At 54.5% G+C, this 558,672-nt stretch overlaps 13 protein-coding genes, 4 long non-coding RNA genes and 3 pseudogenes across 48 annotated transcripts; 8 read left to right on the forward strand and 12 right to left on the reverse strand.

The window, feature by feature from the left end:
* Positions 1 to 1,579: 1,579 nt before the first annotated feature.
* Positions 1,580 to 21,111, reverse strand: Tff2 (trefoil factor 2). Its single transcript, XM_087181773.1, has 7 exons — positions 20,990 to 21,111; positions 19,024 to 19,274; positions 17,350 to 17,496; positions 4,015 to 4,152; positions 3,389 to 3,538; positions 2,183 to 2,356; positions 1,580 to 1,722 (listed from the first exon to the last, which is right to left on the reverse strand). The coding sequence occupies exons 1-7, from the start codon at positions 21,109 to 21,111 to the stop codon at positions 1,709 to 1,711; spliced, it is 996 nt and encodes a 331-aa protein (XP_087037899.1). The 3' UTR covers positions 1,580 to 1,708.
* A 2,060-nt stretch (positions 21,112 to 23,171) lies between these two features.
* Positions 23,172 to 23,730, forward strand: LOC110348624 (signal recognition particle 19 kDa protein pseudogene; annotated as a pseudogene).
* Positions 23,731 to 29,021: 5,291 nt separating this feature from the next.
* Positions 29,022 to 52,442, reverse strand: Tmprss3 (transmembrane serine protease 3). The gene is made up of 13 exons (XM_004842441.4): positions 51,968 to 52,442; positions 50,595 to 50,739; positions 46,814 to 46,924; positions 46,033 to 46,149; positions 45,671 to 45,794; positions 42,352 to 42,477; positions 41,012 to 41,055; positions 40,188 to 40,353; positions 39,438 to 39,607; positions 37,910 to 38,005; positions 35,650 to 35,792; positions 35,270 to 35,422; positions 29,022 to 32,793 (listed from the first exon to the last, which is right to left on the reverse strand). Exons 1-13 carry the CDS (start codon positions 51,983 to 51,985, stop codon positions 32,776 to 32,778), a joined length of 1,431 nt encoding a protein of 476 aa, XP_004842498.3. The 5' UTR covers positions 51,986 to 52,442; the 3' UTR covers positions 29,022 to 32,775.
* LOC147830315 (uncharacterized) lies at positions 42,358 to 45,423 on the reverse strand. Its single transcript, XM_087211433.1, is given in 2 exon segments — positions 42,358 to 44,663; positions 44,666 to 45,423. Coding segments are annotated over 2 exon segments (1,536 nt in total). The 5' UTR covers positions 44,948 to 45,423; the 3' UTR covers positions 42,358 to 43,409.
* Positions 52,443 to 58,589: 6,147 nt separating the features above from the next.
* Positions 58,590 to 90,308, forward strand: Ubash3a (ubiquitin associated and SH3 domain containing A). Its single transcript, XM_004842439.4, has 14 exons — positions 58,590 to 58,732; positions 60,098 to 60,151; positions 62,576 to 62,762; positions 64,466 to 64,664; positions 66,067 to 66,236; positions 67,173 to 67,381; positions 76,342 to 76,465; positions 81,830 to 81,935; positions 82,305 to 82,427; positions 84,283 to 84,375; positions 87,267 to 87,411; positions 87,812 to 87,918; positions 88,520 to 88,629; positions 89,370 to 90,308. The coding sequence occupies exons 1-14, from the start codon at positions 58,620 to 58,622 to the stop codon at positions 89,505 to 89,507; spliced, it is 1,878 nt and encodes a 625-aa protein (XP_004842496.2). The 5' UTR covers positions 58,590 to 58,619; the 3' UTR covers positions 89,508 to 90,308.
* Positions 90,309 to 96,511: 6,203 nt separating this feature from the next.
* Rsph1 (radial spoke head component 1) lies at positions 96,512 to 107,410 on the reverse strand. The gene is made up of 9 exons (XM_004842437.4): positions 107,237 to 107,410; positions 104,840 to 104,953; positions 104,632 to 104,737; positions 102,555 to 102,645; positions 101,994 to 102,129; positions 98,436 to 98,507; positions 97,526 to 97,685; positions 96,802 to 96,921; positions 96,512 to 96,688 (listed from the first exon to the last, which is right to left on the reverse strand). Exons 1-9 carry the CDS (start codon positions 107,288 to 107,290, stop codon positions 96,636 to 96,638), a joined length of 906 nt encoding a protein of 301 aa, XP_004842494.1. The 5' UTR covers positions 107,291 to 107,410; the 3' UTR covers positions 96,512 to 96,635.
* Positions 107,161 to 161,915, forward strand: Slc37a1 (solute carrier family 37 member 1). Of its 4 annotated transcripts, none has more exons than XM_087211454.1 (20): positions 107,161 to 107,333; positions 126,159 to 126,362; positions 131,801 to 131,882; positions 135,054 to 135,186; positions 135,600 to 135,678; positions 138,695 to 138,830; positions 139,957 to 140,033; positions 140,679 to 140,845; positions 142,372 to 142,409; positions 147,774 to 147,854; positions 150,235 to 150,366; positions 151,771 to 151,861; positions 152,603 to 152,665; positions 153,014 to 153,099; positions 153,620 to 153,668; positions 154,591 to 154,664; positions 154,844 to 154,922; positions 158,555 to 158,652; positions 160,581 to 160,645; positions 161,053 to 161,915. In XM_087211454.1, exons 2-20 carry the CDS (start codon positions 126,307 to 126,309, stop codon positions 161,066 to 161,068), a joined length of 1,602 nt encoding a protein of 533 aa, XP_087067580.1. In that variant the 5' UTR covers positions 107,161 to 107,333; positions 126,159 to 126,306; the 3' UTR covers positions 161,069 to 161,915. The 4 variants fall into 4 exon arrangements, with proteins under 4 accessions (XP_087067580.1, XP_087067595.1, XP_021111992.2 ...); XM_087211469.1 differs by lacking the exon at positions 107,161 to 107,333 and adding an exon at positions 122,967 to 123,064; XM_021256333.2 differs by lacking the exon at positions 107,161 to 107,333 and adding an exon at positions 123,370 to 123,565.
* Positions 161,916 to 197,207: 35,292 nt separating this feature from the next.
* On the forward strand, positions 197,208 to 290,574 carry Pde9a (phosphodiesterase 9A). 14 transcript variants are annotated; one of them, XR_015451392.1, is made up of 21 exons: positions 197,208 to 197,368; positions 218,978 to 219,048; positions 220,433 to 220,510; positions 223,460 to 223,503; positions 248,607 to 248,661; positions 249,582 to 249,652; positions 252,509 to 252,596; positions 255,499 to 255,580; positions 257,134 to 257,208; positions 259,691 to 259,777; positions 260,314 to 260,418; positions 260,932 to 261,014; positions 261,775 to 261,931; positions 265,141 to 265,254; positions 268,245 to 268,349; positions 268,799 to 268,927; positions 269,492 to 269,593; positions 270,544 to 270,669; positions 280,289 to 280,526; positions 281,023 to 288,992; positions 289,103 to 290,574. XR_015451392.1 is itself a non-coding variant. In XM_087211496.1 (19 exons), the coding sequence occupies exons 1-18, from the start codon at positions 197,300 to 197,302 to the stop codon at positions 270,643 to 270,645; spliced, it is 1,617 nt and encodes a 538-aa protein (XP_087067622.1). In that variant the 5' UTR covers positions 197,208 to 197,299; the 3' UTR covers positions 270,646 to 270,669; positions 289,103 to 290,574. The 14 variants fall into 14 exon arrangements, 10 of the variants coding, with proteins under 10 accessions (XP_087067622.1, XP_012926805.1, XP_012926804.1 ...); XR_015451393.1 differs by having other exon boundaries at positions 281,023 to 286,951; XR_015451395.1 differs by lacking the exon at positions 289,103 to 290,574 and having other exon boundaries at positions 281,023 to 281,587; positions 286,276 to 287,029.
* Positions 290,575 to 294,050: 3,476 nt separating this feature from the next.
* Positions 294,051 to 320,758, reverse strand: Wdr4 (WDR4 tRNA N7-guanosine methyltransferase non-catalytic subunit). The gene is made up of 11 exons (XM_004842431.3): positions 320,594 to 320,758; positions 315,994 to 316,059; positions 314,445 to 314,588; positions 304,422 to 304,578; positions 303,672 to 303,784; positions 301,833 to 301,893; positions 299,466 to 299,564; positions 298,685 to 298,749; positions 298,340 to 298,523; positions 297,747 to 297,816; positions 294,051 to 296,549 (listed from the first exon to the last, which is right to left on the reverse strand). The coding sequence occupies exons 1-11, from the start codon at positions 320,680 to 320,682 to the stop codon at positions 296,359 to 296,361; spliced, it is 1,239 nt and encodes a 412-aa protein (XP_004842488.2). The 5' UTR covers positions 320,683 to 320,758; the 3' UTR covers positions 294,051 to 296,358.
* Positions 311,186 to 314,450, reverse strand: LOC106009222 (SOSS complex subunit B2-like; annotated as a pseudogene).
* Positions 320,759 to 328,106: 7,348 nt separating the features above from the next.
* LOC110348674 (uncharacterized) lies at positions 328,107 to 329,496 on the reverse strand. The gene is made up of 2 exons (XR_002394123.2): positions 329,336 to 329,496; positions 328,107 to 329,223 (listed from the first exon to the last, which is right to left on the reverse strand). It is a non-coding gene; the product is annotated as an uncharacterized LOC110348674 (long non-coding RNA).
* Positions 329,497 to 329,572: 76 nt separating this feature from the next.
* Ndufv3 (NADH:ubiquinone oxidoreductase subunit V3) lies at positions 329,573 to 339,004 on the forward strand. 2 transcript variants are annotated; one of them, XM_004842429.4, is made up of 4 exons: positions 329,573 to 329,712; positions 330,625 to 330,745; positions 335,181 to 336,215; positions 338,773 to 339,004. In XM_004842429.4, exons 1-4 carry the CDS (start codon positions 329,665 to 329,667, stop codon positions 338,934 to 338,936), a joined length of 1,368 nt encoding a protein of 455 aa, XP_004842486.1. In that variant the 5' UTR covers positions 329,573 to 329,664; the 3' UTR covers positions 338,937 to 339,004. The 2 variants fall into 2 exon arrangements, with proteins under 2 accessions (XP_004842486.1, XP_004842487.1); XM_004842430.4 differs by lacking the exon at positions 335,181 to 336,215.
* Positions 339,005 to 348,644: 9,640 nt separating this feature from the next.
* Positions 348,645 to 350,952, reverse strand: LOC110348623 (uncharacterized). Its single transcript, XR_002393982.2, has 3 exons — positions 349,890 to 350,952; positions 349,551 to 349,696; positions 348,645 to 349,462 (listed from the first exon to the last, which is right to left on the reverse strand). It is a non-coding gene; the product is annotated as an uncharacterized LOC110348623 (long non-coding RNA).
* Positions 350,953 to 352,973: 2,021 nt separating this feature from the next.
* LOC110348673 (uncharacterized) lies at positions 352,974 to 362,103 on the reverse strand. The gene is made up of 3 exons (XR_002394122.2): positions 358,703 to 362,103; positions 356,403 to 356,825; positions 352,974 to 355,610 (listed from the first exon to the last, which is right to left on the reverse strand). It is a non-coding gene; the product is annotated as an uncharacterized LOC110348673 (long non-coding RNA).
* Positions 362,104 to 362,289: 186 nt separating this feature from the next.
* Pknox1 (PBX/knotted 1 homeobox 1) lies at positions 362,290 to 420,196 on the forward strand. Of its 4 annotated transcripts, XM_021256322.2 has the most exons (13): positions 362,346 to 362,426; positions 383,385 to 383,484; positions 383,905 to 383,973; positions 385,006 to 385,109; positions 387,430 to 387,557; positions 398,024 to 398,195; positions 400,393 to 400,563; positions 404,643 to 404,742; positions 406,250 to 406,347; positions 409,129 to 409,257; positions 412,261 to 412,337; positions 415,027 to 415,199; positions 417,306 to 420,196. In XM_021256322.2, the coding sequence occupies exons 4-13, from the start codon at positions 385,059 to 385,061 to the stop codon at positions 417,515 to 417,517; spliced, it is 1,311 nt and encodes a 436-aa protein (XP_021111981.1). In that variant the 5' UTR covers positions 362,346 to 362,426; positions 383,385 to 383,484; positions 383,905 to 383,973; positions 385,006 to 385,058; the 3' UTR covers positions 417,518 to 420,196. The 4 variants fall into 4 exon arrangements, with proteins under 4 accessions (XP_004842483.1, XP_004842485.1, XP_021111981.1 ...); XM_004842426.4 differs by lacking the exon at positions 383,385 to 383,484 and having other exon boundaries at positions 362,290 to 362,426; XM_004842428.4 differs by lacking the exon at positions 383,385 to 383,484 and having other exon boundaries at positions 362,290 to 362,426; positions 404,646 to 404,742.
* On the reverse strand, positions 388,211 to 396,607 carry LOC106009221 (oxysterol-binding protein-related protein 9 pseudogene; annotated as a pseudogene).
* An 8,715-nt stretch (positions 420,197 to 428,911) lies between the features above and the next one.
* On the reverse strand, positions 428,912 to 443,146 carry Cbs (cystathionine beta-synthase). 9 transcript variants are annotated; one of them, XM_087211581.1, is made up of 17 exons: positions 443,045 to 443,146; positions 439,868 to 440,026; positions 438,781 to 438,887; positions 437,570 to 437,704; positions 437,397 to 437,476; positions 437,095 to 437,229; positions 436,710 to 436,779; positions 435,872 to 435,963; positions 435,151 to 435,276; positions 434,985 to 435,069; positions 434,090 to 434,195; positions 433,147 to 433,224; positions 432,935 to 433,069; positions 432,449 to 432,557; positions 431,063 to 431,147; positions 430,488 to 430,529; positions 429,556 to 429,774 (listed from the first exon to the last, which is right to left on the reverse strand). In XM_087211581.1, the coding sequence occupies exons 2-17, from the start codon at positions 440,017 to 440,019 to the stop codon at positions 429,671 to 429,673; spliced, it is 1,641 nt and encodes a 546-aa protein (XP_087067707.1). In that variant the 5' UTR covers positions 440,020 to 440,026; positions 443,045 to 443,146; the 3' UTR covers positions 429,556 to 429,670. The 9 variants fall into 9 exon arrangements, with proteins under 9 accessions (XP_087067709.1, XP_087067680.1, XP_087067692.1 ...); XM_087211569.1 differs by lacking the exon at positions 443,045 to 443,146 and adding an exon at positions 442,592 to 442,784 and having other exon boundaries at positions 432,958 to 433,069; positions 436,710 to 436,839; XM_087211551.1 differs by lacking the exon at positions 443,045 to 443,146 and adding an exon at positions 442,592 to 442,780 and having other exon boundaries at positions 436,710 to 436,839.
* A 12,836-nt stretch (positions 443,147 to 455,982) lies between these two features.
* On the reverse strand, positions 455,983 to 468,743 carry U2af1 (U2 small nuclear RNA auxiliary factor 1). Of its 3 annotated transcripts, XM_087211606.1 has the most exons (9): positions 468,606 to 468,722; positions 465,076 to 465,163; positions 462,498 to 462,564; positions 461,630 to 461,696; positions 457,902 to 457,951; positions 457,662 to 457,760; positions 457,234 to 457,367; positions 457,057 to 457,149; positions 455,983 to 456,293 (listed from the first exon to the last, which is right to left on the reverse strand). In XM_087211606.1, exons 5-9 carry the CDS (start codon positions 457,929 to 457,931, stop codon positions 456,128 to 456,130), a joined length of 522 nt encoding a protein of 173 aa, XP_087067732.1. In that variant the 5' UTR covers positions 457,932 to 457,951; positions 461,630 to 461,696; positions 462,498 to 462,564; positions 465,076 to 465,163; positions 468,606 to 468,722; the 3' UTR covers positions 455,983 to 456,127. The 3 variants fall into 3 exon arrangements, with proteins under 3 accessions (XP_087067732.1, XP_004842474.1, XP_004842475.1); XM_004842417.4 differs by lacking the exon at positions 462,498 to 462,564 and having other exon boundaries at positions 468,606 to 468,743; XM_004842418.4 differs by lacking the exon at positions 461,630 to 461,696 and having other exon boundaries at positions 468,606 to 468,731.
* Positions 468,744 to 477,039: 8,296 nt separating this feature from the next.
* On the forward strand, positions 477,040 to 479,481 carry Cryaa (crystallin alpha A). Of its 2 annotated transcripts, XM_087211614.1 has the most exons (4): positions 477,040 to 477,354; positions 477,542 to 477,610; positions 478,522 to 478,644; positions 478,882 to 479,481. In XM_087211614.1, exons 1-4 carry the CDS (start codon positions 477,166 to 477,168, stop codon positions 479,089 to 479,091), a joined length of 591 nt encoding a protein of 196 aa, XP_087067740.1. In that variant the 5' UTR covers positions 477,040 to 477,165; the 3' UTR covers positions 479,092 to 479,481. The 2 variants fall into 2 exon arrangements, with proteins under 2 accessions (XP_087067740.1, XP_087067743.1); XM_087211617.1 differs by lacking the exon at positions 477,542 to 477,610.
* A 65,071-nt stretch (positions 479,482 to 544,552) lies between these two features.
* LOC110348670 (uncharacterized) lies at positions 544,553 to 546,913 on the forward strand. The gene is made up of 3 exons (XR_002394119.2): positions 544,553 to 545,210; positions 546,314 to 546,425; positions 546,529 to 546,913. It is a non-coding gene; the product is annotated as an uncharacterized LOC110348670 (long non-coding RNA).
* Positions 546,914 to 558,672: the final 11,759 nt, after the last annotated feature.

Below are 558,672 nucleotides of genomic sequence, written 5' to 3' on the forward strand. Positions count from 1 at the left end.
CAGCCCTTTCTCGGCAGGAAAGAAGAATTTATTCTGAGCCGAAGAAGTGTAGCCGGAGACCCTGGAAAGCATCCAGAAACTTTCACAGGCACAGAGCAGAGGAAGTCAGGGCCCTGGGACCCCGGGTAGCCAGGCAGCAGGGAGAGAGAGAGAGAGAGAGAGAGAGAGAGAGAGAGAGAGAGAGAGAGAGGGTTTGAACCCAGGGCCTTGAACTGAGCTACGTCTCCAGCCTTTTCATATATTTTTTAAAAATTTTGAGACAGGATCTCCCTAAGTTATGAAGTTGCCCCCAGGCTGGGCTCGAACTTAGGACCCCTCTGCCTCAGCCTCTCAGAGTGCCGGGATGACAGGCGTGCACTGCCTCGCCAGGCTTGATGTCAGGAAGAGGCTCCTGAGAGCCGGACGTGCTTCCTGGGACGCAACTTCTCAAAGGAGGAACATGCGGTGGCACAGGGACAGGTGTGTGTCTTCAGGCCTCGCCCCACACCTGCCTGTCCACAGTGCCCCAGGCCAGCCTGTGTCTCTGTCCTGCTCTGCGGCCGGAAGCTTCTAACTGTACCTCTAATCCCCATGCCGCCTGTGAGGTTCGCCACTCTTCCCCATAACCGCAAATAGGAAACCTGAGACTCGGGGACACAGGCCCTCCCCGGTGACGACCCAGGACATCGGCCATGGGCACAGAGGCTCCGCTCCTGCAGTCCCCTGTGCCAACGAGGAGCCAGTGTCCTCTCCTGGAATTGCTTCCCAAGGCACCTTTGTCACCCGAGCTGCCAGCCAGCACCTGGGGAGGCCCAGGGTGGCAGGGGGCAGGCGGGCCCTCAGAGATGGACGGCCAAGGGCCTGCACTGACCCGGCCACCTCTGCACCCCAGAGGGAAATGGAGGGGAGGAGGAGTGGCAGGGATAGGCAGCAGGGACAGAAGCACCCTAGAGACCCCAGGAGAGAACGTGGGTCCTGGGGCAGGTGCAGGGCCAGATCCGTCCCTCAAAGAGATACTTTTGAAGGTTGCTGTCCTCCAGGGCAGATGCCTGGGCATCTCTGATGGGCCTTTGGGTGACTCGAGCTAAGTCCGGAGCTACAGAAAGCCCAGTCTGTTTCACCACTCAGCACTTCCGGCCCTAGCTGGACGGAGCAGACATGCAATCCCCCTGCAGGGACGGCCTCGGCGCTGAGGCCAGCTTCCACCTTTCACGCCTCCAGCCGGGTGGGTGGCGCAGAGCGGGAGAGCCCTGTGCACTCCCCTGGTGCTCATGGCCACCCACGAAGGAAGAAGCCGACACGGCCGTGCCACTGGGATGCGCACAGTAGTTTGTCAGTTCACCCTGAGATTGCTGATTAGGGTCAAGGTCATTCGAGTGGGTAAAAACGGATCAGGTGCTAGGAGCCAGAAAGTGACGGACTCTGAAGTTCAATGCATCTGTGACGAAGGGGTGTTAAAACTGCACACACACTCGCTTACACACACACTTACCTGTGAACACACTCATGCATGCGCACGCATGTGCACACACACTGTCAGTGCCACCCCTGCGTCCATGAACACAAAGCGACACGCAGCAGATGCCAAGGGCTTTCTTTATTTGAAGAAGTTGTGCACTGAGCCACACAAAAGGAGCACAGGAGGACGAGGAAACCCAGGGATGCTGGAGCAGGGTTTCACAGCAGGAAGCGAGCTGGGGGTCCTCAGCAGCAGGCGCCTCAGGGCTTCTCAGTAATAACAGTCTGCAGAGGGGGCACGGGCAGTGGTGGGGCCGGGCTTCCTCCCGAGGGAGGGGTCAGGAGGGAGCCTTGCCCTGACTGAGCAGGTCCATCTGTCTCTAAGGGGAGGGGAGCACGCGCCACTGGGGGACCCCAGACTCTCCGGGGAGGGGGTGGGGAAATGGATGAAGAGGTGCAGCAGGGGAGGAGGGCCCAGGCCTGGCTGCTGGCCATCGCTCGTGCTGCATGGCGCAAGGCACATGGCTGTGTCTAAACCTGGGATGAGCGGAGCAGAGGCGGCGCGGTGCCCAGACCGAGGTGGGGCCGTGTGAGCCCGGGGTGCCCGGGAAGCTGCTGTAGGGCCATCTGGAATCCCGGCTCTCAGGAAGGTGGCTTGGACCCCCTGAAGCAGCCCAGCTGAACGGCACCACGGCCCGGACAGGCCCCCACCCGCCCCGATACCCCCAGGGACCCGGCCCCGTACCTTCCACGGGCTTGGGGAAGAAACACCAGGGCACCCGTGGGACCGCATTGTTGAAGCAGCACTGGCGGGAGATGCAGTCCTTGGGGGTGATGCCGGGGAAGCCGCAGTCCTTGCGGTCGGAGACCTCCATGACGCACTGCTCGGACCCTGGCTCGGGAAGGCACTGCTGGGTCACTGGCCGGAGGGACAGTGAGGGGACCCTGTGAGGCTGGAGGCCTAGGAGCCCTGGTCCCGCTGCCCGCGGGCCCTGGGTTGCCCGGCTCAGCGTGTTCAGAGGAGGCGTTGCCAGGCACCGCAGTGCCCAGCGGCTGGCCCGTTTCCCACTGAGAATGAGCCTGCGTGGGTGGTCAGGGCACATCCGGGCCTGGGCAATCGGCAGCCTTCACTGGATTCTGGGTTCTGCTCTGGGGAATGGGGCGGCTCAGCTCACCACACCATGGCCAGAAAAGGTTGGCAGTGAATTTCAAGGTTGGGAAATGTTGGCCAAAGCTGGAACCCACCACCGCTGCCTTCAGGGACGGCCGTGTCTGTGTCACCACCGCTGCCTGGCTCTCCTGCCAAGCCCGGCGAGCGCCGAGCAGCAGTCCCAGGCAGGAAAGCCCTTCCCTGCGTGTGGACCAGCACACCCGGCTGGGACCCTGCTAGCAGGGTTACGGCCGGTGCTCCAGTGAGGACCTCTGTCTCCTCTTGGACTCTTCTTCCAAGTCACGGGTGTGAAGTTGGAAGGAATGTACATAACTTTTTTGGCCCCAATTAAGCAAAACTGTTAGGTTCGTACACAGGCTGCCCAGAGGGCAAATGGGGTGAGTGAAGCATTTTCAGCTCTGAGTTAGCTGCCCAGACTGACCAGCCTGCATTGCTCTAGACTAACTGACCTGCCTAAGCCCTGGACAGTGATGGCGAACCTTCCAGAGCTTTCAGTGATAACAATCAGCCCACTGTGGCACACATGCCATAGGTTTGCCACCACTGCTCTAGACTAACTGGCACGGGCCAGCCTTATATTAACCAGCCTGGGTTAGTGGTCACAGACTTAGCAGTCAGGGTAACCAGAGACTAGCCAGCCTACGCCAGGCCTAGACTGACTGCCCTGGACCATCTGGGCTGGGCCAGCTCCAGGCTAGAGGCCTGCACTGCTCTGGACTCTCCCGGGACCCATGTCCTGTGCTGCCCAGTCTCCCCCGGAGCAGGCCCGGCTCTGGTCACCTTGAATGGGCAGGGGGTAGAAACACCAGGGAACCCCGGCAATGCTGGAGTTGAAGCAGCAGCCTTTCTTGAAGCACTGGTTGCTGGAGATGTGTGGGAAGCCGCAGTTCTTCCTGTTGCTGACTTTCAGCCGGGAACACTGGCAGGGGGCTGTGGAGAGGCCAGAGGTCAGCCCTGCTCCCTGGACCAGGGTTTCAGGGACCCTCTGTTTCCCAGAGAGCCAGGATGCAGGGCCTCATCAGGCCTGTGTTTGAACTGTGAAGGTCCTTCTGGGGAGCTGATGGCCTTGGCTGAAGCTGCCTCATTTGTTAAAAAGAAGAACAGCAGCAGCAAAAGCAACCCTGCGGCAAAGAAGCCACCTCATGGCTGGGCAAGGTCGGGGTGGAAGGTCAGCAAGGAGTGGGCCCTCCTGACTCCCTGGTGGCCCCCATCATGGTCTCTGCCTTTCTTGGAGGTTGGAATGAGGTGTCTTGGGAGCCCCTTGAGCCAGCATCGGATCCCAGCTTCCTTCACAGCCTCAGCCCCCCAGGCTGACTTGGGAGAGGTGAAGGGCTGATCCACCCCCCACCCCTGGAGCTTGCAGGGGTCCCTCGCTCCCTGGCCCAGCACATGAGGCTCGCACTTACAAGGTTTCCCACCCCCGACTGGGGCACACAGCCCCAGCATGAGGACCACGGCCAGGAGCAGGGCATCTTGAGGACGCATGTCCACTCTGCTGCACTGGGGCGGCCAGCAGAATGGACAGTCGCCACCGGCCAGGGAGATTTATCATCTCCTGTCTGTTTGCTCACCAAGCCCTGGAAACCTCCCCAGCCCTTGGGCCTTTGTTAGGAGAAGGAGCTGAGATAACCCGGCCACCCGGGAGGAAGCCATGCCCCTCAAAGGCGAGGCTGCGGGCCCCCGCCTGGCTCCGGGCAGGAAGCTGGACTGTGCCAGGCTGCTGACTTGGAAATGGGCCATGAGCATGGCTGGAGCTGGGCACCCGGGGGTCACACCCAGGAAGGGATTAAATGGGCATTGCTGCTGATAAAGTCCTGGCCACCACAGGAATTTTTGACATATTGGGAGCAGGGCTACGGGGGAAGTGAACATGATGGAGGCACATGGGGTGGAGAAGTCCCCCACCGAGCCATGGGGCAGCCCAACAGTGGCTGTGGGCTGAGAACCCTGCTCAGCCTCCACACCACTCCCACGCCCTGCCCCGAGGCCCCCCACCAAGCTGCCTCCTGGGTTACAGACTTCAGCTCTTCTCTGGGCCCGCACCATGCCACGAGCTAGAACCACAGGCGGCCGCAGCCTTCCTGGTGTCTTCCAAGTTCATACTTGCCTGGATTTTAATCTCCCCTCTCTAGCACCCTTTGTTCCCACTCCACTTCCCCTCCTGCGGCCATGCTCAGAATGTGAGCCCCATAGACAGCATGCAGATGCCCTCTCTGCTCCCTACACTTCTAGCCTTCTCTGTGGCTGCCGCTACACCTGCCCTCTAAACCCTAACCCTCAAACGCTTATGGCTCTGCTTTCCCTCTGTGAATGCTGCCCATCTGTCCCTTCCTTCCCTGTCTGCAGCCTGACTTCCGAAGTCCCAGGTCGCCCACCTCTTCCCCACTGTGACTGCATGGCCAGGGCACGTCACTGCCTCTGCCTCAGAGCTGGTCATCTGCCCGCCCCAGCTGACGCCTGTGCCCACCTGCTGCACTGTCCCTGTGGGACTGCAGACCTACCAGACACCCTGTGGACATGCAGGTCTTCACCTGCTCACACCTTGGGCGCTGCTATCCATGCAGGGGAGGCAGGAGGAGCAGACAGGAGGGCGTTGGCAGCTGGGTTCTGGTTCTGGAAGCCCCACAATCACCCCAACATGTGGGGCTGATGACACAGATTCACAGCAGCAGAAGGCAGACAGGACACGGCCGGGGTGGAGAATGGGCTGGGATCGGCCTCACTTCCCCTGGAGCCTGGGTTTTCAGGGCAGGAGAAGAAAAGCAGCCCCAGGATGTGAGCGGAGATCCCTGGGGCTTCTGTCAAATGCTGAGCTGTCCTTGCCCTAAGGCCAGGGGGAAGGGCTCTTAGGGTTGGGGGAAGGGCTCTTGGGGTTGGGGGAAGGGCTCTTGGGGTTGGAGCCAGGGTTGGGCCCTCTAGGGGGCCAGCACCTAGGGGAGCAGCGGGCTGAACACTCACTGCTTGGCAGAGGTGCAGATGGCACCTCCTGGGGGACCCTGGGGAACAAGGGTGCCTTAGACCAGGCCAGCCCGACTTCACAGCAGGTCTGGGAAGATCCACATCAATCCACCGTGAGGTAAGGTCCCGAATTAACCTGGTAAGGACAAGGGAGAAAAGCCCGTGGTCTGGGGCTTCCACACCGGGCTGTATTTCCTCAGGGTCTGGAGACTGGAAGTCCAAGATGGAGGAGGACAGGGCCGTCCCTCCCGAGGCCACTCCCGGGCCCGCAGGCGGCTTCTGTCCCAGGGTGTCCCGTGATCTTTCCAGGGTTGGCATAAATGTGTCTCCCTCTTTCAGACACTGGTCACCTCGGATATGAACCCACCCCAGCAGCCTCTTTTTGACTCCGTTTCCTCTTTTAAGACCCCATTGGCAAATGCAGTCATGGCCGGAGGTCTTGGTGATCAGGGCTTCAACAGATACATTTAGGGGAGCAGAGTTCAGCCGGTTACACTGATGGATGGACAGATCTGAACTCCGAATTTAGGAAGACAACCAAATCCAGACGTGCAGCCTGGCAGCCATGAGCAACACGGACTGAAGTTGACTGCGCACAAGAAGAAATGAGCGCACAGGCCCACAGCCACGGGAGAGAGACTGGGGGCTGCAGACGGCCCCGAAACGGCTCACAACCAGTCAAATACTTGAAAACAAAAATACAGCGAAAGAACAACATCAACAAAAAAGGAATCTCGGTAGAGAAGTGAGAACTAAAAGTGAACCAAATGGAAGTTTTAGAATTGAAAACTACAGGCCCGGGGATGTAGCCCAGTGGTACCGCGCCTGCCTGTGAGGCTCTGAGTTCGATTTCTGGTCCCACAATAAAAAGGAGAAAGAGTTGAAAATTAGAACATCAGAAATGCAGTAATTACTGTTTGGGCCTTAAATTCGATACTGACTAGAAGCCACTGTGGAAGGGAAGGCCCCTGTGCTCAGAATCAGTGCACACCCATGCCAAAGCTCGTGAAGGGCTGGAAGACATGAACAGAATTTCCGGGACTTCTGAGTCGATACCACCCAGTCTCACCTACCTGGAATTAGTGGGCCAAGGGGAGAGGAAGGAAAAGGTAGATGGAGAAATACGAGGTGGTCAGGAAATGGAAGAAATAATGGTCAGATGCTGTGTGAACCCGATGAGACACAGAAACTTGCAAGCGCCAGAAGCTCAAACAATGATAAGGAAGGGAAATACAAGGTAAAGCACATCGAGAGGTGGTGTGCTCAAGTTGTGGAAGAAGATTGTTACAGCAGGTGGAGAGAAAGGTAAACTGTACGCAGGGGACCTGAGGGGCCCCACGAGCTCGAATATGAAGCAGCACAAACTGGGGGCAACGGACAGGTGAGACATCATTGAAACAAGTAGTGGAAATATGTTTCAATTTTTAAAAATCTCTGCAGTAGAAGACGCATTGCCATGAGTCCCCCTCTCTCTGAACGCGCTCCTCCCACCGCCCTGGCCCCTTCCTGCCGCGGCTCTGGAACCCTCTTTACTGAGTGTCTTTAGCTGCGTTCTCCTGGCTGCCTCCACGTCCTGAATGGATTCAGAACGTTTCCCTGTCCTGGTCATTTGACTCTGGGGAAGAGCCGGAAGTCACACGGTGCCAGATCCGGGACTAGGGTGGCTGAGGACACAGCGTCCTGTCTTTACGAGCTGCCTTTCTGCTGGGTGGCGCTGGGCGGCAGCATTTACCCTATTTTTGTCAGGCCTCGTAAAGACTCTCAGGAAAGAGGACTCCAGAGCTGCTGCAGGAAGCGGCATGGAGGTGGGAGGAGGGTCATGGGAGTGAAGGGAGGGCGTTGAGGGGCATTCGTGGCCTGAGTCTTTTACTGTAAGGATTTTTTACATTTAAACATTCACCATATATTTGGACCACAGCTCATACTCAGGCTGCGGGGGAGAGTCAGAAATCTACACCCAGTGGAAATTCCCCACTCGGTGAGGTACTGCGTTTAGATCAACGGAAGCTCAGAGACACTGCCCCCGGGAAACCTGCCCCTGTCCCGCAGGGCCTTCCAAGCTTCCCTTCAGGGAGGTGAAAGTGAAGTGAACCTCACTTCAGGCTGAAGTGACGGCTGGCCGCCCTCCGCACAGGCGAGGGCTCTGCAGGCTGCTGTGCCCACCTGGCTGGACTTGCTCAGGCCCACACCTGGCTGCCTCCGCCACATTCCCGAGCAGAGCCCAGTCCAGGCCTGCTCACCTCTCAAGCGCAGCGCTGCCCACCAGGTGAGCCGGGCCTTCCCTATCTGTGGAAACAGCGCTAAGTGGCTTCCCTGTCGCTTTCTGCCTGCTCACAACCTGTAGGGGCCAGGCTCCCTGGGGCTTCAGCCCTTCTTTTGAAGGCATTCTCTGCTCCCTCAGGCTCGGGGCCCTTGGCCCCTCTGAGTCCTAGCACCCAGCCACGCCACACTGGGGGCGGATTTGTATTGTCCTGGTCCCTGTACTAATTTCACTGAAGACTCAGCTCTCACTTCCAACTCTGGGAACATCCTAAGGATTTTCCATGCTAGCTCATTCCAGCCAGGCATAGTGGCACACACCTGTAATCCCCAGCACTCAGGAGGCTGAGGCAGGAGGATTTCTGTGAGTTCACCACTGCCAGTTCAAGGCCAGCCTGCACTGCAGAGCGAGACGCTGTCTCAGATAAAATCCCCCAAAAAGAAATAAATGCATCTCTTTTCACCCTGCCGTGACCCAGAGGAGGGTTGTCATTGCTCTTCTCATTTCATAGTCCAGATGAGTGGAGACCTTGCCCGAGTAACACAGCAAGCAAGTGTGAGGTGGGAGCCACGCCAGCCCCGAGCCCCACACACCGTGGATCCCAGCACCCAGCCTGGGGTCTGGCCACAGGGGGCCATGTACTGAGGTTCAGGGTGGAGAAGGGAGCCGGACTTGAGGGGAGTTTGGAGAAAGGGATTCACGCTCTCCTTCCTTGACCTTTGCAACCCTAAAGCATCAGCCAGACGGGGACTGGACCGGAACTAGGGCGGCCCGGCCGCTGTCCTGACTGGGGTGCCCGTCTCTGACAGGAGGGGAGGACTTGCTGGACACTGCCCGGGGTGCCCCTTCCCCTAAGAGCTGAGTCTGATAGCGTCGCACTTCACTGTGTCACCAGGGAGGGGCATTTTCATGACCCATACTGGCACAGGCAGTGTCCCCGGCTGGAGGGCGGGCTGGAGACCGGTACCCCATGCCTTTCCCGGCATCTGGGGTTTGGCTGTGCTGATCAGCACAGAGGGTAGCAATGGGTCCTCACGGGGAAAAATGTGAGTCGAGCCAGGAGAAGCAGCAAATGATGAGCCCGCTGGGGGGATGTGGGGTGCAGAGTTCAGGAGGGGTGAGAGAGGAGCGGTCCCCAGTGGTGCATTCGGGGTGCCTCCAGGTGGATGTGAACAGAAGCCCATCCCAAACATGCTGTGGAGTGTGGTCTCATGCTCCCTCCCTCGAGAGAGGTTTCGGCCCGGAGTTAAATGGCTCTGAGAAGTCTCTCTGGTAGCAGGTGTTCTGTGTTTGTGGTTGCTGTTGGTTTGCACCATGATCTGGCCAATTTTTGAACTCAAAAATACTTAAACCATTTATACTGCATGTCAAGGCAAAAGGATGTATTGCGGTAGGAGTTGGCACATTTTGCTTTCTGCTTGTTTTTGAGAACAGACTTTTGCTATGTAGTCCAGACCGGCCTTGAGCTCACTGTGTAGACCAGGCTGGAGTCGAACTTGTGCTGATCCTCCTGCCTCAGCCTCCTGAGTGCTGGGATCACAGGTGTGTGCCACCAGGCCTGGCTCATTGCCTGTTTTTTAAAGCAAGCTTTATTGAAATGCAGCCATGCTCTCCCTCTTAGCCTATTGCTGCTTCCTGGCCACCGTGGTGAAGACCACATGGCCCATAAAACCTTTAATATCAACTATCTAGCCCTTTTTTAAAAAAAATCTATTTACTCCTGTATTATATATAGTCTTAAAATGATCTAAAACGAATTTTAAAAATCAAGATGGAGGGAAGTATTTATATTTCATTTATAAGTAAAATGTTATAGAAGTAAGTCTTCATTTTTTACTCGCTCTGTAATCTGGCCTTGAAAACTGTGCACTAGGTTTATTGATTGCCGGTTGCTTCTCAGGTGCCCAGATTTCTTCCCTCTTGTGGCTGGAGAACTAACCATCCCATGGTGTGTGAGCTTCCTACTCCATGCTGCTGGGACCCTGGTGGTGCGGAAGGGCCTCCAATGAGTCCCCACCCTGCACCTCCCAGGACTGAGGTCCCTCCCAATGCCCCTGCTTCCCGGGAACCCGGGCACGGTGCCTGTGTATCCCAGAGTAGCGGATCCGCTGCCTGCCAGCTGCAGCCGTGTTGAAACAAGCTGACCCCACCCCTGCAGGAACCTCGGGCCACCACACCCCACTGATACTGGGTAGCCTGGACTCCCCCTCGGCCCGCAGAGCCTCCCTCGAGCCCCTCTGTGAGGCTGTGACTCCCCCACCCATGTTGGGTGCTCACCCATCCCTGAAGCCCAGAGCAGCGGCCGGGCAGGAGGAGGGCAAAGCAGGCTCAAGGGAGTTCGTGGGGCAAAGAATCTCAGAAAATACAGAAGGTATCCCTCTCTGGAGCAAAGGGCGGGTGACCTTGGGTCCTGACGTCCTGGTCCTCAATGCCACCTCAAGTGTCCTGAATCTGACCCAGGAACCTTGGGCCGGGGTGCTGGGGACTGTGGCAGGCCACCAGGTGAACTTGCAGGTGGCACGGAGCTTGACCCCTTCCCCACTGCCACTGCCAAACCAGTTGAGACCGAATGCAGAAATATCCCGCTGCCTCTCCTCGGACTCCGCTGTGCCTCAGGCTCTCTTCCCAGCACCTGCCAGGCAGGTGTGGGTGACCGCCCCTCGTGCCTCTCTGTCCCCCTCCAAAGAGTGCAACTCTGCGCACGTAAAGAACCGAGCACGATGCAGAAACGCCCTCAGTGGTCCTGCGTGGGCCAGGTCACGCTCTGTAATCTCCTTGGACCTCGGCTCCTGTCCTTCCTTCCCAGGGCCTCTCGACACTGCCCAGCGAGCCCCGTGCTCCAGAAACTGCCAGCTGGATGTCTTCCTCCTCGGCTGACATTTCTGGACGGCCTCACAAGCACTAAACATTTTAAGACCTCCTCTTCGCCCCTTCCTCTTCCTCTTCACCCCTCCTCTGCTCACAAAGAAAGATGAGGAAGTTTTCTCAAGTCCATGGTATCGCTCTATGATACTGTTAACCATACAAATATGGTCTCAAGGCAAACTTGGCTTGGGGAATTATTAGTTCCTGGTTTGATCTTTAGTTCAACAGTCTGTGAACAAAACCCCGTTGTCTGAAAAGTTACCTGGGAGCCTCAGAGCCTCCAAGTTCATGCCCAGCTGCGGAGGAGAAAGGTTCAGCGACAGCATCCAGGCATGCAGCCCCACGGTGCACTGACTCGGTCCACAGCCCAGGTGCAGGGAGGGGACAGACAGGGACACCCCAGGCCTGGGTGAAGGGATGGAGTCCCCCATGGCAGCAGGGGCCGGAGTGGAGGTTTCGGCCAAAGCCCTGAGGTGAACAGGGCTTGGGAACAGTGAGTCCTCTCCACGGGCCTGAGCCTCAGGGGCTGGGTACCTGAGCCAGCTGCAGTCCCGCCTGCTCCCTCTGCCTGCACGCTGGGGCTGACGGGTCGCCTGTGCGTGGCTGATGTGGGGTGACAGCTGTGGTCCGAGGAGCATGACTGCTAATCAGGCCCTGGGCTTCCTGTCCTTCCTTTCAGATGAGGCGTCTTCCGGGTCACCAACTCCGCAAGTGACCATCACTGGAGTGGCACCTAGCCCAGCAAAGCTTCCTTGTTGTCCACAGTCTGCTCTCAGCACCTCTCTCGTCTCGGGAGACTCCGATTTTCCTCATCACCTTTTGCAGAATTAGGCACCAGGACCCCAGATGCAGGCAGGCGACCACCGAAAGAGCCAGGAAGTGGGGAGCATTTGTCAGGAGCCTCGGAGCACACCAACAGGGCTGGCACCTGTGTCAACGCTGGGCCCGGTTGTTACCTTATTGTCTAGAGAATAAAGACAAGAAAACATGGCACATATTCCGTACTGAGACAATTTTTCTTCTTATTTTTGATACAAAGTTGGCTGGATTGGGGGCATAGCTCAGGGTCAGAGCATTGGACTGCAAAGTTGGCTGGATCTTGTGGCTACGGGAAACCAGGACCCCCCTCAGGCTCCCTGTTCCTCAGCCTCATGACAAACCTGACTTCCTCGAGGCTCCCTGACCCACGTCCTTACTCGGTGTTGGGGTTGGGGGACACAACTCACACAGCCATTGTCCATCTGCCCCTGAGAGCTCCCCAAAGTGACTCTCTCCCTGAGAGAGGCTCCCTGGACTTTTGTCCGAAGAACTTCAGGCGTCCTAGAAGAAGAGTCCAGAAGGAAGGTTCTCTGAGTCAGTGGGCGGAGTGCAGGTACAGGATGCCACAGCCAGCAGGACAGTACCAGGCGCCGTCTGCTTGGTCAGGGACAGGGTGAGCTGACTGTCTCCTTCTGTGGCTGAAGGAGACATGGACAGACACGTGAGGCTGCCCTGCCACATGGCTCAAGCAGAGGCAAGAGTCCCAGTGTGGCCTCCACCCCCCAGGAGGACCCCACAGCTTGGGGCCACCAGGAGTGCTTGTCCCGCACGCCTGCCCTCATCCCACACTCTGCCTGTGCTCCCCAGGTTCCAGGCGGGGCCCGGCCCCACAAGAGCCTGTGGCTGGGCAGGGATGTGGCCAAACCATTAGTCACCTTCTGGGCAGGGCTGTTCTCGCTCCTGGTGACCTTTGTCCCCACAGTTTGCCTGGTTCCCATACCACCAAGGCCGAGTGTCCCCGAGCCTGTGGGTCCCGCCTTGCTCCCGGCCTCCCTGCCCAGGGATTCATGGCCATGGGCGCAGGGGACATGCTGCCCCATCACGGCTTCCAGGAAGCCCAAATGGCTCAAAAGCACTGTCCCCAGGGACACTGGGATACTGCCAGGGGGCAGCTGGGTGGGCAGACGTGGGGACCGGGTGGAGGTGGCTGGAGACCGGGCCTCAAGTGGTTGCTCTGATGGGGCCCAGCCTTTACAGAAGCAGGCAAGGTCTGGGCTGGCCTCTCACCTTGTCTGTCTTTTCTCTGGGTCCCTAAAGCACCCCCTCACATGCACACGCACGCACATATGCAGATATATGTGCTCACCGTGGTCTAACAATACAGTGAACGTTCAATTTTGGGGAAACATTTATTACAGTAAAAGACATATTTCTATGAATCCCCTCCCTCCACACACACTCCTGTTGTCCTCGCTGCTCTGGAGTCCTCTTTCCTGAGTGACGGTAGAGGCTGCCCTGGCTGCCTCGATGATCTGAATCTGTTCAAAGTAGTTACCTTTCGAGGTCATTTTGACTTTGAGGAAGATCCAGAAGTCGAACGGTGCCAGGTGCGGTGAATCAGGTGGATGAGGACACAGTGTGTTTTTATTTGACAGAATTTGCAGTAAACAGTTGATCAACATGGTGTGATCATAAAATGCAGTGAATATTTAAATTTTTATAAATTTGTTACAGTAAAAGACACATTGCCATGAATTCCCCTCAAAATACTCCCCTGGCTTCAAATATGCTAATCTCATGGTTCTTGGCAATGTGTCCTTTACTGAAATAAGTTTTGTTTTTTTTTTTAACTTAAACATTCACTGTGTCTCTCCACGTGCACCTCTTTCCCAGCAGCTCTTGGGAGCTGATCAGACCCCATCCACCTAACTGAGGGTACAGTGCAGGATAACAAAAGACAAGGCGAGATCTTCACTGTGTCAATGGGCCCAGCATGGTTGAGCGCTTATCAGGCTGAGACGCTGTCTCCTGGAGCTGGCCGCTGTTTATTGAACTCCACTTCTTGGAGGGGTGAGGGGCGGTGCCAGGAACAGCTCAGAGGGCAGCACTGATGCAAGCAGGGTCCTAGCAACAAGGGCACAAGACATTCTAGCAGGAGCAGCTCACTGATTAATGGGAAATCTGTTTCTTCCCGTGGATGAACTTCTGCCTCTGTAGGAGTTTTCTCCATGCTGCCCTTAGCGCACTGCTGTCTTGCCATCCAAGACGTCACAGGGTCACGAACCATGGAGACCTCTGCTGTGACCAGTGGTGTGGGGAGGTGCTCCTGTCCCTCACACCAACTGCTGGCTCTTCAGACAGCCACTGTGGGCTAAGAGGAGATTCAGACTTTTAATATGAAAAGCCAATTTAAGAATTTTCAGCTTGCTCAGGGTGGTCTCCATCAAGAAGCCTCTTCTGCTGCCTCTTTCCCAGCAGCCTCTCCTGCCTCCTCTTTCCCAGCAGCCTCTCCTGCCGCCTCTTTCCCAGCAGCCTCTCCTGCCTCCTCTTTCCCAGCAGCCTCTCCTGCCTCCTCTTTCCCAGAAGCCTCTTCTGCCTCCTCTTTCCCAGCAGCCTCTTCTTGCCATCCACTGTTGGAACTCTCCTGCCTTGTGTTACTTTCCTGGTGCAGCATGGCCCTGTCCGGTGCCCTCGAGTTCCCCTCTATGGCACATGGGGCAGAGGGCTACAGGAGCCCAGGCTGTGGCACCCTGGCTATGGCAGAGGACTCCCCTGGGAGATTGTGACCCTTCCCACCCTGGTGCGCAGGAGCCCTGGGTCCCAATGGTGGAGTCGACATCACACCTGGGAGGGGGTGGCCAGGGGTGCAGGATGGTGGAGCAGCCTCGAGTCTCTGGGGAACCCAGGGAAGAGGCAGCCGTAAGACAGCTCTCTTGGATCCATCCGCTCCGCCACCTGCGGGGCCCCAGGGCAACCAAAGGGTGGCAGTGTTTCCTTGTCACCTGGCCTGGCACCTGCCTGAGGGGTGGCTCTTCCTCTGCCAGCTGCCCCAGAGGGAGGCACCTGGCTCCCTAGAAATTATCATTTAAAACCACACAGCTCCGGGTGACCAAGGGGCTGTGAGTCCCAGTGAACCCATTTCCACTAGGCTCAGGGTTGCCTGAGTGCTTGAGGCTGGTTGCACCCTTCATTTCTGGGAAAGTGTAGCCAAGTGACAGGAAACCCAGCAGGCAGCAAGTTACCCTGGGGACACGTGATTTACTCACATAGTGTCTGGAGACGAGGAGAATCACAGGCCCAGGCTCTGGGCTTGTCCTCAGTGTCACAGAATGGGTGCTGTAGCACCAGACAGCACTTGTGTACCATGACACTCAAAAGGTGGCTACAGGGCCTGGCCAGGCAGCCTTCTTTCACCCAGGAAGGAAAGCCTTTCCCAAAAGTTTGATCCTCCTGTGTCTCACAGCCTCCATGGCCGCCTCTGGCTGGCAGAGGTTGGACAGAGAGTTCTCTCCTCATCCTTCACAGACCAGAAGCTGGGTAGGAAGGAGTGCAGGAGTGGGTGGCCAGTGTCCAGCATACAGGTCAGCTGTGAGGTCATGGGATCCCACCTCCCTGGTTCTGAGAATGGTGGCCGAAGGCACAGGCACCAGCTGGACCCCAGAGGGCACGGGTCACGCCCCAAGCTTGGGCAGCAACACCCTGAGGCCGGCCCTGCACACCTCCTGGGCAGAGCCGGAAGGGCAGGGCACAGAAGGGGTTGCTGTCTCCATGCTGGGGTACACGGCCAGCAAAAGCCACGTCCACGGTCACCACAGGCCAGGCTCCGAGGGCGGCCAAGGTCTGAGGCTATGTTGGGAAGAGCCTGTCAGATGAGCTTTCTCCAAACAGACGGAGGGGGCCGGGCTCTGCACCCAGAGAGGGCCACCCTCCCTGCACGTGGGCACCATACACGCACGTGTGCCGCAGTGCACATGCAGCCGGCTGGCCCTGCTCACACTTGCGATCAACCAGGTTCAAAGACATGTGGAAAACTGTACCTAACTGAAGATGGATGTGTGGTGTGCTTTTCTTTTCTTTTCCTTGCTGGGGATGGAACCCAGGGCCTCCGTACTGAGTTTACCAGCCCATATTATTTATTATTTATTTATTTAGAGACAGGGTCTTGCTAAGTCACTGAGTAGCCTAGGCTGGGCTTAAATTTACCATCCTCCTGCCTCAGCCTCCCAAGTGCTGGATTGCAGGCACGTGCCTGCTCCAGCTTTGTGCGTGTGTGGTGCTGAGGATCGAATCCAGGCTTTCTGCATGGTAGAATTCTTTAGCACTGAGCCTCAGCCCATTTTTCTGGTTTTTCAGACAATGTCATTATGTACTTCAGGCTGGCCTTGATCTCACTATATAGCCCAGGCTGTATTCAAACTGGAGGGATCCTCCTGCCTCAGCCTCCCAAGTGCTGGGATTGGAGGTATGCTCTGCCACACCTGGTCGATGGTGTTTTCTCTTGTCCTTAGTCCCTAAAAGGATACCGGCTGACAACTATTTGCGCTCACCCTGGGTCAGGCACTATAAGCCACCCAGAGCCTGCCATGTTACATGGAGGACTTGCGGGAGTCCTGGACCAGTCCCTGTGGATGCTGAGGGCTGGCCGCATGCTGTCTTGTGAAGGGGACAGATCCCTCCTACTCCTGGTCCCAGTCTCTGTGGAGAGGATCCCCGGGATCTGGGCCTCTTGCTCCGCATCCTGGAGGCTGAGGTTTGGGGAGGGACCCCTAGCTGAGCAGAGCGGTGCCCTGGGCTCAGCTTTCCCCACGCCCTCAGGGCTACAGGGCAGGAGTTTCCAGTGCCCCCAGGGTCCCTGGGCAAGGGGGGTGCAGCTAGCCCCTGACACCTGGGGTTGGGCTGGGACTCCAGGGCCCTCGGCCTGTTTGGCTTTGGCTGAGCTCCCAGGAGTAGGAGCGACTGGGGTGGGGCTCCCCTGCTCCCCCCAGGGTGCTCTGGGCCGCACCCTGGGGGCGCTCATCCCCCAGGGCCGTGCATGGCTGGGGCGTAGCTGGCAGCTGCAAATGGCTCCTTCCCTGCGCATCTGTTCTGTGCCAGCTTAAGGTGACCAGGTGACTTTGGCTCCTGTGTCCCTCCCTTCCTAATCCCACTTGTTCAGATGGGGGGGTGAGGAGGGGTCCCCAAGGGGCCTCTGCGTGTTCACTGTTGGCCCTTTCAGACAGGTGCCCGGGACTCCTGGGCCGGCTCCTGTGTGGGGAAGTAAAGGAGTCGAGGACCAGAGGGGGCTTGGGGCACCCAGTGAGTGTGGTGAGGAGGACCATGGGTTTCGCAGCCCAGAGCCTTGTGATCTGCAGGCAGGCACCAAGGGGGGCCGCAGCTGGCACGCAGCATGGGCAGACCCCACCTCCTTTGGGACACCCCACGGACTTGGGACCCGGACAAGAAACCAGAGGCACAAATGTCACGCATCGCTTTTAACAGGACTGGCACAAGTACAACTCATCTCACTTCATTTTAAGCCAATTCTGATCCCAAAGCTGGAGCAGTTGGTCTACGCCGCGTGACCGACCCGGCTGCAGAAGGGAAGGGGTTCTCCTCCTGGGGAAGTGGCCGAGCTCTGGAGCCGAAGCAGCTGCTAGAAGGCACATTCCTCTGGGGGCGAGAGGAGAGGCACAGTGAGGCCTTTTCGCCAGGAAACAGCCTCAGCTTTCACTCAGCAGGAAGCGGGTGAGCAAAGCCCTCTCCACCCCAGCCCGAGATGAGTCTCCGCGAGGCGAGGCGCAGTCAGGGGCAGCAGAGGGGCCGGGAGACACCAGCGCCCTCCAGGCCACCCCCAGGGACGCTGGAGGCCGCCCAGTCCCTGTGGGCCCTTAGAGCCCCACCCGGGGCCGCGGGGCCTCACCTTCTTCCACGTCTTGGTGCTTGTGGAAGCACCAAGGGACACCATGGACCTTGTCATTGAAGCAGCAGCCTCTGTCTTCACACTGCTCCCGCGTGATGCCGCTGAAGCCACAGTTGTTCCGCTGCTTGGGGGCCACGTTGCAGTTGTCTGTCAGCGTGGGCAGGGACGGGAAGTGTGGGCTGCGAGCCTCAGTGCAAGGAGAGGGCTGCCCACCCGGGGTCTTTCCATGCCTGCACGTGACTGCTGGACTCCATTCCCACTAAGTCAGTATCTACGGAGCGCGGTGATCTGATGCTAGAAAGGGGTTCAGGCAGGTGACGGGACCCAGACACCCAAACAGAGGTGCTGACTCGGAGGCGGAGAGTCCGACGGGCCAAGGTACGAGGCGGCACAGTGCGAGCTCCCAGTGTGCAGGGGAAGTGGGGGGACAGTGGGGCTCCCCGCAGGACCCAGGGCGGGTTGAAGGACGAAGCGGAGAGGGCTTCCTGCAGGAGGAAGGCTTCCTGCCGAGGGGCGTGGGGTCAGGGCACTGTGGGCTGGGAGGGGCCGATGTCAGGCTGGGAGCAAAGGAGCCACTGGACAGCCTGGCACAGGGCCGGGGCCACATGGGTCCAAGGGGGTGTCTGGAGCAGAGGGGGACCCCAGATGTGGGGTGTGCTGGGCACAGCACTGGGGGCTGCGATCTCAGGGGTGCCCCCTAGGATCCGGCTGGGGCACTAAGGGAAGAGGCGGGAGCCTCACCTCCCTGTCCCCCATCTGTCCTGGGCCCTGGAGCTGTGGGAGGACTCTGGGGCTGTGCCCGTGCGCGGGGACATCAGCCGTCCTGCTGGCCCCTGGCTGCACACAGGAACCACACATGATCCCCTGTGCGTGAGTGATCAGGGACGCTAGGCATCTCTTCGACCAGATACCGGACCCCGGGGACCCTAAACAAGCTTCCTGACTGGGCCAGGGGGTGGGGTGGGGCTGCCACACCGAATGAACAGGGCCGCTGGGCTAGGCCAGCCTGGGGACCCTCCTAGGTGTCACCCCTGTCCCTTGGTCTCCCACATGGGAGCTGTCTGCGTTTCCTGCTCCCGCAGCCCTGGGGGGCCCTTGGGAGACCCCAGGTGACAGAGTCCCAGCTCCTCCTGCCCCTTCTGTGGGAATCCTCAACGTGGGGACACTGGCAGCCCTTCCTGCTGTCACTCCCTTGAAGACTGCGATCTCCAGGGACGCTGACCTGGAGCTTCATGGCTTGGGAAGTGCTTTTCACAGACCCTGCCAGACTCCCTTTCCTTCCTCTTCTTTTTTCATTCCAAGAGGTGTAATAATAAAAATGCACAAGAATATCCAAACAGACATGCTTTGCCCTGCGGGCTTGCTAGCACACGCCTGTCATCCCAGCACTCAGGATTAAGGTTCTCCTGTGTAGTTCAGGCTGGCCTTGAACTCACTGTGTTGCCCAGGCTGGCCTCCTACTTACAAGGATCCTCCTGCCTCAGCCTCCCAAGTGCCGGGGTAACAGGCGTGTGCCACCACGCCTGACAGGAAATGCTTTTTCTGTACCCCACGCCAGAAATTCCTGTCACAGCATGACACTAACGGCAGCATGACGTTAAGTGTCAGTCCAGGAAGAGGGTGACGGCCAGGGAAGCCCCTCCCAGTGTGGGTCCCCAAGGGAGGCCGCCTTACCTGCCTGGCCCTCAGCCTGGGTGGTGAGGACCAGCACGAGGACCAGGGCCAGGACGCAGGTCACCTTTCGCTCCATGGTGGCTCGGCCCCCTCTGGACTTCGAGGGAGACGGGAGTCGGCCGTCTTTATACCGCAGCCCTGTTTGCCTGGCGCTGAGGCAGTGTTTGCTGAAGGAGTTGGGGCTGGGCAGGGCAGCTCCTGGGCTGGAGCCTGTGGCGAAGCGGTCCGGTCCACAGCTCCTGTACCGCGCCCTAGGGCCAGATCCGAGGGGGCTGGCCAGGCCCTCTGCCCACTTGCCCTGAGCTCAGAAGGGTGGATCCTGGGGTGAGGTGGCCCAGCTGTGTCCCTCTCAGGGCGACAGGGTGGGGGGGCATGGGGTGAAGGGGCCAGTGGGCCCGGCCACCAGATCGTGTCCTTTCCCAACAGACACCTGCGCCATTAGAGCTATTTCCTTTTTAATGGTACTGGAGATTTGCACTGAGCTACATCCCAATGCCCTTTCTGATTTTTAATTTTGAGACAGGGTCTATGTAAGTCTCTAAATTAAGCAAGCTGGGCTCAAACTTGAGATCCTCCTGACTCAGCCTCCTAGAGTACGGGAATTGCAGCCAGGCACACCCACACCCAGCTTCTCTTTTTTTCTAGTAAGTCTACAGCTCTTGGAAGGGATCCTGGGTTAGACCTGAGGTGGCCAAACTCTTCTTTCCTCCTTGCCAGGGGCTGGGCTCAAACCTGTGGTCTTCCTGCCTCCGCCTCCCGGGTGCTGGTGATGGGTGTGCGGCATCAAGCCCGGCCTTTGTTCCCTTGAAAGCTCAGGTCCTGGCCCTGGAGGAAAAGCTGCAAGAGAACCGCGGAGCACCTGGCTTTGCCCTCACACCTTGGGGAAGCGGGACCGGAGGGCCCTCACCCTGGGGGCAGTGGGTGAGGCCTATGGAGGGGGCGTGGCCCGCAAGGTGAACGGTGTGGCAGGGTGCTGGTAACCCCACTGTGGCCCTCGAGGCTGCCCCGAGCTTCCTGCCCCCAATCCCGAGGCTGGGCTCAGTCCCTCCCCAGTCCCCTGCTCCCCACGGCCCCATGGGCACAGCGGGGAGGAGAGTCGCCCAGCCCCGTACCCTGGTGAAACAGAAGGGCCGGATGGTGATGCAGCTCCCTGCCGGCCCGGTCTATGACCAAGGTGATGAAGTCAGGCCGGGCGTGGTGGAGCACGCCTGTGATCCCAGCACTCAGGAGGCTGAGGCAGGAGGCTCACCATGAATTCAAGGTGACTACATAGTGAGAACCTGTCTCTAAAAAAGGAAAAAATTACAAAAAAAAGTGAATGAAGTCAGCTCGTGGAAGTAACACCAGCACTCCCGAGGCCATTGCAGGAGAAGTCACAGGAGCTGAGACCTGCGTGTAGCCCTCGTGTCCATCCAGTGAGGCATGGGTAAAGTGAAGGTGGCATCTATACATGCACTGTGGAATACTATGCAGCCCTGACAGGGAAGGAAACGGACTTGGCAGCAACTGGGTGACGGCCAAGGAGGTTACATGAGGAGAAATAAGCAAATAGCACACGTGGACACAAACAAGTCGCTCTCACAGAAGCGAGAACGGGGCTTCCAGAGCCAGATGGGTCGGGGTGGGGCCGGAAGGGTGCTTCAAGTCTGGGTGCAGTTGGGACACGGGCCGTCCGGTGCTCTAAGGCTGAGGAGGACTTGGGTATTTCTAAGCTGCCGGTGGTGGGGCTGGGAGAGAGGCAGGGGAGGAAGCGGGCTCAGGGCCGTCTGTCGGCTCCCTCCGCTGTGGGACCTTGGACAGGCCCTGTCTTGTTCCCCGAGGTCCGCGGCCTGGCAGCGGCTCCTCACGCCTCCTGCCTGCTGGACTCGAGCAGTCTCTGGAAGAGCTGCTCTCTTCCCCTCCCGTCCTCTGGTGGCCCGGCCGGAGCTGACTGGGCTCCGTGACCTAACCGCCCTGTGGCGTTCACAGCATGTTGCAGGAGTGGACATCTGAAGGTGCAGACAGCGCCCTCAACGCCAAAGAATGCTGACCACAGCGGCGGCACACAATGCCTGGGTTGATTAGCTGCCCGCCCGGGCGCACAGACATCGCGAGAGATGCTGTCCAGGGGCAGGACAGAGGCGAGCGAAAGGCACAGGGAATGTCCAACGACTAAAATTTTATTTACAGTGAACAACACATGGCCAAGATCGACAGGACAGGTGTGTTTGAGCTCAAGCAGGATTCAGAGGGGGTCCCTGGCAACGGATCCCTTCATCATAACACATTTTTAAATTTAAACATTCACCGTATTTTAGGATCATCCCGTGTTGATCAACCACTCACAGCAACTTCCATCAAATAAAAACACGACCCTGTGTCTTCGACCTTATTCACCAGATCTGGCACCGTGTGACTCCAGCTCTTCCCCAAGGCCAGAGTGACTGAAAGGTCAGAGTTTGGGGTCCATTCACGACATTGAGGCAGCCACCACAGAGCAGCTGAAGACGCTTGGGAAAGAGGGCTCCAGAGCTGCTGCAGGAAGGGGTGAGGAAGAAGAAACGAACTTGTTGGAGTGAGGGGAGTGTGATGGGAGTGGTTCGTGGCAGCATGTCTTTTAGTATAATAAATTTTTGAAATTAAAAAACCCATTGTATTTCTTTGATTGTGCCTTGTCTATATAATTTTTACATAACCTGCTTTTTTTTTGGTACCGGGGATCAAACTCGGGTTCTTCCGCTTTCGAGGCAGGCGGCGGCACCACTGAGCTAAATCCCTGGCTTGTATGTATAATTTTTGCTCACCAAATTCATTAATAAAGATTTGAAAAGAGAGCCACACCTTGGTGAGGAGCCCACAGCATCCTTCTAGAGCCCTGCAGCCCCAGCCTGATGTGGGGAGGAGGGCCAGCTCCCTCAGGGACAAGCTGTGGGCCAAGGCCTCGGGTGCTTACAGTGACCCTTCTCCCAAGCCCTCCCCAGAGTGACCTGGGTCACCTGCCAGGGCCCGGCTTACAGAGTCCCTTCAGAAGACATCAGAGCCCGACCCCAGCACCTTATTTGGAAACAAGGTCAGTTAAGATAGAGTCACTGGGGTGGACACAGATGCCCATGGGGGATAGTGACACAGAGACACAGGGAGACAAGGGGGGCATCCCGAGGCAGAGGCGGAGAACACACTGCTGACATCCCCAGCACCGTGGGACAGTGTATCCTGCTGTGGAAGCCACAAGGTCGCGATTTACGAAAGCAGCCCCAGGAAAGGGAGACAGGCAGCAGGAAAAACATCTCAGCTCTGAGGGGCAGTGAACACCAGCCCTGAACTCACTCTGCTCCTCCAGGACACAAACACCACTGTGGCCCACTGAGAGAGGGGCCACTTCAGGTGACGGGCAGGTGGAGCCCAGGCAGGTGGCTCAGTGCAGCCTATGAGGCCTCATGCACATCTGCTGGGGCATCACTTGGGAACCCCATGGATTTGCAGGAGCCTGGCAAATTGTCACTCTACAGTGTTGAATCAAAAAGAAGCAGACAGTGGGCTTAACAGATTATCTAGTGTATTTCATCCAACAACAGCAGCATACTCATTTTTCTCAACAACAACAGAACTTTTTCCAAAATAGACCATACTTTAGGCCACAAAGCCTGCTGAAATAAATAGAAAAGAACTGACATAAGCCCCTGCATGCTATCTTATCATGGCAGGATGAAGCTAGAAGTCAACAGCAAAAGAAGCCACAGAAACTACGCAAGCACCAGGAGATTAATTAATACATTATTGAATACTCAGTGGGCCACAGAAGGAATCAGGGAAGAAATTAAAAATTTCCTAGAATCAAATGACAATGGAAGCACAACATACCAAAATGCATGGGATACAAATAAAGCAGTTCTAGGAGGAAAGGTTCCAGCTGGGACTGTACTCATAAAAAATAAAACAACAACAAACCCAGCACAATCCCAAATAAATAAATAATCTAATGGTGTATCTCAAAGTTCTAGAAAGACAAGAACAATCCAAACCTGGAACTGATAGAAAGGAAGAAATTATAAAGATTAGAGCAGGGGTGGGCAGGACTTCCGCCCAAGAGCGGACTTCCCCCGGAAGACCCTGGGACTTCCGCCTCATTCTCTCCTTACGGGTTCTGTGAGATCTGGGGCTGTGTGGAAATGGCTTGTACCGCTGCATGGTCCCCGGCAGACCAAGACAGGTTTATTTGTATCTACTCTGCTTATTTAAATAATAAGAAAACCATCGCAGAGAAGAGGCAGATCCCAATAAGGCTGTTGAAAATCCTACAGCTACTGAGATTCAAGACATATGCTCAGCAGTTGGACTCAATGCATTTCTTGAGGTAATCAGTAATGTTGTATGCAGCAGAAATGATACCTAAACTGAAAACAAGGACACAGAAAACGGCATGGTGCCCCAAACCTTCAGCAAGGAGAGGGAAGTAAAAAAGGGAAAGGAAAGAAGAAGTGATCCACTGTGAACATCAAGTATGTGATGCTACTGTGAGGGACATGATGGAGGCTTTTTTTGTAGCTGCGGGAAACAGCTTTTCGTTTGCATCAATCATGTGAACTGTGAACATTTGTGCCTTCCATCTTCATCATTGGAGTTGACAACGAAATGAATACATCAGAAGTACAACACATTGAAAATGTACATCCAGCTGTTATGCAGTATAAAAGAAAAAATTTTCTGTCTTTCAATGGAGAGTTTTTGTGGAAGAATAAATATTTTTAAATGGACAATGGACTATTACAGAAGTTAACAGAAATCTGTATCTGTCCTCTATGCAAGCAGGTATTTCAGATAAATAAGTTTAATAACTTGAAATACACATTTTGTTCACCTTTTAAGTTAATGAAATAAATTTTTAAACTAAAAAAAAAAGATTAGAGCAGAAATTAATGAAATTGGGACAAAAAAAAGCAGAGCATTGAGAAATCAGAGTTGGATCTTTGAAAGGACGGAAGGGGAATGAAGGAGGGGCCGGGAAGTGAAAAGAAGCTTCGTGTAATGTGTACACGGACCAGTTCCCTGCAGGGACTCTCCTGACTCTGTATGATTTAAAAATTGAGGAAAAAATAAATAAAGGAAAAAACCACAAAAGACAGAAGAAGTGGACATGAAAGCTTACAGATGACTCAGTAGGAAAGAGAAAGCAGAATCCAAGCCAGGAGGAATGCGGGACAGCAAAAATGGGGGTGAATGTCTTTTCGCCGGGTTCTGTATTCCTATTTCCTGACCTATTCCTAAAATGCACATAATTAACTTTTATCATTAGAAATATTCTCTTTTTTCTTTGGTACCGGGGATCGAACTCGGAACCTTGTGCTTGCGAGGCAGGCAAAGGAACCACTGAGCTAAATCCCTGGCAAAATACTCTTGTTTTTAAAAACGCAAAGTAATGGGTTTGCTTTTCCCCAAAATAGAAGGAGAGGCGTGGCCTCACTCCTGTGGGAGGTGAGTCAAGTCGGTACAGAGGTCGGTATTTGTCTTTGGGGGACTTCCTGGGCGGGCGGCGCCCTGGTGACGTGCCTGCTACACGGCCTCTCTAGCACACCTTCCCTGAAGTCAAACACCGGCCCAAGGTCAGGCTGAAGCAGCCCCTAATCTCTTAGATTCCAGGCAACCGGTGTGCGGGGCTACCCACCCCTGCCTGGTTTTGTTGGGGTCCTTCTTGCCCCTCCCAACCAGAACCCCAACCGCTGCTCACACACAGGTGTCCGGTGAGGGACAGTGCTCCTCTGAGCCACCCTGGAGGGACAGGGACTGCCCTATCCGCTCCCCCGGGCTCACCCTCCTGCCCTTGCTGCCCGCGGTTCCACGTCCCGGCCACGCCCACGGGGATGTAAAACCGGGGTCCCAGGCCTCAGTGCCAACCCAGGCCAGCCATGAGCTCTGGGGGGCAGACCCCAGAGCCCCCATGTGCCCCTGGCCATCAGCCCACCCACACCAGCTCCAGCCCATGCAGAAAAGCCTCCTCTACCCAAGGTGTCCGTGTGTGGGCGTGGGTTTTATTTCAGAGGTGAGGATTGTGTCCCTGGCGTGGACTGATGGCGAACAGTCCCTGTCCCGACAGAGCAGGGGACAAGTTAAGAGCAAGTTACCTGTTGGCAGAGCTTTCTACATCGGGCACTTACAGGTCCCCATACTGCACCCAGCCCCTCCTGCTGTGACCTTCAGAAGTCCCCGAGGTGAACACATGGCATTGATGGTTTAATGAGGGCCAAGAGGAGACCAGAGAAAGACATCTGTAGCCTGGCTCAGTGGTGCACGGCTGTAACTCCAGCACTCTGACAGGCTGAGGCAGGAGGTTTGCAAGTTCAAGCATGAGCAACCTACTTACTTAGTGAGACCCTGTCTCAAAATAAAAAATAAGGGCCTGGGGACGCAGCTCAGTGAGAAGGCCCTGGGTTCAATGTCTGGCACCCGAAGAAAGGCCAGTTCTACTTTATTTCTACTGCTAGGCATTTTAATCAGGTCTTCTCTTTTTATTTATGTTCCCTAAGGCACAGTGCTCTGGAGTCGGGCAGCTCTGGGTACTTCCTGGCTGGGGTTCTGATCCAGGGTGAATCCCTTGGGTACTTCCTGTCTCCCCGTGTCCCCATCCTGTGGTATCTCGGGGTCAGAGGCTCTGACAGCCCGCGGTCCCAGTCAGGGACTGCTTTATGGCCGCCTGGCTGACCGGCTAACGGTGCTTCAGCCAAGGTGGAGACGGCAGCTGACAAACGGAAGTCATGTTCCCCACTTCTCTCACAGGCTTGCTCCGGGAAGTAAATGCAGAAACTAACAGCAGAACAGTCCCCAAACAAGGATGCTCTTTTCTCATCCTTCACAACCCTAAAAGTTAGCTGAGCCAGGTGGGTTATAGGGAGTGCTCTAGGCCAGGGCATATGGTTAAGAAAAGTGCCTGTAATCCCAGCACTCTGGAAGGCTGAGACAGGAGGATCTCAAGTTCAAGCCCAGCCTGGGCAACCCTTAAGATAAAAAAATTGGGAATGTAGCTCAGTGGTAAAGCACCCGTGGGTCCTAATAACATGCGTGCGCGCGCACACACACACGTAAGGCACCTGAGTGTGTTACTCAGTGGGGCTGAGGCTGGGACTCCAGGCTTCCTAGTCCCACCTGTGCCCAGAAGGGGGCTGCCCCACTGCTCAGACTCCTCACCGCCTGGAAAGCCCTGGGGCATCTCACAAAGCTGCACCCCTCTGTCAAGGGGCTAGTTGCTTGCCTGACACGTGACCACAGTCAGCACCACACACTCACCCTCCTCGGAGAGAATGCATGGCTTCCTTTTAGAATATAAATTAGGAGACATCCCAGGTTCTGCCTGTAACATTGGCTCAATTCAGGCGGAAATCGTGAATCAGCAAAGTGCAGCTCTGCTGGGAGTCCTGATGTCCCAGGTGACACCAGATAGTGCTGGGTGACAGCAGCTGACACAGCTGTGGGTCCCTGCCCCTGCCAGCCATCACTATCTGGCATTGGTTTGGGCTGAAAGCTTGCTGTGCATGCTGGGTATGGAAATGAGGGGCCCGGGTCCTCCCTTCCTCAGCTTGGCCACTCCAGAGAGGGTGGCCCCTTCTTCTAGAGGCAGTGGCAGGGGTGTGAGGGGCCCCATGCTGCCCGGGTGCCCTACTGGAGTGGGGGGTGTCTGATGGCCACGGAGGACACTGAAGCCAACTGTTCCGGTGCACTAGGATGCGGGGGGGGGGGGGGTCAGTGAGGGGGAGGAGCAGACAGCCGCTGGCCAGGCCACGCCCTCTCCTCTTACCTGTTTCACCAGGAGAAGTGGCTGTGGGTTGTCCAGCTCAGAGTCAGCCTAGCCAGAGAAAAGCAGTCACACTGACTGACGTGGAAGAAACGTCTGACACAACCTACAGCAGAGGTGGCGAACCTACGGTAGTGTGCCACGGCCAGCTGTTTGTCTGACCACAAGTTCTCATCTGGAACTCATCTAGAACACTGGTCTAGAACGCCTTTGGTTTGTTCTGTCTTACAGGAAAGTGGGAGTTTGAGTCCAGCCTGGGCCACGTAGCACGAGCTTATTTTTTTAAAAATGAAGAAATGGGGGCTGGGGATTTAGCTCAGTGGTTCCACCACCTGCCTCACAAGCGCAAGGTCCTGAGTTCAATCCCCGGTACCAAAAAAATAAAATCAGGTTTTAATGTATACATTGTGGCAGCAAACCTACATCTGTTTAAAAAAAAAAAAGAAGAAATGTCTCAAATCAAGACCCTAAGTTCCTTCCTCAAAACCTAAGAAAAAAGAGCCAAAGAAACCCAAAGTGAAGAGACAGAAGAAAATAAGAGAATCTGTGAGACTGAAAATCAGAAGACAATAGGAAGAAAATCAATGAGACAAAAAAAACTGTTCCCAGGGAAATCAGGAACAGTGACACAGCTATAGCAGAATGGACAAAAATTAAGAGAGAGAAGATACCAACAGCTAAAATCAGAAATGAAACAGAAGACATCACCACACACCCTGGAGACCTCTAACGGCTCATGGGGAAAATTACCAAGAACTTTATTCCCATGAATTTGACAACTTGGAAGAAACAAAATAATTCCTCAAAAACCACAAACTACCAAAACTCAGCTAAGATGAAAAGACAATCTGAATAACCTTATAACCACCAAAGAAACTGAATTTATAATTTTTAAATCCCTAAACACATTTCTGGGCCCAATTTTTAAAGAATGAAGACTAATTTCCCAAATCTCTTCCAGAACAGTTATGGTTTATATCAAAAACGTTCCTTGAAAATCTACTGTGTTCAAAGGTGGGGCTGGATTGGAAGAGGAGGTCACTAGGGGTGACCTGGAAGGGTGTGTTCTTGTCTGCAGCTCCTCCCTTCTCTCTCTGCTTTCTGGCTGCCATGGGTTGAACAGCTGTCCTCTGCTTCCATGCCCTTTCTGCTTTGGAGTGAGTTTGCTATGGTCTGAACCCCCAGAAGTGTGAGCCAAATTAAGATCCCCTCCTCTAAGTTGTGGATCTCAGGTACTGTGGCCCAAAAGTGAATAATATAAGAACAGAGAAGAGAGGTGACCGTTTACCAGCTTTTTTTTTTTGAGGCCAATATTATACTATTGAAACCAGACAAAACTGACATTCAAAAAAAGAAAACAATAGGCCATTATCTCTCATGATGCAAAGTTCCTCAACAAGATATCAGCAAACATAATCCAACAATGTATAGAAAGAATTATACAGATGGCCAAGTGGGGTTTATTCCAATTATGCTAGTTCAACATCAGAAAATGATCAGTGTAAACCATCATACCAGCAAGCTAAAGAAAAATGGACGTGGAAGAAATAATTGACAAAATCTAGTTCTTATTCATGTTTTAAAAAATATTAGCAGAGAACTAGCGATCGGCCAAGAGTTGTGTGGGGCTGTGGCTCAGCAGGCCGGGCCTGGCCGGAGGCCTCGGGACTCGGCTGTGGAGCTGCCTGAGCATTGGTGTGCTCCATGGGCAGCAGCCAGGGCCACGATGACGGACTACAGCGAGGAGCAGCAAAACGAACTGGAGGCTCTGGAGTCCATCTACCCCGACTCCTTCACAGAAACTCATCAGAAAATCCACTCAGCTTCACCGTCACTGTGACATCTGAGGCTGGAGAAAATGATGAAACCGTCCAGACTGCCCTCAAGTCTACATACAGTGAAAAATACCCAGATGAAGCTCCTCTTTATGAAATATTTTCCAAGGAAAACCTAGAAGATAATGATGTCCTAGACATTTTAAAATTATTAGCATTACAGGCTGAGGAAAATCTTGGTGTGGTCATGATCTTTACTCTAGTGACAGCAGTGCAAGAAAAATTAAATGAAATAGTAGATCAGATAAAAAAGAGAAGAGAGGAAGAAAAGGAACTTAAAGAAAAAGCAGCAGAAGAAGCAGAGAAGCAAGTATTCCATGGCACCCCGGTTACAACTGAGAATTTCTTATGTTGGGAAACCAAGTTTGATGCAGAACTCTTGGAAATTAAACAGGAACGGATCAAAGAAGAACTTTATTTGCAGTTGCCCAAACTACATCAGTCCAGATGTTCCTCATCGGGAGAATGGTTGGCCAAACTCGTACATCTGCACCACGGAGTACAAAATAGTGAAAAGGAACAAACTATGGACACAATTTGAATGAATCTCCAGGGGATTCTGTGGAAACACTGTGAAATCCTAAAAGCAGTTCTGCAACCCCCAGACCTCTTACCTAGCCCTCCGGCAAGAGCTCCTAAGTGAGTCCCCTGATGTGGACGGAACTGTTGTCTCCCTGGTCCTTTTTAAAATTGGAAATTGTGTCAATGGGATAAATGTAGCATCACAGGCCATGATGGGAAATAATACAGAGGGGTCCCTTGTAAACGTTGCTGAATTTCCCCCAGTGATAACATTTTGCAAATCCAGGTTCTGTGCGGTATCACCACCACATTACCGACATCGATACCGTTCAGCTTGGGGCCTGGCTCTGTTCCCCTGCCCCCCAGACTTGGCCCCTGTCCTCTCCCAGAGCTGGAGGCCGGCACCGGGAATGGACACCTGTGGAAAGGTCACATGATTCACAGCCCAGAGCGCCCAGGTGCGGAATACTCACTTCCGTACCCCCATCCACCGGAGCCCCAGACTCTGCACTGTGTCTATGTCCCGTGTCCCCGCACCAGACATGGAGAAAGAGGACACAGCCCGAAGCCGGCATCCTCAGATTCAGGCAGAAGCCCTCCTGACAAGATGACAGAGCCAGGGGTCAGCTTTCACGGCCAACTATAGTATTAAGTTGGGGACTGACGTTGAATACTCTTCTTCTAACTGACCGTAGTGCTGTTAGGCCTTCCATAATTCATTCTTTTAAAACTGTTAAATAAAGCCCTCTCAGATATGAATTACAGTGAGAGAGAGAGAGTGAGAAGTCAGTCTCTGTGGTCTGTCCTGGACGGCTGGGTGCTGGGGACTCTGTCCATCCACCAGCTCAGGAAGCTCCTGGCAGACATTCTTCCAGCTGTCTCCAGAGGCGGCTGCAGGTCAGGAGGTTTCTAGCTGTGGCTTTCTTTCCTGGCTCCCGTCTGCCCTGGCTCTTAAGCATGGGGAAGGTTTGAAGCAGTAGCCATGGAAACAAGGAAGAAGAAAGCCAACCATGGACCTCCATGGAGTCTGCAGATGTCTCCTTGGAAACCAAACATCTCTTAGAGGAGGAAGCTCGTCAGGACTCTGAACCACAGATGGGTCTCAGGTTGCTTCACATAGGTGATGTGAAGCCCCTCGCAGTGCCAATGCTGAGGCACCCAGCTCCCCCATGCAGCCTTCATTCCTGCCAGTACCAGGAGCCTTCCAGTCCCAGATGAAACGCCTCCCTTCTCTGGCCCAGTGTCCTCACCGACAGAAGAGATGAGCCCTTGGTGACCATATCCTGTCCCCAACCCTCCCGCCCCTTTCTCTGTGTGCTCCTGGCCAGCATGAGGTGAGCAGCTTTCCTTGCCACGGGCCCAGCAACAATGGAGCGAGCTAAGCATGGACCGAAGCCTCGGAAGCCGTGAGCCACAATAAACCTTTCCTCTCATTAAGTCACTTATGCCAGGTATTTTGTCATGGTGACAGAAAGTTAGCACACCACCTGTTAAGAAAATACAGGGCTATTATGAAAATAAAACAGGTAAACACAAAAAGATAAAAAACAAGTGAAGGCAACATGAGGCACCTGGTACACACTGATTGATTGCCACCACATAATGCAGGCCATCAAACATTTCCCCAAAAACCCCATGGTAATTAGAGAAGGAAGAAGCCTCAGTGGGCCAGAAACGTGTGTCTGCTGGCCCCAAGGCCCATTTTTCTCCAGTGAGGTGATCGCATGGGAAATCTTTCCTCTTCCCACAGGTTGGATATGTAATCTGCGAGCTTTTGTTCCTTCTAAAGACAGCTGGGCAGAAATACTTGGAATAAAAACGGTCTTGACATTTTTCTATTTGAGTAGTTACCCTTATCTGAGTTTCAGTTACACCAGTCAACAGCGGTCCAAAATTCTCCAGTGGAAAATTCCAGAAATAAACAATTTATAAGCTTTAAGTGACCCGCTGTTCAGACCGGCGGGGTGGAATTTCACCCCATCCCCTGCACCCTGCCCAGGACGTGACTCATTTGAGGACCATTGTGTCCACCCTGGAGACACCACCAGCACATTCGTCACTGGCATTCACCGCGGTCACCAGATGGAATGTCCTGGTATCCGAGAGGCCCGGGCAGGAGAGCTGGGACTTCACTGTCACACTCGCCAGAGGGGCCTTTAGGTGAGGGCAAAAACACAGGGTTTCGGGAGATGCCACAGTCACACCGCTTGTATTACGGTGGATTGCTTTAACTGCTGTACGTATGATTAGTTATTTTGTCCATCTCTTCCGGCGCTTGATTTATAAATTAGACTTCACCATAGGTGATGTCTGAGTGGAGAGAAGTGTCATATCTATGGATGCAGTAATAGCTATGGCTGCGGGCGTTGCTGGGGGTCAGTGTAATGGGGTCTACTCTGTCCAGCGGTCCGTGTCCTGGCGCGGTCGGGGTGGTGCCCTGAACCACAGTGGCCGCGTGGCAGTTTGTCTAACTCCTGCCCTCCATCCTCAACTCCTGCAGCACCCCACTCCCACTCCCACTCCCTGCTGGCCCTCCCTTCCCCGGGCGCCTGGGCCCTCTCTCTTCCCTCAAAGTTCGCTGGTTGTATCAAATTCATTCGTGTCCTGATGATTCGTGCCAAGCATGAAGAGCCGATGGCACCTCTGGGTTACCTTCCTCTGCTACTGTGTGACTTGGGGGCAGCAGGAGTCTGTGGTCAGCGGGGAGGGGTCCCCTGTCCTGCGGGTGCGTGGTAGATTGACAAGCGCGTGCAGAAGTGGGGCAGGCCATGGCCTTGATGGGCTATGACCTGCTCCCCTACTTGCTTTGATGCCCAGCGGGAGGCCTGGGGGGCCTCTTACCCTGGGGGGAGGGTGGTCCTGTTCCACTCACGACCTGGATCTGGGGCTAGAACCTGGGGTCATTCTGCTGGGCCGAGAAACCTGTTCCAGCAGAGCGTGTTAACTCCCCAGTGTTGTCAGCCCCTCACTGAGGCAAAGCCCACTGAGGATGGAGCTGTTTGGAAACGGCCAGTAGTACACCGAGCACCAAATGCTTTGGGGAAACAAACGGCCTTAGCACGCATTCACCACAGACCAAGTCCCCGCAGTGAATAGGGTCTTGGAAATAAGTGTCGGGTGGTTCCCGGGGTCCAGGGGACAGCGCCGTCCACAGCCTCCTGTTCAGGCTGCAGTTCTGGGCCAGTACATCTGGGCCCAGTGGCTGTCCCAGGCTCTGCTTGTCTTGTCAGGAACCTTGCACAACCCCTGCAGAGAAAAGCAAATGGAAGGGAGGCCAGGGGAAGGGCTGGACGGGACTAAACATGTCCAAGGTATGATACACACGTGTACCAAGTTCCCAAACAAATGTCACTGCTCTAGATCCCAAACAGGGACCAGGAAAATTAATTTTAAAAAGCAAATGAACAAGCGAGGAAAGACAGCACATGGGGCTTTCTGCTTTAGGTCTTGGTGAAGGTCAGGAAGGGGCCTGAAGGTGGTCTCGACCCAAAGCCCTGGCTGAAGCCTGAGAAGCAGGTGGTGCTGGGTGGTGGGGTCCGGCGGACAGCTCCCCTTGGCTCTGCCCACGCTCCAATCCAGGGAGGCCTCGGCTGCCTGCTCTCAGGAGCTCAGGTAGCAGCTTGCCTCTCCTCTTCAAGTCCTCAGGTCCCTCTGAAAGCAAACACGGAGACATCACCTGCAGGCCACTCTGAGACATCACGATGAGTGGGCACATGCAGGCCACCACCCCGGGGACAGCAGGCCTTGCCATGTCTGTCACTGCCCCAGGGGGGCTCCAGAGCTGCCCAGGAGGTCCCAAGTCCTAGCAGCACACAGCTGTCACAGCAGGGACCCTCCAGGTCCTCCTGAGGCCTCGGGTGGTAGGCTGGAACCCCTCAGGGTTCAGGGTCAGAGATGACTGAGACAGCCTGGACAGGGTCCTGGGACACAGAGCCTGCGGCAGCCCCGGACCCTCGCCTACAGCTACACCCTGAAAACTCCATGCATCCAAACCAGCAGGGCCTCAACAGAGAAAGGTAAATGGAACCAACACTGAGGATCCATCTTTCCCCGGAAAGGATGGCCATGGTCAAGAAATCAGACAATAACAAGTGTGATGAGGTTGTGGGGAAAGGGAGCCCCTCCACGTGGCAGTAAACCCCCAGCTTACAAGTGAGCTCCATTCGGGGAGACGCTTTGTAAGTCGGATTCGTCCCTGAGTCTAACAAAGTGAGTCCTACGCAGCTTTGCCACATATACGGTGTGTACATTACGATGTGTACATGTAGAGTGTATACTGCTTTACCACTGCTCTGCCTCTCGCTTCCGGACATCCGGGCTCTGAGTGACGCTGTGTGCCGTGCGCCATCGCACTGCAGTGAGCACACAGCGGCACAGGGGGGACAATGTCGGCCAGACACAGGAGCTACTTCCGCGATTTGTTCTCATATACAAATGTTCATAATGCGAGGTCCTTAGTATCTGTGAAAGTTCGCAACTCGAATGTTTGTAATTCAGGAACTTACTGTACAACCATTATAGATATCAGTGTGGAGAGTCCTCAAAAACCTAAAACTAGAAACCATTTGACCCAGCTATCCTGTTCTAGGGATCTTCCTGACAGAGTTAAAGGCATCATATCACAGTGACCCATGCACAGCCATGTTTACAGCAACGCAACTCATAAGAGCTAAATCTCGGAAGCCGCCTCTGTGTCCATCAACAGATGAATGGATAAAGAAAGTGTGTGGTATTTACACACATGGAGCACTACTCTGCCATAAAGAAGGATAGACTGGAGCCATCTGTAGGAAAATGGATGCACCTTGAGACCATAATGCTGAGTGAAGTAAATCAGACGCACAAAGTTAAATATCACATGGTTTCTCTTAGATGAGAAACCCAAAATATAAATAGCAAAATAAAACACAGATAATAGAAACAGGGAGATGGATCTTCTGAAAATGAGAACAGAACCAGGAGACAGAGCGGGGAGAGAGAAGAGGGGAAGGAGCTGAAGAGAATGGAGCCGTGTGAAGCACACCCACCAGCACCCCGCAAAGTATGGTCCTCATGGACTGCAAACATGGACCAACGAACAAAAATAACTTAAAAAGCACCAGTTCCTCCCGACCCTGCACCAGACCAGCTGAGTGGGGGGCTGGGCACCTTCTCAGTGCGGCCAGGGGCCTCTGCCTTCAGGATCACCAGCTCAGTCACATGACCGGCAACCCCAGAGTGGGTGCCCAGCACCCCGTGTGTCTGTGACCGGCTCCTCCACGCCCACGTGGCCTCCTGTGGCCCACTGGGCAGAGCACCCCACACATCAGGCCACACTTCGCCCTGGAAGCTGCCTATGCCCGGCCACTTCCCTTTCACACAAGAAATCAGGAGGGAGAAACAGGGTCAACTGCCCAGAGCACCAGGAGCTTGAGCTCGTGTCTCAGTCTTCGAGCAGTTTCAGAAGGTCTTAAAGCAGCATGGCTGCCAAGAGTGGTGTGCACACCTGTGACCCTAGCACTTGGGAGGCTGAGGCAGGAGGATCGCAGGGAGTTCAAGGCCAGCCTGAACTACTTAGGGAGCCCCTGTCTCAAAAAAATAAAATAAAAACGATAAAGCAGCTTGGTGTTTGGCAGAGGCTGGGAAGGAGGAGAAACTGCTCAAAGGCTCCTAGGGATGGGCTGAGGAGAGTGCAGAACTGGAGAGGCCATGCAACATGAATGTCACAAATGCCACCAAATGGTGCACTTTACAATGGTTCGTTTTTGTCCTCTGAGTTTTAGCTGAATCGAGAAGGGTAAAGGTCTTTGACGCTGGTCCAAGGAGTTGTAGGAGGCTCAGCCTGAGATTAAGTCAGCAAATATTGGCCGAGCGCCCTCTGGGCCACGGCCTTACTCCCTGTGCCTGCTCACCCTGCCCACAGCCGGTGTCCCTTTGTCACCAGGCAGCAGAACCTGGACCCCTTCCAGGGGTCCAGGGAGTCCAGGTGCCCCGGCTCCTCCCGCTCAGAGCCTCTGCCTCCCTCACAGGCTCCCAGCAAGGGGCAATGCCTCGGGGGACATGTGGGGTCCTCTGCCGCCTGCTCAGCTTCGGGAGCTCCTCGAGGGACCGGTCCCTGTGAGTGCAGGATTCAGGTGGCCGCACCCACCTCCATCTGCTCATGGATCCAGTCCAGGAAGGAGGTGATGCGGGTGTAGACCCCAGGCTTGTTCACATCCGCACAGCCCATGCCGAAGCTTGTGGTGCCCACTAGCTTCCACAGCCGGCTCTGCTGGCACACCAGGGGCCCGCCGCTGTCTCCCTGGGAGGAAGGGGAGAGGTCAGGGCAGGGAGCTGTCCCCGCAGACCGGGAGGCTGGGTAAACACAGGTCGGCCCCGGCCCTGGGAGGACAGCGGTATCTTAGGCACATCTCTGCCCTCCACGAGTAAATTTGCTTTGCGTAGTCACAGGGAGCAGAGGCAGTGGGCTGTCCCGGGGGCCAGGGCAGAGTCACCATCCTGCAGCCTCGCCCGAGCGGCTGCACTTACCTGGCAGCTGTCCACGCCGCCCTTCAGGTAGCCCGCACACAGCATGGACGGGGAGATGATGCCCCCGTACACGTCCCTGTGGTTGCAGATCTTGTTGGAGATGAGAGGGACAGCCGCGTGGTTCAGGACCGGGGACGTGTCTCCTGCAGGGGACGCACAGGGCCGCGTGTCAGGGACCGGGTGATGCTGAGGGTGAGGGAGGACCACCGGACACGACTCTGGGCAGAAGGCGGCAGGGCCCTGCGCGGACATCGGACTCGGGAGCAGTGCACCGCGCCTGGAACTCTGCTCCCTCACAGGGGCCCCCAGCCCCCTGGGCCCAAAGTGGGGGAGGAGGTGGATGCACAGCGGCTGGGAAGCGTCCTGCCCAGGGTCTGTCCTGGCCCAGCCCCCGACCCAGGTTCCCGAGGGAGACGGAGGCTCCGAAGGCCACGCACTGCACCCGCAGCGGTCAGCAGAGAAATGTGACTCAAGGACACCTGTGGCCCGGTCCCCACACCTGGGACAGCTGGCCCAGCCAACAGGACCTTGCAGGTGTGACAGAGTGCCCGGGAGAGGGTCGGGAGGGCACCTTGGGCCCAGGAAAGGCTCAGAGGAGGAGATGGGGCCGGAAGCAGAGGTCGCAGTCAGACAAGCTGGAGGGGAGGGGAGGGAGGGGAGGGCGCTGCACCCAGGGAGCAGCCTGCCCACCCAATTCCTCGGGGACGCCTGCCTCCACGGCTATATCGTGTGCCGCTCTAAGCCACTGAGCTGGGGTCTTTCCTTGCAGCAGCCGCCGCCGGAGACTAACGTCCCTGCAGGGGCCACCCTCCCGGCCAGCGCAAAGGGACAAACCCTCCCATCTCAGGTCTCCAGGTGTAAAGGGCCCCAGGCAGGAGACCCCTTCCTCCCCAACTCCAAAGGTGGCGCAGGTGCGTCATGGTCCTTCCGTCCTCAAAACCTGCACCTTAAATGTGCACCTAGTATGTCACCTCGAATTTTCAGGGGAGTTCCTCAAATCCTCCCCTACCTCTGCAGCCTCAGTGAAACTGCCTGGCCAGACATGGGGCTGAGAGATCAGGGACCATGAGCCTGCCCCCAGACACCTTCGGAGCAGCTGTGGCCGGGGGTGGGTCGGGGCAGAACATGGAGCCCACGCCTGACACCAGCTGGTTGGGGGAACCTGGGTCTGGGGCCCACACCCCTCACCATGTGTCCTCTCCATGGGGCAGGGGCTGCTGTGAGGCTGAGGGCTCCACGTGTGGGTGGAGCTTCCTACACAGGAGGAGGAGGAGGGTCAAGCCATGCAGCCAGCCCTGTGCCGGAGCGGGTACCAGGGCCATCTGTGGGACAGAGCACATTGCTAGGGAGGGTCTGAGCTGGTGCCGAGGAGCCAGGACCTCTGGAGAGGAAGGGGCACTTCCCCAGGGACCCCCTCTTCAGAGTTCACAGTCAGCAGAACTGCTCTGGTGGACTGGGTGTCCCCAGTGAGCGCCCCCAGGAGGGAAGAGGAGCACAGATGGGCTTTCCTACTCCTCCACAGGCCAGGGTCACAGTTCGTCTGACGGAGCTGGGAGCCTCTGGCCCTGCCACACTGGCACGGGCTGGGCTTGGCAAGTGCTGCCTTGAAACCACCAAGAGCCACAAGGACCCGAGGCAGGGTGGGCACCGCTGTGGATGCTGGGAGTGGGTAGACAGGAGGGGCCAAGAGCCCTGGAGGAGGATAAGCCCCAGGTCCCATAGGAGGGACTGATGCCATTAACAGGTCTGCAGAGGAAAACACTGAGCTCCCTGGAGCTGTGAGGCGTGCTCTTATTTGGAACAGAGTCTTTACGATGGAACTAAAGTGACAATCACAAGGCCAGCTCACCCTGCTGACCTTTGGGTGGCCCTAAACCCAATGACTTGTTCTACTTGATCTTTGTAGGAGAAAGTAACAACTTCCAAAGTCCCGCAGGTGCACACTGCACTGGATCCCAAGCACAGACTTCTGAGTGAAGGGTGCCTGGCACCATGGCATTTAGAGGAGGAAGGAGGTGGAGGAGACCCCAGTGTGTGGTGGAGGCCCTGCCCAGGAGCTCCCCGTTTCCCCTCGAGTCTCGGCCCCTCCTGAGGTCCTGACACAACGGAGCACACAGGGATGGCTGTGAACAGTTGGCCTGCACCCCTGGCTGGACCTCTAGGCACCCCTTGGGGACAATGTGATGAGACATCAGAAGGGCCCCTCCCCACCCCAAGGTTCTAGGGTCCCAGGCTCAGAATCTGGTCTCAGACCACTGACCTCCGTCCTCCGTGGCCCCCCATCCTGACGTCCAGCACACTTTGCTGTCGTGAAAGCTCTCCTCCGAGTTGGGCAGGCAGACCGGCTGGACCATCTCTGTGGGCAGGCGGACAGTTCCCACTCAGTGGCACAGTCATCCGCTCTGCGTCCCCCTGGAGCGTGGCGATCATGTCCACCCCGCGCACACCAGCCAGGCCTGAGCGAGCCCTCGGACGCTTGAGGGAAACGAAGTCCTTCTCCCAGGGAGAGGCCCCTCCAGTGGCCAAGTCAGGTGGTCCTGTCAGTTGATACGCAGCCCCTCCAGCAGCCATGCAGGTGTTCTGGGAGCACTACCAAGGAAGCCCACCCGCTGCCCCAGAACACGCATTTCCGAGATGCCTGCTGTCCTCTCCCAGTGTCCTCTGATCTGAACAAACCCTGTGCTTATTCTGATCTTGGTGAATTCCTTCATCACCCGTCACCCCTCCATATCCAGTCTCACCAGGCAAGGGGTGTGGACTTCCTCCGGGGACAGCTCGGGCCTTGGTGACAGGAAACAAGCAGCTCAGAGCAAGGAGCCCCCGCCCTCTGCCCAGGGCCCCTAGCCAGTGCAGTGTGGGGGGGGGGGCTGGCATACCTGGCAGCCTGGGGGGCAAAGGCCAAGGGCCACGGGCTTCAGCATCACATGGCCTCCGCCACTGCCCCTGGCAACGGGCCAGCACTTGGTGTGGCTGGGTCCAGGAGAACTTTATTAATCAACCTGGGCCACGGGTCAGGTCTGGCCTGCGGGCCGCTCCTGGTGCACCCTGGGTGGCGTCCTCTGCATCTCGGAACATCCATCCTGGGAGGGCCTGTCACCCCTGACTCCTCTGGGGTCACCTGAGCCTCCAGCAAAGGTAGGGACCTGCGTGTGCCCAGGGCCTCCCACTGCTCTCTCTGGGTAGGATGATCAGAGACCTCAAAGCAGCAGGACTGAATTATTAGCGCCAAATAGCACGGAACTGTCAGCAAAGTCCACCTGCTGGCACCCCACTTTCTGTGAACACAGACTGCGAACACTGCCCCCAGTGGCACCCATAGCAATGTCCAGCTGGAAAAGTGTCCCTCATGAGGAGCATGCTCGTGCCACTCCGTGCCACCAGATTCTGCTCCAAAGGAGGGGCACTACCTTGGTCCTGACCCCCACCCACCTGCCAGGTGCCTGGAGTCCTTGGGAAGGCATCGATTGAGTCACATTAGCACTGGACCAGGCAGCCCCACAGACTGAGTCTGAAGAGGGTGTGCATACCAAACAGAAACCCTCGGTGAGGCTCCGCGTACCCTAGCCAAACTGTCCAGCGTGCACCTGGAAATGCTTCTCATCCTAAGAACCAGGACAATCACAACTTTAATGACCAGCATGGTCAACAGATGCAGGCACCCACGTGAATCAGATGCTGGGCTTTCCGATAAGGTTGAAGCAACGGCCATAAGAATACTTCCACACACAATCACAAACCCTCTTGAAACAAATGAAAAGCCACTGAGCTCCCCGGAGACCCAGACATACCGTCGAAGGTGAGTGGGCCAGCTAGCTTCATGAGGGCGATGTCGTTGCCCAGCCGCTTTGGCTTGTATTTGCTGTGGTAGACTATTTTCTCCACCAAGTGGGAGGGCGCTGGGCTGTCCAGCAGGGAAACCAGGCCCGCTTGGATGTCCCAGGACTTGGGGAGGTACAGGCTGAAATGGACAGGCCAGGAGGTGAAGCCCAGGACAAAGCCAGCCACGGGACCCACTGACCTCAGGTGCCCTACGGTGTCCCCAGGCAGGAAGTGGCCCAGGGCCTGACATCCTGACCACACTCCCAGGCAGGCCCTGTGGAAACACAGCTGATGCCTGTATGTGTCCTAGACAGGCCTTGATCCGCACCCTGCACAGTTCACGTTTGCAAACAGGGCTCGGCTCTCACAGCAGCCACTGGGACCACCCCATCCAACAGCCACCCAACAGAGTAGGTAAAAGTGACAGGGGACATGCACCTTCTTACCCTGACACCCCTGAAAGAGACTGCTTTGGGGGGCTCAGGTGCTTCATGGGCTTTTACCCCACCCCTTGCCGTGAGCCTCGGGTCTGAAGCCCTGGCTCGAGGTCAGGTCCCGGGCACCCCAGTGTGGAGGTGGGGCCGTGGGGCAGAACGAGGCTGCGGGGTGGCTTTGTCTGCCTGGGTTCTGGGCCTGTTCGTGCCCAGCCACATCCTGACCCACACGGTCCAGGCCTGGCCAGAGCCTTGAAACAGGATCCTCCTGGGCAGGACACTCACTCGTAAACGCAGTGCGCGGCGGTGATGATCCACTGGGGCGTGATGACCGAGCCCCCACACAGGTGGTAGCCCTGGAACTGCAGGCTGACCTGCCAGGGCCACTGCGCCGGCGAGGACGCATTCCCGCCCACGATGCGCGGGCTGTAGCCCGTCCTCAGCCCACAGACTGCGGAGGGAGGGCAAGGTGTGCAGGGAGACCCCAGCTTTCCAGACTGCTCCCCTCAACTCTGCTGCCCCACCCAGGACCACGGGAGCCTGAGGACAGGCCCCTGATGGCAACCAGCCAGGTGCTGGAGCCTGAGCTCCTCCTTACTCCTGGGACCCGGGAGAACCAAGACCCCATTGCCCTGGGTCATCAGAGCCCACGTGACAGCCCCTCAGTGTCCAGTAATGACAACACCCAGGACATCAGACTGCTCCCCACTCCTGCTGCAGCCCCCTGCACGACGCTGAGGGTGCTGGAGCCATTGCCCATACCTGCCTTCTCCCTGCCTTCTCCATCTCTGCAAGGGAGCCCTCCCTCTGCTGGGAGCAGGAGGCAGCTTCCCCAGGGACAGGGACCAAGGAGAAAGGGACAGGGAGCCAGCTCCTGGAGGCTGTGCACAGGGGACAGGACATTAGGGCCTTGGTGCTGTCTGCTGCTAAGAAATCGCCTACCTGGGCCAGCTCCCCACCTGACAGGTGAGGCTGGCACTGCCTCCTCCTCCATTCCCATCTGGCACCCAGAAAAAAAGGGCTCAGAGCTGTACTCTGAGGAGGAAGACGGACAGGATGCTGGTGAGCTCCAGCTTCCCCTTGGTTCCCTGTGTGTCGAGAGTGCTCACCTGTGCACTTCACAGTGACCACGTGGCCCGAAGCACATCCCTCCCTGAAGTGGAGAAACCACAGGCATCACAGAAAGTAGAAGGTGTGATAGCAAAATACAGCAAAAGTTCACATTTGGAACTTTTATTACAGCCTGCCTCACAAGCGCAAGGTCCTGAGTTTGATCCGCGGTACCAACAATCAATCAATCAATCAATAAAACATTCATTACAGTAAAAGACACACTGCCACGGGTCCCTGCATCATCCTTCCCTTCCATTCAAACGCACTCATCCCATTGTCCTTGCTACTTCTTGCAGCGGCTCTGGAGCCCTCTCTCCTGAGTGTCTTTAGTTGTGCTGTCCTGGCTCCTCCATGTCCCAAATGGATTCAAAACGTTTCCCTGTCATGGTCATTTTGACTTGAGGGAAGAGCCGGAAGTCACACAGGGCCAGCTCCGGTGACTAAGGTGGATGAGGACCCAGCGTTGTGTTTTTAGGAGCTGCCTTTCCATTGGGTGGTGCTCGGCAGCAGTCACCTTAGTTTTGATCATACCTCATAAAGACGACTCCAGAGCTGCTACGGAAAGTAGCAAGGACAATGGGATGAGGGTGCTCGAAGGGAGGGGGAGGATTCTTAGGGGATTCATGGCAATGTGTCCTTTACTGTAATTAATTTTTAATATTTAAACATTCATCATATATTTTTGGCCTCTGCTTGTATCCAAGGCCTACAGAATGAATGTTTTTCTTTTTTCACTTGGTCTTGGAAATGAAGAGAAATAAGCTTCATTCCCCTTGCTGTTGAGTAGAGATCACAGTCTTAGTTATGGTGAAACAGAAGCAGGCCGTGGCCTGGGGTCCCAGGATGCACTGGAGAACCCCACCCACCCGCAGATGCAGTGTGGAGGCGGCTGCTCTGAACCTCCAGGCTGCACTTGGGCTCGGACTGAGAGCTCGCAGGGCGGGTCTACGCATCCACTGGTGCCACACGTGTGTCACTCCCCGGTGCTCTTTGAACCCTGAGCCCTTCATGGAAGTGCCGGGGGCTGCATGGCTGAGCCTCCAGGGCCCTTGCAGTGGGGCTCACACACTGGGACAGGACTCAGACGCCCCCACTGGTGGGGACAGGGCAGTGGTGAGGGTGTCCTGAGATCAGTGTCCCGCTTCCCCCACACCTGGCGTCCCTGCTAGCGACCGCATGCCCACACTGCTGCCCTCTGGTGCTTGTCCTTCCTTCTCTCTGCTCAGCTGTCTTTGTCCAGATTGGGGTTCAGCTCCTGCCCCCCAGCCAGGTCTACCCCCATCCCCCGAGCAGAGCTCCACTCACCGCGGCGGACGTGGCAGCCTCCCCCACTCACCTCATGTACACGGAGTGGTGTAGCGCGGTCACCCTGTCGTCTGGGAGGAGGTGGTTGATGGACACAAAGTGCCCCTGGAACTGTGGCTCCAGCAGGTCCACTCTGAGGTCACCCGAGCCGACATAGCTACAAGCGCACCAGATACAGACCCCATGGGGGACCCTGAGCCCCTGCACCCTCCCCCGACCGGGGCTCAAGTCACAAGGCTACAGGCACCAAGCTCAGGGACCTCGTCTGCCCACCCCGCTGTCAAAGTCTCCTTTGGCCGACAGGTAAAGGCCGCACGGCTTGGCCAGGCTCCCGGGCCCGGCGTGGTCTGGGGCCATCTATCTGCTTTCTGCCGCAGCTCCTGCCACAGGGGGTGGAGCCTTCCTGAGGCAGTGGGGGTCCCCCTTTCATACCTGGGGCTGAACCGGCCTTTGCTTGGCCTGAAGCAGGAGGGGGGAGCCACATGCAGAAGAAGGGGTGGTCCTGTCAGCTGGCATCCAAGAGGATGCCATGCACCTGGCAAGAGGGGCAGTGGGACTGGGACCCTCCCCGTCTGCCCAGAGAGAGGGAGGTCTGGGAGGCAAGGACCCAGGGCCCCAGGACCAGGCAAGCATGAAAAGCATGGGGAACAAGGCAAAGGAGGCTCAGCTTTGAAAACACCGAGGGCGGGGGGCTGTGTTTGGAGGGAGGGGAGGGTCCTAAGGGGACTCACGGTGCTGTGTCTTTCACCACATAGATGGTTAAGTATGACTTCATCATATTTTTTGACCATCACATGAGTAAAGCAGAAAGCAGGCCGGGCAGAGACAAAGATGGGAGACCTTGTGCCTGGGCAGGTCTGAGAAGTGGGCACCACAGGGTCACCCCTCAATGGGGAGGCCTGTGTCCCCATGGGCTAGGGGGATGCCAGGGGCTGCCGCTTGGCCTGGAGCCCAGCTCAGCTTCTGCCCGGGCTGCTGGGCAGTGAGTTGGGGTCCTGAGGACCCCTGAGGGGTAGGTGGAGCCATCGCCAGGAGGGAGGATGTGGAGGGCTCAGCAGGAAGCGGAAGTCCCTTAGGGGAAGCACCCGCCTAGGCTGTGGGTGTGTACATGGGTGCATGCATGTAGGCACTGTGTGTGTGTAGGCACCTGCGTGTGTGCATGTGTGTGTGCATGCATGTAGGCACTGCATGTGTGTAGGCACCTGCATGTGTGTGTGTGTGCATGCATGTAGGCACTGGGTGTATGTAGGCACCGGTGTGTGTGTGTATGCATGTAGGCACTGCGTGTGTGTAGGCACCTGCATGTGTGTGTGTGCATGCATGTAGGCGCTGTGTGTATAGGCACCTGCGTGTGTGCATGTGTGTGTGCATGCATGTAGGCACTGCATGTGTGTAGGCACCTGCATGTGTGTGTGTGCATGCATGTAGGCACTGCGTGTATGTAGGCACCTGTGTGTGTATGCATGTAGGCACTGCATGTGTGTAGGCACCTGCATGTGTGTGTGCATGTGTGTAGGCACTGCATGTATGTAGACACCTGTGTGTGCATGCATGTAGGCACTGCATGTGTGTAGGCACCTGCATGTGTGTGTGTGTGCATGCATGTAGGCACTGCGTGTATGTAGGCACCAGTGTGTGTGTGTGTGTATGCATGTAGGCACTGCAGGTGTGTAGGCACCTGCATGTGTGTGTGTGCATGTGTGTAGGCACTGTGTGTGTAGGCACCTGCATGTGTGTGTGTGTGCATGTAGGCACTGCATGTGTGTAGGCACCTGCATGTGTGTGTGTACATGTGTGTAGGCACTGCGTGTATGTAGTCACCTGCGTGTGTGTGTGTGCATGTAGGCACTGCATGTGTGTAGGTACCTGCATGTGTGTGTGTGCGCATGTGTGTAGGCACTGCGTGTGTGTAGGCACCTGCATGTGTGTGTGTGCATGCATGTAGGCACTGCATGTGTGTAGGCACCTGCATGTGTGTGTGTGCATGCATGTAGGCACTGCGTGTATGTAGGCACCTGTGTGTGTGTATGCATGTAGGCACTGCATGTGTGTAGGCACCTGCATGTGTGTGTGTGCATGTATATAGGCACCTGCTTGTGTGCATGTGTGTGTGCATGCATGTAGGCACTGCGTGTATGTAGGCACCTGCATGTGTGTGTGTGTGCATGTAGGCACTGCATGTGTGTAGGACCTGTGTGTGTGTGTGTGCATGTGTGTAGGCACTGCATGTGTATAGGCACCTGCTTGTGTGCATGTATGTGTGCATGCATGTAGGCACTGCATGTATGTAGGCACCTGTGTGTGTGTGCATGTGTGTGCGTGCGTGTGGGCACTGCATGTGTGTAGGCCCCTGCATGTGTGTGCATGTGTGTAGGCAGGTGTGCGTGAGAGGAGCAGATGCATGCAATTCCCAAGAGGCCTGTCGGTGTGGCCTTAGGGAGTCGCAGCAGGTGCCTGAACTCGGCCTTCAGAGTGTAAGAGAGGCAGCCTCGGGACACACGCTGGGGGACATTCCAAGTCCCTTGGCTTTGGACAAAGGTGGCCAAGCATGGGGTGCATCGGACTTGCCAGCCAGGACTCTGGGGGACTTTGACAACTTGCTCCTGGGCCACGCCGGGGGCGCACATCTGAGGTCGCCGTGGTCACCTCACTCTGTCCCCTTGGTGGCCTGGGAACTTGGGAGCCGCCTGCAGGAGGTGCCGAGGGCTGAGGGCAAAGAGAGCCAGGCCAAAGGCGTCTGCAGAGGCGCGGGAGCCCCGGGGAGGCCAGCAGGAGGCGGAGCCTGCGTCTGGATGGAAACATCACCCAGGCAAGGCCGACACAGGAGCAGCAAATCCAGGAACGTGGCTCTGCTGCCACGCGTTGCTAAACAGCAGTTTGAATGGCTGTGCTTGCATGGGACGGTCGGCCTTAAGAACCTGGTCCGAGACAGGCGTGGGGGTGCACACCTGTGATCCCAGCACTCTGGGAGGCTGAGGCGGGAGGATGGAAGGGTCGAGCCCAGCCCGGGTGACTCAGAGAGACCCTGTGTCAAAAAATAAAAAGTGGGGCCTAGGGCTGCAACTCCACGTGAAGGCCCTGGGTTGGATCCCCAGGACTACAAAAAAGAAAGGAAGAGAAGAGAGGAGAGGAGAGGACAAAACCTGGCTCTCCGGGACCCTCGGGAAGCCAGACCCCCAGGACGAGAGTGACCGTGTCCAGGCCCCTGCTGCGTGGACCTGCTCGAGTCTCCGTCCTGCCTGGGCCTCAGTTTCCCCTGGCGACTGGGCACCAGGCCAAAGGCAGAGAAGTTGCCCTCCCAGGTGCCCTGCAAGCCCGGCTGCCCGCTGGGGCCTGCACCCCGCACCTACCTGGGGAAGCCCAGCTGGGCGCAGGCCACGCCGGCGTAGGGCCCTTTCCAGTCGTCGGCACACATGGTCCTCCAGGCGCCAGCCACAAACACCTGGAGCACCGCGGCGCGGCCGCTCACCCGCACTGAGCCGGGGCAGCGGGACGTCAGGGCTGCAGAGCCACCCTGGCCTCCCCTTCCCACTGCCACCCTCGGCCCCCAGAGCACGGCAGAGTGCACCTCTGCACCCCGACCCTGCGCACAGGCCTGGTCTCAGCCACGTCCTTTCCCCGGGAGCAGCCTCCCTGGCTCCAAGGCAGGGCCCCAGGGGCGAGCGCGGAAGGCCACCCCTCCTGCCGCTGCGGTGAGCAGGCACGAGCTTACCACACCGGTACTCATCCTCCCCCTCTTTGCAGTTGGACACCCCGTCGCAGCGCGCTGCCAGATCGATACACTTAAAAGACGAACGACACCTGTACTTCCCGGAGCAGTCAAAGTGGACTAAGGAAAGGAGAGACAAGAATGTTGACAAGCAGCTTTTTCAGTGCACAGCACTGGCAACTGTCCACCTGCCCATGAGCTTGCCCATGAATAATGAAACCTGTATTGAAATTGCATCCCTGTCAGCAGCCTGTTTCCTTCAGCTCTGTTTCTATGTTGAATTCTGGGGGGTGGAGCTGCCGCGCCCCACTTTGTTTCAGAGTGAGACCTGGCCTGGGAGCCCCAGCACAAGGTGAATTTAGATTCTGGGGTGACTCAAGGTCAAGAAAGAAGAGACATGGCCTAGAGGAGCCCTGGCTGGGATCTCCTGGGCCAGCTCTGTCCTCTGGACTCTGGGCTGGAGAGGAGCAGACTGTGGGTCACACAGCCACCATGGGCGAATTAAACTCCCCTGGGTCCAGCTCTTCGGAGGAGAAAATGAGAAACGATTCTGATCAGAGTCTCTTCCGTCCAGGGACCCATTTTCCCGAGCCGCCCCAGCACCTGCTCTGGGGGGGCCGGGGCCGGGCCTCGGTGAATGGGAACCTTTGTCTCTGGTCCGCTATGCCCCTGCCCACCGCGGCCCACTGAGGCGTCGTCTCCCGCGTGGGCTCCTGACCAGGGGAGGCTCCGCAGGTGCGAACCCCGCCCGGCTCCCGACTCTGCCCGCGGTCCGAGGACTCACCACCCAGCCCGATGGCCAGTGCCAGGATCAGCGTGATGATCCCCACAACGATGATCGGAAAGAACTTCAAGGGCAGCAACGACAGGATCTGTGCAGCCACCGCATCGGCGTCTGGGCCCGGCAGGAAGCCAGAGAAAACTGGTTTGGAGGGGTTGAACCCCAAACTCAGCTGTTCACCCCTCCTTGCTGGGCCAGGAGGTCCCTACCCAGAGAGGCTAGCTCCTCAGGGAAGGGCGTGTGTGGCTCATCCTGCACTGTCCACTGGGCACGGGCAGTGCCGTGGGCTGACCTGTGCCCCTCAAAAGGACACATCAAGGCCCTAAGCCCCAAGACCTCAGAATGGCACATCATTTGGAGGAGGATCTTCTTTTTTGGGGGTCCTGGAGATTGAGCCCCGGGCCTTTGCACTGAGCTCTATCCCCAACCCTGTTTCATTTTTTATTTTACAACAGGACCTTGCTAATTTGATATATCCCAGATCAGGCTCAATCTTACGATCCTCTTGCCTCAGCCTCCCCAAGTGCTGGGATTACAGATGTGCACCACCACGCCTGGCTTGGAGGATATTTATAGAGCAATCTAGGTAAAATGAGGTCCTTAGGGACAGCCCTACTTCAATGTGGCTGTCATAGTTATTAAAGGAGAAATTGGGACAGAGAGACAGGCACACACAGAGGCAAGATGCCAAGAAGGGACAGGAGGAGCAGACGGCCCTGTGAGGATGAGGGCAGAGGGTCGGTCACGTCTGCAGTCCTGGGATCCCGAAGGCGGTTAGCAGATGGCCAGAAGCAGGAAGAAGCCAGGGGATGCCCCTTCCACCTCCCTGGAACTGAGAGAGAGGAAAGCCCCACTGTTCTTAGTCATCCGCTCGGTGGCACTGGGTTCCAGCCGCCTGTGGACACTGGTCTCTGCCCAGGACGCTCGTGTAGTTGACCTGGACCCAGAGACTGAGGCAGCCAGGCCCCTGCTCATAAGGAGGTGAGATTGCACGCCCTCACTGCACACAACTCAGGTGAGACGTCAGGGAGAGGAGGTAGATACACCCCAACCCACGAGGCCAGGCCACCTCACACTGACTGTCCCATAGGGCTGGGGAGCACAGCCATGCTGAAGCTGTCATTAAATTTAGGAAAGATCTTGAGCATTGTGGCCCCCGCCTGTAATCCTAGCACTTGGGAGGCTGAGGCAAGAGGATCTCCATGAGTTAAAGGCCAACCCGGGCTACACAATGAGTTCAAGACCAGCCTGAATGACATAGTGAGACCCTGTCTCAAAAAACCAACAGAAAAATGTAAGAAGGATGGAATCTGCAAAGGGGACGGAGCCCTGACAGCCCAAGGGGCAGCTCAGATCTCCCTGCCTCTGCCTTCAGAACTCAGAGTTTCAGCCTCTGCCAACACTGAGGGGTCAAAAAACAGCGGGGGCATCTGAGGCTGCCTGAGATGGAGAAGTTGAAGACAAAATGGTAAAAATGGAAAAGGAAGAAAAGGGAGAGTAGGAAGTGAGCCCAGGTACTGGGCGGCAGGAGAGGGCAATGGCGGGTTTGTTTCGGGCCTGGGCGGGCCGAGCAGTGCTTTCAGGGCTGCCTTCCCTGGCCCAGAACAGAAGGGTTCCACAAATATGTGCTGGAGGATGAATGAATGAATGAATGAATGGTGACTGGATGGCTGAGAAAACTTTCTGCCTGTCTGGAAGCGAAGGGGACCCCACTGGACATCTCTCCCCATGGACTGCTGAGGACTCTGCTTGTCGCTTCCACTGCTGTGCAGGGAGGGCAGACCAGCCCCTCCTGCGGCCACTGGGACACAGGTGTTAGTGTCCTCCTGTGTCCAGCTGGAAACGACACCAGCAGGCTGGAGCACAGGAACCCCACTTCTGGGAATCTTCCCTAAAAGGTGTCATGGATACGTATACAAATTTCTCCCTACAGGGACACTGAGAAGAGTGACATTTACAATAGGACCAAGAAATGGGAACTGAAGAAGTAAATAACACATACAAGCAACAGAACACTTAGATACTTAGCGTGGAGGAGAAAAGAGCTGTCAAGCTTTGGTCCTTGGTGAAGACCCAAACAGCAAAGGCCTCAAACTTTAGGGGCCATCTGGCCTGGCCCAAACACTCAGCTTTGCTGTTGTGGCCTGAGCTCAGCCAGATACAGAATGTAAACAAGAGGGAGCATATGTCCCAATAAAACTTTATTTATAAAAGCAGGCAGAGGGCTAGATTTGACTCATGAGCAGTGCTTGAAAAATATTTAATTGATTAATGCCATGGAAAAATGAACTTGACATTGTTAAGTTTTTAAAAAAATGCTTCAGAAGGCAAATACATAGGAAAAAAAACAACCAAGAAATCCACTAATAAGGGTTAGTAGGGTTATTTCTGAGTAATGGTGCAAATGTGAGTGATTTTTTTAAAAAACCTTTTTGGTTATCTATGTATTTTCTAAATTTCTACTATGAACAGTACATTGCTTTATTTAAAGTGAAGTTTGTCCCAGAGAGGAGAGAGAGAAAGGGTACCAATCCCCCACAAGGAAGGTAAACATTACGTACTACAAACACGTGCTGGGAAGAGAGGGCCCTTGATGGGGGAATGGGATAAAATAAAATAAGATTTATTTATTTTTTACTTTTTTGATACCGGGGATCAAACTTGGGACCTTGTGCTTGCAAGGCAGGCGGTGGAACCACTGAGCTAAATCCCCGGCCCTAAATAAGATTTATTTTTAAAAAATAAGTACAAACATGTACTAATAAAAAGTAAACATACAGATACAAAAAAAGTGTGTTCCTTTACATTCCTAGGAATTAATCATAAATAATCAAAAATTAGAAGAAAGAAGTGTATAGCATATTCATACTCATATTTATATTGTAAAGCTTTCTAGGTCCAGTGATCCAATGGGGATACGCATCACACATCTGCATGAGGAGCAGCTCCAAGGACACGAAGGCCCATATAGAAGCCAGCTCGCCGTGGGACATGCCTGTCTCTCCCACACTGTGTCGTGTGAGAATCCCTAGTTAGAGACAAGGACAAAACCAGACAGAGTCAGACTAAGAGCCAGGTAGGACCTGGGGTCGGGGGATTCCAGGGCTCTTTTCTTTCCCTTACTTTATGCTAATTTGAAGGCACATTTTGAAACTGTGTGTCTCTTCCCTTACTGAAACCTCTCCCCCACCCCGTCCTCTGTCTGCCCCTCCTCCGGCTCAGCTGTCCGGGTGGCTTACAGACCCACTGGGGCCATTCTTTCACTTCCACCCAGCAGGTCCTGTCCCTGCTCCCAGCCCTGCTTCCGGCCAGTAGCCCCCAGCTCCCAGGACATGGCCCGATGGGCATTTGCCTGGCTGGGCAGGTACCAGGTGTTCACTCTTTGCCATTTACAAAAGCAACTTCCTTTCTCTGGTTGTGGAAAGCAGCTATCAGGTGCTGTCAGATTTTAACCTAGACACTAATACTACCAGAAGTCCTGCTTCTCAGGACCCCGCAGAGGGCTCAGTGCCCTCCTGGCCAGGATCTGTCCTCCTCCAGGACAAACCAGGGCCACCGTGGAGCCCCAATTTCTGAAAACTCCCAACCAGAGTAAAACACCCTCTGGAGAGTTAGCGAGTAGCTGAACAATCTCCCCTTGTCTGTGGATTCTGCAAACCAGACAGGCAGGTGTCCGGCCCTCGGGGGAGGGTGGACATGGAGGAGCCCTCTGCCCTGTTCCCTCAGCTGCGCCTGTCATCAACATGGGGGGCAGAAGTCACGGGCTCCCACAGGTGCCACCTACCTGGTGTGACAGAACTTATTTTCAAATCATCGAGGCCGAACAGTGACCGGAAAGAGAAGGGCCCCTCGGCTGCCGGCGGGTCATTCTCCCCCATGGTGACGATCTCAGGGCCTCTGACCCCCGGCTCTACCTCTACCTCCACCTCCTGTGCCGGGAAGAACAGAGACGTCTGTCCCCATGGGCAGTGTTGCCGTCGCCCGTGTCTTTGACGCATTTTAAATCTTTGAGTTCCACACAAATGGACTCAGGCCCAGTTAATCAAAAACACTTTCCCCTTCTGAACCAAAAAGCTTCTAGAATTAGCAAAAGAGCATAAACTTAACCCCTCGCCCTCAAAGGAGGACTTTTCCATCATTGATTTAACCAGTCTTTTTTTTTTTTGGTACCAGGGATCGAACTCGGGACCTTGCGCTTGTGAGGCAGGCACCAGAACCCCTGAGTTAAATCCCCAGTCCAATTTAACCAGTCCTAAAATCAGCCAGGGCCTTTAAAGGTAAGTCCTTTCAGCATTCAGCAGTGACTGTGTTGTTATTCTTCAGAAGATAAGAGACTTCCAAAGCCATGGCCCATGTAAGCGTGATTCTTTATGTAGCCGTGAGGTTGCTCTACCGCAAACCCTAAGAAGTGTCGATACTCACATAATGCTGGGGTCCCCAAATGTAGATGGCCCCGGAAAGGGACCCTCAGCCACAGTGCCAGTAGCTGCGCACACGGGCTGACCTAATTAAGCTGAAAGCATCTGGGCCCCCTGGGCCGGGCCTCCCCACATAGTTGAGGGAGGAGTGGCTGGAAACCGAAGCTTGTGCCAAGCCCACAGTCGGACTCGGTTTCCTATGAGAAACTGGGGTCAGTTTCCACCTGGGGAAAGGCCAAGGAGCCCGGGATGGTCATTCCTGGGACTCTGGGAGGGGACAGGGAGGAAGGAGAGCTCAGGGCTCCCCAAACATTCCGGTCACTCTCGGGGTCGAGCCTGGCTTCTTGGGCACCCTTGTCTCCTGGGGCTGAGACCTGCTGAGTCCCTGCAGGCTCGTGAACCCCGCTACTCAGATCTATTGTGATTTCCCTCCCTGCTGCCTGTTGTCATGTTTGAGACTCCTAAGGGAACTAGGAGCCATTGAAAACAAACTTGGCTTTCCAAGGTCTTAGTAAGAGCTAACCAGGAGTTACATGTATTTACAAAACTGTTCCCTGCCCCTCCATCCCAAGCGCTGCTTTGAAGGCTGACAGAAAATCAGCCGCGCACCTCCGTCCAGCCATCTCCGGCCCTGGCCCCAGATACTCCTGCTCACTATGGGCAGAATGCAGGGGAAAACACTTCCTGGATCAGCGAGGTGAGGAGCCTCGGGCGCCTCCCATCCCCACCCGTAGCTCACCGCGTCTGGAGCTGCCATGGTCCAAAGCAGGAGGAATTTCCTTTTTCATGATAAAAACCAGCGTGGTGGGGGAGCAGCTGCCAAGGGAGAGTCGGGCAGCGGGTTCTGGCCGAGTCCCTGGCCCTGTCGGCACGATCATCGCGGCCAATGGCTGTGGCGGGGCCTGTGTAACCCAAGCCCGGGGTGGCTCTCAGGTGGCAGGGACAGGAGGGCACCGTGCGCTGTGTGAGCGAGCTTGAGGGAGCTCTGCGGAGAGAGTGGCACTCAGGTGCCCCATCCCCCAGGTGTCAGCTCAGGTCTCACTGCCTGGGGGCAGAAGACCAGGCTGCCAGGCCGAGGAGGAGGAGCTCTGTGCAGGGTGCGCTCCGCTCTGGTCCCTGCAGCCGTTGCAGGGCAAGGGACAGGAGGGGAGAGGAGTGGGTTGGAAGGCCAGAGAGCACGGCAAGCAGCAGGGCCTGGAGGAAGACTCATGGTGGACAAGGCTAGGGAGGGATGCGGGTGACCGCAGGAGCCAGGGTTGGCCTCTAGGGAGGAGAGACACACGAGGACCGGGGTGCTGAACAACAGAGGGGCTTGTCCTGCGGGGAACCCTCAGCTCCAGGGCCAGGGGAGAGGATGCACCAGAGCGTCTGAGACCCCTCAGGGCCTGGGCGGGACGCAGCAGAGATGCGGACGCCAGGAGGTGAGGCCAGCCAGGCCGATGCCCGATCAGAGGCCGGGGCATCGGGAGAGATTCCAGTTTGCTTTCCATGAGACAGTGCTGCAGACCACCTGAACCGGCGAAGTCGGGCGGGCAGAGTGACGGGGATGTGGGCAGCCTGGCAGGGCTGCTGCGGGTGGCCTCGGTGACCCCGCCTGTGCCAATGGTGAGGACCCGCTGGGCAGGCTGCATCTGGAGGTGGGGCTGGCAGGGCTGTGGCAGCAGGCCAAGGCTGCAAGGGACAGGTTCGGGCTGTCGCAGTGTGACTCCGTCAGTTTTCTTGACCACCCAGGCCCCAGACGTGGCTGCATCCAAGCCCTCTGAGCTCAGACATCCCCAGCCCGGGACGGACCTCTGCCCCCAGAGACAGGGACAGGAGAGAAGCGCTCGGCGCTGCCTCTGCTTTGTGTGCTGGAGAGGCGAGCACCCCAGGGGACAGTGTGGGATGCTCTCTCACTGCTAAGCCCCGGGCCCAGCACCACTGTGACCGTGCCATGGGGACTGTAAGCCCGAGTGGATGAGCAACGTTGGAGAGACACGTGGACACCCATAGCCATCGTGAGGTCACATTAACCGCCGTGTCCGGCATGGGTCAAAGGTCAAACCAGCCTCCCAGGGATAGCCATGCAGGCACCGGGCTCCCTCCCCATGAAGTGCCACTTGGAAAGGCCCCTATGAACCAATTCCATCCGGGTCACAGCAGAACCTTCCGGAACCAGAAACGCGACTCCACCTGGGGCTGGCCCGTGGTCCTCAGAGAGCCGTCTTCCCAGCCTGAGGTCCCCGAGGGGAGCCCTGACACCAGCCACATGTGGCTCAGCAGGAGCTGGGGGCAGGAAACCCCTCCTGCTTCTGCTGGCTTCCGGAGCAAGGATTAAGCAGGCAGGCATTTCCTGGTGGACAGCAGTAGGACAGTTCTTTCTCTAGGAGAAATGAGTGGAGACATGCTATAAGTTAATATGTTGTAGCCTAGACACAAATGCTCTGAAAGATGCTTGTTATTTAGAAGAGAAAGATAGATTAAACAGAGGCTGCAATCAGGCCCTGCATGCATTTCTTTCTCCTCTGGCCAGTGAGCTCTGTCTATTCCTAGACTTTCAAATTCAAGAAGAATTGTTTGACTGTGAAATTATAGCATCTCATGAACCCCTCAAAGAAAACGGGACAGCAGTCTGGAGGACCCAAATGCTGCCGCTCTTGCTGACTGTGGAGTCTAGAAAAGAACACGGAGGGGAAAATCGTTGTTTCTGGGGCAGGGGCGGGTGAGAGGCTTGAGGGTCCAGCTCAAGGCCAGGAGTGTGGATGCGTGCGGTGCAAAGTCCCGCAGCCACACGGGAACCACCGCAGTGAGGCCAGGTCTCGGGTGGAGCTTCCCAAGAGCCGAGAGCCGACTCCCATGCCATAAAACAGGGGCTTACTTGGGGTGTCAATTTGAGCATCAGCATTGGACTATTTTTTACCAAAACAGCAGGCTAGGAAAGCAGCCTCAGGCTCGGCACAGTGTGAGGCCCTGGGGTCAGAGTCCACCCTAAGTGTGTACAATTGAAAAAGGAAAAAGATATCACCAAAAGTGCAATAAGCTCACGCTTAAAGGGGAAATACTGAAATATTTTCCTCTAAGATGGAGAATAATACAAGAAAATGCACTAAAATTACATCTCTTCAGCATCTTTTTTGAGGTCTAAACTAGTTCAATAAAGTTGAAAAGAAAAACAGAGGAAATACATTGAAAAGAAAGGGAAAAGGAAGAGAGGGAGAAAATGAAGGAGGAAAGAAAGAATGGAGGGAAGGAGGAAGCAGACCAGAAAGGAGGATAGGAAAGAGAGATAAGTAAAGAGAAATTTTAAGAACAGGAAAGAAAAAATGAAACCATCATTACAGACTAAATCATTTTAATGTAAAACACCTTTAAAATTCTAAAGGTAAGTTATTTTGTCTACTATATACACACTTAATATGTATATGATGACATTTTATGACCAAGGGGGTCAGTCTCATGGTAACGGCTTGATTTAAACACCACAAAAAATAAATCCATCTTTTCCTTTTTTGGAATTATGTGGCAAGAGTATATAAAGTTCAGGAGGACTTAGAAAGAAGAGGAAAACTGTCACTATTTGGAGAATGTATACATAGGAAATCCGTAAGAATCTCTAAAATTTTAAAATTAATAAGTGAGTTTAGAATTAATAAGTGAGATCATTAAATGTGAGATCAATATAAAATTGTATTTCTATTGCTGGCAACAAACAATTGAAAATGGAAATCGCTTAATGATACCATTTACAGTAGCATCAAAATATAATCAAACATACTGAGGGCCGGGGGTTTAGCTCAGTGGTTCCACCACCTGCCTTGCAAGCGCAAGGTCTCAAGTTGAATCCCCGGTACCAAAAAAACATACTGAAAACTACAAAAAAACTACTAAGAGAAATAGAGATATAGAGAAATAAATAGAAATATTCATGGGATGGAAGACTTAATATTGTTAGCCTGCCTGGCAAGTGCAAGGTCCTGAGTTCGATACCAATACCAAAAAAAATGTTGATTCTCCCCAAATGGATCTACAGATTCAATATAATTCCAAATAAAATCCCAGCAGCCTTTTTAGTTTGGCAGAAATTAATATATACTTTTCGTTGCTGTCCTTAATATTCCTTTCATTTTTTAAAAAAAAAAATTAATTTTAAGGTCTAATTCGCACACTGTCGAATGTGCCCACCCTAAACATTTGGTTCAGGAGTCTTGAAAAACTACATACACCCACTTACCCACCACCGAATCAGGCTAGAGAACCCCTCATACATGTATCGCCCCCACCTCCTGTCCTGGCCTCAGGCACCCACCAATCCAGCTCTGTCGCCACAGATCAGTTTAATCTCTTCTAGAACTTCACAGAAGTGAGTTACACAGGGCAGTACGGTGGATATTTTGGCTGGCTTCTGTCACTCAGCAAAATACTCCTGTCTATCGACACACATTGCTCAGTGAACACTGTGTTGCTTTTCTACCTGTGTGGATGGCTCCACTGGTTAAATACTCCGTAATTTGCGTGTCCATCCACCAAGTGGCTTGTTTAGGATTATGTATGTGGGTTGTTTCCAGTTGAGAAACTGTTAGGAACGAAACTGCAAGTAACATTCAGAGACGGCGCTCTGTGTGTGGATATACATTTTTATTTGTTTCCATTAAAAAGCTAAAAGTAGAATTGATCCTATGGTAAATGTCTGTGGATCTTTAGAGAAAACTATCAAAATGTGTTTCCGACATGAGGTGATGACTTGCATTCTTACCAACAATGTGGGACAGTTTCAGTCATCCTGCCACTTTGTCAGAACGTGGTGATGTGGATTTTGATGGTTAATCTTGGTTGTCATCTTGATAGGCTTGAGAGATGCCCAGGAGATCAGCCAAGCACACCTCTGGGTGTGTCTGGCTGAGTCACAGGGTGTGGCCTGTGGACTGTGTGACCCCATCCTCTTGGGCTCCTTCTCCTTTGCTCTGCTTCCTGTCTGCCAAGAACTGAGCAGCCTGGGCCAGGGATTTAGCTCAGTGGTTCTGTCACTTGCCTCGAAAGCGAAAGGTCCCAAGTTTGATCTCTGGTCCAAAAAAAAAAGAGCATCCTTACTCTTCCACACCCTCCCATCATGAAGTTTCTGCCTTGGAGCCAGCTGACCATGGACTGAACCCAATGAAACCATGGCCCAAAGTAAACCTCTTCTCCCTGAAGTTCTGCAAATTAAATATTTGGTCACAAATAGGAGAAGCTGACCAATGTATCCGTCTTTTCGACTTTAGCTCAGAGTCTACTTGGTGTGCCATGAAGTCATGCGTGTTAGCATTTTCAATCCCCAGTGACTAACGGCATTGAGCGTCTCCTCTCCCATTCAGGTATCTTAGTTTGTCAACTGTCTGTTTAGATATATTGCCCATTTTTAGACTGACTTGTTCTGATTAACTGTAAGAAAATATTTTGAATGTTTGTGTGTGTAATACTTTGGATACAAGTCCCAGGTCAAGTACGTGTGTGGTGATAGCCTCTCCCAGTCTGTGCCTTGCCTTTTGGTTTTCTTTATGGTGTCTTTCAAGGGGTAGAAGTTGGCAATTCTGATGACACCCAGTTTATCAACCTCCACTTTACGACTTCTTATGGATCAGGCGTTGTATGTCCAAGGAAAAGTTTGCAAACTCCAACACACCAGGTATTTTCTCCCAGCTTTTTTTTGCGGTCTTACAGTTTCAGATTTTGCATGTAAGTCCACAATACATTTTGAGTTAGTTTTGTTGGGAAGTGAGCACTGAAGGTCATCCCATGCAGATGTGCCGTTCCCAGCAGCATTTATCGAAGCATGTCCTGTTCCCTCATGAAAGCACACTGGCGTCTTGTTGAAAGTCATCTGGACACACATGTGAGTGTTTCTGCCAGGACACACATGGCAACCTAATTTTTAACTGGATATGAAAAAGCAAAGGGCCTAGAAGAGCCAAGACAATCTTGAAGAAAACAAAAGTCAGAGAGAATAAGCACAAAACTGAAACATGAGCACATAATAGAGCCAGAAGTAGACTCATTCATATATGTACAGTCACGTGATTTACAATAAACATTCTACTGCAGTTTGCTGGCAAATGATGCTCTTGTCGATGGGAAAAACGAACAAAGCTTTATCCCCACCTCACAGCATACACAAAGTTAATTCCAGTGAATCACAGAGCTAAATACGAATGGTGAAAGTAATAAAGCTTCCAGAACAATACACAGGAGACCACGTTTATCAATGTGAATAAACAACAATGTCTGGAACAGGATGCAGAACACACTCTCCAGAGTTCCCACAAACTGATAAGAAAAAGGGAGCAGCCCAATGGGAAAAAAAAGAGCAAATGATATGAACCAGCGCCTCCCCAAAGAGGTACTTGAATGCCCAACAGGCCCATGAAAGGTCTCAGAATCGTTGTCCATCAGGGAAATGGGAGTCACAACCCCAGTGCAAATGGCCACAGTTAATTGGCTTGACCATCCCAAGTGTGGACAAGGACCTAGAGCAGCCAGAATGCTCCATGACTGCTAATGAGCACATACACTGTGACATCTGCCCCAGGGCAAAGCACGCAAGGGACAGACAGAGGCATTGTGCTAGACTGATCTAATTCCTACTCGACAGCAATGACGGTGAGCTCACTGCTGCCACAAGTGATGACGCTAATTTCACATCGAAACCAGACGTGAAGAGCACAGGATCTGCTTACACGACGCTCAAAACTAGGCACAATTAGTGCCGAAGTGTGTGTGGTCACTGGGGCAGGCGGAGATCTCAGGAGGGGGATTGGCGGAGTCCCCGGAAAGTCCCAGAGCAGAGTGTCTCCACCTTGCAGCGGACATCTGGGGCCAGGTTGTCGCGGGTGCTGCCGAAGTCCTGGCCCCTCCCCGCTACCCCTCCCCTCCCACAGTTGTGACAACCACTGTGTCCCCACAGGCCCCCGGGCAGGCTGTGCACATTGGGGCACTGGGGAGGTGTGCGCTCACCTACGGGAATTCCTCAAGTTGCACACGTGATTCTTCAACCTTTGGCTCGGTGAACTTTTAAAAAGTTTTAAAATCCAAAACAAGCCAGTGGATAACTAAATGAAGGGAAAGCCTTCAGAGCAAGCAGGGACAGCAGATGTAGGGTAGTCGGGGACTAGGGTCACTGAGGGCGAGTGGCCGCGGGACCCCTGACAGGGGCCCACCCTGACTTCCGCTCCCTGGTCCTGGGCCCACAGCCCCACAGACCCCCTGCTCAGCAGACCCGGCACCCCGTAGAGGGGACACTGCAGACCAGCACGCCTGCAAACAGGATATCACCATGTCAGAACCATCAAAAAGGGCTTGAGGTTTTGCTTCTCACCCCAGCCTCCTCCCCCAAACTCTGCTTTGTCTGCAGCTGCCTGGCGCACAGCAGGAAGGAAGAGATGGCAGCGGGAGAGACGCAGCTCTACGCCAAGATCAGCAACAAGCTCAAGGGGCGCAGCACCCCCTCGCTGCTGGACCCGCTCCTGGCCCTGGGCTTCCCTGCACACACTGCGTGAGTATGGGCGGCCAGAGCCCTGGCACTGGGCTCCTGGGCTGGGCCAGCACCTTCAGCAGTCAAAGTGGATAGGCTGATGGCACTGACTTCCTGCTGAAGAGGTCGCTTTGCAGGGCAAGGGAGTCCTCAAAGGGAGGCCCTTTCCACTTCCACCCCGAGATGACCTTAGTCTCTAAGGCAGCTCTGCTGGCCGGCTAATGGGGACCCCAAAATGCGTGCACTTGGAAGCCACGTGTTACTCCGGCTGCCCCCATTTCTGGGGTTCAGAGGAAGCTGGGGCCTGTGGTGACCTTTGTGCAGCTAAGTGATGCTGAAGGTGACATTTCAAGGTGTCTCAAAGTCCACCATGTGTTTCTGAAGCTAGGACCATGGAGAGAACCATCAGACAGATGAGAGCCCGCTGTCCCTGGGGAAAATAGCCCTCTCCTGGACACTGTTGGAATGTCCAGTCACGAAACAGGGTGGTCAGGGAATTACAGAAGTGTGCTGGGTGTAGCGGAGTGCGCCGTATTCCCAGCACTCCGAAGGCTGAGGCAAGAGAACCGCTTGAGCCCAGGGATTTGAGGCCAGCCTGGGTAACACAGGGAGACCCCTTCTGAAGGAAGGGAGGAAGAGAGGGAAGGAGGGAGCCAGAGAGGAAGGGAAAGAAGCAGATCAGAAATAAACTCTAGGCAACCCCGGGTTTGGGGAAAGTGCTCTCCATCCCCAGGCCGGAACCCAAGCCCTCCACTGGAGGAAACGGCCTTGAAGCAAGCCCTTGTTTCTCCCCCAAATCAGGGCTTTGTTGTCGCCATGATGTTTGTAACAACTGGGGGTCTGTTGAGCAGGAAGTGGACACAGGCACTGCAAGAGGCCACTGTGAGCCATCGGGCAGTTTGCACACTGCCCCTGCAGCCTGATGCTCTCCGCCTGGCTGTGGACAAGGACACCGAGGCCCAGGGGAAGCAGCTGGTGGCAAGGGCGGGTTCAGCTGGCTCCCTGCACCACAGAGCCCACTTGTGCTCACTGCCCAGGCCGTGTTGTGCCCAACGCTCCCTCTCGCTTCCATGCCACGGCCTCCCTGTCCAAAGTCCTCCAGGGGTTGCATCCCTGTTGGGGTCACCGGACAGCAGCAGGCCTGGCAGTGTCCAGCAGCACCCCGCCCACATGCCTAAACGATCGCCGGGCGCCTCGCCGTTCTGAACCTGGTCTGGTTCAGCTAAACCAGCTCAGGGGATTCCCATCCTCCACAGCAATGCCTGGCAGCCAGGAGTACAGTGGGGCTGGGACGGCCTGCAAGGAGCCCCAAGGAAGCCCGGGAGCCTTGCAGGCCGGGCAGGTGGTGCCCCTGCTGCTCTCTGATGCCCCTCCGCGTCTCCGCAGGCTGAAGGCGCTGGCAGCCACTGGGAGAAGGACTGTGGAAGAGGCATCCACCTGGTGAGTGCGGCTGGCTTTGGGGCTGGGGCTGCAGCCCTGTGCCTGGCACTCTGCTCCAGGGACCCTGGGAGGACCCAGGACGCTGGGCGGGACGGGACCCGGGCAGGAGGGAGATGAGATGATCCGCATGCTCCAGCCTGCACCCAGCACAGGAGATGGAAATGAGGAGCCTTCAGCCAAGATTTCCTCTCTAAAAGTCTGATTGAGGGCTCGGGGGAAAAGCGTGTGTTCGGCATGGGTGAGGCCCTGGCTTTGATGCCCAACACTCCCCCAAAATCTGATTTAATTGAAATTGGACTGTCAAAGCAAATTTAAGGTTGTTTGTTGACTAAAAACAGAGCAGCCATTGTCCCCACAAGAAAAAGAAAGGTCACAGCCAGGCACGGTGGCCCACACCTGGGACCCCAGCACTCCGGGAGGCTGAGACAGGAAGACGGCAAGTTTGAGCCTGGCCAACCTGGGCAACTGAGTGACTCAGCAAGACCCTGTCTCAAAACAAAATATCAAAAAGAGCTGGGGAAGTAGCTCAGTATAAAGGCCCTGGGTTCAGTCCTCAAGAAAGAGGAAGGAGGGAAGGGAAGGAGGAAGGTGGACAGGTGGGATGTGGGGGGCGTCCGCCAAAATCAAACACACACGAGGCCGGCCGCCCTGTTCCGCACAGCCCCATGTATCCGCATTTTCCCGGGAAGTGCAAAGGGACTAAGAAGACTTGCACAGGAATCCTAGCTACAGCATTAGGAATTTTTAAAAAGAAGAAAGGAATTTAAATGGTAATCAACATGGGAAGGACAAGTGCAGCGCTGCATGATGCAGGACGGACCGAGACTTAGCCTCTGACCTCCCCTGGCACACCTCTCTGCAGGTGCCTGTTTCAGCGTGTGTGGCCTGCAGCAGAGAGAGCAGGCTGCAGAATAATTTAAACCACAGCTCGAGATTTGAACAAAACATGCACAGTGCTACCCATAGATGTGTTGCTCAAATTTCCGGGAGAAAACAAAGCAAAATCTTCATTGAGTTTAACTCTAGGAAGGGACAAGAACGAACTCAAGATGTGAAGGGGTGTGGCGGCCTCTATTTATACAAAATGTCATCAAAACACACAGTGAATGTTTAAATTCCAAAAACAGTTATTCCAGTAAAAGACACATTGCCACGAATCTCGCTCACCCCCTCCCTCCCAACACACTTGTCCCATGGTCCCTGCCACTTTCTGAAGCAGCTCTGGAGTCCTCTTTCCTGAGTGTCTTCACAGTGATGCTGCTGCCGAGCACCATCCAACGGAAAGGCAGCTCATGAAAACATGACGCTGGGTCCTCATGCACCTTAGTCACCGGATCTAGCACCATGCAACTTCCGGCTCTTCCTCCGAGTCAAAATGGCCACGAAAAGAAAACGTTTTGAGCAGAGTCAGGACATTGAGGCAGCAGGACAGCACCGCTAAAGACACTCAGGAAAGAGGACTCCAGAGGTGCTGCAGGAAGTGGCCAGGACGGTGGAATGAGTGTGTTTGAGGTGAAGAGGAGGATTTTGAGGGGGACACATGGCCATGTGTCCTTTACTATAATAAATTTTTTAAAGCGTAAGCATTCATGGTAGTTGTGGATTGCACTGCGCTTACCTTAGTAAGTAAGGAGAATGTCCCGAGCGTATCCAACATTTCCCCACGTGACCGTGCGCTTCTCTGCCTCACTGGGAAATCCTCAAAGCCATAATTTCTAATGAAAACATGATAAGTGGATTCCCTGCCACTCATCTATCTTTTTCCACTTTCCATTATAAATAGCCATACAACAAACACCTCGTATGTGAATCCTTCCTGCACTTTTCACTCTTTCCCTGGGACTAGTTCCTGCAAGTAGACTATTAGCTGAAGTTTGGGGTGTTTTAAGGCTCTGGAACAGCAGTAAACTGCTCTCTATCGAGTTCGCCCACAGCTGTCTTGCAGTCTTGCTGTAGCTTTGACACACTGGGCATTTTTATTCCTTGGAAAAAAAACTTTTATCAGTGTAACCAAGGCGAAAAATGATGTCTCCTGGTTGTTTTCATTTCCACATTCATTGTTTATTTATTATTAATGGGAGTGAATTCCATTTTGGGTTATACATCAGTTTCCTTCTCTTTCAAGTAATTTTGAATTGAAAGAAAATATAATAGGCACCTAAATTCACCTACTTTTTCTGGCGCACTGCATGTGCTTTTGATTTTTAACATTCAATCTGAAGTTTGTCATGGGACAAAAATGCAAATTTTGTGCTGAGGTGGGCGGGAGCCAGGATTGGCCTCCTGCCGACTTCCCTTCGTTCTCTGGATTCGGCTCCAGCCCTCGTCACATGCGCACACGTGTCACGCCGGCACCCAGGACGCGGCTGTGTGCTCTCCGGGCCTCTCCACAGGCCGCCAGGTGACCACCCTCCTCTGCTGCAGGCTGCACAGCCACTGCAATGACCCGACCCTGGACGACCCCATCCCCCAGGAGTACGGCCTCTTCCTCTGTCCCACGGGGCCGCTGCTTGAGAGGCTGGAGGAGTTCTGGAGGGAGAGCAAGCGCCAGTGCGCCAGGAACAGAGCCCACGAGGTCTTCCCGCACGTGACGCTCTGTGAGTTCTTCCCGGTGAGTCGGCCGAAGGCAGCCAGGGGTCCCCATTTTAGCAGCCAACAGCCCTTTTCTGGGACAGCTGGGCCATGGCAGGACACGACTGACTTGGTTTAATGGGGGGGTCCAGATCTGTAGTATCAGCTGGTTCTTTTGTGTGGGCTAATCTTTCCTTCATTTGGTCAACTCCTATTCACCCTGGAGGGCCCCATGAGTTTATCCCCTCTCTTTTTAAGTCTTCCAATATCCAGGTAGAAGGCAGTGCTGTGTCTTGCGTCTCCCCTTTTTGTCTGTCTCCGGTGGTGTTTCCTGTGCTGGGAAGGTGCAGCTCTGCGCCCTTCCCCAGCCTGAGGCCCTCCGGGGCAGATGCGTTCCTTGTCCTTATCCAGTGCCTTCACAGGGTAGGAACTCCCTAACCCCGAGCCCAATCAGCTGAAGAACAGGTGGCTGATGTGTGGTCACGATGCGGACTTTCCCTGCCTCGGGGACCAGCACTCGATGTAGAAGATGGTCAGACAAAGGGTCTTGGGGGGCTGGAAAGTGGGGAAACCCTGGGCCTGCCTGACAGAGGAGGAGAGGCACAGAGATGGTGCAGACCACCAGCCCCTCGTACCCCCATCTCCTCTCCCATGTGCCTGGGAACTGGGGGGACAGACGCAGCCCACATACCTACAATCGCAGCAATCGGGAGGCTGAGGCAGGAGGATCTCGGTGAGTTCAAGGCCAGCTTGGACTACATCGTGAGACCCTGCCTCAGAAAACAAGAACAAACAGGGCAGGGGATTTGGCTCAGTGGCACCATGCCTGCTTCCCAAGAGCAAGGTCCTGAGGTCCTGAGTTCCATCCCTGGTACCACAAAAATAGAGAGAGAGAGAGAGAAAAGAAAACAAGAACAAACAAACTAACCCCAGTGCCCCAGGATTCCCCGGAGTCGGCTGGAAATCTGCAGACTCGGAGTCTGAGACCAGAGCAAAGCTGAGGGCCCAGGGGCCGGGGAAAGGGGCAGGCCAGCAGGACCTGGGGAAGGAACAGGAGTGACGAGGGACCCCGAAGGCCGGCACTTGAAGGCAGTTCCATTCCAAAAGAGTTTTACCTGAAAGAGCTGAAAAACCAACCCTAGCTTTGGAGCAGGTTCGCTGCCCCAGACACTGGGCACTGACAGAGCAGGTCACACGCTTCAACCAAATGGTGTAGGGATTGCTTGAATTTTGAAAGTTTAGCACAGGAAAAGACACACTGGCATGAGGGCCCTAAAAACCCTCCCCCTCACTCTGAACACGCTCCTCCCACCGTCCTGACCACTTCCTGCAGCAGCTCTGGAGCCCTCTTTCCCGAGTGTCTTTAGTTGCGCTGCCCTGGCTGCCTCCATGTCCCGAATGGATTCAAAACATTTCCCTGCCGTGGTCATCTTGACTTTGGGGAAGAGCTGGAAGTCACACGGTGCCAGTTTCGGTGACTAAGGTGGATGAGAACACAGCGTCCTGTTTTTACTACCTGGCTTTCCACTGGATGGCGCGCGACAGCAGTAGTCACCGTATTTCTGATCACACCTCATAAAGACACTTGGGAAAGAGGACTCCAGAGCTGCTGCAGGAAGCGGCCGGAATGGTGGGAGGAGGCTGTTGGAAGCGAAGGGAGGACCTGAGGGCCTCACGGCAGTGTGTCCTTACTGCGATAAGCGCTTTCACTCGAACAAACTGCGCTTGCTGTTTCTCCCTCAGTGCGAAGACCAGAAGGTGGAGCGCCTGTACGAGGCTCTGAAGAGGGCAGGGGACAGGGTCCTGGTGTCCTTCCCGGCTGCCATCCCCCTGGTGCTCCACTCCTCTGCCAGCTACCTCGGCTTCTTCATCGGCGACAGCCCCGCAGACGTCCTCCGGGAATTCGCCATGGTGTTCTCCACAGAGGCCGCAGTCTTGGCAGGTGGGCAGCCCCGGATGGCAGCTGTTGGTGACCTTTGGCCAGGGGCCCCGGCCTGCCTAACGCCCAGTGTGGCTCCTGTCCACAGGCCGGGTACCTTGGCTCTCACAACACTTCATGGTCCCCAGGGGGACTCACTCGCCTCACCTTAAAATGGGGAGACTGGGGCACAGGGGCTAAAGTGCCTGCCACTCACGGTGCTGGCTTCAGTGGTGTCCCTTAAAAAGCCGTGTCCACCAGGAACCTTGGAATGGAAGCTTATTTGGAAATAGCCTCCCTGCAGACATAATTAGCCAGGACACAGTCATCAGATGAGAACAGGCCTAACCCAATGACCAGCATCCCTATAAGAGGAGTAGAGGGCTCTGAGATGCAGGCAAGGAAGCCATGGACAGCACAGCCAGACCGCACCTGGTGTCTCATAGCCTGGATTTTGGGGCCACCAGAGCTGGGGTCAAGGAACCCCCTCCCGAGCCGTCAGAGGCGCCTGGCCCTGCCGACACCTTGCTGTTGGACTTCCGGCCTCCAGAGCTGTAAGAGAAGCATTTTTGCCCTTTGAAGCCAGAGGTTTGTGGCATTTTCTTACAACTGGACCGGACTGCCGTCCTGGCACTTCAACTCACCCTGCCACCGGCCCACTTCTCAGGGCAGCAGTTCTGGCCTCAGACCCATCTCCTGGCCCTACAAGGGCTCTGCCTTGCCCTCCCTGGTGACAAGCGGCCAGGGACAGCTCAGCGGTGCCCCCTGACCCTCTCAGGGCCTGTGCACGAGGCCCCCACCATACTGGCATCCCAGTGCAACCTGCCCCGGGGTCTCAGGCTGCTTAGAGAAGAGATGGGGTCCTCTCGGAAGCTGGCGTGACCCACTGCCATGTCCCTCTGAGGACAGCCCACCTGGGTCTTCCTTTCTTTTCCAGGGAGGTATTGAGACAGGGTCTCACTGTGTAGCCCAGCAATTCTCCTGCCTCAGCCTTCCATGTGCTGGGAATACTGGCGTGCACCACCACGCCTGGCTAGACCTGGTGTGTTTTAGTCAGGAGTTTTCTCCAGAGATTCACAGAACAGAAAGCTGCCAAACTAGAATCTGGGTCTCGGGGTACAGGTGCTGAGTCTCAGGCTCACCCCAAGAATGAAGAGGCTGCACACGGTGCATTTCATCAAGTGTTTGGCGACTAGCTTCCTCACAGGCCCCTGAAGACCTGAGCCACAATTCTACACCATCCTCTCTCTTTCCTCTCTCCTCAAAAGCTCCGTGGGCATCCAGCCACAACCCGCAGCCCGGGAACCTGGATGCCAGGGAGAGCCAGGTCCTCGCCCATGGAGGAAGCACCCTGAAGAGGGCACAGGGTGGGTGGAGGTGGGAGCCATGTGCCAAGGCTGTTCTGTGTCCTTTCCTGACTCCCCAGACTGCACTGTGAAGCCGTGCACCAAGCAGCTGCACCTGACCCTGGCCCACAAGTTCTACCCCCACCACCAGAGGACGCTGGAGCAGCTGACCAGAGCCGTCCACCCCAGCCAGCCCTGCCAGTGGATGGCGGCCCTGTTCTCCCGAGACATGCGCTTTGTGCACTACCAGGTGAGGGCCCGGCCTCCCTCCCAGAGCTCTGGGAAGAGAACAGTGGGCCGGCAGGAGAGAGGCCTCCACCCCTTCTCTACACACTTCCCTCTGTTTAGCGCGGAGCCAGCAGGCCTTCATGCATGAGCTTCAGGTGCACTGAAATTTCAAAACAAAACGGAAGTGTTTCTGGTTGTAATAGAAAAGGGCTGTTGTGAAGATGTCTGGATACACGGCTGCTTGCTATTTCCTTTTATGGGGTGATTTGGGTATAGCTCACTCCAGGGCTTCCTCTCCTGTGAAATGATTGGTAGAAAGAAAGCTCAGGGAACTCCTTTCAGACCCAGGGAATAAGTACAGTGGTGCCTTGGTTCACAAACTTAATTCTGGAAAAGACAGCCACGTTCATGTGCATGCGGGAAAGATGGCTGTGGTCATGTTCATCACCGGATGCAGAGCTCTTACACAAAAACAAAACTTTCCCAAGTGCTTCTGCTTGTGGACCAAATTGTTTGCACACAAAAATGTTCATGAACCAAGTGCCACTCTATCTGCTCTGCTCGCTCTGCGAGGAGAAGCTATGTTCACCCCATGCCAAGGAAGGCGGGCATGAATGTGTGGTGGCACCTGAAGGTCTTCTATGTAAGAAAGAAAAGAAGTAAATGGATGGGTGGGTGGGTGGTGAGTGGAAGGATGGACGGATGGATAATGGGTGGATGAGTGCATTGTGGAAGGAAGGAAAGAAGGAAGGATAGAAGACATAGATACAAAATGTATCTCTAAATATACCCAGCGTCCCCTGCTGCAGTAGTTCTGTCCCAGTGTCACTAGACAAAGGCCTGGTGTGGCCTTGGTGAATGCGAATGCAGAGGACTGAGGAAGCGAGTCCCCAGTGTCACACCCTGCTGCTGCGGTTGCATCCTCTAGGAGACACAAAACCACTTGTCTCTTTCCCAGACCCTGCGGGCCCTGTTCCAGTACAAGCCGCAGAACATGGACGAGCTGATGCTCAGCCCCGGAGACTACATCTTCGTGGACCCCACCCAGCAGGAGGAAGCCAGCGAGGGCTGGGTCATCGGGACCTCGCAGCGCACGGGCTGCCGGGGCTTCCTGCCCGAGAACTACACGGAGCGCGCCAGCGAGGCAGACACCTGGACCAAGCACAGGTGAGTGCAGCCCTGGCCTCTGCCCATGGCCCTGGGCACCGCGCACCGGGATGGCGGCCACTTCGAGGTGCATGTCCTGACCCTTCTGTCCCTGAAACAACTATGCCCAGGCTGGCCAAACCACCGAGTGAATATCTCGATCCATGCATGGTTTCCACTGATAACATTCAGGAAATACGGATTGCTTCATATGGCTTTTTTTTGAGGTAGTAAAGCCCAAATTATTACAAAAGACTTCTTCTTTCTCATGAATGCTGGAAATTATCCTCAGAAGTCCTGAGCTTGGGCCCACTGATTCTTTCGCTCAGTGCATAAACTGTCAGGTGTAAGGAGCACTGGTAATTTTCTATTTCACTAGAACAAATTCCCACAAATTCAGCAGCTGAAACAAAATACACTTACCTTCCCAGAATTTTCACAGGCCGGAGGCAGAGCTGGTTAAAGCGGGTCCCCCAGGCAGGCTTCATCCTCAGGCTGTCCTTGAGGTGTGCCAAGGGGCCAAGGCTGAGACCCCTCTGAGAGAGGTTCCTGAGCCCACACGGCCGTGGGAGAGTTTCTCTCCTGGAAACTGGATTCTCCTGCAGCTGTCCTCTTCCTGCTCACTGGAGTCTCTTAATTTTAGCATCTGTCAAGGCGTAGGATATTCAAAACCACCAGGACTATTTGCTCTTCATCTCCCCCCCCCACACACACACACACAGCAAGAAGCCCATGATGGCTTTCAGTGCTTTGCTTAGAAACATCCTCAGCTACTTAGCCAACTCCGTTGCTTACAACTTCCGGTCCATACAGACATCTGCTCTCAACTCTGCAGCCATACATAGCAGGGTCCCCACCTCCCCACTTCCTACAAGGGACTTCTCACTCCACCTGAGCCCTCCCAGCCACACCTTTAACATCCATACTTCTTTTTCAGTGCTTGAGACTGAACCCAGGGCTTTCCCACTGAGCTACATCCCCCCAATCATTTTTATTTTTTACTTTGAGACAGAGTCTCATTGAGTCTCCAAACTGCCCAGACTTGGCTCAAATTTGCAATCCTCCTGCCTCAGCCTCCCAGAGTGCTGGGATTCCAGATGTGAAATACACGCCTAGCCTTCTGCCCACACCTGGCCTTCAGTGAGCTCTCTGCTCACTATGACCTGGGCTTTCTTTATCATCTGTCTAAAAATTCTTCCAGCCCCCGCCCAGCATCCAGTCCCAAAATTGTCTTCACATTTTAAGTATTTGTTAGGGCAGCCCCACGATCCTGACACCAAACTTAATAAAAGTTTAATTGAAGAAGAACCAGTAATTTTTATACTGTACATATACATTAGAAACACATGTAAATATGATACATATATAGCACTGCAGATACACACATATGTGTACCTCATATGAAATACATGTGACATAACACACAGAGGTTCATGTTTATATTCACACATGTACACATGTGGATTTGTTTTGAGGAACTGCTTTATGCAGTTGCTGAGGCCAGCCAGGCATGCGTATCAGCTAGCAGATCTAAGAGGACTCGGGAAAGGGGGGTCCCATAGGTTTTGCCCATGCAGACAGCTGGTGACAGCTCTAGGTGGGAAGGGGCAGAAACTCGCCCTTTTCAGAGCCGGGTGGCGGACAAGGGACACCCCGGTCTCCAGCAGGGACCTCACACCATTGCCCTGATTCGTGCCCTTGTGTAATGACTCTCCTCAGCCTCCCTTAGGGTTTTGACCCCTACAAATGAAGGAATCCTTGTTGAACACAGCTGTATTAGCAATCTCCCCAATCTAGAGACGTGCAGAGCCAGGCGCTGGACCATTTCTGTGGACACACACTTCCTGGCATGCACACATCCGGGGAACTCTTCCCCGTACCCTGTCCTGTGGAGGGTCTCAAGCCAGGCAAAGCTACTTCCGAAAACGATGCCTTTTTACTTGAATAACCATTGAAAGCCACTTAAAAGTTGCCAGGGAATCTATGCTAAGTCATGAGACTCCCATTTTGAGCAAATTATGAAACAACGTATTCTGAAAAGCTGAAGTAAATGATTGTTTTGGGTCATTTTAACCCTCCCTCAAAAGAAGAGGTGTGAACAGTGCCTAATAGAAACTCTCAGGGAAAATGACTAGATTTTGCAAGAAATCATAGTTAAAAAACAAGAAGTTTGACCAGACGGAGATAAATTGTCGCTCTGCTGAACACCGCCTTCCCTAGTAAACGACAGCGTTAGAGAAATGCGAGTCCGCCCAGCGTGCGGGCCAGGTGACGCTGGCATCTTTCCATTCTGCTCCCTCAGTCCTCAACCTCTGTTCCGCTTTTCGGCGAGCGCTCTTTCTACTGCAGAATGGAGGCTTCACATAAAAGCCAATTCGATCCCGAGAAAGAAAAAAGAAGAGCGAGAGAAATGTTTGCGGACAGTGTTTACAAAGGGCAACCGGTGACCATGCCTGCTGCTCTCCCACCAGGCTCCTCCCTGCTGACTCCGCACAGGCTCAGGAGAGCAGTGCAGGTCAGGGCAGCCTTTGTGCGGTGGGCTCCACTCAAGGAAGGGCCCCCACGCACACCGCTGGTCCCAACTCTGCAGGCAGTCGTCACCGAGGCCATTTAACTTCCTGTCAGGGCCACAAACGCAAACACAGGGAGGGTTAGGCAGCGACAGTCCCAGCCTTCCAAAGTGAGGTCCTGACTCAGAATGACTCAGTTCAAACAGCTTTCACCAGTTTCGGAATGTGTACAATCCCTTCACACCCTGAGCCCGGACCTGTGCCAGGTGCTGGGCCCCACCTTTGCCCTGATCAGTTCATTGCCCTTTGCAACAGCCCCAAAGTGGGCACTGTTATTGCTGCCCACAGCTGAAGAAACTGAGGCACAGGAAGACCAAACAACCTGCCCACCCTCCCGCAGGACTCAGGATTCAGCCCCATCCTAATCCCCAACTGACTGCTCAAACTGCCTATAAAAGCAAACATTCAATTAAAAACTAAGTCAGTGAGCCAGGCGTGGTGATGCATAACTGTAATTCGAGGACTCAGGAGGCTGAGGCAGGAGGATTGCCATGAGTTCAAGGAGAGCCTGGACTACAAAATGTGACCCTTTCTCAAAAAAAAAAATTAGTGAAAAAAAGTATTGCCCGTCCATATAATAACATACTTGGAGCTTTAATGTAACCATGAGGAAATACTTTATACCCTGCTATGAAAAAAATATCCAAGAGGGGGAAGTAGCTCAGTGGTTCCATCCCAGCACTAGGGAAGGAAAAGTAAGAGATCCAAGATTTACTGACAAATGACAAAAACAATTTTCAGGACAGTGTGTGCAGCACAATACTATTTGTGAGGATGGCAGAGGTAAGGAAGTTGTTTGCACACACACGTGCATGGTGTGTGTGTGCACACGCGTGTGCCCTGAGGTCCCCAGTGGGTCAGTGTCTACAAAGCTCTGGCCGGGTGACTAGAGGTCACTGGGGGCTGGAGCTGCCAGTGGGACAGGATAGAGAGGAAACTTCTCACTTCCAGACTTGAAAAAAATCTTTTGGAAATGCATCACTTCTTCAAAATATGAATGAATCCATTTTAAATTTAAAGAAAAGAAAAATGAGGAAATTGGGTCAAAGGAAGAATAAAGATGTCAGACCAAACCAGAGACGAAATTTGTCCGCACCTGACTGCTGGGGGGTCCGGGCCAGAGCTCCCAGCCCTAGGATTGAAAGGGACGTACGTGGCTCTGACAAATGTCACAGCTGCAGGGGGACAGATGCCTGCAGACCGAGGTGCGGAGAAGTGTGAGGGGCTGTGTGTCCAGCTGCGGGTCCAGGGCTGCATCTGAGTCTCAGGCTGCCGGTGTCCGGGATCCAGCACTTGCGAGTTAGGGAGAGAAGCGCTTGTCTGCTGTCACCCTGCCGGGAACTGCTAAGGAGCCAGGAGGACCGGATCCTCCACGAAGGGCCCAGGTGGCTTGGGTGCCTGGGGGCCCCTCATTGGTCACTTGCTGCCCAGGATGGAGAGCTGTGGTCACGAGGACCCGAGATCATCAGGAGGCCCTGGAGGATGAGCGTCTGGCTGCCACAGTCCACCCCACAGCCACTGCGGCCAGCTTTGAGCCTGACCTTTCCGGGATGCCTCTCTCTGGAGAGAAGTTTCTCTGAGGAATTAATAAATATTACCAGAACTTGCAGCAAATGGAAAGAGAGTAAACGCTGGCTTGGAAGCACCTCATCCCCACTTTGGAGTCGCGAGGTCCTGTGATGAGTCCGCTACGTCTCTCCAAACTGCTGGATGCCCCCCTTCAAAGGCTTTGTAAATCAGAAGTAGTCCTCAGAGGTCCAGGCACCAGAGAGCAAAGCGGTGGGGATGCGGCCATGAGGCTGGCTCACCTGGCGGACAGGCAGGCGAGCACTCGGGAGTCTGACAAGAGCCCGCTGCGCTGTGGCATTGGCCATGGCGCCCCCGGGTCTGTGCACTGCAAGCTCAGGCAGACGGATGTCCGGCCACAGGGCCCGAGAGAGCACCTGTCCCCAGCCTGACGCCCGAACTGGGCAGCGCCAACCTCAGGACGTGATCCCCAGAGAGGATCTCAGGGACCCATGTGGGATCCAGTGCCCCGTGCAGGAGGCTGGAGGGACAGGGCGGATGCAGAGCCCAGCAGGGGCCGAGGCTGGAGCCCAGGGGCGATCACACCTAGCACTGTCCCCGACACATCCAGCGACCTCCAGATCCACCGAGCGGGGTGGTGGTCGGTAGCTCAGACGTAAGGGGGGCAGTGCCTCTGAGTTGTGTCCCCACAGCCTGAAGTCCTGACCTCAGGGCCTCACAAGAGGACCTTCCTTGGAGTCGGTTTTGTTAATAGGGTAACCTGGGGGCCTGGGCTGGCCCAGATGCAGTCTGTGTCCGCAAAGAGGACATGGAGACAAGGAGAACACGGGGACCCTGGGGGACTGCACAGGAGGGGATGCTGCCCGGGCTGAGGGGGCCCAGCGTGGGCACCACGACCTCGGCCTCAGGCTCCAGGCCGAGGGGCAGCAGTGGCCACTTCCCCCAGGCCGGCGCCGTGACATGGTCCACGGAGTGTACTCGCTGCCTCTAAGGGCCAGGCAGAATGGAGACCCCGCTGTCTCTGTGGGCTGAGTTAAGCCCCAGATGACTCCAGGGGAGGAAAGAGCAGAGATGAGCAGACGTCACCATGCCAGCCCCTCCTCCCTCTGCCACAGCCACAGCCCGGGCTGTACCCCGACCTCGCTGCGCCTCAGAGCCCAGCAAAGCCTTCGGTTTGCTGCTGACTGTGAGCCTCACAGATGTCACTCGCTGATAAGGAGGTTCGCTGTCTGCAGCGGGAGCCATGAGCAGGGCGTGGTGCCTCTCCAGGAGAGGAAACTGGCCGCCGTTTCCTGTGCGAACGTGAGACCTGGCGAAGGGGCCTCCTCCTGCAGTCTGCCATGGGCATCGGGACGTCAGGCCCAGGACGAGCCCCGTGGCCTTGGGCGGCTGCCATGGTCCGCTGGCATCTGAGTGTGAGAATGAAGTCGCCCTTCTCGGCCTGGGCCCCAGCACAATACGTGGGCGAACAAGGAGCCAGCTAAGGCCAGGGTGGTGGGCCTGCCTGTGATCCAGCACTCAGGAGGCTGAGGCAGGGGGAATCCCCAAGTTGAAGTCGGCCCCAGGGCAACTGAGCGAAATCTTGTCTCACAATGTAAAAGGGGTGAAGGGTGTAGCTCAGTGGTAGAGGACTCGCTTGGTGTGCGGGAGGCCCTGAGTTCAAAACACACATGCAAATGAAACAAATAACAACCACAGTGCAGACAATGGATGGCCCAGGCCTGGGCGGACTGAGGGGCGGAAGCCAGTGGAAGGAAGCAGGAGGAGGACTTGGGGACTGGAGACTCTGGGAGATACAGCACGTGGGTAATAAATAAAAGCCCACCTCTGAGGCTGAGGACAGGGAAGCGTGGGAAGGTATCCGTGCCCTTCACGGGCAAAATCCCAGCAGAATCATTCGTTAGAAATCCCCTGGATGAGGCAAAGCTCATCTGGAAGAATAATAGAAGAGATTGGAACATAAAATCACTGAGAGAAGATATTTACCCCGCAGTGAAAGTACATCTTGTGCCCTGCAACCTCCAATCAGGCCAGTTTTAGGTTTCTTTTTATTGATTGATTTTTTTTTTTTTGAGACGCGGTCTCCCTATGTAATTCAGTGTGGCCTTGAACTCACAGTTAGCCCAGACTGGCCCTAAACTCGAAGCAGTCCACCTGCCTCAGCCTCCTGAGTGCTGGGATCACAGTCCTGCACCACCACATCCAGCTTGGTTTTCTGTTTCTTGAATTTACGAACAGTGTTAACGTTGAGCACTGATGGGTTAGGTGTGCTCCCACAAAGCAAGAGGAAGAGATCATTCGTAGAAAGCAGAAGACCGATGTGTTGGGTGCCAGGACCCCAGTGGCTAGGTTCCAGTCCCCTGCCCAGTATGCGAAGCAGGCCTGAGAAAAAAATACATAGGAGACAGAACCGAGAGAGAGAGAAAGCAGGGCGCCAGGACGACCAATGCTGGTGCAACTGACAGAGGCCCTGGCCAGTCCCAGGCACTGACTTTTATTGGCAATCAGTTGGGGTGAAGGTGACGGGCAGTTTCTATGGAAATGAATGTAAACAAGGCTCATAAGGACAAGACAAAGCATTCTCAAATTAGGAACAGAGTAGACAAAATACACGGTTGTAATAGAACATTGTCCTTCTAGTCTGAAGGTTTCAGTTGTGGGAGTGGAATCTGGCTGCGAGCTGCTCTGACCTCGGCCTTAGGCTTCGGCCGGACTCGCTTCTATAAACAAGGCAACTGTGGGGTTAGCTCCGCACAGCCTGCCTCGGGCGTCATGGATACTGCAGTCCTCTGCAGTTGGGAATCTCAGAGAGCTCTCAGCCTCTGGCCCTGCGGCCCCCAGGGGAGGGAGGCTGGTGGTGGACCCGGGGCTCTCTGTCCCCTGGGACGGTGAGGGCGGCCGGCACCGCTGACGCTTAGGGAAATGGTTCCTCAGAGTTCACCCGTGAGCCTGTTGAGTCCCAGCCGCAAACCTGTGCTCACGCGCATTCCGGTCACACGGGTGGACAGAGGCGAGCAGCACATGTGCCCGCTTGGCCACGGGCCTCTGGTTCTGAGTTCCAGTCCTCCCCTGGCTGGCTCTGCTGCCGCCCTGTGCTGTGGGATGTTCACTGCAGGTCCCCCCACTGCTACCACCGATGCCCTGCTGCACCTCAAACCCCCGACCTGGCCTCCCTCGCTCTCGTGACACCCACACTCCACCACCCGCCCACCAGCCCCGGCCACCACTCCTCTTCCCTGCCCTGGGGAGCCTTCCTAATGCCCAGCCAGGGCCACCCCATGTGGCCGTCACCCTGTGCCTCCTGGCCCTCTGCCCACCGTGGTCCTTCCCACTGCTATCACCTTAACAGTGAAAGCAAAGCCTTTTCTCCATTTCTGACCCATTTCTCTGCTCCCAAGGGTAGCAAATCCCTTTCAGAGCACTGCCAGTGTTCCTGTGCTGCTTTCCTCTCTCAGAAGGCCTTCTCCAGGATCCAGCCCCAGGGCCTTGCCCTGGGAGGGAGCCCGGGGAGTGGGGCCCAGCGTGGTGTCTCCCGCACACCACACCCCTCACCCACCCCGTCGCCCCAGCTCCCAAGGACCACCCAGAGGCACAGCCTGCCCCTCCCTCTCAACCATGCTATTTGCTTTTGCTGAAAGTGGCTCTGATTTTTAAATGATCAAAGTGTGAGCTCGTGAGGGAAATAGGGTAAAATTCGGTGGTTGAGCCGGTAAATGATGGATGCTTTTTCTTTTTACAACTTATTGCATTTTCCATGCTATTAATATCAATCAGAAACCAAAATATCTGAGTCCTAATGGATGGGAGCGGCGGTGCTGGGCTTAGCTGGATCCTAGAGTAAAACACGAGTGGAAATTCGAGGTGGCACCAAGCTCTTCCCGTACCTCACACGGCCCAGACAGCACAGTGACCCTGACCTGGAGGAGCAGGGGCGGCCCTGGGCCAGGGGCTTAGATCCTTTAGAGGAGCACGAAGCTCTTCCCCTCTGTTAGATGACTTCCCACCATCCTCTGCTCCCGGGGTCCTGCTCCTCCTGCACTCTCTGCCGCTCTGCCTGTCCCCTCCAGACACGCTCACGCTGGGACCCGCCAGAACCCCTGCCTGCTCCAGATCCTGGAGTCCTCACCCAGGACCCCGCCCCGGGTCTATCCCTGGAGCTCGCAGTCTGCCCTGTGACGCTGCTTGGTCCCTGGACCAGTGGTGGCTGCCTCGTAACCTGACCTCTTGGGAGCTGCCCGAAGATGATCAGGCACAGACATCCCTGCCCTTAGGGACTTCAGTCTGTTTTCCACTGGGACCCCAGACATGGTGAGGCCTCCCGGCATCTGTCACAGAGGGCCCCTGCTTTGCCCAGCCTACTGATTTGCATGCTTGTCGCATCTAACAGCACCTGACTGACACTCATGGTGTGAGGCCGCAGTGCACACTTGTAGTCTCAGCACCTGGAAGGCTGAGGCAGGAGGACTGGAAATGCAAACCCAGCCTGGGTGATTTAGTGACTTAGCAAGACCCTGTCTCGAAATAAAAACTTGAAATGGTGCTGGGGATGTGGCTCATGTGAAGACCCGGGCTCATCCCCAGGACTGAAATACAACAAATGTTTGCCCAGTCAGCAGGGCACTGTGTCCTGGCCAGGGAGACCATGAAGTTCACCAGCACAGGCGGTGCAAGAAGCAATAAAACGCGCCTGTGACTCACAAGTGCAGTCCCGGGCGCTTCACAGGCGCTGCTTCATTGCACCCTGGGGTCACCTTGTGGGCAGGCATCCTGGACATTCTCAAGCACATCCAGCACCGCCCCCCGCCCCCGTGCTGTGTTTCCATGGCAACAGCAGGTGCATCCGACCTTTCTGTCCTCAGCCCCAGCTTCTCTTCTCCCCTGCAGGACATACACCTTCAGCCTGGCCATGGACCTGAACTCCAGGAAGGACGGCGAAGCCAGTGGCCAGCGGAACGGAGAATTTCACGCTCCAACATCGAGGAGTGTTAGCAGCATCCAGACCTCGCAGGTAACAGCGCCCCGCTTCTTAGGTACAGTCGGTGAAGCTGTCTTCTGTGAAGACGGGGTGGATGGGGCCCCCTGGGCTTGGCTTGGTACATAGAGAGCCCTCCCTGCTGTCGGGGCAGGCTCGGACTTGGCCAGCATGGGCTGCTTCCCAGCAGGGCTATGGCCCTGGGGGCTACGCCTGGTCCATCCTCTCCTGCAGAGGGGACTCACCTTGCACACAGTCATGGCGCTAGGACCCCACGCAGGGAGGAGGAGACAACACTGCCCGGACTTCTGCATTAAGGACCAAGCCCAGACAGGCTCCCCCGGCAGGGGAAGGGAGAGAGGGGCCTGTGCCAGCCTCGAGGAGCAGGGTTCCCGGGCACAGCAAGGGCACCTTGAGCCTGGCACCCACATGGACACGTCCCGGAGCACAGGGTGCAGGGGGACAGCTGGCCATACCACGTAGTCCCTGAGGCTGTCTGGCATCTGCCTGACCGGAAGTTTGGGCTTCTTTACAAGTAGCCCCTGGGTCCAGCACCAGCAGCTGGCCCTTGGGTGGCTGGCACGTGTGTGGAGAGGCCTGTCCGACCCTGCTGTTCCCAAGTCAGCCCCTCCACACCCGCTGTGTGGCCAGCATTAGGTTAGGCTCTCTTGTCCCAGCTCTGCCACCCACTCATGTCGCAGTCTGCAAGTGGGGCTTACCAAGGAGAGGACCTTGGTGGGGTGCAGGGAGCAGATGTTGGGAGCTTTGGAGGAGCCATGAGGGTGTCACTGCCAGAGGCCAGGGCCACCGCGGTGTGGCTCGTCCCTGAGTCCCAGAGCCAAGACCAGAACTGGCCCATAAATCTCATTTTTGAACAGCACAGTGACCAGATGAAAGCTCCCCTCTTTGAAGGGCTGCATTGTGTCCCCAAAATCCATATACGGAAGCTCTGGCCCCAACCCGTCCAACTGTGACAGCTTTTGGAGACCTGGCTTTTACTGAAGCGAGTGAGGTGAAGTGAGCCCCTTAGCACGGGCCCTCACCCACCCTGGCTGTGTCCCTGGAGGAAAAGACAGGGACAAGGCACACACTGGAAGGGCCCTGTGAGGACACAGGGAGCAGACACCATCTGCCAGCCAAGGACAAAGGCCTCGGGGGAGCCAGGCCTGCTCACAGCGTGGCTGGACCTGCAGACTCTGCTTGTAAGAAAGCAAATGTCTGCTGTCTCCGCTACTGCCGGCCGTGGGACTCCTACTGGAGCCCTAGCCACTCAGCCAGGGGCCTTCCTTGAGGACTGGTTCACCCACAGGGATCCAGTCAGGAGCTGAGCGGGGGACCCTGGGCCCTGGGAAGGTGGCACGAGTACTCTCCAGCCGGGCCTTCAACCAGGTCTAGGAGAACTGACCAGGGAGCCAGGCACCTGCCGGTCACCAGCAGACTGGAAGGAGCCCCTCTTCCCAGGGTGCCCGGCACCAGTGTTACTGTGTGGGGTCCTGGCAGCCGAGAGCAGCAGCAGGGGCAGTGGTTTCATGGGGGAGGAAAGACAGGACCCTCCCCAGGGAGAAGAGCTCCCAGCTCTGGCAGGGCTTGGCATTGGGGGTCTTAGACTTCAGGGTTTGGGGCGGACTGAGGGGTTGGTCTGAGGTGTGGCTCCCACCCTGGGCAGCGGACTCAGCCCCTCCGTGGGGCGGTGGAGCAGGGCTCTCCTCAGAGTGTGCCCTCCCAGGGCAAAGGCCGGGGAGTCAGGAACAGAGGTCCCTCAGGTTCAGCCCGTGTCTACACCGCTGGGGCTTTAAACGGATGAACACAGCACATACACCTCCCGTTAGCTGGGCCTCTCCCTGGTCTGGTTCACCTCTTATGTGCAGCAGGAAAACTGTGGCTGAAATGATGGCCCCACAGACACGAAGCTGTAAGCCCTGGAGCCCTCGGATATGTCCTGACAAGGACTAGGGTCTTTGCAGAAGCCTTGGAGTTAGGGACCTGGAGAGAGAGGTAGTCCTGGGTGGTCCAGAGGGGCCTTAGAGGTCACAATGACCTTACAAGAGAGACCAGAGAGACACACGGAGGAGGTGGCCACGTGTGGACAGACTGGCATGAGGCAGTCATGGGCTGAGGGACACCTGGAGGACGGAGACTCCACTTCAAGGAGGTTAGGTTTGTATCTTGGCTCACGACTTCAGAGGTTCAGTCCATGGCATGGCCTGGTGATTCCATGGCTCTGGGCCTTTCCTGAGGAAGAACAAGATGGCGGAGGATAAGAGGAGGAAAGCTGCTCACCTCATGGCAGCCAGGAAGTGGAGAGGACGAGAAGGCCAGACAAGAAGGAGCCTGGGACCAGCTATAATCCCCAAGATCACCCTCCCATGACACCCACCCCCTTCAGCTAGTCCTCACCTCTTCTTTCTACCAACTCCCAATAATACCATCAAATTAAGATCCCCCTGCCCACAGTACTGGAGATTGAACCCAGGGCCTTTGCACTGTTTCCAGCCCTTTATTTTTCATTTTGAGTCAGGATCTCCTTTCATCACTAAGTTGCCCACCAAGTTGCTGAGTTCGAATTCACAATCCTCCTGCCTCAGCCTCCCAGAGCACTGGGATCGCAGGCATGCCAGTTATGATCTCACCAGTGGATTAATCCACTGCTCAAGTTACAGCTTTCATGATCCAATCCATTCCCCAGAGCCCATCAGCACCCACGCCGTTAACACAGGAGAGTTTTGGGAGAACGCACTGGACTCCCTCCTTAACGGAGCCTCTGTGGGGACCCCAGCCCTGCTGACCTCGGCTTTGGATATCTGGCCTGCGAACTGTGGGAGGAAATATTCCTATTACTGTGTGTCCCCAGTTTGGGGTGCCTTGGTACAGAGCCCCAGGACATGAACACAGCCCTTTAGCCCCAGAGAGCTGGTTTGGCCCCACCTCGCTCCACAGACTCTAGAGCAGCGATGGGGAAGCATTCAGAGCTTTCAGGGATGCCATCAGCCCACCGTAGCATGGGTGCCAGAGGTTCACCACCACTGCTCTAGACTAACCAGCACTGCCAACACAGCACTGCTGCTAGGCAGGCTGAGTCCTGGGCCCCTGCAGGGCATGGGGCATGCCAGCTCCTTGTAGATCGGATTGCGGGGACAGGAAATGCTAGTGCATCTTCTCAAGGGGCGACGTGTCAGGATGGGTGAGCCCCGCACAACCGCGCCTTGCAATGGGAAGACAGCAAGGCAAGGGTCCCCTCAGAGCTGTGCCCTGGGCACCCACAATATTCACCAGAGACATGGCCGCAATACTCACCAGCCCTGCTCAAAGCTCAAGCCCTCAGAAAGTGCACGCATGCAGACTCAAAGCGTCCTCCGTGCTCACAGACATCAGGACTTCTGCACCTGCTGCAGGTAGTCTGAGTCACCTAGAAGTCTGGTCCCGGAGCAGCTAGAATGGCATTTGTCCAGCTCGGCCTGGAGTCTGGAGGCCTCGAGAGCTGTCCGTGGTGCTGAGCCCAGGAGCGCAGGGAGCCCGTACACCTTCTCTGCTCTGTTCTCTGGGCCTCTCCTTTCCATCAATCCTTTCCAGCTGCTTTCCAACCTGGGGGACACTAGGGAGGGCTCTGCCTGCTGCTCCATTTCTGTCCACAGAACCAAGAGCCAACTGGTGTGATCCGCAGCCTGACTGGGTGGTAAATCGGCTGCTCTTGGGGGAAGGGGCCTGCTGGAGGCTGAAGGCACTGCATTTTCGCTTTGGGACTTAGGATCAGTCAGAAAGCAGTGGGAGGCTGCTGCAGGGGGTTATGCTGAGGAAGAGTACGTCTCCTCAGCTCTGCACCTGCTCGGCAGCAAGATGCCCCAAACCTTAGCCCTCACGTTTGATCCCCGGAGCTGTGTTGCCAAAGCTAGAACAGAGGAGGGGAATGGACACTGGGCTGCTCCCTGTGAGGCCACCCTGCCCTGCTCATCCTGACGACCTCGGCTGGAGCATGGCCAAGTCCTGTCCTCCCCAGGAGCTCCCCGACGCCTCCAGTGGTGGGCACTGTCCATTCTGTCCTGGTCCTCTCCACGAAGCATCTTTCTGTGTTTTTCCCTCACCTCTGAGGAGGTCTTTGGCTCCTGAGGGAGAGCCGTGGCTGCCACGTGGCCCCAATCTGTCATCTCTCTCCTGGAGCTGTCATGGGGACAGCAATGGCCTGAGTCTCCTGGGCAGTATCAGGGGGCCTGTGTTGAGGTGGGGGTCCCCACTTGGCCCCCAGATGTCTGGGCCTGGGGCTGGGAGGTCAGTGTGGGTGACATTGGTGGCCCTGTGGTGCCCTGCAGGGTGACAGTGGGTCCCCGTGCCTCCCCTGAGGGTGCCAGCCTGTACCTAAGGCTTCTGCAGCAAGCAGCTGTCCTGGTGTCCTCTGGCTATCTCAGTCTTCAGTGCCCTCATCTCTGGCAAACCCACCCTCAGGCTGAGGAGAAATAGACCACAGCCAGCCCTCCCATCCACACCTTCTGTACCCATCAAGCCAAACCAGTGTGGATTGAAAAGATGCAAAAAACTCCACCTTGTGGCAGTCACCCTTCCATTGCTGTGACAAAATGCCTGAGATAATCAACTTTAAAAGGAAAAAAGTGTGCACCAGATCATGGTTTTAGAAGTCTGAGGCCAGCAGATTGTTTGGCTGGGTTTCTCTGAGTCTATGGTGGCAGAGGACACCGTGGTGACAGCCAGGAATCCCAGGAAGAGAAAGATGTGGGGGAGGAGAGGAGAGGAAGGGCAGGTCCTCTGGCCCCTTCAAGGCCACGCCCCCAGTGACCTCACTTCCTCCCACAGGCTCCTCCCTCCTAAAGGCTCTGTCCCCTCCCAGGAGCACCCCAGGCTGGGGACCAAGCGTTCAGCACATGACCTTTGGGACATTCAGGATCCAGACCCTGGCACACCTGTACTGGCATGAGGGGCTTTGTTCTTGTCACTGTTCCCTGAACAATGCAGGGCAACAACCATTTATATAGAGTGCACAAAGAGTTAGGTGTAACAAGTCAACTAGAGGGGGTCTGAAGCAGAAGAGGGGGTGTGTGGTGCTGTGCCAAGCTGTTTCATGTCAGGGGCAGTCCTGGAAGAGGAAGACCGTGCATAAAAGAGACAAAAGTTGGTGCATACATGGCTGGGCAGGGAGGCAGGAGCATACACTGAGGACACAAGGGCAGAGGGAGGCCTGCAGTAGGACGTCTCTGTGGAGGTGCGCAGACTGGGAAGCGAGCAGTTGCCGGGTGACGGTGTGAGCCACTTCCCTTTTGTGTTCCGAGTGTCTGGCTCCCGGTCCTGGTCACTGTAGTGGCTGGGTCACGGTGGCCCATCTCCAGGCCAGCTGCCCACGACGCGGAGGCCGGGCGAGCCTGATTCATCCCGAAGTGGCTCCGCTTCCCGCAGGCCAGGGTCGCGATGGCGAGGAGGAGCGTGCTGGTGGTGCGCCACGGGGAGCGAGTGGACCGGGTGTTCGGGAAGAGCTGGCTGCAGCAGTGCTCCACGCTGGACGGTAGGCGGGGCGGGCTGTGGTGAGCCAGAGCCGCAGGTCCCAGAACGAGGGCTCGGCTCCAGGTCTGAGGGGCCCTCGACCCTGCGGGCTCCACCCTCTAGAATGGCCGCGGCCCTGTGGCTGCTGGACCACAGGAGCGTCGGGATCCTGGGGAGGCACTCGGGGACTGCCACGAGGCTGCAGGACAGGGCCTCGTGGTCCCTGGGGCTGTGCATTGGAGGAGGCGCGTCCTGCAAGGCAGAGCAGCCTCAGCTCTCCGGGCCCAGCCCACGCCCCGCAGCACGTCCCAGACACCGCGCTGGGGATCTCGTCTCGGGGAGCGTGGTGGGGCCCACGTGCCGGGGTGTCTGACGCTCACCTCTGCTTTAGGGAAATACTACAGGCCAGATCTGAACTTTCCCCGCTGTCTGCCCAGCCGGAGCGGCGGACTCAAGGATTTTGAGCACGACCCGCCCTTATCGTCCTGTGGAACTTTCCAGGCCAGACTCGCAGGTCTGTGGGGCCATCTAGCGGCAAGGGACAGGGACCGCGGTTTTCTGGGGAGCCACCTGTCCTTTGCCTTCCTGTGAGCGCTCGGGCCACAGAGATGCTCCCGAGGTCAGACCAGCAGGAAACGGAAGTGCAGAGGTTTGCTCCAGGAACTGGTGGTTGAGAAAGTGGAGAGGAGGAGAAAAATCCGCAGCCCCTGTGTGTGCACCCTGGGTGCTGCCGCTGCCTGCACGCGTGCGCCTCCCTGCGGGAGCCTCTGCAGCCCAACTTTGTGCCTCAATGCCACGGAGATGCTCGCACCCCTCCCGCCGGGAGCATCTGGGGCCCCTGGGAAAGGTCGCACGCTTCATCCGTGGCCTGGGGCTTCTGTAACAGAGCAGCACCGAGGACGACAGCCATCATCACTGGCGGCTCTGGAGGCTGGCGGCCCCTGACCAAGCTGGCACGAGGCTGACTCCTCAGGGGCTGGGAGGGAAAATCGGGCCCAGCCCCCTCTCCGTGGCCTGGAGACAGCATCTTCTCCGGGTGTCTTCACACTGTCTTCTGTATCTGTCTCGTATAGAAATTTCCACTTTCTGAAAGGCATCCGTGGCCCTGGTGTGGTGGCCCACGCCTGTAATCCCAGTACTCGGGAGGCTGAGGCAGAAGGATTGCCATGAGTTCGAGGCCAGCCTGGAATACGTAGTGAGTTCAAGACCAGGCTGAACTACATAGCGAGATCTTGTCTCACAAAATCAAAATAAATAGTCACCAGTTATATTAGAGCCCACCCTCATTTTAATTTGATTACAGGCGTCCCTTGGTATCCTTGATGGGCCGGTTTCCCCTGGGACACTCAGTGTTCAGATGCTCAAAAGCCCGTCAGGAAAATGGCAGCGCATTTGCCCCTCTCTATACACCAGCACAGGTTGATGTTACAGACTCGACACACCCAGTCCGCTATGTGAAGGGCTTGTTATACCCTGTGGTTTAGGGAATGACAAGGAAAAAGCCTCTTTGTGTTCAGCACAGAATCCAGTTGTATCAAACACTTTTGATCGAGTATTGAATTCTTGGATGTAGGAGGCCAATTGTACCCTAAAACTCTGTTTCCAAACTAGCATACATCTGCAGGTGCAGGGGTTACGACTCCGGCAGATCTGGTTTTGGGGTGGGGGCAAAATTCAGCCCACAGCAGGCTCCCCTGAACCTCGCCAGCTTCTGCGGGGTGTGGCTCTTGTACTGCAGAAACACCCTCTTCCCCCACAGCAAGGCTTCTGATGCCACAGGAAATGTGCTCGGTTTGCCGCTTGGTGCTCCATGAGCCTCAGCTGGCCTGGAGTTCTCTGTCCCCGCTGCTGACAAAGTCCCACACACAAAGCAGTGCCCAGGAGCTCAGCACATCAGGCTGGGCAGGGCAGGGCGGGTTCCCTGGCCAGGGTGCCAGGCCCCAGATCTGGGGATCAGCTAGTGGAGCCCCGTGAGGAGAGCCCAGGACCCCCAGTGCACCCAGACCCTCCTGGCAGGACCCCGGGCCCCTCCTTACTGGCTCCTGAGGTCACCACGTGGGCCCCTCCATCTTTCAAGACGGCGATGGAGACCTTCTCGCATGCCAAATGCCTCCTACTTCTGATCCCTCCAGATCCTTTCCTGGAGGAAATCTCTGCTCCTCATGTATCCACCTGGCTCAGCCAGGGCCCAGGGTCATCACCCTGTGCCCTGTAGCATCTCTATGCTCACGGCACCTGGCGCTCATGGCACAAGCCCACCTGCCCTCAAGGCAGAAGTCTGGGAACCTCTGGGGCCCCTGCCTGCCACAAGGAGCAAGGACCTGTCTAGGGCTGAATCACCAGGGTGTTTCCCGCTTGCTGTTTTCCAGGGGACTCGCTCCTGGACAGTGGCATCAGGATCATGGCCGTCTTCTCCTCACCGGCCCTCGGCTGTGTGCAGACGGCCAAGCACATCCTGGAAGGTCAGTGGGACTCTCCCGACCCTGGGCCGTGACCTCCGGGCTGTTCTCCGCCGGGGGAGGGGGGACGAGGAGACCCAGACAACGGCCCACACCAGTTAGGACCCAGCCTGCAGGAGCCACTGGCAGGAGCAGTAGGAGCGGGCTGAGGGCAGGGCCTGACACGCTGCTCACCTGTGGCTACTCTGCCTGGTGTCTAAACACCCGGAAAGGGGCCTTCAAAACTCAAGAGAGCTAGGAGCTCAGGTCCTGCCTAGACCCAAATGCAGGACTCTCCCCGAGGGCCCACGACAGGAGCTGTCCAGTGTCCTCCAGGCTGGGGTGTGGTGGAGGCTGGGGGCTTTAGAGGATCCACCTGTGGGAAGGGAGTGTGCCGGCATTGGGAGCCAGGTACAGCAGCTGGGAGCGAGGGGGAGGTTGATGCAGGACTGGAGAGCTCAGAGCGGGTGACTCAGGGGTCAGGGAGAGGGGCCAGGGAATGGATGGGGTGGAGAATGCCCGGAAGGGACCCTGGGAGCCCACCTCTGGGTGCCTGGCAGGAGCTGCAACAGAGCTGGGTGGCTGGACTCTGGGTCTCCTACAGCCAGCAGGACAGGGAGCAGGTGGGGGAGTGGACCTAAAGGAGGCCGAGAGAGGTCTGAGTGCCGGGGAGAGAGAGGGGCCTTTGGGGACTGAGGTGTATGCAGGGGTAACAGTGACTGCAGAGTCTAAGCAGGGATGGGGATTCATTGTGGGAGGCTGAGGCAGGAGAATCACAAGTTCACCCAGCCTGGGCAACTTAGCAAGACTGTCTCAAAATAAAAAACAAAAACACAAAAAGGCCTGGGGAGGGAGCTCGGTTCAAAGGCTCTGGGTTCCAGTACCTCAAATGGAAGAAGAAAAGTAAAAGAACAATGCCAGCTTTTAAATCCACCAGGCGAGGACCAGTGAGCCCCAAATACGTGACATTCAGAGCAGCCCGCTGGGCGGTGTGGCCTGCCATGAAGCAGACTTGCAAACTCCCATCCTTGGCTGGAGGGGACAAGGACAGCAAAGTTAGAAACCTGATCCGACATCTGCACAACCCTGCTGAGGTTTGTCTTGAGGATAACCCTTAACACGGTGATGGATGGAGTAACACACACTACCCAGGAAGTAACTACCCCTGGGATCTTAGGGTCAGTATGTTCACAGTTATCCCAACAACTAGAGTAATAAGGTATGACCAAGGCAAAAAACATACACAAATATATAAGAAAAGGTGACAGACCCATGCCTCAGTTTCCTGTCTTCTATCCCTGGCCCTGCTCTGGCCTCACATACCTTGCAATGTGCCGAGATTTTGTTTTTCTTAGTTACTGGGGATTGAACCCAGGGCCTTCCCAGCAAGTTACACTCTCAGCCCTTTATGTACTTTCTATCTTGAGACAGGGACTCACTGAATCATCCAGGCTGGGTTCAGACTTGTGACCCTCCTGCCTCAGCCTCCCGAAGTGCTAGAATTAAAGGTGCAGACCACCACACCTGACTTATTGAGCATTTTCCCTGGTCCATAAGATGTGGTTTTCCGCCACCCTCCAAAATTAGTTTGATTTCTGTCTCCTCTGGCTCCGCACTGCCGAGCCGGGCGGGGCGGGGAGGGCAGTGCTGTGGCCAGCTGCATGCACACCTGGGACTTCCCTCCCTGGCCTTCGTGTCCTACACTGCCGGCTTCTTTACCCGTGATGACCTTGACCACCACCTTTTCCTGGCAGGACAACGTGCACAGAAAGACAGAGGCTGCTGTTGGGGCCAGCCTGTGTGATAAAAAAGTATGACTGAGAGCTCTGAAAATGTTTTTCATAACGTTACTGTCTTGGTCCCAGTTCCTGGTTCTTAACATCTGTGTGCCAATTTGGGGACTCTTGTTTACCTTGTCTTACTTGGGTCTCCTGCACACAAAACAGAAAGTTCTCAAAAATGCCGTCCACCGTGCTGATGCCAGCGTGTTTAACACGGTCTCACCCCGGACTAGCTTTATATCCAGAGCGCCGTTATTACTATTATGGCCCAGAAGGACATAGGTGTATAAATCTCAGGTTAACTCTGGACAGCAAGGATGGCTGGGCTCCCGCCAAGTCCAGCTGCTTCTCAGACTCGCCGGAGAGGCCATTGCTCCTGGGCCTTCTGTAGGTCAGGGCCAGTGCATGGACCATTCACCAAAGCGCCTCACTGGCCGGTGGCCTTCAAGGTGTCCTACACAGGAGGCCTGAGGCCACACTGCAAGCCCCAGACCCTCCTGGAACATCTGAGCACGGCGGATGTGGCCCTGGGCAGGTTGGAGCAAGGAGCCTTCTCAAGTTGGGATCTCTTGTCCAAGTGTGCTCTGGGCAGGAACCTGTTCTGTGGACTTAGGACACATTTGGGGGACACATTTTATTTCCAACCATTGCATTTAATGACATTTTCTACATTTCAAATAAAAACACGAAGGTCTTTTTTTCAGCTCAAAAAGAGACGCCCTTCCCCATAGGTCCTGCAGTCAGGATAGCAAATGCTTGGGACTGTTGAGGATGACAGCTCCCTTCCTCCTTCAGTGCTTGCAGAGGCCCGGCTTAGGCGACTGGGGAGGCTCCCTGACGCCCGCTGTGATGGTCCTGACCCCCAGAGGGTGGGCCCTCGGGTGACAGTTTAGCTGTCGGGTTGTAATGGGGGTCAGGATGAGCCCCAGCCCCGGAGATGTCCGCTCAGGACAGACAGAATGCCCCGCCTCTCGTGGCCCTGCTGGTCCCAGAAATGGCACGGCTGTGCTTAATGCCCTGCCAGTATTCACGGTGTTTGAAAGATATTATTTAGATCTGTGCATAGGTCAGATCTAGCTGGGAAGAGACATGTTTATATGACCACGATAAACACTTGCGTTCACTCCAATCCAGAACTCAAACTGGAGAAGACAATGAAGATAAGAATAGAACCCGGGACCTTCGAGTGGACCCAATGGGAAGCCAGCGAAGCCAGCCCGAGCTTCATGACCTTGGCAGAGCTGAGAGAGGCCGGATTCAATGTGGACCCGGGCTACAGGTAGCGCCCTCAGGTCTCCACCTTTCTCCTTCTTCTTCAAGAAAATGTGTGCTGCTTTCAGAAGATGGGAGGGAGACGGGACAGAGAGGGAGGGACGTGGGGGGCAGGGGCCGGGAAACCCAGGAGGGTGGGAACTCTGCAGCCGCACGACCTACGAGGACGGTGCAGACCCCAGGCCGGGGCTGGCGGGGGCCAGGCTTGGAGGAGCCTGGGCCAGGTGGCTCAGGAGCACATCTGAGTCCTGGCTCAGTGCTGCTGGGCTCCATCCAGACCCAGGCTGGGGCTGAAGCGGGACGGTCGGTCGGGATGAAGTTTCTCCTTCCCAGCCGCCCCAGCCCCAGCCCCAGCCCCAGTCCCCACTGTCCAGGGAGCCAGGGCACAGCCACCCTCCTCTTTCCAGGCCTGCATTCCCCCTCTGCTCCCTCCTGCCGGCCGAGAGCTACACCCAGTACGCGGACCGCTGTGCGCGGAGCATGGAGCGGGTCCTGGGCGCCTGCCCCCCAGAGTGTAAGTCCCGCGTCCTCCGGTGGAGCGGCCTCCGGCTTGGGGTCACCTCTGGGGTGGGAGTTGGCCCAATGTTCCGGCCCCACTTTCCAGCCAGCTGAGGCTCCTGCCCCTGGGGCCGCAGAGCTGGGAGTGCAATTCTGGGGCCTGGGCGACAGTCCCCTCTGCACCCCATCTCTGCCCACAGCACTCAGACAATGGCAACAGAGAGGGCTCAGATCACCCCTTACTCCATCCCCAGCCTGGTGGCCAGGGGCTGCACCCCACACCCTACGTGGAGAGGGGGTGCCTCTGAAAAAGAACACACAAAAGCCAGGGTGAGGGACACGCTATCTGCCGCCAGCCACACCTGGCTCCTGCCATGGGCCTCTCAAGGCAGCTCCACCCCCATAACTTAGGGGGCTGATGAAAGAGGTGCTCTGCCTTGTAACCCCAGCACTCTGGGAGGCCGAGCCAGGAGGATTGTAAGTTCAAGCCCAGCCTGGGCAATTTGATGACCTTAGCTGGACTCTGTCTCAAGATAAAAGATAAAAAGGGCTGGGATGCAGCTCAAAGGCCCCGGGCTCCAGCTGGTCGAGTTGACCTGGAGGTGTTTTGTCCACAGCGGGCACCATCCTCATCGTGAGCCATGGCTCCGCCCTGGACTCCTGCACCCGGCCACTCCTCGGGCTCCCGCCCCGGGACTGCGGAGCCTTCGCCCAGCTGGTGAGAAAGGTGCGTTGGTCCTCACATCTCTGGGGCCCTCGGTCAACTGCATAGAGGCACAGGGCTGTCAGTCGCTCCTGGAGTGCACGCTGGTGTCCAGCCACCCTGGGCCAGCAACCCCCAGCCTCGGCGGGTGTGGACCCCTGCCACTGTGCAGAGGGCAGCCCTGGCAGGGCTGAGGGACTGGCCTATCACCCTCATCTGCACCACAGCATCGGGCTTGGCTCTTCCTCTGGGGACAGGCAGGGGCCTGGGGGGGGGCCCTGGGGGGACAGAAGGGACCTCCCACCTGCTGTGTTACATCCCAGACTGTTGGTGCCATCCGCCAGCCTGGGTGCTAAGCCCTGTGGGTGTGAACGTCTAATGACAGCAATGAAGATGGCGTAGATTTCGGACCATGCTGGCATGGCTGTGTTGAACAACCCAGCTGACCAGGGAATGGTGGCAGGAAGCTCGGGTCACCCCACCTCGCCTGGAGGGCCTCTCCAGGCTGGGCTTGTCCAGGGATCTTATCGCATCGAGCTGTCTGTGGGCCAGTAGCACCTCACCCTTTGTTCCCCAGGGCCCCATTCCCATGGCTGGCAGCAGGGACAGAGGTCTTGATTGGCCTTGATTACAAGACTAAGGTGGCCTGGGAGGGTCACATGCCTGCGAGGCCCAGGAACGCCTGCCAGCTGGCTTTACAACTGACTAGTCCCAAACCGAGCCACTTTGGAGAAACTGGTAAGGGACTTCCCCCTCTGTTCCAGATCCCCGCCCTGGGCATGTGCTTCTGTGAAGAAAACAGAGAGGAAGGGAAGTGGGAGTTGGCCAGCCCACCCGCGAGGACTCTTACACATGGGGCCAATGCGGCATTCAGCTGGAGGAACTGGATCCCGGAGAGCTGAGCCCGTCCCAGGAGGGGCTGACGTTCCTGCCTCGGCTGTGGACCCAGCTGCGCCGTGGGGACACAGAACAGGCGGCAGGGCAGGCGTCACACGGAGACGGCGACGTGGGTACTGAGACCTGCGACAAGAGGCCCAGCCGCGGCCTGGAGGGAGATGAGGACCCAGGAGCCTGGCTTTCAGGAGCGGACGCCCCGTGGACGCACACGCGAGAAGCGTCTGTCCACCTCCGGGTGCTGACTGTCGAGGCCCCAGTCGTTTGTCCCTCTTCTGTTTCAGTCAACACCGAGTTGGGAGGCACTGTACGCCACTGCTGGTCAGAACCCAGAGCCACGGCATCACTGCTCCTGCAACCCGGTCACCAGCCACAGAGGACTCGCGCACTCTCGGAGGCCAGGAGCCCTAGGGCGGGGGCAGGTGGTGGCCCCACCCAGGATCTGGCCAGAGCCCTTTCCTGGCTGCTCCTAACGTTGCAAGGCGCCTGCAATTGCTGGCTCGCAGCCCCTGCACCATCCAGGCCAGCAGCACAGCGACCTCCGCCCTCTGGATTCCTCTCCCGCTGTCCTCTCACATCGCCTCCAGCCTCCCTCGCCCAAGGACCCTCGTGGTGACAGAAATCCAGGGTCCTCACTCATCTCTAGTTCCTTAATGCCACGTGAAGGTCCCTTTCATGTGGTGGCACATGCACCTGTCATCCCAGCACCCTGGGACGTTGAAGCAGGAGGATCACAAGTTTGAGCATTTCTTGGGCAACTTAGTGACTTCGACCTTGTCTCAGAAAAATAAAACAGCTTTTTAAAAAGGGCTGAGGGTGTAGCTCACTGTGAAAGCCTTGGGTTCGATCCAAAAAAAAGAAAAGGCAAAAAATAAAGAAAGAAAGAAAAATTTAAAAAAAGAAAAGGCAGAAAGATGAAAGAAAGAAAGAAAGAAAGAGAGAGAGAGAGAGAAAGACCCTTTTGCCACGGAGGTCACAGTGCGGTCCTAGGGCTTGGGGCTCCCCTGGGGCCCCTCCACAACTCTCCCTTCTCTGCTCCCCCAGGGCTAAGTGTGAGGATTGCAGACACCCTGGCTTTGTGAAGCTCCTTTCCAGCTGCCCATCTTCTCACTCAGATCCAGGGGGGGTGGGGAGACTGCAGACAGGAGCAGAGGGAATCAAGACAAGGCAAGGGCGTGGAGGTGTGACCCCAGCCATGCCTCTGGCTTGGAAGAAGCTGGTCCAGCAGAGGACGGGGGCTCCCTGTGGTGTCCTCCCATCCCCAGAGGCCACTCCTGTCCCCATGGTCCATGCATGGCCCCGGCACCATCACAGAGCAAGGCAGGCAGAACCTGCTCCCAGCGTGTGCTGTGACAGGGTGGCCCTGGTGGCCAGAGGTGACTCTGCACATGCCCAGCAGGTCCTGACTGCAAAATGTGGGGCCCTCAGAGTCTGGGGGATGCGCAGCCTCCCCTGTGTGAGCATGCCCTGCTGGAGCCCTGACAGCCCTTCTCTGTGCTTTATTCAGCTTGAGGTTCCCAGGCCAGTCCAGTGGGTTCTTCCTGCGGCTCTCCTGTCCCAGAAGCCCTGTGCTCCCCATGTGCAGGTCAGCTGGCTGCAGGCTGGAGACCTGGCCTCAGCCCGCCTGTCACCAGGGGCTGCCACGAGGGCCTGGCCGGACTCTGTCTCTCACGTGGGCACCGGGAACAGTGCAGTCTCGGGGAGGCCTCTCCTGCTCTCCCCTCCTGCCTTCGCAGCAGAGGAGGACACAAAGCCCCTGCCAGATGCTGCTTCCCGCTCAGGCTGCAGCCCCAGACCCAGGAGCCTCACACCTAGGAGGTGGGGACGCCGGGGGAGCCAGTGCACCTGGGGCGTCAGGCGGAGGGGTGCAGCTCTCTGTCCTCTGTCTCCTCATGGGAGGTCCGGGGGCAGCCCTGCTTCTGCGGGCCGTGGGGTCTCAGTCGCTCCAGGCTACTGGGACTGGCTCCGCAGGATGGTGGCACAAATGGCCATCGTTTCTTCTCTCTCTTTTTTTTTTTTTTTTGATACCAGGGATCAAACTCAGGACCTTGTGCCTTCGAGGTGCGGTTGCAGCTGAGCTACATCCTGGCCCTCTCTCTGTTTAACAGCCAGGAGTCTGAGGTCCGGGCCGGCTCGGCTGGACTCTGGGTATGGGCTCCTCATCAGGCACAGAAAGCGATAGGGGTCTCAGGTCCCCTTCCTTAGGGTGCTAATCCTGGGTGCAAGGGCCGGCTTTCCCAAGCCCCCTTCCAGGCCATAGGTCTGTCCGTCAGTCCTCTGACCAACCCCACTTGGCCTTGCTTACTGTAACCCTAAAGCGAACGTGGAAGTTCAGTAATGTGCGTCCTTCAAAATCACTCCCAACGAAAGGCCAGAAGACAGGACAAGGTTCATAGACACCCTGAATATACAGACTCCCCAAGGTTTACCATGCAGTCTGAGGGGCCTCTGGAGGACAGGTCCTCAGCCGGGGACTGGAATCCAACCCTGTCTCCTAGAAGCAGGACCTAGGACCCTTTGTTCAGGCCGCGGTCCCCGTGGGCAGGGACCCGAAGCTGCGTGAGCGTCCTGCAGGCCCCGAGCTGCCATAGCACTGCTGTCCAGAGCCTGAGCTGGTCACAGCCATGTCCCTCACAGGGTCCTTCTGGACCGAGCTGCCCACACCATGGGCAGGCGAGACCTGGAGCAATCCCTGGGTTGTACCTTCAAGCGCTGGTGGGGCACACGCCTCACAAGCCTCCTGCAGGGGAGGACGGGATGTAACAACCCATCAGCATTCTCACAGACACTGCACCAGCAAACGCCGCAGGGACAGAGCAGGAACCAAGCAGGACAGGGCCCCACAGGGCAGGGGAGGCCCCGGGGGACAGGGGTGGAAGCGGGGCTCTGGAGCAGACCTTTAGTAGGGGTTCACCTTTGACCACACAAGCAACTGACCCACTCAGAAAATAAAACTAAGCCAAAAGGATGGACAGCAAGCCTGCCGTGAGGCTGCAGACTGACCAGGCCGACCGACCACCGTGTGACCCCGCTGCACCCTCCCCATGCGGACAAAACCTTCCCAGGCACATGCTTCTCCTGAAGCTCCGGTGCTGACCGCTTGGTAGTGGCTGCTGTTCAGAGTTCAACAATGGAGGATGCGGGATTGATTGGCAATGCCTGCTGTGGGCACAAGGGACCAGGTGAGGGCCTTGGCCCTGCAAGCCTCAGTTTCCCACCTGTCAGCACTGCTCCCGCCTCCCAGGGCTGTGCTGAGATGGTGACCTGGTGACTCTGAGGTGCCCTGCGGGGCAGGTGGAGCACAGGAATTTCCATCTGCCCCAGGCTCTCCCAACAGTCTCTTGCCTTGAAGCTCAGAGGCTTCTGGAAAACCACAGCCCTGGAGTCAGAAAAAAACCATGTATTCCTTCACAGAGTGTACTTATGTATTCATTCAACAAACCCCCAGTGACATTCCTCCCTGTGGGGGCCTCACGTTGAGGGATGAGGTTGGCGGGTGGGGAGGTGAGGCTGGGACCCAGGCCCCAGTGGTGGAGTGACGTCTTTGGAGCCACATTTCTGTCAGTGCCCATGGGAGTCCCTAGCATGTAGGTGTATGGTGATGTAGCACACACGCAGCGGAGGTCACGCCTGCCGCAGCGCCCCCTGGCGGCGGGGTGCGCCGTCTCCCGCCTGCCCGCAGTTCCGGCCTCAGACTGCGGGCTCCCGCAGCGGCTGGCTGCCTCCCCGAGGCCCCTCCGCGTGTCCCCAGCCTCCCGGGGCGGGGCGAGGGAGGTCGCGCGGTGCAAGGGTTGCTCTGCCCCACGCAGTGACCCGGCCTCCCGGGGCGTAAGCGTCGCCCTCCACGCCCTCTCCTTGCCTGAAATCCTGTGTTTATGGGACCACACCTGTGCGGGGCTCGGGTCCACTTCCTGTGCTGCACGTGGGAGGGCAGGGAAGCAACATGGGAACCTTGTCCCCCACCTCGGCCATCGTCACTAAGACACAGTCCCTGCCTCCCCTCACAGGCCCGGCTCGGGCCCCTGCCCCTGAGGGCGGACACCCAGAAGGACGCCTCTGTGGAAGCCACACCGCGAGTGTCGCAGGCCCCCAAGGCTGGGATCTCTTCTGGGGGAGCCCTCCCACCCGGATGCCAGGCAGCTGCGGAAACTGCGCTCCGTCGGGGTCCCAGCAGGGGCACGGCCAGGAGTGTGGGGTCCCGCCCTTTCCATGGCCCCGTTGGAACCGGAGACAGAGGCCAGAAAGTTGACTTTAGGAACGTATTTGTCTTTAACTGGATATATGCAAAACATCACATCAACACGTCGTAACAATATAAAAACTTAGTAATGACACTGTTGGGCTGTGAGCCTTTGCCAGCCAGGGTACTTGTTGGCCAGACTGGCCATGCTCCCGGGCAGCCCGTGGGGTGCAGCCTCGTCCTGCCCAGAACCCACTGTGCCACTGTGCCAAGCGCAACTTTACACTGAAAAACGGATGGGAGTCAGCTCGGCCCTCGGCCTCCTAGTGCTCCCTCCTCTTACCCCGTGGCAAGGCCCATCTAGAGACTGGGGAGAGCCCCAGGGATGCCCCGACATTAGCACCTCGGGTTGGCTCAGGGCCACCCAAAGCCAGTTCTAATGCGGCTCTCCTTCCATACATTCTCGGTGCTTTGTTCTTTCTTCCTGCACTCTGGTAATTTCAAATCTTTTTACAAAGCTATGGGAGCACAAATACTATGACCCTCTGTAGTTCAAACAGCCGAGAGCTTGGTGTGGACGACACCCGAGTGCAACAGCTGATTTTAGACACAATCTGATGGTTTCGAACGTGTTTTTTCTTTTTTTCTTTTTTCTTTTTTGGTACTGAGGATCAAACTCAGGACCTTGAACTTGCCAGGCAGGCACTGTGCTGCTAAGCTACATCCCCGCCCGAACACACTTTTTAAAGACAAGAGTATTTCACTTTTCCAAATCTTAATTTCCTTTGTCCACAGGTGTATGTGCTGTGCCTGTGTCACATGTGAGGAGTGTGTGTGCATATACACTGTCTACACACACGCACACACACGTGTGTCCACACAAACCCCCGAAGATCCGCATGCTCTCTCCAAAGTGCAGGCCATCCCTTCCCTCAAAGTCACATTCCACGCCAGTTTTGCTTCCCTTTTGCTCTCAGTAACTTTGGCTACGAATAGGTTGGATGTTATGAGAAGCATAAATGATACAACACAACATAATCATTCCCATCTCAAAGCCAGTGAAGTAACCCACTGGAACACGTCCCTGAAAATTACAATAGTCCCTGTAGGAAAGAAAAAAGAGCAAATTTGGGGAGATTTGGGGGTTTTTTTCCCCTCATTCCCTACTCAAGATGAAGAATAAAAATTGGACTAGATAAATTATTACATCTATCTGTTCAGTCAACACTAAATTGGGCCATTTGAAATGTCTCAACTTAGCGTCCTTATTTTCATTCTAACAACTAACTGTTGATCAGTGCTGAACAAATTCTGATTTTCAGGGCTGGGGATTTAGCCCAGTGGTTCCGGTGCCCACCGTGCAAGTGCAAGGTCCCGAGTTCAATCCCTGGTACCAAAAAAAAAAAATTCTGATTTTCAAACAAGCTGTATTGTCTCATTCACTCTCTAATTTTCTATAAAATGTCTTTTATTTTTTAAAAACTTCCATCCAGGTGTGATGGTGCACATTTGGAATTCCAGCACTTGGGAGGCTGAAGCAGGAGGATCACTGTGACTTTGAGGCCAGCCCAGGCTACAAAGTGAGGTCAAGGCCAGCCTGATGTGCATAGTGAGACCCTGCCTCAAAAACAAACAAATGAAATGCTGTAATTCAAACAAACGGTGAAATTAATACAGCAAAGAGATGTGAGATACTCATTTACAAGGTGAGAAGAGCAACTCTGAGATATGAAAGGGTGAAAAGGGTGGACAAAGTCGATCCCTTTGCAAATTCGACTTTAAAACAGACTTAAAACGAAGGGATAATTACAGTTTCACGCCACGCGGTCACCGACCACGCCTCATCCGAATGTGCCTGTGTTCCACCCGAGCAAGGGCGGCACGGGTGGAGAAGCGACTTGCCTGGCTGTTGTCCTCCCAGAGAACTGCCACATCCAGGGGAAAAACCAGCCGGAACCCAAGGGCAGTTCCACTGGGATGCAGTTCAGAGCGATCCCGATGCAGAGCTGGGCCTGTGTGGTGACAGGTGACAACTGCCGCCCACCATGAGGCCAAGGGGTCCCTTGGCCCTTCCCCATCCCGCACAAAGCACCAGTGAGACCGTGACTTCCAGCACCAAGCAGGAAGCCAGCCTGGAGACCGCTCCACCACCAGATGTGTGCAGCGCGGGGTCCTCCCTGACGCCCAGTCCAGACCCGTGGGGGGCACAGGAGACGCGATGGGTGACGGGAATGGCATGCAGGGCTACAGCAGGACACCTGTTTGTAGAGCACGGGCTGTAGCAGCTCTGTGGACAGTGGTGTGTCTGCATGTGGAGTTGTACCATGACCCTCAGTTATCAATAACTAATAAAGCCACACTGAAGAAACATGACGATTATCTAATGTCCCTATAGTAAACTTTATAAAATTGTCACCATAAGGAGAATTCACTGGCCATATATATATAGGAAGTACTGAAGGATTTCTATACAATGGAGCACTACTCTGCCATAAAGAAGGATACACTTGAGTCATTTGTAGGAAAACAGAAGCATCTTGAGACCATAATGTTAAGTGAAGTGAATCAGACACAGGAAGTTAAATATCACATGGCTTCTCCTATATGAGAAACTCGAAGTGTAAATAAAGAGCAAAATGAAAGGCAGATAGTAGGAGAGGGCAGCGAGAGCTTTGGCAGATGGGAAGGGACCAAGTGATGAAGGGGTGACGCTGTGTTATGCACACCAACTCCCCGCCATGAATTAATTGTTATGAATCACGACCGTGTACTAATACAAATTTCTAAAAACAGAAAAATTTTAAAATACAAAGAACACGCACCAGCAGTTACTCCGGAAACAAGGGGCTATGGAGGATTTATTTGCAGCCGCAAACCGACCTAACACACTATGCGAAGCATCCGTGACTGGTGGCCCGGCCTGGGGTGCAGCGTGCTCTCCCGAGCTGAGCCGCCCTCAGTCCTGCAGCTCGGCCTGTCTTTCTTCCTCTTCCTCAAAGCTGGCGTTTGCTGAGGAGAACCGGAAGGAGGCCGCTCACATCACCTCGAGGAAGGAGGGGGAGCCCAGTCCTCGGGGCCTGCGGGGCCCACACCCCCCTCTGCCCGGCGGCCACGGCCCTCACCCTGGTCCACGTCATAACTGTTCTCCCAGGTGTCCGCGTCCTCCTCTCCCGGCCGCAGATCCAGCTCACCCTCCAAAGCTTTGGGCAGATCCTGGGTTTCCTCCTCGAGCTCAGTGGCGCCTGGCATCAGAGGGACCGAGGCAGCAGGTAGAGGCGGTGTGGCCCAGGTCCGCTGCCCTTACCTGGCCTTCCCAGCACCCTCGTTCTCCTCCTCCTGAGGGGGGCCCCCAGCCCCAGAGCACCCCTCCTTGGCTGGCTGGTGACCATTAGTGACCACAGGGAAGAGGACACAGAGGGAGGCTGTGCAGGGGACAGCAAGGGTGGCCAGAGCTGCGTGGCAGGTCCTGGGCTTGCCAGGTACAGAAGTACCCAGCTGGCAGGAGAAGGAGGGTCACTAACTCAACCTAGGCCGACTTGCTTGGGCTTTTGACCATTTTCAGTGGAAGGAAGGCGGCCCGGTGCCCCTGCTTCACCCTGGGGCACATTACCAGCCTCTGGGAGGGAGCCTCCGGCAGATGAGAAGGGCCCAGCCCAAGTTGACCGTGCCGGGCGCTGACCAGGGACCTCAGCCCGCCCGGGGCTCCAGGCTGGCTTCCGGCTGGGCTCTCCTTCGCCAGCCACTCTGACATTCCACCCCCAGGAGCGTCCCCGGGAGCGTCCCAGAGTGCGTCCGTCGGCCCTGAGGCCGGGGCACACAGGCTGTGACCCCGAGGATGCCCCGTACCCTCCACCTCGAGCGTCTCCTCCGGGCCAGCTCCATCTGAGGGGGGCTTCTGCTCGGGGAGGGTCGGGGTCCACAGAGCCAGCTCTGTGATCTGGGTCGCTTTCCATTTTGGAACCACATTGACTGAGGTCTCCTCCTCTTCCTCCTCTTCTACTATCTCCTATTTTAAGTGAAAAAAATACAAATTTACCAACATTTGCATAATCTGGGTTGGAATACTGGAAGCAAAGGAAAGAGGCCAGACTTGGTTGTGTGGGAGCCTTTGGTAACACTGCAGGGCTGCTCTTTAAAGTGAGAATGACACCCATCAGTTAACAAGTAAGTCAAAGGTTCAAGACTAGTATAATATCAAGCCATTTGCCTGAGCCACTAGTTATCTGCAGGCAGAGGTCAGACACTAGCAAAGCTGGGAAGCCAGCCACAGACCCATCCCCAGCACCCACCCCATCTTTATGTGGGTGCCCGGTAGCAACGACATTAGTGGGCTAGTTTTTAATAGAATTCAGTATTGATATGAATGCTAAGTATTGGAAAGGAGAAAAAAGAAAATGATGCATCAAGCAGGCTCCCAGAGGGGCGCATCACCCCAACACACAGCCGCTTCCCAAGTCAGAGCATCCCAGATTTCTGCGGCCATTTCTGGACCTAAAGCTGCCCCGAATCCCTAGCTCAGGACAAGCTGGTCTTCTGGACAGAAACGGCCTAGATTTCGGCAATGACTGTCCGTGATGTCGGCTACTTCTGACAGTTCAGTTTCGTGCAGGCACACAAAAATATAAAAGGGCAATGAAATGTGAGAGGAGCCAAGAGTTAGCCTGACTTTCAGGCAAATCTGGAACCCTCCAGAGTCGGAATGGCGACGCCTCTTTTTTGTCTATGAATCTAGAAATCCGTGCCCTCTTCAACTTACCACATCTGTCAGGCGGTACTCGCCATGCTGTTCACATCCAACGTCGAATATGTACTTTCCAGGCCCGACAGGCTAGGAGCAAAGGGGAGACAGATCGAGGCTCCACCCAAGGGAAACATCGAACATCACATCCCTGCCCACCTCCCACCTGAGCCCGGCCACTGGGTGAAGTCTGACGCAGGTTATGCTTTATGACCGAACGACTAATGAAACTGCAAAGCGTATGTCCCATTTCGCGTATTTTTGAAAACTTCCACCACATTTTACTGCTATCTGCAAGTGATGTTAATCATCATAAAAATTTGAGCAAGTCAGCCCCCACTGGCAAACCAGCCAGACCCAACTGCTACCAGCATCTTGAAATGTTCTGCTACTTTGTTTCTAGCAGGTAGGGTTTTGTTTTTCTAACAAACATCTGACCATAATTACACAGTAACTATTTTTAGCCAGTTGTCAGCCTGGTTTTAATTTCATCTGTGGAATATAATCTACTTTAATCATTCACTGTTGTTGACATTTGCTATGCCTTTTTTTTTTCTTTGACAAATGCATTTCTTTTCTTAGCAAATGCATTCTGAATTAAATCTTTGGGGTAGATTTTAGAGAATTCCAGAACAAATCATATGTATTCTGTCCAGAGCGAGGTCTTGATGACCTTTTCCTACACTATTTCAGAGGCTCCAGGCTCTCGATTTTCTGGGCATGACCATCCTGTCCTCTCCTTACAGGATCTTTATATAAAAAACAGGAATCTCAGCATTTTTAGCTGCACCTTTCAAGTTATTGGCAAGGCTAGATTTTTTTTCAAGATTTTAAAATATTTTTAAAATTCGATTTTAATTGTATAAATTTATGGGTTACTGTGTGGTAATTTCATATATATATATATGTACTGTGTAATAATCAAACCAGAGCAATTAACACTTCCTTAAACTTTTTTATAAGTTTTTGATTAACATGTTATCATTGTACATATTTATGGGGATTATTTAAACCACATGGACAGACATAAATCTTCACATATTAAATGTTGCAAATATCCTAGTACATTTGTCACTTGTCTCTTAAGTTTTCTTCAGTGTTTCCTAGTCTAGAAAGGGGTGTGTGTTTGTGTGTGTGTGTGTGTATGTGTGTGTTACCAAGGATTGAACCCAGGGCCTTCACCCTGAGCTCTGTCTTCAGCTTTTTTTCTTTCTGAGACAGGGTCTCAATAAGTCACTAGATTCCCTAGGCTGGGCTCGAACTTCTGATCCTCCTGTTTCAGCCTCCCAGAGTGCTAGGATTACAGGCATGCACCACCAAGCCTGGCTCTAATAAGGGATTATCTTTATGTAACCAAATCTATTGCTTTTTCCTTTATGAGTCTGTGTAAAAAGTCCTCTTTCCTAATTTCAAAGGTAATAAATATTCACTTATTTCTTCTGTATCTGATTATCTTGGTTATATTTAAATTTGACTTTAGAAAATACCTTCATCTATACGCTAAGGGATGAATTCTGACTTAATCTTCTCCCAAATGGTGATCTGGTTGTCCCAGACCAGTTCCTGGCCCTACCCCTCACATGTTCATTCGTTTGAAATGGCACCTTTACCAAGCGCTCAATGGTTTTGTCTGCTTTCTGGTCTGCTTCACTCATCTGTGAATCCTACCTCAAATCACACTGCCTAATAAGCTCACCAAGGACACAAGCAGGAGATTTTCTGAGAAAGTGTGGGAGATGCTTGGCCTCGCTAGTAACCAGGGAAGGACACTTTCAAACAATGGGACAACATTTTTACATTTTTTAAAAAAACAAAAAGCAAAAAAAATAAAATTAAAGACTGATCATACCCAAGGTTGGTGAGAACATGTGATAGACTCATATTCTATTGTTGAGAATATAAGTTGGCAGAGCTGCTTAGAACAACTCCCATGATGAGTCAATTTAAAAGCTCAGTACCTATGGGCCTAAGGGTGTAGCTCAGCGGTGCTGCACTTGCCTGGCAAGTTCAAGGACCTGAGTTCGGTTCCCAACATCGGGAACCAAAAGAATTTCAGTACTTATACATTTGGTAAATCCATTATCTACGTAAATACTACATAAATTATCCTGCACAAACATTACTGTCAAGAGACAAAACTAGAATAAAATTAGTTTTAAAATCTCCTTAGCTTTTATTTGCGATTCTAGGTTTGGGCAACAACTCTCTCGAAATAGAACGTGTGTTCCAATGAGCAAGCACGAGGCTGATTTATAGACAGAAGGGCTAATAAGGAAGCAGAGAATGATAGTCAGACGGGCCATTTCAAAGTCACTGCTTACAAGGCTGCGGTGAGGACACCCTTGCCATTCCCGCCCTGTCTGGGGTGAGGCTGCCTCTCCTGGCTGCCGGGAGGTCAGATCAACAACCTCGCTGTGCCTGGTGACACAGAACTTTGGCATGAGTGGCCCCATTTGGTGTGACCTGCAGGGCCTAGGGCAGGAGCTCAGTCCCAACCAGCAGCCTGCTTACATTCCCTTCAACACCCCACGTGTGCAAGGAAGAGACAGACACCTCCCTGGGTCCCGATACAGCGTGACCCTGTTTGTGTGATTCAAATCTCAGAACTGTGCTTCTGCACCAGCTGTCTGTGAGAGAGAGGCAGGGGCAGAGAGAGAACAGAAACAGTGGGGGCACACACGGAGGGGGAAGTGGGTGGGCCTGGGCGGGAGGGTCAGAGGGGCCCATTCCAGTGCCCCGATGCTTTACAGTTAGAAAACCCTGGTGGATTCTCTGAGTAACCTAAGTTTCTTACTAACTAGAAGAACAAACCCTCTATTTCACTCTTACTCTTTCAGATCAACCTAGCCTAGCTTACTGAGCCTGCCAAATTCATGGGTAAGGCACGAACTATACGCAAATGAAAATTGGAGAGATGTATTAAGAGTTGAGCATTCCCCGTGTCAGCCTCTGACACCACTCATTTGCTCAGCAAAGTCTCCTCGGGGACAGTTTCTGCTTGCACCCCAGTCAGAGCCACCGAGAATGCCCATGTGGTGGGGTATGAATTACCCTGAGTTCCTCTGCATCCTATGAGCCCTTGGTACAAGAAAAGCAAGCGAAACTGGAGTCCTCTGAGTGGTGGGAGCTGGAAGCCAGAGGTACACACAAGCCCGGGCCAGCACTCTGGGCAGGGCTCAGTCCCTCCCTGACCACAAGCAGTGGGCTGGCCAGCAGCAGAGGACGGAGCTTGGGATCTCCCTCCCCGGGCTCCACCACCTCCCCTCACGGGGGAAAGGAAGCTAGAGTAGATATCTGACCTCTGATTCACCAGCCAGCAGGGCACGACCAGCAGAGGCTGAGAGGTGTCCTAACAGGGAGTGGCTGCCGGACCCTGAAGGGCAGCCTGCCGATGCTCAGGGAAAGAGCCCCGCCCCGCCCCGCCTCCCTGGCGCCCAGCTCTGCCCTCTGAGGGCCTCTGAGGGGCACAGCAGCCACTGTTTGTGTGTGGAGCAGATAGCCCCTTGCTCTTCCCAGCAGGGGTGAGGGGAGGGCTTGCTGCACTCTTCCCGCCCAGGCCCCTGGCCCCTGACTTACGTTTTTGTTCAGGAACTTGCCCTGGTATCTGTGGTTCAGGTGGATGAGCTCGGCCGCGCCCACCTGCTGGCCGTGCACCCAGGTGCCCACATACTTGCTGCCCGTCTCCGCGTAGAAGTAGGTCCCCTGCCCGTGCCTGTGAAGATAAGGGGCCGCAGCGCGCTTGTCTCCGCATGCTCAAAGCCCTACGGTTTCTAGCCAGACGGTGGGGTGGAGGCCGGCTGCAGCTAAGTCGGCTGCTGTGTCCCATGAAGGACGCCTCCTGCGCCACTGGCAGGCACACAGAGGCTGGCTGGCTGCCAGGCTCAGGCAGAGTGGGAGCTGGGGCTCTGTCCCCTGCATGGGTCGGTGAGGGATCCGCATGCTCTGTCCCCACTAAGGAGCCACCCCAGCCCCTTGGGCCACACCTGCTTGGCGACACCCCCGCCGGGCACACCCGCCTGGAAGCGCCTGGGGGAGGCCCTGAATGGCATTTGAGGGCTTCGCTCTCTAGCAAGTGGGAGCCAACAGAGGCTGCCACTCTCACTCCATGAACAGCTTTGCTGGGAGAGGAGGCCAGACCTTTGGTGAGCGAGCCACTCCCCGGTGTAGGTGTCATTGTTGACGTAGTAGTACACGCCGTGCCCGTGCCTCTGGTCATCTGCCCACTCCCCTGGAAGGGACGGCACAAAAGCCAGCCTGGTGAGGAGGGAAGGGGCCAGCACCGTGAGCCCCAGCAGCGCGCTCAGGAAATTCAATGGCAGGGGCAGCTCTCACCTGTCTGTCTGTGACCTCCCTCCACCCCTCCGGTGCCCACTGGCACCAAGGCTGAGCCACCCTGCAGGGTGAGAGGCAGGGGGAGCAGGGTCCCCGGGGCATAGGTGGCTGTGCACAGACAGGGGCACCAAAATGTATGGTGTTTAAGTTTAAAATTTTATTACAGTAAAAGATACATCGTGGGCCCCACGCATGGTGCCAGAGGTCCTGTAAGTCAGAAGCAGCCTTCGCTGGTTAACTTTCACATTAGAATCTTCCAAAAATCCATATTCTGGGTATCTTAGAGAAATACTGTATATTTTGTTCAAATTTATCAATATCTACACTAAAATTGGAAGCGACTGCAGTGTGATGAGGCTCACAGAACTGGGACAGGATTTCCTACAGGCCTAAACTAAACTGTTCAAAGCCTGCCGAGACAGGGAAGGACACAGATGCCGTCTCTGCCAGGGGAGCAGGAGCCCTGTCCCCCCCGTCTCGGGATCAGAGTCCCCACCTGCAGGCTTTGCTTGCCATCTGTTGTTCCTGGGTCTCATTCTGACCTGGACGATCAAGGCTCTGCTTGGATAATTGTCCCTGAGGGGTCTCCAGCCCCGACTACCGGATGTGGGAACCTTTAAGAGGTGGGACCTTGTGGGAGGAATGCTGTCACTGGGGGTGGGGACCGGGCCCTCCTCATCCTCGTTGGTTCCCTCTGCCAGGAGGTGAGCAGTTCAGCTGCCAGGAGTTCCTGCACCACGGACAGAAACCTCCGAAGTAAACCTTCCCTCCTTTAAGGTGATCATCGATGATACTTGTCACAGGGATGGAAAGATGACGCCAGAGCATAGCTTGCTGGTAAAGAATGTGTCACCCGCATAAAGAAGTGTGTGGCACACACCTGTATTCTCAGCCACTTAGGAGGCTGAGGCAGGAGGATTGCAAGTTGGAGGCTAGCCTGGGCAACTTAGCAAGACTTTGTCTCAAAGTGACATAAAAAGGGCTGGGGCACAGCTTAGTGGCAGCGGGCTTGCCTGCATGTGCAGGGACCCTGGCCCTGTCCCCAGGGCTGTGGGAAAGAAAAGTGGTGCTGTCACTTGTGGTCCTCCATGATCCCTGTGGACGTTCGCTGCACTCTCCCTGGTAACCAGGCACTGACCCACTCCATCTTCAGAAGCCGAGACATGGGGAGGAAAAGTCACCCACACACGGTCACAAGGTCACAACTTTTGGCACTGCAGTCTGAAGCTGGAGTCACAGATCTTGGATGTAGATGGACAAGGTATCATTTCCCCAAGCGGGGGACAGGAAGCCCGGAACACAGGCTTCTTCAGACGGTGCTGGGGTTCACAGCCGCTGCCCACGGGCTCTCCTGCCAGGGGAAGGGATGGACTGCCGTCATCACAGCAGGGGCAGCGAGGCCCAGAAGGGTGTGGCTCTGGGGAAGAAGGTGAAGGAGCCCTCCTAGGGCCTGCCCTCCATAACAGAAGTGGGACAGAGATGGGAAAGCCAGCTGAGCAAATGAAGGAACCACTAGGTTTGAAGAAACAGTGCATCCACGTGAAGAGCAAGGGCAATCTAAGAGAAACAGAGGCACAGAGCCATGAGTCCAGGCCTCGCCCCAGGTCTGGGTCCAGAACTGGGCTCCCAGGAGAGTAAGCACTGGCCCCAGGGACAGCCACGTTTCCCACTCTAGTTAATTAACCAGTTAGCTAGTTAACTACAAGGCTTTCTGGCTTTCCTGTCAGCCCTGTGAACACAGGCACACAGTTTGCATTTGTTGAATGACGGACTAATCTTGAGAAATTTAAGCTTTCGAATACTTCTACATCCACAGATAAGTTCAGAGATAAAAACCTCTGCCACATTAAAAAAAAAAACATGTTTTGGGATAATATTTTACCTTCATATCTTGATCCATCTGGATATATAAAAATGCCTTGACCATGCTTTTTATTTTTAAGATATTGTCCAGTGTACCGGGCACCATTTTTAAACTTGTAGATCCCCTGAAATACATCGAGGACATCATTGAGTATGTGATTGAATCGCAGATTTGCTAACAGAGAACGAAACACAAAGAAGCCACCCTCCCACATCGCTAGGCTGACCTGGCCACTCCTTTGCCCGAATTCGTAGCTGCCTTCGTACACATCCCCGTTGGGCAGCCGGGCTCTGCCCTGTCCGTGCCGCTCGCCGGCCTCATTTCGCTCCCCTTCGTACTCCTGGGGAGAAGGGTCAAGGTCACCACGGCTCAGGCATCAAGTGCAGACCCAGGTCCGGTGGGAGCCCCAATCCTGGCGCTACACACAGTGGCCCCACGGCACAGGTGAGGCGGGTAACCATGAGCCCACACAGCAGGGGTGTGTGTGTGTGTGTGTGTGTGTGTGTGTGTGTCCTCTTCACGAAGCTCCTCTCAGGCCCTCCAACATCTGAGCCTACAATTTATGATGCACAACCTCAAGGGAAAACCACGATCAGCCACGTGTGAGGAATTCAACTGGCTGTGCTGGGAGGCCCCGCTGACAGTAGCCTGCAGCAGGCAGGACAGGTCAAGCGGGCCTGTCTACTTCCTCCACCAACAGGTCCAGTCAGAAGCAGTTCCTCCTGCGGTGCCCCCTGGGGTGTCTGTTCCTGAGAAGACCTTTGTCCTGCAGGCAAGGAGAGAGTGCTGGGCATACAAGGGCCCCACTGCTCCTAGCTCAGCTTACTTTTTATCTACTGCAGAGGCCCTATCAAGAAACTCGAGGTTCAAACACTCACAGCCCGACCTATCGTGAAGGTCAGTTGGGCCGGAGGTGTAGCTCAGCAGTAGAGTGCTTGTCCAGCAGGCCCCAGTGTTTCAGACCCAGTGTCGGACTGTTATCTCAGCCATGTGGGGAGGGGAGTGTAAGACACAAAGATCACTTGACAGCAGGCGTTTGAGACCAGTCTGGGCCATATAGCAAGACCTCAGCTCAAGTAAACAAAAGTTTTTCAAAGTTCAATGAAAAATATAATGCTAGTTTACTTGCGATTTTCCAATGCTTATCACCATGAGTGTAGAATACGAATAATGAGTAATAAAATGAGCCCGGTGTGGTGGTGTGGGTCTGTAATCCCAGCACTAGAGAGGGTGAGGCAGGACAAACAAAAAGTAATAAAATGGCCAAAGAATACAGTAATGACAACGTGGGTAGTTTAAGGCATCATGTTGGATACCTTAAACATATACAATAACGTGTATTTTATGAGTTAAAACTAAAACCGCCATGGAATTGGATGCGTAGATTTATTACAAGTATGACTGTATTCGTATGCATAGAGGTGAAGGGCTCAGACAGAAACAGCTCTGTTTCACCTGGAAATTCCTGCCTGGGCTACAAGTGGTGAAAACGTGTGGCCTCATGGACTAGATTCGGGGTGAGTCTAAACCAAAATGTTCAGCGGCCCCCTCCCCTCCGGCTCGGAGAGGCTCCAGTGCCCAACCCTGAGCTCCCCCGAGTGGCTGCAGATGAAAGAAACCCTTGGTCTAAGCGGTCCCAAATGTGGCCTGAACTTCAAACTTATGGGCCCCAAAGTTACAATCTAGTTTCGTCCTTTGAGGATACCAAGTAGAAAGCTCACAGGGCAAGGATTGTAGGTTGGATTCAGGAAGCAGACCCTGAATAAAGGACCCGAAAGGCAGTTAAGCAAGGGCGAAGTCTCGATGAAGTACAAGCCTCAGATTAACTGCAGAAGGGGTCTGGGGCGGGTTCCGCTGCAGCTCGCCCTGGTCCTCCCACGGAGCACTGGCTGTCAGGGAGCCAGGAGTGGGCCCCAGGCACTTCCGGCTCCGCAGTGGCCTGTTAGTTCCAGGGTACACAGGGAGAAGCTGGACAGGCACCGGCCACCTCACGGAGGAGCTGCTTGATTCTTCTGTTGAGTCTGAAACTACCCTAACTCCTGGCCTGCCCATCCGCCTGGGATCCCAGCCCTCAGGCTCCCGGAGGAATTGCTCTCAGGGTAAACGAACGCAGGGGAAGCCTCTCTGCCCCGTGCGTCCCCTGCCTCCCCTCTGCTGACTCAGAGGGGTCACTCCTCGGCCCGGGTCAGCTGGCGGGTACAAGCGCGCGGCCGAGCCAGGCCTCCTAGGGACAGACGTCTCCGGGCCCTCACTCTCCAGAGCCGGGCTTGCCTGCCGGGAAGCAGCTTTAGCCTCCACCTCACTCCTGGAGGAGCAGGGCTCAAATTACCGCCTGGGAGGAGCGGCGAAGTCCCCCCAGGGCAGCTCCCAAGGGGAGGAGGGGAAGCCACAGCCCCCGCCTGGAATCTTCGCCTTTAAATGGGAGGAGGGGGGGAGCGAGGGCGCGCAAGGCGGGCGGCTCCGGACGTCACTGCGCCTCACCTTTCGCGGTCCACTGGAGGACGCCGCGCCTCGGGGTGCGGCCGCGCGGTCCTGTCCCGGCTGGGCAGCGGCTCCTTTTCCGTCCCCGCCTCTGCGCCCCCAATCCGACCCCGGAGCCGCGCACCCCAGCAGGAGCGCTCACCCCAAGATTGTCCTCTCCCTCCTCCTCCAGCTCCTCGGAGCCCAGATCCGACATGGTCTCCTCTCAGCCTAGGTCCCAGTCGCCACGTCCCTAGCAGGTAAGTACCCGCCACCTCCTCCGGTGCGTCCACCGTCTCCATGGAGACCGGTCGCCCCCCCATCGCGGCCGGGAAGGGGCGGGGCGAGAGGCGCGGGGAGGAGCCAGTGGTAGAGCTGGCGTGCTGCCCTGGCAAGGGGAAGGGCGCGTGGACCAATCATGGACCGGAAGAGGGCGTGGCCAAAAGCACAGAGGAGGAGCCAGGAGTGGCCCTGGGATACAGGGGTACTGCCTAGCAACGGAAGGGCACGTTGACCAATCACGGCCCAGGAGGAGGAAGGGGCAGGGCCTGGGTCGGCCTAGCTCCGCCTTCGGCCTAACCTGGACACCGCGCGCGCAGACAAATCAACCCAACCCCAAGTGTCCCAAACGTCCCTTTCCCCACTTGTATGCACCGGCCCGTGCCGTACCCTCTCCTTGGAACGCCTGCCTTCCAGGCTCTGCGACCAGAAATCACTGGCTAAGGAAGCTCCTTCACAAAATAGCTTCAGAGTGAGAATCAAGGCGCCCTTGTGGAGGGAGAGAGGAATAGGATTTGGAGAGAGAGGAAGTCTTCGACTGTATCCCATCGTTAATGGTCTGAGTGTGACAAAATGTAAAATTTAAAGTGACAATTTTTTCAAATATTTAACAAGTTAAAATGCTACATAAGCTGGGAGTGGTGGCACATGCTTGTAATCCCAGCACTCAGGAGGCTGAGGCAGGAGGATTGCCATGAGTTCAAGGCCAGCCTGAGCTACATAGCAAGACCTTGTTTCAAAAATCCAAAACAAAACAAAAAAGCTACATATGCAAGGTATACAATGTAGTGATTTGATATAGATATACTTTGTATACTGATTACCACAAATGAGCACATCCGTCACCTCCCACAGTAACTATCTGTGTGTATGAGTGTGTGTTTGTGTGTGGGGGGGTGAGAACACTTAAAATCTCCTCCTCAAATTTCAAGTAAACAAGACACTAACATTCACAGCAGTCACCATGTTACCTATCTGATTCCCAGAGCTTATTCATGTATTGTGTAACCAAAGCTTATACTCTTCCACCAACATCTCTGTTCCTCCATGCCCCAGCCCTGGTGACAACCACTCCACTCTCTGCTTCTGCAAGTGTGACTCTTTTGCATTCCACAGTGCTATGGTTTGAATGTCTTCTTCCAACAGCAGGTGTGACCAGTGTGATAGCATGTTGGCCAGCTTTCTGTCACTGTGACAAAATACCTGAGGTGATCGATACAGGGAGAAAAGGTTTATTTTGGCTCACAGTTTCAGAGCTTTCTGTCTGTGGTTGGTTGGCTTCTTGCTTTTGGGCCTGTGGCAAATGTGCTACATCATCATGAGCTCACACCATGGCAGCTGGAAGTGAAAGACAGAAAGGAGCCAACGTTCCAATGTCCCCTTCAAGGCCACGCCCCCGTAACCTAGCTTCCTCCTGCTAGGCTCCACCTCTTAACAGTTCCACACCCCCCCAAGAGTGTCCCAGGCTAGCAAGCAAGCCTTCAGCACATGGCCTTCAGGGGAAACTCACTCATAACACACGGTGTTGGAAGGAGGCCTTTAAGGGGTGACTGGGCCACCAGGGCCTCTGCCTTGTGAATGGGATTCAGGCTGTGGTAAGGAGGCTGCACACAGCATCCTGCTATCTTGCTTTTCTGCCTTGTAAGGACAGAGCAAGTGTCCTGGTTACCCTTTCGCCTTTCCCCATATGAGGACACCACAAGAAAACCCTCATGACAGGGTCTTGTCTTAATCTCAGGCTTCCTGGCCTCCACAGTGATGAGAGAATAACCTTCTCCTCTTACACATCACCCACTCGTTTGTTACAGCAGCACCCGTGGGCAGGCATGCACACAGAGGTGAGATCGCACGTATTTGACTTCCTGGCCTGGCCTATGTGACTACCATCCTGCCCTCCAGGTCCAGAGAGGGTCGGCAAATGATAGGATTTTCTGTTTTGTTTTGGTTTGGTTTTTCAACCAAGTAGTATTCACATACACACAGTATCATTTTCTTTGCTCGTCAGCTGATGGACACTCATTGTTTCTCCACCTTGGCCGCCATGAACAGTGCTGCTTTGGACACGGGAGAGCAGGCATCTCTTCAGCACAGGGTTCAGTTCCTGTGGATATAAGCCCAGAAGTGGGATTGCTGGGCTGTGTGACCATTCCAGTTTTAAGTTTATTTTGCTGTACTGGGGATTCAGCCCAAGGCTCTGTGCATGCTAGGCACGTACTCTCCCACTGAGCTACATCCCCAACCTTTTATTCCTCTATTTTTAACTTTTTAAGGAACATCTGCATTGCTTTCCATGGCGGGCTTGTTGGATTAGTATATATTGACCAGATTCTGCTGTATTTGAAATTTTTTGTCCTAAGCACTGGGCATCGCCCCCCAGCCACTCCTGTGGCTCCGTCAGAAGGGCTCACTGTCAATGCCCATGGCGCCTTAACCCATCCTTACCACAGGCACCAAGTCCTGTCTCCTGCGGCAGGCGTCCGGGTGCTCATCTGGCTTTCCGACACCCAGGAGCCGCGCCAGATTCGCCTGGCTCCCACACAGCACCTAGAGGAATATTTGCACATAGTAGCTGCTCAAGCAAAAGCCCAAAACCCAGTGCATATGGCCTCAGAGGTCCCTGGTACCATGACAGCAATATTGTAGGCATCTTTCTTCCTGTATCAGTTTTACTTAAAAGCGTCTATTTTTGCCTGTAAAACTATAGACCGTCCAGATGAAAACAAAGGTTGTTTATTCAGAGCTTGCAATTGCAAGGGAGCCAGTGAGCATCATTGTGTGTTGGGAAGGCAGAGGCAGAGGGGTGGGAAAGCTTGAGAGTGGAAGGGGAGGCTTCAGAAGCTGTGCCCTGTGTGGGGGAGCTGCAAGCCCTCCACCTAGAGAAGGGCACCCCATGCCCAAGAGGAGTGCCTGTTTCTCTCTCTGGTTTGTGCTGAGTTGGAAATGGGGATAGAGAGGAGGAAAATTGCCAGTTATTGGTCAAGTCCTGGCCATTTTGGTGGTTACTGGGTTACTGTCCAGCTTCCTAAAAGCCTGACTTAAGGCAGGCCGGTCCCCAGGGCTAGTTCTGTGGACACGGGCAAGTGTCCTGGTCTGTTTCTGTGTCTGAGCTCTGTTCGGATTCATGCTCTGGCTGTTGTATGTCCAGCCAAGCGTGTGTTTTTTCAAATTATACAAATTACTGTGTTTCATCTGAAAATATCGTATGGTTCTTCCTGTTGCTTTTGAAATGTAACACCTTAAATAATGATAACCTGATCATTTTATCCTATGAATTTAAACGTTCCAAAACACTGATCCAAATGGAGAGAAAATAGGTCCTAGAGAACACTGTTTGGTGAAACTGTTACCTAAGGAGAGCCACGAGGCCCATGCTCTAATTCTGGGTTCCCATGGCTTTTGGACTTTGGTGACCTCAAGCAAATCTCCTGCCCTCTGAGCCTCAGTTTTCTATTCTGTAAATGAAGGAGAATAAGCTCTTCAAATCTCCAAAGGGCTGCTGTGGTGATCAAAGATGATATTTTGTCAACCTATTGTTATTTGCTATCCACAAAGAAATCGCCTATCAGCTACATAAAGCTCCCTTCAAACCCCCCTGTTGCATTTGTCATTGTGGTGGTGGCTAAATACACATAGGCCTTTAGTCTCACGAGCAACACCACAGGTGCCAAAATCCACCGCAGACCCTCCACTGCATACCTTCCTTGCGGAGTTTTCTCTCAAAAACAATACCATGTAAAACCTCGCAATCTGACCCAAATCATCAGGCCCAAATGTATCACTTACAGAATAGACATTACAAGCAAATTGACACCCAAGACCCTAAGGTGATATCATTTTTAATTGCAAATATAAAAACATTATAAACACCCAAATTTAATGGCTTCCCATGTGGGAAAAAGTGAGGCATTGGAGCTGACAGATGATCATCATTTTCTTCTTTCTACTTGTTGGCAGTTTCCATACTCACTACAATTGAGCAGTCTTCTTTTTATAATAAAATGTCAAAAGTGTTTTAAATGTTAGAAATCTGGAATGGTAATATAATCAAGTATATGCAAATAAATGTTAGCTTTTGGCATATAAAAATAAATGTCAGAAATTCCACTTTCCAGTTGGCTCTAACATTGACAGGAACTAATGTTTGCCAAGTTCTGACCCTCTGCAGGCACGGTGTTAAGCATTTTCTATGTGTTGTCTTATTAAATCCTTGCCATCTTATAAAATCCCCATTGTACAGCTAAGGAAAGGGAGTGAGAGAGATAAGGTCACTGCCAAGACCCGGCAGTGGGCTCAATTGAAACCGAGCTGCCTAATTCAAGAGTTATTGCTGCAAACTCCAGACCTCTGATTTAAAGCAGTAACTATGGCTTTCTGGGGGTGACCTAAAACCATCTATCAAGCCAAGAACCCCTGGCTCAATCAGTCTTCCACTGAGAACTCCAGAAAATGGCTTAACCAAGCTGTTGTTAGGTAAACGCTGTCTGGGAAATACTGTAAGAGAAGCTAGCACCTAGCCATGGTACCACTGTAAGAGAAGCTAGCACCTAGCCATGGTGCCACTGAATCCTAAGCCTTACTATTTGATTTAGGTCCCATACAAATCAGCCAGGGACCCAGACCCTCAGTCTTTTCACCTACAGCAGTTTCACCACACTGCTGGTTTAGCAATTATCCAAATAAAAAAGGCAAGGTAAAGTAAACCACAGGCCTAGCCTCCGACACCTGCAGCAGCAACTGGACTAGACCCCCAATCCCTTTCAGGCAACCCGTGGCACCTGCAGAGCTGGGGGAAGGTCTGGCAGAGCCTCCCCAGCACCTCTGGCACCACCCCCTAATCTGGAAGTGCTTGGCGATCATAGAAGCTTTACCCTGGGACTCTAATCATGCCCCAGCAAGCCAATCCCATCATCCCATGGGTCCTTCCCATCATTCCATGGGCCCACCCTATCATCCTCCAGCAAGCCAGTCCCACCATCCCATTGGCCCTTCCCATAATCCCCCAGTGGGCCCTTCCCATCATCCCCAGCAGGGAGGAGAATCCACCTGATAGACCTTCCAGAGTAGGGTAGACAGAGAGTGTGCTCATGGTTCTGACCCCTTTCCCAGTAAGAAATCATTTCTTTCTACTTGGCCCCCTCCAAGGGAATGGGTAGCAAGTGAAGGAAGGGAGAGAGGCTCTGTGAGCCTGGTGGTTGCCATGGCACCCGACCAAGTCCTTGCCTGTGTGTCCCCTCCAGGCTCTCCAGGACAACTGGAGAAAAGGCCTGAAGAACTGAGGAGTGTCAGAAAAAAGCCAAAACAGGTTTTCTGTTTGTTCAAGTTTGTTTAAGTTGTGGCAACTCCTCCAATAAAAAGCAATAAAATAAATTCAGATCCCTCTTAACTATGGAAGCGTGAGTTTGTTTAAGATCATTGTGCTCTGGTAAATTTAACAATTTATACAGCTATAAGCATAACATATAGCTAATAAGTAAAATTACATAGACATTTTTCTATCCATGTGTAGAACTGAAAAAAAAAATTTTATAGCGTTTTTGTAGTATCAACATTGTCATTTTGTCATTTTGAGTCAGACCCAGAGTTGGAGTCCTGATGACACTTTCTCTTTCTAAAATCAGTTTATTAATCTGTAAAATATGGATAATGGTATAACTGCCCTTTCAGGGCTGCTATGAGATCTAAATAAGATATGTACTGCCTAGTACACAGTAAAGCGCTTAGTGAATGTCAGCCTATCACCCTTAATTATACTGTTGTTATCTTAGTAGGTTAAGAGTCTTCGGTCCTCTATCCGCAGGTCTCTGGGGGAGTTTTAGCTCCAGTTTCTCTTAATCATATTCAGCTGTCTTTCTTCCATGCAGCATTTCACAAGCCCAAAAGCAATTCAGCCAGGTCATTGTGACAATAGTAAATTAGTCTGTGGTGAACAGATTACACATTATGGCCATATTCATGTATGGACAGGTGGATTCATAAGTGCAAGTCGGTTATGTTAGCAGTTTGGGGATTATACCACCAGTAAAATTGGCAGCCAACAAGGAAGAAATAACCAGGTACACACACCTCCCTAAGGCATGCAGTTTAATGGAAAGATTTTTGATTTTCAGTGAGGGGATTGAGTCCAGGGCCTTTCACATGGTGGCCAAGTGCTGCACCACTGAGCTGGACCCCTGGCCCTAACAGAAGGATATGGAAGCATAGATGTCAAAAGAAAAATATGAATTATTTTCATCCCTGGAAGTGGGATTATTCGGTTAAGCCACAACCACTGAGGCAAGTAGTTTAGTGGAAGTCAGCCAGGGCGAAGACAGGAAATGCCAGAAAGTTGGGCACACTTGAATTTCATGTTGTGCAGCAACACAAGGATGTAGGACCCGGATGTAGTAAATGCTCAACTGTCGGAGATGCTTGTAGTTAGGTTTTAGTATCTTGTCCAGTATATGACACAGGCCTGAGAAATAAATATATTAAAAGACAGAACTAAGAAAGAGAAAGCAGGGCGCCAGGAAGACCAATGCCAGTGCAACCGACAAAGGCCCTGGCCAGTCCCAGGCACTGACTTTTATTGGCAATCAATTGGGGTAAAGGCAAGCCTCGTGCTGTTTCTATGGAAATGAATATAAACAAGGCTCATAAAGGACAAGACAAAGCATTTTTTAGTTAGGAACAGAATACACAAAATATATGGTTGTAATTAGAAAATTGTCCTTCTAGTCAGAAGGTTTGATTGTGGGAACAGAATTTGGGTGCGCGTTACTCTGACCTCGACACGTAAGCTTTGGCCAGAGTCACTCCTATAAACAAGCCCATGGTGGGGTTAGCTCTTCACAGCCTTTGGGCATCATCAACATTGCAGTCCTCTGCATCCAATCAACATGTTTATCAAAGTAAACGTTCGATGTTGCCAGGCATGATCGTGCATGCCTGTGATCCCAGCAGACGGGAGGCTGAGGCAGGAGCCAGCTCGGGCTACATGATCAGTTCAAGGGCAGCAAATACATCAAATGTCTGTCACTCTTCCCTGTTGTGGACATTCAGGATCGGCTCTGCCTTCCATGCTGCATACAGAGGATCCCAACCAGCATGGGAGTGGTGGTGGGAGATCGGGGGGCTCGGGGCCATCCCTCCAGGGCTAGGGGCGACTTGGGCTTTTGGAGAAAGGGCAGGGAAGGAGAAGACCAGCGGAGCAACAGGTGCACTGGTGCCCTGGTGTCCCAGCATGAGGTGCACCCTGCCCAACTTATAGGAAGGTCAGAGGATCCGATGAGATAAGAAGGATAAAAATGCTCTAGAAGTTTCTATGGAAACGTAATGTGTTTCCATGGAAATGGAATGTGTATATTTAGCTCAGGTTTCAAAGGCTGACATGACATTTGATACACATAAATGAACACATATGCCAGTATCATAGCCGAGTAACGTGGTGGACACCCGTGAACTGCACTGCCCGAACTGTATAGAGGAATGACTGAGTGAGCGAGTGAATGAATGAATGAATGAACGCACTGAGAGCATCTGAGTGCACCGACCTGAGTCCACATCTCAGATGCACCTCGGCAGGACTCGGCCTAGAGAACTGAGCGTTCCGAGCCACGAGGAGGAACATTGAGACTCAGGATAGATGGCACTGCCTCGCTTCCTACCTCCAGTGGCTGCCCAGCCACCCACACTGGCACCGAGTGTGCGACCCCTGCTGCCGAGCTGGGGGGGAGGGAGGTTGTTTTTCTCATATGCTCACTGGATCGGCAGAGCAGCCTCTCGCAGGGCCTTTAGTCTGTGTTTCCTGGATTATCTGGGTGCACATGCTTCATCTGCAGTTCACTGTTGTTAATTATCTGTATGGTTTTTCTACAGCTCACCTCATAGAGCTGCATATATTGCTCCCTTTTTCTGAGATGCAACTCCCATGTTTCTCTGCCTGTCGAACACCTTTCACAGCTTATCCAGGCAGAAGCATTCAGGGGATGCTTGTGTGGCTGCCACCAGCTGCTGCTTTCCATCCTCTGCTCGTTCCCATCCCCTCTCTGGAGTCCTGGCGGGGTGCTCGCCGTCAGCCTCCCTCTGGAAGCCACCCAGGGCTACACCCACAGATAGCGCCAAGCCTGGCACAGAGCAGATGCCCACATAACTGAAAACCACCGAATGTCCTTAGAAAAGTGGGACACACAGTAAAGTACACAAGAAAGCAAACACGACCCAGGATCGCCCCCCCCAGAGTGGCCACTGAGCACTGGCGTCCTGGTGTGAATCCTTCCAGGGTTTTTGATGAATGTACATTTTTACGAAATTCAAAAAATAATGTCTACCTTTAATTTAACATTATCATATACTTTATTTGGCACATGTAAACATGTACCCCAAGTGTTTTGTTTTGTTTGTTTGTTTAGCAAAACCTTTATTGGTACATTTTAGATATACATAATGATAACACTCCCTATAGGGAATTTGCACCTGTACAGGAGACATCCCACCTCTTCTTTTTTTCCCATTTCTCGTCATCAAGCCATCTCCTCTCCCTGTGTACAAAAGCTTTGTTTCCATTTTTTCCTTCTATTTTTACATTTTTTCCTATCCCTTCCTTCCTTTCCCCCTTGGCCCTCCCTGTTCCCCTTCCCATTTGAACATTTTCTTCCCATTTCCCAGTGTCTATTATACATTCCAGTCCTTATTTCCACTTTCGGTTTCTCACACCGGGGAAACAATGCTCACCACAAGTGTTTTAAAAACCAAATAATATTTCACTTTTAAGAATATATCCAGCCAGGGATTTAGCTCAGTGGTTCCGCCGCCTGCCTTGCAAGCACAAGGACCTGAGTTCAATCCCCAGTAACAACAACAACAAAAAAGACTATATCCAAATTATTTTGCCTTGCTGTTGAATGAAAGAATGGATGAAAATGTTTGACGCAGGTAGGATGTGTTACTTACGGAAATTGTACTCCACGTCATTTCTTCAAAGGACTCTTTTTTTTCGGGGGGGGGGGGGACCAGGGATTGAACTCGGGACCTTGCGCTTGCAAGGCAGGCCCTGGAACCACTGAGCTAAGTCCCTGGCCCTCCACATCATTTCTAAGACAACGCTTTGAGGGCCTCCTCATGGCAGTCATCCATTCGTGCCTTGCTCTCCTCCCGAGGCTCCGGCTCAGACTGGGCTGAGCCCCTTTCTCTCTCTCCCCAGCCCCGACTCTGATGACACTGAGTGGCCAGGACAAGCCTCTAAACACCATGGGCCAAAGCTGTCAGGAGGGCACATGAGTCATTTCTCTCTCCCTGCACACAGAGCTGAGCCAGGAAGGCTTTAAACTGGGCTGCAGTTTTAGGTTTCCCAGCACAAGCTCTGTGCCATCAGAGGACCGCCGTCCTGTGCCAGGATGAGAAGCCAACGGAAATCTTCTGTGGGCCAGGCTAGGCCTCGGGCACCCACATCCGAGTAATATAGGAGCAGCGGGTGCTGTTTATGACCAGGGCACAGCTTTTGAGTTCAGAGACCCTGAAAGAGCTTTCCCACAGAACAGAAGAAATGTAAAACATATGTACTTATTCAATAAGACAAGATTATTTCATTTAGATTGTGATTCAGCAGTGTATTCCTTTGATGACCTAGTTTCCTTAATATGTGCAAAATGTTGATTCATAAAATTACATATCCAAAAGTGCAAACTTTTTAAATCTAAAAGCTTTAAAATTTGAGTTTTGGGGTTTTTTAAAGTTAAAACTAGAAGTTTTGTAACACTTTAAGGATCTGGGGACTTTCAAGTTATGGGACTTGAAGCTTACCATAGATTTTTTTTTTTTTTTTGTACCGGGGATCGAACTCGAGTCCCTGTGCTTGTGCAGCAGGGGGTGAAACCACTGAGCTAAATCCCCAGCCCAGCTCACTGTAGTTTTGTGTCAACTTGATTGTAAGTCCCTGGGGACGGGGCCCCACCAGCCTCCTCTGCAGACAGGGACTGTGCTGCAGATCAAAGCGCACGGTGACCCTACTTCCGAGGAGAACCGAGCACAAAGCAGTAAGGCATGTCCCCGGCGACACAGGTGGGTGTGCCCATGTTGGCACTGCAGAGGCTCCAAGCTGTGACGATTCTGTCGCCTATCTGGTGGCTGAGCGAAGATGCTGGCGTCAGGCCTGGTTCGGTGTTGACGCGCCTCAGTTTATAGGGTGCTCCAGGGTGTTCTTGGGGTGTCCCTTCCTCTGCCATGGGGAGGGAGCCTACGGAGCAGCCACCGGGCTAGAGAAAGGCAACGGCAGGTACGGCAAAGACTGGCTGCCTGGGGCATCTTCGATCTCCAGTTTTCAAGGCTGATTATTTTCCAGCTAGGTCTTATTTCCAGGGAAACATGGTAGTGAGACCCTGACTCAAAAAACAAAACAAAAAAAGATGATCTTGAGTGATATTAAAGAAAATATATTCAAGTTGTATATATTACTGAGTCGTATAAGTCTTTTTATTTTTATTTATTAATTCTTGTGGTACTGGAGAGTGAACCCAGGACCTTTGCACTGAACTACACTCAGCCCTTTTAATTTTTTTGAGACAGGCTCTCACTGACTTGTGCAGGCTGAGATCGAACTTGTGATCCTTCTGCCTCAGCCTCCCAGAGGGCTGAGGCTGTAGGTGTGTGCCACCACTCCTGGACACCAGCCTGTTTTTGGAAAGGATTTCAGTGACAAGGGTTAAAAACAAATGGTCTCAACCACAGGCATTAAAGCAATAAGTGTGGCAGAGGGGTTGGTGCCCAGACGCGCCAGGCTCAGCCTTCGGTGTGCACAGTGAGTCCTGAGTGTGGGCTGGGGACAGGTGTCACTGGCCACCACCCCCACCCCACCCCCCGGCGAGTAGAGGGCTCAGAGCCTCACCATCCAGGGCCGTCCTTCTCCACACTCAAGACAGCTGGGAAAGGTGGGCAGCCCTGGCCGGACCGGAAGCCCTGGCCAGACCGGAAGTTTGGGGCAGAGGGTCCGGGGCTCTCAGCACTTGTGTGAGATGCAAGCGTCCTCTCCCTAAGCGATCAGATACGGGCCCGGAGGAGCACAGAAGGATTTCAGTGAGTGACCCAGGGCAGGCGAGGGGTCATTTTGTTTCCATGGACTGGGCCCCCAGGACCCGCAGGCCTAGGACACAGAGGAATTTACAGCAGGCAGGTAAAAAGTCAGGCCTGGGCGGAGCTCGCCACTGAGGGGTAGCCACCACTGCCCCCACCGCACTGAAGGGGTGTCCTCCTCGGCTGTGACTGGGGCCGACCCCCACACCCCGCTAAAGTCAGGATCCGGTTACTCCCCAAAGTCACTTGAGAGCTCTTTCGGTGAGCACTTCCCTTACCGGAGAAGCAGAAGAAAAACAAGAAAGACGTTCTGCTAGAAAGCATCGCCAAGGCGCCTTAGAAACAAGGAAATGTGCCCAGCCTATTTTGTACACATAGTTAATAAAATGGGCATTTGCAAAACCCTATCTCTCTCTCTCTCTCTCTCTCTCTCAAGAACATTTTTTTTGTTGTGCCGGTGATTTAGCTCAGTGGTTCTGCCACCTGCCTCAGAAGTGCAAGGTCCTGAGTTCGATTTCCGGTACCAAAAAAAATTTTTTTTGTTTTTAGTTCTTTGACACAGGATCTCAGTGTGTAGTCATCCATGCAGCCCAGGCTGGCCTTCAACTTGCAATTCTCCTGTCTCAGCCTGCAGCGTACTGGGATTACAGGCATGTGCCACCATACCTGGCCCACAGTGTCTAAGAATCCGTCACCAAAAAGCCGTCACCTAGGTTAGGCACAGCCTTCTTTCCTTTTATACGTTAACATTTCTTTTCATTTCAAAATAGTTTTCAGGTCAGATGGTTCTAAAAGGCACATAGAGCCATGAGCATCTGGGGCTGGCTCATCCCTTCAGCTCCCTTCTCACTCTCCAGCCATCTTCTACCCTTTCATTCTCATCTGCTGGACATTCCCTGGATTTTTCTACATAATACGGGTAGACTGCGTTTGTACGTCCAGTTTTAGGCCTCTCTAGTGGACGCCTTGTTTTGATATGAGACCTAGCTCTTTTCTGTCCCCTGCACTATCCCTAACTCAGTGGGGCCAACAGATTCACTGTGCTTAGGGTGAGCCGTGGGCACTGCTCCACCTGGTTAAAGTGGAGGGTGCTGGTGCCGGAGGCTTTCATACTGAATCAGCAAGGGAGGGTCCGGGGTCCTGCGGCTGGGGTGTGGCAGGGGCAGGGACAGTCGCCCCTCTGGGCTACTGAGGGACCAGGCCTGTGCGTGCTAAAGCTGGTGGCCAGAGTTGTCCCCGGGAGGCCGCAGCTCCCTGTCAGCAGGGCCGGCTGTCAGTCAGCTCTACCCGGCCTCTGGGGAGCAGCCTGCTCCCCGCCCCCGCTTACAGGACATCATCTGCCGGCCAAAATGAGCACTGCAGGAGCCCGGGAGAAGCAAAGAAAGACACAGGGGAAGTTTTCATGGCAGGGAACTTCCCAAATCGAGACGTAGAAATGTACATCCAGATGCAAGTCCCACAGAACCCAGAATGGACGAATCTGAAGAAATCTTCCCCAAGACACATTCTAACCAAACTCTCAGAAGTCAAAGACGAAAGAGAAGCTTTTAAAATAGCAAGAGAAGAGCGATTGTGACCTTCAGGGAAGCCACATTGGACTCTCAGCAGAAAGCCTGAGGCCTGGAAGGAGTAGAAGGTTGAGGTGCTGAAGGGAAAGCTTTCAGATCGAGGCTGTTACACTCAGTGAGGATGCCCTACAGAGATGAAGGACAAATAAAGATTTTCTTAGACAAAAACTGGGGCTCCTTCACCCCTAGACTTAGCTTATAAGCAACAATAAGAGGAGCCCTTCAAGTTAAAATAAAAAGATGATAACAACGCGAGAGCATGGAAGGTGTAGGTCTCTGTAAAAGTAAGAATACTATCAAATTCAAAATGCTCTAATACTGTAAAGCTGGTAGGTAAGCAATTTCACCTAGTGCAGAAGCTAAAAGTATTAAAAGATAGTGAGCTGCAACAATCTTTTAATGGATATACAGTGTATAAAAGACGTAATGGGACATTCATTACAAAATGTGGGTGAGGAAATAGTTAAAAGTGTAGAGTTTTTGTATGCTGTAAAAGTTATATTTTTATTAGCTTAAAATACACAGTTATAAGATGTATATCTCTCCTAAAAAGAATTATCACATCAGAACAGTACTAAGTCCTTATATATCAGTAATTACTTTAACTATAAATGAATTAAATTCTCCAGTGGAAAGATGTCAGTGAGCCATAGTGGCACATGCCTGTAATTTCAACATTCTGGGAGGCTGAGACAGGAGGATCTCAAGTTCAAACCCACCCTGGGCAACTCAGTGACTTAGTGAGAATCTGCCTCAAAATAAAAATAAAAATGGGCAGAGGGTATAGATCTGTGAGAAGATCCTCTGTTCAATCATCAGTACCAGAAAAAAACAAAGACATAAGTGGTTGAATAGATTTTTAAAACAGAACAAGACTAAACTATTTGCTGTCTTCAGGAGACTCACAGACTGAAAGTGAAGACACAGAAAAAAAAACACCTCATGCAGTGGCAACCAAAAGAGAACAGGAGTGGCTATACTTATATCAGAAAAAAACATAGTCTTTAAGTCAGAAACTGTCACAAGACTTCACTTGTCTTTTTAAATTCAACTTCCTTATTCATCTTTCTTTGTTCACTGAAACATTTTATGTCAAAAACTCTTATCATGAGAAAATGAAAAGCAGTGAATTCATGAAGAGGCTGTAACAAGTGTAAATATGTATGTGTCCAACATCAATCAGTGCTCCAAAATATGGAAAGCAAATATTAACAGCAGTTTTTAAGGGCGAAGTATACAGCAGCGTATTAATAGCCAGACTTCCTGAGTTCGATCCTCAGTACTGGGAAAAAAAATAATAATAATAGCTGGACTTTCAACAGTGGCTGGGTCACCCAGACTGATAGCACTAGAGTGACCCAAAGGACGTGGACGGGACCTCACGACTCCTGAGGGACACTCCACCTGCAGCAAGGGTATTTATTCTTTTTTCTCCAGACACGATAGACGTCTGTCAGGCCCCAAAGCACGGCCAGACGCATCTGAGAAGACTGGAATCTTATCAGCGTATCTTTTCTGGCCACAGTACATGGAAATAGAAGTCAGTCACAGGCGGAGATGTGGGGCTTAAACACACACTCCTGAACAACCAGTGGGTCGAAGAAGAAATCAGGGGCTGGGGATTTAGTTCAGTGGTTCCACTGCCTGCCTCGAAAACACAAGGTCCCAAGTTCAATCCCCAGTACCAAAAAAAAAAAACAACAAAAAAACACAAAGAAGAAATCAGAAAATACCTGGAGACCCACATACCTGACCGCAGGAAGCAGCCTGGGCGCCACTAGTGTGTAAATGTGCAAGAGCCTCAGGCCGGGAAGGCTGGCACAAGCCTGTCATCCCAGCCCTGGCCCTCCCCAGGGTGCCATGCAAACATAGTCATTTTTATCAGTGGGAAAACGTGAAAAAGCTCGGGAGACTGCCCTGTGTCACAGTGCGTCCTGTCCACCCCTGCCCCTGCCGAGCATGAGAACCTCCTGACCCCAGATGGAGCGAGATCCCTCCCAGCAGCTAAAGGGCCAGGAGATCTCAGAGCAGTGAGGACCCAGTGAGTCGCTGAGTGCAGGAAGGTTACTGAGCCAGCAACGCAGTGTCAGCTGGGTCACCAAAGCCTGGGCTCACCACCGTGGGGGTCAGGAAGGCCAAGGTGGAAACAGCGAAGGACAAAAAGTCCATGGGAACTGGAGAGTGGCCCTGAGACTTTGGGCATGAAGCCTGTCTTTGCCGAAGTGGCTCAGGCCCCCAGTGGCTCCCGAGCTCTTCAGGAGTTGGGTCTCATTGTTTTGTCTGGTTTTGATGGTGCTGGGGATTGAAGCCAGGGCCTTCACACTGAACTAAATCCCCAGTCTTTTAAAAATCTTTTTTTATTTTGAGGTAGGGTCTCCCTAAGTGGGCCTGGCTGGACTTAAACTTGTGCCCCTCCTGCCTCAGCCACCCAGAGTGCTGGGACCGCAGGTGTGTCCTGCCACATCCGCGATGAAGGTTGTTTTCCGGTCGACAAGGTCCTTTCTGCTCTGGAAGGGCCACTTGAAGCAGCTGAAAAGGTGGCTTTCACGAGGGAGCGCTTGCAAGGGAGGGGTCTGTTGCACAATCTTAGGGACAGCGAGCTGAGCAGAGCCCCTGACACTGACAGGGCGGGGAGACGCTGGAGAGGTGCGCCGCCGGAGCCACAGCGGGCTGCTTAGGGCTCGGCCGGATGAATGGGAAGGAGACGGGGAGGCTCAGGGCCGGGGCTTCCGGTGGCTGAGCCGCGCGGCGCTGGGTTCGAGGGCGCTGGGCAAAGCAGGCACCGCCTTCCTTCGGACCGCGCGGGCCCGGGAAGCAGAGGCCTCTCCGGCCCTGCGGAGAGGGAGCCTGGGGCGAGAGCACGCCGCCCGCTGCACCCGCGCCTTTCCAGCCGCCTCGTCCTCTGCCCGGGAAGTTCGTCGCTTCACTCGGCTCCTCCGGGAGTGCCGGGCTGGGCGGGCGCGGGCTCGGTCGAGGAGATAACGGGGCGGGGCGCGGGCGCGTGGCGGGAGAGCGGCGCCCCCGGCCGAGCGCGAAGGGCGGCGGGGCCTGGGCTCCAGGAAGTGGCGAGCAGGAAGCGCCTGCGGCCCGGGCCGGCGCAGGTGAGCCGGGGTCGCGCCCGCCGCACCTGCCGCCTCCCGCCGGGGCAGTGTGGGTGTCGCAGCCCGGGCGTGGAGGGCGGCCCCGGGCGAGGACCTGCACGCCTGGCCCGGGCGCCGCAACCGCGACCCAGGCTTGGGGCGGGTGGGGGGCGGCAGAGGCGCCGCCGGAGGGGCCCTCGCGGGTGTCCGCGCGCCGGGACGGGGGCGGGTCCTCTGACACCGCCAACCGCGCCGGCCGCGGGAGGAGCCGCTCGGAAGCCCTGGGGACCTGGGAGCCCAACACCCGGGCCTTCGGCTCATTCGGCTCATTCGCGAGCAGCTGGTCCCTGGAGCCGGGCCCCTGGCCAACGCGGTGACAGCGACCTCGGGTTATCAGGAAGGGTGGACAGTATCCCTCCTGCCCTCCCTGCCCTCAGCCCAGGCTCTGATTCTGGTGATCTGGCCGTTGGGTCTTTGGATTTGCATTTCGAGCCAAGATCGCTGGAAACTGCCTCCTGCCAGGTTTGAATTTCTAACAGGAATTGCAGAGCCTGCCTCTTCCTGGTGCGGGAGCTCACCGCCTGGAAGGTGCTGTCTGCTTGTCCCCTAATTTACCGAACTTACGAAACTTACGAGTGAGCTTGTGCCTTAGGGTCCCCTCGTTTCTTTATTCCCTGTGAGCCAGATGGAAAACCCAGGGACTGCAGTTCCACCCGCGGACGCGGACTCACACGGTGCTGCTCTGTGCTGACTCCCCGCGTGTGGTTTGTTCGTGTCAGGCAGTGGTGAAATTAGAACTCAGGCCCCTTTTTGTACCCTTCCTCTTTACGGGGGAATAGCACCTTTAAAGGCTTAGAAAGTGCTTACTCTAAAGAGCAAGCTGTATTCTTTCTCTCGATTTAAGAAAAGAAAATGCTTGAAACTTTTTTTCTAACTCATCTCTGTGTCTAAAATGGGGCCCAGTTTTTAAACGTTGCCCTTGAGTGGCTTTTTCAGCGTCTCTGTGGGCCGTTTTGGTCCGAAGAAAGGTGCTCGGCATTGCTCTGCTGTTGCTCTTTTCAGCCAATCCTTGGGGCACAGAGCCCAGCTGGGTGGTCAGAGCGGCCCGGAGTATGGGTTTCCCTCCGATCTTCATCTTACCCAAGCCTCGCCTGGGCTGTCTCGAACACGGGGCTGACCCGACTCTGTCCCCTGTGGAGGTGGCCAGGCCGCAGGAGCTGAAAGAGCAACTGTAAAAAGTCTTCCTGTGCTCGAGCAGCGAGCCTGTGGGCCTTTGCTGGGGACTTCGTGGAGGGGAGAGGTGCGGGGCGCAAACACAACTGGTGTGTGCTGGAGTGCCCGCCCGCGGCATCCGGGCTCCTGGTCTTTCTCCTGGGGGTGAGCACCAGGCTTCTGTCCTTGAGGGTGTCAGTGGGTCGCCCTTCAGGCCTGGGGTGTGGGCAGCCCCTGAGGACTTGGGGTACAGGGGGAGCCGACCAAGCCTGAAAGAAGCCGGGTTGGGGTGAGCTCCCACCCACACGTACTGCCAGGATCTGTGCATCTAACTGTGCCCACAGTTGGTGTGTAGTTTGCAGCGAAAGGAACCGATTGTTTTCATTTAAAATAATCAAAACCTTTTATTCCTGCTGTTTCTGGGCCTTCTGGGTCCATTTTTGAAGGTTTTGTAGCGCTGAAGTGAGGCTTGCGGGTGGTGATTTAGTTGATGGTGGTAGATCAGGTAGTAGACGCTTCCAGAGATTTGAATGTCGAGAGTGTTAGGCAGAGGAGCAACGTGAGGGACCATGCAGGCGTGGTACAAATGAACTTGGTCCTTGGCCCCAGACCTTGTTTCTCCAAGCAAGCCCTGCTAGTCTGCCTCGAGTATGGACTACACCCAGCCCCAGCCTCCGGCTTCCTGGGGATTATCGTTTTGTTTTCATAACAGTGTAGGTGCCACGGGGCCATGTGTCACGTTTTTAGCTGGGGAAGGTGAGGGAACCTGAAGTTGTGAAGCTGGCCTACGTTTCTCCAGCCCTAGGTCAGCCGTGGAATGAATCCCACTTGTTAAGCTCCCCTTTGGACCCTGGGCTGGGAAAGGCTTAGCTCTGGAGCTTCCGGGCCTCCACCTGGGTCTGGGCTGAGGGTGGGGCCTCTGGAGGGAAAAGCCCAACACAGAGCTTGCATTGTCTTGCAAATGTAGTGGGAAGAAGCTGGGTGTGGCGGCACACACCTGTAATCCCAGCACTCTGGGAGGCTGAGCCGGGGGGATTGCAAACTCAAGCCCAGCCCTAGGCAATTTAAGGATTTACAGTGACCTTGACACACACACACACACACACACACACACACACACACACACACACACACACACACACACACACACACACACACACACACACCCTCTCAAAGTAAATTAAAAAGAGGCTGAGGATGTAGCTTAGTGTAGAGACCCTGGGTTGGCCCTGAGGTTGAAGGGAGGACACACAGGTAGGAGTGTGCTTTGTGTCTGTTGCCAGGATCTAACCCCCAGGGCTTCCTGCCTGCTAGGCAAGCTCCCTGCCACTGAGCACCCCTGAGAGCTCTCTGGAGGAGGCCAGAGTGGGTGTGAGTAATGTTCTATTTCAGAAGACACCCTGACTTAGAAATATGAGCCACCAGGGGGGCTTTGGGACTGGACACCCGGGTGGCCCGGCCCTTTTTCAGCTCCTAGGCATCCCTCTGCTCCTTCCTGTACTGCTCAGTCTTCAGCCTAGACTTCACAGCAGGGCCTCCGAGGCCCCCCCCAGGTGTGTCACAGTTGCAAAGCCACTGTTCAGCACAGACTTGAGCTCCCACTTGTCCAGGTCCATGTGCCTCTCTGTCCCTGTGGCTCCAAGTGGCCCAGGCCCAGGGGCCAGGCCTGCTGGGATAGTTGGGCCCTGTGAATGCTGGGTGTCCTGTGGCTGGTTGCTGCTTGTTGGATGAGATGGTGACCCCCATTAGCACATCTTGCAGTACCACGCTCCTTGATCGCTGAGCACAGCAAGGAACAGCGCTTCCCGGGCCCAGCAGCGCCTGTGGCCTGCCCGCTCCCAGTCCTGGCACATCGCAAGGCCAGTGGGACCCGAGCCTCTCACTCCTGCCCTTCTCCCCACAGAGCCAGCACGGCCCTGCTCCGAAGAGGAGGCCGAGCCCCAGCAGGACCCTTCCCTTGGTGTCCCTGGCCTGAGCCAGTGCCGTGCTCTGAAGCCCACCTATGAGGCAGCTCGCTCAGTGACTGCAGGGCCGGGGCAGCAGCAACCTCCATGGCTCCACTCCCTGCCGGCATCCGCTTCATCGTCTCCTTCTCCAGGGATCAGTGGTGAGTCCGGGCACCCGTCCTCTGCGAGGGCTGTGTGGTAAGGGTCACCAGGGTGGCTTTGGTTCTGCAGTTTCACTGTAAAACATAGGTGACCCCCGACCCCCACCGTGACCCAGGCTATGGCCAAGGCGCCCTGGTCGTGGGTGTGGGCATCGGCAGGCAGCATTCAGACTTCTTTGCTGTCCTCGATGGTTTCTGTAATAATCGTGGTCCCTACAGAAAAATGACCACTGACTGCTAGAAGGATTATGAAACAGCTGGGTGGAATCAGCCAGTGACCCTGCGCACACCCTGAGTGGCCTGGCTGAGGCCACACTCTCACGGTTCAGTGCAGACCAGAACACTGCTTTCTGGCCTGAAGTCTGGGCAATCCTCCTCCTGCCTCAGCCTCCTGAGTGCTGGGAGTACAGGCGTGCACCATGACGTTCTCTCCTTGTCTGCTCTGAAACGCCTCACAGGTAGATCCAGCCACTGCACCCCCTCAGAGACAGAGGGCAGGGCAGAGTCTGCCGCTCTCTGTGGGGAAGGAGAAACTTCTACCCTTTTATGTTGAGTGCTGGGGCCTTGTGAATTAAACTGATGAAAGACAGATGCACAGATGACGGGCTCATCACGTGTGGGCATATGTGTATGTGAGGATGTACCAGGGCTGACCAGAAACACAGTAGAGTTTAAAAGTTTGTTACAGCTGGCCATGTGTCCTGCTCACAGTTCTCCTTCTCCCTTCCAAATTCCATCCCATGGTCCTTGCCGCTTTCTGCAGCAGCTCTGGAGTCCTCTTTCCTGAGTGTCTTCATGAGGTGTGATCAAAAATACAGTGACCTGGGCCGGGGATTTAGCTCAGTGGTTCTACCACCTGCCTCGAAAGCCCAAGGTCCTGAGTTCAATTCCCAATACCCGAAAAAAAAATACAGTGACCACTCCTGCTGAGCACCATCCAGCAGAAAGGCAGCTAATAGAAACATGATGCTGTGTCCTCATCTACTTTATTCACAGGATCTGGCACCGTGTGACTTCCGGCTCTTCCCCAAAGTCAAAATGACCATGACAGGGAAATGTTTTGAATCCATTCAGGACATCTAGGCAGCCAGAACAGCGCAGCTAAAGACTCCCAGGAAAGAGGGCTCCAGAGCCGCTGCAGGAAGTGGCCAGGACGGTGGGAGGAGTATGTTCAGAGTGAGGGGGAGGGTTCTGAGGGAGATTGATGGCAGTGTGTCTTTTACTGTAATAATTTTTTAAAAATGTAAACAATCACCAAGTTGTTTGATCACACCTGGTAAGTATGTACACACACATGTTGTTTTCTAAGCCTGTTGGGAGTGAGGAAGACAGACACACCCTTTTGTTTCTGAGTGTTTCTCTGTATTTCCTGTGAATGAGACATTCTCTGCAGCACTTGCCTAGCCTGTGTGAGGCCTTAGCTTCCATCCTCAGCACCAAAAACAAACAAACGAAGAAAGTATAACCATGGCATAAATATCATAATCAGGAAATTGAACAGCTATAATGGGCTGTTATCTAATCCAAAGGCCATATCTGTCAAATATCCAATAACAACTTCGATAGTGACTTTCCCCATGTCGGGATCCCATCCAGGTCTGTCCTGTGGGTTTCATCTTCTTTAACCTGGAACCACTCCTTGGCCTTTTCTGTCTCTTGTTTTGTTGTCTTGAGACAGGGTCTGGCTGTGTAGTTCAGGCTGGCCTTGAACTCACTATGTAGCCCAGGCTGGCTTCGAACTCAAATTTGGGGCATCCTTCCGCTTCAGCCTCTCTCACCTAGCTCTTGTGACCTTGACATTTTTTAACGGTTCTAGCCATTAATTTCATAGGGTGTCCCTCAGTTGGGATATGTCTGGTGTTTCCTTTGGATTGGATTCAGACTGCATTTTTGTCAGGAATCCCAGCAGAGAGGCAGCTTTCTCACTGATGGAGAGTAGCAGCAAATGCGGGAGTTGGGAGGTGCCGGTGTGGGTCTGGTGGTGTGGACCAGCACTGCAGGCCTCAGGGCGAGCCTGTGGAAGTAGGTAGAGAAGCAGATGCATACGGGGTAGGAGTACAGCCTGCTGAGAGGTCCTGGAGCAGCCGCCCCAGCCCGTGGAGCACATCCGGCCTCCCAGGTATGGGCTGGCAAGGGCCTGGGTCCTTGGAGATGCAGCCTTTGGCATCGCTGGCGGGGAAACACAAGTGAACCTGGAACATCTTGTGATGCCAGAACACAAGCAAGTGCTTCAAAACAAAGGGACTCTTGCTGGCCAAGTCTGGAACAGTGTGAGAGTTGATATCAGGCATCGATGCTGGGCCATGAAACAGGAAAAGGATCCAGTTTGTCCTCCCTGATCAGTACCTGTGTGGAAAGGCTTGGGGGGGGGGGTCCCTCCCGAAGGGGCGCTGTGGGGGAATCAGCCAGCCCCGAGGGCGGTGCCAGCCCACATAGCGAACGTAGCAGGTGTGCTCCTCGGAGACAGGGAGGGACAGCATTCCTCGTGACCTCAGACAGGCCCCACGCATCCCCTCCTCGGTTCCTCAGGCAGAAAGCTCAGTCCCACTGGGCAGATGACACCCGGCCGGTGTCTGGCAAGAAGTCTCACTGCATCTCTGTCTGGTTTCACAGATGCTAACTCCAGGCCAGCCCTGGTGTTTCCAGCCAGACCGGGTGCCTGGGATGAGACCACTGGCTCTGCCGAGCAGGCCGCTGCTGCTTGCCTGGGGCCTGAGTGGTCAGGGACACCTTGGCAGGGCGGGGGGGGGGGGTGCCAGGCTGGCTTCTCACTGTTGGGCACAATGCTTTGGGGGAGCTTGGGGTGAAATGCCTCAGCGGGCAACACTGCCAGGTGCGGAGCCCCGCTGGGTCAAAGGTGAGACCACTTGCTCTTCCTTGGACCTGCTTCCTACTCGGGAGTCTGAGTGTAACGTGAAACAAAATGGCAGCCCCCCCCCCCATTTCCTGCAGACCCTGCATCTTAACAACAGACAGTACTCCCTACAAGCTGGAGCCCAGAAGTCCAGGCTCAGTGTCCTCAGGGCCACACCCCTGCGGAGGCTCCTGGAGGGTCCTGCATCCCCCAGCCCCTGTGGCCACCATTCCCGGTGCAGCTGTCCCGCTGGCCCCGCCGCCGTCCCACCCGGCTGCCTCTCCATGGCTGTGCCCTCTCCTGCTCCCCTGAGGACACCATTGTTGGATTCAGGGCCCAGCCGAGTCCAGTGGCCTCACTTTAGCCAGTGACTCTTCACAGACCCGCTTCCCGAGTCAGGTTGAACTCTGGATTGCAGGCACACAGGAAACTCCGGAGGACCCTATTCAGCCCCATGCAGGATCGATAAAAAGAAGCAAGTAGCATCTGAAACTCTTGCTTCAGAAACAATAAAGGCAAGGAAGATAGGATTGCAGAGTGGCAAAGGCCCTCGGGAGGGTGGTTTCACTTGCTTCCCTGGGATAATCCCAGGGGAGGAAATCCGGAAGGAGGAAGCCGCTTGCTCAGGCACCCCCTGGTTGGGATGGCTGGTGGGCAGGGGAGCAGCTGCCAGCTCAGGCAGGGACCACACCTCCGGCCCCTGGCCCCTCCCGCCCCCACAAACCTCGTGAGAAAGAGGAGGTGAACTGGGAGGAAGGACGGATTTGGAAATGGAGAAAGTGGAGCCTAGGGATAGCAGCTAGGTGAAGACAGGTTCCACCCCAGCACCTGGAACGGCAGGGGTCCGGGTGCTCACCCTGCCTCTGGGCAGCTCTAGAGCACCCTGCGGCTGGCTGGCTCCTCCCTTCCCAAGGGCCCCTTCGCCCAGGGCCTGTCTGCATGGAGAGGGAAATGCAGGAGTTTGCAGGCAGTGCCCACCCTGTGTGTGCTCCAGGTGGTGGGCATCCCCTGAGGGGTCTCCCTCTGCCAGAGGACCAGGGCCCAGAGGGATGCCGGGCCCCACGGGAACAGGCCTTCTCCCCAGAACCCTGATGACCCTGGGTGCAGGGGATGTTGCACACTCAGCCCAAGGCCCCTGAGCACAGCCGCCAAGAGTGGGGTCCGATGCCCCCATGGACGGCACCCCCGGGCGGTGGGGCAGGCCCCCTCAGGTCTGCCAGGCGGTCGGTGCACGGCTTGGAGAGGGAGAGCCTGAGAGATGGGGAGCAGGGCCTGCTGCGAGTTTAGCGAGCGCCTGGTGAACTCCGAACACAGGGCCTGGGCCTTTGGTGTTCCCCAGTCCCCGAGCTCCAGTTTTCCCTCCAGGAAGGACGATCTTTATTACTTTAAATCTGGAGATGGGTGTTTGACCGCCAAGTGTGCTGGTGGCCAGGGAGGTGGCGCCCCAGGACTCTCGGACCGTCTGTGTGTTAGTCATAGACAGCGTCCCTCGATCAAGTGCCACAGCTGAAATGGAAGTGACCGGCATCCCTGTGGGCCTGGGAAGTCGCCCCAGCGTGCAGATCTCTGCTCTGACCTGGCTGGAGGCAGGGTGCTTCTCCTCACGGGGTCAGTGGCATGGCCACCTGCCCACCTTCGTCCGTGCTTCCGCCCAGGTATGCAGAGACAGCCAGGTGTAAACAGGGCCCAAAACGCTGGGCTAATGTCCTGTCAACTGGTCATCCTCCCTTGTCTGCCATGTGAACAGCTGTCTGCAGCTTCGGAGTCCCAAACTTCTCTTTGGTTGTAGTTTTTAATAAACAGCTATCGTATCTGGTCTCTGCCCGGTTCCTGGCACACACCTTCCGAAACCCCTGGAGTCCCCCAGCCTTGCATCCTTTGCATGCTCATGAGATGACGGAGCTGGGGCTCCTGGATCCCTTAGGATGGGGTGGGTTCCGGGGAACACCCGCAATTAGAAGGTTGGACCTTCCTGTCCCAGCCCCAAACCCAGCCAAACAGGCTGGGAGGCTTCTGGGGGTGGGGGGCTGGGCAGGCACTTGGAGGCACCTGGGGTGCGGCGGGTGCAGTGGCCAGCGCCTGTTCCATGTGCATTGTAACTAGTGGGTCCACTTCATTAAGTTTCCCTGGGCCCTGTGAGCCGCTCCCGCAGATCAGCTGAGCTCAGGGAAGACTGGGGGAGCCCCAGTTGTAGCCAGTCGATCAGAAGCATAAGTCACAACCACAGCCTGGGTCCTGCTTTTGGGCCCTGAAGTGGGGGCCATCCTGGGGCTGAGCCCTCAGCCTGTGGGATCCGCCGCTGCCTTCAGGGTTGAGCTGAATTATAGGACACCCCACCGCCATCCCTGGAGAATCGCCCAGTGTGGGGGGAGCGCGCGCATCTGCGGTAGAAGGCTTGTGTGCTGAGCGTGGGTATAGGAAAAAGTTGGTTTCTCCTCTTTGAGTTTCAACTTGGAGGCCCGGAAGGGTCGAATTTGTTCCTGTCCTGACATTGCACGATTCCATTAGAAGGAGTTTGTGAGCTGGTGTGAGGCCGTTGAAGCGTGGCCGCCCTGACACCAGCCGGTGCTCGTTTGTGTTTCAGGTACAGAGCCTTCATCTTCGCGCTGACCTATTTGCTGTATGCCAGCTTTCACTTATCTCGGAAGCCCATCAGCATAGTTAAGGTGAGAAATCAAACACACTCACTGTTCATCCTGCCCGTAACCCTGAGGAGAGAGTTTCCCTGAGACGCTGTAGGGAAGGCGGGTGGAAAGGTAAATGCAGAAAAAACGTTGTTAGGAATGAGCTGCTTTGCTGCTTCGGTTTCTCTTCAGACATGAGGAGTGTTAGAATTATAAAAGGTGTTATGATTTCAGAGGTTAACAGTTCCAGAATTCTCAAGCTTGCTAAAGTACTCATGATGTCTGGCGTGAATTTTCCCTCCAAGGATCCCCAGTCTTACGTGGGTCCCCACACCGCTCCGACTCTGACCTGAGCCTGCTGTGGGGGTGGCGCTCTGTGACCTGCAGAGCTTCAAGATGAGGGCCAGGAAGCTGCCGGACAGGTGTTTGGCCAGACGTGGACAGAGGAAGGCTGCCAGGGACAGTCCTCTAGCAGCCCGTCACAGCCAGGAAAGTCCTCTTAGCCTGTGGGCTTGGACAGCCTTTGACTCTACCATAGAAGGAACAAGGAAATCGTCCTGGCCCTGCTCGGCCCATTTACTGCTTGATTGCCCCCGGCTTACTTTCCAGCGGTTGGCGGGGAGCAGTTAGAATGGTGCCCTTGGTGGCGGAGCTTACTCCACACCAGGCTGTGGCTGACCATGGACAGCTGCCCTGCGGGCTCCCGGCCCCTCAGTCTACATCCTGCTCCCAGCAGCTGCAGTGGGTACAGAACCTGCACTGCTCAAAGATTCTGCAGTTCCTCCTTGACTCGCACTGCTGTGGGAATGTCTGCAGGCCTTTAAGAGTGTGGTTTTCAAGAGAGATTGGGTAGGAAAAGAGGTGGCAGCCCGGCCCGGGGACTCTGCCATCGGCACCGTAACCAGCCCTGGAAATGAAAGGCACTGGTTGCTCCCCGGATGACAGAGTATAAAAACAGAAGTGGCCTTCACAGAGGCCATAGTGGGTGCCTTGTGGGCCTGGAAAGGTGGGGTATTGGGTTGCGGGGCAGGGCTTGCCTGGATCCCTGTGAGACCCAGTCATCACTGCACAGCCGCCTGCCTGATGCCTGGGGCCCCCGGGTCAGATGTGGCGTGGAGGACGGGGCTGGCCCTGGAGGTCTCTGGGCCTTGATTCCATCTGATGACTCCCTTCGTAGTGACAGTACTGCTGCCCAGGGTCTGTATCTAATATACTCCCAAGGCAGCCCCAGGAGTGGGCTTGGGACTGGCAGGCTCAAGAGGCACCCTACAGGCCGGGCTCGCCCGGGTGGATTCTCCACGGTTCTTGCCCTTGCCCACTCTGCCCCAGGTCTCCAGGAGGTCCAGTCCCCTGACCGCCAGGTTTTCTCTGACACCCAGAGTTTCTGACCTGGCACTGGGTGTGGATTAGCTGTATGCTGAATCCTGTGGTCTTCCTTGCTTTATAAGACAGCTAAAAATAGCACACTGCATATGATAACTTAGACTTTATAATGCCTTATAATGCTTTCCCAAACTTTTGCTCATGCTACAAATGATAGAAATGGAACTGGAATCTAATGATTCATTTGGTCCAATGAGCAGTTTGGATGTTTATCTACAGGTTAGATTTTCTGGACTACTGTAAAATACAAAATACCTACTTAAAATCAATCACCAGGGGTTGAGAATCCTAAAATGATTCATGTTCTGTAATTCATTTATAGAATAACCCAGCCTATCAGATTTAATCACTGCTGGTTAATTTTATTTTTCTCTTATTTAAAGCAGTGACAACATAAACAGGATCAGCAGGAGGATGGTGTTGGGTGTGTGACCCTTTCCCATCTTCGCTGCCCGTGCAAAACCTCACCAGGGATTCTTTTTTGTTTGTTTGGTTTTGGTTTTGGGGGGTTTTTTGGTACCGGGGATTGAACTCAGTACCTTGCACTTGTGAGGCTGTTGTTTGTTTTTGAGACAGGGTCTTGCTCTGTAGTTTAGGCTGACCTTGAACTCACTATGCAGCCCAGGCTGGCCTTGAACTTGCTGCAACCCTTCTGCCTCAGCCTCCCAAGTGCTGGGATTACAGGCCTGCACCACCATGTCTGCCCGCCACTGATTCTTTTTAATTGAATAAAATATGGAAGTTTATGTGAAAGAGTGTACAGGAATTAATCACCAAGACAAATATGGAAAAGGATATTTTATGAAATGAAAAAGATTAATACATTCTTAAATACCATAATCAAAGTATAATAATCCATGGGAATAGACGAAATGGTCAGTAAAATGGAACAGAAAATACAAAGTGTTTGACAGATCACAGGAAGTATGGTTTATGTATGTATTTATTTTTGGTGCTGGGGATTGAACCCAGAGCCGTGCATATGCTAAGCACATGCTCCACCTCTGAGCTACAGCAAAAATTGGATGTTCATCTATAAGACAGAAAGCTTAATTCCCTATCTTGTAAAAATCAGTGGATGGATTAAGATTTAAATTTTTTTTTTTTTTGGTACTAGGGATTGAACTCGGGTCCTTGCACTTGTGCAGCGGGTGGCGAAACCACTGAGCTAAATCCCCAGCCCTAGATTTAAATGTATTTTGAGACAGGGTCTCACAGAATTGCCCTGGCTGGCCTCAAACTTGCGGTCTTCCTGCCTCAGCCTCCCAGAGTGTTGGGATTAGACTTATTCATAGTAAAAAGCACACAAGTCTTAAGCACCTGGCCTGACAAACCCTGGCCTGGGCATCTGGGCACCCATCACCAAGGCGAAGGTGTGGGTCCCTTCCAGCTCCCAGAAGGGCCCCCCTCCCCAGGAAACCAGGGGTCTCACCCCTGGCACCGTGGATTCGCTCGTCTGCCTCGGAACTGTGTACGGATGGAGCTGTGCCGTTTCTGTCCTTCATGTCCGGCTTCCTTTACTACATGTTAAGTTTCCTGGGCCCTCCTCCCCGCCATGTGCCCTGGGCCTACCACTGCTTTCCACTGTCACACAGCACTCCCTTGACAGAGTGGACCTGGTCCGGCGTAGGCAGGTGACCCAGGGACAGGCTCTCGGCTGGGAGCTGTGACAGCACGCTTGTACCAAGCGTCCTTCGCTGGCCACGGGAGGCTCTTGTCAGCTGTGTGTCCCCAGGACTGGCATGCGGGGCCCGATGTCACCTTCGAGGGGCCGCTGCCTGCCCCAGGCTGGCCTCTGACACTCTTCTGCCCTGTCCCCGTGCGCCCCAGGGTGAGCTCCACAAGCACTGCACCTCAGGGGATGGGGCCGGGCCCAGACCCAGCCACCAGAGTGACAGCGCCGGGCTCGCTGCCCCTCACCAGCTCCGGGACAACGGGAGCGCCTGCGGCTGGGCCCCGTTCGGTGAGTTGGCCATGGCCCCTTGGTCCAGGCGCCCTCGAGGCACAGAAGGCTCTGGGCCTTCTGACTCCGTCCCACACGTGAAGTCAGCTCTGTCCTGCCCCAAGTCTGCAGTGCTGTGCCCGGGGTCCCTGCCTGGCCCTGAGTCGGCTGCTCTGGTACTTGGGGGGCCTGCGGAAGACCGCCTGCATTGCGCATTTCTCAGACTTGGGAGTGAAGTAGGGGCTGCAAGGCAGAGCTCTGGACCAAGCCAGGGAAATGCTCAGACACACCCGCCCACCCGCCCGCCCTGAACACTGGGAATTGCTTGAAATCAACTGTCGACTCTCTTCCCTTTTGCAAAACATGTATTGCGTAGCCCTGCTGCAGAACGAAACAATACTGAGCTTTTCCTGTCCATTTTCAAACCCATGTAGATAAGGACAACTATCAGCAGCTGCTCGGGGCGCTGGACTACGCCTTCCTGTGTGCCTATGCCGTGGGGATGTACCTGAGGTAGGTGGCTGGGCCGGGCGGAAACTGTGTTTCTCTCCTCAGCTGGGCCGAGGTGCAGGGTGGCGAGCTGCACCATGTCCACAGGCAGGGCTCGGAGGGGGTTCAGGGTCCCCAGCGTGCTGATGGGACACAGACCCAAACACCTACCTCCTGCCATCTGACGGCAGGGACAGTGGACCAGTGTGTCGGATTCATCCCCAGCTGCCTGTGTGGCCCCGACAGCTCCAAGTCCAGTGCTGGTGGCCCTGTGCCACTCCAGGCAGACAGCTCGGTTTACACCCCGCTCTGCTGCTTGCCAGGCTTGGCAAGTGACCATGGGCAAGTGACCTCTCTGGGCCCACGTTTCCCTCGTTCCCCTTTGTGAAGTGGGGGCTGTGTGACTGTCATGGCAAGGACGAAGTGAGTTCATCCCCACAGGAGCCTGGCTGGCCCGTTCACAGCGCTGGCTGGCTGCGCTGGCACGTGGGGTCAGAGGACACGTTGGCTGGTGAGGCACTGGGGCTGTCAGTGCAGCGTGGGTGTAAGGAAGCTCCCAGGGGCAGGGGGTTTAGTCCAGAGGCTTCTGTCAGTGACAGAGATCTTCAGAGTGCTGAGGTGCCATGGGACCCTGTAAATGCTCCAGGCCCTCCCGGGATGTAGGACGACAACCTGGCCCTCCCAGCTCAGTGGCTGCTGGAGCTCGTGGCCCCTTTGTTTTTCAGGGTGCCCTGGCATAAGCCCATCTTGCGGCAGCACGTTGTGGCCTTTTCTGGGCCGGGTTTGAGTCGGCCTGCAAGCCCTGCACCCTGAGGTGGCATTTTTCTATGCCAGAGACCTCAGTCTTTCTGCATAGATAATCAGTGTACAAAGGCCCGAAGTGGGAATGTGCTTTTCTCAGTTTAAATCTGAACCTCAGCTGGGGGAGTTTGTCCTCTAGGGGACCTTAGGAATGCAGGGGACAGCTGGGGCAGGGGGTGCCGCTGGCATCTGGTGGGCAGCGACTAGGGTTGCTGCTAACTGTGCTGTGCCACCCAGGGGCGTCTCTCTCCAAAGAAGTGTCCAGGCCAAGATGTCGGTAGCGCATTTAGAAACCCGGGCCAGGGTAAATGCAGTGGCTTCGTTGTTGTCAGTGTGCATTAGCAAAGGCAATTGTGCAGGAGGTCATCGGTGAAGTCCCAGGTGTGAAGCCTGCAGTGCACAGACCACACCTGCCCAGCTGAGGCCTCTGGGTGACCCCTGGTGTGGCGGCTGCAGAGCTCACTTGGGTGGCTGCTGCGGGAGGGGAGGGCTCCACACAGTGCTGATTCCTCGTGTCTCGTGAAGTCCTGGGCCGTGGGCACAGCCTGCGTCATGCTGGCTGGGCCCGGCAGGTGTGGCTCTGATTGGGTCCCTGCATTAGTCTGAGGTAATGTGGCATGGTGTCCATTCCGTTAGACTTGTACTTTGTTTCTTGTGTCTTACTTTTTTTTTTGAGACAGGGTCTCTCTGTGTAGCCCAGGCTGGCCTGCAACCCATGGGAATCCTCGTGCCTCAGCCTACTGAGTGCTGAGGTTACCGCACCCAGCCAGATCTGTGCTTTGAAACCTTCAGGTAGAGGTCAGACAGGGTCCCAGGCCTGGGTGGCAAGATGAGAGCCCCTTCCTAAGCCCGGCCCAGGACACCAGCTCTCAGGCACCCACCTGACCTGCCCTGTGGGCTATGGCTTGGGCAGGTGAGCCAACCCCTCTGAGCCTTGTTCCTAACCTCAGAAGCCAGCAGCTGGAGCAGAGAACTCAGCTCTAGAGGCCCTGGAGTCTGGGTGGCTGGGTTCTGCTCTGCTGAACATTTGGCCTGAATGTGCTTTTTAATTTTCAGTCGCTTCCTTCTGTGCTTGGTCTGTGGTAGACATTCTGACTTGGCAAACTGAGAAGGAAAAGCTGCCCCATGCGTTGGTTCTTGTGATAAAAGATAGCAACATTAGCCAGACGTGGTGGCGCACACCCCTGGCACTCGGGAGGCTGAGGCAGGAAGAACGGCTCAAGTTCAAGGCCAACCTGGGCCACATAGAGAGCTCAAGGCCAGCCTGAACTGCATAGGGAGACCCTGTCTCAAAAAACAAAACAAAACTGACAAAAAAAAAGTCAGCAACACTGGGGCCAACTCAACCCAGCGTGCTGCCAGCAGCAGGGTACAGTGCCTGCCCTGTGCTCCTACCCCAGACTCCGAGAAATGGCACGCATGAGTTCAATGTCATCTGTGTTTTCCTGCCGCGTTTTCTTCACTCACATCACACTGTGGCCGTTGGTGACCTTCCCCACAGGGCAGAACTGAGTGTCTTGTGTGGTCATTCGTGCGGGTGATGGTGGCCATGGCCCCTTCAGAATCTGGCCTGTAATGAAACCGGGTCCTAGTCACAGTGGCTGCCACCATCCTGGCTGCCGGATAGCACCCTCCCCGAGACGGGCTGAAGCCTGTCTGCAGCCCAGCCAGCTCTGGAAGGTGAGAACCAGGCTCTCAGTGTGTAATGGGGCAGCCAAGACTGCACCCCAGGTCTTCTGACCTCACCTGAGGGCACGCGGACCGAAGTGGCCGGGTGAGGTGTAGGCAGAGCAGGGGTCATTTCCCGCTGGCCACCAGCCTGGCACATCCATGCAGGTGCCTTAGGTTCGGCTCAGGGCCCGGTGACCCCTTTTGTGACTTGCGTCTGCAGTGTGTCTGTTGAAATATAAACTATGTACATTGGCTGGGTAGAGTTTAAAATGAACAGGACCAGCTTTGTTTTCTTCAACCGGCAGCAGTCACATTCAGGTCACAGTGCGAGTGTTTTATTACATGGCAGTTAATGACTTTGTCTGGAAACAGGAAGCCTTCGGGTATTGCTGTGCCATTCCGGGTAAGGGCCCCTGCAGGGCACAGCTGTGCCTGGTCCTCCCGGGAACTGGCACCCCGAGTTCTGGGAGCTCAGGGGACAGTGCAGGCATCCGAGGCGCGGCGGCGGCTGGCCTTTTACCTTCAGGGTGTGTTTCTCTCTCATGTTTGTCTTTCCTCCTGTCCCCAGCGGCATATTAGGGGAACGCCTGCCCATCAGGTACTACCTGACTTTCGGGATGCTTGCCAGTGGAGCCTTCACCGCCCTCTTCGGGCTGGGCTATTTCTACGATATCCACAGTTTGGGATTCTACGTGGTCACTCAGGTAGGGGACCCATGGCTGCTCAAGGGTCAGGTCAGGTCCTGGCTCGCCACACGTGGGCTTCTGTCACAGAGCCCCGCTGCTGCCTCAGCAGGTGTGGGAGGCGGGCAGACGAGGGCCGGGCCGGCTGGCACTGACAGTGCCTGCCTTCTGCTGCAAAACGCTACCAGCCAGGAGGGTGTCCGGTTTGAGGACAGCCTCTAAGAAATCCTGTTTGTCATTGGGTGGCAGCAGTCGGGAGGAAGGGAGAGATCCTGGAGGTACAAGAAGAGGAGGCCTGAAGACAGCCGAAAGCCCTGGCCCGGCCCTCCTCTCTTGACCTCTGGCCTCCAGCAGTCTGTGGATGGGATGGATACTGACCAGCATGAAGATAACAGTGCCCAGCTGGCTCTGCGGTCCAGACAGCCCATGACAGTGTCATGAGATCATCAGAGCAGAGTGATTTCATTTTGCTTCTCAGATTTCGCCCTGACCCTTGAGAAAGCTTGGCTGTTTGCAGGGGTGATTCCCACTTGCACACCACTGCTGGGCAGTGTGGGCGGGGACCATCACCGCCTGGTGGCGCTGGTTCCGGGCTCCAGAGGGCCCCCTCTAGGATGTGCCAAGTCCCTTCAGAGAGCTTGGCCCAGTGCTCTTGCAGGGCTCTGTTGGTGTCAGAGGGGTAGTAACAGCGCTCGTGGTGTGGTCAGGGAACGTGAGCCATTTCTAAGCCATGTTTCACAGTGCAATTTATAAACCGTTCTATAAAAAGAACAAAAGTTTGCTCTCCATAAAACTTTTAGAATCAGAAAGGCTGGAAGCTGGGCGTGGTGGTGCCAGTGGGTCTGTCCTGGAAACAGCTGCTGCTGGCAGCCCACCGAGGAGTTGTCCTGGCTCCCCATTCCTGCCCTTTTTTTTGTTTTCCAGTACTGTGGCTTGTACCTCTGCACCAAGCTACATCCCTAGCCCCTTTTTATGTTTTATTTTGAGACAGTGTCTTGCTAAGTTGCTAAGTTGCCCAGGCTGGGCTTGAACTTGCTATCCTCCTGCCTCAGCCTCCCAGAGTGCTGGGATCACAGGCGGGCCACACCACACCCAGGGTGCCTGTTGGGCCCAGGCTGAGCCTCCTCTTTCGTCCACTCGCCCACAGGTCATCAATGGACTGGTGCAGACCACCGGCTGGCCCAGCGTCGTCACCTGCCTCGGCAACTGGTTTGGGAAAGGAAGGTGAGAAGCCACTGCCTGCTTCCCAGTAGCATTTACTGTTTAAAAGATCCCGATGAGAACCAGCCCACTTTATCAGCAGCTTTCCTTCTTTCCTCGCCTCCTCTGTACAGCAAGAGGCTGGAGGCTCCAGGCTGCAAGTCCTAAAGGCCTGTGCCTGTGTGGATAGAGCTCAGCCTCCCCTCGTGGGACCACACCCCTCACCTGGGCTCTGGGCTCTTGGGAAATGCAGAGTCCTGAGCTCCCGGGCCCCCTGAGGCCGAGTCTCCACTTCAGCCTGGGAATCTGCGAGCCAGCCGCAGGGTTGGGATGGGTGAAGTCGCCGAGGAAGATGCCACACAAGGTGGAGAAGCCAAACGGGCAGCAGCCCTGGAGCCCCATTTAGAAACCACTGCAGTCATGGGATGGGCGCACCCACGCAAGCTCCCATTCACACGGTAGTTCGGCAAAAGATGTGTTTAGCTTCTAGAAGCACTCCAAGAACTTCCCTTTGGAATTGTAGAATAGCGAAGCTCCAAGAGAGGGGGGATGTGACTGTGCCCGAGGCCCAGCCAAAGCTGGGCTGCCTGGCGAGTGAGCGTCAAGCGCGCTGCTCCCACAGCTGCGAATGCACCCTCACCATGCATGCCCTGTTTGCTTGTGTCTCAGGCGCGGTCTGATCATGGGGGTCTGGAACTCCCACACCTCCGTGGGCAACATTCTGGGCTCCTTGATTGCCGGCTACTGGGTGTCCTCGTGCTGGGGCCTGTCCTTCGTCGTACCTGGGGCCATTGTGGCCACCATGGGGATTGTGTGCTTCCTCTTCCTCATCGAACGTAAGTACAGTACGCGTGGCCTGGAGGTGACTGAGGAGAGCCTGTGCCTACTCCCCAGGCGGCCGGATTTCCTGCTGTCTCCTGCTCATCCTCCTGCCCCGCCCCATCCTCTGCCCTGGCTCAGGACCTGGTGTGTGCCTCAGGTCTACGCAGTGCCCCAGCCAGCGTGGCTGTCCTACTCCTCGACTTCCTCCACAGCTGAGATGCCCTTGCCTGAGCGCCTGCCCCGGATAAGCTCACCCTGGACAGCGCTGTGAACCATGGCGTGACGGAAGGCCGTAGAGCCTAATTAGCCAGAGTTCTACTGAAAAATTAAATTCCTCGTTCTGTTCTAGCGTCAATACCAAACTTCTGACTGAACAGATTTTGAAAACACTTTTTTTTCTTTTTTGGTACTGGTGATTGAACTCAGGACCTTGAGCTTTCAAGGCAGGCGCTGGAAGCACTGAGCTAAATCCCCGGCCTTGAAAATGCTTTTTAAAGTAGGATCTGGCAGCATAGGATTTGCACAGCCAGGCTGTGAAGGAGAAACCTGCCCGCTCTAACGCTGTGAGCTGTCTGATAACACACGCTTGGCATTTAGTTCCTCATGTGGTGCCCGAGGAGAACCCGGGCAGGTGGAAGGGGTCAGATCTGTTTCCTCTGCCCCTCCTGACACACCCCGTAGCTTCTCCTCATCTGAGAAAGGAATGCATATTTGATTTGGTTTCTCACTTCTTTCTCCCTCTTGCTGAAGCCAGCCTCTGAATTTTAAAAATACCCATCCAGCCGGGCTAGGGCTGTGCAGCTCCTGGGCGGCCTCCAGTGTGGGTGAGACGGAAGCGGAAGCGAAGCGCAGGCTCAGGGGTGGGACTCACAGCACCCCCGAGGGTGTGAACAGGGGCAGACAGCAGACTCTGACTCCACGGGCCGGAGCCCAGCTTCCGACCTGACCTGCACGGGCCCCTCCCCTGCTTTCCTAGCACATTTGGCTCTTGGTCGAGAGAGAGACCTTGTCTGCACCATTTCTGTTTCTAATGAAGTCTGCAGTCTGTTAGGACTGCTGTCCTGATCGCTGCTCCGTACTCCAGCTCTGCATCGATTTACTTGCCACACCGTGGCGTCTGGACTTTGGTGGTGCCCACCGGCCATGGCCTCCTTCCACACCGGGGCTGGCAGTCAGGGGCCGGCTGGGCTGGCTGGGGTGTGGTGCACTGCAGCGCTGTCAGCTCACCTGCAACCTCCAGGTCTTTCTCTTACACCTGTGCTTGTTTAGGGAAAGTAGCAGATGACATCCTGTTCCTTTTCTTGTGTATATTTAAGGTGTAGGGCTCAATGTTTGGGGACATGGAAACAGGAAAAGGTTACTGCAGGGAGGCAAGTTGACGTAGCCACCAGGCCACGTACCTACCGGGTTTTGTTTCTGAGGGAAAAGCAGCGAAAGCCTTAGGGAATCCTGCTGCGGTGGGCAACGGGGTCTCTGGCCCGCCCGTCCGCTGCACAGCGCATGCTCAGCCTGCTCAGCCGGCTCCTGTTTGCTCTTTCAGATCCCAAGGACATCCGGTGCACCTCCACCCTGACCACGGTAAGCCTCATGCCTCCAGGGCAGGCTGCTCCTGCCCAGACTGTGGGGCTGTGTGGTCTAGGAGGGGGCGCTTGTCACCTGGTCCCCAGCGGCTGGGCAAGTGGCCCCCCTAGGAACCAGAGGTGGGGCTAGCCGTGTCTCCCAGGAGAGGGGCTGCCTGGCTACACCCGGGCTGGGTGTGAGGGAGGAAAGTACCAGGTGAGTGGGCTGGTGTCCGTCTGCACTGGTGGCCATGCCTCTTGGGTGGTCCTCGCTGGCCATGGCCCTGCCTCCTGGAGGCTCTGTGCCCCTGGCCAGCCCCCTGGCACCTGCTCCCTCCCCGAATGGTGGGCTCTGGCTCCTGCAGTCCCGTCCCTCCCTGCATCTGCCTCCTGGCGCGCAGGGTCACGGGCGAAGTGCGTGCGTGCTGTGACCGCCATTCAAGAAGAAAGTCCCTCCCCCTACGCCCTGCTCAGCAGCTCCCTCCTGTGGCACCTCCTCTCCTTGATCCTCCCTCACCCTCTGAACTGGGCCAGGAGGCAGCCACAGCATGGTCTCGCCCCCCACACCCACCTGGCCTGCGTTGGATGCCCTTGTCCATTCCCTCCCTCGCCCTGTGAAGCGCTGGCCGCGGGCTTCCGGTCACCACGCCCTCCTGGTTTATGGAGACACGCTGGTCACTTCTGGGTGGACTGCTTCGTGGGCCCCTCCGGAGACCCCCAGCCTCTCTGTCCTCACCTGCCCGCACACAGGAGCACCCACCCAGCCCACGGTTTGCCTGCATGTGGTACAGGGGGAATTGGTGGAACTGCCAAACCTGCTCGATATCCGTAACTTGAGTTCGTGTTCTCTAAAATCGAAGAATGAATTCTAGGAACAACGGAGGTTAAGAGTAGGAAAATCTATTGAGAGAAAGACAGCTTCTGCCTGAGAGAGACAGAAGGGGGACCAGAAAGTGGTTGCCTGGGGACCCTGCTTCTCAGGGGTTCTTTATGGAGCAAAGCCTTGAGATGAGGCGGATAAGGGGGCACAGAACTACACTCAACTAGTAAGATTACAAGTACAGTCGCTTAGGTAATATTGGTCCAACGGGAAATCACAAGGTGGGTGTGAGGTGGGACAAAACTGTGATCAGCCAATAAAATTACATAAGTATAGCCGCTTAGGTAATATTGAACTAAATGGGAAAGCAAATCACATAGCAAGTGTATGAGGAACAAACAAGGATTTCCGGGAAGGGGTGGGTTGAGGTCTTGATCCCCAACCCAGGTGGTTGATGCCTATGTAGAATATCAATCACTGCTGTCCATCCCTAGGGGAAGTGTGCAGGTATAGTTCTCTCTTTATGATGCTGGCCTTCTGTGAAAGTGCCTCAATTGTCCTTCACATTGACTCCTCCAGCAGCCCTGTCGAAATACCTACACGATATCTGATTAACTTTCCTATCTATAATACATTGACATCCGTGTCCCCAGCCCGTCCCCTCCCACGAGCCCACTTGCCCTTCCCACGGTGATGCCCGCTGTCTGCTCACACTGAGCCCAACCAGAGTGGACCTGAATTTCAACCATAAGCTCACCGTCCCCTGGTGTCCCACATCATGGTCAAGGACTGACCACACCCGCCCGGACAGGCAAACCAGGGGTCACTGGCCCCTTCCCTCAGCCCCAGCCCACCCCAGCTGGGTCCCATCCTGCTTAGTTCCGGTGGTGGCATGCGTGGCGTGGATGCCCTTGCATTACCTCACCCTCACCTCTGAGCTCCTGAGACCGTCCTCTCCCTCCTGCCACCCAGATCTGCTCCTCACTCCGCACCTGCGCAATCTTCTGACAGCAGAAGCCAGAGCTGCATGTGCAGGCCCACGCCTGTAATCCCAGCACTTGGGAGGCTGAGGCAGGAGGATCGCCCTGAGTTCAAGGGCTGCCTACACCACATAGACCCTGTCTCAAAAATCAAAAACAAAACAAAATGAAAAAAGAGCTGGCGATGCAGCTTCACGGCAGAGCACCCCTAGGTTCAATCCTCAAAACCACAAAAAAGCACCAGAAGCCAGAGCAAGTCACGGCCTTGACTGGTGTCTCAGCATAAAACCCTCCATACCCTTTAACACCTGTCTCGCAGGCTGATGGCTCGGGAAGGTTCCCCGAGTTGCCACCCCACACGCCTGACTGCAGAGGCTGAAGGGACCAAAGACCTAACCGTGAGCTTTTGGAAGACAGGCGAGGCCCTGCGGGTCGGCAGAGCTTTTGAAGGTGGGGCGCCAGGGCGCGGGGTGCTTCTGGTGTGAGCATCGCATCACCTCGAAGCACCGCAGTGGGGAAGTTTTAAGAAAAGAGGCTTACTTGGCTCCTGGTTCTAGACGTCCCAGGTCAAGGGCTACAGCCAGCCCGGGCCTTCCTGGCCGCAGGGTCTGCGCTTCGTGGGAGGAGCCAGGGTCTGGGAGCCGGAGCGAGCCTGTGCCTGTCTCTTGGGCTCTATCCTAGGGAAGCCACCATGGAGTCTGCGCTGGTGACCTGTCTAAGCCTAATCACCACCCACAGGCTCCACCTCTCAGCATTCCTCGTTATTCCTCGCAGGAAGCCTGGGGGTGTCCCGACCACCCCCAAACAGAGCAGGGCAGGAGAAACAGGGATCAGCTAGACTTCATCAGCATTTAAAACTTTAGTGTTCCAGAGACCACTGAAGAAAATGAAAAGCCCACGGAATGGGGGAAACACTTGTAAATCAAGTCAGACACTCAAATCCGTGAAGTGCTCTTAATGCTCAGTAATAAAAACAGCCAGCTTTGAAGTGGTCAGAGGGTCCCAGGAGACGTCCCTCCCGGGAGATATACAAGTGGTCACTAAGCAGGTGGTCAGCACCACCGGCCACCAGAGAAATGGAACCAGAGCCACAGTGGACCCACTTCATCCCCAGTGGGGCGGCCGGGGTGAGGCAGGGAATTCACGTTGACGAGGAGGCCAGGAGTCAGCACTCAGCCCCTGCTGGCGGTGAAGGGCGGCAGGTGCTTAGCAGACTAGGCACAGAGTCAGCTGCAGTGCAGCGGGTCCCCCCAGAGTCTACGTAGGAGAAAACGTGCCCACACAGGAATTGGTAAAGGAACGTTGCTAGCAGGATTTGTAACAGACCAAAGCTGGAAAGCAGGTCACTTTGAGCTGACATGCAGGCAGATGGAATAGGAATGCCTTTGACATTAAGAGAAAGGGCACTGACAGGCATTGTGTGAGCCTGAAACTGCAGATGGAAGAAACTGGGCACAAAAGATCCCAGGGGGCACAGATCCACTCGTGTAACGGGTCCAGGTGAGGCACGGGTGTGGACCGAAGGCAGACCACAGCGCGGCGGGTGCGGAGGGCAGCTCTGGGGGCGGCGGGTGGACCGTCTCAGCCATGCTCTTTGCAGTGTGTCAGGTCCCTCTGTGGCTGACAGCCAGGCTGCTACCTGCCTTGGGTCAGTCTGTCTGGAAGCCTCTGGATGACGAGGTGCCCGTGTTTATTCTGTCTGTTTGCTGCTCTTCACTTTTGGATTGTCTGTGGAGAAAAGCAGGCATTTGTTCTGCAGTGGTTCCCACAGCAGGGGCTTTGCTGGCCGCATCCTTGGGTGTGTGGGACCTGCACCTCTGCCTGGCTCTGCTGTGGACTGGCAGCCTCCATCCAGAGTTGATTTTCCCAGTTAGTTCTTTTTTCAGGTGAGCCACAATTAAGAAGGAGGAAACAGAGCATCCAGGGGTTTAAAACTTGCCTGGAGCCAGAGAGTGCCCCGGAAACATGGCCCTCTAGCATCTGCCCTGAGCTGTTGGCAGACGGCTTTGGGCGTTTGTGCTTTTGGTTTTATTTGATCTCTTTGTTACTTAGGTTTAGGGTATCTATCTGGACTGGGACCTGTGTTTGGCCCACAATCCCATGTTAGGATTTGGGGAAATTTAATGATTTCGTATGTTTGTTGCAGTACTGGGGATCAAACAGAGGGCTTTGCCCATAATAAGCAAGTGCTTTACCACTGAACTACATCCCTAGCCCTCTATTTTAGCTTATCTTTTTCTTTCTTTCTTTCTCTCTTTCTTTCTTTCTCTCTCTCTCTCTCTCTCCCTCCCTCCCTCCCTCCCTTCCTTCCTTCCTTCCTGAGGATCTTGCTAAGTTGCCCAGGCTACCCACACACTTGGAACCCTACTGCCTCAGCTTCTGGAATAGCAGGAATGACCACCACCACACCAGTTCAGAATGTGATGCTTTTTAGTAAAAGGCGAAAGATTTATACGATCTGAAGAGAAACCAGAGTATAGAATGTGATGCTTTTTATCTCCCTATTAGTTGGAATTAGGCTCAGTGGGAAACAGTATAAAAACCCCACGGCTGTGGCTAAAACAAGGTAGAAAGTATTTCTCTCCTGTCTCCCGGAAGTGCAGAGGCCAGCAGCCAGGGTGGTGCGTGGATCCTGGCCACAGGCTCCTCCTGCCCAAGCAGTGAGACCAGTGCCTGGCACTGTGTGCCCCTGGCTGAAGGCTGGGCCCCACTGACAGGAGAAGACCCAGAAATGCTGGCACCTGGGATCGGGGCACCCCCGCCAGCCCCTTGTCCTCAGCCTGGTGGCTCATTCATAGACACCAGGCTCTTGTAAGCACAAAACACAAAACTTTTTTAAAAGATACAGATTGATATTTTTCAGATAGTGCGATAATAGATTTTCTTTAACCTCCAGACAGCTTCCGAGGGGAGATGCCTCGATGCCAGCGTGTGGGGCCACCCATGAATCTGAACAGAGCCCAGCAAACTTGCTGCCCACTCATCCATGTCTGGCCTTCCAGATGTGACATGTGTGGCATGGCCCAGTGCTGGAAGCCTGAATTGCCATAGAAATTGTTTTAGTAGGATTCACACTAGTGTGAACAAGTAACTTCCTTCTGAGTATAGAGTAATTCCTTATTTTCAAGGAAGTTCATCTGGTGTAGGATGGAGCCCCCCAAGGCTGGTGCTCACCCCACTGAAGCTCTGCACTGAGCCACATGTGCTGAGCCAGCTGTGTGGGTCAGCCTGCTCCTACGTGTGAAGGGAAGGAAGCCACTGCCCTGCACTGTTTCCCAGGCCCTTTCTACTCTAAACCATCAAAAAATCCCAAGCTGTTACAGAAGCCTAGGTCGCCCTCATTGGCATTTCTGTTTCTTTCCCCCCGTCTTGGTCTGAAGGGAGTTATTTTCATATTCTGTTACGGGAGGCTGAAGCCTGGAGATCCATCCAGCTGATCAGCCTGCTGATTTATCTTAATCATTGGGCTGTTTTCTCCCAGTAGCTTTCTTCCAATGATAGCATCTATCCCTGCTAAGGAGAGTGAGGCTGGATTCCTGGCTGTCGATTCAGTAATGACATTAACTAAATTTTCTTCTCCCAGCATCCAAAAGCCTACGAGAACGGTACCAACAGATTTAGACTCCAGAAGCCGACCTCACACAACGAGAAGAGCAGGCCCCTGGTGAGTTCCACAGGACTTCTGCTGAGTCTGTCAGGCCACAGCGGCTGGCCGGTCTTCTGCCCGGAAACTGTCAGCCCTGGGGCCTTTAACACATGAGTTTCCATGTCCTCCTTCAGTGGGATGTGCATTTGCCCCGGCTGGCTTTCTCTGGACACTGAGCTAAGTGAACTTCATGCCTCTGATCCAGCTGAGGGCAGCTCACACCCCCTGTTCAGGTCCCCTGCGTGATGCCATGGATGGGCATGGGCCGCCGTGCAGAGCTAGAGTGAGCAGAGATGCCCCCCACAGGGCCCAGGGAGGCTGCCCTCAGCAGGAGGCATTGAGCGGGCCTGAGAGGGGCAGGCAGGACTCGGGTGCTGGGAAGAGGGCGCCAGCTGGGGGCATCTCGGCGTGCGAGGGGCACAGGGAGGAGCCGCACCACAGGGGCGGGACACGGTGAGAGCAAGAGGCGAGCTAAAGGACCCCGTTCTACAGATGAGGAAACTGAGGCAGCGGTGTGGTGTCTCCTGCCACCCCTGGCTGCCCCCGCATCCCTCTCGATGCTTCTGCAAGCTCCTGGCATTGTCACTGCCTCCCAGCTCACTGCACCAAGCCTCGGGGGAGCTTAGATTTGGGTTATGGTCTGGATTGTGAGCGGCTTTCTCACCCATCCAGTCTCTGAAAGGTTGAATGCACCAAACAAGCGTCTTGCTTTTTTCCCTCTACTGCCTGGACTGAAATAGCAGAGGAGGGCAGGCGATGACTCCGGCCCCTGGGTCTGAGTGAAATTGTAAGCAGTGAATCACTCAGCAAGCGCAGCAGGGTCTCTAACCACTTCCAAGCCAGCCTTACAGAGCGCATCCTGATCAGTGTCCACACGGCCACTCCTCACTGGTGACAATGAGGGCCCGGCTTCCAGTGTGCTACTGACTGAGAAGAGCTCCCCATGTTGCCGCTCCTGCCAAAGCCTGTTTCCCTCCTCGCCACCAGAGAGCCACTTCCATACTTAGCCATGGGGCCGCTCGGCTCAGGGCAGGGCCGGGCAGGTCCTGGGCTGCAGCTTCCTGGAGCAGAGGCTTTGGGCCCAAGAAGCCCCGATCTCTGGAGGGCGCCCGAGTGCGGACCGCCATGTCTTGTCTGCCCTGTTGCTTCTTGTTGGCTCTGGAGGGAGCCGGGGTGCCCTGAATTTGTTTTGGGAACCCACCATGGCTTCCCCCATCTCCTGCAAGCTGCGTACCTGGATTTGGCTCAGGAGGGGCTGTGGGTGGCCCCAAAGCCCCCCGTCACACTGTGCACTTGTCATGTGTTGGTTGGCTACTCCACGGTGTCCTGCAGCTCCAGCTCAGTTTGAGGTCCAGTCTGGGCATTGGGAACGCCCCCACTGCGTGACAGCTACTGATTTAGAAGCCTCTTTCTAGGAAAAGATCCTATAGATGTGTGGTTACATAAATGTAATATAAATACATAAATATTTAAGCATTCTTTGAGGTCAAAATGAAAATCCAGCTTTGACTGATGTGTTATTTAATACTCAAAGCATTTTCCTATGTTACTAAAAACTTGCAAACACTTCTTAACAATTGCCAAATAGGTCATTGTCTTAGTCACTTTTCTCGACGCTCAGATACAATACCTGACACCCAGGGACCAGGGATTTAGCTCAGTGGTTTCGCCACCTCCTGCGCAAGTGCAAGGACCCAAGTTTGATCCCTGGTACCAAAAAAACAAAAACACATCAGTTCTCAATAAATTTTGGGGATTTAGCTCAGTGGTTCTGCAGCCTGACTCGAAAGAGCAAGGTCCTGCGTTCAATTCCCAGTACCAAAAAAATAAAAAAAATCTGCTGAGGCAATCTACAATACCTGACACCCAAAACTTAGAGGAGGAGGGCTTTAACTCACGTTTTCAGTCCACAGTCAGCTGGCTCCAGGGTAAGGTGGCCTGGCAGACCGGAAGCAGAGAGACAAGGCTGGAGCGGGGAGGGAGATGTGCCCTTCCGCTCACCCCCGCAGTGGCTGCCTCTTCACAGACCCCAGCTCCTGACAGCAGTGAGCCCCATAACGCAGTCACCTCCCGAAGTCGATGTGTACATGAGGCTGTGGGGGAGATCTGGATAGAAACATAGCACTCATTTACATGGTGGTACCTTACCTGACCAGTATCTGTCCAGTGTGATGCGACATCGATTTTAGGGCGGAAGTAATTTTTTCACTTTTCGTACTGTTGTTCACAAACGGTTGGCTGGAATTTCTGGATTAGGGTTTTGTGAAAGCGAGTGGATTCTGGGACTGCATGGAAAGCAGAATCACCAGGCGACAGCATTGGGTTCTGGCCGCACTGGCGCCACATCTACTCGCTGGTGACGCCTGCTTTTTCCTCTTTTCAACGGGACTCGTTCCAGGACCCGGAGATGCAGTGCTTGCTGCTCTCCCACGGGAAGACCCCCATCCACCCGAGCCACGTCGTCGTCCTCCCGGGAGACAGTGGCCATGGCACGGCCGCCATCAGCTTCACAGGGGCCCTGAGGATCCCGGTGAGTAGCTAGCCCAGGGAGAAGCGTGGTCTCTGGGCAACCGGGCTGTGCCCCGGTCCTGCGGGCGCAGAGCTCACAGGTCAGACACAGGCCGGAGCCGGGCAATGTGGCTGTGAGCTCCAGAGATGAATGTGGCTGAGAGACACTTCCTCCACTTCATGCACTTCTAGTTTTCTTGAAGTTTTCTCCATTTAGAAATTCAAGAGTTCATAGACAGATAGGGCTGTCCTAGAAAATCTGAAAGTCTGGCTGCTCCCAGGGCCAGCACCCCTCTCCTCTCAGGGTCCCCAGCCCCTCCCAGTCTCGCTCTGCCCCTGAAGTGTGGTCAGTAGCAGGACCAGAGAGGAGCCGCAGGGTCCTGGGCCTCTGGACTTGGCCTTAGAAAATTCTGTCGCCAGCCCTCGGGAGCATCTTGCCATCAGTGCGGAAGGAGGGTCAAGGGCGAGCGGATGCAGGGAGGGGCAGTGTTGAGACCTCTGTGGCCTTCGATTGTCCTCTGTTGGATTCCTGGGCCCACCCAGCACTGTGAGGAGCCGCCTGCAGGATGTGTGCCTAAAAGCCAGGTCCCCTGTAGGTGGAGGGCAGCGAAGAACAGCAGAGAACCGAGAACAGGAGAAGCAGGGGCCGCTGGTGTCCGCTGTGGAGCCTGGTGGTCAGTGCCAGGCTGGGCCTAGGGTGCAGGAGCTGGGCCCCAGAGGGCGAGTACGGCCTCCTGTGTAGCAGTCACCCTCAGAGAGAAAGGGGATGCGGGCACCGAACAGGTGGGGGGATGAGAACAGTGCAGCCCAGGACCTCAGAGTAACTCGTGGAAACAAAGGACAAGAACACTGCTCCAGGGGAGCGTGCGCCAAGGAGCACGGGAAACTGGGTCTACAGCCAGAGCCAGAGCCACGGCCGGAGCCCAGCTGTGCCCTGCAATGAGCATCACGTCCCAGCCTGGCCACCGGGGCCTGCAGAGGCCTCTGCCCCCCCAGCCTGTGAAAGACGCTGGCTGTGATTTATTTTGGGTTCTTGTTTGTTTTGGTTTTTTGAGAGAGGGTCTCACTATGTGGCTCAGGCTGGCCTCCTGCCTCAGCCTCCCAAGTGCTAGGATTAACAGGCATGCATGCATCAAGAAGCTGGTGTGAAATAAGAGTTATTTTAAACCTGTGCTCTTAGTAACAGTTGGCGGCTGTCCTGCCCTGCCTGACCACGTAGTTGCCCCGAATGCTTGGGTCTAAGGAGGGTGTGGACGGGGGCAGCGTGCAGTGTGGGAAGGGAACTCACCTCTCCACTGCTGGGCCGGGACGTCAGGTTCCCATCTGAAGGTGCCTGTGGGCGGAGCCGCTCCAGGACCAGGCTCAGGCTCCAGGCTGCAGCCCCCCACCGAGTCTCCCTGGAGCCACCAGCTCGCTCTCTCTGCAGGGTGTGATCGAGTTCTCTCTGTGCCTGCTCTTCGCCAAGCTTGTCAGCTACACCTTCCTCTTCTGGCTTCCGCTCTACATCACCAGCGTAGGTGAGCGAGTCGCCGGCATGCTGTGTGGTCCCGTGTGACATAGCCCCTCACATCCGCTGGGCCCCAGAGGGTGGGGCATGGGCCATGCCTGGGACGTGAGGACTAAGAGGTGGACAGCAGGGCCAGACATAGACAGGAGAGCAGCTGGGGCCCTAAGGGTAGCCTGCAGGGGTGCAGCGCTGGCGCCTCCTCTAGGCTGTGCTTCCTGCCCCACGGGCGCGGCTACTCCGGCAGCCTGCATTTCAGTGGGGCCACTGCAGCCCCTGGGGATGGAGGCTGTGAACCCCTAAACCCTGACCTGGAAGGCGCCTCTGGGGGACACGTTCCGATCAGAGGGAGGGCTGACCGTGAGTCCAGCAGAGGCTGGAGCCGGATCAGGACAGAACAGACCTGTGGAGTAGACAGCGGTCTCTGCACGGGGACCACGGGACAGTGGGAGGGGCGGCAGCACCCAGGACAGGGGTCATGGCTGGAGCAGTTGGACCCACGGCGGGGGGTGGGGAAGGTTGCTGCAGCTCTCGGCGAAGGAGTCAGGAGAGCAGAGCGAGGGGACACAGGTCTCCAGGAGGCTCGGCTCAGCTCGGGCAGGCGCAGGCACACGGCCAGCCCAGCATCGGAGAGCTGGGGAGGGCTGGAGGGCGGAGAAGGGTGAGCCGCTGCCAGCCCTCGCCTGTCACTTCCCAGGCCTCCTCCTCCGCCCTGCCGGGCGCTCTCACCCCGGCCCACTCTGTCCTTTTACAGATCACCTGGACGCCCAGAGAGCCGGTGAGCTCTCCACGCTGTTCGACGTGGGCGGGCTCTTCGGTGAGCTCCCGCCTCCCGCCCTGCTCTGTCAGACACTGAGGGTGCAGCCCGCGCCTAGGGGCCCAGAGTGGCCTCGGCCATCCCTGGGCATGGGGCCCCTCTTCCAGGCCTGCCTCTGACCTTGAACTAGCAGCCCCCGGGTGGGTGACAGAGTGGTGGCTCTTGGACCCTTGCAGGCCAAGGGCTTCAGGCCTGACCCCGAGACCACCCTGAGGTCCTCCTGGAGATGCCCACATGGGGCCACGGCCAGATGAGCCCGGAGGTGACCACCGCCACGACTTTCCTCATCCCGCCTTCCGCGGCTCGGGTGAGCTGGTGCCCGCCTGACCCCGTCGTCCTGTGTTGCAGGCGGGATCCTGGCAGGCGTCATCTCAGACCGGCTGGAGAAGCGGGCCTCCACCTGCGGCCTGATGCTGCTGCTCGCTGCACCCACGGTCAGCCTCTTTGCGGCCAGCGCTGTCCCTGAGCTGTCTTCCCTCCACCAGGCTCCCCATGAGAGCACCTCCCTCAGCCCTGCTCCTCTGGGGCTCCCATTCCCAGAGCAAGCCCTGCCGGCCTTTGGGACCCCACACATCCCCACTTCCCACCCCTATGAGGCTCACCCTACTTTTAGGCATTTATTAGCTCATGACATTGGGTAGGTGACATCCCCTCTGCGTGCCTCAGTTTCCCCATCTGAGCAGCGGGATTGACAATGGCACCCTGCAGAGTGGCCTTGGGGACTGTCACTGCCCTTCTTACAATACTGGTGGCCTCTTGTTCCCACCCTTCCTCTCCTCCATGGGGCCGTGGCTGTCCCCAGAACAAGGTCCAGTCCTGTGTCCTCTGGGGGCCGGGTGTGGCTCACTGCCAGGGCCGGGGTCAGTCAGCACAGAGACCACAGTCCCTGCACCCCGAAGGCTCCCCAGGCAGCCAATGGCCCAGTCCGCATTTCCCGTCCTTCTCTGTCCACAGCTGTACGTGTTCTCTGCGGTCAGCAGGATGGGCCTGGAAGCCACGGTGGGTGAGTGCCTGAGGCCTTGCTGCCTTCCTTCCGCACACGTGTTTCTCCACACAGCTTCATGACAGATTTGTTGAGTGACAAGTACATGGTGTGGCCGAGCAGCCCGCGTCCCTCTGTGGGAGAGGCCGGGGCCTCACTCCTGGGCCGGGCCCGTCCCTCTGCAGTTGGGAGTGAGCACAGGGCCATGTGGGCCCCGGTCAGGCCGGGAGGGCTCTGGGTGCCCAAGGGCAGGAGCCCCTCGGAAGCTGGGGTGTCCGGAAGGCAGCTCTCTGCGGGGCCTCAGCAGCCAGGGGCCTGCACCTGGCTGTGACCAGACCCTGTGGAGTGAGCGTCAGTGCTCAGCCTGGGGACAAGCAGGAGGCCCGGCCACCTCCTCCCAGCCGGACCCCATGTATGGCCGTGGAGGGCTGTGTCACTTCCTCCCCCAGCACAGAGGGGTATGCTTCGGGCCCTTAGGAGTCCCGTGCTCCCTGTCCTGCAGGTGAGCAGGGTGGAGGCACGTGGGGGTGATGGCCCACTGAAGACCCCGAAAGCAGTGGCCCATGGGAAGGGCATGCAGTCCCTGCCAGCCCAGAGTCCAGTTCTGGGAGAGCCTGCGTGGCTCAGGAACGGGCCGCGTAGGGGGAGTGTGCGGTTCTGCCCAGGGCAGCACACAGCTCTGCGCAGGGGTGGCAGTGGGTGTGCCTCTCTCCCTCCGCCTCCCGGCCGCTGCTGCCCGCTGCGGGCTGAGGAGCCCAGTCCCAGGCCGCCGGGTGGAGCCTGAGCTTGGGGGAAATGAGGCTTAGCTTAGAAAGCATGTCACTCAGGGCAGGGGAATTACCTACGTCTCCCTGGCAGCCACCCCATGCCAGACGGCCTCCCCCGCCCACCTGCATCCCGGGGCCACTGCGGGCTCCCCCGACACTGTGTGCTCTCCCCACAGCCATGCTGCTGCTCAGCGGGGCGCTGGTCAGCGGGCCCTATGCGCTCATCACCACGGCCGTCTCTGCCGACCTGGTGAGTGGCCAGGAGGGAAGCTGGGGTGGAGCAAAGTTTAAGTGTCCTGCTGGAAACCGTTCCCCTGTGGGGTTGTTTTACAGAGTGAGCTGAACATGCAGTGACATGGAGGGCATGGGCTCCTTTCTGGTTTCTAATGCTGCAGAGATCTTCCGCTTCCACTTTCTCCTCCCTTCCAGGGCACGCATAAAAGCCTGAAAGGAAACTCCCACGCCCTCTCCACAGTGACAGCCATCATCGACGGCACCGGGTCTGTGGGTACGTGCAGGCGGTACCCGAGCTCTGTGTGCGAGAGGGGAAGGTGCTTGTGCGCCCTAACAAGGCCGGGTCCCCACTGCCAGCTCGGAAAACGGGTGAGGGGAAGCAGGAGGAGGAAGGGAAGGGGCGGAGGTTGGACCTCACTGCCCACCCAAGGGGGCACCCTCAGTGCCCTCCCACCAGGCCGCCTCAAAGGAGCACCAAGCTGGGCCCACGCTTCAGCCCGTGGGCCTTTAGGGACAGTGCTCCTGCAGACCAGCATCCCAGCATACAAGCAGGGGTCCCGGCCATCCCAGGAGCAATCCCCTTGGACCCCTGCCCACACCAGCCATGTCCTGCCAGGAGTGGCCGAGACGCCAGGATGTCCTGCCAGCTGGAAGTGGGGCTCAGGCTGCTGGGGATGCTCTGGTGCCAACCAGGAGGCTCTGGGCTCGCTCCCACCCAGGAGCCTCCAGGGCAGGGCGGGAGGCCAGGTGGCAGGCTGGGTCGGGGCAGCTCAGGAAGCCCAGTTCAACCAGAGCCTGGCCTGCCAGCGTTCCTGCTGCCTGTGTAGGAGGCTTTGCCCTTGGTCGCCCTGTGGCCTCTCTGCCCACCACCCCTGGGAGACACCCAGCCGTGCCAACTGACACAGATCTCAGCGTCACTCCTCCTCAGAAACACCTAGCAGCCAGGCAAAGTGGCACGCACCTCTATCATAGCTGCTCAGGAGGCTGAGGCAGGAGGATCATGAGTTCAAATCCAACCTGGGCAAATTTAGCAAAACTTGTCTTAAAAACATAAAAAGGGCTGGGGAAGCTAGTGGTAGAATGCTCGCCTAGCATATGCCAAGGTTCCAACCCCAAAAACAAACCAACAAAGAAGCCACCTCCAGCGGGCGCGTCCCTGCACGAGTCTCTTCTTCCTTGTTCCCCGAATCCTCGCCCACGCACTGTCCTCCCGAGCCTCCTCCTCACCACCCATGGGGAGCTGTGGTAGCTTCTGGCAGCTTCCACCCCATCCGCTGCTCTCTCAGTGCCATGGCCTCCAGCACAGAGCAGTCCTCTTCCCCTCTGTGATCACTCACTCGGTGGCCACACTTGGTGGCATTCCTGGGAGTTCAGGAGTCGCCCTCTGGGCCATCAGAGGCAGCTATAGGGTGGCAGGTGGACCTAGCAGGTCCCCAGGGCTCAGAGGCATGGGTGGAGCTGGTCATCATCATGTCCACAGGGCACGGAATCCCCATTCCAGGCTCTCACTGCCATTCCCTTGGCCTCGGGTGACAGAGCCAGCTCATCCTGAGAAGGCTGGGACAAGGTCACCCATGTTCAGAAGGTCGGGCCCTGACCCGGTCCTGGCCAGCGGCAGAGCAGCCCAGCCTCAGTGCGGGTCTTCCGCATGTCGGATCCAGAAGCGACATTGGTGTACTAGACGGTGTGGTGGTCACCTCCGATGTTCTCTCAGGGACCCCTGGGCTCTGGGGACAGGTCCAGGAAGAGGGCAGGGAGGCTGCGTGCTGTGCCTGCTGGCAGGCCTGGAGAGTATGGCGGCCCCTGCAGCCCTCAGAGAGCAGATCGGAAGCCCACCGGTCACTGCGGATCTCCTCCGTCCCGTCCCGGGCTGTGTGATTCAGCCCCACGCCCACGGGGACACCTTTCTTTCTGCTAGTTGGAAGGTCTGCTGGGAGCCCCGAGTGGCACGGTAAAGCAGGGATTTGAGGTTCAAAGGAAAAAAGAGAGGGAAATTGCAAATTAAGTGGAAAACACACTTTTATTTAATAGAGTTTTTTAAATGAGGGGCACAGTGGAGGTGGCACTTGGAGGCCAGGTCTGAGCAGAGGGCCCTGTCCCGGCGCTGCAGGCTTCCTGAGGTGGTCAGTGTGTGCCAGTACTGACCCTCTGTGGCGGCCGGATCAGGTCGGAGCCTGGCCCAGAAGCTCAGGTACTCAGCAAGCAGTCACCATGGAAACAGCAGGAGCTGGGCCTCAGTCATTATTTCTTCCCATGAGAGCTGCTCAGCAAGACAAAAGTAGAGAAGTCTCCAGGGCAGAGGCCCAGCGTTTCTGTACAACTTATACCTCGAGATCTGGCCCACTGGGCCATGGAGTCGTCCATGCCCCGTGACCCATACAGGTTCCAGGTGGCAACACTCGGCTGACTAAGATCAGGACACCCTCTCACGTCGCCAGTGCTGCCCACAGAGGACACGGCCCGTGCATCTGGAGGGTTTGAGCTCCTCAGTGTTGGTGCCCGTGGGACAGGGCAGGCCTGACATCACTATGCTGCGTGTGGAGCAGTGACGCTCTGCCCTGCATTATTCAAACTGGATCTTTGTCTTATCCAAGTCCGACATAATCTCCCCTAGAAGCCAGGCAACCCTACCCGCGTTAGGATGCCCCTGGCCACTCACTCGAGGCTCCCTGTGCTGCACCACGTGTTTGAGTCTTTCCTTTCTCTTTTGTTTCTGGTGCTGGGGATCAAATCCAGGGCAAACGCATCCCCACCCAGCTAGGCCCAGCTGGGCTCCCCCAGATCCTGGCCTCTTGGAAGGAGAGAGGACTTGGCGTCACACATTCCCTGCCTTGGCCTCTGGTGACGCTGGCTGTGGCAGTGTCGCCCACGTTCCAGAGAGGAAAGCAGCTTCAGCTAGACATTTCAGTTCCTTCCTGAGTGAAGGAACCGTGCTGTTCCCTGTCTGCCCAGCCACTCCCTTGCTCTCCCCCGTCGCCATCTTTGCCATTCATTCTGTCCCCCACCACCTCGTGCGGTGCTGCTGGCTCTTCTCCTGTGAGCCCCTCTCCGCAGCCATGCCGCAGCCTGCTTTGGACCCCGGCCTCCCCTCGGTGGTGCAGGAGGTACATGCTCTGCTCAGTTTTCACATCCGCGGGCCTGGGGTCCCTCTCACTCAGATGTGGGGGCCCCTTCTCTCCTGGAATCCCAGTGTTGCCATTGAGGAGTCCCCTGTCATCTTAGCCCAGTCCTTCGAGGTTGTCCTGCTGTTTCTTGGAGGAGTCTCTAGTGACCCCTCTGTTCCAGTGGAATTGTGCTCTGTAAACACACTCCCCCTGGCCTGAACCTCCTTGATGGGAGTCACGCCTGCACCCCAGGTGGTTCAGAGCTGCCCAGCAGCAAGACACACACTACACACACATGTACACACGTGTGTGCATTCTGTGAGCTGCTTACAGTAGGTTGCAAGGCTGGCCTTCTACTCAAGTTGTCCTCCCTAAGGATGGATTCCCTGATGCAGGCACAGTGCTCGATCAGAACTGGAAAGCTGATGAGGATAGAGTGCTAGCACTCAGAGCTGGTTCACATTTACCAAGCAAGAGTTTTACATTGTAAGAATAGCTCCCAAGATCATTCAGTAACAATGATGATAACATGGGGGTGTTGGATCAAAACGAGCATTTCAGAAGTAGCAGCTAGGTTTAGAAGGGGTTCCAGGGGGAGTCTGTGCTGTTACCCCGCCAGCACTGAGGACGGTTAGCCTTTCTTTCAGCCCTGACCGTCTGCAGGGGTGAGAGGCGGTTTGCCCTCACTCTGTCCATGTGAGCAAGGTGTGAGCTTTGTTCTGTTGTTTGTCCACCTTGAGTGTTTGAACACTCTTTGGCGAGTCCTGCTGAAGCAGCCTGCGCCTTCCTTGCCCTCTTTCAGGAGCAGCACTGGGCCCCCTTCTGGCTGGGCTCCTCTCGCCATCAGGATGGAGCAACGTGTTTTACATGTTGATGTTCGCAGATGCCTGTGCCTTACTGGTGAGTCCCCAAGCGGCCCAGGCGGCTCCTTGGAGCATCCCTGGGGGTTTCTGCAGTCGTGGGGGTTTGGCCGCCCCAGCTGCACTACACATGCGTGGTCTCAGGCTCTTTCTCATTCTGGTGAAGAAATACATATGTGTAAGAAAGGAAGCGGCTGTGGCTGCCGCCCTGTAGACTCAGCAGGCTTCGGGAAGGCCGCAGCAGGGAGCTCCGTGGCTTCCACTCCCTCCAAGCGAGCGTGGGACCTGGCAGGTCCCCGAGCCTCACCGGTGCTGCAGCTTCTGCACGTCACAGTGCGCATGGCAAGGATGCTCAGGGAGAGGTCTGTTGGGAGGAGCAGTGTGGGCCCCACACGGTGCTGTGTCTGCTTCCCGTCCCCTTGGCAGATGCCCGGGATCATTCACTTCTAAAGAGGGAGGCTGATTGGGGCACACGGTTTGGGCAGTTTCCGCTGTGATTGACCAGCCCTGTTGCTTTGGGCCTGTGGCAGGGCAGCACAGCCTGGTGGGGGTGTGGTGGAGCAGAACTGCTCGCCTCATGGCTGGGGATCAAGAGAGGGAGGGAGGGGCCGCACCCCAAGCAACCTGAAGAGCTCCTCCTGCCCTGCCCTGCCCTGCCCGCTGCTCCTGAGAGTCCGTGTGTGAACCCGGAAAGGACAGCGTAAGAGCAGGAAGGTCCAGGTGCCCAGAGCGAGTGGAGGCTGTGCAGACGGAGGGGTCTGAGGACTCAGGCACCCCCTGTGGTGGAGGACATACCTGCCACCAGGAGGACGCACATGTTTCCAAGCCTACAAACTGCCGGGCCCTTCCTCTTGGGGACCAGCATTCTTCCTGGTGTCAGTTTTCTCTCCTTCCAGGCCAAGGCAGGGGCCTCAGCCAGCCTCACACTAGGGGCTGGGAGCTCACGGGGACTGAGTCCCTGTTATCGCCGGGGGGAGCAGGCAGCTCTGGGCCTGCAGGACTGGCAGGGCCGGCGGTCGCCAGTCTGCTCCGTGCCACTCCTGTCACCAGGTGCCCAAGGGGTGGTTCCCTCCCTGCACAGTGGTCGCAGGCACAGCACCTTCATGCTGTGGGCGAGTGACCTTGGTCACCCTGTTTGCGGGGCACCCATGCCCACTGTGGCCCTTGTATTCCTCCTCTTCCCTCCTGTCCACCTCAGCTGACTGGGGCTAGAGCTGGAGGTTCGTCCAGCGGAGGTCTGACCGGCCACAGCTCCGGGCTCAGCATCTCCCTGATCGTGCGAGCCTGACTCTGGGCCGAGCCAGAGTGTAACCCACAGAGACGTCCCTGTCCATGGTAGCTTGAGGGCCTGCACCCCAGGCGTGAGGAGCTAACAGTCCTACCCCTGGGCCCCAGCAGAGCGGTGTGTGGCTGAGGGGTAATGGCCTCCAGGACTCCATGGCGGCACCCGCAGCCCTGGGATGCACTGCCCTGCACTGCACAGCCCAGCACAGCCCTCTTGGGGTTGACGTGACACCAACACAGAGGCAGCATGGTTGCTCAGGGGTACCCCGCAGCACCAGCCTCCTGAGACCTCACCGGGCTGCAGAGCCTCCTGCCCAGGCTCCCCCATCACCCTGACTGTGGCTGCCTTGTCTGTATTTTCTTTTTTTCCATCTGGATGTTTGTGATTGGACTGGTTTTGTTTTAAATACCACAGACCCTGAAGTAACCAGGCTGCAGCTTGTCATAAGCACCTTGCTTTCCCTTGTGTGAGGTCCGGGTTATCCCAGGGATCTCGTGAAAGACAGCTGGGCCCAAGCCCGTTTTACCGGGTGAGAGGGCGTGGCCCGGGGCTGCAGGGTACCTCATGGCCTGGCCAGCCTGGCCAGCCCCCTGCAGCTGTAGGCTTCAGGGCGACCCCAGGCGTGCCTGCAGCCTGCTTGGCCCCTGGTGGTCACAGACACCCTGTCTTTGTCCTGCTTGCAGTTCTTGGTCCGCCTCATCCACAAGGAGCTGAGCTGTCCAGGGCCAGTAGCGGGGAACCAGGCTCCGTAAGTGCATGCGCGCCCTTTCTCGGGGCCCAAGGCCACCCCGGGCGCCCTGGCCCATCCACCTCTGGATGTGGCCTCTAACAAGAACACTCACTGCTGTCCCTAGCATGGCTCATGATCCTTTTCTGTGCTTCCTGATAAATGCCTTTGTGTGGGAGATTGTGACAGTGGAGAGATGTCAGGGAAATCACCCCCTCTGTGTGGCTTCTGTGAGCCACGTTCCAGCCAAGACGCCCACTGTGCGGCCCCTCTCGCCCTGGCAGCTCCCTCCCTTCCCTGCCTCCTTCCTCCCTGTCAGGATGGGGCAGGGTGGGGGCACAGGGCTGACCCTGCATGCACGGGTGTGCGTGAGCCTGTGCCTGCAGCTGACACTGCAGGGCCTGCTTCACACTGTTCTTTTCTTTCAGGCTGAAGGAACACTGACCCGATTCCGTTGGAGGAGCTGGGCCTGCCCTTCACAAACTGCTTTGAGCAGCAGCTAAACCAAGGACCCTTCTCAGGAGGGATGACTTTCCTGGAGTGACACAGAACCAGGCTGAGAACTCCAGGTCTGCTCAAGCAGATGGGCACTCGAGACAGCGGTGGGCATCACAGGGCTGCTGCTGGGACTGAGAAACTGAGCCCAGACGGACACGACCCGCCCAGCCCCAGCCTGGCAGCCCTGTGTCCCCAGTCACCCTGATATGGTGTGTGACAGTGTGGAGCTCCCTCAGGTACCCCCAAAGCGAGTGCCGAAGCCACAGCCCAGCCAGCAGGAGCCCCCGCTAGGCTGCTCTCTCCTGAGAGCCCACACATCCGAAGGAGGGCACGAGACGTGGGCACAAGGACACACCAGCTCCACACGGGCACTGGTCAGAAACCAGGGGTTTCTCCAGCTGGTCTGTTCTCGGTGCTGACTTGGAAACTGCAGCCGTCCAGCAGTGACCCGCTGTGAAGCCATGCACTGGCAACAGGACAGAGGCACCAGGTGCAGCCAGAGCTCCTGGGCCCCTGCCATCCAGGGCCCATCAAGCTGCACACTAGGAGTCGGGTCAGGAGGCCGGATGGGGGCCAGAGGCTGCCCCGAGACACGTACCAACCCTGGGCCGTTCCTAGATACATAGCCATGGGGGGTTATTTATTTAAAATGCATTTTCTGTTATATGAAGCTTAAGAAATGTAAGTGGCATTTTGTTATTTATTAAGACAAACTGAAATGGTTCTCTGGTTATTTGTTTTTGGGTGTTGGATCTAGCAAAATACTTATCTGCCCTTTGAAATAAAATGGGTTTTAGAAAAAAAATTCAAGCAAAACACACAGAGTATCGGTCATTTCTGCTCGCATGTCCGTGACTTGTGTGGTATTGGTTTCCCGGGACTGGACACTCAGGTGTCCGGGAAAAACAGAGGGGCTCCCACCCGAGGGGCTCTTCCTCTGCATGCAAGGCCCCAGTACACTAGGCGTCTGGAGATTTTATAAATCTGCTCCTCGAAGGGTGCCCTAACATTTGTCCTTGACTGTGAAAGGACACACACGGGAGGAGGGGCTGCAGGGGAACCGAGGTGGTGCAGACTCAGGGTCCAGGTTTGCACCGTGTTCTTCGGAGCCGGAAGCCGTTCTGGGCCGTGACCCAGTCTCCCGGCTCTGCGGGGCCAGCGGGGGCAGCTGGCCATCCTGACGTTGCTTACACATCCACAGAACTGCCTGCTGAGAGTCCAGTCACGGTGAACTCTAAGCAGATTGTAAGTCTCCTCCACAGTCTCTCCTCTCCCAGGGCCCTTTGTCCTCCTGGCAGCTGCCACTTACAGTGTCCCCGATCCCTCAGGACACGCAGCACCTGTGTCCTCTCGGGTGCAGCTTGGGTGTTGAAATGGATACACAAAGGGAGGGCAGGGCGGGAACCTCAGAGAACTGAGTAACAGAGCCCTGTCACCGCCGCATAGAGGGGTCCCAAGCAGGCCCCGGCCAGCCACCCACTCGGCTGCACGAAGCTTTGGGGTCACAGCTGTGTTTCCCCGACTCCATGAACCAGTGTTAGAGGGAAACCCTGGTGCCAGAGGCGGAGCAGTCCTGAGTCCCTGGGCCTTCCAGGCCGAACCCTGAGCGTGGATATCTTTTGATATGGATGGTTGATCTTTTTTAAAAGATGAGGAAATGTAGCTATATTTAAAATCAGTTTAGCTGAAATAAAATTCATGAATGGAAGATTTTACCATGACTCTTAAGGGGAAAAAAAGTATGATTTTGGTATATACACATACCACCACCACCCCCCCAACAGTGGCTGGGAGGATTCCATCTGCAAACACCCGGCAGGAGGCTCCCCGGAAACGCGCCTGGGCCTGGGTGTGTGTGTCCCTGAGTTGTCCTGTTCGGGGCAGACAGTGCCAGGCCTGCAGCTGGAGGAAGAGACCTCCTGCCTGCGTCTCCCGAGGTGTCTGGTGGACCTTCATCCTGTACTTCTCCCTTATTCTGTCCATGGAGGAAGCAGAGCAGCCCCCAGTCACCAGCTTGGAAAATCCCGTCTAAATAAGTCCTTCCAAAGATTTCTCACTTTCAGTTCACAGGCAGCCGACCTTCTGGGCCACTGTGGACGTGAAGGCCTGTCCCTGTCCCCGCTGACCTCACCCTGCTGCTGCAGGCCACCACTGGTGCCACTGCGGAGACCGCACAGCCCCGGAGCCCTGCAGCCCTGAGCACGGTGGAGGTGAGGAACAGCTCCAGGGTGGGCCCGGGGCAGCTGCGTGGCCCTGTGGCCTGGGGACGCTGGTGGTGGCACGGTGGCTGCTGCCACCCAACAGCTTGGAGGCTGGAAGGTGGGTCAGGGAGGCTGCAAGCTGCTCACATGGTGTCCCCTGGGGGCCCCGGGCTGGGTGCCAGTTGAAAAGGCAGGGCCCCTTGTTCAGAAGGCGAAAAGCAAGTGTGGTTGGCAGCCAGGCGCACAGCTCCCTCCCCTTAGTGCGCTGCTCATTCCCCCCACCCACCCCCCGCCCTGGCTCTTCATCTCTTCTGTCCTCTGGAACAGCTTCCCATGTCAGCATGGCCAGGCAGAGCCCCCGGCGGTTCTGCCCAGCACAGTCAAGGTGTGCTGGGAGTTCTGCAGATGTGGGGAACCTTCCTCGGATGAGCGGGTGGCGAGGGTGTGCCTTGTCCAGGCTGCAGAGGCCTGCAGAGCCACCCTGCAGCCTCCAAGGAAGGGGAACTCAGCCTCGGCGCCTGCGAGAGCTTCTGGCTGCCCTCCTGCCACCTGCCTCCAGGCATGGGACAGGCCGGCCCACCGTCCCTTGAAATGAATCCACAGTGCATGCATGTGTGTGCGTGAATGTGCATATGTGTGCACGTGTGTGCACCTGCATGTAGCCCACCTCTGTTCCGCCTCTTTGGCTGCACCTTGCCTGATCCTTTCTGCGTTTTCTGCATTGGTTTCTTTTGCATGAATGTGTCATACTCATACACGCAGACAGCTGCAGCCTGGAAGGGAAGTTAAGGACACAGTCCATGCCAGTGGGCCGCTCCCAGAGACAGTGGCTCTTGGTACGTTTTCAGGTGGACGTGCAAAGGCACCGCTGTACTGAGCCCAGTGTTCTGCCACACTGTACATCGAGGCTCTCCAACTCAAGACGTTCTCCCTCCAGAGCCTCCTGCCCCACAAAGACACTTCCTGGCTGCCTGATCTCATGAAACTTGCTATGTCTAGAGACAGCGCAGTGATCTCTAACTTGCCTATGGAATTATGTCATCCATCCACCCGTCCATCCATCCTCAACCTGTACAACCTGCCAGAGCAGAACTAGTGCAGGGACAGTGAGAAACAGGGTGAGCCAGGTCTGCCCTCACCGAGGTTCAGTAAACAAATGAGCCAGGACAAGTTCTAAAACAGGATCAAAACAGTATGTAGGAGCGAGTGAGGTGGTGCACATCTATAACCCCGTAATCTGGGAGACCCAGTGGGAGGCTGGGATGCTCAAGTCCAGCATGGGCAACTTAGCAACTGAGACAGACTCTGTCACAAAAATAAAAAACGAAAGAGGACTGAGGATTAGCCCAGTGTGAAGACCTTGGGTTTAATCCCTGGCACCCCCCCAAAAAATGCTGGGGGTCAGGAAGGGAAGCGCATTATGTTTTATGAACAGTGCCATTGAGGAGGGACAGTTGGGCAGAGAATTCAGTGGCTTGATGGGGCGAACAATGCAGCAACCTAGGGAAAGACCCTGGCAAGGCGAGGGGTCTGGAAGGAAGTGCAGTGAACACAGGCTGGGGGTACTGAGAGTCCACCAGGACTGGGGGTTCCAGACAAGTATAGATGGGTCCTGTGTCCCATGGAGGACTGGAGGTGGGGCCAGCAGGGTCCTTGGACAGGAGGCCAGGAGCTGGCTGGCTCCAGGGCATGACAGGGTGGAGGGACTGTTGAGCAAGAGAACATGAAGAGAAATGGAGGGACCCAAGGGGAAGCCATTCCTGGGCCCACGAGGAACTGAGGTCAGATAGCATGATGGAAGAGCTGACCTTGATCTTAGAGGTCACCTGACAGATAAGGAAAATGAGGCCCCACAGGGCACAGTGGGGAGGAGGCCTGGATCTACTACTGCACCTGCTTCTGTAGGCTCTGTCTTCAGGAAGCACCCCCCCCATACCAGGGCAGCTTGAACCTGACCCCACTATCCCCAAGATAGGGTGTGCAGTTGTCCCTCCAGGACCACAGCATCACTGCAGACTTCAGGGTGGACACCGCTGGTGCCACAGCATCTGGCCACGGGCGGAAGTCAGGGCACCTCTGCAGTTGGGGGGGCCGGTGGCTCAGGGGACCCACAAGCTGCTGCCTAGCATCTGAAAGCGGATGCAAGTTTGCTTTGGTGTGTTCGGGCACCGAAGTCCCTGCTGCTAGCAGAGGGCCTCCCAGCCTGGCTCCCGTGCACTGGGGGAGCAGCTCCTGGCCTCCTTGACCAGCAGCCCCCGGGGCCGCCCCAGCAGACCCTCCTGGCACAGCTCACAGGCCTGGCTGCCGGTCTGCTTGGTGTCCTTGTTGCATTTGGAGAGACATCAGCTATATCCAGACAGCCAGCCTGGGGACCTGGAGGAAAGGAAACCAGAGCCGCCCGCACCTCCCAGCCCTTCTGATGCTGCCTGGTGCCCTCCAGTTAATAAACAGAGTCTGCTTTGAGAAGGCTGACGCATCCCAGCTCCCACCGTGGCCAGGACAGGGATGGGACCCAGGTCTGAATCTAACAGTCCAGGCCAGGACCCAGGGCTGTAACAAAAACGAGACAGAATGCCGCAGGCACCGCGCATGTGTGCCGACCTCAGCAGTCACAGCCCTCCTGTGCTCCCCGCTCAACGCCCCACCCCACCAAACACTTGATTTTCCTTTCGTCACACTGAGTTTTTAAGAACGCTTGGATCGTGCATTGCGCCCAAGCAGCTGCAGTCCTGGGACCGGCCGTCCGCTCCACCTCTCGCTCTGTCGGAGCACGGACCAGATTCAACTCCCTCTTCCAGGAGACACCTTGAAGCCGCGGAGATGCAGGTGCTGCCCGGTGACCCTGGGCTGTCCCAGCTGCAGGTGACCACAGGTGACTGCTGGGCTGGACAGGTGGGCGGCAACACCCCTGAGAAGGCAGTGTCCTCCAGTCACCTTGGCAACACGACCTACAAATCCAGTCGCCTGGTGCTGAGGGGAAGCTGAACTCGCCGTGAACTTTATTTTTAGGAGCTGCACAATGACACCGGCAGGGCCCTGGGATCCCGGGCAGAGGAGAGAATTCCCCGCCTGGGCTGTGTGGGGCGGAGAAGGCCGCCTGGCTCGGAGGAGCCCCAGTGACTTGCAGGCCAGTGACACCCTCCGAGGCCCCCAAGTGCTTAGCAAGCGCTGCACAGAGAGCAGAGGAGGTGCCGGGGCTCCTGAATCAAGTGGAAGAAGCCAGCAGGGTCCCCTGCTTCTGAGGGCCGTGTGGGAAGGGGAGCGCTTCTGGGTGCACGACACCAGTCGCTGAGCAGAAGACAGGGTGCCCCCACCTGCCTCATGTGCTCCCCGCACGCTCAGTGCTCCCAGCCTGACACCCCGCTGCTTGTCACCTCCACTTCCCTGCCTCATTCTTCCAGCTCACCTTCCAGCCCCTGGCTCGTTGGCCACTATTTTGTGAGCGGGGACAACATGTGTCCCTCAGGGGCTGGGCAGGGCCCTCTGCCCTGTGTCACCACGACATGTGACGCTGGAGGAGTTAGCTGCTCTGTGACCTGAAGCGGAGCCCCTGACGGCCCAAACGGGTGACCCTGTGGTGGGAAGGCGGCTAGGAAGAGGCAGGAAGAGGCTGGTGGCTGTCCTGGTCTCGCTGTCACCTGGGAGCCCGCGGGAGGTGGGCCTGGCACCTAATGAAGCCAATGGTCCAGTGGACAAGGTTGGAAAGTGTGTTTTCATGGTAGTGTTTGGTTGCTGTCCAGGTCTGCTGGGAAGATGTTGTGAGACAAAGATGTGCTCTCAAGATAATTATCTGGTTTGTAAGCAGGGACAAATGGGAACAGGGAGTTCACAAATTCAGGGACTTCTCAACCACAAACAGTGAAGCGGTACAATGCGTAAGAGCCAGGTGTAATCCCAGCACACAGGAGGCTGAGGCAGGAGGATTGCCTGGCACGAGTTCGAGGCCAGCCTGGGCTACATAGTGAGTTCAAGGCGAGCCTGAACCACACAGCAAGACCCTGTCTCAAAACAGAAACAAAAGAAAAAAAAAAAAGGGCTGGGGATGCAACTCAGAGCAAAACGTGCCCCTGGAAAATGTTGGGAAGTGTGGCTGGCCCTAAGCAACGCAGAAAGGGGCCCCAGTTTATGAGCGAGGGCTGAAAGGGAAGGTGGATCATCACTGAGCTGGACCCCAACTCCGGGGGACCCTCTGTTGTCCTGCCCTCCGGTGGCGGTGAGCTGACTGTGTCCCCCACTCCTGTGTCTGTCTGTGTTCTGGGGTGGGGACAGGTGGCCATCTCTGTACTGCATGGACCCCAGCTCGGAAGAGGCCCCTGCCCAGTCCTCCTCTCTGCTCCTCACCGCCTGGAGTTGCGAGCCGGCCCAGGACTGCGGGACTTGGGCGGGGGGTTGCGTGTGGCCATGCGGATGTGCACGCGCTCACAACCCCTGCCTTTCCCAAGCCAGGGCACGGTGGCTGTGGCAGCCAGATCCCTGGGAAACACTCGGGCTCAGCTGGCAGGACGCTGACTAGGGAGTTCCCTTGGGGTCACAGCCCAGAAAGGAGATGGCAGAGGACCACAGCACTGGTCCCCTGGGGCGACAGGAGCAGACCCGCCCCGGGAGTTCAGCCTGCCTCATCCTCCCCGGGCTGCTCCACATCAGCTCCTCTGTGAGGAGCGCTTTGGGCTGCGCTGCATTGGATCAGGGGTGACCATCCACAGGCTGTCAGGGCTGTAGTGTGAGGGGCAGCAGGCGAACGTCTGGGGTCTGGGGTTAGGTCCCATTCTCTTTGTGAGCCTGCTGACCCTTGGCTGTGACCTTCCGGAGCGCTCTTACCTGGGCCTGCAGTTCAGGAGGGCGCAGCTGGCGTCGTTTTCCTTTCCCCGGTCAGTGGAGGTTCTCGTGAGGGCGTAGGAAACGCCGAGTGCGCTGACAGACTCCGGTGGATGTCACTCCCGGCCACTGTGGGCGCCTGGTGGCCCCAGGCTGGGATTCCCAGAGTGAACTCTTACAGGCATGGGGGTCTCCCCTGCGCCCCGACAGGTCCTAAGGTCAGACTCACCGCCCCCGCCCCGGAGCATCGGCAATGGAAATTGAGGATTGCTGAAGCATTCTGGAGAATCAGAGTCCCTTTGGTCCCTAAATTCTCATCTTGTTCTGCTTCCGGCCAGTCCAGCTTTCTCTCCCTTCAATCTGAGCACTTGTCCCCGTGGCCTCCCATGCCAGAGCTGCACCAGGGACCCCCGGGGCAGAGGAGGGGAGGACTGGGGGCACTGGGGACTCAGCTTCTGGGACACTGTACCCTTCTGAGTGTTTATAAACCCAGCGTCTGTCTGTCACACTGGGATTCCCCGGAGCCATAATTTTAAGCTTTTTGCTCCAAATAAATCCTTTCCTTTCTTTAAAATATCAGTTTAAAAATAAATCTGTCAGGTTTTTGTTCCCGGCAAGTTTCAGTTGCCTGTCTTTTACATTAGCAGAGGATTCCAGTGCCTTCAACTTTCCCTAAAACAAAAGAGCTTTCTGTTACTATAACCAAATACCTGAGGCCAGTCAAGTTATAAAGAGAAAAGGTTTGTTTTGGCTGACACTCGTCTGCCATCTGACCACATGGCCTTTAGGGGGCGTCCCAGGTCCAAACAAATCCTTCACAGCCACAAAGAGGAACACACATAAGAAAGTTTAGCATGACACTTAGAGCTGAACACATCCTTACCATTACCCAGGCTTCATTCTCACAACCACAGGCACAGTCATGGTGCCCCTGCCCACCCTGCAAATGAGGAAACTGACACTCAGGACCACAGCTGGCTGCCCAAAGCTACCGGTCAGTTCAGCATTGACCTCCCAGGCCCAAGCACTGTCTGGATTTCTGCATCAAACTAGTGCTCTTGGTCTCCAGAGTTTGGTAGAGTGTCAGAAAAACCATATCTTAACTGGATTTAAAAAGTTTTTTCAAAAGAAACATCTCTGGGTTTTGCAAGGATAAACAGTAGCTGGCATTTATGATCAATTAGCCAGTTGCCTTTGGCTACTGCTACTGTTAGATCTCAAATGTACCCAGAAGACTCACAGCGGAAGATGGGGCCTAGTGGGGCAGGGCGGGTCACTGAGGGTGGCCTGGAAGAGTGAATTCCTCCACCCTGGCCTTGGACCCAGCCTACTGTGGACTAAACCCACTGACGCCCTGAGCTAAAATAAACCTCTCCTCCTTTAAATTGCAATGTTAGCCTTTGTCCCGGAGACCAGGAAAATGCCTAATGCAGGAAATAAGTGCCTAACACAGCTGCTCACCATTCAAAGGCCCTTGGGGCTAAGGGGTCTCTAAGCTGGGTTGAGGTCCTACCTTCCTCCCCGAAGTGAGAGGGGAAGAGAAACTGCTCCCTCCTTGCCCCCCAGAAGCCTGGATGTGGGTTTGTGGAGCACAGCAAAGACTAGACCATCCAGGACTATCTCCGCACAGGGTGACATTGGGCAGTGGGTGCCCAGCGGGGCCAGGCGGTAATGGTGAGTGCCCGTGGGCATTGGTACTGGGCAGATAGCAGCACAGGCTGCTGGGTGGCAGGCTCTGCTCTCTCCTCCAAGGACCCCAGCTTCTCAACTCAGTGAGCATTTCAGATCTAGACATCACAGTAGCCAAAGGCACCTGGAAGGTGCCTGGTCGGCTGGCTTCTTTGTAAAGATCACAGAGTAATTTGATGCCTGGAGCAGTGTCCAGCCCTAAGTCAGAATTCCTGGGAATTCTATTTTCTTTTTTGGTGCCTGTGATCAAACTCAGGACCTTGTGCTTGTGAGGTAGGTGCCACTGAGTTAAATCCCCAACCCAGTTCCTGGGAATTCTGAGCAGCTCCCTACATTGGCTTCCTCGACAGGGGTCCCCAGCATCCTCTCAGGTTGAGTGTCCAGTTTGGGGACCTCCGGGCATGTGTCCGTGTTGAGACAAGCTTTCTACCCCTGCAGGAGGAGTCTGAAGCTTTGAGACAGCCCCAGGTAGGTCTCCCACCTGTACAGCAGCAGCCCAGCTGCACGTTAGGCAGGTGTCCCAAGGGGCCCCAGACCACATGTGACTGATGTGGGCTCTGAATGACCCACACTCTTCTCAGGTTCGAGCCGCCTGCTGGCAGGCTCAGTGCTGTGCTCTGCTGTTGTCTCCTCTGTTCACACCAACTATAACACTGAGGCCACAGTCAGGACAGGGGTCCAGGAGGGGTTTCTGTATCTGGAAGATGCATCTCCAGGTCTGTCGGGCTGGGGCACAGGCTGCGCCCCGAACTGCAACCCCCGAAGATTCCTCGTCTGTCTCACTGCTGGACTTGGCTCTAATGACTTCCTCACATCGCGTGACTGTCACAGAGAGTCCTGGTACAAAGCTTGCATTTCTCCCACAGAACATTACCACTGGAAAGGCAGGACCTGTGGGGCAATTCGAAGTGGGTTCCACCCTGGAGTCTATTTCAAAGCCCTCCCAGGACCCCAGCCCCCTTGAGGCACAGTTCCCACTCATCACTGCCCACAGGCAGTGACTTCTCTTCCCGGTAATGCTGTCTCCTCACCGTGCACTGAGTTCGTCAGTATAACTCACTGTCTCTAAAGGACAGCGCCTTCTCCCCAGACAGGAGCTCACAGGGAATTTACAAGCACACACAGAAGCAAACATCTCCAGGGGGCTCCTGTTCTCACACAGACCCCCAACATCAGCCACGCATGGAAAGACCCCCCCAAGGTGACCCCAGCTCTCTGCTGTTCTCTTCCGGAGATGCTCAAGGTGACCCACTGGCATGGGAGTCCCTGCAGTGGAAATGCCCAACCCGAACACACGAGTCATTCAAAGCGGGCGCTCCAGACAGCTGCCACCTTTGCCCAGAGCTGCCAGAGGGCAGAGGTGGGTGAGGGTCAGGCTGCTACTCAAATTGACAGATGTGACTCTGCCCGCCCGAGGACGGGCCGCTGCACACAGCTGAGCCATCTGCGTCAGGGAACAGGCTTGTTTCTTTTCAGGAGTATCATGGTCTGCATGGAGTGAACAAAGAACCTCATACTCTGCCCACTTTTGAGGCTGGAAGGCCCCGCAGAAAGTGCCAATTTCAGGAATGAATGTGAACATCTGCTCTGAGCAAGGCGCCGTCTCCATCTGGAAGACTAATGACACGTCCAGCAATGCAAATCATCTCCCTTTGTATTAATATTCTAATGAAATGCAATTAAAAGCTAAAAATAAGAAAACGTCTACCATGAAATCATAAAAGCCATTTCAAAGAGAGCTGCTCCTGCACAGCACAGGGCAGGCCCGTGGCTGGGAATGAAGCTCATCGGTCAGGGTGGGCAGAAGCAAGATGGGGGGCAGCAAAGGTGCTCAGAGTGGGGCACAGTTGGGGCCCCAGGGGCTCCGGCTGGCGTGGATGAAAGGAGTCAGAACAGGCACTCGCTTGGTCCCATGGCCTCTGGAGGCGTGGTCAGTGCCACTCCGGAAGGGGAGCCCAGCAGTCTCATTGCCTATCCTGTGGTGCTGCCCACTTCCGCTCCAGGTGGCTCCCCACTGTCCCTCCAAGGCTGTCACCCTGAGCCTCAGTGTTAAGTGGCCAAATGCCAAAGGGCCAGAGGCTGCTCGAACCCACGCCCCGTTGCCCTGGATTGTGATGCCCACAGCTGACCAGGGTCTGAGAGTCTCTCCCAGCCCCGGCGCTTTTGTGCACCGTTTCAGTCCCTTGTGTAAGCTGGAATTGTGTGTCCCCGAGTGTGTTTCCACACTAGACTGTGACAGACACAAGGCGGGCTGAGGTTACTCCCCCTGGATCCTGGGGTCCCCACTCAGTGCCCAGTGCCTGTCTCGCTCACAAGACCCTGCCCAACAAGCTTGCGAGTAAGCAAGGGTCCACACCTGGGTGGCATCGGGACAGGGGCACTGCTGAGAGCTCTGAGGCCCGAGGCCTCTGTGACACAGCTTCCTGTTGGATGGGACGGCGCCAGTGCCCTCCATACCCTGGCCCCCGCTGGGTGGGACAGGGTGGGTCACTGCCACGTGCAAACTTTCCTGACATCCTCCCCTCTCCCTGATCACACGGGGCAGGAGGATCTTCCCGTGTCTGGTGAGGATTCCACCTTCTGCCTCCCAGAGACTCCTGAAAGAATCATCCCTGGCTCCTCCTCTCTTCTGCACCCCTTGGCGCCAGGGAGATGATGGAGCCGAGCCAGGCAGTCCCACCCCCCAGGAGTTCATGGGGTCCAGAAGCTGCACTCCGGGGGTGATGAACCCCGGGCCTGGGCACATCTCAGCCATGCTGGAGTCAGGGATCCGATCTTCCCTTCCTGCTTGAGCAGGCCTCCGCATGTGGCGTCTAACACGCTGCCTGTTCTGTTTTGATTGCGCTACTGTCATCTGCATTTCCGCTTGGGACGGGCTGGCAGTCAGTGCTTCCCTGTCTATGGGACAGTTGAGTAAGGGGCGTGCAAGGCAGGGGAACGGGGGGGGGGGGTCCAGGCCCCACCAGGACCAAGTCACAGCATTTTCACCTCACGCTCCAGGCTGCAAAGCTGTGAGAAAGAAACACGCACTGCTGAGGCTGCCCCGTGGTGCTGTTACAGCAGCTGAGCTGACCACGGTGCACCCTGACCTCCCGGGAGGGTCCAGGCTCCGGCCCGCAGGCCCCGAGTCCTCGCTGTGTGCGCCCAAGGGGGTCAGCTGTCGCTGTACTCCTGGAGTGCAGCTGTCCGAGCGCTGTCCCTTGCTCCCTGGGGCCCTGACCTCCTCACTGATGCGTTTCTTTGGTTTCATTTGCTCAGCTACATAATTGAGAGAACACTGATCGGGGTGCAGGGGTACAGCAGTGATCATCCCCATCCCCCCGGGACCTGGAGTCTGATGGTTCATGCAGTTACAGTAAAGGCAGGAGAGGAGGACGGTCCAGGGGCAGAGGGACCGAAGCCTCTTCTGTCCTCGTTAAGAGCAGCCCAGAGGATTTCTGTGTGAGCAGTCTGCTGCTCCTCATGGGCTCCTGGGACCTGAAAAGCCGACGTTTTCCTTCTTACCTGACAGTTCCCTGCCAGGAAGCCTGGCCTGCGGGGATGGCAGTGTGGTGGCTGCTGCTACCAAGAATCCACAGGACCCGGAGCAGCTCCAAAGAGGTGGTGCAGGAAGGAGGGTCCCCATCCTACCTCCACCCTGTGGGCTGGCCTGCGGATCCCCGAGGCCTCTGACTCCTGGGCATGGTCACTGTGCGTGAGCCCGAGGCCTCCTAGCTCTTACTCCTCTTTCTGTGACTCCTCTGTACTTCTTTGTGGTTGTTTGTTTTGTTTTTTGAGACACAGTCTCCCTATGTAGTTCGGGCTGGCCTTCAACTCACTGTATTGCTCAGGCTGGGCTTGAACTTGCAATCCTCCTGCCTCAGCCTCCCCAGTGCTGGGATGACAGCACCACCATGCCTGCTTCCTCCTTAGTTCTTGGGCACAGTATTATCTGACAGGCACAGGTGAGAACAGACCTTCAGGGGCCTTTCTGTGAGCGGTGGCTACCTGCCCCCCCCCCCCGCTCCAGTTCAAAGTGTGCCTCGTGCTGTCTTTGCCTGGGGCTGGGCAGTGGGGCAGCTGGGACCCAACCCCAACTCACAGGGCTGAGTCCTTGCTCTGTGCCTCTTCCCAGAGAAGGGACAGGTGCTCAGGAGGAAGACAGCTGGTACTGGGAGGCAGAAGTGGCTGCAAGGTCACCGCTGGCCCACTCCACACACCCACTCCTGCGAAGACTGCAGAGCTCCCACCAGGCGCGAGTTCTTCTCTCATCCCTCGATCTTCCCTTTGTCTTCCATGTTCAGGCTGCTTGCTCTCCTTTCTTGCCTTCCTTTAGGATTCTCTATGGCCAGTTCTCCTCATTTTGCAAGGCTTTTTTAAGCATCAGAAAAAGACACCTAGAATTTTTTTGATGAGAAACTCAGAATTTATTCACCTGTCATTTAAGGGAGGAAGAGGGGAAAAGCTGCAAGATTCATGAACAGCGAGAAGATATTTAACCTTCTTAGGCAGATGGAAGTTGAGCCTGCAGACAGGGCTCATGTTCTCTCTACTTTTGTGCATGTTGGGAAACTTTCATGCTGATAGCATCTTGAACAACCAAGTAAAAGCAAGTTCCACAAAAGCCTCAAAGGACGTTTGCAAAATTCCCAGTTATGGGCACCGAAGACTTCCACAAGGAGGCAGAGAGCCAGGCGCAACAGTATACACCTGCAATCCTCACACTAGGGAAACTGAGGCAGGAGGATCAATGCAAGTTCAAGGACAGCTGTGCTACATAGTGAGCTCAAGGCCAGCCTGAACTGCATAGGGAGACCCTGTCTCAAAAACCAAAGAAAACACCAAGAGGGGATGGAAAAATCAGTCAGACACGGCTTATATGACTGGGGTGTGAAAACAAAATAGAAGTTGAAAATAAGAGATTTCTGTACAAAACCAACCTTTTACAGACCAGGAATGGGCACAGTATTTTCAAATGTGTGTCAAAAGGAATCCACATGGCTCCCTGCCCAGTACAGGCAGTCAGCGTAGCTGAAGCTGTGGTCTAGGGACGCACTATCATCCTCCCTATTCCCTTAGTGTCACTCTGTAGGTCTTCTTAACCCGACAGACACTCAGAATCACATACAGAAATTTCAAGGAAACCAAACCCATAGTCTTAATATTTTGAAGTTAAACAGTTTATAAATATTTGGAGTTTTTAAAATATTCATCATTTGGATCGTCACAACAAAAGGCCTACCTGATTTTATCAGTTATTGAAAATGAGAAATTGATTTAGACTTGGGATGTCACAGAAACATTTTACTAAATTTTTTGCAATATTGGCACACCTAAAAGAACTTGAGAATCTCTGTTTATAAAGTTAATTTCTTAGATAATTGAGTAAGTGGGAAACTTTGGTTTACTAATCAAATCACTGAAGTATTCTTGAAGAAAATCAACCATGCTAAATTCATATAAGCAGCTTAAAATATCCAAAGGTGTTTAACATTTACTTATGCTAATCAAGGGCTTGTTAAAAGGAAGTGCTACAAGGTAGCAATCTTATAAGCTGAACTGAAATATAAAGAATTAGTTACTCAAATTTTCAGCTTTGATAAAACAACAAAGGTGACTTTTAAAAACTTTTTTAAATTAAATTTCTGAATTACGTTTTCTGTCCAAAAGCTAACCTTGAGCATGCCAAGACCCTCACGAAGACACCCTCAACAGGTGTCTTAGTCACTTTCTCGTTGCTGGGACAAAATATCTGACTCCCACAACTGAAAGGTTCACATTTTCAGTTCCTGGTCTGCGGCTCCACAGCAGGACAGAGTGGTGGAAGGGTCTGGGGGAGGAGAGCTCCTCAGGGCATGGGGCACAGGAAGCAGAGGGAGAAGAGAGGGGCCAGGTAGGGAGACAGACCCTTCCAGCCACACCCCAGGGGCTGCCCCTTCTGGCCAGGCCCCACCTCCCAACAGGAAGTCAGCCATTTTGACCCCATGGTCCAATCCTCTTCCAAAAGCCCCACCTCTGGGCCCAGGAGGCCTTTGGGGGCCTTCTCCATCTAAACCACACCCAGGGGAGAAGGCAGAGAGCAGCAGTTGCGATGTGGCCAAGAGCCTTTCTTTAGAAAGTCCTGCACCCAGCTTTGTGTCTCTCCATCCCTCACCCTGGGCTCCCTCACCTCTTCTGGGTGTCAGCTCTGTGCCCCCCACCCCACCCTGCAGCCTCAGATTCCTTGGCTGTGACACCCACCCCTGCCCTCTCCACCCATCCCTGTGCCTCCAGTCTCTGAGTTCTGATGCCCGAGACCCAGTTTAAAGCCAAAGGAGAAGCATCCACACAGCCCTTCCACGCACCACAGAGGTGCAGCTCCAAGCTGAAAGTGTGTCTTCATGTAGAATCACCTGCCTCCCTCTCCCAGACTGGACTGTGCAGTGGGATAGTTTGTCTGAGGCCCTGTCCACTGCTTGGCATTTGGAGGATGAGCAGAACCTCCTGTGCCTGCTTTCAGGTCCCCGTCTGGTCCATCTGGGGGATAGTCAGAGTCTGCCTGAGTGGTTTAGTCCCAGATGCCTCACGAGCGCACCTGCATTTGTTTCCACAGCCCTCCCAAAGCCATGGGCCGGGATGAGACCCCGAGGCCATTTTGAGCTGCCTGCCCCAACACCAGCAGACTCAGCTGTCGAAGCCCCCACTCCAGGCCCCAGCTGCGGAGTCACCAGCTGGATGCTGGGGCGGGGACGTCCTTCCCTTCTTGCCCTTACGTGGTCAGCCTGAGGTCCCCCAGCCCCTGGGCAGTGCTGCATCACCCATATGGGACCTGAGGGACAGGGAAAAGCCACAGCCTCCACACTGGAGCCCAGGACCTTGCACACGCTGGGCAAATGCTCTGTGCTTTATATGCTATTCTTCCACCAGGGTATCAGAAGGATCGAAAGCAATGAAACACTGAAAATAATTGCATCAAAACTCACAGCATTAGAGATCTACTTGATACCGAAACAGAATGAATTATAATTTTACCTAAATGTAAGTGGATTAAAATTCTTTAAGATCATCCATTGATGAATAAAGTGGTAAAACATGGTGATTCTCTCAATGAAAAAAGAGACAGGAAGGGCGGGAGGTGTGGCTCAGGGGTGAGAGTTTTCTAGTATATTCAAGGCCCTGGGCTCCATCACCAGCACCATGAAAAGATGAGCAAACAAGTAGATTTGGAAAATACAAGTGGTCCAGTTGCTCCCATGAAGGGTGGCAGAGCGAGTGCTTTGCCAAGTGGCCCCGGTCAGTCCAAAGCCACCTAGGACCTAATTTAGAGACAGGGTCTCTGCGGATGTCACTGAACTGGGGATCTGGAAATAAGATCACTTGAGATTTGACTCCGAGGGCCCTGAGCCCAGGGTGAGTGTCCCTGTAAGAAAAGAGGGTGAGGGTACGTGAAGGCACAGGCAGAGACTGGGTGATGAGCCAGGAACCCCCAAATCGGCGGCAACCACCAGAGGCTGGGAGGGAAGCTCAGAACTGCTTGTTCTGTGCTTTTGCAGACTTTAGATTTGTAGAACATTGCCACTTTCACATGGATCCCGTGAGCAAACCCTGGGCTGTGAGGGAGTCGGCCAGCCGGCACCCACAGATGGGGACCCCTGAGTACCCCTCCCTGCAGACATCGGGGCCACAGATGCCTCTGCACGCTGTGCAGGCCATGGTGGCTGGGTGAAGGGACCAGGCTGCTGGACAGGCGCCTCTGATGTGTCCACGAGGCACTCCCAGAAGGGATAGGCACAGGAGGTGGTGAGCCACCAGGGTGGCAGAGGAGAGCAGCTCTGTGCTGTCTCCCCAAGCGGGCCCCCTGTCCATGCCTGGAACCCCATCCCAGCCCGTTCCCAGCCCTGTAGCTCCAAACTCTGCCTCACTGCTGAACACAGCCGAACTCCCTGGTTCTGCTGAACACAGGTGAACTCCCTGGTTCTGCTGCCCACAGACAGCCCGCGTGTGGGACTCCGGCCTCCGTGATGGGGTACGCCGACTCCCCCAAAAGGCCCTGTCACACACACCTGGGCATACAAAACCTCAGAGCCCATTGGGCCCCAGGTCCCAACCCTTGTCACCAGTTTTCTGCCTGTGTCCTTCCCAGGCCAGCCCTTTCGCCATTACTCACTACCCTCTACATGCAGCTGACTGATTTGCCAGCTGGGGAAGATCACCCTTCGTCACATCTCGGAGGTCACCGGGAGGTGGTGCCTGGCCAGCAGCCTGCCCCAGCCCCCTGGTCAGCAGCCCCTCCCTGTCCTGCTCCAGGCCGGCCTCAGGGACCGGCTCCACCACGCGGTGGGATTGTGTATGGCCCAGGTCACACGGCCACTGGGTGCCCGTGTCTTCTGGGGGTTGCAGTGCCTTCTTAGCCAGGAACTGTGCCCTATTGGAGGTGACCTGGCACAGCTGGCACTGACGGTAACAAGCTCTGCGGGGCCTGGCATGGTGGTGTCAGCAGCCAAGAGCACATCTCTGCTGTGAGGACTGAGGACTGATGGGCAGCCTCGGTGCCCCTAGGTGGTCAGCTTGAGCCCCCGGCGTGGGAGGGAGTTGCTGATGTGACCTTTGTCCAGGGCCAGGCATTCGGTGGCACAGTGGCCGGTCATCTTTGGGGAGCCCAAGCTTCCCTGATGGCCATCCATAGAAAAGTGACCAGCCACCAAAGTCCTTACTCCGTGACTAGAGAAGAAGGCATTTTTGGCCAGGCATAATGGTACACGCCTATAATCTGAACTAATCTGGAGGCTGAGCCAGGAGGGTTCAAGTTCAAGTCCAGCCTGGACAATTGAGCAAGACTCTGTCTAAAATATAAAGAAAAAAAGAAAAGAAGTCATTTTCCAGGTGAGAGCCACATCAGGCTGAGGCTGACCTGATGCCTTCCAGGGAAGATTTGGACCCACACATCTTTCCAGAACACATCACGCACAAGCAGGTGGAGACCTGCCACCATGTCCTGGGATCCATCCGGCTCTCCAACTACACGGGCCTTGCTGCGAATCCCCACCCCACACCGGCGTCTGCTGTCGGAGCCCCGTGTGGATGTTTTCTTAGGGCCCAGGTGATGGAGACAGGGTCCTCGTCCCTCTGACCCATCTGTCCACCTTTTAGCTGCCAAATGTGCCATTCCCACCCAGTCCTAGCCAAAGGCCCGCTGGACAGGGAGGGAGAGCTGAGCCAAGCCCCATCCACCCTCAGAGGCTGTGTCATCATGAGTGGCATTCAGGGTTGGTGTAAGATCAAGAGTCATGCCCAGGAGTCCCCCACAGGTAAGGCCACGGCTCTGTTCCCTGCACACAGCTCGAGGGGCTCACCGCAGGCCCCCTCCTCTCAGGACCCCACCCCCTTCAGCAGAGGGCCCTAGGGGTCCGGTTTTAGGCCCAGGCCTTGGGGGGTGAACCCGACTATGGCAGCTCAAGTTGTGTTTCCGCCTGCCAAATAGGGGTTTGAATTTTCCATAGACAGATATGTGCGAGTGTGTTTCTCCTTGCACACGTCTCTCTTGGTAGGCTGCCCACTGGTAGTGACCCCGAGATCAATGAGCCATTGTCACGGATCCCTACTGACCCAGACACGAGTGACCAGCCCTTCTCGGTGTGGCGTGGAAGCAGTGCCCGTTCACCTCTGATGACAAAGCTCTTGGCCTCCGCTGCTTGAGATTCGTCTTAGAAACGCAGAGTCACAGAGCCAGGCATGGTGGCACAGGCCTGTAATCCCAGCACTCTGGGAGGCTGAGACTGGAGGGTTACAGGTTTGAGCCCAGTCTGGACAACTCAGTTAAGACCCTGTATCAAAATTTTTAAAAATAGTTAAAGGGCTTGGGAGAATGTAGCTCAGTGCAAAGGCTCTGGGTTCAATCCCCAGTACAGACAGACAGACAGACAGAGTCACAGTCCTGCCCAGGCCCTATATACCTTAGTGTAGGTGTTCAGGTGCCAGCCCAGCTGACCACCAAGACCTCCCCAGTCTAAGGCCAACATGCCCGGAGGTTCCTGGCCCTGGCTGCCCATCAGAGTCACCCCAAGGCCAGAACTGGCCCTCAGTGTCTCGTCAGGGCCTGTGGAGGGGCCTCAGGGGGTTGCAGCAGAGCAACAGGTCCTCAGCTGAGGACCTGGCCGTGATGGAGCCAGATGCCTTCCAGCCCCTCTCCCTCCCGCCCCTCTTCATCCTCCTGCATGCACGAACAAGCTCCTGGCTGCTTTCTTTCAGCGGCTGGGCCAGCTCCAGCTCCTCAGAGCACCAGGAGCTGCTAGGAACAGAGTCCCCTACCCCAGGCCACTGGTGAGAGCCCAAATCTGGGATTGAACCCAGGGCTTTTGCACAAGCTACATCCCCAGCCCTTTTGTATTTTTTATTAGGACAGTCTAGGCTCAAACTTGTGATCCTCCTGCCTCGGCCTCCCTGAGAGTTGGGATTGCAGGCACACGCCATCACAGCCTGCTAAGAGCCCGCATCTTAGTGGGCCAGTGGAGGGATGAGGCAGTGTGGGGCTAGGGAAGGCGTTCAGAGACGCAGCGTCAGCTGGGGAGGCAGGGCCCCGCCATTGCCGGCAGCTCTCGGGTGTCCCGGGCGGGAGGCTCGGGCACTGGCAGCTGGCCACACCCCACTCAGAGGTTTGCAGGTGCTCCAGAGACCCCTCCCAGCCTCAGTGACCTCAGAGGTCCCACACACCCCACACGTCCCCTTCAGGGGCATCGCGTGGCTGAGAAGCCACCTGCACACCGGCCTGGCAGAAGCTGTGCCCTCGGCCTTCTGCCCTCTCATCTGCCCATCCCTGGTCTCAGTGACTCCTTCCGCAGACTGCAGGCCGCGCCAGCCCTCCAGCCCCCCACTCCGCCCTTCTGGCTCCTCCTCACAGTCCAGCGATTTTAATTCTCTTCAAACTCCTCAATCAGCCGTCACCATGGCAACGCTGGCGTCTTCCAGGCCCTCACCCTCCTTCCCTCCTCCTTCTGCACTGACACTGGCGACATCTGAGTCATCGAGGTGCCACTGCTCGCGTAGCGGGGAGGCTCCTCTGAGAGACGACTGACCGGGACCGCAGTCCCTGGGCCCCGCCGGGGGTCCGTTTTCTGCCCACTCCTTGCACCACCTGCCTCTTCCGCCTGGGCCCCAACAGGAAATCCCTCTGCTGCAATACCCCACCCACCCTGTAGGTGGCACCCTCCCCAGGTGCCCATTGGATGCTCTCGCCTCCTGCAGCTGGAAGGGCGCCTGTCCCAGAAAAAGCACCAAGCGTGTGTCCACCTGCAAGACGTCTGTGAGCCACAGCGCTGACATGTACCTGCGCAGAGCCAAACGTGTTTATTTATGCCTGAATCCCTCCACCCACCCGCAGCCCAGCGCCCGCCCATCCCCCCACCTTTGCATCCATCACCCAGCCGGCAGGAGCCATCCCTCCACTCACCCGCCATCCGCGGAGATGCCCTGGCCTCTTCCTTTGCACCAGCGCTGTCCCCCAGGCCTGTGGCTCAACAGCAACCCCATCTCAGCTACCCGGCCCTGCCCCTCCGAGAGGAGACGGCACTGCGGCAGATGCCAGCCACCGCAGTGGCTTTTGTGGGGGTGGGGGGTTGTTTGTTTGTTTTGTTCAGACAGGGTCTCACCACGTAGTTCAGGCTGGCCTCAAACTCAGACTCACCTTGTCCTCCTGCCTCAGCCTCCCGAGTGCTGGGATCACAAGCCTGTGCCACCGGTTTGGGCTTGGCAGCAGTGTTTCTGATTTGCCCCTCAGTTAAAACAAAGAGTAGACTGCACAGAACCTGGGAGTCTACTCCCTGATCTTTGTTTTGTTGATTTCAGAACAGCCTTTTCCTTCCTCCAACAGGCAACTAAGCAGATTTAACCATGATTCAATAAAGCTGTCTGCAAACTGACATCACCCCATGGAGAGGTTTAAACATCCAGTTCCCAGAGGCTGCTCCTGCCTGGCGGGTCCTCAATCCACCAGAGTGAACGCTCTCTCCAGGTTCTGTGACGCTAATGCCATTATCAGGTTCCATGGCGTCATGGATTAATTACACCCACGGCCCCTGTAACTCAGGAATGTTTCCAAAGAAGCCTTGCAGGACTTTCAAAGAAGCTCGCCTTTTCTGCTGTAATGCCATTTCTGGCACTGTGGTCTTCCTTCTCTTTTCTTTTTCTTTTTATGAGTCCACATTTGCAGTACATAGTGATCCTGTTCCCACAGGGAGTCAGAGCATGGACGTAACACAGCTCCATTCTTCTTATCCCCCACCTCGCCCGGGCTGCCCTTTTGGAAGCGGGCTGCAGAGCCAGCAAGCAGGATGGACCCCCGTGTTGGCTGGGAGCGGGGTTGGTGTCACTCTTCAGCACGCAGAATTCCATCAGCCCATGTGGTCAATTGCAGCATGGCTTAAAGGTATCATATCTCATGCTGTAACCAAAGCAGCCACAAGGGAAGACTTCAAATGTTCATACACAAAGAAATAAGAAATGTCTGACATGGTGGTCAAGCCATGTACTCAAGCCAGTCTGTACACCACGCATCTGTGCAATGGATTGGCATGCTGCGCCCCTAAATGCAGTGCAATTATTGTCTGTCAAAAAAATCAATATGAGTTTCAAAATACCACAGAAGGACTATGTGTGCTCTTCAGTCCGCAGGCCGGGTGAGCTCATAGGTGGGGTTACGTGAGTCGCCTGTGCCATTCTTGTGGGTGCGGCATGGGCTCCTGGGTCAGATTCTGTAGCTCAGGTGCTTACGCACACACACCCCCACACACACACAGGTGCACGGAGACACGCAAAGCTGCCTCTGGACCCCCACAAGTCCTTCCCAGCACTGTCCGAGAGCAGACTCTGGTCTGCCTCATTGGCTCTGATAAGCAGCAGCATCTCCTGGATGGGACAGGTGCTGGGCTGGGAGGGTTAACAGATCTCATGTGCCATGAGGTTCCTGAGAGCCAAGGCTGGGTTTCAGGGCCCATCACAAATGGCCAGTGCTGAGAACTGGGCTTCAGCCACCGCTTAGGACAACCAAACCCAGAGGTTGGAGCAGCCAGACCCGAGCTCACAGATGCGCCCCAGTGCCCAGGACAGTGAGCAGATCCTGCCCTTAGTTTTTGACAATGCCATCACTTTCGCCGGAAGTGGCCCCGGGGCCCTGGCCCAGCCACCTCCGTTGGGCTGGGGGACTTATCAGAGAGTCGGGTCACTTTGAAGTGGCACAGTAACCTGGGGTCACTCCTCCAGAGTCACCTCCTCTTCAGCCAGGTAGTCTGTGTCTCTTAAATGCTCTCTGCGTTTCAGATCTTCCCTGGCTGGTTTGAGGGTTGCTTCTGGCTGGGCCTTGCACCCCGAGTGGGAGGAAGAAACAGGAACATCTCCCAGGACACTTACTTACCTTCTGTGGGGAATCAGGAAGTGCAGCCAGCAGCTAACTCCTCCTCCTGCTGGGACTCCACTGGGGACCGGGCCCAGCATGGCCCGATTCGGTGTCCGGCAATATATTTCTCTGTTGATTCTTTGTCTAGTTGATCTGTCTATTTGTGACAGTGGGGAATTATGGTCCTTCATTACAATTGTATTAGTGCTTATTTGATTTTTCATGTCCATTACTATTTGTTTTAAATAATGGGTTCACTGGAATTTGGTGCATATATATTTACGATTTTTATTTCTTCCTCTTGGATTGTTCCCTTTACAAGCTCTCTCTTAAGCAATCTTGGCTTGAAATCCACTTTGTCTGCAAATAGAATAGCTACCCCTGCTTTTCTCCAGGTTCCTGTCGCATGGAGTACTGTTTTCCATCCTTTGATTTTCAGTCTATGGATTTCTTTTTGAATCAAATGTGTTTCTTATATCCAGCATATTGTTGGATCTTTCTTCTTGATCCATTCTGCCAGTCTGTTTCTTTTGATTGGTGAATTGAGACCATTAACATTGATGGTTATAATCGATTTGTATTGATTTATCCTTCTCGTGTTATTTTCCTGCTGTTGGTTCCCCTTTTTTCCCCTCTGTTTAACTGCTTGCCTTGCCCAGTGGATTCATTCTGTTGAGGTTCATAGAGTTGTGACCCTTGTTATTTCTTTCTAGAATGTCCTTCAGAACATTTTGGAGTGCTGGTTTGGTGGTCATGAATTTCCTCGGTTTTCTTTGTTGTGGAATTATCTTATTTCTCCATCAATTTTGAAAGATAGTTTTGTAGGGTACATCAATCTGGCTTGGAGGTTGTTTTCTTTTAGTGCTTGAAATACTTCACAAGCTTTCCTTGTCTTGAGAAGTCTGCTGTGATTGTGACAGGCTTTCCTTTATTTGTGTTTTGTTTCTCTTCTTTAACAACTTTCAGTAGTCAGTTCTTGTGTTGAATTTCTGGAATCTTGACTATTATATGCCTTGGTGCAGATTTTTTTTTTATCATGGAGAATTGGATTTCTAAATGCCTCACTTATCTGTGTGTCAAATTCTTATCCGCTGCTTGGGAGGTTTTCCTCCATTACTTCTGTGAACAGGTTTTATATGTTGTTTGTGCTACCTCTTGCTTTTTCATTGACTCCAATCAATCTTACGTTATTCTTCTTGCATCACCTAGCAGCTATTGGATTGATTTTTCATGATCCTTTGCTATTTTTAAGAAATCTTTCTTTTTCATAATCACGAACCACAATCCTGTCTTCTAGGTCTGATATTCTATCCTCACATTGGCTCATCCTGCTGTGTATACTTTCAATGGAATTTTTAATCTCCTGGATATTTGTCTGAATCTGTTTCATGGATTTGACTTCTTTCCTATTTGTGCATTCATGGTTTCCAGCATTTTCCTAAGCTCCTCTATTTTTTTTAATCTGTATCTGCTCTAAAGTCACTAATCGTGTCTTTTGTTATGGCCCTCATCTCTATAGTTATCTGAGCAACTATTTCTGATTTGATTTTTTCTAAAGCCTCATCCACTTTGTTACTTTCCGTGTTACCATTTCAGAGAGTCTAGGTACCTGGGTTTCGAATTGTTCCACCTCATTGCCCTCTGGGTTTGCCTTTAGTGAGCTGAAGTTTAGGGTTACATCTTGCTTAAGTGTCTTCTCATTTTCTTTTTTTATTGTTGTTGTTTAATTCTTGGGTTGATGCTTATAAATTGTGTATGGCAAGTAGCTTTATTGCTAGTATTTAGAACGCTTAGGGAATGACTACTTCTTGGAGATGTTTTCCAGGTGTGCCTGGCTTTTGGATTTTGAGTCTGTTGCAAGATTCCACCTCTTCAATGTATTGAGGATGAGAAGTTGCTGCCTATTTGGCCCAGCACCTGGTTCTTTGGCACTGGCCTATAGTATTGTTTATGACCCTCAGGAAATCTCAGTCGTGGCATACCAGAACAACTACCTAGCACAATTATGTCACCTTGGCTAAAGTAGTACAATCAGCAATAACAATAGCATCAAACACAGCCTGGAAAATGACAAAATGTGGTAACTATTGATTTGCCATCTTTAACCATATGAACTAGATTTGTGGTTATATAACAAAATCTAAAACAAACCAGAAAATTGAATACAGTAAATATGCCCTTAATCTGGTGATTTTAAAAGAGGTTAGGGAAAAAAATAGAGAAATAGAAGAAGAGAAAGATAGCTCAGTGGTGCCACACCTGTCTTGCAAGTGCAAGGTCCTGAGTTGGATCCGCGGTACCAAAAAAAAAGAGAGAGAGAGAGACAAGGAAAAAATAAAAATAGGAACAAAACACTACTACAACAACAACAAAAATAGAAATACTGTTTACACTTATATACAAACAAAAACAAAAACAAGAAAAGAAAAAAATGTCCACTTCAAGGTGCGTCTCTGCTGTCACTGGTAGACAAATTGGGCACACAGAGCCCAGATTCATGTTGATTAATTCCAACAAGCCAGTCATAGATTTATGGTGGGGTAGTGGATAATCCCAAAAAGCCTTCACCTTTAGTTCAATTTGTTCATACCCTGCAACACTTCGTGTGTCTCCTGCCAGCTTGAACTCAGCTCCTTAACCTCCTGGTGACTTGAACTTGGTTCTGCCTCACCCTGATGGAGCCAGCCTGAAGCTGCTCTAAGTTCTGAGCTCAGTTGGCCCCTATCCAAGATGGCGACTGGCCAAGTGCCCTCTCCTGGGTGAGGTCTGAACCTGAATAACTCACCAGCCACTGTAGTCCGCTGTGTCCTCTGCTCCATTCCACTGGTGCATTTCTCTGTAGAGGCCTCAGGTGTCACCAGTAGTCACCATGTGTCTGCAGGTTCAAGCCACCCCTCCCATGCAGTGAGTCAGAGCTCAGGGAGAAAGTGCCACTTGCCACCTCCTTCTTCATTGAAGTCTTCTCCCTCTCCTTGTGGGAGGATTCTCACTTCAGATCCTGGCTCCTCCTTCTCTTCCTCACATTGCTATATTCCAGCATCTGGACACCACATTCTTGGAGAGGCTGTTTCTCTGTTGTTCACCACTCCACCATCTTTGCAGAAGTTTTGTCCGGCAGTATAGACGAGAACCCAGCCCCATCGAGAAATGGAGGAGGAACCCAGAATGTCTTCTCGTGCCACAAAATAAGTGCAAGAAGAAAAGAAAAAAGGAAAAGAACAGAAAAGAAGCCATATTTCTGGGTCTGCCCAGGAAGCCCCAGAGCTGCTGAAGAGGCCTCATGGTCACCTGCAGAAGATGCTGAGTCATGAAATAAATACAGTAGCATTGGAACATAACCAAGGTATAAAACCAAGCCAGCATGAGTCCATGCTGCTATAAATAAGTAGTTGGACAGACAAATAAATGTGGGACACAAAACAACTTTCTCACAATGCCCCATAGCTTCTTCTGCATGGGAGGTGGAGGGTGGCCGTGCCCTGACCCAGGCCCACTCATTCACTGGCTGGGGGTTCTGCAGAGGAAAATGCTGACAGGAACACTGGCCAGGGGATGGGTCAGTGATGAGCCCTGATGGCAGTGTGCACCTCTGGCACCAGGCGGTAAACACGGCCCCAAATTGCTATGGTCTTCCTTCCTAAAACCCCAACCCCATCTACCCACAAGAAAATCATCAGGCATATCCCAGTCCAGGGACACCCTACAGGATGGCTGTGCAGCACTCTTTAAGCTGTCAAGGTCACTAAAATGAGGAAAGGCTGAGGAAGAGTCACCGCCAGAGCAGCCTGAGGAGAAAGACATAGTCAGGACACTGACACCACAGGGATGGGGACAGGCAAACTCCGGGGCCTTGGTCTGTTACTCATCAAAAGCATGATTTGCATTTTCTTCTGATGCAGTGGGGGGTTTAAAGTGGTTTTTGCTAAAATCCTGAGTCTTCCCTTGGGCCCACAGACAGGTGAGTAACTAAAAGCAGATCAAAGCTGGACCCTTCATTTTGTATCCTTTATTTACTACCTTAATGCTGTAAATATCAGCACATTGGTCACTTAAAAAATTTGTCAAAACAAGTTTTACTAGCCCTAAATTTATCTGTATTATCTCATCCTTCAAGACTGAGGACCCCAAGACAAGAGTGGCTAAAGCAGTTCCTGGGGTTACAGGGACATCCAATTGCCAGGATTTACAAGGTCCAGTTCCAGCCCCACCACCACCCCCAGTCAATACCTAGAAGTCTCTAGCCATTTTCCTAAACCTGTATTCACCAGGGTCCAGGGAAAAGCAGAGCCTTATGGGAGTGAAAAAGTCATCTCATGGGAGTTGGGCATGGTGGCTCAGGCCTGTAATCCCAGTACTCAGGAGGCTGAGGCAGGAGTGTTACCAGGTTCTGAGGTGCTGGGGTCTCCTTCTACAGGTGCTTTCCAGGTTCTTTCTGACCTGAACAAAGAATTGGACACGTGAAATACATAGCAAGGTGTTTACATTTGGGGGGGCGAGGGACCAAATTTCTTTATTTGAAGCAATTAAAGAACTTAAGTAGATGTTCTGGTATGGCTTTTACATTTATTAAAGGTATTAAAGCTAGGAAAGGAAATATGCTCTGCAGAGTGAGGGTGGGCCAATTAATTAAAAGTAGGAAAAGAATCACATCCTGCAAAGCATAGGCTGGGCCTCTGAAAGAGGTAACCACGGCTCCTGGCTTCATGGTCACCATCTTTTGCACCACGCTCTCCTCAGCTGATGTCAGGTCTAGGTTGTCCTATCAAAAACCTGCCGTGCTGTCACCAGGAGAATTGAAGATCGCATTCTAGGATGGGTTCCAGGGGCAGGGCTTGGATGGATGTCTCCTGGACCTCTGTGGTTGACAGGTCGCATCCACTTGCCCAGCCAGTTTGCCTCGCCCTAATCTCCTGCCTCGGGAGGATCACTGTGAGCTCAGGGCCAGCCTGAAATACGGAGCGAGACCCTGTCTCAAAAAACAAAAACAAAATCCAACTCATGGGAACCAAACTTCCCTCAAGCTGTAAGCATTCTGCTGGAGCTAAGAAGCCAACACAGAAACAGTGATCTACTGGCCCCCAGCCCACCACTGCCCCCATAAACTGCTGCGCACTTCTTGACTCAGGGCCAGTCTGATCCCCTCCTCAGACCTGTGCCCGCTTCAGTTCTCAAACGGAAGCCATTTTCTGTTTTCTTTTTCTTTTGTCAGGGAATCAGCTTGATCTTTGTCCAAACTGCACACCTCTTTGTTTTCTCTTAGTTTCCGATTAAAGCTCTTTCCTGTCAAAGTCCACACTGAGGCTTTGTTTCAATTTGCATCATCACTGAAGCAGGGACCAGCACTTGCCAGTGATACTGTGACAACTCACATGTCAAGCAGGATCTTGGGACAGAAACGGGACAAGGAAATCTGAATAAAACTTGGGTTGTAGTTAGTAATGATGTGTCAGTATTGGTCCATTAATTGGGACAAATGTGCTCTACTGTTCTCAGATGTTAATAAACGGGAAATGATGTGGGCTCTATGGAACTGTGTGTTCTCTCTTAGCTATTTTCCTGTAAGTCTAAGACAGTTCTAAAATAAAAATTTTATTTAAAAATATAATTAGCAAAGGACCCAGTGACTCAAGGATGTTATTGGTGAGGATATGGCTCATCCCAGCGGTGCCCATGCTGCCTCCTGCTGAAACCACCAAGGGTCCCCGCAGGTGTCCCTGGACACCTCCTGCCCAGCTCCTCTGTCATCACCAGGGTTACAGGGGCCAGCAGTGAGCGAAGATAGAAGAAATAAAGAGAGGCAGAAAGGAGACAGGGAAAATCAGAATTTCAGAATTGTGTTTTAGGGAAAAACTGCAGCTTCAGGATACAAAAGTTACTGAAGCCTTTTTCCCTTCCAGAAATCTCACTCAAAAAATTTCCTAAGGGGCTTAAGACACCAGGAGCCTGTGACTTGGGCCCTGGGCTGAGCTTTTCACCTGTGAGCAGCACTTCCTCCCACAGACTCCGCCTGGCAGGAAGCAGCAGCAAAAGTGGGCAGCGGATCTCAGCTTCACACAGGGAAACGGTTTGCACTGTGACACAGCCGCCGGGTGGGTGACTGATGGACAGCAGCACACATACCCCAGATTGCCCATCACAAAGACACCCAAGCCCTGTAAATACACCCTGTTTGGGATCATAAGCTCAAAGAGAGAGAGAGAGAGGCCTACACTCTTTCTTTGAGTGCATACTTTACATTTCTGCCTAATAAATCCCTTTATGCATCCTAAATTTTTCTGTCACAGGAAGCAGCAAACCTGCAACTTCATTCTCCAGGTAGGACGGGTTCAGAAACCTCCTAGGACCCTGCCTGGTGACAGCAGCAGGCAGGCCAGGTAGGGAAGGAGGACACAGTCAGGACAGGAGTTGAAACCCTGGGTCCACTGTCGTCTAAAGCCAGATCAACTCCCAGACTTCTTAGCACAGGTGAAACAAGGCCCATGCTGCAGTTCAGGAGAGTTGTGATTTCTTCCCTTGTGGCCAAGTAGCTGCCGAATCGAGGCAACATCTCGCTGGCCCTGTTTTAGGACAGGGAGAAACCTGGGGCCGGGTGTTGCGGTATCACACAACTGGCTGCAGTTTGCCCGGGACCTCTGGGGCGGAGAGCTGAGGCCTGAGAGCTGGGAGTGGAGCTCTGGGTTTAATGAGCTCAACCCCGTTCGCTCCCGGGTCATGAAGGGGCAGTCTGTTGCTGGAGCCGGCCCCAAGAGGCCTGGCCTGCACACTTCGGTGGTGGCCCGGGCAGGGGAGTGAGGGAGACAGGAGGGACGCACCACAAGCTGAGAGTGTCACTGTGATCAACACCCAACACCCCCCCCACACCCCCTGTAACAGGTGGGCAGCACCTGGGACCGTCGCTCCGAGAGGAGGTTGGCGCCCTGACGGAGCAGGGGCAGAGCCTCCTTCAGAGGCCTCCTCTTACTCCAGAACGGCCTCTGCTGCGATCCCAAAACCGCCACTCCCGGAAGCGCTGCGGGCACCATAGCACCCGGAGGGACTCAGGCAAGCTGTAGGGAAAGCGGCCCTGGAGGAGGGAGAGAGGAGGCAGGGAGGAAGGGCCAGTGTCAGGCTGCCGGCCTGTGAGTCCCTGCGCTGTGAACCGTCAGCACTGGCAAAGGCCCTGAGGCCCCCTTTACAGAGAGGGAAACTGAGGCTCGGGAAGGCTAAACAACCCTTCCAGTGTTGCCCAGTAGGTGAACCCCAGGACCCAGCCAGGCACTTCACGTCTCCATGCCTGAGTCAGCTCGGGTCAGCCCTGGCTTTCCATCCTTTTGAGGCTTTCAAAACACCTAGATTCAATGCCCTAACGCTGGAAATTCCAGCCCACTCTGCCCTCACATCTGCTCAGTGCCACCTCCTTCCCAGATGCTGGCCCCACCACCATATCTAAAACAGCAGCTGAGGAACTCTCTGTCCTCCTTCTCTGCTTTATTTTTCCCTTTGTAGCTCTTATCTCTGATCTGGCATTCTGCTAGACATCTATTTTATATTATCTATCTCTCCACCAGAATATAAGTCCCAGGTTTACAAGGTGTCTGCTGTCTTTTTCCTCACCAGAATAGAAGTTCTAGGTTGGTAGCACTCTGCCTGCAGTGTGTAGTGAGGGAGCTCCTTGCCCTCTGCTAGAGATCCACTGGCCTCATTGTGTGCATGTGTGGAGCAGGGTTGATGGAGAGCTGGTCACCCGGGACTATGGGATTTGTGTCGAGACCCACAGTGGTGGCCTGAGGCTGTGGATTGTTGTGAAGCTGCTCATTACTGTTTTACACACACACATGATAAGAGGTGAACATCAACCACAGTAAAACAGAATAATCATAACCATGTATCGTGATAAAAGTTATTTAAAAGTTATGAATTATGTCTGGAAACTTCCATGGAAGATTTCTGGGCTGTGGCTACAGTGGGTAACTGCAACCTCTGATCTTTGCCCAGTTCTGCCCAGGCCCAGGGCCTGCCCTGAGACACAGGTTATTTAAATGAGCAAATGCTATCAGGGCACAACAGCTAACAGAGAAAGAAAAGGATGCTGATTCCTATTGTTACAATTGTGTGTGTGCGCATGTGCATGTGAGTGTGCATGTGGTATTTGGGATTGAACCCAGGGCCTCCGCTAGGAGCTACATCCCCAGACCCTTTTTTATTCTTTTATTTTTGAGACAGGGTTCTGCTTGGTTGCTAAGTCAGGCTGGCCTTGAATCTGCCATCCTCCCGCCTTGGCCTCCCAGAGTGCTGGGGTCACAGGCGTGCACCCCCATGTGCAGCCTAATCCTCCTTTTCTATCATTCTGTAATTCACGAGCTGCAGTCCTGCACATGGGGTGGGAAGGGTGCTTATGCTACTTTGCTTGGTTTTGAGGGAACCAATAGAGGAAATGTGGGGGCCTGCTTCTCCCCGCTGGGTGGGGTCAGAGGTCAACTGCTCAAACCCTGGGGCTTGGGACCCAGGAGGGTCAGGGACGCCATCGGGATGTTCACTGCTCCCAGGAACCAGGGCTACTTCCGACGTTAATTACAAATTCACAAAAGGCTTGGCTAGGGTCTCTCACTAAAATATACAGGAGCCCTGGCCCTCATACTGTACTAGCATCCCATGCGTGTGTGTGTGTGTGTGTGTGTGTGTGTGTGTGTGTGTGAGAGAGAGAGAGAGAGAGAGAGAGAGGGAGAGAGAGAATGTGTCCCTTCCAGTATATTCTTAAAGTATCCCAAGGCACTATAGAAGTCACCCAGAATAAACAGGATGCAGCCCTCCCCTCTAAGAAGCTCGTAATTAAGTTGGAGAGAGAGGATCCTCAGCTTTGAGCAGAGGGTAGGTGGGTGAAGGCCTGTATGAGAACCAGGGCTCCATGCCCCGTTTCTGGGAGTGAGCTCATCAGCCACGCTTGCTCCGCTCAGGTGGCAGACTCCGCACCCAGGCCCAGGGGAGGCTTCTGGATGCTTGGGTCAGCTCAGCCTGACTCAGGATCCTCCAGAAACAGATAAGGACGCCCCACGAGGACACCACTCTGTGGAGGGCGGGGGGGTCCTTTCCCACTAGAGACCTTCCGGCCAGGAGAGGAAATGAGCCCCTTACTGCAAGGACAGTGAGGGCCCAGGTCTCCGCAGGCATCCCGCACATGGGGCAAGCCAGCCCGGGGCAAAGCCATCCCTACACCTGGCCACTGGCCTGCCCAGTGCCACCTGACAGTGTGTGGCCCTGAAGCCCAGCAGCTGGTGCCTCAGGTCCCAGCTGCAGGGGGTAGAGGAAGCCAGTTAACCACAGGATGCTGATGCTGAGGTCCTCCACTATACCCATAACGCGCTGGCTCCTGAGTCCCGAAAAGCCTCCCTGATGGGACACAACGCGACCGTCCCTGTGGTGCAGGATCTCCCAAGACCCCGGTCCTCACTCTGGACCAGGACTTGACCCAGAGGGAGACAGCGGGTTGCTTCTCCCCTGGGGACAGCAACAAGCAGCTGCCCTTCATTGTCCCTGGACCAGCTGCTCTGTCCTGAGTCCCCACCCCTCAGAAAGCTTAGGGCTAGCTGTTACATACCCCAAGGGACAGCAGAGAATCTGATGGGGGTGGTCACAAATGGCCAAGGGCCACAGGGCAAGGATCCAGAGGCGGCCAGGGCCTTGGGGACCGGGGGAGGAGTTCCTTGCTCCACCAGGGATCCAGAGACACCGGGACACTTCAATGTGTCTTAGAGAAGGGGACAGGGGAGGAGAAAGCGGAGGACTTTCTGTTGAATGAAATGATGGGCAAGGTCAGGCTGTGACAGCAGTGTCTGAGGTCCTGGGGGAGGAGGCGATGAGAACCAGACAAGAGGCCAGGTGTGCGGCCCTGGGGGCTGAGAGGTCCTTGAGGTCACTCAGGGCCCGATCACAGCCCACAGTACCTTGGGGGAGTCCAGAGGACAGGTGCTCCGCCACCTCTCTGAGATGCTGCCCCTGCGCTGCGATGCCCAGGCTACTGTGTAGCACAGGGCACAACTCTTTCCTCCGGTTTACGGCAAAAATAACCACACAGCACCAGGCAGTTTTGAAAAACCAAATGCAGAATCTCACCCCAGTAAACACCCCGCTCCCTGCCCCATCTGAGTCACTGCGCCTGTCTGGGGGCCTCACAGCTCTCGACCTTGGTGTGTGGACTCCGGAGCGTGGCCAGCCCTGTCTACAGTGGACCCGTCACCAGCGCCTGGCACGGGGCATGGATCTGACGACCGGGCCAAGCACGAAGGGACAGCCAGCGGGTGAGTGACCACGGCTCTGTCCTCTCCCTCAGCCCCACAAACTCAGCATGACTGGCGTCCTCCGTGTCCCCTTCAGCAAACGTGTCAGGCCCAATCTTTAAACATTTAGGTCATGTCTTTCTTTTTTTTTTCTTTTTTAATTTCCTGTTGCAATTAATACCTCCTTTCTGAGCTGACAAGAAATCCAGAACTCCTATAGGAAAAGTAGAACAGTTTTGGTCACTTAAGCATCGAAAAACCCTCATATAAGGACGTCATAAATAAAGGTAAAGGACAAGCTGCCACCTTGGAGAGAATATCTGTAAAATGGGTAAGAAGCAAAGAGCTACTGTCCTTTCTCTACAAAGAGCTAGCAAAAGTCAGCAATAAAAAGATTTGCTAACGGAATAAAGGGCAAAGTAGACAAACTCACTGCAGAAACCCAAATGGCCAACAAGCTGGAGGTATGTTGCATTCCACTTTTTGATGCAGAAATTAAAATCAAAACAAGGGTTTCTTCCCTCGTGAGGTTGGTGAAATAAGCAGAATGGAGAGTGTCGTCTTTTGTGGCCACTGAATGGAAGGGGCCTGGTGTTTTAGGACCATGGGAGGACACTAAGTTGGGTCACCTGTTTTGGAGGGCAATTCAGCAATTCAAAAGTTTAAGTGTGTTTCCACCCAGCACTGAAAAGTGTAGAAAGTGCACTTTACCCACGAATCTTACTTCCAAGACCAATTCTAAAGAATGACACGGGAAGAGCATGTTCACAGTGTTTACAACAGTGGTGTCTGGGGTACCGGGGGACACACTGTCAGGGACCCAGAGCCACAGGGCTGGGGCCCCTCCGACCTGGATGGGACTTTGCCTTCTCTGCTACACTGTTTAAAATATTTACAACTGGTAATAACTTCCCAGTTATTGACACCATAAAAGGACACAGGCTGAGCTTGTGTAAATCAAACACTATTAAAACAGGCCCAGGAGCAAGATCCTTGTGCACACCTCCCCTCCCTGTGCACACCCAGACTGTGCAAGAGCACACCGTTCTGTGCTCTAATTCTGGGTGCACCTTGCACTCCCATTCAAATTCATTACCTGTGTGCAAAGCCAGCTGAGTCCTCCAAGAGTAAAGTAGGCCCCCGTCCCACCGGGTGTACACATCCCAGGGCTCCCACCCCAGTGTCCCCAGCACCAGGGAACAAGGGCATGCACAGGGACCCATCTGCAGCAAGCAGGTGCACAGTGTGCTTTGCTCATCCGACAGGCTGATGCTGGCCCTGGAGAGGTGGCAGAGGCAGGAGTGGCTCTAATGCCCTAGTTCCTCTTGGTCTAGTTTTCGTGCGGACAGAGTGAGCACTGCCCACAGGAAGCAGTGTGTGTGTGCTGAGGCTGGGGTGTGCGGCTGAGGGCTGTAGAGCTTGCCTAGATGTATGAGGTCCTGGGTTTGATCTCAAGCACCACAAAAAAACAAAACAAAAACCAGCCATATGAGACTGCAGTCTATGTAGCGGTGGGACAGAAGCCCCTGCCCTGGCTTTCCGAACTCCTTCCAGCCACCATCCATGCTGTCAGACCAGGCAGAGTCCAGGCTCAAGGCTTGCACAGCCCAAAGCATCTCTCCTGGGACTTCCCTGTGGCTATGTGAACTCTGTCACCAAGTTCCCACACCAGGGCCTGGCTGAGGAGCCATTGAGGGCCCAGGGTGCCCAGCCCACCTAGTGGGGGCAAGGGGGTCTCTTACCTTGGGCTGCCTTTCCAGGCAGGTGGGGTGAGGACACCAGGAGCTGATGATGATGGCAACCTCATGCACAGGCCACCCAGGGTGCAGGAGGGTGGCTGCAAGCAGAAGGATGTTCTAGCAAAGAGGAGAAAAAGTGGAGTTGTGTCCCCCCGAGAAAGCAGCAGGAACAACCCCCAACAACCTCCAGACTGAATGCAGCTCCAGCCACTTCTCACCACCCAAGGGTGTCAGTGCTATGGGTCACCTGGGCAGCGTCCCAGACACACTGAGAGCTGGCTGCGCACCCCTCTGGGTGTGTCCAGAAGTGGAGCTGGATGGAACGGATTTCAGTGGTGCACCAAGGAAGGCACAGGGCCCTCCCAGGACGAGGTGAGTGGACTTCATTGCATCCCTCAGTCACTTCCCTGTCTCTGGGGCACAATCTCCGACAGCCATGACTTACAAGAAGAGAGGTTTAATGTGGCTTACGGTTTTAGGGGACTCCAGCTCCAAGGCATGAACATGATGGTGAGAGGGCATGGCAAAGGAAAGCTGCTCAGTTCACGGCAGCCAGGAAGGAGGGCAGGGGAAGAATGCCACAGAGGAAGGGGCCACAGCCCCCAACTCCACCCAGACATGTGCTTCACTGATCCCCTGCACAGCTCCCAGGCCCCGGACGTTGACACTGCCATCCTTAACCGTCATACCATCCATCAAGCACCTCCATAGGACACAGGGGCAAAGAAGGGATTTGCTGTTCCAGCTGGGACATCGGTCTTCTGCCCTTGGATCGGGACCCACACCATCAGCGTCCCTGGTTCTCAGGCCACCAGATGTGGATAATAATGTGGCAATGGCTCTCCTGGGCATCCAGCTGGCAGGTGGCATATCAAGGGACTTCTCAGCTCCAAGGCCAAGTGAGCTGAAGCCTCTGAACTTGCACAGGGTGGTCCTGGATTTCAACGGTGTCTCAGTTTAATGATTTCTAACTTTGCTACAGTGCAAAAGCTATGTACATCAATAAAAATGTCTTCCACATTCTGAATGTGGACCTTTCCTCTGCCTGGCGACTGGCAGCATGACCCTCTCTCAGGAGGAGGGTGCATCCCTGGCCAACAGTCCAGACAGCCCTGGAGAGTCTGTAACTCGGTGACTATCCAGTAGGTGGCCAGCGGGACGGCCAGGATGAGGTGGCACTGGCTATCCTGGCTCTGGGGAAGGCCCAGGGCTGGGAGACCCTGTGTGCACCGGGTACTTGAAGTGAGCCAGCTCAGACATCCCACAGATGGCCAGCAGTGCAGGGAGCCACTCAGCACACACATTCTCCAGCTGTCACCCCGGCTAGAAGCAACCAGCTCCGGAGTAGCCTTTCCCAGGCGTCCAGGGTTCCCACCAGAGAGGTCCAGGGTGCCCCAAACCTCTCCTCCTTCCTTGCCGTTTTCCTACACCTCCTGAAGGAAGAGGTGAAGGAAGAGAGGGGACAGCACAGTGCCCACAGCAGACAGCCAGAGGGCAGAAATAAAATTGCTGTTTCAGCTCTGGGTGCGGGAAGAGGCAGGCCCTTCACCCGGAACGCCAGCACCCCGAAAGAGAGGAACGGACCCACTCCCATCCCAGTTAAGTGAGGGTGGCTGCGCTTTTTCCTAGCAGACTGGGCTCAGCAACCCCGCAGGGCCATGCTCAGCTTCGCCCACTGATCGCTGATGACTAACTGACCGCCAGGGGCGGCTAGCACAGGGGGTCTCTACAGAGGATCCCTGGACACGGCTGGCCAGGGACAGGGAAGACAGACGGGGTGTTCCAAAGTGGGGAGGGAGGTGAAGAGGAAGGGGTGAGGGAGGGAGAGAGATGAGGAGGAGGAAGGGGTGGGAGAGAGAGAGAGAGAGAGAGGGAGAGAGGAGGAGAGGAGGAGAGGCGATGGCAGAGCGGGGAGGAAGGCGGGGACAGGGGGGGAGGGGCAGGGGAAAAGGGAGGAGGAGGAAGGGGCGGGGCGGGGCGGAGCCTGCGCGGGAGCCCTAGGCGCGGAGGCGCGCGCTGGTTGGCCGCCGCCCCGCCCCCGCCTTAGCCCCGCCCCGCCCCCGCTCTCTCGGCCGAAAGTACGGCGAAAAGTCCGCGAGCGGCGGCGGCGGCGGCGGCGGCGGCTGCAGGGCAGGATGGGGTCCGGCTCGTCCAGCTACCGGCCCAAGGCCATCTACCTGGACATCGATGGGCGCATCCAGAAGGTACTGCTCTCCTTCCCCCGGCGCGGGCCCGGGGCCTCTTCCCGATCCGCGGGAAGCCTCCTCTCCGGAACCGGGCCGGCCGATCGTGCGCGGCTCCGGGCGCGGGGCGCGGGGCGGGGGGCGGTGCCCACCTGCCGGGGACGGGAGAGCTCCGCGCGCCCACGGTGCCGCCCGGGGGACTCCGCGGACCCCCTTTGTTCCGGGCCGCCCTCGAAGCCCCTTCCCTGTCCGGAGCGTCCCCACCTCTGCTTCTGAGTGGCAGACAGGGACAATGGGCCAGCTGGCTTGGGCCTCTCCTCAGCCCCCCAAGTGCCGGAGCAGAAGCCCTGTGAGGAGAATGCTCCCAGCCTCCGCCGGGCACGCCAGGGAGCCGGGCAGCCTCTCACCTTGCTGCCCGAGGAGGGCCCAGCACAGGGCGCCGAGCGATCCCCAGGCTGAGATGTGCCCCCCACTAGCTTCATTAGACCAGCAGAGCTGGGGGCCACCCCCTGGTCCTGGGGAGTCGGAGATGCAGCTCCCGCTGCATCCCCCGGGAGTCCGAGACTCTTCAAGGACGGGTGTCCAGCTCCCGTCAGTGTGGGCAGTGGGTCAAGGGTCCAGCACCAGGACACCAGAGCTCCTGACTTCCGGGACTGGGCACCCGCCGCTGCTTGGGATGGAGCAGCCTCCTTCTCCCCACAGGAGGGAGGGGCCCTACCCTGTGCGTCCCCTGCCGCAGCACAAGCAAGCACACACACACACTCTGTGTGCACACAAAGGCATGCACAAGCACATGTACAAATGTGCACGATACATGTGCACACACGCATGTGCGTGCATACACGCACACACATGCACAGACATGCATGCATAGCTTCCCTACCCCAAAGCCAGCTGAGGCTTCGTTAAAGATCTGCTCCTTCATCTTTCTAAAGAGATTAGGCGAGCGGGCACTGTCACCAGCCAGCTGCGGCAGGTCCTCCCTGAGAACATGCCCAAGGTCCCCCCGGAAGCTGCTCGGAAGTGGGTGAAAAGTGAAGAGGGGCACAGAAGAGCCCTGGGCCTGCAGACGGGCCCCACGGTGGGCAGGCAGGTTTTCCCAGGTGACACGGGGAGCGAGGTGACCTGTGGGAAGGGCCGGAGGTCGGGCAGGGCACTGGCGGGAAGCTCTCGGAGGGTATTGAGTTGTCTGTGAGGAATATCTGCTACCTGCTCCTTAGACTGTTAGAGGAAGTGAGAGGCTGTCAACAGCGGCTGACAGGGCCTCACAGTGGGCTTCCCCACGCGGCCCTGGCCCAGGGGGAGGGGCAGGAGGCTGGCCATGGTCCTGAACCCCGCCATGATGCCCACTCGGTCACTGTTTGCACTCTGTCATTCGGTGGTTGGGTGCTGGGGATGGACCTTTCATCCTGGTTGAGAGCAGGTCTTCGGGGTTCCTGAGTGCGCTGGCGTGTGCCTCCCACCCCTGCATACCTGCACTGCACCGGGCAGTGTTGTTGGGACGGGTGTGTCAGCTTTCTGTGACGCTCCGCTTCTCTGTCAGCTGCCATTCCTTTGCTGAAAGCCCCAGGCTCTGCACACATCCAAAGTTCCCAGCATGCAACCGTGCCTGTGTCCCTCGATCCATCCCATCTCTCTGACGGAGTCCGGGACAAGCCCATGTTGCTTCCCAGCGGAGGGCTCGGGCCCAGGAGGAGGGGACAAGGGCATACACCACCTTCTGTCACCTTGGCCACCATTCCTGTTGCCGGGCCAGCCCACAACCCTGCATTATCTCTGCTCTCCACCCCTCTGGTTGCCAACTCCTGACCACTTCAGCTCCCCCAGACAGCACAAGATGGGGAGGAAGTGACATCAAAGCCCGGGCTTCAGTGGTGCCCTTGTGCACAGGCTCTGTCTCCTGTGAGCATGACCATGGCGGCCTTCCCGGGACTGCAAGGGAAGCATGGCGATGTGGCAGCCTGCTCCGTGGGTGCAAAATTCCAGACACGTGAAGGTGCCAGCTCACTCAGAGGAGACCTGCAGCGGCTGGGAAGGATGGTGCCTCGTCCTGGGCCACATGGAAGATGTTGCTCCCCAGGGGCTGGAGAAATGGAGGCTGGTTCTGCACGCCTCCATGTTCCCTCTCTGTGCTGGGGAGCAGCTCCGTCACCTCCCTGCCTGTTTCCCCAGCTGTGAAGTGGGCCAGTGGGACCTGCTGTTGCAGGTCAGAGTGGCAGGAAGCAAGCCGCTGTCATGTGCTATGCATGTCTCTGAACTTCTGTGGCTGAGTGCAGTCCTGTGTGACTGGGCCTGGGCCACGCCACCTTGAGACAGGTCTGTCTGAGCTGAGCGGGTGCTGCCTGGGGCCCGGGAGAGCACCCAGAGAAGTACGAAGCAGTGCTTCCGGCTCGCTGGGACATCTCAGGGGCCACAGCAGGGCCCGGGGTGGGCAGTGTGCGTGGGCCACCCTGCGGGGTCTGTGGGGTCAGGAGCTGCCCGGTGGCTGGGGGCAGCCACCTCCACACCCCTGACTTGGGGTACACAGTGGGGACCACGGCAGGGCCCTGGTGGGTTACTGGTGGAGGAGGGGAAGGAGGTGGGAAAGCCGCCCAAAAGAGCTAACACCCTTGGTGTGTGTGCGGAGGGTTGTACTCACCTGCCTGCCTTCTGTCGCTCATGATCCCCGAGCTCCGCCAGGGCCATGCCAGGCATGGCGCTCCCTCCAGTTGCTCTGCACCCAATGTGTCCCCTTCCCCGGCACTCTGAGCTGCCGTGGCTTTGTCCGGGCCTGGCTCTGCAGTTGGAGCCAGGCTTTAATGCATCAACAGCTTCTTGAGTTTTGCTTCACGGGTTTTTTTGTTTTTGTTTTTGTTTTTTGTGTTTTTTTGGTACTGAGGATCGAACTCAGGACCTTGTACTTGCAAGCCAGGCATCAGAACCACTGAGCTAAATCCCCTGCCCTTTAGATAAGGCCAGTTTTCTTTTTTTTTGCTGCGCGGTTTCTGCTGTAAGGCAGGGAGCAAACAAGAAAATGGGGGCAGAGCACTGGACAGCCGCTCAAGTGTCCCCAAGGGCTCTCCTGTGCGTCCTGCCTTGCTTTGTGGCTGCCCTTGACCTGCTGGAGCTTGGTGCTCCCCAGGTTTCCCACCCAGCCTGGCCCTGTTGGCTGGACCCCCGGGTTGGCTTCTGAGTCCCGCCTGCATGTGCCCTCCTGTGGGGCAGGCCCCCTGTGCCAGGTCTCTGGCCTTTGTATGCCCTGCTCCGCTGGTCTCTTCCCGGCTTCGGGGAACCTGGCTGCCGGCTGCCTGTTTCCGTGAGTCCCTGGCGGGCTCAGCCTCGTCACCGTGTGATGAGTGCGCCTGGTCCCACCTCATCCATGCAGCTGCATGGCAAATCGTGGAGTCCCCTGGCTGGTGGTCACAGCTTTCCCTTCTCCTGAGGCTCTCCTGGCGGGATCTCGTTTTGCTTTGGAACCCGTGTACCAGGCTCTACCCATGGCTGCTTGCTGTGGGCCACATGGCTCTCACTCCCCTGTGCCGAACGAAATGCATCCCCAGCTGGGGTGCTGCTGCCCCCACCCTTGCCATGCCCAGGTGGAGGGTGTCTCCCCTTCACTGTCCTCACCAGCCCCCAAATAATCCATCTTCCTGTGATGCATTTATTACCTAGGATCTTTAAACAGGCATGGGCATGGCAGGCTGGGCTCAAGAGACAGGGAACCAGAGAAGGAAGCCGTGTTGGGTGACTTCGCCTTCACCCCTTGATTTCCAGGGTGCCGCAGCATCCTCTCCAGAAAGGACCCGAGGAGATGTGCTGTTTAAATGTCTAAAATGTTTCCCAAAAGGCACCTGTGCCGAGGTAGGGCTTTTGGAAGGTGACTGGATCACAGGGTTAGTCCTCTAATGAGTTCAGGAGCTGAATGAGTTGTCAGGAGGTGGGGCTGCGTGGAGTGGTCACTGGGGCGTGACCTGGAAGGGTGCGTGCTGTCCCCACTCCTCCCGTCCCTCTCTGCTTCCCGGCTCTGGCTGCCATTGAGCAATTTTCCTGGCCACACCCTTCCACCGTGCCATTTCTTCCTTGGAGCAGCCTGCCATGGATGAAACCCACTGAAACCAGGAGCCCAAACCTCTCCTCCTGTAGGTTTCGGGTGTCTGGTATTTTGTGTCACCATGGGACCCTGGCTAAGACACGCTGTCCAAGTTCCAGCCCAGGGACATGGGACATTCAGGGAGCAATGGTGGCCGCTCCTCCTTCCCATGGCTGTGGCCTGAGGACCCCTTCAAACACATGTTCCTCACGTGCGGAGGCTAGTGGGGGGCTGAGGCCTGCAGACCCCGGCGCACTCGGGGGCACTGCAGAGGAGGCCTGGCTCCAGGATGGCCCACCCAGTGGCACCCATCTCCTTCCCTTGCTGGCCAGGAGGCCAGAAGTCACTTTCTCCTCTGGGAAGTGGGTGGGTGGTGACGTCCCCGGAGAGCCACTGTGCAGACGATGCTGAGTCATACGGGTCAAGTGCCGGGTGGCGTGGTGCCGGGAGGCTGAAATGCCCTTCCAGCCTCAGGCCTGGCTACACGGCTCCTGGGCACTGCCCAAAGCCCGGCCCTATAAGCTCTGGCTGTCAGAGGATGCGACGCGGGCAGACGAAGGGCACAGCCCGTGGGGTCGCAGATGAGCGCCATGCAGATGAGAGCTGGAGCAGGGACACATGGCGGGCCTCAGTGCCAGCCCCGGTGTCTTGGGCAGCAGCCAGCAGCGAGGCACCTGGTGTCCCTGTGCTGGTGCTGGGCAGGCAGCTGGGGTGGTGAGCAAGCCACAGCCTCCCGCCAAGGGGCAGCACCTCACCCTCCCCATGCAGCCTGCTCCTGGGTGCTGGTGACCAGGCAGCCACCTCTCAAACCCAGAGGACCTCCGTGTCCACCCGGAAGTCCCGCCTTGGCTGACGCTGCCCGGCTCCCTGCCCCGCCTCCCCTGAGTATTTACTTTTGCCTCTGTGGAGCCCTGTCGCCGGCCCCGTCCCAGGGCCACAGGCTGCGTCTCTTCCCCAGATCCTGAACGGAAGGTGCCATTCCCAGAAATGACTGTCTAGAAGCAGTGACAAAAGGACATGGGGAGTTTACTCTTCTGCCTTAAATTTTCTGCTTAATTTATTTTTGTAATTATAGTAAATGCTTCATAACATAAAATTTACCATTCTAAGTGCCCAGTTCAGAGGCATTAAATACCTCACGTAACCGTGTACCCATCACTGCACTCCGTGTCTAGATCTTTCTCACTTTCCTAGACTGGAGCTCTGCCCCCATGAAGCGCTCTCCTCTTCCCTACCCCAGCCCCTGGCCCCCTATCCTGCTTTCTGTCTTGGGTTCTGCCTACTCTGGGGACCACAGACAGGGGACACCATCCACGTTGTAGTGTGTGTCAGGATTTACTTTCCTTTTCATGGGTTTTCCCTTGCATGGATGGACCTCCTTGAGCTCACTCCTTCCAAACGCATGAGTCCATCCGATATTTCAGACTTCAGCCACTTCCATCCTTGTTTCCTTGGCCTGCTCGAGGCTGGTGTCTTGCCTCTGAGAACCTTCAGGTGTCCCAGAGCACTGCTCTCTGCTGAGTCGTGGTCGAGTTGGCCTGTGCAGACCTCGCTGTGTATGGAGTGCAGCGCAGGGGCAGACTCTTGCCGTTAGCTGGGCTCATACGGGTTAGCTAGTGCTGTGATGTCGCCTGGAGCACCCCGGCTGTGGCAGGCTCCCCCGCCTCTGAGCCCAGGAGCAGCGTGGCTGACCCTCCACAGTGTGCCCTGGCTCTGGGCCCTTATTTTGTGTGCCTCCCACTGATTTATTCAAGCCGAGGCTTCCGGGCCTGGGGCTGCCCCGTCATCTCGCTCCAGGTGGTCCAGTGGCCCCTGGCTTCCGTCCCTCCCGGCCCAGCTGCATTTGCTGGTGCAGAGGAGAGTGGCAGCCACGTTGCACATGGCCCTGAGCAGCGACGGCAGGGGACAGCAGCAATGGGAAGGGGGGTCCCCCGCAGGCCCAGCCCCTGTGTGCAGCCTGAGAGCTGCCTGGGCTTCCGGGAAGCCATCCATGCCTGTGCAGGCGTCAAGGTCCTGCACCTCCAGCTCTCCCAGGTCTAGCGGAGAACGCTGCCATGCCGACGCGCTACAGCTGAAAGTGGCCGGCTTGGGAGTGACAGGGGTGGTGTCCGGTGGGGTCTGGGACCCTGGCCTGTCTGCCATGGGGCGCTGGTTTATTTTCCAAGCAGACCAGTTGACCGGGTCTGACCTGCAGGCAGCCTCTGCAGCACATCCAAAGCTGACTGGCGACCTCCATCCCCTCTCTCCCAGGAGCTCTGGGTCTGCAGCGACAGCTCGCCCAGCGCTCTGCAGCAGTGGCTGATTTCACCCTGCCCCCGCCAAGGCCTGGGAACAGTCCCCTAGTGGCCCCTCCGGTGGGAGACCCAGCAATCACAGGCCACGTGCTGCAGGCTCCCCAGGCAGCTTCCGTGAGCCTCGGACACGTGTTTAAGTCCCTTCCAGGGTCGGATTGTGTGGGGAAGGTCATGCCCACGCTGCAGGTGGGCGTGGGGCCTGCACCCCGAGGCGCAGGTGGCCGGGCGCCCAGGGCCAGGTGGGGCAGCAGAGGGCAGGGTGTGGAGCGGCTCCTCAGAGGGCTGCCAGGCAGGTGCAGCGGGCACAGCAGGCAGGGGCTGGGGCTGTGACAGGACGTGTGGGCTCCCAGGCCTCCCATTCACGCTCCACACACCTCATCATTACACTTCACACCACTGTCATCTCACACCACATGTTAGACACTACACTGCACACACTGGGAGGCGTGCACACTCAGCACACACGCACACGCAGTTAATGTAAGCCAGTGCACCCAGGTAGCTGGGGGCGGCAACGCAGAGGCTGAGGCAGGCCTGCCTCTCCCAGGGCCAAGGCCTGGTGCTGTCACCTGCAACCGTGGGCTCCCGTGGGTGAGCAGGAGGCTGGGCTGTGCTCTGGGGCACCCAGCCCAGTACCAGCTGCAGACACAGCAATGGCCCCACTGCTCCCACTGCTACCCACCTTGGTGAGTTGACCCAGGCACCCTGTTTTCCCCACCACCTGCTCTTCTGCCTGACACCCCCCAGGCCTGTCCCTGAAGGGCTGAGGGGCCCTGGCTGCTGTGCCAGAGCAGCCACCCCCCTCCACCTGCCAGAGACTGGGCTCTGATTCAGCCTCCGGCCTGGGGGCCCCACGTGTCCCCTGCAGGGGCTCAGAGCCCCTGAGGTGTCCCAGGCCCGCTCCCCACCACCGAGTGCCAGGCTCAGCTGCTGGAAGACACTGTGAGCCGGGCATCATCAGCTAAAAATAGCAAGCAGGAGGGTTCTCCTGCTTGGGGTGGCAGGCACGGTGTCCTGCAGTCGCAGCCTGGCACAGGATGTGCTGCCCACGGGCAGGGTGACGTCATCCAGGACCCGCGGCACTGAGTGGGAAGCCACCTGCACAGGGCAGGGTGGCAGGAGGGGGCTGAGCCACTGTGCGGGCCTAGAGCGGGTGGGAGCCAGCGCAAGCACACAGGCGGCCACTGGCCTGTCAGGGCAGTGACCATGTGAGAAGAGGTCCAGGGAAGGGTCTGGCTCCCCATTTCCTTCCAAGGTCCTCTGCCCGCCCTCTGCTGTGGCCTCGGAGAAAGGGCGTCTGCAGACGACGTCACGTCAAGGCTTAACCACCCTGGATTGGGAGCGCTCTGACCCCACATGCCTGCCGTCCCAAGGAGGGGGACATGGGGACAGAGACGGTGGCAGAGACCTGGGGTGTGTCTGTCAGCCGGGAGTGTCGGCCACGGCCAGAACGGGGGAGCAGGGAGGACATCCCCTGGGGCTGGGCCTGGGCCCGTGGCATATGCTCAGTCTGCGGGGACTGGTCACAGCAGCCGCAGGAGACTCAGGCACCCGCTGTGCCCCCCCAGCTCGGTCCAGCGCTTAGGGAACCCTCCGTGCTGCCCTCGGGACCTCCTGCACCCCAGGGTGCCGTCCCCAGCCCACGCACACACCCCGTGGGTCCTGGCACCCGGGAGAGCCCGGCCGGTTTTCACCAGCACTTGGCATCACAGGGCTCGTCCCACGGAGGGAGGTTGCTCTCCTGGGCTCACAGGTGGTATCCTCTCCTCTGCCCCAGGTGCTCAACGAGGAGGCCATTTGGGGTCCCCTAAGTCCCTAGCGGGCCTGAGTCTGTCTGTTAAGACCCTAAATTGGGGGCTGGGGATTTAGCTCAGTGATTCCACCGCCTGCCTCGAAAGCTAAGGACCCAAGTTTGATCCCCGGTACCAAAAAAAAGGACCCTGAATTGGTAGAGGGCGCTGCCTGGGGAGGTGGTGAGAGAGAGGTGACCAGGTCCAAGGACAGCATGAGGGGCCTGGTCCTCAAGCCCAGCTGTGGGGTACAGCACAGCTTCTTAAGCAGGGGTGTGGGGCTGTCACTCAGCCCGAATGAAAGTGCACACACGCGCGCGCGCACACGCACACACCACCGGCTGAGTCTGCCCTGACTACTTGAAATCAGCTTGCAGGGAGTGCTGCGTGACTGGTGACCTTGGCTGCCACCATGGAGGCAGGACCAGGCCAGGGGCGGGGAAAGCTGTCCACCGTGTCTCGACCTCCCCAGGGCTGGCTCTGTCCACGGAAGTCTCAGGTTTAGGCTTCAGTGCAAGTTCAAACCCCAGCGGGTGTCTCGTGGGAGCCACGCCCTGCAGCCGCACAGGGACACACACCTGCTCCTGCCCCAGGGCTCCCCGGCTGAGTTCTGGGGGGCCCCTCCATTGCAGTCCCACCTGGAAACGGCAACAGAATCCATGCAGCCGGCTCACCTGGCAGTCGTCTTTCCGCAGCTGTGACAGATTACCTGAACTAATCCGTGTCTGAGGGGGAAAGGTTTATTTTGGCGCCTGCTTTTCAGAGGCTCCGGTCCATGGCTGCATGGCAAAGCTGCCCACCTCGAGGTAGGCAGGGGGCAGGGAAAGGGGAGAGCCAGGGTGCTGCCCCTCCAGGGACACACCCACAGTGACCCGCTTCTAAGGCTGCTATGGCTCCGTCTGCTGGGGAGGGGACTGAGCATTCACAGGAGCCTCGAGGGGCCGCTCCGGGCCCAGCACTCACCGAGGGGTTGGCAGCTCCAGTCTGGGCCAGGAGAGGGGTGCACGTGGGTCACTCTGTTTCAGTGCTGCCCTGAGGTGCCCGGGAACCCCAGAGGGGTCGGGTTCAGGTGAGCTAAGGTGGGGCAGGGGCCAAGTCGTGCCCGCCGATCACCACCTGGGACCTCAGGAGCAGCCCAGCCAGGCTCTGCACCAGCTGTGTCTCCCTCCGCGTTTCTCATTCCTGTGGTCCCTCGCTCTTCGATTTGAATCCCCTGTGATCCATTCTTCATCCTCTTGGACACACGGGATGCCAGCCCCTCCTGTTTCTCTCTTCCTTCCCTGTCCAGCGGGAGCCAGAGCCCAGCCATGGCCAAAGCCTGCAGAACTCGAGCCAGGGGCCTTCATCTTTGTGAGCAGTCACTGGGCGTGGCTGACAGCGAGGGAGGGTGGCCTGCCGAGGGTTGGGCACTCCCATGCCCCTGCCGATCCTTGTCACCTTGCTGTGCGGCTCAACTCTGACCTTCGCATCTGCCAGCAGGGACGGTCAGGACCCCCTGTCCCCATGCTTCGGGGATCAGAGACAGCACGGGCTTCAGCGAGAAGTTTTCTTCCCACTTCTTATTGAAGAGCACATATTCTCTTCGATCCTTAAAAGCATGCCTTATGTGTTTATGTGATATGTGTACTTGACCATCTCAGAAACAGTTTTCTTTCTTTTATTTTTATTATTTTGGTTTTGGTTTTTTGAGATAGAGTCTTGCTGTGTAGCCCAGCCTGGCCTCAGCCTCACAGGTGTGCACCACCACGCCCGGCTTGGTTTTGTTTCTGTGTACTGCTCACATTGAGGTTATCCTAAATGAGGAGAAAGAGTTCTATTTTAGAGCTAGAACCACGCTGAAATAGAGGTGGGACCCTATGGGGCGGGAGAGCTGCGTCTCTCTGCCGCCCTGCAGATGGCTGAGTGTCTCCTTGAGAGCGCGGGTCTTTTTTTTTTGCTGTTTTTAAGATAATTCCTGTGACGGGCCTCGTAGATAGTAACAGATGGACACTTCTGTTATTATTTCATATTCTTTTGCAAATGCAGTGGCCAGAAAAATCTCTCCTATGTTGGAAAGGGAGATGAAGCTGCGTACAGATTTTATTTTAGCAAACAAAAAGGCCTTATTGCTGGGTGGCTCGAGGTAACCCATTCTGAATGGGGCATCATTGCCGAGTATCCTAAGAGCAGGAGACCAGACCGGAGGAACAACAGGTGCGTGCATCTGTGATTTATAATCAGAGGTGAATGCGACCTGTGGGCGGGCGGGTGCATGGAGCCAGCACCGCTGGCTGGCCGATGGATTGCCACAGCATTTCCTTTAGGTCACGGTCTCTTTGTAGCTTTTTTAAAAAATATAAACACTTGTAATTCTCAGACATTGAAAAGGCAATGGAAAATTCTCCCTTCTTTTTTTTTCTCTCTTTCGGTTTTCTGAGATGGGGTCTTGCTATGTATTCCAAGCTGACCTCGAACTCACTATGGAGTCTGGGCTGGCCTTGAACTCGGGGTGATCTTCCTGTCTCAGCCCCCTGAGTGCTGGGATAACAGGCGTGGCCCCCAAGAGAAGTCTCCCTTAACCTCTCCAAAAATGGAAAACTTGGAGTCCTCACTGGCCGGGCTGTGGCTGCCTCCGAGGGCGGGCAAGGCGGGTTCTGACGCCAGGGCTACAGCAAGCACCTAGGGCCTGGATAGAAGCCTCTGGCTGCTTTGGGGTCAACAGAGCCCTGCAGAAGCCCAGGGAAGTGTGTATAAAATGCCAATAACTCCTAAAAGCTATCAGAGATGATCACAGTCTATGATAGGCAAAAAAAGCATCTGAGTTGGTTTCTTTCCTTGCTGGTGGATGCAGTCAGGAACCTGGGTACCTTGAAAACCAGGCGCCGGAAATGCAACCCACTGGGGCTTGGGACAGGAGGGCGGCGTGGCCCTAAGTCTGCGCACTTGTGTGAGCCCAGCATTCAGGAGGCTGAGGCAGGAGGATCACTGTGAGTTTGAGGCCAGCCTGGAGTACATAGTGAGACCCTGTCTCAAAAAACTGAAAGAAAATATAAAAAATGAAGAAGAGCAGGCAAGGCCTCTTCTGGACAGGGTCCCCGAGCTGCAGGACCCTTGCCTTAGACTTCCACGAACGTCCATGGAAATGCCACGTGTCACAGCCGTAGATCTACAGCCCCTCTTGTCTGTGGAAATGGCCCCTGAAGGGACAGGCGTTCCAGGGACCCTCCTGCCATGTGGATCACAGCTTTCCACTCGGCTGGGCACTTAGGTGTGCCCCATCCCAGCATTCCCACCAGCAAGGTTGGATTATTTTCACAGATGAAAATCGGAGTCTTGGAAAGCTTAAGATCTCCCCTGGGTTGAGCTGGTAAGAGGAGGGGCTGGAACTGGACTCGTGTTCCTGTTTCCTCCTTCAGGATCCTCCGTGCTACCCTTATGTGGAGCAGTGCACAACTCCAATGCCTGACCAGGGCGAATCTGGACATAGGAGACAGCTCTGTGCCCACTCAGTCAGGACAGAGCTGGCTAAGAGCATTCCATCTCAGAGGTCACTCAATTGCTGAGGAATCCGCTGCAAGGCCCCAACCTCCTCTGTCCTATAGCAAAAAAACTTACTGCAGTAGTGTGTGTGATTTTAGCAACTGACTTGTTTTTTCTCACAAGATTGTACCTAAAATCCTAATATATAAAGCATATGTAAACAGTTAAGCAAAACATTTATTAATATCCACTTATTTTATAGATTCATATTTACAGCACCCAGTGGAGAATTAGTGAGTAAAAGGGAGGTCTTGCATTAATTCTGCATTTGGAATTGGGGGTTCGCAGCCACAGCTGCTTCAGTGTGTCGTGGTGACCCCAAGCTGACCTGGGGAGCCGCTGCCTGCTCCGTTCTGCAGACCGGAAGGGCTGGGTGCCCAGGCAGCAAGGGGCTGGGGTCTCAAGACCGCAGGGCAGGGGTGGCCCTGTAGGTCCCCGGGGCCCAGCCTGGGATGTGACGTGTTCCCAGATGGACTACGTCCAGAGGGCTGGAAGAGCCCACCCGCCAGGGGAAACCAAGTCACGTCTAGAAGGGCCGTGCAAGCGCACCAGGATGCCCCACTCTGCAGCCCCTCGGACCGCCCTTTGATTTTTTCTCCTGCATCTCCACCCCAGCCCCACCCCCGCTCTATGCTATTTCAATTCCGATTTCCGTCTTCTGGTAGCTGTCGCTTAATTTTCTTATGTACTTGGCTGTGTGCCAGAGAGCATTCTTTCCGAATAAAAATGGCAAAGACCTCTTCCCTCTCCTGAGGGTTTTATGGAAATGTAGCACCTGACTCCTAAGCAGCTCTGGATCAATCACTAACCTCAGCTCCTGGAGCAGGGGACGTCTTCCCTGCTTATAGAAGGAAAATATTTATTGTGGAAAATTTGAAAAATGCAGAATGATGTCAGGAAGCAAAGCAAATAATCCGCTATCCCCCACTCAGTGGAAAGCTACTGCTGCCTCGTGACGGCCCGGCTGGCCAGTGTTTCTTGTGCAAGGGTTTCACGTGAGTGTGTGCATGCGCGTGTGGCTTTCTCTCATACAGTTTTGTGTCCTGCGCGTTGTCACTCAGTGCCTGCCCCACCAGCAGCATCAGCAGAAGCGTGGCTGTGACACCTGAGTGGGGCTTGCCAGGAGACTTGGCCAGGTCTGGAGCGCGTGGCCTCCTCCCGCTGCCCTCTGGCAAATGACACAAGGCACAGGCCTTGGCCAAGCGTCCTCGCTGTGCAGGGGCAGCGAAAGCCTGAGTCACTGGCGGCGGCAGACAGGCTGCCACCCAACAGACGCCCGGTCCCCCTGTTTACTAGGATGATTCCCAAGAGCAGCACCTGGGACTGGGGTTCAGGGCCAGCGGCGCCCAGATTGCCAAACTGCTCCCCACAGGGGCTGCAGAGACCTGTGTCCCTCCACAGCCTCCCCCGGGGTCCCTGCTGCCCCGCAGTTTCACAGAAGCGTTTGGGGATCACAGCGGATGGGATGGGCATGGTGGCGCACACCTGTAATTCTAGCACCTGAGAGGCTGAAGCAGGAGGATCACTGCAAGTTCAAGGCCAGCCAGGGCTACACGATGAGTTCACGACCACCCTGAACTACATAGCGAGACCCTGTCTCAAAAAAACTAAAAACAAAAGCCATCATGTGTCACCTCTTGGGACTGGCTTCTCCCTAGGCACTATCCCTCGGGTCTGTCCTCTCAGGTGGCTGCATGGGTGATCAGTCACTGCTGTCCCCATGCCACATGGCGCTGCGGGTGGAGGTGGCAGTGTCTGACGATTCCCCGCAGAGGGCTGTTGGCGTCTGCCCCTTCCTCTGTCTGCCCATTTCATTTCCCTGGTATTTCCATTCAGTGTCTCGGAGGCCGAGGTGGCTGTTTCTGAGTTCAGTGTCCCTTAGTTTGATCGGGCAGGCAATTTCTCACGCGTGATTCATCATCAAGCTACAAGAGCCAGTGAGACCGCATCAGGGCTTGTTGCTGACATCTCCGGGGTGATGGATGAAATGTTCCAGTACCCAGGGCTGAGCGCCGGGGTTACCAGGAACGGAGGAGGTCAGGAAGGGACAAGGTGTCCTGCAGCCCACAGGGACAGAGCTCTGCCTTCCTCCGACACCTGTGGGGCTCAGCGTCACGGTCCCCACACACTGGGGCTCCCGTCTTCACTTGCGGGGAGCAATGCAGAACTGTAACAAGCAGAACCATCCCAGCGCTTCATTACTCCAAGTTCAGAGACGCTCCGTGAAAATTGTTGCTAAGGCAATTGAATAAAAAAAATTCATAGCCAGGGTAAGCGGCAACAGCAAGACAGTGAACATAATTGTGTGTTTTACAGCTGTCAGCCCTGAGCATGACTTCCCCAACACAGATACGTTTTTAATGATTTTGAAAGGCAGCACAGATGTTGGCAGTGGTTTCGACAGGAAACTAATGTCACCCTGGTCCTCCCCCTCTGCAGGGCGGTCTCCCTGGGGAAGGGTCACGGCTGGCCCTGAAGAGAGAAGCCCCGGCCTCCGCTGCTCCCAGAGGCTGGCTGGTGCTGGACTGGCTGGGTTTGGTTCCGAGCTCAACCTAAACCATAATTGCCATTTGGCTACAGTATTTGTCCAGGACTTGGTGTGTTTCATCATGTAGAGCCGCAAACGCCTGTGGGGGAACCCCAGGGTTCCTGTGGTCACGGCTGTGTGCCAATCCAAACCAGCACCTGGCAGGCCAGCAGAAATGTTCACGGCAGTGGCGGGGAGGGGCCTCAGAGAGGTGTCAGTCCGCTCAGCTCACCACGGCATGGAGGGTGAGGGGCTGGGCCACGTCTCCGTGCCACCGTGGTCAATGGGCCTTCTCCACACCCTCGATTGTCCGGAAGAGGGAATTGTCTCCACGGTGGCCACTGCCAGCCACACTTGGGCTGAATCCAACCTGAGATGGCAAAGGGAAGTGGGGCGGAGATGATGGGAGGTCATTTTATAGCTGAAGCCCAGATCCAAGGGCAGAACGCTATGCTTCCCGTCGGGATCTGCCCTGCCAGCAGACCTCGACCCCAGGTCAGCACCTCAGAAGAGGAAGACAGATGGCGGAAATGGAGGCCCCCTTGTGAATTCTCATGTGACCATTAAGTAGTGTGTGGAAGGGGCACATATCTTTAAACGGCTGCACCAAATTTCAGAACCAAGCTAAGGCAAAAACCACACAGGACACCCAAAGTGCAGCCAGCCTCCCCCAGCGCCTGCCCCAGAGCAAGACCCGGCTCTGTGTCTGCAAGTGGATGGAAGCTGTAGCCAGACGGACCAGTGTGGGCAGGGCAGGGGCTGGAGGTGCTGGGCCTGCGTGGACGAGGGCTGGGAGGGGGTTCAAGGTGCCAGGGCTGGTGCTAGCGCCCTCCTCAACACCGGGCCTAACCCCATCCAGCCGGCTCCCCACTAGAAGACTTGCAGTGGGACAGGAGGATGTGCAGGAGGAGCCTCACTGGACCGGGCCTCTCGGATTCCAGGACGGAGGCACCTCAGGCCTCAAACCACACGGGTCAGGCCCCTAAGGGCTCAGCTCCAGGTTGGCCAGCGTCACCTGAGACCTAGAGGCCCAGGGCGGGAGGACGTCAGCCTCAAGCCCTTGTCTGGCCAGGCCCCCTTCGTAGGGGAAAGGCCTTCAGGCACAGGTCCCCGCAGGATGGGGCTGCCCGGCCTCTGCAGAGCCCCCAGCCCCGGCCGCGGCTGCCTGGCCTCTGTGTCCCAGTTTTCCATTGGTTAGGGGAAACCGCACCCAATAGACTCTTCCGCTGCAGCGCCCCCCATGCCTGTCACTCCTTGCTCTCCGTTACCGTGTCCTTCCAGACTGGCTGCGGTCGGCACACAGATGATGGAACATTTTCAGGTGGGAGGCTGGCGGGAGGCCTTTCCCGGGGCGTGGAAATCTTTTATTCCTGCTTCAGCTTCACAAGAAGGCCATAAAGCCCCAGCCCCCTCCAGGGAGAGTTCGGCCCGGATCCCGCCTCCCTTCTCCAGGGCAGCCTGGAGCTCCACGGCATGGGCTTTGTGTCCCACTTGTTCACCCTTTGAATGGGGGTGTGCGGGAGGGGACAGGGCCTGGACCACTCAGCACTGGAAGAAGCCCCTGGACCCAGGGTCCAGGGCTGCAGCTTTAGCACCTGCTCTGTCCTGGCCCTGGCCTGGTGCGGTGGTCCCTCTTGCCTCTGCCCTGGCTTCCAGCCCTGTTCCTTCTAAGCCCACGGTCAGGATGCTTGGGAGTCACACACAGGAGCCTCCCAGGGCTGGTTCAGGAGGCTATGGTGCAGGGAGGGGGCTTGTGAGGACACCTAAGGGTGCCACCGGCCGGCAGCCTCCCCTCTGCCTCTGTTCCCTCTCCCTCCAGTCCTGACAGCCAGCCTCTTGACTGGGCTGGGGGACATTTGACCTCTTACCCACCTGACGAGGGTCGCTCAGGCCCGAGAAACCCTGGGCCAGAAGTCGCTTCACACCCGAGGCCCAGCTCAGCAGAGCTTGTCACTGGGGGCTGCTCCGCCCCCTGAAGGTCAGGCTTGCCCCAAGGAGCTGCAGCCACAGCGGAGACGCTCATTCATTGCCCCGGGTCCCAGAAATCCAGCAGTTGTCCACTGGGATACCTACCAAAATAAAGCTGCTGTGGATAGTGCGGCAAAGAGTTCCTTTGGGGGCATCTGGGAATTTGGAGCCCATTGGAGACCTGTGTCAGCGTCACCCTGTTTTAGAGCCTGCAGCATCTGAGACTCATGGGCAACAGCAATGGCATCGGGCTGTGCAGTGAATCTTACTTGTCAGCATGGCTGGATTGGGGGCCCCTGGAGAGGTGACTGGATCAGGGGGTGCAAACTACTCAGCGGATTCATCCAGGGGCATTCACAGCTGAGTGTGCTGCTGAGAGGTGGGGCTGGGGTGGAAGAGGAGGTCACTGGGATCTTGCGGGGGGTGTCCCTGGCTGGCTGCTGCTCTTCCCGGCCACCATGATGTGAGCAGCTTTGCTCTGCAAAGCCCTTCCGCTGTGGTGTTCCTGCCTCAGCGGACTGAGGATTGACCTCTCTGAAATCATGAGCCAGCTCTCCTTTAAGTTGTGTATGGTGAGAGTTGTGTCCCAGCCATGGGAAAGCTGACTGATCCAGCCGCTGGGATGTGTTTTGAGTAATTCTTTCCAGGTGTGTTCCTGCATGTGCTGCTCTCCAGAGGCAGATGGCCACTGATGCTATTGGCCGGTTCACAGAGTGGTAAACTGAGGCTCCCCTGCTTACAGGCTTACCCACAGTGTGCAGAGGAAACCAGGGCACGGGAGTGATGATGAAGGACAGAACTGTGGTCTCAAAGGCACTGCTATGTCCTTAGCACCACCTCTAGGAGGAGGCTGGACATGGGGCCATGGGGCCGAAGATGCACAGCCGATGGCCCAGCTGAGGTGCGATCCTGATCCCTGGGCTGGTAGGCGCTCAGACATCTCTGTGTGCCTCAGTTTCCTTGTGTCACTGCCCTCGGATGGCGCTCAGCATGTGATCCAGCACGGATCAGTGCCTCTCCTCCAGGTGTGCTCACAGACACACACAGTCTCCACCCAGGACGGGCATCGGGCCGTAGGGCAGTGCTCTGTCTCCTCACTTGTTTCTCTTGTCTTGTTTTAATATCATGATGCTTCCAGTCAAGCTGCATGAACGGCTTTGGGCTGATCTTCTAGGCTTGCTGACCAGCCCCTCCTTGCTCTGCTCCAAGCTGGGTGGTAGCATAAAACCTCTCCTTTTCCTCAAATTTGGCTGCATCCACCCCTCAAGATTAAATTTCATTTCATTAATTTGTTTTGCTTTACTTATTTTCTGAGACAGGGTTACTTAACAGTACTTGACAGTTACTTAATAGGCTGGCCTTGAACTCACAGTGATCCTCTCGCCTCAGCCTCCTGAGTGCCGGGATTATAGGTGTGTGCTATCACACCCAGCAAATTGGGGGGGGGGGGGGGTCTCTGTGTTTCTGGATAAAAGAGAAAGAAATTTCAAAGTTATTCCACGTGAAGGCAGGGATTCCTGGATCCTCCATGTCCTCGAGCTGCAGCTGGGCTGGTTGCCCCCACCAGTAATGCGGGTCCCCTGGGGCTCAGGACATTTTCCACTCTGCTCTCCCAGTCTGGTCTTGCCGAGGGCTGATGATAATCGCACAGGTGCAGCTGAGAGGCTCACACAGACATAAAATGGCCACAGCGCAGAGAGCTTTCTCTACCTCCGACCACAGTCGCTTCAAGGAAAATCAGAGAACTGTACATGTACATGGTGTGATCAAAAAATCAGGACATGTTTACATTTTTTAAAAATGTATTACAGTAAAAGACACATTGTCATAACCTATCTCAAAATCCTACCTCTCACATCAAATATGCTCATCCCATAAACTGGCCGCTTCCTGCGGCAGTTCTGGAGCCCTCTTTCCTGAGTGTCTTTAATTGTGCTGTCCTGGCTGCCACAATAGGGGCCTGAGAGGATTCAAAATGTTTCCCTTTCGTGGCCATTTTGCCTTTGGAGAAGAGCCAGAAGTCATATTGTGCCAGATCCGGTGACTAAAGTGGATGAGGACACCGCGCCATGTTTTTACGAGCTGCCTTTCTGCTGGATGGCGCTGGGCAGCAGCAGTTGCTGTGTTTTTATCATACTTCATGGAGACACTCAGGAAAAGACTTCCAGAGCTGCTTCAGAAAGTACAAGAAAGATGGGACGAGTGTGTTCAAAGGGAGGGGAGGATTTTGAGGGGAATTCATGGCGACTCACCTGTTACCATAATCATTTTTTATTTAAACATGCACTGTATGTTTCAGTCACACTGAGCATATGGAGTAGAGGAATGTCATGACCGACTCGCCAATGGAGTCAGGATTATTTTCTGGTGCAGACACTCAATGCAGTCTTCCTTGCTCCCTCCAGATTTCTGTTAGCCTCCCTGCATTTTGTCCACAGTAAGCTTAAAGACAGGTGATTCTTTTCGCAGATGAAGCTGACTCTCCGAGTTTGTCGGGGTTGTTTGTTTTAGGCATCAAGAGTCCAGTACCATGTGACCTTTTTGGGTTTGCTTTGCTGGACGATTTCACAACTGGACTTTAAAAAGCCTCCATTATTCGCCACCCTGAGGCTAGGAAGCCAAAGACAGCCGAAACATCCTTTCTCCTGCATGTCTGCTCACCCTGAGCAGATCAGTTTTGCAAAGTCACCTGGGGATCCGGTCCCCTGGCACAGCGTCCCCTGCAGGAGGCTCCTGGTTTCCCCCTGCACAGTGGAGGTCAGAGCCCTTGCAGTTAACCCCATTGCCAGGGAAAGTGGAAGACCATTTCGCAAGTTCCTGGAGGTGTGGAGGAGGGAGCGCTGACCGTGAAAACCAGGTGTCGTTTCTAAGTGCTTCATTGCAGTTGGCAACAAATTTACCAGGTTGCTAAGGGCTGTGGGTTGCTCAGAAAGAAGGAGCCGGGGATTCCTCACAGCGCCAGGTGAGCCAGGCTGGAGAGAGAGAGGGTCCCGTGTCACCCACCGGGTGCTCTGAGATGGCTTGGGTTGGGGGAGCTGTCTCACCATCTTCTGTTTCTCAGCAACAAAGGGTTGTGGAAATCCAGAGTAGCCCCTCAGGTCTGGGGGCAGGGTGCTTGCTTCTCGGGGTGCTGGTGGTTTGGGGTGCCCAGTGCAGCCCTTTTCTGTAGTACCCTGACCTGCTCCCACTGGGTCACAGAAACCCGGCCCCTGAGCCAGAGCCCTCAGCCAGTGTCAGAGCTGAGCCAGGCCGTCTGGAGATGCCAGCTGCCCTCATTCGGGCCCATTTTACAGAACATAAGAGTCGGGGCACAAAGAGGCCACGGAGCTTGCCCTGAGTTGCAGGGGCTGGTGGCAGAGTCGGGGACCCCCCACCGGGCGGCGCAGCTCCCACGCTCGGCCCCCGGTGCTGCAGCAGGAGAGCCTGGCCATGTGCCTGTGCCGGCCTCCATCACCCCTCCTGGTGAGGACACACAGAGGAGACTGTCCTCGGCCTTCACCTCTCGAGGTGCTGCCGGCCCCTGCTTCCTGCAGGCACCCCAGGAGGTCCATTGTGGGCGCCGGTCTGCTCAGAGGACCTCACGCTCAGCCTGTGTGGCTGGGGGGCTGGGCCAGCCCCTGGCTTCACGGCACCCTCGTGCACATGTAGGGGTCCTTTAAAAAGGAGCCGATGGCTGAGGCCACACAGGGCCCCCTCTTGGAGTGGAGCAACCCTTGGGAACACATGGTTGAGCTGCTGCCCTTAATCCAGGGAGCCTGAAATAATAACATGCAGATGCTTGGGGCCCTGCCCAGGCCCACTGCAGGGGACCCCCAAGCTGGGGTCCAGAATCAGTGCTTTTCCTCCCTTCCCCCAGAAGAGCAGTCTGAAGAGGGGTGCCTTCCTGCCTTCCTCCCTGCAGCTCTCAGCCCAGGAAGCCCGCACCCCAGCAGAGCCGCTCAGAGGTCCAAGTGCAAAGTCAGAGTCCACCCCACCTCAGGGTGCCTGGCCCAGACCCAAGACCCCTCAGCCAGGGGGGCACAAAGGCCATACTGGGGTGGCCATGGGTCAGGATGAGGCGGGGCACCATGGGACAGACCCAAGGACCTCAGGTGCCGGGCAAGGAGGTGGCCGCCTCTGTGGGTGCAGGAAGCCAGCATAGGCTCTACAAAGAGGGACAGGCACAGGGGAGACCGGAATGGACTGGGGAGGAGGCCACTGCAGCAGTCTAGACAAGCCAGGGCCAGGCCAGGACAGTGAGCTTGGACCGAGATGCTGCTGACATTGAGGAGAGGGCAGAGGCACAAGGGACAAGACCCTCAAGGGAGAGCCACACGGCTGCTTTTGTGCCCTCGCTGCTGGTGAAGTGGCGAAGAGGGCGTTCACTGAGGGAGCCGGGCACCGTGTCCTGGGGCAACATCTTTCTTGAGGAACACAGGGCTTTGGTGTGAGCCGCCCATGCCCTGTGCACCTTGCAGACCCCCTTGGCGAACAGGAGCCCCTTAGCCATTGAGGGTTCATTCCAAGACCACCAGAGGGTGGCTGCATGGAGCATGCTCTGTGTGTACTCCCTTCTTCTGGTACATGGCACAGAGCTATGATTAATTTGTGAATTAGTCACGATAAATGCTGAGCAACAGTAACTGGCCATACAACAGAAGAGTCAGGACATTAAGGCAAGGGTCGCCTGAACAGGAGCCCCACGAGGATCTGACCACTGGGGCGGCTGCCAAGTGACTCTTGAGTGGGGTCCCCTGGACGAAGAGTTGACTCAGAGCCAGGGGACTAGAGATTTCACCACCCATGGCTTTGAATTTACAAACTGCTTATTTCTGGGGTTTTCCACCTAATTATTTCGGGCCCCGGGTGACCGAGGGTGAGTGAATTCCAGGGGTGAGACCGTGGATAGGGGTCTGGCGGCACAGGGGGCCCTCCTCCCTCACAGCGGGGGTCCCCTAGGCAGGAGATGCCGATGTGGCCCGGGGTTTCTCTCTTGTCGCAGCCTCACTGGTCAGGAGGTGGTGTGACACTGTGACCCACGTGGTCCCCGCCATTTTGACCCCTTTGATCGAATCATTGAGCTTCAGTCTCCAAATACAAAGCCAGTCTTTTTTTAAGTCATCGAACTTCAATTTCCTTTTTCACATAACGGCTCCGTGATATAACTAGACTGCACCAACGCGTTGCTCAGTCCCGCCCGCTGGCAACTTTATGCCACAGGCTGCCGAGGTAGCCCACGGGTGTGCAGATGTGGGTGACCACTGTGTCTCTCATGACCCTTTCTTTTCACTGGACAAAGAACCAAGCTTTCCACAGCCCGGCTAAATAAGATGTGCCTGTGACATGCCAGGGCCTGTGGTTATGGTTTTCCTTTGTGAAATAAACCTTCGAGTCCAACTCAGAGCGGAAGCACGTGGAATCTGACATCTCCATGGAAACCAGTTGCCCCCTCGTGCCTCACCGCCTGTGACTTCTCTTTTGTAGGTGGTTTTCAGCAAGTACTGCAACTCCAGCGATATCATGGACCTCTTCTGCATCGCCACGGGCCTGCCGAGGTGGGTGCCACATGCTGGGCTCCAAGGAGGACCTGGGGAAGACAGGGTGTGGGTGAGGATGGGGCGTGAGGCCCTGGGCTTTCCAGTCAGGGAACCAAGCCCACGGGAGCTGGTCACTGGGCTGGATTCAGCAGATGCGCCCCCTTCAGAGTCGGGGGTTTCCTTCACTAATGCACTGGCTTTGGAGAAAGGAAGCCGGCTGTGTCTGGGTTTGGTCTCTTTTTCTATCTCATGGCCTTGTTACCACCCCACCCGTGGCCCAAGACTCAGACACAAGTCGTAGCACCAAGCATCTGTCTCACAGAGGAGTTCCTTTGCTCAACCAGGTATGTACAAGCCTGGAAATTTTCCAGTATGGCTTGAGCATCCCTACACCAAAAAGCTGAAATCCAGAAATCTCCCAAACCCCAGCATTTCAAACACTGTTCTGACGCCAGTGGGAAATGCCACACCTGGCCTCATGGCCCGGGGCAGAGTCAAACGAAGGTGCGCTACAAATGCTGTATGAACTCTATGAAAAGACAGGTTTCCTGTTTGGACGAGGTCCTCTCCAGGGTCTCTAATTACGCATATGGAGTATCCCCACCTGCAAGGAAGCACGAACTCTGAGACACCTCGGGCGGGAGCACTTTGGAGAAGGGGTCCCACCCTGTGGTCCTGCTCTGCCTTTGCCACCATAAAGGCTGAGCAGGAGCAGTGTGGGAATTAGCTCCAAGATGAGGGCCAGGGAGGGGCAGTAGAAGTTTCTCCCAGGCAGGTAAGAAAAGGGGGCTCGGATGAAGCCATGCACCTGGAATCATAGTAAAGGGCAGTTTACGGCAGCAAAACTAGCCTGCAGTTTGGGGCATCCTATACAACACATGGTGCCACAAAATACACAAAGATTACTGTTTTTTATAACAACTCCTGGGTTCAGGCTTCACCTCCACTGCACGGATTTTAGAACTTCGCAGTGCAGATGAGAGAGCCTCAGTAACAAGCTCGTAAGAGGCCCCGGGGCATGCGAGGCGGGAGACTCACCTTGCCCATGTAAAACCATTTGGGGAGCTGTCTGCCAGCTTAGAGGGCTCCCCGAGGACCTGGGGTCGAAAGGCGAGCTGCAGATTGCCCTCTGCTGGTCCCAGTGTGGGTTTTCAGCGCACCTCGGTTTTGTTAAATCTTTCCAGCTCCACCCATCAGACTTGCTCTGGCCGCCATGTTAAATTAGTTAAAATCCCACAGGCCCTCAGCAGGGCACTCAGCTAACTGGGGCAGTGAGCTCCATTTGCAATGCAGGACTGGGGCCCCTCCTGCTCGAACCCTGCTTCTTCTAGGGCTCCCGACTCGTGTGAGCCCGTGTGCAAGTGTGCACCTGGGGACTCGCTGATGTGAGCGTGTCTTTCAGGAACACGACCATCTCCCTCCTGACCACAGACGACGCCATGGTCTCCATTGACCCCACCATGCCCGCGAATTCAGAACGGTAAGAGGCCAGGCTTCTTGAGCAGAGTCCGACGCCTCTGGGTCACACAGTGCGTTACTGCACGGAAGTCTGCGTTGGAAGCAGAGATGGTGGCACAAGCCTATCATCCCAGCACTCAAGAGACTGAGGCAGGAGGGTTGCCCCAAGTTCGAATCCACCCTGGGCTACATAGTGAGTTAAGGCTACCCTGAACTGTCTCAAAAATAAATAAAACCAGGGATAACAGGGGAAGGTGGAAGAGGGTAGGAAGGAGGCGGGATTCCCTGATTCCTTTGCATGAATCCACATGCTGTTCTCAACAGAAGCCCTGTGAGGAGGCAGTGTGCAGATGGGGAAACTGAGTCATGTGGGCTGGGGCAGAAGCAGTAGAGCCAGTCCCTGGGACCTTGGCTGCAGGAGATGCCCCAACCGGAGCACTCAGGAGCACCAAGCATCTCTATCCACATGGGGCCCGACGGGGCATCCTGGGCACAGAGTGGGAAAGGAAGGGCACCCAGAGTCGGAACAGGGCAGTGGGGGCAGCAGGGGAGGGCCGCACAGAAGTCTGCAGAGTGGGGGAGGCCACTGGGGCTGCCCAAGGGAGGACATAGAGCTGTGGGCCCACCCGTCACCGCCAGTGGCTTGGAAAGTGCCCATGGAGCTGCAGGCCACACTGCAGTGAGGACGGAGAGACCCTGCTCTCCCCTGCTGCCCCCAAGCGCTCCAGGCAGGCTGTGGGGCCCCCATCGAGCTGCTCCTTAGGGTGACCTGCCCGGGGGACCCACGGCAGCCCTGAGCCCAGGCCGACCCACACATGGCTGCTCGGGGCGGCGCTGGGGAGTTGGGCTCCACTGAAGGGCGGGCCCAGGCCCCAGCTGGGCACCCAGGGCTCCCCCAGCCCAGGCACAGGCGCCTTCTCCCTCCTTCCCTTAGAAGTCTGCCACCCCGGTCAGAAGAGTCCCATGGGCATGGCCAGTGTGGGCCCGGTCAGCGAGGCCCTGGTGGGCGTGGCAACCCTGTCCCTGGCAGGAGGCCTCGGCCCGCCTGCTCCCGGGCAGGCCCCTCCCTCTCGGCCTGATTCCCACTCCTGGACTCCCAAAGCCACACTGCTAACTGGCCCCCAAAGGCTCCAGTGAGAGCCACATGCATCTCGGCCTGGCCTGCCTGACCCAGATCCCCGGCAAGAGGGACCACACTGAGTGACCCCTCCCGACACCCAGGACCCCAAGCCAGGCCTTGTCGCTGTGAGCAGGGCCTCTGGGTGCAGCCGCATCTTCCCAGCTCGGTGGCCTGTGACCTCTCCAGCCTGGTGGCCCCTTAACAACCAGGGAAAGTGTGAGAAGCACCAGACAGAAGCCCTGGAGCCCAGATGTCGGGAACAAATGGTATCCCGGCAGTGGTGGCGTCCCTGGGGACACTAAGAAGTGTCTGGTTGCGTTTCTGGTTGGCACAACGGGGAGCCAGGGTCTCCCGGCCATCACACCTGGTGCCTCTCACACGCAGCACCGCAGGGCCCCAGCGGCCCACCGGGGCACATGGCACCCACCTCCCCCACCTCGGTTTCTGGTGAGAGACTGGTGTGAACAGGTGTGAACTCACTTCTGATGTCCCTGAGGACAGGAACCACAGTGGGAGCCAGAGCTGGGGGTGACAGCCAGGTGTGTGTCTGCCCTCCCAGGCAGCGCGGTCCTGTTTTTATACTTTGTGGGCATTAAAAACGACGCGTTTTCCCTGTCGCCTGTGACCGTGAACCCTGGTGTCACCGCGGTGGTGGCTGCTCAGTGTGCTGTGTGGATCCCTCCATATTTTCTGCAGTTTCCTTTCCAGACACGAGCTCATTCTCTGTGTGAGACAGTAACTCGTTGGTCTACCCAGTAACAGGCAAGGCTCGAACCTGCACTTCTTCTCCCTCTTCTTATTTTTGCAGTACTGGAGACTGAGCGCAGACTCTTCACACTGAGCTACATCCCCAGCCCTTTTTTATTTTTTATTTTGAGATAAGATTTTGAAGAATTCCCCAGGCTGGGCTTGAACTTTCGATCCTCCTACCTCAGCCTCCTGGAGTGCTGGGATTATAGGCGTGAGCCACCATGCCTGGCTTGTCTTTGTTTGCACCCGAAAATCTCTGGTGTAACAGAAAGAGCATACACGGCTTCAGCAGCAAGTGCTGTCTTGCCGCCTCTGGGGCCACGGTCAAGACTAGGGGCCACGTGGTCCGTTCTGAGGCCCCTCCTGGTTACAGAGCCTTCTTCTCTCTGTCCTCCGCGCATGGCAGAGGTAGAGGGTCAGACAGAGACCTGGTTCCTCGTCACCCGTGAGGACATGAACCCCACTGTGGGCCCCCCATGACCTCATTTGAACCCCTTCAGCTCTCTGAGCCCCACCTGCTGGTCCCGCGGTATGGCATGGTGACCAGGTCACCGTCTCAGGGAAGTGTGGGTCATCTCGTGCCGGGCCACCATGGCAGCTGCACCCTGCTGTTCCCGGTGAAGTACGCGGCTCAGTGGAGGTGACTGTCGTGTCAGGGTCCTGAGGGGCAGGACGCTTATGACAAAATCTGTGTCGCTGAGCAAATGTGAACGTTGGAGAGGAAGTTCACATAGTTAGAACATTCGGAACTCATTCCTGGAAGTTTAGAACAGCGGGAGAAAGTAATTTTTTTAAAAAGGAAGAAGAAACCTGGGGATAGTGGTGCACATCTGTAGTCTCAGCACTCAGGAAACTGAGGCAGGAGGATCTCTAGGAGTTCAAGGCTGGCTTGGGTGACATAGCAAGACCCTGTCTCAAAAGAAGAATCAAAAACGCAAGGAGTGGGATGGTAGCTCAGTGGTAGAGCGCATGTGTGGCTCTCGCAGGCCCTGGCTGTCCTGGCTGCAGAAGGCCTGACTCACTGATTCCAGTCCTCCCAGCGCTCCTTCAGCCCTGGCAGCTGGGACGGCTCTCATCTGGGTGCTCTCTTCTCTCTTCCAGCACGCCGTACAAAGTGAGACCTGTGGCCATCAAGCACCTGTCCGGTAAGGCCCTCCCTGTGCTCCTGTCGGTGTGAAAGGCAAAGGAAGCGCACTGGAGCCGCCCTGGGATGGCACTGCTAGCGAAGTGTCCAGACACAGGCTAACGTCCTGCAGCATCTGAGCCTTGACTGCCTGGGTCCCCGCCCGGACCCCAGGACTTAGCCTTGAGGGGTTCTCCGGGCTCAGCCCCAGCTGTGTCGTTCTGTTAGAATCCCATTTCTTTCTGAAGTTTGAAATCGCCTTTGTTTAGGTGTGACATGTGCTGACCTTGAAATGCATGGGCTTGTGAGTTTTGGAAAATGTGTGTACCCGCTCGAACCAAGACACAGCATGGTGACCCCCAGCCACGTCCACCCAAAGGAGTACTCCATAGCGTGAGGCCACTGGCTGTGTGGATGGGCTTTGAGCCATTGCCAGTAGGGCGTTTTATGTAAAGAGTGGCTAGGAGCATGGAGGGTATTGTCATTCACTTAGGTAGATACTTAAGAGTGAACAGCTGGGTCATGTGGTTACCTGTATCCTTGACATTTTTGCTTTGTTTGGTTTGTTTTTTGAGACAGGGTCTCACTACACAGTTCAGGCTGGCCTTGAGCTCACTATGTAGTCTAGGCTGGCCTCGAACCTGCAGTGATCCTCCTGCCTCAGCCTCCTGCGTGCATATATGCTTACCTTTAAACAGCACCAGTGGCTCCAGAGTGGCCCCCACAGTGCATGGGTTGGGTCCTCCACCCTCCCATCCAGGTGGCCTCAGCCCTTCTGTGTTCTCCATCCTGAGGGGTGCGTGGTGTCTCGAGGCGGGTTTTCGTTTGTGTTACCCCAGTGACTCGTGGCCCTGAGTACTTCTGGCCTTTCCGGCTGCGCATCAGCCACCTACCTGTGTGTGGCGTCCGCTCAGATCTCCTGGGATACGTTGCCCGCTTTCTTCCTGAGCTGTGAGTGTGCCCAGGAGCCACACCCTTTGTGGGACCCAGATTGTAAACACTCCCTGCTCCACACATTTCCCTTTCATTTTCTGATTAGCGGCCTGTGATGACCGTAGGTTGCCATTTTGATCTGTCCTGCTTTATCAGTTTCCTTCTTTAATACCATGCTTTTGTGCCTCTATCGAAGAAATCTGAGTTTATCCCCTAGTTGCGAAGCTGTCTGTGTTTCTCTCCAGTTTTGCAGTTTTGCTGGTATGGTTCAGTTATTTATTTATGCACATTTATTTCCTGGTGCTGGGGTTACACCCAGGGCCTCCTGCACTGAGCTACACCCCAGCCTGTGCGATCAATTTCCCATTAATTTTTATATATGACATGAGACAAAACTTTAAGTTTCTATTCTTTGTTAAATTTAATTTAGGGCTGGGGATTTAGCTCAGTGGTGCCGCTGCCTGCCTCGCACATGCAAGGTCCTGAGTTCAATTCCCGGTACCAAAAATAAATAAAAATAAATTTAATTTAAATTGTTGGAGGATTCATGGTTACCAACTAGAATTTTAAAACCCTTAGAGGAGCAGACGGCGTGTGTGGCAACGGACCTCAGCTTCCCATCTGTAAAATGACTGCTCATATGAGAACACTAGATCCCTTAGCTAATTAATTTGTTTATTTATCGTCTTTTTTGCAGTACCGAGGACTGAACCTCAGGCCTTTACACTGAGCTACCTCCCCTGCCCTTTTACTTTTAATATTTGATTTTGAGACAGGCTCTTGCTGAGTCACTGAGCTGCCCAGGCTGGCCTCTGACTTGCTGCCCTCCTGCCTCAGCCTCCCAGAGTGCTGGGATTACAGGCGTGCACCCCCACGCCCCATTACGAGTTGCTTCAACTTGTTTTGTGTTTGAGTCGCTTTTTATGAAAACTCTGCACTCAATTCAGTAGATGGTAGAATAAAATATGAGTTTTAGCTTTTTCTAGTATAGAAACACCTTTCAATATAAAAAGCTTGTCAGGCTCTTGACTTAATAGAAAGTGCAGATATTTTCGCATTGCTAGTATTTTATTTTTTTTTAATCTCACCAGGGTTTCGCCCAGTGCCCTGCCCCTGGCCCTGCCCCAGCTCCGCCCCATGCTGCCCTTCCCTGTCCCCACTCCTCCCGGACCCCTTGCCTGGGGTCACTGTCAGTCTGCAAGCTCGGCCCCATCCCCTGCTGGGCTCGCCCAGGCCCCCTCGCCATCCACCGGGGTGCGGGTGGAGGGAATCCGCGGGAGTGATGTCCAGGGCGCCCCGCTGCACGGCCACAGCCTCCCTGACCTCATGCGCTTCCCTGGGAAGAAGCGGCCACATCCAGCCGGCCAGGTGGAGCAGGAAGGGCAGAGGCTCCATCCCGCCATCCTTCCCCTGAGTCCCAGGCGCCTCTGTCCGCAGCAGCTGACCACGCGTGAGTCTTTCTGGCCTTTACTCACGTGCCTGTCCTGAGACCCAGCTCTGTCTGATGGTCGTAGACGGACAGAAAGTCCTGAGGACAAGTAGTATCCGTCTCTAGTTGCTTTCATGCCCTCAAAGATGTCCCTGCTTTCATTTGCAAATACATTTTGGGCCCGTAGGGCTGGGGACGTAGCTCAGCGGCACTGAGCCTGCCTGGCAAGCACAAGGTCCTGAGTTCGATCCCCAGTACAAAAAAAAAAATTAAATACATCTTTCGTCCAGTCTGTCCATTGCTAGCCCCTCCAAAAAAAAAAAGTCTACTAGAACTTTGGTAAAAATTCCATTGAATACATAGAACAGTTTGGGAGAATTTTTTTTTGGTACTGGGGATCGAAGTCAGGACCTTATGCTTGCCAGGCAGGCATCGGCACCACTGAGCTAAATCCCAGCAGAATTCTCCTCTTAATAATGTTGAGTCTTCTGCATTGTGAATAGGGTGTAACACTGTGTATATCGGGACTTCCTTTAATGTCTCTCAATAATGTGTTTTAGTTGTCAGTGTAAAGTTCTTGAGTATATATTGATAAATTCATCAGTATTTCATTGTTTAATGATATTAATAATGGGTTTTTTAAATCCAAAGGTTGGGAGGATGGCTCAGTGAGAGATCTGAGTTCCTTAGCATGCGTGAGGATCTAGACCCCAGCAACACAGGCATGCACGCACACACACACACACACACACACACACAGACACAGACACACACACACTTCCAGTTTCAGTTTCCAGTGTCTTTTAGCTTATGAAAATATGTCTTTTTAGCTTATGGAAATAGTCAGCTTTCGTACTGATCTTATTAGACTCAGGTCTGCTACCTTTTCACAGATTTCCTGTCACTCTGTTGCCAGTTTTCCCCCTCTGCAAAGGGAGTGCTGTTTCTCCCGCCTCAGTCTGGATGCCTTTTGTACCTTTTAGCCCTGGTTCTTGCCCTGCTATACTAGCGAGGCCTCCAGCCTGAGAGAGCTGGGATCGAAGGTGGGAATCTGAGGGGAGATCTGTGACCGTGGTCACCACCGGGATGGCGTTAGCCGTAGCTCTTTTGTAGTGGCCTTTTGTCAAGTTGAGGGTTTTTTTTTTTCCTTTGGTACCGGTGATTGAACTTGAGTCCTTGCATTTGCAAGGCAGGCGGCGGAACCACTGAGCTAAAGCCCCGGCCCTGGTTGAGGGGTTTTGTTTGTTTGTTCCTACTTCCAGTTTGTTGAGAGCCTTAAATTTAAGTTGCTGCTGAATTCCGTCAAATGCTTTTCTCCCCCAACCCTCCATGACCCTGGCTTTTCTCCTCCCTTCTGTTAGGAGAGAATTACTCCAGCTGATTTTAAAACCCTAACCTTGCATCCCCAGTATAAACTCCATGTGACTCTGGCACATCCTGTTTTTCATTTCAGGTTCAATTTACAAGCATTTTTACATCAGCATTCACGAGAGCTGCTGGTCCTCAGTTTTCCTAAACTGAGTTCATCTGGTTTTGCTGTTAAGGCCTCACAGGGTCAGCGGGGAAGTGGTTCCTCCTCTTCCCTTTCCTAGGAAGCTGGGCCAGGGTTGGCGTCCTTTCTGCTTCACATGTTTGATAGAATTCACCAGGGCACCTGTCTGTGCTGAAAGGTTTTCTCAGGAAAGGTTTTCATTGTGAGATTAGTTTTTTAATAGGAAAGAGCACTCTGGTTTTCTGTCCCTTTGCGGCTCCATCCTGCTGGCCCTTTCTCCGGAACTGACCCTGCGTGAGTTTTCTGGCCGACATCTGGTCCCTACACACGTGCCTGTCCTGAGACCTGACTGATGGCCGTAGTCCTGAGGACTTTCACCAGACAGAATTCAGCATCAACTTATAATTCAGCCTCCCAACAAAGGAGCAATAGAAGGGCCTCGGGCTTGTCCATTTCATCTTGGCTTTCTCCCGGGACTTCGTCAGGTGATGGGGTGGAAATGTGCCCTTGTCCTTCTCGGTCTGTAGGCTTTTAGTGGGAGCCCCCCTTCAGGTTACCAGTCTGGCCTGTGGCTCTCAGCCTGGCAGTCTGTTCCGAGGCATCGTTAGGTGACTTTTAGAACTCATCTGCCTAAGCCTCATACATGATGCTGACTTATTTTTTCAAAGAGTCAGCTGTGAGGTTCATTGGGTTTTTATTCCCTTCCTTTCCTCCTCTCCTTTTTTCTTCCTTCTTTCTTTCTTTGTTTCTTTCCTTCTTCTTTTTCTTTTCTTTTTTTGAGACAGGGCTTCCCTGTGAAGTTCAGGTTGCCTTGAACTCACTGTGTAGCCCAGGTTACCCTCGAACTTGTAGCAATCTTCCTGCCTCAGCCTTCAAAGGCTGGATTGCAGGCGTGCACACCACGCCCACCACCTTTCTCCCCTGCCCCCTCCCACCGTCGGTACTAGAATTAAACACCAGGCCTTCACACTGAACTACATCCCCGGCCTTCTATTTATTTATTTTTTTTATTTTGAGACAAAGTCTCACCAATTCACCAAATTGCCTAGGGGGAGCCTGAATTTGGTATCGTCCTGCCTCAGCCTCCCAGAGTGCTGCGATTATAGGCCTGCTCCCCATGCCTGGCTTCACTGGTTTCTCTATTGTTTGTTTCCTACTTTGTTGATTTCTTCTCTTTTTTATTTATTTCCTTCTACTCTGTCCAGGTTTCTTTTCTCCCTACTTCCTAAAAGTAAAAGCTTAGATCACTGATTTTGAATTTTTCTTAGATAATACAGTAAAGCAATTCAAAGCTAAAGATTTCCCTGTGAACATGATCTTATCAGCATTCTGGTGTTTTCTTTTTATTCAATTCACACTATTTTCTAATTTTTCTTTGGTTGGGTCCTTCACCAACCCATTTGTTAGGTAGAAGTGTGTGATCTGATTTTCAAATATTTAGGTATCCCCTTTCCCTTCTGTTGCTGATTTCTGAGTTAATTCTGCTATGATCAAATAGAACAGACGGTAGAGCTTGGACAGCAGAGATCCTGCGGCAGGAGCCGAGCTGCTCCCCTGGCTGAGGAAGGACTGAGCGCCAGCGGAGGTGGGGCAGGCTGACCTGGGGGCCGAGGGCACAAACCCGGTTCTCCCGCCGGACGCTGGGCGGGGGAGGACAGGTCTGAGGGAGCCCAGTGTCAGCTGGAGAGAGGTGGCCAGGACTGAGACACCAGAGATGGGGTCCAGGGAAGGACTTGGGTCCACTGCGTCCAGAACGGGACAGGACAGGACAGGCAGCCACTTAGGTTTGGGGAAGGATGGCAGCTATGTTCAATATTCTCAAGAAAACGGATTTTGTGTAACTTTGGGGACAACCTAGGGCCAGCAGGACCACTTTGGGCTCATGAAGGGGAAGAACTTGGGCTTAGTGGAGCTCGGCGATACAGTGTGTGCCCAGCATTGCTGAGCTCAAACTTGGCAGTCCACCTGCCTCAGCCTCCCAGAGCACTGAGATTCCAGCTATAAGCTGAATCTGAGGGGCTGAGCGCCTCCCTGGAGGGTTCTGGCAAGGGCCTGGTGGCCACATGTAGGGGGTCACCTGTGGGTACCCAGTCCGATGCCTGCTGCAGCCCCCTCAAACTCGGATCCTGGGGGCCCCAAAGCGTGAGGTGTAAAGGGCTGCCGAGCACCAGGCCCGCGAGAGCAGTCAGCATGGTGGCTCTGTGAGTGGCTGGACAGCCAGGGCATTTCTCCCTGCGTGCCCTGCACAGAGGTGGTCCTGGTCTGGAGAACCCAGCAGGGCCTGCGACCTCACCCTGGCCGCACCCACCAAACAGCGCAAGAAGCGGCTGTGTGGGTCACTCCTGGAGGACAGGACTTTGCTCCTCTCGGAGAAGTCACCAAGGTAAGGCCCTTCCCCCACCCCACTGACCCTGGGCCCTGCCTGGGGCACCGGCCAGCTCCATTCTGCAGGGCTCCAGGTGCTGCGTTTCCCTGACAACACCAGCACCTCCCACCCGGGCCCCTCCCTCCTTTCAATTGCTTGGGTGGTCAGGCTGACGCCAGCCTCCCCAGCCCTGGGTCTGGGACCCCTTTCCTTCCAATGCTCCCTATCCGGGTTTTTCTCTTGGGGACAAAGCTGATGTCCCGTAGACTCCTCCCCATCCACCCTTGCTCCTCAGGGCCCTGTGCCTGGCCCAAAAAGGAGCCCCATGCTTAAGAGCAGCTATTCCCTGTTCCCTTCACCCCCTGGCAACCACAGATCTGCTCTTAGTACGTTTATTGTTTGTTTGTTTTATTTTTGTTTAGGGTGTTTTTTTATGACTCAAGGTCTCACTAAATTGCCCAGTCTGGGTGTGAACTTTTGACCCTCCTGCCTCAGCCTCCGGAGGACAGGGATTACGGGCATGCATGGCTGGCTTGTGTGCAAATTGTGTGCGAATGCTACATGTTGAAATGAAGTGTTGTGAAACCTACTCAGTAAAATCGTAAGCATTTTAAGAGTCTAGCCACCATGAAGGGCAGGGCCTGAGAGTTGTGCTGAGGTTCACAGTGCGTGTACGGGACATGTGGGGACATATGGGACATATGGGTGCCACCCCATAGGCAACCCACCCCAAGGCCCAGCCGGGTGGCAGTCCCACTGCCACTGTGGGCTCCTCCAGCCCTTCGTCCCATGCCGAGGGCTCCCTCTGTCCTGGGCAGCCCAGAAGTGCCCAGAGGTTCAGGGAGATGTCCGGGAGACGGGTGGACAGTGCTCGGCTTGCTTGGCCTTGGGTCGCATCTCTGAGGTCACCTCTGTTGGTCCTGGGAACCCACACAGAGCCTTGGGCTTGGAAAAGGGATGAGAGATAAAGCCTCTTCCCTGTCGGCTGCGTGAAATGGCCTAGCCCGGGACCTAGCCGCTCGGAGTTCAGAGCCATGCTCTCTCTTGCAAAACAGGAGCTCGCATGTACTTTGCATGGTTCTCGGGAGGGCAAATGAAGTAATTTCTGTAAGATGATTAGCAACGGCCCAGCACTTACCAGGAACCCAGTAATTGGTATCTGTCTTTTAAAGTGACCTCGAGGGTATTATTGAATGGCTCAAATTGTCTCCTTGGATTTGCGGAATTTTAATGGAGGGAAAAACACTTCCTAAGCTCCCATCCAGCACAAGGAATTAGGGCCCTGTTTTAGGCAATCATTTTTGTTTTTTGAGTACCAGGGATTAAACTCAGGTCCTTGCACTTGCGCAGCAAAACCACTGAGCTAAATCCCCGGCCCTGGGGCCCTGTTTTAACTTGGAAATCAGGCTAATGGTTGGAACAGGAGCACAGATGTGTTGCTTATGAGAAATCATAATGCTCCCTCATAATATTTTCTATTTTTAGCACAATTTTATTCCAAAGCCTTAAAGAGCTTTTAAGCTTTGAAATCATAGCCTTAGTCATCCCTCTGCATTACTTTTTTAAACAAATAGGCCACCATGCATAAAATGAAAAATAACCGCTTCTGGAATTGTGCGTCCCCATTTGCTTTGAGGCTGGCTCCCCGAAATGACCTTGCTGTCTGTACACAGCTTTTGGAGATGGGGTGGGGGAAGACAGGGCCACCTGGGCCCTTGGAGATTTATGGACCCCGACTGCCGCACACGGTCGAGTCGCCCCAGCTGTGCGCTGTCTGGCTGCGTTGACAGCACAGATGGCGGGGATACGCAGGTGAGGGTCCCCAGAGGGCATGCACTGCTGCTACCCCCAATCGGGATGAGCAGCTCCAGCCCCCCGGGAGGCTTCCCAGGGCCTCCCCCAAGTCGGGCTCTGTTCCCACAGATGGCTCTGTCTGCTCTTGACCGTTGCCAACACAGAACCACAGCGTGGGCCTTTGGGGTTAGATTCTCTGGTGCGCCCTTACAGCCTCAGCAGCCGCCTTTGCAGCAGATCTCCCACCTGTGCGGCCGGCTGGTCCACCTGCAGATAGACACAGGGTCTCCTCCTCCCAGGTGTTACTGGGGACATCTTGATGCCGAGTGCCGGGAGTGCCATTCTGGGTTCCTATGACAAGTGTGTGTCAGCATGGCAACCTTCCATGTGATCGCATCATGTCACATTCCCACTGCCATCCAGCATTCCCCCTGCTGTCACCAGACAGTCTGGGTTTGTTAACTTAGAGCATTCAAGCAGCTGGGAGGTCAGTTGTAGTGCCTTGTAGCTTTTTGGGGGGACCTGGGATCGAACTCGGGTTCTTGCAGTTGCGGGGCAGGCAGCGGAACCACTGAGCTACATCCCCGGCCCTAGTGCCTTGTAGCTTTAATCGGGTTTCCCAGGTGACTGGGTGATGTTGGGCATGTTTTTCTGTGCTTACACATCATTTGAATTCGAATTACTTTGTAGCCCTGGTTTGCAGGAAACTGTGGAGTCTGAGTCTGATTCAGCTCTGCTTTCCATCTCTGCTTGCTCTTCTCTGGTTCTTAGTGTGGCCCCTGGATGAGCGGAGGGCTTTAACGCGATGACACTGATGTCACGCATCTTTCTATGTGGCGCCTCCCGAGTCTCCTCTCAGAGCCCTTCCTCCACCCTAAGCTTCACCCCATGGCTGTCACGTGTGGATCTGTGACTGTTCCTCATCCACTGTGTGGGCCCAAGGATGAAGTCAGATGGTCATTCCTTCTTCTCCCCGAGCACATCGGGTGTGAAGGCGCCACCTGTGAGGGGCCACCCTTGTCCCACCCACCCTTTGGTGCCTGTCTGAAAATCGACTTCCCCTCCTTCTGAGCTCTTGCACCCTGATCTGTCTGCCCTTCCCCTAGTAACGCGTTGCTGGACTGCTGGAGCTTGAAATTAGAGTTCTAACCCTAATACCTTTGTCTTCCTTTCCAGTTGTTTTTGGTTAAATGAATTCTTTATTTTCCCCATAAATTCTAGATTCAACCTGTCAATTTAAACAAAATAATAAGGGGCATTCTTTGGCTTTGATTACTGTTCCCTTCAACACACAGACAGGTTTGGGGACCGCGGCTGTACCGAGATTCCTTTGTTTAATCTCACTGCTCTCCACCAAGCTTTAGTTTTCAGGATAGGGAAGTCCAGTGTATCTTTTGTTAAATTTATCCCTAGGCATTCTCTGCTTTCTGTTTTTATCCTAGATGGGATTTTGTCAGTTTTCTGATTGGTGGCTGCTCGCTTATAAACACAGATTTTTGTATATCAACATGGCCTCTCGTGCGCATTCCTCGGTTCGTTTGTTAGTTTCTAGCCTTTCATTTGAGATTCCTAGGATTTCACTGGAGACTGTCATATCTTCCGAGAGTACAGACAGTTTGAATTCTTGCATGCCCATCTCTTTGACTTCTGTTTCCTTTATCTGTCATGTTGCACTCACCGCATCTGCAGGGATATTAAGTAAAAGTGACAGCGGATACCCTCGCCTTGTTCCCAGTCTTAGGGGCAATGCCCTTGCCTTTCACCTTCGCATGATGCCCGCCGCGTGTTCTGTAGATGCCTCTCCTAAATTGTAGGCCCACATGTGTTCCCAGTTTCCTAAGAGCCTCTCATCAAATTCTCCTTGGGAAAACGTTAATCCTATCTCGCCTTCCTGTACCTCCTCTGAGACAAGTGGAGGAAATTTCCTTTGATTCCCAATTTCCTGGTGCTTGTTATCATAGTAAGTGTGGGGTTTTTGTCTCGTGCCATCTCTGTGTCTCCGGGGGGTGATTTGTGGTTTTTTTCCTCCATGGTTAAACCAACTTCACTTTCCTACAGTAAACCCATTTGTGTTGCCAGGAAAATACTGAGGAATAAACTCGTGAAGGGTTTGCACACACCCTGGTGTGCTGATGAACTTTCTTTTCTACGTTGCTTGGTCTGACACCCTGGTCATGTGTTAAGGATGTCGGTATCTGTGCTAGGATTTGGCTTTGTAAACTTCCATTTTCTGGCAATGTTTTGTCATGTTGTGCTATGCTGCTGGGGTTATGGAGGTCTCATAGAGTGGTCTCCAATTCCTGAAATATTTTATGTCCCTTTGATATAATTTTTTTCCTGTGTCCATTTTCATTTAATGTCTTTAGTGATATGGTGAGGATTAGGTCTGACACATTGTCATTTGCCTTTTATTGATTTCATGTTTTCCTTATTCCTCCTTTTATTCTTTCTCTTGTATTCACTAAAGAAACTTTTGTATTCCATTTTATTCCTTCGCTTGACTCCTCAGTTATACCTTTTAGCACTGTTACTCGTTCTAAGGATTCCGTATATTTAACTTTTTTTAATAGACTTTATTTTTAAGATTACAGCAGAATTGTGGGCCAGACACAGTGACACACACCTATAATCCTAGCACTTGGGAGGCTGAGACAGGAGGATCTCCAAGAGTTCAAGGCCACCCTTGGCTACATAGTGAATTTAAGGCCAGTGTGAGCTCTGCATAGTGAGATCTTGTCTCAAAAAGTAAAAAAAAAAAAAAAGGTCCAGCAAAATGGAGTACAAAATACAGAGTTCCCACGTAGTCCTCGGCCTATGGGCCCAGTCCTGAGTCTCAGCAGCATGCTGACTTGTCCTTGTCAACCAAAGTCCAGAGCTCCCTCTCTCTGGGCCTGACAGATGCATGACGTCGTTTTCCTGCCCCAACCCTTGGCCTTTCATTGTCTCCTGAGTTGCGTCACACAGTTGGAATCAGGCAGAAAGCAGCCTTTTCAGACCTTAACATTGTCCACTTGTGGTTCTTCCCTGCCCTGCAGTACTGGCGATTGAACCCAGGGCCTTTGCACTGCGCTGCATCCCCAGCCCTTTTTTATTTTGCCTTTTGGGACTGGCTCTCACTAAGTCACCCAGGCTGGCCTTGAACTGGCCGCCCTCCTGCCTCAGCCTCCAGAGCACTGGGATTGCAGGCGCCTCTCTCTTTGGGGCTTTTCTGCATCGAATGATCTTCCTGGCCTGGCTGCCTCACAGCTTGTTTTCTCCACAGGCTAGTGGTTGCCGCCCAGTGTGGGCGATCCCAAGCACAGGCAGCCGGGAGCAGCGTGCCGGTGCTGTGTGGATGTGGATCTGCAGCTCTGGGAGATATCACGGGGTCTTTGCTGCACCCCAGGGCCACAGCACGGGGGTGTGGAGCTCTGTAAAGCACTGATTAGCTGTTTTCCAAGTGGCTTCGGGTTTGCGCCTCCCACCAGCGCAGCGCTGGGTGAAAGTTCTGTTCTGCGTCCTCAGGTTTGGGATTTGGATCATTCCAGTAGGTGTGTCGCAGAATCTCATTGACTTCATTTGCCGTTCCTTTGTGTCTTGTGATGAAAAGAATCTTTTCATATGTTTATTGGCCATTGGTATATATATATTTTGAGACTGGGTCTCGCTATGTAGCCCAGGCTGGCCTTGACCCTCCTGCCTCAGCCTCCCGAGTGCTGAGACTGTAGGCAGATTCCCCCATGCCCAGCCAGCTTCTTTCCCTGAGGTGTCTGTTCAGATCATCTGCTCATATTTTAAGTCAGTCTTCACGTTCTGCAGTCTATTTAGGGTTAATGCTGTGGCATCATCCACCAAAGCAGTATAATCCTTCTTAATCCTCTCTCCCACAGCCTTTGAGCTGTTGCTGCCACACACTTTGTGTCTGCACATATTTTAAACCCCATAATAAAATTATATAACTTTTGCTTTAAACAGCCAGTTGTCTCTTGAAGAAATTATGAAAAACATAAAGATAATTGTTTATTTACCTATTTTTTTCATTTCTGGTGTTTTTATTTCTTCCTGCATATCCCAGCTTCCAGCTATTTTATATTTCCTTCAGCCTGAAGAATTTCAGTTTCCTTTTACCATTTCTTGAGGTGCAGATCTGCTAGTGACTGATTCTCTTCAGCTTTTGCTTATCAGAACATGTTTATTTTGCTTCCCTCTCAAAGGTTTATTTTGCAAGGTGTAGAATCCGATATTTGCAGGGTTGTTTTTCTTTCTTTCTTTCTTTCTTTGAGAAGTTTAAAGTTGTCAATTCTATTTTTCCCCCCCTGGATCCCATCTGCTTCTGATGAGAAGTCAGCTTTTATTTTATCATTATTACTCTACAGGTTGTGTCTTTTTTCCTCAGCTACTTTCAAGCATCTTTTTAAACCCCCTGTTTATCTTTGGGTTTCTGCTCTTTGACTGTAACATAGCAAGGCTTGGTTTCCTTTTATTTATCTTTCTTGGTGTTCATTAAGGGTTTGTACTCTTTAAATTTGTTTTTGCCAAATTTGTAAAATTTTCCAACCATTATCTCTCAAAACGTATTTTATACCCTTCCTTTTCAAACTGTAGTTATGTGTGTGTGGCTGAGTTTGCTGTTATCTTTGGTGGCTGTGGCTCTGGTTGTTTTGTTTTGTTTTCTTTTGTTTTGTTTTGGTTTTGTCCGGGCTGTTGGTTTTCATCTCTCCTCTGTCTGCTCATCAGAATGAGTCATTTCTATTGATCTGTGTCCTCAATTTCCTGGAAGTTCTCTGCTTATTCCAAACTGTTGTAAGCACACCCGGGAATTTCTAAAATCCAGATATCACGTTTTTAAATTCTGAGATGTTTCCTTGTTCTTGCTGGGAGAGTTTGCTGTCGAGATTCCCCTCTGTTTACTGTTGCCAGCATCTTTTTGTTTAGTTCCTTGGACAGATTTAGCCTTGATCTGCTGGGCCAGCCTCTGAGTCACCTCGGGTTTCTGCAGGCGGAGTGCCTCTTGCCTGGACATTGTGTCTCCACCTCCTTGCATGTCTGTTTTCATTGTGCACAAGGTGAGAATAAGCCATCGAGGACATTCTGGATTCCGTTATCTTCCTCTGAAGAAAGCCGACTTTGCTCTGGCAGCCAGTTATCTTCCTCTGAAGAAAGCCGACTTTGCTCTGGCAGCCAGTTAAGTCGTTGGCTAGGTTTTTTCCGTAAGTCTGAGGTGTTCATCAGGCCCCTCCAATGGGACTCACAGTGGGCAGCAGCTGAAACCTCCTCTCATTTCTTCGTCCATGCACCACCCGCAGTGTGCGCATTTCACGGATCAACCCAAGAACAGGGAATCTATACACAATTTGCCCTCTGTGGCCACTTCTTTTGGGGATCCACCTTTCATTTTGTCCTCTGACACCTCAACCCAATAAACCTGCACTTTTCTTCTTAGGCGCCAACCGCACTGCCAGAGTGCCCCGTAGCAGACCATAGGATCCCATCCTCTTGTTTTTGTTCTTGGACACAAGGTCTCTGTAGTCCAGGCCAGCCTTGAACTTGCTATGTAGCCCCGTTAGCCTCAGCACTCAGAAGTCCTCCTGCCTCAGCCTTCTGAGTGCTGGAATTACTTGCGTATTCCTCTGAGCCTGGCTTTGAGCATTCATAGTGCTTCATTTTTGTAGCAGCATAGTACTTCGCTTTGTGGATGTACCATTGCTTACCCTATTAAGACAGGCACATGTTGCTTCTGGTCTTGTTATGACAATGATCAGTTGGGCTTTTTTTTTTTTTGGTACTGAGGATTGAACTCGGGACCTTGTTCTTGCAAAGCAGGTGCCAGAACCCCTGAGCTAAATCCCTGGCCCTCGTTGGCTATTTTTGAGAATTTCTCTTGCTATAAACTATTTTTTTTTTTTGGTACCGGGGATTGAACTTGGGACCTTGCGCTTTCAAGGCAGGTGCTGGAACCACTGAGCTAAATCCCCGGCTATAAACTTTTCAACTGCATGCAACCTGCTAAAGTCCACAGATGTAGTAAAACTTCTGCTTGCAAGGGACTCTGCTTTTAGTAGATTTTTAACATCCTGTCGTTTGCACTGCCTCCATTGTTAATTGGGTTGGAGCAGGGCCAAGCAGAATGCCCCCTGGAACTGGTTGTATGGGGTTGTTTGACACCAGGTCAGAGCCCAGTTCACAGAGCTGGTTCCTTTGACCTCTCGGTAAACTTCCCCGAGACTGACACACAGCCCATCCCATAAGGGACAAGTTCCCACCAAGCTGCATGGCCAGCAGCAGGTTCCCCCACTGGGCCTCCGACATCGCTGTGTGGGGGCAGAGGGAAAGGCGTCTCTGGCCCTTTGAGGGGAGGGGCTGCACAGTGTCCTTCCCTGAGGTGACTTGGGAGGTGTGATGGCTTTGCAACCTTGGCCTGCTCTGGATGTCACCACCAGCGCAGGCCATGAGCAAGCACGTGCAAGCCACGCAGTAAGCACCCAGAGTGTGGCAAGAGCCCAGAGCCACACACCACTGTAAGACGCGGACCTCGGTCTCAGGTGCTTCCGGCCGGGCTGCCTGACCCCTTGTCCTCAGGAGGGGACGGTGCAGGGAAGAGTCACACCCACCTTTGCCAAATCAGACTGTAAGCACAGCCAGTGAAATCCCCTCCCTAAGAGCCAAAGGGAGAAAAATCCAGCCCAGGGCCATCCCCGAGGTCCCCCAGTCCTGGGACTGCCAGGGCTCGCTCTGCAGATCTCAGGGGCCATCAGACCCCGGCGAGCCTCTGCTGGTTTGCTGTCTGAGCAGCTGCGACTCAGGTGTGTTCCTCGGCTGCTGGAAGACTTGGAGTAGGCACCGTGGAGACAGGACAGGCCAGAATGAGGGCCTGTGCCTTTAAGAAGCAGAGGGGGTCACTGCTCATCGTATAACTTTATTGTGCTCCTGCTGTAGAGGAAGCAGCCTCCCTGCTGGGAATGTCTGGTTTATGACTCCATAAACACTGAACTGCCCCTGACTCTTCCCTGGTTAACCGTCCTGCCCAGATAGCTCCAGGGCAGCTGCTGCCAGCGGGCGGAGAGAGCCCAGGGCTGGGAGGTGAGTCCACCCCTCTCGGTTCCCAGGAAGATGGTGGGGAGACTCACCACACCCTGGGAGGCCGCCGGCCCTTCCTCCAGGCCCTGGGTTCTTAGTGGTTAGAGACTGCGCAGCACACAAATAGATGCTACCCTCTGCTATCTTGGGGCTTCTCCGGCATTTCTGTCTTTGGGGCCAAGTAATGTGGGTTATGACCCTAATGCAAAAAGAAAAAAACCTAGGTGTGGTGGTGCATGCCTGTAATCCAGCACTGTGGGAGCCTGAGGCAGGAGGATTCCAAGTTTAAACCCAGCCTAGGCAGTTTAGGAACTTAATGAGACTCTGTCTCAAAATGCAAAATAAAAGAGGCCTGGGGGGCTGTAGCTCAATGCAAAGGCCCTGGGTTCGATTCTCACATTGAAAAAGAAAAGTGAAAGACAAAAAGCCCTGTCTCTCTCTGAAGGTGCGGCGGGGTTTCTGTCTCACTCTTGGTCTGGTCTCATGGATGCTCTGGGGAGCTCTGCTCTGCATGCTGTGGGAGGACGCCCGCTTCCTCGCTGTGCTGCTCATGTGGAGACATGCAGGGTGGCTGCTGCAGGCCATGCCTCGCGGTCTCAGAGCCTGTGGAGCTGAGCCTGGGTTATGCAATGGTCACCAGTTGCAAGGAGGCACCGGGTGGGCTTGTGGGCACTGATATGCCCAGGCTGGCCCCGCCAGAGCCCTGTTTGCTCCCCCTTGTCCCGGACAGAAGGGCGCGTGTCCATATCTGCTCAGGTGCATGGGGGACAGAGGTGTGCACGAGGCGTCCTCACTCTGCAGCACAGGCCTCGGGGAGCCACAGGTGGTGGCCGGCTGGCTCAGTGAGTGTGGCCCTGCTTAGCCATCTGCAGAGCTGGCTGAACCTTCGTGTCCTGCGCTGGCAGACTCGGGCTTGTCTGAAACAGGAAACACTTCCTGGAAGAAGTAGGGGCCAGGTTCCCAAGCCACCCTGGCGGCCCTGCCCTGGTGGAGTTGGCCTACAGCCTGCAGCACCGCAAGGGCAGGGCAAGCCCCAAGTGCTGCCCCAGGAGCCCCTCCCCAGGGTGGCCAGAGGCTGGGCTGTCCCACCGAGGCCCCAAGACCTGGCAGGTGCCCACCCCTCCTGCAGGACGGGGGTGGCCCCGTCCTCGAAGCCAGACCCAGACACTGCCCTGTGGTGCCTCCCAGCCTGGCGCTCACCTGGGTCCTGTGACAGGAGGGGGACAGAGGCACAGTGCCCGGTGGACTCCGGTGTGAGTGGGCAACCCGTAGCCCCACACCTCGCCTCGCTCCCATCCTCGGCACCCGGGAGTCCCCAGTGCGCTGAGAGCTTCGTCCTGGACACCCACCAGTGTGCCCAGACTCGGGACTGCCACACCCACTGCCCAGGACAGTTTCCATTGCAGGGCACCAGCCTGCTCCCATCTGATCCCCTGTGCATGGGTCAGCACGTGTGCAGGCTGACGTCCCCCTCTATTCTGTCCCCTTTGGTCAAAACCTCCAGGTCCAGGGGGACCCGAGACATTCCCGGCGGGATTGGGCCTCTGCCCCTGGCCTGTCACCCCCAAAGACCATGTCATGGCTGTGTCTTGATGTCTCCCCAGAGCTTCTTCGGTCATAGTGGGGCTTTGCAGAGGTGGCTGGATCTTGGGAGTGTGACGCTGGGATTAAGTGTGTGCTGCTGGATGGAGGATGTGTGATGACTAAATCGCTGATTGGTTCAGCATAGTTCTGGGCAGGATTACAGTTGCCCCAGTCTGAGTATATGTGCTAGCCGGTAGCCCGGATGTAATATGAGGGACAGAAAGAGGGCTGCTCCTGTCACTTGTGGCTTGTTGCTGCTTGCTGCTTTCTGCCTGCCTGCCCTGCAACAGCTCTCTGCCAAGCCACCCTGCCTTGGAGCAGCCAACTATGGACTAAAACCTCTACACACTGTGAGCCAAACAGACCTTCCCTCCTTTGACTTTGGGTGTCTGGTATTTTGTCTCAGCAATGAGAAAAGTAGCTAAGACGGCCTATGTCACACAGGGCAGGGGTGCGAGCAGGACAGGGGTGAGGGGCAGCAGCTGTGCCTGCACCTTGGTGACTTGGTGACAGGAGGCCGAGGCACTGCCCAGAGTGTCGCACACATCCTATTGAGTGCCGAACTCCCCTGGGAGGAAGTGCCGGCAGCCGCAGGAATTCTAGGGCTGGGCACCTCCTCCCTGCAGGGCTGTTGATGCATGTGTGGGGGCTGCTTATGCTCTGCTCACTCGATGTTCACTCGCTCCTTTCCCTTAGCAAAGCATGCAGGTGTTGCAGTCTAATGAGCCGGTCCAGTGAGCGCTTTGTGTAAATTGCACACTTAGCCTGGGCTAAGGTCCCCGGGGTATTTCCACCGGGTTGGTTTCTGAGTCCTTTGTGAGAACGGCAGATCTGCTGGCACCAGGGGTGTGGATGACATGAGCCAAGGTGCTGCTACAGCACAGACCAGAATACAGACATCTGCTCCGGAGGCACTGGGCTGATGGTCACGCTTCGTGCTGGAAAATAAGCATAGGCACAGAAATGCTATAATCTGGAAGGGTCCTACCTCAGAAGTCGGGAGGCAGCCGCATGTGGTAATGCTGCACGCCTATAATCCCAGCACTGGGGAGGCTGAGGCAGGAGGATTGCCATGAGTCTGAGGCCAGCCTGGGCTCCATAGTGAGTTCAAGGCCAGCCTGGCCTGAATAGAGACACTGTCTCAAAAAACGAAACAAACAAGAAAAGGTCCAAAGGCAAACTCTGTGTAACTGTTTCATTAGCTGTAGGTTCCCATGCACATGTAAGAACAAAGATAGAGCCAGCCCAGCCATCTGTACCCGGTCCCAGCCCAGGGTCACAGGGTCCCTCCTGCCCTCCCATGGCCACCCAGGTCCTTCCATTCCAGGCCCCGCCCTGGCCAGCCACGCTGGGCACTTTGGGGAGGCCACCTTCACCCAGCACAACTTCTGCTGCCACCCTGGCCAGTGGCCCGCAGCCAAAATGGCCTAGAGTGTCCCGTGGGCCAGGTGGACCTGTTTGTGTCTCCATCACCCTGGAGGAGCAACTGTCCTCTTTCCACCTTGGGACAATTGCAAATCCTGTACACATTTTCCTGTGAACGAAAATCCATCTCTCTGCCCAGGAGTGTGATGGCTGAGTCACGTGGCAGTTGCACATTTAGCTTTTTTAAGAAGTTGCTAGACTCCTGCAGCGGGTCTGCACCATCCTGTGTTCCCACAGGCAGCGAGGGAGTGGTCCCGGGTTTCCCACCCTAACCACTGTGTTGGATGTTGTCACCCTTTTTATCTGTTAGGTTTTTGTTTCTTTAGGGGGTTTTTGTTTTTGTTTTTGAGATAGGGTCTTGCTGTGTAGCCTAGGATGGCCTTAAACTCAAAGCGATCCTCCTGTCTCAGCCTCCCCAGTGCTGGGGTTACAGGCATCCACCATCCCCAGCGTGCGGTGATCGCGTGTCCTGAAGGCTGCTGACCTTGCTTCCAACCCACAGACATTCTTGCCTCTCTTCTGCCCCTTTCAGAATTGGGTTGTTTTGTTTCCTGCTGCTGAGTTTTGAACACTTGAACACTCTTGGCATCATCTACCTTTAAGTCTTCGTCAGATGTGTGGTTTGAGACTATTTTCTCCCGGACCATTGATCGTCTTTCCATCCTCTTTACAGGATCTTTCTCAGAACGAAAATGTTTGCTTTGATGAAGTACAGTTTCTCTGCTTTTCCTTTTCTGGCTCTAGTTTTTGGTGTCACGTCTAAGAACGTCCTGCCTCACATGATATTCTGAAGAATTTCTTTTGGGTTTTTTTCCTAAATGTTTTCTGTTTTACAGCCATGGTTCATTTTGCATTATATTATTATTATTTATTATTATTATTATCATGGTTTGTTGAGACAGGCTCTCACTATGTACCCCAGGCTGGCCTCAAACTCTCAGTGATCCTCCTGCCTCCCCACCAGGCCCAGCCAGGATCTTAGAACTACTGGGCGGAGTTTTTTCCTCTCTTCTACTGTGGCATTCCCGCTGTACATTCCTGCTCAGCATGGCTTTAACTGTCCCTCACCTAAATTCTGACATCCTGCAGTGTCACCACTATCCTGGACCCTTGCTTTAATGACAATGGAAATTAAACTACAGCACAGATTTGCGGGACAAAGCTTCACTTAAAAGTAAGAGAGAGTGAGGGGCACAGCTCTGATGAAGATCACACCAATTCCCTGAGAAGGGAAGCTGTCCTGGCTGCCTCGATGTCCTGAATCAATTGAAAGCATTTCCTTCCATGGTCATTTTGACTTTGGGAAGAGCCAGAAGTTACATGTTGCCAGATCTGGTGACTAAGGTGAATGAGGATCCAGCGTCGCGTTTTTAGGAGTGGCCTTTCTCTTGGTGCTCAGCAGCAGCAGTCACTGCATCTTTGGTCACACCTATGAAGACACTCAGGAAAGAGGACTGCAGAGCTGCTGCTGCAGAAAGTGGCCAGGATGATGGGATGAGTGTGTTGAAAGGGAGGGGAGGATTTTGATGGGATTCATGGCAATGAGTCTTTTACTGTAATACATTTTCATTTAAACCTTCACTGTATTTTTGATCCTACCACAGCAGATGCAGGCCAGGGTCTGGCTGCTGACCATTTCCTCAGTCCTGGTTCCTAACTCTGAGAGAGCCTCTCTCTGGTGTTTTGTTTTGTTTTGTTTTCCCCCCATTAAGTTTATTGGCCCATTTTAGGTATAAAATACAGTTACATTCAACATTGGGATCTTGTACCTTTATATGAGTATCTTGGTTCTTATTTTTTTCCCCTTCCCCTGCCCTCCCTTCATCCCCTCCACCCTTCCCTATTTGCAGAGACTTTGTTTCTATTTTTTTCTTTTCTCATATTTTTCCTTTCCCCTTCTTTCCTTTCCCCTACCCCTCCCACTTCCCCTGATCCTTTAGACCTTTTCTTCCTGTTACACAATATCATTATACATTTTAAAAATTACAATATCAAGATCTAGGAGACATTACCACAGATTTTACAGAACTTAAGAGGATATAGAAAGCGTATTTCAAAAATCTGTTTTGAAATAAATTTGACAACTTCTAAGAAGTACCTTGGAAGACAAATTAATGAAACTAACTCTGGAGGAAATATAAAATTTGAATAGCACCTATTAAAGAAAGTATATTCCTAGCTTGAAAACCGACCTATATGACAACAGCAGGCTCATAAACATTTTAAATGATAAATTATATCAAACATTTAAAGCAGAAAAAAGAAGGAACACTTCTCCCCTCATTTTAGGAAATCAACATTGTGCTAATCCTAAAACTGGATAAAGATAATAGAAGAAAAAAGTATGAACATTTATAGAAATTTGTTTAACAAAACAAACAATTAGAAGTCAGATCTGGCAGTATGTAGAAAGTGGCTTTATTATAGGGATGGCAGTGTTGGTTCAGCATTGGAAGATCCATCTGGTGTTTTGTTTCTTTTTTCTTTTTGATTCATTTATTAGTACATTTTAGGCATACAATGCATTTACATTTATCACTGGGTTCTTGTACCTGAGCATGATGTATCTTGGTTCTTATTTTTTCCCCCATTCCCTGTCCACCCTTCACCCCTCCACCCTTCCCTATTTACGTAGACTTTGTTTCCTTTTTTTTCTTTCTCATAATTTTTCCTTTCCCTTCTTTCCTTTCCCCTTCCCCTCCCACCACCCCTACACCTTTGGACCTTTTCCTATTTCAAATTATCAATTATTCATTTTAATCATTTTCATCCTTATCTACACTTTCAGATTCTCACACCAGAGAAACTATTCGGTACTTACAGGTGTGTCCTATTTATTTCACTTAAGAGGATGGCCTCAATGTGCATCCATTTAGCTACAAATGTCTCTAGTTTCTCATTCTTTATGGCTGAGTAGTACTCCATTTTATTTAAAAAACCACATCTTCTTTACCCAGTTTCCAGTTGATGGGCACTTGGGCTGCTTCCAAACTTTAGCTATTACAAACTGTGCCGCTATAAACGTGGGTTCCACATATATCACTGTGGTACGATTCTTTTAATTCTTTTGGAAAGATACCCAGCAGGGGAATAGCTGGGTCAAATGGGACCTCTAGTCCTAGTTCTCTGAGGTATCTCCATACTGATTTCCACAGTGCTTGCACCAGCCTGCACTCCCACCAAGAATAGAGAAGGGTTCCTTTTTCCCCACAGCCCCACCAGCATTTGTTATTGGCTGATTTCTTGATAGCAGCCATTCTTTCTGGGGTGAGGTGGAATCCCAGTGTTGTTTTCATCCGCATCTCTCGAATGGCCAGTGATGTTGAACAGTTTTTCATGTATTTATTTGCTGCTTTTACTTCTTTGTCTGAGAAATGTGTGTTCATTTCAGATGCCCGTTTTTGAATTGGGTCTTTGAATTTGGGGGTATGATTTTTTTTCAGTTCTTTTTATATTCTAGATAGTAGTCCTTTGTCTGAGGTACAGCTGCTAAAAACTTTTTCCCACATTGTTGGTTGCCTCTTAGCTCTGTTGGTGGTTTCTCTTGCAGTGCAGAAGATTTTTAATAAGATGAGATCCCAGTTGTTGATTCTTTGTGCTAGTTCCCATGCTACTGAGGATTTGTTCATAACATCTGTTGGTTTTGTTGTGTAGGGCTCTGCTTTTCTGGATTCCAGGTCGTTACAGGTCTAGGGAATGGCTGGTAATTTCTGTGTTGACCCAGGAGGGGTCGGAACTGGACATTGTAAAGACTGATAATCAGATGTCCCCATCTAGGGGCTGAGACAGGCAGGGAGTTAGGGCTGATGAACCTGGTGTCACTGGTTTTTAGTCCCACACTCCCTAAATGATTACGGCCCCAAGAAGAGTTTGACCTAGGTTTACAAAACAGAAGTCAAACTTTCCTTCATTGTCTGTTACCCGTTGGAACTGTGTCGGCCGACTGAAGAGTCACCAGTCTTAGCAAAAGCTGCTTTGAAGCCCCTGATTGTCGCAGAAGACACCGATCATGGTGCTTTGAGTAACAGGCCGGGAAGTTGGTCGTCCTCCACCCCTGGTGGCCTGGGGCTGTGTCAGGATGGTCCATAGTTTCACTGAGTTCAAAGCCTCTGTTTCCTCCTTGAGGTCCCCTCCATGGCCCACAAATCATTCAGCAGCGTGCTGAGTTTGGAGCCCTCACGGCCACCCCGTGATGGTGACTCCCGCGTGGCTCTCCGTGTGGACACTCTGGATGCCCGGGTTCTGCCCAGTGTGCCGAGGGTTTCTGAGTGTCCCAGGAGACCGTGTGCGTTGGTACCAGCTGTGTAGGCTCCGGGGAAGAACGCCTGCTCTGCTGCTGCCACTTGACCTGGCTCCACGTGACTTCTAAATTAATCTCGGCTATGAGATCATTAACTCTTAGAGTTCATTAACTCTTCAGGCCCACTGCTTTTTCCAACCATTTCATAGTAAGTGATCTAAACCCTGCTGAGCTCATCAGAGCAGCTGGAAACCGCCTGTGATCCTTCCCCACACTGTCCTGGCCCCCTCCTGCCAGAAATTTAGCTCCTCACACCAGGCGGCCACCCAGCTGAAGCCCTGGAAACATTTCCTGGCCAGCACTGTCACCTCGCAGCTTCAAGGGACTCCACAAAATGTCTTTCTCCACTTCTTCTCCTTCTTTCATTTGTTTGGAGGTTTTGTTTTGAGACTTACTATGTACTCTAGGCTGGCTTTGAACTCGCTCTGTAGCCCAGGCCAGCTTTGAACTCTTGGCCATCCTCCTGCCTCAGCTTCCCGAGTGCTGGGACTACAGGTGTGTGCTGCTGTGCCCAGCTCGATCTCTTCTTGCCAAGTCCTAGAAAGCTGCAGTGCCCTGGGTTGTCTAGGGCAACCACTCATCTGGCAGCGTTGGAATTTAGAGGCTAGAGAGGGGCAGCACCAGTGAGGTGATGAGAGACAGCATGGAAAGCTTGTGCATGGGCCCAGGGGTAGACCAGAAGCCCAAGCCGTGCGCAGAGGCCAGGAAATCCATGCAGAGAGAGGAGCTTCCCAGCTCAGGGCGTTGTCCCATGCGGAGCCTTAATTATGGCCTTAGCTTGGGCAGGTGTGAGTTCTGGGATGTGGCTCAGTGACAGGGGCGTGGAACCATGATCCGGTTGCTGTAGCATGGGTCAGGACAGTCTGTACAGGGCGCTCAGGTCATCCCCGTGAGTCAGGCAGGCCATGTCTAGCTGTCCCACGGGGTCGGTGCCAGGAGGAAGTGGCGCGGGGCCAACACATTCAGGAACGGCAGGTGCAGAACCGGAGACCGTGCAGGGGACTGAGCCGCCTCTGCTTCCACGGCGAGGGCGAACAGCCCCTCAGGCCACAGCCCGTGCCAGCCCATCCCACACGACATGAGATGGATTTATGTAGACAGGTGCTGAGGGCCAGAGAGGGGAACTTGGATCGATTCATTTCCATCTTTTTATGAAATTAGTACCTATTCAGCTGGGCATAGGTAGCACACAGCTGTCATCCCAGCACTCTGGGAGTCTGTGGCAGGAGGATCATGAATTCAAGCTCAGCTTGGGCAATGTAGCAAGACCCTGTCTCAAAATGTCACTTATTTTTTTGTATGGAAGCTATTTCTTTTTTAAAATTTTTATTTGTATTAGCGCATGTTTGTAGTACGTAGTGACTACATTCATCACAGGGAATGGTACCTTTATGGAACTAACACGTTTTTACTCTTTTACATCCCCTTCTCCTCCTCTTCCTCTCCCTCCCTCCTGTCTCAATAATTTTTACATGGGATGGGGATGTAGCTCAATGTGAAGGTTCAATCTCCAGCACTGGAAAGAAAGAAAGAGAGAGGGGAAAGGGCAGGAGGGAGGAAAGCAGGAAGGAAAAAGTAATGCATATGCATTACAGAAAATGTAGAAGGCATGAAGAAGCAAAACGAAGAAAACAAAATGTATATACATTCCTGCAGCCGAAAGACAGCTGTCATTATTTTGGAATGTGCTCTCCCAAGATGTTTTCAAAAATGGGATCACTCTGTTACGACTTTAAGAAAATTTTTTTAACTCTAACAATGAAGTGAACGTTCTCCGAGACTGTTGTTTCTAATAGAATATGATTTCACAATGCAAATTTATCATCATTTACTTGACAAATCTCCATGTGATGGACTTACAGGTTGTTAAGGGTTTTGCTAAGTTAATCACATTGTAGCAAACATCTTTTGTCTACACCCAGGACTAGTTCCTAGAAATAACACACTGGGTCAGAGCACACGAGTGTTTTCAGCTTTTGGGAGTTTTTGTTTTGTTGTTGCTTGTTTGTTTTGGTTTGTTAGTTGAGACAGGGTCTCCATATGTAGTTCAGGCTGGTCTCCATATGTAGCCCAGACTGGCCTGGAACGTGCAGCATCCTCCTGCCTCAGCCTCCTGAATGCTGGGATTACAGGCATGCACCACCGCTCCAGGCTATATGACTATAAATGTATCCTTTTTGTGTTGTTTTGCAGCACTGGGGATTGAACCCAGGACCTTGTACATGCTGGGCAAGTGCTCTACTGCTGAGTTATACTCCCAGCCCATTTTTAGCTTTTGACTGAAGTATTTTGTTGACTCCAACAGGTGCAGTCTGGTCCTGAATTTCCTTTGTCATGGACAGTTAGGCTTCAGGTCAGCGTAGAAGGTTGCAGGAATCTGGGTGAAGGCTGCAGAGCTTCTCAGAGCTGAACCAAGAAGTGGCAGAGTCGCTGGGAGGAACTGGCCATGGGAGGCTGCCCTTTCTGGGAGTGTCCGCTCAGGCCTGGCCAGGAAACAGGAAGAGAGCAGGTCCTGGGCAGCCTGGGCCTGAGCCCATTTACGAGCTGGGCGGTGCTTCCTCCCAGGCGCCCTGAGGACACTGTGTTCTGTACTCCTCAGCGGGGAGCTCGCCTGGCCCCAGGATGCCCCGTAAAATGCACCCAGGCCCCATTCAAGGCTTCTTGCCCAGAGCCCTGGGGCCACCCTCAGAGCCCTGGGGCCACCCTCGCCACCCCTGATCAGTCTGTCTGTCTCCTTTGGTTCACAGAGAGAGAAGAGTTAATCCAGAGCGTCCTGGCCCAGGTGGCAGAGCAGTTCTCCAGGTACAGAATCTCCTCTGTCCACACTGGCCTCTCGAGGCACAGGAGGCCCCTGGCTCCAGCTGGCCTGGGCCCACAGGAGCTCCCCCAAGCTGCTGGGCTGAGACCCCTGGGAAACCCCGACCTTACCCGAAGGCAGGTCTGGTGGTCCCTCTCAGACCCTGACCTCTGATTGTGAGCATTTTCTTGCCTGGCTCTTACAGTGCTCCGGACAGTCTGTGGACGTCAGCCCTGCTTTAAAACGCAGCTCAGTCCTGAGCCTGTGCGGATGGTGGGATTCCTCTCCTCTCCGAGTCCCCCACCTGTCAGTCAGTATTCTCAGTTTCTCAGACTGATTTCCCTTTGGCGTTGTGCTGCTCTGGGTGACTAAAAGGAGGAAAAGGGCAGCTGGATGGTATTTGTTAAAGCCCTAGCCAGGCGTAGTGGCCCACACCTGTAATCCCAGAACTCTGAGAGGCTGAGGCAGGAGGATTGAAAGCTCAAGGCCCAGGCTGGGCAACTTAGCAACTTAGCAAGACCCTGTCTCAAAAACAGAAACTGAAAGAGGGCGGGGGGTGGGGATGAGAGCCCAGTACAAAGGCCCAGGGATCGATCCCCAGTACAGGGAAAGAAAGCAAGCCCATGAATTGCTGAGCCTAACGGTTCGAGCTCCTGAGTCTTCTAAGGTGTCCGCACCCCATGGGGCAGGTGCGGGCATTGGGCCGTGCCAGCTTGGGGCACAGAGGACTTCGTGTCACCCAGGACCTGGTGTGCACGGCCCAGGTCAGAGGAGGTCGGGACGCCACCCCGGGGGACATTCTGGGTTCCTAAAAGGGAGCCTGTGGGCCTCACTCGCACCCAGGACCCATACACGTTGGCAGGGCCAAGGTCAGCATTGAGGATTCCATGGGCCGCGCCTCATCTTTTCTTCCTCCTTTTCCCAGAGCGTTTAAAATCAACGAGCTGAAAGCAGACGTCGCCAGCCACCTGGCAGTGCTGGAGAAGCGTGTGGAGTGTGAGTGGCTGTTCCCTTCCCTCGAGGCCCAGGCACCGGGGGGGGGGGGGGGGTCAGTTCCCGGGGCGGGGCGGGCATCCTTTTCATGTGCACTGCTTGCGAAGCAACTTGGCTGTTCGCACAGGCGAGAGCAGCAACACGGCGAAGCCTTGCGCTGTGTTTTAAAGCCACACAAGGCGTGGGACACCGCGTGCGCTGTGTATTGGGGACATGTGTGGGCACAAGCGGGGCACCCACGCTTAGGTCCTGTCCGGGCCCTGTGTACGTGCACCAGGACGTGGCATTCTGACCTCGGCCATGTGGGGAACGTGTGTGCCAGTTGTTCTCTTGGATTCCAATGAAAACCTGCTCGGGAGCACAGTGGAGCCCATTCCCATCTCAGTTCAGTCACCGAAAAGCCCGGATTCTGCAGGAAAACGGCTGCAAGCCACAGCTGCTCGGGCCCTGTCCCTGAGGAAGGGCTGGATCCCTGAGCCCGTGCCTGGCGATTCTGTCTTCCTGTCTCGGCACCTGGAAGTCCCTCAGTGTCCACACGGAGCGTGGCGACTCACAGGCAACTTATTCACATGCTCAGACTGAGCAAACAGCCTCTCCCAAAGCACCTGCCGATCTGTGACCTAAGAGTGACCGGATGTCACTTCCCGTACCTGTACCGAATTGCCTGTGATTTTTCAAGAACAACGACAAAAAAATTCAGGATCATGCAAGAGCTGACCCATGAAAATCAGCTGAAACACGGTTTCCAGGGTCACGTGGACATTTCCAGAGTGTGTCTGCTTTTTAAAACTCGTTCAGCCATTGGATGATGAGGAAGCCACAAAGAGGCTGAGTGAGTTGATCAAGTTCATTGGACAAATCAGACAAATCAGACAAATCAGTAAAAGTGGCATGGCGCCGAGCCCTGGCGGCTGTCCTCATTCCCTGCCACTGCCCTCCCGGGACAGGTCAGCCTCCTGCCCACCCGGCGGAGAGGAGCCCTTGAGTCCACAGCAGGGTTAGAAACCAGACTGACCATGGCTGCGCCGCACAGGGGGCACCTGAGGGCCCTGGGGCGGCTCCCAGGCTGGGGAGCAGGCTCAGCAGTGCTGGGGCACAGGTGCCTCCGAGCTTGTCCATCGCCCCTGCCCGGCCCCTGCGTCCCCCAGTCCTGCAGACATCAGGCTGCTGCTCCGGATTCTGAGTCTGGACAGAGCCAGGCCACCTGGCCAAGACCCCATCACGTGGGGCATGCACAGCAGCAGCACAGTGGTCAGTGCTAGTGGTCACTCTGGCTATCACAGGGCCACTGCTCCTGGGGCTGAGGCAGGGTCTGCCCAGGTCCGAGGTCCCTGGAGCTCCCTGGCTAGGAACCTCAGTCCCTGTCTGCCTGTCTTCTCCAGGCGTCCTGCCTGCGACTCTCTCAAACCCCCACCCTCAGCCGGCCTCAGGGGCCCCAGAGCCGGGAGACCAGGCGAACCTGTGTCTTGGTTTAGGATGCTTACAGCTGAAGCTTGAGGTGCACAAAGGGGTTCACGACGGATGAACCCTGTGTCGGGCCCACCTCAGTGCCCCTGCCACTGTCTTCAAGGGCCTACACTCAGCTGCAACCCCTGGACTGGCTCCTCCTGGCTGGGAGAGGCCTTTGTCCAGCCTCAGGACAGTGGCACTTCGTGGGGTTTTCTTGAGACACGGTCTCTCTATGTCACCCACACTGGCCTTGAACTCACAGCCATCCTGCTGCCTCAGCCTCTCAAGTGCTGGGATAACAAGCGAGTGCCAGCACACCTGGCTAAGACAGTGGCACCTGATACATAGCAAGGGCAGCCACAGACTCGATGCCGGCACGGCTTGTCTGTCTGGGCCCTCTCCCCCAAACCTCTCCCCATTCCCATGTCAGTGAGCTGGGGCTGCACCTGCTGCAGTCCTCGTCTAACCGTGTGCTCTGCTCAGCACCCCTGTGACACGCCTGTTGACCAGGGGACGCTGGACCTGGACCAGTGCTTCCTGGCCCACACGCAGCCCTCAAGGTCCTGGAAGACAGCCAGGTATCGGCAGCTTTCTGGGGGCCCACAAGAAGAAGCCCACTCCAAAGGGGGTCGTGACATGGTGGCTGAAGGACTCACGCCCAGGTCTGGTGATCCCACGGCCACTCACCTGCTGTGGCCCGGGCTGGCCACCACCCCGGCCCCCGACTCGTCCACTTCCGGCCTGAGTTTCCATCCCTCATCCTCCATGCGGGAGAAGAGGAGCAGAGATTTCCCTGGCCCAGAAGTGAGCCACCAGGCCCACAGCTGAGATGGCCCTGTGGGCAGGAGATGCAGTGTCCCTGGGAAGCCACGCCTCCCGGGTGCCCACTTTCTGAGTCAAATTTGAGTGTGATCGCCAAGTAATAAAGCTGCCGCTTTCAACCCCCTCAAGCACAGCCCTCACCTAAAAGCCTTTGCCACCTTCCTGGGCCACAGACCCGCCCCAGTGGGTGACTGTAGCATCCTGCCAGGAGGCGCACTTGTGCAGCGGGACCCCACGAACACGATGGAGTCCAGCTCCCCCTTATTCTCATCTGTCTGACCATTTCTCCTGGTTAACTGCTGGGGACATTAAAAAAGAAGGGCTTTTATCTGAATGAGGTTTTAATCCTTGCAGGGGCCTCCCTGCATTTTCACACCCTGAGATCTCACCCTTCTTTTCTTTTGGGATAAAAATCGTGCTTGGCTCTTACCTCAGCAAGATGCAGTGCCGGCCACAGGACGCATGCAGTGGCTCCAGCTTGCGACGGCTGTGCCTGGAGCAGGGAGCCCTGTTTCTGCCATGAGCCCCGGGGACACCCACCTGAGCTGTGCTCCTCCGTGGTAACTCCCTGCCGTGTCTCTTTGTCAGCAGTGGAAGGACTGAAAGTCGTGGAGATCGAGAAATGCAAGCGTGACATTAAAAAGATGAGGGAGGAGCTGGCGGCCAGAAGTAGCAGGTGAGGACCTGGGCAGGTGGGGACCCAGGGCTGCCGGGCTGGGGTGGGCTCCGAGTGGCTTCGTGTCCCCAGGAGGGGTCGCGGTCCTGGATCTGGGGACACAGGCAGTGGTGCCTGCTCCGTGGGGATCCGCTCCTCCGTCTCCGGGATCTTACCCCGCAGTGCCGGTTATACCAGAGGCGAGGAGGAAGAGGGTGCACGTGAGAGGGAGACCCTCCTGCAGGTCCAGGTGTCCTAGTAGTGTGTCCAGCCTGACAGCCATGGGCATGGATGTCCAAAGAAAGGGACCTAAAGTAAGAGGACAGAGGAACTGGGTGTGGTGACGCCTGCCTGTGATCCCAGCACTTGGGAGGCCGAGGCAGGAGGATCACTAAGAGTTCAGAGAGTAGTCGGGGTGGGGGTCAAGAAGTAAAGAGGGGGCCTGCATTCTCGCCTCTCTTGGGGAGCGGAGAAGCCCCATCCTGCACCCACATGATGGCTACTGAGCCACCAGTCACTCACAGGCCAGCACAGCACAGCAGAGCTTGGAGCCAGGGATCTGCACCTGCCAGGGTGCAGCCCTCGGGGGACAGCAGGGGCTTGTGTAGCCCAGCAGCACCCCTGAGCAGTGGCCCCTTCTGGGAAACACAGCCAGCCAGGTCGTACTGGGCCGTGGGGCTCTGGCCCTCAGCTCTGTTCCAGCAGAGTGGGGCTGAGCACGCACTGGTTCCTAGGGGTCTGTGGGCTGCAGGAGCACAGTGTGGGGACCAAGAGCTCTGGGGCTTGTGACCTCTGGTTTCAACCCAAACAAATGGCCTTGACCATGGACGGAGCCCCAGGGGAGAGGCAGATTGGAAGCCCAGGAAATGAAGGCAAAAACAAGCTCGAAATGGCGTGAAAAGAAAAGGCACCGTGCCAGCTGCTCTGCCAGCTGAAGATGTTGGTTCCCGTTGCAAGGGGGCACAGAGAGAGGGGGCTGTGGGCCGAAGGGGTCAGCAGCACCCAGCAGCTGCCTGCTTCCAGGGCTGCACATGCCAGCACTGGGCTGGATTCTAGCAGTCCAGCGCCTGCCTGGTGAAGGCTTCTTGTGTTTCCAGGAAGAGTTAAAGCGGCAGGGAAGGATAATCATGCTATCCAGTTTCTTCTGCACCTCGAACTGTTGTGGCAGCTCTGACAGCTTGGCAGGTGTGGAATGAAGGGGAGGCTCACAGCATGCCAAGACGGTAATACCAAGGCTGTGTTTTTAAAAGGGAATAGATTCATTATTCTGATCTTGAAAATGGGATGGGCACCGTGGTACACACCTGTAATTCCAGCACTTGAGAGACTGAGGCAGGAGGATCACTGCAAGTTCAAGACCAGCTGGAACTATATAGTAAGACAAACAAACAGGCAAGCGAAAGGAAAATGGAACAGGCTCATGGTAGAACTCCCAGTCTATTCTGATGGGGGTTTCTGGGTGGCCAGTGTAATAACAATAGCCAGCAGTGCCCACAATTTAAATCTGGACAAAAAAACCCCAGATGTTTTGTATGCATAGATATCTAGTATTGAAAATGCAACTAAAATACACTGTCTTGTATACTTTTTTCATGTGCAGCATCATGAACAGTAAATAAATTAACAATTTTTTTGGTTTTTTGAGATGGTTTCACTAAGTAGCCCAGGCTGGCCTCCAACTCACAGTGATTCTCCTGTCTCAGCCTCCCAAGTGCTGGGATTACAGGCATGCACCAGCCCCCAGCTAAATTAACAATAAATTTTAACCAGTATATAGTTCTTAGATTTTTATTTTCCAAAAGACCACAATTTTCAGTATTCTTTTTTTTAACTCACTAGATGTGCTTTTTCTCCCTCATAGCTCAGTAAATGTTTTTTGCACTGCCTCTTAGTACAAAATATGTATAGCCATTTTATTTTCCTTTTTCACCTGAAATTCCTTTGCTTCACATAATATTCATAATGACCTTCATAATGGTGTAATGGTTCATCATTTGGATGCACCAAAGTGGTTTAAATTACTTCCCATTCGAGGACTTTCAGGTGGCACCTGGTTTGGTTTCGTGGTGTCATAACAACAGACAACGCTGTAATGAGTATCTGTGTGCATAGAGCTGTTTACTTGTGTTGAATTCTTTTAAGGTAAGTTCCCCGGAGTAGGCGTGCAGGCATAGAGAATACGAATTCCTCTGTGATTTTACTAGACCATGTTAAATGGCTCTTCCAGAAGATGCAGATTTATGACAAATCCCATGAGCTCACCGATATGCTGGCCCCTGCACCCCGGTCGGGTAAATCCCGGACAACCCACAGGGCTTCCCGGATGTGTGCAGCGCCCAGCCAAGGGCACTGGGCCTCATGGGCGGCTCTTCACACACAGGCCCTGGGGCAGCCCTGCAGCCAGTGCCCCAGACCCCTGGACTCGATTCCTTCTGTTCTTACATGGGCTTTGTGATGTTGAATAGGGAGGAGAATAGTCAGAAGTCTCTCTTTCTGCTTTGTACACTGTGGACAAACTGGACCCGTCCTGAGGTTGCCCGGGGGATGGGGTGAGGCTGTGAGTTGCAGCCACTGTGTGGAGGCCACATGCGCTTTCTGCTCATTACCAGGCGAGGCCAAGCTCGGGAAAGCAGCGAGGGATGAGTTGGTGGTGTTAGGTGGGGAAACAAGCGACTGTTTCTGTGTTTCCCGAAAGCCTGGTAGGATGCCAGGTCCCTGCGGGGTCCGCAGGGGTTTAGCAGTAGCACGCCTCTCACTGCTCTCAAGACTTAGGCCTCCAGGGCACAGCGGGCCAGGTGGGGCCCGTGGGCTCGGGGTGGTTTTGGCTATTTTGTCTGCTTCTGCACTCCTGACGTCCCGGTCCTGCAAGGGCACCACGTGGCTCAGGCCAGTGTGGCAGTTGAGCTCTGCTTCTTGTCCTTAGGACCAACTGTCCCTGTAAGTTTAGCTTTCTGGATAACAACAAGAAGCTGACCCCTCGACGTGATGTCCCCACCTACCCCAAGGTAAGTGGAGTCCCGGCCCCAGGACCCAGGAACCAGCTCCGGAGGCGGGGTGTCCTTAGACGGGAGATTCTTCTGCCTGACATGGAGTTAGCAGAAGTGTTCCCAGACCGTAGTGCACTCGGCGAGAAGACAGCAGCTCTGTGCTGCTATCCACCCGGCCCAGAGCCCTCTCAGTAAGAGCTGTCAGTGCATGACATCGCCTGAAAGACCACTGGGTGCCCTATCCGAACAACGCAGGTCTTTAGGGGAACTTTAGCTGCCATGCGTGAGCAGGAGTCTTCTCGGTTAGAGAATCTGGCCTGAGTCTCATGCCATGCCTGAGGATGGAGTGGTTCCTGGCCACCAGCAGAGAGGATCACCATGACAACAGCAGCCTGCTGGCAAAACCAGGGGGTGAAACCCAGGCTCACTCTTGCACTGAGGTTTGAGAAAAGGGTCCCCAGGACGGAGGTGGTCCGAGCCGGGTACCAGCCAGGTCCTCCCACTGCCATGGTGACGAGGAGCCTTCCGGAGCCTCCTGTGGGTGTCCAGTGCCCATCAGTCAGTGACCTTCTCCACTTGGTCCCAGCAGCAGGCTGAATCTGGTCTGAGGCATTTCCATGGGGACCGTTTCCCTGGGAACGACGCCCATTTCCGGTGATCCTGTGCCAGTGTTCCCGAGCCCCAGCCCAGGCCCGGGACACAGGGCGCCAGCCCTCCATACATTCCCTTTTTAAGACAATGAACACAGAAGTCCAGGAGATGCTGGAATGCCAAAGCACTGGGGCTGTGTAATGTCAAAGTTGCTTCTTAGGACAGCTGCCCCCAAACGCTGGAGGTGCTGTCCGCTGACGCAGCAAGGAGAAGTCCAGGGCTGGTTCCAGAAACTCACAAGAGCTGCTTAGCCAGTATCTGGATTTACGCCAAGCTAACTTTTTCCCTTGGCTTTGCTTTATTGTATTTTTTATTGTCGGACTTATTGAGGTCTGATTCACAGTCACGTGGCCAGGCTTCTCTAGATACACAGTACCATGTGTACACAACACACATACACAGCTGTGAAACTTCCACCATGAAGCCAGGCATGGCAATGCATGCCTGTTATCCCCATACCTGGGAGGCTGAGACAGGAGGATTGCTGCAAGTTCAAGGTCAGCCTGGGCTAGATAGTTCCAGGCCAGCCTAAACTACGTGGTGAGACTCTGTCTCAAAAAAGCAAAACTAAAAGAGAGAGAGAGGGAAAGGAAGGAAGGAAGGAAAAGAAAGAAACAAAGAAAGAAAGAAAAAGAAGGAAGGAAGGAAGGAAGGAAGAAAAAGGGAGAGAAAAATTTCAAGCACAATCGAGGCACCTAGAATGTGTCCATCACCTCCCCGACTCCCCAGGTGTGCCTGAATCCTGCCCCTGCACCAGCTGCTGGGATCCACCCAGCAGCGGCCGTTTGTGGAGAGGAAGCCTTGAGTCTGCACAGGGCTCTGAGGGGCACAAGGACTGCGTTCACTGGGCACTCTGGGGTCAGCTGCCTTTGTCTGCCAAAGGCCAGGCTCCGGGGTAACGTGACTCCTGTCCCTTCCAGTACCTGCTGTCCCCAGAGACCATTGAAGCCCTCCGTAAGCCCACCTTCGACGTCTGGCTGTGGGAGCCTAACGAGGTAAGTGTGGGGACCCAGGCATCGGGTCCCGGGTGGCGGCCAGGGCCACAGGCCCCCGAGGAGGCTGATGCTGCTCCTCCTCCGGGCTCCCTCCTGCTGTCCTTCCTTCTGAAGGTCGAAACCCTGATGCTCCAGGTTTTAGATCAGACTGACATCCCAGGCTCGGGGGCCCAAGGAGACCACTGAGAAAACCAGAATGGAGATTTGGCAGTTTAACCTCATTGGTAATATTGGCTAAACCCCATTGTACACCCCCAAAAGCAAAAGCCCTGCTATCATGGACCTCAGGCCCAGCTGTCTTCACCCACCAGAATCCCAGGAGCCTCTCCGGCTTTTCCACAGTACAGCTCGCCTGCTCTCTCTGACGGGATCGCAGCTGTGAAGTCTCCACCGAGCACGGAATGGGAATGGGATTTGGCACCCTTATGGTGCACAACTCGAGGCCCCCCTCCCCAGGGACCTGATCGGCAGGGAGCATGGGCTTCCTCCGTGTGCTCACCCGGTGCTGGCCCCACCTCGGCAGCACTGGCCAGGAAAGCGAGACCCAGCCCCCACCCAGCACCCAGCCACCCACCCTAGGGTGCTACCAGCTCTGGGGGTGCAGGGGTGCGGCGCAGAGACCCAAGGAGCGGGGCTGTGGCCATCGATCCTGAGCCCAGGGGAGCAAGGGCTGTGAAGGGAAGGGACAGCCTGGCCCCCTGGGGTTGGGCACAGCCCGGCCACCACAGACAAGGCCAAGGCAGGGCCTGGAGCGAGTAACTCCTGCCAGCGCTGCTCCTGGTGAATCCGCTGGGCGGATCATGGTGTCCAGAGCCTCTTGCATCAGGTCTTCCCGCCGGGCACAAACCTGGGCCTCGGATGGATGTGCCCTCATTACCTCTGCCTTCCGGCCGGAAACCTCTGCATGAGGATGCCAGTGCCCCAGGCTGGAGGGTTGAGTTGTGCATGAGAGAGACTACATCCTCGCCTTCGGACCCAGAGTATCTGGACAGCCGGGGCGGCTGGGGCCACTCCTGCTGCCGGGGACAAGGCCCTTGTGGAAGAATCCAGCCACCTGCTGGTGGGTGATAAATCAGAGGTGTCCAGAGACAGCTTGGTCTCTTTCAAGTCCAGGATCCCGGGAGCTTGGGTGAGACCAGCAATGGTGAACCACTAAAGGCACAGGGACATGGAGAGAGAGCTCTGCCAGCGAACACCAGGGCTGGGTGGTTTTCCTGCCACCCTTCCAGCCAGGACAGCGTCCCACGCATCCCACTCAGAAAGAGCCACACACGGGAGCCCCGTCACCTGAGTCAGCCAGCACAGTCACCAGCCCGCCAGCCCCGCACCCTCTGCCACATCCCCGAGCTGCCGGAGCCCTCGAGCCCTGCCAGGGCTCCTGGCTGCCACCATGGGAACAGAGGCGTCACTCTGGCTCCGAAGCCAACGTGTTCCCAACATGAGAGGCACCAGATGGCTTCGTCTGTCAGCTGCCTCCTCCCTGGACTCTGATTTCGCAGCAAACATGTCGGCTCTCCGGGGTCGCCTGCTGCCCCAGACAGCAGGGCTGGTGGCTATGGACCACGAGGCTTCCACCTTTGTATTGGCATTGGGGGGACACAGTTTGTCACATGGGGGTGGGTGCGCCGGGCTCCCCCAGCCCGGCCCACAGCAGGGCAGCTCAGGGTGTGGCCCCCCAGGGCAGTCCCACTCCCCTGGTCCTGCGCTCTCCTGTCTTCCTGGGCTGTGCACCACAGCCTGCTCTTCCAAAAAGCCAAGCCCGCTCTGGCCCAGTGCTCTTCATTTCCACGGTCCGATCTCTTCTTCCTCCATCACTGGCCCCGGGCTCTGAGCGGTATTCACGAGATCTCCGCGGTGACTGAAGCCCTGCACCTGGAGCCCGCTGTCTCTGAGAGAAGCTTTGGGAGGATGGCAAAGATGCTGCAGCTGTCTCTGGGCCCAGCCGAGCCCCAGAGGAGCAGGAATGCACGTTGCCTGGGTGCAGGCGGCCACAGCTCCCCCATCCCTGCCTCCCACGAGCGCTGGGCCTTCCCCTGGGTGAGGGTCATGGCTCTGAGGACCTCAGACTGTGCTGCTGGAGGCCAGGGATGTAGGTCATGGGTAAAGCACCTGCCTGGCATGAAAAACAAACAAAACAACCATGCCGCTGATCTGCTGAGATTGTTTTTCCTGTGTGGAGACTGACCAAACAATTTCACTGTGGTTATCGGGGAGAAGCAGAGTCACCCTGCCCAGTCACCACCGTGCCAAGCATGGAATTCCCAGGAGCCCCCACTCTCCTGGGTCCTGCACCCCTCTGGGTGGCCCTGAGAGGTGTCCAGCAGCTCCCTAGCACCTGCCACTGGGTCCGCTCTCTGGGGTTGGTGCTCGCCTCATGGGACAGGCCCAGCTTCAGTGCCCCAGGACAGGACAGGGACTTCGGGGACCCCAGGCCCCCACCCTGCCCTGCCCACTGCTGAGTGCCCACCTCGACCACCCACAGATGCTGAGCTGCCTGGAGCACATGTACCACGACCTGGGCCTGGTCAGCGACTTTGGCATCAACCCCGTCACACTCAGGCGCTGGCTGGTGAGTGTCCGCCAACCGCTCCTCCTGCTCCTCTGGAGCCTGCGCCCGAGCTGAGGCTGAGCAGCCCTCCCAGAGGAACACTGTTTCCCGAGGACACTCAGCCCCTCTGTCCTTACTGGCCTGGTCCCTGAGCGCCCACTTGGGGACCCGGGGATATAGCATGAATCAGACGGGCAGTGAAGCACCTGTGTGCATGCATCTGTGCATGAGTGTGTGGCGTGTGTGCGCGCATGTGTTTAGCAGATCTTTTCCAAACAGCAGCACACTGCTCAGAACCCAGCGTTGAAGCCTATTAACTCTCCCGGGGTCCTGAGGCCTGATGCAGCTCACCACACCCCTTGGGGACACCTCAGCCTGTGTCCCCATGTGCCATGGGACTTCCCAGGCTCAGAGGCCATCTGGTGCCCACCTGTGGACACCACAGGTCTGGAGTCTGGTGAGGACCAGGCTGGGAGCGCCCAGACGTGGTCCCGGGAAGTCTGCAGGGCAGGTGGTGGCATGGGGCTCACCTGTCCCCCCTACCCCCTGTACCCCAGCTCTGTGTGCACGACAACTACCGAAACAACCCCTTCCACAACTTCCGGCACTGCTTCTGTGTGGCCCAGATGATGTACAGCATGGTCTGGCTCTGCAACCTGCAGGTGGGTCCTGCCGGGGGCGCCCACCTGGGATGGCAGCACCTGTCCCACCGAGAGCCTGGCTTGGTCCTGGCTGCCCTGCCCACCCTGTGAGGCCACTCCTGGCTCGTTAACAGAGCTGGTTCAGGCGGATGTGGTCCCACCTGTCTAACCCCAGCACGGGTTCAAGCCCAGCCTAGGCAATTTAGCGACTCAGCAAGTCCTTGCCTCAACACTTTGAGAAAGGCCTGGAGATGGAGCTCAGGGCAAAGGTCCTAGGTTCAGTCCCCAGTACTGCAAAAGGTACGGTGTGCGGGCAGGGGATTTAGCTCAGCAGCTGCTCGAGCGCAAGGACCCGAGTTCGATCCGGCACCACAAAAAACACACAGTGTGCCCTGACTCCCTAGCCTACCCCGAGGCCTTGGGGTGGGCGTGGCGGCCTCACCCTGCCCTGCTGTGGTCTCCCACCTGCCCAGCCCCCTCACCATCCGCCTTCCCAGTGAGGAACTAAAACCTCGGCTCTGTCCCTTGATCCAGGAGAAGTTCTCCCAAATGGACATCTTGATCCTCATGACGGCGGCCGTCTGTCACGACCTGGATCACCCGGGATACAACAACACGTGCGTGCAGCTCCGCTCTCCCCTCCCTCTGGCGGGCGCCCTGGCTGCAGGGAGCCTGTCAACACTGCCCTCGCCCGTCCAGGCTGGAGCTGCCTCCGAGGCCCCCAGGCCCCAGCCCCGCTTCAGTGGGACCAGACGCTATGCCCACTTTCCTATTCTGTCCGGGGCCTTTGTCCCAGGCCTCCCATTTTGGGGAGTGGGGTCCTTCAGACGCTGCAGGTGGCCATGCTGCTCTGTCACCCTGGCTCCAGGCCCAGTGGCACTGCACAGCCTGAGGAAGAGGCGGAGGGAGCAGGCGGTGGGGACAGATCCTTAGCGGACTGCAGGCCAGGGGCACACCGAGCCCTCCTGCCTCTGTCGGGCAGAGTGCTGTTCCTGGAACCCACAGGGTCCTGTGGGTGGCCTGGGTGTGCATTCACAGTGGCACCTCGGGCCTTCCCAGCACATCTGTGTGTGTGCGCGATGGCATCAGATGTGGCTAAGAGCCATGCTGCCCTTAGTCAAGTCCAGAGTAGGTCTCCAGGTGTGGCCACTGATGCAGCGTCACCCAGGCCCCAACCTGTTCCCTCTGCTCTGTCCCCCAAGCCTGAGCTCACGTGAAATCAGTCAGTTGAACCTAAAACTCGGGACATCTAGGGCGGAGGCAGCCAGGGCAGAGGGCATCGGGTCACCCGCCCTCCCTGCCTATGCAGTGGCCACTCACACACCTGGGCACACAGGTGACCTAGTGCGGGCGCCTGACCCGTACCCTGCACCCCAGGTACCAGATCAACGCCCGCACCGAGCTGGCCGTGCGCTACAATGACATCTCGCCACTGGAGAACCACCACTGCGCCGTGGCCTTCCAGATCCTGGCCCGGCCCGAGTGCAACATCTTTGCCAATGTGCCACCCGAGGGCTTCAAGCAGATCCGGCAGGTGGGGCAGCAGGCCCTGCAACTGCAGAGGGCAGCATGTGGGGCACAGGGCAGCGTCCCCTAGACTGTGGCTGGAGGCTACTGGGCACAGCAGACCCCACAGGGGACCCTGGGCCCCCCTCCTGCCCATATCCACCTGGGCCCAGGATGGAACCCCAAGAGGAGGGGTGGGAGGGGCTGCCATGCCCCAGACATCCCAGCAGCCTGCACAGCATGGCCACAGCCCTGATCGGCTCCCTCTGAGCGGAGACTTGTGTCCGTTCTGCAGTCCAGGACACTGAGGCTCGGGGAGGGTGGGTGACCCACCCAGGGGTCACTGCCCTGCAGTCTCCCTGCTGGCACCTGCCACCCATGGCCTGGCCACCCACCAGCCTGCCCCATAACCTTGTCCATCACTCGTTTGTAAGGGAGGGGGTCACGGCGTGAACTGGAGAACTGGGTGGGCTGAATGGGAGCCGACCTCTGGACCCCGTGACTGTGACCTTCTGTGGCACAGGGTCTCTGGTCTTCTAATTTAGGACCTCTGGGTCTCAGTGTGGCTGGCCACATGGGCCCTAAACTAAGGACAAGGACCACTGGAGCCGGCAGAGGCCAGGTCTGCAGGCACCTTGATCTTGTACTTCCTGCCGACCTGCAGGACCGAGGGGTGCTCATGTGGGGAGGTCTCCAGTCTCCCAGGGAGGTGGCTGCACCTTCCCATGGGGACCTTGGCCACTGAGACCCTGACGGCTGAGCCAGCCTGGGGAACACAGTCTCCCCTGAGAAGTGCTAAGTTTCGTTCTCAGAGAGCAGCAGCCTCTTGGCCATGGTGCCCCTATATCTGCCCCAGAAGGTCAGAGCCAGCTGCATTTTTAATTCCAGTCGCTATTGAGTCACCGATTCCTGGTACAATTGCCCTCCAAGCTGCAGGCTTTCTACCCTCTCTTCCACGTTTATGGAACTGCCCTCAGCGGAGCCCTGTGTTGCCGTGATGATGAGCTGTGGCCCACTCCCCTCTGGAGTGGGTAAAGGGGCAGCTGTGACGAGAACCCCACAGGGCCTCCCAGCACCTGCCTGTGGGGAGCCCCCAGGAGTAGGCTAGAGCCCCCCTGTCTATGACACAGCACCCCAAAAGAGGAGGTTCAGCTGACTGGAGGAGCAGCCGCCCTCTAGTCTTCTTCACATGGCTACCATGGGGACTTGTAAGAGTTTCCTGCTTCAAAGCTTGACTGGTTTTCAAATAAGACTTTCCTATCTGGGCAGGTGGCACACATGTGTGATCCTAGCTATTCGGAATGCTGAGGCAGGAGGATAACAATTTCAGGCCCAGCCTGGGCAACTTAGCAAGAACCTGTCTCAAAATATAAAATGAGCTGGGGATGTAGCTCAGTGGTAGTGCACTGTCCGGTGTACTCAAGGCCCTATATTCCATCCCCACTGCTGCAAAAAAAGAAAAAAATTCTCCTGAGGGTAAAAATCAATTGTCTCAACTTTTTAAAAATATTGTCGTTGAAGATTTTGAAAGGTAACTGAATACGTTCTCCATTAATAATAGAATTCAATCTTTATAGAAAAACTGCACGATTCAAAACACAAACAATATCACCTCAAATACATACACTTGAGACTCCTTAGATTGATTGCCCTGGCTTTTGTATTTATTTTCTTGGAAAAGCAGAGAACCATTCCTGGCACAGAGGTGCTCTCTAAACATGGAATGGATGGATGGATGGTTGGATGGATGATGGATGCATGGATAATGGATGGATGGATGGATGATGGATGAATGGGTGGATGGATGGATGGATGATGGATGATAGATGGATGATGGATGGATGGATGGGTGGATGGATGTATGATGGATGGATAATGGATGGGTGGATGGATGATGAATGGATGGATGATGGATGGGTGGATGGATGGATCATGGATGGATCATGGATGGATGGATCATGGATGATAGATGGATCATGGATGGATGGATGATGGATGGATGGATGAGGGATGATAGATGGATGATGGATGGATGGATGGATGATGGATGGATAATCATGGGTGGGTGGGTGGTGGATGGATGGATGGATGATGGATGAATGGGTGGATGGTTGGATGATGGATGGATGGATGGATGGATGATGGATGGATGGATGGGTAGATGGATGATGATGGATAGATGGGTAGATGGATGATGGATGGATGGATAGATGATGGATGATAGATGGATGATGGATGGATGGATGGATGATGGATGGGTAATGGATGGGTGGATGGATGATGAATGGATGGATGATGGATGGGTGGATCGATGGATGGATGATGGATGGATCATGGATGGATGGATCATGGATGAGAGATGGATGATGGATGGATGATGGATGGATAGATGATGGATGGATGGATGATAGATGATAGGTGGATGATGGGTGGATGGATGGATAATGGATGGATGATGGGTGGATGGATGATGGATGGGTGGATGGGTGGATGGATCATAACATGGCAGAGGTTAAAAGGCAAATAACCATGAGACCTTGCTCACTCCCTGGAGGATTACACCACTCCTCTGAAAGTGACATTTGTCCTTTCCCAAGGACAGGACCCAAACAGTCCATAAAGTTACCACCACCTTGCAACAGTTATATTGGAGACCACATTTCAACATGGGCTTCTGAGGGTACTAAACATTCAAATCACAGCAGTAATAAAATGTTTATATTTAAAAACTCTGTATATGCACCTTTATAAATGTGTTAATAAGGATGTCACTGAATACATTCTGACTGTGATCATTTCCAAGCCATATATATATATATATATATATATATATATATATATATATATACACACATATAGAGTAGATCAGAGAAAAATTACTCTCAGAAAATCACTTCTTGACATCCAGCAGCAAGATCTGGAAGGAACAAGACCACATATCTACACAACTAAATTTCAGAGAAACTTGTCCTTGGCTGAACCTGCTGGATTTCTCTGCTAAGCACAGGGACTTCGAGCTGGGAGTCAGTCATCACGAGGGCCATGCATGTGGCCTGGCATCACCACCACGCGTGGACAGCAGCCACACCAGCTGCTGTTTCCTGATGGGTGGAAGTTGGACGCATACATGGAGCCGGCATTGGGGCCATGCGTGTGGAGCATGCAGGGTCCCCGTCCGCATGAGGAAGGTGGCAGAACTTGGGTCCCGTGTTAAGGCTTTGTTCTCTCACCATGCAGGGCATGATCACATTAATCTTGGCCACTGACATGGCGAGGCATGCAGAAATCATGGACTCTTTCAAGGAGAAAATGGAGAATTTCGACTACAGCAACGATGAGCACATGACACTGGTAAGTAGGCTGGTTCGGTCTCTAGGGGCTGAAGGGTGAGCTCAGAGCGTGCAGCTCAGACTGGAAACCCAGAAAGTAGAGCCTGCAGCCTGGCCGGGAATGAGGAGCCCAGAGTCCACCTTTGAGGGCACAACTTTTGCTAGGCTGGCCATTGGCAGGGCAGCCCTCCTCCGGGGCTGAGGGCAGCATTTTCCCAGGACAAGGAGGGCCGGAGTATGCCCAGGGCCGGGCCTCTGTAAAGAGCAAAATGCGTGAGCTGTCCTCTTCCCCGGGCCTCTGTAAAGAGCAAAATGCGTGAGCATTCCTCTTCCCCATGCTCAGAGAGGAAGTTGGTTACGCTGCATCTTGTCTAAGTGCAAAGAATGCTTTCTTTTAAAATTAACTGCTTAAAACCAGTACTGTCCGCATGCACAGCCAGAGATGTTGATTAACAGACATACCTGCTCATTGGGGCTGAGCCAGCCTTCCCCCCGAAGGCCAGCCTTCAGGGTCACAGCTGTAGAAAGCAAAGGACAGTGGACACCCAGACCCACTGGGAAGAGCAGCCACTTGTGTCTGACAGTGAGCACCAGGGACGTGTCGCCCTCCCTAGGTCAGGATCTCGCAGAAGATCCTTTCCCTGAGATGAGAAGTGGAGACACCCAGACATCCCTTGTCCTCCAGCCACGTCTCTCAGGACCCACAGGGGACCCTGAAACCATGGAGAGCACCGAACCCTAGGCCCTAAAACACATTCCTGTGATAACGTTTAATCTATAAATTAGGCACAGGAAGAGAGTAACAATAACTAGTAATAAAGCAGAACCATTATCACAACCTGCTGTAAGAAAATCGCCACTGCGCTGCGCTTTGGGACCATTATTAAGTAAAATGTGATCCGGTGACAGTCGATCCCATCAGCTAGAAGGGGGGAGTCTGCGGAGTGAGGACATCCCGTCACAGCGACGAGGCACGTCCCCGGCAGGCCAGAGGGTTCACCTCGCAACCGAAGCAGCGTGCAATTTAAACCTTAGCACGTGTTCACTTCTGGAATTTTCCACTTGACATTTTGGGCCACAAATGGACACAGGCGACAAAGCACAGAAGGCAAAAGGGAGAAAGAAAGGGCAGGAGACTTCGGATGAACAGGAGTCCAGGCGAGAGGGCAGAGAGCAGGTGGTGCCCGGCGGTGCCCAGCCGAGGGCACAGGAGGACAGGTGTGGCGGTCGGGTCAGACTCCGAGCTGAGAGAGGAGAGAGGCCGCCCTGTCCCACTTCTCCCTGCAGGGCGGCGCTGGCCGGCTTAGAAGTCAGGCACCGCTGCCCAGGAGCCCCCGACCACACCCACTTCTTATGGACACAGGCGGGAGGCTCCAGGGGCAGGAGTTGGGGCTCCAGAAGCCAATGCCCAGAAGGGAGCGCGGCACCAGCCTGAGTCCCCAGCCTCCAGGGGCATCTGGTCAGGGGACTCCCCAGAAGGGAGAAGGAAGATTGGGGTCACTGCCAGGAACCCAGGACATGGCCGGCCGGGGTGAGGGTGAAGCCATGGGGACCTCGAGGCCTGACTGAGGCTGAGGGCACAGACGCGTTGAATGGAGCGGCCTAGGCCGGCACATTCTCAACTCCAGAGGTGCCCACAGACCAGGCAGGTTCAGGCCCCATGGACCAAGGCCACTTGGGCCAGAGGGACTTCGCGCCCTGTCACCCGCAGACCTGCATGGCAGCTGCCACTTTGATCTAGGAAGTTGGTGATTCTGGGTGTCTGTCATTGGTGGTGGGTGCCAAGGACACAGGGCACCGCCCCCTGCAGCCAGGATCATCACGGACACCCCATTAGCGCAGGGGACGCTCGGCCACGTCCTTCGGCCTCACCGGCCCTGCCAGGCTCCTCATAGGGCCAGGTACACCATCTGGGCACCAGCACCCTGTAAGTCATGGCGGGCACAGGACAGCGCTGGGGGTGGGCACTGTGTGGGCTGCAGGGCCAGGAAGGCTGGAAGGAGGGGACCCAAGGAGGGGACACGGAGGCTGCTGGCAGGACAGGGGTCCTGGCACGAGTGAGCCAGCTGCCGCAGGGAGGCGCATGTGCAGTTTTCTAACTCCAAGATTGGGGTTCCACCTGTTGGGTGCTGGGGTCGGCAGGGCAGGGCTGTAGCTCCCCCAGTGTTCTGGGGGGTGGAGTGCCGAATCTGGTGCCCTCCAGGCTGTGCAGTGGGGGTTTCCTTCTTCACCCTGTTTTATTTTCTTCTGGTTTTTTGAGGCAGGGTCTCACTGTGTAGTGGAGGCTGGCCTTGAACTCAAAGAGATGCTCCTGCCTCAGCCGCCCAGGTGCTGGGAGTACAGGACCGTGCCACCACACCCAGCCACTCTTGTATTTCTAAAGACACCACATCCTTCCTCAGGTGCTCACATGGCCCAGCTCAGAGCCAGTACTGGGGAGCACACCCAGGGCCTCATGCATGGGAGCCAAGAGCTGCGTCCCTGAGCCACATCAGTGGGTCACGTTGTAGTACTCTTGGTATATGTGGATTGATTTATTGGCTTGCAGTACTGGGAACTGAACCCAGGCCTCTGCACTGAGCTAGCCCTTTGTTTTTATTTTTCATTTTGAGACAGGGTCTCTCTAACCCACTAAATTACCCAGGCTGGGTGTCCGACCCTCCCGCCTCAGCCTCCCAAAGTGCTGTGATTACAAGCATGTGCCACTGTGCCTGGCTTTTAGCACCCTTTTTAACCACTGCATCTTAATGGTGTCTTCTCTCTGTTTTTGCTATATCCCCAACAACCAAGAAATTGCTTTTCAACTGGATGGTTGGTGTTAACCAAATGTGCGTGCCCTGGGTGCCCCCATTCTCCGGGGTGAAGCTGGGAGCCGGGAACCCAGACTGTGAGGGCTGCAACACCAAGTGCGGGGCTGTGCTGCGGAGGGAGGAGAGGCCCCCCGGCCACCCCCTCCCTCCCATTGGCCGCCCTGTGTCCCTGTGGCCTTCATGCCACCGCCTCTTCTTTCAGCTGAAGATGATCCTGATAAAGTGCTGCGACATCTCCAACGAGGTGCGGCCCATGGAAGTGGCAGAGCCATGGGTGGACTGTCTCCTGGAAGAGTATTTCATGCAGGTAGGAGGCTCGAAAAGCCACCCAAGTCCCGTTGCTGTCGCCAGCCTCAATGGTGTCACAAAGTTGCCACCCACCACCACAAAGGGAGGTGCTCTTGGGGACAGACTCGTCAGGTAAACTGGCCAGAAGCAGAGGGGCCCAGGTGTGAAACACCAGATCAGCTCACAAGCACAGCAGCAAGGCGGTGGCTCCACAGACGACAGAGGACAATAAGCCACCTAGCACAACCCTAGCAGCCCAGCAATGCCTTTACAAACACCCCTGCCTGCCCCTCTGGGTCCCAGGACTCTGCCCACATGCCCAGGGCAGACCGAGTTCCCAAGGAAGGCAGGCCAGGCCACATGCACTGGGAGCTTGCTTTGCTCTTCCTCCAAGAACCACGGTGCTCTGTGCCCCAGGTTCCATGGCATTCCTACCTTTAACGTCACTGTCCCTGGCTCTCCCTGCAGAGCGACCGTGAGAAGTCGGAAGGCCTTCCTGTGGCCCCGTTCATGGACCGAGACAAAGTGACCAAAGCTACAGCCCAAATTGGGTTCATCAAGTTTGTCCTGATCCCGATGTTTGAAACAGTGACCAAGGTGAGTGACCGTCACCCCACGCTGATGATGCTGCGGGCAGTCCACGTGTGTGCACGTGTACTCACATGCAGGTGGATGCACAGAGCCCCCCAGACCTCATCCTCGGCTGCCATGGCAACAGCTGCAGGGAGCCTTTTCCTCCCCACTGAGGGCAGAGCTGCCCTTGGATGCCCTCAGGCTGTGACACACACACACACACACACACACACACACACACCCCGTCCTGATGTCGCCTCCCCACGCCTCTGCCCACATCACCTTCCCATCAGCGTCCTCCAAGGCCCAGCGCCCGTGGCCCCTGCCCAAGATGTCCAGCCTGAGTGCCCGTGTCCTAAGCAGATCCATCTCTCAATACCCGCTCACCCCCTCCCACCAGCGGCTCCTTCTCCTGAGGCTCCTCAAACCGCTCCACCCTTTCCTGTCCCCAGCATTACCAGCCAGGTGGCTGCTGTTGTCTGTAGGAGGCGGGGAAGGGCATGGCCTGGGGAGGGACAGGAGGGCGGGGACTGACAGCCGTCCTCCAGCCACCCTGTCGCCTGAGGGCACCGGCCTCTGCCTCCCCAGCTCTTCCCCATGGTGGAGGAACTCATGCTGCAGCCCCTGTGGGAATCCCTGGACCACTACGAGGAGCTGAAGCAGCTGGACGATGCCATGAAAGAGGTAAAGGTGTGTGCCAGCCCCGGTACCCAGCGGGGAGCACAGTTCTCCTCCCAGAAACCAAGCCCGCAGCTCAGTCGCTGGAGCCAAGGTCACAGGCAGGCGAGGGCTGCATTCTTCGCACAGACCCTGGGGCCTCAGAACCCTGTGTGTGCGCCTCCGTGCCAGGGACCCCTGCACTTGAGACCCCACCAAGTCCCCACCTGACACTGGCCTCCGGCATGGTCTCCTCGAATCCTGCCCGGGACTGTGCCACCCTGGAGCACTCTCCCTGTGTCTCATGCACCCTCCAGCCCTGGCCTTGGCCCCTTGATGCCTCCTGGGCCCTGCTTTCTCCCCTTCCCTGAGGCTCCCCTGAGGGCTCTGTACCCCAGTCCATCTTTTTGTCCAGGGAACCTAGAAGCCCTGTGCCTATCCCTCAGCCACCCCGTGTGCACTGCCAGGCATGCTATAGGTGCTCCATAAATGTGCATGCATTAAAATCCCGACCAGAGATCCTGACTTCCCTAGTTGGCATTTCCTACCCAGAGGTCACAGAGAGGTCTGTAAAACCATGAAAGACTAAGAAATACAGAGGGACGGATGAAGCAGGTTTCCCCCGGTCTTGACCCCCAGGGAGGGCTGAGGGTCTCCCCTCACCAGGCCATTCCCTGAGCTACCTCTGGGAAAGACTTATGTCTCCAAGTGCTGTGCCCGCTGCCCAGTGGGGCACCGGCATCTCCCTGGCACCACCTAAAGGGGGCATGAAAGGGAGGAAAGCCCAGACCTGCATGGTCCTGACCCACTGCCCATCCTCCATGGCTTTGGGGACTTCAGGCAGCCTGGGCTCCTGGCCTGTGCAGTCGACTGGGCAGGTCACTCTCACCAGCGCTGTCCCTGCAGAGCCCATGGCGTCTGTCCTGGCACCTGGTGCTACCATGCCTCCCAGGACTGACGCTGCCCACTCTGCTCCGTCCCAGCTACAGAAAAAGACTGAAAGCTTGGCCTCAGGGGCCACCGAGAAATCCAGAGAGAAAAGCAGAGACTGGACGAAGAGGGAAGGCAGCCCATCTCCAAACTGATGTCTCGGTGCAGAGGTGCACACGGTAATTTAGACTGCAGTGGGGGGACCCCGAGACCTGTGCATGGAGCCAGGTAGGGAGGGTGCGTTCGTTGCTGGGTGGTCCCTCTTCCTGGGCCACCACCGGTCTCCCGGGATGGGACCCCGGGCCCTTGGGCAGCCCTAACCTCCCTGGCTCAGGTGAAGTCTCTACCCTCTTAATATTGCGCACTGGGATTAAACTCCAGCACACACACCAGGGACACAACCCATATCCAAACCAGCGCACACAGAATATTTATACATAAGTGAAAACTCAGTCCCTTGTGTGTAGGAATCAGAATTAGCCTTCAAAATATACTTCAGCAAATAGAAAAAAACATAGGATCTGCACTACTTACAGGAGAAAGCTTTGTCTTGTTTTGTTTTGTCCATGCTAGGCAAGTGCTCTGCCCTAGAGCTGCATCCCCGGCCTTTTTTTTTTTTTTTTTTAATGCATTTGAGCCAGGCGTGGTGGTGCACACCTGTGATCCCAGCCACTCAGGAGACTGGGACAGGAGGATCACAAGTTTGAGGCCAGCCTGGGCAACTTAGTGAGATTCTGTCTCAAAATCAAAAGTCAAAAGGGTCGGGGAGGTAGTTCTAGAGGGGAGCACTCACCTAGCAGTACTACAAAAGGTAAACAAGTAAATAAATGATAGAAGAAAGCTGGGGATGGAGCTCAGTACCACCTGGGTTCGATTCCCAGTACCACCAAAAGAAAAAGTGCAGTTGAAGTACTGTAAGCTTTTCCAAAATAAAGTGGCTGTGTCTAAGGCTTTGCACCTCGTCTCCAGCACATGCTGACAGCCACACCCCCTTCATCATCGCGGGGGGGGGGCAAAGCAGCCTGTGAGGCCGGGTGGGCACAGCGCACACCGTGTCCACCTCTGTCGCAGAACGCGAGAGCAGCCTGGTTTATGATGCGTTTCAGGCACAGGGCTCGGCCTGGTGAAAGCAGCAGCTGAAGCTTTGCCTCTGGCATGCCTCCTTCTGCGCCCCAGCTTTGCCAAGGACAAGCCAAGGGGCCCAGGTGTCTCCAGCTGTCTGCACCACAGAGCCCAAATCGGCCGTCACTGTGCTTTCAGATGGAGGAGCAGAGTGCTGGTCCACACCAAGTGCCGGTGCTGGCGTTTAGTCTTTAATGAGCAGCTCAGGCACAGGGTGACCTGGATTCTGTCCTTGCCCGTGTTCAGCGCTGTGTCTATGACCGTGCCCTTTCGAAGCAGCTGCATGTGATCCTGGATGCTGCAGTCCCCATGGAGGCAAACCAGGGGTCCTTTTCCTTCTCCTTCCCCGAGCAGAACAAGCCGGAAGCGGCAGCAGGGCTGCGGGCCGTGGTGTGGACCGCCTGGCAGAGCCTCGAGGGACCTTCATGCCAGGAAAAGTCGCCGTGGGCGCCTGACACCACCAGACCACGTTTTCTAGGAACTGTTTGTTCACTGAAACAAACAAAACAAAGGAATTCATGATGCTGTACAGAATTTTTATTTTTAAACTGTCTTTTAAATAATATATTCTTATACGGAAATGGGTACTGTCCTTTTTCTTCGGTAGAGTTTTGCATCCCTGGCTGCTTCTGCTGGGTTCTCCCGCGGGGACAAAGGATGCTGTTCTTTCCCCACCGTGGATCTCAGAACAAGTGGCCGGCGTGGTGGGACGCGGATGTCCATGTAAATTCCGCACTCAATGTCGGGACGGTGCCAGGGCGCGTCCTGTGCTCATGCGTGGAGGGATCCTCGGTGCCGTGGGTGGTGTTCCGAGTGGGCCAGGTGTGACAGCGGAGACACCAGCCTGACGTGGGGATGGTGAAGGCTGCGTGCCTGCTCTCAGGGCGGCGGGGACTCAACATTTAGACCTCGGCACCATCACAGAGGGGGAGAGAGGTCCCTTCCTGCTCACCTGCTTTGAGGACAGGCACTGGGGACATTCTGGGGGCTCCATGTCCTCCAGAGTCCCAGCTTGTCGAGGTCCAGGCACACACACAGCCTGTCCTCAGGCTCCAGCGTCTTGCTTGACAGAAAACAAAGAGAGATGCTAAGGTCCCCCGCGGCCTTGGACGGGGCCACCCCGAGGCGCCTCAGCTCTGAAGCACTGACTCTGGAGGCCACCAGGTCATCTGAGTCGCATGGACCTTTCGTGCCCGGGCTGGCTCGGTCTCTAAAGAGCCTGTGTTCCCTCCTGGCGAGCTCCGGATGTCACTTCCTGTCCTAGAAGAACTCACCTGGGGCCGGGACAATTCCTGCCATTCTCAATCCAGCTTGGCACAAATTGGGACCCTGGTTCTACACCTCTTCTCAGTTCTGCTCGTGCTTTTCATTTTCACCCCACGAAACTGATACAGAGGCTGCAGATGGCAGCCACCTCTGTCCCCATGGAACTGCATCCCGTGCCTCGTGGCACTGTCCACTCGAGCTCACAAACAGCAACTTCTGGCGGCCAGCTTGACAGGACGGAGAAAGCCTTGGACAGCAGGGCAGCCTGGATCCCCAGGGCCCTCAGCCCACCGGGGTGTTACTGGGAGGCGCTGGAAACAGGAAGCGGCCCCCCTCCCACCCCCTCTGCTTCCTGTCTGCTGTAAGCCGAGGAGCTTTGCTCCCCTGTTCCCTTCCAGGTGATGTTACTGCCTCACCGCGGCCCAGAGACCATGGAGCCAGCCAACTATGAATCGAAACCTCTGAAACCTTGAACCAAATAAACCTTTCCTCCTTTACATTGTTTATCTCAGGTATTTGTCATAATGACAAAAAGCTAACTAGAGCGTGCCTTGCCAGGAGTAGTGGTGCACACCTGTAATCTCAAAGCTTGGGAGGCTGAGGCAGGAGGGTCCCTCTGAGTTCTAGGCCAGCCTGGGCTACACAGTGAGACCCTGTCTCAAAAAGCTGAACAAAAAAGTGTAAACCCTACTCCGAACTGTTTGTGGGAAGGACCTAGGTTGCACGATCCTTTGGGAATCCAATCCCAAATACCTCCCACCCACCCCACTCCCATCCGTGGAAACACTGTCTTCCATGAAGCAAGTCCCTGGTGCCAGAAATCCTGGGGGCCGCTGCTTTAAGTCAGCTGTAGATGACTTCGGGCACGTAACAGTGTAAGTGCTGTATGAGCAGTGGCTGGACTCTGTTGTTTGTGGAATAAAGACCAGAAAGAAAGTCCGTACATGTTCAGGACAGACACTATTGTTTTTCAGATATTTTTGGTCCAAGTTTGGTTGGACATGAAAGCAGAAGCCATGGATGCAGAAGGCTGACACCACACATGACCACAGGTACACACATGCCCACACACACGGCCTATACACCACAGAATCACACGAGTGGATCCTCAGGCGGGTGCACACTCCTGCCCTTCACAGTGTCATGGATTTCAGGCTGTGCCTCCTCCTGGGACAGCAGGACCAGCCGGGCAGAGTCAGTGTGGAGAGGACATTGGGTAACTCTGCATGGGCACTGGCTCTGTGCGGCTGGCCTGCTTTCCAGAAACAGGGTCCCTGAGATGCGGGTCTGCAGCACCAGGCTCCCGAGAGCTCCCATGTGTGCGGTTCCCTCCCCAGAGCTGAGTCCCCTCCCACAGGGCTGCCCTCCTTCAGCCTCCTGAGGCCCAGCAGCCCAGAGCCGGGGAGGATCCCTGCTGCCCTGCCCAGCCACAGGCCAGCAGCTCTTGGCACTGCGCAGTCTGACCTCCGAAGAGCCTTCAGCCTGCTGTCCGTGTCACCGAGCCTGCCCCTCACCCCCTCCCTTCTGTCCCTGCTTGTGTCCCTGTCCTGAGTCAACAGTGAGACAAAGGACTTTCACAGTCCAGGCTCGGGGCTCCAAGGTCAGATTCACTGAGCGGAAGTCCAGGTGAGGCGAGGCTGGGCAGTTCCTCTCTGGTGACTCTGGGGAAGTCGGTCGGAGCTCCTCCTGCATCCAGAGACTCACTGCCTGGCTCCCCCACCCCGCCCACCTCCCCTGCTTCCTCTTACCAGGCCCTTGCAATGACATTCATGACTCTGGCCATGTGGACAACAGGGCCAGCGTCCCTCACAGCATGAACCCCAGTGCAAAGCCTCTCATGTTCCCGGGTTCCAGGGACTGAGTCAGTGTCCCCGGTGCTGGGTGGTTCTGTCCCATACGATGAGCAGCTCAAGTCCCAAGCTGCTCAGGCCCTTTCCTGCCGCCCTGTTGGAAAGCACAGCCACCCCTTCACTGTCCCTCATCACAGCCCGAAGTGACCAGTCATGCCATTTGCCCAGGGCGGAGTGGCTTCCTCTGTCCCAGGGCTTTCACCGTCAGCGCTCCAGGGGGCTGGACCTCCCGCTCTGCGCAGCTCCCACTGCCGTGTCACCATGTGTCCTGCTGCAGACCCTGTCCTTGCCTTACACCTGGCTGTGCGGCTCCTGGAGCTGAGGTGCCCGAGAGCACTGCCTCCCTCAATGTTTCCACATCCCACTCCCGGGGCCGACACTGCCAAGAGGGCCGTGCACCCCAGCAGGGGACCCAGGGGCTCCTCCTTGCTTTTGCCTCTGGAGATGCTCTCTCACCTTTGACCCTGCCACCCACGGAAGTCACCAGACTCCCTGAGCACCTGGGCTCGGGCACACACCGCTGGCTGCGGAACTGCCACTGCCAGGCAGCATGTCTGTCATGGGCCCACAGGACACAGGGCCACTGGTTTTGGGGTGATCTGTTTGTGGAGACAGGCACCCTGCAAAAATGAGTTCCCAGGACCGTCAGCTCCCTAGGGGTAACCTTGGTAGCTGGGACAGATTTGTAGCTCGAAACTCATTGAGTGAATGAATGAGGGTGAGTCGGGGGCTGCTCACCTAAGGAATCACGCAAGAGAAAATCAGAGTAGGAGCTGTGCTGGGGAGCAAGAGATCCGCCGTGGGCGTGCACACTAGAGAGGGGGCGCGTGGGGGGGGTGACTCCCTACAGTCCCACCTCACCCCCCAGCTTTGCTCCCACGTGAGAAACGGAACGCTGACAGAAGGGAGAGGCACACGTTCCTCCTTGGCACGGCGCTTCAGACTGGCAGGGAACACAGTGGAAACAAGAACATTTGGGTTCTGCTCAGGAACAAAGGGGCAGAGCAGCGAGACCTGGTGACGGGCACCCAGGGGCATCTGCTGGTGGCGGGTACCTGTCGCCCATGCTTGACTCCCTGGCTCCGTCTCTGTGGGCTGAGGCTGCGGCTGGCATGACGTGTGCTGAGCTGAGCTCCCCACCGCTCCAGCTCCCAGGCTGTGCCACTCAGGGTGGTGCCATCTCGACAGGAGGCCACCCAGCAGCCATCTGCCCTGCAAAGAGCCCGCTGGGTGGGGCTTGAACCCTGGATTTCTTGGCTCTTGAAATTTGTGGACTACGAGGACGTCCCTTCTGCCTTAGTTTCCAGGACTGCCATGACAATGGCCACCAAGTTGGGCTCAGAACAACAGAAACACATCCTTCCTGCCCTGAGGCAGAAGCCTGCAGGGCCGCACTCCTCCAGAGTTCCCAGGGGCACTGCTCCCTGACTCTCCCCGCTCCCAGACATTCTGGCCACCTCTGGGGGTTCCCTGGCCTGTGTCAGCATCACAGCCATCTGGCCTCTGTGTGTCTCAGTCCAAATTTCCCTGCCTGTAAGGACACAGGTCCTTGGAGCAAGGCCACCCTACTGCGGTCCAACCCATCTTCACTTGATCTGCAAAGGCCTTCTTTGCAAACAAGGTCCCCTCCGCAGGTCTCGTTCTCTGACCCGAGCCTGTGGTTCCAGAGCGACACAGCACCACCCACCTGTGACTTCTTCCTCTCCTGGTTGTTGTGAATTCTCAGTAAAGTGACATCTGTGGCACTCTCTGAACAGCTTCGGGCCCCAGCTCTGGGCTCCCCGCCCGGGCCTGCTTCAGTCTCTCCCACGAGGTCACCTCGAAGATGTGAGTCCTGCCCAGGCAGGTGCAGCCCTGCTAATTTGCGGCACTTGCTCTTGGCCAGGCTTCCCCAGGCAATCTCAGGAAGGCAGCCACCAGGGCATGTGCAGGTCCAGGTCCCCCCGAGAGGGCCAGGGTAGCTCAGGGTGACAGAGAAGCAGAGAGCTGAGGGAAAAGGAGAGGAAGGAAAGGTTGATCGGGAGCTAGGGATCCAGGGAAACAAATCATGACCATTGTATATTTTCTTGGCTGAATTCACACCTGACAGTCTGTCTTCGATGACTTGGGTATGGATGGAGGATGTATTAGTCTGCTTTATTGTGTAACAAAGCATCCCAAAATGTAGTGGCTTGAAACATAGTGCTCACTGCTTCTCAGTTTTGAGGGCTGACCTGCCAGATGTTTTGAGCCTGGCCATCACAGCTGCATCTGGCAGCTGTAAGACAACCTCACCCAGCGCTGGCACTTGGTTTGATGTGACCTGCAGTTTGCATTGCCCGTCGCAGGGCAGCTAACATGGCTCAAAGTGGTCCAGCCGCCAGTGAGCGTAAGTCCCACTGCTCAAGGGATTTCAAGACTCAGCACATGCCACATTATCTCACATCTGCTTGGACAAAGCAAGTTATGTGGGGAACCTAGATTTAAGAGATGGAAAAGAGACTCCACTTCATGACAGGAGGAGCTACGGCCTAGAACTTATGGCTTTGCTTTGAAACTTACTGGATTGAGAAAGTGTAGCTTAACAACACAGCTGGTGCATTTTTCAATCATCTGTCTTCAGACAACTGCTCTGACCTCCTCTACTACCAAACCCACACAGCCCGCTTGGAACATTTCAACTGCAAGGACTCCTGACTCCTGTGGTCCATTAGGGTGCAGTGTCAACTTGATCGACTTTGGGATCCACCCAGGGGATCGGTGGGGCACACTTCTGGGTGTCTGGGTGGTCAAGGGGCCGTGACCTTGAATACTATATATGGTCGCTCACTCCTTCCTCTCTGGCACTGTTCCCCTGCAACCATGAATACCCCAGCTTTGCTCTACCACACCTTTCCACCATGATGTTCCTGCCTTGGAGCCAGCTGACCATGGACTGAATCCCCAAAAGCTGTGAACCAAATTAAACTTCTCCTCCTCTGAGTGAGTATCTCGGGGACTGTGTCCAGCAACAGGAAGTTGACTGACACATAGCCCTTGGAAAGATTACCTGTAGCTGATGTGGGGCCGACTGTTACCTATCAAGAGTCCTCTGCAGCAGGTTCTGACCTGCTCAGTGCTATGGCGTGAGACAGAAAAAAACCTAAAGAGACAGAGGAAACCGGGGAGCCAGGATGACCAATGCTGCTCATTCAGCAAAGGCACTGGTCAGTCCAAGGCACTGACTCATTAGTAATCATCGGGATAAAGGCAAGCTACGTGAGAGGATGGGACTATGTGGGTTTCTATGGAAAGTAATGCGGGCCAGGCTTACAAAGGACAAGACAAAGCATTCTCGAATTAGGAACAGAATAGACAAAATGTAGGGTTGTAATTAGAATATTGTCCTTCTAGTTAAAAAGTTTTAGTTGTGGGAAGGAATTTGGGTGCGAGTTACTCTCAGCTTGGCACGTAGGCTTCTGCCAGACCCATTTCTCAGAACAAGCCAATTGTGTGGGGTTAGCTCCTCACAGCCTGCTTTGGGCATGATCAATATTGTGGTCCCCTGCAGTCACCAGCGAGCCAGGGAGAATGTGGGCGTGTCACTTGCCCAGGCCCGAGAGCACCAAACAGCGAGTACCTTACATCTTGCGCTCCTTTGCCCCAGAGATGTCTTGCACAGTATTATTTTTGCAAGCCGTCAGAGGTGGACAGCGTGAAACAAGTCTAAACATTAACTGCAGCAGAAGCACGCGATTAAGGGATTCGTAAAAACGAGCGCCAAGTTTCACCCTGAGCCCCTCAGCACTCCTGGAAAGTCACCTCTGGGCTTCCACGTGATGGGGGTGGGGCTCCCCTGAGGGGCGAGACATTTAAAGGGGATGCAGAACTTTCAGGTGGTTCGAAGGCAGGTGGAGAACAGCGTCTTAGGATGGGGAGGAACTTCAAATAAAACCAAGCAGTCTGTAGGAGGCATCCCATGGCTGCCTGGAGTCATGTATTACAAGGACATATAATTTTATTGAGAAATGCTTATTCAATAAAGTTAGATTGGGCAAAGCAGATACAAAATGTTTTGCACAATCTCACTGAAAACCTTAACAATAGGATTTCACATTTGGTTATTTCTGGACGCAGCTACAAGTTATGGTTCTTCCACCGTGTTTTCCTTATTCTCTGCCATTAAAACTGTGTCCCTTCTTCATCAGAAGGCGGCTGCAAACAGTGCCACATGCTGCTGGGGCATCGTGGCCACCAAAGGAACACTGACTGCCCTGGAGGGTGGGAAGGTGAGGCGGAGTTTCTCGTGACAAGCGGCAGGGTCTCCTCTCCCACAGAGCGAGCATGGTCCGAGCGGCACCTCATTTTCTTTCTGTTCATTGTCAGAGAAACTCCACCCCATGGCCCCAGTAAGGGCAACCACTTTGGGGTCAGGTGTCCTGCAGTCCCCGGTGCAGAGCCACCTTCCACCCCAGGAACCCCACTTTGATGAGATGTGTGACAGGAGACATTTATTACCCAAACTCACAGCACCACTTGAGGGAGGCAGGTATGGAGCCTGTGGGAGTAACCATGACAACTGAACTTGCTTTTCAAATGACTACCTTATCTTTCATTTGGTTTTGTTGTTGTTAGGTTTGGTTTGGTTTTGCAGTGCCAGGGATTGAAGGCAGGGCCTCATGCATGCTAGGCAAACATTGTACCTCTGAGCTACACCCCCAGCCCTTTTCAAAATTTTATTTTGAGATGAGATCTCATTAAATTGCCCAGGCTGGCCTTGAACTGTTGATCCTCCTGCCTTCAGCCTCCAGAGTCGCTGGGATTACAGACCTGGACCTCCAGGCCTGGTTAATCTTTTCATCGCTGTTAGACACCTTTAAAATCTAACCTTGCCCATGAACCTGTGAGCCTCCCTGGAACTCCCGGCGCTAGCTGGTAGCCTGGATGAGAATATCCCCCCAGGGACCCCTGCTCTGGGTCCCTGGCATCGCTGAATGAGAATGAAGGGTCAAGTGGCAGCACGATGGTTAGAATTGAAAAAAGAACCAAGAAGGACAATCAAGCTTTAAAAACATCTCACTCTGTCACCTCCATGAATACTGCAAAAAAAAAAAAAAAAAAAGAAAAAAAAGCAACAACAAAAAATCAAGGGCCAGGGATTTAGCTCAGTGGTTTCACCACCTGCCCTGCAAGCGCAAGGACCGGAGTTCGATCCCCAGTACCAAAAAAAAAAAAAATCGAAACAAAATAAAAGCAACTGAGGAAGCTGGGGTGGAACCCAGGGCCCTGTACCTGCCGGGCACTGTCTCCCTGAGCCACACCCCTCCCTGGGAGTGGATGAACAAGGTGTGAATGAATGGGTGCGCGATTAAGTGGCAGAGACTGGTAATGCTCAGGTGCAGGGAGCCAGGTAAAGGGGCTCTGCTGCTCAGCTCTCAGGGTGCTGGGAAACGGAAGGCACAGAGCAGCCCCAGGCAGGTCCCAGACCCCTGGATTTCAGGACTTCTCAAAGCCCAGGGGGAGCCTGTGCTAATCTGCTATGACAGCCCTGGCTGCCACTGCAACTGGATTGATTATTTGTGTCTGTCTTTATGAAAAATAGGGCTGCCTGTGTTGAGAAGTGACAGCCACGGGAGCTGGAGGGGACACTGGTGACTGCCGAGTGGGGGAAGAGCGCGGTTTGTACACTGTCAGAAAGGATGAGGCCGGTGGCAAAGCAGCTCTTGGAGCCCAGGAAGACAGAGAAGAGCTGGGCATGGTGGCACACACCTATGATCCCAGCACTCTGGAGGCTGAGGCAGGAGGATCACTGCAAGTTGGAGGCCAGGCTGGGCTCCAGAGTGAGTTTGAGGCCAACCTGAGCTACCTAGTAGGACCATGTCTCAAAATACACACAAAAAACATAAAACAAACAAAAAGGATGATGGAAAGGGTGGATGCAGGAGGGGAATCTTCCTCTCCTGGACTACAGCCATGGAGCCCTCCTGCCTTCAGGGCACTAAGCCACCTGCCCTTTGGATCAGCAAGGGGCCTGGGGAGGACTGTGCCATCCCAATCCCCATCTGTCAGCCCTGGGCTGCCCACTGCCTGCCACATGGTCGGGGCCAGCCTCCAAAGAACGTTTGCAGCTCCCCACCATACCCCCTGCTAACCAGCACACGTGCACCCCAGCTGTCCTTTGTTACTGCTGAGCATGGGGCCTGGGTGGGTGGAGCAGTCTGTACAGCCCATGAGCTGAAGGACACGGGGCTGGCTGCGGTTCTGTGCTGCTGTGAACACCTGCCTTCAATGCTCACCCACACGTGTTTGCACTGATCCGAGTCCCCTTTCCTCCAGGATGGTGCCGAGGAAACCTGAAAACCATCCCAGGAAGGGGGAGCCGGAGGAGGTCCCGAGGGAAGGCCTCGCTGGGTGCCGGTAACAGGGACTATCACAGGCCACCCACAGACAAAGTCCTTCCACAGGTCACAGGAGCCACAACTGCCCAGCCCAACCCTGGGGATCCATCCTGTGGCCAAGGAGTACTGGTTCAAAACCACCTGTGTAACCCTGTTTCTTTTGTCTCTCTTTGCCTCCTGAGTGTACTGTAACCTGGCACAGCACACACAGCCCCACTGCTACGAAACCCCCAGTACACTCAAGACGTTCGAAGGCTGTTATTTAGGTTGTGGCACAAGCAGGTGTTGGACCACAGTCATCGGGCCTTTTGCTTTCTAAGAAACTCCCAAACCGACGTCCAGAGTGCCTGTGCCTTTCACCTCCCACCAGCAAAGCCCATCCTTTTGAGTACCTGGGAGTCACCTCTGTGCTTCAGCCAGTGCTGCACGTGTAGCAATGCCACAGTGTGCCTGCCGCGACAGGGTCCGTGACAGCTGGACGGGGACATCCTCTCTGGATACAGGTCACCCCTGTCCACTTTCTAATCAGATTGCTTGGGCGGTTTTCCTTGTTTTTACTGTTATGCTCTTTGTATGATCTGTAGTCCTCTGTTGAATGGAGGCTTTGCAAATACTTCCCAGTCTGGAGATTGTCTTTTCATCGTCTGGTTACCTGAGGGTGTGTGTGTGTGTGTGTGTGTGTGTGTGTGTGTATTCAGTGCTGGGGATGGAACTCAGGTACTCATGCATGCTAAGCTTGTGCTCCTACACCCCAGCCCTCTCTATATCCTCTAACCAGCATTTTCACAGAGAAAACATTCCTATTTTTGATGAAGTCCAATTTTGTCAACTCTTTCTTTTACCAGTTTTCCTTTCGAGCATTCTAAAAATGCTCTATCTAGCTCTAGATCCTGAAGATTTTCTTCTATGTTTTTTTCTAAAAGTTTTATATTTTACTTTTTTTTTTTTCTTTTGGTACCGGGCATTGAACTCGGGACCTTGTGCTTGTGAGGCAGGTGGTGAGGTAAATCTAAATCCTGAGCTAAATCCCCGGCCCTATACTTTACATTTTAATCCAATCTCTTTAAAGTCAACTTGTGTCTCGGTCATGAGGTGGAGGTGGATGGTCAGTTTTTGCCTCCAGAGGTCCAATTACCCTAGCACCTTTTTTTGAGGTGCTGTCCTTCCTTACTGAGGGGCTTTTATGACTCTGTACAAATCAGCTGAGACATGCAGGGCCTGGACTCTGATCCCAGTCACTGAAAATAAGAAGCCATGTGGGCGTATTCATAGAGGTCTATGTCTGGACTCTCTGCTGTACTCCACTGGCCTGTGTCACCCTCCACCAGTATCACAGCCTTAATTATTCCAACTCTACAAGAAGACTAGACATCAGATAGCCTAAGGCAGCTGCAGTGATCCACAGAATTGGGAAGTTGAGGCGGGAGGACTGCCAAGTCCCACCTGAGAAATTTAGCAAAACCCTATCTCAAAATGAAAACATAGAAGAGCTGGGGACATAGCTCATTGCAAAGCCCCTGGGTTCAATCTCCAATACTGGAAAAAGTAAATCAAGTAGCTTAATTCCTCCCACTTTATTTTTTTGTTTAGCTATTTGTCATCTACCTTCTTTATCTTTTCATATAAATTTTAGAATTATCTTATTCCTATCTACAAAATTTTGCTGAGATTATCTTAGAAATTGATAAACACATATTTTAATTTGGGAAAAATCAGCATTTTTACCATGTCAAATCTTCTAATCCATGAACATAGTATGTCTCTGCATTTATTTAAATACTTGGTTTTTGTTGGTGTTTTCTAGTTTTCAGCATATAAGTATTGCTTTGTTAATTTATATTAAGTATCTCTTTCTTTTCAGGGACTGTAAACATTTTTGCACATTTAACTTCAATGTCCACATGTTCACTGCTAGTCTCTCAAAATATGGTTGATTTTTATGTGTTTATCTTGTATCCCATGACCTTGTTGAACTAACTTGTGTTCTGGGAGGAGTGAGATTTTTGGGTTTTGTTTTATATTTTGGAGGGATTTTCTATGTGGATGATCATGTCATTGGGAAATAAGGACAGTTATATTTTTTCTGATGTGCATGTGTGTGTGCAAATTTTTAACAGGGTCTTTCTGTGTTGTCCACGTTCCCCAGCCTGGTGTTGACCCCACAACCTCCTGCCTCTGTCTCCTGAGTGGGTGGGTCTACAGCTGTGTGCCACCACATCTAGTACATGTATGCCCTTTATTTCCTTTTCCTGCCTTCTTGTACTGGCTAGAGCTTCTAGTAGTATGTTGAATAAAAGTGGTAAGAGTAGAATTAAAGTATTTGCCTTGTTTTTGATCTTTGGAAGCAAATATTCAGTCTTTTAGTGTTTTGGAGGTTTTTGTTCTGCAGATATTCTTTATCAATTTAAAGAATTTCCCTTCACTTTTCTGAGAAATTTTTTTCATGAACAGGTGTTACATTTTGTCAAATGCTTGTTCTGCATCAACTGATATGACCACAGATTTTTTTTTTTTTTCTTGCTTAGCCTGTTAAAGCGATGGGTTAGATCTGTGGGTTTTGAATAAGAATAGATCTGCTTCCCAGGATAAATCCTGCTTGATCACAATGGTTCACTCTTTTTATGTGTTTCTGGATTCTATTTTCCAGTAGTCTGTTAAGGGTTTTTGCATCTACATTAATAAGGGATATTAATCTGTAGTTTTCCCCTTTGTATCCATTTTTCTGTTTTTAGTAATAGAGTAATATAAGCTTCCTAAAATTGAGACACACACTCTCTCCTTGTTTCCTGCAAGAGATTGTGTAGAATTGGTGTTTATCTTTTTTCCTCCAAGTACTGGGGATTATACCCATGGCTTTCACACTGAGCTACATCCCCAGCCCTTTTTTAAATTTCCTATTTTGAGATAAGGTCTCACCACGTTGTCCAAACTGGGCTCGAACTTGCAAGCCTACTGCCTTATCCTCCCACCTCAGCCTTCCCAGTTGCTGGGATTACAGGTGTGTGCCACCACACCTGGTTTAATGGCGGCAATACTTCTCCACTAAAACCATCTGGGGGTAGGAATTTATTTGAAGGAGGCACATTTTAATCATTAATTTTATTTCCTTAGTAGTTCTACAGCTATTCAGATGAGCTGGCTCATACATTTGTGCTTTTTCAAATAATTGGCTCATTCATCTGAGTTGTAAAACTCATTCACGTGGGACTGTTTGAGTGCCCCCTTGGTCCCTTCTGGGTGACTGTGGCTCTGTAGAGACAGTTCTGTCGCTCCTGACCCTGGTAACCCATGTCTTCTCTGTCCGCCTTGCAAGAGGTTTATCTTCTCAATGAGCCAACTCTGTTTCATTGATTTCCTGCCTTGTCTGTTTTCCGTTTCACAATTTCTTCTCTCACCTTTCTTATTTCTTTCTTTTGGCTGTTAGGGTTCACTTTGTTCTTTTTTGTTGACGTTGGAGCTTAGATTATTGACTCGACTCGGGCTTCTTCCTCTCTCCAAACACAAGCTTTTAGTGATTTGAATTTCCTTCGCTACTCTGCTTTAGCAGTGCCTTGCCCTACAGATACATTTTATATGTTGTGTTTTCATTTCACTCAATTCAATTTCCTTTGAGACTTCCTCTTTGACTCCTGGATAATTTAAAACTAAATTAGTGGCTGAGGGCAGTGGTGTGTGACTGTAATTCCAGCTACTCTGGAGATGGAGGCAAAAGAGTCGAAAGTTCGAGGCCAGCCTGGACAACTCAGCGAGACCTTTCCTCAAAATAAATAAAAACTGTAGCTCAGTGGCACACTACTTGCCTAAAATGTGTGAGTCTGGGGGTTCAACCACCAGTACCGCAAGAGCCAAAAAGAAAATAGGTTATATAGGCCCCAGTGGTTTGAAGATTTCCCTGTCCTCTTTCCATTTTCTTTGGCATCTAGTGTGGTTCCCGTGTGGTCCAAGAACACACGTGTGTGTGTGTGTGTGTGTGTGTGTGTGTGTGTGTGTGAGTTCTGTTAGGTTTGCTGAGGCTCGTCTTTCAGCTCAAGATGCCATCCGCGTTGGTCCATGCTCTGGATGATGAGAAGGGGCTGGGCCTGCTGCAGCCAAGTGCAGGGCCCCGGGAAGGCTTCGAGGGTTGTGCAGTAGCAGTGGCACTGAGTTCCACATCCTGCTTTTCTCTGGCCACAGTGGCTTCAGTCCCTCACAGAGGCCCCAGCTCCTGCTGGACTGTCCCCTCCATGCTGCCCTTGCCAGCCTCTGGGAAGCCACTGCTGTCGCCACCTCATGCTGGGACCCTGGTTTCTGTGCCCCCACCCACGGCTCTGTGAGTGGTGTCAGCAGCAACCTCGCCTCCCTGACCCACTGCTCTGTGCCATCTGTGTCCTGCTGAGGTCTCATATGAGGACACCTCCAGGCCAGATGAGTCCAACGCTCAGGGGGCTGAGGCAGGAGGGTCAGCCTGAGCTACATGGCAAGTTTGAGAGCAGCCTGCAACATAGTGAGACGGACAGAAGGAACGAGAGGAAGAAAGGGAGAAAGGAGAGGCGTGACTCCTCAACATTTGTCAGAGTAAGGAGACTACTCTAGCTCCGGAAAACTGGGGAGGCCCAGCTCCAGGAGGCAGGGCTCAGCAGGGGGAGACTGGGCCTGCCTTAGTCGCTTTCCTGTTGCTGGGACACAAGGCTAACACCCACAGCTTAGAGGAGGAGAGGGTTAATTTGGCTTGTGTTCTAAGGGGATTCAGTCCATGGTCTGCTGGCTACAGGACAGGAACATCATGGTGGCAGGGCATGGCAGAGCAAAGCTTCTCACTTCGTGGTGGCCCGGAAGCAGAGCAGGGAGCAGCACCAGAGAGGAAGGGTCGAGGTGCCGGGTACAGACCCAAGGCCACGACTCCATAACCCACCAGATGCTCCCAGAAGTGTGTTTTACCGATCTCCCCAGGTTGACTCCAATACAGAACAGGCAACTGGGGACCCAGAGCTACAGACAGGGCGGGGACGAAAAGTCTGAGAGAGGAAACGGGGGGCAGGGGACTCTGGCCGAAGCCACCTAGCAGGGTTCTTGCTAAAGGCAGGCTGGGGAGACCAGACGTCCCTGGGGGATGACGGGTGAGAAGGAACCACTCAGGTATCCCAAGTGACAGCAGGGTGGGGCTTTCTTGCTAAATCTCCTTGGCAGAGCTCTTGCTGAAACTATATTTTAGGAGATGTCCACAGATGGGCCCGGGAGAGGGGTCAGAACCTGAGAGAAATGGGCTGAGCAGAGGACCTGTCACAGGCCACAGAGGAAGAGGAGGCCACTGTTGGACCTTGTTCCCAGATTCGATTAGTGACGATCCCTTGAAGCACGACACAGTCATGAGTACTCACTGGAGAACTTTATTTTCTGGCCGGGACCCATGTGCACTCCAACCAAGCCGGAGGACAAAAGGCCCCAACTGAAATGAGGACTGCATATTTAAAGGGAAAAACTACAGAAAAAGTCCCTCCTCCCATTCCCCCGGGTAACGCTGTGTTGCAGATCACCTGAAGCACAGTTTGCTTGTTTTACCTTGAAGTTATATGCATCGGTTAGGGGTGGGGTTTTCTCCCAGGAGACAGAGTGCAGCTGGAAGTCACATATTTGCAAAATGGAGGACAATGTTCTCAACATGGCGCTGGTATTGCTAAGCTGCTGAGTTGGGTCTCACAGCCACCAAACAGATGGACCAGAAAGGCTTGGCCAAGTGCTGAGCAGTTCTGCGGGGCCACCTGGTTGTCCACTACTATGAGCTGAGGGCCACACAAGGGTCCTTGCACCCACTTGCAAACCCCAAGGCTCCACGGCTGCTGACAAGGAAAACTGTGGACCGTGCTGCAGACAGAGCCCTGTGGCAACAGGTGAGCCAGGCAGGCAGCGGAGCCAGCGGGTGCTCTGGGACCTCCACAAGCAAAGGGCACGCTGCGACACGGGCATCAGACCCCTGTCCCCAGGATGCGCAGAGGCTGGGATTCTCAGGGAGAGGAAAGACAAGGCCATCCTGGAGCCCCGGGAGGGAGAGGGCTGGCTCCCCAGGACCCGGCAAGGTGCTGCCCAGAAGAAGGGCAGGGCTGCTGGTGGGGCCAGGGCCAGGTCAGCCACGGCACCAGGCAGAGTCTGAGGCAGTCGGGCTCCGGGGAGAGTGGGGAGGGTCCCGGCGCAAAGCGGGACACCAGCCGAAGAGGGTCCCACACTGCAGCCCCTCAGGCTGGAGGGACAGACGCCTGTGCTCACCGAGGTGACCGTGACGACCACAGCCCAGCCAGCCCACTCCTGCCTGGTGTCTCCCAGGAGGCCGCACAGGTGGGGCCTGCTGGTCCCAGTCTGTGGAGGAAGAGGGGTGGGGGAACATTCGGAGCTTTCCTCGTATATCTGAAGCTCTGTTGTTAGGAACACATGCGTTTAGGAATTTAGGACTGCCAAAAGACAAAATTACAACAAATTTAGCATAAAATAGCCAGGCATGGTGGTGCACACCTATAATCCCAGCACTCGGGAGGCTGGGCCACAGAGCAAGATTCTGCAGCCTCCCAAATTAGCATAAAGATCTAATTGGGTTTTTTTTCTTTTGTTTCTTTTGCTTTTGTGCCAGGGCCTTGTGCATGCTAAGCACACACTGTATCACTGAGCTACACCTTCAGCTCTGATCAGTTTTTATTTGTGAACTGGGAAGCAACTCATTCTATATAAAATAAGATGAGGTTCCACTGAGCTAAGCAGAGGAGGTGGCTTTGTGGGGTTTCTTGTTTTTGTTTTATTTCATTTTGTTTTGTCTTGTTCTGTTTGTTTGCTTAGTTGGTTTTTGTTTTTTTGAGACAGGGTACCATATAGATTTAAAAAAACAGCATCTAGAAACCATGATAGAAGATGTCATTTTCTGTTGTTGTTGTTTTTTGTTTTTGTTTTTTGTACCGGGGATCAAACTCAGGACCTTGCGCTTGCGAGGCAGGCACTAGAAGATGTCATTTTCTTAAATAATTTTTTGAAAACCCAATTAAAATATTAGATGTATTTATTTTGACTCATGGACAAAATAGTATAAGGAGTACACTGTGAACCAGACAGAGCTAAAGAGAGAATTGATACACTGGAAACTGGTCTGTTGCACAAGGAGATGAAGGTTTAAAAACGCTAAAGAATGCTTTCGATAAGAGGGATAGAACAGGAAGTGCTTGCTTCTGGTTTTTTTGTTTTGTTTTTTGGTACCGGGGATCGAACTTGGGACCTTGCGCTTAGGAGGCAGGTGTCGGAAACACTGAGCTAAATCCCTGGCCCTTGTTTTTGTTTTTGAGTTGAGACAGGGTCTCGCTATGCAGCCCAGCCTGGCCTCGAACTTGTGGTGATCCTCCTGCCTCAGCCTCCCAAGTCCTGGGCTACAGAATAAGAAACTCTCACATAGAACTATGAAAGGGAGATAAAATGGAAAAGACAATATTGAGAGATAAGCAACATTCCCAGGTGTTTATTTAGGAAGAAAACAAACCAAAACTGCCCAATGGTTAGATTTTGTGTTTGGCTGCTAGTGATAAAAAATCGAAACAAGAGTCGCTTAAAGATGATTCAGACTTATTTTCCTCACATTAAGAAGTCTGAAGATGGGCAGAGGCGGGAGAAGGGCTAAGTGAGTCTGTGGCTGTTCTCTCAGCTCCTGGAAGCCTGGGGTCGTCCACCTGAGTCACCGAGGAGGACCTGCTCTTAACCCGGCCTGACCCAGCGTCACCTGACTCCAACTCCCAGTGCGTCCCCAGTCATGCACACGGCAGACAAGCAAGGTTATCCCGCAAACCTGCTGGGATGGCAGTGTGCTCAGCCACAGGAGAGCTGATTCCTGCCGCGCCCACAGTCCTGTCATTGGCTTCCTGGGACGCGCGGTACACGGCACATGCTAGCTAGGGCCTACTGGTAATACAGTTTCGGGCTGGGAGATGTCATCTTTAATTCTGTGTCTGAGCTCCCTGTTCACCAGAGACCCAAGTCCTCCTGTGTTTCTGCTTCTCCATCCATAAATGCAGGGGTCCCAGGTGAGGAAGGCACGAGTGATCTGGGCTGTCACAGCAACAGTCAGGACTGTCACCGCTGGCAGGCAGAGCTTCCAGACCAGTCACCAGGACACCAGGCTGCATTCCTGCGAATCTGACTAAAGGGAACAGGTGGCTTCCTGGCAGGTCAGCATGGATAATGGTGGCTTCCTGGCTGGTTCCCTGACTTGTCACCATAGACAACGCTTGGCTTCCTGGCAGGTCACCATGGATGTTTCTCTGGTTGTCACCATGAATAACTGTCAGTTCCCTTGTTGACCACTGACCAGCCAGAGAACCAACCATTACCCACAACTACTTACCCACTCTCATTTGCCAACGCACCACCTTACTTATCCAACTGCTGACCTGGACCTCATAACAAACTCTCTGTGTACAGCATCCAGTCTGGACCTCTTGATGCTGAGCCTTACAGAGCATCCAGGAGGCTTTTATAAGTGAAGGACTTTGCAGAGAAACAGAGAGCTCTCTCTGGGGTGTATGCTGCAAGTATTTTCTGCTCTCTTGGTTTAGTCTTAATTTTATGATGTTTCCTATCATGCAACTTTATTTGTACAAAATCCAGTTTACCAATCCTTTTTCTTAATGCCCCTGCATTTTGAGTTATACCCTTGCCTAAAACAGGAAATCGTCTGTATCTTCTGCTAGTACTGGTATGGTTGCACTTTTCACCACCTGATCTAACTGGATTTCATTCTTGCACATGGAAAGAGATGCGGATCTAATTTCATCTTCTTCCAAATGGCAGTCCAGCTGTCTCAGCACCATTTTTTAGAAGATGAATCTCTGCCTGGTGACCTGACACCTCTGCCACTTGCGGAGTTTCCACACACGCTTGGGACTGTCTTGGATTCTCTTTTCTACACCACTGGCCTATTTATTCATGCTTATACAACAGTGTTAACTATCGAGGTTTGATGGTGGATGTTAGTGCTATGAGGACTGGTTCCTCTTTACGCTTTTCTGTTTACCTGGTTATTTTGGGTTTGTTTGGGCTTTTTTTTTTTGAGGCAGGGTCTCACTATGTGGCCCTGAACTCATAGGCTTGACCAATCCTCCTGCTTCAGCCTGCCAAGTAACTGGACTTCAGGCACTCATTTTCTGGCTATTTTGTATCCTTGTACATTTTGTATCTATCTGTCTATCTATCTATCTATCTATCTATCTATCTATCTATAGTATCTCTACATTTTATATACATACATTTTGTATCTATATACATTTCAGAATCAACTTGCCTAACTCCATAAAATAACTTGATTAGAGACTGCTTTGTATGCGTATAAAGGCATTTGGGGAGAACTGACATGTTTGTTTAGCTCTCCTATCAAGACTGAGAGATGTCTCTCCATGTGTCCAACTCGATTTTTGTGTCTTTAGAGACATTTAAAATTTCACTGTGGAGGTCTGCACATTTCTTATTAAACATGTTCCTAAGCACTCTCCTCTGCTGCTATTGCAAATGGGCTTTTCCTCTCTGACATCTTCTGTTATTGTTCACATACAGGAAGCCTGGCTTTTGTCTCGATTTTATCTCCACCACTGCACTGAGTTGGTGTCATCATGGCTCTCCAGGGTGTCCACACTGGTCACTGTCACATCCTCTGAGAACAGAGTTCTCCTTCCTCATTGTGGCTTTTGCCCTGTCTGTCTCAGTGAGGACCCTGGCCGGTGCCAAAGAGGTGAGGCCTCGCCCTAACCTTAGAAGAAATGCAGCCAGTCTCTTCATAAAGTGAGGCACTGGCTCGGGACACGGGATGTACACATTCTACCACATCAAGAGTCTATCCTAGGGCCGGGGATTTAGCTCAGTGATTCCACCACCTGCCTCACAAGAGCAAGGTCTCGAGTTCGATCCCTGGCACCAAAAAAAAAAAAAAGGGTATATCCTCAGCTGGGCATGGTGCTGCACACCTATAATCCCAGCACTCTCGGGAGGCTGAGGTGGGAGGATCACCATGAGTTTGAGGCCAGCCTGGGCTACATAGTGAGTTCAAGGCCAGCCTGAACTACAAAGTGAGACCCTGTTCCAAAAAACAAAAAAACATTTTAAAAAAAGAGTGTATCGTACAAGTGGCTAAGAATAAGCAGACTCTCTCAGACTTTCTTCTCTGGGGATGGCTGTGTGGATATCTGAATTCTTAATTTTGTTACAGTTCAAAGCAAGTTCCACACTCAGGGACCAAAGCTCCAAGGGAACCTAGATGCGTAGGGTTCCAGAGCTGGACTCCGTTGGCTGGACTCACTGGGCACAGAGCAGGGTGCGGGCCGCCCACTACCTCCACTGTTGGGGTCAGAGGAAGAAAGTGCCAGGCCCGAGCCCAGTGATACTGTGATCTTAAGAACAGCTGCGCTTGGGCCGGGGATTTAGCTCAGTGGTTTCGCCCCCTGCTGCGCAAGCACAAGGACCTACGTTTGATACCAAAAAAAAAAAAAAAAAAAAGAACAGGCGTGCTGGGGTGGTGGTGCACACCTGTGATCCCAGCACCCAGGAGGCTGAGGCAGGACAATCGCTATGAGTTTGAGGCCAGCCTGGGCTACACAGCCAGACCCTGACTCAAAAAACAACAAAAGACCAGGCCAGCATCAGTCTCATCCACCTCAGGGAACTGCCCACACATGCCAAGGTCATGTGGAACAGGAATGGCCACGTGTGATGCTGTCTTCCAGATACGTCCCTCTGCCTGGTGACCAGCAGCCAGTGTGCAGAACCCTGCAGACAGCTTTATTATTTGAGTTGTTTCATTTCTTTGCCATGGAATTGGAACCAGTGAAACCTAATACCAAATGTAGGGCCTGCAATTTTCTGCTTCAGAAATTGGCAAAGCTTATCACTAAGAATCCTCAAGGGCCACTCTGCTTCCATTTCATGGGGACAGACAGGCTTGAAAGAGTTTTAAAACCTAACTCGGTGGCTTTCGACAGGGAAATCTGTCTTCCCATTCCTTCACCTCCCATCGCCCCTGCCAAGGCCCGGCCAGGATCTCCTGGTCTGACCCCCAGGGGCCCAGGGGCCTGTCCCTTCCACGAAAGACACCGTGAAGGCAGCCCGAGGGAGGCAGCCTTGCAAAACATGACACTGAGAAGCTATAAACAAAAATGGGATGGGGAAGGAGATGTAAAGAGAGTGAAGCTGTGTTCTGGGAGGCGCCAGCTCCCCAGTTCAAGGCCAGCCTGGGGTGCATAGTGAGGTCCTGTCTCAAAAAAACAAATCTATCTGGGGATTTAGCTCAGTGGTTCCACCGCCTGCCTTGTAAGTGCAAGGTCCTGAGTTCAATCCCGGTACCAAAAAAACAAATCTATCAATCACAAAAAATAAACAGTGCACATAAAAACTAAACGGCAGCCCCAGTTCTTCTTGTGTGTTCAGAGCCAACACACACAGAGCACACACTCTTCCAATGAACACACGGCAACCACTGTGCCGGATAGCGTGAAACAAGCCCCACCAGCGTAGAAGGAATGGGGTCAACAGGTGTAGTCGGAGACCGAAGTGCAGGCAAAACCAGAAGCAGCTCACAGAAGTCTGAGGAAAAACCCACACGAGATGTTAGCCACACCTCAACAAACTCCCGGATCAAAGAAGCCGCAAGGGAAACCAGACGGGAGCTGGTGATTCATACAGGACACGGGCAAGCAGAAGAGGAACCAGGAAGCCGGCTCGCAGGCTGACTGCTTGGCAGGCTGCTTGAGTGTCCTCATGACCTTGAAGCTGGCTCCGCCCAAGGTCGGAAATCCACACAGGGGTGACTGGCAGAGATGAAGTTCAGGTGCAGATGCTACTGCTCCACACCAGTCCCTAACTCCCAGTTCGTGCTTTTGCGATAACGTGCACGTTACTCAAGCTTCGGACCTCCCGAGCTGCCACGGAACATCACAATCTGATTCCACGTTCTGCATCATTCCAGGGCCGAGCTCACCAGGGACACACATGCACCCCAGAGGCCAGCAACTCCTCCTCCGTACGGTCGGGTCGGCCCTCCGCATCCACAGGCTCTGCGTTCAGATTCAGCCGACGTGGTTGGGAATTATTCAGGGGGCAAAGAATCTTGCCTGTAAGAGTCTTCTCCCTTCACCACTGTTCCCTAAGTGATAGTGTGACAGTGACTTGTGCAGCATTTACTGTATGAGCCATCACCAGTCATCTTGAGGGTTTAAAGCACACACAGAACGTGCGGAGGTGAGACACAAAGAAGCTGGTTTGGAGGGCCTTGGCCGAAATCTCCCCGGACACCAATGGACAGCTGCACAGCGATGCCAACACACGTCCCGTGACAGGTACTGGTGTTCACGACTGTGATGGCCTGGATCTGGGGCTGCCCAAAGCCCCGTGTGTCTGGAAGGTGACTGATCACAAGGGCATGTCACTCACTTCACAGGACGTTAGGAGTCAGCAGCCGAGTGTGCTGTGAGTTGGGGCCTGCTGCAGAGGCGGCCACTGGGGGCGTCACCCAAGGGCAGCTGTCCCCCAGGCCAGACCCTCCTCCATGCTGTCTGCTTGTGAGCTGCCCATGGGCCGTACTTCTGAAACCGTGAGCCAAGTAGACTGCTCTTCCTGTAAGCTGTCGAGTATCATGTCCCAGCAACGGGACAGCTGATGACAGCCTGGTCCTGCTGGCTGAACCTGGGAACTATCCCGATGCCCTCTGACAGGACTTAGTGCGACTTCCCCTCGATGGAAGTTAGGGCAGCACCAGAGGGAACGCACCACAGCCCAGCACCGAGCGGGCCTCACAGAGGGCTGAGCAATGGAAGCCAGCACACCAGAGGTGAGCAGGTCGGGGAAGGCCAGGCGGCCATCAGCCTTGGAGGGGACCCAGGGAGGTCCTCAGCTCGCGGTGTTACACACACATCCCATGTGTGCTGGCAAACTACACACTGCAGTACAAAGGAAAAGTGAAGAGGCTCCAGGAACTAAGCATGATAGCCAGACTTCTTTTAATCAGTAAGAGGTAAAACAAAACCCAAGGAATGTCCCAAAAAGGAAAATAAAAGGGAACAGAAAGTAGGCATTTAGCTAAGATGGATAAAATCTACGCGCATAACCAGGCAGAAGCTTCCTGGGCTTCCTGGGAGAGGTGAGAGGCCGACAGAGACTGGTGAACAGGACACTGTTCCGTCCGGGTCTGCAGTGCAGCAACACCGGGTCAGAGCGAAGGGACTGGGGTGCTGCATCAGAGACGGGGCCAAGAGCTACAAACCCTTGAAACACAGACAGGCCACATTCACGTCAACCTACTGTAGATGAAATTCCTGGGACACCAGGGCCGCAGGCAGGAACAAAGCCCACTCTCAGCTCCAGCACTAGGGTCCTGCAGGATGCTGAGGGGCAGGAAGCCAGGCCTGGCCCTGCGGCCGCTGAGGCTGGAGCACAGAGGGAAGGCTGAGGCGTGAGGTGCTGGTGCCACTGTGGTCCCCGGGTCCCAACCTCCCCTCTGGGGACGCAGTGACTCCCCTGCACGGCTGTGTAGCTGTGGCTCAGAGCCTCCCAGCTGGACACCACGAGGAGCGCCCTGTGTTGGGCCCCGGGGCCACAGCGGCGCCTCCTGGTCCAAACTGAGGGCCCCAAGGTGGCCTGGGCTGAGGGCCAGGTCTCAGAGCCATGCACTGGGCCTGGCCAAGCAAACACAAGACAAAGGACCAAGGCGGAGGCCCAGGGTCCAAGGGGCACGAGAACAGCCTTTTCTAAAAAAAGTAACCACTCAATTTTTTTTCTTTTGAGGCAGGGTCTCACTGCATAGTTCAGGCTGGCCTCAAACCTGCAGTGATCCTCCTGCTTCAGCCTCCTGAGTAAAAATATGTAATTTAAAAGGGATCTCAAGAAGGGCCAGTATGAAGGGCATACACTGAATACTATGGGTCCGGCAGCCTCTGGGTTTGTCACCCTGCTCCTGCGGTCCTAGCACAGAGCAGAGCAGCTGTGCCCCAGGAGTGTACGGTATTCCCGGACCCTAAGGGCTGAACATGACTTTCCCATCGTGAAACATTACTTTTCCTTTTGTTTTTTTTGTTTTGGGTACTGGAGATCGAACTCGGGACCTTGCACTTGCACGGCAGGGCAACGGAAATCCCCAGCTACTTTTCCTTTTGTTTTTAAAACCCCAAAATCGTTCCTGGCTCACATAGGGAGCAGGGAGGATCTGGCCCGCAGCTCCAGCTTGCAGCTCCAAGCATGTGTGCTGTGTGTGGGGCCAGGCACCCAGCAGGCCACCCCCGCACCACCTCCCCAGCCCTCAGAGCCCCACACTGAGTCAAGACACCGACAGACCAGGCCTGGATTTCTCCTAAAGCCAAGGATGGCTGATGACTGAGGACAGTACTGTGCAGGTGCGCATGGGGTGAGTGAACCCAGTTCCCGGTCCAGAGGGCGGGGCCCCTCCACCCTGATGGTGTTGGCAAATGAGGCACTTAGGAACGAGGCGCAGCAGCTGCAGCCATGATGTCACTGACACAGGACTGTGCAGCGCCGAGACAGGAACAGCCGGCAAAACTTGGCTCTGGGAATCACCAGCGGCAGCCACGCTCTGCCCACAGCGTATGTGCCAAGGAGCTGGAGACAGGATCCCGGCTGCATCTGCACTCCGAGAAGGGAACGCTCCCTGCCCTGCGGTGTGCATGGAGCAAAGTCAGACCTGGAAAGCTGAGAGCAGCATCACCAACCATGCCCACCGAGAAGCGAGGCCCAGGCCCCACAGCAAAGGCCCCCCCCTGCACAGGCACCCTCCCAGGCCCCGGAGGTGAACAGAACGCTTCTGCGTGGCCCAGACGCAGCCGGTCACAATGTAGCCAGTCGCCATGAGCGGCTACTGAGCACGGGAACCATGTGGAGCCACAGAGCGACGGATCAGCTGCGCTCCAGATTGGTGGCTGCAGGGTGAGTGGCTGCCCCCGCAGACACACACAGCGCTGCCCCAGGAGGCAACGTAACGGCCTAAACACGTGGTGGAGCCTGCAGGTTTCCGCAGAGGAAGCTGCATCTGGCGAGGATGGTGGGCACGGACAGCAGGGGGGCGTGGGGGAAACAGCCAGTGGGGTGAGCACCAGCACCCCAACGTGAAGGAAAGTGCTCAGGGCCCCTGCCCACCGGAAGGGCCGACACAGGCAAAGGCCTGCTCAGGCCCCAGAGTCAGACACCAGGGCTGAGCTGATGGGGCCTCAGGCTGCCCTCTCCCCAAGAGATGCTGGCCAGCAGGGACAAGGAAAGCCAAGAGCTGCCCCTAGGGCGAAGGTCAGCACCCCAAGGCTGCCCGCCCGGCCCGCGTCTTTTTGTTCTGTCCCCGGCCCCCCGGTGGAGGGCTCTGCCAGCGCTTCCTCTCCTGCTGCTGCTGCAGCCGCTCCTCCTTCCTCTTCAGGTAGGAGCTCATGTTGTCGAAGGTGGCCTTGTAGAGACCCCGGAAGCCGTCCTCCACAGTGCCAGAGCCTGCAATGGGGACAAGAACAGGTGCCAGGCAGGACAGCGACGTTAGAGCCCAGACTCCGAACTCCCAAGAGGCCCTCCCAGGATGGGGCGGGAGCGCGGTGACAGCCCAGCATCCCACATGGACTCAGAAGGGACCCCAGGGACACTCCTGTGACACTGGCTGGCCCCAGACCTGTGATCAGACTGTGGCCAAAGGGCAGGGGCGGGAGTGGGAAACCCAAGAACAAAGGAGTGGCTGCCACCTGTGGGCACCCTGCGTGCTCTCAGAGCCCACCTGTTGGGGATCCTGCACCAGGCGGGAGAACCTGAATTCTCCCCACCAGCCAGGGCAGGGAGGACTGCCCCAGGACAGCAGAGCTGTGCCCAGACTCCGACCACAGAATGGCGGGCTGGTCACGTGCAGCAGCAGTTGGTGACAGCTGCGGGCCTTACGGTCAGCCCGAGGGGCAAGCGCTAGGCACAGCCCAGAGACAGCCTCGGCCGGTCACAGAACTGTCCTGGTCCCCACCGCTGTCCCCGCAGCTCGGCCACTTCCCGGGCTGGCCACGTGGCAGCAGCCCTCCTCCTGCCTTCCCACACTGCACACGGGCACTTCATCTTTGGGTGTCTTGGAATCGGGGGCTGGTGCTGGGCATCGAGAGCTGCACCTGGGGTCCGGTGCGGCCACTCGGCCACCGTGAAGGGGCTGCAGCTGGTGCTGCACCCTCCGCACCTCTCAGAGGACACCCAACCGCCCTGGCCGGGAGCTTGGAAACCAAGCGTAAGTTCAAATCCTCGTGACTCCAGGAGCCCCAGCTTCTAACAGCAGTAGAGCCTGGCTTCCCGAGATCTCTTCCTAGTGGCAACGTCTTTACCTCAAGGGATGCCTGGCTGATGCCCTGTGGCCATCACCACCTCAGTCTCTGCCAGCAGGGCGTGAGGGGACAGACCCTGCAGCTGCCTGGTGAGCGTCTGTGGCCCTGACCGGTGGGCTGATGGGAGGGCTTGCTGCATCCTGTCCACAACACTGTCGGGCCACCTCACGGGCAGCCACCCCGGCCAGGCGACCAGGCCTCGACCTGGCTGAGTGACCCGAGGCCCCGTCCCCACCCTCAGGGCCACAGAGCCCCTTCCCTTACGTGACGCTTCCCACTGAAGTCCCTGCCTGTGGTCCGCTTGGTCCCCAGGCCTCACAAGCGCCCGGGGCTCCCATCTCACCTTCCAACATGGCCCAGCTCCCTCGGAGATGGCCGCAGAGCCTCTGGGACACAGCGCTGTCAGGAACAGGCTGGAGGTGACGAGGGAAGCTGGATCAGAGGCAGCAGACTCCAGAAGTGCCTGCCTCCAAGGCCTCTCCACCCAGAGGAAGACCCGAGGGTTTGGGGGCACCAAGGCGCACGGCAGGGGACTCTCGTAAGGGACTCAAGTCCATATGCTTGCCCGACCCACTGTGACCCCATGAGACAGGCAGAGACATTCCCACGTCAGTGGGGTTCTCGTGCTCCCAGAGCCCCTCCAGGCCCCAGGCACACGGCCAAGCCACTGAGCCTGTCCGCGTGAAGGGCACACCCCTGCCCCACACAGTGCCGCCTCACCGTGCAGACTGTGGGGCAGACGGGGCGTCCCAGGAAGGACCACTGAAGGAGCAGTGCAGGGACAGGTCGGCCCCAGCTCTCTCCACGCCGGCCACCGCCCCTGGGTCAGAGCCCTGGGAGCAGACGCCTTCAGGCTGAAGGGGGTTCAGGGAGCAAGAACACCTCAGCTGCCACCCCAAGCCCAGGCCCAGGACGGCAGGCCTCTGCCTGCCTCACCTGCCACTGTCCGCCCGTGGGCCTCCAGAGCACCAGGGGGGCCTCACGACAGTCCTGCAGGACCCACAGCCCCTGCGCCTCCTCAAACGCGATGTCCCACACTCGCTTCGGGAACCTCAGCTGCTGTCTGAACGCCAGCTGCCGTTGGCAGACAATGAACTGGAACACGAAGACCACCGGAAGGCTTCCCAGGAGAGAGAGGACGATCACCACAGCGACGGAGCCCGCGGGAGGACGGCACAGCCCTCAGGCAGCCCCAACCCTGCCCTCCCGGGGAGGCACTGGGCGTGATCACCACAGAAGGCCGGGTTGCACAGGACCCACAGCGCCCCAGCCCAGGCTCACCAGTCACACAGAAGTGCCACACAGCTCTCCTGGGCCCAGAACACGATCCGGGACACGGCAAACCTCTGCAGGGAAACGCAGCTGCTCGCTGGCACTGCCTGTGCCCGTCACAGAGAGCAGGTGGCCCACAGGCGATCAGCGAGCAGGGCAGGGGAGGGGGACAGTGGCTGTCACCCCACCCCACCACACTGAGGCAGAGAGCAGAGCCTGTGACCCCAGCCACCCTCCAGGGCCTGGCAGTGCCTCAAAAGGCAGGGCAGGTGGAGCACATGGGACACAGAGGGGCACGCAGGGATGATGACGCCAGACACGGCTGCGCTGTTTCAAAGGAAGGAAGCCCTTGGCGGTCCCGTGCCTCAAAGCATGGAAGGAGAGGCCCAGCACTTGCTGTATTCCCTGCCGGCCTGCAGAGGAAAGGATGCAGGCCACGGGACACAGCAGGCTGGGTGGCCCTGTCCCCGCCTGCTGACAAAGCCCATGCCTGGGTTTTGTTGGCTGCTAAACAAACACCATCATTTTTCCCGCTTCCAAGTGGAATTCGAGGCCTTTCTGTAAACTAGATGTGGAAATGCAAATAAGGCCAGGTATAAATTACTTCCAGCCTGTGTTACCAGGCACCTTCTGAACATGAGAACTGTGCACTTTTCTCCCAAGCTAGACATCTACACTGACAGCCAAGAAGTGTTTCGGATGGCTATATAGTTTCCCCACACCCAAGCACCCAGAGAGGCACCCAGAGAGGCGTCCTTCGAGCCCCGGGGCCCGAGCAGTGTGTGGCTACCTTGTGGCCCCAGGGCTCCGCTGGCTCCTGCAGACTGGCCAGGTCACAGCATTGCAGCTGGCGGCCGCTGGGGTAGTCCCAGAGCCTCAGGGTGCAGTCCTGCACAGAGAGATAGGTTAGCACATGGGGCCTCAGGGGCCCCAGAGGCAGGAAGGCACCTGGGACAAGAGGTACAGGACACCGATGGTGGCCAGGTCTGGTCACCAGAAGTTACCCCAGTTGACAGCCATGCCACCACCATGAATGTAAGGCTCTCATGAAGACACAAAACGTCCAGAAAACAGACAACTCCACAGCAAAATAAACACAGGATCCAAGGCAGCCAGACTGTCACGCGCTAGGAGGTCAAAGTGCACACACAGATGTTCACATACTTCAGTGGTCATAGCGTGTGCATGAGGAGAAATGCTATAAGCACTCGCACGCGTGCACACACACAGATACCTCAACAATCATGCACTCGCACGGGGAGAAAGGTGCAGGGCCGATGAGCGTGTGGCATTTGTGCCACTGCACTGGTTAAGAATGGGTGACCACAGCAAGTCGCTTTGCCAACAGCCAGAATGTCGGAGATTCAAGAAACCACCACAGGTACTTGGGCCTCGCTTGATGCACCAGACATAATTCCAAGTGTGGGACAATGATCGTTCCAGTGCTGCTTAATGAACCTGCACACACAGAGTGGAACAGTGGGTGTCCCCGGGGCAAAGGATGAGCCCTTGCTAAGCGGGTGCACCAGGCCCACAGCCGCCTCCAAGACTTGCTTCTGCCTGAGCCTAAGAGAGTGCATGGGCCAAGGGCATCGTAAATGCCCGGGGGAAAAGCTGGCCTCGTCTTGGTCACAGAAGAGACAAAAGCGGGCAAGGAAACCATCAGGAGGAGGTGGGAGGCCTGAGCCCCAGCTCCCAAGAACAAGAACCCCCCTGAGCTTGTGACGAAGTGCTTAGGTTAACAACAGCGCTGTGCTTAAATCACTCAATAAAATTAAAACCCACAGAAAGCTGGAAGATAAAGTTGAGGCAATCTCCCAAGAAGCAGTACACAGAGTGAAAATATAAGGAAATGGAGCACGAGAAAATCAGAGTTTAAGCAATTCAGTAACAGACTGATCAAGCTCTAGAAAAAGTAGCAGGAAGTGCAGCAAGCAAGGGAAGAAAAGTTCCCCAGGACAGAGGCCTCTGAGGACCCAGGGCAGAGCCACCAGCAACATGTCCAGACTCCCAGGGTCCCCAACAGCCTCAGTGTGCAGCAGGGGAGGGGGAGAGGAGACCCCGAACATCTCCAGCTACATTCGAAGATCCCATGCCAAGGGAGGACCTGACAGGAGGGTGGAGGACAGAGCAAACGAAAACCAGGTAGAGGAAACAGCAGGGGATACTGTCAGGACCGCACCAGGGGCTAGGGTGAGCTCGGGGCCAAGCACTTGCCTGCACGCATGAGGCCCACAAAATCAGAACAAAACGGCCGCAAACTGATGACCTGGAATCTAGGGTAGATTAAAGGGATTTCCAGAAAGAGAAGGCCCAAAGACCAGGCGCTCTCTGTACCTCCTGAAAAGCTACCGGAAGACACGGGAGCCACCCAAACGAGGCGGTCCCTGTAGAGACAGGGCCTTGGGAGTCTGCTCTGTGCCCGGTGAGGGAGCGGCCCAGGGACCCCGCCACACCGCTTCCTTCCCGCTACGTCCACGCTACGTCCACGTGGGGCACAGTGCTGAGGGGCAGGAGACTGAGCTCAAGGAAGCAGGGAGCTGCCAGGGCTGGAGCCAGGGAGGCACAGCCGGGTGCAGTCAGCAGCAGCATCCAGGCACCACCACCCCAGGCCACAGCCACAGAAGACAAGGGGCCGGGGCTAGGCTCTGAGCAGAATGGAGACAGCCCTACAACCGTCCTCAGAGGAGTCCCCGACTACTGGGGCCAAGGCCTCCAGACCCAACCTCTGTGGCCGGGAAGCGTCCTCATGATCCGCTGCCCCACACGTCCCCTGCCTCCGCGCCACCCGCCAGACCAGGGGTCAGCAGGGGCCTCCCTGCCAACTATTCACACGGTCACCCACTCCGTCCATGCGCTCACAGAGCAGGGCACACGGGCACCCCGTACACAGCACACACCCCACATGCTCACACACACACATATTAGGCACACCCACGCATACACACTCATATACACACACGCATGTGCGCACACACAAGCCTGAGTGAATGGCTGTGGCCAGGGAGTGAGCCCCAGGCAGCTCTAAGAGTCGGGACACAGACACCTCCTACTGGACACCACTGACCAGCAGGGATGCATGACCGGGAAGCATACTGCCAGATACCGGGGTGGCTCCCTGAGGGTGCCTCCACCCCCACACAGCAAGCGCACTCACCCCGGAGGAGGACAGCAGCAGCTCCGGATGGCCAGGCACCACCAAGATGCGGCTCACAAACCTGCAGGACGAGAGGCGAGGGTCAGCCCGGCTGTGGGGTACAGCATCCACCTCAGGAAGGGGCCTCCGCGGGCCACCATCAGCCAGGACTGGGGAGAGCTGCACAGGGACCGGGAGACGGCTCCAGATGGGGCAACACACATGTCACAGCAAGGACCCCAACAAGGAGACGACTTCTAACCGAAGGCAGGGCTGGCTGAGGTCCCCAGAGCTCGCTGCCCCTACCTGCGATGCCTGCACAGAAGGTGGGGGACATCGGCCCCTGGATGAGCCTCAGGGGACAGAGCGGAGGGGACGCAGCCCCACCACAGGACGCAGACCAGCCCAGCGCCAGGGCCCTGGGGACCCGCAGGGACCTGTCTACACTGAGCCCAGCTCGCCTGGACTCAGCCTGTGTCAGCCACCAAGAAAACACAGCAGCCTAGCTCCCGGGGCTACCAGGCCCCCGGCAACCGCCGGGCTGAGGAACCTGCTTCCCTAACTTCAGCGCAGCGGCCCCGGGTGATCGCTGATGCACAGCGCCAAGCAGGCTGGCCAGGTGCCCTGGGCCCCCACCACTCACACTGCCCAGCAGGGCATGGGGCTCTGACTTCAGGTCCTCGGGAGAGAAAGATGCAGACCACGTCCAGGGCAGGTGCGGCCCGGCTCACTCACACCAGAGGCACAGGCTGCCTTCAGGAAAGGGCGGAAATCAGTTTCCGAGGGTTTGAAAGTAAACAGTCGGCTGCAACTCGTTTGTGCCGTCCCCAAGGAGCGGACTAATCCAGCGCCAAGTGCAGACCCAGCCACAGCAAGATACTGCATTCAGAACGGCCAGGGTGCAGGGCGCAGGGTGAACGGGTGTCTGTGTGCTGTCACAGGCTCAAGGGGACGAGGGCCCCAGTGTGACCTAGGATGAGATCCAGGCGGGCTGGATGCCTCACAGAAAAACCAGAGAAACAGGCGAAATGAACCAGGCCTGTTACAGGGCAGGGCAGAGCTCAGTGGCAGTGTGTGCTTCCTAATCAGAAGGTCCTGGGTTCTACACACACACACACACACACAGGCACACATGTGTGAAAAAAGTAGCAAATTTTGACAGTTTCTACTTAGTTCAATATATCCATGTTAAAAGGCCCAGTGTGGCAGTGCAACCTGCAATCCCAGCACTCAGGAGGCTGAGGCAGGAGGATCACCAGCAGTTTGAGGCCAGCCTGAACTACACAGTGAAACCCTGACTTAATGTCCAGGGCCTTTCCCTAGAGGGGTGGCCGGAAAGCCCCCAAGCGAGCAGCCAGCATCAGGGGGAAAGCTGAGGCGGCAAGGGAGGGCAGTCCCCAGGAAGAGGACTGGTGAGCAGAAGCAGCATGCGCAAAGGCCTGAGACAGAGTACACGCTTGGCGGTGAAACCCAGGGAGGGCCTCCGGGTCACAAGTGCTCCAGAGCTGGGTAGAACAACTAAGCCCACCTCAAAGGCGACCACCAGGGGCACAGGCAGCAACAGCAACCTTCCTGAAGGGGACTCATCCCACACAACCCGGCAAGCAGGAGCAGGCTCGAAATGGAACTGCAGTCTCCAGCTATTTCCACTGCGTCAGAGCATTTCCACATCCCCGGCAGCACACTGAGCACTGCTCCCCTCTGCACTGTCATTAGCCTCTGGCCAGGGAACAGCGCACTCTGCAGAATGCCTGCATCGCCCGCCCTGCCCCAGAGCTGCTGTGCACCAGGAGCTGGCGGCTGGCCAAGAAGACCCGCTCCCAGCAGCAAGGGCAGGGGCAGGCCCGTGTCTGCACTCACTCCGTGTGGCCCAGGCAGAAGGACTCGATGCAGTGGGGTGCTGCGGCCCAGCTGACACGAATCTTCTCATCCCGGTCGGCAGTGAGCACGAAGCGGTCGTCAGGACTCAGCGCCTGCGGAAGCAGCGGCAGAAAAAGCAAGGAGCTCGGAGGCTTCTCCAGGATACAGGAGCACCCCATGCCTCCCAGAGTCCCCTGAGAGAGGCAGGGCTGCTTCCCTCCCCCTGCAGTGCTGACACTGAGGCCCTGGGGTGACTCCCGAGCGTCCCCAGCCGGGACTCTGCAGCTCAGCTGAGGGCCAGAGCCGCTCCGCCCCTCCTCACCAGGTCACTGCCCCCCATGAGCCCCACATCCAGGCAGTCACCGAGCTCTGGTGTGTGTCCCTCCATCTCCTCCCCACTGTCCCCACAGGGGTCCGCCCCGAGCCTGCACTGCGGCTCCAGACCTCAGCCTCACTGGGCTTTGGGTGCTGTGGCCGTATGCCTGTGACGCCACAGGGCTGGGTGTGGGCAGGACTGATGAGGACGGCCCTGGGGACAGCACAGGCTCAGGCCGGCTCAGGCCTGCTCCGCCCTGCGGTCCCCGCCCCAGTGCAGCTGCCCACCAGGTACAGAACCCCGAGGCCTCCCGACTCGTCCTCCCGCACCTGCCACCCACCAGCCTTGCCCCAGCTGCGTGCCCGCACTCCTGCTCCAGAAGAGCCCTGCACCTGCCCGGCCTCTGCTGGCCCACGAGGGTGTCCCCCACATACCACGTCCAGCAGCATGGACAGGTGCCCGAGCTCCAGCCTGCCACAGGCGTGCGGCCCCAGCACCGAGAAGGAGTAGACGTCTCCAGACTTGTCGGCCACCAGCACCCTCTCCTCAGAGGCCGTGAAGGTCAGGGCCGTGCACCGCCTCACCACGGGCCTGCAGGGCCAGAGATGTCCCGTCAGTGTCGGGGTGACACGGGTCCTCCACAGCCCTTGAGCCCCAGAAGGCCCCGCCTCCGACATCGATGTCCTGACGGCAAGAGGGCACTGCAGCTGCTGTCCCTCACTCCCGACAGACTCAGCGGCTGCTTGGGAGTCCACGCCTCACCGCGAAGTGGGCTCTGTGCGTGCTCTGCCCAGCACGTTGGGGCGGGCGAGGCCGGGCCGGGGGCTCCATGAGTGGGTTTGGTGCAGGTCAGCACCTCTCTCTTCCAGCTACGGGCGATGGCACCAAAAGTGATCACGTGACGCCAAGCGTGCCCCAGTGGCACTGGTCGTTACCTGGTCCCAGGAGTACAAACAAACCGTTTCCGCTGCAGAGGGTCACAAGGCAGCGACACGACAAATTCTAGCACAGGCATCAAGCACCAAATGACAACTACTGGGACGAGACGAATGCATCAAGACTCATCCAGTACCCAGCTCCAAGAGTTCCAAAGCAGTCGAGTGCTGGGGTCTGGCTGTGCATGAGTGTCTGATGCAGGTCTGCCGGCTCTGCGGCACGCTGGAGCCCGCTATCATGGCACGCAGGACGCGGCCCCGACCCCGACCCCGGAAGCTCTGCGGTGCGTCTGAGAGTGGACGAGGGACAGCTTCACAGACACTGCATGTGCTGGGCCACCCTCAGGGACGCGAGAGGTTGCCAGGAGGCCAGGGGGTGGGAGAGAGTTCCGCCAGCTCCACCACGTGGCACCAGGAATGCCGCACATGGGGCCAGGGGCTCCTGCCCGTGCCTGGGAGGAGAAGGAACAGCAAGGCCAGCAGGGACTCCCACCCTCACCAGGTCCCTGACCCGGGGTCCAAGGCCTCCACGTCTACACACTGGCTCAGTAAGCAACAAAGCTGCTGTGGCCCTCGGGAACCAGCCGGGACCCCCACCGGCTCTCGGTCACTGTTCAGAGTGTGGGATGCTACGCTCGTGGGCAGGTTTTATGCCTGCATGTCTCATTTTACCTGGACGCTCCTCCAAACACTGCCTGGTGTGCACACTTTGACACTGGCCCCCTACTTACACAGAGCAGCCACCCTGCTCTCTTTCCCACCCAAGGAGGGGCAGCTGACACCGAGCAGCTCACTGGCTGGACTGCCAGACGTCAGCCCAAGTCGGTGCCTACGCTGGAAGAAGTGCGTGGCCAACACAGGACCCAGGCAGACAGAGGACAGCAGAGCAAAGCGACGGCCTGGAGGCGGCCACATCACATCTCTGCCACAGCAGCTGGACCTCGGGGACCGCTCCTCCCTTCCTCCTCCTGCTCCAGCCGCAGGTGGGAGAGCCATGGGGCAGATGCAGAGGAAACAGTGACAACAGAAAGACAACAGGCTCCGGGCAGGGCTGATCAGGATTTGCAAGCAGCCATGCTTGGCCAGCGATGCAGCAAACGGGCTGACTTCACAGCAGAGCAAACACTGTGGAGGCCGGAAGGGGCTGCTGCCCCGGGACACGGTGTGTGTGGCACAGGAGCCTACCCACTGCCCCCGGGCCCTGCACAGCTGGCACCCTCATCTCACCCTGTCTTGTACCAGCTGGGAGAGGCCAGCTCCTCAGATTAAATTCGTCCCCGGCGGAAGCCAGGGTGCAGTGGGTGTGGCATCAGGGCATAAGGGGGTCAGGGTGCAGGGTGGGCAGGTCATCAGGCTGCACAGTGTGGAGGCCGAAAGCCCCCAGAGGCGGAGGCAGGGCCCCACTCAACCTCAGACCTTGGGATCAGTGCTACCCTTCCGCCACTGAGGTGCTAGGCTCATGGCCACCGCCCCACAGGACAGAGGAACAAGGGCTGTTCCCCACCCGAGGGCCGGCCCACTATAGCCACCCTGCTGAGCGGGGCCAGGGCACTAAGGGTGTCGGGTGCCACTCGTATGCTGGCCCAGCTCCCAAACTCCTGCACCCAGCAGCTGGACTCAGACCAAACCCAGCTCTGACTTCCGGGCTCCGTCTTCTGGGTGCCCTACTGCTCTCCTATGAGCGACTTCACAGGTAAGATCACGCCCTCCCAAGAGCACACAGCAAATATGAAGGTATCATTGACCACCCTGCGTCCTCTTCTTTGGTCTGGGGACCCTGATCTCAGTTCCAAGGGAGACCAGGGTCTCCTGACTGCCCTGGCCTCGTTGCTCCAAACTGCCACACTGGAAAGCAACTGTCAGTCACACCTCCATCGTGGCTGTGCCTCAGAACTCCCAAAGTTAGGACAGAAAGTGGTAGCATACTGCAAACACTCACTGGACAGAGCAGGGCTCTGCTCCCAGCTCAAGGGAGTCCTAGGCAGCACAATGCCCTGGTCCTCTGAGTAACACCAACCGTGGGCACACGCAACCCCTGAAGTGGAGCCACATAGCAGGTGGGTCCTGGAGAAGGCCGAACAGATCCCCAAAGGTCTGGACCCCCAGTAGGTAGACAGATGAGGCACATGGCAGCCCCCATGGTGACCACCCCTGGCCACCCGGCACCCTGCCCACTGCACACTCACATGGATATATCCACTCCCACCCACCTGACCATCCACACAAGCAGCTCCCGCATCCCGACCAGACTAATGCCTCCCCTCTCTCCTGCACCATCGTTCCTCTAGGCCCAAACCCCCCTGACGAGACTCTCCACGAGAGAGAAGGGTAGGAGCTGCACTCCAGCCACACTGGGTTTTCAGTGGACGGAAAGGGAGAGACTTGAGGAACTGCCAAGAGCTGAGGAGGAAGGTGCTAGCACAGGCACCTACTGCCCTGGAGTTTCATCCAGAGGACAAGGAAGTGACACACCTGCGGCTGCGCTCAGGGAGACCACGGAGGAAGAGGAGACCCCCAAGCCCAAAGGCGGCCGAGCAGCAGCACAGAGCAAGGCCGGGTTCATCAGCCCCACCAGCGCTGGTGCTGCCACACCCACCGCAGACCAGGATACCGTCCTCGGATTTCCGGGCTGGGCCGTGACATCGCACTTGATGTGAATGTGTCCTACAGTTACCTGGCTGGGGTCCACTTAAAACCCAGACAGAAGGCTGGGGATGTGGCTGCGTGGCAGAGTGTGTCCTAGGATAGCCAGGGCCCTGGGTTCAATCCCCAGCACTGCCAAATAAAAGACAAAACATAAAATCCAAAAGCAAACAGCTAAAGGGAAAAACTGCCCAGCACCAGCCACTGTTCTCTGCCACCTTTCCACTCTGCCCAGCCTGAGTTTCATTACCACACGATGCTTTCGAAAGACACAGCACCGCCCAGGTTGGCCCCATGAGCAGGATGAGGGACGGGCGAGTTCGTACACAGCCCAGGGTCTGCACAGCCCACAGGCCTGGGTGGCACCCGCGGAGTGCTGCCCCTAAGTGATGCCATCTGACAAGCCTGACGACCTATGGAGGCACCCAGCTCTCGAGCCTTTCTGTCCTCTGCCATCAGACCATGCTGGACGCGGGGGCACGGACCAGATCTCTTGGAGGGCAGTCAGAGCCCACAGAGTGCCGGGCGCTGGCTGCCCGCTGAGGTGCAGGGGCAACGGGGGCAGGCTGGCTGCTCACGCCCCACTCAAGTTCAGAGTGAGCAGCACGCCCATGCTGACACAACGCAACACTGCCCTGCCAGCTGGGACTCCCCCACACTGCTCACCGTGACAGGCCTCATGACCACGTGACACCTGAAGAGCAGGACGAGCGTGGGCCCGGCCACCTCTGCCACCAGCTCTCCGCATGGGCACACCTCCGAGGGGCAGCGTACAGACCTTGCCTCGGGCCTCATCACCTGGAGGTGGGCTCTAGGGAAAATAAGGCCCGGGCCCGCTGCACAGTCTAACAAGGTGATCCACGATGTGGGGCGCTCCTGGACACTGCCCAGGCATCCCCTTCCTGGAGGGCAGATCTGTGTCTCTTCACCGTCCTGGGTGAGTTCCGCAAGTCCTTCTTGTGAACTGGTGAACCCGAGGGGCCCTGGGACCCCGAACCTGCAGCTGGAGTCAGAAGGGAGGGGAACCTGGGGACTGCTGCCTCCAGCGCACACACCCCTGGGCAAATTTCCAGACAGAGCGGAGAAAGAGGTGCCAGAAACAGGTTCACCAGGACACCGGCAACAACCTAACTTTCCCACAGCAAGGGTGACACGGTGTGGGGGGACAGAGGACACACTGCTGCACGCAGAGCACACAGAGCAACCTGCACACACGTGACAATGCGCGAACCCCGGGGGCCACACCCTGTGCCCGTGACCAGGCTCACTGGGTGGGGAGACCCAGGGTACTTTTCTGGGTCTCAGTTTATAGTTCTCTGCGATTTTCAATTTTCTGTATCAACCAAAATCAAAGGAGAAAAATGGGAAAATCGATGTGGTGGGACTCCCTGTCCTCCAGGACAGACCCAACTGAGGACTTGGCTTCATGACCTAACTTACTCATTTACCAACGCTCAGAGAGAACCTTGGCTATAAGGTCCCACAAGGCCTGAACCGCGGCTCAGCATGCGAATCACACACCTGTCCGTCTGGGTCATAAATGTCCCCAAGGCCATGCTCAGAAGGTCTGGTCCCCAGCTTGTGGTGCAATGCAACAGGGTGGTGGCGGGACCCTACAGAGATGGAGCCCAGCAGGATAACCGGGTCACCAGATGCCCCTGAAGGGGCCCTGGAGCCCTGGCCCCTCCTCTCTGCTTCCTGGCTGCCACAGAACCAGCAGCTGAGCTCCACTACACACTCCTGCCAAGAGGCCCTGGCTCAGCACTGACCCAAAAGCAATGGTGGCAGCTGCCCAGGGACTCTGAAACTGTGAGCCAGGACGGTGCTTCTCTGACACAGTTACTGTGACAGAAAGCTGAGAAATGCACCAATACAAAGGGGCCCTTGAAATCAGTAAAAAAGAGAAACCACCTCCAACTGAAAAAAGAAATGCAACAAAAGCTCACAAAATACAAATGACTCTTAAGTATAGACAAAGTTGGGCTGGGGATTTAGCTCAGTGGTTCCACCACCTGCCTCGCAAGTGCAAAGTCTCAAGTTCGATCCCCAGTACCAAAAAAAAATAGACAAAGTTGGCCAGCCTCATTCATAAAAAGAGAAGTATGAGATACTATTTTTCTTCCATCAGACGCCTAAGAGTGTAAGATTTCATAAGACTTTGATGAGGTGGTCTACGAGGAGAAAGAGGCACTTTCCAATTTTATTCCTGTCATGTTTGCAGCCCTGGAGATTGAACCCAGGGCCTCGTGCGTACCAGGGAGAGCTCTGTCTGACCCACATCCCAGCCCCAAGAGGCACTTTGTACTCTGAAAGGACAGCTACTCACGACCTACCCCAATTACCAATGTGACTGGTATTGCATCCGGAGGGGTCTCTCCTACAGGTCCACGCACAGATGGGAAATGTCACATCCATGTGTGAACATTCACTGCAGTGCTTTTGGAAATGGCAAAACAGAATATACGAGAGACGGGGATAGTTAACAAAATCACACGGCACTGCAGCCCCTGCCCCTGCCCCTCACCGGTCTATGGCCTGTGCTGAGATCCACCCCCTCTTCCCAGGCCACATCCGCCTCCCTTTAGCTCTCCTCCAAAGCAACCTCCAGTCCAGGCCTCCTCTCCCGTAGGATCCCTGCCCAGGCCCGAAGGCCAGTCAGAGAGGTCTGCGGCACATTCACAGTTCTGCCAGAGAGGCCTGTGCCTAGCTGTGCCTGGCTGCCCCTAGCGCGGCCTCAAGTCTGGCAGCACCAAAACGCAGCACAACAAAATCACAGGTCTCAGGCAGTGGCAGAGCTCGGCAGTGGAGCCCGTGCCCAGCCAGCAGGAGCCCTAGAGTCAGTAAATCGCCTACCACCAGCGCCAGCGCACGCTGAGCGACTAAGCCTGGGGTCACAGGTGACCAGGCGCCTGTGCACCTCAGCCACCTCAGCAGACAAATTCCCACCAGATTCCTTCAGATCATTTGACCTTAGAATCTGATGGAGCCTCGAAAAAAACCTTAGCAACCACTGTCAGGAAGGCAGGAGTAACTGTTACAAACTGAACAGCGCCCCACCCTCCCCAAACTCACAGGTTCACCGTGCTTCGGGAGGACCTTTACAGAGCCGGCACAGACCGGACGGGGCCAGGACCAGTCTGACAGCATCGCACACAGACACTGCAGCAGCGGACCTCGGATGTCCAGCCTGCAGGGGTCCGGTGGGGGACTCGGGTCAGAAACCCCAAGGCCGCCTTGCCGGATTCACCTCTGGTCCTAAAGAGACTTCACCTGGTCCACATCCCACCTGACGCACCAGTGCGTCAGCTACCTTGGCGAGAGGATGCCTTCTAGGCCTCTGAAGGTCAGGATGACGTGAGCTCACTGTGGACAGGTGGACACAGTGCTTTCGCATCATCAGACACATGGTGACACACTTTAAGTCACTCTCCTACTAGCTCAGGCCCATGAGGAGGAGTCTGGGGTGTCACTGCACATCCTTGATTTGTCCTGTGGTTTCCCCACCATGTGCATCTTTCACCCATCTAATACCCAAGAACAGACTCATGCCAAAGACAGAAGCAACGCCATGAGACTTTACTTCGACTCTGACTGGAAGAGGGCAGCACCGGTCCTCTTGCTTCTTTTTTTTTTTTTTTTTTTTTTTTTAATATGAACGCAAATTTTATTCAAGAGATATTTAAAAAGAGGTGAATTCTAACAAAGTTTACGAGTTAGCCACCCTACAGTAAAGAGTAAAAGTGGTTACCATTTATGACACATTAATTCCAACTAAACATTTCTGAATAAAGCTATAATGATTTGAGTCATTTAACTTTTGCTAATAAGGCTCTCGAATTGTGTTCAGAAACTGACAGCACACACATGACCCTCTTAGATAAAGGAGGTACCAAGGGTTTCACTTCAGGCTGAGTCCCTCTAAGTACTTAGGGTTTGTAACTTGAGACTGAATATTAGTATTATATGAATTCAACTTGAATCACCTTCACTATAATGTTTATCTACCAGTCATTTTCTAGAATTAGGTAAATGTTTATTGACTTTATGATGTTCTCAAATTATACAATTATATATGGTAGTCTCGAAAATATTCAAGGTCTTAGTTTGTAATTTCTCTTCAATGGAATCTAAGTTAATGAATATTAAAGCAACTGTAGCTTTCTTCTAAAAATTATTTGTTATAGTACAGATCACATTCTATTTCATAATTCTGATAGAGAATCTGTTTTCTGGTAATAAGCAAGAATTTAGGATGATTCAGTCCTTGGAAAATCTTCTTTTTAGTACTGGGGATCAAACTCAGGTCCTTGTGCTTGCATAGCAGGCAGTGAAACCACTGAGCTAAATCCCCGGCCCAATCCTTGGAAAATCTTAATGGTAGTCACTCACTAAAGTCAGTCACTCCTAGAGTCAAAAACACTCAGAAATTGCTATCATTGACTGAGTTTCTGGTTTTTAGTTGTTTCTATTTTTGCTGGTTATTGCTTTAGTTGGTAACATCTAGATTTAAAACATAAGAGCATTTCCATTAAGTCTAAGGTCAAATACTACAAAATTTATACAGAAGACAGACTCATAGAGGCTATAAAGTTGATGTTTTAAGTAACTCACCCTTGAAATGGGTGCAGAATTTTTAGAGGATATTCAGTAACATTTTACTCAAAAAACAAATGCCCCAACTTTTCAGAGTGTTCCCATTCTTCACTAGGATACTGAGCAGCTTAACATCTTTGCTATAAAAACCAACCACTCTTGAACAAAAATGAAAAAGGAAACCAATAAAGAACATATTTTTTTTCACAGTTAACAATAAATTAAAGTGCAATAAGTGTTCGAGTAGGGCACGTATTTTAAAAACTACATGTGACGATTACACTGAGCTAGTTGAAGAGTATCAGACCTTTTAAATCAGTATTAAAGATGTAAAACAAAAACTACATGTGACTATTTGGCACAGGTCATCTCTTAAAGGCTCTTCGAGGGTCCCTGCCACTACTTACTGTGGTCATGACTGTTTGATTATTAGCTGCTGCTGGGAGTTGTGGACTGACAGGTCCTCGGCCACTGCTTCTACCAGTATAGGAAAACCGGTATCTCCTTGATTCAGGGCCAGCTGGAACACCACTGCCCACTCGTCCAAAGGTACCTGTACCAGTATTACTATTTGTGGGATTCATCTTCTGTTCACTGTGGGCCCCTTTGCTCAGCTGTCCTCAATAACCTGGGTTGGGCTCCCTGAAATCTGGCACTTCTGAATAAACCATGCAGAATCTTTACACCCCTAGAGAGGACGGTTCCTCCAGGCCAGGGTGGAGATCTCAGCAGGGTAGCAGTGTATGGAAGCTCCCATTGCGGATGCCTGCTCCGTACCTAGATCCCCAATTTTCTGAAGCTCACCTCCCCTTCCAGTATAAAGTGTCAGGCACCCTTTCCACATGGACGCATACCCTCTGGTCAACCGAATGATATCCCCAGGCTGTATAAGACCTCCGATCTCATCCCACGAAGGAACAGGGATGCGGCCCGTTTTATCCGCCACTGTGCACCATCTCACTTCACGGCCCTCTTTGGCTTTGGTCACGCGTCTTACCTCCAGCACAATAAGGATGACATTTACGTTTTTCTGTCCGGGTTTAATGTCCTTTATGAAAACAGGCAGGTCGCCGAGCCCGTTCATAGCGAGGCAGGTGTGGGGACTGGGCGGGGCCGGGGGCCGGGAAGGCCGAGGGGTGAAGGCGCTTACTGGGGAGCCCAAGGGAAAACCACCTCAGGAGAAAAACGCGAAGCACTCGCCCAGCAACCCCGCTCCCAGTGAGGACGGTGAGCGGATAAAGGTTCAAAAACAAGGCAGTGAGGGCACACGTCTGTGCCGGCCCGTCACACACACACTCGGGAGCGCGCCACATCCCGGGCCGGGAAGGCGCCGACTGTCACAGCCGCTCGGGAGCGAAGACAGAGCAGCCGCACGCCCCGAGTCTCAAACACCGCCTGCCAAACGCGCCCCAGTGCCAGTGGGACGTCGGGTCCTCAGCTTCTAATGCCACCTGGGATTTGGCTTTTTACCCTCCTCTTAGAAAACACCATGAAATAAAAGTCTACACAGCTCAGGTGGTGAAATTCCTTAACCTCGGTAGTTCAAGCATTGTGATGTCCGTGTTTATCTCTGATGGTCCAGAAACAGCTAAGCCACCCAGCTTCAGGGGGAAGATGAGGGGCCGAAGCAGGATCCTGCTGTGTCCACTTCAGTATCACAGAACAACCAGAACCAGAACCCCGTGGCACACACTGCTAACATGCATTAGATTATCAGGGCGAAAATAAATGCAAATCTGACCAGGTACAATGACGCACACCTGTAACCCCAGCTGCTCTGGAGGCTGAGGCAGGAGGACGGTAAGCAAATGCAAGGCTGGGCAACAAAACACGACCTTGTCTCAAATAAAAAAGGCTGGGGATGTAGCTCAAGACAAGGCCCCAGGTTCAACCCACAGTATTAGAAAAAAAGAACAAAGAAAAGAGGAGAGGAATACATAAAGCAGAGCATTTGCAGGACTTCACTGGGTAAGAGGAACACAGGCCCAGAGCGCATTACTGACCTCCCCTCCACACCTGGCTCCCGTCCTTGATCTCCCCCACAGAAAGATGTGCACTCAGCCCCACCACACCGAGCAGACTGGCCCGAGTCAGCCTTGCCACGCTCACAGGCTGCTAGGAGGATTCAGTGAGTTCATACAGACAACGTGCTGGAATCCGTGTCTGGCATCTAGCTGGGACTTGTGTTAGTTGCTTATCACTACGGTTACTGTCACTACTGCTACTAACATGCAAGTACAAGGTGTGCACAGGACATCTTAAGGGTTCAACGTTAGCATTTCATACCTGACACTCAGACATTGCCATGGTTTTGTACGGAAAAGAATCAGACGCTTACTGTCATCAGTTAAAGCAAAATAGCTGCCGGACTTGGAGAAGGTGGACGCCAGAATCGTGTCAGTGCCCTGGTCCACGGGCTGTCCGTCCTCCCTAGGAGAAAAGGAAACAGTGCGGCCTCACCTGAGGAAGGACAGCTTTGTTCCTCGATGGCCGGCCTTGTCTGCAGGAGACCGCAATACTGATTGTGCCCAAAGCAGGCTGTAGGCAGTGCAGGCGGTGAGGAGCTGTCCCCACAGTTGGCTTATCTGAAGAAGTGAGTCTGGCTGAAGCCTAGGTGTGGAGGTCAGAGTAACTCACACCCAAATTCTGTTCCCACAACTAAAACCTTAATGAAAGACAATGTTCTAATTATAACCATATACTTTGTCTATTCTGTTTCTAATTTGAGAATGCTTTGTCTTTTCCTTTACAAGCCTTATCTCCATTAGTTTCCAGGGAAACTGTATGAGGATTCGCAGGTAGTTCACCTTTACCCCAATTGAGGACCAATAAAAATCAGTGGCTTGGGCCAGGGATTTAGCTCAGTGGTTTCGCCACTTGCTGCGCAAGCACAGGGAACTGAGTTCAATCCCCGGTACCAAAACAAAACAAAACAAAACAAAAACCCAGTGGCTTGGACTGGCCAGCGCCTTTTGCTAAAGTAGCACTAGCCATCCTAATTCCCCAATTTGTCTCTCTTCATTCTGTCTTTCAGTTTTTTCTCAGGCTTGCATCATACACGGAGCAGGAGACTGGAGCCTACTGCAGAGGTTTCCTGTAACCTTTCAGGGATTTCCAGTACTTGTCAATGTAGTGGGCAGAAGCAGAAAAGGGATAAGCAGTTGGTGCAGCCAGAATATAAAGACATTATGAGGACGCTGGGAGATTCAAAAAAGCAGCTCTAGCTTCACAAAGGTAAAACCTAACTAAACAGAGAATGCCAGCAAACATGGTAGAAGCCAAAGCACTAGACGACAGATCTGGGAAATCATACAACTCACCCTTCATGGGCAAAACTAATCCAAGATCACAGGCAGGGATCAAATCATATTAAAAATAACAAGAGAAGGGGCCAGGGATTTAGCTCAGTGGTTCCACTGCCTGCCTTGCAAGCACAAGGTCCTGAGTTCAATCCCCAGGACCAAAAAAAAAAAACAAGAGACGTGAGCCACAAGACCAATTACACTTAAGAAAACCACCACATGAAATCATCGCATGGTCTGCTTTTATCTTTCAATTACCCAAAGTTACACTTGCCTTCAGTGTATTTCAGATGTTCATTATCACCTCAAGGAACCAAGGATGGTTACTGACAGAAACTAAATGATGTGGAAAAGTCCTAAATACTCTCAGTCCCTAACTTAAAAGCTACTTTCAAATTTCTTTCCTGAGGTAGAACTTAGTGACCCACACCACAGGTGACAGAAATTAAGAATTCATCAAGACAATTACTTCCTGCTCCCCAGTCCCATCGATCAAACTGCTGGGCCCTGCGGGTGCCTCCCCACAATCTTACCCTTTATTCTCTTGCGCCTTCTTTTCTGCAGCACTGCAATCATACGTGAAGAGGCTGTCATCATCACTAAAAGCAAAATAACAGAATGAACACTTTGTTAATAAAAATGCTGGTCTAAAAATAGTTTTGTGTCTTTTTGAAAAAAATCACAATGGAGAGTATGTAAGATTAAGCAACAGAGTGACTTTTTTTAGTTGTGATAAATCAAGTGGCCTTCTTAAACTTACATATGTTAAGAATTACGTTCTTCATGTGATGAGACATTTATTTGCAGCACTTTAAAAAATATGAAATAGCTTACATGGTTTGCCCTCTAGGAATCTTGTTAAGGACGTTAAAATACAATTCTTGAGCTGCTAACCATCAGCTCTTAATCAGCTCTCGCCATCAGTGTTTAGAGGTACAACATTTTGATGTTTTGATAACCATAGAATTCAGTTTCAGCAACTGAAAGCATAATCTGACCCCATCATTAAAAACGTCACTTAGGGCCTGAGGATTTAGCTCAGTGGTTTCGCCGTCTGCTGCACCAGGGCAAGGACCTGAGTTCGATCCCCGGTACCAAAAAAAAAAAAAGTCACTTAGTCCTATAATGTGATTGTCTTTTACCATTTGCTGTACATTGCAGTATTCAAGTTTGTCCTCGTAGCACAAAGATGAGTAATAATCGCTGAAAGATTAAATTCTTAAAAGTTTTTTCATTTGTTTCTAAATGAACTTATTTTGAGGAAGGTGATTTTTGAGTCAGAGGCCTTAAATGTATCCTGTATAAGCAACATAACTTAAGTCTAAAGTGAAACATTTCATTTGAATAAGCTAGTTTATTAATTAAGTATGTTTTCTTATTAAGCATTATACTATTTCAGCATGGTTTATCCAACACAAAAAGAATACAGAACTTCTGGTCGTGGGAATGTTCTGTTTTTTCTTCCCCAAAAATAAGCTAGCGTTTTGTTTACACTGCTTTGAATATTTGACTTGGATAAAACCATTACCTTGATCTGAATTGTGTCTTGATTTCTACGCATTTAAAGGAGGTTGATAATCTCCTGAGGTATTTTAGAGTAGAAGAAAGGAGGAGTAGGAAAATTAAGTAGCACTAAAAAGGAAGAGATTGTTGAATGGATACATTCCTACTCATAAACTGCTTTTCTCAACAATTTTCAACTGATGCCTTTTCCTTGGTTTCTTGGCACAGAATGTAACAGGGCCTTAGGTGAGAAAGCTTGTTAAAGACCATGAGTATAAGCATTTTGCTGTGATGCCCTTTAATATATCTGTTTTTAGAACAGCTAACCTACGTGTAGGAGTTTAGGAATGGTGGAAGTAGGATTTACTTATGTTATAAAGTAAGCAGCTTAACCTCAGAAAAGTTTAGAATTTCTAATAGATTGCTTGAGTCTGACTTTATAAGCTTATAGTTAAGGGCCGGAGATTTAGCTCAGTGGTTCCATCGCCTGCCTTGCAAGCGCAAGGACCCAAGTTCAATCCCTGGTACCAAAAAACGAAACAAACAAACAAACAAAAATAAGTTTATAGTTAATTATAACCCTTATGTAACTTAAAGCAGGGGTCCCCAGCCCCCCAGGCCACGGACTGGTACCACCCCATGACCTGTTAGGAACTGGGTCTCACAGCAGAGGATGCAAGCAAAGCATTGTCTGTAGTTATACCCACTCCTGGGTGCTGCCCTGAGCTCCACTTCCTGCCAGGTCAGCTGTAGATTAGAATCTCTTAGGAACATGAGCCCTGTTCTGTGAACCGTGCATGTGAGGGGTCTGGGTTGCACGCTCCTTTGAATCAACCCCAACACCATCTCCATTCCCCCAATCCAAAGAAAAATTGCCTTCTGTGAAACGGCACTGGTGCCAAAAGGGTTGGAGATCACTGACTGAAAGGACTGCAGAACCCAATTCTCAGTTGTCCAGTTCACATTATTGCCATTCAGTGCTTGAGTTGTTTACAGGAAATACATACTTAGCAAAGAAATTTTTTCCTTTAAGAAATCCAAACTCAGCTTAAAACACCTGTCAAAAAGGAGAATAACGATAGTCTTTTGTACCAGCAGTAATGCAACAGAAGCTGAGGTTCCTGAACAAAGAAAACCACAAGCAAAAACTCAAACTTAGAGCTTTCAAACATAACTTCAAAAAGCAGTATGGAAGAGCAAAACAGAACAAAGCTGTTTTTCTTGGCAGAAGAAAATTCTTAATGAAGATGGACAGGGTTTTGAAAACGTTCCTTTGTTTACCATCATTTTTTTCAAAGCTAATGCACTGCTGCTACCTGGAAGAGATCTGATTTCATTTTGTATAATTCCTGATTTTGCCATTGTCATTAAGCTGAATTGATTTTATTTATGAGGTGTATGATTTTAAATAACTAAATGCTGTATGGAGTGACTTGTTTTAAAGGAATAAATGAAGTGAAAACAAAAAAAAATAAATGAAATAAAAATGCTGGTTTCCTTTTCCCTTGAAACAAAAATATGTATATACTCATTAAATTGTAGGTCTTATGCATGACAAAAAAGAAAACTGTCTAAGTACAACATTTCAGAGAAGAGTTAAGGAGCTTTATTTGCTTAACCTCATTGGGTAAAATCAGACACCATCGGCATGGTTCTGTCCAAAGAAAATCAGATCAGCATGGTGGCACATGCCTATAACCCCAGCACTGAGGGGGAAGCTGAGGCAAGAAGATCTCGGGGAGTTTTAGGCCAGCCTGGGCTACATACCAAGACACTGTCTCAAAAAACCAAAAACAAAAATACAAAGAAAATCTGTTCAGTAAAAGAACGTGGGAGGGGAGGCAGGGATAAAAAAAAGGAATGAAAGAAAACCTTAACAGGAATTATTGCTACTCTTTCAAGTACTGAAAGTGAACACAGCTGGGCGTGGTGGTGCATGCCTAGAATCCCAGTACTTGGGAGGCTGAGGCAGGAAGATGCTGTGAGTTCAAGGCCAACTTGAACTACATAGTGAGACCCTGTCTCAAAAATGAATAAACTACAGAAGGGCCAGGGATTTAGCTCAGTGGTGCTGCGGCTCACAAGCACAAGGTCCCGAGTTTGATCCCAGGTACCAAAAAAACCAAAAACAAAAACAAAAATAAATAAATACAACATGGTTATAAAACAATATGTTGATACTGTTGAGTTTTCTACAGGATTCTGCACCCAAATGTAAAACCATTACTGGTTCACAAAGATGCTTATCTACGTGAAAAATCTCCCATGAGCCCACTCTTGCCCATGTAGGAATCATCCATCTTCCCTATTAGACCCTAAGCCAATGATGGCGAACATCCTAGAGCTCTGGGTTTTTTGTTTGTTTGTTTTGGTACCAGCGATCGAACTCAGGTCCTTGCGCTTGAGCAGCAGGCGGCGAAACCACTGAGCTAAATCCTTGGCCCTTAGGGTTTTCAATGATACAAATAGCCCCCTGTGGCACGGAGCCACAGATTCACCACCACTGCCCTAAGCTATCCTCTGTTTTTCTCATCCCCAGGCACATGGAAGCTATCCTGTACGTGACAGTTAACCTATGGCACATGTGCCACAGCAGGTTGTTTATATCACTGAAAGCTCTAAAAGGTTCGCCATCACTGGCGACTGCACTCGATGCTTTTCGCGGGGGAACACTGAAACTGTGGAGAGAAGTCTTTGCTACCCCTGAAATCAGTCCAAAAACAGACTGAGGCAAGCAGATGGTGTCTAACGTACCCACGGTTCAGTGGGACATGTATTTGGGGCTGTTAAGTCTCTAAAACAAAACAATCTGGAATATGTGACAGGTTTGTAAATTGTGAGGTCTGTATTTAATACCGGACAGACTGTACAGTGTACGTTTAACACACATGTCATCTACTTCAAGTATGGAAGAATCAAAACTACCCTGGGAAAGGAAACAAGCGGCGGAAAATGACCACCACTAATTGCCCCCGCACCTACGTTTCTAAATCAAGCGTATTCGATTCGTTTTTTTGTGGTTTTTTTTTGGTACCAGGTATCGAACTCAGGACCTTGCGAATGCGAGGCAGGCGGGGCCACCACTGAGCTAACACTAAGGCAAGAGAATGAAATTACAGAAAGCAAAGGCAGAGTGTGGAGGACGATAGAGAGGTGCGGGCTGCGGGACGTGAGCGCATCCCAGGTATGGAGTCCTCTTATTACCCCAGCGCTGACCGCCAATTAGGACCGAGTGGGTGGACACAGGTCTGAAAGGAGGGGCAAGCACAACCCGAAGGGGAGAGAGAGGTGGCAAGGGGCGCGCTTGGGTACGGGGAGTGTCGGCGGACAGTGACCCCGCCTCATCCGCAACGCCCAAAGCGGGGCCGAGCAGCGTTGCCCCACGAAACCCGGCCCCTGCGGTAGCCGCGCAGCCGCCACAGAGCCCGGAAGTCCAGAAGTGTCCCATCGCTGCCCTGGCGAGAGCAACGCAACCCGCAGTCCAGGGGACGAGCAGTCCCACCACGCTGCGGGGCCAGAGCAGGCTGACAGCTGCGGCAGATTTCCCGGGGGCACCCAGATCTAACGGTGAGGAATCGGGGTCTCCAGGGCCGACGCGCACCCGCAGCTCCCAGCCCGGGGGCCCCTCACCTGATCGCAGTGGAGGTGGCCAGGAATCGACTGCCTCCCCGCACCACCAGCGCCTGCCCGCACAACGCCAGCCCCGCGGAACTTGCCATGGACTCTCCCTACCCGACACCACCCACGTGCGCGCCCAGCGCCTCTTCCGGTCGGCGCGGGCCGGTGACGTCACACGCAGTGCCGCCCGGTGACGTACGCCCGCCGCGCTGCCTGCTGAAACCCTGACGTGCGCGTGCGCAGAAGGTGCGGTCTCCCCGCACTCGGAGACCTTCCAGTTCCCGGCGATTGTAGGCAGAATCCGCTTCGCGCGTGGCAGCGAGCTCTAGCCTGTGTTCATTTTCTTCCACACTGGGTAGGGCCGGTCCTGGGACTTCGTGCTGGGCAGAGCACCCCGTGCCCACTTGGTGCTGACAAATGTCCTTCAAGAAATGGTTCTCGGGAACACCAGGGCCCAGGATGTGGCCACGGGCGTGGGTATCACTGGTGGGGTCGAGGCTGAGGTCGCTGGAAGCGCACCTACTTCCCTCCGCACTCAGACGAGCCCGGAAGAGACCTGGAAGTGATGTGTTTCAGCCCCACTGGTGGTTATTCTCCATTGTTCTGACGCAGTGGTGGCATAGTCGGGGAACAAGCAGAACGCGGGGCTCTTCACTGGTTCTCATTTAAAAATGATTTGTAGGCCGGGGAATGTACCTCAGTGGCGCTGTGCCTGCCTGGCAAGCACAAGGTCCTGAGTTTGATCCCCGGCCCCCGCCGCAAAAAAACAAGATTTGTGTTTTTTTCTGGGACAGTCAGGGACTTAAAAGTCATTTTTGCTGTGAACCAGGACTCTTCAATACATTTTTGTTTGTTTTGTTTTTGAGGCAGAGTCTGGCCATGCAGTCCAGGCTGGCCTTGAACTCATGGCAATCGTCCTGCCTCAGCCTCACAAGTGCTGGGATTACAGGCATGTGCCACCATGCCCGGCCAGTATGTTACTAAAAGCAGAACAAACCTTGACTTTTATTTTGTATCCTTTGTTGCTGTAAGTCTTGGGCCAAATTCCTTATCAGCTCCTCATAGGTGTATGTTGATTGAGAGAGTGTCTGTCTAGGAGCTGACCTGACAGGGTTGATTAGTCCTGAATTTACAGGATCGCATTCCCTTTCTAGACTGAGGACATGGGATAAAATTTTTATAAAAACATTTGGCTACATCCAGAAGTCTACCCATAGTCCTAATCCTGTGGTCTCCTGATTCTAGGAAAGGTAGGGCCCTCAAGATTGAGACCACTGCAGAGCCATCCTGAGAAACAAAAGCATCCCTCACCAGGACAGATAATGACCACCCAGACCCTAGCCCACCAGCTACTCCTTGAAAGCTGGCCTTCCACCTTTGGGGGTGGGCCAGTCTGAACCCCTGTATCACAGTTCCCCTCTCCAGCTGGAGTCCTCTTCTGTCTTCCCTCTAACTTTCCAATTAAGGCATTTTTCCCTATAAATGTGTGCTTTCATTTTAATTTCCACTTCTACTAAAGCAAGGACCCAAGTCAGCTGGCAACAGTTCCTCAAGATCCTTCTTGTCCCCTCCAGTCCTCCTTTCACTTTGAGCCTGAAGTCCAGGAGCACATGGTCTCTCCTAGGCTGGATGTGGTTCCTCTGAGGCTGCTCCTCCTGGTCCAGAGACCTACACCCTAGAAAGATGGACTGTGGCCCACATGCCTGACCCGTCACAGAGAAGCCACCCCTGTGGGGAGGACAGCCACAGTAAATACCAACAAGAAGAGGGGTGGAGAGGAAAGAGAGGACTCCTGGTCTATACCAGTTCTAAAGTCCCTTGGGAAGACTTCATGACCCACAAGAGTGGGATGGACCTTGATCTGCTTGCTGGGAGCTTCTCCCCTCGCTACATCTACCTCAGACTCTTGCTCTGGTCTCTTAGGTGTCCCTCAAAGCACTGTGTGAAAACGAGCCACCGTTTTCTTTAGCTCATCTTTTTCCTGTAGTGCGTTTACATGTTGGGCTAAAAGAAAGGCAGGGTAATTTAGGATTTTGCTCTACTAAGGGATTAAACCCAGGGCCTCACCTGTGCTAGGCAAATTCTCTACCACTAAGCTAAAACCCAGCCCTGAGTAATTTCACTAGTATGATGTGAAATTTTGGGGGTTTTTAGTACTGGGGATCGACGTCGGGTCCTTGAGCTTTTGAGGCAGGCAGCAGAACCACTGAGCTAAATCCCCAGCCCCTGAGATGATTTTTGTTCAAGTCCACAAGGTCAGTGGGTACTTTTTTCTCTGATGTTACTGAGAGATTATCTTCCCGAGATTCACCACTACATACCCTTGGTCACAGTTTGTCTGCTTCTGTACTTTGCTCACCATGGTTCCAGTCTACCCTACCAATTTCTTTCTGGCTGTTCCAGCCTCTCGTCCCAGAGCCAATGCCACATGTTTTAGGTTACTTTACAGTACTGTTATACCTAGGTACAGAGTGTCATTTGTAGTAGGCATACTTGCACTGTAGTCCTACTGAAAGTTCAGCAACTCCTGGAAATTATGGCCATTTTTATGATTGGTCTACCACATACACCTAGAGTGAGTATGGACATTTTTTTTTCCATTAAGTAACTCATGGACTTTTTTTTTTTGGTACCGGGGATTGAATTCAGATCCTTTCGCTTGCAAAGCAGGCGGCGAAACCACTGAGCTAAATCCCTGGCCCTCATGGACTATTTTCTGTGTTGCTTCTCCCCTCATAGTGAGGTTTTAGGAAGCTGAGAATCCTCTTTTAAAACAATAAAACGTGGGGTACAAACTCAGAGTTTAAATCTCATATATACAGGTAAAATTGATAAACACATTATTAAGGTCCTTCAATTTTAAAAAATGTATAAGGTATGGAGCTGCACACCTGTAATCCCAGCACTTGAGAGGCTGAAGCAGAAGGATCAAAAAACCAATAAATATTTTTAAAATTTATAAAAGCAAAGACAAACACTTGTCAGTTTCATGGTGGTTGTACTAGGCTGAACAGTGGTTCCCAAAAAGATACATCACCTGGAACCTATGAATGTGGCCTTATTTGGAGTAAGGGTCTTTGCAAATGTTTTGTTTTGAGACAAGGTCTCACTGTGTAGTTCAAGCTGGCCTTGAACTCACTATGTAGCCTAGGCTGGCCTCGAACTCAAAATCCTCCTCCTACCTCAGCCTCCCAAGTGCTGGGATCACAGGTGTCCACCACCATGCCTGGCCAAGAGGTGTTTGCAAAAATAATAGGGATCTCCAAGTAAGGTCAGCCTGGTTTGAGATCATCCTAGGTGGGCCATAAACCTAATGACAGGTGTCCTCAGTAGAGAAAAGGGAGAAGACACGGAAGGGCATATGAGGAGAGAAGCAGAAATTAGAGTGGCATGTCCCCAAGCCAGGGATTGCCAGCAACACCAGAAACTAAGAGAAAGGAAGGAAGCTTCTCTCCTGGGTCCTTCAGAAGGCCTACAGCCCTGCCAACCAGCACTCTGGCCTCAGAACTGTGAGAGAATACATTTCTGTTGTTTTACACTAAATAGTTTCTGCAGTTTGTAACCAGTGCCCCAGTGAGCTGATCCAGAGTTAACCTCATCCATCTCTCCGTGGCTAGTCTCCTCTGCTCTGGACTAGAGAAACCCTCATTGATCCAAGAGCCAGGCCCTCTCTGCTGTGGAGCTGAGACCTAGTGACAGGAACTGTGATCATCAGTGACTGTGATCATTGGCAGTTGCCCCTGGTTGGCCTTTCAGTAAAAACAGTCTATTAGCATAATGAATCTGCTCTTTAAGATAATTTCTTCACCTTGTTCATGAAGGAACTTGGGCCAAACCCCATTGAAAGAACAAGTGTTGGCCAGGCCTCCACAGAGGGCATGTGGGATGGATAGATAACATTATGCATCAATTGACTGGGCTAATGGATGCCAGATGATCAGGGAAACATTAGTTCTCAGTGTAGCTCTGATGTTTCTGGATTTGAAACAGCAGACTGAGAAAGGTCCATCCTTACCAATGTAGGCAGGCAGCATGTGATCCTTCAAGAGCCCTGTATTGGTCAGCTTTGCCATTGCTGGGACAAAACACCCAACACCTACAACTTAAAGGAGGAGAGGCTTAATTAGGCTCACAGTTTCCAAGGTTTCAGTCCACGGTTTGCTGGCTCTGAGGAAGGAATATCATGGCGGCAGGAACATCATGGCAGAAAGGTGGGGCGGAACAAAGCTGCTCAAGTCATGCTTGCAAACAGAGAGAAAGGGACCAGAGACTAGATATAGTCCCAAGGGCACTCTGCCATGACACAGCCAGACGTGTGCTTTTCTAATTCTCTAGGCAGCTTACGAGCCAATAGAATTGACAAGCCAGCTTAACTGACACAGGCACAAAAAGACCAGAAGGGCAGAGAAAATGAATCTGAATTTGTTCTAGCTTGGAGTGGGACATCCATTTTCTCCCTCCTGAATCTTGGGCTTTCTTCCTCAATCCAAATCGCATCACTGGTTTTCCAGGCTCTGTATCCAGGTGGCAGGTCATTGGACCTGTCAGCTTGAACAATCCATGAGCAAATTCCCAAATAAATCTCCTCTTAAAGGTACATCCTGTTGGTCCCATTTAGTGGAGAACTCTTAAGAGTGTGACAAGATGCTAGGACAGGTGAAATATTGCCAGGCATGGTGGTGCATGTTACACCCAGTGAGAGAGAACCAGAGACCAATATTAAATCCACACAGGAGTTTATTACCGGCTGGGACCCTAGCTGAGCATCGGACTCGAGCCTCAACTGGGAGGAGATTAACATATTTTATACACCTTTGAGGCCAGCAGTTTCTAGGGCCTGCTATGGGATAGAACTAGTAAAGTAGGGCCGGGGATTTAGCCCAGTGGTTCCGTCGCCTGCCTTGCAAGGGCAAGGACCTGAGTTCGATCCTCGGTACCAAAAAAAAGAACTAGTAAAGCAAGCAAAGCTGAACGTCCTGCTGTTAGAACATTTGTAAAACAATAGTTGATTAATTGTTGTTTCTAAGAGACTCTGAGGGGAGGAGGTTTCTAAGCTTCCTCCTTTTGAGTTCATCTAAAGGGCAGGCAGGTGGGTCCTTCAGCACCAATATGGAGTCTGTCTTGCTAGCTGGGGTCCTTCAGTGCAGACCTGTAATCCAAGCTACTGGGGAAGCTGAAACAGGAGATTGAAAGTTTAAGGTCAGTTTAGGCAACTTAGACCCTATCTCAAAATAAATAAAAAGGGGTTGGAATGTAGCTCAGTGGTAGAACACCTGCCCATCATGCCCAGGGCCCTCAGTTCAGTTCCTAGCAATGAAAAAGGAAATGCTGACAAAACACAGAATGTCATCAAGCACTACACAAAGCAGCACTTTCCAGTAGGATGGGGAGGAAACATGGAGGCCCTGCCACTCCCCTGTTAGTGGGATGGACAGGCTGGCCCCAGTCCTGGGTCAGGGTGGGTGACATCCACTTTGGAGCAGGTGTCCCCCAAGTAGGAAACATGGCAGGGCTAAGCCAGGTACCAGATGTGCCTCACGGGTCTGAGCAGGAGGCAAGGGTCCATCAGCAGCCCTCAGAACCCAGCCAGATGCCACGAGCAGGACATCATCTATGAGTGAGTATTAGGGGAAGAACTCCTTTCTTTGGTTGTTCTTCTCGCTGTCAATTTAATACTCATCAAAGCTCTGAGTGAGTTTTTTGTTTTTGGTGCTGGGGATCGAACTTGGGACCTTGCACTTTCAAGGCAGGCAGCGGAACCACTGAGCTAAATCCCCAGCCCTCTGAGTGAGTTTTAAGACTTGATTTAATGGACAAATTCCAGGTGGTTGTTTTTTGTTTTCAAAATCTCCTCAATATGCAACCCTGTCTTATTTTATTCTGTCTGTGGCTTTGGGGAAAGAACCCAGGGCCTTGCGTGTGTAAAGAAAGGGCTTTTCCCTGAGTGCCTCCCTGCCTCTCAGAATCTCCTGGAAACATCACGCCCCCCAGACAGAGTCAGCACGCTGTGGGGAGTGAACCTGTCCTTGCATCTCTGAAGTTTTGCCGACTTCCTCAAACAGCACATGAAGTGTGCATGCCTGCTACTATTAAGACAATCGGCTAAAGAATAGCTTTTTTTTTTTTTTTTTGGTACCGGAGATCGAACTCGGGACCTTAAGCTTTCAAGGTAGGTGGCAGAACCACTGAGCTAAATCCCAGGCCCAGCTGCTTTAAACTTGGATCCTCCTGCCTCAGCCTCCAGAGTTCTGAGATCACAGGTGTGTGGCCCAAAGTTCCGTTTCATCGTGGCTTTGGTTGCATCTCCTTCGCAAATCTTCATTAGTGAAATGTCTGTTCAGACACTTTGCCCATTTTATATGCAGGTCATTTGTCTTTTGTGTTATTGTGTTCCATGACTTCTTTATATATTTTTCTTTTGAGGGGAGTTTCTGAGACAGGCTCCTGCTTGTAGTTCAGCCTGGCTGTGAACTCACTATGTAGCTCAGGCTGCCCTCAGACTCACGGAGAGCCTCTTCTCTCAGCATCCCAAGTGCTGGGATAACAGGCATGTGCCACCAGGCCTGGCTTTAATTGTGTTTCCTAAAGGGGTCACATCCAGAAGTTTTGTTGAATTGTCTGATGGCTTATTGTCGTCTCGAGGGCTCTGCTGGCCGTCGCCATGGTCAGCCCACAGTGCTGGTGTGAGGCTGCCCTCAGACACATCTGACCCTTGCAGGAGGGGAGGGGAGCCCCTCAGGCTGCCTCTTGGCCGTCCGGTCCACAGTCAGGGTCAGCTGCCTCCAGGCTGGCTTTGGCCAGTGAGAGGCCAGAGCCTGGAGGGGGCTTGGTGAGCAGAAGGGAAAGAGAAACAAGGACACTGTGTCTCCTGGTGGCCCTTGCCCTGCCAGGCAAGCCCAAAGGGTCCCGGCTCCTGACACGTGACCTACTGAAGGCCATGCAGCACTACCTTCCTCCTGGGTCCACCAGAAATGTGTGTGTCTCACCCTAAACGCAAGTGACAGCAGGCCTTCGATGCTTTCCCCCAAGCCTAGACAGCCACACACATCTTTGCTGGGAGATGGCTTTGTCCAAGTCACTGCCACCCCCAGCCCACTCCCCAGTGTCCCAACCCCGGCCCCTCCCCACTCTCCTGGGCTCCGAGGACCAAAGCGTGGCTTACTGAGATCCCCCACGCTCCCAGGGTACCTGGGCTTCTTGTGATCTCTGCTTTCTCTCTAGGGACACATTTCACTCTCTTTTAGGGTCATCTGAGGCCAGGTGCAGTTGGGCACAGCTGTGTTCACACCATTTGGGAGGCTGAGGCAGGAGCATCGCCTTGAGTTCAAGGCCAGCTTGAGCTGCATATTGAGTTCAAGGCCAGCCTGAACTTCATTGTGAGACTGGGTCTCAAAAAACCAAGGGGTCCAAGAGACACAAGGAGAGGGAGGGGAAGAGAGAAGATTAAAAAACAGAATTTTGAGAAATGTCATGTACACTTACGAACTCCCCATGATGAATATAATCATTATGGACTACAGACATGTACCAATAAAATATGTTTTAATTGCTTGTGTCAGTGTGGGCATCTCCATCTCCCCCCAAAATACTTATGGGACACTGTCCATGGGGGTTGCAGGGCAGGAGAGCATTAATCAATAGGATGAGAAGCAAGCGGTAACAACACCTGCTCCACACCCACAATGACAGCTCACCTTGAGATGAGGTGATTCCACTGATAAACATGCAGATGACAGAAGGCTTCCACTTCTAAGCTGCCTAATGCTGGTCATAGCAATGTCCCAGGCCCAGCACGAGCCCAGCCCCACCCGATAGGCGGTGAGTGGTGGTGCCCACAGGACAGGGGTGAGGGGCTGATCAGTCGCTGCAGCTGCAGCAGAGAGTCTGCGCACGAGGTGTGGAACAGAGGCACTGTCCCGCCAAGCCTGAAAACCCACAGTACCCACAGGAGGGTCAAGAAGGCCCAGAAACTCGAAGGGCAGGATTTGTAGGGCTGTGGCTCTGGGGGCGATTCCAATTTAAGGTTGAAAGGCTAAAGGGAGAGAAGGGAGAGGCAGCCAGGTGGACGTTCTGACCTGTCCTCCAGACGCCGAGAGGTGCAGAGCCACTGCCAACAACCAGGTGGGATGGAAAAGTAGTGAGTGCTTAAAAGACGCACTGCCACGAATCCCCCTCAGAACACTCTCGTCACTTCACACACCCTCCTCCTGTCATTCTGCCCTTCCTGCCGAAGCGCTGGAGCCCTCTCCTGAGTGTCTTTAGCTGCGCTGTCCTGGCTCCTCCATGTCCTGAGTTGACTGAAAACGTTTCCCTGTCGTGGTCATTTGACTCTGGGGAAGAGCCGGAAATCATACAGTGCCAGATCTGGTGAATAAAATGGACGAGGACACAACGTCGTGTTTTCACGAGCTGCCTTTCTGTGGGATGGCCCGTGGCAGCAGCAGTCACCGTTTTTTATATCACACCTCATAAAAATACTCAGGAAAAAAGACTCCAGCTGCTTCAGAAAGTGGCAAGGACGACCGGATAAGTGTGTTCGAAGAGCCAGGCGTGGGGCCAGACGCAGTAATCCCAATTCTCAAGAGGCTGAGACAGGAAGGTTACCGCGTGTTGAAGATCAGCCTGGAATATACAGTAAAACCCTGTCTCAAAAAGCAAAATAAAGAAATACGTTTGAAGTAAGGAACGAGTATTTTGAGAGGAATTCAAGGCAATGTGTCTTTCACTGGAATTTTTTTCACTTTAAACACTCACCATACATTCTGAGCACACCACAGACTTTAGAGCCCCGAGGGCCCCAGGAGCAGAGGGCCAGCGCCCCGCTCCTCCCAAGGTCAGCACCTGCGGGGTCGCGGCTTCGCGATCCTGCCTGTGATTGGAGGCCTCTGCTCGGGGGCGTGGCTTCAGGGCGGTGCTCGGGGAAACCAGGAAAATGCTGGGGATGCGCGCGCAGACCTTCTGGCTCCTCCCCGTCCCTGATAGCCTGTGATTGGCGCACGCGGCTTCAGGGGCGGGTCCTCCGGCGGCGTGGGGCGCGCAGGGCGCTGCCCCCAGAGCTACGTCGGCTGGCTCACGTCTGCGCCATGGCGGCCTGGTTTGTTCTGCGGCTGGCACGAGCTGAGGCGCTGAAGGTAAAGGACGAGCCAGGCGGAGCCCGCGGGGGCCGGGGTGAGGGCGCGGCGGGCAGCGAGGCCAGCGTGGGGCCGAGAGCGCCCCCCCCCGCCCGGGCGACTCCTGTCAGCTGGGCTGGGAAGGGAGGGCTTCGGGGACGTAGCCGCCGGCCGGCGGGGGAGGGAGGCGCGCCTTCTCGACATTGAGCCACCTCGGTGCCTTAACGTTTCTGAAAATGGTTCTTGTTACAAAAGCAAGAAGCAAAAAGTACTTGGATTCTTTTCCTTTTTCTTCCTTTTTTCTGTTGATTGAACCCGGGGCCTCACACTTGCACACTCTGCCAGTGAGCTGCAACACACACACACACACACGCACTCACGCACGCGCGCCCCCAGAACGATAATTCACCGCAGAATAATTTAAAGTGCAGGCAGGAGAAGGAACCCCTTCGGTAACCGGTTCCCAACGACTTCTTCAGGTTTATGTGTATTTAAAACGTTTTTACCTTCTTGTTCTGTGTAGCATCGAGAGCGCCGCACGAAGTTATCCAGCAAAACTGGCCTTGGTGATTGTCAGCCTAGTGGATTAACATATCCTGTGTTTTTCACTTATTAGTACTTTTAATGCCAGAATATTTCTGTTCCTAAAAGAAACACTATTTTGCGGTTTGACAGGAGGCTATAAAATATGCACAGGAGAACATCTTTTATTAACCCACACTTTCATAGCAGTTGTCCTTGAACTTGGGGCTTTTCTTGTAGCTTTTATATTTTGCAAAATGTCCATAATATGCATATGTTATGAAAATTGTATCAGCCTCTCTATGCCGTATGAGCATTCACAAGTGGTATAATACATGGTTTCCATATGTAGCAGTAGCTGTTATAAATGGTATCACTCTAAATACCCATGTTTGCCAACTCTCTTGTCAGACTATGCTCCTGGAAGTGCCCGTGCTCCGAGGACTTGCTTCTACAGTTTCTCTCTCTGCACAGTCGGGCAAGAATGAAAAGGAACTGCCACCAAATCCCAAGAAACCAAGTCCACCAAAAAGTAAGATTTCAGCGGTGGTCATGAGGGACCAAGAATGCAAAGTAAAGAGTTTAACCTCCCAAGCATGAAAATGGGTTTTGCCAGCTGCATAGTGCGTTGTTCTCTGTCTTCCCAGTGTCAGGATTCCAGTGAGACGTAAGATCAGTGGCAGGTTTTATTTTATTTTTATTTTTTTGGTACCGGGGATGGAACTCAGGACCTTGCACTTGTGAGGCAGGCACAGTGCCACTGAGCTAAATCCCCGGCCCAGTGGCAGATTTTAGACCAAACATACCACAGATGTCATAGTCTCTGACTCCTCTCTGACTCCACATTAGCCCTAAACTGGTTCTTTTAGTGCTTTTTCCATGTCAGACCAACATGGAGCGAGTGATCCTGGTGAGGACCCTCTGTCCTTTTGTGGCCCTTTCGGATCCCGCATAGTGTGAAGCATGGGACCTCTCCAGTGCTGGCTCTTCCTCTCAGAGCTCCACCTGTGGTCTCCCTGGCTTTTCTCCACCAGCCTGGAATCACAGGCGTTGTTTTAGGACCCTAGAGAGAGTTAAAAGCAGACAGTTTTCCACTGTGACTCATTTTGCTGATGCATGGTGTCTGGTCTATTTCCAACTCTTTACACAATCATTTTGACTTTTATCACTCATGTTTTACTTTTTTCCCTCCCTGAATGTGAGAACAGCATGTCCTCATTGCAGGAAAACAAGACATGGGACTGAATATTTTAAATGCTTCTCTCCTGGGCATAATTGTATTTTCTACTCCTTGGTCATTAGTGACCATTGCAGCTGTTCAGTACTTACTGTCTGTGAAAACCTGTTTTGCACACCAATGCTAGGCTGTGGACTGAGTGATTTCTGTGCAGCTCTTTAACAAGTATGTTGAGAAGCCAAAGTGAATTTTCCAGTTCAAGTCCCATCTCAGATTTGAGTGAGAAATTTCTGGAAATAGAGATTTGCTGTATTTCATGGCAGCCACCCCACCAGGTGCTGTTCTGAACACTTCCTGTGTATTACCTTGTGCTGCTGCAGATGGGCCTGTGCTCTTATCCCTGTGGTGTAGACATGGGGCTGAGGTGTCCCACACGTGGCAGTGGGGAGTCTGGCTTTGAACCCAGGCATTTCAGCCACACCCCAAATTTAAATCACTATACTGTCTTCTGAAAAATTTCAGTTCTTGTGCATTCATTTAAAAAAAAAAAAAAGCCAGGCGTGGTGGCGCACACCTGTAAATCCAGCACTCTGGAGGCTGAGGCAGGAGGGTCCCTGTGAGTTCGAGGCCAGCCTAGGCTACATAGTGAGTTCAGGGCCAACCTGAACTACAAAGGGAGAGACCCTGTCTCAAAAAAAAAAAAAAAAAAAAAGAGTCAAGCACCATACAATTACTCTGTAAAATCTGAGACTCTTTACTCTTTGTGTCACGTTTACATTTTTAAGGCTCCTAGTCCATTTCAACCGCCATAGTCACTTTTGCTCTTGTAAAAAAACTTGAAGATCATGCCCTCACTTTTCAGCCAAGCTGGAGAGAGAATCAGGAAATTTAAGTTATGCTTTGAGAGGAGACAGAAGCAGTAGGGAGACCTCGTATTTGGAGACCTTGTTTTCACAGACTGTGTGGTCTCCAGCGAGGGCTGGAGCCCCCTGAGAGTCAGTCGCTACAGTGAGGTGGGGCTTCACGGTGAGCAGTCTTTTTTTGAGGGAGGGTACCAGGGATCGAACTCGGGTCCTTGCGCTTGCGCAGCAAGCGGCAAAACCATTGAGCTAAATCCCCAGCCCCATGGTGAGAGTCTGATGGCAGCACCTGGGAGCTCTGTTGCCTTGTCTCTGGAGAGTGGTGTCAAGCTGAAACTCCATCATAGACTGTCTTATGCTGGCCCTAGAGTTGGATGAGAGCCAGCAGCTGGGTAACACGCTTGTGCCCAGAGGGAGACGGGCTTCCTTAAGGCAGTATTACATTGGGCGCCATCCCTTCTGTGTTGCTGAGTGCAGACTTGGTGTGGACCCTGGGTTTGGTCCTTGTGAGAGGCAGCAGCCACAGATCAGCCCCACAGGCTTCTTTCTGAGCCACAGACAAGGGCAGTGGGGCAGAAACAGGTTTGCTTTCAGCACTTAGCCTTCCCTGGGCTTCCCTCCCCCCCCCCGCCCCCCCGCCCCGTACCTAGCATAAACAAAGGAAACTCTGAAGCCTTCTTATTTGTGTGATATATAAAGTTTCCCTTCCAAACAAAGTGTGGAACTTACAACATTGCCAATCACAGCTGAAATGTTCTTTCCATTTTCAGGAAGTCATAAACCAACCTATAATGTAGGTTTCATGCGTGCATGCCTGTGTGTGTGTGTATGTGTGCGCATGTGTGCGTGTGTGTCCACACCATGTGGTCTGAGGATTGAGCCCAGGACCCAGCACAAGTGAAACACATGCTTAACCACTGAGCTACTCCACCAGCTACAATCATATAATCTTAATCAATTATTACAGTTCTTTAAATCTGCAGGGTCTGGGGATGTGGCTCAGTTTTAGAACACTTGCCTGGTGTGCATGAGGCCTTGGGTTCCATCCCTAGCAGTGCAGAAAAAAATAATAATAATTTAAAAATAAATTAAAAACTCAAGAAATTTTGAAAGATTCAGTCCCTATCATTTTTCTGCTCACAGTAGCCCCTGTGAGATAGCCTTATTTTAAGTTAACTTTCCTGCTTGGAAGACCCATGGCTAACATAAGGGTGTGCTGGTGACGGGCAGGCCGGCAGGGTCTGAAGGCCAGTGCATCTTACGCATGGCTGTCAGAAAGCTCTGAGCAGTGCAGCTGCTGTGCAGAGGCAGGGACAGCCCAGCCCATGCCGCCCTGTGCCGGGCTCCTGTTCACCGTGCCCAGGAGCCAAGGTGCACACCAGCCCCTGGCCTGGGCGGCCGAGTGTGGTCTGTAGGCGGCCAGGACCAGATTCAGCTGTGGTGTGCTCCTGGGAAGAGCAGTTTCAACAGTCAGCTGCTGCTGCAGCTCCATGGGCACCGCCTCTCCCAGTGCCTGTCACCCCCTCAGGCCCCTTCTGATGAGCTGTTGTTGCTCACTCTTCTCAGCACTCAGCACATCCTGTCTGCTGTCAGTCACAAGTTCCCGGCCTCAGAAGACAGGATTCTGCATGGTGCTGTAGGATGGATGGGAAGACAGATTTCTGCCTCAGGTGAAGAGGAGGAGATGCGCTATAGTACAAAACCGATGTCTGGTCTTAGGGGCTCTGTTTGTAGCCTCTGTTTGTTACATTTTTCAACTTTTTCCTCTAATGTGTATGGTTAGAAAAGATTTATTACCACCTGAGAAAATGTAGTGAAATTAGCTCTGATCAATATATTATTTGATTTCATTTTTTTGTAAATGACTATGGAATACTAAGATAAGCCAAGCACGCCTGGAATCTCAGCACTAGGGAGGCTGAGGCAGGAGAATCAAGGTGAGTTTGAGGCCAGCCTGGGCTACATAGTGAGCTCGCTGCCTACACGGTGAGACCCTGTCTCAAAAAAAAAAAAAAAAGACATTAGCACTTTTTTTTATGCAGTTTAAAATCTATTTCTAGTGATACATATGATATTAAATTATTTCGGACATTTTTTGATATTGCAGTACTTCTGTTTATTGGCTGAAGAAATCACCATGTGAGCTGTGAGATTTTGAAAGGCTTTTCTTCCTTTGCTTGAACTGCATTACCCTCTGCTGCTCTTGCACATACCCCAGACTCCATGCAGCCTATTGGGGGTCCACCAGGCAAGGACTGAGGCTTTTCATACTTGATAAGTACCAGGAATTCAGTCAGTTATACAACTGTAAATTTTCAATAGTCACCAGAAAATATCTATTATAGTTTATCTTGAATTTGGTGAAGTAGTTTTTAAAAATTATTATCAGTGAAACCATTATTGTTAAAAACGAAGGCAAATCTGTTATTCTAGTTTTGGTTTTTTTTGTTTTTTATTTATTCATTTTGTTTTGGGGGCGTTTTTTTGGTACCAGGGATCGAACAACTTGGGACCTTGCACTTGCGAGGCAGGCAGTGGAACCACTCGGCTAAATCACCAGCCTTGTTTTGTTTTTTCAGACAGGGTCTTGCTATGTAGGTGTTGAACTCACTATGTAGCTTGAGCTGGCCTTGAACTTGAGGTGATCCTCCTGCCTCAGCCTCCTGAGTACTAGGCTCCTATTGGTAAAAAAATTTCCATCTTTAAAATTTTCGGCTACAAAGAAAAGTATCTCCACTTCTCACCATCACCCCACATGTGGTGCTTGGCATTTGCCCAGGAGAGGTTCCCACAGAACCTTCTTAGGTCGCTTACTTTGAAGACATTATAAATAATGAATTGGTATGCAATGCAGTATCTGTGACGTCTATTGATTTGAAGTTGTTTTACAAAGTATTGCAAATAACATTCCTCTTTATGCCATTTCCCAGATGTAGAGAAACCAAAGGAGAAGGGCAAGCTACTAACCACCCGCCCATCAGCCCTGGTGCCCCCCGGCTGGTCTCCTGATGCTTCCTCCCCGGCAGCTGGGAACAGAGGCAGGGCAGTGGCTGGCACTCACCCCAGTGGCAGTGGCAGCGAGCTGCTCACGGAGGAAGGGCTCCCGAAAGCTTTGGCGAGAAAGACTTTGGTAGCATTTCCTCAAAGGGTTCCATCTCCATTCAGTGCGCAGGGTTTGGGCACAGAGGCTCATGGGGGTGCCCGGAAGGAGACAGATTCTTCATCTTCATCTTCATCCAGCTCCAGCTCCTCGGACTCAGAGTCTGACGAGGAGCGGGACCTCCCGGAAGCTGGGCCCCGAGTGGGGAGCAAAGGCCAGGGAGGGTCTCCAACCTCAGAGGCCACCCGGCCCTCTGAGAACAGAGCCCCCGGAGTCACGGCGTCTGCAAAAGAGCAGAGCAGGGCGCAAAAGCCACATACAGATGTCACCTACCCAGAGAGGGTCTCTCAGCCAAAGAAGAAAAAGAGCCCCCTGAAGCCTTTAGAGGGCAGAGGAGAGGCCACACCACAATGCAAGTCACCCAGATCCCAGGCTGAGGGAGAGGTTTTGGAGCAGAAGGCAAAGGATGAGCAATTGCAGAAAACTCACAGACCGAAGGAGCTGAAGAAAGGAGGCCAGAGGCCCTTGGGAGTGGAAGGGATCTCACCTGACCGCACAGAGGCTGGGTTTCCTACACGGCCAGAAGGTGGCCTGGGGTCCACACCAGGGACCCAGGAGGCTTCCTGCCCTGGGCCCCCAGTACCAGAGCCTGGTGGGAAGCTGGCTTCTCCCTGGGAAGAAACAGCTGGGAAGCAGGCAGGAAGAGGACACTCAGAGGCCAAGGAGGAGATCTTGGAAGAGCAGAGAAGCGTGAGAAGTTCACGGCCAGCTCCTGTCCTGCAGGAAGAGGCTGAGGCTCAGCCCACAGACCGGAAGCTGGAGGAGGGTGCAGCCCCGCCCCCAGAGGCCCCGGATGACACACAGGGTACATCTTGCCTTGGTTCCACTCCCCCTTTCCCAGGTGCCGGCTGGGCTCTAAGGAACCTTTGAGTTTCTCTGTGCTTAGAAAGAAGCGTGACTGTAACCAGACTTCAGACCAGAAACCGCTTCTAAGGCTGTCCCAACTGAACAGAGTGCACCTAGACTGTGGTGGGGCACATCTGTCCTCTCGATACCCTGAAATAGCCTCAGTTCGTTTTGGAATGGAAGCATATGCCCCTGGCCCACTTGGCTGCTCTTAACCGGTGTAATTCTCAGGGGTTTTTGTTTGTTTTGGTTATTTGACACGAGGTCTCACCGTGTGGTTCAGGCTGGCCTTGAACTCACTGTGTAGCCCAGGCTGCCCTCAACCTCACGGTGTTCCTCCTGCCTTAGCCTCCCCAGTGCTGGGATTATAGGCATGTGCCACTGCACCCGGCTTTGTATAATTTTTGGAAACTGCCAGTTTCACATCACCACTCCACCTTCTTGGCTGTCCAGTACACTCAGGAGGGGAGGCCCCGGCTGGAGGGCACCCTCGGGTGACTACACTTAGCATCCTTGTCGGGGCGAAAGTCCACGAGGTGGGGACTGAAGCAGTGAGGGTCTGTGTTACAGAGGCAGCCGGCATTTCCTTCTCTGATTTACCTGGAAAAGAGTGAGTGGCTGTGCTTCTCAAGAGTGAGTTTTCCCAAAGGGCCTTTTAAGGGAATCAAATTCCTATCCTGCATTTTCTCAGGTGCTCTAGATGGGTCATAATGGGAGGTCTTCAATTTTAGAATTTGTGGCTCCGTACTTCTTTCATCACTAACAAAGCCTCCTCCTCCCTGTGCCTGCTCTTCATTCTTTGTTGTTTTTAGAGATAGGGCCTTGCTGTGTATCCCCAGGCTGGCTCTAACTCAGGATCCTCCTGCCTCAGCCTCCCAAGTGCTGGGATACGGAGTGCACCACTACACCTGGCTTTGTTCTTTCTGAAGCCTCCCTTCAGCCTAATTTGTCTTACTGATGCATTGTTACTGGTCTCAGGTGTCAACAGGATTTACGTGCTTTCTTTTCTTGCCCTTTGCTCCCTCATTCATTAATAAGCAAAGTCGTCAGACTCCTCAAGACCTGCCCTTTGCCATGCTGTCATTTTCCATCCTTCGCTCAGCTCAAGTGGACAGGTGTGCCAGAACCCTCAGAGTAAACACGGGACCTGGGACTTGCAGATTGCAGGCCTTTCTGAAGAAAGAAACCTGCCGTTTGGGGGAGAGCTCGGTGATGGAACCCTTGCCAAATGTGAGCAAGGCCCTGGATTCCAGCCCCAGCACCACAAAAGAAGGAAAGGAGCAAGCTTGCTTCTGGTTTTCGAAGGCTGTTTTTGCCCTAAGAGGCTGAGGAAGACCCTGCATGCAACCCCTCTGGGGGAGGGCTGTCCTGCAGGAGGCAGCTCCTTGCCTTCTGACCAGGCTGGGCTCTGATCAGCGTGTGACATGCCTGCCTTTCCGGTGCCAGCTGCAGGGGCACAGCCCCCCTGAAGGTGCCCTGCACCACACGGAGGCCTTCAGTCCTTAGGGCTGGTGATATCTTCCGGCTCTGTGAGACGTTTCTGTTTAACACAACCAAATAGTAAGAAACAGCTTGAGTATTGATGGGAAGGGTGGAGAATGTGCTGGGGTTCTTTTTGGGAAGCCTGAGTAGAAGTTGTGACAGCCTGAGGACTTGATGCTCAGGGGTTTGGGGTCCGTAGGAACCGCCCAGGCCTCAGCCCATGCACGCTCTCCTTGCCGCCTGTCCTGTCACCACGCAGCACTGTTCCTTTGGCTTCGACCCGCACTTTTGTTTTAGGGTTACCAAGTGCTTGGGTACATGGGCTTTAATTTTTTTCCATTGAAAGAAAAACTAAATTAGTATTTTTGCCTAGCAACAATTTTTCCCCAAAAAAGTTAAAACCAAAACCATGCATCTGATTTCTAGTCCCCTTCACCGTGTTGTTGCTGTCACTCACCCGAGTCGGAACGTACTAATGTTGCCTGTGCTGGAGACCTAGGAGGCTGGCTTAGTTTCTGCTTTAGGAAATGCTCTTCTGCCCACAGCTCATCTCTGCTGTAGACACACGTCTAATAGAGATCATTTCCCTGTTCACCATTCTGTGGCCGGAAGGGCCTGCTGTGATAGTCCTAGGTGTTTTCAAACTCATGAGGCATTTGGGGCCTAGAAATTCTCAAAGTGAGCCATGAGGGTGTCCGCCTTTCATTGCCAGAACAGTAGAGCTGTGTTGTCCAACTCCAGTAGGAACGAGGGAACTCAGGACCTTGCAGGGGCAGGGTTAGGGCCGGGGGCTTTGCGCAGAGTCCAGTGACAGCTTTGTCCCCAGGTGGCTGGCCACGTAGTAACTTATTCATTGCCAATGCTATAAGTTTAGAATAAAATTTCAGCTAAGGCCCTCTTGCACCTACAGCAGCCTCCATGGACTTCCCTTCCTAGTTAGGCTGGCAGTCACGGGCAGGGTGTGGGGTCTGCTGGTGAGGCTCTGGGGTACAAGGCCTCTGATCAAGCTCTGTTTGTCGCTGTCCCCTCCGCAGAGTCTGCCCAGGCCCCCACGCCTGCTGAACCGTTCGACAACACTACCTACAGGAACCTGCAGCATCACGCCTACAGCACGTACACCTTCCTGGACCTGAACCTGGAGCTCTCCAAGTTCAGGCTGCCCCAGCCCTCGTCTGGAAGGGAGTCCCCTCGGCACTGAGCGCCTCGGCCTCTGCCCACTCTCCTCCCGCCTGCAGAAATAAAATGGCTCCAGAGTTTGGCATCCAACCCATGTCGTGGGCTGCGTCCGTGGCTGAGCATTGCTCGTATACAGGGTGCACTTAGGAACACGCGCATGTGCAAGGAGCGGCTCCGATCAAGAGTCCTTGAAGTTAGTATTGAGTGGGAAAGCTCCACGGGCGGCTGAGCACAGCGGGGACTGATGAACAGGTGTTGAGGACACAGCGGTGACTGCCGCATGTCTGGGCTTTGGTGGGTTGGAGATGGGAATTTCACTAGTTGTAACTGCTGCATTGCAAAGAAATTAAGGTATTAGATGATTTTATCAGAAGAGGGGCGGGCTCATTTGGTTGACTTCGCCAGGTGTTTGATGCCCACTTGGGGGAAACTTGGTGTTGAGATGAGGACAGATGAGTGTTTTGTGCCCCCGGGGCAGCTGTGTCTCGTGGCCAGGGCTGGTTTCTGGCAGTAACCTGGCTGTGCTCGGGGCCGTGGGCGCTCCGTGCGTCCCCCAGATCCTGGGCACCCAACACCTGTGGGGACCAGTGTAGGCGAGAGCCAAATGGCATGTGTCCCTGTCACCAGAGGAGCGTGCCGGGCCCTGAAGGGCACATGCGAAGTCTGCGCAGTGTTGGCTTGCCTCCTTTGTGTTACAGCCTTGTTTGGGCCGCACTCGGGTTTGTCATTTGCATTCTGGTCCTTGGCCTCCCTGCAGCCAGATCCGTACAGTGCATCCATAACTGGGATTCACGATTCTGTAGCCCTGCATTTCTGAAGCTTAGCCCGAGAATACTGACCGGAAAACAGCAACGAGAACCACTACTGCAATCATCAGCCTCAGATTCTGTAGCTGCCCCAAGAGGGTTAGCAACTCAGTAAGACCCTTCTAATCACATTTTAGGATAAAAGCAATAAAACCACATTCCCAGCGAAAAAGCAAGTGGAGTAGAGAGTACTCCCGACCCACCACGCTGGCCGGGGCTGCAAGTGGACATAACCTCCCCACCTCGTGGGCGGGCAGTGTCTTCGCCCACTGCTACCGCGCAGGGGTTCCTGGGGCAGCCGCAGGGTGGGGGTGAGTAGGAACAGATTTAATTTACACTGGTTTTAGAGCTGAGGCCTGAATGGTCCTCCTCGGAGTGGGGCGCCCTAGGCCCATCCCCACACCTCGGAAGGGCCCGCCCTGCATGTCTCTAGCCTCCTGGGCACCATCTGCTGCCTGGTGACCATGGGGTCCATTTCAGGGCCTGCTTATTTCCTGTGTTCTCGTAAAGAGTGCGGCCAGACCCTCTGTGTGATCCTAACTTGTTTCGTGTCATTTCGTTAGGATGGATTTCCAGAAACATCCAAGGAATCACAGTGCAAATGTCAGCATTGCTTTCGTTCTGGGTTTTTAAAACAGTGTACACAACGAAATAAGGTCATTGTTTACCTCTTTGTACCATTTTCTGTCACCTGAACCTTGGTGTTTTTGGACATTGGCCCTCGTTCCTGGTGCAGAGCCCTTGGACAGCAGCAGGTTGTGTGCAGGTTGCTGCAGCCCGTGTCTGGACAGGTTTCCACCCTGATGTGTCCAGGCAGCTGACGGGCAGGCAGCCTTTCAAATTCTGCCAGCACGGCCCCTGTGTTTGTGTTTTGTTTGTTTTTGAGACAGGGTCTCACTGTCTACCCCAGGCTGGCCCCAAACTCCCAGTGATCCTCCTGCTCAGTCCTGAGTGCTGGGAGCGGAGGTCTGCGCCACCTCACCCAGCAGCTTTGTGTTTGCTGATGTGTGGTCTCCGTTGTTTCCTGACTCCAGCGCCAGGCAAGAGTTGGCTGAGTCTGCTCCCGAGGGCTCCAGCCCAGCTGGGCCTCACACAGCAGCAAGCAGAAGTTTGTGAGATGCATTCGTCACCGCAGAGCTTGCGCCCCACTGAGGTTTGTGAGGAAGAGATCTTGCAGGGCTGACGCGGCCTGACATCAGGGCAGCTCCCTGTCCTCTGCTGGCTGCACAGGAAACCCTTCGGCCCTGCAAGCTTTGAGCCTCCCTGCTGTAGCCTCCTCTCTTCCTGACCCCTTTGAAGCGTAAGAGCCCTCAGCTTATGAAAGGGGAGCGTGTTTGGCTTGTCTGTGAGGCTGTGTTTGTGTCGGGTTGCTGCCGTGGAGCCTTTAGGAAGAAGGCTGGCCAGGCATGCAGGCTCGGGCCCTGCACCAGCAGTTGCACACCTTCTCTCCCTGGGCCTCCCGCCCTCGCTGCCCTCAACTATGTTCCCCAGAGGACCAGAAAGACCAACAGCTAAAGCAGCCAGCTTTCACCCTCAGGCCCCTATCTGCTAGGCACTGTGGCCGGGGGTTCAGAGATGGTTAGGACGCTTACAGAATGGGAAAAGTAACTTGCCAGCTACTCCTCAAAGGACTAATATCTAGAATTTATATAAAACTTCCCAAAACTTAGACCCTGCCAAAATAAAAGACCCCGTCAAAACATGGGCCTGTGAAGTGAACAGGCACGTCACAGAAGAACCACAAGTCGGCATCCTGTCTCAAAAACGAACAGGTGGCTGGACAGAGTGGTATCCAGTGGAGCAGTACTGTGCCATGAAGATATACTGGAGGCATCTGGGAAAGTGGATGCACCTCGAGACCATCTGTTAAGTGAAATAAATCGGACACACAACTTAAATATCACATGGTTTCTCTTCCATGAGAAACCCAAGTTGCTAATAAGGATAAACAGAGAAGAGGAAGGAGAACCGAGAGATAAGGGCCATAGGAAGGATGAAGGTGTGCTATGTGCATGCAGCGACTCCCACAGTGAATGTAAGCACGGGCTCACACAAGATGAAATGTAAGGAAACACACTTAGGACAGTCAGCTGGTCAAGGGCGCAGCCAGCGAGGGAGTCCCAGGAAGGCCACGACACGGTGACTGCCAGGACGGAGGAGCTGAGGCCCCAGGCTGCGGGCGCTGAGCTTCGTGGAGGAGGTGGAGTCGGCACGGGGCAGAGCCGAGCCGGAATGGAGGAGGGCCCTGGGCACATCGGAGCCAGTGGGGCGGTCCTCACAGCCTCCAGCTTCCGGTGTGCAGAGGCGCTGACAAGCGCCCGCTCCAGGGGTGCAGGAAGTGGGCAAAGGGCCCTGTGTCACTGGGGCTACAGTTTGGAGGGCCCGAGATCGAGGCCAAGCCAGAAGAACTGAGCTGCCACACTGGGGTTTCTGTTTCGGCTTTTGTGGCCCTGAGCATTGAAACCAAGGCCTTCGCAAGACCTCCATCCCCAGCCTCTTTATTTTTTCATTTTGAGACAGATTCTCACTAAGTCCTCCAGGCTGGCCTTGAACTCGCAGTCCTCCTGCCTCAGCCTCCCAAAAAGCTGGGATTGCAGGTGTGCACCACCATGCCTGGCTGCTCCCAGGTTGTATAGAACACACCATGATTTGAAAGGGCACAGCAGAGCTGAAAAGAGAACAGGCATAGGGGGCTGTGACTCAGTTCTGTTTCACGGTGACAATAACCCTAAAAGCCCTCATAACATGAGAAGGGCAGGAAGGGGGAGCTTGGCCCCATGAGGAGCAGGGCAGCATGGTAGCCCGGGGAGCAGGTGTGGAGGTGCGGCTCAGGTGGCCACCAGGACCCAGAACTGACGATGATCACAGTCCAAACCAGGCCAGGCCAGCTTGTGGCGTTCCTGCCACCCAGCCCCAAAAACAGTGGTGACCATTGGCCTCTTCTGCTTGCTTGTCTGTTTGTGTGTGTGTGGGGGGGGGTTCTTTCCTTTTTTTTAAAAACAGTCACACTTGGAACTGTGAGTCCAGCCTGGGCTTGAACTCACAGCGATCCTCCTGCCTCAGCCTCCTGAGTGCTCATCCGACGAGTACCTTTTGTCCTGCTGCTGTCAGCCTTGATAACCACGGCTCTTGGGCTTCATTCTATGTGCTCTTGCAGTTGTTTGCTGTAAGTCTTCCTGCATGTGGAGCTAATGTCCCCTGCATATCTCCAACACTTCCTCTTTACTTCCATTCCATCTACTGGGACATGTAGTGACAGGGAAATCACTTCAGTCTGCCCTTCTGTGGGCTGTCCCCCAACTGCCCCAGCAGAGTAGACTACCTACGAGCCCTAGGTGGAGAAAAACTGACAAATGAGGCAAAAGAGACAGTTCACAGTAAAAACTCCAAACTTGATGGGTATGGTAGCACACACTGTAATTCCAGCTCGGGAGGCTGAGGCAGGAGGATCGGTGTGAGTTCAAGGCCAGCCTGGGCTACATAGTGAGGCCTTGGCTCAAAACACTGAAAAGAGAAAAACTCCTCCAGACGTGAAGAGGACGGGGAAGGCCTGGGTCGACCCTGGGGCTTCTTGGCAGGTGGAGTTCAGGTCACAAGATGGGACGATGCTGTCATCCACCCTAGCGAGGTGAAGGCAACGGAAGCCACAGATGCAGGGGCAGGGAGGCAGCCCTGGACCACTTTGCACTCCATGTCCAGAGCAAGGGGTCCCGATGGTCAGGGAGGAGCTGGGGGTCAGGAAACGACAGTGCGATGCTTTTCCTGCTTCCCCCAAACCTGCTTCTTAATCTTTGATTAGGAGCCATTATCGCTGGAAAAACTCATTTATCTGAGGTTTAACGATTGCTTTATTTTTGCTTCAATGTCTTTTTCTTGGTTAAATTAATTAAATTAATACTAATATATAATCCTTTTAAATTAGCTAATAGCTTATATGTATGTATATATGTATCTTTTGGCACTGGGGATTGAACCCAGGGCCTCAAGCAAACTAGGAAAGCCCTCAGCCACTGAGCTACACCCCCAGCACCATTTATTTGTTTGTTTATCAGTATTTATGGTTTTTTTGAGACAGGCTCTCACTATGTAGTTCAGGCTGGCCTTGAACTCACTAAGTTGCCCAGGCTGGCCTCAAACTTGTGATCCTTCTGCCTCAGCCTCTCATCCCAGCACTACAGAGGCCAAGGCAGGAAGATCACAATGAGTTGGAGGCCATCCTGAGCTACATACTGAGAGCCTGTCTCAGTTTTAAAAAGGGGAGGAGCATTTACCTCGGTGCCACCGCCCACCTCGAAAGCACAAGGTCCTGAGTTCAATCCAAAAAAAAAATGGAAATGTGGGCCAGCGCTCCAAGAGACAAAGCCCCACCTCCATCCTCCCTCGTGTTTTTTCCCCTCTTTTTCTTTTTATTCTTCCCAGCACTGGCTTTGAAATCAGGAAATCCTAAGCCAGCCGAGCCCAGGCTAACCAGCACACCTGGATGTTTAGTTCTTCAAAGCCCTGCCCAGGCTGGTGTTACCATTATTTCCTTCTATGGGGCTGCAGAGTGAACTCTACCACCAAGCTGCACTTAGTCTGGGGGTTATTTTTATTTATTTTCCTCTGTGATGCTGGGGCTTGGATCCAGTAAACTACCGCTGAGCTACATCCCAGCCTTTTCTTTTTAAAATATTCTTTTTTTTTTTTTGGTAGCAGAGATCGAACTCGGGTCCTTGCCGCTTGCACAGCAGGCAATGAAACCACTGAGCCAAATCCCCGGCCCAAAATATTCTTATTTTGAGACAAGGTGTCACTCAGTAACCCAGGCTGTCCTGGAATGTGCAGTCTTCCTGTCTCAGCCTCCTGAATAGCCGGGATTATATGAAGCCCAGTTATTATTAACATATATTGTCCTCTGCTCTGAGCCAGCCAGGGGAGGCCAAAGAAATGTGCTGTCTTCCCCAGAGCTGCAGACCCTGCTGCTCCCACCGTCTAGGAGTTGTTCTAGAAAACACTGTGGAACCACAGGCAAAACACCACACCACCACCGTTGGCACAGCCCAGGGTGCAACTCCAGGCAGAGCAGTTGCTCAGTGTGCCTGAGGCCCTGCGTTCCACCCCAGCACGGAAACTGAAACTAGACGGACAAACAAAAGAGCAAAAAGCAAGCTCTTTTCAGGGGCAGGATTGTAAAACTATGGAACTCACAGGAAAGAGGAAGGAAAAAAAGAGGGAAGGACAGGAGAGAGGGAGGAAAGGAAGAAAAGAAGGAAGAAAGGGAAGGAGGAAGAGGGAGAAAAGGAAAGAAGAAAGGGAGGGGAGGAAGGAGGAAGAAAAGGAAAGAGAAAGAAAAAGGAAGCCAGGGCTGTCTGGTGCTGCGCTGGTGAGAGGCTTCTCGGGAGACCCCTGGCAGGCAGGCGGACTGCTTGGTTCCCGGCTTGGTTCCCCCTCCCCTGCCACCCCATGGCCCTTCAGGACACGCGGTTGTGCACTCAGGCAGTGCACAGCAGGGGGCGCCTCCAGAGCTCCAGGGTTTCTATCAGCATCTTGTGACGGCCCCTAATTCTTTTTCCATGCTTTTAGCATTCTGAGAGTCTCACTTCTCTTTCCCTTCGCAGTGAATGCTGCATTTTATTTTGCTCTCATTAAAGATTTGGCAATAGAATAAGAGGCTTTCTGCAGTGCTGGACATTCAGAGTTTTAGAGTTTTGAATTTATTGTAAGGTCAGTGTGTCGTTAGAAAACTGCAACACAAAGGGAGTTGGCAGTGCCATTGTGGAGGCATTCTGTTAGAATATAGTGCATGAGCCTGGGGAGGGTTTCATTCATCACAAAACTTGCAAATGACTCACAGATGTGTGGCCCTCGCAGCTGTTTCCATCAGGCTGACACAGGGGGCTCTGACTCAGACAGGAATTCATGCCAAAGACTCCTGGCAGCAGCTCCAGTTCCCGTGATCCCCAGCCAGGGAGTCATTTGTTGTCAGCGGGGTGACAGTGACGAACCAGTAAAGGGCCAGGGCCGGAAGGCTGGCGGGCAGGAGCCTGCGTCCTGCCCCATCTAAGGCTGTTTTCAGAGCCGCTTTCAGAGCAATGCACCGACCTCGTAATTCCTACAGATGATTTACCTGCAAGGGTTTCTGTTTACAAAGTGGTTTTCTTTTTGCTTTTTTGTTTCCTGGGACAAATCCAACTGGCTTAGGAAGAAAGCTGGAGCATAGAGCGGCAGTGTGAAAAGGGCACACCAGGCCTTTGCCCTCTACTCAAAGCCTGGGCTTGGGGTCCCCCTGGCCTGCAGGGCACCCTGCTCCGGGTGTGTGCTGGCTGCAGTGCTGAGTCCTGCTTCAGAAAGCCCCGGGTAGGAGCTGTGAGGGACAAAGCCGAGGCATGCTCAGCCTGTGGAGGCCCAGCTTCCGATCCCAGCACCATCCCCAAAGGCATCCACCCCTCGGGCTTCTGCCAAGGGACAGGCCCCAGAATCGAGATCAGTGGTCTCTGCCAGGTGGCTCACCTTGGTTGGCACAGAGAGGGTGACTTAGAGCCATCATCGTGGGGTTGTCATCAAGGCATGCCTTGGCCACTCCCTGAAATGTCTGTCTCTGAGTCGAGGTAGTTTCAGGGGGACAAACAATTCCTGTATGGCTGTGTACTGAGACTGAGTCTCACTGTGTTGCCCAGGCTGGCTGTGAACTCCTGAGCTCAAGGGATCCTCCTGTCTCAGCCTCCAGAGTAGCTGGAACTACAGGCATGTGTTACTGTGCCCAGCAGGGGGACAAACAGTTCTAATCTCACTGACCATCCAAGAGACACAGCACAGGAGGCTGGAGGTCTGGGTCTGCTTGTCGGGTGCCCACGGGCGGGCTGTGTGGGGAAGGGAGGTGCCCAGAGAGTGGGCCTAGGGTGTCCTGTCCGGCAGGCACGGGCACGCTCTGCTATGGCAGTGCCAGGAAGCTCCACAGACAAAGCCGGGTCACACTGAGGGGCTCTTTAGGCACGCGGGCAATGTGGCAGTGCCCGTGGTACCCAAGAAGCCTTTCTGCTTTTCTTGGTGGACACTGCCCATCCAGCGCGACGCAAGATGCTGCAGGGCAGTGGGCAAGGCCAGGACGTGGCGGCGACCCCCAGGATCATGACGCGGAGTTGGGCTGCAGAGGCCGTGAGGGGCCTGGGTCACACGGCCCTGTGGTGTGGAGGGACTGGGCCTCCGCCTGCTCCCTCCGTGGCCTCATGGTCAGTCCCTGCCCTTCCACCTGACAGCTCTGGCCAGGGCCACCTGGGACATCTCCATGATGGCATTAGTGTGAGTGGAGCAGCTGCTCCCATAGGGCCCTGGGCCACCTCCCTGGGTGCCACTCACTCAGGACCCAGTGAGACGCTGGACGCACTGCGGACTGGGCATTCTGAGGACGCACCCACCGGGCATCTTCAGTCTGTGGCTAAGGAACAGGGCAGTGTCCCTGGGGTGGCGAGAACTGCGGCCCCCCATGCAGGACAGGGAGGGAGCAGAACCCAGAACCCCGGGAGGGGTGAGCATGTGGTGCACACCTGTCACCCCAGCACTCGGGAGGCTGAGACAGGAGGATCACTGGGAGTTGGAGGCCAGTTCAAGGTCAGCCTGGACTACATAGCGAGACCCTGTCTCAAAAAACCAAAAAAAAAGCCAGGATGGCAAGGGTGAGAGAAGGAAGCTGAGTCCACGGGGAGCCTGGCATAGATCCCAGACCTCACTTTCTCTGTACCCCAAATTCTGACAGGTGCCTCCAGTCAGCCAGGCACCACTGGAAGCTGGGGAACGAGGGTGGCCCGGCTTCAGCCCATGCACGTGGCTGCCGGGCACAGGATGCAGCGGCCACCAGGGCCAGCCTCAAACGGCCGGCACTCCTGGGACCAGTGAGGGGACGCTGGGGTAATTTCATTCATTGCCCTCAGTTTCCATCACTTTGCTTCTGTGGGGGTGAGGGGGGATTTGCCCTGCAGCCTCCGAAGGCCGCAGGGAACGGGAAGTAGGCTGGGCAACAGGACTCGAGGCATGCGAAGTGCTTGTGGGGAAGAGATCATCTCGGGGGTGTGCTTCCCCACTGGGCACGCGATCTGGGGGCCTCAGGCCTGGAGAAACGCACAGCTGTGGTTCCTTGGCAGCAGAACGGACCACACTGCGTGATGAAATCTGTCCAAGGCGCCAAGGGACTGCCACCTTTCTTCCTGGATGTGGTTCAGTCTTCCTGGTTAGTGACACTTCAGTGAGAACCCTGAATGCCATTCTGTTCCGCTTTGGGTGGGTCTGTCAGGTGGCCAAGAGGGGACAGGGCAGGCGAATGCCACCTGCCCTCTGAGGGCTGCTCTTCCACTGGTGTTTCCTGAGCCATAAACTGCTAGAGCAAAGCTTTCAATAATGTGTGCTATTGAATAAGAACACCAAAGACAGCCATTCTGAAGCACAGATCAATTAAAGCAGTGACCCAGGGAGAAGCGCTAGAGCCGGCAACTCATCCTCCCGTCAGGGAGAGCCCCGCACCCTGTGACCCCAGGGAGGATGGCCCAGGACTCCCCACCGCCTGCGGAACTGAGGGGAGGAGAGTGCCGGCCCCTGGATGCGGGGGGACCTGTGTGGTGGCAGGACTGAGTGGCCAGGTACGCGTGGAAGGTAGTCACCAGCCAGGAGGCTCATCTGCCAGCCGCAGCTTTTATGGGGTGAACCCCAAGGCATGACAGAGTGAACCACCCGATGACAAGGGCCTCAGAGTCCCCACCTTCCTGTGACATGGCTGAAAGTCAGGCTCTACCGTGTGTGCTCAGAGGGCCCCTGTGGCAGCAGAGACTCCCGTCCCTCGAGAGCCTCCAGGGATGAGGCGCTCCTTCCCGGGAATAGGGACAAAGACCTGCTCTGGCACGGCCTGGAGGACCAAAGATAAGCCCCAAATGACCAGCCTTAGAGCCACACCCCGCAGAACTCCTAGTGGGGGCCCTGTCTGCAGTGTCCCCACACTTGAAGGCCAGTCATGAGAAAAGCCAGACAGCGAAGGCAACTTGGTAGGGCGGACTTGGTGGAAGTAGGTCCCTGGGGCCTTGCCCTGGAAGGCTGTATCTCGTCCCTCCCAACTTCCTGGCCGCCATGAGGTGAGCAGCTTTCCTCCACCACCTCCAGCTTTCTCCCCCCAGAGCACTGTTACTCAAAGCACGGTCCTTAGAAAGGGCAGTAGCGTCAACAGGACACCACGTTGTTATCCTCTGGCCCTAAAAAGATTGCGTCACACCTCGAGGTGTCACTGACAAAGAGACAGAAAGGTGATGAGATGGAGATAAAACTTCCGAACCCAGGAAGCCCCGTGGAGGACCCGATCTCAGAGTGGAAAATTTGAGCCCATCTGGGCAAGCTGGTGAGGTAGGAGATAAATTCACAATATATCAAAACTATGTTGTCCAGAGGCTGACGATTCATTTCTGGAGTTCCATGTGTGGGACATTTCCAGTCTCACAAGTGATGAATGATAAATGTTTTATTTCTCAGTCACTGGTTCCCACAGGCAGACGAACACGCGGAATGAAAAGGAGCTGTTGCGGAAGCCAGCTGGGCCCCTCACCTGGCTTCCTCCCATGAGCTAGGGTCCGGGGTGCTATAGGCGATCCAGCAGGGGGGAGCTGATGCCCGGTAAATAGTTGGCCGTGTGAGAAGTGCAGGGTGAGCAACGTGTGGTGAGAAGACCCTGAAACCTGCCTTGCCATACTGGGTCCGTTATTCCACACGACCGACCAGCTTGTCCCTGCTTGGGAGGAAGTGCGACCGACAATGAATTAATTATTATCAGCTTCTTCGCAGCCCCGAGCTTTCTGTAATAGGATGAAGAGAATTACCTAACAGCCCATCCTAAGTCTGTAGTAAAACACCCAAGAGGCTAAGGATGGGCTTGGTTCCATTTGAAGCTCTGGATGGCACAATGAAGGCTCGGAGTCGCTGTCCTGCAGGCCAGCCAGGAACTCAGGACACTGCTGAGAGGCAACTGAGAAGGCAAGCAGGGTGCAGGTTGTCGAGGTGGAAAGAAAAAGGACCCCTAAGGGGACCAAGAGTTGGAGTGGGGGATGTAGGGAAAAGGAAGGGGATGAAGACAGAATTAAGAGGTGTTTGTTAGTTGTGCTTTGTTCTTGTTTTTGTTTTGTTTTGAGACAGTGTCTCACTGTGTAGCCCCGGCTGACCTTGAACTTTCAGCAATGCTCCTGCTTCAGCCTCCTGAAGCCTGGGAGTACAGGTGTGCACCATCACACCCAGCAAGATGCGTTCTGTACACATACAGCTCCCCATGACGAATGTGATCATATTCACTGCAAACGTGCACTCATGTTTGCACTCTGTTAAGTCCCTGCTTGTTGAGCACAAAGCCAGGCAGGACCAGCAGGAGCTAAAGGGGCAGGAGAAGATGGTTACTTCAAGCAAGGACGTGCTGGAATTATTCTGCCAAGCAGTGTTCCCTCCCCACAAGGAATGTGGGGGTGTGGTTCTGGGGAAGCCCTGTTCCAGGCAGGGTGGGCACATTCCTGAGCATGCTCAGTTCCAGGTCATAAATCACAGGTTTGAAACAACAAAACATGGCAGGCAGGCTCGTTTACTTCGAGCTTAGTTCTTTTACACTTTTCCCAAGACTTCCTGGAAATAAAAAGAACTTGGAAGGCGAATGGACCCTAAGGGGCAGCAGCCCCACCCCCAGGGCAGGAGCCCACCCTGAAGTGCCTGTCTCCTCTGGTGGCCAGCAGCCTGAGACCTCCCCTAGTCTCACACCATAAGATTTCCCTTCACTGCAAAAGCAATTGGAGAAATCAGAAGACAGTGTGAGCATGGAGAAGCTGAAATGAGGCAGGAATGGAACTTATCTTTGTTTAGTAAACTCCTGGGTCCTGGGACAAGAAGAGAGTGTAGGGAAGGCTTCTGGGGAAATCTCTGAATATCTAAGAAAAGCTTCTGGGTTTTGTTTTTTGTTTTTTGTACCAGGGATCGAACTCTGGTCCTTGCATTTACGGGGCAGGTGGTGGCACCACTGAGCTAGATCCCCGGCCCTAAGAAAGGCTTCTTAAAGGCCTTTGGAAACTTTCCCCTCAGCTTATCAAATGCCAAGCTGATTAGACAGTATTTCCATCTAGCTGTTAACTAAGTCTTCTAAAGATCTTTATTAGGCGAGACTGTGTGGTCCTTCTTCATTGTGAAAGTAGTGAAAAAAGACATCCAGACACCAGAATATGTCAGCCAAAATATGCCTCATGGGCAAGGGTAATTTGGGGGGCGGGCATTGAGCCGGGTAGTTCAGGCTGGCCTTGAACTCATGGCAATCCTCCTGCCTTAGCCCCTTGAGTTACTGAGACTGCAGACATGTACCTCCATGCCTGTTGAAGATGATTATTTTTAGAACCAGGGAAGCCAGGCTCAGTGGTACATTCCTATAATCCCAGCACTCAGGAGACTGAGGCAGGAGGATCACCTCAAGTTTGAGGCCAGCCTGGGCTACACAGTGAGTCCAAGGCCAGCGAGACCCTGTCTCAAACAACCAGGGAACACTGGAGAAGCTCTGAAAACAGAGTACAGGGTAACTTCTGCAAGAGAATTTACACATATGAACTGAGTGGGCGTGCTCCCCCCCCCACCATTTGCTTTAGCTGAAGAGTTCACTCACCCGAGTCTCTCTCTCTCTCTCTCTCTCTCTCTCTCTCTCTCTCTCTCTCTCTCGCATGCACTGAGAGAGCCACATGTTAATGAACTTCTGTTCTTGTCCCGTTCCTTTGCTTTCTGTAGCAGCCACCCCTCCTGCCTGTGGAGAAAGGAAAAAGGAAGAGGTGGCGTCCCTCCCTACACAGGTCAGCACCAGGGCCGCTCCCCGGGGGGATTGGAACCAGCGCTGAACTGGCCCGAGCAGTGTCCTCCCGCAAGTGGACCTGGAGGTCCTGGCAGCCTCAGGACTCTGCGCTGATGCCAGTGGGTGTTGCGTGTACGCAAGAGCCCATGTATGCACAGGTGTGCAGCACACGTGGCCGGGGCTGCAGAAGGGAGGGAGGTGCTTTCTCCTCAGAAACACGTAGCAGAGGCAGAAACCACACTCCCTGTGTCACAGACATCAGGTGGCAAACACTCATTCCAGCACCACCAGGAGGAGAGCTTGGAACAGGTTGGACAGACGGCTCTGCCATGCCCGATGCTTCCTGTGCTCAGGGGGCAGTGCCTGCCCGGCCCTCTCCCCTCCCACGTCCTCTGCAGCCTCCCCAAGGCGCCACGCAGGCCTGAGCCTCAGAAGGACCACACGGACAGCTGGTGGCCAGGAGGCTGCCACTGTCCCTCCTGTCACCTGCTGTCCTCCAGCCCCGTCTCCAGGAGGACTGAGAGGGCCACACCCTAAGGCGGGAAAGGCAGTGGCTGGGTGACCCTGCTCTGGGCAACAGGAACTTGAAAGCAGCCCCGCGCCATCCCCCTGGGCAGAGCTGGGGCAGTGGCCAGTGGGGACCAGAACTTCCGGGTCTCCCCATGGTGACCTCAGCTGGCCACAGAAGAGAGTGAGAGGCAGGAAGCCTGTGCCTCCTGTCGGAGACAGACAGAGCCATGCAGTCAGCAGAGCCACCTGAGAGGCAGCCCAGGATGGAAGGACATCTGTCCCTGTCCTTCTGTCAGTCCGTCTGTCTGGACAAGTAGGATTTAAGGGCTCTGGCGTGGGCAAGGCTGCTGTTTACTGATGTAGGGACGTTCAGCTTTTCCCTCTGCGGTTTTGGTAACAGAGCCTCCTGAAGCCAAGGGACTGCAGACAGATGCATTGGTGCATACACAGACACACAGTGGCAAGGTCCCGAGTTCGTTCCCAATACCAAAAAAAGAGAGAGAACTGGAGGGGAAGATCGTGGGCTGTTCACTTTCTAGGAGAAGCTTGCTGAGGGTGGTTTTTCTGATGCGAATTTGTCTGTTCTCATTGGAGGCGAAGTTCGGGGCCTCACTGTTACTGAGAATGGCTGCTGTTCTCACTTAGGGAGCTCTGATCTTCACTGTGAGCTTCACTTCCTGGCTCCAATGTGGATCCCTCAGCCTGGGGGCACAAATCCTTCACCCTACTGGCGTAGGTTTTCTGGCTTCCACCACTGGCCTTTGGGGCTTCCGGGTGCAGATCCTCAATACGGACAAGCATGAGACATTGCCGTGGGCTCTAGGCCTCTGGCTGGACTCGAGGAGGACACTGCCTTAGACTCTAGGCCTTCAGCTGGACTTGTGTGGGACACTGCTGTGGGATCCAGGCTTTTGGCTGGATTCTTTGGGCCTCCAGTGTGCAGTTAATCACTTGTGCTCCTCTGTATTTGACTTTTTGGGTAAATATCATAAAATAATCCTATAAACTATGTGTCCTGTATTAAATGTATTCCCTTGCCAAAACCCTGACTACAACAACGGCCCTCCTGTCTCAGCCTCCTGAGTTTCAAGATTACAAGTGTTCGCCACTATGCTTCTAAGGCAGTGTCTCAGTCTTCCCAGTTTCCCTCAGTTCTAAACGCTCAGCGTTTGGCAGCATCATGCCTTGGGTGTTGTTTTCCAAGATGAATATAAGGCAGGCTGGAGACCAGAGGCCTGGGCCTACAGAATTTCCTCCAAGGCCCCCAGTCTTCTCTCTTAAGGCTGCAGCAGAAGGAATGATGCACACTGTGTAGGGACAGTCACCTACTTTGCTCTAAACCCCTGGGGGCATCACGACAGATTTTTTTTTTTTTAGAAAAGGTGCATTACAGGAGGGGTGTAACACCTGTGTTTATTTTAGAAGTATTTCTATCAATGAATTATTAATTTTAACTTTATGAGTTTTATTATACTAAACAATATGTACTTAACAGGAAAATAAAATATCAGTAAATAAAATATTAAATTGTTAATATGTAACGAGTGTTTAGAATAAACATCAACATTTTCAACGTCAATTATTTACCTGCTTACAAGATCTAAAAAATAACAGCAGAAATAAATTCCTATGTGAACTACAATGAGAATACAAACAAAACTCAACCGCAGAAATAGTCTCCTTCACTTGTCACACCCAAGGCAGCTGTCCCACATGACAACGCATGTCCGTACCCAAGCCTCGCTCACACTGGCAGCATGTGTGTGTAGTCTTCCTGTCTTTGGTGGACGCACTTGGCATCTCGCTGCTCTTCCTGTTCTCAGGAGTTCCTGTGATGTTTCACCTGTCTGTGCACCAGTCTGCTCCAGAATTCTGTTGCAGACGTATATTCTTTGGGCAGATACATACTGTTCTCCCTCTGTTGAACTGATCGTTTATCAATTCCAGTCCCAATGCTCTAAGAAAGTTTCTCTGTGATATTTCGTGCTTGTTGTTTTCTATGTAAACTATGAAACTATTTATGCCATACATGTTTAGGATCGAGCAAAACACAATCATTGGCCAACACTTTGTGTTTTGAGTGACATCTTAACTTGTCATTAAATCTACTCCACCTTTTGTTTTGTAAATGTAAACATTTCTGGTTTCATCTGTGTTGAGGATTCACTATCAGTCTTTGTTTGTTTGTCTTCAGACAGGGTCTTGCTATGTAGTGGAGGCTGGCCTTGAACTATCTAGCACAGACTGACCTTGAACTCACAGGATCCTCCTGCCTCACCTTCCCAAGTGCTGGCATCACAAGTGTGCACAGCCATGCGCCATGCACGCACACAAACACACACACAGGGCCTCACTATCAATCTTATCATCAGCATGTAATGTTGACAGATCAATACTACTTTGTTTTTCTTCACCATATAGGAGGCCAATGTTATATCTTTCTGCATTCCAAAGATGGTACTATTCATTTCTCTATTGTGAACTTGCAACATTTTTCTCAGGAATCTCAGTAAGTCCTGTGCTGGTCAACTGGTGTTTTTTTAGCAAATGTAACATCAGTGGGTAACCAGTGAACCAGCTGTCGAATGTGACATTTGGGTTACTTTTTGAAATAGGTTCACAACGTCATACAGTTTATTACTGCACAAATAAAGACCAGGTGGCTGGCTGAGTTCCAGGATAAATTTCTAAATTCACAAGTGTAAAATCTCTTCACAGCTACCAGGGCACATATTTTTATACCACACTTGGAAGGTTTTTCTTGCCATGTATCTCCAAAAGCTTCAACAACCATGAAATGATGCGAGTTGTTTGTCAATTATCATGTATTTAAATGGTATATAAACTGACAGTTTGAAACAATGCTGTCAACAAATGAGCGAATAACAGCCAAATTGTCAATTTTTTTTTCTTGGCAGGTCTTTTTGTCATCAAAATGTAGATAATTTTGAAGGAAACCAAATCTCTTGAGTGTCATTATTGTTCTAAAAATCTCAATGCCACATCTGTCACTTCCCCATAAATCCTTTAGATTCTGATGATTAGAATGATAAAGTCCTGCTATGAGGGTTTTTAGTTCAGCTAGTGAGGTGTCATGATAAATGTATTTTTGAGTATTACTATTGATGCACGTAGAATGTTTTACTTCTATTTCATTATTAGTGTACTTCACAACATCTTATGCACATCATCCATTACAAACAATTTCTAACATCAAATCACAGTGTTGGGATTCCATCCAATAGGTTTCACCCCTGGAAAGAACCTAATAACATTTTCTGACCTAGTTCTAACATTGGATCACTCAGGTATACATGACCATCTGTAGCATTTTGACTAGCCAAACATTTATTTGCATTGCTGTTTTCTTCCCCATCTGAATCAAGGTCTTTGTTTTGTACTTCTCTGCCATCTCTGTCTGTCATATCTGTCATTCTTGCTAACTTCTTTGGCTCACGTGATCCAAGTCATCATCAGTAGCAGTCACCTGATGATTCACTTTCAACCTCCTCCCAAAGTTGTAAAAGGGGATTTTCATATGCCATTGTACTGAATTGGGCTGATTCTACAAGAAAAATAAAAAGAAAACATTTAATAAAAAGTTATAAATACATAAAAATATAACAAGGTGCATAATGTGGGTAAAACTCACCCATTTATACTTTGGCATGCGTGCATACACCTTGCTGTTCATCCTACCAAGTGGGTGAACACAAAGATCGCTTCCTGCATTCCTCTGGCACAGCTACTGAGGCGCAATGCTGGCTACCGTTATGCTAAAGTACGTATTTTCACTAGAAAAGTGTGGTGTGGGCGTCTGCGACCCTGAGTGAGGAACTGAGGTTAAAATGTTGGCCTTATCCGGAGTGGAGGCCCACCTGTGCCCCGAGCACTGGGGAGACAGAAGCAGGAGGACCAGTGTGGGTGCGAGGCCAGCCCCACCTACAAAGCAAGACCCTGTCTCAAAAAGCTAAAAAAGCTCCGCCTACAAACACACCTCAGAGACACGGCTGGTCAGCTGTCTGCCCACTCCGCTGGGCACCACAGCCTTACCCCGGTGCACACGAGAGCAACCGCACCACACCACAGCTCGGCGGCAGCTGGTACGGTGCCACCGGGCAGGCAGGGTGGCGCGTCACAGTTCTCCCTCACTGAGCTGCTCTGCTGTCTGACGGGACCCATGCTGTCCACGCGCTCTCCCTGGTGACAGCGGCCTTCTGCTGCAGGTTCCGGCATTCACCAACCATGTGGGGAATTTGTGTCTTGGAGGAACTGGGGTTTCTCAGCTCACGACTGGAGCACGTGATGGGTGTACACACTAATACACATTCAGACAGCGCGCCCCATAGGCTCCTACCAGCGGCACTGAGGTCCCGCTTCCTCCTTGGATCTCCCTTGCTGGGCTGCTACTTGTGAGTTCCCCGGCGGTGAGGTTCACGCGGTGGGACACAAGGGGGCCTCTGGCCAGCACCCAGCCAGCGTCCCTCCACCATCCGCGCGTGGCTTGGCCACAGATCCTTCCCCCGCGGGCCTGCCAGGGAGACCCTGCCCCGGGGCGCATCCTGGGCTGCAGGCTGAGGCTCTGAGGCTGAGCACCCCGAGAGCTGTGCCCAGGGTCTTGGTGCACAGACACTGGCATCACGAGTGTGTGATTACGTGTGTCGTCTTAAGCCATCAAGTGTGTAATGCAGCAATAGGTGGCCAATAATGCACCATGCGTTAAGAATGTTCATCCGCGCATTTGATGCTTCTCAACTTGCTGAGCGCTGCTCCAGAGGCCCTGGAAGACAGCAGGGACATGACAGAGTGAGCTTCGCACTTGCAGATTGGAAACTAACACTGGGGAACATGTGTTGGGCACAGACACAAAGCGATGTATCATCAGGTGCTCCAGAGAGACGGACCAGCAGGATTTGCAGACAGACACCGGAGGGGATGTGTGAGCGCACTGGCTGGCACGATTGTGGCAGCTGGCAAGTCCCACACAGGCCGTCTCACTCTGGAGACCCTGGGCGGCTCCGCCTAGGCCCCCGGGCCTCAGAACCAGGAAGCTGGTGGTGTGCATCTCAGCCTAGAATTTGAGGAGGGGATACTGGTGTAAGTCCTGGGGTCCCAAGGCCACCGAGCCTGAGTTCTGATGTCTGCGGCAGGAGACTCATGTCCCAGCTAGGGTCCGGGGAGGGGTGCTACGGTGGCTGCCGGTGTGATCAAAATACACAGCAAATGTTTACGTTTTCAGTTTATTACAGTAAAAGACACGTGGCCATGAATCCCCCTCAAAATCCTCCCTCTCACTCTGCATACTTTCATCCTGCTGTTCTGGCCACTTCCTGTAGCAGTTCTGGAGTCCTCCTTCCTGAGGTTTTTTTACAAAGTGCAATCAAGAATAAGGTGAGTGCTGCTGCCCAGCACCACCCAACAGAAACGCAGACTTATAACACCATTATCCTGTGTCCTCATCCACCTTGTTCACTGGATCTTGCACCGTGCAGCTCCAGCTCTTCCCCAAAGTCAAAGTGACTGTGAAGAGGAAATACTTTGAATGGATTTAGGACATGGAGGCAGCCGGACAGCACTCAGGAAAGGAGACTCCAGAGCTGCTTCAGAAGGTAGCAAGGACGATGGGAGGAGTGTGCTTGAAGTGCGTGTGGGAGGAGTTGAGAAGGATCAATGCTAATGTATTTTTTTACTGTAATAATTTTTTGTGGGGGGACTGGGGATCGAACTCGGGACCTTGCGCTTGTGAGGTAGGCAGCGGAACCACTGAGCTACATCCCCGGCCCAATTTTTCCTACTCTTAACCTCCACAGTTCCTAGAATTCATTCTTTGATTTTAGAGAACTAGCTTTTTGGACATCTAGCAGGTTGGGAGTTATAATATTTCCCTTGTTTGGATTATTTTACTTATTTGGTACCCTATATCACTATCTTGGCAGATTTCAAACTAGGATCCAACAGCTAAGGTGGAGCTGGGGAGACACATGCAGCATTGTGCCAGTGATAGAGGCGGAAGAGATGGAACTCCCAAACCTGCTAGATAGCCAGTGAGTTTGGGTTCTCTAAAATCTGGAAGAATGAATTCTAGGAACAACAGAGGTTAAGAGTAGAGTAGGAAAAATTTATTGAAAGATAGCTTCTGTGTAAGAGAGACAGAAGGGGGACCTAGAAGTGGGTTGCCCCTGTAATAAATCCTTTAAAACATTCAGTAAGCACTCCCCTTATTTTTCGATTGCACCTCGTATATGCTCTGTCTGGCCACCTCTTGTGTGGGTGAGCTGTACCAGGCTCCAGGCATCCTTCATCCAGCCACAGCGATGCCACCAACCCACTGGCACCAGCGTCCTCTGCTGTTCAGGGCCTTGTGAACAACAGGCACTCATTCCCCAGGGCCCTGGGGCTGGAAAGCTGAGGTGAGGGTGAGGCCCCTGCTCCTGAGTCACAGACACTGGCTTAGGCTGTGTCCTCACATGGCAGGGACAGAGCTCTGGGCCCTTCTGCTCCACACAATGACACCAGCCGATCAGAGTCCTGCCTTGCGATCTAAATCGAATCCTCTCCCAAGTGAGGCCCCTTCAACAGCATCACATTGCAGAGACGCATGCAGGCCCTAGCAGATACTATAATTAAATAGGTGCAAAGCAGGGGAGATGCACTTACCTGAATACCGTGGAGAATGGCCAGATGAGGCGTGGGCTGGGGATTTGCAGTTTTAAGCTTCTGACAAAGTGATTGTGGGCAAAGGCTTCTGGAGGAAGAGAGCCACACAGATACCTCTGGGAAGAGTGCTTCAGGCAGGGCACAGCCAGTGTAAAGGTCCTGAGGCTGCATCACACCTGTTGCAATCAAAGTGAAGGCAGCAGAGGCTGAAGGGCAGAAAGAGATCATGAAGATCCTCATGGGCCATGCTCTGTTGCCTACACATTGTGGGTTCCTCCCATCTTCTGCCGAGCTTTGCAAACTGGAGCCATCTGTACATCAGCCAAACTGATCACCTTCATAAGCAAAGAGAGTTGCCCTGATTAGGAGTGGTTTCTGGCCCACTTTTTCTCAAGCCTTTCTAGATTCTAACATCCTGTAAGGACATCCCAACCTTGCAGTCCCTACCTCCTCTAGCTTCCTCCCAGATTCTCTCACCGTGAGACAGGGTATCCACCTGGCTGCCGGGAGCTTTATACCCTGGGCTGGAAGCTCTGCCACGCGGGGTCCACACCTTACCTTTTTGTTAGGCCCCTGAGGATCTGAGCCCAGTCTGGGTCCACAGTGAATGTGCCAAGCCCCTGCTGGCACTTTGGCAGAGCTCTGTGGTTTTTCAAGAATTGCTCCCATCTGCCCGCCCTGCAGCTACTGGGCCTCTACCCCTGCCAAGGCGCACCACCCACTCTCAGGGCCTGTGGCCACGTGGTCCCTTCCCTTGTCTGTCATACCTGTGGGCTTATGTACACCACTGACTGTCATCACCGTGCCCCTTTCTATAGAGGAACATGGTGGTGCACAACTGTAATCCCAGCGCTCAGGAGGCTGAAGCAGGAGGATTGCCACCTGAAGTTTGAGGCCAGCCTGGACAACATAGTGAGTTCAAGGCCAGTCTAAACTACATACTGAAACCCTGCCTTAAAATAATAATAATAAAAAAAGGCAAAAGAAAACGTCCCTTTTTATACTGAAGAGGAGATAGGGAATGCAAACTAGAAAAAACAAGACAGACTACAGTTTAGGAGAGCAATGATAAGGCTTTTATATCTAAATGATGACATGTCTTCAGGCTTTGTAAGTGAGAAATGTAAGTTGCAAATTTAAGCCTCAAGATCATTTTTTTTTTTGGTACCGGGGATCAAACTCAGGACCCTGTGCTTGTGAGGCAGGCTCGGCGCCACTGAGCTAAATCCCTGGCCTCAAGATCATTTCTTCAATTCTACAAGTTGTACCTTGTGTAACTGGCAACAGGAAGGAATTCTGCTCATGTATCTGCATGAAGAATTACTGTATGTGTGGCTTTTTATTTCATATACCTAAGCATGGTCCTTGAGAAAATAATAGACCTTTAGAAAATACACTGGGAAGAGAACAGACAGAAGGGCTGGTTATTTGAATTAAGATGTACTGATGGTTTTTTTCTCTTCTTCCTTTAGAACGAGGCCTCGCGGGTGGGAAGAGAAGGTGGATGCCTAAGTAACCAGTGAGGCTTTGCCCCTCCAAGCCCCAAAGCCAAACTTGAAGTATTGTTCTGAGGCTGGACCTCTTAGCAATGAGTGATCACAGATGAGTTCTCCTTTTCCTGGAGAAGGATAGTGCCAAGAAAGAAATGCAGCAGAGAGAGAGGCTCCAGCTGATTGACAATCAGCTCCCTGGGGCCAGGGGGTGGACAGACAGTGGTGGCCTCAGTCTGCCCCTGAACTTCGGGGCGGCACTTTGTATTGGGTCCTCCTGCCACACCTCCCCGGTCTCACAGGCTGGCTGGGCCCCAAGGGGAAGGTTAAGACACATGGCAGGACTAGGGGAGGCCCAGGAGGTCAGGGCCCAGGAAGGTCATATTACAGACAGCTAAGTTAGATAGAAATATACTGTACAGTCAGAGAGGGACTAGGCCTTCAAGGATGTCAGCACAAAAGAAATAAAGGCATTAGAATCGTAGTGGGAGGCAAATCTGAAGAGAACCAACCTTCAGGATGGAACAGCAATAACAAGGCTTGGAAGCCTTCCTAGAGATAAACAGCAGCTTGAGATTATACCATGACCAGCACCACCTGGTCCTGTGGGCCCAGCCAGCCATCAGACACCCAGGTGGGCGACCAGAAAGAACATCTGGACCCATACCCCCACTTCCCCAAAATGCCTTTGCTCTTTCCACGTACCCCTGCTACATGACTCATTTCCCTGTTGGATCTACAGTAGCTAAGCCAATCTACTATAGGTTGGTTGTACCCACGGTGACTGACTTTGCTCTGTGAGTTACTCCTGACAAAGGGCCTCCATGGCCACCCATTCGGGACCCCTCTTGGAAATCCAGGAGCTATTCTGCCTATTGCCAATAAAACTCTAACTTCCTTCTTTGGTTCGAAACTTCACTGATGTTGTGAGACCACAAACTCGGCGCATGTGACATCTAATAGGCCAGGAGTTCCATTTTTCCTGTACCAGTCACACAGGGCTTCGATTAGAAGACCTCGATTGCTGTCATCTTCCCCTGCTGCCCCTTGAAATGCTTAGTAATTCTGAACACAGGACCCCACATTTCCATTTGTACCAGGCCCTGCAAATTGTGTAGCGGTCTTGATTATTGAGCTTTTTGTGTCCTTATGAATTTTCTCGCTCGAGCCCTCCCTGGCCTCCACCTGTGCCTGGCACTGCCTTCTGAACACGCGCTGGGCAGCGCCACAGGGCACTCTGCCCATGGCTTCCTGGTGCCCTCGGGGCTGCCCAGGCCTGGTCTGAGTGCAGGACCCGCCAGGCATCAGTGCTTGTCCTGGGCCAGCACAGCTGATGGCGCTTGGTAGGCACTGGAGATAATTCAGGGCCGTGTGCACCAGGTCCTCCGGCCCCAGTGCCTCCCTCATGCGGCCACCAGTGGGACCTGCGGGCACGACACGGCTGACAAGGGGGTGGGTGGTCCTCCCAACCCACACTGTCCTCCCTTGGCCGGGACCTGGGTCGCTTGGGTCCGATGGTGGGCAGCTAGGGGGCCGGGCCAACCAGGGCCAAACTCAGCAGCCGCGTGCAGACACCAGGGCGGCATGGGGCCTGGGTCTCGGGCAGCGACCTCAGGCGTCCACAGTGGGGATGCGTGTGTGCACCCACTGCGCTGCCTCGCCCCGCACCTACTCCGGCCCTACAGCCCGGCCAGAAGGATCGCCGCGGGCCGGCAACTAAAGGAGGCGCGACCCAGCGAAAGAGAGGCGGCTGGGCGACGCCCGCTGATGGTACAGTCCGCTCTCCCTGCGCCAGAGTGGCAGATGGTTCCGTCCGGCTCCGCACAGCGATCGCGGGCGGCCCAGCCGCTAGCGGGGGGGCGTGGTGCGCTCATGACCACGCCCCCCTGGCCAGTCAGGAGGGAAGCTCCGCCTCTGGGGCGGGGCATGTCGCTCGCGCCGGGGCGCGGCGGGCGCGAGGCGGGGTGTGGGGCCGGCCACCGCCCAGCATGGCCCCGCCCCCACGCATGCCCCGCCCCGCGGCCGCCGGCGCGCCGGATGGGGGCGGGGCCCATCCCCGGTAGGCCCCGCCCCCGCGGTGAATATTGATGCGGTGCGCGTCGGCGTCGCCCTCCTCCCATTGAGCGAGGCTGTGTCGCGTGGCCCGGCGTCGGCGTGACGGTTGGACGCGGGCGCGGCACTGCGGGTCCCGATTGCTGCAGCCGCTTGTCAGTGTGATGAAGATTGGCACCCAGGTAAGCTGTCACTCAACCGCTCCGCCGCCGCCGCCGCCGCTCTCGCCGCCGCCGTCCCTATCAATCACGCTGGCCGCGGCCGTCGCTGCCGCCGCCCCGGGGCCGGGCGTGCGGAGTGCGGGGGTGCGGCGCCCGAGCCCGCGCTCAACCCGCCGCCCGGGGCAGGGGGCGGGGAGGGGGCGCGGGCGCGTGGCCGGGGAGGGGGCGCGGGCGGCCGGCGGCGCGGAGGCGCGCCCAGAGGGTTTCCTGTGTGGGCTCAGACGCGGAAATTTCTGGAAGGCGCCGGGGCCGCCGCGCCGGGCCCGCTCGGGGGCGCGCTCCTAACCGTCCCGGCGGGGGCGCGCGCGGGCGGGGGCGACAGGGGCGCGCGGGCGCGCGCGGGGTGGGGGCCGGGGGCGCGGGCCGGGAAGATGGCGGCGGGTCCGGCTGGGGCTCGGGGACGCGGCCACACTGCGGAGCGCCCCGGCGCGGGTCCTCGGCCTTGGCTGCCCCGGGTTATTTACGTTAAAGAGCTATTCAAGTAGCTGGTCGGCGAGAGTTCGGACGATTATCCGCTCGTGCGTTTCCACGCTGCTTTCGAGAGAAATCTTGCCACTTAGAACATTTGAGAAAAAGGAGTCGCTTTATTTCCTCGTGGCGCTCCTGAGATGCCTTGCTTTGGTCCAGGCCTGAGACCTGCCCTCTGGGTTCTGCCTCGGGATGTTTGAGTCCTACCTCTGCTGCTGGGTGTTGAGTGCAGGTGTGCGTGTGTTTGCTAAACGAGCAGTTCAGGATAGACTTCACCTAGGTAAGGGGTTCTGGCTTAAAAGAGGACGTAAGAGTTAGCTTCGTAGAAAAGAAACTGGTTTTCTTGAAGACGTGGGCACTTTCCACTAAAGGATGGAAGAACCCCCCCGGCTCTAATTAGGCCTCATTTCATGATTTTTTTTTTTTTTTTTTTTTTTTTTTTGGTACCGGGGATCGAACTCGGGACCTTGTGCTTGCGGGGCAGGCAGCGGAACCACTGAGCTAAATCCCTGGCCCATGATTATTATTATTATTATTTTTAAAGGTCCTCTTAAGTACGTGTTTTTTGCCGTGCTGAGGATGGAACCTAGGGCCTGGCACATGCTAGGCGAGCACACTGCCAATGAGCTGCATCCCCAGCCTTAAGTTTATAAGGATGTATTTAGGGAAAATTGGAACTACAGTTACAGGTGATGCACTGGAGTGTGATTGGTTTGGAAGTGGCAAACAGACTCACACCTGTCTTACATCACCTTTGCCCTTAGTTGGGAGAGTGATATATGGATCATCTCGTTGAATAGTTTGTTGAATCTAAACTGTACTGCTGTGATGTGTATAGTAAACCAAAGTGCTGGAAATCCCTGCTGACTTGGCCCTTTCTTCGCAGGGCAGTTGGAGTTGCAGCCCTGGGGAGTTAAGTGTGGTTTAGAATGGAGGAAACCTGGCAGGCGGTGGAAGGCTTGTTCTGAGTGTCAGCAGGTTACATGGTTAATGATCTCAGGTTCCTGTCCTCTGGTTTACATTTAGTTATATACTCGTGCCGTGCCTCTAACTTTTGGAAAGTCTTGGTTGTGAGTAGAAGAAATACAATGTTACTATTCAAGTAACATCACAACTTTCACTTTTGTTGCAAAATGTTCAACTGTCTGAAACTGTGTAGAAGAAAAGCTTGAAACTGCTAAAGTGGTGCCTAGCGGAGACCTGAGGGTCCTTAAGTTTCCTGTGTTTGCCTGGCCAGAATGAAATATGACCAAGAAGGGAACCTGTGATAGTGAAACAGTCATCAGAATATTGAGTCCGATTGGCGATAGAGCCCATCTGAGCCCTGAGCTGTCTCACCGTGTTACCACCCCCAGCAGCAGCTCTGGGAGGTCCTTCGGGAGGAGTGATGAGATTCCAGTGACATCTGGAACCTTTGTGAACTCACTTGTCACTGGTCCTGCAGAAGCCCCAGGGCTGATTGTCTGCTGTTGACTTTGCAGCTGGAAGTGATCGCAGATAGATTTCTCTTTCAGGTTCAGATACCACATTCAGAGCTTCTTCAGTACAAGTCTGTGTTCCCAGCCTGTCCCTTGGTAGGAATGTGGATGTGTCCTTTGTCTTCCTGATGTGATTTTATCGGTGGCAGATGTGACAAAGGGTTCAAGCAGCACAGCTGGGGAAACTCAGAGCCTCGAAGGGTGGGAAGTATCCACGCTCATCAGTTGGAGGAGGTCCTCCAGCCACCCACGTATGTTCCGGGTGCTGCTTGCTGGTTCTAGCTGGTGTAAGCTGTTGACAAGACCTATGAAATGGATGGAGTTAGGGTGTAGATCAGCCGGGAGGCTGGTGGGAGGTCGTCGTTTGGTGGGGAGCACTCACAGGCCTTTCTGTGGAAGCCTGTGAACATCCTGCTAAGAGCAGGTGCAGGTACCTAGCCTGCTGCCTGTCCTCTGTCCATGACAGTGACGGCAGCCCCTTGTTTCAGTCTGATAACCCCCGAGGGGTTATTTCTGGGAGAGCTGCAGGGGAGGCAGTGAGATACAAGCAGCAAGTGTATTGTCTGACCTGTGGTTTAAAACTCCTGTCTCCAAAGCTCTGTCCTTCAGAGGACTCGCCTCAGGGACTTGGGAAGGGGTGGAGCTGCTTAGTAACTCTTTAGGATGGGAGGGTAAAGGTCTACAGCTTTTGCAAAATCTTGAAAACTGCTGCTTTGCCAGGTTGTGAGACTGAGGACCTGTGAGTTAGTAAAGATTCTGGATTCACTGGGCCAGGGGTGTGCCTAGTGGTACGGTAGTGCTTAGCCTTGCCAGCACTCATGAGGTCCCTGAACTGATCTGCAGTGCACACGCCTCCTGCCCCCATTTGGATTCATTTGTCTTCTCTAAACTGCTGCAGTCACCTGGACACATCAGCCACCAGGCCCCCTATCCTCTGAGGAAGCTGCTTAGTGTGAATGGTTGGTGCCCTGTCTCAGGGTGTTGGGCCCACCCTCTGGCAGGGGAAAGCCATCCTCGGAATCCCCCAGCAGAAGGACAGCTGTAATCTAGTAGGATTCCTGCACTCATCGGTCAGTCTGGTGGACTCCAGCCAGCCTCAGGGGTCTTGGCCTTAGCCATGAAGTTGGGCTTTTGTTCTCAGCTTCTGCTCCTTTGTACCTGGCAGCCCCACGGATGGGTCCTCTCTGCTTGGCCTCACAGCCTCTCAGGCCCACACCTCACTCGACCTGCTTCGTTGTCTTCTCTTCTCAGCACTCACCTCAGAGAGGGGATGGCCAAGCTCTCTTCCCTCAATGCCACCACAGATGCTGGCTGCTGCTTCCCTGGGCCTCAGGGGGCCTGCTTGGTGCAGGGAGAAGGGCTGGAAGGGGTGGGTGTCCGAAGTCTGCACCGTGCGGCTGGCAGCAGAGCCTGCGGTGGGCCCAGTCCCTGGGGCTGTGGACTGGCAGCTACTGTGATCGCAGTTTCTTTTGCAAAATTTTTTTGTTGCTTTTTGGTACTGGGGATGGAACTCAGGACCTTGCATTTGCAAGGCAGGCACAGTGCCACTGAGCTAAATCCCTGGCCCTGTGATTGTAGTTTCTAGAACTGTCTGACCAAACTTCTGCAAAGCCTCCCTGAGAACTCTCTGTGTGTATTTATGTTATCTGAGATGTTTTGTGACAGTTTACCTTTATTTTTTTTTTAATTGGAAGAATTTACAGGAACAGGAAAGTAATAAATGTTAAATTGCTAAACTTCACATCCTTTTAAAGTCAGTTTTGTGTTTATGCATACTTTTTCCCCAGTTTCTCATTGTGGTAAAATATATATAACAAAATTTGTGTTTTAACCTTTTGAAGTGTATAGTTCCGTTGCATTGAGTTCATTGGTATTGTGCAATCATCAGAACATCACCACCAACCAGTTCCAAGATTGTTTTCATCTTGTAAATCTGAAACTCCACGCTCATTAAACAAACTCCATTCTCGCTCTGCCTAGATCTGGCAGCACCATTCTGCTTCCTGTTTCTCTGCCTGTTTGTTCTCCGTACCTCAGGCCAGTGGGATCCTGCGTACTTGGCTTTTGTGACTAACTGACCTCACTTGGCCTGATGTCATCATTTCACTTCGTGAATGCCTGTGTATGTTTTCACGTGTCAGTTTCCATTTTTTAAAGGCTGAATAGTATTCCGTTGCATGTGTGTACCACGTTTTGGTTCCCCGTCTGTCCACGGACATTCGAGTTAGGCTCACCTTTTTGCTACCACAGATAATGTGGCTGCCAGCACGGGTGTGCAGATGTAGCTGTCTGTGAGACCTGCCTTCGGCTCTGCTGTGCTCAGAGGTGGAAGTGCTGTGTCTCATGTTGGTTCTGTGCTTCCCGCTGTGAGGGGTTGCAGCACTGATTTGCGGCGCCTGTGTCTCCACTCCACCGGCAGGGCGGAAGGTTATGGTTGCTCCCGCTACCTCACGCCGCTTTCTGGTTGGTGCCCTTCCGTGCCGGGGGTGGAGCCCTGGGTTTCCTGCATGCTGTGCGAGAGCTCTGTCCTGAGCTACAGCCCCACCCCAAGTTTCTGCCTGGTTTTTCTAGCAGTCTCTTTTCTTTTTCCCGTACTGGTACCCCGGTACCGAGGACCAAACTCCGGGCCTTTTGCTTGCCAGGCCGGTTCGGCGCCGCTGAGCCACGTGCCTGGCCCTGGCTGTCATCGAGTGGGAGACGGCCTCTTACTGTATTTCTGATTTGCATTTCCTTAATGTTAGTGATGTTGGACATCTTTTCATGTACTTACTGGGCACTTTTATATTTTCTTTGAGGAAATATCTACTCAAGTCCTTCGCCTATGTTTGAGTAAAGTTGTTCACATGCGAATCTTTAGATGGGAATCTTTTAAGCTATTTGGTGTTAGATTTTTAGTTGACATTATATATTTTTGTGCATTTGCATGTTTCTCATTTTTTAAAAAATTTAAATTTAAAAAAATTTAGGATCTCACAACCTTTGTGATTCTGGTTTTTTTATATTTTATGGTCCCACTCTGTGTCAGAACCTTTTAGCATTTAGGTTTGGATATATGTTTCCCACTTTGCCACATGAAGGCTGGCTTCCTGTGGCTTACTGAGCAGTGGCTGCTGGGAGGGCCTGCCGAGGGCCATCACTATGGTGCACTGTCCCCAAGTGCAAGCCGTGCTGCAGGAAGGCCCTGGCCTTGCCTCGGAGGGTTGGGTTCCTTTTCTCCTCTCCCCTTCCCTCCTGCTGTGGTGCTGGGAACGAACCCGAACCCGGGGCCTTGTGCATGCTAAGCCTGTGCTGTGCCTCAGCAGTACCCACCCCTCGTTCTCATAAAACACATTTATTGGTCCTTAGTAACAGGGTGTTGTGAACATTCTTCATGTCAGTTTATGATGATGCCAGATGCTCGCGGCCTTAAAGCTTTGGTGGCGATTTAAATCTACCAGCTCTGGTAGAGCATGCAGCTTGGACTCTATTAAAAGAAATTCTGAAACCACTAAAATGCCTTTGCCATTTGAATTGTTTTGTCTTTAGTGGACACACATGGATGTTTGGGCTTGATTTACTTTTCCGTGTTTAGGTTTTGTTTTAATAGGATTTAGTATTCATGATTTTATTTGGATATTAAATTTTAAGTGGTATCCCCCCAGCCTTGTTTGAAAAATAAAGTGATTTCATGACAGATGTTTTCTTCTGAGTTATTTATTGACTGGAAATAGGGTGGGGGAGGAGGAACAGAGTAGAAGAAAGATGGAGTTGTGGTTTCTAACCCCCCACTCTGTAAAACTCACACAAAACAAAAAGAACACACTGAACTGTAGTGATGGATAATAAGTGTTCTAAAAAGGTACCTTGAAAAGGTGTCCCTTTTTTGCCATTAGGATTAAACCCAGGGCTTTAGCACTGAACCTAAGGTACATCCCCAGCTCATTTTTTAATTTTGACACAAGGTCTCACCAAGTTACTAAGTTGCCTAGGCTGTGTTTGAACTTGTGAACCTCCTGCCTCAGCCTCCCAGAATGCCAGGATTATAAGTCTGCACCACCATGTCTGGCTAAGGTGTCCTTTTTGAATGTAGAATTTTGACAGTTTTTGTAGATTCCCTCAACAGCTTTTACATAGGTTAATAAACGTGTATCTTAGGAAAGGATCATTTCCGGGAAGTTTATTAACAAAAGAACAATCTGTAGTCGCAGTCCAGGGCTCTTGCTGTCCTCCAGGCCTCTGGCTTTCTGTCTGTGCGGCCTTTGCTGTCTGCAGATGCTGGACCCGAACCTTTCAGCCTCCTGTGTTGGGGCTGTGTGCAGCCTGACCCCAGGTCAGAGGGGCGCTGACGGGGAGGCCGGCCTTGCCAGCGGGAGCTGGAGAGAAGAGCTGCCCGTTCAGCAGATGGAGCTGGGTCGGATGCGCGGAAGAGCAGTTAGACTTTGAAGACTGGGATGTGTCTCTGGACAGGTACTTTAGGCCCAGGGCTGGCAAATCAGAGGCCTATGGGTCAGATCCCAGAGCGGTCTGTATGGCCAAATAGCTAAGACTTTTTGTCCATTTCCAAAGAACAAGAAAGAGAAAGGAGACCGTGTCGTGGAAAGCCCCATTCTCCAAGTTGGTTGGATCTAAATGCTATCAAATCGTGTAACTGCTGGGGAAATATGAGTAAGAACGGAGGATCGGTGAGTTTCCCTCAGTGGACTCAAATGTTGATGTGACGGGCATGTCATGCGGTCTGTGTAAAACAAGAAACAACTCTGGGGCAGGGGATGTGGCTCCATCCCGCCGCACCTACCTGGCAAGTGCAGGGTCCTGAGTTCAATCCCCAGTACTGGAAAAAAACTGCTCTTAGTTGGGCGTGGTGGCACATGCCTGTGATTCCAGCATTCCGGAGGCTGAGGCAGGAGGATTGCCTGGGGTTCAAGTCCAGCCTGGGCTACATAGTGAGTTCAAGACCAGCTTGAACTACATAGCGAGGCCCTGTGTCAAAAACCAAAAAGCAACAGAACAAGAAAAAAAATGCTCTTAAATCATAATCAAAATCCTGTGACTACCTGTAATATCTGCCAACCCTAATGCTAGCGCTCTTGCCTTGGTGGCCCAGCCTCCTGAGCGATGGGATGGCCCCGGACACCTGAGGAGGGCCATCCTTCCCTGCAGTTCTGCCCCCCAGGCTGGGGAGCCACCCAGTGTCCAGGCCTGTGGGGAGAGGAGCCGCTGGGGCCTCCCTCTGAGGGAGTGGCTCCTCAGGGCTGCTTTCTAGAATTCCCCCCCACTTTTCTGTTTTTCTGCCGTCTCAGCATTTCAAGTGTAAAAAGGATAGAAACAGACTTGTTTCAGTGCTTCTTATAGACCTTTGGTCAGGATAATGTTTAGCTAACATGCCCAAGGAGATACTTTATGTGTTGGTTTTCACTCAGTTTAATGTCTGCTTAAATAAATTCAAAGGCTAAAATCTATAGCTGCTTTTGGGTGCCGGAGATCCAGCCCAGGGCCTTGTGCATGCTCGGCAAGTCCACCACTGGCTGAGCTACATTCCCAGCCCCGTTACAACTGTTCCCGACTTTCAAAGTCTTCCCACTTTATTTTTCTCACTTAAAAAAGTATTCTTGGGCTGGGGATTTAGCTCAGTGATGCCGTCGCCTGCCTCGCAAGCACAAGGACCCGAGTTCGATCTCCGGTACCAAAAAAAAAAAAAGTATTCTATGTGAATTTTGTTCCAAACAGAGAATTCGGTTTCTGAGTTTATTTTCATTAAGTGAAATACATGTCATGGCACGGCCCCAGTGCCTCTTCCTTTATGGTTTTCCTAGTGTAATTTTGTCTCTCACCTACACTCTCCCTTCACCCACTTCATTTCTGAGGTTTCAGTTTCTATGGTTCCGTTACTTGCAGTCATTCATGGTCCAGTAATACTAAATGGAAAGTTCCAGAAATAATTCATAAATTTTAAAGACATTTTATTACAGTATATTGTTATAATTGTTCTATTATTTTTCTTTTTTTTTTTTGGTACTGGGGATTGAACACTTGCAAGGCAGGTGCCGGAACCACTGACCTAAATCCCCAGCCCTGTTGTTGTTTTTTGAGACAAGGTCTTACTATGTAGCCCAGGCTGGCCTTGAACCCACAGCAATCCTCCTGCCTCAGCCTCTCGAGCGCTGGGATTACAGGGATGTGCCACCATGACCAACTTATTTTATTATTTTTTTCCTCTCTTACTGTGTCTGATTTATGAAAGGATCATTATCACAGGTATGTGTGTATAGGAAGACAGCAGTAGTATATATAGGGTATGGTACTGTATTGTTTTGTGAGAGATGGGGTATTGTCATTCCAACTCCTGGGCTTAGGTGCATCCTCCAGTCTCAGCCTCACAAATAGCTGGTATCATGGGTGTGTCCCACCGCCATGCCTGGCTTATAAATACACTTTTCTGTGTTATTGGTGTACAGGGTTGTTATGAAAACCAACTGGGATGGGGTGTTGGTGCTGATTTTAAATAGTGTTAGAATAAGTACTAACTGACTGAAGATCAGAGGTGTAGTTCCCAAAGCCCCAAAGGGAGAACAGAACAAAGGAACACTGCAACAAAAGGGAGTTAAGGAGACAGAAAAACAAAAAACAAACTTACTTGGTATATATATTTAAAACAACAACACTGAGATAACTTGAATAAGCTCAGATGTATAAGGAAACACAGTTATATGCTGCTTGGTATATATATTTAAAACAACAACACTGAGATAACTTGAATAAGCTCAGATGTATAAGGAAACACAGTTATATGCAGGGGTGAATCTCTCAGGTGATTAAATTTCAGACTTTATAGAAAAACAGCATCTAGCTGAAGCTGTACGTGAGTGAGGCATTATGTTAGTTACTTTTCTCTCATTGCCAAGACAAAATACCTGACACCGAAGGTTGGAGGGTAAGGGGTTTATTTGACTCACAGTTCATAAGAGGTTTCAGTCCATAATCAGCTGACTCCAAGTCAGGGATGACAAACGGGCATCGCAGAGCAGAAACAACATGGTGTGCACAAGGGAACAAAGCTAACAAGAGAGTTTAACAGCATCTTTCTGCCCCCCCCCTTTAAAAAATATATTTATTGGTGCATTTTAGGTATACAATACATTTATATTTATCATTGGGTGTTTGTACCTGTACATCGTGTATCTTGGTTCTTATTTTTCCCCCATTACCTGTGCGCCCTTCACTCCCTCCACCCTTCCCTGATTACATAGACTTTGTTTCCATTTCTTTTTTTCTTTCTCATAATTTTTCCTTTCCCTTCTTCCCTTTCCCCTTCCCCTCCTTCCCTTTCCCCTTCCCCTACCACCACCCCTACACCTTTGGACCTTTTCTTCCTATTTCAGATTATCAGTTATTCATTTTAATCATTTTCATCCTTATTTACACTTTCAGTTTCTCGCACTAGAGAAACTTTAGTATTTACATGTGTCCTATTTCACTTAAGAGTATGGCCTCAATATGCATCCATTTAGCTATAAATGACTCTGGTTTCTCGTTCTTTATGGCTGAGTAGTACTCCATTTTAGAAATAAACCACATCTTCTTTATCCAGTTTCCAGTTGATGGGCACTTGGGCTGTTTCCAAGCTTTAGCTATTACAAACTGTGCCGCTATAAACATGGGTGCACATATATTGCTGTGGTATGATTCTTTTAATTCTTTTGGGAAGATACCCAGCAGGGGGGTAGCTGGGTCAAATGGGACCTCTAGTCCTAGTTCTTTGCGGTATCTCCACAATGATTTCCACAGTGGTTGCACCAGTCTACACTCCCACCAACAGTGGAGAAGGGTTCCTTTCTCCCCACACCCCCACCAGCATTTGTTATTGGTTGATTGCTTGATAGCAGCCATTCTTTGGAATCTCAGTATTGTTTTCATCTGCATCTCTTGAAAATCTGCCCCTTTTATCTTATTCAGACTACTTAGGGCAGGCAGCACTCACACCCAAATCCTAGTGCCCTGGAGCCCAGCACTGCACCATGAATCAATTCCAGCTTCACACACTCTAGAGCCAGCCTGTGAGCACATGAGGCTTTGGGGGGACATCTAGACCCAAACCATAGCAGGCATCGGAAAGGAGCACAAGTAGATGGGAACGAGAGCTGGAAATGGTTACCAGCTCAGCAAAGAGGAAAGATGGAGCCGAGGCTGGACTCTGAGCCAGCTCTGATAGAGGGGCCCTCACAGCTTACGAGGGTGGATGGGGGCAGGGGGACTCAGCCCACACAGGGAGAGACCCCACTGTGACTGCCGGCCACCCAGGGCCAAGTAACCCACAAGGAGGGCGTGGGGCAGGTGTCCTCAGATGGCTAGGGACACTTAAGCCCAGATCAGAATCTCAGGGTCTTCTGCTTGTGATACCCAGCAGTGTCCCTGGGCATTGCCAATGTCCCTGGGGGCAAAGTCGTGTCCAGTTGAGAACTTCTGATACAGAGGAGTTAAGATATGACTGATAATGTTGGAGCTAATTGATATGGATAGAAATTTGTACCCAATAAACATAAAGTATAGATTATTTTCATTCAAATAAAACTTAACAAAATTGGCCATGTATTAGGCCCCAAAGAAAAAGCCTGAGTTTCAAGAAGTAAATCCTGTCGGTCCAAATATCAGACCCTGGTTAGAACGGAAGAAGGAAAGGATAGCTAAAGTTACTCACCTGGACTTCAAGATTCCCTGCATATCTCTTGGATTAAAGAGGAGATCAAAAATTAGATCCATCTGTTGGAGTGAATTAGCGTGGTTATACATCCTCACCTGTGGATGAGGGACAAACAGGTCTCAGGAGAATGATGCTGTACAGCCTTAAATGCCTTTAAGCAGAGAACAAGAAAGTAATTGAATTGAGCTTTCAGATTCAGACACTAGAAAGGTGAAATTAACCCCCCAAAAAGGAGGCAAATTGGGTTTTGCTTTTGGGAAGTCAGATTAGGAAGAAATGAGAATGAAAGGGAGGTAGCAGCGGGTCCAAGACTGCACATTAAGAACACAGCGCATGCACCTTGATGGTGATGACTTTGAGGGCCTGTAAGTACTTTCCGGAGAATGAAGAAATGACCAGAATGGCCCTTGGAGGCAGAACACCTGCACAGAACAGGAACTGGGGGTGAAATGCAGATGGTGGTCAAAGATGTGTCTCCTTGAAAAAGTGCTAGGTACAGACGTGAGTTGGGTTGAATTTTCATAGAACAGGGTAGTTTCTTGTATTGTACAAATTGCAACACTCGTTCACTGAACAAAAAAATAGGGCACCTGCCACATACCTGACACTGTGACAAAGGCTGAGCGTGCAGTGGGGAGCAAACCAGGTGTGTCCTACCTCCCTGGACGTAGTGACATACAGGGGCTCATCACAGACCCCTCGGGCAGTGGCCTTGCCCCGCTGAGGTCAGGAGCCTGACAGAGCCGAGGGTCCCAGGGCAGGGTGACTCCTGCAGTGGGGGTGGGGTGGGGAGGCGAGCAGGAACTCAGAGTGACCAGCCTGCAGGTGCTGGTGTGACCACTGAGCATACATGTGTGTGCACGTGTGTCCCGCTTAGCCATTGGTTAAGCTTGGAATTACAGTACCGCCTTTATCAGGAGCCAGCAGGAGTGCCCGGAAGGAGTTGGACAGGCCTGTCATGACGAATGAAGTTTCCACGTGCACTCCTGGAAGATGTGGAAGTGTCCGGGCCCCTGGCACGGCACTGGTTAGTGAGCACCACAGAGCTCGCAGCTTTGAACAGGAGTGAAGGTCCTTTCTCCCACCAGGAAGCACCCCTAGGCCAAAGGAAGCAAAGTGAGGTGGAACTGTATGTGGAATGTGACCTTTTACCTGAGAAAGGCTCAGGAATATTTGCTTTTAATGAAAAGCCAGCTGTGGTTTCAGCACTGGGAGGCTGAGGCAGGAGGGCTGAAAGTTTGAACTTCGCGCAGACAACTTAAACACTACAGGAGATCCTATCTCAAAATTTAAAAATAACAAAAAAACGAAAAAGGGCTGGGGATGTCATTAGTGCTAAGGCCCTGAGTTCAATCCCCAGTAAATAGGAAAGAGAAAGAAAAAAAGAGTGAGGGAAAGAAAAGCAAGCCTCCTTGTCCCTAGATTAGTAAAACTGGAGTTCCCCATACAGGAGGGAAGGGAGCAGTTATATGTTAGACTTCTGACAGTTTTCGTAGTTCTCATTATGGAGAGAAAATGTTTTCCTTCTGCCTGTCTTAAATTCACTGCTCGGGACTCTGTAACAAAATTATCAAGACGAGGGCACACAGGTACGTATAATGTCAGTTTCCTGCCACCTAGGCAGTAAATGAAGACTCGAGGAAGTGACAGAACCTGGGGCTTTGCAGGTCGGATGCAGAGTGGACGGTCATGAAGGACAGTGATGACACCACAGGGGTCACGGGTAACGGACTGCAGAGCTGTGTGGGCCTACCTGGCAGGCTCCTCTCTGTGCCGGGCCGTGCCCGCCCTCCAGCTCCAAGTGGCTTCTCTCACCTGGATAACCTGCTGGGTGATGGGGGCCCTCACCTGCCGCTTCTCAGGTTCACTCAGCATAAAATGCCTGGCAGGCCAGGGGCCGCACTTAGGGGAGCACATCCTAAGCCCCAGCAAAACCATGCTGTAGTTTAAAAGTTAAAACAAGAGGCAAAGTATTCTGTAAAAATTGAAGACAAAACAAGTCAAAAGAACTTAACTAAGAATTGAGTTGTGGATTAACTACAGACAGGAGTTTTTACAGGTGACTTAAAAACAAATTGGCTTGTGATCCTAGTGGGATAAATCCTAGAGACAAAGGAACTACAAAGAGATCTAGGCAGGTTTTAGTACTTATATTGTTAGTGATAGTATTAGTATTGCTATTTTGAACATATGTGTCATATGATAAGTCAAAAAAGCCATATTACTGTCATTAGGAAATAAGATTTCCAGGGTAAAAGACATACAGATAAGAAATCAAAGCAGTTAAATAAATATACTGTAATCCTAAATTTGAATTGGAGAGTCCAGTGGTAGCATATTTTTAAAAACTATGAGAAAGTATCTCATAACTCCATTCAGTAAAAAGGCCTAGACTAGGAGTTGGTTGGGGTTGTGGTTGGGGAGGCCTAGAAAAAGCCAGTGCCAGTAGTACCAAGCACATAGCACCTAGACCAGTCCCTAAATGACCTACTGAGAGCCCTGGTGTTAATCGTGGATGGTGGGGTCTAGGGATGGAGTTCTGGGTTCTGGGCGTCCTGGACAAGGGACTGGATGTAGTGCCCGAGGGTAAGGAAACAGCAGCAAAGTTTATTAAAGCCAGAGTGGCTCGAGTGCCGAGGGTGCAGGGGTCGTGAGGTTCTGCCTGCTTCAGAGCCCCGCCCGGGGCATCCTCCAGAGGCTGACTGATGGGCCTGCTCATGCCCTCTGCGTCTGCTGCACACACCCTTTCCCATAATTCATTCTTACAGTTGTGTGTATGAGGTGCAGTCCATATGTATGAACCTCAGTGAGTGCCGGGGGAAGGCAGGGCGCTCTGGTGCACCTGGGTCTTGGTTTGGAATTTTCCAGAAAGTTCCTGGGTGGACTTGGGGACTTTGTTTCCCTCGTCTAGACCACCATGTGGTAAGCCATGGCAGAGGTGAGTGGAGGGGAGTGGTCCCTTAGAGCCCCGAGCTGTGCTGTCTATGTCACATACCTTGGCTTAATGGCAGAGTCTAGGTGTGCACAGAAAACGAACAAGATAAACCTGGAATAGCTCATTCTCCCCTGAAACCAGGAAAACTGTGGAGAACCCCAACTCCAAAAAGGAAACAGGGCCAAGGATGTAGCTCAGTGGCACCACACATGCGTGCCTCACAAGTGCAAGGTCCTGAGTTCCATCCCCGGTACAAAAAAAAGGAAACAAAACAAAAAGGCTGGGGATGTAGCTCAGTGTGAAGGCCCTGGATTCAGTACTCTATATAAACCACAACAACAATAACAAAAAACCAAACCACACACACACACTAAGTTGAGTGCACTGGTACATTCCTGTAATCCCAGGAGGCAGAGTTCAAGGCCACTGTGAGCTATATACTAGCGAGACCCTGTCTCAAAACACTAAAACTGCAGGGTTGTGTTAAAGAGCATAGAAGCTAACTGAAGGGCCTTGTGTTGTCAACAGTGAGGTAATTTTAACATCAAGAAAGAAGTGCAATAAATACTTAACACAGTGTTCAAACCCATGAGATCATAATGAGCTAAAAACAACCTCACTGGTCACCATTTGGAGAACACTAGGGAACTAGCACATTGTCCTGAAAGCATAGTCAGAAGGGAAGAACCAAGCAGTAAAAATCCCAAAAGTGGCGGCTGCTGGGTGGAGAGTAGGCTGGGAGTTGGGTGGGGTGGTGACGTGGGAGAAAGGCCAGGAGGCTCTTTCTGGGCCGAGGAGACAGCCGAGTGGTGAGGCAATGGAGTGGCCTGTAACTTAGTTGTGAAGGCCCAGCTAGGAGACGTCTCCACAGTGAGGTCTGGAGAATAAGCTCCTGACCAGGCTCAGGGTCTGTGCCATTCGCATGTTAACTTCTGTGCTCCCACAGGTAGCATTAAGAGTCCTGTGTGTACTGTGAGTACATGGGTGTAGAACAGAATCACACACGGTGTAATATTGAAAGCTGCATCCTTATCGTGATTGAAATTAATTCATGCCATTTACCTGATGGATCACCCTCAACTGTCTTAATGTTTCAGGTTTTGAAAAATGCTGTGGTTTAAAGATCAAATTGATAAAACTAACAGACACCAATGTTGTACAAGTTGTTGATTACTCTCCTAATTTCCTCGTGAGTTCTACATTTATCTTAACAGCAAAATTATTTTGTGCCCACACAGTGTTATGTAGAAAAAATGGAATGTAGCATACCTCCCCATGGGTCCCACCGTGTTCCTTACCGTTAGGAGCCTGCTGAGATCTGTGCCTGGATATGGGCCTACAGCAGTGGTGGCGAACCTATGGCACATGTGCTGCACAGGCTGTTTGTATCATTGAAAGCCCTGAAAGGCTCGCACCGCTTGCCTAGTGCCGAAAGTGGTGGAAGAGTGGCTTCTGAGGGGCATTGGCATTGTCTTGCTTCTAACTGCATCTGACAGTCTTTATTACCTCACAGTTCCCTGGGGTACAGGAAGGCCAACACCATAGTGTGTAGGGGTGGAGAAGCCTTTGCCACTGAGGGTGCAGAAATCTCTTCCTCTGGCAAAAATAATCTCATCAGAATCTAGGAGTTCCGTGTCTGCAGCCTCATTAGGTTCCTCCCAGATATCTCCGTCCCAGTTCACAGGATCCCATTATTTTCCTGTTAGCACCTTCATTTTAACTGCAGATACACTCCAAGGCTGAGTGTTAAGCTTGTGCTGTAATTCAGCCAATCTCGTCATGAAGGCTTGGGTTTAGTTTTTGGCAACTTCAGTCCAATAGCTGAAGGAAAGAAGATTCTCTTTCAGAACACTCTTAGAACCCTTTAGATTGTTTATGTTTCTGGATCTTGGAATTTGAAGCTTTTAGCTCATCCTTTCCCCTTATTCCTTTGTCCAGAGACGCTGAGAGCAATGAGCCAGCGTCATTATATTTCTTACTCTTTCAGAATGTTCAAAGGTATTGTGTACTTTTGCATCTTATATCTCACAAGTGGTGAATTAGGATAATCAAATGGATCTGTGTTGTGGATTACAGTACTTTAAACAGCTCATACCTTGGACTGTCAGTACTCCAAGCTATCAGAAGGAGAGATCATGGCAACTTTAGGACTCATCAAATTAGAGAGCCAGTTCCAGAAACCACTAACCTGTTAGAGAAATTCATCTATATAATTTTGTTTCTCTAGAATCACTCCCAGTACCAGACTCTGTATTGGTTAGCATTCTCTAGAGCAACACAGTCAGGTTAGGTGGCTCACGGATAGGAGGTGGGAGAGTCCACATGGCTGTCTTCGTGCTGGAGGGACGGAGGATCCAGGAGCTGCTCAGCCCAAGATGGAAGCTGAAGAACAGGGGATCAAGGACGCAGCACCAGTCCAAGGTCCACAGCCTGGGGGGTCCCTGGAGTCAGTGGTTCGGGGCTGCGCTGAAAGCTAGAGACAGATGCTCCAAGATGATGGCAGCAAGAGATGCACCCACTCGAGCAGGCTGGAGCTTCTTGGAAATGAGTGAACATCCTTCTCTTCCCATTGGGTGCCACCCATAGCTAGGGTGAGCCTTCCTCCCTGAGAATGCTGGCCTGTGTGCCAGTCCTCTCTGTAGACACTCAGTGTGCTGTGCTAACCCACCACCGCGTTTCCTAATCCAGTCAAGGTGACACTTCTGTGGTTAAAGGCCATAACAAAAAGGGATACATGTACCAACCAACTCCCCGCGAGAAATGTAAACATTGTGTCCACATATGTAATAAAAATTCATTTAAAATGTAAAAAAAATTTAAAATTAAAATTTAAAAAGGGTACATTATTTAAGCATTTGTATTTCTTTGTGTTGTTTTTTTTTTTCTTTTGGTACTGAGGATCGAACTCAGGACCTTGTGCTTGCAAGGCAGGCAGTGGAACCACTGAGCTAAATCCCCAGCCCTTTATTTCTTTACTAATGAATTTTAATACTTCTTTTTGTGACGATTGGAAAGTTGTGTCTTTATTATTTTTGGCCTTCAATGAACTCTGGGGAGGGGACTGAAGTGACAAAGAATTTCGATAAATGGATGAAACAGACAGAAAGCGTGTGTAGCCCTTAATGTAGAGCATTAAGTGGGTGAGCCTTCCCTGGGATCTCAGAGCCCTGCGACACAACATCTAGAAGTGAAAACACTGTGCTTGAAGATTAGAGAAACTTTCTGTGTGCTGTAGTGGAGATAGGCATCCACTGATTGTGTGTGTTTCTCTCTTGCTTTTTTATTTTTAAAGTAGCATAAAAGGATTTATTCGGCAGAAATTTGAAAGTCCATACTCACATGAGTGAAGGCCCTCAAGAGAGACATTCTACAGCTTGGACATGGGAATATATAGGTATTTTGGCATTGGAAATCTGTGGAATTTGTGACTCTGTAGCAAAGTCCCTCTTGCTCTTGGCTTAGGGCAAAAGCACAGCCCACCCACAGACAGACCGTGGCCCGTTTGACAGGTAAAGGCATGAGCCCCACTGAAGTTTTGTTGGGAGGGGTGTGGGTGATCTAAGATGTTTTGCCTAAAAACATTCTTTGAGCTCTCCCAATCTGTTTCTTTTTTTTTTTTTTTTTTTTTGGTACGGGGGATCGAACTTGGGACCTTGTGCTTGCAAAGCAGGCGGTGGAACCACTGAGCTAAATCCCCGGCCCTCTCAATCTGTTTCTTAAGTTTTTTCCTTTTCCTTTTTCAGTCAGCTAACAGTATCTAAGGGATTTGGAGTATAATGGGCCTAAGAAAAAGTAGCATAAACAAACCTAGGAAATACTGTTATGGATAATCTTAGGTAAATTTGACTGTTCTGAAGTTGCATCTTCTTAAAAGTATAGTTTCTTTAGTTCTGATTTTGCTTGTTTCCTTTCTGCCTATCTATTACTTCCACCCTCCCACCCCCCAACTTTGATCCCTTATTCTCAAGGAGTACAGAGGGGCTGAGGATCCATCCTCTTACACCTGCTTCAGGCTGGGGAGGGATGTTGATGCCATCAGTTTGACTGATCTAAAGGAGACAAGATAGGTTTGGTTGTTTGGTAAGCCATCATCTTTTGATAGTCAGGAAAAGAGGCCAAGAACATTAACAAGTCATTGACACTTAAGCTTCATTTTATAACCAGCAGGGGCCAGGAAGTTCTCTCCCGCCCTCCTGCCCTCCTTCCCTCATTCATTCACATGGTGTAGACTTTGCACACGCTAGGGAAATGCTCTGCCCCAGAGCTACATCCCCAGCCCCAGTTACCTCTTAATCTCAAATCAGCCTTAGGGTATTACATGATGCATGAAAGATCAATATTGGATAAAGAGGAGCCTCCCAACTGGTTGTTGTGGATCAGGTCCTTTTAGTTCTTTCTGAGTAAATGATAGGTTTCACTTCTTTACTCAGGTTCTGTCTTGGGCCTACCCTGTCCAGCGCTGATGGACAGAGGCCTTGGACTGAGTCCAGGTCATAGTTCCTGTGGCTGTGTCAACCTTGTGCCTTCTGCTGGGAGCTGCACCTGCCCAGTTGGGGGAATGGAAGTTTTACTACTGCATGGTGGTGGATCCCTTTGCTGGGGGTGGAATTCAGTCGGAAGCCCCACAGATGCTGGAAGCCTGTAGCTCCGGTGCTTGGGTGGGGCCACTTTGAGAGTGTGGCGCCATCTGCTGGCAGCTTCCTTGGTGTCCAGTAGGCGTGCGGGTCACCTTGACTCCACTGCCCTGTATTTACTCAACAGTATGTTGGGCAGAAGGAGTCGTACCCCCCTCCCCTTTATAAGTCCTTGCCTGGTGTTCTGATGCAGGGAGAGCACATGTCCAAAGCTTGTGATGCACATTGCAAATTTTGCTTTTAGAATGGTTGAGCCAATTGAGAGGTTTTAACCAGTTTTGAAAGAGAACTACAGGTCTTTATGTTTTTGAATAAAATTCTGATCACCCCTCATTATTTATTATGAACATTTGGAGACAAAGCTGAAGGAGCAGGACTGTGGTTGCCTGCCACCTAAGCCCAACAAGTTGGTGTCGGCCCAGGTTAGTTTAATCGTGGGTGCACTTTTGCTGACCCGTGAAGCCAGCTGTGGACATGATGACCCTGCAGCTGAGCCTCTTGGTGTGTATGCTCCGTGTGAAGACACACTGTGGACCCGCAGCATCATCACTCCATCAGAGCAGCAAACTCTGATAGTGACTTTATTCTCACATTTCCCCAGTTTTCTTAAATTGACTTTTTCTTTTGTACTGGGAATCAAACTCAGGACCTTGCACTTGCCAGGCAGGCGAGGCGCCACTGAGATAAATCCCCAGCCCTCTTAAATTGACTGACAGCATTATTTTCTTTCTATTTTTCTGTTTTTAAATTTCTTTTTCTCAGATGTGGCCCAAGTTGGCCTGAACCTCTCGCCTTAGCCTCCTGATGAGTTGGGGTACAGATGGCTAGAGTGGGTGGCTCTGTGTGTGCTGTCACGCAGTCATGCCTGTAAATGCACAGGTGTGTGCGAGGCACACCTGAATCTGGCTCTTTATTTCTCTTCATTAAAAGCCATGAATTCACACTGGCACTTCCCTTTCCTCCCTCACCACAGCCCTGAGCCTCCAGCCTTTCCCCTACACATTTGTCACTTCTCCCTTGTCCCTGCAGCTCTGGCTCTCAGTACCCACCCTGTCTTCTCAAACTGGGACAGCTCCCCCAAGCTTAAAAAGCCTTCTACGTTTGACTTTTACCTAAAACAGAACAAAAGCCCCAGGAGGTACGCTGGAGTGTGAGGAGTGAGTAAGAGGGTGTGCACAGGTACCCACAGGCCCCGCTCTGGTGCAGTGTAGCCCGTCTGCGCTAGGGCAGGGTGTGGTGGGGCCCTAGTGTCCCTGCTGTGGAGCTCAAGCACAGGGCGCCAGTCTGCCCCGGCCTGCAGGAGCGTGTGTTGCCCTAGTCCTCCACCAGACTGGCTCAGGAAGCCTGGGCAGGGCCTGGAGGGGACACTGCCTCAGGGTTCGCCTCTCCAGCCCTCTCCAGGTGTGCCTGCAGAAGTGTTGTCTGCGGGCCACCTGGGAGCAGCGCAGCTGCACAGGAGCCAGAGCATGTGCAGCTGCTGGGTGACAGTGGCGCTTTTAGACTGACTTGTGATGTAGGACTCACTGTGTGGAAGGTGTACCTCGGCGACATTAGCAGCAGACACTCCAACCTTGGGCTTTGTTAGACAGTAGGGCCAGGGAAGAGACCTGTCCACGGGAGGGAGCTCAGTGTCTCTGGTTTGGCTATTTTTGAATGAATGCTTTATAGAACACATTTCTGTCTTAAACACTGTGAGACTTTCAGGGGTTTGCACTTCCCTTTGGCCATGGCTGAAAACTTCCTTATCCTGGTTCTGAGCCAGCTTCGCTGTTGCTCAGTGAGGCCGTCCCACTCTGGTTGCCTTCCCTGTGAGGTGCAGCTGATCCCGCCATGTGCCAGCATGTGCAGGAGTAACCACAACAGTGCATGTGGGTGGCCCCACGCAGCTGCTCGGGATGCGCTCCTTTTCCTTCCAGAGGCCCTGGTGCTGTGGCCTCCCCAGCCAAGAAGGGAAAGCTACGCAATAGGGAGCTGCTCTCCATGTCTGCCTGAGGTGTAGAGGTGTCCCAGGTGTTAGGGTTTAGATCTAGACTGTTCCCCCAGAAGCCCCGTGCATGCATCATGGGGCTTTTGGAAGGGGATTGGATGGGTCATGGGTGCAGATGTGTGTTTTAGAAAGCGTGGAGAGTGGACTGCAGCAAGGCCAGGCTGAGGCCCCTCAACCAGGTGGGAGTCCGGGTGATTGGATCCGAGGACGGGGCTGGTCCGGAACTCACACTGGAGACAGAGTTGGGGTTTGGAGGGGAGACAGGCTTCGATCAAGGAAGAGCCCTGGGAGCTGCTCAGGGCTCCGCTTGCAGGCGCGTGGGGTCTTTGTCCTGAGAGCGGTTCCAGCTAGCCTGAAGCACAGCTTTGAGTGTGAGTCACGCCCATGAAGACTTTCCTCCTGGCCCTCATCAGTGCACGTAGTCCATTGCATGTGCGACTGGTCCCTGCACTCAAGTGGCTTCTGTTGGAAGTGCTTTCCGACTTTTCCAGGTACACATGTGGTCGGATGGCTCCTGGGGCTGGGTTCAGGCCACGCACTTCTCCCTGCTGCACTCCCTGCACCTTTTTGTCACCAGTGGCTGTGCGCAGCCTTCCTCTCTGTGGATCCTCAGCATCCTCCACGTGGCCGGTGCTCCCTGTGTGGTCTCTCCTCCTGCCTTCAGGGTGCCGCTTGGTTCAGCTCCTCACCCTGTGTAGTGTTCCCCCATCTCCTAGCCCTGCTTCCTCCTGTCCCTCCAGGTCTCCTCCAGACGTGTGGTTTTACACAAGGTATTCATGAGCTAGGGCCACATGTCAGGTTGCCGCAAGCTGGGTGGATTAGACAACGGAGCACTGCCAAGTATGTGCCAGCCCTGGATTCCATCCCCAGCACTGGGTGAAATAAAATTTGTTTTAAGCTAGAAATGTATTCTGTCATCGTTTTGGAGGCAGAAGTCCAGCATCAAGTGTAGACAGGGCCACACTCCCTCACCTCTTCCTGCTGCTGGTGCCCATTAATCCCCAGCTCCCATGGAGTACAGTCACCCATGCCTTTCCATCACTGCCTCCTCCTCACTGAGCATCCCCTGTGGCCTCAGATCCTCCCCTCCCCTTACACCAACAACCAGTTAGGGATGCTGACTCTGGGACGCTCTCACCTCAGTACCCCCGGGCACGGGTAGGGGGTGGGGGTGGGTGAGAGCCCTCCTTCCTGACTGGACCTGATGCTGACCAGGTGTGCTTCATCTCAACCTGAACTGTCTCGCCTTGTTTCCCCCAGGCCACAGGCGCCGCTCCTCACCTGTCTGTTCCTCTCTGGACCTGTGGCTCTGCTTCTCCAGGTGCTCAGGTGAGAAATCCATGGCTCCTGGCTTCATCCTCATTGACCTGCTTGAGTCTGTGTCCCTGGCTGTGTCCTCATTGGCCTGTTTGTTTCTGTGCTTCAATGTGTAGAACAAGGCCTGACATATAACAAGCGTTTGCTGGAGGCAGGAGGAAGCACATTACTCCTCCCCACGTGCTAGCTTCGTGGCCTTGGCCACACCCTCAGGCTCCTCAGATGGGGAGTGGGTATCACAGGAGAAAGCTCTGGGTCTTCAGTGCTCGGGAGGTGGCTCCACAGCTGCTGCCAGTGCTGCTGCAGGTGGCTGGGACGTTGTTCCCAGTAAGACATGCTGATGATTTCTTCTCTCTCTGCTTGGCTTGGACCGTATTTGCTTTAGAGTCTCCCAAAGTATCGCTCACTTCCCCTGGTGACCTTTGGTGGTCCTGCTAGTGCAGAACACATGGTAGGATGACCCTTGACCTCTCCATGACCTCCTGTGACATGCACCATGACATTGCTGGTTTGCCAGCTGGGGTTCAGCTCACAATCTGTACACTCCTCTGAAATGCTCCTCTGCATCCATATTGCAGGTGCTTGTTATGGCCCCTGGCCCATCATTCCAGCGCCTCAGTGTTATTTTGAGGTTGTATGTTGTCACTGAGCAAATGGCCGTTGTCTCTGTAACTGCATTATGCACATGGCTTTCTAGGAGTGCCATCTCCTTGAGCATGTCGCTTTCATTCTGCATTAGTTGCTCCTTTCCCTGGGGCACTGTCTCTCTGGCTCATTGTACCATCAGATCTTGCTTACACGGCTCTTCCCTGAGAGGCTGCCCTCACCGTGCAGCCTGGAGCCACCCTGTGCTGCCCTGCTCTCCTTGGTGTCCGTGTCCCGCATGTGGAAGTGCTCACTGGTGCCTGTCAGGCGGAGTGGGGGCCCAGCACAGGTTAAAGGGCAGCATTTCCTTTCTGTGTAAAATGTGTGTTTTGTAAACACCATCTGATGCTGTGGAGGCCGAATGCTGCTAACAGATGCCCTTGGGCCTTTGTTTTCCAGACACCACCTGCTTTGGACTCAAGATGATCTGATGCCTTAAACCCTCGATAACCATGATGGCCACACAGACCCTGAGTATAGACAGCTATCAAGACGGGCAGCAAGTGAGCACCCAAGTGTTCTGCATGCTGGTTACCACTGGTGGGCCTGGCACCACATGGTGGACAATGCTGTGTGTTCTCGTTCAATCTTAAATATGTTATGCTTTGTTGTATGTTGGCGTCCCGAAAGATAAGCTATAGAATTATTCAGATTACTTCCACAAGTGATACCAAGCTTGCTAGTAATGTTAGCGCCCCCTCTCGCATCGTACCTTTTTAAAGCCATTGTTAATTAGCATTGTGGCTTTGGAAGAACAGCTGGATGTTTGCCTAGCATATACAAGGCCCTGGATTAGTTTAATAAAAAAGAAAATCTCTGTTTTTGACCCTCTACTTTTCCCTCCCTCCCTTCCATTTTTTGGTGTTGGGGTAGAACCCAGGGCTTGGTGTTCGCTAGGCAAACACTCTACCACTGAGCTACGTCCTTAACCTGGACAGTGTGTTGGTGGTGGTGGAGATTGAACTTGGTGCCTCCACAGTGCAGCACCCAGTGCTGCATCCCCAGCTGTTTTAAAAAATTTTTTTGTTTTGAGACAGTGTTTCTCCAAATTGCCCAGTCAGAATTTGAACTTGCAGTCCTCTTGCCTCAGCCTCCTAGAGTACCCAAGCTCAGTGATTTTGATAATCGTAGATTCTCGTGTTGAGGGTCACAAAACAGGGCTAAGCTGACCGACTTTTACATGGGAGTTCTGGGGTTTCATCTCCCAGGTACAAGCGTGCGAGGAGCTGTCCCGGTCATCCGTCTGCTCTTTCTGCCTTGGGTGCACTTGGGTGGCTGTGCTGCGACTGTCCTCCCGCTGCGGGTGGGGCTCCTCCCTGACTGCAGTGCGCTGTGGTTTGGGTGTGCTGGTGGGTGTGCTCTGTGACCTGCGACCTGCAGGAGTCGAGGAGCGTGCTGCCTGCCCTGTGTGCTCTGTGCTGAAGAGGGCCCTGCCCTTTGCGCCCTGCTTAGCAGGTCGGGGTTGGGAGCCCTTGCTCCCTGCTGCCCTGGGAGGGTTGAGTGAGACCCGGGCAGCAGCCTGGCTGGTCCCTCAGCAGGAAAGCCCAGCCCTCGGCCCTGTCCCATCTGCGTGTGGACAAGGAGAAGTTTGCCATGACAAATTCGATTTGCTTTTTTTTAAACTGAATTGTTTAAGGATATGAATACATTTTACCCAAGTGAAAAACACATAGCTTATTTAAAGCATTTAAATCATGTATCTTTAAGACTTTTAAGTAAACACAGCTGGTCTTTCCTTCCTATGCGTGAATGCAGACACCCCGGCTGGGCTATCACACCAGGGCTTCATGCATGCCAGAGATGTGCTCTCCCTGAGCCGAATCCCCAACTCGTGTAAAAATTTTTATAGCTTACAGCTGTGAGTGGTGGCACACACGTATAATCCCAGCACTCGGGGAGACTGAAGCAGAAAGATCACCACCTTTGAGCCCAGCCTGGGCAACTTAGAGTCCTAGTGATACCCCGTGTCACAAAAAAATTTTAAAGGTTAAGGATGTAGCTTGGTGCAGAGACCTTAGGTTCATTTCCCAGTATTGGGGGGTGGGGGGTGGATATGGGAGAATTTCAACCCTGTCGCAGACATATAGCATATTGGATTTTTAGTTGTTTTTAGAAAACAAAGAGTTTAGAGTACAGTGGCACCTCAGTTCATGAACACTTTTTTTTTTTTTTTTTTTTTTTGGTACTGGGGATTGAACTCGGGTCCTTGTGCTTGCAAGGCAGGCAGCGGAACCACTGAGCTAAATCCCTGGCCCCCATGAACGCTTTTGTTAGCAAACAGTTTGGTTCACAATAGAAGCATTTGGCCAAATTTTGTTTGCAAATTCTCCTTCGGGTGACAGACACAACTATGGCCATCTTTCCCACATAGACACAAACGTGGCTATCTTTTCCAGATGTACCACTATATTTTATTTTCCTTTTCTTTATATTATTAAATGTGAGGATATGTAGCAAGGAGATAAACAAAGATTTCATATGTAGAGTTTCCCTCAGTGGTATATAGTTGTAATTTTTTGGCGGGGGAGGTACCAAGGATCGAACTTGGAACCTTGCGCTTGCGTATAGTTGTAATTTTTAAATCATAAGCATTTCACAAATATTGGTCATCTCAGTTCCTAAGCAGTTTGGAAATCTGACCTTTATGTTACCCACTTTTAAAGCATATTAAATTTAAAGACCTCTTGTTAGTACCGTAGTAGTCTCTGTATATCATTGCCAGCCACATTAAGTGTCTGACAATTCACCATTCTGATTGTGTTCCTGTTTGGGAATAGAACGTAATTTGTCTTGTGTTCAGTAACAGAACTTCTCCTTTTATAGATGCAAGTGGTAACAGAGTTAAAAACGGAGCAAGAGCCAATCTGCTCTGAACCGGATGCGGAAGGAGTGAGCCCTCCTCCCGTGGAGTCTCAGACCCCGATGGATGCGGACAAGCAGGCCATTTATAGGTAGCACCAGGGTGCGGGTGCATGGGATTTCAGAGGGCCCGCAGTAGTGCAAGCCTGTTAGATGCCACTGCAGAGCTGGTGGCAAGGCAGTGGGGAGGTAACCCTGTGGAATGGTGCAGTTTGCTGGGTGAAGTTGATGTTACTTCTAATGACTAAAAGAGAATGTTTTAGAATATAAATGTATATTTAAGGTAATCTTGCCAAAAGAAATCTTTAGCCCCATATAGTCTTGTTTGTTTGTTTGTTTGTTTGTGGTGCTGGGGATCAGACCCAGAGCCTTGCTCATGCTAAGCAAGGGCCCTGCCACTGAGCTATACCCCAGCCAGACCCAGGTGGGTTTTGGGGAGGAGTCTACCAAACATGAAGAAGAAAAGAGCAGTGGGTCTGTAGAGTCTTCCAGAAAACAGAAGGCGGGGAATGCTGCCAAACTTGCCAGGACCTGACCTGTTTGGACCAGCATCCCTCCAAATTTAGGTTCATCATCATCAGTAAAATTCTAACAAATAAAATCCATCAGTATAGGGCTGGGGATTTAGCTCAGCGGTACCGCTACCTGCCTCGTAAACGCAAGGTCCTGAGTTTGATCCCCGGTACAAAAAAAAAAAAAATCCATCAGTGTATAAAAAGAAAAATGCCCAGTGACCAAGTGGAGTTTATCCTGCAATACAAGACGGTTCAGCATTAAAAGTCCACCAGTGCATAATATATCTTGATTCTTCTTTATCCCCAATCCCCTCCTCTCAACCTCAGACCCCGCCCCCAAATAAAAACAAACTTCACCAGTGAGATCCACAAGGTGATCATGTCCATTGATGTGAAAAAGCACTTGACAGAATCCAATCCATAACCATCTGGGTATTGTCCAAAGTTGTCAGCTAAGGGCTGTATTGGGGAACTCTATTTACCTGAGGAAGGGCACCCACGAAACAACCTTCAGCTAACATCTTATTTACGAGTGAAAGACACAGTGTTTCCCCCGAGATTGAGAATAAAGCAAGGATGTCCACTGTCATTACTCCTTTCCAACACTGTAATGGAAGTTCTAGCCCAGGCTGTATGGCACGAATAGCAATAAAAGGCATACCAGAGTAGAGGTAAGTTCAAGGAAGAAGTAAGTTGGTAGTGCGCGGTGGCACATGCCTGTAATCCCAGCCTAAGCAACACAATGAGTTCAAGGCTACCTAGAATTAAATAAGACTCTGTCTCAAAAAAACTCCAAAACAACAACTACAACAGAAAAACCTGATTGTGCATAAACGACAATTGTCTGTGCAGAAAGATTCCAAAAAGCCTACCCAGAACTTCCAGAACTAAGTGATTTTAGTAAGGTTTCAGGATACAAGGGCAACACACAAATCCTATTTCTATACCAATAATGTACAATTAGAAGCTTAAAAGGATCTGGGTGTAGTGTCACGTGCCTGTAATCCAGCACTCAGGAGGCTGAGGCAGGAGGATTGCCATGAATTCAAGGCCAGCCTGGGCTCCATAGTGAGTTCAAGGCAACCTAGACTACATAGTAAGACACTGTTTCAAAAGGAAGGAAGGAAGGAAAGCAAGCAAGCACGCTAGCTTTAAAAGGCAGTACTGTTTATAAGAGCTCCAGAAGAAAATTAGGTGTAAATCCTTTGTGCTGAAAACTATAAAATGCTGATTTAAGCAATCAAAGACCTGCATAAATGGAGGCCATCCTCTGTTCCTGGGTTGTTAGAGCCAGTGCAGTTAGGGTATCAGTATCAGATAGGCTGCAGACTGAACTCCACTTGACTCCATCCCAAGCCAAGTCCTAGCAGGATGGTTCTGTACAAACAGGCAAGCTAATCTGGAACTGCATACAGAAGACAAAACAGCCAGAGCAACTTTTTTTTTTTTTTTGGAGAGATTCTCACTATGTAGCTCAGGCTGGCCATCCTCCTGCCTCAGCCTCCTGAGTGCTAGGATTATAGGTGTGCACCACCATCCCCAGCCAGGACAATTTTGAAAAAGAAAAAGTTGGAGGAAGCCACCTACCTCATTCTAAAACTTACTGTAGAGTCGCAGTGACTGACATGTGGGACCAATGAAAGGAGACATGGGCTAAGAGTCCAGAGACAGACCTGTGAGAAAGTGGTTCATTCGACCGCCAACAGAGGTGCCAGCTGGGCCCGCTCATCTTTCAGCAGACGGGGTTGGACAGCCCCGCGTCTTATGTGTCCGAGACAGAGGCAGCCGGCCTTGGCCTAGCCTCGCGTCTTATACTTACTTTGAAAGCTGTAATTCTTCCAAAAGCAAATCTTTCTGGGTTAGGTAAAAAGTTGTTAGGACAGCAAGAACATGGCTTATAAAATCGAAAGTGGAAACTGGACCTGACCAACATGCAAAACTTCTGTTGTGCTGGAAGCTCTGCTAAGAGAGCGAGAAGGCGAGCTACACGGGGCACAGAGGGCCACGTGGCCCGCAGGGGCTGTGTCCAGGCCATGACAAGACCACAGGCTCAACGGGAGACCACCATGCAGTGGCAGACTGACAGAGCAGGCGAGCACACACTTCGGTCGCCAGAGGGTCCGCAGGCAGCAGAGCGCCCACGAGAAGGTGCAGGTCAAGTGGTTCAGTTCATCCCCGGGAGCCCTCATTCTCAGACTGAAACTCCGTACCACTCAACACTGATCCCCCATTCTCCTCCTCCTCCGTTGTCCTGTTGATTTCTATGAATTCCACTCTTCCAGGTATCTCATGTAAGTGACACCATACAGTGCAGTCTTTGTCTCATTGTGATTGGCTTCTTTCATATTGTATGACATTTTCAAGGTTCCCATGTGTTATGATGTGTCAGAGTTTCTTCCTTTTTAAGGCTGGATAGTATTCCGCATGTGTATGTACTCTACCACATTTTGTTGTATTCCTCCATCAGTGGACCTCGGGTTGCTCCCACCTTTTGACTTTTCTTAATGCTGCTATGAGCCTAAATGTGCAAAGACCTGTTCAGCTGTTCATTAATGTTCATAGATGCTTTATCCACGGCTGTCAGGAACTGGAAGCAACCTCAGTGTTTCTCGGCCGATGAATGGATAGAGATATCACCACGATGTGGGACGTTGCTTGGGAGTTAAAGGAAAGGTGTGGTCCATGCAGTGACTGGCATGAATCCCAGCTGCAGGTGCGGGGTGACCGAGGTTGTTCTCAGAAGGCTGAGATGGTGAGATTCATTTACATGGTCCTCGCAACAGGACCAGGCCCTGGTGATTGGGCCAAGTCAGCGGTTGCCCAGGCTGGGGAGTGGGGCTGGGCACAGGGGGATGAGAGGAGGGTTTGGGGGTCTCGGAGCTGCTCTGTGTCTTGATCACGGTGGCGCTCACGCACACACGGTGTGTAAATGTGTGGGTCTGTATGCCAGGAAGAGTCCATTCTACTGCTGGATGATTCATCAAATAAAAGTGTTTTTAAGACCTTGATTTTCTATACCTCAGAACTAACCCAATTAAAAATATTGCATGAAGGGCCGGGAATATAGCTCAGTGGTTCCGCTGCCTGCCTTGCAGGCACAAGGTTCAGAGTTCAATCCCTGTTATATAAAAAAAAAAAAAAAAAAAAAAAAAATATATATATATATATATATATATATATATATATATATATATATAGCATGAAACATTTCTGCTCAGAATTGCCACAAAAACTATAAAACCAGGAATGAGCCTAACATCAAGGAAGCCAGAACTACATAGAGAAAAGTATAAAAAAAAATTTTTTTTTGGTAGCAGGGATCGAACTTGGGACCTTGAGGTTTTGAGGCAGGCGGCAGAAACACTGGGCTAAATCCCCGACCCCAAAAGTATAAAAATTTTAATGTAGAATGTAAGCAAAAACCAACTAATAGAGAGTTGTTCATGTCCCTGCATAAGAGCACTTAATGCCAGGTGTGGTGGCACACACCTGTAATCCCAGCACCTGGGAGGCTGAGGCAGGAGGATAGCTGCCAATTTGAGGCCAGGCTGGGCTACATAGTGAGTTCAAGGTCAGAGAAATACATAGCAAGACCCTGTCTCAAAAAAACAACAAAAGGGGCTGGGGACTTAGCTCAGTGGTTTCACAGCCTGCTGCGCAAGCGCAAGGACTCGAGTTCGATTCCCGGCACCAAAAAAACAACAACAACAAAAAGACCACTTAGTGTCCTGAAGGTTTCACTTTGCCTGAGCTAATTTTTAAATTTAAGGCAATAGCATCTAAATCCAATAGAACTGAAAACAAAATTTTAAATATGATTCTAAAATTCATCTGGTGGAAAATGTACAAGAAAACTAAAAACCAAAAGTTTTGTTTTGTTTTGCTTTGCTTTTTAAAACCTTACCACCTTGAAAAGAAGAGGAGGAACTGGAAGGAAGACTCTCCCATCTCAGCTACAGTTGGCTGAGTCCTTCCCCACCACGACATTTAAACAACCCCCAGGAGTCATTTAATTAGCATGGTGTTACTGCAGGAATACGTAGGTGTGGGGCTACCAGAACAGAATTGAGAGCTCAGAGGGAGCCCTGTGCACATTTGAAAATATGAACGGGGCCTTTCAAATCAATAGGCAGAAGACAAACTAATAAATATCAGAGGACCAACTGACTATTTGGGAAAAAAAATCCTAAGTTCTTAAAAAAACTCTAGTTGAAGCCAGGTGTAGTGGTGCACATCTGTAATCCCCGGACTTGGGAAGCTGAGGCAGGAGGATTGCCCAAGTTTGAGGCCAGCCTGGGCTACATAATGAGTTCAAGACCAGCTTGAACTCCATAGCAAGACCCTGTCTCTCAACACCTTCCTACCTAAAATCCAGTTGGAAATTCAAATGTATGTAAGAAATTGGAAGAAAACACAGGAAAATATGTATAGCCATCAATTAAGAATGCCTTCTTAAATAAACCCAAACTTGAAAAATAAAAAGCTGATAAGATGTGAATCCCACAAAGCTAACCCTTTCTGTGACAGAAGATGTCATAGACAAGTCAAATGACAAGAACCCGGCTGGGAGCAAAGGTGTGTAACAAAGGAAAGTATTAATATTCTGAAACCTCAAGGCCTCAGTAAGCAAAGGCAAACAGCTAAAGTGGTGGAGCAGGCAGGTCCCTACGGAGGACCGCGAGGGGCCAGACATGGAAACATTGAATACGGGGGCATAGTATTTTGGTCTACCAGTTGCCAAAGTAAAAACGATGAGGCCAGGCACAGTGGTGCACACTTGTAATCCCAGCTGTGCAGGAGGCTGAGGTGGGAGGAGCGGGCACAGCCTGGGCAACCTAGGAAGACCCTGTCTCAAAATCAGTTTGTTTGTTTTTTTGTGGTACCGGGGATCAAACTCAGGTCCTTGTGCTTGTGCAGCAGGCGGTAAAACCACTGAGCTAAATCCCCGGCCCAAAATCACTTTCTTTTAAAGTTAAATATGTGGTTTCTCTTACATGAGAAACTCAAAATTAAAAAAGTCAGAGACTAAAATAAGGGAGAGACAGGAAGCAGGGGACAGACTCTTTGGAGATTAGGAAGGGGGTCCTAGGGGGAGGGGAGGGACTGGAAGCTGTTGGTAGACACACACACCGATTTACCAGGGTGAATGAACTGCTATGTGTTGTTTTTTGGTTTTTTTGTACTGGGGGTTGAACTCGGGACCTTGTGCTTGCGAGGCAGGTGGCAAAACCACTGAGCTAAATCCCCGGCCCTGTAACTGTTATGTATCAAAGCATACACTAATTGTCTTGGTTATTTTTCTCGTTGCTAAGGCAAAACACCTGGCATACACAAGTTGAAAGGAGGAAAGGTTTGCTTTGGCTCACAGTTTGTAGAGGTTTCAGTCCACAGTCAGCAGACTCCAAGGCAGGGTGGCGTGGCAGAGGGGCCTAGCAGAGAAGAAACAGCTCATGGTGTGGCATGCAGAAGGCAGCAAGCAGCCGCTGTCTGTCTTCTTTCTGTCCCTTTATATTCCACCCAGACTATAAACCTATTGATTGGTGCCCACACCCAGCATGGGGCTTCCATTACCTACCCCTTTAATCCCAGTTTCGCACCCTAATCTAGCCACCTTCGAACTCCCCACCTGTGAGCACCCATGAGGCTTTGGGGTAACATCTGGATACAAACCATAACAGTAATAAAATGAATTTTGGACAGGTCTGGGGTCTGTAGCTCCTGTAGATCCCTAGAACTCAGAGGGTGTGGTGAAGAACTTTTTTAAGGTTAGAAAAATTACTTTATGAAGCCTTAAGAATAATTAAACTGTAATCCAGGTTTAGATAAATTTAATAGTTCAATTCTAAAATAAAAGTATAGATGAAATAATGAAAATTCCTAACACTTGATTTTTGATACATTGTGCTAATTTTCTAGAACAACTCTGAGGAACCAGTATTTACAGATGAATATTTATGAAAGACCTGCCATCATCAAGGGTGTGTGAGTGTGTGTGTGTGTGTGTGTGTGTGTGTGTGTGTGTGTGTGACCCAAGATACATAAAGTAGGAAACACTTGGTATGTCATGTCTTGAACTAGAGCGCAGAGTATGAGATTTGGGGTTATAAATGCTTTGCAAAGCACAGGGTTTGGAAAAGGAGCAGACATCTTGTTTCAAACCTGAGGTTTTTCTCAGGACTGCAGTCAGAAATGTAACTGCCAGAGGAAAAAAGAAGTGTTTCCTGCTTTAATTATTCATCTGCATCAGAAAGTTGAGCATCCCTGAGAAGGAATCACTGCAGTAAGAAGGAAGCGAGAGATTCTCCCAAAGGAAGATTGTTTGTTGCTTCATTAGGCAGAGCTACCACCTGGGTCGTCAGGCGTGAACTCTGTTTCCCAACCTAATGCTTCAGAGCACCAAGACGTTTCAGTAATGGTTCATCGTAAACCTAGCATTCTCCATCTTCATGGAACAACCTTGTCTCTTGTCTCCCACTGAACTTCATTTTCCTTCCTTTCTCCAGCCTCTGCTCTTTGCCTTTCTTTTTTTTTGGCATGGGGTGGGGGGGTGGGGAGGGGTACTGGGGATCGAACTTGGGACCTTGCGCTTGTGAGGCAGGCGACGGAACCACAGAACTAAATCTTTGCCTTTCTTTGCCTTCAAGTCTGTGCTTCAGTTGCTGCATCAGTATCTGATTTTTAAATGGAAAGTGACATCCTTCCAAAGGCAGCATGACTCATACTCATTCTGATCTTCCAACTTCCTCACTTTCTTCTTGATTACAGGCAACTCCTTAGTATCAGCAAAAACTGTATTTTCCCCGTTGCATATTTTGCATACACTATACCATTGTATTCCCTTTCAATTGAGCAAAAAGACTTCTTATTGTTTGGAGAAAAAAAATCTCAGCAGTAATTCTGTTTCTTGCCCCCACAGAAAGGTTTAGTGTGGAAGATGATATTTGCACTATAGCCTGTTTTGGAACAATTAAAACTGCATTCTCCTTCTAATTCCACTGAGGGCATTGTGAGGATAGACCTTCCATAACCATTAGGGAACTTAAGGGTGTAATGTTTGTCATTGTCTCGACAGGAGACACAACCCTGCCCTCTGTTGTGCACCTCATTTAGCATCCCAAGGACTTTGATTTGGTTCAGATGTGAGTGCTGCATTGGATCTTCTTGCTAAATTAACACTCAGCACAAAGGCTAAAATTGGTGGATGATGGGAAACCTCCTCAGCCATGAATGTTACACTGTTTTTGGAAACCCAAGGAACAGGTCCGTCTGAATAACTCGGTGTTCTCTTGGTGTCATTTGGTAACGTCCAGTGACACTGGAAGATCCCACCCAAAATGGGGTTGTCGGGCTTTGGGGACTGATCCTTTCCTTCCTGCATGAAAGGCTGAGAGGCACCATTTCATGGCCTGCGCCATTCGATCCCTGGGAGCCTGCTGGTCACTAATGCTCACAAACAGGTCCGGATATGCAAAAAGGTCAGCATACATTTCTAGAAGAGATCTTCTTTCAAGGATAAATGTTGAAAGAGCGACTTTAGCAAGATCCATTCTGAGGCTGACCTGTGACAAGAGGTGCTTGATGACACTTGTGCTCCTCCACTCACCCTGCCTCCCGTCGTCATCTGTCATCATGGATCAGACAGGTCAGCATCACTTGTTCCACTGGATGTGGGAGAACTCAGCGATTCTGTGGTGTCTGTGCGCTTTAGGCTGTTTCCTCAGCTGCTGTGGCTCGAGACTGAGGCAGATCCAGAAGACTCTTTTAAGCATTTTGGGGATGAGCTGCTTTGATGGAACTCATTAGCGCCATAGAACTCATCTTCACTGCTGGAGTCCGAGAACTCCAGGACTGTATCTGGAGACAAGTCAGACTGCTATTAGGTGGTGAACGCTCACTGCTTTAGCAATCTGTAGCAACACAATGCAGTGTTTAATCAATTCTGCCTTGCTGTTCATGAGTTTCCGTTTTCTTTAGTTCTGTCAAGATCTGTAGGTAAGCATCGGCTTTCTTGTCGAAGTCTTGGACACTAGGAACAAATCCTGAATCTAAACCTGCGTGGGGGGCCACTTTGTTTGGTTTTTTTGGGACAGGGTCTCACTATGTAGCCCAGGCTGGGCTCAAACTCGTGTGATCCTCCTGCCTCAGCCTGCGGAGTGCTGGGATTACACAGGTGTACCACCACATCTGGCTCTATTTTCATTGATTACCATTTCTTTTTCTTTTTTAAATTGTAGTTTTTTAAAAAGTCTAAACATAGTACACAATTTACCATTTTTTCTTTTCCTTTTTCCCCAGTGCTGGGGATTGAACCCAGGATTCTACCTATCCTAGCCACACACTGTACCACGGAGCTATCCCTTCAGCCCCTTGCAGTTCACCACTTCACTGGTTTTCAGTGTGTGGTATGGTAGTGTGAAATATAGTTGCATTGTTATAAAACAGATCTCCAGAATTTTTTTCATTTGCAAATCTGAAACTGTACCAGGGATGGCAAACCTTTCAGACTGAGTGCCCAAACTGCAACCCAGAACCCACTCATTTATCACAGAGCACCAACACTGCAGTCAAACCTGAATGCTGCAGTGCTGGGGCGACTTGGCTCGAGTGCTAAAGAGAGGGCTCTGCATGCTAGCTGCAGCACTCGTGCCATAGGTTTGCCATCCATTAAATAGCCGATCTTTCCTTTCTCACCCACAGCCTGCTGACCACCGTTCTACTTTCTTTTTGTGGACTTTAGATACCTCATAGAAATGGAATCACACAAGAGTTGGCTTCCTGTGACACATTATTTCCCTCAGCGTAATGCCCTCAGGGCTTCTCCCTGCTGTAGCTTGGGACCCTAGTAACCGCAAGTGTCGGCACCATTCGCTTCTGAGCAGCACGGCCAGTAGCTGGTCCTGTCTGCACACGGAGGTGCTTCTGTGTTGTCTGTGAGTTTTATCAACTCAGGCGACCCCTGTGACTCTAGGTGACCCATGACACTGGCGTTTCATGTATGTGAGTGTGCAGTATCCTTTAGAGAAGGGCACAACCGAAACATGAACAGCCACCGACTTGGGGGCCAAAGAGGAAGGAGGATAGGCGATGTGTGGTACCCCCAGAGGGTTTCTGCCTGACCTGTGGGGTCTGAGTTCTCTCCAAGAGCATGTCTGCATCTTCTGTGTACCAGACACCATGTCACACCCATCAGGGTGACTGTAATTAAAAAGAAAAACGGAACACACCAGTGTTACTGAGAATGTGGAGAAGTTAGAATCCTCGTATGCTGCTGATGGGAAGGGGAAAGGGTCTGGCTACTTTGTAAAACAGTCTGGCAGCTTCTCCAAAAATTAAAAGTAGAGTTACATTTAGGACCGGGGATTTAGCTCAGTGGTTTCGCTGCCTGCTGTGCGAGTACAAGGACCCGAGTTCGATCCCCAGTACCAAAAAAAAAAAAAAGTGGAGTTACATTCGACCCAGAACCTCTGCTGCTGCACACACACCCAAGAGAAATGACAACATGCTCCCGCAAGCGCTTGCACATGGATGTCCAGAGCAGCAGCATCCCGGATAGCTGAAAGGTAGCTGCAATCCGATGTCCACCAGTCGATGACCAGAAAAACTAACTAGCTTGTCCTCACCGTGGATCTTGCCTCCACCAAAAGGAATGAAGGACTGGCACATGCACAGTCCAGCATCGGTGAGGCCTGAAAACATGCAGACAGCAGCCAAACACTGACAGCCACATATACTTCCTTCTATATGAAATGTCTGGAACAGATACATAGAGAGAAAGTGGCTTCCTGGCAGCTGGGCTTAGGGAGAAGTGGAGGTAACTGCAGTGGGTACAGGCTGCTTTTGTAAATGATGCTGGTGTTCTCAATTTGGAACAGATCTAGAATATGCTTGAAAAAAACTATTGAATTTTACACTTTAAGTGGTGAATCGTGTTACATATGAATTAGAGCTCAACCAAGCTGCTCTGAAATCATGCACATGTATGAACCAAAGCATGCACATGGAGGTAGAGAACATACTTTTGTTCTTTGTTCTTTTCTCTCCAGGCATCCCCTGTTTCCATTATTAGCTTTGTTGTTTGAAAAATGTGAACAGTCCACGCAAGGCTCTGAAGGCACGACTTCTGCCAGTTTTGATGTGGACATCGAGAACTTTGTCAGGAAGCAAGAGAAAGAAGGAAAACCCTTCTTCTGTGAAGATCCAGAAACTGACAACTTAGTGAGTAAATGTTTCTCTTTTATGTTTTATTTTCACAATTTAAAATCTGTTCATGACACTTTAAACTTATATTTAGAACTCCAGATTGCTTGTAGTTCCGCTAGAGGGTGTGACCGTTCATCTGTCAACTTCCTTGGATTAGGAACGCTTAGCAAATTAGCAGAGGGTTCAAGGGTGCACATCTGGGGAAGCGTGCCCTTGGGTGCTGAGTCTGGTCCCTGCCCCTTCTCCTCTGCTCTGCTTCCTGGCCACCACAAATTCAGCAGCTTTGCCTCTTCTGCCCTGATGTTTCTGCCTTGGAGCCAGCAGGCCATGGACTGAATCCCTTAAAATGTGAGCCAAATTAAACCTCTCCTTTAAGTTGTGGGTATGGAGTATTGTATCCCAGCAACAGAAAAGCTGACTAATTCAAGGGGAGAATTGTATAATTATAAAATAACTTACTTTACAAGCCAGGTGTGGTGATGCATACCTATAATCCCAGCAGTTGGGGAGGCAGAAGCAGGAAGATCACAAATTCGAGCATAGCCTGGCAACTTAGTGACTTAACAAATCTCTCATACAAAATACAAAAAAGAGGGGGTGTAGGGATTTAGCTCAGTGTCATAGCACCTCCCGAGTTTGACCCCGTAACAAAAAAAGGGGGGAATTGGGAATGTAGCTCAATAGCAAGGCTCTGCATTCAGTCCCAGTCCTGGAGAACGAACCCATAACCAGCTTCGCAGAGTGTTTAATGTGATTGACCTCAGGCCTTCCCCTGTCTAGTTACCTTCTCTTTTAACATGCAAATAAAATAGTTTGGGTTCCACCCCAAGTTCTTGGGGGTTCCGTCAGCAGTGTCTCAAAGGCTCCCTGGGACCAGCTGCTCACCCAAGTGTCTGTGCTTAGCTCCTTCCTTAGCTGAGCCCTGACCTGGGACCAGGGCTGGAGGACAGCTGTGTCTCAGGCTGACACTCCCATGGTGCCATGCCGCCTCCTGCTTCCAGAGCCCAGGGCCCTCTGCACTCTCCAGAGGAAGTGGAGAGCTGCGTGGGGCTCACGTGGTGGGTCCACAAAATCAGCCAAGCCCTGCGGCAGGCGTGCAGCACCAGCAGCCTTGGTCAGGGTGCCCACTTCCTCCTCCTGCCAGGGGACAACAGGTGTTTGCCCGCCTTACAGATTTGGTTGACACAGACCAGGCCCCAGGTGCCATTGCTAGATTCCCTGAGAGCGCCCTTGGGCCTTAGCAGCAGAGTCTTTGCAAACTTCTTCTTGCTAATAAACTGCCAGGTATTTGCTTTTTAAAAGTCTTCTTGTGTACTCAGTCCTGACCACCGGCAGAGGTGGAGGTGGGCTGTGTGACTTTGGGTCTGTCTCCTGTCTCTGGAGTGAGATGAGCAGAGCCTGTCTCTCCCCCAAGGCTGTGTCTTGCTTCCATCCCTCTGTTGGCCCGTGGTGAGGGGAACCAGTATCCTTTACTCCCCGCCAGGCTGCAGGCCCCAGCGTTCTGCCTGGCACAGGGCCTGGCAGAGCTCACTGCTCGGTAATTCCTGTTGCCAGCTGATGGTTCTCCCGTTGCATGGACGCATATGCATCACCTCACAGGCAGAGGGGGGCTGTGACTTGGCTCCTGGGCAGGCGGTGCTAGTGGTAACGGCTTTGTATCTGCCATCCCACAGATTACTGCAAAGCCCAGTGACCTCGTAGAAAGGTATAAAATGTTTAGAAAACTCATAAGAGAAAAAATCTTTGGGATCTAGGGCTAGTCAGGGGGTTCTTAGACTTGACATGATCAAAAAAAGGCAGAGTTGATGAACTGAACTCCAGCAAATCAAGAGCCCTTAGCGGGTGGATTCGCATTTGTCCCTGCTTACGTTGCAGATGCAGAGGAGGAGACAGAGCAAGGGTGGGAGGCCGCTGTGCCCGAGCAGAGCGAGCTGGTGGCCAGCGCGGCAGTGGAGGCCAGGCTGTGGCCGGGTGGTCTCCGGGCTGGACACGGCCAGCACGCTGGCACCGGGCTCCTTGTTCTCCGCGTACTGCTGTGGCCCAGAGCCCAGGGTGGTGGGGCCAGGACAGTCACCTGCTGCAACTTCCCATCTGTTGCCGGTGCTGGAAGTGTTTCCGTGTGATAACCAGAGACCGCCCTGTGTGGCAATAACTTTGAATACGTGAATACCACTTCTTCTCCCCTGAAAGTCTTCATTTTCTACACTTCTAGATGGTAAAAGCCATCCAGGTGTTACGCATTCATCTTCTTGAGCTGGAGAAAGTGAATGAACTCTGCAAAGATTTCTGCAGTCGGTACATTGCATGTCTGAAGACAAAAATGAACAGTGAGACCCTGCTGAGCGGAGAGCCCGGAAGCCCGTACTCCCCCGTGCAGTCCCAGGTACCTGCCTCTGGTCACCCTGCGTGGTCACTGTGACACCGCTGTTGCCTTCTGAGCCCACCAGCACTGTCGGGCGTGGGGCTGTCTTGACGGCTGTTCCGCCTGAAGGACCCCCAGGTCTCTGCCTTGGCCCGGTGTGGGAACGGAATGGCTCAGGCCAGAGAGGGCCTGCCTGGGCCCGTGCATGGTGTGGCTGAGTCCTCCGTCTGCTCTAGGCCCTGCGCCCAGCCCGTGTCCTGGAAGGTCGGGTGCCATTCATTTCTCTCCTTGAAGAAGCAGTATAGGTGCACATGGGATACACAGAACCAGACATGTAGTTTTCAGAACTTGTATACAATATACACAACACAAAACTTACCATCTTTTTAAAAAAATTTTATTTTATTGGTACATTTTAGGTGTACAATATAATGACATTCATCATTGGAGATTTGCACCTTTACATAATCTCTCTTGGTTCTTATTTTACCCCCTTCCCCTGCCCTCCCTTCAACCCCTCCATCTCTCCCTATTTACAAAGACTTTGTTTCCATTTTTTCATTTTCTCATATTAATTCCATTCTCTTCTTTCCTTTCCCCACCCCTCCCACTTCCCCTTGCCCTTTGCCCCTTTTCCTCCTGTTTCACATTATCTATTATACCTTTTAGTCCTTATTTACACTTTCAGTTTCTCACACTAGAGAAACTATTCGGTATTTACACGTGTGTGTCCTGTTTATTTCACTTAAGAGTATCGCCTCAATGTGCATCCATTTAGCAATAAATGTCTCTAATTTCTTGTTTTGTTTTTTCTCTTTTTTTTTTTCCTCTCTCTTTTTTTTTTTGGTACTGGGGATCGAACTTGGGTCCTTCTGCTTGTGAGGCAGGTGGCAGAACCACTGAGCCAAATCCCTGGCTAATTTCTTGTTTTTGATGGCTGAGTAGTACTCCATTTTATTAAAAAACCACATTTTCTTTACCCAGTCTCCAGTTGATGGGCATTTGGGCTGCTTCCAAGTTTTAGCTATTACAAACTGTGCTGCTATAAACATGGGTACACATATATCGCTGTGGTATGATTCTTTTAATTCTTTGGGAAAGATACCCAGCAGGGGAATAGCTGGGTCAAATGGGACTTCCAGTCCTAGTTCTTTGAGGTATCTCCATACTGACTTCCACAGTGGTTGCACCAGTCTACACTCCCACCAGCAGTGGAGCAGTGTTCCTCTTTCCCCACAGCCCCACCAGCATTTGTTATTGGTTGATTTCATGATAGCAGCCACTCTTTCTGGGGTGAGGTGGAATCTCAGCGTTGTTTTCATTTGCATCTCTCGAATGACCAGTGATGTTGAACATTTTTTCATATGTTTATTTGCTATTTCCACTTCTTTGTCTGAGAAATGTCTGTTCATTTCAGATGCCCGTTTTTAGATTGGGTCTTTAAATTTGGGAGGTCTGATTTTTTTAAGTTCTTTATAGATTTGACATAGTAGACCTTTGAGGGACCACTGGTGAAAATTTTTTCCCACATTGTGGGTTGTCTCTTCACACTGCTGGTGGTTTCTCATGCTGTGTAGAAGCTTTTTAGTAAGAAGAGATCCCACTTGTTGATTGTTTGTGCTAGTTCACGAGCAACTGAGGCTTTGTTCATAAAATCTTTTCCTACACCAATGTCTTCAAGAGTTCTTCCTAAACTCTCTTCCAGCCGGTTTAGTGTTTCTGTTTTAATATTTAGGTCTTTAATCCATTTCGATTTTAGTTTAGTGCATGATGAGAAATATAGGTCTAGTTTTAATCTTTGGCGGGTTGAAATCCATTTTTTCCAGCACCATTTATTAAATAAGCTATCTTTCCTCTGTGAGGGTGTTTGGCTCCTTTGTCGAAGATGAGGTGGCTGAGTATGTCTGGAGTTGTTTCTCTATCTTCTAATCTGTTCCACTGATCCTCGGGTCTGTTTCTTTGCCAGTACCAAGCTGTTTTTATCACAGTAGCTTTGTAGTATAGTTTCACACTGGGGGTTATGATACCCCCTGCCATATCTCTGTTACCTAGAATTCCTTTTGCTATTCTGGGTCTCTTCTTAGGGTCATGTCCCCTGCAAGCAGGGGCTGTTCCTTTCTGTCCCAGTGCCTTTGCTTCTTTTGGTACACTGTGTGCCCACTGTTAGCATGAAGAGTGTGGAGAACAGGCTGCTCGCCTTGCTCCCAGACCTAGGGGACCCTTCTGGGCTCCAGCTCAGCCTGCCGTGGAGGTGTTCCCTCAATGCAGGTATCTGGTTGAGGATGCTCCCCTGCATTGCTATTTTCCTGAGAGTTTTTATTATGTTGAATTTTGTCAGATGCTTTCCCTACATCAGTTAGTATGATGATGGGATTATCCTTCTTTGACCAGTTAATATGGGAGATTCCTAGGATTAATTTGAAAAATCAAATATTGAACAAGCCTTTCACTCCTGGAATAAAATTGATTGTGGGCACATAATTCTGAACGGTGTTTGCTGATATTTTGTCAGGTATTTTGTGTCTTTATTCATAAGGGATATTGGTGTGTCTGGTACTGGGGATTGAACGCAGGTGCTTCGTGAGCTATATTTCCAGCCCTTATTTTGAGACAGGGTCTCGTTAAGTTGCTAAATTGCCTAGGCTGATCTTCAGCTCAGGATATTCTGCCTCAGCCTCCCAGCGTTCTGGGATTAAAGACATGTGCCGCCATGCCTGGCTTAGCTTTGGGTTTTGTACTGTCTTTGTCTGGCTTTGGAGGTGGATTGGGGAGTGTTTCCTTGTCTTCTATTTTCCAGAAGTGATTGTAGAATAGGTGTTTCATCTTAAGATGTTTGATCGATAGAATGCCCCAGGGAAATTGCGCAGGCCTGTAGAGTTCTTTTTGGGGAGTTGTAAATTATAAGTTCAGTCTCCTTAATAGTGGTGGGGCTGGATGGGGACAACGGTGGCTGGGCTTGGGGCCGCTGGACCCTCCAGGTGCGCAGCTGTGCCTTTCCTTCCTGACCCTCCAGTGTCTGCAGAGCCTGCACTGACCACCTGTTTCTTCCTGAGATTGGGAACCTGTCTTCTTTCTCTTTTTGCCGGCAGTTTGTTTGCTTTGATCTTTTCAGTAAACTCACCATTTGCCTCATTGATTTTTGTTTTGTTTTGTTTTTCTTTTCAATTTCATTGGTTTCTGCTCAGAAATTTATTATTTTCTCCCATCTACTTGCTTTGAACTCATTTCGTGGGCTCATAAGGGGGGAGTTGGGAGTATGAATCTGATGGCATAGCTTGTGTTGTGACCAAATCAATGTGGCAGACCTGAAGGGTTTCTTGCCAAGCCTACATGTTCACAGTGATGCTGCTCTCAGAACAGTTGCCTGAGGATGGCATGCACTGATGCTCTGTTCCTGCTCAGATACCCAGGCACAAGCTGTGTGCCAGGCTCTGTGTCAGGTGCCTTCGCCCTGCCAGCCTCAGCCTGGCCATCACAGCAAGTGGATGTCGTTGTCCACTTAGAGCCAACTTCAGCTAGGCGATTTCCAGTGTGCTGTTTACATATGTTTCCGAGGGGTCTTGCTGCAGGCCAGGCCTACTCCCGAGCACTCTGGAAAATCAGAGCACTCGGTGTGGGGGCCACCCTTGCCCCACACTGTGCCGAGTGGTGCTGGAGGAGGTGCCCCAGCACTACTGGGAACACCAGTTGCCTCCACGCCTGTGGAACACTTCAGAATGCGCGTGGCTGCTCTGGGAGGGCTGCTTGGTGGAGAGCCCAGGTATCTGAGCCAGAGCTGAGGGGAAAGGTTGGGATCAGTTAGCAGAGCCTTCCTGGTCACCCCGGCCCCTAAGGCATGTGGGACATGGGAGTGAGATGGAAGGTGATCTGCGGGAGCCACGTAGCAGACCAGCGCTTCAGTTCTGTCTGCCATGGCAGACACGGCCTCCCTCCCATTCCCCGCATGTGTGCTTGCTTTCGGAAGGCCACACCTTGGGTTTGCTCTGAGCCCAGGCCTCCCTTGGCTTCACCAGTGATGTCACGGTGCCACCACCCTGAAGCTTCAGTCACAGCTTTCCCACCTTCTGCTAACCCCACGATGTGTGTGTTCTGATGTCCAGCAGATTCAGAGCGCAATCACGGGCACCCTTAGCCCGCAAGGGATCGTGGTGCCGGCATCTGCCCTGCAGCAGGGAAATGTCACCATGGCGACAGTGGCAGGTATGGCCATCGGAAAACCGACATGTTCTCCACAAGCATTGGCAGGAAATAGGCCCATTTGTATTTGAGCAAGTATATAAATATAATTTTCTAAATTTTTAATTTTTCTAGATTTCATGTATCTTAATTAATGCTAGTTTCTGACTAACAGTACTATAATCCGAGGTCTTTGTATGTCTGCTGCTTGTTAATTCTCACCAAATATATTATGCAGATTTTGATTTCCTACCAAAAGTATATTAGAAGCCGGGGGTTTAACTCAGTGGTTTCACTGCCTGCTACACAAGTGCAAGGACCCAAGTTCGATCCCTGGTACCAAATAAAAAAAGTATATTAGAAAACAGGTTTATGTAGAAGTTAAAAATATGTAGTAGAGCCAGGTGTGGTGGTGCACACTTGTAATAGCACTCAGGAGGCTGAGGCAGGAGGATCACCATGAGTTCAAGCCCAGCCTGAGCTACATAATGAGACCTTGTCTCAAAAAAAAGTAGCAAAAACCAATTATGATTTTTCAAGTTACATAGTTTTATGTTTTTAGCAGCACCTGGAAACTCCTGTTGATTATAAATTAATGACACAGACCTAATCTTACTGTTACTGTATAGCAAAAACCATGACAAGAAGGGGACAGAGTCCAGCGTTTCCTGGTATGTGTATGATATTGTGAATACAAAATGTCATGAAAATGGAACAGGGCCAGGTGTGGTAGCGCACACCTGTAATCCCAGCACTCAGGAGGCTGAGGTTGGAAGATTGCCATGAGTTTGAGGCCAGCCTGAACTCCATAGTGAGTTTATGGTCAACCTGAGCTACACAGCGAGACCCTGTCTCAAAAAAAAAAAGTAAAAGAAAATGGAACAGGGAAAATGTAGGGAGAGGCAGAGATTTACACTGAAAAACTCGCAATAAGCTAAAAGAAGCCTCATGGGAAAAGAAAAATATAAGAACAGGGGTGGGGATGTAGCTCAGTGGTGTCATGCCTGCCTGGCATGCACAAGGTCCTGAGTTTGATCTCCAGTACAAAAAAAAAAGTATAACCGGAACAAAAATATTTGTTATTTGTTGCCCTTGGCCAAATCCTTAACATGTGCCAATTGTGGGGTTGTTTTCTGGTTTGTTTGTTTGTTGTTTTGAGACCCGGTTTCACTATGTAGCCCAGACTGGCCTCGAACTCGAAGTGATCCTGCCCCTCAGCGTCCCAGCACTGGGATTCTAGGCGTGTATCACCACACCCAGGAGCGTTTGCTGATTGTAGAAAAAAGTAAAAATCAGAGGCAGCAAATGGAAGGGAATGGCCAGCTCCCCTGGAAGCCACCTAGGTTGTAAGGAACCTAGTGGGCAGTCTGGTGAGTCTGTTGTAATTTACAATGACAAGTGAACTTGCAATGATTTAAAGGCTCATCAGATTGGAGGTTTTATTCCTTCCCTAAGTATATCAAGAAGAGTGGTTTTAAATCATCAGGACTTAAAAGTAGTTTAACTTGTAAACCATCTGTTCTCTTTCGAGGTGGCACCGTGTACCAGCCTGTCACAGTGGTCACTCCTCAAGGCCAAGTGGTCACCCAGGCATTATCTCCGGGGACGATCAGGATCCAGAACTCGCAGGTGCATGTGCACTCCCTGGAAGGTGTGGGGTGCTGCCCCGTGGCTCGGCTCCTCTGCCTGATGGTCACCTGTCTCTAGGAGCCCACTGTAGTTCATTGTAGAAAATTTACAAAATCTGGGAAAGTCTGACGGGGCAGGAAGGTCACCCGTGTGGCAGGAAAGGCCAGCTGTGTGTGTGACTGCTTTGCATAGCCACTGAGGTGTCAGGGCCCACTTCCACGGGAAGCTCTCCGGGCCCTGCTGTGCCTGTGATGTGTCAGGGCACTTCCTGTGGAGCAGACCTGTGAGGGGGATTCCTGGTTACACCTCTCAGCCCTTCTGCTTGCCCCAAGCCAGGAGGCAGCTGCACAGGCAGCAGGACAGAGCATAGGGGCCTGCTGTCACTGTGTCCCCAGGATGTCCTACCCCCCATCCGTGCCTCTGTGGTGAAATGAGTCTGGACTCGCTGGGCCTCCAGGCCTGTTGGAATTCAGAAGTGCACATATTTCCGCTTCGAGCTAGGTATATATCAGGCAGACTAGGTGAAGTTGTCATTTTACGGGCGTTAACTTGTTTTTTTGTGAGGTAAGACATTTCCCCATCTGTATGGAGAACTCCAGGTGCCTAGCATTAGGGGTGTGGGTGTCTCACTAGATTCAGACGCACCTCCAGGCAGGCATTCAGTGGGGCGGGCAGTCTGGCATGCCATCCGGGCTCCATGATTCAGGTGGACAGAGTCAGCTAACAGGAAAGGATGCAAGATGGGGTTGAGGACTTCACTGACCAGGCCCACGCCTGCATAGGCGAAGAGCCAGGTGGACCCTGCTGACACGGCCCCTCCACTCTCCAGCCAGCCTCCTTTGCCTTTGGCTTTCCATTTAGACTGTAACAAAAAAGCCAGGTCTGGTGTGAAAGTAGTTCCCTGGTGTCAAATTACGGTATTTTTAGAGGAAAACACTTTCAAGTCAAATGCCCTACTAATACAGTAGGAGTTCATGTCTTATTTGAGAAGGAAAGTTTCCAACTGGGCACGTAGCTTAGCGGTAGAGTGCTTGCCTAGTGTGTACAAGGGCCTGTAAGCGTTCTACTCACCTGAATGTTTTTAGAAACAAAGGTTGAAGCTGGGTGTGGTGGCACACACCTGTGAGCCCAGCTACATGGGAGGAGGAGCCAGGAGGGTCCCAATTTCAAGGCCATCTGGGCAACTTAGCAAGACCCTGTCCCAAGAGAAAAATTTAAAAAAAGACAAGAGGCTGTAGCTCATTGTTAGAGTGCTTGCATAGCACGTGTAAGGCTCTGGGTTCAACCCCCAGCACTGTTAAAAAACATAAACAGAATTTGCTAAAAAAATGTACACACACTTCAGCAGTTTGCCGTACTAACATCTGCAAGCAAGTGGCCGCCACTCTGACCTCGTGTAATTGTAGAGGCCAAAGGTAACTTGTATTAATCTCAGAATCTCAATAAATTTAGCGTTGATATTTATACAAGTTTTTCCTTTCCCAATGCATACATTTTTGGGGCAGACTCTCTATATAATATGCATATGTATGGATACATATATAATACATATTATATGTATGATGCTATTATAGCTGTTTGGGTTGCTGTGGGCTCTTCTTTTTTGGGGTCCAAGTTTGGGTTCTCTTGTTCAAACACTCGAGGTAACTTACCAATGAGAGATACTGTTTTGCGTCAGAAACGTTCAGTGGTTTTGTCCAAGAAGTCAGTGAGTGACAACAGCCAGGATTTTCCCAGGAGGACAGCTGTGGTGGCAGCCGTACATCAGCCTGGGACCCTTCCCACCCCGCTGTCCACTGCCTGCCACACAGGGCTTCAGCCCCTGCTGAGTAAACCAGGGCTCCCCAGCTCCTACCCCAAGATCAGTGTTTATGCCGGAGGCCCAAAGAACCCAGGGAAGCACACATTCCCGCTGGCTGGAACCACCGGTGGTGCATGTATGACCGTCTCATCAGGTGGGCAGCTTGTGCCACTGGATGGGACTGTGCCGTGCTTCCCAGTCGGGTAAGTCATGTGTGTATCGCCAGTGGTCCAGAGCCACCTGGCTGTGAGACATATGAGTCACAGCCCTTCATGAACATGTTGGGCCACTCATTGTCACTGTATCACAAAGGACAGGGCAAGAGGGGCCCAGTGCAAAGTACAGGGAAGGGCTTGGCTTCCTCTGTCTCCAGGGACCTGCAGGTGTGAGGGACCCATGGCTCCCAACCCTGTCCTGTGAGGTTTTGTTTGTCTGGTTGGTATTGAGGCAGAGTCTCACTACATAGTTCAGACTGACCTTGAACTCACTGTGTAGCCTAGGCTGGTCTCAAATGGATGGCGATCCTCCTGTCTCAGCCTCCCAAGTGCTGGGATTATAGCTGTGGACTGCCACATGTCTTGTGTGGTTTATGGAGGCTCCATTACGTGGGCACAGCAGACATTGTAACCTTGCCCTCTTCCCCTGGAGGTTGGACCTCTAGACCTGCTGGTCTCTCCTGGCATCACCCCATCCGGAAGCCACCTGGCTGCTGCCAGCCAGCAGTCAGCTCAAAGCACTCAGAAGGATGTCATCCGGTGCTATGGGCCCAGGGACTTCCCAAGCCTCCTGCCCAGCAGTGGGTGAAGACTGAGGTGTCTCTCACAGTAGCACACACACCCTCAAATGCTCGGCCTGCAGAGGCCCCAGTGCCATCCATCGTAAGATCCTAGTCGTTTTGACCGTCTGCACTGCAGGCTGCAGCTGTAGGCTGGGATGTGTCATAGGTTCCTCTTGCTGACTATGTTTCCCCTATGTAAAAGCTCCAGCTGCAATTGAATCAGGACCTCAGCCTCCTGCACCAGGATGACGGCTCATCCAAGAACAAGAGGGGCGTCCTGCCCAAGCACGCCACCAATGTCATGCGGTCCTGGCTCTTCCAGCACATAGGGGTAAGGATGCATGGGACGCCTTTTTCCTGGCTTAGTTGTGTGGAAAATTTACGTGTCTATGAGGCTGATTCTAAGCATCACTGTTATGTTGAGTATCCACAGTGGGTTGAGCATGGGGCAGAAGGAGGGCGTCTCAGTTACTTTCTCATTGCTGAGACAAAATACTGACACTGAAAGTTAAAGAGGAAAGGTTAATTAGCTCACAGTCTGTAGAGGTTTCAGTTTATAGTCGACTGGCTCCAAGGGAGGGTGGCGTGGCAGAGAGGTGTCACAGAGGATAAACAGTTCACGGCAAGCAAGCAGGCGGGGAGACGGCTGAGCAGCAAGCAGCAGGAGCAGCAGCAGCCTGCCTCACCCTCTGTCCCATCCACGCCTTAGGATTGGTGCCACTCACACCCAGGGTGGGACGCCCTTAATCCCAGCATCACCGCCTCAGTCCACAGTCATACCCCAGTGCAGCCACCTCAGCACAGGAGGTTTGGGGGCGCGAGTAGATAGAGACCATAACAGGGGCCTCAACAGAGGCTGTGGCGAGTCATATCTGATGTCCCTCACAGCCTCACGAGCTCAGAGGTGGGGGCTTCCAGAGGGGATTGGATTATGGGGAGCTACAGCAGGCGTGGTGTTGGGAGGTGGAGCCTGGTGAGAAGAGGGGGTCACTGGGGACTTGTCCTAGAAGGGTGTGCCGCCCGTTCTGCGTGCCGCCCGTCCTGCTTGCTACCCGTCATGCTGTGCGGGGCAGCTCCTCACCTGCCCTCTGCCAGGCCGCCCTGCCTTGGAGGCAGCCGATGCACTGCAGCCTCTCCAGGCTGTGAACCCAATAAACCTCTTCCTTAAGTTGTGTGTGCCGGCCATGGGGGAAGTAAGATGGACAAATAGCTTCCAGAAGTGTAAACCACAAGGCATGCCCCCAGGTGGGAAGGGAGTCAACAAGGCCTGTGAGATAAACCGCACCTGTGAGGAGGGTTCAGGGCGCAGGGCTGAGAAAAGATGCTTCTGGTCCGGCCCTCGGCCTTGGTGTGTCTGCACAGGAGCAGTGGCGGGCGTGCAGACGGGGTCTGTGCAGACCTGGCTGCCCAGAGTTGGGGGTGGCGGTGCTCCCCGGGGCCACGGGAGCCGACCTGCCGCTGCTGGCAGAGTCGGCTCACCGGGTTACAGTGACGAAGCCCACAGCCAGGCAGGTGGGGTCCACAGGGAGGCCCTGGAGGGGAGGGCTGCAGGCAGCGGGCGGCTGTGTGAGGGGAGTGAAGGCGCTCGAGGCCCAGCCACCTGTGGCTCTCCTTCCGGGTTTCCTTAGTTATTGTTTGTTTGTGTTTGAGGTCTTGGGGGTTGAACTTGGGAAGCACTGAGCTACACCCTCAGCACTTTTATTTTGTTCTTTAGGACAAGTTTTCACTAATTTGCGCAAGCTGAGCTTGATCACACAACCCTTCTGCTTCAGCCTCCCGAGTAGCTGGGATTGCAGTGTGCACCACTGTGCCTCTCCTTTAGTGTTTGGATGATTTCTAAAATGAGAAGCCTCCTCCTAAAGATCAGTAAGGGGGACACGGTCTGTCCGTGAGTCCTCCGCCTGTCCCTCTTGCCCTCTTCTCCTGGAGAGGCCTCCTCCCCGTAGTTTGCCAAACACCCTCGGGCAGCATTGGCTACGGTCTGGGTTTCTGGCCCCATTTGTTCTGTGGGCTTCTTAGAGGGCAAGAACAGTATTTACCTTCCAGCCGTGAGCTTGGCGCGCACACTGGTTTGTCAGCTGACACGGAAGTGTCCCACAGGAGGGCTGTGCCTCGATCTGGCTGCCGTGTGCGGTGGCATTTCCCTTCGTGCTTGTGTTTAGCTTCAGACGAGACCAACACCTGTGTTCTGAGTGTGTGGGCAGCTGGAGTCCAAGCAGGGGGCTCGGGCACAGTCTTAAAGTCAGGGCTCCTTGTCTCCAACGGAGAAAGTGGCACAGGTGGAGGGCACGATTCTCCTTTGGTGCCGCTGGGAGTTCTGATATTTACTTCTAGTTTAATTCAGGTTTTTTCTTTCTGTTATTTTTTAACTTGGAGGGGAGGTGCTGTGGATCAAACCCAGGACCTTGCCTGTGCAGGGCAGGCCCTTGACACTGAGTTGTACCCTTCGCCCTTCATGCCATTGGTCTCTTTCTCAGTGAAGTGCTCAGTCCCACACAGAAGGCTAATGTAACAGACACACCCGCCCCTAGCTGGGCTCGGTTCTTTCCTGCCAGTGTGGGTGTAAGTCTGCTTCCCACCACAGTGACAGTGACGGTTACAGTGACGTGTCTGCTGTCCTCATCATCAACGCACAAGAGGAAAGGTTTATCCGCTCGCGGTTCAGAGGCTACAGTCCGTCTGCTGTCCACCCAGTGGGCCTGTTGCTGTCGGCCACAGTGTGGGTGCTGGCGATGGAAGAGAGGAGCGGAGGGAAGGCCAAGGCCCACAGTCCCTCCAGGGCACAGCCCTGTGCCCAAGGACTGCACACCAGGCCCCGCCCCCTCGGGCCTGGGGTGTGGGAGGACTCCTGCATCTAAGTGTTGGTTTGTTCTCACTGTGTGGCTGGAGGTCAGCAGCATCTGTCTCCAAAGGTAGCGGAGGAGCCCGGAGGGGCATACACTGTACAGAGGCTTCCAGGCTGCAGGCCCCCCGCTCCTCCTCCGAAAGGTGCAGCCACTGGGTCATAGACAAAACCCAGGCCAGCTGACATGGGGTGATCTGGGGGTCTCCGCTAGTGCCCGCTGGGCTGCTGGGCCTGCTGCTGTCACTGTTGCTGTCGCTGGAGCCCCTTTGCCTCCGCTGCCTAGCTACTGTAGTGCTAGTTCTCAGGGATGATGAGGAGAAACACCATATTCTCTTCCGGGCAGAGGATGAAAGTTAGGTTTTGGCCAAAAGCACTGATGAGAAATGCCAGTATTTACTACTGCTTATTTGTATGCTGATATTTCATTTAGATAATCTTGATTTCCTGTATAAAAATCAACGTCACGGTTACCCTCCTTTTTATTTTTAGCATCCTTACCCAACAGAGGACGAGAAAAAGCAGATCGCTGCTCAGACAAACTTGACACTGCTCCAAGTCAACAACTGGTAAGGTACCTGCTCTCGGGACCCGCACCTGGGGTGTGGGGAGCACTGTTGGAGTGTGCGGGCACGTTAGCTCAGGCTGTGGTTGGTGGCAGGTGCTGAGGACCAGCAGTGCGCACTTCATGGTGGACTCCCACCCGAATCCCACCTACCCCACCAAGAAAGGCTTCCGTGGCGTCATTTCCCCGGCCCACGCCTTCAGAACCAGGGCTGTTTTAGTGGACGGTTTCTGGACAAGTGTGGTGACAGCAGGGTGTCCTGGCACTCGTGGACCCTCCAGTCTCCCTTAGGAACTCAGTGGCCCTTCGTGTCCCTCGGGGATGCCGTCCCTCTGCTGCCTGTCACCAGGGCACACCCAGGGGGACATCTGTGCTTAGGTCAAAACACCCTCTTCCTGTTCTGGAGTCACATGTGTTTGTGGACGTGTGGACCTGGCCGCGCATTTCTGCCCATGAGCACTGCCACTGTGAGTCCTTTGCCTCTTTTCATTACGTTTCAGGGGTAGGCAGCAACTTCCGCTTAGTAGTCAGCTGGTATGGAAGAAAACACAAGTGCCATGACTTGTGTACACGTTCCTCTTTATTTTAGCTGTGCTAAAATGCAAACTTCAGTGAAGTCTATCTGCTTATGCATTCCTAGGTGTTGCAGTCAGTGCTTCTGTTGTCTTGCGTTCATTTGGCCTGTTGTTTTTTATTTGGGTAGCAGCAGTAGACTATACTACCTGAGTTACTTCCTCTTAAACTGTTACGTAGACTGCTTGCAAAAATGTAAAAGTTTCCAGCATGTTGTCGCTACGATGTTTGCATTATACTGAGCCCTTCTTGGCAATTCTCATGTGGTCCTTTGTCAAAGCCTCAGATTTAGTTGTGTCATAATGGCATCGATTGGTTGCTCAATTGATTGGGGAACGAGTGTCAGAGGCCCTCTGGCTCCTGGGCTATTGTTGAGGCTGATGGGTCTTCCTCCAGCTTTCATCCATGGCTTCCTCCTGTTCCCCAGCTTGCTACTCTGTCAGGTTCACACAGTTGTCTTACGTAGAAGGCTTAAACCAGTTTTTAGTTTTTAAAATTAGCAGTATAACTTTTTTAATTCTAAGTTTTCTAAAAATCCTTTAATATTTGTAGCAATTTTCACTTTCTGTTACTTTCTTTTTTCTATTTTTTTTTTGAGGCAGGGTTTTCCTGTATTCCCTAGATCCTCCTGCCCCAGCTTCCTGAGGCTTCTGTGTTGATAGAGATACTGTCTTTGAGGCTGAAACACACCCTGCCATAGCCTGGCCTCGCTCCACAGAGTGTGGATAAGGAGGAGGCAGCAGGAGTGCTGAGGTGCAGCAGTGGCTGTCCTCCGCCCTGCCCAGGTGTTCTGTGCCTCAGAGACCGTGCCTTCCCCGGAGGGGTCTGGCCGAAGTCTAGTCACTGTTAGCCTGTGTCCTCAGATTGTATTACTACTTCTCATCCTAGTTTTTTTGTTTTTGTTTTTTTTGAGACAAAGTGTCACTGTGTAGCTCAGGCCTGGCCTGGAACTCGAGATCCTCCTGCCTCAGCCTTGAGGTGTGCTCCCCCACACCCAGCCTCGTTTTAGAATTTCAAGTGCAGCAGCCTTGGAGGTGATGCCATTGTGGTTCTGGCATTTCGCTGGTGAGAACGCTGTCATGGTGACAAAGCAGAGAAGGGGTCAAGGCCAAAGCCGTGCTGTTGTCTGGGCCTGGCTCTTAGAGACAGTGTGTATGGGGCTGGCTCAGGGCCTCGGTCCTCTGCAAAGGAGACAGGAAAGAGTCCCTGGGCCTGGCCGGCCAGTGCACTGTAGCGGCCTGGAGATGGTGACTGTCCACAGGTTCTGGTTGCTGGAGCTTATGGGGCCACGCTGGGTTTTCCTGCCGGGGTGCTGCACTCTGGAGTCGCCCCGAGGGGAGGGTGTGGAGTGAGATGGGAGGGGCTGTTGGGATGTTGCTGTCCTCTGGTGCCCGCGTTGGAGAGCTGCCTTGGGGTTGGGGCTCCCGCACATTGATGGCAACAGCCCAGTGCCCCGAGCGAGGCTGGGGACTGAGCAAGCACTCCCGGAAGCCATGTCCTGCCTGCCTTGCCGACTTGTCCCTTTGTGGGTCTCTTTCTGTGTGGGTCGTGGCCAAGGGGACAGCGCTCAGTTGTCCCAGGCATTGTCACTGCCCACACACAACTGTTGTGCTAGCTGGGTGTCCAAGACAGGTGGCTGGCCATTTGCACGGGTCTTTGGAGAAGATGCCGCTCACCCAGAGTGCTGCTGGGGAAGGGCACTGGCGGCGCGACTGTGCTGAGCGTCCAGCGCGCTGCCCGGCGCTGTGAGGAGACACAGGGCACAGAAAGACTCACCTCTGCTGCATTTTCCTGCCTTCGAGAAAATAGTGCCAAAGGCCCAGATTTGTGTCTTGTCTATTTGTGTGCGCGTCTAATTCACAGACACACAGCAAACGAGGTGAGGTGAGAGAAACGACACAGAAAGGGCCGTGAAGAGTTGGTCCTCACTTGAAAGAGTCATTTCTGAACAGTAAGCCCTGTTTTTCTAGTTAGACGGCGGCCTGCCGTCCTTGCTCTGAGGCAGCAGTGCGGCGGTGATGTGGTCTGTGAAGACGCGCGTTCATGCAGAGCAGTTGGTACCCTGTATAAGGCCTTCAAGAAAGTCATTCGGGCCTCAGTTTCCCTTTGTCCGCACGCAGGTTCATCAATGCTAGAAGACGAATTCTGCAGCCCATGTTGGACTCCAGTTGTTCAGAGACCCCGAAGACGAAGAAGAAAACGGGTCAGAACCGGCCGGTGCAGAGGTTTTGGCCAGACTCCATCGTGTCGGGTGTGGCCCAGGCTCCGCCCAGCGAGCTCGCCATGTCGGAAGGTGCGGTGGGCTGGGCGGGCCAGAGGGGTGGGGTGGGGTGGGGTGGGGTGGGCCCACACCCACCCGACCCGGCCCTCTCTCTGGTCCTAGCGTTACAGGCTGCGCTGGGGCTGTGTGCAAGGGGCACTGGCGAGGTGCCGAGGGCCAACCGAAGATGAGTGCGGCGCAGCCTGAGGCGCTCTGGCGCTCCTGTGGGTCTGGCTCCGGCTGGGCTCTGCATCCCTCCCAGCGCCTGCCTGCTGTCTTGTCTTACCTTTCTCCCATCCACGCCCCTGTCTCTCATGTTGGTTATTCCTCTGACTCTGTCCTTTGCCCGTCAGCACCTACCATTCTGATGTCTTTCATGAGCCTCTTTCTGTTTCCATGAGCTTTTCAAATTTTGCATTGCTTTGTGGGCTTTTGTTTTTTTAATGTACAGTGTCCTCTGTTGCCCAGGCTGGCCTCGAACTCCTGGCCTCCAGTGATCCTTCTGCCTCAGCCTCCTGAGTAGCTGGGACTACAGATACACATCGCTGTGCCTGGCCGTGTGCATATGTCATGTGTGTGGATGTGTACATATGTTTTAAATGTTATTTTGCTGTGCTTGCTTTTCTTCACATGGCAATATACAGTTACTAAGTAGGAAAGTCTTAGGCCCCTTTTTCTTTTCCTTTTGTGGTGCTGGAGACAGAGCCCAGGGCCTCGTGGGTGCTAGGGGAGCACTCCACCCCAGAGTTACACTCCCACCCACCCAGTTTTCCTGGAGATCTGTTTTCCAGCCCACCCCACCGCCGAGTCCTTTCCAGGACCACAGTGGCCCGTGTGTAGGTAGTGACCGTGCACAGTTACTGAGGCTCTGCTCAGTTTACCTGTGTTTGAGCTTGGACAGTTGCTATTCCTCTCCTGCTTCCCTTGTCTCTGCTTCTGCAGTGTTATTCTTGCATAAACCCCGGGTAGCCTGTTTTTCATCTTAGGCATTATACTTTTCATCTTCCCAGAAGTCCTATTTGAGCTTTTTATATGTTCCATGAGTCTGGTAGGTTTTCAATACATAGAATATGGTTGTAGTAGCTGTTTTAATGTCTGGTCTGGTAGATATTACATCTCTGTCTTTTTGTTTTCTCTTTTGATCAATAAATAATAGAAAGGTCAGTTTCCCAGGCCCATAACACAATGCCCGGGGCAACCAGCTTATGGAGAGAAAAGGTGTATTTTAGTTCATGGTTCTAGTCCAGATCAGGTGCCCAATGCCTTGGTCCTCTGGAAAGAGAGGTGCATCCTGGTGGGGAGCGTGTGGGTAGACCAGAGAGGTGGGAGAGAAAGAGGCCAGGTCCCACCGTCCTCTCTGAGGGCACACCCCTGCCTCCCACATTCCCACCTCCTCCTCTGATGCCACCCGAGGACCATGCCTTTCACACACAGGCTTTCAGGGACACTCTTCAGGCTGTAGCAAGTGCTGTCCTCCCCCTCAGCTCCCTCCCCAGAGAGGGAATATGCTGAGAAGAGTGTCCGCAGAGCGTGGGCCTCCTCCCAGCTGCTCCTCCCTCCCCTAGGCTCGGCTTTTCCTTCCCTGCCTGTGCTCTGCTGCATATTCTGTGTGCAGGCCTGAAGGAGCGAGTGACTCGCTTCTGAGATGTGACTCAAGCATCAGCATGTCACTGAGGGGCTGCCCTTCTTGCTGCCGTCAGTCGCTGGTCCACCTTGGGGTGTGTGACATCTGCTGTCTGTGTTTGCGAGCAGCCGGGTCCCCGCCAGCCTCTCCCCTGGGCCCTCTTCGTGGATCGTCGGGCTGGCAGCATTCCAGCTCTGTGGCACACAGACTGGCAGGGCGTGTGGCAGGGTTTGCTTGGCCTTTCAGGTCAGCCTTCCTTGTTCCTTCCTTAGTTTCTTCTTGTTTCTCACGTATTCCTCCAGCGCATCTTTCTCGTTCTCTTTCTCTCTGCTCTTTGTCATCCTGATCCCCATCTTCAGATCCAGTCCTTGGTAGCTCAGTGTGGGCGAGGCCGAGTGCAGCAGCAGTTTCTGGAATCCCCGGGACTCTGAAGGATGGCCGATGTCCGCACTGTGGCGAGTCCCCCGGCGCTTTTGTCCTTGCGCTCATCTGGGCCGCCCTGTGCTCTGTTGCAGGTGCCGTCGTGACCATCACCGCGCCCGTGAACATGAATGTGGACAGCCTGCAGTCCCTGTCCTCGGACGGGGCCACCCTGGCCGTGCAGCAGGTCATGATGGCGGGCCAGAGCGAGGACGAGTCCGTGGACAGCGGGGAGGAGGACGGGGCCGCGCTGGCGCCCACCCACATCGGCGGGCTGGTGCTAGAGAACAGCGACTCCCTGCAGTAGGAGAGCCCCGGAGACCCGCCTCGCGTTTTATAGTTTGCACAGCAAGCATTTTACACAGTTTTATTTCTAATATGTTTTATATGTAGATATAGAAAAGTGCACTTTTGTATTTCATAGTCGGCTTAAAAACTGGGTCTTTGCCGGTGCAGCGACTTCTTTCAAGTGTGTGCGTGTGTGGGTTTTTAAAGAAATTCTTCAAGGGTTTAACGATAGGACTGTGATGAATGACCCTCACCTTGAGTCCCTAATTAGATTAGGAATAGTGCTGCTGTTTTCTAATAAATTATGCAGTTTTAATTGAGTTCTGTAGCTTGCAGCAGATGTCGGAGGGCTGCTGTGTCAGTGTCAGTGTCGCCACGGACAGACAAGCTGATCTGGAGCCGCTGGGTAAGACAGCGGCGGCCTGCAGCAGACTACGGGTGGCAGCACTGTCAGCTCTGGCCACCGCGGTGCACCTCGGTTCCCTCGTGGTCAGAGAGCCTGTTTCATTTGCTATATATAAAAAGAAACTCCTATTTTTACCTTGCTGGAATTATTGGATAAAAAGCTATTTTTATAAATTCATTATGAATTGGATTATGACTCTATTGAGGATAAAATTTCTAGAGAAGAAATGACACATGCTTGCATTTCGGTTGGGAATGTTCCGAATCGCCCAGATTTGAGACCCTGCCCACACTGGCTGCTGTCCCCTGGCCTCCTGCTCTCTCTCCCAGGAGGTCTGCCTTTAGTGCTGAAAAAGCAGCGACCTAACTGGACTCTGACATCTCCAGAAGTCTGCGTCTGTGCAGTGCCATGTTGCGTTTCACACGTGGTCTGCGCGGTACCTGAAGGTAGTGCTCAGCAGGACGTGGATCAGTGAGGCGGAAGGAGCCACGAGCCAGCCTGAAGCCCCCGCCACCCCTACTCCAGTCTAATTTGAATTTGACCTCGGTTACACAGTCACTTTACTGTGCTAACTGTGTGTTGTTTTAAGGGTTTTTTTAGTCAGAATATGTTATGCCTAGACTGTTGATTATACACTAATATAAAATGTTCTCTGCTCCACTGGCTGAGAGCTGGGGTAAATTCAGACACCGCCCTGTCTCACGTAATTGGCGGACGTGAACGAAGTCACAGTGGCGAGCTGGACCGTGGCGGTGTGGTGTGGTGAAGCAGACCCGCGGGTCGCCTCACACACACTTGTGCTCGCGTGTTGTTGCTTCCGAGTTCCCCGAGGGCTCCCTGCTCACTCGGTCACCCCAGATGTGGAATAATTTGGAGACTCCCATTTATCGGTGGCAAACTGCAAGAGCAGGGTGGGTTTTCTTTTCTTTGGTTTTGGTTTGTTTTTGTTCACTCAAGAGCGGATCTTTTTCTCAGAGAGAACACCAGACACCTGGCTTGTGCAGCCTGTTTCGGCGTCACTGTGGACAGGGCCCTGCAGTCCCCACTGACAGAGGCTCTGAGGCTCCACAGCACTGACTGGCACAGACCAGGTTACACCGGGGCCTTGTTAGCAGACAGATTGTTTTTCTGTAACGGATTCTCCCACAAAATAGGTGATTCTTCAAGGGGAGTACATCCCAGTACCCTGGTGGGCGGAGACTTCTTTAAACCCATATCAGCTCTTCTGGAGAGAGAATAACGTTTTTAATCAGCCCCTGCATAAGTTATTTATAAATAGTTTTCCATATTTTAAGTCAGGTCTCATAAGCCTAAGAGATCATTTTAACTTTATTTAAATGCCAACTTTGTTGGAGTTCTTAAAACTACAACCTGGGGAGCCCAGCCGCCCCTCACCCAGCCACCTGCTGCTGGGCAGCGCAGGGAAGAGAGCTGCAGCACGCGCCCTCCTGAGTGGCCCTTGTGTCGCCTTGGTGTGGAGACCCAGCTGTGTGGATCACGCTGGCTGGGCCTGAACTCCTGTGGGGAGGCGCAGCTGCCTTCTCCAGGGGAAGCTGGTTTCCTCAGCCCTGAACTTTGCTAACTTCAGGGAGTAACACAGATGGTAAGAGGGGCCTGGGTCGTAGCCCGAGTTCCCGCCCCCACTCTGTGAGTAACAGAGAAGCTGTCACACAGCTGCCACGCGGCCAGCCCTGTGGCTCGGAGTCACTGTGCAGCCTGTTTGTGGTTAGTGCCTGTCCCACAGTCCTCAGTCAGTGGAGAGACGGGAGCGCGGCCTCTTGTGCTCCATTTTACACGGCCACATTCGATTCCATCCCAGCCTGGTTCTCGTTGAATTCCTCCCAGGACAGCACCTTGCCATTGTGTCCTGAGACCACTGCCAGCATTGTCTTCCCTGCTGTTGGCTCACCCCAGCAAGCCCCAGCTGGTGGGCTCAGCGCTCCTGTTTTGCCATCCAGATAGTGAGAGGAGCAGAGTGTTTATCCAGTGCGCAGAGTGCCCTTGACAGCTGGGCCTCCAGGCCTGGCTCTAGCTGGTGGCAGCCCAGTCCCTCCTCTGTGAGGAAGCAGGGGACACTGCTCTCGCAGACAGGCTCCATCCCGAGGGCCCTCTCTGGCAGTTAGTGACAGGACTAACTCAGCAATCTGCCTATTTTAGTTATGTTCGGTCTTTGAAACTGACAATCTTTAAAATGTGAATACTGTAACAATGTTTTCTTGGATTGTTGTCTTTAAAAGGATTTTTGTGAAGCAACTGATTTATCAAAGCAAAAAAATTAAAAATAGAAACATGCCTTACGGATGTTTTATTTTGTAAAGCTCAAGTCACCAAAAGCCACTTTCCACTGTAAGCAGACATTCAGAGTGACGCACTGTCCATGGGACTGTTCCGATCCACTGCATCTTCGAGACTCTTCTCACATTGCGTATCTCAGCTTACAGCAAAAACTTCCAAATAGGTTTTTTGCTTGTAGTTTTCCGTAAACCTGATTATTTCGGCACTAACGGGAAGAAAGGTAAGACAGACCCCTCCATGCACACACCAGGATTGAACCATCCTGGAGGGGTGACCCGGTCGTCCACCCTACAGCCGTCCTCGCTTGGCGGCGGGCGAGCAGACCCGGCAGGTTGGAAGGTGCGTCTGGAACTGAGGTGAGCTGGAGTGAGCGCCGTGAGTGCATGTTTGAGATGTTTGGGTCCTTCATCGTCTCACCCCTCCAGGCCAGAGTGTGGGCGCGGCATGGAATGGGTCCAGGAGGGGCCTCGGGCCAGCTTCGGGCTCTGGGCTTGAGCTTCAGTGTGAGAATTCCGTCTCTGAGGTTCCTTCCGGCAGCTGTGAAATGATGCGCATGGGTATAAAGATCCGTCTGCCTCTTCAGGTAGACGAGTAGGTGGATAGCAGCCCGGCAGATCCTGACAAGTGGGAGTCTGCATGGTGTGCAGTTTTCCGGCCTGGGGGCGTTGGCAGATGTCAGAGTGTGTGTCATGTTCGGCCGAGAGCGAGCGAGCACGCAGTCCTAGTGTGGTCAGCCCGGGCTCTCCCTGCCACTGTTAAAGGGAAATGTGTAGCCCCAGGGCCAAGGCGTCTGAACGGCCCGCCCATGTGCGGGGCTCAGCCAGTGTGAGAGGTGTGAGAAGCCACTCCTACCCCTGCCCTGGCCCCAAGGGCGCGGCCACCCTGAGCGGAGAGCTGGGACTCCGCCTGCAGCTGGCCTGTGGAAGGCTCTGTCTCACACAGGTGATCTCATTCTCCATTGTGTGGTTTGAATGAACTCAAGACTTTAAGCCACCTATAAACCAGGAATGTAGCGGGAATATGATGGAGGAGGAGGGGTTCTCTGCCCCAGCCTGTTTGAACGGATCGCTGGAATGGCGATGTTGGCTTTAGTTGCTTACATTTTTAGAAAGTGATTTGTAGAAAAATCTGGTACATTTTGAAGCACTGTGCTGTATGGTCACCGGGCTTTCCCCTGTCCTGTCGGCCACGGCAGCTGAGTGTTGGAGGAGCCTGTCCCATGGGAGCTGGGGCTGAGGCACGCTCGGCTCGCTGTGCCACGGCAGCCAGAGTAGCACTGGGACGGTGGCCGCCGGGGGTCAGAGGCAGGGCCAGCGGCACTCGGGGGATCAGCTTCAGGCGGGTCTCAGGAGCTCATCTGTCAGCGGAGGCGAGGAGGGTCCCAGACACTCGTGTTTGGGGACAGCACTGCGGACCATGCATCCAGGGAAGGACCCCGTGGCAGGGACTTAATGTGTAGTTATGGACAAGTAGGGCCCTCCTGGTGCTGCGCTGTGCTGGGGACGTGCGTCCAAGGCCCCAGTGTCCCTCAGGTGTGAACCTCGAGGTGTTGCAGCGTCTGGAGAGAAGGCTGTACTGCTGCGAGCCGAGTGCACCCAGGGCCCGCTCCCGCGCCCGTGCTTAGCCGGGGACCCCTGCACAGGGGCCCAGAGGGCCTGCCATGGGCTGTGCAGCATCACCACAGGCTGGCAGGAAGCACATCAGGCTGCCGCCATCACCGTGTCCACTGGACGTGACAGGCGTCCGGGGACTGGCTTGGTGGAGGCGTGGCTTCAGGGTAACGGGTGGACTCTGGGTTGTTGAGGGGTCGTGACTGTGGAGTGCAGGGTATTTGTGGTAGAACAGTGGAGACCAGGTCCTCATGCCCAGGGAGGACACACCCTGCTGTGGGTCACACAGGCTGGCTTTGGCTCAGGGGTCATCCCCAGCACTGTGGATGTGCACTTCTTCCGGCTGTAGCTGTAGCTGAGTTTCTCCCTGGGGCCCACCATGGCCACCTTGAAGTGTCTGCCCCTGCCTCTCCCTCAGGAGGCCGCTGGTGGCCCAGGAGGGGCCGCTCTAGGTCCTCCTGGCCCGGCCTTGGTCTGGGTGGGTCCTGTCCCTAGGATGTGGGTGTATGCCCACTCCTGCCTCACTGCTGCACCCTGCCTTGTTTCTGGGCAGAACTGGGCCAAAAGGTCTTCACTGCCCGGGCTGGGGAGGAGTACCCGGGAGCCACCAAGCCACGAGTGTTCCCCAGGCCACGTCATGCCCGCTGAGTGCTCAGTGACGCTGGAGCTGTGTTCTCCCCTGCGTCGTGGCAGCTGCCTCTCCCTCCTGCTCTGTGCCCCGCTGCAGGGCATAACCCTTCTGTGGCATTCGGTGGCTTTGCAGCTGTGGCTGTCTGAGCTCAAGAACAGCTCAGATTTTATGGGTCAGCTGCTTTCTCTCCTCATTAAGCAGCATTGTGTTCTGTGGCCTGCATCGTGACAGAAGTGGAGCAACAAAAACGATCCTTAAAACCGGCATGTGTAGAGGGGAAGGCTACAGAAAGCCCTGCGCCCCCCAGGGCTAGACAGGGCGGGAGCCAGGGTCTTGGAGCTGCCGGGGCAAACCTGAGTGCATGGTGGGACCTGGTTCCGGGCCCAGGGCGCCAGCTCTCCACGTGAGCTGAAGGGCGTGGGGTTGGGGAGGGAAGCTGGGGTCCCCAGGTCGGTTTTCTTCAGGGTGGGCCATCCATCTTCAGGACCCCCTGGCCTGGCCCCACCCCACCCTGTGGGGAGACCTGGCCCCGCCCCATGAGCCTTTGGTGCAGCTGTGGGCAGGACAGGGGCTGCGCGACCCAGAGGTTGAGTAGCCTGGGTCCCAGTATCTTGCTGCAAGGGGCCCACCACGTGGCAAGGCTGCTAGCAGCTGCCAGGAAGGGGTGCACCTGCTGCTGCCCACCCAGTACTGCAGAGCCGCTCTGCCGTCTGCTCCACTGTGAGGGCCGCGCCTCCGTGTGGGCTCCACCGCCTCCATGGCACCACATGGCTGGGCTGGAGAAGACCCCGCCGCCCCGCTGTGGCATGAGGCCCAAGGACATGTGTCAGGGTGCTGGAAGGGTGGACAGCCGCTCCACCCTGCAGGACAGCTCTGAGGACCAGGACCCCTGGAGTGGGTCCCCGGGGGGTGTACTCCCCTGTGCTTCCTGAGCTCTGCGTCCACCCCCATTCCATCCAGAACGTGGTTGGAGGGAGAGTCTGTGCTGCGGGTGGAACTTCCTTCCACACCGGAGGATCTGGTGCCGCCGCTCACTGAGCAGGACTTCTGGTGGCCTGGGCTCGCCCTGCTGTAAGGACAGTCACTGTGTTGGCCTAGGAGCCTGCCTGGCCCCACAGATGCTGGCATCTGGTGGGGTCTCCGGGCTTGTGGGATGGGACAGCACCCCGCCTCCGGGAGGGGCCTCAGGGACTGTGGCTCTGGAGCCTGCCTTGCACCTGCTGGGGAATGTGCACCAGGGGCCCAGGGGACAGGCCGCCCACAGACACCACCAGTGGACTAGCGGGACCGCCCTTTTGGCCCTGGGACATCTGTTTCCCCTGCCTGAGAAGAGCTGACCTCACCCTCACCCTCCTTCCGGGGAGCCCAGCACTGCTCTGCCCTGCCTGTCCCCTTGCGATGCCCCCGTGGGACACAGAGACCGCTGGAGCGGGGACACCTCCCGCTGGCGTCACGCTCAAAGATCGCTGCTGAGACGTTGGTCTGGTGTAGATCCAGCTGCAGAACCAAAGCTACAACCTCGAGGGAGGGGTTGTTTTAATGTTTTATTTTTTTATTAGTCCATGTTTGCAGTACAGAATGTTCACATTTCTTGTTTGGAGTGGGAACATGCACGTAATACATCTTGGGATTTTTTTTCATCTCCTGTTCTCCCTCTGTCCCCTTCTCCTTTGAGAAGCATCTGTCTCCCTCCTTCCTATTATCTTTTTTCTTTTTTCTTTTTTTTTTTGGTACCAGGGATCGAAAGTCGGGTCCTTGCATTTGTAAGGCAGGCGACAGAACCACTGAGCTATCTTTTTTCTTTTTACCAGCGATCGAAGTCAGGTAGGCACAGTGCTGCAGAGCTGCGTCTCCAGCCCTGTTATCTTTTATTTTGCTCTTTATACTTTGAGTGTCTCACATAAGAGAAACCATGTGACATTCAAGGTTGTGGGTCTGATTTCTTTCACTTAGCATCATGGTCTCAAGGTGCATCCATTCTCCTGCAGCTGGCTCAGGTTTATGCTTCTTTGTGGCAGAGTAGTGCTCCATTGCAAACAAATACCACATTTTCTTTATCCATTCAGCCACTGATGGACATGCAGGCCGCTTCCAAGTTTTAGCTATTATGAGTTGTGCCACTATAAACGTGGGGGTGTGTGTGTCACTGTGATACAATATCTTTGACTCTGTCAGGAAGATGCCTGGAAGGGGAATAGCTGGGTTGCATGGGTTTAAGTTGTACTGTTTGTTTGCTTTCCAACCAGCAGTGTGGGGGCCCCTTTCCCCACAGCCCCCCGCCACTTGTTATTACCGCTTTCTTGACGAAGCCCTTCTTTCTGCCGTAAGATGGAATCTCAGTGTTGTTTTCCTTTGCCTTTCTGTACCGGCCATTGGTGTCAAGCATCTCTTCGTGTTCTTATTGGCCATCTGTGCTCCTTCTGAGAAGTGTCTGTTCATTTCAGTTGCCCATTTTTTGATTGGGTCTTTTACTTTGGGGAGTCTATTATTTTAGAGTTCTTTATAGAACTAGATATTAATCCTCTGTCTGAAGACTTGCTGGCATTTTTTTTCCCATTCTGTAGGTTGTCTCTCCACTCTGTTGGTTGTTTCTTTTGCTGTGCAGAACCTTCTTAATTTGCTAGGATCCCATTTGTTGATTCTCAGAACTATTTCCTATACAATGGGTTCTGTGCAGAAAGCCCTTGCCGTGCCCATGGCTTCAGGAATTTTACCTATCTTGTCTTCCAGCAAGTTAAGTGTTTCTGGGTTAACAGTTCGATCTGTAATCCATTTTGATTTTAACTTACTATGCAGTGAGAGAGATGGCTCTACATTCAATCTTTCGCATGTGGACAAGCAGGTTTGGTTTTGTTTTTCTTCTGGTGCATGTTTTTGACTTCTTTGTCAGAGGTCAAATAGTTCAGTATAGCTACAGCCTCTGCTCTGTCCCAACAACCTGTGTTGTGTTTGAGACAGGGTCTCACTGTATAGTTTTAGCCTGGTCTTAAACTCACTGTGTAGCCCAGGCTGGCCTTTAGCCTGCAGCAGTCCTTCTGCCTCAGCCTCCCCAGTGCTGGGATCACAGGTGTGTGCCACCACACCTGGCTCCAAAGCTACAACCGTGAGACTCCGCTCCCATGTGTGCTGGGCCGGTGGGGTCCACTGTGAGCCCCCTGTGCGCCCTGCCCTCCCTGAGGTTGCCCACAGCCTTCATGGAGGACACCGCCTCCCCTGCCCCGCTCGGTCCAGCTCCAGGAACTGTCTCTCTCCCCGCCAGCTGCACCCCTTGTTCAGGGGCGTCCTCTGCCCCTGCCCGGCCACTGCCCCTGGAACGGCCCCCCTTCCAGTTATCGAGCACTCACCCCGCTCCCCACCCTCCCAAGACCCCGAAGGGCCGGGTCCAAGTCAGCCACACCTCTGGTCTCCTGGGCCTGACTGGATCGCTGGGTGCAGAGCTGCTGTCCGGCCCCACCTCAGCCCTGCTGCTCCTCTTCCGGGCTTGGCCTCAACTCCAGCCAGGGCTGGGCTGTGGCCCCCGGGGTGACGGCCTGCGGGCAGAGCCTGTGAGTGTCCAGGGAGGGTGCAGCTGTTGCTAGGACACCCGGAGACCAGGACCACAAGCTGGCCAGCCTGTTTACAGAAGCATCACCCTCAGCCTTTACTGTGGGCCACCCAGGTGCCAGGACCCCTCAGGAGAGGCTGCATTTCCTGTCTCCATAAGCCACAACCAACCGGGGTTACACTGGAAGTGGCTGCAGGGCTGAGGCGAGGACACTGCAGTCACCCTCATCTGGAGTCCGGGCTGCCATGGCTGAGCGGGCAGGTTGTGGACTGCACAACTCCGTGCCCCCATGCCCATCCGAGTCTACACAGAATGGGCACATGTAGCACCTGAGAGTGCTTCCCTCCAGTGCACCAGCTGGCCAGGGCCTTGGGACCCTGCAGGAGAGGCTCCTCCTTCCTGTGGTGTGGCTGCCCCACCAGGGCCTGTGCACCAGCTGAGCTTCTGTCACGAAGGACATTTAGGGGGTGTGCAGGGATCTTCCCCATAGTGTCAGGACCCCGCCCTTTCCTGGGGACCAGAGGCACACCCGATTTCAAGCCAGGCCCTGGTGCCCTGACAGAGGCCTGGCAGCTGTGGCCTGCTCCCAAGTCCCCAAGTCTTGTATGAGGGCGGCAGCCGGGTCAGCCAGAGGTGCTGCATGTAGAAGAGCTGGTGTGGCCTCGGGAGTGTGCAGAAAGAGGCTTCACCCCACCCTGCGTGTCCACTGGAATGCAGGTGGGGCTGGTGCTCAAGCAGCCTCTTTGGGTCAGGAGGTGGGGTAGGTAGAGGCCTGTGTTGAGGATGGAGGAGCAGCAAGGCAGGAAGGTCTTAGGCTTCTGCTGCTGATAGACCTGTGCCCTGCCCCCCCGCCAGGGGGAGGAATAAACATCGCTAACAGGGAGTTGCTGGCATCTGGGGTTTTCACTGACTTGCAGCAGAACTAAGTTGTGCTCCAGGGTGCTCATTAGCACAGGAAAGCCTGAGAAGCCCCAGGAAGGAAGCCTGGCCGGGCACAGCTCAGCCACAACCCTCTGCCACAGCCTCCGAGTCCCTCTGTGCAGAGGGCCAGTGCCAGGCGTAGCTCCACACAGGGGAATGGTCACTTAGGCTCCATTGCAAAGCACACTTTCAGAGCTGAGCTGTCAGGACTGCTCTGAGATGCCCAGGTGGCGGGTCCCCTTTCTCCATCATGGGAGCAGGACGCCAGGAGGGGCCCTGGGTGCCAGGCGGGTTGCTTTGCAGCTTCTGTCCTCCACCCCACACTGCACGCATGGAGGACACTGCAGAGCGGTCCCACCAGGAGGAGACAAAGGACAAGAAACGGGGAGGACAGCCATCCCTCCACCAGTGACCCACGCTGTCGTGGGGCGGGTCCTGACCACACCCAGTGTGATGGCAAACCCCTGTGCCATGCAGCTCACCTCTGATGTGTAAACTTGGGAGCTCGCTCAAGAGCTGTCAGGACCTGTGCCAGGCTGGGATTCAAGTCCAAACCAGATGGGGTTCAGGGTACAAGGCTTGTTGGTCTCCCAAGCCCTGACACTGGAAGGCTGCTCTGTGCAAGGAACCCTCATATGCTGGGGGGGGGGGGGGGGGCGTGCCTCATGAAAAGGAGTCATTTGCAAATTAAAAAGGCAGGGCTAGCCGGGTGTGGTGGTGCAGGCCTGTAATCCTAACACTTGGCAGGCTGAGGCGGGAGGATCACCACAAGTTCGAGGCCAGCCTGAACTACATAGTGAAACCTTGTCTTAAAAAGCCAAAAGTAGTTTAGACAGATGAAGAGGGGAGATGTCAGGTCAGGGAACACTGGCCCAGCCAGCAACCCTGGGGAGGTCTTGAACACCTTCCCCCAGCAGCCTTGGGAGGCACCAGCCCTGCCAGGGCCCAGACCTGTGCAACAGTGCACTCCTCTCAGGGAGGCCCTGGCCCATGCAGCTGCCACAGCAGCCAGGCAGGCTTGGCAGGGGCACGAAACCCACACCTCCCAAGCTCCGGTCCCGCCATCATCCACACGTCTTGGCAGAGACCTGTGGTTTGGGTGACGGACGCTTTTCCTTTTTCGGTTTTGTGAGACGGGGTCTCCCTGTGTGGTTCAGCCCGGACTTCAGCTCACTATGTTGCCCAGGGTGGCCTGAAACTCATGGCAGTCCTCCTGCCTCGGCCTTCCAAGTGCTGGGATTACAGGCGGGCACCACCACATCTGGCTTTCCAAGGCAGCACTGAAAAAGCAGAGCTGGAGACTCACACTTGCCAGTTTCAAAACACCCCGCAAAGCTGTGTTTGAAAGCATGCAGGACTGGCGCGCAGAAGAGAACTGAGTGCCGGAACAAGCCCAGACACCTGCAGCGGGGACAGAGCCACTTAGTGGGGACAGAGAAGTCTCCTCCACAGACAGTGCGAGGCAAGTGGCCCAGGTCTGCACAGCAGCATCTGCGACATGCGCCAGCCGCACACGGAGTAACTCAGCGGATCAGTGAGCTAAGTTCACAAACCCCGGGCAGCGTTTCCAGGGCCTCAGTTGGAGCCCAGAAAGCAAGGGCAGCTGGAAGAAAAGGGAGGCAAATTTTGACTTTGCCAAAATTTAAAACTGCGCTTCAGAGAACACTGTCAAGAAAGTGAAGAGAACTTTGAGTGGGAGAAAATCCTCACAAATCCCCTACCTTGTTAAGAGTTGAGGGCCCAGGATATGCAAAGAACCCTTACAACCCAGCACCCCAACTGAAAACTTTTTCCCAAGCATGCAGACAACGAACAAGCCCATGAGCACGGTTAACACCTGGAGAAGTGTGAGTGGAGACCACAGTGAAGCCAGGACAGACACGGGATGTCCTCAGCAGCGGCCAGCAGGAAAACAATGTGTGCGTCCGCACCCCCGACTATCCCCACAGAGAGGAACGAGGTACTGATGCAGACACATCCCGCAGAGGGAGACAGCCAGACACGGGCCATGGGCTGTGACTCCGTTTATAAGAAATGCCCGGAACAGGCAAACTCAGAGGCAGAAACCAGCTGGGGAGTGTGGTCAGCAGGGTCAGGGGCTGGCGTGGTGGCCCTCATCTCATCAGCTGCAGGCCAGAGGGGTGACTCTGGCATTCTGCGTGTACTAAACACCCATCCTGCTCGCTGTGCCGCTGTTAGTTTTAGGTTATGTGGATTTCACCTGAGTTGCAATCCAAACCTGAGGCTGCTCCGCCCACTTAGCCCCAGGGGACAGCACAGCCCCCGAAGACAGGCACCAAGCTGGTCCTGGCTCACGGCCCCCTCCTGCCGTCCCCCATTCTGGAATCTGCTCAGCTGGAGGTCCTCTCCACTGCTCATCTCTGGGTGCGTATCCCACCTGGCCACCTTTTTGGGGGGTTTGGGAGCTACTGGGGATCACCCGAAAGTGCTCTACCGAGATACACCCCGGCCTTTGTGTTTTTTATTCTGAGACAAAGTCTCAGTGTATCACCCAGGCTGACCTGGAACTTGGAACCCTCCTGCCTCAGCCTCCCCACAGGCATGGGCCCAATTCCTCTCTCAACACCCCCTTGGTGAAGTATCTTGTAGGAAGTCACCTTAAAAGCCCCTTGAAACCCATACAAGCAAATCTGTTTTGGAAGCTCATGTTAGGAAGGGGACTGAGCCTGCCGGTCCCACCCTGGACAACCCAGGTGCCAGCTGTGTGTCCAGGGTGGGTGGAGTCAGACTCAGGGCTTCAGCTGTCACTTCTTGTCCTGCTCACGGTTGGCCACGAAGTTGAGCAGGTCGATGGCGGTGACGACGCCGAACACCATCTGCCGTGCATTGGGCTCACCATCACTGTGGTCTGTGGAGGAACCGAGGCCGCTGTGTAAAGGACCTGCGGCTGCATGTGCGCCCCAGCCAGGCCTGTCGCAGGCAGAGCCCCAACTGTCCCCAGGGTCCGCCTTCCCAGAGTGGCCAAGCACGGTCACTGTGGGGGCCCAGGACCGGCGATCCCTCCAGGCCACAGGGAGCTCAGACGTCTGCCTGCGGAGGCGAGATGAGATCTGCATGGGTCAGGGACCTGAGCGCAGCAACCCGCAGCTCTGCCCGAGTCTCATGAGTGCTCATGGCTGCCTCTACTTCCTGAATGGATTCAAAACCTTTCCCTGTCACGGTCATTTTGACTCTGGGGAAGAGCCGGAAGTCACACAGTGCCAGAAGCAGTGACTAAGGTGGCAGAGGACACAGCGTCACGTGTTTACGAGCTGCCTTTCCGTTGGATGGTGCTCAGCAGCCACATTCACCATATTTTTTATCACAACTCGTGAAGACACCCAGGAAAGAGGACTCCAGAGCTGCTGCAGGAAGTGGCCAGGACAAGGGGAAGTGTTCTAAGCCGGGGGAGGACTCTGAGGGGGATTTGAGGCTGTGCGCCTTTTACTGTAATGCTCTGCATTCACTGCATACTGTGCCCACCCTGTGTAAGCACGTGGAGACACAGGAGCGCCCCACACGGTGGGAGTCCTGCATGCCTTTCCTGACCCCTGCCTGAGAGGTGAGCCGAGGGGTACGTACCTGCAGGCCCCCCCACCACGCCTGCCCCGGGCCGGTCCCGTGCTGTAGAGCCAAGGACGGGAGAGGGTTAGGCACGGGGCTGCCCCAGAGAGGTTGCTGGGCAGGCTTCGGGGACAGGCCCTGGGCCAGGGACGGACACTTGTGCTCCTCTCCCTTTGTCACAACGCGTGGGGGACTCTCCCCACCAATGGACACCAGGGAGGGGTTCGAGAGCTACAGTTAAAGAGCCAGGAGCTGGCAGGGAGCGGGCACCTGAGTGAGGCCGGGCACGGTGGCCCTGACGGCCTGCGGGGTGGGGGCCAGGAGAGTGGCACCATCACAGCTCTCCCGGGGCATGGGGACACTTCAGGCTCCCCTGGGACTGCCCCATAGTCCGGAGACTGCTGTCACCTAGAGGCTTCGGTCCAGAACACCTGGGCCTGGGCACTTCAGACCAGCAGCCCCGCCCCAGGGGGTGGGAGGTCAGTGCCACCCATTCCCCAGCTCCCTGCCGCCCTGGAGGATGCAGCCTGGCTGCTGCCGTGGCAAGGCCCTGTCCCCAGTGAGAACCCAGCGTGCGCCTCACTGTCACTCACACTGGATCTGCTTGTGGACCACCAGGGCGAAGTGGTCTATCTCCAGGACGTGCGACAGCATGCCCAGTGTGTCCGTCAGGTGGACCTGCAGGGGAGCTGCATTAGCGCCTGCTCACTGCAGCCCGAGCCGCACCTGCAGCCTCCCCCACCAGGCCCTCCCCAGAAAGCAACCCAGCACATCAGGAGGACCGGACATGAGACGTGGGGCTCAGCACCCCGTAACAAGCTTGGATGACCACAGGGCAGGACAAGCCCTGAACACACTTCGGTGAGAGAGCCCGGCTGTCCCACTGCTGCACCGTGACTCAGTCAAGGCAAAGCCAGCAGGGCGGGCAGGTGGCTTGGGGAGCACAGGGCTGCCCTCCGAGGCCCTGCAGGACAGGACACAGGGACCGGTCCCAGGAAAGCCCTCACGCACGCATCTCAAGGGTCCCCAGGCTGGCCACACCCTCCCAGAGGCAGTCTCGTACAGCCTGCGCATGCAAGGTCCACAGTGACAGGAGGTAGGGCAGTCGCTGCCTGCAGATGGGGCGAGGGCTCCCAAGGGGATGAGGAAGCCTCCAGGGCGACCGGCATGTTTATGTCAAAGCCATCATGCTTCCACACGATATGGTCATAGTGTACAGTACGCCTCGGAAGGGAGGGAAGGAAGGAAGCTCCCAGAGACATGGTGGGCATGGCGTGGGCCAGAGCTGCCAGGGAGGAGAACAGCCTCCCCCGCAGCAGGGAATAAAGTCTCCAAGAATCCCAAGGCCCCTGCAGCCTCGGTGTCCACTCTGGGAGGGGACAGAGGGCCTGGGTGGGCTGAGACCTGCAGCAATGGGCTGGGGGCTGTCACCCCCACCACCAGGTGGGCCAGAGAGGGGAGCAGCGGCCGGTGGGTGGAGGGCCAGGGCTGGGGCAGGGGGACTGGGGTTCCCTCCAGGCAGATGGCTCAGCAGGAGGACAGGACCCCAGCTGCACTGCCCCAGTCTCTCCAGCCACAGGGAGGTAGAGGCACCAAGGGCCCTGTAGGGGCATGAATGGGGAACTGCAAGGGGGCTGGTGACATTTGCAGTGTATGCGTGAGGTGAGGAAGAGTCCGATTCATTACTAGATTTGGGCCCAACCCGTTGTGACACCACCTTTCCACTCATTCGGCCTGCTGGGGACAGATGCCAGGTGATGCCTGGCCCAGGAGAGGGGACTCGACATGCCCGCCCGGGACTGCACAGGGCAGCATTGGCCTTTCCCAGAATGCCCAGCGTGGGCCAATGAGAGCATGCTTGGGGGAGAGCAGGCACTGCTCTGTGGGGAGGGGACCCAGGCGACAGCAGCAGCGGTGAGGCAGCCCCCGGGGCTGCTCCTTGCCGGGAGTCCCAGGGCCCCAGCGGGACAGCACCGTACCGGCTTGAACTGCCTGTAGAGGACCCTGCAGACCTGGTCGGCCGGCCGCACCTTCCCGGCGAGCAGAGAGGACAGCATGTTGCCGAGGGTCACCATGCCCAGGATGGCCCTGGGAGCAGAGGGGGGGGGGGACAGGGAGCCAGGGTCAGCCTGCGGGGTCCCAGCCAGCACAGGGCTCCCCAGAATCCAGCGAGTGTGCAGGGTACGGAGCGGGGGAGAGCAAGCCCTCGAGTCTCGGGCGGAGGTGCCGTGGCCTCCCCGGTGACACCCGCGGGGTGCCTGTCCTCTGCCACCTGGCAGAGTCTGGGGGCTCAGAGCTAACGCAGCCCCTCCCACCTGCTGCAGTCCAGGGCCAAGGTCTTGGGCCTTGTATGGAAGGTGTCCATGGGGACTCCGGGCCTGAGCTGCCCAGGTCACCAAAACAGAGGGTCCAGCTCCGGGCAGCCAAGGACAGAGCTGCAGAGGGCAGCGGTGGCTGGCACTGACCCCGATTCGTCGACCACGGGCACCTGGTCGAAGCCCTTCTCACGCAGAATGGCGATGGTGTGCTCGAGGGTGACGGTGGGCAGCACTGTCAGCGGGGCCGACAGGCTCAGCTCCTGGACCTGCAGGTGCCACCACCTGCAGGAGAGGCCGGGCGGGGCTGAGCAGGCAGCTGGGCATGGAACAGCACACACAGCGACCCCCCAGCCGCTCACCAGGGCCTCTTCACCGCGACCTCCTCCTCCTTCATGAAGCCCTTCTGCAGCATCCATTTGTCACTTAGGAACTTGGACCTGGGGAATCAGGGAGTCACTGCAGCCCAACAAGGGCTGCCAAGCTGTGTGCCCATGGGGGGCTGGGTCCTGGGGGTCCGGGACGGGCTCCAGAGAGACCTGACCAGGAGCTGTGGCCAGTGAGCTTCCTGTCCACCGGGCCTGGGCCTGGGAGCTGTTTCCAGAGGCTGCTGCAGGCGAGGTTCCCTGGGGCCTCCCACCTGCCCCCTCCTTTTGCCCATGGCTTTGTGGCCCACGCAGCAGGCCAGCCAAGCACACAGGGGAGAGGAGTTTTCTCCAGTGTGGCCAGGAGGCCTGGCAGGGGCACCCAGAAGAGTCTCCTGGCCTGGGAAGCCAAGTGTGGGCACCCACTGCCAGCCTGGCCAGCAGGGCAGCACAGATACAGGTGGGGGAGGGCAGGGGCTTGGGGCCCCGCCCCACCCCATGCCTTAGAGGCTGGCGCACGGTGGCTTCCCAGTGGGGCCGGGGACGTGGGAATCAGCCCAGGGAGGGACGGGGCAGCCTGTCCCCCGGGTCCAGACCTCAGTGTGTGTCACAAACGTGTGTGACAGCGAGTCCTGAGGGACCCTGGCTGGAGCTGTCCCCTAGCTTCTCTGGGGCAGGCGGGCAGCAGGCAGGAGGGCTGAGGACAGTGACACAGCTGGGAGCTCAGGGGAACGGCGGGCCAGAGACTGGGGCAGGAGGGCAGCGGGCCTGGCACCATGGCAGTCCTCCCGAGGGATGGCAGGTGGACACGCACCGGCACCTCTGCGAGGCCTGTGTTGGGGCGGGGCAGGCCAGCAATCCCGCTCCGGCTTCCCACCCGGCTTCCCGCTAGGGCTCAGGGGAGGCTGTGTGGCAGCCACCTCAGCCCAGGGCGCCTTACATGTAGTTCCGCACCGAGTCGGGCAGGATGACCACGCAGCGCTGACCCTCCTGCAGCTCCCGGGCGGCTTTCACGGCCACAGCCATGGCACTGCCAGAACTGCCACCTGCCCGAAGGGCCTTCTGTCAGACTTGCCAGTGTGTGCGCTGGAGTGTGCATCCACATGCAAGCACAGGTGCGTGCGAGCAGTGCACACATGTCCACAGTGCACGCCTGAACCTGCTCTCCAAGGGCCTGCGGGGCACTGGCCCGGGAGGACCCATCCCTTCCACATCTAGTCTCCCGGGTCCCCAGGGGAACATGGAGGCCTGGAGAGCCACGGGGGGGCCCCCCCGGCGCCAGGCAATGCCCGGGGGCTTCTGGGTCCCTGAGCTGAGTGCTGGGGACCGCCTGTGGTCTGTTCCAGCAACCCCGAGGCAGGGCGCTGCAGCTGCCACTCTGGGCCCCATGGGGCTCAGCCTGGGCAGGGGTGAAGTTCCACCTTCCATGCCATGAGAGCATGGCCCCTCTGTGTGGGGACCAGAGTGGCAGCCTTCCGGCCGGTGCCTGTCCCTCTGAAGGGGGCACAGGCTGCTGAAGGCCTGGCGCCATGGAGCACCAGCTCCCTGTCCCTAGCGCTGCTCTGGAAGTTCTCTCAGCAGGTGCTTGGGTGTAGCCCTCCCCTGCCCCCCAGGCTCCCCGACAGAGAGGCGCGGCTATGTGACACTTTCGTGGTGCATTTGGCGTGGTCTTCCAGGTGAGCCAGAGCTAAGCCAAGCTGCCAGAGCCTCTCCACCCTGTTCATCCACAGGGCCAGGGAGGTTGAGCCCAACAGGCCTCGGGCTCCGTAGGGACCTGCGCTGATGAGAGGCTTGGAGCCATGCTGTCCCCTCGCGTCCCCGAGGGCTGCACTCACCACACAGCAGCCCCTCCTGTGCGATCAGCATGCGGGCAAAGATGAAGGCCTCCTCGTCGTTGCTCTTGAACCACTTGTCCACCACCTGGGCAGGACCGGCGCTTAGGTGACCTCCGTCCAGGCAGCCACTTCTACCCGCCTCGGCCCTCGCCCTCTGCCAGCCTACCGCCCGGTCCAGCACTGTGGGGATGAAGTCATAGCCGATGCCCTCCACCTCATAGGCTGTCTGCTCAGTCCGGTTCAGCTCCTCAGGCTCGGCCAGAATGGAGCCCTCGGGGTCCACCCCGATGATCTGCAGGGTGGGTGCTTTAGGGCTCACTCTGGGGATGAATGTCACCAGGATGCGTCTGGCCATCACCACTCACGTCCCCACCCCTCCTGCGGTGGCCCCGGCTTGGAGGCAGCGCAGGCACCTGGGAGCCCAGGCCCGGTGACGGATCTGAGGTCACATCCAGCCCTGGATGCAAACGACCTCCCAGGCTCCCGTGGGAAGGGCACCCACAGGAGGACAGCAGGAGCCTTCAGGACAAGGGCAGCCCTGGGCACTACCCTCTCCTGCAGGGTGGCAGTCCTGTCCCGAGAGAAGACAGGCCACCCCTCCTCAGACCTACCCTCATCCAACCAGGGCATTCCAACTCCCCAGGCCCCGGCCGACAGACCCGGGGCGAAGCTCTGGCCCATGTGGGTCTCAGTGCTGGGAGATGCTGGGTCCCCTCAGCAAGCCTGGTGCCACCCGGGCAGACACAGTAGGAGGGGCTTCTGGCTCTGAACAGGGGCTGGTGCCAAGGAGCTGCTGTGTCCCCGGGCATGGCGGAAGCCACAGTGACAAAGCCAGCAAGCCCAGGCCCCATCTCAGACTGAACCAATCCCCCTCTGGTGCTACTCACTTTGCACCTGGGACACTTCTCCTTCAGCTTCCGGGCAATGCCCGTGATGGTTCCACCTGTGCCCACTGAAGCCACCAACATGTCCAGCTTCCCTGGCAGAGGGAGAGCGTGCTCAGGCCAGCCCAGGCAGCACAGAGCACTGGGTGCCTCTGGGTGCAAACACGCCACACCCAGGCAGGGGACCAAGTTCAGACTCATCACAGGCTCTGGCTTGAGCTTGAGCTTCGGGGTCAGCTCCAGCACCGGGCAGGCAAGTCTGAGGCGGGCAGTGCCCTGCACCAAGACAGGCTGCTGCTGCCCGGGAACCTGGCGGGCCAACAGCAGACTCCAGCAGGAGGCCAAGGAGCCACCCTCCCGGCAAGTGATGCCCCTGCAGGGCTGGCAGTAGCACATGCTCAGGGAGTCTTGTGAAGGTACAGGAGTGTACGGGAGGGTACGGGAGGGTACGGGAGGGTACAGGGGGTACAGGAGGGTACAGAGGGTACAGGGGGTACAGGAGGGTACGGGAGGTACGCTCACGGAGCTGTCACCACCCCCAGAAGTTGGACTGTACCACGTGGAGCAGGATCCACTCAGCAAGGTGGATCCCAGGCCAGTACCTGCCAGGTCCTGGACCTGCAGCAGCTGGGGGATGGACTAGGGAGTAGACAAACAGCCCCAGCAGGTGTCTGTGTCACTAAGGCACAGGTGGAGGCCAAGAGGGCACAAAGTAAGGAGGAAACTGCTCTCGACACCATTTCACAGAGAGGGACATTTGAGCTGGGTTTTGGAGGGTGAAGAGGTTGACGCTCCCAGGCAGCCAAGCATCCCTGGGCAGAGGGGTAAGAGGAACACACACCCCCACACTGCTGCAAGATCTCCTCAGCCGTGGTGTCGTAGTGCATCAGGGGGTTGCTGGCATTGCGGTACTGTGCAGGAAGAGCAAAGGGGCGAGGCATGGGAGACAGCAGCAGCAGCCACAGGGCCACCTGGGAAACAGTGAGCACTCGGGAGGACCCCGACGGCCCGGGGGGAGCAGGCTGGCCACCCGGGTGACCTCAGGACCAGCGCTCCAGGGCCCGTAAGTCCTGGATTAACCACGGGTGGACGGAGCAAGGCAGGGGCCACCCCACCCGAGCCCACTGAGCCCAGCCCAAGTACTGGCCTGGATTCCCCCAAGTCCCCGCAGGCCGCCCCGGAAAGCGCCACGAGAGCGCAATCCGGCGCCTGGCACCGGGCTTCACCTGATCCAGTATGTGAGAGTTGGGGATCTCGTTCTTCAGCCGCCAAGCCACCCCCACGTGCGACTCGGGGGAGTCGAACCTGGCGTTGGTGGGGGTCCGCACGATCTCGGCGCCCAGGGCCCGCAGCACGTCCACCTGCGGGTGGCCGGCGCCAAATTTAGTCAGGCCCCGCCCTGCCCCGCCCTCACCATCCTCCAATCAGCTCCATCCCCAGCCAGGCCCCGCCCTTGCCATATCCCAATCAGCTCCAGCCCCAGCCAGGCCCCGCCCCACCCTCGCCCAGCCAGGCCCGGCCCGCCCACCTTCTCCAAGCTCATCTTCTCCGGCATCACGATGATGCAGCGATAGCCCTTCACGGCCGCGGCCAGCGCCAGCCCGATCCCTGCGGAAGCACACGAAAGGTGAGAGGGCCACGCCCGCGCCCCGTGTCCCCAGGCAGAAGCCGCGCTTCGGAACCAGCCGCCCGACCGCACACCTGTGTTCCCGGACGTCGGCTCGATGATGGTGTCCCCGGGCTTCAGGGTCCCGTCCCGCTCGGCATCCTCCACCATCCGCAGGCTGATGCGGTCCTTCACGCTCCCGCCCGCGTTGAAGAACTCACACTTGGCCACTGGGAGCAAGGAGTGACTCAGGGACGAGGGAGCTGACCCCGTGCCCGGCTCTGCCCCCCGCGCCCGAAGCCGAGTGCCGCCGACAGCCGTCCGGCAGCCCGGGAGCCCCCACCTGGTGGATGCCCAGGAAGACGTGTCCCGGGTGGGGATGGTCTCGGGAAGGGCTTGCAGGGGCAGCCAGATTGGAGCCCAGAGGCCAGCCAGGCCGGCTCCAGGCTCCAGGTCCTGGAGGACCCCCCCACTGAGCTACATCCCCAGCCCTTTTTATTTTATTTTAATCTCAGTCGCGGTTTTAGTAAATCCCTAAATTGCCTAGGCTGGGCTTTCACTCGAGGTCCTTCTGTCTCAGCCTCCATCCACAGTGCTGGGATTACAGGCGTGTGCCACCCCACCTGGCTTTGTCCTTCTTTCTGAAAACCACCAGACTTTCGCAGAACCAGGCAGCAGTGGTGTGTGCATGGCCCTGCCGCACCCCCCAGGGACGGCATCCTAACTGGCAATGAAACCACGGAGCCTGGGCCAGTCTGTCAGGAAGGTGGGTGCACAGCCCCAGCCCAGGCGTCTGCTGCTGCCTTCATCCTCTGCCGAGGGTGTCACCCGAGGGGCCGCTCCCTCCCCTTCTTCAGAGACCCCACCCCGGGAGGGAGAAGAGGACAGCCCAGCCGGGCCTCATGGCCCCTCCCGCGATCTCCAAGTTCCCAGGGCCAGGACCTCGACGCCCTCAAGCCCTGGGCCCTCACCTGACCCCCACTCCAGGGGCGCCGCTCTGTCCCACAGAACTCCGGGGTAAACCCGTCCCAAACCAAGTCCCTGTCCCTCTCTTCTCCCTGATCCTCGGGAGCCTGGGGCTCCGAGGGGGGCTCGGGGGCTCAGTGACGGGAGCTGCCCCAGACCAGGGCTCTGAAGATCTTCGCCCCGGGCCAGCCCCGCCCGGCTGGGCCACCCAGCTTTTTCCTCCCACGAGGAACCTTGGCAGTGTGGTCTTGGGAACTGTGAATGGCTCTTCCAGACACCCCCAGGCCCTGACCTAGCCCCCACCCCCCGCCCGGAAGAGGAGGAGCCGCCTGCCACTCACAGAGCTCGCACTTGAGGCCCGCATTCTTCCCGATCTTGTTGATTCTGACCATTGGGGTGTTCCCGATGTTGCTCAGAATATCTGGCAAAATTTTTGGAGATTCTGCCCTACAACAGAGAGGAGTCCACAAGACACAGGAAGCGAACAAAGTGATAAGCTTTGGCAGAACACATGCATTTTTTAAAACTAAGAATCAACTGTCTCTAAGAAGGGATCTGGGTGGTCGCACAAACCCACACAAGGGAAAGTGACTCAGTAAACACACCTAAACACACACATAGTGAGACCCTGTCTCAAGATAAAAATGATAAGCTAGACCTGGTGGTGCAGGGCTATAATCCCAGCACTTGAGAAGCTGAGACAAGTGGATTGCTGGAAGTTTGAGGCCAGCCTGGGCTACATAGTGATTTCAAGGCCAGCACTACATTCAAGGTATGCATTACACAGCAAGACCCTGCCTCAAAAGACAAACAAAAAAAAAGACAAACAAAAAGATATAAAAAAGAGCTGGGGCTGTAGCCTGATTCTAAGGTCCTGTGTCCAATCCCTAGTACCACAAAAACACCCCAAATATAATGTGGTCAATGTTGCATTAAAATCATTCCCCAGTACAAACATCGACCAAACAGACCCAGTTCCTCTCCCCAGAAGGTCGTTGCTGGCAAGCCCAGTCCTCTGGCCTCCGCATCCGGTGTGGGGCCACCTCTGGTCCTGCTGTGCCTGCACCTCAGTGACTGCCCTGGACTGAGGCCGGGGACAGAGCCGCCCCGTGCCTCTGGCCTGGGCCAGGGCAACGGCCGGCAGCGCTCAGACCTGACCAGTCATGAAGAGAAGCAAGAGGCAGCTCTGGGGCACAGCCCGCCTCGCGAGGTTGTGAGAGGAAGGCCCGGGCTCGGACACCTCTGCCAGCTCATTCACCGAGGGCTTCCTAAGCGGCCCGTGCTCCTGCTGGGCACCAGCTGGGGCCTCAGCCTCTGAGCCTGCCAGGTCTCTAAGGTGCTCCGGGCAACCTTGGGACCCAAGGGGTCTCCACCCTGTGTCCCCCTGGTGCGGGTGCGGATTGACCACTGCATGGTCAGAGACTCACAGGCCGGTGTGGTGATGCGGGGAGTCGGTGCCAGGCCTGCCCAGGTGCCAGGTGCACCTGCTCGGGGCATCCGGCGGGATCCACAGGCGCTCCTTGGAGAGGTGCGGGCATCCCGAAGCCCCACTTTCCTCCTGGGGTGTCTCCGAAGGCATGCTAGGTCTGTGAGGGAGGGAGGAAGCGAGGGTTCAGGCTGCAGCTGGAGGACTCGGGGGACCCTGGGTAAGAACAGGACAGACACAGGCTCCACCGCCCCCACTGCAATTGGGCCGTTCCCAAACACAACCACTGTGTGGGCCAACAATTCAGCTCCTCCGCGCAAATCCAGAAGACGGAAATAGACATTTGGACGCCCATGTTCACAGCAGTGTCATTCACCATAGTCAAAAGGTGGAGCGACCCCTGCTGATCAATGGATGATGGACACACAGAAATGTGCCCATCTGTGGCATGGAATATTATTCGGCTCTAAAAAGGGAGGGAATTCTGACACATGATGCAGCATGAATGAAGATATGACACTAAGAGAAGTCGATAGCCAGGGATGTAGCTCAGTGGCACTGTGCCTGTCTGGCAAGGGCAGGGTCCTAAGTTTGACCTCCAGTACTAAAAGAGAGAGAGAAGAGAGAGAGAGGCAGAGGGAGAGAGGGAGGGAGGGAGAGGGAGAGGAGAGAGAGAGGGAGAGAGGGAGAGAGAGACAGAGAGAGAGAGGGAGAGAGGGAGAGAGAGAGAGAGAAGTCAATCATAGGGCCGGGAGTTTAGCTCAGTGGCTCCAGCGCCTGCCTCGAAAGTGCAAGGTCCTGAGTTAAATCCCCGGTACCAAAAAAAAAAAAGTCAATCACAGAAAAGACAAGGACCATGGGGTTCTGCTTATGTGAGTGGTCTCACGTCCCTCTATGCTCGGTTGTACACCAGGTACCCAGGACTGGAAAAGTCAGACAAAAAGTAGCATAGAGAGCCAGGTGTGATGCAGGCCTGTTATCCCACGCACTCCAGTGGCTGAGGCAGGAGGACTGAAATTTCAAGGCCAGCCTGGGCAACTTAGGGAGATTCAATCTCTAAGTAAAATAAGAACGAAGTAGGGGCACACTCAGGAATAGAGCACGACGTACTTAGCCTGTGTGAATCCCCTGGGTTCGACTCCCAGTATCATAAAAAAAAAAAGCATGGTGGGGCGGGGGGAGGCAGAGCAACAGTGTAGAGGTGCAGAGGTGTAGCTGGGAGGGGCACACTCAGGAATAGAGCACGACGTACTTAGCCTGTGTGAATCCCCTGGGTTCGACTCCCAGTATCATAAAAAAAAAAAGCATGGTGGGGTGGGGGGAGGCAGAGCAACAGTGTAGAGGTGCAGAGGTGTAGCTGGGAGGATGGAGTCCAGAGCAGCGGCGCTGCCATGCTGGATGATAAGTGTGACCACGCCCTGCACGGCCAGTTCCACATCCGGGCTTAAACAGTGGCAGATGAAAACCATTCTGGAGCTGGGGTGCAGCTGAGTGGCAGAGCCCCGCCTAGCACACATGGGCACAGGGTTCAAGCCCCAGCTCCACACACCCTCAACCAGGGAAGAGCATGTGTGCACCAGCACGTGGAGACGCTTTTGGGTTTTGAGTTTTGTTTTGGTACCGGGGATCAAACTCCGCTCCTTCTGCTTTCGAGCCAGGCGGTGGAACCACTGAGCTAAATCCCCAGCTCTTGTTTTGGTTTTTTGAGACAGGGTCTCCATACGTAATTCAGGCTGGCCTTGAACTCACTATGTAGTCCAGGCTGGCCTTGAACTTAGGGTAAACCTCCTGCCTCAGCCTCCTGAGTGCTAGGATTGCAGGCATGCTGCACCATGCCTGGCTCACCCACAGTTTAAAAAAATTTTTAAATCCCTAAAACATAACAAGGAGGGCCCGGAGATTTAGCTCAGTGGTTCTGTTGCCTGCCTCGCAAGCACAAGGACCCGAGTTTGATCCTCAGTACAAAAAAAAAAAAAAAGTGGCAAAAACATAACAAAGAAATACAGATCCTCCTGCCCTTGCCAAAGGAGGCCAACTGCTCAGTGCCCCAAGATCAGGCAGGCATGTGCCGGGCCACCAGACTGGCCATAAAGCAGAGTAGACCCAGCTTGCTGCAGACACAGGCTGCCCTGTGCCTCCCTTTTGGCACCTGGCGTCTCCCTGGCACAGTCCCCAGCAAATAAAAACAGGCAGTTTAAAGAGAGGGGGAGGAGGGAGGGGGGAGGAGGGAGGAGAGCAGCGGGTACTGGGGGACCCTTCCTGGGATGTCTCCACTCCCTTCGGGGGACAGTGTATGGATGTCGCCCACTGCATCATCTCCAAGCAGCCAGGACTGAGCTCGGCCTCTGTGGTCTCCTCCTCGACCCCACATTCCACAGGAGGACCCGGGCCCCAGCTGATGACCCTGCTAGCTGGAGACCTTCGCAGCGAGCCCTGAGGGGTGATGGGAAGTGAGGCCCTGAGGGGTGATGGGAAGTGAGGCTCTCTCCTGGCACAGAAAGGGATGGGGCAGGGAAGGAACCACCGGCAAGTTTCCCTACAAGCTGTTGCAACTGGGGGTGGGGGGCGCTGCAGACGCCCCAGGGCAGTGGTGCGGAGGCCTTGGCACCAGGGACCTGTCGGAGACGCTACTCTGGACCTGCTCTTTCCCGGGAAAGTGTGCCCATTTCCGGGGCTGCGAGTCCCTCCAGGGACCCCCATGGCTGTCACGTTCCTCTTCCCCAACCTTTGAAACAGCCCATGTAAGTGGAAGAGCGCCCTCCGTCCGGTGGTACCGGGTCCCCGCATCGTCCTCAAGCCTGGAGACCCCTCCATCTGCAGGCGGGAGCCCTGGGAGGGTCCCGGGCCCGGTGGACGCCCCAGGGCGCCCCGCAGCCCGTCCCGGCGAGGTCCCGTTCCTAGGGACCTTCGAGGGGACATCGAGGCCGGCAGAGGTCGCGGAGCGCACCGGGATCTGGGAGCTGGAAGGGGCGCGCGGCCATCGCGGAGCCCGAGCGGCTGGGGCCGCGGCCCCGGGCGGGGGGGCGGGGGGGAAGGGCCGGGTCACCTCGCACCGGGTCGCAGATGATGCAACCCTGGACGGGGTGGGAGTGCGCGCGAGGGCGGACGCGGACCTGGGTGAGGACCTGGGGCGAGCGGCAGGATCCGGGTCGGGGTCGGGGTCAGGGCGGACGCTCACCTGGGCGCAGAGCCGGGACAGCGAGCGACGCCCCAGACGGCTGCGAAGCGAAGACCTCGACCCCGGCCTCGGCGCTGCCCAGACCATGCGGGACCGACGCGATTGGGCGGGCGACGGGGGCGGAGGCCCTACGCCAGCCAATCCCAGGCCGAGGTGCCCGCCCCGCCCCTACCCACCCACCTGCCCGCTCCGCCCCCACCACTTGCCCCGCCCCTACTTCACCCGCCCCGCCTCCACCCCACCTCTTGCTGCCCACCCCCGCCCCACTCCGCCCCTTCTCACCCCTATCCAGCCCCTGCTCACTGGGCTCCCGGCTGGCCCCGCCCGGACCCCGGCCCTTCCCCTCACTCCCCCGGAATCCCAGTCTAGACCCCCGCTCCCCATCCCACCTGGCGTGGACGCTCAGTGGCCTTGCCGGACTTGGGCCACCTGAGTGCTCGCTGCTCTTGCCTGGGATTTAAGAGCGGGCTGGTGGCGCAAGCCTGCAACCCCAGCAGTCCTGAGGCTGAGGCAGGAGGATCGCCAGCCTGGGCTGCACAGCAAGACCCTGTCATAAAAAACAACAAGAAGGGTGGTCAAGGGGAAGAGAGCAGGAGGAGGGGTGGAGGGAGGGGGGAGAGGAAGACTGGGGGGAGGGACTGTTTTCTGGTTCCTTCAGGACAGGGAGGTGGTGGCTGGTGACAGTGCTCTGGGGGCCCGGTGTCCCTAGCCCTGAGCGCTGCACTCAGAGGCGTAGCTTGCTTCACCACCTCCCGGCTGACAGGCAGTGCAGACCCTCGGTCACTCCCGGGACTTCGAGGAATGGCGGGTGGGGTGTGGGGAGGTGCCCAGCGGGTTTCTAACGGAACGGCCACTCCAGCGCACAGTGCCGGGACAGCCCCCCAGCAGGTGACCCCTCCGGCTCTGGGGAGGGAGGTCTGGGCTGGACACTGCCTGGGCAGGCGCTGGGTGGGAAGCCCGAGGTTAGAGCAGCCCAAGGTCAGCGAGGCTGGAAGCAAGCGGGAAGGGACGGAGATGAGCCAGGGCCAGGGCCTGGGTTTCAATGGAGTGACGCGGTCGGGGGTCCAGCGGGGGCTTTGACTGCTCTGAATTATTCTTTCCATGCTGGGGACTGGACCCAGTTCCCGAGCCTGCTAGGTGGGCACTCTACCTGTGAGCTGCACCCCTGCTCTCTGAATCATCACCGTTATTACTGTTACCATTATGTTGCGTGCTAAAAGTAGCAAGAACGGAAGGAACTCCCAGGGACTGTCCTCCCAGCCTCCCGGTGCTAGTGGCTTTCATTAGCCCCTGGCCCCTGGGGAGGGGGCTTTATTTGGAAACTGCACCTTCGCGCGTATCATCTAGCGAGACCAGTCCTGCTGGGTGGGGTGGGGGTTAATCCAGCGTGTGCGATCCATGGATCCATTGAGTGGTGTCCTCCTGAGAAGAGGGATTTGGATGTCTGCGGAGGAAGGGCCTCCTGAGGCTGGACTGGACGGCCGGCTGGAGTCGCCCCCAGAACCTTCAGTGGGAAGATGGGCTGGCCACACCTTGAGGAAGTGGGTGATGGCTTACACTGTCCAGATTTTTGGTAATCTGTTAAGGCAGCCCAGATTTTTAAATTTAAAAAAATGTTTGATGTATTTTAGCCGGGCGTGGTGGTGCACACCTGCAATCCCAGCCCCCTGGGAGACTGAGACAGGAGCATCATTAGCTGGATCCCAGCCTGGGAAATTCAGTGGCTTAGCAAGGCTCTGCTTCAAAATAAAAAGGGCTGGGATGTAGCTCAGCGGTGCCACGCCTGCCTCCCAAGAACAAGGTCCTGAGTTCGACCCCTGGTACTGGAAGGAAAAAGAAAACCAAAGATGTGATTTTGGCAAGAACAGTACAAAGAGTTAACCAGATCCCATTACCAAATTCTTCCAATATTAATATTTGAATTACATTTGCTCTCTCCCTCTGCTCCTCTATCCCTCAGCATACCACACACTGTTTTCTGTGTTATCCCAAGCATTTGGGATGCTTATCCTGAATTTTCTTTCCTTCTTTCTTTCTTTCCTTCATTTTGGGTTTTTTGAGACAGGTTCTTGGTATGCAGTTCAAGCTGGCCCTAAACTCACTATGTAGCCTAGGCTAGTCTCCCTTGCAGCGATCCTCCTGCCTCAGCCTCCAGTGCTGTGATTACAGGCCTGCTTACCACGCCCGGCTCCCCCGCATTTTCTAAAAATAAAGAATCATGGTCCACACTGTCAGAGCCAAGGGCCAGCACTGCTCTGGAACCATCCCTGACCTCCAACCCCTGCTGCACTGTCACTGGCCCCTGCTCCTTCCCCGCAGGTCCCCAGAGGATGCTGGTGGGGTCACAGCCCTCACCTCGATATTCCAAACAGTTCCTTAGTCTTTGTATTTCAAGACATCGGCATAGTCAGAGCATACAGGCTGGATGTTTTGTAAAATGTCCTTGAGTTTGGCTGGTTTGATGTTTCCCAGGGGATGATGTGCCTTTTGTGGGGTTTGGGGGTGCTGGGACTGAGCCCAGGGACTTCACAGAGAGCCCATCCCCACCCCTATTTATTATTTTGAGGCAGGGTCTCCTTAGATTGTCCAGGCTGTGCTCAAACTTTTGATCCTCCTGCTTCAGCCTCCAGTGTCCTGGGATTAGTCGGCCACAGTCTCTCCCTGCTGGGACGATGTGTTTGGTAGGAAGGCCACAGGAGGGTGCTGGGCCAGTGTTAGGCTTGTGCTGTCCATCTCCTTGACAGTGAGGTCAGCTGTGGTCTGTGGGTAAGGCGCAGCTGCCAGCCTTCCTCACTGTGAAGTTACTGGCTTGCTACTTGTAATTAGTAAGCATCTGGTGGGAGAGACGCTAGCCCTGGAGCTATCCTGTAACTTCCCCACGTTTTACTCCCAGGGCCTTTGCACCGAACAACGTCCTCAGCCCTTTTTGCGCTTTTTATTTTGAGACAGGATCTTTCTAAATTGTCCAGACCGGCTAGAACTTGTGATCCTCCTGCCTCGTCCTCTCAGATGGCTGGGATTACAGGTGTGCATCATCCCACCTGGTTTATCACTCTAGTTTTAACTCTTGCTCATGAGTTTGTCTGAATGAACTTTTCTTCACGTAGTTGCCATGTGGTCATTTCTCTAGGCTGACCATTCTATCCACCTGCATCCCTGGCACTGCACATAGGAATGGGGCTCTATTTGTTTTCTTCCTTCTCCTCCTCCTCACCCTCCTCTTTTTCCTCTTCTTCTTCTTCCTATTATTATTGTTATTTTGAGACAGGGTCTCATTATGCAGTTCAGGCTGGACTTGAACTCACTACACAGCCCAGGCTGGCCTCAAACTCATGGTGATCCTCCTGCCTCAGCCTCCAGAGTGCTGGGATTACAGGCCTGTGCCCCCACCCCCGGCAGGCTGGGACTGTATATGGAGACAAAGGTTGTTAAAGAGAAGTTAAGGTAAAAGGAGATCCCTGGGGCCAGAGACACAGAAGGATGACCATGTTTCTGTGTGGTGGAGCTGACAGGTATCTCCAAGGTCTTGCGTCTAGAAGCAATGAACTGCAAAGTGTACACTCGAGGTGGGGGAAGCAGCTATGTTTACTGAAGGTCACCAACAGAGAAATGGGGGACCTTTAAGAAGGGATACTGAGAGCCAGGGATTTAGCTCAGTGGTTCCGACGCCTGCTTCACAAGCGGAAGGACCCAATTTGATCCCCAGTACCAAACAAACAAACGAAAGTAAAGAAGGGACACTGAGGCATTCCAAATACCTGAGGCTGTGGGGCTGAAGAGGGAGAGAGGAACAGAACAGAGGGGCTTGCTTGTGCTCTGCTTGGGCTCTGTGGGAGGCTCCTCTGGTGATAGTCAAGCTCGAGTAGGTGGAGGGGAGAGTTGGGGGAACAAAGGGTGGTGCTCGTGTACGAACCCTGCAGCCCCCAACATCCTGTCTGTACTAATCCTGCAAAGGACAGAGACAGGTGGCCCGAGCAAGACAGGGAGAGGCCTCGGGACGCCTTAGTCTCAAACCTGCAGCCCCTGGCATTGTGGGACCGGTTTCTGCAATGAGCGCTGCTCTGCGGATTTGCTGCGGCTGCCCTTAGACAATAGCCCTTTCCTCAGTGCACCACGGGAACTGACCCAGCAGCTGGATCAGTCCAGGTCTGCTTGCTGGTACCAGGCGTCCTTGTTCTGGACCCCCAGGAGCAGGTGTGGACATGGACACACGCACGCACACACACACGTGGTAATGAACACACTGCCCCTTCTCCATATGGAAAGTTCTAGATACGCATAGGCCAGAGCTCACATGACTCCTTCAGTTCCAAATCAAATAGCAGGGCTCATTCTAGCCTTCCCTGACTGAGGAAAACATAAATAAACGCTCTGTCTTCATTTGCTCTGTGTTGTTGGTATCTGTTTGGAGACTGGATAGCCCGGGCTGACCTTGAACTCATGGTGACTCTCCTGCCTCAGCCTCCAGAGTGCTGAGATCACAGGCATGAAGTCCTATACCTAACTCTTTCATTGGCCTTTTGTTTGCTGTTCTTGCTCAGTCTCCTCTCCCTCCAAGGCTGGAGACAGAGCAGGGCCTTCTGTTCCATCCGGACCCCTGGAATAGCACTCAGGAGGCTCCAGGCGGCAGCTCCGTCCAGCCCACGCCCCCTCCCGGCCTCCCTAGAAAGCCACTTCGCACCTCTGAGTTCCCTGCGACTGTTGGGGGCACAGCTCCCGCCTTGCTGTGACTCCGGGACTGGCAGGATTTCTAGGCAAGGGCCTGAGAGGAAAGGAGCAACTTTTGGCAACAGGAAGGAGAAAGAAAAGCAGGCTGTTTGTTAAGTGGGCAAGCAGCTGTCCTTGAGCTGAGAAGGGGGGCAGCGGTGGGAGCAGGACCTCCCTGACTCAGCCTGACGGACCCCACTCCCGAGAACCCCTTCCTGCGGGAGAGCTGAGTACTTCAGGGCACTGCTTCAGGAGCCCGTAAAATGTAAATGCTGCCTTGCTTTCTGTCCCTCTACACGTGGAGGACTGGGCTTTGCTGCCCGACTAGGAGCTCTGTGTTTTTCTGCACTAAACTTGCATGGTTTTTTTGCTTAAGAACGAGTCGGTGTCTGATTTCCAGCTTTACCTGTGGCTAAGGCCCAGGCCGGCCAGTTACACCAGTTTTCCACATAAATCTTTTTTCTTGCCCCAACCACCTGTCCTCAAGCCATGGGCCCTTTTGAGGGGACAATAAATGAACTTGGGGTTTGGGAACACTTCCAAATTTCCATATTTGCAGCCCTCTTCTTTGCCCATGAGAAATTTAATTTGCATTGTCTATAATAAATACATGTATCTGCCGAATCTCCAACTCTGCAGAATTTAGTGTTGGAGTTACAGTGCACGCCTCTGTGGAAAGCACTACCAACTGCTAGGCATAGTGGCCCACACCTGTCATCCTGGCCCTTGGGAGGCTGAAGCAGGAGAATCAGGAGTTTGAGGACAGCCTGGGGTGTATAGTGAGACTCTGTCTCAAAAAGAGCACAAAGAACACAACATTTGCATCATTATTTTTGTCTTCAGCTGAAGGCACAAGGTGCACATGTTGCCCTGGAAACATGCTTGTACCAGGCTTTGCCCTCGCCCCTCCCTCCAGTGAAGATGGCTTATTTGTTTATGTATGGACTGAGTTTTTAACCCCCAATCCCACTTGGTTGATTTTGTGTGTGTGTGTGTGTGTGTGTGTGTGTAAATGTTATCACAATTCCAAAACTTTAGTCCGTATGCAAAGGTGCATTCAGGAAGCACCCCTGACTCTGTCCCTGTGCTGTCCAGGTGACCAGTCGCTGCACCCATGGCTCCTCCTACCGGCGGCCTGGGCTCTGATGGGCAGATTCGGGCACAGCAGGATGTGCCGGGGCAGGGAGGAGCAAGGACGCAGCAGGGCTCACGCTGGAGTGTGGGTGGATGAACATGCTGGGTACAGAGTCCCAGAGCCCGGACTCAGTCGTGGGCTCACCGGGGAGCCCTCCCAGGCCCTGAGTAGAGATGTCAGGTAGCCACCTGTTAAGTGAGTTGGGGTTCAGAGTGCCAGGCACATGCTGGGAGCCAGGAAGCAGCCAACAAGGGCCCTGGAAGCCGCCGGGAAACTGTCTCCCCATGGGCAAGCACAGACTGAGAGGGAGAAAATAGTTCCCGAGACCCAGGCTCCAGTCAGAGGAGAAGGAAGGGCTGGCCCTAGAGATGGGAGAAAAACCAATCAAGCGCGTGAGGGCCGGGAGCCGGTGGGAGCCAGCTCAGAGACAGGGTCCCCCCTGGGCCCTGCCTGAAGAGAGCCAGGCAGGAGGAGGGCTCTGCTTCAGCGCGGGCTTGAGGGCAGCAGTTGACACCTGCAAGGTGTGGTTCCCAGGGACCAGAGGGCAGGAATCGTGTGGGAGTGGGCAGAGGGACAAGCAGGACCCAGGACGCGAAGGAATGGCGACTTCTCTTTGGCATGAAGGGAGTCACAGAAATGGGGCCAGTGCTAGAGAAGGACAGAGGCTAATGGAGATGTGCAACCAAGAGTGAGACAGAAGGCAAGGAGGGAGCAGGCATAGTCTCAGCACCAGGGTGGCTGACGCAGTTCGAGGCCAGTTTGAGGCCAGCCTGAACTACATAGCAGGACCCTGCCTCAAACACCAAACAGGAGGGAAAGAGGAGCTGCTGTGGGCATGGATCCCTCAGGCAGATAGGGGAGCAGCAGGTTGGGGAGCATCGGTGGTGTCAGAGGGGGCACTGGCTTTGTCCACTTGACAGGAAGCAGCACAGCTCAAGGGCCAGGGGCTGGTGGGCTGTGTGGGCCACAGGAAGCCCTTTTCCTCAGGTGACTTAGATTTGATCCCAGCAGTAAGGTGCAGATGGCCATCAGGAAGTGGGCAGGGAGGAAGCTGGAGGACGTACTGTGGTTACTTTGGTTTACAGTCCATTCAGAAAGTGCACCCCTTGTGGTGGCTGCCTCCCAGCGGGCAGGGTCTGGGTGGCACGAGATCCTTCTAGGTTTCCACTCTGGGAGTCTGTAGACACAGCGTGCTGGGTTACTTCTGAGCACAGTAAGTTCTTTACAGAGGGAAAACGAATGGGATTTCTAGTTCCTGTAACTTTTTATTGGTAACAACCTCATTGAGCTGCAGTTCACTCCATTGTAGGCATACAGTTCAATGGCCTTTGGTGAGCTAAGCGTGGGACGCACCCCAATAGTGCAGCCACTCGGGAGGCTGAGGCGGGAGGCTGAGGCGGGAGGATCGCTTGCGCCCAGGAGTTTGAGAGGAGCCTGGGCAACATAGTGAAACTTTGCCCCCCCCAGCCCCCCGCCAAAAAAAAAGACTTTCAGTTAATTTGTAGAGTTGTAAAAAAAACCAAGACAATAATAGCAAAGGGCCGGGGATTTAGCTCAGTGGTTCCGCCACCTGTCTCGCAAGCGCAAGGACCCGAGTTCGATCCCTGGTACCAAAAAAAACCCAAAACAAGACAGAGTTGTGCGATCTTTTCCTCAATTTTAGGGCTCTTAGTCACCATCTCACCTCATGCCCCCCCCAAATCACTCTGCACTCCTTAGTATAATCCTTCTGTACCCCCAGCCCTGGGAAAGCACTCATCTATTTTCTGTCTCTCAGGATTTACCTACTCCAGACATTCCATATAAGTGGAATCACAATCCATGGCCTTCTGTGTCTAGCTTGTTTCACTCAACTTGATGTTTGCAAGGCCCTTCCATGCCCTAGCACGTTTCAGTGCTTTATTTCCTTTATGGCTGAGTAATATCCCACTGTTTGGATGGCTGCCTGTTGTTTACCATTTATCCACTGAGGGACATTTGAGATGTCTCTACATGTTGGCGGTGATGATTAATACTGCAATAAATGTCCACGTGCGAGTTTCTGTGTGGACATGTTTCCGTTCCTCTTGGGTGGGTTCCTAGTTGTACAACTAAGTCATGATCACCCCATCTTTAACAGTTTGAGGAATGGCCAGGCTGTTTCCCACAGCAGCCACGCCATTTTACATTCCCACCAGGAGGTCCAGTTAAGCTGGATGGTCAACTTGATTGGTTTGAGACCTAACCAAGAGATTAGTACAAAACATTTCTGGGTGTAACTGGGTGGATCCTGGAGATGTACCTTCAGTTCCATAAATGGCCCCTGGCTCCTTCCTCTCTGATGCTTTTCCTCTGTGCTGTCCTGGCCACCATGAACTGAGCAGCTGTCCTCCACCAGGCCCTACCAAAATGATGTTTCTGCCTTGGAGTCAGCTGACCATGAACTGAACCTTCTGAAACTATGAGTCAAGATAAACCTTTTCTTTAAGCTGGAGGTGCTGGGTATTTTGTCTAGCAACAGGGAAGCTAATGCAGAAAACTGGTACCAGAGAAGTGGGATTGTTGGTGTGACTGTACCTGACCATGTGGTTCAGAAGCCTTTGGAACTGGTTTGTGAGAGGCATTTGGAAAGGCTTGGAGATACCAGCTAGAGCAGCCCTAGAATGCTGACAGCAAAGCTTTATGTATGATTCTGATGGGAGTTCAGATAAGAATGCTGATAAGAAAAAAAAAAAAGAATGCTGATAAGAGTACAGACAATAAAGGCCAGGCTCAGGAGGCTTCAGTTGGGAAGAAGAACTCTACTAGGAATTGATTAGAGACCATGTTTGTTACTTTCTGCTAAACAACTTATCTACATTTTGTCCATGTCCTGAGACTTTGTGGAAGGCTGAATTTAAGGGCTATGCACTGAGTGATCTAGCAGAAGAAATATTAAGGCAACCCAATGTTCAGGCTGTGGCATGGCTTTTGCTAGCTACTTTTAGTAAGACTTATAGGAAGAATTGGGAACAAAAACGAGAAAAGAAATATTTGAAAAACTTAAAATTTTGGCTCAAAAAGATCCATGTGTCAAGTTGGGAGCTGAAGGATATGTGGTTGAAGAGATTAGCTCCAGTGAAAATAAATCAAACCAGAGATGGTGGCACAGGCCTGCAATCCCAGCACTTTGGGAGGCTGAGGCAGAGGATCACAAGTTCAAGCTTAGACTGGGCAACTTAGAAATTTAGCAAGACGTACCTCAAAAATAAGGAAGGAAGGAAGGAAGGGAAAAAAGAATGAAAGATAAAAGGGCTGGAGATACAGCTTGGAGGGTTCTGGCTTCAATTCCCAGTACTGGGTTTGGGGCTAGGGAGTAGGAGGAGGAAGAAAGCAAGTACACTGAACCAGGACAAGAAGGAAGATGCTTTGAAGGCCCCTCAGGACTTACCAAGACTCCACCTATTGCAGAGCCAGAGGCACAAAAGAATAAACCTTTCATTCGAGAAGAGGATGTCTGGGCCCCTGCTGGAGAAGGGCTGCCTTGGGAATTGGTTCCCTGGGATTCCATTCACAGTGCTCAGCCATGCAGGCACTTGGGCTGCTACAGCCATGGTTCAGGGGGCCCAGCTACTGTTTAAGCTGGCAGCACACCTTGGCCCAAGGGTGGTAGGGTCGTCGAAGTGAGGCACCGACCTTCTGGAAGAACCAGGGGACAGGCTGGCAGCCTTGCTGTGCTGACATCCTGGGACCTGGATCACTCCTGCAGGGCCACGTGGGCTCGCCTCTGGAACCAGGCAAGGGACGACAGCCAACTGAGGGTCTCAGGCCTGTTTGGCTGAGATGTCATGGAAAGAAAAGGCCTTGAAGTTTCTCTGGTGTTGGAAGCTGAAAGTGTAAATAAGGATCAAAAGGTAAAATAGGTAATATGAAACAGGAAGAAAAGGGGCAAAGGGGAAGGGGAAGTAGGAGGGGTAAGGGAAAGGAAAGGAGGGAGTGGAATTAATATGAGAAAATGAAAAAATGGAAACAAAGTCTCTGTAAATAGGGAGGCATGGAGGAGTTGAAGGGGCAGGGGAATGGGGAAAAATAAGAACCAAGAGAGATTATGTAAAGGTGCAAATCTCCAATGACGAATGCCATTATATTGTATACCTAAAATGTACCAATAAAATTAGTTTTTAAAAAAAGAAAGAAAAGGCCTTGAACGTCAACTTCTTTGAACATTAAAAAAAGGCGAATTTAGCTTTGGCCAGGGTTTTCTCTTGGGAATTGGAGAGGGAGAGGACAGCTACATTTTCCAAACCCAGGAAGTTTTATTTTTATTTATTTTTGTTTTGAGACAGGATCTCACTATATAGTTCAGTCTGACCTTGAACTCACTATGTAGCCCAGGCTGGTCTCGAACTCGAAGTGATCCTCCTGCCTCAGCCTCCCAAGTGCTGGGATCACAGGCAAGCCTACCACGCCTGGCCTCAAATCCAGACGATTTTACACAGCTGCCTGTTTTCATGGGGTCTCTGTCAAGCTGCAGGAAGCCTCGCTGGACACTGGGACCCAGGGCACTGCAAACCCCAAGGGGAGGTAGGAAGGTACAGGTACGGTCCCTGCTGTGGGAGGCCATCGGTTCACTGTGCCAGGGTCCTGCACGCAGAACCTCAGGGCAGAAGCCAGCCGTCCAGCTACAGATCCAAGGGCCACCAAGGCATGGTGCTGGGAATTGGAGCCATGGTCTTTGGATGAGGGGGACCTGGGCTGGGTGCCCTGGGGGCAGAGAGAACACTAAGAAGCACTGGACACCATCATCCCAGGACGGCTCTGCCCTCAGCTTCCTGGACAGATGGGGCCGGGGCCCTGACGCGTCCACATTTCCGACCCTCGGGACGCAAACCCCGGGCAATGTTCTCTCCCCCTTCCTGTCTCGCAGCAGGCAGCTGTCCTAATAAATGCAGCTGTGTCAGTAATAAAAGTTGGCAAAGATAAAAACCCCAACCTATCCAGGGGAGCTTCCTCAGAGGCACCCTGCACCCTCCCATGCAGCTCCCATGAGGCCCACCAGCAAGTCCCTGGCTCCCATTCCTTCAGAATACGGCCAAGTCTGCAGGCCGCTCTGGGAGGCTGAGGCAAGAGGACCCTATTGGAGGTCAGCCTGGGAAATGGAGCGAGACTTGCTAAGAAAGGGGGGGCCAGGGTGGATTTGAGGTAGAGGGCTTCCTCAGCATGAGCCAGCCCTGTCCAACCCACAGCACCTCAGAAAATAAAAACAAAGATCAGAGATCCAACTGCCGCGGACCCAGCCCGCCACTGCACTCTGGCCCAAGCAGCCTTCCTCTCTCCTGGCCTGAGACTCCTTTGTCACTGTTGTCCCCTCAGAGCCCCGAGTGCGGGGGTCTTGCCAGACACTGAGGTTTCAGGGGCGTCAGCCCAGCTCATCCCGCCGGAGGACGCCAGCTCCTTCCTGTCCCCATGGGTCTGCTCAGAGTGGCCGCCCTCATCCCCGGGCCCAGTGTGTGGCGTGAGCGTCACAGGCCAGTGCTTTACCTCTGATTGCTTGGGTTTTTCTGTGACAGGGTCTTGCTATGTAGCCCAGGCTAACCTCGAACTTGCAGTAATCCTCCTGCCTCAGCCTCCCCAGTGCTAGGATGACAGGCATGCGCCACCACGCCTGGCCCAATGAAGACACTGCTATTTCCTCCAGGAGGAAGGCAGAGCCTGAAGGTGGGTGGCACTCTCCTACTAGCTTAGCTGTCATTGCCCTGGGCCGTTGCCCAGCACGTCCTCCGGCTGGACTAGGTCACCCTCGGTCTCTTGCTGTGCTTCACCCTTGAGTTCCCGGAGTCAATGCCAGTCAGTGGTAACGGGTTTACTGGGTGTTGCTGGTTTCCCTGCCGTCACATGCTGGATTCTGGGCCATCCTGTTGCCTGCCCACTCGGTCGGGATTGATAAGCATCACACACTGCACAGAGGGGGTCTGGGAGTGCCCCTTCTGGACTGGAGCAGCCCAGCGTGGGCAGGAGGTGGAGAGCCAGGCATGGGCTCCTTCATCTGTGGCCTCTGCCAGCCACCTCGATATTCAGCTTCAGCTGCACAAACCCCAGACTGGGCCGAGACCAGGGTGGCCACAGGGCTGCTCCTATGGCCTGCGAGCGGCTCCCCAGGTGCGGTCCCTGACGCTTGGAGCCGCTCTCTTCTGTGGAGCTGGGTCTTTCTCAGGTTCCGGGCACCACCCAGGTGAGGCCCCCATGCTGCCCGTGTGGCCGCTCCAGGCGAGGCCTGCGCCTCAGCATAGCTAGCCTCTGGCTGCGGCACCTTGTGGAGGGTGCAAGAGCTTACGCAGTCCTACAGATCAGAGGGGGACCCAGGCTGCCCCCAGTGACCCATTAACCTGAGACCCCGCCTCCCGCAGGGCCACCTAGCGTTCCACACCTCTAACACGCCAGGCCTGGGGCAGAGGCCACACCGACACCGGAGGGCCCCACACACGTCCCTGCAGTGCCAGCCGGCCGGCAAGTCTCCAGCAGTGCCCAGGCACCCGCTCCAGCCTGCTCGCCACCTGGGGCACGGCAGTCTGGCGGCACTGGCCAAGCCTCGGGCTGCCAAACCTCGGGGCCCAAGGGGATACGAGACTTAGGGCGCCGAGTGCAGCTGCTCAGTGAGAGCCTGGCCCCGGCGCTGCCCTAGTCTGGGGGACACAGACCCGATCTGCACAACAGCCCCTGGGGCTCCTGACCCTGGCCTCGATGCCCACGCACTAGGTGTCTCCAGGCTGCACCATCACCCATCTCCGTGCTGCCCTTCAGGAAATCGGTAACCAGTCGAAGGCCACGCAGCAGCGGGGGCCGAGATCGGCGTGCGGACACCAGCGACTGCAGGCGGTCGCATCTCCACTCCTCACTGCTCGCCTGTGCTCGAAATCAGAGGGCGATTTGCACTTGCAAGAAACAGACTTGACTCTGTCCCACGAGCTTTCCCTCACTTGTTACGTTTTATTTTATATCCAAAGTTAAAAAAAATACAGTTTCGTTTATACTCCAAGTGAAAGATGGATCAACCTCTACCCGAGGACAGATGACTGGCAGATTTATAAAAGAAACCTAAAATGAAGGCTTCCCATGAGAAAAAATTATACACCAAGAGTACTGTAGCACTACAAATTTTATTCAGAAACCCATCTTGGTGGTTTTTTTTGTTGTTTTTAAAAAAAAATTCCCACTATGAACTGGTTTGGTCAATCAGCTCCAGCGCTTTCTAGCAGACGCCCGTAAGAGCAGCGGGCTCAGGCTCAGAACCGGCCAGACCTCTCCCGATCTCTTGACCGCCTCCGGTCGCGCTCCCGTCCCCCGCCGCCGCCACCGCCACCGCCGCCACCTCCGCCGCCACCGCCTCCGCCACGACCGCGGTCTCTAGACCGAGAGCGCCGCTCCCGGGACCGGGACCGGGACCGATGCCTGCAGCCACGGGAGAGAAACACCCCGCTCAGGCTCAGCACCAGCTCAGAGCCCGGGCAGCAGGGCCCCAGGCACCGACAGGTGGACAAGGCCAAGGCGGCCCCGCCACGCCCACCCCAAGCCTTTGGCAGAGCAGAGCAGAGCAGAGCACAGGGGGCTGACGCGGGGATGGGAGGAGGTGCTCTTCCGACTCTGCTGAGCACAGTGAGACCCCCAGAGTGCCATCCTTCCTGGCCCCTGTACCGCAGAGGGACGAGCCCTCCTAGGATTGGATCGGACAGGAACCCAGCCTACTAGGAAGCTGATGCCCTGGGCACCCTGACCTAAGGAAGGTCTCGCTGCGTGTTCAGGCTAGGCTCGAACTCACTACAGAGGTACCTTGGTTCACAAACACTTGTTTGCAAGCTCTGCATTGGGTGAGAAACCCAACTGTGGCCATGTGTTCCGGAATCGTGGAACAAATCGTGTTTGTGAACAAGGGTGCCTCTGTGTGCGGCCCAGGCTGGCCCTGAACTTGTGGCACTCCCCCTGCCCCAGCCTCCCAAGTGCTGGGGTCACAGACGTGTATCACCACGCCGGGCCTGACTCTGCCCGTGGTCTGCAGGGAGGATGCTGTGGATGCCCAGCCATGCTTGATCTCCAGGAGAAGCAGGACCGCAGTTGCTGCCGTGTGCAGGTACATACTACGGACCGCTTCTAAGCTGGTGCCTCTCAAGGACAGCGTGACACCGGGCAGTCCCCAGTGGACCCCTGGAGTACTCACTTCTTTCGACGGCGCCCGTACAGCTCTCGTCGCAGCTCTCTGGAGATCGGCTTCAGGTGCATGAAGTTGCAGAAGCCTCCTCGAGTGCACTCCCTGGGGGACGGGTGGACCGGAGCTCAGGACGCCGCCAGGCACACCCAGCACGAGGCCGCCCGGCACCTGGGGCCCCACACTCACCCCATCTCATACTGACGGCAGCAGGCTTCCCTGAAGTCGGTCACGGGCGAGAGCTCGGCATGGATCGGCTGTCCATTAAACCAGCGGTTATTCAGGTCGATCACAGCCTTCTCCGCATCCTCCTCACGGCGAAACTGAAATGATCAAACAAAACCGCTCACCACTCACGGCAGGTAAAATAACTACGGTGGAATGTGCTGCACAGCAACGGAAAAATCAGCCCATTCTTTATTTGCAGTTAGATTAATTCCTTGACAGTCCAAGATTAAGCCAATACCGCCTGTTTTCAGATTCAACTGATTTAGAGCAGATGTGACACGTGTGTAGAAAATGAGCTTCAGAAAAACACATCACAGAATGCACAAGCTGGCCGCTAGCCCGGCAGCTCTGCTCCACGGCCGTGCAGTCCACGGCCACCCTGCTCCTACCTTGACGTACACGTTCCCCACAAGGTGGTCTCCCAGGTTGTCGCAGACGTTCATCTCCTCCACTTCCCCATACTTCTCCTCCATCTCCGTGAAGACCTCCTGCAGGGAGAGCACAGCGCTTAAGGCCCACCCTCCACCAGAGGAGCGCGCTGTCTCTCCAGGTGCCTGAGGGAGCCCCCGCCCAGTCCTCCAGCCAGGCAGTGCCCTCAGCTCGGCTGGGCTTGGCTCAGCTCAGCTCACCTCAAAGAACTCATCGTAGTGCTCCTGCATCTCCACATCGCTCACGGCACCTGTGGGGAGAGACAGCCTGCTGGTTAGAGGCCAGCGACTGAGCGTTCGTCCTTACGCTCAACTGCTAGTGACACACATGATTGCCTAGAGGACACCAGGCCAGAGCTGCTCGCTACAGGAGCCGACTTATAGGACTTAAGAATGTGCTGAGATGGTTAAATGCCCCACAACAGTCTCCATTCTGGCTATCAAAACCACAAGTTTTAATCAGCATCAAAAGGGCATTTTCAGAAAGTGAGGACAAGGCGGACTCCCAAAGTAAGACTTTTTAAAATAAAATTTCTTCTAAGGTTTGGAAGGAGGCCAAGTGAGCATACTGACTTTCTCCTTGATTAGGGTGCACAGAAAGCTCGAATCTGGGGCCACGATTAAGAGCTTACGTGCCTAACTAGTTTCTTTGCATACTGCCAGCCGCAGAACACTAGAAAATTCTTTCTGATGTGATCAAAACCCAAGTGACCAGACTTAGGACAATTACCAGTGCAACTTCAGTATTCTGGATGCCCTTGAATAAAGGGAAAGCTACAATGCTTTGCTGAAGAAAGCATTCGTGTCTTTTACTCTGAAACTATTTTCATCATTTATTTTTCATCACTCACATGCACTAACTGAAATCATGTCCACTGCACGGGTAATTGTGTAATTTACACTTTATTCTCACTGTCATCCTACCAAATTTACTGTTCAAAGTCCAGAGTTGTCTAAGACCTAAATCTGAGAAACCACACAGCTATGGCAATAAAGTCCTGTTCCACTGAGATGTGTAATGGACGTCGGGAGATGGGAAGAAAGTGTTCAAATGGGAAGGGGAACAAGGGAGGAGGGAGAAAGGAAGGGAGAAGGCAAGTGAAAATAGAAGGAAAAAAATGGAAACAACGCTTTTGTACATGGGGAGGGGAGAGGGCTCGAGGGGGGAATGGGATAAAATTAAAACAAGAAATCAGTGCACCTAGGTTGTATTGATAAAAATACATGTATTTCTATTTCTGAAAAAAAAGTGAGGCCCTGTTTCAAACAGCTAGGTCAGAGGCTGGGCCGGCTTGGTCTTCGTCACCTTCCAAGGCCACATTCCTGGACGAGGAGCTGACAAGCCAGGAGCCGGCCCAGCTGGCGCGCCCACCACGGGCACCTGACTTAGGTCCTCCAGCTCACTCACACCCTTCTTCTCTAGGAGGCAAGAGCTAACTTCTCCTGAGTCTGGGAGGGATCGAGTCCCCTTCCTAACACACTGGAGCTGTGCTTTAGTTGTTTTTGAAATTCCAGGAACTCAGTTTGCCTTAAAAGCCAAAGCTTACGGATTAGGAACAGACTATGTGACAGCCACCGCCACCGGGATCTCGAGACACCGAGTGAGCAGCCGGCAGGGATACACCTCTGGCCCCAGTAGCAATCAGGTTCAAACAGGAACGCCAGCCAGAGGCCGCCCCTTCCAGAGCTGGACTGCAACATGATTTAAAACTCATTTCCTTTTCCATACCAGCCAGAATGTGAAAAGGAAAAAAAAATTTTAAGTGCCCAAAGTTTCAGCAGCTTTGAGAAGTGTTTTTTTGTCATGGTTATTTTAAACTACTGGCTATATTCATTTTGCCTAAATTTTTTTTTTATATGAGCCGAAACACGAACAGCCAAAGCAGGGCTTTTATTAAGGGACAGAGCTGCAGGGCTGTCTCAAACAATGGCGAGAACAGCCTTGACTAAAATTCTTAATCAGTCAAAATGACTTGAAAGGCAAAAACCAGTACATTAAAATACTGATTAATAGAACACTATTTAAAAGATCCCATATATTTTAAATAAAACAGATTAGAAAATAAGCAGTTCTTAAATAGATGTCACTCTTAAACTGGGATTCGTATTTAACATTTATCCATGCACAAGAAGCTCATTTTTCTACAAATGAAAGGGGGGGTTAAAAACAACCAGTGACTTTATTTAGGTAACTGATTTTCTTTCTATAATGCAGAATTAGAATTTCATTTACTTTGTTCGATCTGAACCCCAGAATCGGAATGTTTAGTAGAAGCTAAATGTTTAGTTTGTAGCATATGCAAAACAAGAATACTGTGACTTGCAAACAGACACAAAGGAAACTAGTACAACACTCTATTGTCAATACAACATACGGGGGCAGTAAACAAGGGCAAAGACTTCTCAGTTAAGGTTATTCAGTCATCTACTTCCCATTTGTTTTTACTCAGGGCAAGGTCAACAAACTGAGTTCTTATATAAAGACCCCATCCCCACCCCCCCACCCCCGCGGCCCCCCAGCATACCAGGGATTGAACCTAGGGCCTTCCCACTGAGCCACTTCCCAGACCTCTCTATTTTTGAGACAGGGTCACTGGGTCTGGCTAAGTTGCCCAGGCTGGGCTTGAAATCGTGAGCCTTCTGCCTCAGCCTCCCAGCTCTCTGGGATTACAGGCGTGCACCACCACCCGGGTGACCTTATTTCTGTAAGCAATGTAAAAACACCAGGCATTTTAGACCGGGATTACCAAGTATATCCTGCTACATCAGATGCAGGAAGAGAAATCTCTACTACGAGGTCAGTACTAACAGCAGAACCATGTAGCATCTCAGCAGGAAAACTGGTACGAAAATCCCACCCCACACCGAAGTGTGTCCCACTCTGGGGCCAGCTCCAATAGGCAGGAGCCCCAGGGCCACTGCCCAAGGGTGGTCCGGCACCCTAGACACCCGGGGTCACTCCTGACTGAGGTCTGCAGCTCTCCAAGGCTGGCTCTATTTGTTTTCACTGCTTTTATGTGAACTGGTGACTGACAAGTTCACCCTGTGGTTCAGACTCCTTATTTTAAGAAGAGTCCAGGCATTCATTTCAGTGTTCCCATAAATGATTATATCCCAGTGATTCTACTAGATAGTCATAAAAGTTACAATTTTATATCTAACTTTCCAACGCCACTAATCTGTATTCTGTTCTTTAAAAACCTCCACTGTGCAAATTCACACATCCTGACTTCAGCACTTCCCATACAGGAAGAAGCCAGGCACGGTTCCTGAGTGTCAGGTTAGATCTGCTTCCTCACCAGGTACCCCTGGGTCCCCAAAGGTTAAACACTAGGCTCCTCAGGGCGAGGACTTCATCTATGCAAAGTAGTGGCTCAAAAGTGTGTCTCTTCTGCCACGAGTCTATCTGACTTTGGCACAGTGGCATGGGCATGGCAGGAGGGCTCAGGGGTCAGCACCAGCTGCAGACTCTCGTCTGGGAAATCCAGAGCAAGGCTCTGAGAACAAGAGGGACCTCCAAAGTGGAACTGAAGCAAAAACCGCTAACAAGAAATGAAATCTGAAAAATTTCGAAGCCATCTGCTTTTGAGAGTTCCAGAAAGAGAAACGTTCCGATACTGCTGCTCTTGAGAGGGAAGAACAGAGCTCCAACTCAATCCCGGTGCGTTCCCAGGATGTCAGTGCAGGTGTGGGAGGAAGAGCAGCAGGTCCGAACTGTTTCAAAGGGGCCCCTGTCCCGTCACGGCTGTCCTTGTAAAAGGGGCAGGAGGCGCTCAGCTCTCCAACAGAGGCTTCACGGGCCAGGGGACAAGCTCCTGCCACCTCTCGCGAACGCGGCCCTTGACACTAGCACAGCAGGCCAGGTGGAGTGGACACTGAGCTCTGACACGCAAGCCCAGGGAACCAGGGAAGAACTTGTATGAACTTACAGCGCAAACCGTCAGCAGACTGGGAAGAGTTTTGAGGGTTACGGTAAATGTTCAAGAGGGCAATGGTCTGAAATACAAAACGCAACAACTTTATATTATGGAAAATTAAATGTAAACACTTCACCGGTTGCCTCTGGTGATCGCTTCAGTTGAGAGTCAGTGCTGAAAGAAGAGCAGGTTATTTTCTTCAGAAGCAGATGTTCCCTTAGTTGGTGGCTGCCTTGAACTACCTAACACTAGTGCCAGAGATCTCATGAGATGCCAGTACTGTACTTCTGCTTACAGAGTGCAGAAACGCTCCACCTCAAAATTCCAATCCAGGCCAGCAACTACCAAAATGATCTTAGACGTAACAGAAAACTTAACCAACAGAAAGAAAAGTGCCTCTATAGATGGATGAAAAAATTGTTGTATTAGAGAAATACAATAATTACATGTCATGAAATCTCCACTTCCTAGAGGAAAAATTGTAATGGTGAAGGAAAACCCATACTTATTGGGCAACTTACCTTAGCGACTCCTTAATTTTCCTAGCATTTTTAATTTACAGAAAGAACTTAATAAAGGCCAGGGTTCAGTCACTGGGCAGCCCAATGATCGGCTGCTACAGTGAAAGCCCGCCGCACGTGGACAGGCACTCTCCTGACAAATGCCGTCAGCGGAGAGGCCAGCCAGCAGCGGCCTCCCTAGCGGAGCCTCCTGAACACGGCCGCATTAAGTTCTGGCTGTGTGCGCCACGCGGTTCCAGCACCTTGTCCTGTTTGCAACAGCTCTATGTCAGCAGCTCAGAGCCAACATTATGTCTCAATTAAGAGTGGGCTCTTGAACACCATTGTTTTAAAAAAATTTCTCCAACTGTGGGACTTACAGTGTGAGCCGTCAGCCGTCTGTGCACTGTTTTGGGGATTACGATAGATGTTTTGAATCAAGATGGTCTGCGGGGAAAAAAAAATAAAAAGGGGAATTCTACTGGCTGCTGTGCATATATTAGACAATTGCAAAGAGACAATTTGTTTGCAATGGCTAAACGTTTGCTTTTGTTTTTCCCGCAAGTCAGACATTTTGTCTTGTGCAGAGTACACCAAAACCATCATATTATGAAAACAGAGTTTGAGCAGTGACTTGGGTCAAGTCAGCCAGCAACCAAGAAGAAACTGTAACTTGTTCTGAGTAGTCCCCGATATTAAGACTGAAATGCTTTAATACAAGATAAGTAGCAGAACACTAACATTTTCTTGTACTTCAAGCCAGCAGACACTAAGATGTCAAAAAAATCCACATTATAATCATATTCCCCACACAAAATTAGTTTCCTCAACCAAATGCATAACTCAACTGTATGCAGGACATCAAGTTCTCTGGTCTCTAACAAAACAGGCACACCAAGTGGTTATGGATACCTGACTCTTATTTACACTTTCTTGGTAGGATCTCTGTTTACATAATACAATAGTTAAAACATTTGCTCTTTTCCGATCCTTCTTTTAAGGAAAATAATCCTTTTAGCCCTTGTCCTTTAAACTGGATCAGGCAGACTTGAAACCTTACACTGTACCGTTCTTCTTAAAATCAAGTTGTCTGAAAAAACAAACCATGTTTAAGTTAGTAAGCTAATATAGTACATGAATCTTATTGTCCACATCACTGTAAGCAGCTTACAAAGAAACCCACCCTAAAATATGCTAGATTTACAAGCTAAACGAATACACACATGACAGAAAAATCAATGTTCAGCTTCAATAACCTCAGTACAAAGAAGGCAGTTTGTAAGAGCCTCACAGACCCCTCAGGGCTTGCTGAGCCACATGTGAGGAGCGTGGGTGCCTGTCAGAGACCTGCTAGGACACCCACCTGGAGGAAGGGTGAGGGCAGACTGCACACTCTGAAGCAGCCCCCTCGGCCATTAGGAGTTTCTGGGGAGTTGGCCTGTCAACTTTCAATCAGAACTACTGGGCGGGATGCCTCTTAGGACAAGCTAAATGGAGCCCAGCTATTCAACAGTAAAGCTCACTGCAGAAGTGCCACATAAAGCGGCAATGTGGCTCCATTACAATCAGAATGGCCAGGGTGACTTCCAATGGAACCAAAACAGACGTTTGGTTAACACATACCACTGACCCCATGGAGCCCTAATGGTAGCGCATCTTGTTCAGCCCCACAGTGCTCCAATTGACTCCACATTTAACCTCTGGAGGAGCCCCATAATTCAGAGAGAAAGCAAAGCAAGTGCTTCTGCCTGCTTAGGGGACACTCCCGGGAGGGAGCTGTCTGTCTCCCAGACCCAGAGCTCATCAAAGACTAGGGGAGACACTCATGTGGTCAGTGACTGTGCGACCCATGGCCACTGGTTTAGCGGGGGAAATTTAATTAAAGAATGAGATAATTAAATAGGACTGAACAAAAGTTTAAAGTTCTCAGACACGTGAACACTGGAAGACTCCCCCTACTAACCACTTGGTGATCAGGAAAAACACAGGGACACAGTCATTGTGTTCTCCCCCTTAAAAGCTCATTTTGCTGTGGGGTTTTTGAGGGGCTGAGTTTTCTCTTCCAGCTCACAGATACCACATGGCAGAAAAACAGGTCTGGTCTGGGAGCAGGGTAATAGGTGGTGAGATGCACTCAGGGCAGAACGTGGGAGCTGCCCAGGTGCCAGTGCTGCACACGCAGACCCCGGGATGACAAGCAGCTCTGCGCTCTGGTCTAGAAGGACTCAGGTGCAGCCTTTGTAAGCTCACACGTCCTTACAGAATGGGTGGGCCCTTACTGCTTCTGCTAGCGGTGCACTCGCTTTTTAATCATCAGTGTGCCCTCGTAGGGCACAAATCCCAGCCTTTTGGGCCACAGATAAAACTATCAAAAACCACAATTTGGGGCTGAACTCAGGGCAGACCTAAAGCCAAGAGAGCAGACCTGCGACAGACAACAGATGTCTCTCCTTCACTAGTGGGCTTCACCTCCATGTTTTGACAACTGGATGCAACCTGAGGTGTGCTCAACTTGGGCTATGAAAGTGGGGACACCCTGGGGGACCGAGACCTAGGCAGATCAGCACCATGAGTCAGCCGACAGACATCTGCAGCAGCTTCTGGATGCCGTGGCTGCTCAGCTCTCCCATCTGGAGAGCAGAGGTGCAGCGGATGCTGCCCCAACCCTGTGTCTATCAGAGGAGGCAGGGAGATGGCAGGCAGTGGAATCAACTGCGGCCAACATATACTGGACACTTCTTTAAAAAGTTTCCTGTGGTAAGGACAGGGAGGGGCCCCCACTGGGATGGTTCTCAGGCTTCATTCGTTTGCTTGAACAAATGACACACAAATATAACACAACCAGTAAGAATTGGAGAATTGATTCCCTTAACATGTTGAAATTACTTATCATCTTTGAAAAGTACACAAAAGCTCGATAATTTATGTGAGAACAAAAAAGAAAAAAAAAAAACAAACCTGGCTAAAGGTCGGTTTATTGTGCAACCGAGAGCACCTGTCTCCATGACGACATGCTCCAATTTTGAAATAAAATGAGCAGTTGACTCTGCAAGGGAAAATAAGAGCAGATTATTTTACTGGGAAGACACCAGATGGAAATATGTCATTAACGTGCTGTATCCTAATAGGATACTTCCTTTACTTCACAAATCATAGGCACACAGCTTTCTACTGGTAGTAGCCTCCCCTTCCCTGCAATATTTTAGTGTCCCTTAGCTTCACCTTTCTATAAACATGCTACTCTTCCAATAAAGCTCACTCTAACTTGAACTTGATACCTCCTCATTCAAAACCCCCCCACTTTTACCACACACTTTATCTGCTGCCTTAAAAAAAAAAGTATGAAAAAAACCCCCAAAACAAACAAAACTGAACAAAACAGAAAAACAAAGTATGTATGAGTCCAAAGCTAATTTGGGGTGGGTGGGTACTGGGGACCAAACTTGGGACCTTGCACTTGGAAAGGCAGGTGGTGGCACCACTGAGCTAAATCCCCGGCCTTAAACAACTTAACTATCTGCTCTCTACTTTTCCATGATGAAATTCTTGCTTGGGGTCAGTGGCACAGTGCAGAGAGGAGAGAGACCCTGACCAGCTGCCTGGACTAGCCAGCCACCTCCCTGGGTCTCAGACAACATCTGCAAAATGAGGAAACCACCACCCTGACACTTTCAAGGGTCAGGTCTAACACGCGCATGCTTCATATGCAGGGCAGTGCTATTATCAGACAAGAAATATATATTATTATAACATGTAATATTATAATAATATATATTAAGAAACAGACAACAAAGCTCAGGTTCTCCTCAAACTCCTATCAGACCAAGAGGAAATCTCCACATGTGTCTAAGGAAAGTAACTCTGTTTCAATTAATGGATAACAGGCTATTGGGGATCCAGTGCGTTTCAGGAACCACCCACGATCACTTTCTGTCTCTACTGCAAAGCCCTCCTCCCTTAATACTTCTCTAATGCTTCCATGATCAGGTCAAATCAAAATCACCACCCCTGTGGCAGCAATGCCAGATGTCTGGCAGATCTGTGATGAACTTGTTATGAAATTTTACCAATTGTACTGGCTCGACCCCACCATTCAAATTTTAACTTGAGAAGTGAGAGTGCTACCCTGCGTATTCCTTTTTAAAAATTTAAACAAGAGGGGCGGGCCAGGGATTTAGCTCAGTGGTTCTGCTTCCTGCCTCGAAAGAGCAAGGTCCCGAGTTCGATCCCTGGTACCAAAAAAAAAAAAAAAAAAAATTAAACAAGAGTCACGTGTAGATAGTTAACCCAGAGTTAAGATCTAAGGCATCAATCTCCACAGACTATGAAGACTAATCAGCTATATTTACTATCAGGCAGCAATAAAGATGGGCAAGTTTGTGAATTTGGCAGAAAAAAATGATTACTGTATGTGATTTACAAATTTGTAAGTCTTATTTGGGTAACTTGATTAGACAATAACAAATCTTTAGGCAGTCAACTGAAAATGAAGAGCTTATTTTAAAACCATCTCAGAATAGCTGAGCGTGGTAACACACACCCATAGTCCCAGCATTAGAAAGGCTGAGGCAGGGGGGTGGCTATGAGGCTAGCCTTGGCTACCAGTCTGAACAACACAGCAAGACTGTCTCAAACAAAACCCAAAAAACCCATCTCAGAATGGGCAAAATCCTCACCTGAACAATACTCAACTATCCCACATAAGTAAAACAATTCTTGTTTCTGGTACTTCCAGACACTTCACCATTTAGAGCTTAGCAAATCAATCAAACTTTTCTAACAGTAAACTTTTGTGACCTGCTTTTTAAACCACTGAAATAAAAAGACACAAGAAAAGGGTGATTTACTACCACGGACAAACTATTAGAAGGCTGATGTATGTTCGGGGTTAGAAAAATGTTCCTAACTAAAATGTATAGTAAGCTAAATATTTAAGGCCTACATTGCCCTTCTGGTTTAAATTTTTTTAAAAAGTGAATAGGAAACAACACCTTCATTTTTTTAGGAGCTGATCTTGTTTCCTGTAAGCTAAACTTCCAGGAAGTCTTCCTAAAATAATTAACTTTCTGAATTAAAACTGTTGACTTTTATTAGTTTTGCCTTAACAGGTTGAAATGTAGTTATTTACAAGAGGAATATAAAAGTGTTATTGGATTAAGCCCCTAAAGTAAGAGTTTCTTAAGACCAACAGTGAGAAAGCTACCGGAGACAGGCTTTCACAAGACAGAAGCCCGGGCACACAAACAGAAATGAAGGGGAAACCACGGATGTCTTCAATTCTGCTTGTGTCAGGCCTCCAGCCCAGTCTCGAGAAGCTACTTTCCAGCTGAGCTGGTCTACAGATTCTCCAAGTTCGTAAAAGCCCCACTCCCAAGCCACCTCTCGGCTTTTAGCGTGCACTTTTCATTGGTATTTACCACATTTTAATTAATTTTATTACAATTATCTTGAAAGCCTCTCCCCCATTTCCTCAGGTCAAGACCCAAATTTTATCCTGAGGCTGGCCTATAGTTGACACCCAATAAGTGTTTCTGGGGTGATGAGGACTGCTGATTTGGGCACCAGATTTTTATATATATAAAGAAATATGTCCCCTCTCCTAAACAAAATAGAAAATTCTATCACGGGTAAGGAAGACGTTTGACCAGAACAGCCTCCATCCTGGAAAATAGAAACATTTTTAAGTGTTTGAAAAAGTGGCATCAAAAACATCCTATGACTGATTTCAGGGTTACCACTGAGAACAGATTTGCAGAAGTTTTGTACGGCCCTCAAGAAGGCCAAGAAGGTTAACTACTTATTCAGAGAGCAGACTAAGCCAGAGGCTTACGCCCTCGGGTTTCAAAGCAGGAATTATCCTTCAAAGCGTCTGCAGAATTCCCTTTAGCCTAAACTTCAGCCAACGTACTGGACATTCATACGCGCCAATTCGACAGAAGTGAAATTCAATTTTTTACGTTTAACTTAGTGATTAGGGAAGGCATTCAGTCTCCAAAAAAATGAAGAACCCCCGCCCAAAGAATCCTTACACGAAAGCGCCCACCTCCCTACGGTGCGATCCCAACTGTTTTAAAAGCAGGGCACGACTTTCAGGCCTGGCCGTCTAGCCGCGAGTCTGCGCGACACCGCCGGGGCCGGAGGCCGGGGACCAGAGGTCAGGGAGCCGCGCGGGGCCGACCCCCGCTCGGGCGAGCCCCACGTCAGGGCCCTAAGCGATCGACGCTCGGGAGCGGGTGGTGTGGGCGGCAGGGCCCGCCCAACAGCAAGCGAAGGCTGAGGAAGCAGCGCGTTACCCAGCGTGGCGCGGCCCGCCAGGCGAGGGGCCTGGGGCGGGAGAGGCCGCCGGCGCCCATTTGCCCGCGCCGCCCACGAGGCGGTGGGATCGTGGCGCGCGAGGCCGGAACGTCCGCCGCTCCTGCCCGCCGCGTCCTCCGCCCCGCGCCCCAGCCGCCGCCCAGTCAGCGCCCCGGCGGACGGCTCTCACTCACTTGTCTTTTTCGGTGCCGAAGATGGAGGCCAAATACTCCGCCATTTCCCACCGCAGCGGCCGCCGACACCGCTGCCGACGCCGCCGACCCTGCCGACGCCCGCGGGAGACGTCACCCGACGCGACGACGCTCTCCCCGCCCCGACTTGGCGGCGCTGGCCAATCGGAAGAGGCGCTGTCTGGGCGTGGGCGGGGCGCAGTGCGCGCTCAAGCTCCGCCTTGCCGGGCGCGCGCTCCCCCGCGCCCCCTACTGGCGACCTTTGCTCGCGCTCTGCTCGCCAGTCCTACGTAGCCGTAGCGCGCCACTCCTTGTTCCAGGTCCCCCAGCCAGGTGGACCCTAAGCCCTGTCCCCTCCGCCCTTTGCGGTGGGACCTCATCTCTCTCCTCTGCTTCCCGCACCCCGCCCGTGCGGGATCCCCACCCCTGCCCGCACGCGTGCTGCGGGCCGCCCAAGGCCACCCAGCGCGTGTTTGGAGGGCAGGGACTGCTTCTGCGTCCTCTCCGGGCCCCTTGGGTGGAGGGCTTCTGTGCCTCCCCCCTGGGTTCTACCCTGTGAGGTAGTCATTCTGGCTCCCACGGTCACCAACGCATCTTCTAGTTACCCGATTTCCAGCCCGACTGCCCTGTAAGGTTGGGTAGCAACACAGACAGAGCCAGGTTCCCCGCGTCTTCTGCACACACCGAGCCCTGGCTGTGGACAGGCCGTGGGGTCATCTTGGCTTAAAGGACTTTGTCTGTTAGGATGGCATCACTGTTGGCCATGGGGCCTCTGCGACCTGGGTTGGAGGCTGACGAACAAACCAAAGACTTCTCGGGAAGAGCAGGGCTCGGGCTAAAAGGCAAGGCCAGAGACTGGATGGACAGACGCCAGGCCAGCAGGTGGACACCCCAGGAAAGGCGTCAGCCGGGGAGTTGGAAGCTGGCAGGGGGCCTCTGCTCTGGATCCTTGGAGGAAGGTGGGGGTGAGGGCTGTGTGAGGGAACTGAACCGACAAATAGGCGTTCACAGGGAGTTAATCTGGTTCGTAGAGCTGGGGCAGATGACCAGACCAGGGCCATCTGCACTGTCCACCCATTTGTCCCTCGCGCCATCTGTCCGTCTGTCTACCCTCCCACCCACCTATCCATCCATTCACCCATCCTCTCATCCTTCCTTCCATCTAGCTAGCTATCCATTTGTCTACCTGTCCTTCTGGCCACCCACCTGCCCACCCAGGGGCTAAGACCCGACCTGGAACGACAGCTCTCCACGTAGAAGTCTGCTGGACACTTGGAGCCCATGTTGTCTCCACTTGATCTCGTTTTCTCCCCTTGCCCACCTCCAAACCTTCTGCTCCAGCCTTTGGTGGCCGCTCACCTGGTCCTCTTTGGTTTTCCAACTCTCACACCTGTGGAGGCTGAGCAGGCAGAAAACGAGTTTGCCTGCAGTCAAAGCAGTGACAGCCCAGCCCGCTCCTCTGCCCCGGCGTGTGCTCCGTGGCTGTGACCTTACGCACAGGCTGCCCTCCATGTCGGTACACGGTTCTTCCCAGTGGCCTGTGAACGTTAACTTGGGGCTGACGCAGGTCTGCGAGGTCTTTGAGGACCAGAGCAGCAGACCCTGGCAAGTGGGCTCCTATAACGTGTGACTCTTTTTTTTTTTTTTTTGTACCGGGGATTGAACTCGGGTCCTTGCGCTTGCAAGGCGGGCAGCGAAACCACTGAGCTAAATCCCCAGCCCCCGTGTGACTCTTAACACAGCTCCTGCGTGGGGTGGACAGAGTGCAGGCTGACCCAGAGACACCAGCTGGAACACTGCTTTTGGTCACCCTTCTAGGGGCCACAGTCCTGCACCCCGACTGTGTGGTCCTCTACTGGACTCACAGTGCACCCGTAAACCTTTTGTCTTCCTACATTCTTTGCAGGTTGGCAAATTCTCTTGCTGCCTGCAGTCCCCGCTTTCATACGCCACCCCGAGCCTGCATGGCAGCAACAGTGACTCTTTGGCTCCCCTCCACCACCTCTGCCTCCTTCCTCCTCAGCACCTGGCTCAGGCAGCAGTGTCTGTGCTACTGTCCTCCCTCCTGTTCTTCCGGTACCAGGGAATTGAAACTAGGGAGTGCTGAGCTGCATCCCCAGCCCTTTTCACTCTTTAAATTTGGAGACAGAGTTTTGCAAAGTTACCCAGGCTGCGCTCAAACTCGAAGTCCTCCCACCTCAGCCTTCTTGGTAGCTGGGATTACAGGTGCATCCCACCATGCCTGGCTGTGTGCCTCCTTGCTAGGTGACAACTGGGGCTCTGGGGAGGATACAGACCCCATGCCGTTACTTCCTTCAGGACCCTCTGAGGCTCCCAGTGCCCTGAACGTGCAGACATCTTCTCACCTCTGGTCTGTCGCTCGCAGGCTGTGGGTGCTCAAGGACCTCAGTTCCGTCTTTTCATTCTGATTCCTGGTAGAACAGATCCATAGTCCCTTACCTGCCATTCCAAAATACAAAAAGCTCTGAAAACAGGAAATATGTTTCTTTCTTTCTGTAAATTTGATGCCAAAATTCAATTTGCTGCAAAAGCTGACCTGGCCCAAGACATCGGAAACATCACAGTGTTCCAGCAGTGGTGCCTCTGCTGATTGCTGGTTGCTGGTGCATGCGTGCCTGTGTGTGCATGTGCTTCATGGTATTATCGATTGAACCCAGGGACTACTGAGCTACCTCTCTAGCTCTCTTTACCTTTTTTTTTGTGTGTGTCTTTTGAGATGGGATCTTGCTAAGTTCAAACTGGTGATCATCCAGCCTCAGCCTCCCAAGGCACTTGGGAGTGTGTTTCAACTTTCAAATTTGTCCTTTTGTGACCTTGGCTTTAATTGCACTATGAAGACAAGAAAAGAGTTCAGTGCTTCCCACTGTTCCTGTGGAAACCCTGTCCTGTGCAGAAAACGTCAGCTGAGTGGGGAGGCCCTTGTAACTTAGGGGACCAAAGACAAGCAGCTGAGCTTCTGCAGCAAGGGAGATAAGCAGGAGCCATGAGAAAACAGAAACGGTGCATGTGTGTGTGTGGGGATCCATGCCAGGGACGGATTGAGCGGAGCTGGCAGGGAAGGCACCAGCGTGCGCCAAGGAGGGGATTGTTGTTCGTGAAACAAGCTGGAACGTAGTAGGAGGAACTGAACTTTAAAGGTGAGCATGAATATTCAAGTGCCGAGGTGTAAAGCAACGCGCACAGCCGAGAAGCTTCGGATCAGGAAACAGGTGGGACTTCATGGTGGAGTCGGTGGAGTCGCTGAGGTCCCATCCTGTGAAGACTGCGGTGAAAGGGTCCCGGATGGAGAGGACCAGGTCCGGGTCGAGCTGGCAGGTTGAAAAAGCCACAGGCCTGTGTCCTTCCCGACTATGTAAATGAGCACACCCAGGAACCTGAGAAACGTTATCTGCCTGGTGTAACAATCCCTTGCTTCAGCACCAGGATTTCACGGCAGACGTGCAGGCCTGGGAGAGAAATGAGCAGATTGACATTTCTGTCTCACTGCTCTGAAGCATTGTGCCTTCCCGGATGGCTTTTGAATAGTCATGTTTCTGACATTTACTTTTCTCCATCCGTGAAAGGAGTTTCATAGTCCGTGAAGCTGGAATTTAAGCACGTTCTAGGGGGTGGGCTGGGGTCTTGCTGTTAAACAGAAACCCCGGTTTCCTATACCACTTCAGTCACAAGGGTCTGGGCACTGCCCGGCTGTACTGACATCTGCTTGACATAGACTTTGGCCTGGCCTAACTCAGTTGTTTTTTGGGGTTTTTTTGAGACAGGGTCTCACTGTGCAGCCCAGGCTGGCCTCGAACTTGCAGTGATCCTCCTGCCTCAGCCTCCCAAGTGGTGAGATCGCAGATGTGTGCCACCACACCTGGTTCTAGCATGATTTTTGAACCTGGAGATGAAGTCTGGCCCTTAGCAGAAGGCGGTTAGTAAATGTCCTTGTTTACCAAAGACACAAGTCAGGGCAAAGCGGCAGGGAAGACTGCCAAACTTGGAAATGCAGCCCCTCACGCTGTCTGGTGTGATGGAGAGCCCCGAATGGGTCAGTATGTTTGGGGCTGGGGGAGACGTGGTGGCCCCAGGCTGTCTGGCAGTAGTGTGTGAGCGGCTCATTGCTTTCTTCAGGGACACTTGCCAGGGAGCAGGGGCCTGGAGTTAATGAGATGGCCCAGTCACAGGCCTGGTGACCTGGTGTTGGTGCTGCCCCGTGCCCCGGGACTGAGGGCTCCTGCCCGGCCATCCAGCGCCCATCTCCGACCCCATGAGCATGGCATGTGACACTACTCAGGGCCTGAGCTCACCCCTTAGACTTGTAGGGTGCAGGCCAGTGAGAAAGGGGTCATCACTTCTCACGTGCTAACATTAGAGCCGAAGGAAAGGCAAAAACAAAACCAGAACAGCAAAATAACCATGTGAAAGTTAAGGGAATTAATAGGAGAATAAAGACATCCAAAAAACAGAAGACAGAAGATAATAAATATAGAAGCAGAAATGAATGCAGTGGAAACCAGCTCACCGAAGAGAGGGCCAACAAAGCCAGCAGCTGATTCTTTAGGAATCTGATAAAGTGAACAGACGTGGAAAATTGATAGGGAAAATGGGGATGGAAGAAATCGGGACATGACCCCGGGGGCTGCTCAGGGCGCTCAGTAGAGAGCAACGAGCTGTTTCAGTTCGTGTACGCGGCGAGCCGCCTCATGCCAGGACTCTTGAATAGTCACAAAGAGCAGTATTTTTTTTTTTAAAAAGAAAAATTTCAACTTGCTGAAATTGACTCAAGAAAAAAACAAAAAGAAGAAAACAGGAAATCTTACAACCATGAAAAGAAAAAACAAAATCAGTAGAAACAAATGGGGTCAGGAAGAGAGCAACAGGCCCAGCCTTGGGCAGGCAGGTCTAACTAACATTAGAAAAATAGTTTCCGTTTTAGACTCTTCTGAAGAAGGGGAAGGTGGAAAACACGCCCTGCCCATCCCAGGAGGCAGCTGTGCCCGTGCCTCAAAGCCAAGTAAGGACAACGAGAGAGAAAAGCTACCCCAGGGTGCCCAGCGGACGGCCAAACTTCTCAGCATCACCGAGGCGCCAGAAACCCCTGTCCCCTAAATACCCAGCCTCCCTGCAGGACGGGCCTGGGCTGACCTGCCTGGGCTCCCCAGTGGCTGCCGGGAGGGGCCCAGGGCAGAGGCAGGAGGTGGGGAGCTCCCGAGGGGTGTCCTCCTGCTCTTCCCAGTGAGGCATCTATGCCCATGGCCTGTACTCCTGTTTGAGGCCACCTGGGCCGAGGCAGTGACTAAGCTGGAGTGATTCCAGGTAAAGTCAGCTCGGCCTGGACCTCACACAATGAGCCACCTTGTCCACTGTCCGCAGAAGAGAAGAAAAACTCACTCGACCTTTTCAGTAGTGCAGAAAGGAATTCGGACAGGGGTCTAATAACCAGAGCAAAGTAGATTTGGGGGGCAGGGTCATGATTCTAATAAATCAATTGGTTCCTGTTTTTTTCTTTTCTTTTTTTGAGACAAGGTCTCACTATATAGTTCTTGAACTCATTGTGCGGCCCAGGCTGGCCTTGAACTTGCAGCGATCCTCCTGCTTTAGCCTCCGGAGTGCTGGGATTACAGGCGTGAGCCAAGACAGCCCGCTAATCAATTGGAAAAGAACTTTTCTTTTTTACTTTTTTGAGACAGAGTCTTGCTATGTAGCCCAGGCTGGCCTCAAACTCTCTCGTGATCCTCCTGCCCCCCCCCTTCCCCCAAGGGCTGGAATAACAGGCGTGTGTCACCAAGTTCAGCTAGAGAAGAACAGATTTGAAATAAAATCATGAATATTTGATAAAGAAGTAGGTTTTAGGTATCAGGTTCTTTTCAGCCTCATGACCTGCGAAATGGAGTTTGTGCTTCCATGAGGAAATGTGCACCCTGTTAAGAGGGACCTGAAGGTGCCTGGCCTCTGGTGTAAAATGCTGCAGCAGGGAAAGATCATAATGGCTGAATCTGCCTGAGGCCTCTACAGCTGTTCGCTGGATCATGTTTTTCTCCCTTTAAGATTGTGAGCATTTTTGTAATGGAAATAAACTCAACAAGACAGAGCTGTATTTCCTTCCCTGGCAGGAACGATCGGTGACAGTAAGGGTGGCTAGAAGAGGTGTGCAGGAACTGTCTGCCACCCAGCCGCGACCTGTGACTCCTGGGGTGCATGGGGGGAGTTCCCTCTGATTCCTAAAGGGCTTCTCCCCAAGCTGACTCTGGAGCCCTCAGACGCTCTACAGGGTCTTGGGCCCCTCGTGAGGCCCTGGGGCTTTGTCCTGCAGGGGCGGTGAGCGGGACCGAGCCTCTTCCTTCCGGGCGTGGTGGCTGGCAGCGCCGGCCCGTCTGACCTGCTGACCGAGAGGCCGGGGCTTAGTGGACGCATTCCTGCTGCCCTGCACAATGCCCATCTCCCTGCAGGGCCCTGGAGTGGAAAATCGGGCACTGGGGCTTTGTGCAGCGTGGCAGACTGCTGGCGTCGTGGGAATCCTCCCCTCGGTCAGTGTTGCCTTTGGGGCGAGGGGCCGGGTGCGCTGGGCACCTCGGGGCTGGAATGCTGAGGACAGGAGAAAGCTAGGGAGCGGCGAGGGGACCCGCAAGCTGAGGTCCCCCATCACACAACACAGACACACACTCACACTCGCCGCACACATGTATCGTATCGCGCACTGAGGACCCGCAGTGGCACCTTGGCGGCCTGTCCCCCATGCCGTCCTGCCTGGCTTGCTTCCACTGTGATCGGGCAATCCAGGTTTTCTGTTTCTCCCATAAAACAGTGGACGATCAGAAGAGGCCGTGGCCAGGCACTGCCTTTCCTCCCTCTGGCGCAGGACGGTCCAGCCCCCAACGGGTGCCTCTGGGACTGCACTGGGTGCTGGGATCTCCGCCTTTTCCCCGTGGCTCAGGGTGATGGAAGCTTTGCCGCCTGTGGTGGGGCAGGACCAACTTCCTTTTCCTCTCTGGTGGCCGCAGTTTCCCCTCACTAGAGAGCTGTAGCCATTCCTGGACACTGGCTTTTTCTTTCCTTGTGCAGCGGGGACGGCCAGCCTCCTCATCCCCTGGCTTCTCTCTGGCGTATCTGAACGGCCAGCGCTGTCACTCTCGGGCTTTGGGGCCATCACTGAACAGAGCGAGTGTCACTGGAGCACAGCCCTGCTCGCCGGTGGCTGCTAAGTGACCAAGGGACAGGGAGTGGACACAACGTGGACACAGGAGCGATTCACATCCCAGCTGGGATGATGGGGTGGGGTGACAAGAGAGTCCTTCAGGAGAGCATTGGAAAACAGATGAATTCACTGGGCGTGGTGGTGCACGCCTGTAATCCCAGCATGGGGGAGCCTGAGGCAGGAGGATCTCGGCAAATTCAAAGCCAGTTTGGGCTACATAGTGAGTTCGAGGCCAGTCTGAACTACAGAGTGAGACTCTGTCTCAAAAAACCAACAAAACCAAAACAAAATAAAACAAAAACCAAAATAAGACAAAACAAAAAACACATCTGAATTGGTTGTTCTGGAATTTTTCATTGCACCTTTGGACCATGGTTGGTGACAAGTAACTAAAACTGCAGCAGACAAAACCCCAAGTGAATGTGGGGGTGCTGCTGTATGACAGATGGGGTGGCTTAACATTTCCTGTTTAGAAAGCAGAAGTGCAGAGCCAGAGATGGCGGTGCACACCTGTTGTCCCAGCATGTAGAAGGCTGAGGAAGGAGGATCTCTGTGAGTTGAATTACATACTGAGACTAATCATCTCCGCAACTGCAGGGCCTTCGTCACCTTCTGCAGACGCATGGATGCGTGCATGGAGGTGAAGACCTGTCCTCTGGGGCCAGCCTCGCTGAGGAAGGCGGTTCTCCACCTTCCTTTCACTGTCACATGACCCCCCGCCTTGTTTTTGTTGTTTTGTTCTTTTTGGTGGCACTGGGGATTGAACCCTCAGCCTTCACGCTGAGCTCCATCCCTGGCCCTTTGTTATTTTTTTCTTTTGGGACAGGCTCTCGCTAAGTGGCCCAAGTTGGACTTGAACTTGCAATCCTCCTGCCTCAGCCTCCCGAGTACTGAGATTACAGGTGTGCGCCATCACGCCCAGACCATGATTCTGCTTCTGAGGAGCAGCGTCCTCTCATCTAGCAGCTGTGAGATTCGGGCACTAACTTCTGTACCTCAGTTTCCCCACCTGGGAAGCAAGGCTATGAGTCCCCTTCCAAGGGTGGCTGTGAGGACCACTTAGGACAAAGTGTGCAGCCCTGGGGTCCTCCGCGGCCCTCGGTGGTGGGTGTGGGGACAGCTCCTTGGGGCCCTCTGTCCTCGCGCGGGCTGCAGGCTGGGGGAGGCGGGCACAGAGCCCGACTGGCTCTGCTGACAGTGCAGCCTCCTCCCTGAGCTCAGGCATCTCAGGGAAATCCCTTTAATGCCTCCATTCTCTCCGGCATATATAGGGAAGGCTGGCTCCCAAGCTCCCCACTGCTCTGCCTGAGGCCCCTGCCCAACCCGTCGTGTCGCCTGCCTACATTCCCTGTGGCCAGAGTGGACATGGACGTGACCATCCAGCACCCCTGGTTCAAGCGCGCGCTGGGGCCCTTCTACCCCAGCCGGCTGTTCGACCAGTTCTTTGGCGAGGGCCTCTTGGAGTATGACCTGCTGCCCTTCCTGTCCTCCACCATCAGCCCCTATTACCGCCAGTCCCTCTTCCGCACCGTGCTGGACTCCGGCATCTCCGAGGTAAAGGCCTGGCTGGGCAGGGAGAGGACAGCTAGGGACGCCCGAGGGGCCACTGATGTCCCCGGTGCTCACGTCCGGCTCCATGGAGCTGGCCACCTTGTAGAGGCTGGGCGGGAGCCTCCTGCCCCGCTGGGAGGCTCGGAGGAGGAAGCTGGCCCGTGCCGACTGCTGTCTTTTCCTCCATCAGCTCATGACCCATATGTGGTTTGTGATGCACCAACCACATGCTGGAAACCCCAAGAACACCCCCGCCAAGGCAAGTCGATGGCCCAGGCGAGCTCCAGGGCTCGCTGCTCCCGCATTTTCCCTTCTGGGTGCAGGTGGGATTCGCTGCCTGAGACCAGAGAGGAGCGAGTTCCTGTCTGCACAGCCAGCAGCACTGTGGGCTCGGGGCTCTGCCCGGCTCCCGGGGGCCCCAGCCAAGGGCGAGGAGAGGCCGCGCGGGCACCTCCCTCCCTGCCCCAGGGAGGATCAGCCCCTGTTCTGTGGCAGCTGAGTGTCCCCGCTGCCCGAACGCAAAGGCTCCCCAGAGCAGGGACACTGCTGCAGGGAGGAAGGTGCTGGGGAGGTGCTGAGCTCCGGCCGGGGGGCTTGGTGGGCTGGCAGCTGGCTTCACACCACTGGCAGCGGCTGGGCTGCGGGGCTGCTGAGGGAGGAGGTGAGGCTGGGACAGCGACTCTCCTCTCCTGCTCACCCCCAGCCAGCCCACCAGCTGTCAGGGAGCCAGCAGCCCATGAGCGGCCGCCGCCATAACCAGACGGCGGCCAGCCCTTAATGAAGCACCCAGCCCACCACCCGCCAGCTAGCCAAACCCGACCCAAGCTGGCCCACACCCAGGCAGCAAGTCCACTCACCAACCAGCCGTCCAAGCTGTAACCAGCAACCCAGCCTGGTTAGCCAGCCAACCTGTAGCCAGCCAGCCAATGTGCAGCCAACCCGCCAACCTGCTACCACCCAGGCTGAGGCCAGGGACACGGTGCCGGTGCTAGCGCCAGCCTGGAACGCTGCTTCCTCAGCCTGTGGCTCCACCGCAGCAGGCCCCGTGACCAGGGTGTTCTGGTGGGTGGGACAGCACGGAGCAGGCTTGCCTGTCCAGCGGGCCCACAGCAGTGCCCTCCCTCAGCCAGCCAGTCTCTGGGCAGCTCCACACCAGGGTTTGGGTTTCAGGTCCGATCTGACCGAGAGAAGTTCGTCATCTTCCTGGATGTGAAACACTTCTCCCCCGAGGACCTGACCGTGAAGGTGCAGGAGGATTTTGTGGAGATCCACGGCAAGCACAACGAGCGACAGGTGAGCTGGGCGGGCCAGGGAGGAGGCGACAGCTGACCCAGCCAGTGCCCCCGGGCCTGCGGCCACTGCCATCCTGAGCCCCACAGGGCTGGGGCTCCTGGCTGCGCAGCCTTCCGGCCGGCCCTGGGGAAACAGCACAGCCCGGCCACCTCGGGTTCCAGGATGGGCCTCCGCTGAGGGGGACGGCAGTCCCCGCTGGCCCACGCTCTGACCGAGCCCCTCTCCGGCCATTCCCAGGACGACCACGGCTACATCTCCCGCGAGTTCCACCGCCGCTACCGCCTGCCCTCCAGCGTGGACCAGTCGGCCCTCTCCTGCTCCCTGTCCGCTGACGGCATGCTGACCTTTTCTGGTCCTAAGGTCCAGTCTGGCCTGGATGCTGGCCACAGCGAGCGGGCCATCCCCGTGTCTCGGGAGGAAAAGCCCAGCTCAGCGCCCTCATCCTAAACCTGCCTCGGCCCGGCTGCCCCTGCGGCCCCGACCCACTGAGCCCGGGGACCACAGAAGAGGCGTCTGCCTTCTTTTCTTTGTTTCCTTTTCATCTTCTCAGAGGGAACGAGGGTTTGAGAGAGTGCTCCGGAGGCCTCGGGCCGTGGCCTGCAGTGCCATGCCCTTAGAACAGCCCTTGCCAGCCGTCGGGGTGGGGCCTGGTCCTGGGCACCCCCTCCGCAGGTCCCGACTGTGCCGCCCACAGTGCCGAAAAGTCTGGGCACCGGGGCTCCCGGCCTGCTCCCTCGCTTCGCCTTCCTGCACCCCTCCTCTATGTAGTACCGCTCGGGGACCTCTGTCACCCAGAACGCAGCCCATGGCAGCCAATAAAGAGCAGGTGTCACAAGCAGTCGCTGTCTGGCATTGTGCTGTTCCTGTGGGGACTGTAGGAGGGGGCTCGCCTGGATCACGCCTGCCATTGGGGAGCTAGCACAGTCACGAGGGCCCTGCCAGCGCCATCGGGGAAAGAGCCCCGGGCCAGGAGGCGGAGGGTGCAGCCCTCCCAGGAGGAGGATGGCAAGAGGGTGGCCATGTGTGGCACCTGTGTCCCCTCCCGGGAGAACGCAGACAGGCATTTCAGGGGGACCACGGCCCAGCGTGCAGCAGGAGGCCCCTGCTGCATACCAGCCTTCCACACCACATACTACACGTGCACACACACATATGCACACGCACACATGTACACTGGAGGCCTCCATCGCTCCGGCACAGAGAGGCTCCTGGGAAATTCCCCTGGTGCTCTGCCCTTCCCCAGGCCCCCGCTGTCCTGAGGCCTGGTCCTCTCTGTGAGAGGCCACCACACCTCACGGCATGTGGCTGTGGCCCCGGCGCCTGGCATCCTGCATCCCTGGCAGCTCCTGCTTGGACCTTGCTCAGATCTGAACGGTCGGCCGCACATTAGATGCTGATGCCCCCCAACTGCGGTCCCTCAGGAAGTGACTGTTTGGACAGGGTCTTTCCGGAGGTGACAGGGGAAACAGGGCCTGGGCTCTTCATGGGAAGAGGTGGTGAGGACAGACGCCCAGAGCATGCCCCATGGGGATGAGGCGGGGAGGCCACTCTGCGGCCCCTCTGCCTGGACCTTGGGCTCTGTGGGGCCTTCAGGCAGAGGGAGGGCTGGGTCAGGCCCAAGAGCAAGGACTTCCCCTGGGGCCCTGCTTCCCGGGTGGCCACCAGCACCACAGCCCATCTGCCCGTCTCCTGGCCTCCGGGATGGGCGGTCTTGCCCCTCCTGCCCTTGCTTACTGGCCGCCCTACCCTCATGCGCTGCACTGAAGCCCAGGGCCTGGCTGCTTCGCTGCTCTGAGTCCCTGGGACTCTGGGGTGGGCAGATCCATCCTACAGGTCGCCCCCTGGGCCTGGGTGCCCTCGCCTGTCTGGACAGTCCTCCCTGCATGGCCCCTGGGTCCCTCTGCTGCCACCATGGCTACTGTGAGGGCAAGGTCACAGGATCCTCAGCAGGCAGAGCTGGCCATCACCCCAGCGGTCTTGGGGATCAGCCTCGCCCTCTCTTGATTCTGGGACATGGAAGCTCTGCCAGGGACTCCAGGGCCCCCGGGCAGCACCAGGCAAGGCCCCGTCACCCCAAGGGTGAGGGGCCAGGAGGTGCTGTGCTGGGTGGAGTTGCGACCCTGACCCCTCAGAGTCCTGGTGCCCCTGGGGTGCTGCCCTGGCCAGAGGCTGCGTCCACACAGGCCCTGATGCAAAGTTTGCACCTCGGGCCACGGCCGGCCTATTGCTTCCCTGGGGCCTGAGTGGCCGTCAGGAGGGTCCCACGGCCTGCTGTGCCCACCTGTGCCCAGCCCACTCATCTTCTGGGCTGCCCACCCCCCCAGCTCGTCTCCCTCTGTGCCGGTTGCTTGGCCTGGCATTGGGGTGCTGTGGCCGAGTACACCTGCTTTCTGACCTGCCCCTCGCTGCTGGGACGCCCCGACAGTCTGTGGAGTGGGAGCCTGCTGCGCATCTGGACACCTGGCCGTCCAGGGAAGGCTGAGAACGGCCCGTGGCATGGCGGAGCCAGACCTGGCGCGCCCGGTCCAGCCCAGGGTCCAGGGTCTCTCCAGGTGATCCCCGAGACCAGGCAAACGGGGGAGATGGCAGACAGCCGCACCTGCCTCTTGCGGCTGTGCGGGGCTCCGTGCTGTGATCTGGGTTCTGTTGTTAGGGGAGGAGACGGGGGCTTAGAAATCGAGTCACGTGGCTGGCGTCCCCCTTGCGTGTGGTGCTGCGGCCGAGTTCACCTCAGAGCCAGGACTCCCAGCCCCGGCATCACATGGAGTCTGGGAGCTGGGAGCTCTCAGGGAGGCAGTGCTGGCCTTGTTCTGTGACTCGCTGGTGACGGTGGTCCCGGCCACTAGCCCTCTGGGTATCCATCTGATCGCCACCTGCACCCCGTAAGGAGAGTTCCCACCCGCTGCCTTCCTTCCCACCGACCACCAGGGGGCAGCAGAGGCCTTGCTTGTGCGCCGAGACCTTGGCCTGCAGGAAACTGGAGCGTCAGGCTTAAAGGTCACCTTCACCAGAGCGAAGAAGGGAAGCAGCCGCAGAAACCTCTGAGGTGGCCTGGCTGTGGGAGCCGGGAGCCTAGGAGACCTGCCCTGAGCCCAGAGCTGTGTCTCAGGGAGGCGGAACCGGGACACGGTTGCTGTGTGCAGGGCCTGTGGCGTCTCCTTGCGACGCGCGTGCGTCGGGCTCCTTGCCTGTCTGGAGGTCGTTTGGAAAGGCAGTGCGGGCAGGCGGCGGGTCAGTGCTGTGCCAGCCGGGCTCGGGCTCGGCGGGCTCTGCAGGGTGACATCAGCCTGCTGGCTCCCGGCGGCTCTTCCTCTGAGCTCTTCCCGGGAGGACTCTGACCTCCTTCCTGCCCACAGCCACAGTGGCCTGGGTGACCCGGGGCAGGGACGTCCTGGCAGGTGGCCCGGGGACACAGGTGTAGGGTCCCGGGCTGCACGTCCGTGGCCGTCCGTGGCCGGGTGCTGCCTGTGGCTGCCAGCACAGGGGCTTTTGGCTGAGAGCTGGGCACTGATGATCCGCCCGGACCCTGCATTGCCAGTGAGGCCTTCTGCACATAAAGGGGCTTAGAATTGAGACCATCTTTTGGGGGACTCCCGGGGGATCAGATTTTCAGGAGACAGCGGCCTATCACTGGAAGGGACGGAATGCAAGATGTGTGCAGACACACCTGCCTGTGCAATGCAGCAGTGCACAACAAGCACACACAGACACTCGAACACATGCACACATGTGTGCACACTGTACGGTGGGCGCCGCCCAGCCCTGGGCTTTGTGACCAGCCTGTCATTGCTCTGGCTTCTGTCTGATTTGTGCTTGAACTGGAAATGTACGAGATCACACAGTCACATTCTGCTGCTGTTGCTCCACCTGCAGAGAAAATCTCTGCCTCATGCTGAAGGGCATCCCAAGGTCACCAGGAAGGCGGACTGGAGAAGCAGGAGGTGGCCCGCCCTCTCTGCCCGGGGCCAAGGAACCTCTGGTGGTTACCTCCCAGAACTGAGGAGTCGGTTTGTCTCTGTGGCCGGGCCTAGCAGGCTCTCTGCACAGGGCTGGCCTGGCGGGTGTCTCAGGCTGCGTGTGACAATGGCTGAGCCTGGAGGGGACAGGGACATCATCAGGGAGGCTCCATCAGATCTGGGGGAAGACAAGAGACCCCAAATTCTGTCCACATTGGAGGATCAGTGAGACCTACAGCACCAGGCAGTTTTCAGACAGTGCAGAGGGGTGCAGTTCTCAGGGAGGAGCTGGAGTGACTCACTCTGCTGTGGCGCTGGGGTTTGGGGTGCAGCATCATCTGGGTGTCCAGCCCCCGCTCCCCCAGCTCCTGCCTCTCTCACGCCCTGCCCTGGCCCTTGGCGGCCACCGAGCCAGCCCAGGTCCCTGGTGGTGAGTGTGTCCTAGGGCTGGTGTGATAGCAGAACAGCAGCAGAAACTCATTTGGGGGCCCGGAGTCCAAAGGCAAGGTGTCTGTAGGGCCTTGTCCCCCAGAGGGCCAGGGCTGACTCCCCTGCTTCTCTGTGTCCCTGTAGGCCTGTGTCCTCCCTCTTCCTGCAAGGACTCAGTCACAGGGTTTAGGGCTCCCAGAGTCCCGGATGATCTCACCTGGACCCTTCAGTATCAGCAGGGGCTTTTCCACAGAAGAGCGGATTTCCAGGTTCTGGAGTTTGGAATTTAGATCATCTTTTTGTGGGCACATGAGACCACACTCAAGGGTCGGTGTCATCCCAAGTTTCCCTGTCCTTGTCTTCACTCACTTCATGAACACTATGGTGTGTATTCCTCTCTGGAAGCTCCTGGGATTGCAGGACAGACACCAACTCATTTTAAAGATGAAGAAACAGAGGGCCAGAAACGCACAGGGCCTGGGCAGGAGGCCTGGGGTAGGAGCCCAGCTCAGGCCCAACCCAGCCAGGCTGGGGTCAAACACCAGGACCTGTGAAGGGCAGGGCAAACTTCTCCAGGTCATTTGTGAGAAAATTCTGTGATTTGTTGACTTTCCAGTAAAGTGGGTGGCTCAGGATGCACTCACGGGGGAGCCCCCCCAGCTGCCCTGGTCCCTTTAGGAGGAGGGCTGGCCTTGTCCACTGCAAGCCTGAGGGCAGCCGTATCCCAGGGCAGAGGCTGTGTTGATGGTGGACATTTCCATGGTGACCCACGGTGCCTGTCCACAGTGGCCCGGGGCTCAGTGTCTGTCAGTGCGTCATCTACTAACGACTCTGGGGCAGCAGCCGGCCTGGGGCTGGGCCTGGATGCTGTCTCCTCAGAGCCCGAATGGGGGCCTCCTGGGGACGGAGGCTCAGCCATCACGAGGACCTCAGAGCTGGCCAGCTGCAGAGGAGGTCCCTGGCATGTGGGGGGTGTCCATGAGTCCCCGGAGTTTGGGGAGATGGAAGGGTGCACCCCGTGCCTTCCCGCCTGCTGCACCGGGCAGCTTTGGGGGCGCTCTTGCTGCCAGGGTGCGGCCGGGACTCAGGAGGCCCAGCTCTGCTGCAGAAGTGGGGAGCCCCAGAGAGAGGCCCAGGCCTCCTGTTGGTGGAGGGTCAGGGCCACTGTCCTCCACCTCCCTGTGGCCTCCTCTTCCTTCTCAGCCAAGGCACCTCTGCCTCTGCCCTTGGCTGTGGCTGGCAGCACACAGAGTCACCAGAAGGCCCAGGCCTGGGGCCCACCTGAGACCGGGGTGCTGTGTGGTCCAGGAGGGCCTGTGAGGCCCCAGGTGGTGCAGGGCTGTGTCCCCTCCAGAGAGGGGGCTGTGGGAGGAGCGGTTTCTGTGGCCTTCCTGGCCTGGGGGTGGTGGCCACACCATGGCCCATGCACTTCCTGCCCTCCCTCTGCCCAGTGCCCGGCAGGTGACCCCAAGGGCTGAGCTGGGTCCCCTGGGCCCCAGGCCCGTGACCTCTGTCTCCTGGCAAGGTGGGCAGTAGGTGGCTGGATCAGTCTGTGCCCTTGGCTCTGGGAGGTGGTAAGCCCAGGGACAAGGAGGGGCCCTGGTCGTGTGGATGTGGGGAAACAGGAAAGCAGGGTTCTTGCTGTGGTGTAGGAGTTCGTGGTGGCCTTCAGTGGTCTGGGCAAAGTCTCAAGTTGGAGCTCTGGGTGTGCTGCCTCAGTTTCCACATCTGTGAAGGGGACCGATGCTGACCTCTAAGAGCCTTCCCCACCCAGGAGCGGGCCTCCGGTACTGCCACATGCCAGGAGGGACTTGGGCCAGCAGACGCCTCCTCTGGGTTCTCATCCAGCCCTGAGGCTCAGGCAGATCCTAGCCAGGCACTGGGAGGCCGGAGTGGGAGGAGCCCCGGAGCAGGAGGAGCAGTGCCAGGGCCCTGAATGGGGCTGTCAAGCCCTGCCCGGCCCAAGCACTTTCCACGGGCCCATCCCACTTTGAGGGCCCGGTCCACCGGCCCAGCCTCAGCTGGCCTGACCGAACCCCAGACACCTGCAGGGCCCCCCACTCGGGTCTTCCGCCCTCTACCTTCCTGCTGACCTGCATGGCGGCTCCCACAGTGAGCCAGGCAGCGGAAGTCACCAGCCCCACAGTGATGCAGCCAGGAGACCCGCTGACCACACCTCTCACCCAACAACTGTCACTGTGCAGTGTGGCCAGTGAAGCCCCTGCCTCCCGCCTCTGCCAGGCCACACCTCTTCTGAGAGTGGATCTGGGGGTCACACCCGACAGCGCTGGCCTCAGGCAAACCGCAAGGTCACTGTCCACAGGAGGGCCTCAGCAGAGCCTCCCCAGAGCCTGGAAAGAGCTGCTCAGCTGGGAAGGACACTTCAAAAGGCGGAGGAGACCTCCCACAGTTGAAAGCGACAAGTCTGAAGCAGAGGATTTACTGAATTTCGGCATTTGAAAATGCAGCAAAACGTTCTTTAGGAGATGTGCTCTGCATCTCACGCTCAGCGACCTTGGAGAGAGTCGTGACCCCTGGGGTGTGGCCCTCTGCTGGAGGGGCAGGTCACAGGGTGGAAGGCTGGATGGGGTGGTCCCGCGGAGGACAGCCACCTGTCAGGCTGGCCACGTGACCCCGCCTGGCGGGAGCACACTTCCCACAGGGGCGCCAAGGCACCAGGATGGTGGGGCCTGGATTTCAGGCCAGTGCTGCAAAAGGCATGGGTGGGGCCTGGGGGAGCCGGGGGTGGAGGTGGTGCAGATGTGGGGCCGTGGGCCCCAGGGCGTCTAGATGTTCAGCTGGGCACCTTCGAAAGTGGCCCTGGGTGGTGGGTGGGCTCCAGGTGGAGGCGGAGCTGGTGGCAGGTTGCAGTCCGGGCTTGGAGCTCTGCTCTAAGCTCAGACAGCCGGAGAGGCAGGTGGTCAGGGGCACTTGGCCATTTCACCCTCCAGTAGATGAAGGCTGAGGCAGGACAGGTCAGGGAAGTGGGGAGGGAGGGCCCGGAGCTGGGGTGCAAGGCATCGGGGGCCTCCGTTTACTCCCCTGGCTTCCACTTGACTCTCCCGAGCCCAGGCCCAGAGGTGCGCTGTGCTGGTAGGGACCCTCCGTCGCTGGCAGCCTGCTCCGGGGGGCACCCAGGTCACGTGGCTGCTAGCTCTGGCCTCGAGTGCACCCCTCCCCTGGCTGTGCAGGCGGCAGCGGCAGCAGAGCTGAGTTTGATGCAAGGAGCTGGGCGCGGGGGTGCGCAGGGCGGGAGGTGCCAGGCGCTGGAGTCCTGACACCGGGGCACAGTGAGGCCGTATGGCGGCCCAGCCCCTCGCTGCACTGATGGTGCCGGCCCAGGCCCATGCCTGGGGCCCAGGCCTCCGGTACCTAGCGCCCCAGGGTCCAGCTCCACCTGGGGTCTCTTTTTGTCACCCTCCCCCGTTTGGCTCTGGCCCCTCCTGGGTAAGGTCACGGCCTCTCCTGAGGACGGCCTCCCACCTCGCCTGAAGCTCTACAGGGCCCACGCCGTGACTCACAGTCCCGCTGAATGTCACCGTGACACCACCAGCACGAGCATGAGTAACGCGGTTCAGGGCTGGGTGACTCCACCCTCCTGCCCTGTCACAAGGCAAGTGGCTGAGACCTCTGGGCCTCCAACTCTCAGCCACAGGGTTGCTGGATGGCCGCGTGGCCCTCAGCAGGCCAGCAGTGACCGGGCAGTGAGAGGGGAGCTGGACGGGCAGCGTGAGCCCTGGGGCTTCTGGTGCCCTCACCCTCCTCGGGTGGACTGCGTGGCCTCCCTGGTCTTGTTCGGTGTCCACCGCCCTGTCCCTGTCCCTGCAGGACGTGCATAGTCCAAGAGCTAGAGTGGCAGCTCCAGCTCTAGTTCTAGCTCTGGGGTGTCCCCACCCAGCACAAACCAGGCAAGGAATGGGTGGGTGCCGTGGTGACGGTACACATGTGCACACAGGCCCACGTGTGCACACACATCCATGCAGCTGTGTGCTGCAAAGGAAGGGCAGGGGGAAGGGGAACCATCTGATGTGGCCACCTGAGCCCTGGGTGGCCAAACCCACAGTTGCTCAGTGGGGTTGTCACAAATGTGCATTTGGGTCAGCACAGGGGGGGACAAAAGAGACCCCAGGCCATGGGCATGCACAACAGGAGAGGGTACCCGGAAGGGGCCTTGAGTGTGTGCACTGGTATGCGGATTGTGTGTGTGCATCTGTGAGCATGTCTGAATGCACTCTTGAGTATGTGCACACGTATGTGTTTGCACCTCCACAAACACATGTGTGCCAGTGTGTAGACCAGGAAGGATGTGTGTGCAGACATCAGTCTGAGCACACACATTTGTGCATGAGTGTGCATGCATCTGGGCACCTCTGCCCCTAGGGGACACATCTATGCATTGTGTACGCGTGTGTGTGTGCACTCTGTGTCCCACGACCGTGACACAGACCTTGGCTCCTCCCCCCTGGAAGCCCCCCCAGGGCTCTGGGTGTGACTGGGGAGCCAACTGGTGGTGGTGGAGCCCCCCACTCCTGTCTGGTGCTGGGCGGGACTGGGTGGCTCTAGTATCTCATGGAACAATCGCCTCAGGCCTGCCGAGTGTCACTGACTTTTAGGGAGGGGACGGGGCAGACGGATGCTTTTGCAGAACTTGCTGCATGAGTCATGCAGCCAGTCCCTGGGGATCCCAGAGGTTGCAGTGGGGGTGCAGGTCAGAGGGGATGGAGGCTCTGAGCCCACTTCTCTCAGGACAGTACCTGGCAGGTCAGGAGATGGCTGGAGCCCATCCTCCCTGTGCTGTGGCCTCCCTGAGAAGCCCCTCCTCCTGCCCTGCACCCACCAGAGGAGCTGGGGGAAGGACGGCCCATCCTGCACCCTTGCCTGGGGAGCCGTGGGAAAGGCCAGTACCCTTGCTAGAGTGGGATGGGGGACCCTGTCACCAGGAGGGCCTGGCAAGACCATGAGGCCAGGCTGAGCGTCCTGCCTGGAAGCCCACACCATGCTCAGCCCTGGGGGCCCTCTCCAAGTCCCTCCTTCCCCTCACGGTCTCCCCTGTGGATGGGCACCGAGGAGGAAGGGAGCTGCCCAGGGCCCTGCACTTGAGAAGGCTTCACCTGGGCGCTGGTGCTACACAGGATCAAGGGGGCGGGGGGGCCAGGCAGGAAGTGCTCTGCTCTGTGCTCCCTGGGCAGCACCCACCAGCTGCCCTTCTGCTGGGCTCGCCTGCCCTCCTCTTCATGTTCTTCGCCATCCTCACCACCTTCGGACTGCCCAGAAGCACGCTACTCTTCTTTGGCCTGATCTAGGCAAAGAAGGGGAAAGGAGCAAAGACGGCCGCCTGGTCTGACCCGCTCGGCTGGGCTGGGGTTGGGGGCCAGGGGCCGGGGCCTGGGGTCAGGAGGAGGAGGTGGTGGAGGTAGCTTGGTGTTGCCCAGCAGGGCCGGTGCCGGGCTATGGAAGCCAGCAGAGCTGCGGCTGCCCCAGTGGTGCAGTGCGTGAGAGGCCTGGGGCTGAAGGCGTTGGTTCAGAGAGGCTCAGGCCCAGAGCACAGGGAGCTGCTGTGTGAGTGCACGTGTGCCTGTGTGCACGTGTGTGGGGCAATGCAATGCTGTGGCTGGGTGTGCGGTGTGTCCAGGTGTGTATCAGTGGCAGGCCCGTGTATCTCTGCTCTCCATCTGCCTCGTGTGTGTACCTGTGTGTGCTGTCTGTGTGCATTGTCTCTGGTGTGTGTGCTCCAGGGCTGGGGCCAGGTCAAGCCCCATGACGGAGATCAGAGGGAGAGAGGCAGGAGGCAGCAGAGGTCCAGGGAGGCACCTCGTCTCCAAGCCTGACCCTGGGTGGCACAGGGCAGGCAGGCAGCACTGGCTGCTGGGCTCAGCCTGGAGACCGGGGTCAGGGCTGCGCTGCAGCAACTCCCACAGCCCGGCAGGCCTGGGCAGGCGTGGTATGGACAGAGTGCCAGCCCCGCTGTCCTCCAGGCCCAGCCGCAGTCCCTGGGAGCGCTGAGTCACCCAGGCCCCAGGTGGAGGCCAGCCGTAAACTCTACGTGGTGTGTGCACGCAAAGTAGTGAGTGTGACTGTGTCCGCTAATGTGTGAGTGTGAATGTAGGCATGTGAGAGCGAGTCGAGTGTGTCCCTCAGAGTGGGTGTGGGCACAGGCGGGTCCTGAGCCGGGCCTGTGGCCTTGCAGGGCGATGGCCCCGTCTGTGAGCTTTCGGGTGGCCGATGCTCGGCCTTCACTAGCCAGTTGGGAGCCAGCTGGGAGGCTGTATTTGAGGGCCGACAAGGGCAGGTCCTGTCTCCTAGCATCTGGCCACTGGCTGTGACGCCTCACAATCATCCTCAGCTGTGTCAGCCTGGGGCACCTGGCTTTCCTCTGAGATACCCAAACGTGGGAGGTGTAGGCTTCTTGGTGGCGACAGCAGGGTGCTGGGGGCTGTGCTCTGGCAGCGGGGATGGAGCAGGAAAGGGGCCGCAGTGGCTCTAGGCTGCTGGGCGTCACAAATGGGCTCTCTTTGCAGCTGGCTGTGCTGGCCACAGCCCTTGCAGCCTGGACAATGCCATGAAAGTTAAAGGCCAGACCGTGCGAGCCTGGGCTGTGGTCTTCTAGCACGTGGCTCGTGGAGGCCAGCCTGATTCCGTCATGGCCTCTGCCTGGCCCTGGGTCATTCCCTGTGCTTCTAGCTCATCCTCCTTTAGAGAGGACCTTGGTGGGCGCAGGATGCCGAGGGGTGTGAGGAGCTTCTGGCTACTCCCAAGGCCTTCCCAGCAGCTGCCCTGGGCCAGTGGTGGCATCCAGGGGCCAGCACAGAGGATGGAGGGGCAGGGATTCGGCTCAGTAGTTCCACTGCCTGCCTCCCAAGTGCAAGGACCTGAGTTCCATCCTCGGTACCAAAAAAAAAAAAACATATCAAAGAGGATGGAGGGTATCCCTTGGTCCGCTTGGGTGTTGCTGGTGCTCCGTGCCTGCTGAATGGAGCTGGCAAAGGGGCGGCCCTCCCCTGTGGGTGCAGGCTGGGCTTGCAGGACAACTGTGCCAACCCCAGGCAGTGGAGGCCTTCAAGTGGGCCCCTGGGCAGCCCGCCAGGCCTGGCTGATTGCTCAAGTTGCCTGCCGGAGTTACACCTGCTCTAATTGTGATCAGGCGCAATTAGATGGAAGACATGCAAATACAGTCGGAGTTTTCTGGCAAATTAGCACACAGGCGGATGGAGGGGAGGCTGTGCGGGAAGGGGGCCAGGAGGTGGCCTGGCCAATTATCGAGGCCGTGGCATTAAGATGGAGTTGCACGGTGTGGCTTCTAAAGGGGGAATTATTTCAGCTATGTTTTCCAGTTTTCTGAGGCTGCCTGGAAAAGCCAAGAACAGCCGCATTGGAGGCTGAGCTGGACATGGAGTCCCAAGTCCTTGTGGCCAAGCTTGCTGGGGACAGAGCAGTGCAGGCTCCCAGGCTGTGGTCAGTGTGTTGAAGAAGCAATTGTCACATTGCATTTGTGTGTGATGTCTGTGAGCCCGAAACTGCACCTGGATGGTGCTCTGGGGGTTTGCATGCTTGAGAGGCCATGCAGGTGGGGATGAGCCAACAAAGATCCAACGGGAACACCAGGCTGGCCGCTCTGGGCCCTGGGCAGAGGCGTCCAACACCTGGCCTGAGTTCTGTGCCCTGCAGTGGGGGTCGAGGCCAAAGGCACACCTGAGTGCCAGGTGGGAATAACGGGCCCGTAGCTGTCACGAAGGCAGGGGACAGCTGTGTCCTTGCCCCAATTGCCCGTCCTCACCCTTCCTTGGGATGTACTGCATAGCTCACACACAGGGACAGTGTGGCCCTTCTTGGCGTTCTTAGGGTGCCTTTCTTGACACCCTCATCAGGTGAAGGCTTTTGTTCCGGCCTTCCCAGGGCCTGGCTCTCCTCCCTCTGCTCTCAGGCCTCCTGTTTGCAGCAGCAGAGCCTACAGAGAGGAGCTGGGCCTGCTCAGGGCCCCTGGGGGAGGGAGCCGGTCACCCTCTCTGAGTGCCTGAGGCCCAGGGATGCGTCCCTGGTGCCCGGAGGCCTGGTCGGATGAGGACCAGTCTCCACGTGACTGTGCTATTACCTGGGCTGGCTCCGATTTCGGAATGAAACTAGATTCTGTCAGGGTTGCACACTTTTTTCCGGAGATGGCCGCATGGGTCCTGTGGGTGTGCACACCTGTGGCCTCCACGAGTGGCTGCAGGGAGGCACGGCCATTGGATGGTCCTTCTGTGGCCTGGCCTGCACCTGTGCATACCTGTCACACACGGGCTGTGGGCACTGGCTGTGCTACCCACTGTAGTGAATTTGCATGTGTACACAGCACCATCTCCACTATTTACTGGGTCTCTGATCCGCAGTGCCTGAGCAGAGGCTGAGACAAAGACCACTCGACGTACAGCAGGACCCCGAGGTGGAACATCTGTCTGAAGAGCCGGGCAGTCTAGTTTAGACTCCCATCATGGCTGGAGAGCTGACTTGGGGAACGGGGGAACCCAGAGAGAGGGGGCCCTGAGTCCTGGAGGAGGAGGGGTGAGAGGTCACAACGTCAAGGCCACTGTAGCTACTGCTTCCAAGAACAGGCTCGCCTGTCTCCATGGACCATTCTTGCTTTACACGAAATGCTTCTTCCCCATCTCCTGGGAAATGTGCCCATTTTCTTCAAGCATCGGTTAATGGGAGAGAAGCGACAGAGAGCTGGCAGGAAAGACACGGAGGGAAGCCTCTCCCTGACAAGGCACCACGCACCTCCATGTTGGGTTAAGGATCTTGGCCAAGAACTTCAGTTTCCAGAACCTTTTTACCCACCTTCCTGCTGATCAGAAACTGTGGATAGAATGGAAACAATTGTTGAAGGTGTAGGAAAGTGACATACAGCATGAAAAAGAAGTGTGACCCTTGAAAAGAGGGCATTTCCATGAGCCTGATTTTTCTTCCTGAGGCTGCCCGGCGGCTGGACCACAAGCAGGAGGTCTTACTGGAGAGAGGTCAGAAGTCAGAGGCTGGAAGTCAGGGAAAGGGACAAGCTGCCCACAGCTGGTGCAGTGCAGTCTGGGGCAGGTGTCACTGGGACAGCTCTCACACAGCAAATGGGACTCTACTTTGAGAGCCAGGAGCCAGAGTGCTTTGGGCCTGGGTCACCCTTGGAGTCTGTACTCTGCTATGTCTTGATCAGCCAGCCAGCAACCTGATTCTTGGGGATCCGGTCATTGACACTGTTTTGTGTGAAGTCCTGTTAAAATATTCACACGCTTCGTGAGCCCTGAGTTGGCATTGGTGGGAGGCCATGTGTTCCAGGTCTCAGGTCTTGTGCAGTGCACACAGCTGCCAGCCAAGTAGTTAATGCAATGCCCTGGGCCCAGAGCTCAGCAACCCGGTGCTTCTATGGCCCTGGGTGCATCGGGCTGCTGCTCAGGGCCCCAGCAGTGAGTATATGGTCAGGGCCTGGGGACTTTACAGGAGGCCCAACAGGCTGCTTCCGGTTCTGGATCAGGAGGTGGCCACTGAAGTTCCCCTGCAGCTCGGCAGGGAGGGGACTGGTAGGGGAATTCTGTCTGTTCCTTCATCGGTAACACGTGGACTAGGGAGGAGTCAGAGGGCAAAGGATGCCTCCGAAAATGTGATCAGAGGACACGAACTCATGCCCAGGAAAATACACATGCACATGTGCACATAAATATCTGTGCACAGTACACACACGCACACACACTCACACACTCCAGGAGGCTCTGGGCTCGTGGAAGCTCATCCATGCACCCCAGAACCAGACTGTTCAAAGCCCTTATTCTTTTTCAAGCATTGGGTGCATCCGGTCAGGGCTTGTGGAATTGATCAAGTAAGTTTCCACCAGTATTTTTTTTTTTTTAAAGGAATAGACTAGAGTGGAGTGCAAGTAGCAAGCCTCAGGAGTAGACTAATTAGAAAGAAAAAGGGAAAAAGCAGCTGGGCAAGAGTATGCCACAGACATCAGGAAAAGAGGGCATGTTTCTCATTCCTGCCCTGCTTAGTGGGGTCCTTGCTCCGAGCCATGGAAGCCTCCTCCACGCCTGCTGCTTAGCTTGTGGGGCTCGGGAAGAGTCTGATGGACAGTCCAGTCCGCCCCTGAGTTTTAGGAGCAATAATGGCAAGCGCAGCAGGACATCCATTTGCACCAGTCAGCCACTTCAGATGCACGTGTGCGTGCTTGTGTGCTCACAGGGCTGTGACCCACCCTGGATCCTTCCCCTTTCACCCCACTTCTCCGCTCCCTCCCTGCTGCTCCCCTCCCCTCTTCTATCCAATGCAGCCACAGAGCTGGGGTGCCCCACCTCTTCGGCAATCATACTAATTAGCAGCCTTGCTCTGCTCCCCTGTGGGAGCTCGGCTTGCCAGGAACCTTGCAGCGTGGCAGAGCTCTGGTGGCCTCCACAGCCGGCTCTGCCAGGAGCTGGCACAGTGTGGGGGTGCGGGTGCCAACCTCCCCTGGCAAGCCCAAGGCGCTTCCCCACAGGTGCCAAGAGACAGAGAAGCCAGTTCGTTTTCTTGGACATTTTTGGGATGCAGAAAAGAAAGAAATAATCGCTCTGCATCCTTTTCCTGAACTCCGTGTACTTGTTCTTTTTCGTGTGTCTATTTCGGCACTAGAATCACAGTGCCTTAGTGATTCTACATCTGTGCAAGTTACCCCTCACTATTGTTCTTTCCAAGCATTTTTGTGGTTTGAAACAATCTTATTCTCTTACTATGAAATAGAGCTCAGGTAGAAGAACATATACCGCAGCTGCACGGTGTAAAGACTGCGGCCTCCTCCCAGATTAAGGACAGAGCACTGGCCAGAACCTTAGGTGCTGCCGTGTTTCCCCTGGTCACGCGTCTCGAGGTCGTTCAGCAAATCCTTCCCGAGCCCTTGCTGTGTGCCAGGGAGGCGGCAGCAGACAGGATAGGCAGAAAGCACTGCCCACGATCCCAGGAGGTGCCCCGCCCCCGGCATGTGGCTGTGGGTCACCGGTCTCCACGCCCGTGTGGCATCCATCCCGTGATGCTTTGCTTCACCACACCTGTGGCTGCTGAACTTCCGGGTGGTTTCCGGTTTGGGACCATTAAAGGAATTGCTCTTTCAAGCGTGCATCCTGTATCTGCGTCCCCCAGACCCTAGCATTGCATCTATGTCACGCAGCAAGCCGGGCTCAGCCGAATGGGTCATGGCACAGTTTCCCAGTGGCAGCTCTGGCTGACAGACCATGAAATGCCACCCAGCCTATTAATTTTCATTTTCCTGGTCATTAATGAGACTCGGCATCTGGGTCTAGCATTTCTCCTTCCTTTACTTAGGAAATCTTCTGCTCGTGGCTTTCATTTTTGGCCTTTTTTCTTTTTACTTTGAGGCCTTTATATGCAGACACTCTCCACCAGGGTGATTTTGCCTCCGGGCACATTTGGCAGAGGAGTTTTCCTGACTGGGCCCAGGCTGGGGTGCACTCTAGGCCTGCATCATCCCCAGTATGGCTGCCGTGGTGCCCGCCCTTCCCTGGGCATCCGAGCTGTGGTATTGGCCTTCTGGGCCTCTTCCTGTCTCCTTCTAATGCAGACCTGGCTGGGCTCTTCCTGCCAGCTGAGAGGAGGGCTCGTTGCTTTCTTCTGGGTTCACTGCCACCTGTTCACTGCACAGGTCTGAAGTGGCCGTGCTGTCCCCCTTCCCTGGGGCAGCCAGGACCCACCTGCACAATGCCACTCGGGACAGCCTGGCTCCCCTCATGCCCACTGTGGCCTCACCCAGGAGGACAGTGGCCTCTTTGGTCTCCTGGGCATGCGGGCTCATCTGTGGACCCCTACGGACCCGGGACTGGGCTGTAGCACAGTGGCCCTGTGACACCGGGAGCCCCGCAGACATCGAATTCCTACAAAGCACAACTCGGAGGCTCTGATGTTACACAGGGACCTTGGGGAGAGGCACAGGCCTGACTCAGTCCACCCGGGGTCCTCGCACTGACTCTCTCCTGTACATCCAAGCACGCGTGGGATGAGACATCGGAGGAGGCCGCCCAGGGGCCTCCAACCAGAACTTTCGGGGAATTGGAAAGATTTCTCTGACGTCATTTTGCTCAAAATAGAATTCACCTGCTAGGGATGAGGGAGAGGAGAACATGGATTCCAAATCCAAAGCAGTCATGATGCTCGAAGGACAGGAAGGCAGAGATAGCAGGGGGTGGGCAGGTGGGAGGAGGATGGGAGGCAGGCGAGTCAGAGCTTCGGGAAGGCAGGCGCTGTGTTCTGTAGAAGGGATGGGGGGTCGGCGAGGGAAGGGGGAGCCCCTGTGCCCCTCCTCTGTGACTCCCATCTCCTGGCTGCATTGTATAATCACAGCAGTGAGTGGAGCTGGCTCCGGTGGAGAGTGCGTGAGGTGTTAGCCATGCCTTAAGTGTTTGCTTTTACACCTTTGAGTCATTAGCTGTCAATCCCCTCCCCGCAGCAATCAGCGCTATGCTAATGTGAGAAAGCCAAGGCTTGTTGGGCAGGAACTAGAGCAGAGCTAGATGGGTCCCTCTTTCGTTTCCGGAGCGAGCCTCCCGCCTCCCGCGCTGCACGCTTTCCTGGAGTCCCAGGCCCTCTGTTGTCCCGGACCTGGACCGGAGCTCCCTGCTCTGTAGCTGTCCCCCAGAGACCGAGTCAACAGGAAGCCATGGTCTGGGTGCTGGTGTGCCCTGCTGGGGCTCCCACCAGGAGTGCCAAGTCCTGCTGCCTCCAGCTAGCCCACCCTTGACCCTGGAGCCCCTGCCAGGAGCAGCTAGGGGGCAGGTGCCTGGGGGGTGCTCAGGCAGGGCTGGGGGACTCTGAGGAGTCATCACAGAGGCTCTGGGTCATGCTTTCCAGAGGGCCAGGGCCTGGGACCGCACATCTCACACACCATACATGGACACACACATGTGCACACGGGTGCACACATGCATGCAGGCACTGCCTTCTGTGTGGCGGGGTCTGGGAGGGGGTCAGTTCCTGTGTGGCCTGGGTGTGTCAGGACACACCCGGCCTGGTCGGTTCAACAGACCCTCACTTCCCTCGGTGCTTTGGGCAGAAGCCCAGGTTGGAGCCCCCAGATCCGGGTCTGAGTGCAAAGTGGCTCCTCGCTGTGTCCTCAGGGGGCTCGAGGAGCGCATCAGATGCTCTGGAGTCCGCCCCTCAGCTCCTCACCCAGCCCTGTCACCCCCCCACACCCCGCCCCACTGTCTCCACATCCATTCATGTGGGGGTCAGGGCTTCCCCAGGGGAACCTTTGGGGATGCACATTCACTGCCCTTCAGTACAGGGCTGGGGCCTGGCTCACCCTCCTGCTGCTGCTTCCCACAGGGTCTGCCCCTTGCAGTGCCACTCTTTGGGGCTCCAGGGCTTTGCCCAGCTCCTCAAAGCTACTGTATGGACCTGTCTCCTGCACCAGCGAATACTGGAGGCCCTGGGTCCCCGAGTCCTGCTGCTCGGGATGCCCATGCTCTGGCTCCCACAGACCCCCTCCTGCTGCCTTCCGGTTTCACTGGAAGGTGGTGTCATCCCTCCCACAGTGTCCTTCCCTTCCTGTCTGACAACTGTTGAAGGGCTTCCTTCCCCTCTCCCAGGGACCCAGGGGGAGGGGCAAAGTTAATCCTCAGAACTGACTGATTCTATCCCTGGGGCACCGCAGGATCCAGGGACAGGTGTCATTTGGGGAAAAAAGAGGTGGCCTGGACTGACCATCTCCCAAAAGAATACAGCTGGGTGCAGGGGTGCACATCTGTCATCCTAGCTACTGTGGAGGCTGAGGCAGGAGGATAGTAAGTTCAAGGCCAGCCTGGGCCACATGGTCAGACTCTCTCAAAATAAGGAAAGGGCTTGGGTGTAGCTCAGTGGTGGAATGTCCCTGGTTGTGAACCCAGTACTGCAAAAACAAAACCGAAAGGCCTCTATAGTGGCAGCATTGCACAGGCCCCCTGGGTAGGGTCTCGCAGGGACACACAGGTCTCTGTGGAGCCTGAGGCTGAAGGGCTCTGGAGACGTCTCAGGTGTCCCTGGGGCTCAGCCTGGCCACCACCCTCTGTCCCTGACTACCCCCAGCGCCAGGTGGCTGTGACTCAGGAGTGGATGCTTTCTCAGTCCCCTCAAGGGTAGTGGCTGTGGATTCAGGGACAGGGGAGGGTGTGATCCCAGCTGCCGGAGAGAGACGCTCCTCGGGGCTGGATGTCAGAGATCACCCGAAATATCGCGCTTGGCCTCTGCCACTTGTCCTGGGGTGAGTCAAGGATTCTGGGGGCCAGGCCTCTGGGAGGACGGCTCTGGAATTGTCTCTGTTGGATGCACGCAAGGACAAGCCTTGGTTTAAACTCCAAGAGGGAAGGATGGAAGGACGGGGAGGGCCGTGCCCGGGACACAGGAGTGGCTCGGCGACTCTGTGCTGGGCAACTTCTGGGGCTTGAGGCGACTCTGCGGGACGTCCCAACACTTTGGTCACACTGCCACATCCCCGGCTGTCACTCAAAGGGAGAGAAGGAGGCTCCTCGGCCCTGAAGGTGCCCACAAACTTGGAAAGCAGAAGTCAGAGAGGTGCGTCCTGGAGCTGGCGCCCTCGGAGGGTCTGCCGGGAGGTGGGCTGTACCTGGGGGATGGGAGACAGGAGGGCAGAGCCGCCTGTCTCTCTGTAGCTCCCGGAGGGGCCCCGGCTGAAGCTGGGGCAGGGACACAGGAAGTCCAGGGGCCTGGGAAGGACAGAAACTTAAGCTGGTTTGCTTACGGAGGATTTTGCTCCTATTGATCCATGGCACAAGCAGCTTGGCATAGGACAGGAACCCGGGTGGGGGCTCTGGGGCTGGCCTTGTCAGGGAGGCCATGGGTCACCCGTGCGTCTACCTGCAGCACCCTCCTTGTTTCTGGGACAGAAAGCACCAGGGCAGGGGTGAGTTTAACCACGGATCCCAAGGGTACGATCACAGTGTCACAGAGCTTTGCCTCCAAGCACGAAATAATCAAGAAGGAAGCCGGGCATGGTGGCACAGGCCTGTAATCCCAGTGCTCGGGAAGCCGAGGCAGGAGGATCACCTGTAGGGAATGGGAAGGGGACGTTCAGGACCTCTGCCCTCGGGCCTGGCCTGTGAGCCACCACCGCACAAGGCAAATTCAAGAACAGACAGAAACGAGACTTAGAGTGGAGAAGCTAGGTCTTGGGTCCCAGTCAGTGCTGCTGATGGCAGCAAAGCCAAAGGCCCCCAACCGCATCCAGTGTTTATTGAATACACCGGTAGGAAGGCATCTAGTGAAACACTGCCGAACACCTGGCATGATGGCGCCAGGCAGGGCTGTCAGGGAGTCAGCACTGCTTGTGTTGCTTGGATAGAACAAACTGGTACTGGGATAGGGTGCAATTAGCAAGCAACCCATCAGGTCCATGAGAAGCCATAATTCAGGGGAGAGGATTTTAATTGGGGTTACACTGACCTCAGCTGCATGGAACTCACCAGACCCCTGCCGCTTCACAGACCCAGGCCTGGGTTTCCCTGGCAGCCATTGAGAGAGGAGCTATACTCTGCGCCAGCTGACACGCCCATCTGAGTCACATACAGCTTCCGTCTGACTCCTGATATAAACAGTGCAGCCAAATTAGGGAAGTCAAGAAGCAAGTGCCACTCGTAGCCCACCAGTGCTGGACAGCAATGTCTGCTACCCTCACCAGGAGTTCAAGGCCAGCCTTGAATTGCACATTGAGACCCTGTCTCAAAACAAAAACTAATAAAACCAAACCAACCAACCGATCAATCAACCAACCAAACAAAAAACACACCAATAGACAAGGTGAGCCTCGTGGCTTGGCCCAGAGAGGGCAGGAAACTTGCTCAAGGTCAGGCCCTGAGATACCCGATTCTCATGGCAAGTCTCACAGCCAGGTCTGCCCAGGAATGCTGCAGACAGCAATGACCGAGGAGAGAGGGCACACTCAACTGTGGGGACCTCTGCATGGCTGTGAGCCAGTGTGTGGACCCAGAGACCCTGCCTGCAGGACAGGGTGGGGTGGCCTCCCTCCCAGACGACTGCTGTCGGGGGCCTGAGCCTGGCTCTCCTGCCTTCCTCACTCTTCTAGGGAAGCAGGGAGCTGGATTTATTAGCTTCTATTAAAAACACTCCACGGGTCAAGCAAACTGTGTGTGGATCAGGATCCCTGGCCAGCAGTTGGAGACGATGCCAAAGCCTCCCTGGCCCTCTGCTTCACCAAAACCATCAGCCACTAGCTCACATCTTGCCACGATGCCTTCATTCAGGTCTTTGAGTCCTTCACAACGATGGGGACCATTGTTTTTCTACATCAGATTTTTTGGGCTCCAAACAGTAGAGGCCCTTGTTGGCTAAACAGATGGGGAAGCCAAGCATGACTGGGTATGACTAGAAACCCAGCACTCTGGGAGGCCGAGCCAGGAGGATTCTCATTCTGGGCAGCTTAGGGGCTTAGTGAGACCCTGTTTCAAAATAAAAAATAAAAAGGGGGGGGGCTGTAGTTCAGTGTGAAGCGTCTGGGTTCTATTTCCAGTATTGAAAAAAAAGATAACAGAGGCGTCCAGAGCAGGGGCAGTGGCTTGTCTCATGTCTCACCAGCAGAGTCCCTGCAAATCAGGCACTCAAGGGACCCCGGCAGCAAACGTCTGCCTCCCACGTGGCTTGCAGCTTCCACCCGCACACACCTTCTCCACGCATGCGCCATCGCCGTGTGACCTCGCCCTCTCTACTCCTTCCTGACTGGTCCATGATTTCTCACCTGTCTGCCTTAAACCTCACGGGTGACCTCCTGGGGGAGGGGCCTCTCTGGTCCCTGTCCCAGCACTGTTCCCAGTGGAACTCATGGCTTTCTCTTTTAAATGTTGTCTTGGTCACTTTCCTGCCACTGGGACAAAATACCTGGCACCTACAACTCATAGGAGAGGTCTGTTTGGCTCACGGGGGTCACTGGCTCAGTCTGTGCTCGGCAGGAAGGGTACAGACAGAAAGTGGCTCACATCATGGCAGTGGGAGGCAGAGAGAGGCGCAGCCCTTCCACGCCACGTCCCTGGCCACCTGCCCTTTCTGACCAAGTCCCTCCAAGGCAGGGCTTTTGGAGAAGTTTTAGAACTAGATTGTGACAAATAATTTCTGGGTTTCTGTTCTCACTGCTTGGTGTCTTGCAAGCCCCTTTCTTTGAGCAAAGGCCCTGCGCTTGGCAGGCCACTGTGGGGTCCCCTGCAAGCTTGTGACTTGCTGCTTAGGTCCATGTCCAGCTGGCCCAGTCAGCTGGGGAAAGGCTGGACCCAGAGGCACAAAGCAAGCACGGTAGCCAGAGGTCTGCTGCTTGGCAGGTTTGAGGCTGGGCAGCATTCTTTAGAAAGTGCTGCACTTGTAGGTGAGGTGTGGTAAAAAAACACAATAAGCGCTTAAATTAAAAAAATTTATTGCCATTAATACCCTCAAAATACCCCTCTTGCTTCAAACACACTTAGGTCAGCCTTCTTGGCACTTCCTGCAGCAGCTCTGAAAGTCTTAGCTCCTGGGTGTCTTTAGCTGCACTGTCCTGGCTGCCTCAGTGTCCTGAATGGATCCAAAACCTTTCCCTGTCCTGGTCATTCTGACTCTGGGGAAGAGCCAGCAGCTGCACGGTGCCAGATCCAGAGATTAAGGTGGATGAGGACACCGCGTCAGGTTTTTAGCCCGCCTTTCCTTCCGATGGCGCTCGGGGCACCGTTCACCATATTTTTTATCACACCTTGTGAAGTCCCTCCCGAAAGAGGACTCCAGAGCTGCTTCAGAAAGTGGCAAGAAGGATGCGATAAGTGTGTTGGAGGTGAGGGGAGGATTTCGAGGGGGATTCGTGGCAGTGTGTCATGTACTGTACATTTTGATCACCCCTTATATCTAACTTTTTTTTTTTGAGACAGGGTCTCGCTGTATAGTTCAGCCTGGGCTTGAACTCAAGATGATCTTCCTGCCTCAGCCTCCCAAGTGCTGAGACTATGGGGGTGCACCACCACGCCCCATAACAGTTATCTATCTTATCAAACTTTCCAGGAATTTGCCTTTACCAGGACCTGGTAACTCAGAAAAAATTTCTTTAATCCTGAGACAATAAAGCACTTATTTGAGTGTTTGGTTGACAATAATAGACCCAGGTTACTCTGCTTAGAAGTGTGACTTAACCATAGGGTCACCGGTCAGAAACCTCGATTCGTCCCGCTTTAACAGTCCTGTGTCTGCAGAGGCAGCATCTCGCTTTCTGCAGTTTTGAAAGAGGGGAGTAATAATGTTCACAAAAAATAACAAAACTACAGATAGTTAGAACTGGGAAGTGCGTGGCTCCAACTCCTCATTTGTTCTGCAGCACAGCGGAGCTCGACTCAGCAGCTATCCTTAGCTGACCGCTCCTGGTCAGGCCCCTCTTCCCCAGACCCAGGCCTCTGGCTCCGCTGTCAGTCTCCTGGGGTCGGGCACTGGCAGGGGCTTCACAGACCTGCCACAGTCAGCCTAAGTCCCGCTTGGCCCTGCTCAAGACACACTTTGAAGGCAGGTCAGGAAGTGAGTAGTTTGAGAACTCGGAAGACAGGCTTTGGGATTTCTGCAGCTGACGGTGCAGCAGCAGTGATGCGGACAGAGCTAGAGAAGCGGGCAGTGCACAGAACAGCTGGACTTGGACCGGAGGCCTCTGGCCCTGGGGACCTCGATGCTCAGAGACCAGTGGGTTACAGCATTCAGTTTCCTCCAAAGAATTTTTGTACTTCCAGGAAGAGCGGATGATCCAGGAAGGAGACTGGCCTTGGGAGGCTGAGGCAGGCAGATTGCAGAGAGAGCAAGCTGTTCCAGGGAGGAAATTCAACCCTGGCATAAAGTCCCTGAGTCTTTACTTGAGACTAGTCTGTGCATGAGTAGAGAGATTTCAGGAAGTGTAAACTGAATAATTCCCAGAACTCTTACCAGGTTGGAGACACTTGGATTCTGAGTACCCCATTAGACAGACCACACCCGGGATCAGAGCTTAGGCTTGGGGATAAACCAGTCTAATAAAAGCTGCTCTGGGTCCAGCCTAAGAATGCCTGAGGGCTCAACTTCGCCTGAGAGTAACTTGCTGTCTGCTGGAATAAGTGTCAGTATTTTTAAAATAAGACAGAAAAGAACATCCATCTGCTCACCAATGTCCCATTATAAATGCCTGGCACCTGATAAAGAGTTACAGGATAGGTGGAGAAGGTGAACAGGACAGACACCCACACCCAGAAGACTCAAAGTCAGGGAAAACAAATCCAGAAATGACAGAAAGGATGGGTTAGCAGATGATGAGTTTTAAATGGCTATAAAAAGCTTGCAAGGGCCGGAGATTTAGCGCAGTGGTTCTGCTGCTTGCCTTGCAAGTGTAAGGACCCGAGTTTGATCTCCATTACCAAAAAAAAAAAAAAAAAAAAAAAAGGCTTGCAAACTTGCCCAAGAATGAAAAAGAAAGCATGGACATAAATAGAAAAGAGGTATTAAAAACAAAACCAATGTAGTATCTAGAAATGGAAGATAGTTTTGTAAATGAAAAATTACGGATGGACTAAACACCTCAGAAGAAGATATTAGTAAATTTGAAGACAAGGTAAGAAAACCCATCAAGATGGGGATAGATAGTGAAGAGAAGACTGAAAAACAAAATGAATAGAGCCTCAGGGTTGCTGTACAACTTGCATACCACTGGGATTCAATAAAGAAAGAGGGAAGAGAGCCAGCAGTGGACAAACTATTTGGAAAAACAATGGCTCTAAAGTTTTCAAATTTGGAAAGCACAAACCTGTGGATCAGAGAAGTGGAACAATTCACATACAGGACACACACTGATCTCAGCCCCGGACGGACCATACTCACGATGCTGGAAACCTGGGATGCAGAGAAGGGCAGCCAGGGAGGGGGAATGTCACCCGAGGGGAGCAGCAATAGGCTCACCATGGACCCTCTCCGGAAGGTGCTGGCTGGGAGGAGGTGGCCCGGTATCCTTAAACCCTCAAGAGAACTGGCACAGCAACCAGAACTTTGACACTTAGCCAGGGCCACCGTGTAAAAATGAAGGTAAATCAAAGGCTTCTCAGAAAAAGCAGAGTGACCTTTCTGCCCTTGGGTCTACGATTCAGTGAGTACAAAAAGAACCAGGCGGAAGGATGGTGATTCCAGAAACTACTATACAATGTAGACAGTAGAAATGGTAACTGTTAAAGAGTTTCTTTTTCTTTAAAAATGCCCTAAGTAAGTAGCAGTGGTTTAAAGCATAAATAATAACAATACACTTTAGGTTTATAGCACATGTAGAAGTAAAATGCATATAAGGATAGCAAGTAGGGACTCTACTGAGAGGTTCTGCCTTGTACTGGAAGTGGTGTGGCAGCTCATGGTGGTAGAATGTCATGCAGGAAAAATGCAAATTGTAAACCTGAAAGCAACTGCTAAGAAGACAAAAAACTAGTATAGTTAATCAGCCAATAGTGCAGATAAAGGAAATCCTTAAAAATTCCATATGAAAAAAGCCAGGAGCCGGGCATGGTGGCACACACCTGTAATCCTAGCACTCGGGAGGCTGAGGCAGGAGGATCACCATGAGTTCCAAGACAGCTTGGGCTACGTAGTGAGTTCAAGGCCACCCTAAACTACATAGTAAGACCCTGTCTCTGAAAACACTCCGGAAAAACAAAACAAAAAGACCAAACCAACAACAACCCAAAACCAACCAACCAACCAAAAAAAAAAAAAAAAAAAAGCCAGAAAAATGGAAGAACAAAGAACAGATGAGTCAAACTGAAAACAAATAGCAATTTGGTAAACCTTAACTCAACTACATCAATAATTACACCAAAATGTAAAGGCTTAAGCACTCTAATTAAAAGCAGAGATTTTCAGACTGCATTCAAAAAGCAAGACTCAATGATATGCTAATACAGGCAATGATCTTTAAATGCAGAGAGGCATTAAGAGTGGAGGATAGAATGTAGGGCACCACGAAGACACGGAATGTCAGGCCACACAGACAGCGGGGAAGGGGCAGAATCACCAGACAGAGAGGGGCACTTCGTGATGGTGGGAAACTAGTCATTTGTCAAGGAGAGATAGCCCTACGTTTGGCCCCCTCCTACACCTCCACAATACCTGAAGAAATAGTAACACCGAAAACCCTGACATCTTCACTTATGGCTGGGTTCCAGAGGTTCTCGCTCAATCGTTGATGGAAACTGACAGATGATCAAAACAAGAAGACCTGGACACTGTCGTCGGCCCACTGATCTCCTGGACGTCCACAGGAGACTCCACCAGCAAGAGCAAATGCTGCCTTCTTTGCAGAGGTCTGGAGCATTTACCAAAGCAGGCCATGTTCTCGGGGAGGAGGACCCAGACCAGCAGTGCGGTCAGTGTGTCCAGGCTGTGTCTGCAGAACCTCCGGACTCCTTTGCTGCGGCAGGAACAGGGGTGATCGATGTCTAGAGCAAGGAGCCGGGGCTCCAAAATCATCCCAAGCATGCCTTCAGGAGAAGTCTTCAGAGAAGCCAAATGCCAGGGGACCAGAAGTGAGTATTTTGTGGAATTTGCAAGTGGACTTAAAAGACGAGAGTAGTTTGATGGCCCTCATACACTCATTTCTCTGTCCCACATGACCAGGGGTCTGGTACACCTGCTCACCAAGCCAGTTTTCCTTTTCGAAATTTTTTGGATATATTTTTCTTCTCTTGCTACCTCTATTATTTTCTTGGTCAGTTCCTCACTGCTATCAACTTACCAATTTCCTTCTTTCTTTCTTTCTTTCTTTCTTTCTGTCTTTCTTTCTTTCTTTCTTTCTTTCTTTCTTTCTTTCTTTCTTTCTTTCATCTTTCTCCTTCCTTCTTTCCTACTTCCATTCTTTTTTCTTCTCTCACTATGTAGTTCTGGCCTTGAACTCACTGTGTAGCCCAGGCTGACCTCAAACTAGCAGTGATCTTCCTGCCTCAGCCTCCTGAGTGCTGGGGTTGCAAGCATGGTACCACACCCAGGCTTTCTTCTTTTTTATTAACACATATTAATTGTTGCACATTAATGAGGTTTAGTGTAGTATTTCTACACATGCCTATCGTGTGTACTGATTAAATCCAGCCTACCTTTCCACCCTCTCTCTGTGTAGCAGTCATTTCACTCACCCAGACTTTTACAAATGTTGTGACATCATTTTTCACTTCTAGCAACTTTTTCCGCAACACTGGTTTTTGTCAGGTGTTCTGGCAGCTTAGCGGGTAGACTCACTCGCCCCAGTGGGGTTTTCTGATTCGTTTTGCTTTCCCTTTGCCTTTCTGGCTCCTCTGTGTGGAGAGGCTTTAGGCGCCTCCAGCGGGTTGGTGGCTAACTTTCGGGAGCTGAGTGTGTGGCTCCCCCTGGCCCCCACTTACAGGGAGAGATGCCACCAGCTCTGGGGCCCCCGGGGCTCCAAGGCCTCGGAAGCAGAGCCATCCATGCTCATTGCCAAGTGCGGGGCTGCAGCTCCCGTCAAGAGCTCTTCTGTCCCTGGACCCCCAGGAAATGTGGCTGGTTTTGAGCTTGGCTGCGTGGCTTCAAATAGTGAAAATCTGCAGCTGGGAGGAGTCAGCGCGAGAGCCCTCAGCCATTCCACAGTGCTGCCCTTCTCTGCCCGAGGCTCCAGGTCAGGCCCTCACACTGGCCTCTGCTGCCCATCCCGACCTGCTGCTAGCTAAGTCTGCATGGGTCCATGTCCAGCCTGGCCTGTGGCTGTCCCTCCTGACCTCAAGAAGAGGCCAGAGTGATGCATATTTGTAGTTAATTTCTGAATTAAAATTTATTCAAATCTGTGGGCTGGGGATTTAGCTCAGTGGTTCCAGAGCCTGTCTTGCAAGCAGAACGACCCGAGTTCGATCCCCGGTACCAAAAAAAAAAAAAAAAGAAGAGGTCAGAGTATGTGGCAGCTCTGGGGTTGTGAACCTGGCTCTGCCCTGTTCCATCCCCAGAGCTCTCCAAGCTGAGCTTCGCCTGCTGTGGCTCCCCAGCCCTCTTGACCGCAGTGTCTGGGTAGAGGTGGCCCATCTTGTGGGGGCTCTGCACGCTCCTGGGTGTCCTGCAGCAGGACCCCCAGCCTTGGCTGGAATTGCCCAACACTGTCTTGCTGTCCTGTGCCCATGGCTAGGGCCGAGGAGGAGGGGCTTCTGTCTCCCGGACTTGGCACTGAGGGGAGCTCAGGAAGTTATGCCAACCAGGCAGAAGAGGGGCTCCTCAGCCCTGCCCTAAGGGCAACTGGCCTCGGTAGGGCTGGGTATTGCCTGGACTCAGTCTCCACTGAATCCCCATGCCCTGTCACCGAGCCGGGGAGCAGTGTGTGTCAACAGAACACGTGGAGGGGGAAGCTGGACTCTCGGCAGTCACCGTCAGAAGAACTGAAGGCCAATATTCACCCAGAGACGTCACACACAGAGCTGTCTCCAGTGACGTCCCGATCAATGCAAACTCCTCCTGCTAATATTTCTCCCAGGAAAAAGATTCCCTCCCTGGGACTCTGTTCTCAGATCTATTTGTCTGTTTACATGTTCCCAGAAGCCCATGATTTTCACTTCCAGAAATAAAGGATGTTACACTACATGCTGATGTCAGTTGTGCTTGAGAGACCTCACAGCAGGCGCTTCCCTTGTTCCCATGAAATTGAATCTCACGGATGCACGGCAGACAGCTGACCAAGCCTTGAGGTGAGGGACTCGCTGCCCCTTTGTGGACTGGGGTGTAGCTACCCTGAGGGTCCGGCCGGTCTGCCTGGCCCTGGCCTGGGCCTGCCTCTCTCTCTGGGGTCCAGCCCTGGGGACCGTTCTGGGCTTGCCTTCATCCACACGGAGGGGGTCCCTCAGGCCTGTGTGGCCATGGTTGGAGAGGGACAGGCCAGGGCATCGAGCAGGAGGTAGACAAGGAGGAGAAAGAGGAGGAAAAGAGCGGGTGTGGGTGGGTGTGTAGGGAGCAGGGTAGGCAGCTGGTTTGGGTCGGCCTGTGGGAGGCCCCAGCTGGGGGATGAACAGGTGCGTGGGGGCCGGGCTGGTGACCCCATGAGTCACATCGCACTTGGACAGGTGTGGCACTGGCCTGAGTGACAGGCGGCTGAACTCCAGGAATAGCAGCCTGAGGGCCCCATGTGCCCTGTGGGGCCTGTCTGGGTCCACTTCCTGTCCAAGAGCTGAGGGGACAGTGACAGCCATCCCAGAAACAAGAGGACTCCAGCCCTGGTCACCCACGGTCCTGGTCCAGCAGGCTGCTGCAGCAAAATGCCAAGAACTGGAAACTTATCCACTCCAGACTTATCCCGTGTGTTCTGGGGGCTGGGGGCCCAGGATGGAGGGGGCATGGTTTTCCTGTGTTCTCGCATAATGGTGGCAGGCAGTGCTCTGGGGTCCCTTTGATCAGGGTACTTACACATTTCTGAGGGCTCCACCCTGGTAAGCACGTCCCGGGACTCCCTTGGGCCCCACTCCCAATGCCACCTCCTTGGAGGTTGGATGTCAGCATGGACGAGGGACTTCAGGCCAGATGACCATGGCAGGGCCACCTCTGGCCAGCCACCATCCTCTGTCTTCTCTGCCCGAGGCCAGCAGCCCCATGGGGCCAGGCTGGAGGAAGCAGTGTGGCCTAGGGGGGGTGGCTCCTGGGGACTGGTCAGGGAAAGAGAGCAGGGCCACCTGCCCCGGTTCCACAGGAAGCTCCACAGCCCCAGGTGCTGCCGGGGAGATTTCTGAGGGCCTGGTGCGGGGCAGGGAGATGACGCGGCCCAGGCCGGGCTGGTGGGTCAGCCCGAAACCCCAGCTGCACAGTTCATCCAAATCCTCCCAGGAAGTGGCCTCCATGTCCTCTTGCTGGGCGGAACAGGGCAATTTTCCTCTTATTCTCTAAAGTAACGTGCGCTGTGCAGCGGTTTCCTGGAAACTGCATTAAGGCTCCCTCTCGGGCACAGGGCTGTAATTACCCCATTGGTGGCCACTTGGGCTGCCTGGGCTCAGTTGGGCGCACGCCCACAGCTTCCCAGCTCCGCCTCTGCAGCCTCTGGGGTACAGGCCAGTCCCTGCTGCGGGAACCTGTGCCCAGCAGGACACCACCGGTCTGGGATTTGTGACAACTCACAGCATCTCCTCTCCATCTATGGACAGAGGGCCCTGGAGGGGAATCGTGACGTCAGAGACTCGGCGGGGCAGCCACGCGGCTGAGCAGGGGTGAGGGACAGTCAGCAGTTGCCTGACACCAGCCCTGACCCCTTGGAATTATGAGTGTGTTATAATTAAAGCGGCTGGGGGAGGGTGTGGGCCCCAGGACGTGGGGGACAGCCTTGTCCAGAATAGCAGCCAACCCTGAGTCCCACCAGGGACCGCCACAGGCTTCCTCCAACTGGCCCCTTTAGGAATGGCGCCCACACCACCTGACACAGTCAGTCTGGTCTCCCTGGTGCCCCGAGAGCACTGTCACGCGCCTGAGGGAGAGGCCCTTCCCTGCCCTTTGTGCGTGCAGTTCCCCTTCTGACTTCCAGGGCTCTCCCTGCTGGGCTTCATGCAGACCCCTGCTGGTCCCTCCTGTCCTTGGGCCTTGGCCACGTGACCTTTCCCGAGCAGAGCCAACTCCTGCTTCCTTTGTCCTCAGGAAGGTTTCCTTGGCACGGACTTCCAGGCCCGGCCCCTTTTCCTGCTCCCTTCTGGCGAGATCTAGGGAGTGTGAGCCTCCAAGGCGCCTGCAGTAAGGCCAGGCCAGGCTGCGAGGGCCTGACATTCAGGATTTTGTTAACTTAAAGGAGCCATGAGGCCTTCAATTCGTATCTTCTCATCAGAAACTGAGCATCTTCCCCTCCTGTGGCTGGTTCCATCCTGTTCTGACAGAGGTCACTGTCCCTGTCCCCACCCCAGCTAGCTGGTGTGTGGTCCACAGGGGACAGCTGGGTCCTGTAGTTGCCAAGAGGCACCTGCCCCCATTTCCACCCAGGCTTCATCACCTGTGGGGTGGGAGGGGCACCACCCGGCCAACCCCAGCCCCGAGCTTGGCCCCCTCCAGCACAGGGCGGGTAGTGGCCCAGGAATAGAGGGGGATGCACCCGAGGCAGGGTGTCCCAACAAGCAGGAGGCACTGGAACAACAAGTCTATGCACGACGGGGGACACTGGGTCTCCTTGACACTTCCCCTCGGGCAAGAAGAGGGTCATCCTCCGCGTACCCCTTCCCCGCAAGCCCACCCCCTGTCTGAAGGTGGAGAGCAAGGAAAGTTTGCAGCATCCTTCGCAGGTCCCCTGATTGGGAATTTGCCTCCTTGCTAAAATGTATTTGTAGCCTCAAAATCAGGATGTTTGGAGCTTTACTGTCAATCCCAGACGCATGCAGGGGGTGACAAATTTGAGTCCCCATACAGGTTCCCAGCTGAGGAGGGGTAAGCGGATGCTCTGCCGCCTTGCTCGAGCTTGGGTGTTAACAAGAGTCCTTTCCCCAGCCCATTGAGGGCTGCCAATTGTATTTGTGTGCTTTGCCACTGATTTGCTGTTTCCAGGTCCTGGACACAGGAAGACTGTGACCTGCCTGACAGAGAAATATTGTTTAGAGGCGCTTTGTTCTGAGCTCAGCACTGATAAAACCCACAGTGTAGATTAGCAAGGGTCTGTAAATGCAACAGAAGTCTCACCCAGTGGCTGAGGCCCTGCTTGAAAGGTTTTGGGGCCCTTCTCTCCACACCCCCATGTCCCTGCTGCATGTGGAGCTGGGTGCGGGAGCTGCAGCTGATTTCTTCCTTCTCGCCTGGCAGTGTTTCAGTGACAGCTCCTTCTGCAGGCCGAAGTAGCCCTGCAGCCACCCGCACCTTACAGGCCAGGAGACCGAGGCGCTGTCCAGCCTCGGGCCACTCACATGGTTCCCACTGCAGACCTCCACCACACAAGAGTGTTGGGCGCAAGACACACCCATTTGCAGTGTCACATCCATGGCCTGCAGTGCATTCTCACCGTCTCCAGAAGGGGCTGTATCTTTCGATAGCCACAGACGATTTCAAACCCTCTGTTGGTCCAGAGCTGGACTTCCAGCTCAAATCCGGGTCCTGCTGCTTCCTGGCTGTGGCAGAGTGATTTGTACCTGCAGGATTCTCATGGGTTTTGATCTTCATGGGGCTGTGACCCTAAGCCTAGTGTCTGGCACATGGTGGGCACTGTAAGCCCTGGTCATTGTGAATGTGAGGGGACATGTCCATGTACATGCTCAGTCTGGAGCCTGACAGAGGTCGACTGGGGTGAGCTGACGCTCCTCCATGGGGGGCAGCGGCTCCTGGATTTGAGGATGGATGGGTTTGTGGGAGCCAGAGATGCCCCGACCAGGCTTCTGTTAGTCAGTGTTCCATCATTATAACAAATACTAGTGGCAGATTCGCTTCTAAAATGGAAAGGATTGGGCCTGGGGATTTAGCTCAGTGGTTCCGCTGCCTGCCTCAAAAGCGCAAGGTCCTGAGTTCAATTCCCGGTACCAAAAAAAAAAAAGGGAAAGGTTTAAGCCAGGCATAGTGGTGCACACCTGTGATCCCAGCACTCTAGGAGGCTGAGGCTGGAGGGTCACAAATTCAAGCCCAGCCTGGGGGGCAGCTTAGTGACTTAGTGATTTATGATTTATATCTAAAATGTCCCCTAAATTTTCATTTGCATGGAGGGTGTTATACTCATCCATGGATTCACCCGTAAGTTCAGTAGCTGAATGTGCTACCAGGAGGTAGGGCCTGGTTGGAGGTGGTCACCGGGTGGGGGTGACCCGGAAGGGTGCATCTTGTCCCAGTGCCTTTGTTCTCCCTCTGCTTCCTGCCCACCATGAAGTGAGCAGCTCCCCCCACCCCACCATGCCCCTTCTCAGTGCCATTTCTGCTTTGGAGCCAGGTGACCATGGACTGAACCCACTAGAAACCATGAGCTGAATAAACCTCCTCCTCCTTTAAACTGTAGGTGTCAGGTATTGTGTCTCAGTGATGGGAAAGTACATTCTATCTCAAAATAAAAAATAAAAAAGGGCTGGGGGTATAGCTCAATGCAAAGGCCCTAGGTTCAATCCCTAAAGCCAAAGCGGGTAGGAAAGAGGCAAGGTTTATTTTGGCTCATAGTTTTGTTAGTTTTAGTCCCTGGCCAAGTGACCCCATTGCTGTGGGCCTGCAGTGACATGCGATGGAGGAAGCCACTCACCCCATGGCCAGGTGCAAAAGGAAGACAATGAGAGAGGGGTCCCTCTGTCCCCTTTGAAGGGAAGGCGTGAAGGCGGAGGACTCCGGCCCATGAGACAGTGCTGCACACCCAGGCCCGGGTGTGGGACGAGGAGAGAGCAGATGCTCTCCTTGGGCTCCTGTCTCACACTGTGTGGGGCCATGAAAGCTGCTGTGCTTTATTGTGCTGATTCCTTGGCCCAGCTGCGCCTCCCAGGAGTCTGCAGCAGGAGCTGGTGGGCAGGACGGGTGACGGGGTCCCGTTGCTTGGGGAGCCAGTAGCCACCCCTCTACCTCTCTCCCTGCAGTCACCCCTGTCCCCTGCATGGGAGGCGGCTCCCATGAGAACCTGGAGGGTTTCTGCCATGGGTCTGGGCTCCCCTTGTTGCAGTGGACAGAAGTTTCCAGAGATCCCTAAGCCAGGGCTCCCACCTGGCACAGAGGAGCAGGGCAGGACGTGCAGGGCACCATGCCAGGAAGCATCCTTGGTAACGCAGGACTCTGACCTAGGGGCAGGGACCGGGAAGTCAGCTTTCCCTGTCGGGTTGCTCTTGGCAAGGTTGGGGAGGAGGTACGGGATGGGACAGAGGCCAGTTGCTCATGAAGGTGATGCTCAGGGGTTGTCGCCCAGCCAGAATGAGGTCATGTTCCTGAAAGTCCTTTCCAAAGTAGAAGGTGTCACGTTGGCTGATAGTGAGATGATTTGGAACCAGCAGAGGAGTGAGCTTCCGGACAGGGTCTGCACCAGGCTGAGGTTGCCGGTAAACAAAATGGGGACCATGAGAACTCCAGGCGACAGCTTTGCCGGCTAAAAGTCTCCCAAGCTACATCGTGGCTGGGTCCTGGTTGGAGTGTCACTGGGGTGTGACCTGGCAGGGTGTGTTCTTGTCACTGGCTCCTCCCTCCTCTCTGCTTCCTGGCTGTGGTGAGGCCAGCAGCTGACCTCTCTCAGGCCCCTGGGCCGTAATGTTCCCACCTCAGAGCCAGTGACCCTGGACTGAATCCTCTGAAACCGTGAACTGAAATAAATCCCTCCTTCTTGGGTATTGTGTCCCAGCTCCCTCCAGGAGAGCTGACTGGGACAGCAGGCCATCAGAAGGCATGACTGTCCCTGTGATTGTCCCTTCTGGATTTGTTGGGGTTTACAATCCAGAACATTTGTATGTAAACAGCGCAGACACTGGGATTTAAATCAGGGTTTCCACACAGCAAAGTTTGTGTTGGCTTCGCCTGCAGCTGTTAACCTACTAACTTCCTTTGTTTCTCCGGTCCCTCGGGCCTTTGTGCTAAGATTAAGGACATCTCAGAAGTTTTTGTCTTATCAGTGGTAAAATATGTGAAGGATTTGGGAGGAGGATCTTATCCTGGATTATCCAGCTGGGCCCTGAAAGTCTCATTTGTGTCCTCATAAGAAAGAGGCAGAAAAAGGAGAAATGGGCCATGTGAAGACAGAGCAGATACAGAAAAGGGCACGACCGAGGGGCACCAGGAGCCACCAGGCGCTGGGAGGGACAAGGGAGCACCCTCGCCCTCAGCCTTTGGAGGGAGCGTGGCTTCCACCTTGTCTTTGGATGTGTGGCCTTCAGAGCTAGGAGGCCACCCAGCGTGTGGCACCTTCTGGTGGCCCTGGGCACAGACATGGTGTCCTCACCTCTGCTCTGGCTCTGTCCTGGTTGGGGTTTGCTGCTCTCTGCCCACCCGGCTTAGCATGTTGCTCGAGTCTCTGTTGTGCCTGTCTCTGTGACCAAAGACTGTGATACACGCACTCAGCAGGTACTGTTACCCTGGCTCCCCCAGGTCAGACCAGATTAAGGGGGTGGGGTGGGGTCTGCACGCTGGGCTTTTGGGAGCTCTGTGGAGATTCGAATCCGGGTCCAGGCTGGTCCCACATCCCCTCAGTGGGGAGCCCGGGGTCCTTTGGCTCAGAGCAGAGGCGGACTGTGACATATCTGCATTTCTCAGGCACCTGCACCTTAGCAGATGACAGGCAGCTATCAGGGGACACTGAGCCCCCGGAGGGGTCACCAAGGTCAGCACTATATTTATTTTTTCTCTGCTTCCTGGAGTGGGGCTGAACCACCTTATTCACACACACAGACCCAGCGCCGGCCCCTCTTTCCTATCCTCAATCTGCAGAAATGACGAGGTGCATTTGATTCAAGATTGAGCCTCTGCTGTCCAATAAGGAAAAATAGTGGCCAGGATCCAGGAGAAGTGGGCCCGAGCCACAGCTGTGGGGCCCTGGCTGTCATCTGCCCAGCATGGGAAACCTCCTCTCCCCTTCCTCCCTGCAGTGAGCTGTCCCCAAAGGTAGAAGTAAGAAGCACATCTGCCATCGGACACACATTGTCCCCAGCTGCTGCAGTGTGGAGCGCCCTCCCAGTGGGCAGCTGCTTGAGGGACAGACAAAGCTCCGAGAAGGAACAGCTCTCCTGGCCCCAGCTCCCATGCTGGAACAGTGAGCCTGTGCATTGTCAGAGTCCAACACGCACCGGGCTTTCCGAGTCACAGCTGACGGGGGAGCTACTGTAATCAAGACAGTGTGGTGTTGGCGGAGGGACAGACAGTTGGGTCAGCAGAAATATCCCCGACTCATCTTTGTCAAAGGCACAAAACTGCGTCAGTGGAAAGAGAACAATGGTGCTGGGCAGAGACCCATGGGCAAAACTTGGGCCTTGACCTGCATCTCCCGCCTTGCACAAAACTAACGCAGGACTGGTCACAGATTAACTGCAAAGGGTAAATGATAAAACTTTAAAAAAAAATCCACAGAATCCAAGGTAGGGGCAAAAATCTTAAATATAACACTGGAGGTCCAACTCACAAGCAGAAAGACGGATAAACCAGATTTCATCAGGATGAAAACTTTTGCTCTGGAAAAAGTCTTGAGCCGAGGGTAAAAGGCCACGCTGCAGACGGGACAGGATATTTGCAAACCACTTACCCGATGAAGGACAGGGGCCTAGAATATGCAAAGAGCTCTCAGAAGTCAACAGCAAAAATCTAACCAGTCAGCTGGAACCTGAGCAGAATAGGCGATCAGACCCTTTATCAGGCGGGACCTAGAGACACCAGGTACGACACCAGGTACGCATGGGGAAATGCAGACAAACGCCACCACAAAAAGCTACTTTTCATCCACCAGAGCGGCTAGAATACATCAGGGACAGGGCCGAAGCCCATGGGCGTGTAAAACGATGCAGCCTCGGAACAGAGTTCGGCATTTTCTCAGAGAACTGGGCATGCACTCTCCATGTAATCCAGTGATTACGCTCAGCAGTGTGTGCCCCAAAGAGGTGAAGGCTTGTGTTCCAACAGAAACCTCTGTGCCACTGTTCAGGGCAGCTGCATTCACAAGCGCCCCCAAACGCAAGCAGCCGCAAGTCCCTCAGTGGTCTACAGTCGGCTAAGGAACAGTCCCTCCGCAGCAGCACGGACAAATGGCAGAGTAGGGATAGCCAGCGTCAAAAGCCTCCCCCTGGGTCATTCCACTTACACAGCGCTCTTGAAAGGACAAAATCGCAGAGGTGGAGAACAGAACGGTGAATGCTGGAGTCTGGGGAAGCCATGTGGCCGGCCGCAAAGGGCTTAATAGGCCTGTGACGCAGGGCGGGGAGCTGATCGCAGCGGGGTCATGTCGCCTGCATGTGTGACAGAAGCGCACAGACTAAAGGCACTCAGGGCCCCGGGATGGAGGCCAAAGACTCACCATTCCTGCCACTGTCCAGGGAGCAGCAGGACTGGGCTTCTCAAGGTGGCAGGAGAGGGGGGCTGCTGGGACCTCCTGAGCCAGGTTGTGGCCCCAGGAGGCCCTGGTGGCCTCAGCTTAGGGCTGCGGCCTCTGCAGGGAGCCAGCGGCCTCCACCTCCCCAGCAGAGCTGTCATGCTGCCCTTGGCGTGAATCCCATGTGCCGAGAGCGCTCAGTGCCAAGGAACGGAGGAAAATATTACTTGGCTTTGCAGGAGCGGGCTTTTTGCCACGTGTGTTGAGGGGGCTGGAGCAGAGGCCTCTGTGTAAGGCTCAGGGGAGAGTGGCTTCTGCCCTCTGCATTCCTGGGGACACTGAGCGGGTGCCTTCCTGTCACAGAGGGTCGGTCTGCCTGTGTGAGCTGGGGGCGGGCTATGGGCCCTTTCTGGGGGAGCAAACCAGCCTTCATAGGGCTGCAGCCCCTGAGGGAGCTCCGTGCTGCGAGCGCGGGCATGTGGTCTGTCTATCTGTCCACCGAGACGTCTGCCTGTGCACCTGTCCACCTGTGTGTTCCCTTGGCAGGTGTGGGACAAGAAGGTGGGGCTGAGTGCCCTGACATTGGAGTGACAAGCTCCAATGACAAGCTGGTAGGATGGTTTGTAGAGCCCTGGTCTCTGATCCACCCCTCCTGGGGTGACATCACCCCTTCTGCGTCTCACGCCCCTCCCCTCTAGCCTTGGACCTCTCCACCACCGTCACCACTGGGTCTGCCCCAGCTCCAGAGAGGCAGCGCTGCCCCCACGGTCCATGTGAGTGTCCCATCCACGGGAGGTGTGTGGCAGGGGAGGGAGCCGGGAACCAGGCCTGGCTGTGACACGGCCGGTCCCCTGTACACCGTCCCCCGTGGGCCTCTGTGGGGCTCTAACCATGGGGTTTCTGTTTTAGCACCCAGTGGACTGGGGCCCCAAGAGCGAGTGCCTCAGCACGTACCAGGCCCCCCATGTTCTCCCTTGAGCCCTTTCTAAGTGGAAAAGGTCCTCAGTGTCCACTCTCCAGCCCAGAGGCCGGGTGTCCCCAAGGGAGGGGCCATGTGAGCCTCACCGGAAACTGGTCCCCAGCCTGGCCTGAAGGGGCACATTCCCGAGGTCCTGTGGGATCTGACCTGGACTTCCCAGGCCTGGCTCCTTGGCACTGGAGCTCGGCCGGCTGTGCTGCTACGTGAGTGTTAGTGGATGCACAGCCCCAATGTGGGGTGAGCCGCGTCTGCCCTGGACCACTCATCTGCAACAGGCCAGCGACAGCGATGTCAAAGCCAGCAAGGGGAGAAAGTGCTGCTGTTTTATCCTGCAGCGAGGCAGGGATTCTGGAGACCCTTTGGCTTCCAGCTGCTGGAATTGTCTCAAACTTGGGGTGTCAGTGTGGACCCTTGGGAGCTGTAGGAGATAGGAAGCTGAGGAGATGATAGGAAGAGGCGTGAAGTTCCCCAGTGTAGAGGCCCAAAGCTCCAGGTAGCTGCCTGCCTGTGCCTCAGTTTATCCTCTGATCAGCACAGGACATGACCCATGGACTTGATCCACCATCGAACAAGGGCTCCCGAGCCAGTCTGGAGGTGTGCTGGGTAGGTCTGGTGGCCCACCAGTCCCTGAGGGGTGGGGTGCTGTGCAGAGGCATCCGCTGGGGACCCTCGGGGTGGGACGCAATGGAGGGGTAGCCGGCCAAACCTCCCAGTGTACCAGGTGGGGCCTCTGCCTCCAGGGGTCCTGGCTGTGCTCATGGAGCACCTGGCCTGGCCCTGCAGGGCTCCGAGAAGGTGACTCGAGAGCAGCCCAGCCGGGGGGTGCTGTCTCAGCTCCTCCAGTCCCTTGGCATCACATGGTCCTTTAAACCTCACCCAGCACGCTTGTTCCAGGGCTCCACCCCACCCAGTCACCAGCCCGCCTTGCACAGACAGCAGCCTGGGTCCCATGTGCGTAGTGTACTTGTGTGTGTTTGTGGGGTGTGTGTGTGTGTGTGTGTGTGTGATGTGTGTGTTTATCTCTGCCTTTTTGGACCTGAAATACACAATGTGTAATTAATTCTAGTCCTGTCCTTTTTTTGTTTGTTTTTTGAGACAGGTTCTCACTTTGTATTCCCAGCTGGCCTTAAACTCACTATGTACCCCAGGCTGGCCTTCAACTCAAGGCGATCCTTCTGCCTCAGCCACCTGAATGCTGAGTTACAGGTGTGCATCACCACACCCAACTTCTAGTCTTGTCTTGCCACGTGTTTTATTGAGTGTTTTTCTCCCTTGCACTTCAACTCCCGGGATGCTCTGCATGTGCCTTGGGTGCTCAGTTTAGGAGACACTGCTGTGGACCAACCCAGAGAGCTTACGCTCATGACGATTTTGCCACCTGACCCCCACCTTCTCCAGACAAGAGAGACCCCATCTAGAGAATCTGGGACTCCCTTGAGGTTCCTGGTAGCCCTGTCCACCCTGGAGCTGTGTGAGGGGCAGAGTGACACCTAGCCCCCCCCCGTTGGAGCCCCTGGTACTTGCTGTGGGGGGGAAGCAGGGGACAGTTCTCCGCAGCTCTGCTCTGGCCCTTCCTCACTCCAGCCCCTGTCACTGGAGTGGTCTGAGCACTGTAGATACCTATGGGCAGGAGGCTTTGAATGGCATCATGGGTAGATGTGAGAATGACAAGGGATTGGGTCCGTGGGGAGTGACCTTGGGGACTGTGGACTGTCTCAGCCCCCTCCTTTCTCTCTGCTTCCTGGGTGCAGTGAGCCAAGCAGATTTCCTCCACCAGGCCTGCTCACCATCATGTTATGTCCCACTTGGGCCCAGAAGCAATGGAGCCAGCTGACCATGGGCTGAGACCTCTGAAACCGTGAGTCAAACAGACTTTTCTCCTCTAAGTCGCTTTGCTCAGGGATTTTGTCACAGTGGCAGAAAGCTAGCCTAGTGGGTCAGGATGGTTCTTGCCCTGAAAGAACTGTACACGTAGAAACGTGGCTTGGTGGGATATACTAGGGTCCTGGGTTGACTGGGGTCCCCCAAAATGATATAACAATTCCAACAAGGGTGACCCTATTTGGAGATGCGATCTTCAAAGAGTTGATGAAGGAGAAGGGATGTCATTAGGATGGCCCTCATCCCATCTAACTGAGGAGATCAGGACACAGACCCACACCAAGGGACCATGTGAGGGCAGAGGGAAGAGACTCGGCCGGAGAGGCCTCGGGAGGGACCAGCCCTGGGCACCTTGGGCACCTGTGGGTTCAGCCCTGGTCTCTGGTGCTTTGTGATGCAGCCCCTGGACACTCAGGGAGGCAGGGTTCAATACAGGCCTGTTGGTGCCAACGTCATCTCCAAAATGCATATGCACAGGAGCACAGAAACATGCTCACACCCACAATGCCTGGCACGAGTGAGGCCAACTTGGAGTGGGGTGGGGTCAGGCTTGGAAGGCCTGGTGCACCCCTGGGTGTAGCTGCCCTGGAAGGAAGTAGGAAGAGGTGGAGACTTGGCTGTGGGGCCAGGCAGAGAGGCACTGACAGGGCCAGAGGAGCCTTAGACCAGCGGCAGAGCAGGGGAGGGACCTCAGGCCCAGGACGCTCACCCAAACCTCGGCAGGGGCTGCCAAGCGGATTAAAAGCCAGATGAGGTGAGCTAGCCACTGAGGCCAGCCTGGGCAGTGCCTCACTCCTGCTGGGCCTTCAGGGACATGGGGGAGGAGAACGGGAGAGGGCGGCTGTACCGGGGTCACTTGTGGGATGGGTGGAGGTTCAAGGGCTTCATGGGGGGAAAGGTGAGAATTAGCGAAAGCCAGAAGGACGGAAAGTGGGAAGTCAGGGTTTGTGCCTCTGAGGAGTCCTGGCGGGGCACACGCAGGGGAGCACCAGTCAGGGAGCCTCCGTCTCCAAGGGCAGCAGAAACCGTGCTTCCAGAAATGGCATCTCCTTCCTGTCTAGTGCCCTGTGTCCCCCAGGCCACCCTGGCCTGGCAGGCGAGCATGTGACCCAAGACCCCCCATTCTTCCTCGGCCTCTGAGGGCGGCTGCCTCCCATGCTCCCAGGCCAGGTCCTCCCAAAACTTCCTCCTTCTGCCTCCCATGGTGGCTTCCTGGCCACCTCCATGCTACCATGGCTGCTACTGCTGGCCACGACTGCCAGGTCCTTGCTGGGGACTGCCTGTTCCTGCTGATCTGGGGCCCTCAAAGGTGAACACAGCAGAGCACCCACTTAGGACAGGGACACCCAGCAGAAACCAGGAGGGCTTGGGGGCCAGGTGCTGCTGCCACTGCTGTGGGGTGACAGGGCTCAGCCAGGCGGTGTCCACCAGGCTGATTCACTCATTCACTCATTTACTTACTCACTCATTCGCTCACTAACTCACTCACTCACTCAGCTATTTGTATGCCCATCCACTCACCCACTCATTCATTCAGCAACACATTCATTCACTCATTCATACATTTATCCATTCAGTCAATCACACATTCGCTCATCCACTCATTCATTTCTCACCTACTCATTCACTCACTCAGCTGTATGCCCATCCACTCATCCACTCATTCATTCATCTGTTTAGCCATTCATTCACTCACACAGTAGCTCATCCACCCATTCACCCTCTACCCACTCATTCCCTCACTCATTTGTCCATTCGACAAAGCCATCACAGCAAGACCCCTTGGCATTCGGCCGTAGGAAGGACCTCTCAGAGCTCAGGCCAGCCACTGCACAGGCCCAGGAAGAGGGGGACAGGGACAGGAAGGCCTCAGGGGTGACAGCTGGGAATGGAGTGGCCCCAGAGGAGGAGCTGTTGCCTAGGTGGGCAGAGATGGACCACTGAGGGCAGGGGAGAGACTGAGCGGGAGGGCCCAGGAGGTGGGTGGGGAGGGTGTGGGCCCTGTGTGGCCTGCGCCCTGCGTGGCCTGAGTGCACTGAGGGGGACACAGCATGGCACCCTGGGGCCCCCACCCTCCACCTGTGGGTAGGTGTGGAGGACAGAGCCACTCCAAAGCCCTGGCTGCCCTCCCTGGTGCCCCTCACCAAGGTCATGAGTGCTGCCCTTGTCCCTTCTCTGGGAGGAGGGGGCTGGTCAGGGGCACACACCGGTCCAGATTTAGGCTCAGCAAAGGCCCTGTGAGGGGCTGAAGGAAGACCAAGGGTCAAGGACCTTTGGGGCTGTCTTTAGGGGAGTAGGCGAGCAGAGAGGAGGGGGCCTGCTAGCTCCCCAGCCTCCTCAGGCCACAGGGGTGGGGACAGACAGTGGCGGTGTCCACTTCCTCTTTCTGTTTGCAGCCTGGAGGGACAGAATCTGACTTCTCATGGCCCGGAGGCCACCAGCCCACAGCCAAGGAGCCCAGTGCCCCCGAGACCTCTCCACCCCTCCGGTGCTGCTCGACTCCTCCTTGAAGTCCCTGGCTTATGGCTGCACCATTCCCAGCTCTGCTCTGTCCACACGTGGCCTCCTCCCTGTGTGTCACTGTGTCCTTTCTTGTTGTACACAGACCCCGTGGCGTTGGATTTAGGGGCCACTCTACTCCTGTGTGACCTCATACTAACTTAACCTGTTACAGCCCCCAAGGCCCTACTTCTAAATAAGGTTTATTCACAAGTGCGGGGGTTCTCGGCCTCCACATACCTTTGTGGGGACATGGATGGCACAGATGGCACAGCTCTCCCCTTATGGAGCCACACATGGCTGACATGCAAAGTGGGGGACCCGGGCTGCGGCCTGTGACTCCATCCTTGATGGCCCAGGACTGTGAGTGAGAAGATCCAGAGACTCCCCCACCCCAGTAGCCCCTGCAGGAAGGGTGTGGAGACCCCAGCCTGGCCAGCTGTGTCCGGCTTCCCAGTTGTGTCCAGCCCTGCAGCCGCCACTTGGAAGGCAGGGAAACTGGAATCTCCAAGCGACAGGCCAGACCTGCAGGAAGCAGCACCTTGGTCAATCCGGTTGGGACTTCACTGGGTCTGTTGAGCAGAATTGAAACTTCTCAAGAGAAGAGGAAGACGGGAGTCCGGGAGGAGGCTCATGGGGTCAGGGACGGGGGCAGGCACAGCCCCAGAGCTGCAGTTGCTCCCTTCTTTCCTCTGGCTGCATGAGCTGGACAGGTTAGGGTGCCCTTCCCGCCGGGTTCCGCTGACTCTTGAGGAAGCCCGCTCACCCCCAGCTGAGAGGTCTGGAGCCAGGTCCCTGGGGAAGCTGGCCGTGCATTGTCGGTGACTCTGGAGGCCAGAGGTGGCCTGATGGGCGGACAGGGGGGAAGGAGCCAGCCCACGCCTTTGGGAACACCCCACCACAGGGGCAGGCCAGGGGCGCCCCCTTCTTCCTCCAGCCCCGTGATGCACATGCTCGTCCAACCCCAAGATCCGCTTGTTCACCTGGCCAGCGCCACCCCCGGGTGTCTCCATGGAAATGCACTCCTGGACACCACACCACATTCCAGACTCTCTAGATGGGACTGGACGGGGAGTCTTCATCACCTGTGAAATGGGCAGGAAGATGACAGTCACCTCCGGCAGCCTGGGGCTGGGACACATGTGCAGGAGGCAGCAGCCAGAGCCCCGTGACACACAGGGCTGTGTCAAGTCCAAGGTGGTGTGCTCTGGGGCCTCAGTTTACCATCCGGCTGCCTCCTCTCACACTGGGAATGACAGGGCTGTAGGGAGGCACTGCCAGTGTCTGGGCCAGATGTCCCCTGATGTCCCCCCATGTTCTCCTAAGCCAGTGCTTCCCTGGGGTGTGGAATTGGTTCTCCTGAATCCAGGGCAGGCTCAGGTGGGGCCGCCAGGGCCGGGTGGGACCTGAAACTGAACAGGCTGTGCCCAGGAATGCAAAAGAGATGGGCTCAGAAAAAGGAAGGCGAAGCCGCCTCTGAAACCACAGTTGCAGCGGCATTGAAGCCAGAACGGAAAGTTCCCTGCCCTGAGTCCACACCAAATGGGAGGGTGGGGGAAGGTCCCGAGGATGGGGCTGGGTCTCAGCTGCCCCACGGGGCGACAGCTGTGTCCACCCCAGCGTCAAGATGAAGACCCCTGACCTTAGGGCCCAGTGCGGAGCCTGTGCCAGCCGCTCTCCCGTGGCTGACAGCAGCACAGGAGGTTGGAAAACCCCCAGCCACAGCAGCTGGAACCCTAGGCCTGGCTGGAGAGCAGGTGGGGAGCCCTGCCTCGGTGCGGGGTGCAAGTATGTGTGTGGAGTCCCTGAGGAGGAGGAGGTGCTGCCTTGAACACCATGCCCACTTCATCTTCCGGGGATAAGGTTCAGGGCACAGAGGAGGAGATGCTGAGGGCCCCACCAGCTCCCTGCAGGAAGGGGAGGCCCAGAGGGAGGCAGAGGCCTCGGTCTGATGGGCCCACGGGGACCCTGCCCAGGGGCAAGTGTCATAGGGGCTGGCAGACACCCTGAGGGGCCTGTTCTGGCATGACTGGACCTTTGTGATGGCCAAGGTGCCACCAGACATGGACACAGTCACACCAGGCCCAGGGCCCAATCTGACCCCATCCAGCACTGACAATGGGCCCTGGCCCTATTGAAAGTGCTTGGAGCCCATCTAGAGCCACTCTGTGTGACAGTGCCCTTTCCCTGGCCCACACCCACTGCAGGGAGTCAGACCGCCACCTGGGTGGTAGGCGCGTAGGCCACAGGTGAGGGAAATGCTCCAGGTACCGAGCCGCCCCTTGTTTCCACCTCCAGGGTGCTATGAGCACGGTGAGGGTTGAGGCCAGCCACACCATGTGCTCCGTGCGACTCCACCAGCCATCTTTCTCCTGCCTCAATGAGGTGGGTGATGCAGGAGCACCAGGCTCAGAGGCTAATGTCCTGGACTCTGTCCCAGCCGGTGGCTCTGTAGGGTGGACCAGTGTTTGCAGGTGTGCCGGGCCAGGCTGGAGGTATCTGCTCCAGAGCCGACTCTGTTATGAAACGAAGAATGAGCTGTGGATACAAAGGGCTAGCAGGCATGAGTTCTCCATTCTTTTTTTGTTTGTTTTTTACTAGGGCCTGTTTGCAGCACACAGTGATTATACTCATCGTGGGGAGTTGGTACATTCACATCACACGTCTTAGTTCCTGTTTTTATCCCCTTCCTTCATGTCTTGGTCACCTTTCCTTTTGCAAAAGATCTGTCTCCCTGCTTCCCATTATCTACTATTTATTTTGCCCTTTACTTATACTTCGGGTTTCTTGTGTAAGAGAAACCATGTGATATTTAAGCTCGTGCGTGTGATTTATTTCACTTAGCATCATGCTCTTGAGGTGCATCCAGTTCCCCTAGATGACTCGAGTTTGCCCCATTGGTAGCAGGGGAGCACTTCTTCCAACCCTGAGTCCCCAGGCTGCTGAGTGACCACGCTGGTGTCTCCTACCTGGTCCCAGGCCCTGGGCCTGCATGACGCTGGGTTCTGCAGACCCGCTCAGGCCCATGCCCACCATGGGAAGCTGCAGCATTCCCTGCTTAGGCCTTCCAGGGACTGTCAGAGTGAGGTGCTGACACCCAGCCAGAAGGACTTTCCAGAGCACCCGGCCTCTCTCCTAGAGTGACCTTACGCTGCCACGGGAAGCATTTTGCTTCTCAGGCCCCCGCCTGGCAGATCGGCCTCAGCACCCAGGAGTTCCTTTCATGGTTTTATAAGGAAGACCTGTGACCGAGCTGCTGCGAGCGCCTTGGTCAATGGCACTCTATCGACTCCCCACGGGGAAGGTATTGCAAGCATGAGCTCGGAGGAGGAGAAGACAGATGGGCTGGTGCGAAGCTCCACAGAGAGGGTCAGTGGGGCAGGGGATGGGCGGCCAGAGCCGGGGGTCAGGCGAAGGCTTCTCCAGCCCTGCCTTGGCAGACTCTGATGGGGGGCTCTTGGCAGGTGGGGCAGCTGCCCAAATTGCACAGAGGAAGAGTGAAGGGGTGGTAGCGTGTCCAGACTGCCAAAGCCAGGGCCTGGGGTGCATAGCAAACACTCTTCAGTTATTTCTCTTGTCTTTCAATTTTTTTTTCTAACAATACTTTTCTGTTTATTTTACCAAATTAAAATTTTTAGTTTTATTTGTTTCTTAATTGTGCTATGTATATAATAAAAATTGTCCTTTTAATCTTTATTTATTTATGTTTTGAGACAGGGTCTTGCTATGTAGCTCTGGTTGACTTGAAATTTACAGCAATCCTCCTGCCTCAGCTTCCCAAGTGCAGGAATTAAAGCCTTGCGCCACCAGGCCCAGTTTAAATCATTTTTAATATCATTTTGATATTTGATATCATTGAGCCCATTTACAGTGTTGTGCTGCTATCACCACCACCAACCTGCCACCTTCCCTAACATAGTTCTGTCCGCACCCGTCCTTGATCTCCCTTCTCCTCCACCCAGCACCTCTGTCCTGCTCTGTCCTTATCCATGGATATTTGCCCTGCTGTGCCTGTAGGCCCAACACAGCTGGCGGGGCCAGGGCTTCCTCCCCTTGCTGGATGTCCTCACTGAGGTCTCTCGAGGCGCACTCACTCCCATGGCTCCTGCTCTTCTGCTTTTGTGGGGGCTGCTGCAGTGAACTCAGGGCACAGACATCTCCTCAAATCCCCTCTGCTCATGCTTTTGGGTATAGAAGTGAAATCACCGAATCCTGGTGTAGTTCTATCCTTAATATTTTGAGGACCTGCAATGCTTAATTTTTTTTAAGATATGGGGTTTCTTCGGAAGTTTCCCTGATGTTTGTATAATAATGTCACAGAGCTCATCTGAAGAAAAATCCTTGTTTTGGAGCTTCTCATTCTGGGGGATAAGCCAGTGTGATGTGGGCACTGTGATTGCGTGGTACTGGTTGTACTGCGGGTCGAGCTGTGCCAGTTGCTGGGGAAGGCTGCACCTGTGAGGTCCCCATGGTGGAGTGTTGGGGGGTGGGTAGTGTGATTTTAGAGTTCACAGCACACCATATGGTAATTAGCTGGTTTTATGATCATTTCTTTTTGAGACAATGTCTTGCTGTATAGTTCAGGTTGGCCTCTAACTCACAGTGATCCTCCTGCCTCAGCTTCCTGAGTGCTGGGATCACAGGCTTATGCCACCATGGACTCAGAGGATTGGAAGATGGTTTGCTATTAGGAAATCTCTTGAAACGATCTCCATCTTCACAGAGTAGTTGCAGTAACTAAAACATGGATGGACAGGCAGGCGGTGAAATGAGCAGAGGAACCAGAGAAGGTTACCCAGGGGGAGAGGATGTTGACTATTCTCATGATGCTCTCCAAATATCCTTGGATCCTGCCCAGACAATTGGTCTCTAAAACAATGAGAGTGTATCCTGATGTCACCCTCTAAACCCTCCATACATTACAGCTACATCAAAGAGCTGTTGAGTTCTAAACCACAGACACACTAGAAGAAAATAGTTGTTTCTTGGACTAGTTTTAGAAGGAGAAAGATTATTATGGCTTGTGATTAGTTGTCCACCCAAAGGCTCTGTCATAGGTGGGGCTTTTTCAGAGGTGGCTGGATCTACAGTGTGTGATGCTGGGATGATTCATGGTGCAATGCTAGGCTCAAGGGCACTAGAATTAAGGGTGTGTGTGTTACCCACCTAAAGTAGTCTGAATAAGGTAAAAGGAGCAGAAAGGCACTGTTGAGGTCCCTTGTTGCTTTTGCTACCTTTTGGGTGCCATGAACTGTCTCTCCTCTGTGATGCCCCTCTGCCATGTGCCACCCTGCCTTAGAGCCAGCTGATTACGAATTGAAACCTCTACAAACTGTGAGCCAAATAAGCCTTTTCTCCCTTAGGGAGGTACTTTGTCTCAGCAATGAGAAAAGTAAGTAAAATGAAGATGGACTAAAGTGTAACACAAACCCAGAGGCCATGAAAAACAAAGTATACAAATTAACAATAATAAAGTAAAAAATTGCCTGCTGAAAACCAAAAACATTGTAAATAAAGGTACAAATAAGCCATGAAACATGATACTCGAAACACAGGAAAAGCTCTAATTTGTTCATATGCAGTGAGAGTTTATAAGTCAATAATCCTACAAAGTAATGCAGAATGGGCAAATACAAAGAGCAAATGGGCGTGGTTGTACACTCCTGTGATCCCAGCACTCTGGGAGGCTGAAGCAGGAGGATCCCAAGTTTGAGCCCAGGCTGGGCAACTTAGTGACTTAGCAAGACCCTGTCTCAGAATAGAAAATGAAAAAAGGGCTAGAGATGTAGGTCAGTGTGAAGGGCTCGTACCATGGAGTGTAGGGGTGTTTGGATGGGGTGAGTGGGCATAAAAATAGATTACAAAAAAGAAATTTAAAAGCTCTTAAACTCACACACAATAGACGGGAGGGGCAGGGATTTAGCTCAGTGGTTCCACCGCCTACCTCGCAAGCCCAAGGTCCTGAGTTCAATTTCCGGTACCAAAAAAAAGAGAAACAGCGACAATAAACGGGGCGGGGAGAAAGAGAATGCAAATTAGAACTGGGATGGGACAGCACTCTAACCAATCAGACTGGCAAAGACAGAGACGGGCGGTTGGCAGGGGTGTAGAGAGAGGCTTCTATCAGGTCTGGGGAGCCGGCGCGGAGCTGGAGACAGCTGCGGCATGCTCCAAGGAAAGCTTGGTCATGCGCGTCGGGGCACCTCCAGCCCAGGGTGTTGGCATCAGGCAGCTGTTAACGAGGCAACGATCTCCATGTCGCAGCCACGTGCGAGTGCGGGTGCAGAAGCAGGCGTGCAGGGCACGAGCTGGGTGCGCAGAGCCTTCTGCAGCCCCTCAGAAGGGGGCCAGGGTGCAAGTGTCCATGACGAGGCACCCAGGCTGAGTGCCACGAGCCTCAGCCATGCGGCTCCTCACAGCCCTGCAGGCCACTGGTCCCCACCTCCGCTCTGCAGGGCCCTGGCCTCGAAGGGCGGGAGACTCCTCCTCCGTCTCTTCCCATGTCTGTGGCTCCGAGCGTCCCTTAGCCGTGGCCTCGGCCCCTGCCCCCACCTGCATCCATCTCCCGTGGCCTCCTCTGTCTTCCTGCTTCTCTCACTCAGGAGGATGCCACACACCCTGGCATTTAGCGATCCCTCCGCTGCAGGGTTGCTCATCTGCAGAGCATCACTTAATTACATCCGCGAACCCATTTGCAGCAGGGGTCACCCTTGGACGTCCTGGGTGGGCATACTTTTGGGGTGCTCCCGGCAGCCGCTGCAGTTGGAAACTAGGTAAAGAAGGCATGGCGCCCACCCTGCTAAGGATCTCGTGCCTTGAAGAAAGCAGATATTCTTCATTAACACAAACTTTTCCACTTGATGTTGGTGCATGCATCTGTTACTTTAGCAGAGCCCCCCTGGCTCCCGACACTCGCCTGCACCCTGCTCCCTCCTGAAGGGGCCCACTCCGCTTCTGGCCCCCACTTTGCTCCTGCCACTCCCAGCCTCCCAGGCAAAGGGTTTCCCCCACCCAGGGTCCCCACAAACTTTGCATGTCTCAAAAGCTCGGGTGCCTCCAATGCAAATACCTTGAGTAAGTCACATACCCTCTGCAGACTCGCAGGGACTTGGGGGCGCAGCCTTCTCCTCCTGCAGCCCTATAGTCCTCTTCTCATCTGCCCCACGGTGGACTCGCAGCTTCTCTGTCCTGATTCACCTCATTCACCTGTGACCCAGAACCCTCAGCCTGGGGGTCTGGACAGAGACTGGAAGGTTTAAGCCCTCTCCTCGCCACAGGCTCTGTGTCCATGGTCTTGCCTTAGGGGGTGACACCCCAGGACGCTGTACAGACAGCTACCACAGCAGTGGGTGGGGGCTGGGCATTGCTCACCATTCCAAGGTACGTGAAGAAATGTCTGACCCTGAATGGTGACTGCTGTGAGGAGAAACCGGATGTACACCAGGCCCAGCTGTAAAGGTGACGAGAGACTTGAGGCCTCAGAGGAGGAGCCCTTCTGGAAGAATCCTGCACCCCCACTGGCGACCTTCCCAGGACTCAGGCCTGCTTTGCCCACGGGCCGCCCCTCAGAGCCAGGGACCGAGCTCTGCTGGGCCTAGTGAGGTGCATCTCAGCACTCAGGCCTCAGCCTGTAGCCCTTGGCAGCTCTGTCTGAGTTTCCCTCACCCCACGCTGGTTCGCTGGTTGAACGCAGCCCCCAGCTCCTCAGCACTTCCGTCCTCACCATTCCAATGTGGCTGGGGAGACTCTTGTTGGCCCTGGGCCTTATGGCTGTGGGGCCAGCTGAGTGCCCTGGTCCCACCTCACCAGGCATCCAGGAAGTACTGGGAGCCATGGCAGACTCGGCCGATCCTGTCACAAAGGGACCCGGTCTGGTGGTCACTGGGCCTGGGTCACCTGGACACCACACTCAGTGACCCTGAGACTGGACCCCAGGACATCCTGGGAGCTGTTTCAGATACTCGGAAGGAGCAGGAAGCTATGAGGGTCCCAAAGCCTGGACCCCAATTTGGGCTTCGTGGAGCCTGAGACTTCTAGAACATTCTGAAGACAAGGACACAGCCACAGAGGCTGAGACCCTGGGTGTGGACTTTGGATGTTACCCGGTCACACCCTTCTCTCAGCCTTCTGTTCTCTGGTGTTCTTGTTTCAACTGCTTTTCCTTTCTGCTTTCTTCTTTTGCCACACTAGGGATCCAAGCCAGGGCCTTGTGCTCGCTAGGCAAGCGCTGTACAACCGAGCTGTGCCCCCAGCCCTTCTATTTCTTACTGTTACCAGGCAATCACCTTTTCCTATCAAAGAACTGAGAAATATTTTGCATTTGCAATGGAAAGACCTTGGAAAGCTCTGAGCAGTGCAAGAAGAAGCTTGGAGTCTCGTGGAGGGAGAGCCACAGATGCACAGTGGTGAACGCATTCGCATGGGCCCTGCTCCTCCACACAGCTGGGCTGCTGGGCGCGCAGGTGGGCATCCTGGCCTCTCCCTGGAGAGCGTTTTGTGACCATTTTCCATGTCATCAATGTCTGATCTATCACGAGGCTGTAGCACGAGCTGCTTCACCATTTTCTGGCAGTTGCATGCTGATCCACACTGGGGAAGTTCACCCCCTCCGTGTCCACTGGTGGCCTCGAGACATCCACGTGGGACCCCAAGTCGGCCCCAAGCTGCTCCAGGCCTTAGTGTGCAGCCCTGGCTCCCGGTTAGAATCTAAATGTCCCTCGCCAAGCCCTGCAGTATACAGTATTTCCCCCAAATGAGACCTAACTGGAAAATAAGCCCTAGATGAGTTTTCAGTATAAGCCCTACCCCAAAAGTAAGCCCTAGTTAACACCATCAGTAGACAGACACATTCGGTATGTCTGTTGCAACATGCGATGGATGTATTGAATTATAAAATTATAATATTAATATACAAATAAATGATATTACTGACATGAATACTTTTTTTTTTCTGGTATCAGGAATCAAACTCAGGACCTTGCATTTGCTAGGCAGGTGTGGTACCACTGAGCTAAATCCCTGGCCTCTTGACATTCGTACTTTAAATGAGAATATAAATCATAATTATCTGTGAATACCTAAGCAGGCACCTTTGGACGAGAGGTAAGGGCCTGTGTAAACAGACGTACTCGAGACTCACTGCTGAATGACCAGGCAGAGCACAGACAAAACACGAATAACGGGCACACTTGACAACAAACGGACATGGTTGTGTCTAAGGCGAATCTTCATATTCAATACACCGTGCACTATAACAGACCTACTTAATGGACTCATGTGAAATAAAGAAATGTTTCTCAATGTTGGTGCCTACAATTTTTTGTCATTTTTGTTTGGACCATCACTCTTCACTGCCATCATTCCTGTTGTCCCTCCTGTCTGGAAAGTCATCAGTTAACACCGATCTAATGGGACCTGGGAAGCCCAGCCTGCCAGAGGCCAGGACTTGGGTGCAGAATTCATGGGATGAAATCAGTGACGGCCATGTTGCCCGTGCACCGTGAGCAGGCTGCATGGACAGGAAGTGCTGTTTTAAGGAAGGCTCTATCGCTGCACATGAGAGGTTGGGGCCAGAGGTTCTATAGGAAATGGAGTCACGAAAAGTTCAGGCCGGAATTGCTCTTCCATTTTGCTGTCCTGAGTCACACTTTAAAGTCCTTTATGTTGATCTTGACTTGTGACCCAAGATAGCTGCTTGAGCAGCTGTCATCACCTCTGCATTCCAGCCCATAGACCATAATATATCACTGAGTCCTGATGCAATGTGAGAAAAAAGTAGCCTTTTATCCAAATGCCGAATATCCAGCTAAAGCTTGGGTCTCTTATGTCTAAGGGGAAAGATGGAGAGGGTGTTGGGGTCAGCAGCAATCTTCTATAACCCACCCTTGCAGCTGCCTCAGGATCTTGGGCATGGACTGACATAAGACAGCCTCCTGGCTGGACATTCACAACTGAGGCTCTGTCTCTGCTAAATCCCTGTTACGAGCTCCCTAAGTCTGAGAGTCCCACGTCCTCCCAGCGCTGCCTGTTTTACCTGCAGTTTTCCGAGGGGCAAAGTCGGGTCCAGGGCCACCTTTAGACTTCTGTGACACAGCCCTTCCCTGGCTCCCCGGATCCCAGGTTGTGTGAGCCCGGCCCTCCCCCGGGAAGCTGTAGAATGCTCTCCAACGGATCCACGCGGACATGAGGTGCACTTGGTGATGCTCAGGAGCCGGTTAGTAATGGAGGTCAGACCAGAGATGTCCCTCACACCATCTGACACAGCTCAGGTGTGACACAGGAGGGGACTGGGACGTGTGGCCTCAGCTGCAGTTCTGTGGCTTCCAGCCGTGCATCCAAGACCCTCTCCCTGGGCCCACAGGAGCTGCCCTGGGCTGGGGCGGGCGGCGACTCAGCCTGGACACGGCTGGGTGGCTCAGGCTCCTCACTGGCTGCAACCCTTAGATGTGTGTCCTCAGGGCAGACACCGCCCCGTACCATCAGGGGCCACGACATCTGAGCTGGGGGTGCGGCAGCCTCGAGGCCCGTTCTGGAAAGGTTTGGGGACGCCATCCTGGTCACCATGCCTGGCCCGGGAGGGGCTGTGGTTATAATCAGCTCTTCACAGCAGGCCCAGCCCGGGGCAACTGCGCGTCTAACTTTTCAGCTTCTAAAATATCAAGTAACAAGAGCTCCTGAGATGCAGGCCCACAGTGAGCCCTGGGGTGGATTTCCAAAAGCCCCATTTATAGATTAAACAGGAAGCCATGTCCAGGGAGCTCGGGCCCTTATCGCACTGTTTTCCTCAGTGCAGTCCCAGAAAGGGGCCCCCACAGCTCTGAGAGTGGCCTTGGAGCGCTCAGGCCCTGTGGGTGGTGACTCTGGGAGCCCTCAGGGAAGCAGCAGCCAGGACACCTGGCTTCGGGCGCTCATGCGGGTCGGCTCATGGTGTTCAGTTGATCTCACTTCCCTACCTCCCTTGAGTCAGAGGTACGGGGTCCCGGACGAGGATGGCAGGTGCGCTAGGTCCCTGGGTTGGGGACACAGAGGGGCCTAGTCCCCTTTCACACCTTCTCTGGCTTGTGCCACAGACCTCAGGGGTGGGAAGTGACACACATGTGGGCAGCCGAGCCTCCTGGTGCCCCATGCAGTGACCTTTAAGCCACTGTCACCCTCCTCCAGTCAGCCAAGATGCGGACGGAGAGGAAGGAAGAGGAAGTGGGTGGTGGAGCCTTGGGTCTGACCCGAGGGGGGTGGCGGGAGGGAAAGGGGGTCTGCTGGGGAGTCCCGGGGCTCCCAGGAACCGGCCTACCTCAGTGTCCCCACCCCTTCAGTCACTGGCTAGGACCCACAGAAGGAAGGGTGGTCTCAGGACAGCAGAGGCCAGAGGACCCCAGCTCCCGGCTGGACATGCGCACAGCCCCAGGCAGGGACTGTGGGTGCCTTTCCCCCTCTTCCTCTTCTTCCTTCTGCTTTTGTGTCCTCGAGATTACATTGAGCTATATCCCCAGCCCATTTTATTTTATTTTGTTTTGAGACATTCTCACTACGTTGCCCAGGGTGGCCTCAAACCTGAGATTCTCCTGCCTCAGCTTCCGAGAACACTGACATAGGTGTGTGCCACCACACCTGGCTAGGGGGTGGCTTGCTCCAGGTCCTGCCCAAGGGATGGCAGGTCCTCTGGCCTGGGGAACGTGTGTACACATGCGGGTGGCAGCAGACAGGTGCAACAGTGCTCCCCACCATCCCTAACCTCACTGCCTGTGTTCCCTTCCCGACCCTGGCAGTTGACACCATTTATCTGGCTCTTGGGGCCACCTGTGCATCCAGTATCTGGCTAGTTTTCTGTGGTTGCCAGCACCTTGGACAGTGCCCACCTACACCTCTGTGCAGGTATGAATGAATGAGTGACTGAATGAGTGAATGAACGAGTGAGTGTGTGAATGAGTGAGTGAATGAATGAATGAATGAATGACTAAATGAGTGAGTGAATGAATGAGTGAGTGAGTGAGTGAATCAGAGCCGAATGGAGGGACCTGCGGACCTGAGAGTCACTGTTTCTCCCCAGCTGTGGCTCAGCTGTGTCCCCACTGAGGTCCTGTGCATCCCGACCTGGGTTCAGCCCGGGAGTGTGGATCTGAGGCCAGTGAGGGCCCAGCAGCTCAGCATCCACTGCCCCGGAGGCTGTGGCACAGGCCTGTGCCTGCTCTTCAGTGGCCTCGCCCAGCCTGGCTGTGGTCTGTGGCTGAGATGGACAAGCCGAGGAGCCCGGCAGTCCTGCCTCTCAGGGGAGCAGGGGATTCTGGGAAGGGCAGACACAAACCCGCTCCCACACAGCCCGTGTGGGCCGAGGCTTGAGGGGAGCCCCGCGGTGCAGCGTGAGGACAGCAGAGGATGCCCCTGCCGTCCCTGTGACCGAGGCCTCCCTGACCATAGTCTTGCTCTCCGCATGGTGGCCTGCCCTGTCCCCGTGTCCCCGGGACCCAGGCCGGTGCACCTGCTCTGCACCCACTGGCCTGGTGGCTGGGACAGGAGGGAAGCTGGGTGACTCGCCCCTGGCTGCACAGGAGGGAGGAGGCAGGGCCAGGCTCAGAGCCAGGCAGGCGCCCTGAACCACTGTGCCACGCGGCCCGCCTGCCTCCCTCGGACCTCTCTGCTCCGAGTGCTGGAGCGAGAGACAGAGGGCAAGTACATGACGGGGAGCAGGCAGCCGCAACTGTGGCCATTAGAGGGGCACAGGGGGTCAGGCTGTTGACTGAGCAAGCTGCGGTGTTTCCAGACGTAAGAAGGTGGCACCCTGGGCAAACTGGATGATACCGGGGCAAAGATGGCAGCAGATCAGAGCGCTGACCCCAGACTTCCTCCCACCTTCACGGAAAGGTGTTTCTGCAGCGAGATCTCCACCCAGCATGGGACACAACACATTTCTAGACTGTATGTGAACTCAGGCCTGCACGTCACTAAACTCCACACTCCCCAGAGACCTCTGCCCTTTTGAGAAAGACCCGTGAATTGATACTAATTTATACTAATTCGGTGCCTCTGAGACCCCCATCAAAGCCACAGGCATCTGCGGGGAGGGCTGCTCTAGCTGCAGCCTGCTTTGCTGACTTTTCTTGGGGCTTCCTCCTGGCCAGCCAGCTGCCTTTCTTCTCTGTAATAAACTCACATTTTATTTTCATGTTGGGACCAGTCCATGTCTGATTCCCTTCTCACACACAGCTAAGGACCCACACCAGCTGGGACCCGGTACGGCTTCCCAGGGGCCAGTCAGGAGGGGACGGGACATAGAGGGGAACAGGGTGGCCGAGAGTCTGGGAGCCACCTCTAGGCCCTCCGCATGCCTAGCTACCTGGGCCATGAGAATTTAGGACTCTGGATACCTCGTTATGGGAGGCCGGGACCTCAGGCCACAGCGCACAGTGGGAACCATCATCCCTCATGTGCCCCAGGACACAGGCAGGGCTGGCCCGGACCTCCCCTTCCCAAGGACATGTGGACCTCATCCCCTGGCCTTGGCCCGGGGCAGCACAGCAATGTGCTCCTATGGGGAAGTCCCGGCCCCTCCCAAGGCCCCTCCCATGTGGATGGGGCAGGGCTCGTGCTAAACTACCAGAAACGAAACAAAGGCTGGCTACCACCTGCCCCACGTGACAGGCATCTGCTCCTCTGGTATTTGCATGTGACTTGCCTGAGTGACCGAGCTTCCAGCTCTGGGCTGGAGTGAGTTTCCTGGGACTGCTCTGAAAAACCACCAGACACCAGGTGGCTTGAGGAACACACAAGGAGGCCAGCGTGCCAGGCCCCAGCGAAGCAGGGCCCAGGGCAGGGTCCGCCCTTGCCTCTCCAGCTCCTGGTGGCACCAGGTGTCCTGGGTCTCAGCTGCATCACTGCAGTCTCTGCCTCTGTCTCCTCGTCACCTCCTCCTGGTGTTGACCTCTGCTCCTTCCCATGAGGACACACGTGACCGCATCTAGGGCCACCCCTGCAAATCCAGCAAGAGTCCCTCTCCCGATCTGTAACTTAATCGCCACATGAGGCAGCTTCACGGGCAGTGGTGCTCGGTCTGGGGACCCAGGGCACCAGCGGTGTGCCCAGTGGAAGCCGGCCGTGCCCAGGCCAGCGCCCGTGCTGTAGCCGAGGGCTACACACACAGCTGTGTCTGAGAGCTCCACCCCAGCACCCTGCTGCCTGCTTCTCCCCCAGCCGGCCTGTCCTTCGCCTGGAAATGAACCTGGAAGGCCAGCTGTGTCCACCCCAGCCTTCCTTCTGCTCATCTGTGCAGTGGGCACAGTGCCTCCCACTGCCCAGGCTCTGGGGGACTCCTAAGGGGCAGAGGCCTGGGCCAGGCACACAAGATGGGTTGTGGGCCCAGGTCCCCCTGCCAATGTGCTCGGGATAGGAGCCCAGTGCCAGCTGCTCCAGAGCCACCTAACTGGGAGAGGGACAGAGGCTGAGCCCCTTGCAGTCTGATTTTGGCTCCGCCTTCCACCGGGCACCTGAAGCGGGAGCTAGGACTGTCCCTAGATAGCAAGATCTGGCGCCAGGCATTGTAGCCCTGAACAAGGGGCCAGTGTTCCTTTCTTTGCCCGACCAACACTTAGGGTGCATCGCAGAGCAGCCCCTCAAGACTGCTTCCTCCGATTGGCAGCAAGCACGTGGTCCACCAAAGGAAGCCCATAGAGTCCCACCCAGGGTGACCCTGGCTTCCTGCCAGTCCTCAGGGCACACCAGCGGGTCCCTGGGGCAGTCGTGGGGTGCTGGGACTGCCATGCCATCTAAGGGACAGTTCTTGAGCAGCAGGGCTGCCCATGAGGGCACAGTGAACTCTGATGCGTTTGGCTGCGTGGAAGCAGCCGGGCTGGGAACTGAAAGGACCAGATGCAGCGAGCGATGCATGCCGGACCATGCCAGGAATGGGGAGCTGGGGGAGGTTTGTGGGTTCGGTTGTTTCCTCCCGATTTGGGAGCTGAGAGAGGTGCGGTCTGAGCAGGGTGCTGCACAGTGTAGACAACAGGGTCTTTCCGAGTCCCTCAGAGTCAGAGGGAGGAAGGGGGCTCACCTGGCTGGAGTTGGTTGGGTTTGAGTCCCCCACCTCTCTGAACTCCCTCCGCCCCTCCAAATACTGGGGTCCCAAAGCCAGGGCCACAACCCTTTGCAGGGCAGCAGAGAGGGCCAGGCGGAGGGTGCAGGGGACCCTGGGTGGCCAGCTCCCCGCAGCACCTTTAAGCTCATTGCGCAGATTAAGGGGCCGGTGAGATCCTAACACGAATCCTGGCTTGCAGCTACGGCTTTGGAGACTTGGGCACAAGTCTTCACTACCTGGAGCCTCAGTTTTCCCATCTGGAAAACGGGATTGGCAATATTTCATAGTGATTCTGTGACCACGAAAAGGGTGATGAGAGGAACCTGTGGCAGTGCAGTGGTCATCGCTCTCACGCTTGGCCGCTGAGCGAGCCCAGCTGCCCCATCCCAATGTTGTCCGGCCCCGGGAAGCGTGAGCAGCACAGGTCCCTCGGGGTGAGCCTCAGACCGCACCTGCTGTCCATGCTCTCACTGGAATTCTTGGCATGAGGCGCCCATCATTGAAATAATTAGCTTCCGGCTGTCCTTAGTGTCAGCAATTACATCCTCAATGGTCTCCCTAGTTCCCCACAAAGATTCTTTAGAAAACCCCAGGCCCTGCTAGCCGGGCTGGGGACATGGCGTCTTGCCCAAGCTGTTGGGGGTCCATATACTTTGGGGTGCCCACTTCCAAAGGGCACTTTGGGCTCACTGCGTTCCCCTGTCCTGCAGAGCAAAACATGGGGCTCCTCACAGCGGGGGCTGTTTGTCTCCAGTGTGGCCACGTGTGAGTGTGTGAGTGTGTGTGTCAGTGTGTGTGTGTGTGAGAGAGAGTGCGACAGAGACAGAGACAGAGCACCAATGCAGAGCCCACCCCCACGGGCTGGTGTCACCCCTGCCGGGCATGTGGGCCCCTGGGAGGCTGCCCACCCCATGTGACCCTCGGTATGTGGATTTTCTAAATCTGTCTTCTTTCCTCTCCGCTCCCCAGCTCCAGGTCCAGCATCCACATCCCTTTCATGTGAATGGAAACTCTGCCTTGTGACTCAGGGGGTAGCCGTGGGGGAGCATGGGACACAGGGTGGCGGGGGCAGCTTGGGGACCTGCGGCCTGGCTCTCGGGTGAGGGCTCTGTCCCTCAGCTGCCCTGCTCCGGGCGGGCACAGCCCCAGAATTCCAGGCCTCGGGAGCGGAGCAGCCACAGGGACAGGGGTCACGAGGTCCCCATCAGCCTCCCCTGGCCCAGCCGGGGGGCGGTGCTCACTGCCCACAAGGCTGGCACGTGGGAGCCTGCAGAGGACCTGGGGAGGCAGGGCCTGGGGTCCAGCCGATACCCTAGACAGGCAGATACTCCCTCTGGTGTCTGAGCCTGTCCTGTGTGCCGGAGCCTCGTGCCCCTGACTCAGCAGACACTCAGGGTGCCTCCCTGGGCTGCGGACGGGTGCACCCCCCCACCCCTCATGCCTGCGTGATCATCTGCGTGTGTTGTGTGTGACTGTGTGGCACGCCTCTGTGTGTACTTGTGTGTGTTGTATATGTGTGGCACAACTGTGTGAAACCACTGGGCTAAGCTGCCTCATCTGTGAGGCTGTTGGGCCCTCCAGGCATCAAGCCGGTGTGCAGAGGCCTGGGCATGGGACAGGGAGCCCTGAGACTGCGTGGCCAGAGGCAGGAAGCCTCGTGCAGAGGTGGGTGTCAGGTGGGAGCGGATGGGGGACCCCGGGGAGGGAGGCACCACACCAGGGGTGACTTCCATGAGCAGCCTGCTGGGACCTTGGGAAACAAATCACCAAAGCAGCACTGGTCAGCGGTGGGCAGCGGTGTGACCTATGCTCAGCGCTCAGGAGGGACCAGCAGCAGTGGGGAGCTGTTGGCTTGGGACCCACCCTGGCCGTTGTGCTGCTCCCAGTATGGATGGGAGAGTGGAGCGTAGGGCTGATTTACCCATCGCTTCCAAGGAAGAGCAGAGAAGCAGGGAGAAAGTGACTTGAGACAGGTCTGGAATCCAGGAAGTGGCAAGTTTCATTTCAAGCAATAGCGAAATTATTACCATCACCACCAAAACCACTACCATGATCACCACCAGCACTATAAATATCACTGCGACCACCTCCACTACCACCATCGTGGCCATTTACTCACTACTACCGGCGTAGGGCTGGGTATTTATTTGTCTCCGTCCTTTCCCCATCCCTCTCTGAGCTTTCTGAACCAGCTCCAGGGAGCTGCCTGCCAGGTAGGGGACTTCACACACCAGGCCCCCATCTTTGGTGTCTGGCTGGGGCTTCAGTCATTGGAAGCAGGAGGTGCACCAGAGGGAGGACAAACAGGCAGGAGGGACAGTGTCTTCCTTTCACTGTGCAGCTCCTCTGCCTAGCAGCCCCCAGGAGGTCCCTTCCCTGATGCCTCAGCAGGTCATGTCTGCCCCTCACCTTGCCAACATCTTCAAGAGAGCTCTTTGTGACAGATCTCTCCAAACCCCTCTGATGAGTGGGCCACCTGTTTCCTGCAGACTCTGAAGGGTGCCAGGCCTGTGGAGTGCCAGGCACAGCACACACACCCAGAGGATCTCGGCAGTGCCTACATGACTGGCACAAGCTCCAAGCGTCTGGTGGCACCTGTGCCTGGAACATCGGTGGCTGAGCCAGGGATGCAGTGCCTCAGAGAGCATGGCCTGTGGAGATGGGCAGGGCCATGCTCTGGGGTGAGAGTCACAAAGGAGCCATTCGCTGGGCACCAGGATTCACCTGTGCTGTGGGGTGATCCAAAGGAGACCCCAGATCCTGTTCTGGCTGCCTGGGCTGTAAGAGCTGTGAGCTCTGGGGTCTGAGGGTCTGGGGCAGTGAGGGAAGAACGCCCAGCCTGCTGTGCCCCTGGGTATGAAGCCTGGCTAGTTGCAGCAGAGGCTGGCTGCTCCCTGCAGGAGGGGACACATCCTGGGGCAGCGTGGGCATGACCTCATGGGGCAGGCGCTGGCTGGAAAGCAGATGCTCGTTTCTGGTGTGGACCAGCCAGGTGAGCAGAGGGCTGGCACCTGAATGGGACACGGCTTCCTTCCTCTGGGCTTCCAGCCCCTTCTGGGTTTGCCAGGACACATTTCTCAGTGGGTCTCGACCTCTGGCAGGGTCACAGTCTTCCTCACTCCTGTCTCCATGACTACAGCTGCTCCTTGGTCACCTTGTCCTCTCTGTCCTTCCTCTCCACAGTGACAATGCACCAGGTACTCCAAGCACCTGCCAGCCATGTGGCTGTAGGTGCAACCTGAGGCCCACAGCCTCCCCACAGAGGCCTTGGCCGCCACCCTGAGGTTGGGGAGGGGCCCACATGCCCATGATGTAGCTGCCGCTTCCTTGGAATCACCTCTCTCACGTCTTGCTCCCCCTGTAACTCCACCTGCTTTGCTCTGTGCACAATGCAGGTTGCCCCTGAGCTCCAGGTGCAGCGGATGCCCAAGGGAGGGTCGAGTGTCCAGGCTGCAGCTCTGCCTCCCTGCCCCACACAGCAGCCAGCCCTGGCATCCCACGGGTGACAGCCTCTGCACCAGCCCACACCCACAGAGCCACCAGCCAGGTGGCCGGGGACAGGGGGCTGGATTCAGCCAGGTCTTGGCCCTCATCGGGCAGGGTGGGGCCCTGCCACCTGCACAAAGGCCTCCTTACCAGGTGGGAGGGCGCCTGCCAGGCCCCGAGGGACCCGCCCTGCAGACACAATGGTCAGCTTGTGCCTCTGGCCACCCGATCCTCCCGCCCTGCCTGGAGCCAGGAAGGAGGTGAGCACAGGGCAGCCGAGGGTCACCAGGCAGGCTCCGAGTCACTGGCAAGGCCCAGCAGGTGCCAGGTCCCCAGGGTGAGGTTGGCAGCGTTGCTCCCCAGAGATGACTGTGACCAGTCCCAGAGCAGTGACTGTCACTGGAAGTGTCCAAGAGGGACGAAGGTTGCTCATCTGTGGGCCCCTGGGCGGGAACGTCATGTTGGACAACCAGCCAGCTGCCTCGGGAAGCCGCCTGGTAAGGACACAGGTTCTCCCCGAGCCTCTGGAGCAACGTGGCCCTGCCCTGTGACATCGTGACCTTACCCTCTGACCTCCAGCAAAGTACGAGGGTGAATCTGTGTGTCCTAGGCCCTGAGTGGTGGCCATCTGCCCAAGCAGCAATGGGAGGCCATGTACCCCAAGGGGATCTCAGCTGTGTACCCCACCCTGCAGCCCCCTGAGGCTGGAGCCCCCACCTGACCCCCAGTAATACAGAGGGCTGGGGTGGTCAGGAGAGCGACCCATGCCAGGGCCATGTATGGTGCACCCTCTGCACCCTGGATGTCAGGATGTAGGTCTGATCTAGCCCTGGGTGGGGCAGGACAGGATGGGTGGCCGGGGGTGGGGTTGCAGGGGTGGGGAGACTCAGAGAGAGAGCTTGGGGAGCCTGGACAAGGGACAGTGTCCCTGCCAACATGACCAAGGGTGTGAGCAGGTGGCTATGCAGGGGCCCCCAGCCCTGCACCCCAAGGGGGCCACAGGTGAGTCAAGATAGTGATCCTCACTGCCCTAGGCTGGATGGGCCCTGTCAGGAAGCCCCAGGCACGTCCAGATCTCCTGTTGAAGGCATTTTCTGAAGTGTCAGGGTGTCAAGAGGTGTTTGGAACACAAGAGGGGGGCATTAGAGGAGGGCCCACAGGGGTGGGGTGGGGACACCCAGCGGTCACTGGCAGGGACGTGTCCACCCGGTACCAGGGAGGTGGTCACATGTGAAGGTTGCTCAAGATGACCAGGCTCTGTGGGCCCTGGGCCAGCGGCTCTCAGGAGGGGCTGTCTTAGAACCCAGCAAGCCACAGGCCAAACGCACAGGAAAATCTCACCAGGAAACTGTGTCCCTGAGGCCCCAGTGTCCGTGGAGCTGCCACCAGGGGAGGCGCTCCTGTCTCATAGTGACCCTGAGTCCTAGGCAACCACAAGGTTGCCACCACAAGGCCACCACAGCAGCTGCCTGGTGCATTTCCATGCTGGCGAACAGAGAAGCAAATGCAGACCCCCGTGGCCACGTCACTCCTTGCTCACCCTGCTCAAATACCTGAGCCACGCAACTGGGACCAGGGCTCCAGGAAGGACTGGGCCCTCTGCTCAAGTCCCTCCACCCCTGTATGGCAAAGCTGACACATGTGAGCCTCCTTGTATCATCCTTCCCACCTCCTCCCGCCCTGGGGTGTCGGGCAGGAGTCACTGGCTGTGGCCGGGGCTCAGCTAGAGGGGCCTGGCTGCTCTGACCTCCAGGGTCCCCTCCTTGGGCAGCACCTGGCCTGGAGCTAGATGGGAAGTAGATGGGGATCTGTGGGTGGCCCTGTCGCTGCTCCTGTGGCCCAGGCTATGGCCTGAATGTGCTGATCAACCCCTGGCAGGTCACGAGGCCTCCTTGACATTTGTGTGGCTCTGTCCAAGTGGCTGTTGGTCAGGTTTCACTCCAGGTGCTGGTCCCCAACCCTGTGGGCCAGGAGCAGCCAGCCAGGTGACTTTGAGGTACACTCACCACAGGTTGCAGGGAGTGAGGGGCCACAGGACAGGGCTCACTGCAAGAGGGGAGGCCCCTGAAAGGGGCTGTCATACACCTGGGGACAGTGGCCCTGGCTCTTGCCCTGGTTCTTTCCCAGCTGAGTGTGCCCAGGGCTGGTCCACTTCCTCTGGCCTCAGTTTCCTATCTGTCAGTGAAGGCAGCTGGTTGTGTCAGTTAGACAAGCCAGTGAAGATGGGAGACGCTGTCCCTGCAAATTTCTGTACTGGGTAAATGGTGCCCTCCCCCAAGTTTAAATCTACTCAGAACCCCTGAATGTGGCCCTGTTTGGAAGAAGGGCCTAAGAGCTGACTAAGGGGCGGCTCGGGGGATGAGGTAATCCTGGATCGGGTGGCTCCAGAGTCCCCATGAGAGAAGAGGGCAGCAGGCACAGACACGCACGGGGGAGGCTGGGATGCCATGCTGTGCAGTGTCACCAGCAGCTGGCGGGCACAGAGCGGGCACCCGCGGAGCTGCTGAGGAACCGCCAGCCACAGCTTGATCTCCCACTTCTGACCCCAGAAGACAGCAGAGGGCTGTGGCTGAAGCTGCCCATCTATTGGCAGTCACAGGCGTGGAGTCAGACACCAGGGGTTCGACACACAGCCCCGACACCCCCGCTGTCCCACGGCTCCAAACCCGGCCTCTTGGGTCCCGGGGAAAGGGTCTGAACCCCAGATTAGGGTGGGGCCCTGAGCTGGGTCTGGACCATCACCCGCTGGGGTGGGGTGGGGTGCAGTGGTCAGGCTGGTCAAGTGATCACTGCCAGGAGCTGGAGACTCCTATTAGCATGAGCACCCGGAGGGCAGGGTGACCTGGAGGGTGGGCGGCCCCACCGGGGTGCCTCACCGGGGGAGGCTTTCGCAAGGAAGAGCATCCAGTCTCCCCGTGACTTGTCTCCTGTCCTGAGCAGCAGGAGTCAGAGACGGGGTAGGGGCTGCAGGGACACAGGAGGGCCCTCGCAGCTCAGCTCAAGCCTGGCTCTTTGCACCCAGGAACGAGTTTGGCTCAGCCCTGGCTCCCTGGAGCACAGTGAAGAGAGGACAGAAGCTGCTGTATTTGTCCCCTTCTGGCAGCTGTGTTCCTACTCATTAAGGCCCTTTGAGGTCCTTTCATCTCAGTGAAATTGCAGGGCTCCTGCAAGGCCCTCAATTAGCTGGATCCTCTGGTGGCCCCAGGGTGACCAGCCTGCTGCTCCGAAGCCTCAGGGAGCCCAACGGGGGAGAGACAATCCCAGCTGCCACTCCCCAGGCTGGGAGCCTGACCCTGGGTGTGAGCATCATGGAATTGGCTTTAAAAACAGCGTGGTAGGGAGAAGGACTCAGCAGCCGGCTGAACGTGCAGCCTGGCTCTCCCCCGGGACGCCTCTCGCTCCCCCAGAGCTGTGATGTCCCCATGCTCCGCACAGCTGCCAAGGGCCGGCCCCTCCTGCCAGCTCGGCACTGACGCAAATCAAAAGCCTGCAGCTCTTGGAGCAGTGGCCACCCGCCGCTCCACTGGCAGCTGAGGTCTGTGAAGGGAGGGTTCGGGCTGCGGTGCCCGCTGGCCTTTGAGATAGTCAGCTGCGCACTACAGGGTGGCCAGCGTGGTGACAGAGGTCAAGGAGACAGCTGCCCTTGTAGCTCCCCTCTGCCTCGGGGAGCTGCTGGCCAGCCCCTGCCCTGTTGCCCTGTCCCCAGAGGGCCTGGGGTCCTTTGGTTCCGTCACCGTTATTCAGCCAGCATGGCAGGAAGGTGGGCTGGGTGGACCCGCGAGCCATTCCAGGGGTGTGAGGATGACGTGGGGTGGGGGAGAGGCAGCCCCTGAGGGGCGCTGAGCAGGACCTGTGCCCTGCACACAGCCTGGCCTCCGGGGCCCCGAGGCCTTTCAGAAGACCCTGGGAGCCAGCCACACAAGCACACTGGAGGGCCCCTGGAGGAGTGAGCTTTCTGAGACCTACCCTGCCAGCCCGCGGGAGCCTTCTGATCTTCCCAAATGTGCACACACGTGTGCACATGCATACACACACAGCACGTCACACACCTGTGCACAAGGGCCCCATGCACACAGGCGCAGCCATGCAAGCACAGCACACACACAGGTGTATCTGTGCATACACAGCACTTGTGTACACATGTGACCCACATATGAAGCACTCACACATACAGCTCACACGAGCACAACACACATGCATGCACACACACACGTGTACAGTATACACACATGCGCATGCACACCTACAGAGATTTCACACAAGCACACGTCATAGACACAACAGGTGAGACCACTTGCTGCTCAACACAAGGGTGCCCTCCCATCCCTCCCCAGCACACACACACTGACACTTAGGACCCCAGCCCTCTGCCTCATACGCTGTGGACACGGAACAGCAGGGTGTCCAGGGGCTGAGAATATTCATCAGGGGCAGCTGCTCTGGGCTGGAGGACAAGGCAATGGCACGAGGCCCCAAGAGAACCCACGGGGCTACTTGTCCATTGCAGCAAACAGCCAACACGCAGGGGACCTGACAGCCGTGACCAGGACACGGGCATGTGGAGAAAACCTCTCTGCCTACATAGCCCAAGTGCACCTGCCGTGTCCGAGCCAGGTCGGGTGGGAGGATCCAGGATCCCAGAACCCGCAGCTGGGAGCTCTGGGGCTCTGCGGGCCGCCCTGAGGACAGGATCCTGGGCTAAGCACCCTCTGCAGTGCAGCCTGCTCGTTCCTGCTTCTCCCTGGTGCCAGTTACCTTCTGGCGTGCAGCAGGGAGCCTCTGCCCTTTCCCTCCTGTCCCCCATGGCTCGTCCTGTCCAGGCCCTGGGGTGAGACACTGCTGCGTACCATGCAGACACCAACCTCTCAGGGATAGCCCTCCTAAGGTCACCAGGGTGTCATGCAATCAGCAGGTGCTTTTCTAGGTGGGGCTAGGAGCTGGTGGGGTGCCTGGGGAAAGATCCGGAACAGTGTGGCAGGTTGCAGCATGCTCAGAAGGAAAGCGAACCTCCTACTGTAAGGACCCAACAGGCTGTGCTCGTGGCTGGGTCGGCCACAGCAGCTGGTATTTCTCAGGGTCCACTGGGGTGCCTGGCCTGCCTCTTGGGTTGGGGTTGTTGCCTGCGTGCTCCCCAGACAGCCCATATCCTGGGGCCTCCCACTGCACAGCAGGCCCTGGGAAGCCTGAGGGGCTCTCTGGGGAGCCCCTCCTCATGTGGCTCCTTCTCCTGCTGCTCCTGCTCCTGGAGTCAGCCTTGGGGTGTGTGTGGGTTTCACGAGAATACCCTAACTCACTGGCACAGGCTGCCTCTTCCAGTGTGCAGTGCTGATGGGCATGGTCCCCGTGGGGCCAGCCAGGCAGCCAGTGCCGGTTTCTGCCCCAGGCAGAGCAGAGGTCCGAGAGTCACGGGGTGGGGGAGGGTTCCATCCCACTCATAGGCGTCTGTTGGCATGGGCTAAGCAAGCGCTGCCTCCCCAAGGGCCTGCTCCTCCGTACAGGAAGTGGAGACCCGCAGCCTGAGCCTGCTCATGCCCAGACAGAGCGGAGTGTTCCAGCTCCCTGTGGCTGATCAGGCCAAAGCAGCCAACACTCCTGACTCGCTGCCCACTCCAGCAGCCAGAGGCCAGCGCCCGAGTCAATATTCACACACTTTGATCTGCCCTTCAGTTTATAAGACATAATATTTGCTCTTCTATTAGGAAAATAATCAGGAGTTATCCGTTAAGGGGTGTGTACACATGGCTGCCCTTCAGAGGCGAAGGCTGCCCTTTCTAGGCAGTGTGAGTTAAAGCCCTGGCCCTCCTGGGACTCTGAACAGCAAACCCAGCCCACAGCTTGCCTCAGTGCCCACAGGGAAGCAGCTGGGATTGGCAGAGGGGCTAGGGGGAGGCGGCTCTGGACTACCAGGCACTGCACAGCTGTATCCCAGGCTGGGTGACCCTGAGCCCTTTCTGGGTCCCACACTGTCACACGGCCTGGGTGGAGAGGTGGTTACACAGCAGGGCGACAGACCTGTGATTTGGCAAAGCCCTGCCTGTGGGTCTCAGCTCTGATCCCTGCCGGACGAGACCTTGGGCAGCGGGCACAGCTCTCCAGGCCTCAGCGCTTCCGCCTCTACTGGGCAGTCTGGGCCCTCTCTCACCGCAGCTGCCCCCAGGTTGGAGTGGGGGAGCAGCTGGCTCCTACCAGCTGTGGTGGCCACAGGCCCTCTCCCAGCCCTGCCTGGGGGGACCCTCGCCTTGGCATCTCCAAGCTGGCCACGATGGGATGTTTACAGCACAGGGCAGGGCACGGTCACTGCTGTGCTCTGCCAGCCGCCTCTCCAGCCCGTCCCTGTCCCCACACCTGGGCTGCAGTGAGGATCATGTGAGTACAGGCCCAGGGCAGGATCCTGATACGAGAGTCACACAGCACCCTGGCAAACTCAGGGCTGGCTGAATAGGTGACAGTGCACCCGACCCTCCAGTCCCTGCCACCTGAGTGGGTCCCTCTGGGTCCCTGCAGGAGACCAGCCCCTCCTCACAGGCTCCTGTCTGGACACCCCCAGAAGGCCACACTGCAGCTGCCACCTCCTTGGTGACATCCAGGGCCCGGAGGAGAGGGCTTCTCTTACACATCCCCTGGGCCTCCCCAACCTAGCACACACGTTTCTGGGGCTCCCAGGCCCTGCTGAGCCCCTGGGGAATAGGCAGTGGGGCTGAAATCCTGTGCCCTCCCATGGACGTGGCTGTGGTCTGGTGCCGGGGCAGGAGGAAGGAGGTCCCAGCCCCGAAATCTCCTCTGGGCCTGAGGCTTCAGCCCTGGGACCCCAGCTTCCCCGATTCTGAAGAATTTTGAGACCCCTGTTCCTAGCTGAGCTGGTGTGGGGTGGCTTCTGCCTGCTTCACAGGAAGGGCAGTTATGTGTTTGTTTTGGGCAGCAGAAAGGATTAGGCAACCAGAGTGGGCCAGGAGTGGGGCACGTGGCCAATCCCGTGTCAGCCCCGTGCCCCGGGGAGAACCAGCACAGACCAGAGGACACTGAGAGGACACTCGCAGGCCGGGTCACACGCAGGGTGTGCTCTGTGCTTGTGCCCCCTGCCCAAGCCTCCCGCCTCCTTCCCTCGTTTCTGCCTCCTCCTTCCTTGTGAGCAGCGGCCTGGTCTGGCCCGCCTGGCCCGTCCCAGCCTGTCCCAGCCACCTTTCTTGCTTCCCCTTGGTCTCCAGTGTGCTCCCTGAACCTGGCTCAAGGCTCCCCAACTTTCTGCCAGAGGGCATTGGAGGAGGGCCTGCCAAGGGGAGACCCGAGGGAGGACGTGGGTCCCACAGCACCAGTGAGGCACGCGCAACCCAGGAATGGAAGTTCCCCGGGTGGACGGCGTGTGCCAGATTTGCCTCTAACACAGAGGAGGAGGAGCTGCCCCCCGGGAGCACCAGGAGGCAAGCGCCAGCAGGACCAGCTCCTCCCCGCTGACCCGGCCCCTCTTCCAGGAAGGGTGGCAACTGGGCTCCATGCTCCTGCACTCCAGGCGGGCTTCGGCAGACATTCGAGGGGAAGCCCTGAGACAGGGTGTCCTCACCAGGTAGGGTAGAAGGAACAGAGGTAGGTAGGAGGGAGACAAGGAAAACTGGAAATTTAAAATTGAACTAAAAAAAAATAGTGCAGCTTCAGGACACAGAGTTACTGAAGCCTTTTTCCCTTCCAGGAAATGCACTAAAAAAAAAAAAAAACTCCCTGGGGTCTTCAGACACAGCGACCCTGTGACTTGGGCTCTGGGCCGAGCTTTGCACCTGTGAGCGGCGCTTCCTCCTGCAGACTCCGCCCTGCAGGAAGCAGCAGCAGGAGCAGGCAGCGGATCTCAGCTTCACACAGGGAAACGGTTTGCAGGTTTGCACTGCGACACAGCCACCGGGTGGGTGACTGACGGACAGCAGAACACAGACCCCAGATCGCCCATCCCGAAGACACCCAAGCCCCGTAAATACATCAGGCTCCGGTCATAAGGAGCCCCCCTCCCTTGAGGGCCCACACTCTATTTCTTTGAGCGTGTACTTTACATTTCTGCCTAATAAATCCCTTTATGCTGCTTACTGATGCTTCTGAAAATTCCTTTTTTGCAACAAGTCAGTGAACCTGCAACTTAATTTTGTGAGTAGAATGGGTTAAAGAACCCCCAGGACCCTGTCCAGTGACACTCATCCCACTGCCCAGTGCTCCCAGATCCCACTCAGTGGGTTCACAGCTGTCAGGACCAGCAGTCTATCTTGGGGGACCCACAGGCTCTTGGGGCCTGAGCTGATGAGAAGGAGCTGCCAGCAGTGATCTTGGACGGGCCCTTTGCTTCCCAAGGGACTGGTGTGGCCCCCAACCCAGGCTCAGGGCTGGGGCCCCAGAGCCCAGGCAGGGCAGCCCCCACACCTACAGAGCACCTTCCAGGGAAGCACCACTGAGCGTGTGTCTGGGACGCAGGCATTGAGGCCGACCTTCGCTGAAGCAGCGCCCCTCCACCCTCCAGGAGAGGACTGGGCCTCCTGCCAGGCCCTCTGGAAGCACCTAGGAGTTGAAGTCCTTTGGGCTCCTTTCTTCTGGAGCATCACTGCAGGCAACACCCCAGGGCCTGACGCTGTAGACAGGGGACAGGTGGGGACACACGGTGGGCGGCTTCCTTCCAGGCAGGGACCCCAGGGCACGAGAATCCCAGGACATCAGCCAAGAAGCCTGCAGACCAGCGGGGACACCGGACTTCAGTGCCCAGTGCCCACTCCTGAGGGTCATTGGGTTTCTCACTAGGTTCGCAGCACCCCTTGGGGGCCAGTGAGCACGGTTGGCTCAGCTTGGGTCCGGCTGCGGCTTGTCACACTCCCAGGGTGACTGATGTGTGGGAAGGGGACACGCTGACCTTGCCTGGCTCCATGGCAAACTGCTTCTGGAAGGGGCCCAGGTCTGTGTCCAGCACCAGGCAGCACAGGTCACCGTGAGTGGCCGGGCGGGGCTTGTGACAATTAAACTGCGATACTGCCCGAGCTGGGGGCTCTGTGCGACTTCTGTGTCACCAGACAGTGTTCTTTGTTCTCAGCCATTTAGGAATTAAAACCATGCTCAGCTGTGGCTCAGATGGGGCCTGGCCTGTTTAGCCCTCAGCCGTGGGTGCCGCCCGGATGCTCCTAATGTCCCCGATTTGTATGAAAAGGCGGAGCACGAAGGGACTCAGAGCCCCTGTGACCCTGGGCCTGGACCACAGCTCCCGTCCCCACCCTCAGGGCCAGCACCTGGGGCCCTGGGACCATGGGGGACCCTGGCAGCAGTGTCGGCCGGCCTCGAAGCCTCCCTGGCATCCTTTCTTTGGGGATCAGGCACAGCTGGCTCTGGTTCTGGGGTGCACTCATCTCCAAGCCCAGACCATGACTGTGGGATGCGAGATGCCCTAGGCTGGACAGGCTGACCCTGCACCTGTGGTCCTGCCCGGGAGTGGGAGCCAGGGAGAACCACGGGCCTCGCTCCTCGGGGACCTCGGACCAGGACCACCATGTAGGCCTTGGGGTGCTGTGGCCAGTCCCTCCCCAGGCCCAGAGGGTCCCCCTGCAGGAGGAAGGGAATGGGTAGGAGGCCAGACCTGGGGTCTCTGGAGGCCGGGAGGCCCAGTAAGCTCCTTTGCTTAAAGTTACTTCGTCTCCTTCAACCCTCAAAATCTCCAAGCCCCATGTCTTGGAATCCCCCTTGGTATTGAAGAGACGCTGAAGCCAGGGGTGTGGTACACGCCTGTAATCCCAGCACTCTGGGCCCCCGAGACAGGAGGGTGGCAAGTTCTAGCCCAACCCGGGAAACTTAGTGAAACCTTGTCTCAAAATTGAAGATGATAAGAGCTGAGGATGTGGTTTAGTGCAAAGGCCCTGGAATCAATCCCAGAACAGAGAGAGAGGGAGAGGGAGAGAGACTGAGAGGGGCCACATGGAGAATGTAGCCAGGCTTGCAGCAAACGTAGCTCCTGGCAGCTCCGGGACAGACCCCAGTGCTTAGTGAAACCACAGAGCCACTGCCCTGGAGGTGGCGGCAGAGGGGCAGGTGGTGAGGATGGCACTGGACCCCCAGGACGGCAGTGACCCACCAGCCCTGCCAACCTTCTCTCTCCCAGCAGACCCCAGCTCCTGTTGGTGGCCTTGCTTCCTGTGAGGTGATCAGGAGGTGATGACAGCATCCACCCGGGAGGAGCCCCTTCCCTGTCTCTGCCACTGCGATTCACAGCCCGGATCTGCTCTTGGACCCCCAGGGTGCCTGGGCCATGAGGTCCCTGACCACAGTGGGCCTGAGGGGTCAGCAGTTATGCTGGAATAGTCCTAAGGCTCAAGGCTGTCAGAGGCTGCCACATGTGATAAAAATCCCCAAATGTCACAGGACAGAGAACTTCTCTAACCCTCCCATTTACCCTGCCTGCCACTACTGAAACACAGTCATTCCATGGCCATAAATGCAAGGCTATCCTGCTGGAAGTCATAAACCTTCTACCAGCGGTGGAGACGTCTTCCGGCAAGCGGCTCCGGTGAAGGCATGGACAGCCGATCGGTAACTTGAGGGGAGCACAGAGCTCAGGTGGACCCATTCTCCTTGTCCCCAGCGCTGAGGGTACAGGGCCACCAGCACCTCCAGAGGCCATGCTGTAGTCTCTGACCCAGAGTAGAGAGGCCACCCTCTGCCACCTGCCGTGACCCCCACTTGAGGACGGGCTCCTCTCATTCTGGTGGCCTCAGTGAAGACAGAATTGCAGGCAAAGGAATGAAAGCAGAGGGTGGCCTCCCTCACCCTCTCTGGGTAAACTGAGGCAATGCAGGGAAGTTCTGGGCTTTACATGGCACTGCTGACTTGGGTTCAGGGGCTCGGGTGAATTTTCAAGATGTGATAAAGCTAAACTTGGCCAAAATGTGCACTTGAATTGAGACCTTTCATCAGTTGGCAGGCGGGGAGTGGTTTCACTGCCTGCTGCGCAAGTGCAGGGACCCAAGTTCGATCCTCGGTACCAAAAAAAAAAGCACTTCTTATACCAGTCGGCCTATAAAGACTGAAATGGAAATGTTTTCCACCTAGGTAGTAAAACCTCAGCCAGGAAAAGCCCATATTCATGTCTGATTCTGACACATCCTACGGTGTCTAACATGAAGATAAATGCAGCAAATCTGCCTTTCAGTGTTCCTAGCTAAGTCCTCCCTAAGATCATTGCTCTACACTTGAATGGCTTACAATAAGCTTGGGTAAAATCAAGCTGAATTCAGGAATGCAGTGCTTCAAATATCTCCTTAATTCTTTTCTCTTTCTTTTTTTAAAAAAAAATTTCATTTTTTTTTTTTTTTTGTTTTGTACTGGGGATTGAACTCAGGACCTTGAGCTTACAAGGCAGGCACATTGCCACTGAGCTAAATCCCTGGCCCTTTTTTTCTTTTTACACTGAAAGGCACCCAGAACTTGGAGGCAGAAAGCAAACTTTATTACATCGAGGGGCCTTGTCAGGATAGTTCCTCAAAGAACCAGGCCTACCTCCTTAATTCTTAACTCTGGGTTTTTGAGAAAACTGTACCTCGTTATTATTCATTATGTTGCTGTCACATGACTGCTCTTTGTATTTTATTTTTATTTTTTGGTACTGGGGATCGAACTCAGGTCCTTGAGCTTGCAAGGCAGGCGGCAGAACCACTGAGCTAAATCCCCGGCCCATGTTTTTTTAAATATAGGATAAACTGTTCACATGTTTGGGGCCTCAAACTGTGTCTACTAGTCAAAAATTGTAAAATGTGTCCAAAAAAACACGTTTTATTGTTTGTTTGTTTGTTTTTTTAAAAAAAAAAACATGGTAGAGCACTAGTCTGGTGTACACAAGGCCCTGGGTTTTGTGTGTAGAAACACACACACTCACACACACACTCCCCTCCTGGCTTCTGGAAGGGCCCTCTCTACACCCAGCTGTGGGGGCGGGCAAGGTGACCATTTTCAAACTTGGTTGTGGCCCCTGAGGTGGTGTGCGTCCTGCCTGCACAGTGTGCACTTGGGACACCTCCAGAGGCCAGACCTAGGTGCTGCTTGAGGAGAGGAATCGAGGCAGCTATTAAAATCATAAACCGCAGACCTGGAAGCCCAGGCTGGCTCCTTGTTCTCGGCTGCTTGCTGGACTTGTGGAATATTCTGGAAACGCTGATAGGTGGAAGCCATTGGCCTGGGAACACAGGCTGTGCACAGCAGAGTAAAGAAGATCGTTTAATGTTTGCTTTTTAGGTTCTGCGTTAAGGTTGTCTCACATCATCGTTTTTACTACACATATGCAAGGGTGTTTGGGTCTCTGTTTTGGCCTTGAATCAAATCAATTTGCAAAAGTGTGTCACATTTCCATAATTCCTAATGCAGCCCACCTGCAGTTCAGTAATGGTTTAAGGCCCCTGGGCAAACTGTCGCTGGAAGCCTGGAGCAGGAGGTCCCCGGGTCACCTTTGCACCCCAAATTCGCTTCTCTCCCCTTCCCCTCCCTACCTCCCCGGGTCTCCCCCTCCTCTCTGCCACATACAGCAGGAGTGGGCGTACATAGGTGCACACACACACACACACACACACACACACACACACGCTCCCTCTCTGCCCCACTGTGGGAGGCCTGTCAGCAGGGACCTTTGGGGACAGCACCGAGAGCAGCAGGACAGAGTCAGCCCCTGCACCAGCTGCAGTGTCATGAGCACCCTGAGCGGCCTGCTGGGTCAGACGGAGGCAGAAGAGGCCCAGGCCCTGGGGTGCGGGTACCCCCCGCCCTGGGAGGGAGCATGGGCCTTGGGGGAGGGGACCAGCTGCCCCGGTTTGCCCCACAGAGGGGACGTGGGACTTCAGTAGGGACTGGACCCAGGCTTTTGCTCTCTCTTACATCCTCAGCCCTTTCTTATTTTTAGTTTGAGACAGGGTCTTGCTGAGTCACTAAGTTATCCAGGCTGGGTTAGAATCCCCTTGCCTCAGCCTCCCAGGTGATGGGGTTATGGGTTTGTGCCACTGTGCCTGCATTATGGTGTGGGACTTAATGCAGACCGGGGATCCTGGGCAAACCCAAAATGTGGGGGGGGAGGGATCTGGGAGGGGAGGTGAAGCAGTGACTTTGGTGCAGCTGATGAGGGGCCCCGGGCCCAGTGCTCCTGACAGTGCACCCCACCCTGGTCCCCAGCTGTCTGCAGAGCTGTGGCCGAGTCCTGCTCTATCCCCTGCCCGGGAGTGGCTGGCAGTGGAGGGGGCTCTGAAGACACCGGGCCCCTGAGCCCTGGGCTCTGGGCTGCTCTGCCAGGCTCAGGTATGTCGCATCACCCTAATGAGTCACAGCGTGGCTCCAGCCTCTGGCTCCAGGCGAGCGTCAGGCTGCACCTTCTTCCCAGACACCACTGGGGCGAGTCTCAGCACCGTGTGGCCCTCGGGCCTCTCTAGCTGGACATAGGCCCAAGACTGTCCAGGAAGCCACATGTGCTGTCCCAACTTTTCTCCTGGCTCTAACAATGATGTGTACTCATTGACAGAGAATTCAAAAATTAAGAAAATGAAGAGACAGAAGGAAAAGCCCCTCGTTACTAACCAAAACAACTGGGTCAACTTTCCAAATGTTTCCCCAGTGCTGCCTGTTTCTATGCATTACAAGGACAGTTAAACCGAGGTAAACAGTGTGTGTGTGGCTGAGACTCAGCCGTGTCTTCGGAGCTTCCGCTTTGATCCGTTTGGCATCCAGAGCCAACTGTATGAATGCTAGTCCTCCCTCCCCTCCCCTTCCTTCTGACTCTAATATCTTCAGTGTTACAGTGTAACGAGTGTAACTCCTGACAATAGCACAGTATTCTCTCCTGTGCATGCACCAATGTCTCTCCTTTTGCTGTGTTTGTTTTGCTTCTGTTCATTTAAAAAATTACTCCACGATGGACATTTTTGTGGATGGATTCCTCCAGCATTTCAGGATCTTTCCTTGTTGGAGGGCTCGGGTAGATGCCGTCACCAGTTCCAGGGGGACAAGTGGGTACTGTGATCCACGTGTCCCCAACCACAGTGAGTCTCGTGTACTCTTTCCATCGCTGGAGGAGACCCCTGAGATGGTCGCTGTGGAGAGAGAAGATTCACCTTGTTCGCAGTCTCAGCAGTCTCAGGCCAGGATCCTTTGGCTCCGCTGCTGTGGGGGTTTCCATGGGGCAGCACATTACGGTGGGGAGTGGGTGTCAGGGCCTCACTGCACCCCTCATGGCGGAGAAGTGGAGGGGAGGGGAAGGAGAAAGGGAGGCTTCGCAGAGTGCGTGCCCTGCGGAGCCCTTGGGACATCCATGTGTGCAGAAATGCGGTGCTCTCGTGGGCGATAAAGAAGTGCGGTATTTACACACCACGGAGCGCTACTCTGCCGCAAAGAAGGACATGCTTGGGTCCTCTGTAGGAAAACGGGTGCACCTTAAGTAAAATAAATCAGACACAGAAGCTTGGAGATCACATGCTTTCTTCCAAACTATAAATAAGGAGCAAAATAAATGATAGCTGAGAGGAAGCAGAGTGATAGATGTTTTGCAAAAGGGAAGAGGACCGGGAGATGGAGGGAGGCAGAGAGAGCAGAGGGGAGGGGGATGAAAAAAAGAATGAAGCAGCGTTACGTCCATGCACCAAATCCCCACAAGGAAGGAAACATTGTGCACTACTGCAAACATGCACTCATAAAACATGAAAAAGAGTGACGTTTGAGTAGTACTTTATTTTACAAAAGATCTTGGCCCTCCATATCCCAGCCCCCTGCTGTCTTAAAGGTGCTGCCCCCACCCAGCTCCCAGGCCCAGGGTCCCCGGCTGGCGGTCAAACTCAAGGAGGCGGGGGTGGGGCAGACTGGGAGGGACCTTGTCGGGCTGGCGCCTGTGCCTCTTATCTGACCACAATGAACAGTGGCTCCCAGGAGCTGACGTGCCTAATGACAGACCAGCAGGCTGCCCTGCACAGCCGCCCAGCGGGAACCACGTCAGAGCCTGGGCTGGCAGCTGGGGACACTGGTGATCCAGTAGTTGCACGGCTACTGAGCTGGCATGTTTACACCACACCAACCCTGGGCCAGCAAAGGAGGCCAGGGGAGCCCAGGGAGCAGCAGAAAGGAAGCCACTAAAGTCACAGCCCCAGGGACAGGCCCACCCCCTTGCAGCCATGTTCCCCACCCCACTGCCACCATCCGAAGGTCCCCACCTGCCCTTCCTGTGCAGCTCCCTGTCTGTGGCCACACGGACCCCACCAGGGACCAGCAAGTCCCTGCAGCTGCCCCTGGTGACCCTCCCCTCACCCCCACTTCACCCCCTGCTGTCTTCGAGCAGGATGACCCCCTCTTTAGAAGGGGCACCGAGACATGCCAGTGCATAGGATGCGGGACTCTACACAGCCTCTGGGGTTGGAAGGGAGCAGCCGGGCTGCCTGAATTTGGTGAGACATTGTTTCCAGGAATCGACACATTGTTTCCAGTGACCCCACAGCCTTGGGGGCCGGAGGCTTTCCATCCCATCTAAGGAGCGCCCAGTGGTGAGCATCCCACCGCTGCACAGATGGAAAAGCAGAGCAGTTAAGGAGGCTGCGTGTGGCCCATGAGGAGCTGGCTTGGGGCTGGGAGCCAGTGCAAGTCCCCGCCGTGACATTGGCTGAGCCCTTGGAGATGTTCCTATTAACCAAATTAAGGTGCAAATTATTTGTACTGTTGGGCTATTCCAGGAAGATACACTGGGGCAGTTTTACATTCTCACAAGGATGGCCGGTCCCTCTCCATACCCACAGCTTACAGTAGCTTCCCAAGGCCACCACACTTCCTGCCAAGCTCCTGCCTGGCCTCTCCTTTCTTTGAGAAGCAGGAAGGGTTCCAGGGCTGGATTCTCCATTTGTGAAAGTGGTTCACTGGGGGAATTGGTCACCTGAATTCCTATGCTGAGGTCCTAACCTCTGGTTCCCCAAAATGACTATTTGGAGAGTCTTGGACAGGTGACAGGTAGGTAGGTCAGGGCCCATAGGGTAAGCCCCAGTGTCAAGTGACTGGTGCCCTTGGAGGTGGAGGGGACCAGGACACATGGAGACCCCAGGATGTCACACAGGGGAGGGCCACAGGGACAGGCAGTGGGAAGACCGTGCCTGTTAGCCCAGGGAGAAGCTGCCTAACCGCACTGTGACCTTGGACTGGAGACGCAAGAGCCCCTTGCTGAAGCAGGTGACCTTTCTTCATGGCAGCTGAGCCTCAGGGACAGGGGTGATCGCTGAGCTGGGACCCAAGCCCCTAAGGAGGGCGTAGCATGGCCTGGAGAAGGGGTGGGGCCCAAGCACCCCACCTGCAGGTGGGCGCTTAGCAAGCGTGATCCATTCCTGCTCTCAGCGAGCCCCGATTGCCAGCCCAGCATAACTGCACTGTGTCCAGGGGTTGGGACCACAGAGGCCTTAGTCTGCAGAGGAGCAGGCAGCTGCACCGTGGTGAAGGAGCTGCTGGAGGCCAAACCCCGCCCTTCTGGGCCTCCCCGAGGAGTCCTAGCACACTCTGGCTGACCTTGCTGCTAAGCCCCTTTCCTCAGGCAGCATCTCCGTCTGGGGGGCATGGGGGTGCCTCTGTGACTGGCCTCTGCAAAGGCTGTAGATGCCTCCCCCGAGGGAACAGGATAGATGGTAGTTGAGGTGCTGAGCAGAAGCAGGACAACGCTGGAGTCAGGCGCTGAAAGATCTGTAACCAGCAGCAGTGATGTCGGGCAGCTGCCCGTTCAGAGCCCTTTGGGTACCAAATTGTTAAGTGTAAATACACACAAACACACACACACTCACGTGTGCACGGTAAGTAGCAGTGGGGCATGGACATTCCAACTGTGGGCTTTCAAGACCTGGTCTCGCCGCAAGCAGCTTAGAAGGACATTCATGCTGCAGCACGGGGTCTCAGAGTAGGAGAGGAATCTCGTTTCTTTTGACATACCAGGGTCCTGGATGGTGGCACAGAGCAGCGGGGAGAGTCTGGGGTGTCCAAAGCCTGCCCAAGCACCCACAGCAACAGAGGGGGAGCCAGTGTCCTGGGCACTTGGAGAAGCTGGTGTCTGGGGGACAGAATTCAGAACACAGCCCATGGGGGACTCCCGGAAGCCCAACCTGGAGCTATGGATGCCCATGCCCTGCACATGTCGCAGCTGCCCCTGACCCGCCATGTGCTGCCTGTGTGTCCCGACCCTTGGGGTCCCTCAGAAGAGAGTAACAAGCCCTCCTTGTGACTCACCTGTGCTGGGGGCCACCCATTCTGAGCAGAGACCGCCTCAGGGCCCCTGAGTAAGCGGGTTTCCTCCCACTGTGGTGACCTGGCCTGTGTGGAGACATCCATCGATCCCGTGTCTACTTAGAGTTACGGAAGGAGAGATTCACCAGGGGCCTGGGCACTCAGTGTCCCTGGCCACACGTGCATGCAAGCCCTGGGACGTGGACCCTTCCTGAAGCCCGAGGGTCCTGCTCCTGAGAAAGAGCTCCCTCCACAGGATCCTCCAGGAGGTATGGATGGGCACCTGGGGGTTGGGGTCAGCCCTGCTTGTGCAAGGGACAGAATTTCCTTCTAGGCCCCATCTGTTGGTAGCATTGATGTTGCATGGGTTCTCAGTTCTCTAACCTATAAAATAAGAGGGCTCGCTCTGGCCGGCCAGTGCTGTGATGATACATCAGCCTGTGTGGCAGTGACCCTCCCTGGTCCCCTGCCCTTCACCCAGGCAGCTGCTACTTCTCACCAGCACCCCGGGTCCTGCCTGCCAGGCCCCCCTTACTTACTGCCCTCAGTCACCAGGGACATCCGGGTGTGGAGGCAGCTGCACGGGGGTCCAGGGGCCCAGCTGGCAATGGTGACTCAGGTCTCCGGGTGGCATCTTCTGTCCTGCATGGCCAGGGGTCCTCGAGGGACCGCGTCCCTGAGGAAAGCTACCTGCAGGTGTGTTTTGCTTTCCCTACTCCCACTGTACTTGCAAACGATGCACAGAGCGCCCAGTTCACACGCCCCGCAGTCGCCCGCTCTCTCTTGATCCCCCCAGGCAGGTGCTGCGTTGACAGCCTCCCCACTTCACAGAGATGGGGGCAGAACCCAACAGAGACACCGGCCTTCTCCGGGCTGGAGATGAGCTGGGGAACCAAATCTCTTTCCTCCAGGGCTGAGCTGCTGTTTCCTGAACCTGGGAGCTGGCATCACGGGTCTCAAAGAGAGCCCTTGTCTCTCAGAGTCGGACAGCAGGACCCTGGCCCTCCTGGTTCTGATGGTGGCACTCAGGAGGGTCAGTGGGTCCTGGAGTGGACAGGATGAGCCACCTCCTCATCTGTGATGTCTGGGTCCCCTGTGCATTCAGATGACAGCACACATACAAATAACCTTTGCCCAGAGTAGGGTGGAGCCGGGGTGAGGGAGGGTGTCATCAAACACTACAGGAGCAGAAGTCATCTTCGACTTCTTTGCAGTTGCATGAGAGGATTTTAACCTGACCCACCACACAGATTCCCTCCTGGGCCAGGACAGTGACAGAGCTGTGGGGGCCGAGCAGGCGACTGGACCTGTGACCCAGCAGGCCTCAGAGAGCAAAGGACACAAAGGACTTCTGGGTGCAAAGCCTTGCACACACTAGTTCCCTACCACTGCCTCATTCAGGCGCATTTGGAATTCCGAATCACGCCTCGGGGGCTGTCCCAGCGGGGTAGTGCTGGGAGATTGCTGTCTCCGTGTGCTTTCTCCCCTGTCGTGTTGGGCACGTTTCCCGACACATCCCCGCTGCCCGCACACGAGGCGTCACCCTGGGTGCCCTCGCCTCAGCTGCTGCTCAGCGGCCTGCTCCTAAACACATGACCCCGTCGGGGAGGCCGCCCACCGCGTCCTCATCTGTGTCTCCTCAGCCAGTATCCCAAAGCCTGGGGAGTCACACAGCCGGTGGCAGGCAGGCAGGCACCCCCACCTGCGCCCGGAGGCCACCGTCTCCCCACGCGGTCCCTGAGCCTGGGAGTCTTCCTCCCCCACACTGGATGCATTCCTAGGAAGAATCAGGCAGTGAATTCACTCCGGGAAGTGGCTCCCAGTATTGTCTAGCAAATGAAGGGTTTTAATTTCTGGCCAAAAAAAAAATTCTTTGGAAAAATGAACAATCTCTTCCTAACTTGCTTAAGAGGATGAGTGTTTGAACGGTCGGCTTTCTAAAGGACGGGCATCCTTGGGATTCCATTCATGATAGACAATGAGGTCATCCTAAAAATTCTCATCCTAACTGGGCCCCTGGAAAAGAAAGGAGGACATTGGTCGCAGACACACTGGGCCTGGGCGTCAGCGGGACCTGCCTGGGCACGCGAGTGTGTGCGCCACCCTGCGCTCCCCCAAGGTGTGCCTTTGCCGTGGTTTCATGGAATCCCCTTGGCTTCACAGGCTTCTGGTTTCTGCCTGTGCTGGGACCCTGGTCCTCAGTCTGTGCCCAGAACTTCGTTTCTGGCTTCTGAGGGCCACTTGCTGGACATGCCAGCTCAGCAAATGGTGGAGGGCAAGGGCCCCGCACAGCATCCTCTTCCACATGCCACAGAGCCGGGCAGGAGACTTCATAAAGCAGCTGACTTATGGCACAGCTCCCCACTTCCCCCAACCCGATTCTGCCCTAAGGAAAACTCCACGCAGTGCAAAGCTGGGTGTCCTGGCGTCAGCCCTGGTAGCACACCCTGTGCTGCATGCGCTGACGAGGGGGCTCAGCTCTCCTAGGTGCTCTGCCCGCCTGCCCCTGGGCTGTCCAGTGTTCCTGGGCCAGGCCAGGCCCGGGTGGCTGTGGTTACAGGTGCCAGCAGAGCTGCAATGTGCAGGCGCTGGGCATCCCCAGCAGGCGGGC

This window comes from Heterocephalus glaber, unplaced genomic scaffold, assembly GCF_053883595.1.
Source record: "Heterocephalus glaber isolate CG9 unplaced genomic scaffold, H.glaber_assembly_v1.0 deba00000122, whole genome shotgun sequence".
Lineage (NCBI taxonomy): Eukaryota > Metazoa > Chordata > Mammalia > Rodentia > Bathyergidae > Heterocephalus > Heterocephalus glaber.

Excerpts from the sequence above, each read along its gene's own strand:
- Tff2 (XM_087181773.1), bottom strand. The coding sequence starts at position 21,111 with ATGTCTGTGCGCCCGGGCGGGCAGCTAATCAACCCAGGCATTGTGTGC. Across the intron at positions 4,153-17,349 it reads GCACCAAGACGTGGAAGAAG|TCTCCCTGGCCGGTGGCGAC; the intron begins GTGAGGCCCCGC and ends GGAGATGATAAA. Across the intron at positions 2,357-3,388 it reads CTACCCCCTGCCCATTCAAG|TGACCCAGCAGTGCCTTCCC; the intron begins GTGACCAGAGCC and ends CCCTCCGGCCAG.
- Tmprss3 (XM_004842441.4), bottom strand. Across the intron at positions 42,478-45,670 it reads GCCCAGCTGGGCTTCCCCAG|CTATGTCGGCTCGGGTGACC; the intron begins GTAGGTGCGGGG and ends GTGCGCTTGTAG. Across the intron at positions 40,354-41,011 it reads GGTCACTGTGAAGTGCACAG|TCTGTGGGCTGAGGACGGGC; the intron begins GTGAGCACTCTC and ends CTCCCTCCGCAG.
- Ubash3a (XM_004842439.4), top strand. The coding sequence starts at position 58,620 with ATGGCAGCGGGAGAGACGCAGCTCTACGCCAAGATCAGCAACAAGCTC. Across the intron at positions 60,152-62,575 it reads GTGGAAGAGGCATCCACCTG|GCTGCACAGCCACTGCAATG; the intron begins GTGAGTGCGGCT and ends CCTCTGCTGCAG. Across the intron at positions 87,412-87,811 it reads AATGTGGACCCGGGCTACAG|GCCTGCATTCCCCCTCTGCT; the intron begins GTAGCGCCCTCA and ends TCCTCTTTCCAG.
- Rsph1 (XM_004842437.4), bottom strand. The coding sequence starts at position 107,290 with ATGTCGGATCTGGGCTCCGAGGAGCTGGAGGAGGAGGGAGAGGACAAT. Across the intron at positions 98,508-101,993 it reads GCAAGTTCCTGAACAAAAAC|CCTGTCGGGCCTGGAAAGTA; the intron begins GTAAGTCAGGGG and ends CTTTGCTCCTAG. Across the intron at positions 97,686-98,435 it reads AGTACCGCCTGACAGATGTG|GAGATAGTAGAAGAGGAGGA; the intron begins GTAAGTTGAAGA and ends CACTTAAAATAG.
- Slc37a1 (XM_087211454.1), top strand. The coding sequence starts at position 126,307 with ATGGCTCCACTCCCTGCCGGCATCCGCTTCATCGTCTCCTTCTCCAGG. Across the intron at positions 140,846-142,371 it reads CTTCCTCTTCCTCATCGAAC|ATCCCAAGGACATCCGGTGC; the intron begins GTAAGTACAGTA and ends TTGCTCTTTCAG. Across the intron at positions 142,410-147,773 it reads GCACCTCCACCCTGACCACG|CATCCAAAAGCCTACGAGAA; the intron begins GTAAGCCTCATG and ends TTCTTCTCCCAG.
- Pde9a (XM_087211496.1), top strand. The coding sequence starts at position 197,300 with ATGGGGTCCGGCTCGTCCAGCTACCGGCCCAAGGCCATCTACCTGGAC. Across the intron at positions 248,662-249,581 it reads GTGGCAGAGCAGTTCTCCAG|AGCGTTTAAAATCAACGAGC; the intron begins GTACAGAATCTC and ends TCCTTTTCCCAG. Across the intron at positions 265,255-268,244 it reads ACGATGAGCACATGACACTG|CTGAAGATGATCCTGATAAA; the intron begins GTAAGTAGGCTG and ends CTCTTCTTTCAG.
- Wdr4 (XM_004842431.3), bottom strand. The coding sequence starts at position 320,682 with ATGGCAAGTTCCGCGGGGCTGGCGTTGTGCGGGCAGGCGCTGGTGGTG. Across the intron at positions 301,894-303,671 it reads TTCTGCCTGGGCCACACGGA|GTTTGTGAGCCGCATCTTGG; the intron begins GTGAGTGCAGAC and ends CTCGTCCTGCAG. Across the intron at positions 298,750-299,465 it reads CGGAGCCCTGGGGCCACAAG|AGGTTTGCCGTGTCCCGGAT; the intron begins GTAGCCACACAC and ends GTTTCCCTGCAG.
- Ndufv3 (XM_004842429.4), top strand. The coding sequence starts at position 329,665 with ATGGCGGCCTGGTTTGTTCTGCGGCTGGCACGAGCTGAGGCGCTGAAG. Across the intron at positions 329,713-330,624 it reads CACGAGCTGAGGCGCTGAAG|ACTATGCTCCTGGAAGTGCC; the intron begins GTAAAGGACGAG and ends CTCTCTTGTCAG. Across the intron at positions 330,746-335,180 it reads GAAACCAAGTCCACCAAAAA|ATGTAGAGAAACCAAAGGAG; the intron begins GTAAGATTTCAG and ends GCCATTTCCCAG.
- Pknox1 (XM_004842426.4), top strand. The coding sequence starts at position 385,059 with ATGATGGCCACACAGACCCTGAGTATAGACAGCTATCAAGACGGGCAG. Across the intron at positions 412,338-415,026 it reads CTGCTCCAAGTCAACAACTG|GTTCATCAATGCTAGAAGAC; the intron begins GTAAGGTACCTG and ends GTCCGCACGCAG. Across the intron at positions 415,200-417,305 it reads CGAGCTCGCCATGTCGGAAG|GTGCCGTCGTGACCATCACC; the intron begins GTGCGGTGGGCT and ends GCTCTGTTGCAG.
- Cbs (XM_087211551.1), bottom strand. The coding sequence starts at position 442,680 with ATGGAGGGGTCTCCAGGCTTGAGGACGATGCGGGGACCCGGTACCACC. Across the intron at positions 435,070-435,150 it reads CCACAGTGCTGGACCGGGCG|GTGGTGGACAAGTGGTTCAA; the intron begins GTAGGCTGGCAG and ends GGTCCTGCCCAG. Across the intron at positions 431,148-432,448 it reads TCTACAGGCAGTTCAAGCCG|GTCCACCTGACGGACACACT; the intron begins GTACGGTGCTGT and ends GCTCCCCTGCAG.
- U2af1 (XM_004842417.4), bottom strand. The coding sequence starts at position 468,649 with ATGGCGGAGTATTTGGCCTCCATCTTCGGCACCGAAAAAGACAA. Across the intron at positions 457,952-461,629 it reads GTCTGCTGACGGTTTGCGCT|GTGCCGTGAGCGATGTGGAG; the intron begins GTAAGTTCATAC and ends CTCTCCCCACAG. Across the intron at positions 457,150-457,233 it reads TGCCGTCAGTATGAGATGGG|GGAGTGCACTCGAGGAGGCT; the intron begins GTGAGTGTGGGG and ends CCCGTCCCCCAG.
- Cryaa (XM_087211614.1), top strand. The coding sequence starts at position 477,166 with ATGGACGTGACCATCCAGCACCCCTGGTTCAAGCGCGCGCTGGGGCCC. Across the intron at positions 477,355-477,541 it reads TGGACTCCGGCATCTCCGAG|CTCATGACCCATATGTGGTT; the intron begins GTAAAGGCCTGG and ends TTCCTCCATCAG. Across the intron at positions 478,645-478,881 it reads GCAAGCACAACGAGCGACAG|GACGACCACGGCTACATCTC; the intron begins GTGAGCTGGGCG and ends GGCCATTCCCAG.